Source organism: Geotrypetes seraphini, chromosome 17 (genome assembly GCF_902459505.1).
Source record: "Geotrypetes seraphini chromosome 17, aGeoSer1.1, whole genome shotgun sequence".
NCBI classification, from domain to species: domain Eukaryota; kingdom Metazoa; phylum Chordata; class Amphibia; order Gymnophiona; family Dermophiidae; genus Geotrypetes; species Geotrypetes seraphini.
Window position 1 is genome coordinate 525254 of NC_047100.1, and position 463643 is coordinate 988896.

Genomic DNA, 463643 nt, shown 5'->3' on the forward strand with positions numbered 1-463643 from the left:
GAATGTGAATAGGTGCCAAAAAGTAAAAAATCCACTATTTCAATTACAATAGCGCCATCTGGTGGAAACGGTAAAAATAGACAAGGAATGTGAATGGGCTAAAAAAAAAAAAGAAATTTGATTGAAAATGCTAATGTTCACACTAAATGGGCCGCTTTTACAGATTATTTGGACTCTCTTTGAGAACTCAATACATCTGAGTATATTACTGCTCTCTGTTTCCACTTTCTTCCTCTTTTCTTCCTTCTCTTCTTTTTCTCTTTGGCCTCTGGGGGATCTCTCTTTTTCCTTCCCCCCTTTTTCCCTTTTTTCTTTCCCCTGATTTAAGATCCTCTTCCCCCCCTTCGGCTTTTTCTTTATCACTCTCTCCTCTCCCTTTCTTTCCTCTTCCCCTTTTTATCACTCTCCTCCCCTATCTCTTTTTGATTATCACAAGAATCCAATGACAATATTATTGTTATATATATATATACACATAATTTTTTCCTTTATATATATTTCTAGAATTATTTTGTCTTGATTATGGTAACCATTTATTGTTGACCTGTTTTGTTTATTTTTTATTTCTGTATTTTTGAAAATCTTCAATAAATTTTCAAGAAAAAAAAAAATACAAGTGAAATGTGAAAATGGTGTTATTATGTTTAATTCAATTGATGTAAGATTCAAAAATGAATGAAGAATTTTAAAAAAAAAAACCTGCTATCGCAATTTTTAGCGGGGGAAGCCAGTCTATTCATTGACCTTTTTTTTACCGTTTCCACCAGATGGCGCCACTATAATTGAAATACTGGATCTTTGACTTAAAAGCCCATTCACATTCCTTGTCCATTTTTACCTTTTCCACCAGATGGCGCCACTATAATTGAAATACTGGATCTTTGGCTTAAAAGCCCATTCACATTCCTTGTCTATTTTTACCTTTTCCACCAGATGGCGCCACTATAATTGAAATACGGGATCTTTGACTTAAATGCCCATTCACATTCCTTGTCTATTTTTACCTTTTCCACCAGATGGCGCCACTATAATTGAAATACTGGATCTTTGATTTAAAAGCCCATTCACATTCCTTGTCTATTTTTACCTTTTCCACCAGATGGCGCCACTATAATTGAAATACTGGATCTTTGACTTAAAAGCCCATTCACATTCCTTGTCTATTTTTACCTTTTCCACCAGATGGCGCCACTATAATTGAAATACTAGATCTTTGACTTAAAAGCCCATTCACATTCCTTGTCTATTTTTACCGTTTCCACCAGATGGCGCCACTATAATTGAAATACTAGATCTTTGACTTAAAAGCCCATTCACATTCCTTGTCTATTTTTACCTTTTCCACCAGATGGCGCCACTATAATTGAAATACTGGATCTTTGACTTAAAAGCCCATTCACATTCCTTGTCTATTTTTACCGTTTCCACCAGATGGCGCCACTATAATGGAAATACTGGATCTTTGTCTTAAAAGCCCATTCACATTCCTTGTCTATTTTTACCGTTTCCACCAGATGGCGCCACTATAATTGAAATACGGGATCTTTGACTTAAAAGCCCATTCACATTCCTTGTCTATTTTTACCGTTTCCACCAGATGGCGCCACTATAATGGAAATACTGGATCTTTGTCTTAAAAGCCCATTCACATTCCTTGTCTATTTTTACCGTTTCCACCAGATGGCGCCACTATAATTGAAATACTGGATCTTTGGCTTAAAAGCCCATTCACATTCCTTGTCTATTTTTACCGTTTCCACCAGATGGCGCCACTATAATTGATATACGGGATCTTTGACTTAAAAGCCCATTCACATTCCTTGTCTATTTTTACCGTTTCCACCAGATGGCGCCACTATAATTGAAATACTGGATCTTTGGCTTAAAAGCCCATTCACATTCCTTGTCTATTTTTACCGTTTCCACCAGATGGCGCCACTATAATTGAAATACTGGATCTTTGGCTTAAAAGCCCATTCACATTCCTTGTCTATTTTTACCGTTTCCACCAGATGGCGCCACTATAATTGAAATACTGGATCTTTGGCTTAAAAGCCCATTCACATTCCTTGTCTATTTTTACCGTTTCCACCAGATGGCGATATTACTATTTCCTATCTGTTATACATAACATTTTTTTTCAGCAGTATCAGCTTATTTTAATTTTTTACTTTCTCGCCCACGATTTATCTACAGGTTGATTTTTATTTTATTTTGCTATGTATTTGTGAGTGTTTCCTGTATTGACTTGCACTTACTATATATCCACATCACATTTTTTTTTTTTTTTTTAAATAATTCTTTATTCATTTTTGCATGTTACAACAAGTGAATTAAACATAATATAAACAATTTCCACATATCACTTGTATTTACAATCAAATATTCTTATATGATCAATTAAATACCCCCCTTTTTATTATCAATCCTATTCACATGTTAGCATCTCCTGTTCATCATATGATTTGTTCTTTTCGGTTTTCGATATTTACTCCTGTTTTGGCATATGTTGTATTTTCTGGACCTTCATTTGTGATAGACGTCACTTTGGGCATCTTTTATCAAGCTGCGTTACAGATTTTTAGCACGAACCAGCACAGCGCTCATAGAATTCATGTGAGCAGCGGAGCACTTACCTCGCTGGCTCGCACTAAAAACCTCTGCACTGCTTACACATCTCCGGGGATCTTCTCGCAGAGCTAGAACTTGAGCGTTTCAAAGGTGAGACACTGATTAGGGGGGAAGTGCGTCATTCGAAGAAGACAGCCGGGCGCTCATCTAAATTAAACGGGCGGAGCACCCGGCTAAAAGACACTAGGGAGAACACTGGAGTGTTAAGCGTTTAATCCAATTGTAATAAACTATACAGTATTTTCATCTACTCATTTAATTTTCCTCTACTACCACTATTTAGCACTTCTGTTGACATTTATAGACAGTCCCTGCCCAGAAGAATTTCCAATCTAACTTGGACAGGTAGACATGACATATAGGGTTAGGGATGCAGAACCCAAGGTGAGAGGAGTTAGGAGCTGAAAGCAGCCTCTGCATTCTGCTTTCCCGTCTTTGTCCATCTGGCATCTACCATCTGTCTTGTAGTTCCCCTGTGTCCTTGCTCCTATCCTTCCACTGTGTTAAGTATCCCTCTTCACTGAGTCTCTATTCCTCATCCCCCTCCCCCTTCATGTGTTTCTGTCTCTATTTCCCTCTCCCCCTCCTTACACCTATCTGGTGTCCAGCATCTCCCTCTTCCCCTTCCTCATGCTTTCCCAGAATCCAGCAAAGGTCCCTCTTTATCCTGCCACTGCACCCACTCCCTGTGAGTCAAATATCTCTCCCTTGTTCTCCTTCCCTTCCACAGATTCTGCCATTTCATTTCCTTCCCCCTCCCCATACAGGTGCTGGGGTCCCCCTACCTCGCACTATAGCATGTCTCATTCTTTTCCCTTTCCTCTGTTCAGCACCTCTGATCTCACACCCCCTTCTGCCAGTTCCACCTCCCTTGGAAACAGGAAGTAGAATTAGAAAAGGTAGGATCAACAGAAGGAAGACCCCCATACATCCCATTTTGAATGGGACCATCCCGTTTTTAGGCATTGTCCTCAAGCACAGCTTCAGGACGCCAAAATGTCCCATTTTCAGAAAGAGAGCAACTAGAGTCTAGTTGCTCTCTTTCTGAAAATGGGACATTTCAGTGCAGAGGCTACACGAGTCGATCGCGGAGCCTCGGTTCTCTCCCTGCTCCCCATTGAAGCCACTGCAAGGAAGGGCCAAACGCATGCAGCAATTGCACATCACGGCCCACAAGCCTTCCACCCGACATCAATTCTGACATTGGAGAGGAAGTTCCGGGCTAGCCAGGCAGCGATTGGCTGACCCAGAACTTCCTCTCCGATGTCAGAATTGACATCGGGGGAAGGCTTGTGGGCCGCCCGTTGTGCAGTCACTACACGCGCCTGGCCTTGCCCTTTTGATGCATCGGTGGCAGAGGGGAAGCAGGGAGAAATCAGTGGCGGTGGCTTGGGAAAGCAGGCAAGGAGAGAAAAAATGAATGGAGAGAAAAAGTGAAAGGAGAAGTTGGAGCTGGAAGCAATTTGAAGAGTTCCGTATGGCAAAAAGATGGCAAGGATTAGAGCCAAGAGAGAGTTTATTAAATTGATGTAGTTGTCAAGAAAGTCAAAGCAGGGAGAGAGAAAGGAAAAAAGAAAAAGTTGGGCGAGGGAATGGAGTGTGTCGGGTGGCAGTGGACAGGCAGGGAGAGAGGAAGAAAAAGTTGGACTCATAGAGAGACAGAGAGAGATGTTGGTTGGGGAATGGAATGGTCTGGAGGAGAGGAAACATGCAGGAGGCAGAAAGAAAGAAAGAAATATTGGATTTACAGTCAGAAAAAAGTGCAACCAGAGACTCATGAAATCACCAGACAGCAAAGGTAGGAAAAATGATTTTATTTTCAATTTAGTGATCAAGTGTCCGTTTTGTATCTCAAACCTGTCAAGCTTAACCAGTTTCTGATCGTTGTTGGCGGGGCTGTGCCCACAAGGGGGACTTCTTTCACATGTGGTGGACATCCCTGTGATTCAGCGCTACTGGCATCAGGTGGGGCAAATGGTGGTGAGAGTGCTACAGAAACATTGCCCTTTGATTCCTGCCTGTTGCCTACTGAATGTTCCTGTACCAGGGCTGAGCAACGTTTGGTGGCCTTTATTTTCACAGCTGGTCGTTTGGGGGTGGCCGCAAAGTGGAAGCAACCCAAATGTCCTGGACTCGCCTTGTGTTATGCTAAATTGAACTATCTCCAGTTAATGTCCAAATTGACTGCAATCAGACATGCGGCCATGCCGGCTTATGGTAAGATCTGGGATGTTTGTATGGCCTGGAAGACCCAGCAGGGGTAAATTGTATTCTTTCACTGAGAAAAGAGTCTTTTTTTTATTTATCTTTTTCAAATGAAATCACAAGTACCTGTTACAGTAATACAGAGTATACAGTAAAAGAAAAGTTCATAAAGAATTTAGGAATCCTTGAGAATTATATATAACAGTTAATCATAATCTTAAACTCTTAATTAGACCTCAAAAAGATTGGAGAAGCAATTTCAGAAAAGACAAGGAGGTCTTTAGAAAAAATCACAATTATCAAAAGAAATGGCTTTTCATGGCCCTAATTTTCTGCAACCCTACAGCATTTTCTTAGGCCCCGATTCTGTAAACTGTGCCTAACTAGGCGTCCTTGTGGCACAAGTGGCAATCAGCATCTCTAATGCACTAAGCGTATCTTAGTCATCTATTAGGCACACGTTCCCAAAAACCCCATATAAATGCCAGAAAGACATCCCTACGATGTTATATATAAAAAGGTGGTTTTTACAGATTTGTTATTATTTCAGGACTGTAAGCTTTAACATAATTAACCCAAAGTATACCATCATTAAAAGGAGATTAGTTTCAGTGGGAACATCAGCATGGAAGGGGGAAGCTTCACTCCTGTGCTACACAGAAACTTCTATAGCAAAGGAATCATTAGCTCCTCTAAGAAGTGTAAAGTGTAAATCATATCTCAATCTGTCAGGGGAGGAAATTGACTGAAAGAAGCCACCAAGTGAAGGCACCTGGTTCATCCTCTCCACCTCTCATCTAATCTTATGTTCTCAAATATTATGCTGGCTGTGAGGCAGGAGACATGCCAGCTACCCTGTTTGCCATCCCCCCCCCCCCTTTGCAGCCTGGGCCTCATGCAACACTAGATAAGACAAAGGTCAAGTGACCAAGTGGTGCTTATTAAGGAAATGCAAATGCCCGGCTGCTACTCAATAGAAAAATAAGCACAAGGTGAAAAATGGTATAAGATTTTTATTGCACAGTCCAGGAAAGCAGCAACTGCAGTTCGATGAGATAGATGACAGGTATGCAGAGTAAGTCACTCCTAGGTCCAAGTAGAATTGTTAAGGTCCCAGAATCTGCTCCTGGTAGGAGAAGGAAGATGGATGGAGACAAATTAAGAGTTGATTGATGAGTTTTTTACAAAGGTGCGCTAAATCCACACATGCGCTAACTACTAACGCGTGCATAGGATAACATGCACACGTTAACCTTTAGCACACGCTAACGGCGCCTAAACGGTGCCACTTCAGCGCACGGTAAAACTTAATGTGTGCATGTTATCCTATGCATGCATTAGTAGTTAGCGCATGCGTGGATTTAGCGCACCTTTGTAAAAAACTCATCAATTGACTGTTTTCTCCAAAAATCTTCTATAAGTAAACCCTTCTAAAGGAAAAAAAAAAGTGTGAAACATGTTAGTATTGTGAAGATGTAGATAATTCATCACAAGGGCAAAGAAAGGTTACAGTACATCATTCTCACCTATTCTTTCTGTTTTGGTTCTTGAGCTCTGGCCTCTGGCAAACACAAGGCCACTCTGGGAACCTGAAATCAGGAGAAAAGGGGGAAAGTGAAGACATATGTGGCAAAAATAAAAAGCAGCAGTCTCAGAATAGAGAGCTGCACGGGAACAGGGACCCTTCGGGTCATGGGGATCCCATGGGGGACACCCCCTAGGGTCATGGGGATCCCGTAGGGATGCCCCCTAGGGTCGCAGAGATCCCGTGGGGATGCTTCCTAAGGTCACGGGGATCCCATGGGGTTTGATGTAACTCGAGCCGCGAGGCTCTCTTCTTTTTCCTACCTGCCCTGCCACAGCACACAGCTGACCGAAGTCTTCCCTCCCTCCGACGTCAGCACTGACATTGGGGAAGACTTCCAGTCGGCTGTGTGTGCTGGGGCAGTACAGGCAGGACATAGAAGACGAGCCTCGTGGCTCGAGCTTCATTTTGCTGGTAATTTGCTTGCAGATGAGGGCTGGGAGGCGGAACACAAAAGGGGGGAGGGAATGCGTTTTTGGACACAAGGCATGAACTTGGGAAACAGGATGGAGGAAGGGAGGGAAAGAAATGTTGAGGTGGGGGAGGGAATGCATTTTTGGACACAGAAGGCATGAACTTGGGAGAGAGGAAGGAAGGGAAAGAGATGCTGAGGTAGGGGGAGGAAATGCGTTTTTGGACACAGAAGGCATGAGCTTGGGTATCTGATTGTAAAAACCGCTTAGATAACCTTGATAGGCGGTATATAAAAAAACCTAATAAACTTGAAAACTTGAAACTTGAGAGAGGAAGGGAGGGAAAGAGATGATTGTGTACACGGGAATGGAAAAAAGGAGAATTTTTGGTCATAGGGAGAGAGTGAGGTACAGATGAGAGGGAGAAATATTGTGGTGGAAAGGGAACAGTGGGACAGATTAAAATGGATGCAAGAGGGATAGTGGTAAAGGGAATGGAGGGAGAGATGTGGCATGGTGCTGGAGAGGGGTGATAGAAGGAGAAATGTTGGGCATGGGGCTGGTGGGCAGGCACGAAAGATGAGAAAGGGATAAATGCTGGACCATGGTAGGAGGAACCAATAGACAGCAACAGAAGAATTTACAGAAGATGGGAAAGCGGAAAAAAGAAACTGGTACCAACTTTATGGAAAAATAAGTCTCCAGACAACAAAGGTAAAAAATGGAATTTATTGACTAAAATATGTTAGCTTTGTATTGTGTTCAAAAGAAAAGGAAATGCATTTCTGGTTTTATTTCTACAGTGTTGAAGTACTTGCTGACCCTTGCTGTGACTGGTGAGGATCCCCAAGCACCGCCAGCAGAGGACCTCCTCTAGAGACGGCCAGAACTCCCCTCCACCAAGCACAGCAGTCGCTGGCAACATCCATGAGCCACTGAGGTACTAGCATCTGTGACTCAGGGACGCTACTGCTGCCTGCCAAGCTTGGCAAAAGGGACCCCCGGACAACTGCAAAGGAAGTCCTCAGCTGACAGTTTGTGGGTTCTCATCAGCTGAGTATTTATATTTTATATTTACATTAGAGGCTCTGGTAGAAACCCGTTTACAAAGTATGTATTCTTCCCAATTAATATTTCCAAATTAATAAAGTCTCTTTGCTTATTTGTAAATGGGTCTCTACCAGAGCCTTTAATTCAGTAGCATAATTAAATGAAATAACTATTTCAGAAGTTTATAGGGACGGGTGGGGATGGAGGGGATTCCTCGTGGGGACGGGTGGGATTCCTCACGGGTAGGATTTTGGCAGGGACGGGTGGGATTTCTGTCCCCGCGCAACTCTCTATCTCAGAATAACAGCTAGAATGTACTTCAGAGAGTGATGGTAAATGGTACCCCATCCAAAACATCGAATGTGACCAGTGGAGTACCACAGGGCTCGGTCTTGGGTCCAATCCTATTCAACATATTCATAAGTGATATGACCCAAGGGCTCAGAGGAAAAATATCATTGTTCGCCGACGACACCAAACTGTGCAACATAGTAGGTAAAAGCACTATGCCTGACAATATGACACAGGACCTACTACTATTAGAACAATGGTCATCGACTTGGCAGCTTAACTTCAATGCTAAAAAATGCAAAGTGATGCACCTGGGTAAAAGAAATTTGTGCAGGACTTACACATTAAATGGTGAGACCTTAGTTAGGACCACGGAAGAACGGGATTTAGGAGTAATCATTAGTGATGACATGAAAACTGCCAATCAAGTGGAAAAGGCTTCCTCTAAGGCAAGGCAAATGATGGGTTGTATCCGTAGAGGTTTTATCAGCAGGATGCCAGAGGTCATAATGCCACTATACAGATCCATGGTGAGACCTCATTTGGAATATTGTGTTCAATTCTGGAGACCACATTACCGGAAAGATGTGCTGAGAATGGAGTCAGTTCAGCGGATGGCCACCAGGATGGTCTCGGGGCTCAAAGATCTTCCGTATGAAGTAAGGCTGAATAAATTGCAGCTGTACTCACTTGAAGAACGAAGAGAGAGAGGGGACATGATCGAGACATTTAAATATATCACGGGTCGTATCGAGGTGGAAGAGGATATTTTCCGTCTTATAGGACCTTCTTCCACCAGAGGGCATCCGCTGAAAATCAGAGGAGGGAAATTTAATGGTGACTCCAGAAAGTATTTCTTCACTGAGAGGGTGGTCGATCATTGGAATGAACTCCCACGGCAGGTGATTGAGGCCAACAGCGTGTCAGATTTCAAAAATAAATGGGATATTCATGTGGGATCTCTAATGAGGTAAGGGCAGGGGGTGGTGAGCAAAATCAAGGAGAAGGGTCAATAGAGTGGGCAGACTTGATGGGCTTTGGCCCTTTTCTGCCGTCATTTTTCTATGTTTCTATGTTTCTAAAAGCAAAAAAACAAAACAAAACACCGTTCCTTTTTTTAATAATAAGGATACCTAACAATTATGACTCTAAAAAGATTTACCTTTAGCTCTATGAGGAAAAGCACTGCTATAGGTTCCACATATTCACGTAACTTGCATATCCATTTTGCTGGCACCAAAGTTTCAAACAGCATGGGGGGTTTTTCAGCCAACACTCCTGGAACCAATTATTATCATCGCTAGTTCTCAGACCTGCTAATGACCCTGTGGAATGGAGAAAATTGTGGCAGATATCAGGGGGAGAAAAAGTTAATGGAGAATCACCATAAGCAGTAACAACAACAAAAGAAATCAGTTCTGCCTGAGCTTTTATCGAATAAAGACACCTAAGTAGCTAGTAATATATAATTTTCATCTAGATTTGTTCCTGGAAAGATGAAAAAGGTTAGACAAACATCAAAATTGCAAATTACTATAGCTGCTAATGTTCCTATGAAATGGAGAGTTGTGACAGATATAGGAATGAAAAGGTTAAAAGATAATCAAGAAAAGTATAGTCTCAGAAATAAGCTTTAACACAGAATTGGGGTCCTAAAAAAGAGAAAACACTGCTCTGATGGACCTTCTTATACTAAGCATGCCTAAGTAGCGTCTGACGTCTAGGTGGTGCCCATCCTCAACCATGCCCTTGTTACACCCACATCTACAAACAAATGCGACTATTCCCTAAATCTGCGCCTATCTCACATCTGTGTTCTAAGGACGCCTAACTCCATCTAAGTCCCAATTAATGCTTGTTAAGACCCTTAAATCGCTCATTATCCACTTAAATCAGACGCCTAAATCACACCTACAGTTAGGCGCAGTTTACAGAATCAGGGCCTTAGTGTCCAAGAAGGTTCAGAGATGCTCGGGAAGGAAAAAGACATATTTAATTCCAGTGTATCTTACTAAACATTTACGAGGATAACTTAGTACAAAAGTAGCTCCCAGGGCTTTAATTTCTTCTCTCATAAGTAGAAATAATTTCCTCTGATCTTGAGTAGATTTTGTAACGTATCCAAATTCTCTGACCCAGGAATAAACTCTGAACATGTCGGAAGAATATTTTCAATATAGCATTAAGGTCTTGTTCAAAAACAAAAGATATTATCAAAGTACCCCGATATTCTATTTCTTCCTGGGAGTTTTCCAAAATGTCAGTTAAATTATTTAAATCCAAAGGTTGTGATCCAGCAGCCTGTGCGTCTTCTGATGAAGAACCACCTTTCTTAGGAAGGTAGTATATCCTATTTATAGGTGGAATTGAGTCCTGAGGAAACTTTAAACTTTCAATAAGGTATTTTTTTAACATATCTAATGGAGAGGTAACTGAAGATTTAGGAAAATTCAAAATTCTAAGATTAAGTCTTCGATTCAAGTTGCTCAATTTTCCTTTGGAGGAAAAGTCTTTCTTTAGTAAATGTTGCTGTACGATTTTGAAGTGAAGCAATTTCTTTATTGACTTGGTCAAACTTTGTATTAGTGTCAGATTGATATTACGCACAGAAACTGTAAGATCATCCAATTTACTCACAATTGTTGAGATCTCACCGGCTGATTTGGTAGTGGCTACTTCTAGCTTCTGGAGCACTTGCCAAATGCCGTCCAATGTCACCTTTGAGGAGCGGCTATCTTCCGCTCCTGCCGCTGTTAATTCTCCGGCGCTCAAGCCAGCGTGAGGCCCTCCGCGTGAAGCCGTCAGACTTGTCAGATCCTCAGAGCTCACGCTCTCAACGTCTACTGATGCCGGGATAGGTGGCAGCTGGGTTGCCGGAGGGGAGAGCAAGATCTCAAGTCCCACAGCTCCAGTGGCTCCTTCCATCAGAGCTATCGCTGGGTTCCTGCCCCCTTCGATATTGGCCAGAGAGCTTGTAAAGAAGCGTTCCATTGACATCTGTCCCGGTGTGTGTGTGTGTGTGGGGGGGTCCACTCGGACAAAGCCCTTACGTCTGGTATGGGACATCTTTGACAGATTCCAAATCTGAGGTAATAAGGTAATAACTGTAGGGAACGACGAAGCCCAACTCAAAAGCTGTTACCATGCCGCTGCCATCTTGCTTCCTTGAGAATATAGTCTTTGTTTATTTTCTGTGTAAGACTGTAGGGGTGGAATGGGGATTATTGGGACTGTCCAGCTTCTGTGTTTGATTCTTGTTGGCTTGTATTTGTTTGCCTTTTCTCAATAACATTTTGGAAACTTAAAAAAAAAAGTGTCCGATTTGATTATTTATATCTGCTGTCTATATTTTGCACTATGGCCCCCCTTTTACTAAATTTCCCAAAGACACTATTTACGCATAGCACACAGAGATTTCAAGGGGGTGTATGAGTAAGACTTGCATGGGACAAAAATCAACATATGTATTCCCCGTTTTCAAAGAGAAAAAAATGTATTGCACTTGTACCTAAGTGAATTCATAGTCTGTACAACTAATATTTCCTGTTTTGTGCAAGAAAAAAGACTGTCTCCAATTTACTGATAACGACCCCAGACTACAAATCATTCAGAAAAGAAATAAAAACCCTGCTATTCAAGAAATCCTTGAAGACAAACTAACACCTCATGACTCGTCCCAATTCTCTGAAGCAACCCGCTCTACTCTTCAATTCCTCTGGAAATGGTCAGATAACTCCTTTTGTAATCTACCTTGAACCGCAAGATAATGGTGGAATGGAAATCACTAATGTAATGTCTCTGCAATTTACTTTTACGATTGCTGCGATGGCCTTTTCCCTGGGTGCTTTTATACCTCAGATAAAGAGAGCCAGAATAAGAGCTTTCCTAAAGCCAGCAGGGGTTGCTTTTGTGTTACAGTACGGATACCTAGGATGAGATACACATTATTCAATTAGCAAGATGAGACTCCAACCTCTAGCCTCCTGTATCTCAGATGGGGTATAGAAGGAGGGAGTTTGGTTATAAGATGCCAGCACTTTTATGTTATGAAGATCTCTCCCACTTCCTCATATCTGGCACTCTCTTGAGTATGATGCAAATTCTCTGCTAATATAACATTAGTTCCTGTGTTTACATCTTCTGGCTTTCTTCATAGTGTCTCCACCCCCCTTGTCTAATACAGGAGTCTCTTTCATCCTGTAGTTTTGAGAGTGAGCTAATGGAAGGATGCCAGAGTGAAGATCTGAATAAGCAGAAAGAATAAAAATTCTCCAGACCTTTCAGATTCAAACTTGCTCTCGCACTCTGATTAGATCCAGTGGGACCAAAAAGCATTTGATCATTTCTCATTATTCACCACTTTCACGTAGTTTGATTTAGGAAAGGACAAATTATTAAAGAAGCTAAATACATCGTTAGCGCATTGATTATTGCTTCTGGGCAAGAATCAGGTCTCACAGCAGCTTCTTTTTGTCACCTCGCTGGGGCTTTGTACCTTTTAAAATCCCATCATCCTTGTTCTCTACATCAACATCCATCTTGTAAGAATAAGATAACATAAAGCAAGAAAATGACAATCTTCATTGCCATGTTTAGTGATTTCTTCTTCAAATCATTTGCCTTTTCTTTCATCTGAAATGCCCCATTAGTACCAGGTCTTGGTGTTAGCAGAAGGCACAAAGCAGAGAACAGAATTAGTCTGCTGCACAAGCCTTGAGCATCTGACCATTTTCACTCAGCTTACATGTCACTCTAATACAAGCTGAGATGTAATTTAATGACTTTCCTTCCTTGCAATTAACTGTGCATTTCTAATCATTCACTGTGTCTTGATTCATGAAGTCAGCTGATCCAGACCTAAATTTCCAGCAGTGTATTGGTATGTGGTGTACTGGTGGAGCAGGAAAGCAGCAAAGAGTTAATGACAAAGGAGCCAGTACAATAACCTTGGGTTAAGGCTCTGTTGAAAGCCATTAGAGAGGAAGTCAGTTTCTACGTCCCCAAGACTGAACATAAGAACATAAGAAATGCTGCTGCTGGGTCAGACCAGTGGTCCATCCTGCCCAGAAGTCCGCTCAGGTGGCAGCCCCCAGGTCAAAGATCACCAGTGCTCTAAAATGAGTCCAACCTCACCTGTGTACAGTTTAGCAGGAACTTGTCCAGCTTAGTCTTGAAACCCAGGAGGGTGTTTTCCCCTATAACAGCCTCCAGAAGAGCGTTCCAGCTTTCTACCACTCTCTGGGTGAAGAAGAACTTCCTTACGTTTGTATGGAATCTATCCCCTTTCAACTTTAGAGAGTGCCCTCTCATTTTCCCTACCTTGGAGAGGGTGAACAGTCTGTCTTTCTCTACTAAGTCTATTCCCTTCAGTATTTTGAATGTTTCGATCAGTCCCCTCTCTGTCTCCTTTTTTCAAGGGCGAAGAGACCCGATTTCTCCAATCTCTCACTGTATGGCAACTCCTCCAGCCCCTTAACCATTTTAGTCGCTCTTCTCTGGACCCTTTTGAGTAGTACCGTGTCCTTCTTCTTTTATGGTGACAAGTGCTGGACACAGTATTCCAGGTGAGGGCGTACCATGGCCCGGTACAGCGGCATGATGACCTTCTCCGATCTGTTCGTGATCCCCTTCTTAATCATTCCTAGCATTCTGTTCGCCCTTTTTGCCGCCGCCACACATTGTGCAGACGGCTTCATCGACTTGTCGATCAGAACTCCCAAGTCTCTTTCCTGGGAGGTCTCTCCAAATACTACCCCGGACATCCTGTATTCGTGCATGAGGTTTTTGTTCTTGAAGATATTCAAAAACAGTGAACAATGATTTCAACTTTGTGACCAGTGACATGATGATAGCAAAGACCAAGATGAAGATGGAAGTGAAGAATTAGACTTGAATGAGGTAGATGATGATGAAGTATTCTTCGCTATACAAAAGTCAAGTGTTTCAGATAGATTCCCTAGATCAATACCTACAGACCAAGTCAGAAGACACCAGCCTGATTTGAAGAAACTTTGTAATCAGATTGAGCAATCCCCTCTTGGGAGTCCTGTTAGATTGGGGCACCTTGGCACTCTGGAGCATTTGTTGAAAAGCTTTATTTTGGTTTTGTTTATTTTTTTATGCATGCTTTTCGATCCTCCGCCTTGGACAAAAGTGGATTATAAATAATAAACTATAAACTTCATCCATTTTCTTCCAGTGCAGTCGTCAAACACCTTTTTTGCTGTTCTAGTTTAATAATGACTCACAACTACACTTGCATTTTCAAAATGTAATTTTACTAAAAGCAAAGTGGGTTGAATTGTGGAGCAAAAAATTTGGGGGGGATTAAAATGTTAACAATAGATACATTCATTGCATCCAAGAAAAAAATCTAAGGCCCTATTTTACAAAGGCACGTTAAGCGTTTTAGCGCACGCTAAATCAACGTGTGCGCTAACCACTAACGCGTCCATAGGATAACATGCATGCATTAGCGTTTAGCGCGTAATATTTATCGCGCGCTAAAAAGCATAGCGTACCTTTGTAAAAGTGTCATCATAGAAAATATGCTGAAGCCTTCTGCCCAACATACGGAGGCTGCCAACAAAAGCAGACAGGATACTAGGAATTATTAGGAATGGGATGGTAAATAAGACCAAGAATATTATAATGCCCTGTGTATTGCTCCAGGGTGTAAACTCATGTTGAGGATTCCATTCAATTCTGGTTACTGTATCTCAAAAAAGTGGAATTAGAAGAGGTTCAAAGAAGAGCGATAAAAAAGATCAAGGGACTCGAACTCCTTTCATATGAGGAATGACTAAAGAGCTTAGAAAAAAAGATGGCTGAGGGAGATATGACTGAGGTCTACAAGATCCTGTAGATTTTTTACTCTTTCAACAAGACTAGGGAACATGCAATGAAGTTACATGGAAATAACTTTGAAGAAATATTTAGCTCTGCAACTCATTGCCAGAGAATGTAGTAACAGCAGTTAGCATTTCGAGGTTTAAAAAAGGCTTGGACAAATTCTGGGAGGAAAAGTCCATCCATAGTCTGTTATTGAGATAGAATGGGGGAAGCCATTACTTGCCCTGGAATCAGTAGCACTGTGGAAACAGGATACTAGATTAGATTTGATTACGCTGTGAACTATTTGGTTTTGCTAGTCAGTTGTTTTGATATTTATTTTTATTTATTCACAGTTTGATATATTAGATGGACCATTGGTCTGATCCAGTATAGCTAGTCTTATATTACTTTCACTTAAGTAAATTATTCAATGTGTTCTTTATAGTACTTTTACTTAAACATTAAAATATGCTTTGATTAAGTACGTACTTTGAATAACACCGTATGCTGGGAGTCCAAGTTGTCCCCTTGATACTCTCCCAGCCCCCTGGTACCCATCTTTCAAGTTGTGAGGGAGAAGCAATGCTCACTGGCCTTTCTACCACTTTCTTGCAAAATGGTGAAAGAGACGAAAGCAAGTGACCATCAGTTTGCCTCACAACTTACAAGTACATGGGGAGAGAGAGATGGTATCCTATGGGAAAAGGAGAACATAGAAGCATGATGGCAGATTAAGACCAAATGGCCCATCCAGTCTGCCCACCCACAACATCCACTATCTCCTCCTCTCCCTAAGAGATCCCACATACCTGTCCTACGCTTTCTTGAATTCAGACACAGTCTTTGTCTCCATCATCTCTACCAGGAGACTATTCCATGTATCTACCACCCTTACTGTAAAAAAGTATTTCCTTAGATTACTCCTGAGCCTTTCACTTCTTAACCTCTCATTCCAGAGCTTCCTTTCAAATTAAAGAGACTCATCATACGCATTTATAGTACATAGGTATTTAAACATCTTTAACATGTATATGTGATTGTAGTAACACGTATCTTGCCTCCACACTTTGCATATGTACTGGTAGGAATGAGCTCACCATTACAATTTCAGAGCAGCTCTTTCCCACATATAATATGCTTGATAAATCACCCCATACTTATTTATTTTTCATTGGGATTTATTAACTGTCTTTATGCGATGTACAGCAACATGGCAGAGGAACGCCCGGGCGTGAGAAAGCCGTGATGGGGCTTGTCCTGCCAAGGATGTGGTTTGTTATAAGGTACTGTATTTTGGTCTCGCGGTTGGGGTCCAGATGGGTGGGAGAGATGAAATGGTCCTTAGGGATTGGGGGGGGGGGGGTGCGCGGCAACGGCGGCAGGGGGGGTGGGAGGAAGGGGAAGGGATATGAAGATATTGCACAAGGGGTTGGGTGAGAGGGGAGGAAAGATGCTGCACGTGTGGGGGAGAGAAAGGAAATAGGAAGAATTGGAGTGGAGGAGAGGAAGGGAGAGATGATCATTGTACATGAAAAAATAAGACATCCCTGAAAATAAGACCTAGTGCCTTTTTGGGCCCCAAATTAATATATGACAGCATCTTATTTTCAGATAATGGTCCTGATTTCCAGTGTGTTTTTTTTCTGGAAAGGTGTGATATGGTCAGATCCTACATGTCATGATTTATTATGTGATTTTTATATTCCGCTTATTGCTTTAATATATAGATTTGTTTGAGATGTGTGTATGTGTATGTGTGTATACATGTTATGTTATAATCTTATATCTCGCCAAAAGGACTTTGAGGTGGGTTACAAACAGTGTTTTCATTATACAAAACTAAACAAGATAAAAGTCAACACTAAGAAAGACTTCTTGAAAAAGCCATGTTTTCTGATTTTTGCAAAAGAAATCATAGATAGGAATAATAAAAATCAATACAATTTCAGACACAGATAGGCTCCTTATATCCTCCTCAGCAAGATTGAAGTAAAAAAAAAATCATTTAATCTCTCTATGGCCTTTTCCTCCCCAAGTTCTTTCATTCCGCGATGAACACCCCCAACTGACTCCCTCACAGGCTTTCTGCTTCTGATGTAACTGAAAAAGTTATTATGTATTTTTGCCTCTACGGCAGGGTTGGGCAACTCCGGTCCTCGAGGGCCGGAATCCAGTTGGGTTTTCAGGATTTCCCTAATGAATCTGCATGAGATCTATTTGCATGCACTGCTTTCAATGCATATTCATTGGGGAAATCCTGAAAACCCGACTGGATTCCAGCCCTCGAGGATCGGAGTTGCCCACCTCTGCTCTACGTGTGCGAGTGTGTTTGTGTATATGTGTAGTGTGTGGATGGGTGGGTGTGAGGTTTGGCTGAACTTGATGAACTGCTATATTTCTTTCCGTTGCCTGGAAGAGTTCGGCCTCCTGTGCATTCCTGGGCCTGAGTTCTTAAGAATGAACTAACCCTCTAATGCTGTACATCTGTGTGCACAGTTTTATGCTTACGATGTTAAGAACACACACAAATTATACCTTAATGTATCTTAATAATTAGCTGCTAATTTTTCTTTAATTGGTGTTAATCGGTAGTAATTTGCAGTTACATGCCCTTATTTGGGACTCTACAAATCGTGCTTTCGAAATCCATAGCGTGTGACTTCCAGAAGGGTGTGTTCCTGGGAGGGGCTCTACAAGACTACCAGAATTGACACATGGACGCTTGGCACCGATTGTTAGGTGATCTTTAGAGAATTTGACTCCCTGCTTGTCTCTGAAATTAGGGCTCCTCATGTCAGACCAGAGAAGCTCCAATTTCCACAGGATATTTGACTGGCCAGTCAGAACAACGGCTGATAAATATGTAAAGAGCTGTACACCGTCTGTTCTTCAAACTGCCTCACCACACAGGTCCCAGCCAGGACTCACTTTTCTTAGGGGACACTTCCAAGGCAAGTCCACCTTTCCTGAACTCATTTGGATGAGATATTTACAGAACTCTGTTTCATGCTTTTAAATGAATTAATGTGCCAAACAAGCATGGAGGGAATACAAACACTTGTATTCATTAAATCCCCATTAAATAGCACAAGGCTGGCAACCAGGGGAGCCAAGTTCAAATCCTGCTCCTTGTGAGCTTGGCAAGTCAGTTACAAACTAAGAAAAAGGTGGGCTTTAAATCCAAAAAGGATATAAATATCAAATCTGAAAACATATTAAGAAGACATGAATAATATAAATACAGGCTGGCAAAAAACAACAGGTGTTACAGGGGCAGCTTCTTTTTTCCTGTAGTGATATTATGGGGAGGGGAGGTTGTTTGGATATGGGCCTCATTGACTGAAACTTCTTAATTCTATGCAAATCCCATTTACTGTATATTCATTGTGGATATTCTGAAAACCTGACAGGCTAAGGGCATCCTAGGACTGAGAAAAGTAAGTGCCTATTTTCCTTTAATGAACACTAGTGTAAGCAAGTTATGAGAGTTAAATGAGAAGTAATACCTCCATCTCCATAATTCATCAACAGATGGCAGCACTGACGTATTACACATGTTCATTTGTTCATTGGGATCTCTTCTTTCACCTCAGTTGGCGAAAAGTGTCTGCGTTGGAAGCATACAGAGACCACTCGTTAGTGTGATTTAAGCAACCAACCATGATAAAATTTCTGACTGTAGTAGGAATCCTTCCAGTTGAAGTCAGCTGCTGCATGAAAGTTGTCTATGATGATGACTGTGTTGATGTGAGAAAATGCAAAGATTGTGAACCAGGAAAGGCTGTTTATCTGATCAAAAACGAAGTGGATGACCATGAAAGCAACAGACAAATCTCAAACAAGAAAAGTTGATAAACTCGTAAAGGACAACTGGAGGATCACTTAAAACGTTACATTTGAACCCTGAAAGAACAATTGAGAAGAGTTTGGAAGCACAAGAAAGAAATTTGTTGCAACAATGCTGGATGCCAGATATAATAGTAAAAGAAAAAAACAGCCTCAAAGAACCTGGCAGAGCTGCAGGTCATGTTTTCATATGATATACAAGTTTCAAGTTTATTAGGATTTTATATACCGCCTATCAAGGTTATCTAAGCGGTTTTTACAATCAGGTACTCAAGCATTTTCCCTCTCTGTCCCGGTGGGCTCACAATCTATCTAACGTACCTGGGGCTATGGAGGATTAAGTGACTTGCCCAGGGTCACAAGGAGCAGTGCTGGGTTTGAACCCACAACCCCAGGGTGCTGAGGCTGTAGATCCAACCACTGCACCACACACTCCTCACTCACTGATTCCATAGATAGTCTCATTGCTGTAAAGGTCAGATTGGAATATATTTCTTCAAAATTTGTGCCAAATACTATGGCACTTTCCCATAAATCACTTGCTGGATGATTGTCAAGATTTTATTTATTTATTTAGATTTTTATCCCGTCCTCCCAGTAGCTCAGAACGGTCTACAAGCAAAACATTCACAGTGGAGTACATTTGGACAATACAAAGACTATACAGTAGTTTAAGTACAGGTTAAGAATGGACTGAACAGCAATTTAAGTAGAAGTTTTGAATGGAGAAGAGAGGTTAGAGGGGAGGGAGGTTTAAGTGGGGTGAGGCATAGACTGTGGTTGAATTTCTGGAAGGTCATCAATGAGTTCTGTAGTCTGATTTGTGGGGGGAGTTGGTTCCAGAGTTAGGGGATGAAGTGGCTGTAGGAGCGTTTGCGGGCGGTTTCTGACAGGAGGGACCTTCCTGGGGGGATGCATAGGCGTTTCTCCATTTCTGAGCGGAGGGAGCGGGTGGGAGTGTACAGGGTTAGCTTGGATTTTATCTTCAATACAGTGTGATACTGATAACCACAGGAGAAATTTGTTCATATTGTAGTCTCGCTGGCATATTTTAAATTATTTGTAAGGCCTATACTCTAGATTTAGCAATGCCTAACAACATTGCAAAAATCTATCTTAGTTATCACATGGCTCTGCCCTACAGTTCGAAAAAGATATAGCAGGATTAGAAAAGGTTCAAAGAACTACTCTAATTAAAGGTAAGGTCAAAGAGGTTAAAAGATGGCTGAATGAGGATATGATGGAGGTCTATAGAATCCTGAGATCAAAATTAATTTCAACAATTACAAAGACTAGGGACTCTCAATGAAGTTACGTGGAAATACTTTTAAACCCAATCTCTGGAACTCATTGCCAGAGGATGTAGTAACTAGATGGACTATTGGTCTGACCCAGTATGGCTATTCTTATGATTCTGGGATGGGTCCACCTAGGAGCAACTGTACACTTCATACCATTGACGCCTAGCTATCTGAATTCATTGACTAGTCCTTATACTCCAGGGCATACATTAAGATCATTGCAAGATAATAGATTGGCTTTGCCAGCAGTTTGTAGTACTAGATGGGAGTTTACTCGTCACAAGGCTTTTTTCTTTTTTTTCAATTGGCTTTCGGAACTGACTCCTTTCCAATTGACCATATTCATCCCTTAGACATCAGGACATAACTGTTTGCAAGATATTCTTATTCTCTTCTATGACTGGCCTGTTATTAATGGCGTTCCTTTTCTTTTGTTTTCATTGAATGTTATTGTTATGTAAAACCGCTGAGAACTGTTGTAAGATTTGGTGGGATATTAAATTTTAATAAACATAGTTTAAAATTTTAGTTTCCAACTTTATTTTTAGAGCTGGTACGATCATTTTCTTATCAGGCTGTTCAGATGTGGAACAGTCTTCCATTTGAAAAAGAAGCCTAGATTTGTCTATTATTTTCGTAACGTTTTAAAGATCTACTTTTTTGATATTTGAATTCTTTGCGTAATAATTTTAAAGTATATGTGTTCCCCTTACTGCAGTTTTTTTTTTCTTTTAATCCACTTTGAACCTGAATTGAAAAACAGTGGTATATAAGATTACTGATTAGATTAGGCTGGGAGACCATTAGCCCTGGGATCACCCACTGCACCACAGTCCAGTCCAGGCAGTGGCATAGTAAAAGGGGGCAGGGAGCTAACCACCTCGGGCGCTGACTTGGTGGAGACTTGCAAAAATTTAAAAGTAGCTTAAAGTGTCTTCTTTTTAAAGCCTTTAATTGAAAAAAAAAATTAAAAATAATAAAAATAATAAAAATAACAATACAGTTCATTGCAGCTGTAATACCTTATGATTCTATCTTCCCCTTAAACTAGATCACTAACAGCCTTTTCCTTTGATCCTTCTTCTATCATTAGTACTCTTCCCCCCACACACCTATTGTACTTCCCTTTTATGTACTTTTTCTTCAAAAAATTGTATTTCTACTCCTCTATCCTACTGTTTCCTGTGGTTTTAAGAGTCAATTACCCTGTAGGTCTGATTAATATATTATGTATATTGTGATTTCTTTAAAAATCATATTTTTACCTTTTGTACAACGCTTTGTAATTTGGAAAAACGTTCAATCAAATATCTTGAATAAACTTGAAACTTGATTCTGGCACCTCTCCACCCTCCCATGCCATGTTCGCACCCTCCCTTCCCCAGCGCGAACAACTACTTCTGGGTCATGGGGTCAGGAAGTGACATCAGAAGGAAAGCCTACACCGATGCGAGCAGCAGGCTGGAGCAGCTGCTCGTGCTAGTGAAGATTTAAGGAGGTACGGATGTGGGAAGGGAGGGAGAGAGGAGGGTGCGGGGGAGGGGCAGCCACTGGGTTCAGGGTTTGTTCTGAACCAATTAAGTTTCTTGTGAGATAGCAATAGGAATGAATCAAAATGGAGCGTTTACAAACAGTTGACATTGCTATTTCAGCTGTGCCTTAGGTATAAGAAAGCCCCTCTTCTTGCACCGGCATTTCTCCCCTCCGTTGAGGATTCCACTGCTCTCCATCTCTGTAGCTGACAGCTTGGAGTTCCCCTAATGTGCCAATGTGTGAATTTTTAAAAAGCAAATAATTCTTCCTGAGTTTTAGTACTTCCATTTAGAAGAGACTATCTGCTGGATTCCCTTCGGCTCTGCCAATTTCACTCCTTTAGACGGCCTCTCTCACAAGATCTATTAATCAGAGTTAAAGATTGTTCCTCAAAGTCTTAATTGTGGAACTGACTAACTGGTAAATTCTCTATGAAAGCTTTGAAAATTAAACAGTTTATTGATGTAACAAGTCAGTAGCAACCTCACAAAATGAAATATCTAAATAAGAAATAGTATTAGAATCATAATGAAATTAAAATATCATCTCATAATCTCTTCGATTAAGCCAATGGTAAAATGTTTCCAGTTTCTCTAGTCTTCTTTCCAGATAAATAATTATAGTCAACCCTTGATTTAACGGACTAATAATTAGAGGAAGAGGGGGGTCTGTTAAATCGAACTGTCCAAAAAATATGAAATCTTATATATTTTGAAGTGCAAACTACAAATTTAGCTATATTAGATATACTGAATATACATATACATACAGTTGAATTGTTTTGCTTTGGAATTCTGTCAGCATTGTCATTGTAAGAAGTACTTAGCTGCTGGCAATTTGTCCGTTAAATCCAAAATCTATTAAATTGGGGGTCTGTTAAATCAAGGCTTGACTAATATAATACTTTCTCAAACTTTTTATACTTAAAAAAATCCTTTAAAATTCTGCTACATATCAAGAGCTATAATGGCTTCTATAGCTCTGAGAAAACACCATCACGGCAAAAGTAATTTTCCCTCAAAGCTATCTCTGCTAATTGCACAATTAATTCAATTTGAATTCCCAATGGATTTTTTTCTTGAAGTCTTTTCTAAAGTATCTCTATTGTCTTATCATGGGGAATATTAGTATTCGAATGACTTGATGTCAAGAGTCTCCAGTAAAATGTCATCTTCAACCAAGGAGATATTTTATATTAACTAAATCATAGGAAAAGAACCAGAGACAAATGACACAATGATGGAACAAAAAGATGTAAGAAAGAATCCCTTTCCCTTATAAAGAAACGTGAAAAATTATGTTTAAGAGAGGTAGGTTACAGAAATGGTTTCTTAGAGTAGATCTGGAATGGATACAATCAGGGTTTGTTGGTTTTTTTTTTTTTTTTTTTGGGGGGGGGGGTTGAGAGGGTATTCAGGGGTACCAGCACCTTTGCCATTGCTTGATAAAATTGACCCACGATCCCCAAGTATTAATAAAATAACTCAGGTTCTGCCTTTTCATGGAGTCTGTTGCTGGCCACTGGGGGCTTTAGTGACTACTCCATTCCTGAAGAAAGGCCTGGTATTTGAGTATTTGAGAATGGCTTATTTGCTTGAAAAAAAGCACTGCGTATAACTGAAATTATCAAAAGAAAAGGTCACATTTAGGAGAGAAGTTACTGGTGATTTGTATAATACAAGCACATATGAAACCGAATCAGAAAAGGGATTCAGAGTGATATTGCAGAGCCATTTAACTCTCCAGTTCTACAAATCTTTTCCCCACGTTGAAACCTAAACAAAGAGGAGGAGGAAGAAGCAACTGATCCATCACCTGAGGTGATATCAAAAACCAAGCAATAAACGGGTGAGACATAAGAACAGCCTTACTGGGTCAGACCAATGGTCCATCAAGCCCACTAGCCTGTTTTCACAGTAGCCAATCCAGGTCCCTAGTACTTGGCCAAAACCCAAGGAGTAGCAATATTCCATGCTACCGATCCAGGGCAAGCAGTGGCTTCCCCCATGTCTTTCTCAATAACAGACTATGGACTTTTCCTCCAGGAACTTGTCCAAACTTTTCTTAAAACCAGCCAAGCTATCCGCTCTTACCACAATCTGAGTAAAAAAAATTCCTCCTATTGGTTTTAAAAGTATTTCCCTGTAACTTCGAATGTCCCCTAGTCTTTGTAAATTTTGACAGACTTGTACCCGTTCTACTCCACTCAGGATTTTGTAGACTTCAATCCTATCTCCCCTCAGCCATTTCTTTTAATGTACTACAGAGATAGACATGATCCTAACAGCCTACACTAGAGAGGCTCCTCAGGAGGGGCATTTTGAAGATAAACAGGTCCTCAGCCTTTTGGGATCTAAGATCACTGTCTAAAGTGTGAGCTGAGCTGAGGATGGTCCCCTCTGACATCTGGTTGACACAGAACATGTATGGAATGGGAAAGAAGGGGAATGTAATGCCCCCGCCAGAGGGGACACCTAGGTGGAAGAAGGATTACACCTTCCATACAAACGGCACTGAGCATTTATTGCCGTGTTCTCCCATGTCCTATCTCGGGGGAAAGGCTTACTGGCTAGCTGTGTTCTGATTGGTCAAAAGAGCTTTGTAAGAGTTAAGATTCATCTGAAAATATGCTGACTGTTCTTAACTCCTCGTCAGCAATCTCTGCCTGCTGCAGACATTCTCTGCCTAGCTCAGCTCATTTCCCTACAACCCAATTGAGTGCTGACACCACCAGCACCGAAAGCTATTAAAACCTCAGATTTCCCAGTAATGGAAATAAGACACCTGGGAGGAGTCACTGCTGCAATCAAGCCTTGGGCCACACGCAGCTTTCTCTTTTCACTCTCATCCCCATCCTGATCTATGCCCTCCCTCTGCCCCAAATCCTTTTCCTGCAAAACCAGAGCTGTGTTAGCTCTCACAGTAATAGAGAATAATCACATGTGTACATGAAAGATTATACACAGTATGAGGAAGTTTATAGGACACTAGCTCTTCCCGTTAAGGATACTTCCTCACATTGTCAGAGCCACCTTAAAACCCATAGTCACGCCCTAGGAGGAAATGACACGGGAAGGGTGGAGTCAGGAGGTATAAAAGCCAGGTCAGGGAGGCTACTGTCAATCAGCAATGCCAGAGGGTAGACCAGTGGGTGGGGTGGGGTAGGGCAGGCCCCCTTGGCAGCTCTGTCCACTACCTACATGTGAATTGCACCTGCTACAGCCAGGTAAGCCAAGTTCAACCTAGAACTTTGCAACTTTGGATTTTGACCCTGGTAACTGCAAGAGGCGACATTGGTAATACTGGGGAACCAGGCCAAAGACATGTAAAGAGACAGTAATGTTGGCCATGACCCTAGTCACTCGAGACAGCGGCATAGCGAGGGTAGGAGGTGCCCAGGACTGTGGTGCCCCCCCTCCACACATACACCACACTTGTGCCCTCCCTTCCCCCAATACCTCAATAAATCTTTGACTGTAAAAGCAGCTTCTCTGACCTGCTGCTTATGCCAGCACTGGCTTTCCCTCTGATGTCACTTCCTGACCCCGCAACCAAGAAATTATTTCAGAGGGGAGGCTAGAGAAGATGCTTGTGCTGGCAAAGATTTAAAAAGGTACTGGGGTAAGAGAGGGCGTGAGTGTGGGTGGGGAAGGAGCAAGGGGTGCGAAAGGAACAGTCACTGATCCCCCCGGCCCTAGAAAAATACTAGAACCCACAGAAAAAGCAAAAACTGCACATGCAACCCACAAAAACAACACAACAGACAGGGTGGGGTCCTATACCAATCTGGGGCTGATCCAGACTCACCCCTTGTACTAGATGGGCGAGCCAAGCCTCTCAGAGGAACAGGGAGATCCAGACCAAGCCTCTGGGGCGACTACCTCCCAAGCAGAGCATACTGAAGAGGATGCATGTGTGCCCGAGCCCACCTCACCACGTCCAGGGAAGCCACCATCGACCCCAAGACTAGGAAGAAATCCTGCACCCGAGGTGAATCTGGGATTGCAGTTTATTCGTTACAAGTCTTAAATCTGAAGTCCTAAATCAATTTAAAATGTGCAGGGTGATAGAGCATAAAATTCCGAACACGTCAGTATATAATATGCAGCAGTAGATGTCAGAAATATTGCTGTGATCCAGCAAGAAAGGCGGAACAATGTATTACTCTGAGGTGATGTAAAACTTTTGCACGGCTCTGTAAGCTCTGAAGGGGTCCCAAGGCAGGTTAAGATAGTACTGGGAACGATCAGAAACTTGCAAATCTCACTGTATAGATATTGAAAAATGGGTTTAGGAAGGACTCGGTATTGCAGCTTCTGACTTAAGGTGAATCCCCCTCATCAGTTCATCCTGGTGATCAGTCTAAGGTTACTGAGTCCAACAGATGTTAAGAATGGTCTCTTCCTACAGCACACTAATGAGATCTCCTTCTTTATCATTTTCCCGTGGGAAGCCCGTCTGCCCTCGCTGCTCTAAGGAACACAAAGCCAGAGGCTCAGCTCAGGTCAGTGACCTGGGAGGGAGCATCAATGGGAAAAGCAGTCCTTAAGAAGAACTCCCTACTCCAAAGATTTCCAAACCGAGATAGGCTTAATTGCCTGATGGAAAATGATTGTTTGAATGTTTCTTAGGTGAAGTATGACTCATCTGAAGGGAATAGGGAAGGATTTGAGCCAGCAGGCTGCCCCTTGTCCTAAACTTGCCAGTATAGCCTGCTTCACATGTCGCTATGTCAATGCACCTCACTCCTATCTTGTAACATCCCCTGTTCTTCCAGTTCTGAGATATCCTCCCCCCCTTCACAGCTGTACCATTGCACCTCACCTCTGCCCTAATACTGGAAACTAGAAAAAGCAGAACTGTATCAAATCCCTACATAGGAACTACATGCCAGCAGAATCCTTCACACTGCTCACAACAAAACAAATATGGATGCAAAAATTGAAACAAGCTCGAATCTAGGAGTGATGGAAAGAAATGTATTTCCTCCTCTACTGAGCAGAGATGCACATTTTCAAAACAGATACTTAAATCTAAATAGTTTAATTTTATTTTTTATATTAAAATTTTTTATTGAGTTTTAAAACAAATAAACAGCACAAAGCACTTAAAAAAACAATGCAAAATGGGGTACAACATCACCCCTGAATTATTCCCTCTCAAAGGGCAAGAAATCAATGAACCCCATAACCAGCAGGTAGAAAGACCCAACTGCCATATACAGTAATAGCACCCTGCACCCCGAGTGCTCAACATCTCCTCCATTCAACAATATAACATCCCTTCCCCCCTCCCCCCAAAAGAAGCAGAAGACAAACCAGAGAATCAGGGTCCCCCTCTTCCCATTAGAAAGCCAATTTCCAGGAAAGAACAGTCCAAGTATCCACCAAATACATATAATAACCCCTGCGCTTAGCCACATACAATTCCATCTTCCCCATCAGAGATAATTTCACTCTCAGAGGGCATCAGAATCTGTTTCTAATAAGCTGCAATAAGACATTTGACCGCTGCCAGTCCCAGCCGCAATAATTTGGTCTGCTGTTTAGTCACACAAATGTTGGACATCCCCAGTAAACAACTTTGAGGTGTAAGAGGGACAGCAACCCCCAACAGTTGTGACAAAGTGTGAATCACTTGAGTCCAAAAGGGGACTAACTCCGTACACTCACACCATATGTGTAGAAAGGACCCTAAGGCCCTGTGACAGCACCAACACTGAGCAGAGGTCTGAGGATACATCTTGTGATGTCTCGCAGGAGTAGAATACCAACGGCTCAAAACCTTGTAGGCATTTTTCTGAATCAAGGCACATGTAGCAGCCTGTCCCACCTCCACACAAATAGTATCCCACTCTTTAGTGGTAAAGGTACATTGCAAGTCCCTTGTCCAGTGTTGGCGAAAGGCAAAATGTAGCACCACCCGTCCCTTCAGGAAAGGTCCCCCAAAGTTTTTCTAAGTGTTCACCCTCCATGGGAGATGTCTTGTCCCAGCCCCTAGCGCTCATGAAATGCCGCACTTGAAGATAAGCCATGAGGTCCCCATCCCTCACCCCAAAAGTTCTTTACAAAGCATTACAGCAGACCAATCTCCCACCCTGCATCAAATCACGGAAAGCAATTAATCCCAAGGATCCCCACCTTACAAAGACAGGATTAGTTTTGCCAAGCAAAAATTGAGGTTCATCCCGCAAACCCGCTAACGTTTGATCAGGTGCAGTATATAAGGGTTGTCAGTATTCTGGGCCCATTGCTACTCAGTAAAAGAGGACCAGAGCCGAGCTGACAAGCTACAGTGTGGAATAAAGGATTGCTCCAACCTCACCATTCCAATCTCGTCCGCAGCTGATTGGGATTGCCTCTACCACCCCGATCTCTAGCCTGCGTTTCATTTGCTTTCTTTGAAGCCGCTGCGCATTGTGCGCATTGCGCAAGTAACCTTGAAAAAGACTTGGGTGTGCTGGTGGACACAACAATGAAGTCAACGGCACAATGCACAGCGGCCTCAAAGAAAGCAAACAGAATGTTAGGTATTATTAAGAAGGGTATTACAACCAGAACGAAGAAAGTCATCATGCCGCTGTATCGTGCGATGGTGTGCCCGCATCTGGAGTACTGTGTCCAATATTGGTCACCGTACCTTAAGAAGGACATGGCGATACTTGAGAGGGTTCAGAGAAGAGCGACAAAAATGATAAAAGGTATGGAAAACCTTTCATACGCAGACAGGTTAGAAAGGCTGGGGCTCTTTTCCCTGGAGAAGCGGAGACTCAGAGGAGACATGATAGAGACTTACAAGATCATGAAGGGCATAGAGAAGGTGGAGAGGGACAGATTCTTCAGCCTATTGGGAACCACAAGAACAAGGGGACACTCGGAGAAATTGAAAGGGGACAGGTTTAGAACCAATGCTAGGAAATTCTTTTTCACTCAGAGGATGATAGGTCGTGATAGGACAAAGTACATTACGGGGTTTCAAAGAAGGATTGGATAAATTCCTGAAGGATGCGGGGATTGAGCTACAAAGAACGCCTCAGAAAACTGGGACTTTTCACCCTTGAAAAGAGGAGACTGCGAGGGGATATGATAGAGACTTTTAAAATACTAAAAGGATTCGACAAAATAGAGCAAGAAACATCGTTATTCACATTGTCAAATGTGACACGAACAAGAGGTCATGGACTGAAACTGAGGGGCGGCAGGTCCAGGATAAATGTCAGGAAGTTCTGTTTCGCACAGCGAGTGGTGGACGCTTGGAATGCTCTCCCGGAGGAGGTTGTGACGGAGACTACCATTTTGGGATTCAAGCGCAAGTTGGATGCATACTTTTTGCAAATCACATTGAGGAATACGGGTAATCAAGGTCTCCATCAGGGAGCACCTAGCTTGGCCTCCGCGTATGCAGGTCGCCGGACTAGATGGACCTAGGGTCTGATCCGGTGAAGGCGTTTCTTATGTTCTTAGGTAGAGGTACAGATAGGATTATGAAAGGATATAGATAGAAGGATAAAGGGGTTTGAAGGGTTTTAGACTAAGGATCACCTTACAAGTCATGGACCTGATGGGCCACTGCGGAAGCGGACTGCTGGGCGCGATGGACCTCTGGTCTGACTCAGCGGAGGCAACTTCTTATGTTCTTAGCTATTAACTCTCTTTAGGTCAATCTCTCTCCTAAGCTCCTTCCCATTTCTTCTCTTTCCTTTCTACACTGATCTTCCCCAGTTCTCCATTCTCCAAGTTGACGAGCCTTAGCCTCTTTAGCCTTTCCTCATAGGGAAGTCATCCCATCCCCTTCTTCATGTTTCTTGCCCTTCTCTCTCTATTTTTCTAATTCAGTTATATCTCTAACACCACATTTTTGAAAGGCAACATAATATTCTGATTTGTGTTTTCCATTCTGTTCCTTATAATTCCTAACATTCGATTTGCTTTTTATCTGTCACTGAGGAAAAGGTTTCAATGCACCATCAACAAATCCTTTTCCTGGGCAGTGACTCCTAATGTGGCTATAGTTTGGCTTCCTTTTCCCAGATGAATCACTTTGCCCTTGCTCACATTAACCCTCGGATTCTATATATGTCACCCCAAATTGGGTGCTGGGAATTACAGGTTGAGTGGTCATTATAAAACAGCTGAATCTAGTCCCAAATGTCATCTCCCAGTCTTTAAGCTCCTTTTGTTGTCTATCTGGAATCGTATCAAAGGCTTAACTCAAGCCAACTCTCTGGTCACCCAGTCGTCCCACCCATTAATCCAATTCATCTGGCAAGACCTGCCTCTAGTGAAACCAGCTGTTCATTTACTTACTACAGAGGTCAGACTAACTGGTCTGTAGTCCAGTCCTGCAGGACCATTCCAGTCTCTAATAAAGTATTGAAAAGGTCAGACCTCAGATGTATCCCATCCAGCTCCATCACTTTGTCTCACAAACACCGTCTTCTAAAACTCACTCAAGGTCTACCTATTGGTTTGTCTTCTGCAGTCTACTCCCAGCCCTTCAGCTGTGAACACAGAAAGATTTGTTAAGCAATTCCACATTATTTTTATCAGCTTCTACATATTTCTCCCCTTCACCTTCGAGTCTCACAATGTACTTTTGCACTTTCTCCTATCACTGACTTATCTAAAAAATATATATATTGCCCCTCCCCCCCTTTTTCCTTATTGGCAAATTCTTTTTTCTTCCATTTGAATTTCTGCTTTCCTGACTACTTTACCGGCTTGTTTTAGCTTTTTCAGATATCGAGGGCCTGTCTTCCTCTTTCTGTGTCTCCTGTAGTTTATAAAGGCTAACCTCTTTTTCAGCTACTACTTTTGAGAACCAATCCAGCCGTCTTCCTTTTCCTTTTATTTACTTTCCTTTAAAATAGCTTCTTTCAATTTTTCTACTTCTACCAGATGCTCCCATCCAGCAAGAACTCCTTGAGGTATTCCTCCCATCTCAACAAAATGAGTTTTTAATGTTTTCCTTTATTGAAATTTCAAACTGAGCATATAAGGATACTCCTTATTACAGAAATATGGTATAAAGATAATCTAAAGTAAAATTTAACTCTAGAATATTAGGAGGGGTGCTGAAAAGTTCTCAGCCCAAGGAAGAAGAGAATGGCAAGGATATGGTTCAATCTATGATCTGAAACAATGTAATTTCTGCAATCTTGCACTTATTGAAAGAACTTAAGACTCTTCAGGTTCAGAATTTAGGAAGTTGCTTGGTTGCTCCGAGAACTTTTCAGCACCCCGTCTTACCATCTTAGAGTACACACTTCAATGGGGTGACGGGGAAAAGAAACAAAACTGACTGAAGAAAGGGATAACAGGACATGGCTACTACACTGTTCTAAATGATCACCAGAAACGAGTGCATTAGTTACGCTTTTCCCTTGTAGAGAAACTTTGAACTGTTCCTAAAAACCATTTTACAGGATTCATGAAGTGCAAAAGTCTTTTGATGCAATATCCTATATTGTGACCTGAGAAGCACAAAAATGCCATTTTAACTCCTTGGGCAGACCAGAGCTGCTCTTCCATAGCTCACAGGCGTGACCTTTCTTTGTCTCTTGCTCTGTGAACTAACTCCATGCACCCTGCTCCTGACATTCCCCAACACTGCAGGAATGTCCCAAATAGTAAATCTTCCTGCTTGGGAGATGCCTTTGTGACTAGAATGAAAATGCTGAAGAAAGCGGTTATTATATTATGTTATAACTCCATGCACCCAGGATGCAAGGAAAACAGTTGCAGAACAAAATTTGGAGCCAGAGAGATATGTGTGTGTAAGTACTCGGTGACAGAGAAGTAACTATAATTACAGTGCTGGAGAAAGAATCTGTTGGTAGGACCCCCCCCCCCCCCCCATTAACAGGGATGTTACAGCTTTCCGCCTGATGTATTCTTACGGTCCTACAAGTACTTTATGTGATCAGTAAATAATAGTCTGCACCATCTCTTTGAATGGCTTTCTGATTTACACATTTCCAGCAGACCTCAACACAATGCTTAAAAACCCCCCCACCCATCTGCTCTCCTTGTCCAATTCAACAGTCTGTTTCCCATGCAAGAATTTTGCTAACATTGGTGAAACACTTCACTGTGGGTCCATTTGCCGCTTTAGGAGGAAATAATGACTTAGTTCAAGGTTTCATCTGATTGATAGTTTTTGGTGTATTTCCACTTTTCAAAGGCCAAACACCATCTGTATGTACGTTTTGGGAGAGCTGCTACTTGGGAATGCATCACACATCTCTGGGTTGGCCTCAATGCCTCAGCGTCTGCACCTGCTCTGCTGAAAAGGGGAACAAAAGTCTGGTCATAGGGTTTGAAGCCTCAAGACTCAGGCGCTTCTGACCCTAGGTGCCTGCCAGAGCACAGGGACAGCTGAGAAGTTCAGAGCCCACTCCCCATGAAGAATTAGCTGAGAAGAGAGCTTAGTCATCCTTACTCCTTCCCTAGTAACTTCTGAGAGTCAAAGGTAATGGAAGCTCAGTTACCCTTCTGTTCACCCTAGGGAGAAGAAACCAGACGCACACAGCACTGTACATTTAATTCTTAAGAGACAGTCCCTGCTCAAAAGAGCTTACAATCTAATTATGACAGGCACACTGGACAAAATGGTGAATCAATATATGCTGCTCATGCAAAGAGATGAGGAGGTAGACAGGGCAGTGGACTACAGAGGGAATGACAAACAACTATGTAATGTAATGTAATTTATTTCTTATATACCGCTACATCCGTTAGGTTCTAAGCGGTTTACAGAAAATATACATTAAGATTAGAAATAAGAAAGGTACTTGAAAAATTCCCTTACTGTCCCGAAGGCTCACAATCTAACTAAAGTACCTGGAGGGTAATAGAGAAGTGAAAAGTAGAGTTAGAGGAAAAATAAAAATAAAATAAACATTTTAACAAGACAGCATTGATCTAAATATTTTGGAAGGTAGAAGAGAGGAGAGAAAGGAATAGAAGCATGATGAAGTGATAAAGTGGAGCAAGTAAGTGTAGGAGGAGCGATTGATGTTTCCAGAAAGGGCTTCTTCAGGGAAGTGACTTGGCCGACAGTCCCAGGATGCCTATGTCTCCTCCCCTGAGATGTTCTCCCATCCATGCATTCCCTCCCAGACACACTGCCCGTGCCCCAGCCGCTCCAAGGAGGCTGCCCCAGATGAGGCCCACGGTGAATGCAGGATTCTCTCCTCTGCGGGAAAGCCGCCCGGAGCCGACAGTCGATCTTCTTAGCGGATTGCAGGGGGGGAAGAGTTCACACTCTTGGTAGTATCGGGTCTGTGTGCTCTCGGTGGTTGTGGTTGGTCTCGTTGCTGCTTAGGTGTAAAAGCAGTTGATCTCCACTGCTGCTGATATTTAAAAGCAGGCAGATTGATCTCTCCAATGGACTGCAGGGGGAGGAGTTAATACTCCTGGCAGGATCGGGTCTGTGGGCTCTTGGTGGTTGCGGTAGGTTTCGCTGTTGCTTGTATGTAAAAGCAGATTGATCTATCCAATGGAATGCTGGGAGAAGATCTTATATGTCTGGCTGGATCGTGGCAAAGGGTTCCCGGTAGTGGCGGCTGGTCCTATTGCTGCTTAGGTGTAAAAAAGTTGATCTTCTTATCGGATTGTAGGGGGGGCGGATCTCACATTCCTGGCAGGTTCGGGTCTGTGGGTTCTTGGTGGTTGCGGATGGACTCGTTGCTGCTTAGGTGTAAAAGCAGTTGTTTTCCCAATGCTGCTGATATTTAAAAGCAGGCAGATTGATCTCTCCAACAAATTGTATGGTGAAGAGCATACACGTCTGGCTGGATTGGGACAAAAGCTCTCGATAGTGGCGGCTGGTCTTGGTGCTTTATGGTGGTTTACAAGTTGCATAGAAACAGAAACATGATGGCAGATAAAGTCCAAATGGCCCATCCGTAGTAACCATTATCTTTCTCTCTCCGAGAGATCCCCTTGCCTATCCCAGGCCCTCTTGAATTCAGACACAGTCCCTGTCTCCACCACCTCTTCTGGGAGACTGTTCCATGCATCTACCACCCTTTCTGTAAAAAAGTATTTCCTTAGATTACTCCGGAGCCCATCACCTCTTCACTCCATTCTATGCCCTCTCCAGAGCTTTCTTTCAATTGAAAGAGACTCGCCTCATGCACATTTACACCATGTAGGTATTTAAACATCTCTCTCATATCTCCCCTCTCCTGTCTTTCCTCCAAAGTATACAGATTGAGTTCTTTAAGTCTGTCCCCATACTCCTTATGACGAAGACCACAAACCATTTTAGTAGCCTTCCTCTGGACCGACCATCCTGTTTATATCTTTTTGAAAGTGCGGCCTCCAGAATTGTACACAATATTCTAAATAAAGTCTGTCCAGAGTCTTATACAGAGGCATCAATACCTCCTTTTTTCCTACTGGCCATACCTCTCCCTATGCACTACTACTATTAATTGTTTCTATAATGCTACCAGACGTACACAGTGCTGTACAGAGTCACAAAGAAGAAGACAGTCCCTGCTCCTAAGAGCTTACAATATAAACAACCAAGACAGACAAACAGGATGTCATGGATACAGTTAAGGGGAACCGTTAATCTGCTGGCTGGGTTGGAGGGCAGAGGAGTAGGGTTAAGGATTGAAGGCTATATCAAAAAGGTGGGTTTTCAGTCTGCTTTTAAACAAGATAAGGGAAGGGGCTTGAAGGACAAACTCAGGTAATTTATTCCAGGCACAGGGGGCAGCTAGATGAAAGGAACAAAGTCTGGAATTGACAGTGGAGGAGAAGGGTACAGTTAAGAGCAGCTGATCTGAGGAACGGAGTTCTCTGGGAGGTGTATAAGGAGAGAGTAGAGAGGAGCGATATTAAGGGGCAGTAATAAGATCTTGAACTGTATGCGATGGCAGATAGGGAGCCAGTGAAGTGACTTAAGGGTGACATGAGCTTAGCGAGGTTGGTAGAAGATGAGTCACGCAGCAGAGTTTTGCACAGATTGCAAGGGGGAGAGAAGACAGTGTGGTTGACCAGTTAGAAGTAGATTGTAGTAATCTAAGCGTGAGGTTATAAGAGCGTGGACAAGGGTCCAGGTAGTGTATTCAGAGAGGAAGGGGCAAATTTTGGTGATACTGAAGAGATAGAAGCAACAGGTCTTAGCAGCTTGTTGGATGTGCATAGAACATGAGAGGTCGGAATCAAAGACAACTCCAAGTTGCAAGCAGAGGAACAATGACAGTTTTATTTACCGAGATGGAGAAAGGAGGAGAAGAATCAGAGGGTTTAGGAGGAAAGAGAAGCAGCTCAGTCTTGGATATATTTAGTTTCAGATGACGGCAGGACATCCAGGCAGCAATGTCAGCCAAACAGGCTGAAACTTTTTCTTGGACTTTAGTGTAGAGAGATAAATCTGGGAGTCATCAGCCATGGGAGGAGATCAAGACACCGAGGGACAAGGTGTAGAGAGAGAAGAGGTCCTAAGACAGAACCCTGGAGTACACAAACCACTAGTGGGGTAGCAGCAGAAGAGGACCCACCAACACATACACTAAAGGGGTGTTGGGGAGATAGGAAGCAAACCAGGACAGATTTACAGAATCCAAGCGAGGACAGCATTTCAAGGAGTACGCTGTGATTAACAATATCAAAGGCAGCAGACAGATTAAGAAACATGAGGATTGAGTAAAGGCCGTTAGATCTGTCCATAAACAAATTAACTCCAGACTTTAGTGAGGGCAGTCTCTCTAAAGTGTTGGGGGCAAAAGCCAGATTGTAGAGGATCGAGAATCTGTCGAGTTGAAAGGAAGTCCAGGCAGTGACGGAGAATAGCATGCTCGAGTATCTTGGATAAGAACGGAAAAAGGGAGGCAGAGCGATAGTTGGACGGGCAGGTGGGGTCCAGTGAGGCTTTTTTGAGAAGTAGCTAAACCGCTCCATGTTCGAAGGCAGCAGGACTCCACTTCATTTTTGAGTCTCACAATGCCACTTTTGCACTTCTTCCTATCACTGATATATCTAAATAATGTCTCGTTTCCCTGCTTTACCGTGCCAGCTATTTTTTCTTCCATTTATATCTTTGCTTTCCTGACTACTCGACCAGCCTCTCTTAACTTTTCCAGATATTTTTGCCTGTCTTCCTCTTAAAGCTACCCTCTTATTCCTTACCTTCTCAGCTACTACTTTTGAGAACCAAAGCAGCTTTCTTTTCTTCATATTTTCACTTACTTGCCTCACAAAAAGTTTTGTCGCTCTTACAATTACTCCTTTCAGTTTTGCCCACTGCACTTCCACTCCTACTGAAAGGTCACTTTGGGCAGCCAAAAAACCTAGAGACTTGAAGAAAGCACAGATGGTTTATTAGCATACATATGCGACTCTCGAGCTCCAAGCTGGCTTCAGAAGTGCCGAAACCAGGACGTTACAGAGATATTTATACATTCTTCTGGCTATACAACTGAATTCTAGAAAAAACTTTTCACGTGTTACTTTTCTTAACAATCATTGGTCCAAAGCTCACACTAGCAGGTCACTAGCAAGTAACTTATCTAGGCCCTGCAGTCTTTCTGTTACATGTCGTTTATGCTGAGATAGCCATAAGAAGTTAGAATGTCCAAGCTAAAATAATTCCCAAGAGTGGTAGTGAAACAGTGTCCCCAGCAAAGGTTAAATCAATAACCAACACAATAATGTGTATAAGGTAAATAACTATCAGAATTTTACAAGACTTAGGTACCCTCAGTGCGAAGGGACAGCGACGGGAGTGTAGCTCCAACGCTTCACGCATCAAGGTGGCGCCACCTAGGTCACCATGCTCCAGTAAAACCCCATCACGCATGGGTTCCATTACCAGCTGCTGGACCAGTTCTCCTCATAGAGAATCTAGGATCTCCCTCCCAAGTGATTCCTGCTGACCATAAATACCTTGCTGAAGAGTGTTGGGCCAGCAGCACTCACAGGCTGCTTCGTGGCCTTTTCACTGTCTCTCTTTATTTGCTGGGGGGGGGGGGGGTTGTTCCTCTCTCTCTTTATTTGGGGGGGGGTTTGCTCCCTTTTCCCTTTATTTGCTGGGGGGGGGGGTTGTTCCTCTCTCTCTTTATTTGCTGGGGGGAGATTTGCTGCTCTCTCTCTTTATTTGGGGGGGGGGTTTGCTCCCTTTTCCCTTTATTTGCTGGGGGGGGTGTTCCTCTCTCTCTTTATTTGCTGGGGGGAGGTTTGCTGCTCTCTCTCTTTATTTGGGGGGGGTTTGCTCCCTTTTCCCTTTATTTGCTGGGGGGGGGGGGTTTGTTCCTCTCTCTCTTTATTTGCTGGGGGGAGATTTGCTGCTCTCTCTCTTTATTTGGGGGGGGGGGTTTGCTCCCTTTTCCCTTTATTTGCTGGGGGGAGGTTTGCTGCTCTCTCTCTTTATTTGGGGGGGGTTTGCTCCCTTTTCCCTTTATTTGCTGGGGGGGGGTTGTTCCTCTCTCTCTTTATTTGCTGGGGGGAGATTTGCTGCTCTCTCTCTTTATTTTGGGGGGGGGGGTTTGCTCCCTTTTCCCTTTATTTGCTGGGGGGGTTGTTCCTCTCTCTCTTTATTTGCTGGGGGGAGATTTGCTGCTCTCTCTCTCTATTTGCTGGGGGGGAGGTTGCTCCTGTCTCTTTATTGGGGGGTGGGGGGGTTTGCTACCGTCTCTCTTTAATTCCCTGGGGGGTTGTCACTCTTCGCTCCGGGCTGGGGCTGCAGCGGTGCTTTTGTCCTCCACACAGACAGAGCTTTGCTGTAGAGCAGAGCCGGAGTAAAGGCCAATGAGCGCGCAGCAGCCGCAACCTGCTCTGCGCCTCAGCCAATCAGTGTTGAGGGCTCCACGTCTCAGCCAATGAGGCATTCCGAGCGCCCCTTTCTTCAGGTGCGGCTGAGGGTCTCGCGCAGTCGGTGCTTAAGCTGCGGCGGGAGAGTCAGCGGTGAGTCTGGGCCCGAAGTGGGAGGAGGGGCGCGCGAGCTCCTTCAGCCTCCGGCGCACGTGCACCTGGCCTCTCGCGCCTCCTGCATGCATGCATCGGGGTGGGGAGCAGCTCTCTTTGCTGAAGGTGAAGTGCCTTTTGCAAGGTCACAAGAGCCTAGAGGATTGCATGGAGGGAACGTGGTTGAGTGCAAGGTGACAGGGATGTCCCTCCTCCGAAAACTCCAACTAGGTCACTGCGCTCTGCTTTTTCTTGTTTCTTACATCTGATGCTATTATTTGTAATTGTTTAAACCGTCCTTTAGTAGAATGCATGTGACTTCTAAGTAGGAATGATTATCCTTTTACTTTTCTGCCTGTACCCTGCCAGGCGATATAGTAAGTAATTTTAATAATCATAAGTGATATTGCTGAAGGGCGGTTGCATAACATTTGCCTCTTTACAGATGGTACCAAAATCTGCAACAGAGTAGATGTATGGGATAATATGAAGAACACAAAGAAACCTTGAGGAATGGTCTGACATTTGGCAGCCAAAATTGAATGCGAAGAAATGCAAGGTCATGCATTTGGGGTGCAAGGGGGTGAAGAACTTATGTGCACAACAGAAGAGCGGGACTTGGGTGGGATTGTATGTGATGATCTTAAGGTGGCCAAACAGGTTAAAAAGGTGATGGCGGATGCTAGGCTGCATAGGGAGAGGTATGGCCAGCAGGATAAAGGAGGTATTGAAGCCCCTGCATAAGACTTTGGCAAGACCTCATATTCTGGAGGCCGCACCTTCAAAAAGATATAAAAAGGATGGAGTCGGTCCAGAGGAAGGCTACGAAAATGGGGACAGACTTAAAGATCTCAATCTGTATACTTTGGAGGAAAGGCGGGAGAGGGGAGCTAGAAACATAGCCCATCCAGTCTGCCCACCCACAGCATTTAAATACCTATGAGGTGAGTCTCTTTCAACTGAAAGGAACCTCCAGAGAGAGATGGCATAGAAGGAGGTTAAGAGGTGATCTAAGGAAATACTTTTTTACAGAAAGGATGGTAGATGTGTGCAACAGTCTCCCAGACGAGGTGGTAGAGACAGAGTGTGGGATAGACACGTGGAATCTGCTGCAGATGGGCAGACTGGATGGGCCATTTGGCCTTTATCTGCTATCATGTTTCTATAACAAAAGACGAAGCTGCAGAACAAAAGTGCAGTACTAGATGCAGGCAAGGTTTATTCTAATAAACAATTTGTTGTGCACAAGTGATCCACCTTAGTAACTAAAGGAACCCAGCCACACTGATTTTGTGGCTTTTCAATTGAGGCATCCTGAAATGTTCTGTTTATCTCATGCTATAAGGGCTAAGATATGTCATTGCCTTGTTTTGTGAATAAAAGAGAAGGGCGGGGGGAGGGGGGATGCTCGTTCAAGTGGGGTATATGAAAACAATCTCTTAAAGGGTCTATGTACCAAGGATGTGTATTAAAACTAAAGCGCACGTGACAAAGCCACGCGGTAACAGCCCCGAAGCCCATAGAGATTTAAAGGGCCCATAGTGTGTACAGGACTGAAAGTATGCACCACATAACATACGACACCACCCGCTCATCGAGTTTTTCACTAACTGCTCCTCTGCCAATTCACTGACGAGAAGAATCCTGAAATTTAAAGACACTTTTGACTTCTAAGCCTCTTAATTCAGATCTTCTTGCAGATGGGACCGTCTTTCTGTGTCTTATCCCTTAAGTAAAGATTTTGTTCTTACCTTGTTTTGATTTTTATAATATTTTATGTATGTAACGTTTTGGAAAAAAATGGTATAGAAATGTAAAAAAATTTACATTTCTGCATGTTGCTTTCAATTCAAAGATTTTTATTGATTTTAATATATATAAAAGTACAATAAATGTTAACAAGGCAAGATAAATACAAGCTGTACCAATGCAGAGTCACAAAATATTGGAACATTTCATGGCTCCGGAGTTTGTGAAATGTTTCCTAACATTTACTGGGTATTTGTGCATCACATTTTTGAACTGAGCAGGTGCTTCTGCTTTTCACATGCTGATGAAAAGAAATGAACTGTAGTTCCCTGACCCTCAGGTCACATCTAGTCTACGGGCAGTTCTGCGCACCACAGCTGTCTTCTCATTTGCGTATGAAACAAACTCGCTGGTGGCGTTTGGAGGTTGCTGTGGTTACTTTGCTGCTGCTCAATTGCTGGCAGACGTTTTATTCAAGAGAATCAAAGAATGCTTACTTAAACATCCAGAGCATGGAAAAATGAATTTTCCTTTCCTGGAATGCCGGTGACTTTTCATCATCCTTGCTATAATGTTGGATGTCTTAGTAACACTTGTTACTGCTATCAGCACAGATCTCAGTGTATACAGAGACAGTCTTGGCTAGCGCACCTCAGTCCTGACCTCCAGCACGCTCCCTGTTCTGCCAGTCCCAAGACCCTCGCATCCACCACACCTCAAATGTTCTCAGTGCTCCAGTTTGCTTGCTTTAAAGGGGGGCTGATGCATTTTAATATGGGCAGGTTCAGATTTCTTTCATTTACTTTCTTGATGCTGGGATTACAGGCTCTTCCCAGTACAGGACCCGATCCCAATGCACAGTGAACGGATAATCCATGTCCCTTTTTCCTCAGCCTGTTTTACTGGATTGAAAATGAAAGTAAGTTGGTAATCATTCCAGACGATTATAAAGTCTGTAAAAATATATATATCTATACATTTTTTCATGTTGGCTAATTTTTTTGAAGAAGTAGGATTTGTCTGAGGCTTTTTTGGTCTTTAGGCAGGTTGGGTATGTGCCTCTCACCAGACCAGAAAGCTTAAAATGTGAGCTTGCAACTGAGAGGCAGTGGAGCGTGACCCATGGGGATTTGAACCTTGGTTTTCCTAGTTCTCAGTTAAGAACATAAGAATTTCCGCTGCTGGGTCAGACCGGTGGTCCATTGTGCCCAGCAGTCAAAGACCAGCGCCCTAACTGAGACTAGCCCTATCACCGTACGTCCTTGTTCAGCAGGAACTTGTCTAACTTTGCTGTAACCATTAGGCCAGGGGTCCGTGAAGTATTTTGTGTGGCCCCGGTCAAGAGCAATGCAGTGTTTTCCTCTGCTGCCCCCGGGCGTTTACTGTCTTGTCGGCCCCCTCCTCTGTTTTGCCGCAGCGTTTGTGCGGCCCCAGAAACATTTTTTTCTGCCAATGCGGCCCAGGGAAGCCAAAAAGTTGACCACCCCTGCATTAGGCCATTCCTCTGTTACACTTTCTTTCTGAGAAATACCGAGGGACCTTTTCTCTGCTGGGACTGACAGAGCTTTGGTTTTCCCTTAACAAACCTTTACGTTAAACTTACGAATACAGCAATTTCTGCATAATTACCAGGTTCTGAGTTGGGGGGGTCTTTTTGAGGGTCCAGTCTGAGCATCTGTCAGCAGACCCCACAGGTTGTCCTTGGCTGCTCCTCACAGGTCTTGGGGGTAGCTGGAGACTGACGTTCAGATTCATTGAGTCCCATGAACGGAGTCTGGCCAAACTAGGCTGTGATCGGTTTAGAAAGGATATTTCATGCTATAATTATTAAATTACCTGAAATGTAAGGGGTGTGAGGAAATTGAGAGGCACCATGGACCATCTTAGAAAGAGGCTTTAGAAGCTCCAGCCACCCCATTGCACTAACGTGGCCAGTTCGGACACAGGATCTGAACAGACTAGGGGGAACTGGAACAGAAACACTACTGTACTCTAGCCACGAAGGCATGAAGGAAAAGAAAGGGAAAGGGAAAGAGGAAGAGAAGGAGAGCAGAGTCACACTCCCAGACCTCGGCATTTAGTCATCCGTCAAGAAGAAATAAGCTGAAGACAGGCCTTACGCAGGTAAGAATGAATAGATCTCCTCAGGTTGGAGCTAAGAAGAAAGCAGAGAGATATCTACAGTCTAGGTGGAACAGGCTGGAGGAGGCATCAGAAGTAGGGACCTTTTATTTATTTATTTATTTATTCAATTTTTCTATACCGTTCTCCCAAGGGAGCTCAGAACGGTTTTACATGAATTTATTCAGGTACTCAAGCATTTTTCCCTGGCTGTCCTGGCGGGCTCACAATCTATCTAATGTACCTGGGGGCAATGGGGGGATTAAGTGACTTGCCCAGGGTCACAAGGAGCAGCGTGGGTTTGAACCCACAACCCCAGGGTGCTGAGGCTGTAGCTTTAACCACTGCGCCACACACTCCCCTAAAGATATACAAGAGATCGACACATTGGACAGATGGGTAAGATGGATCAGGAGCCAGTTTTCATGGCAAGAAGCCGAGGTACGTCACTACTGCGGCTTTGTAAAAGGAACCTTAACCTTTGTACCTAAATCACTACAACTACTGCTATCCATTCGGATACTCTGTAGGCCAGTCCTCGCTAGGCTTCTTCCAGTTACTTGATATTCACTTCTGTGTCATTCTTGATGGTATCCAGCGTAAAGTAGCATATAGTTTAGTGGCTGCCCAAGATCTTGGTAGTGGGCTTTGAACCCTGGCTTCTCTGGTTCTCTATCTTCTGCTTTTCGGCTCTACAGCTCAGTCAGCTTTGCTGCTTACCACTCCTGGAGGCTCTGATGTTATTGCCATGGCTACTTTTGTTAATTGCCAGCAATCCAGGAAACTTGGGCGTGCTAAACAGAACAGAGATGATCCCTTCCTGGTCACACTGGAGGATCTTACAGACCAGGCATGGCAAAGGTTTTATGATGCTAGGGCCAGTTTCTGAAGATTTTCCCAAAGAAACCTTGGACAAATACAGCAGCTGCTCTACATTTAAAGACCTTCCAAAGTCCTGTAGAGGAGCTGCCTGCTGGCGCTTGAGCTTTGACAGGGTTCAGAACCTATTTTATGAGTCAGCATGCTCCAGTTCTCCAGGGATAGCAGTCCAGTTTTAGTTTACAAAGTGGCTCATGCTTCCAGGCAGAGGGAAGTGAATTTCAGGAAGAGCTCCAAAGCCAGAGAGACTGAGGCCCTCTGGGGTGCTGCCTCTTTTTCTGTGGGTCATGTGTCGTGTACACCTGTCCCTATCTCTCTGGAGAGTGCAGAGTCCGTGCTGGTGCTGCTAGAGAAAGAGGCAGCCCCCAGTAGCTGGAAGGAAATCCAAAAATGAGCATGTGAAGTTTAAAAACATGTGCATGTCAATGCCACCCTAATTGGTAGATGCCTGCCAGAATGCACTGTGCAATATTCTAGAAGGTATGATGTAATGCTATGGCACATAACTGCAAGAGGTGCACACATGGATGGTCATAGTGCCAAGTGGTGCACATGATTTACAGAATACAATCAGTTGTGCTCATTGCATGGGACACTAAGACACACCCACTTGCTTAACTTTTGGTTAACCAAAGTGGGTTTATCTACTATTCTGTAGGGTCCTTTATTGAATTGGGGGTCATTGCACCAGCGAGTTATAGAATGACCTCTTCAATAAAAAGAATGCTTTCTCCAGCAGACCCCTCTAGGGTACTAACAAAACAGAGCTCTCTCTACTATGTATCTGTACTTAGGAGATTGTAGCTTGAATAATTTTGTGATGGGGATATTTCATGTCTGATCTGATAGTTCTTTTGGATTGGAGATATGAAGCTAGCTGCTTTGGTGGCCTGCGGTATGGGAAAAAAAAACCAACACAGTGGTGGAGACGAAAACACCAAGATAGTCAAGGACGTAAAAGTGGATGAATTCATTGTATGGTGAACAGATGACTCCATACAAGCTCTGGAACTCATTGACAAAGAATGCGGTAAGAGCAGATAGCATAGCTGGTTTTAAGAAAGGTTTGGACAAGTTCCTGGAGGAAAAGTCCATAGTCTGCTATTGAGAAAGACATGGGGGAAGCCACTGCTTGCCCTGGATCGGTAGCATGGAATATTGCTACTCCATGGGTTTTGGCCAGGTACTAGTGACCTGGATTGGCCACTGTGAGAACGAGCTACTGGGCTTGATGGACCATTGGTCTGACCCAGTAAGACTATTCTTATGCGTTTTGGCCACTAGGCTTGCAGCTTGCAACAAGAATTTTGCGGCTCTTATCAGATAGTTTTTAAAAAATGACCTTTGAATGTTTCTGTAAAAAAAAAAAAAAAAAGGTGATTCATATCGTCAGTACAGCCTATGGCTAGTGACCGAAACATGAATCATGCTGAGTCATCTGTTTATCATACAATAAATTCATCCATTTTTATGTCATTGACTATCCTGGTGATTTCGCCTCCACCGCTGTGTTGTTTTTTTTCCATTTTTGCGGAGGATTTTGTCTGCTGGTTTTGGTTATGCAGCACGGGAAGCCATACATTATACTGTATTTCTTCACATTTTTCATTCATTACTTCATGAAATAAGTTACAGATGACTAATAACAGGTTATCAGTCATTTAAAATAGCAACAAACTGCCTGACTCGGTACGTCATCTCCATCTCTGGCCGTATTCAAAGCCCACTTCTTTGAAGCTGCTTCAACTCCAAACACCAACCCACATTCTAAGCACCAATATCTGTAATTCCCCCACCTGAGCATCGATGCATTTTCTTGTCATGTTTGTCTGTCTTGACTAGATTGTAAGCTCTTTTGAGCAGGGACTTACTCTTCTGTGTTTTGATGCACTGCATATGTCTAGTAGCGCTATAGAAATGATTAGTAGTAGGATTGGAGGACGACCAGTGTAACGTCCGTTTTTAAGGAGAGGCTGATTTGATTTGAGAAACTGAAGACCAGTGGGGATAACATAAGTGCCAAGCAGAATAGCCAAAGCCACGCTAAAAGCCAAAAGTAATGAAGATCTAGAGAGACATAGTTTAATGAGAAGAGTCAGCATGGGTTCAGCAGAGGCAAGTCTTGTTTCAGCATTTCTTGGTAAATTATTCCTTTGGGTTTTGAATGGGGAAAGAGAGTTGGCCCAGTAGAAAGGGTGATGCAATGTAGAGGGCTTAGCAGATGATCTTTAGCAGTGTTGTAAATGATTGGATAAAGGTTTGTACTAGTGTCCGAAGGAATTTGCAGACACGATGCAATATAAGAAAGAACTTCTTTTTGGGATAAAGGAAGGAAGCTCTTTGGTTCTGAGATCTGTCAGCAGTTAAGAGAGGAAGTTATTAAACACTGTTTGCAGCCTCTGATCTAACAGCTGTCCTCATCTGCTTTTCAGGCACGTCTGTACTGGGGGATTTGGCAGAAGGGACGAGGAGAGCACAGCCTTGAGCCACTTTTTCAGACGAGACGCTACCCTTTCTTGCATGCTCATTGCAGCCTGGAAGTAACAGTTTTATTTATTTTTATATTATCTGCTTGATAAACCAGTAGTGGGGTCTGATCTCATCTGCTAGCAAGCCCAGTATGCTGAAAATTGCTGGTGCTGTGTTTGTAGCAGCCTGTCAGCTCGTTCTTGGACTTCTAGTGGGCTCATTAAATGCTTCTCCTGAAGCAAACAGTGACTGCCCTCAGCTTTGTGTCTGTGAAATAAGGCCTTGGTTTACACCGCAATCCACCTACAGGGAAGCTACAACGGTGGACTGCAATGACCTTCGCTTAACAAAAATCCCCAGCAATCTGTCCAGTGAAACCCAGGTACTACTTCTTCAGAGCAATAATATTGCAAGGACCACAGGTGAGCTGCAGCAGCTTTTCAACTTAACAGAGCTGGATTTCTCCCAGAACAACTTCACCAACATAAGGGATGTGGGACTCTGGAACCTCTCTCAGCTCACCACTCTACATCTGGAGGAGAATCAGGTTACAGAAATGACAGATAATTGTTTGCAGGACCTCAGCAACCTCCAGGAACTTTATATAAACCACAATCAGATCAGTAGCATTTCTGCAAATGCTTTTGCTGGCTTGAGAAACCTCCTGAGATTACATCTCAACTCTAACCAGCTGAAAGTTATTGACAGCCGCTGGTTTGATTCTACACCCAATCTTGAAATTCTTATGATTGGGGAGAACCCAGTAATAGGAATTCTAGATATGAACTTCAAGCCACTGACAAATCTGAGAAGCCTGGTGTTAGCAGGGATGTACCTGACTGATGTTCCTGGGAATGCTTTGGTGGGCTTGGATAATTTGGAAAGTCTTTCATTTTACGATAACAAACTGCTAAAGGTTCCCCAGCTTGCACTTCAGAGAGTGCCCAACCTTAAATTCCTAGATCTTAACAAAAATCCTATTCACAAGATCCAAGAGGGAGACTTTCAAAATATGCTTCGGCTGAAGGAACTTGGAATTAATAATATGGCAGAACTGGTCTCCATTGACAGATACGCACTAGACAACCTCCCTGAACTTACCAAACTGGAAGCCACAAACAACCCCAAACTGTCCTATATACATCGCTTGGCATTTCGCAGTGTTCCCACCATGGAAAGCCTAATGCTGAACAACAATGCGCTGAATGCAGTGTACCAGAAAACAGTGGAGTTGCTGCCCAACCTGCGTGAAATCAGCATCCACAGCAACCCCCTGAGGTGTGATTGTGTTATTCAATGGATAAATTCCAACAAGACCAGAATCCGTTTCATGGAGCCCCTATCTATGTTCTGTGCCTTGCCACCGGAGTACCGGGGACAACAAGTGAAAGAAGCCTTACTGCAGGATTCCAGCGAGCAATGCCTGCCCATGATTTCACACGACACCTTTCCAAATCATCTCAGTTTGGATGTTGGAATGACTGTCTTCTTGGACTGCCGAGCCATGGGAGAACCAGAGCCAGAAATTTACTGGGTAACCCCATTAGGAGATAAGATTACAGTGGACACTGTTTCAGAAAAATATAAACTGAGTAGAGAAGGGACATTGGAAATCGCTAATATTCAACTGCAAGATTCAGGCAGGTACACCTGTGTGGCTCAGAATACAGAAGGCGCTGACACAAGGGTGGCTACGTTAAGAGTTAATGGAACGCTGATGGACGGGAGCCAGATACTGAAAATCTACATTAAGCACACAGAGACCCACTCCGTCTTAGTGTCCTGGAAGATCAATTCTAATGTCATGACATCCAACCTAAAATGGTCTTCTGCCACCATGAAAATAGATAACCCTCACATTACTTATACCGCTCGGGTGCCTGTGGATGTGCATGAATACAACTTGACTCATTTGCAGCCAGCCACTGAGTATGAGGTCTGTCTGACAGTCTCCAATATCCACCAGCAAATGCAGAAATCTTGTGTTAACGTCACCACCAAAAGTTCCGCTTTTGCCCTGGACATCTCAGACCAACAAACAAGCACAGCCTTGGCAGCTGTGATGGGCTCAATGTTTGCACTCATCAGCCTGGCGTCTGTCACCATTTACGTTGCCAAACGCTTTAAGAGAAAGAACTACCACCATTCCTTGAAAAAGTATATGCAAAAGACGTCCTCAATTCCTCTGAATGAGCTGTACCCTCCTCTCATCAATCTGTGGGAGGCAGATACTGAGAAAGACAAGGAGGGCTCTTCCGACGCCAAGGCCACCCAAGTGGACACTTCCAGAAGCTATTACATGTGGTAACTAAGGGGGGAGAAGGATTAATTTCTGCTTCTGGTAGTAGGGAGCACAGACTTTTTTTTGCTTTATTCTGCAAAAGTGAAATTTGAAGGGTTTTTTTTTGTATTTCTGACTTTGCTAATCTGTGGCAGACTGGTGCGCATGATGGAGATTTCAGATGTTTTTAGTATAGCGTATCGCAATGGTTTTGACACAATGGTATCTCCACATAGCATCCAATTTTGAGTAGTTATGCTAAATTTGACTCCAGTGCTGTTCTAACTGCAAGCGGAGTGCTGTGCTCTTTGAGGGAGGGAACCCTTGTGCCAGCTCCAACTTCTTTGGGAAACTCTCTGACTACAGAACCCAGCAGGAATGTGTACAGGAATATAAGTTTCAGATATGGTTGCCCAGATTTTTTTTTTTTTTTTTTTGGGGGGGGGGTTGTTTTCACACATTAATTCTTAAGTAATAATGCACATTTAAGAATGTATTAACACATGCAAATTGACTTTTTGCATATTAATTTGTACATACTAAAGGCGCTAATGATTAGCGTTTGCAGCTCATAGAGATATAGAGGGTTGCAGATGCTAATCATTTACTGTGGCTTAGTTAAAGGACCCTACTCTAAACCGAATGTACACCCCTAGAACCCAATATGGCAGAAGTGCAACATGGAGGGAGCGAGTCAAGAAGTGTGGACCTGTTTTGTCTATCGGAAGGACATTAGCTGACTGGATTGTATTGTTGTATCAACGAGTAGAATGTTTTTGATCTTGAGCAAAGTGATTTCCTTTTTTTGTAATAGATTAAGAAATTTAGCTTTGAACTAACTGGTGATATCAAACTATATATAAATGATCTTTTCTATGTAATAAAAGTAAATGTTATTTTCTTCTTTTAATTATGATTTGTAGGTACTTTTTCAAGAATGCAGGATTTGTTCATTCACCAAGAATTGGTGTATGTTTAGACAATGCTGGAATAAATGTCTGCTAGATAATTTTCTTAGATCTCTGCCTCTCGTAGAATTTTTATGCTCCAAGCATAAAGTGGTTTGAGTTCTATTCACATCTAGGGGGACTTCTTACTAAAGGTTTTCTCACTTTTTTGTGTCCAGGGGAAATTATGGCCCATTTTAAAAAAAAAACCCAACAACTTTCATTGTTCTTTAAAAACACAAGATGAGGAAACTCCCCAGTAAAAAGTGGTGTTCATTGATGCTCACATATACAAAGCACTGAAATGTACTGTAACATACAGATTTTTTAATCTTAATAAACTTGTTTTATTTATGATAGAAATTAATTGTATGTCTGTCTTGCATTTCAATTCAAGAAAAGGCCATTTTTACTCTGTTTCTAAAGTTTGAATTCATCAGTTTGGGTATTTTTCTCGGAGAAAAATGCCTTAGCATGACTTTGCAATGTCCTGGCCCAGGTCCCCTTTGGATCCTGTCTGATGCCTTCTGATTTTCTGCACTTTGTAGAGACAGGTGCAAGATGCTGGGAAATTCTGAACATGGAAGCTATGAACTGCCCTCTAAAGCTCATGACTCAGGTCCCTAAGGTGCCACCTGCTTCTTATCAATTCTGTTTCAGCAGACTAACATGGCTACCCCTTTTAAAGTTTTTACCGCATGAAAAAGACATTCAGCATAAGGGAGATGAAGGAGCCTTTATTGATAAAATAGGACGAACGTTAAAGGAAAGAATCACATTTCATTTTTATTTGCTGGACCGCAAAATCATTAAAAACATCAAAAGCAGTTTCACATAGCCATAAGATCAGATGACACAAAGTAGACCAAGGTTATGTCTCTGCGGAGAGTGCTTTTTGGAACCAAGGCAAGTGTCTTTCTCATTTGGCTATGGCTCAGTGCAAAAATACTAGAATTCCACCTTTTGCCATCCTGATTCTGCATCCAGGCTCTTAACATTGACTTGCCATGGAGGGAGATAAAATAGTGAATATAAGGTGGTACTTGAGGCAGTGGTGAATTCACGTCACTAGGAACATCAGTGGATTTGAGCCCTCGCCTCCTCCACACCTCCTGTACAGACCAACCAGCAGGCACCATATCTGCATTGCCTTTAAGATGTTATGCTTGGTATAGAAATGGTATTATTTTGGACATAAAGCTTATCTTTCTGGCATGTTGTCAAGATTTGCTCCTCGCAGGCCTTGATGTGATCGGGCTTAACAACCACCAGGACTTTTTCTCTGGAACTCTCTTTTTGCAGACTTTAAAAGACTTGGTTATTTTGATGGTATTTTTAATGGAGATATTGGTGATTTCATTTTAATGGTATTGTAGGTTTGTAACAATCCTTTTTTTTTCCTTTGAAATTGTTGATTGAAAACTGCTTAGACACTAAGGTAATTTTGTGGTATATAAAAATAGATAAAATCTAGTCCAAACTGAGGTGTAACCAGAAGTAGCCTTCATTCTGCACTTCAGCTGGTTTACTATCATTAGTTGGAGAGAAAGCAGGTATCCTGTGAGAGTCCATAGGGACAGGACATAACGCTATCCATGGGACCCAGCTGGTTTCCAAGTTAATGAGCAACAGTGGGGGGAATCCCAAGACACCTACTTGTGCTGGCAGTGGCTTTTATTCTACAATGCTTTATTGAGAATACATTAAACAAAGCCATGACAGAACTTAAGCCTGCTAAACTAAACCTGTCTCTCTATCTCGGTAGATAACACTCTCATCGGGTCGAAACTTGGCGTCATCTTTGACTTGTCTCTTTCCTTCTCTTCACATATCCAACAGACTGCCAAAACTTGTTTCTTTCTCTACAGCATTGCTAGAACTTCTCTCTTCTGAGCACCTGCCAAAACCCTCTTCACTGGATTACTGCAGTGTCCTCGCAGGTCTTCCGCTGAACAGATTGAAGGGTAGAGAGATGGTTTAGAATTCTGCTGCGCGCCTTGTATGCCACCAGTGTTGCTATACTCAAGTCACCCCTTTCCTCAAATCGCTTCACTGGCTCCTCCTACAGTTCAAAGTCCTTTTACTGACCTACAACTGTATTCATTCTGCAGCTCCTTTCTTGTCTCTCCCTATACTCTGCCCCGGAAGCTCCATTCGTCAGGTGAGTCTCTCTTGTCGATGCCCTTCTCCTCCACTGCCAAGCTCTGACTCCGTCTCTTGTCTCTCCCTATATTCTGCCCCGGAAGCTACATTCGTCAGGTGAGTCTCTCTTGTCGATGCCCTTCTCCTTCACTGCCAAGCCTTGACTCCGTCTCTTGTCTCTCCCTATACTCTGCTCCGGAAGCTCCATTCGTCAGGTGAGTCTCTCTTGTCGATGCCCTTCTCCTCCACTGCCAAGCCCTGACTCCGTCTCTTGTCTCTCCCTATACTCTTCCCCGGAAGCTACATTCGTCAGGTGAGTCTCTCTTGTCGATGCCCTTCTCCTCCACTGTCAAGCCCTGACTCCATCTCTTGTCTCTCCCTATACTCTGCCCCGGAAGCTCCATTCGTCAGGTGAGTCTCTCTTGTCGATGCCCTTCTCCTCCACTGCCAAGCCCTGACTCCGTCTCTTGTCTCTCCCTATACTCTGCCCCGGAAGCTCCATTCGTCAGGTGAGTCTCTCTTGTCGATGCCCTTCTCCTCCACTGCCAAGCCCTGACTCCATCTCTTGTCTCTCCCTATACTCTGCCCCGGAAGCTCTATTCGTCAGGTGAGTCTCTCTTGCCAAGCCCTGACTCCGTCCCTTCTGCCTGCCTGGAACATCCTGCCTGATTCAGTGCATCAGGTCCCTTCTCGTGTTCAAATCCAGGCCAAAAACCTACTTTTTTGAAACTGCGTTTATATCCTACACTGACAACTGGCAAAGCCCCCATATTTGATGTCATTCCCTCTTTACTCCCCTCCCTCTAGTAAAATGTATGTCACCTTTTTCCATTGTCTGTCTTAATTAGATTGTAAGCTCTTTGAACAGGGACCTTCTCTTGCATGCTGCGTGAGTCTGGTAGCGCTTTAGAGATAATATATAGTAGCAGTAGATGTATCTCCACCCTTGGGAGAGCCGCAGAGGAGAGAAATGGTGGTGGGGGGGATGAAAGAAGCAAATTGTTCTGGAATTATGAGTATGAAGATTTGTTGACAAGTAATTATGATTCTTACACACTGGAAAAGAGAAGACTAGCAGATGTTTTCCTTCCCCAGGGGGTAAACCCAGTAAGTGCTCCTTTCCTCTCTATTGATATCTGTTAAAGATAAAACCCATTCTGAGCTTTGCAGGAGGTGATCTGAGAGTCATCACAGTACCTCTGCTGTGTTCATACACATGCTGTGACCCCTGAATCATTCTCTGCCAAGCGCATGGTTTTTCAATAATACCAGCATGTTTATAGGTCTCACGGCATGCATACTTGTAGAAAAATATCACTTTGCAGCAACACTGCCATGTAAACTAGTAGAGCTTAGCAAACAGAATGCAGCTTTTTTCTTGTATTTATTTGGAGTGCTGCTTAAAATAGAGTAATGCATCTGTACAAACATTATTATCAGCCAGTTGCCATCGATCAAGTAAGATAGCCATCATTCTGAAATGTTATGGTCCTGAAACATTCAGATGGAAGAAGAGTGAGACACCGCTTCAATTGCACTTTTCTTCTGAAAACATTTAACCATAAACGTATCTAAACTTTGAGAGACTTTTCAATTCTGTATGCGGAATCATAATAGGAAGAAGTATGGCCAGTAAGAAAAAGGAAGTATTGATGCCCCTGTATAAGATTCTGGTGAGACCTCATTTAGAATATTGTGTACAATTCTGGAGGCCGCATCTTCAAAAATACATAAAAAGGGTGGAGTCAGTCCAGAGGAAGGCTACTAAAATGGGGACAGACTTAAAGATCTCAATCTGTATTCTTTGGAGGAAAGGAGAGATATGAAAGATGTTTAAATACCTACGTGATGTAAAAGCACATGAGTCGAGTCTCTTTCATTTGAAAGGAAGCTCTGGAATGAGGGCATAGGATGAAGTGAAGAGGCGATAGGCTCAAGAGTAATCTGAGGAAATACTTTATTACAGAAAGATAGAAGCATGGAACAAAATTGCAGAAGAGGTGGTGGAGACAAGAGATGGTGTCTGAATTCAAGAAGGTGTGGGATCGGCACTTGGGATCTCTGAGAGAGAGAAAGAAATAATGGTTACTGCGGATGGGCCATTTGGCCTTTATCTGCCATTATGTTTCTATATAATATTCTAACTAGGAAAATGGGGTTAACTTGCTCATAAAACAGGATATGTCGAATACAGTCTCCATTGCAGAAGTTGACTACTAGTGCTCAGGTGAGTACTTCTGCTGTGTCCGAGATCACTTTCTTCTTGTATCATACACTATGTACAGTGATAGTGGCACCCCTTCCAGTCGGGCATCTTTTGTATCTTGAACAGCTCCTCTCTCCATATGTTTACAGGATAGTCAGTGCCAGCTCTTATTTGCAATCTGGTTCTTGGGTTTTGTTGCTGCCCCTGCCCCATTCCTGTAAGCTCTGCCATAACCACACAAGCCTTGAACACTTACGATTTTAAAGTGTTTGAGGCTTGTGCAGATGAGGAACGGGGCAGGGACAGGAAAAAATCTTTCCGTGATGGGACAATGAGTTCCCCAGGAGATGAGGAAAAATATCGGAATGAAATATCTGAGATGATCACAACGGCTTATTCTCTACACTTTCAGGGTCACAATCCTAGTGTGTTTTTGCTACAGTGATGATGTATTGTGTATACAGTTTCCAAGGGAATAACCCTCTTAACCTTCTTATGACTTCCTGAATTAAGGGCGCATTGAAAGACCTCAACCAGTGAAATTGTTCTTAAAGTGAAGGTAAAGGCAAGACATTTGCACATTACACTTTTGAAGGTTAACAAATGAGTGTTAACAGCCAAGATACAGAACTTCAAGGCGCAGATTTAAAGATCTAACCAAATGTCCCGAATGTTGGTTACTGTTGGGATCATATGATAGTCTCAATGGCACTGCCCTGTCGCCTATACTCTTATTCCCGTATCATGACATGAAGCCTTAGATACAGCTTGTCTCTCCGCTTTCTTTCAGGTTAACATGTCCACCAGAACATTGTTAAATCCTGCAGTTTGAATATTTTTGTACTAATTTATTGAAACCCTAACCAAATTGTAACATTTTGACAATGAGTTGGGGAAGCTTTTATAGCTCAATCAGTTTAAGTTCAAACACTTAAAAAAAATCATTAAGCTGTACAATGGCATTCTCTGACTGATCACTGAGAAGGACTTAATGGGAAAGCTGCCAAGAACAAAACCCTCTTATCTGAGAAAGAGTCAATAATGTACAATTGTCTTGAGATTTGTGCTGCTGGAGTCTGGCCAGAAAGAACAGGGCTGATTTCCTGAAGTCTGGAAGACGAAAATGCATCATCTCCAGAAAACATTTTTGATCGGTAGGAGGAGAAAGATTTAAAACAAAAATCAGTATTGTGGATCGCTGTAGACAGGATGGGATCCTCCGTGCTGTGACCTGGCTGCCTGTCACTTCACCCTTCCCTGACCATCTGTATAGTGACCATAGACATACACTCTTAGGCCCAGATGCACTAAAGCCAGAGTTCGTTGCTAAACCTGTTTTAACAGCTTTAGCAATGATCGCATTTACTGATCCGATGCAGAAAATGGTTTGCCGTGTGGTTTTCTGCACGATCGTTCATTCCCCAATTCAATTATGCAAATAAGCTCATTAATATTGAAATGTCATGTAAACTAGTAAAGCGATTGATGCTCTAACACGGCTTCCCCATTCACTAAAAAAAAAAAGATAACTTTTAGTGATCCAAAAAAAGTGACTAGCCTTAACCTTTTTTTAAAAAAAAGGGCACAGATGTGCATGTTGCAATGTACAATTCTGTTCCATTAGAAAAAAAAGAAAAAAGCACACCCTTCCGGCCGATGATGGCCCTCTCCAACGAACCAGCACCTGGAACCAAACCCTCTCCCAGCAACAAAAACGGCAGGTGGAATGCCCACTTGCCTTGCCAACCTCCTCCCCCGTGAGAAAAAATGGCAGCAGGGATGGCCACTCCCTCTTGCCGTGGCAATTCTCCCCCCTCCGCTAAAAAAAATTGGCAGCAGCAATGCCCATTCCCTCCTACCATGGCAACTTGTCCCCTGTGCGAGAGAAAATTGGCAGGAGGGAAGCCCACTCCCTCCTGCCATTGGATGCTCCCCAGAACGCCCCCCCCAGTATGTTTTCTGTTGGACGCAGGAGGGAAGCACAATCCCTCCACCTTCATGGCCGCTGATCCAAAATGGCTGGCCTTCCCTCCTTGCTGCATCATATGATGCATGGGGAAGGGCCAAAGGCCCTGATTGGCTCAGATGCCTAAGGCCCCTCCCAAGTTTTTAGTGATATAATTGTCTTTTCAAATTCAGGGATACAGAGGGAGGAGCCTAAAGCCCTGATTGGGTCGGGCCCCTCCCCTTGGATGATGCACCGAGGAGGGAAGGCCCACCATTTTGGATCAGTAGGCCATGAAGGTGGAGGGATAATGCTTCCAACAGAAAAGGTACGCAGAGGGGGGTTTGCGGGAGCAGGAGGGAGTGGGTATCCTTCCTGCCTTTTTTTGGGTGGGGGTGGGTAGGGGATGGTTTGGGAGGGCCTCCTTTGGCAGGAGGGAGTGGCATCCTTCCTGACAATTTTCATTCATACGGGAGGGAAGTCGCCATGGCAGGAAGGAGTGGGCATCCCTCTTGCCATTTTTCCTTGCACGTGGGGGTGGAATTGGCATGGCAGGAGGAAGTGGGCATTCCTCCTGCTGTTTGTGCTGCTGCATTGAAGGGGGGTTGGTTTGTCGGGGAGGGCCATGATCGGCTGGGGGTGCTTTTTTTTTAATGGGGCAGATATTGTGCATGTATAAAATGCACAGCATCTGTGACCATTTAAAAAAAAAAAAAGGTTTCCTGCCCCAAATAGCTGAGTGACAGAAGTCTGCTTTCGGGGCTTCCCTGGCCGGTTCTGCAAATGTGTGAGTTGCTCTCACAGCAATCAATCGGACAGCAGAGTCGGGGATTACGACAAACTTCTGCATGAATCATTTGCATGCAAACTTTTTAGTTCATCAATAGCTCTTTTTGAATCAGCCAAAAAATTGGATCAGAGAGTCCCACACGGTCTTTTCGATTTTCTTTAGTGCATTTAAGCCTTAATTCATTCATTATCCACTTTTCCTCTTATCTGTCACACATCCATCATCACACTTTATGTGCAAATATAACCTCTATCAGAAATGTAATGTAGTTTTAATTTATATGTATTGACCACACCTGACATATACAGTTTAACAGGACTGATTACAAACAAACGTGCTTCAAACTGTTTAGGCTTCCAGGCTGTCCACACTGACTATTCAAAAGATGCATTTACTTGTACTGCCTCCTCTTTATGTAAATATAGCTCATGTATAGTCAATGTTGATATCCCGAAAACCTGACCCACTTCTGTCACAGATATGGGGAATAGTCTCCCACTAGAGGTGGTGGAGACAAAGACTGTCTGAATTCAAGGACATGTGGGACAGACCCGTGGGATCTATTAGGGAGAGGAGGAGATGACACGGCAGACTGGATGGGCCACTTGGCCTTTATCTACGCGATTATGTTTCTACGAAATGCAACATAGTATACAAATTACTGCAAAATGTATGCAAAAGAACCCTATATAAAATTATTTCAATCTGATCCAACACCCACTCTCACTAGAGAGCTGAAACAGGTTATGTATTACAGAGCTAAAATGAAAATTATACTCCCTCCCACGTCAAACAATAAATATTAATACAGGATTTGAGGCACTGAGTCATGGCAGAAAATGCAGCAGCTACTACCAGGGATTGTTGCTGCCATTGGTTTCTCTAGGATAAAGTTTCAAGTTTATTAAAATTTGATGAATTGCTTATTCAAAATTCTAAGCGATGTACAAAAAGTAAAATTACAAATTTCAGGTGGGGGACAGAACATCCCAAACAAAAGGGAAAAAATGGGGAAAGAAGTAGAATTGTTGATAGCAAATAAGATAAATAAGGAAAAAAACAATAGGGAGGGTAAAAATGGAAGTCAGAAAATCAAATTCATTCAAGGCTCCTAATCTAGCTTACTACCAGTCAAATGCATCTATAAAAAGAAAGCCTTTTAACTTGCTCTTGAATCTGTCAAGAAGGCGCTCTTCCCTTAAATAAATGGGGAGGGAATTCCATGTCTGGGGCGCTGTGACGACGTGTATTAATGTTTTTGAGAGAGGGAACAATTAATAAATGTTGGGGTGTAAGGAATCGAGTCTATGAATGAAAGCGGGGCTTTGATAAAGGAGGGACTTGAGAGTTAGCAAACATTTTATATGTTATGCGATGAGCAACTGGAAGCCAATGTGCTTTCTTAAGGAGGGGCGACACATGGTCAAATTTCTTGGCTTCATAATAAGTTTAATTGAGGCATTTTGAATAATTTGTAGACGTCTTATTTCCTTTTGGGCTATTCCCTTTTGAAATTACCAGAGAATGAATTAATGTGTTAAGTGACTTGGGAAATATTTAGAAGTGTGACATGATCTCGTAGAGAAGGGTTTCTCACTTTGTTAAGCTGAAAATGCAATACTTTAGCTTCTAGATTGGAGGTCTTTACCGGGAACTTTTTAAACCTTCATGCTAGGGACTCCTCAAGGTAAGAAGCATCTGATGAACTCTTCAGGCAAGATGGCATTACTGAGACCCCAGCAGGTCCAACACTGGCTCTGCCTTTTCAAGTTATGGATCAGTTTCCTAGTACATTCACCTCCCTTAAAACTATCCTGAAATAATTTAAATTCCTTTTTACAATATAACTAGCATCCAGTGGAAGAGAAAACAAATTCTGTTGCTTCCTTTCCTTTGTATATCAGTGGAAATTCACTCATTCCTTCTACTTGTTGGATGGTTAAGGGAAGGGGTAAAACGCGGACCTCACGGACCTGACGGACCTCGCAAATCTAAACCCGTATGGCCTTAAAAATCTGAGGTCCGTGTCGATGGCGCTTGTGTTCTGAGCAACACAACCTAACAGAATATCCAGGGTCAGTCTTCTGGTCTGGTGTAGGAACGCCTGAACCCTTCTGGGGCTGGCCCGATAATTCTGGGTAGTTACAGCCAGAAGAGGTACTCTTGTGGTCAGAGGTGGCTCAAAAGGTGAAATGTCCAGCCAACTTAATTATGTTAGGCTTGAGAAGGGAAAAGAGTGAACTCAAGGCAATTATTATAAAAAGCTGTTTTCTACTTCATCTCCAAGTGCTGAGAAGCAAAATTGTCCCTTAGGATCTCATTATCCAGGACATGATTAGTAAAGCAATTTGTAGCTAAAGCTGCAGAGCCCAGAAACACAGTTAAGTGTAAGATGAAATCTGAAAGGAAGGACAAAAATGAAGCCTAAAGCAGATCTAGCTAGAGCTGCACTATCCTTCCTCTGAGAATCTGCTGAGATAGAGCTTTGCAGAGCCAGGAAGCAAATCAAAAAATGTTTTAACTCACCCTAGTACCTGAGTAAGAGGCTATTTGGAACAATATGTGTACTGGGGTGAAATTGCTCCCCCTATCCTTTTTGTGTTTCTTGCATTGAGTCTCAAATTTTAATCGATTAATGATTTAGAAAGTAATTTTATAGGTTTTATCCTGATTCCTCTAAGCTGTGTATGTGCGCACACACAAAATCAACCCCCCCAGCACATACTGTCCTGCCAATAGGCATTCCTGAGGGGCAGAGTGTGTACTTTACACATGTACATGTAAATGTGTGTGTCTAGCACCTCGTATGTGCTACAGGATCTGATTCTGGGAACCTGTTTTATAAAGGCACTTTTGGGACTGGTAGTCTGTTAGAGAACCTTTTTCAGACTTATCCTTCACATCTGTAACTGTGTCATTTGTATGAGATATAGGATGGTTTAGAGAGGTCTTACCAAATTTACTGGAAAATAGTATAAAGATAAATAGTGAGAAGAAGAAACTACCACCACCCCCCCTCCGAAATAATATAAATAATAAAATAAATTTGTGGTTAACCATTATGTGTTGTTAATGATTATATTGTGTGTATATATGAAAAATGAATGGAAAAAATGGTGTTACAATTAGTACTGTTATGGGGGCGGGGTCTGGGGCGGAGATGAGCACAACTTAGCCTAGTGTTCTTCAACTGCCGGTCCCCAAATAATAATTTTATTTACGCCGGTCCATAGGTGTCAAAAGGTTGAAGATCACTGGCCTAGCTCATGTTACTGGGTTTCTGGCCCAGAAATATCTAAGAAAAAGGACCATTTCAACTAAATTAATGTTTTTAAACTGTGAACTCCACAGGATGGCATTAATTCTACCTCCCTTCAATGCTTAAGCAGACTGAGTAACGTATTAAGCAGCAATCAGAATACAAATATGGAAACATCTGCACCAAAGAAGATTGAAGGCTTTAAAGTGTTTGGCCATCCCAACAACGATTATAGTGCTGCACTCATTCTGGGTCTTCAAAAAGATACGTATTAATGCACTAGGAAACCAGTTGCCAATTTACAGTAGAAGAGCAAGCTGAATAAAACACATAGATACTAAACTACAAGAAAACTCCTAAAATATTCATCACAATACAGGCATGGCCAGAAGGAAGTCACTCCTAAACTGGTGAGTAGTCTCTTTCAGTTGAAAGGTTGCTATGGAATGAGGACTTGTAGGATGTTTTTAATTGCAAACCACTATGAAGCCTTGAACAAGGTCATTTGGCAGTATATCAGATGACAGTAAATAAAATGTATTATATTTTATTTTATAATGTATATACTGTTTACGCCTAGATGGGTTCCAAAAACAAAACATACATAATAAGACAATACAATGAAAACTCTGCCTGTACTGTTTTCTCCTTCAGAGCCTCATACAAATGCTGTTAGAAATAACTGTGTCTTTAACCGTCTTTTAAATCCCACCTCCTCAGCTGGCCCCTGCACAACAAAGTATAGCCGCGCTAGTTTCTGGATTAATATTGCTTTTCAAAAGTGCAACATTTTCCATTCTCAATGACAGACTAGGCTGATAGACTGCCACCCCTCTCTTAAAATATGCTGAAATGTGGTACGCGCATGTTGTTTGATGAAGAATTGTCAACACCTTATATTGTACTCTAAACATCACAGGCAACCAACAGTGGTGTCTGCTCCTCTCACAAGGCGTGCCCGCTGCATTATCTACCAGCTATAATGGCCAACATCTTGTTTTTGCTACTCCAAGATAAGAGTAATGCATTACAGTAATCTAGATAGTACCATTACCTGTATTACTGTACAGAAGTAATAGGGTGAAAGCAACTGTCTGAACAGTCCTACCCACCTGATGATTCATAGTAAATCTGGAATCTACTTTAACTCCCAAAATTGTCCTGTCTTCCAAAACTCCCCCTAACATGTTCGGCTTTTTGGTCATTTCACTCCTTCATTCTTCCCTACAAACTTCATCTCTGTTGTATCCACATTTATAGTTAACGCTTGTGTAACCATCCAGTGAACATTTTTCATGTAATGATCTAGTATCTTTCAGCTCAAACACCCAAACCTGTACTGCGAAAAAAAACCCTCCACATACAATTGATAGTCCACTTTTAATGATTTAAATAACTGACCTATCGAGGCCAAATATATGTTGATTAACAATGCAGAGCGTTGAATCCTGCGGCACCCCCTACCAACCGTACTACACCCATTACGTACACGAAAGGAACATCCAGTCAGGTAAGTGAAGAACCATCGTAACACCTTACCTCTCATTCCTCAACAACTTTTGCAAATCCCAGAATTATATGCCCCTGACATATCCAATAATACCAAGCAGCATATAACTCATTAATCCATACCCAACATCCAACAGTGACACTAGTAACAGCTCAACACTACGAGCTTTACGAAAGCCAAACTGATTTGGATCCAAATACTCTGCCTTATCTATATGCATTTAATTGCAATAATGCAATCTTTCCAATGATTTTTCCCAAGCATGGAACAATGGAAGTAAGACAAACATTTTTCATTTGTTCACATCTAACCCTTCCCGCTTTAAAACATGTTTCACTGTAGAAAAGGTAAAAGGAGATAGACCTAGAAGTGATCTAAGGAAGAGCTTCCCAGTGATGGTGGAGAGGAGAACTGTATCTGAATTCAAGGAAGCATGGGACGAGTACATAGGATCTCTGAGAGAGACTAAAGAATTTTAGAGCTTACTAGTTGGTATGAACGAGCAGACTGGAAAGGCCACATGGTCATTATCTGCTGTAATTTTTCATGTTTTTATGTTTAAAGACTCAAAACAATAATCTTTTAAATTCATGCATTATGTTATTTTAGAAAAGCTAGTAGAGAGAATGCAATTCCAAATTCCATCAACTCATGAAGATCCTCCATATTTGTAGTTACTGTTGACTGATGTCAAACTATAAGCTACATTAGACACACAATTAAGATTAAACAATTTGATGAGATATTTAATTACCCTTGAAACAACGTGGAGCTAGGAAGCTCTAAAGCTCCTCACATCTATTTTGTTCTAGATGTCATTTACCACAGAACATGTGACGCTCCACCTAAAGGCTACAGAAAAATGATTCACTCTAATCTCTATCCTGGCAGGATCTAACAATAATTTACAGGAACGCTCTTACCAGGTCTTAATGATCTGCGCATTTCAGGCACCTCAAGGTTTCATTACTTGATACCAAACAGGCATTGTAATAATAGTCTCATAACAGTGTGGTCTGGTCCACTTTGCTTTGGGATGTAAAAATGTCCACTGTGGCAGACCACTGGTCCTTATCCTCGGAGTGACCTCAATTTCCCACCACCCTTTGTCACATTGCCAGTTGACTCATTTTAGGGCCCACACCAAGGACGTTCAGTTTATGGGTAGGGCTTCAGTTCTTGGGTGTTTATAAAGAACTGAGTGGAGGATCTGAAACAAGCCATGAGAGAGGGTGACAGAGTGGAGTGAGAAGTGGTATTTTTCTGCTGGTTACCTAACAAACCAAGTAGCAAGAAATGCACTGTGAGACCAAGAAAATGTGGCAGAAAGATATAGAAATATGTGCTGTAGGCTTGATAAAAAAAATTTTAAAACCACATCTGGATATGAACTTCACTGGGAAGCTCTCTTAGGTCCAATGCAGTCAATTTGAGCCTGAGATCATACTCCACATGCCCTGCCTTAGAAATGAAGCTCATTCCTGACAGGTAGATGCTCTGAGACAAACCAAAGGGACACAATTGCATTTTTTGGGACCACAACACAACATTAGTGATTTATGGTCAGAATACAAAGAAAACATTTGAAATTAAGATGAAATACTTTACTCCAACAAGTTAGTAGTCTCCTATCACATTATAAATCATAAAGTTTTACTGTGTCGTCTCCTCCTGATAATCCATCCATCTTTCCCAGTGTTTTATTTCCCCTCCTGCCCCATCTCTACTTTTCCCTAGATATTGTTATCTTTTGCTCATATTGTCCTGACTGAGAAAGAAGGTTGTGGCCTTCAAAATCTGGCCAAAAATGTTATTACATTAGTCCAATAAAAAGGTATCATCTTATTTTCTCTTTTTGTTTTGTTTTTAAGGGTTTCTGCTGTCTCCTTGCAGAAATATACTGGCCCTTTTTCCTCTTTCATTAGCTTTTTCTACACTTCTGTTTAAGAACATAAAGACTTGCCATACTGGGACAGACCGAAGGTCCATCAAGTCCAGCATCCTGTTTCCAGCAGTGGCCAATCCGGGTCCCAAGTACCAGACAGAAACCCAAAGAGTAGCAACAGTCCAGAGCTGAGACTCTGATGTCATAATACCTCATTCCATCAATGCCTAAGAGCCAACCTCAGCAGTGATGTCACAATGGCTTCATTGTTCTATACTTGGCTCACATAAGAACATAAGAATTGCCATACTGGGACAGACCGAAGGTCCATCAAGTCCAGCATCCTGTTTCCAGCAGTGGCCAATCCGGGTCACAAGTACCCTGCAGAAACCCAAAGAGTAGCAACAGTCCAGAGCTGAGATTGTGATGTCATAATGCCTCATTCCATCAATGCCTAAGAGCCAACCTCAGCAGTGATGTCACAATGGCTTCATTGTTCTATACTTGGCTCACATAAGAATTACCGTACTAGGACAGACTGAAGGTCCATCAAGTCCAGCATCCTGTTTCCAACAGTGGCCAACCCAGGTCACAAGTACCTGGCAGAAACCCAAAGAGTAGCAACAGTCCAGAGCTGAGATTGTGATGTCATAATGCCTCATTCCATCAATACCTAAGAGCCAACCTCAGCAGTGATGTCACAATGGCTTCATTGTTCTATACTTGGCTCACATAAGAATTACCGTACTAGGACAGACTGAAGGTCCATCAATCCCAGTATCCTGTTTCCAACAGTGGCCAACCCAGGTCCCAAGTACCTAGCTAGATCCCAAGAAGTAAAGCAGATTTTATGCTGCTTATCATAACATAAGAATGTATTTTTAGACAGCAAATACCGTAGAGTACAATGCGGTTTACAAAAGACTAGCTACAATACATAATTCAGGTAGACAGATAAATTAGTCTTTAAGAATTGAAAAACATCAAAAACAAAAAAGTTTTATCCTAGGAATAAGCAATTACAGTAGTGTAAATATTGAGCTTGCTCCCTATTATATTCTATTATAGGGATAATATTAGAATACAATGCTATCCCAGTCATTTGCAGTATTTTCCAACCGCAAATGACCGGGCAGGAGAGGGCAGCCGGAGAGGCTTTGACACGCAGCTCCTGATTGGTGAGGCCCGACTTTAGTGCAGGAAGAGGCAGTTGGAGCATACCGCGAGTGATTTCCTTCATCACCAGCACTCCAGCTGCCCTCTCCTGTCTCCCCTGCTAAAAAACAGAACCCCCACGACTATTGGGGGAGTACTGTATACATTTTTGGTAAAATCTATGTAGTCATACTTTTTACAGTAGGATTTTCTTTTTTTTTTTAATGGATAGGACCCCTTCATTATTATTAATTCCTAGCAGTCGCAGCTCCAGCTGTGTCAGTCCCTAACTTGACAAGCTTTGGTAAGATGAATATTCCATGGGGCTATGCTGAGATTCTTCTGTGTCAGTGGGAAAACCACATTAGTTTAGAAAAAAAGTCATAAGCAATCTATTATTTCTGAGATTCTTAGATTCTACCTCATAAATCTGTCCTTCATTCAACATTTTCCTTTTACAAACACTGTAAAAGGCCTTTTATTTGTTCAATATATTTAAAAACATTAAATATACTGCCCTCTAGAGGCAATCAACAACTACAATAATTCATGACCTATATTATTTGCAACATTAAAGAGTTTTGCTGTTTTAATTTTTGATAAAAATGTATTTTAACAAATTTATGAATTTTTCAACAACCAGATATAAAGTTTAATGAAAGAAAAATAAATATAAAAGGTGATACCTGGTTACTGAGCTGCCATGGTAACTGCTCCGACACTCATAGAATTCCAATGAGTGTCCGAGCTGTTACTGCTGCGGCCGGTGCTACAAAATCTAGCGCGGTTTTGTAAAGGAGTGGGCCAGAGCAAAAGATGACACAATGCCAGGAAGTATAAGTGAATCAGTAATTCCATGACACATTGCTAGGGTAAAGGGTTGATGCGATGACAGTAGCCAAACTGCTTTAGCCTAGCAATCAAGCTCCACATCGAGATCAGGGGACTCTACTGATCACAGCTTTCTTATTTTAAGTGATGTCCTTCTCTTCCCAGGATCACAATCACATTTTAGCCTGTATTAAATTTTGAGCTTCTCTGTTGATAAAGAATGATTAATGGTTATTATATTAGACACATCTCAACCTTGGGAACATCCTTAGCTTTGCTGAATCTCTGTAGTCAAGCCATAAAAGAAAAGTTGCCAAAACTAATTCAACCCCGAGACCCCTATCCTTTGCTTCTCATCTATGTAGTAAGGTCTGACCTTAACAGTCCTCAAAGGACTATATGGCACTGAGCATAGTGAAAGAGGCAGGGGCACAGGGATTGCACTCAACTGTCCCCTTATCAGTGCATGGACAAACTCATCCTAGAGATGAATATAGTAACATAGTAACATGACATCAGATAAAGACTCGAATGGTCCGTCCAGTCTGCCCAAACGTACCCTCTCTTTACATTACTGATTTCATTTAAATTGTCCTTTTTCCTAGCTATTACTGGACCAGAAACCCAAAGCTCTGCCTGGTACTGTGCTTAGGTTCCATCTACTGAAATTTCTGCCAAAGCTCACTCCAGCCCATCTAAACATCCCAGCTGTCAAATCCTTCCCAAGCCCATCCTCAAGCAAATGGCCTTATACAGACACTGGCCAGTATTGGCCTTAGTTCTTCAACATATACCATTATTTTCTGATTAGAGATTCTCTGTGTTCATTCCATGCTTTTTTGAACTCTGTCATCGTTTTTTTTCTCCACCACTTCGCTCGGGAGCGCATTCCAGGCATCAACCACCCTCTCCATAAAGAAGAATTTCCTAACATTACTCTTGAGTCTACCACTCCTCAACCTCAAATTATGTCCTCTGGTTTTACCATTCTCCTTTCTCTGGAAAATATTTTATTCTACATTAATACCTTTCAAGTATTTGAATCATATCTCCCCTATCCCTCCTTTCCTCTAGGGTATGCATATTCAGGGCTTCCAGTATCTCCTCATAAGTCTTTTGGTGCAAACCTCCTACCATTTTTGTCACCTTCCTCTAGCCCGCTTCAAATCTTCTTATGTCCTTTGCCAGATACGGTCTCCAAAACTGAACACAATTCTGTAAGTGAGGCCTCACCAACAACCTGTACAGGGCCATCAATACCTTCTTTCTTGTACTGATTACACCTCTTTTTATACAGCTCAACATCCTTCTGGCAACAGCCACCACCTTGTCACATTGTTTCTTTGCCTTTAGATCTTCAGACACTATCACCCCAAGGTCCCTCTCCCCATCCGTGCATATCAGCCTCTCACCTCCTAGCGCATAAGGCTCTTTCCGATTTCTAATCCCCAAAAGCATTACTCTGCATTTCCTTACATTGAATTTTAGTTGCCAGATATTAGACCATTCCTCTAACTTTTGCAGATCCTTTTTCATGTTTTATACTCCTTCCTTGGTGTCTACTCTGTTACAAATCTCAATATCATCCACAAAAAGGCAAACCTTTCCTTCTAACCCCTCAGCAATGTTGCTCACAAACATATTGAACAGGATCAGGCCCCAGCACCGTACCTTGAAGGACTCTACTACTCACCTTTCCTTCCTCCGAACAAATTCCATTAATCACCACCCTCTGGTGTCTGTCCGCCAACCACTTTGGATGCTAAGTTCATCCCGTTAAGTTTGTTCAAGAGCCTCCTATGAGTAACTGTGTCAAAGGCTTTGCTGAAATCTAAATAAATTACAGCTAGCATATGTCCTTGATCCAATTCTCTGGTTACCCAAACAAAGAATTCAATCTGGTTCATTTGGCATGATTTACCGTTAGTAAAACCATGTTGCCTCAGATCCTGTAACTCATTAGATTCTAAGAATTTCACTATCCTTTCTTTCAGCAATGCTTCCATTATTTTTCCAATAACCGAAGTGAGGCTTACTGGCCTGTAGTTTCCTTCTTCATCTCTGCAACCACTTTTGTGAATAGGGACCACATCTGCTCTTCTCCATTCCCCAGGAACCACTCCTGTCTCCAGAGATTTGTTGAACAAATCTTTAATAGGACCCGCTAGAACCTCTCTGAGCTCCCTCAGTATCCTGGGATGGATCCCATCCGTTCCCATTGCTTTGTCCACCTTCAATTTTTCAAGTTGTTTGTAAATACAGGATAAACCCCGCCTCTCTCACAAACCATTACTATTCGCTTTCCCGAATCATTCAAAAGATTCCTGGATAGAACACTATCCTCCCAAGCAAGCATCTGGAACAGCACCCTAAGTGACCTCCTCCTGAATTCCCCGATATACCAATCTTTCAGAAAAGCACTGAAAACCCACCTATTCGACAAATTCCATTCACTGACTAACCCCAACATATCCCCCCTTCCTTCTTACCTTGCCTCCCTCCATTTTTTTTTAATGTATAATATTTCTTCATTGGGCAGAACCAACATATACAGAACAAGAAAGAGCAAAAACACATCCGCAAAGTCATATCGTCCACTCCCATAGTGGAGGCTACAAACACAAAACAACAATACAGCAAAAAGCAGATGGCAAAATGTCAGATATGCCCAATACATGAGTTTATAATGCCCCAACAACCCACCCATTCAAGAACAAAGCAACCAAATAGCATAGTACAGAGACTAAAAATCCAGCATCCCAACCCTCCCGATCCCCCCCCTCAGACCTGTGTGGTAATCAATCAAAATGATAAAAGATGGAAAAGAAACAAAACCAAAGAAAAGCACACCCTAGAAAAGTAGAGGAAAAGGAAGCAACAAAAGAAAGCGGAGCTCCCCGTCAGAAGCAGGAAATAAAAACCCACAAGGGCGAACTGTGCACTGTGAGGGGCAGCACCCAGCCTCCCTCCATTTATTCCCACCAATGTTGTCTTATCCCGATACACCTGCACTCTCTACAAACCTGTATCTCCACCAGTACCATATAATCACTCTGTTCGCTTCAATGCTGTATACTGTCTTGAACTGAAAAGGTATGATGGGATATAAATAAAGCTATTATTATTTCCTCCGTGAATGGCGCAGAATCTACTCCATTTTCGTGTGTAACTTTGCCAGTCAATCTCGGTCCTTCTCCAGGATTTTCTTCTGTGACCACAGAAGTATTTGTTTAGAATGTTTGCTTTTTCCTCATCATTCTCCACATATTGGTTCATTGCATTTTTTAGTTTCGCAATTCCATTTTTCATCTTCCTCCTTTCAGTAATATAGCTGACCCTTTTTTTAAAAAAAACCAAAAACATTTTTAGCCATTTGCTCTTCTGCTTGCACTTTTGCCAGACATATCTCTCTCTTGGCTTCTTTCAGTTTCACCTGGTAATCCTTTCTGTACTCCTGTTTTTATATTTCAGAAACGCCAACTCTTTTGCCTTTATTTTTTCTGCCACTAGTTTGGAGAACCATGTCAGTTTCCATTTTCTCTTAATTTTATTTATTTTTTTCACATAAAAGTCAGTAGCCATTTTTATTGCTCCTTTCAGCACTATTTTTCCACTTCTTTTATGTCCTCCCATCCTAAAAGCTTTCTTCAGGTACTCTCCCATTTTACTAAAGTCCGTACATTTGAAATCTAGGACTTTAAGTTTTGTGTGGTCACTCTCCACTTTAGCTGTTATATCAAACCAAACCGTTTGATGATCACTACTTCCCAGGTGAGCATCCACTCATACATTAGAGATACTCTCCCCATTAGTGAGGACCAGATCCAATATCGCTTTTTCCTTCGTGGGTTCCATCACCATTTGTCTGAGCAGAGCCTCTTGAAAGGCATCCCTACTACGTTCCAATTCCCAGATGGAACTTTGTATCTGTATCAATTTGCTGCAATTGAGTTGGAGGTCTGTAGACTACACTCTTTTCAGAGCATAGTGTCATACTAAACGGAAAAGGGTTACTAAGTAAAGACAGAAATACATTTGTCAAGAAATGGTAAGAGCATCTTTGCTTCTCATCTTTGACCTAAGTTCCTCAAGCACCACTAGATCCATTGTTATATATGCAGGGGCTCAGGACAGAGATTTGGAAGGGAACCCCAAAATCCCATCCAGCAGGATGTAGCTTCAAGTAGGATTGAGGACCCCCTGTTGTATGGGGACCCAGGGAAATTGTCTTGTTTGCACCCTAATCACATCAGTCCTAAACAGAATATGCAGTAACTGGAATGAAGAAACACTAGAGTGGTGTAGAGAAGACACTATGAAGGAGTAAACTGGAAGACATTTAAAATACCAGATGGGACATGGAAGAGGGGACAGGCCAAGCAGCAGTGAGAGGATTGGTGCAGTTCCTAAGAAGGACAGCAATAAGAAAGAGAAAGAGAACATGGCTCATACAGCCTATCCACACCAACCATTAATCTCAATTATCCTTTCCTCTTCCTCAGAGATCTTCCCTGCATAGAAACTGAGAAAATGATGTGAAGATCATATGGCCTATCACCCTATCCAGTTTTCCCATCCACAGAAAACACTTAAGGGCCGGATGCACAAAATTGTCTGATTGTCTAACGATCGTCGCTAAACCAGTGTTCCAAATATCTCACAGTATGGTCATACATTCTCTGACTCTGCCATGCAAACAACCTAATTAGTATTAAAATGAGGTCATTAATATTAAAACAAACCATCTGATCGATGGCTTAACATGGCAAAGGCATGCACTAAATTTAGCGATAGCTAGTACCAACCTGAAAAAACAGACAGGTCGACAGGTCTGCCATATTTTTTCCTTTTTTTCTATGGGTACAGATGGTACACACACACACACAATATCTGCCCCATTTAAAAAAAAAAAAAAAGTCGTGCTGCCCTCCCTTGATGAGGCCACCCTCGATGCCTTGGAACAAAAATAGAGAGAATCAGGAAAGATGACCACTTTCTCTTGCTGCTGTGAAACCCCCCCCCCCCCAATGCCACAAACTTCTTCCCCTTCCCCAACCCTGAATATTGAAACAAAATTGGCAGGAGGGATGCCGGGTCCCGCCTGCAACTGGGTGCCCCCCTGCTTGCATAGCCAACCCCCCATGCCAGGACCCCCCTCCCCTTCCCCACTCCACGAACTTAGAAAAAAATCAGGAGGGATGCCTCTTCTCTCTTGCCTCAGCCCCACCCCCACCCTCATACCTCAGAAGAAGAAAACAGGAGGGTTGCCCAGTCCCTGCTGCCCACAGGTCTGCCTCTCCAAAATGGCGGGCCTTCCTCTTCCCTCCTGTAATTTATTTTTTACATACCATTATTATAATTAAATGTAAACTGCATAGATGTTTTACCAATGCGGTATATCAAATGTTAAATAAACTTGGAAACTTGATTGGCTCAAATGACTAAGATCCCTCCCAGTGCTGAATATACTGGGTAGAATCAAAGACTACAAAGCCCACACTGATTTGGGATGTATACTCAAAATAAGAGTGGCCAAAACTCTCCATCCTGGAACTAGGTAATTTGGCAGTGGAAATAAGGAAGAAATAAGGAATTACAGGCTGGTAAGTCTGACTTTTGTGGTAAGCAAATTAATGGAAACACTTTTAAAATGGAGAGTAGTGAAATCTGGTAGATTATAGGACCAGAAGCAACATGGATTCACTAGAGGTAGGTCTTGTCAGACAAATCTGATCAATTTCTTTGACTGGGTGACCAGATAATTGGATAGAGGATGTGCGCTAGATGTGGTGTATTTAGATTTTAGCAAAGCCTTTGACAGTGTTCCACACAGAAGTCTAATAAATAAATTGAGTGCCCTCGTAATGGGTCCTAAAGTGATGGGCTGGGTCAAGAACTGGTTGAGTGGAAGCCAACAGAGGGTAGTGATCAATGGAAATTGTTCTGAGGAAAGGGATGTTACCAGTGGTGTGCCTCAAGGTTCTGTTCTTGGGCCTGGGTTCTTTTTAACATTTTTATAAATGATATTGCTGAAGGGTTGTCGGGTAAGATTTGCCTCTTTGCAGATGATACCAAAATCTGCAATAGAGTAGACACTCTAGATGGTGTGAATAACATGAAGAAAGAGCTGGCGAAGCTTGAAGAATGGTCTGAAATTTGGCAGCTAAAATTTAATGCTAAGAAATGCAAGGTCATGCATTTGGGCTGCAAAAACCAGAGGGAATGGTACAGTTTAGGGGGTGAAGAACTTATGTGCACGATGGAAGAGCAGGTCTTGGGTGTGATTGTATGTGATGATCTTAAGGTAGCCAAACAGGTTAAAAAGGTGACGGTGAAAGCTAGAAGGATGCTAGGTTGCATAGGGAGAGGTATGACCAGTAGGAAAAAGGAGATATTGATACCTCTGTATAAAACTCTGGTAAGACCTCATATAGAATATTGTGTACAATTCTGGAGGCTGCACCTTCAACAAGATATAAAAAGGATGGAGTCAGTCCAGAGGAAAGCTACTAAAATGGTATGTGGTCTTCATGATAAGGCGTAAGGGGACAGATTTAAAGATCTCAATCTGTATACTTTGGAGGAAAGGCGGGAGAGGGGAGATATGATAGAGATGTTTAAATACCTACTTAATATAAACATGCATGAGTTGAGACTCTTGCATTTGAAAGGAAACTCTGCAATGAGAGGGCATAGGATGAAGCTAAAAGGCGATAGGCTCCGGAGTAATCTAAGGAAATACTTTTTTACAGAAAGGGTGGTAAATACGTGAAACAGTCTCCCGGAAGAGGTGGTAGAAACGGAGACTGTGTCTGAATTCAAGAGGGCCTGGAATAGGCATGTGGGATCTCTCAGAGAGAGAAAGAGATAATGGTTACAACGGATGGGCAGATTAGATGAGCTATTTGGCTTCAGGAGAGGGAGCCATGCTGGTTGGTAGCATCGTTTAGAACAGGAGTTCTTAACCAGCAGCTCCCACATGAAGAGGTCAAATGGGGTGTGGAGAAGCATCTTGAAATCGGGGGCAATTTATTGAAACTTTCTAGATAGTGTGAAGGCAGATATTATAGGACAGTTAATAATAATAATAAAGGGAAAGGGATAGTGATTGGGACTTGTAGACTGCCTTTTTGTAGTTATATAAGCACACTCAAAGCAGTTTATATACAGGTACTTTAAGCATTTTTCCTGATTCTACTGTAACTTTAGAGATGTAGCCGTCAGTAGTCACTAGTATACCCATGTGCTGATCAGTTAAAAGCTGCAAAAAAAGAAAAGGTTAAGAACTGTTTTAGAGCCATAGAGATAGAGGGCGCTCTTAGCTTGCAATAATCATTTGCTGTGAGCCACACAGTCACATAGAATGGAAGCTCTTTCCACAGCTCGAATAATAATTAGAAATTACGGCTTTGATGACCTGTTCATGGGACACTTTTACCACAGACAAAAGATGTGGCCTAGGAGATGATTTTTGCCCAGAAAATTATATGCAGATGCAAGCAAATCTCTGTGGCAAGTTTTTCATTAGGCTGTAATAAAAACAGAGCTATTAAAGCAGCTTCACTTTTATTACAGCTGCTAAATCCACAAGGTAGCTTAGCTGTGTGTACTTTCCTTGGTTTCTTTCACTGGTGCAGAGTGGAGGAAAGACAGCAGAAATCAGGTAGTGGTGATTCTGTTGAAGATTATGAGCAATGTATAACACTGAACCTTTTTTTTTTTTTTTACTTAATTACTAGCACTTCAACATATGTGATAACAAAATCAGTTATCCTGAAATGGTCGATGATGAGGTATTTAGTTTGTTTTTATTTCATTCAGTTTGTCTAATAGAAGACCTAGGTCTGCATTTATCAATACCAGTTCAGGCTCCTGCATTCCTTGGTTCAGATGCATCTCATCCCACCTCTGTGATTCTGTCAGGCCAGTCAAGCAAGAATGTGTTGAGTCCTGCTTTATTCCTTAGGTCGGGTAGTTAGTGCATGGTGATAGCCAGCGTCATCCAAGCTGAGGAGTAAAAGGGGATTAATCAATTAAAGGTGTGGGTAGGGTAGGCCATGCTGAAGGGCTGTCGGGTAAGATTTGCCTCTTTATGGGTGATACCAAAATCTGAAAGAGTAGACACCCCAAATGGTGAAAATAACATGAAGAAAGATCTAGTGAAGCTTGAAGAATGGTCTGAAATTTGGCAACTAAAATTTAATGCTAAGAAATGCACGGTTATACATTTGGGCTGCAAAAACCCCAAAGAACGGTACAGTTTAGGGGGTGAAGAACTTATGTGCACGACGGAAGAGTGGGACTTGGGTGTGATTGTATGTGATGATCTTAAAGTAGCCAAACAGGTTGAAAAGGTGACGGTGAAAGCTAGAAGGATGCTAGTAAAATTAAGGAACATCCCCTTCAATCAAAACATTTGTAAAGGTCTAAAAACCTATTTGCAAAACACATTAACCCCCCCCCCCCCACCACCCAAATAGGCTATGAGCACCAGAAACCAAACAACACATAAACCACCTCGATAGATAACCAAGTTCCCTATAAACAGGGAAAGAGACACCATACCGGAACCCATAATAGCAAGACTACAACACCAGATATAGCCAATCTTCTCTCCAAACCATATACCATAATCATACGCCTACACCAGTGTTGTTTAGTGTCGGTCCTCGAGGGCCGCAGTCAAGTTTTTGGGATTTCCCCAATTAATTTGCATGAGATCTATTTGCATGCACAGCTTCCATTGTATGCAAATAGATCTTATGCATATTCATTTGGGAAATCCTGAAAACCCGACCTAGCGAGGGCCGAGGTTGAACACCCCTGGCGTATACGAACATGAACCTTAATAAAATAATGTAATCCCTGAATATGGCCAAGCTCTTCTAATTTGTAAATTGCATTGAACTCCTTCTAGGGCATATTAGCCCATAAATAGTCATAGAAAGTAATAACTACCCTGAAATGCCCTGGATATTTCCATCTTTTACATTTTCCACAGGACTTAGGGCCTGTTTTACAAAGCCGCGCGACAACAGTCCCGAAGCCCTTTAAATCTCTATGGGCTTCGGGCTTTGTAAAACAGGCCCTTAGTGTTAAAAGAAGGGATACAAGACATAAGGGGGAGGGCCTGCTTCAAGCACTTACAATCAGAGCCATCCCGCCCTGGGACGTTAGACACACATCAGGATATTAAACATGCAGGGTCCAGTCTCACAATGCATTACTGCAATAAGTTAAACAAACTTTTATTGGAAGTTGATTGTAAGAAAAATTGATATTTACCTGTACAAAAATCTTCTCTGAATTAAAACTGTTGTTTGATATGGGTGATTGTTGTATAAAAGATTGCGCTTGTGTCCAAGTGGGAACCCTATCGGTACCCCACGTCAAATTACAAATCAGAGTTTCATAAAACAGACAACTGCAAGTCTAAATCAAAAATTCTACCACCAATAGTCCTTCCAGGTATGCCTCAGGGCTTCTCTGTAGAATGCTATCCTTCTCCACCTCCAGGAATATACACTGGCTGACCAGGGCTATTCCTGTACCCCTTCCAGTGACCTAACCTGTGGTGTGCAAATACCACACTGAGACAATTGCAGAGGAGTGCCGTAAGATAAACTTAGAAGTAGATGCAATAAAACTGGCTTAATGTCAGTAAAAACAGGTTTGCCAGGACAGTGTCCTGTAGGATACATAATCTCGCTTTCTCTGCCTCTCAGCACTCATTTTTAGAAGCTGCACAATTTTTTTTCATCCTAGAAAATGAGTCCACTAAAAAGGAAGTTTCTTCTGTTCAAACTTTTCTTTCATAGGGACTGAAGGTCTGGGATTTCTTGTCTGTGGGTCATCCGAGGCCATTGGTGCCTAGAGGTAACCATCAGGGACAGTCTTCAAAGACCTCGATTCCTAGAGAGGACCATCAAGGTGTCTGCTACACAGCTCCTGTGAGGACTTCTGTGGCTAAGTGTCTAGCACAGCCTCCCTGTGACCTCTCATTTCTCCCGAGGTGTCATCAGGGTTTGAGTCTGCTGCACAGCGAAAGCCCAGATTGGAAGCTGAACTGTCGGGTGTATTCTGACTACGAGCTGCACATCGGTACCTGTAGCAATAAGACTGAAGACAGCATAACTGTTAGTGAGCAAGAGTAGAGGAGTAGCTTAATGGTTAGTGTAGTAGACTGAGATCCTGATTTCCACTGCCCCAGGTACCAAAACATAGATGGTGAGCCTGCTCGGGACAGAGAATGCCTACAGCACTGGGTACGTCTAGTAGCGCTAGAGAAATCCTTAGGCATCATATCTTTACTCCCTCCATTTTATGCCTGCCAGTCACCAACTTCCTCTCTCCAACCTAGAAACAAAGAAACCTGAATCATATCTTTGAGAATCTGAAAGATCTGAAAAAGTAAACGTCTCAGAAGCTGATTAATCTCCTAATATGCCACCAATCTCACACTGTGCCCTCCCCCTCCCCAAAAAACATTTCCCGACCTGTACTAGTTGGACAATGCTAGAAGCACTGTCTTGCCCTCACACAAGCGCCATGAGCTGATTTCAGTGACCCAGGCATTGGAGGCAACGCACGGCACATCTAACAACTTTTTTCACACCAAAGCATCCAATTTGAAGTTTAGAAAACAAGTCACCACATCAGAAGACGTTTTCCCATTCGCAACAAGATAAAATCCTGCAACCCAGAAAAATAAGAATGATGGGAGGGAATGGAGACTAGAGAAGAGGGAGAAAATGCGAAAGAAAAACTCAGAGCATTGAATCCCCCGCACATGGGCTTCGTTTCCTAATCCAATCCCATCCCTCCCTCAGAAAGGGCTCGATTCGGTGAACAAGAAACAAGTAGTGCATTTTATGGTTAAAATGAATACTGAACGTCAGCTTCTCTGCCATCAAAGTGTTGTAACATTAGGGCTCTGCTAACATCTCTTAAGGGAGCTCTTAATGCCTGTCTTTTTATTCCGGCAATTCTACCTAGTCCTATAGCAGAGTTGTAGTACACAATTATCAAAAGTCCCTTTTCTATTATTTACTGCCTTTTTGAAGAAAGTCGCCCATAAAACATTTTAATCGACAACATAAGATAAAAGCAAAGACACAGACAATAACTACTAGTCATTCCTGTAGTGCTACTAGACTTACACATTATACGCAGGTACTTTCTCTGTGCTTAGTTTTTGTACCTGGAGCAATGGAGGGTTAAGTGAATTACCCAAGGTCACAAGGAGCTGCAATGGGAACTGAACTCAGTTCACCAGGAGCAAAGTCCGCTGCATTATTCCTTAGGCTACTCCTTCACCTGAAGTCAAAAGAGTACACGAAAATGATCTCAGCTAAGCAAGTCCTGCTCTAGTATGGACAACTGGTGTGTGACTACCTAGCTAGTTGCTTCTTTCATTAAAGGCTTGGGAGAAGAGCCAACCTTTCTCTCTGCTTGCTGAAGTAACACAGAAAATGACGGCAGGAAAGGGCCACAGCCCATCAAGTCTTAAGTGAAGCCTTTCAGGGAGTGTATAAAATTAGCCCAACTTTCATTCTCTTATCATGCAGTTAAATTTATTTTTTACCCACTAATAATTTATCTTACTAATTAACACATATAAGTTAAATTCTAGCATGCAGCAAGAAATCGGATTTGTGCTGAGCCAGACATCTCTAGGTTCATATTCTCCCCAGATGACTTTCTCTGTTCTCATATCACTCAACCTACCTAAGGAGCCACAGGCAGACATATTCAATCAGAAACAAAACCAGACCTCTTGCACAATTTCTATGTTTTGGTTTCACCATGAGTGATCTGTTAGATGTCAAATGAGCCACTTGTATGCTTCTTTGTGGCAGTCACCAAGTTGGGATGCATATGCTGGAAGCAGGACGTGCTTTTGGCACTGGACGCTGAGCAACAGATGAGGAGTCTGGGTCCCATCAACCGAAAATGTAGAAACAAAAAAAATAAAGGCAGACAGACTATGTGGCCTATCCATTCCACTCATTCATACCATCTACTATCCCTTCTGTTCCTCAGAGATCCTATGTATGTGTCCCGACCTTTCTTTAAACTCATCTTTACCACCTCCACCAGGAAGCCATTTCATGAATTCACCACCAATTTCATCCAGTTTATGTCTTTCTGAAGATACATCTACCTTCAAAAACATATAAACAAGATGGAGTAAGTCCAGAGGGTGGCTACTACGGTGGACAGACCAGTGGTACATCGTGCCAAGCAGTCCACTCAAGCGGCGGCCCTTAGGTTAAAGACCAGTGCCCTATTTGAGTCTAGCCTTACCTGCGTATGTTCTGTTCCACCAGGAACTTATCCAACCTTTTCTTGAATACCTGAAGGGTGCTTTCCCCTACAACAGCCTCTGGAAGAGAGTTCCATATTTCTACCACTCTCTGGGTGAAGAACTTCCTTATCCCCTTTTAACTCTAGCGAGTGCCCTCTCATTCTCTTCACCTTGGAGAGAGTGAACAATCTCTCTTTCTCTAAGTAGTCAATTCTCTTCAATATCTTGAATGTTTCGATCATGTCCCATCTCATTCTCCTCTTTTCAAGGGAGAAGAGGCCAAGTTTCTCTAGCCTCTCATTGTATTTGTCGCTCTTCTCTGGACCCTTTCGAGTAGTACTAAGTCCTTCTTCATGTACGGTGACCAGTGTTGGATGCAATACCATGGCCCGGTACAACGGCATGATAACCTTTTCAGATCTGTTTGTGATCCCCTTCTTAATCATTCCTAGCATTCTGTTTGCCCTCTTTGCCGCCACCACACATTGCACGGATGGTTTCATTGACTTGTCTACAAGTACTCCCAAGTTTCTCTTCGAGTATAGCACCGGACATCCGGTATTCATGCATATGATTTTTGTTACCAACATGCATCACCTTGCACTTATCCACGCTGAACCTCATTTGCTATTTCACAGCCCATTCCTCGAGTGTGTTTATGTCTTGTTGTAGGTCTTTGCAATCCTTATGTGTCCTCACTACTCTGAATAACTTTGTATCGTCCACAAATTTAATCACCTCACTCGTTGTGCCAATTTCTAGGTCGTTTATAAATATGTTGAAGAGCACAGGCCTGAGCACTGAACCCTGCGGCACTCCACTCGTGACGCTTTTCCAGTCAGAGTATTGTCCATTTACCCCCACTCTGTTTCCTATTCGCCAACCAGTTTTTAATCCACGTGAGTATATCACCATCGATTCCATGGCTCACAATTTTTTGAAGTAGACGTTCATGCGGGACCTTGTCAAACGCCTTCTGAAAATCTAGATATGAGGGCAGATTTAGTGATCTCAGTACATATATTTTGGAAGAAAAGTAGAAGAGGAGAAATATGATAGAGAAGTTTAAATAGCTCTGGGGCATAAATGTACAGGAGATAAGTTTCAACTGAAAGGAATCTCTGGAATAAAGGAGCAAAGGATGAAGGCGCAAGGGTACAGACTCAAGAGTAAGCTAAGGAAATACTCCTTCCCAGGAAGGGTGGTGAATTCATGAAATAGTCTCTCAGTGGAAACAATGGAATTGAATTAAAGAAAGCTTGGGGGGGAGGGAGAAGATGGGATAGCGGATAGCATGGATGAGCAGACTGGAGAGGCCACATGGTCTTTATCTGCCTTCAGTTTTCAGAGGGAAACTATCTGGAGAAGGTTCTTTAATTATCCAATAAGGCTGCTAAGCAAGATGGAATCGATGGGGTTAGGAGAGACACTAACTGCATGGGTCAATGATTGGCTGAGTGGCAGACTTCAGAGGGTGGTGGTTAATGGTACCCTCTCTAAAACATCGGAGGTGACCAGTGGAGTGCCACAGGGCTCGGTCCTGGGTCCACTCCTTTTCAACATATTCATAGGGGATCTGACTCAAGGGCTTCAAGGTAAAATAACACTATTCGCCGATGACGCCAAACTATGTAATATAGTAAGTGAATGCAGTTTACAGAATTATATGGCGCAGGACCTGCTTACATTGGAAAGTTGGTCCTCAACCTGGCAGCTAGGCTTCAATGCTAAGAAATGTAAGGTCATGCACCTCGGAAGCGGAAATCCATGCAGGACGTACTTCTTGAATGGAGAAACCTTAACTAGGACTTCAGCAGAACGAGATTTAGGAGTAATCATCAGTGCAGACATGAAAACTGTCAATCAAGTGGAGAAGGCTTCATCTAAGGCAAGGCAGATATTGGGTTGTATCAATAGAAGTTTCGTCAGCCGAAAGCCTGAAGTTATAATGCTGTTGTACAGGGCCATGGTGAGACCTCATCTGGAATACTATGTGCAATTCTGGAGGTCACATTACAGTAAAGATGTGCGCAGAATTGAATCGGTTCAGCGGACGGCCACCAGGATGATCTCGGGGCTCAAGGGTCTCTCGTACGAAGAGAGACTGAACAAATTGCAGCTCTACACTCTCGAGGAACGTAGGGGGAGGGGAGACATGATCAAAACATTTAAGTACGTGTCGAAGTGGAAGATGATATTTTCTTTCTCAAGGGACCCTCGGCCACAAGAGGGCACCCGCTCAAACTCAGGGGCGGAAAATTTCATGGCGACACCAGAAAGTATTTCTTCACAGAGAGAGTGGTTGATCATTGGAACAAGCTTCCAGTGCAGGTGATCGAGGCAGACAGCGTGCCAGACTTTAAGAATAAATGGGATACTCATGTGGGATCCCTACAAGGGTCAAGATAAGGAAATTGGGTCATTAGGACATAGACAGGGGGTGGGTAAGCAGAGTGGGCAGACTTGATAGGCTGTAGCCCTTTTCTGCCGTCATCTTCTATGTTTCTATCTCGAGCACATCCCTGGTGATGATAACCTAGGACTGTAAAGTTAGGTCAATCATTAATAGCAGAGTTAAAATCCTACTTCTGACATGGTAACCCTTCTTTGTTTCAAGTACAATTTAGATTATACGCCCACTTGGGTGCCTCTTCAGTTGTATCTGTTTGTCACTTACATTCCAGCTTTGTGTCTCTATAGAGGTCCTACTTTCTTAACATAGGGTGCAAATCAGAAGCTGCCATATTGTTTTACCTCCTGCTTCATGAGCATTCAACACTACCTCACACACCTCTCCCAAATCCATACCATCTACAGATCTACTTTGAGGTCCTAAAGGTAGGATGGCTTTTCTATCTAGTCACTCAGACACTCATCTTCGACCAGGGATTTTCAGCCCAGTCTTGAGGACTCTCCTAGCCAGTCAGGTTTCCAGAATACCCATAATAAATACGCATGAGAGAGATCTGCATACAATGGAGGCAGCTGTGTAAACTTCTCATGCATATTCATTAAGAGTATTCTGGAAACCTGACTGGCTAGGTAGGTATGTCCTGAGAACTGGGTTGAGAAATCCTGTCTTAGACCAATTACTTTATGGTAGTAGGGTCTGCCTGCCCCCTCCCTGTGAAAAAGTTTGCAATTTGTCTTCTAAGCTCTGTGGGTCATTAATCTACAATGCATGTTTCCAGATCAGTCAAGGCACAAAACATTTCAACAAAATGCAACATTTCAGATACTACATAGACATAGGCATCCTGGGACTGTCGGCCAAGTCACTTCCCTGAAGAAGCCCTTTCTGGAAACATCAATCGCTCCTCCTACACTTACTTGCTCCACTTCATCACTTCATCATGCTTCTATTCCTTTCTCTCCTCTCTTCTACCTTCCAAAATATTTAGATCAATGCTGTCTTGTTAAAATGTTTATTTTATTTTTATTTTTCCTCTAACTCTACTTTTCACTTCTCTATTACCCTCCAGGTACTTTAGTTAGATTGTGAGCCTTCGGGACAGTAAGGGAATTTTTCAAGTACCTTTCTTATTTCTAATCTTAATGTATATTTTCTGTAAACCGCTTAGAACCTAACGGATGTAGCGGTATATAAGAAATAAATTACATTACATTACATTACATTACTACAATAGAATAATTGCAATCTGACCTTGTGGCACATGTAGGATCCACCTTTTTTTACCCGGTCTTCTCCTAAGGAGGGTCCTTTCTGTGGAGGGCAAAAAAATCCTTGTGAAATGCTACAGGAGAGGTGAGCAGAGCTATGGCTACAGGAGGAGGGGAAGCTGCAAAGTGCTGCTTTTTTCATGCTTTCTGGACCCCATCAGTTGGCTTTTTTGTATCTGAAGTTTGACCAAGTCCCTTTTCGCCACCTTGTGTGACAGGAAAATGCTGTACTGCTCTGATCCACACAGTGCCAAAGGAAGAAATGAGCAGTAAAAAGCCTCATGAAAGTCTTCACCCACCTGTACATCCTTCACACTGAGCTTTCTAAAAAATATACTTTAAAATGCATTAAAGGAGTTTATTTCACTAATCTACATTCTCAATATGAAAGAACAATTGTAGAAATATTCTAAACTAATTAATAAGTCTTGATTGCATAATCTTTGACACCCCTTGGCTTATCACTGAAATTTGTCAGATGATAGTATCACTTTATTTATGTTTATTCTGTACTTGGTTTATTCTGTACTGTTTCTCCAAGATCAAGTCAAGACGGGTTACATAAGAAAATACAACAAAAAAAACCCAGAAAAATTGTTTGAAGTATTAGATTATTAACTCACTTTCGATTAATGGTCCAAAGGGGAGCAATGACTCGTACCTCACATTGGCTCCTTTCAACTTTGTAATCAGTTGCTGTATGATAGCTGACAATCTTCAGTGAGGGATATTTTCTGCTCTTGCACCTTCTTAGTTTTTCTCCCCTGTAAACTGATGCAGGCAGATTTCTAATGTGGCTCTAGGGCTTCTAAAGCTCGATATGCCCTAACTTTAGTTCTGAGGATTGTCCATTATTTTTCCTATCGTTCCCTGCCACTGGTATGCCATGAATCTTGATATTTATATTTCATATCCCATTTTTCTACAAATGAGTGACCTTTTTCTCCATATCCCGTTTTCTAGATTTTCCATTTTGGACAAGGGTTGTATTTGCATTTGCTTGAGATCTACTATATTTTTATTGTGGGCCATTGCCGTCCTGTTCAAATATTCACCTCCAAATCTTCACTCTGGCTCCCCATGTCTACCAGTTCAGCAATACTTTGTAGAATATCTTCCTTTACTGTCACATTTATTGAAACCAGCTTGGTAGCTCCTCCCATCTATCACTCCCATCTCATTAAACTCGCCAGGGCACTCTGCTTCAGGTTCGTCACATGTTCCACTCTCTCTCTCCCTTCTTCAGCATTCTGCCTGCCTCCTGCATTGTGTTTTTGTATTGTACAGCTCTCAGTGAGGTTAGGTCTTTCCCTCGCCCTCTCTAGCTCTCTGGCACACTCACATCAGTCTATCCCCAACTCTTATGCTTCCCCACCACACACAAAACCCACACCCCCATGTGCTTTTCATGCACTCCCTTCCCTTCGCTGTCACCCACCCTCTCTAGTTCCATGACCCTAGTCCCTATCCTCCCACACATGCTGCAAAACACAAGGCTTGAATAAGTTCAAAACTGAAACTTGTTGAAGAATAAGTTTAAATACAAAAGTTCTTCATCAACCGCCAAATATATTGGGAGATCTGTGCCAAAACCCAGAAACTGGGGAAACTATGAATAATTTAAACACATTTATGCAATATTGTGCAAGGTCCTAAGTTAAACACAACTCAATTTTTCAGGACGAGCCCTGTAGAATGAGTTGTAAGCTGTTTATCCAAGGACCTTGCCCAATATTGCATAAATTTGTTTAAATTATTCATAGTTTCCCCGGTTTCTTCCAATATATTTGGCGGTTGATGAAGAACTTTTGTATTTGAACGCAAAACACAAGGCAACCTAGACCTCAAGGAGTGAATGTTCCCAAACAGTGCTAACTTTAGAGACAGCACTCATCATGAATTTATCCCTCCCTCCCCAAAAATCACTTACAGGAATCACTGCTGTAGCCTTGAGGTGTTTCTGCTCCAACCATTCCTCTCCTCCTACTGTAAACAGACAGCTCTTGGGGGAAGGTATGGATGGAAATGACAAAGCAGGGTAAAAAAAAGAATCCCTTGATCTCTACTGTAGTACTTTGAGATTCTGTCCTCTCTGCTCCTACTCCCAAAAGAGAAAATATGTTTTGGTTTCTGCTGCAATGACATCCTCTCCAAACCCCTCTACTTCTTATCAGATACAGGCTGACCCCCCAACCCCTCCCCTTCCTTCTCTGTTCCTTACCTGCGGCCTAGGAAGCAGAGGACTCTTCTCTAGGGTACTGTCCAACAGAGAACATAAGAACATAAGCATTGCCTCTGCCGGGTCAGACCAGGGGTCCATCGCGCCTGGCAATCCGCTCCCGCGGCGGCCCTCCAGGTCCATGACCTGAAAATGTTCCCTACCTAACCTAAAAAGTCCATACCCTATTTGCTCAGGTGTCCTGTGAGGTAAACCTCTATCTGTACCCCGTTATTCCCTTCGCTTCCAGGAAGTCATCCAGTCCCTTTTTGAACCCCAGAATTGTACTCTGTCTTGTCACCTCTCCGGGAAGCGCGTTCCAGGTGTCTACCACCCGTTGAGTGAAGAAGAACTTTCTTGCATTCGTTTTGAATCTGTCTCCTCTCAGTTTTTCTGAGTGACCTCTTGTTTTAGTTGCCCCTGCTAGTCTAAAGAATCTACCCCTCTCCACCTTCTCTATGCCTTTCATGATTTTATAAGTCTCTATCATGTCCCCTCTCAGTCTCCGCTTTTCCAGGGTAAAGAGCCCCAGCCTGTCTAACCATTCGGCATATGAGAGGTTCTCCATACCCTTTATCATCCTCGTTGCTCTCCTCTGGACCCTCTCGAGTATCGCCATGTCCTTCTTGAGATAGGGCAATTAACTCTTGATTTTATACCATGCCCAACCCAATTACCATTAAGGCACACTAAAGACTTTTCCAAAGCACAGTGATTGAGCACCCAACAAAGTTCTCTTTGGGGTCTTTAGACCATCAAACCTCCACACATGAAAGCAGTTTCCTCAAGCATGGCAAAATCCACAGAGGACATCATTCGCTCAAAGAACAGTTAAGCTCTGGAACTTGCTGCCAGAGGATGTAGTTAACAACAGTTTGAACAGGTTCTTAGAGGAAAAGGCCATAATCTGCTATTGAGACAGATATGGGGGAAGCCACTGCTTGCTACTCTTTGGGTTTCTGCCAAGTTCTTGTGACCTGGATTGGCCACTCTTGGAAGCAGGATACTGGGCTAGATGGAGCACTAGTATGACCCACTAGGGCTTTTCATCAGTAGTGGTTTCCTTCTTATTACCCTTCCATACAGACTGAATTTGTGGTCTATATGTGAGATTGCTAAATAGTCAACATTTTCCCCTAGACACATCTGTAATTCTTTTAAAGTAATCTTGGGCCCATCTTCCTTAAGCTACAGCTACTGATTTTAGAGAGCCAGCCTGATCAAGGCTATGTCCTGCTGATGGTGCCAAATGATTTCTGATTTACAATTATGGACCTAACAGTGCCCAAATGTTACTCAAACCCACTGAATTTTTATCGCATCCTTCCCTCAATTTGTACCTTTGAGTAACTTTATCCAAAATTCTTTCAGCGGCTCAGTGTTTGGCCTTTTTAGACATCTGCTTCAAATTCATGTCAAACAATGAAAGCAGCTGTTAGAACGGGCTACTGGGCTTGATGGACCATTGGTCTGACCCAGTAAAAAACTAATGAGAAAGATTATTTTGATTATTTGGGTTTTTGCCAGGTACTTGTGACTTATAGTGGCCTCCGTGAAGACGGGATACTGGGCTAGATGGACCATTGGTCTGACCCAGTAAGACTATTCTTATGTTCTTATTTATTTATTTAAAAATGTATATACCACATACAACTATGTGGTTTCCATATAACATACATAGAATCTTGTTTCTCTGTGATTGGAGCCAAGTGGGATTTAACTTAAGGACTCGTTAAGGTAGTTTTGGAAACTGAACTAATCTGGATTTGCTCTGACAAAATATGTGAAGACTCAAAATCTGGACTCTTATTTTTGTTGTTTGGGGTTTTTAAAAAAATATTTCTATAAGTGTGTTTTTTGCACAAAAGTATTCTGAATTATATTTTTTTATACTTTACAGCATGTGAAACATGTACAAGGTATAGAGACTAACAAGGCCCAAAGTATCTGGAGAGCTTTATAATGAACCGAAGCTTCCTTGATGCAGACTCTCGGGACACAGATACACGGCTGGAATTCAAAAGATGCAAAACAAAGAAAGCAAAAGCCATGTTTCAAGCTTCATTAGTTTTTTTAATGCTAAAAAGCCTTAAATTAGAGCAGTTTACAATATCTCATGAACACTTAGATGATATGGTTTGGTTCCAGAGTAACAAAGAAACTGCAGCTGTTTTTCCATTAGAGTGTGGCTTAATTGCAGGGAAAATGAATACCAACTGGGGGGGGGGGGGAATATGATGCACTATAATCAGCCCCAACCAGAAGACAGTAATTGTCTCTTCACCTGTCTTAGATAGCGGGAAGGGATTCTTTAACCACCATAAAGAACTTAATTACCCCTCCAGCAAACTTTAAATAGCAATACAAGTAAATATTATGTTATGTAAGTGCTGTGCAAATAAACTTTTAAGAAGATTCTTCACCTATGCTAGCTGCAGCAAGGTCTTGAACACTTGGAGAGTGAAAAAGAACAGATCATACAGCACACGTCAGCTTGTTTTCTAGGCATGATTCCGCATCTGCCTAGGACAGGGGTGGGCAACCTTAGACCAGTCATGTTTTCAGGATTTCTCCACTGAACATGCATAAAATCTATGGAGACAATGCATGCAAATAGAGTTCATGCATATTCATTGGGGAAATCACAACTAGGTTGCAGCCCTCAAGGATCGAGGTTGTTCACTCCAGGCCACTCTGCAACAGCCCAGGTTCAGTTATCGGTGGCTTTCATCGGAAAGCATTCTCAGCCTACATCTGCCTTCAGATTATATTGCATATTAAAAGAACTGTGAAGCAAACTGCACTTTGCCAAAACTTCCCTGGGAGTTCTAAAGCCCTCTCACAATTCTTATTACACATATGGTCTTGCATTGAATTCAACAAAGGCCTAGATGCACTAAGCATGATCGTAATATTTACTGGATTGTTGTTGGCCGATTCTCTGGCCAACTGTGTAAGAGCGATTATTGTACTAAAAGATTGCATGCAAATGATTTATGCGAGGTTTGTCGTAATCTCTGTCTCTCTCAATTGACTGATTGGTGTGAGAGCGACTCTCACACATGCACAAAGCCCCAGCAGCTGAGAGCCAGAGAAAGCTCCAAAAACAGCCTCCTGTCACTCAGCTGTTCGGGGCATGAAACCTTTCTTTCTTCTTTTAAATGGACAGATGTGCTTGTGTTACACAAGCACAATATCTGCCCCATTACAAAAAGAAATAAATCCCTCCCTGACGTCCCAGCACCAGGAGCCAACCAACCCCCTCCTCCTGGCAACAGCAGGAGGGATGCCCACTCCCTCTGGCCAACGGAGCCGTCCACACAAACCTCCCCCTTAAAAAAAAAGAAAGGCAAACACCTGAGAGAGATCACAATTAACTATTTAGGAGAACCCAAAACAGCATTAAAAGGGATGTGGGAAAGGGTATTAGTACATGAAATACTACCAACTAAAGCTGAAACAAACATTCTGTGGAAAATTACGAGGACCCTGTAGAACAGAACCAAGAAGCAGAATGGCAAATACCAAAGTTCTAGAAAGGCCTGAAGTAACAAAAAAAAGGGAGAGCCCCACATTGGAAAAGTCCTTCATCTGACGGATTGACCAATTTTTGTCTCAGCTGAGATCACTGTGTACGGTAAGTGTTAATCCAGAAACCATTTTACTAATCAAAACTGGACACATGAATGGTTGAGGAGAGTTGAACCGAAACCTAAGTATGAGTGACTGGATTATGGATGAGATGGTTCACAGCAAGTACAAAATAGACATCTATAGATTCTTTAAGAAAGAACTGAAAACATCGCTCGCAGCAACACTAGAATCAAAATCCTGAGATTTATGCAGAATGAAAAGATTATGATCACTTGGAACATCTCCATTGGACACAGTAGTAAAGAAGAAGAACACCAGAACTGCATTAATTATAGAGATGTTAGTCCCAAGCTATAAATTGCGTGGAGAGAAATTTCATCCTCAAATACCAGGAAATACAGTCAGAGACCAAGAAAATGTTGCAGAAAGATGGAGAAATATTTCCCATTGTATTGGCTTGATTGAAGAAAGTTTTCCAGCCCACCTGGATAGATTGTTTTGGGCATGGAAGCAGGAAATCTGAGACATTGCAATCATACTCTGGTACTGCCAAAAATTACTTTCATGGAGAAAGCACACGAGCACCTCTGCAAATTTTGTAAAGGTGGCTCTTTTCGTGAAATTTTACACAGCTGCCATATTTCTCTCGATGAATTTCAATGAAAGATGTATATATGATTTCTATTCAACTCATATGGGTGATGAAAAGTTCTCAGCCCAACCAACTTCCTAAATTCTGAGTGCTATTTTGCCACTGGAGCTGAAAAGAGTGTTATTTTCTTTTGCAAAATGCCAATTTGCATAACCATAATGCTATGTTTTGACATTGTTTCAGATCACTGATTGAACATTTCAACAAAAAGTGTGGAACTCTGAGACAATTTTTATTCCTGAGAAAAGTCCAAAGGAAATCCATGAATGTATGATGCAAACACTGTGGAACAAATGCCCATCATACTCCACAGCAAACTTTCAGCAGGAAGGTATCAGCTCCTGAAACTGTTGACCTGATTTTGGCAGATTGGCGAAAATTGGCTAAAGCAATTGCTGAGACACTATAGATATCCAGGGAACATGTTGGGTGTTTCATCCACAAGTAGCTGTCAGCCAAGTGGACACTTCCAAGTTGATTTTGCAGCATTTTTAGCAAGCTAGTGTCAACTCTTTGGAATGACTAGTTACTGTTGACGAAACATGGTTACACCACTATGATCCTAAGACAAAACAACAGTCCATGCAATGACGGCACTCAGGTTTTCTAAGGCAATTCAAAACTCAAAAATCAGTAGGAAAGGTAATGGGATCAGGAAGGTGTTGTAATGACTATCTTCCAAGGAGTCGAACAGTTAATGTAGAAGACTACTGTAACTTGCTGTGCCAATTAAAGGAGGCACTGAAAGAGGAGTTGTGCTTTTGCAAGACAATGCACCTGCTCATAAGGCTGGTAAAACGATGCATCCGCCCTACTCACCAGATCTTGCTCTGACTATTTTCTGTTTCCAAACCTTAAGAAGAGTTTGAAAGGGCGACAATTTTTGAGTGATTCAGAGGTGATTGCAGCAGCATTTCAGTGACTAGACATCAGAGTATTTACAGAAACTTCAAGCATGATGAACTTCTACGTTTCATGGCTCCACGGTTGAACCGAGAACTTTTTAGCATCAGTTTGTATGGAACATAACGCATAGGTGAGAAATAGTCTTTGAATACATGTTGTTTCATTCCTTTTCCACACAATACTGTAATTCCTTTATACGAGTGTAAATTTTCTATTCCAGTTAAGTAGACTTCAAATAGCTGATACAATTAACTAGTACTAAGAAACCTGTTTTTACTTTTTTTTTCACTGCTGCTTCATCTATTCTCAGTCAGAAAATTTGGCCCTGAAACAGATCTTCCATTTGGCAGTTTGTCTTTTTTCCCCATCTTTATTTCTTTGATCCATTTTCAACAGTTTAAGAGAGATTTAGAATACAAATAGTGTCACTCTTCTTACAAGCGTACCAATGAAACCATTACCCCATGAGAAAGATCTGCACATGATGGAGGCAGGGCATCCAGATCTCTCATTGACATATTCATTGTGGGAAATCCTGACAATCGGACTAGCTGGGTGCTTCCTAAGGACTAAACACACTCGACAAGCACAAGGCTGGGGAAAAAAAGACATGTGTGGTGTTTGCATGCTCTAAGTACATGAACTGCATTTTCTGCTTTATTTGTTACCTGGACTACTGGGCTGTAGACCGTAAGAAATGAAGCTTCAGATACCTACTGTATGATATATTCCTCTATTTTGTGCTGTTTCTGTAGTTAAGGAGTCTTTCTAGCTGATTTTTCTCTTTTGCTCCCTGCATTCTTCCTGGACGATGCTGCCTACAGCATGTTCAAATATAGCACAGCCTGCCGCCAGCCACACTGCTGTGACTCTTCAGTGCTGAGCCGCCTGTTCCACTTGTCTTTGCAGAGCTTCTGCTTAGGATGAGATCATTTTTGGGTCTGCAGCAAAATAATGCCAAAGCAAGCTACATGCGACATTAACAGAGGGAAGAAGCAACGACTTGTAACATGCTCTTGTCTCTCTTAACCACACACAGATGCTCAAACCTCCAACTCGATTTCACAGCAGCCTGTGAGACAAGAAAGACCTAGATAAGAGTTTCTACACCTGTTCTACAAGCAGAAAAGCTTAAGTTTAGGGCTTTTCAGCTTGGAAGAAAACATGGCTGGTGGCAGGGGGAATTAGTCTGAGCTCTACAAAATCCTGAATGGTACAGAAGTCAAAGTCTTACTCTTTCAAACATTAAAAAGACTAGATGCCAGAGGATGTGGCAAAAGCAGTTAGAATATCTGGGTTTAAAAAAGGTTTGGACAAGTTCCTGGAGGGAAAGTCCATAGTCTGCAATTGAAATAGGTAGGAGGGAAGTCACTGCTTGCCTTGAGATTGGTAACATGCAATGGGGTTTCTGCCAGGGACTTGTGACCTGGATTGGCCACTTTTGGAAACAGGAGACTAGACTAGATGGATCATTGGTCTGTCCCAGTAGGCTAGTCAAGTTTCAAGTTTATTATAAATTTCATTGATCGCTTATTCAACATTCTAAGCGATGAACGACATATCAGTAAAATTACAAAATTAAGGGGGCAACAAAACAAACAGAGAACTAAACCTTACAAAACAAGTGGAATTTTGTAAGGAATCTTGTTACAACAGCATTTTCTTTTATTGGGGAAACTGTCAAACTCATGCAGACTCCAATGTTGCAGGAACAGCTGAGATTTCCGTGAAAACCACATCAGAGTTGCCAGTGACTCAAAGAAGTCTTTTCAGCACCGTACAAAATGGATCATGTTTTCTTCTTGGTTGGTCCAATATTTATGGACAGACACCTGCTGGCTCTTTCTGCTGGGGAACCTAGGAAGCTTCAGAAAGTTTGGGTGGGAGGGGGAGGCTACATTGGTTTATTAAAAGTTAGCTTAATTTACACCAATTAATACAAGATCTGCTAATAAGGAGTTTCTAGGGGAAGAGTAGCTCTGGGTAATAATTCTTATGCACAGTTTTCAGTCATTAGCTCTGATTTGGTTTGGGGGGGGTGAGAAAAATCTAGGAAAAGGGCACAAAATAACTTTTTTAATAGACATAACTAAGGTTTATAAAAGGGCCACCCTGCAGGAAATGCAATGTAAGATTTTACATTTGGCATATTTAACATTTTTATAAGCAATATTGCTGAACGGCTGTCAAGTAAGATTTGCCTCTTTGCAGATGATACCAAAATCTGCAATAGACACCCAGGATGGTGTGAATAACATGAAGAAAGAAAGGCGGGGAAGGGGCAGGGAGTGAATTTCAGGTCTCAATTTTCAGTTAAAACCAGGTTTCAGTACTGAATCTGAAAAGCTGCTCAGCCTCTGAAGTGCTCTTGTTCTTCCCATTTGCTCTAAAGTTTCCAGTGACATGGTTCTTGTTATACTCTGGTGCCAGTGAAAAATACTTACAGGGTTATGAGTTTCCTCTGCACTGTGATGAACTGTCCACCAGTCCTCCGTCCACTCCCAAACATTGCCCACCATATTATACATACCATAGCCATTGGGTGGGAATGACGTTACCTGTAAGAGAACCACAGTGTAGAAATCAAGCCACAGAGCAGCTCTGCAAACCACCCTGTGCAGTGTTACAAGAAAACTGCTGAAAGGCAAGTGACACACAGACCTCCCCTCACTGACAATATGACTTTCTTAATTTTTTGTTTCTACCCCCTACATCCCATACAAAATAAGCAGAGCAACCTACACCTACGACAGCAGCTCAATTTCTAGGCAGCATTTTAATGATGGAAAAGTCATGTGGGATTGAATATGAATAAATTAAACCTTTTCAGCATTAAACTGATCATTCTGCACCCTCTAAGCTTTCGCAGACGTGTGAACATTATGAGCAGATCAAGAGCATGTGCTCGTTTGTACCGACCTCTTGAATGATACCAACAGTACTGAAATGCCTAAATGCTATCACTAAATATCTGGCCACAACAAAGCCTCTGGGAGTTACCTGGGTACCTCTTTGACATCCTACCTTAAGACAGTCATCCGGTACAACTGCTGAATAACTGCAGGGCCTGGTTAACTTTCGACTCACCCTGACTCTGCTCCTAGCTCCTGTGCATCAGTTGGCCTGGAAGCTCAAAGGCACTATCCATCAGAACATAAGTTTCCAAACTGGAACAGACTGAAGGTCCATCGAGCCCTGTATCCTGTTTCCAACAATGGCCAATCTGGGTCCCAAGTTCCTAGCTAGATCCCAAGTAGCAAAACAGATTCTATGCTGCTTATCCTAGGAATAAGCAGTGGATTTCCCCTAAGTCTAATCTAATCTAATCTAAACCTTAAGTTTATATACCGCATCATCTCCATGAGAATGGAGCTCGACACGGTTTACAAGAACTTAAAATAGTGGGTAGAGAAGAAGAAAAAGGATTACATGAACTTATGTGTAGAAGGGGGGAGAGAAAGGGGGGAAGGATAGAGCTACAATTTGCTGAAAAGCCAGGTTTTCAGTTGTTTGCGGAATAACTGAAGGGAGCTCAGGTTCCGCAGTGGGGTGGTGAGGTCGTTCCAAAGACCTGTGATTTTGAAGAGAAGGGATTTTCCCAGTTTGCCTGAATAGTGGATGCCGCATGGAGAGGTGAAGGCTAGTTTAAGCCTTTGGGCAGTTCTGGAGGAGTCGGGACTGGAGGAGTTGAAAGACAGTGGGATAAGAGGAGGCAGGATTCCATGAATGATCTTGAAAGCCAGGCAGGAACATTTGAAATGGATTCTGGATATTATTGGGAGCCAATGAAGTTTGGCAAGGAGTGGGGAGGCATGGTCAGACTTGCGTTTTGAGAAGATCAGTTTGGCTGCAGTATTCTGGATTAGCTGGAGTCTTAGAATATTTTTTTTTGATAGATTTAAGTAGATGGCGTTGCAGTAATCTAGTTTGGAGAGGATGATGGATTGGACAAGGATGGCAAAGTGTTGTTGGCTGAAGTAGGATCTAGCTTTCCTCAGCATGTGAAGGCTGAAAAAGCATGATTTTGCCAAGGAGTTGAGGTGGTCATTGAGGGAGAGAGAGGAATCGATAGTGATACCAAGGACCTTGCATGAGAACTCGAGCTGTAGTGTATCGCCTGTGGGTAGTGTGAAAAGTGTGGGGAGGTGTTCGAATTTTGGGCCGAGCCAGAGTAGTTTTGTTTTAGATTCGTTTAGTTTCATCTGTACCGAGAGGGACCAGGCATGGAGTCTCATTATGCAAGCTGTAATGTTTTCGTGGAGGTTGGTGAGGTTCTGGTCAGTCTCAAGGAGGACAAGGATGTCATCTGCATAAGTGTAGATTGTTTCCAGGGGGGATAGTTGAAAGAGTTTCATGGAGGACATGTAGATGTTAAAGAGAATAGGGGAAAGGGGTGATCCTTGAGGGACACCGCAAGATGGAGTCCAAGGAGTGGACATGGTGCCATTTGTGTTGACGGTGTAGGAACGGGAGCGTAAGAAGTTTGAGAACCACATTAGGACGGTGGAGTCGATTCCAATCTCAAGTCATCTCAATAATGGCCTATGGACTTCGCTTTTAAGCCTTTTTTAAACTCTGCTAAGCTAACTAATTTCACCACATTCTCCAGGAACAAATTCCTGAGTTTAATTACACGTTGTGTGAAGAAATATTATTGTGTGGTCCCTATTCCTAGTATTTTTGGAAAGAGTAAACAAGTGATTCACTTCTACTCATTCCACTCCTCAGTATTTTATAGACCTCTATCATATTGTCCCTCTCCAACTTTAAAGAGTATTCTAATAATAAGAATCCCCCCCACACACTTTCCTACCCAAAGGCAAAACCAAGTGCCCACAGTAGCTAAATACATTTGTTAACTAAGAGTTAAATAAAACTAGTATCAATTTTGTTGCAAACAAACAGTGCCTTGCCAGCTTCGTTTGTCACATTTTAAAACCCAGTATCACTCTATTCAACAACAACAACAAAAATCCTAAGGTCCCATCAACTCTGTACACTATTTGACCCAAAATTGTACACTTTTCAAGAAGGCTTTAGCATTTGGACAGCCCTACCAGATGCTTCCCTTAGCACCACTGGGTCAGACCATTGGGTCCATCAAGCCCAGTAGCCGTACTACCTGGCCAAAACCCAAGTCTTAATAACAGACTATGGACTTTTCCTCCAGAAACTTGTCCAAGCCTTTCTTAAAACCAGCTATTCTATCCGCTCTTACCACAACCTCTGGCAATGCATTCCAGAGCTTAACTATTCTCCGAGTGAAAAAATATTTCCTCCTATTGGTTTTAAAAGTATTTTCCTGTAATTTCATCGAGTGTCCCCTAGTCTTTGTAATTTTTGACGGAATGAAAAATCGATCCACTTGTACCTGTTTCTACTCCACTCAGGATTTCACCAGCAAACTGGCAACACTTGTAGATAACAAGTGGCAAACTGTCTGGTGTGAGGTACCAATGACACATGACCTTGGAATTGGTTTTCTGCCTCCGCTGCATTCCAGTCATCTGGCTCATAACTAACCCCAGCTCCCTTGACAATGCAGCAACTCTGGTGGCTGCTGATCTTTCAAATGTTGATACAATGCTGCCACCGGGTATCTAGTGAAACAAAAATCTTCACGGATCTCCTCCAAACAAGGTCTCATGACCTTACCCATCAGCTCACCCACTGGAGGTAGGCATACTGCTATGATAATCCTGAACCAGATTCACAAATGAAATAGCCTCTGACCCAACTAGTAGAGAATGACACGGGGACAAATTTTTCCCCGTCCCCACAAGAACTCATTTTCCTGTCCCTGCCCCATTCCTGCAAGCTCTGTCCTCATCTGCACTTTAAAATCTTAAGTGTTCGAGGCTTGTGCGGTTAAGGCAGAGCTTACTTGTGGAATAATGATACCTTTAAAAGCCAAGGCTCCATTTTGAATTGGCAGATATGGCAAAATGGTGAGATTCATACTTTACAAGATCTTCCTGAGCATAATTGCTGGATGACTTTTTAAGAAATATGTAATAAATTTAGCTTACCAATTAATCGACTTGACAGATGGCATGGAAAAATTAAAACCCATACCCGATCTCCTTCATCAATGTACTTCTCAAAGGAGTAGCTTCCAAATGGTATGATTTGTTGTGTCAAGGGCAGCCTGTGTCCATGCCACAGTTGATGAGTGCTTGGAATACTGCAGGTGATGAGCTATGGCAAGATGTGTGGTCCACAGCTTCTAAGTCATTAAATCAGCTTCAGTTCTTCAGTGAGTATACTTCTCCCTACATCGAGCTCATTGGACCCCATATAAGCTTAGCAAATTCTCACACAAAGTTTCTATTTCAATGCACTCATCTTACAGTTTACTGGGATAAGGTTTGGCATACCATCACATCCATATTGAAGATCCACAAACCGCTACATCTTAAAATTATTGTCCTTGGGCAACAGGGCCTTGCACAACCTCTTTCAGAACAAAAAGCTAGCCTCCTCAGTATATTGTTGTTTTTAGCTATTAAGAACATACTGCATTCTTGGAAGAATTTGTCCAAAGTGGAATTCTTGGTCTGTATGCATCACTACCAAGTTTGAAGGGGCAATCACAGGAAACCATCAATCCACTGGCACATTTCTTAAAATCTGGAGCCCTGTCCAAAATTACTGTGACATACAGTAATTTAAAACATATTGTTTAATACATATAATGACTACCTTTTGTTGAGTTACTATGATGCTCCTTGAGTGTACGCCTCCATATTCACAATATTTCTGCTAGGGATAATGTGTGTACTGATTCCACTATGTATTACTTCATGTATGTTATTACATAATCATTGAGGGTTACAGAGAGATGTAGAGGTAGGTTACAGAAATGGTCAGGAACCACTTCACAGGTCACAGACCTGATGGGCCGCCGTGGGAGCGGACCGCTGGGCGTGATGGACCTCTGGTCTGACCCAGTGGTGGCAACTTCTTATGTTCTTATGATTTGTACAGTTAAATGGTAAATTTGTTAATTTATATCATAATATTAATAAAATCTATAAAAAAAAAAAAAGGCAGAGCTTACAGGAATGGGACACGGACAGGGATAGCGACAAAACTCGCAGGGATTCCCCGTGTCATTCCCTGCCAACTAGGACAATCCTTTCTCCTCCCATGCTGGAAATTGTGAATACCTGAACTTGGGTGTTGCATTTTCGACCTAACACCCTATGGAAAATGTGGTTTCATGGCTGTTCATCAGTTTTCACAAAGACTGTGGAGTCAGACAAATGCTAAAAGTGATTTGCCCAGGTAAAAGGCTAATTTGAAAAGTTTGTGCGATTTGTACTTTTGCCTGGTAAGCAGGGGTGGGTGCACCAAGACGTGAGGCAGAGTTCCAATTCCCCACACCAACAAAGTGAAAGTCAGTTGCAGCAGTACGAAAATCACCCTCTTTATAAACAGTTCTTCATCATTATAGTCACTTTTAACAAAACATGAATTTTTCTGAAAATACAAGAATGTTTTCTCAGGTATAGGAACCCAGCAGCTTCTAATGGCTCTCAGTAGATTTCAATGTTTTCTTTTCAAGGATGCATTTGAAAACTATGATTAGGGCATTAGCAACACTCGCTTCCTCTTTTACCAAGGTGTGCTAAACGCTAACCCGTCCATGGACGCGTTAGCATTTAGCGTGTACTAAAACGGTAAAAGGACCTTTTTTATTATAAAATTGAAGCTCTTCCCTCTTTTCCAACTTGTTTTCTAGTCAGTCTAGTTTTGGTGAATGTCCAGATATGTCCATTTTTACATGTCCCTCATTTTAATCAATGTATATCGCTTGGAAATTTTTATAAGAGTTTAATCAGATTTTAAATAAAACTTGAATGCTGGCATCTTAGATTTCTTCCAGTTTCCATAACTCAATTTACTATAGTCACTAAGAAAATTCTATGAATAAACTATACATTTGGGTTCCTTGCAGCCTGGACCTCAGTGAAAACAGGCCACTGATTTAGCTAATTTTGTTATATATGTAAATAAACCTTTTCAGAACTGTGTCAATGCTCAGTCTCGCTCCTGAACAATTTGAAAATGAATGCCAACTCATTTAGAGAGAGTGAGGACTGTGTGAAAGGAAAGAAGGGGCGGGGATTCTAAACTTACAGGTGCAGTGCCCGTGTAGCCGTCCTCGCCACTGTCATTGGATGGGAAAGTCCCCTGCCAGATGTTGGCATAATGCTTGCCATTAGGATGCAAATTATTTCCCCATGGGAAAAGCCTGCCAAATAGATAGAATAGGACCATCAGAACAATGTGCACATGACGGAAAGAGGAAGCAAAAAGGAGGAGAGAGGCGGCAAGAGAACTCAAGAAAAGCAAAGGGCATGCAAGAAGGCGGCTGAGATATGATATCTGTGGATAGTCCAGTCCACACTGCACAGCCAAACTCTCCAGTTTTTCTTTGAAAATCTGCTTGGAGGTGCAACTTCCCCTTTAGAACCAATGCACACTCTAGTTTCAAATCTGCATGTGCCGCTATTCCTAGAAAATCTATCCACCTTGAACCAGCAGGAAAAGTATATGTACAAATTCCCTTTCAAAACTGATGCAAATTATGAAATAGTGCTGACTTTCACTCAGGGCAGGTCAGTTTGAAAATGATCAGAAACATTTCACTTAAGAAAAATAGCTACAGTCAATATGATATTTCTGACAGCAAAAGAAAATGGCCAGCAGCAGAGTCAACATCCCCTCGCCTGGTTCCATCACAGGTTCCCACAGGGTCGAAGTGGCAGCAGTGCGTTCTTCCCCAGTGGGGGCAGGAGGGGGATATCATTCCCACTGGCAAAGGGCTGCCCAACTGAACTTTTCGTACATTCTGCTTTTCTGCCTTCTTTTCCTATGCACTTTTTACGCTTCTAAGCATAGATTGTGATCCTGTCTATGTGTCCTGGTATGGTTTATCCTGTCTCTAATGTTAACTATTTACACCGCCTTCAACTGAAACTAAACTTATGTTATAGGTTCTCCTGCATCGTCATGATGAATGAGTAATGAACTGAGGCAGTTCTTGCTCTCTCTAAGGTGCAGTCCCCTTATCTAGCAGTGATCCACTCCTGCTGCTCAACAAGTGTGTTCCCTTCCATGCCTACATCACATGAGATGGGTTTCATACAATGCCCGGATGAGCAACCTGACCACACCACATTGAGCTCTTAGGAGAAAGGGGTAATCATCTCTTCAGAGAACCAACCACAAGAGATGGATTTCTAAAATCTAGAAGCCCGACACTCCTGAGTGTAAGCTACTACATTTACTGTAGCTCCTGAGTAATCAATACAAAGATCAAGACACAGGGCTTTGGATGGAGTATTGCGATGTGACTCAGACGTGGTCTTACGTCCTGAGAGAGAGGATAAAATCTGATTTACATTATCAATTCAAGTCATTCCAGTAATGGCAGTTACTTGTGCGACACAGACCTGTTCTCGCGGCCTCCTCGGCAAGCATACTCCCATTCGGCCTCAGTAGGAAGACGTTTCCCAGCCCAGGCACAAAACTCAACAGCATCTCTCCAGGAGACATGAAGAACAGGGTGATCCATCCTAGGATGGAGAGAAGAGACGACCAGTCAAACATAAGATTATCCTGCCCACAACAACAAGCTACAACGAGTCCAGAAGAGGTACTTCCGGAGACAAAGAGGTGATCACTGGTAAGAATTTGCTGGGAAGTTGCTTGTAAGCTTGGGGAAAGGTAAGCAAAGTTAAACAGGTGAGCTCAGGGACTTTATTGTTCACTTAGGAAGGGAGTTTAAGGGACAGATTTTTCTTAGCATAGAACGTCTCTGTTACACTTCATAGGCTCCCATTTAAAGGGGCTATTTTTAAATGGCTGTATCATCAGTATAAAGCACAAGGGCTGATATTGGCGATCTTGCGATGGGGCCATAGAAAATTGCACCTCCGGGAAAGATGTAGGCCAGGGTTTTCCAGGTCTGCCTTTGCTGTGAATCGCAGCTACGTAGATGCTTTAGGCCGTTTAACAGCACTTCCGGCATTAGGTGGCCTAAACACCTACAGAGGTCCGATTCCAGCGCTAATTTTTTAGGTGCCTTGAGACTCAGTTAAAAACATCATTTCAATGGCTTTTTTTTTTACCGAGTTTGGATACCTAATATAAATCAGCACCAGTTACAGAATCCGGACCAAGAAGCCTCAGTTTAGACTTTAATTCCTTCCCACCTACCCCCTGGCCTGAGGCTCTTAAAGCAATAAGAAGCCTACAAAAATAATTAGCTCTTAGAAATACAGTCTATTAGATCCTTTTCACAGCTAAGCTAAGCTAGCACCAAGTTTTGTAATCTAATTTATGCCTGACTAGGTTCAAAGCGACTTACAATATAAGGAATGGCAGATGTATATGCTACATTATATTATAGCAGTTTGAGGAGGATCGAGTTATGAATGGAGTTAACAGGGAAAGGGGGGGTCTGAGTATGGGATTTAGTGGTATTAGGGATTTGAGTTAGTTGCCTATAGCATGCATGCTTTCAAAGAAGAGAGTTTTAATTTTTTTTGCTGAATCCGTTGTAGAATGTTTCCATCTTTATTTCAATCAGGAGGTTGTTGCCAAGATAAGTGAAGAGCGAGTCGAATGTACATTAGTATTTAACTCCTTTGGGAGACGAAAGCAGTAGTTAAAGCAACTCCAGTTTCCTAGATGAATTTTAACTGCATTCAATTTATCAGATTGTCATACTATTTCTGATTTTGAAACTTTATGCAAAATTGGATCTGCTCAGGACACACTACCTCATTATTTTAAACAGAATTTAGATCCAAATTATACCCTCTTAGGAAAGCCGATACCATTTCAATGATTTATAACTCTGACAATTTGATAATGAAAAAGTTGGATCTCCTATTTCACATTCATCATCACACCATGGCTGTTTCCCAAAACACTTCAGTAAGTAGGATTCACATCAATCTTTCTGTTAGATTCATGGATATTTCCTCCCTCTTAGTCGTACTCTATCATTATTCTGTTTACAAAATTCAAGGAACACATTTTAAAGATAAAATGTTAAATGTTTACAAGGGGAAATGTGAGACTAAATTATTACTGACACAAAGAGATGTTCTTGGGACAGAACCTACATGATTCTAAAAAGCCCTAAAAATCAAGCAATCCTTCCCTCAATTGATGAGAAGTGGCGTCATCTTATCAGATCAGTTTTGCAGTAACCGCAGCCTAGTTTAAAGAGCATTGCAATAATCTAAATGTGGTAATACAAGTGTTTCAAAGAACAGAGATCTGATTACAAGAAGTTGATGACTTATCTTCAATGATTAGGATCTTACTTTTTTGCTGTTCCAGCCATATGTATGCAAAAAGTACTGCTTACCTCTCATGGATCTCTGAACCAGGACCCTCAGGGTGCTTCCAATTAGCACCTTTCACAGGTAACCACCAGGGAGCAGCTGCAACCTGAAAACATGCCCAGAGAGACATATTAGGAAAAAGCCCAGGGCTCAGCAATTTCCACAGGGCACAACAAGAAGAACTTCAGAACTTGGAACTCATTAACCTGCATTCACAAGTCAGCCTTAGATTTTTATATCGAGGACTCGGAACCCATGCTAAAGCCAGAGTCGATCGCTGCACTGAAGACTGTCCCACCCAACAGCCCTTCCAATGATCTAGCAGAAGAATCCAACTGCTTAAGAATGCAAAAACTAAATGAAAGAATAATAAACCTGTTGCTTGTCCCCAGCACTGAAAGAAGCTGTAACAGAAGTCCTTCCCCCAATCAAAATTGCTGACCTCTTTTCTGCTAGACTCACCTCTAAGCTCTTGGCTCATTTATATCAGGAACATTTTCTCAGATTCAGGGATGGGGCAGTTTGTGAACATCCTATATTAGAAAGCGAGCAATAATTGTATGTTTGTATGTATTGTAGAACAGCGATCTGGGAGTTCAGATTCCACCATTTCATTCGAAATTGGTAGCAGTGGTATTCTTCATTATTCCCTTTTATAACTTTACTCTTATTTATAGCCAAATTTATTCAATTTTATTTATATTCAAAATAACTTATTGTTTCAATTGAACTTAGCTTTTGTCATTGCAGGTTCCCCTTCCCGAAACGTTTCGCCAATCTTTCTCAAGGTCGGGGGAACTACGGAGCAAGCAAAACAGCAAACAGTTATCAGCTATCTTAAAATCCCATATCATTCTTCATTTAAAATCATTCAAACATACCTTTATTAAGGGTTAAACTTTCCCATCTACTTCTACCGCTTGCAGTCCAAAGATGGCCACGGCGTTCACCCAGAGCGTTTAAAAAGACTCCTCCCCTGACGTAGACCCCACACACCTAGCAACCATTCCTATATACTACACCACAGAACATTAAAGAACCCACTATCACCAGTCCACCTGCGCCATCCAGTCCGAAGTTTCATTCAAACCATTAGGGGCCATAGTTTGTAGCTCAAACATCCATCTAAGTTCCCTCAAGTTAAGAATTCGCTCAATATTTTCTCCCTCCCACCCAACAGTAATCCTATCCAAAACTCTCCATTTTAGATCCGTAAGCTTATGATTACATACCCTCCAATGGCGAACCAGAGGAGATACTTCGCTACCCGTATTCACTCTAGATTTATGTTCCGTTAGTCTTACTTTAATCGCTCGAGTAGTACGGCCGATATATAGTTGAGGACAGGGGCATTGAATAAGGTATATCACATGATCTGAATTACAATTCGTGTGATACCTAGCTGAATATATATTACCCGATGTAGGATGGGTCCAGCTTTCCCCCGCCATCACAAATGGACACCACTAGCATTGCCCACAGGATACATGATCCCCCCCCCGTGATCCGAGCTTCTATATCCCTAAAGATGTAATGCCCCACACATTCCCCTATATTTTTACCCCGTCGGACAGTATCAATGAGCATATAGAAAAAAATAAGCTGATGAGAACTAGCCAGCACGGTTTCTGTAATGGTAGATCATACCAAATGAACCTACTGCACTTCTTTGAGGGGATAAGCGAACAACTGGACAAAGGCGACCCCATAGACGTAGTGTACATGGATTTCCAGAAAGCCTTCGACAAGGTGCCTCATGAGTGCCTACTAAGGAAACTGTGGAACCACGGAGTGGAAGGGGACATACACAGATGGATCAGAAACTGGCTGGCGAATAGGAAACAGAGAGTAGGAGTGAAAGGTCACTATTCTGACTGGAAAGGGGTTACGAGTGGGGTCCTACAGGGGGTCAATACTGGGACTGCTACTGTTCAATATATTTATCAATGACCTGGAAACAGAGACGAAGTGCGAAATTATAAAATTTGCGAACAACACAAAACTCTCCAGTAAGGTTAGAACTGTCGAGGAATGTAGAGAACTTGAAAGGGACCTGAACAAACTGAGTGAGTGGGCAAATAAATGGCAGATGAGCTTCAATGTGGAGAAATGTAAAGTCATGCACATGGGAAAAGGAAACCTGATGTACAATTACACAATGGGGGGGATAGTATTGGGAAAAGGCACTCTAGAAAGGGACCTGGGGGTTATGGTGGATAGAACAATGATACCGGCGGCACAATGCGCCGCGGCCTTGAAAAAGGCGAACAGAATGTTGGGCATTATCAAAAAAGGTATCGCTACCAGAAGCAAGGAAGTTATCCTCCCGCTGTATAGGGCGATGGTGAGACCACATCTGGAGTACTGCATTCAATACTGGTCACTGTACCTTAAGAAGGATATGGCGGTACTTGAGAGGGTCCAGAGAAGAGCAACAAAAATGATAAAGGGCATGGAGAACCTTTCGTATGCTGAGAGATTGGAGAAGCTGGGGCTCTTCTCCCTAGAAAAGCGGAGACTTAGAGGGATATGATAGAAACTTACAAGGTCATGAAGAGTATAGAGAAGGTAGAGAGGGACAGATTCTTCAGACTGGCCAGGGCGACAAAAACTAGAGGGCACTCGGGAAAATTAAAGTGAGACAGATTCAGAACAAATGCCAGGAAATTCTTCTTCACTCAGAGGGTGGTGGACACCTGGAATGCACTTCCAGAGGAGGTAGTAGAACAGAATACGATTTTGGGTTTCAAAATGGGACTGGACAAGTTCCTGAGGGAAAATGGGATTGAAGGATACAGATAGAGGGGTACTATACAGTACAAAATGCTTTAGAGTAATAGATAACTTACAGGTCATTGACCTGGGGGCCACCGCGGGAGCGGACTGCTGGGCATGATGGGCCTGTGGTCTGACTCAACAGAGGCGATGCTTATGTTCTTATGTTTTTACATAGGATTTTCATTTAAAGTGGGGATAGCAAGTTGGACAATGTGCCAGTGATTAAGGACAATACGGGCAATTTCCTGGGCATGGGTGGAATAATTTTGAACAAATGCCACTGTTTCTGTAATAGTACTATTCTCACTTGGCTTAGATTGCAATAACAGTTCTCTTTGGGCATATTTAGCCCTCTTGTAGGCTTTCTGAACTACCTCATAGGGATACTCTCGTTGGTAAAATCGATGCTTCATCTCCCTTGCCTGGAGCCTGAACTCCTCCAAAGAGTGGCATAGTCTTCGCAGCCGTAAAAATTGGCTGATTGGGAGACTTTGTTTCAATCCCTTCGGGTAGAAGGTGTGGAATCGTAGTATACTATTTCGATCTGTATCTTTACGATAAATGGAGGTTATCAATTTCCCTCTCAATTTAGTAATTTTCAGATCCAAGAATGTGATTTCACGCTGATGAATGGTCGCAGTGAACTGTATAGTCCTATCCAATTGGTTCAACCACTCCACAAACCGCAATAACTCATCCATAGTGGACGACCACACACCAAAGATGTCATCCAGAAATCTTTTCCATTTTGAATGAAATGGTGGAATCTGAACTCCCAGATAGCTGTTCTTAGAGTGTTTAAGGACTGGATGAATTTGGACGAATTTGATATATAAGTGAGTCAGAGAAGTTGGGAAGATGTATATATTGTAAGCAGGTAAATTTTCTCTGGAAAACAGCACTAAGGATTTTCATGAAATGGGGTGAACCTAGGGTTTTCGGGTGAGAGAAAGTGATTCAGTGTAGGATGGGCTGGGGTGAGCACCAATGGGAACTCCACTTTATCTACCGTCATTTACTATGTTACTATGATTTAGCTAGGTCTGGAGTTCAGCAAAATTCATTGGGGGGATTTTTCCAATATTCCCGTCTCCCCTGTAGCTCATTGGTCAGACATTGCTAAGGAAGCTTAGCCAGCCAATAGGCTACAGGGAAAAACAGGACTAAAGCTTGATAAGGTTCCTGCTAAGATAATGTCTCTGTGAGAAGTTGAGGGAAGAGATATGGAATGTAAAAGGGAGAACAAGCTGTACTTAATGCAAGCTGGGGGAGGCATGGAAAGTGATACAAAAATAAATGCAGCCCATTGGTCAGTCGTAAGGAAACTTAGCCAGCCAATAGGCTGCAGGGAAAAGCAGGACTGAAGATTGCTAAGGCACTAACTCTGTAGCTATTGCTCCCGCCTCCCCATACAGCTCATTACTAGCGCTATTATATGCAGGTACCAACTCTGTCCATAATGGGCTCACAATCTCGTTTTTGTACCAGGAGCAATGGAAAACTAAGTGATCTGCCCAGGGTCACAAGGAGGTTACAGTGGATTCTTTATGAATTAAAAACAACTTTGAAAAGGTGGGCTTTTAGTCTAACTCAGGCAGGCTGTTCCAAGTGTCTGGTGCAACAAGAGAAAAGGAACATAGTCTGGAGTTAGTGAAGAAGGGCACAGAAAGACTTGCTAAATGGACGGAGTTCCCGGAGACAAGTACAGGAAGAGATAAGGGAGGAGAGATTTTGAGGAGCTAGAGGGAGTGCACCTGAGTTTGAACTGTATGTGAAGAGGAATAGGAAGCCAATGAAGTGTTTTTGATGAGGGGGGGGGGGTGATGTGAGCATAGTGACTCTGGCAGAATATAAATCGTGAAGTAGACAGAGGTGGTTAAACAGGAGACCAGTGAGAAGCATGTTGCAGTAGTCAAGGCGAAGGTTGATAAGGGTTTTGGTAGTCTGTTCAGAGAGGAAGGGTTAGATTTTGGAGTTATTATAGTGAAAGAACAGCAGGTTTTGGTGGTCACTGCCCAGGAAAAGGATCTAGATGTCATCGCTGAGGATACATAGAAACCCTCAGCTAAATGTGCAGCAGCGGCTAGGAATTATCAGGAAAGGAATGGAAAACAGATGAAAATGTTATAATGCCCTTGTATCACTCTATGGTACAGCTGCACCTCGAATATTGTGTACAATCCTGGTCACTATATCTCAAAAAAGATATAGTGGAATTAGAAAAAGTAGGCTAAGGATCCAAGATGGCCGACGGTCCCGGACGCTGAGCAGCACGCCGGAGATTTTCTGAAAACTTTTCTTTGGAAAGAGTTACTTACTCAGAATGCCGAAGAGGAGAGGCCGCAGCGCCGCTGGAGCCTCGCGGCGTTCGGCGGTCCCCTCATTCGGCAACATAGAAGAACTCCTGCGTCAGATGCAGGATGTCCCGGCAGCGTCGGTGCCCCCGCTGGAGATGCCTCAGAGGGGCGGGAATGAGGCGATCTCCTTGGGGCTGGAGACTACGCTGAGCCCCGACGCTAGGGCACCTCCCCCACCTCCTCAGGTTACCAGCTCCCCATGAGAGGAGGAGCTGCCGGTAGAAGGCAGGCATCTACCCTCGGAGGCCAGGGAGAACAGTGAGGGGAGCGTGGAGATGGACTCCCTGAGTTTTCAGGTGAGTTCAAAGAATATTGAGGAATTGGAAACATCAGGGACTACTTCAGGCCAGCAGAAGGATTACCAGGAACAGCTGAAAACTTTTAATTCTTCATATGTTATTGAAAAACCCAGAGAAGTAACACTGGATTCAATTTGGGATTTGATGGCTGACCTAGCCAAGTCTGTCAAGCCCCAGCTTTTGCAGCTGGAAAATAAAATTACTCTTCAAGAAACTGAGATAAAAAATATAAAAGTTGAAATTGGTGAATCTAAGAATTCTATTGAGAATATACAACAGGAATTAAAAGCATCAAAACAGCTTAATGAAGCAATAATAAAAGATAATACTAATATGCGTAGAAAATTGGAAACTTTGGAGAATTTTTCGCGTAATAATAATCTCCGACTGATTAACTTTCCTAAGATACCCTCGGTGACGCCCAGGGATATGTTGAAATGTTATATGTTGGAGATTTTGGGTATTCCAGAGGATACATTACCACCACTTACTCAAGTATATTACCTACCAACGAAACCTATTAAATCACCATCTAAACAACAGGAGAATAATCAACCAATTAATGTTTCAGCAATTTTGGAACTTTCGGATAGAGAGCTTGCATCTCCGGCAACATTGCTTCTTACTGTGGCTCTTGCCCCAGATAAAAACTGGTTGCTTAGATTGTTCTTTAGAAACAAAATGAAAGAATTTCTTGGACAAAAAATATTAATGTTTCCAGACTTGGCACGGGAAACCCAGAGAAGAAGACGAGAGTTTCTTTTGTTGAAACCAGGAGTTATATCTCTTGGTGGACCTTTTTTTCTTCGACACCCTTGTAAATGTGTAATACAATACCATATGAAGAAATATGTATTCTTTGAACCATTCCAGTTGACAGCCTTTTTGGTAGGAACTCGGCTGGATGAAGGAAAATCAAAATCAAAGTGAAGTGCATTTGAATAATGATATCCTTCCTCAGCCAAGGGATCTTGTTTTCCTAATATTTGAATTGATAGTTGTTAGTATTTGTTACTAAGTCCGCCTTATCCTTCTTGGATCTAATTTTGAGGACTTGAGCTGAATTTAAGCTAAAAATTTTATTTTATTTTACTTGATTACCATGTATTTTACTTTTGAGTATTATTTTCCTGCTTTTCTTCAACTTTCTGTACAAGTGGATACTTGATTTATAACATGTAAAAATTTGATAAATAAATAATTAAATAGAATTAGAAAAAGTACAGAGAAGGACGACAAAAATGATAAAAGAGATAAGATGACTTCCCTATGATGAAAGGCTAAAGCAGCTAGGGCTCTTCAGCTTGGAAAAGAGACATCTCAGGAGTGATATTATAGAGGTCTATAAAATACTGAGTTGAATGGAAAGGATAGATGTGAATCGCTTGTTTACTCTTTCCAAAAAATCTAGGACTAGGGGGAATGCGATGAAGTTACTAAGTAGTAGATTTAAAACCACAGAAAATATTTCTTCACACAACATATAATTGAACTCTGGAATTTGATGCCGGAGAATGTGGTGAAACCAGATAGCTTAGCAGGGTTTATAAAAGGCTTGGATAATTTCCTAAAAGAGAAGTTCATAGGCCATTAATGAGATGGCTTGGGGAGATCCATTGCTTATTCTTAGGATAAGCAGCATAAAATCTGTTTTACTACTTGGGACCTGGGTTGGCCACTGTTGGAAACAGAATACTGGGCTTGATGGACCTTCGGTCTGTCCCAGTATGGCAATTGTTATAATAATAATAATAATTTTATTTTTTATATACCGCCTAACCAAGAATGGTTCTAGGCGGTTCACAACAAATAAAAACTGATCATACAGTGAAGAATACAATTAAAATGGAACTACATCAGATAATAAAACATAAGAAATGCATAAAATTTTAAAAAGACGACAGAATAAAATTAGGATACAAATTTATCAAATAATTGGGTCTTCAATAATTTTCTAAAATCAAGATAGGAAGAGGTTCCTAGCATAATTTTTCCAAACCAACCATTCAGTTTAGCAGCCTGAAGAGAGAGAGTTCTCTAAAGAAACCTTTTATACCAGGGGTGTCAAAGTCCCTCCTTGAGGGCCGGAATCCAGTCGGGTTTTCAGGATTTCCCCAATGAATCTCATGCATATCCATTGAAGAAATCCTGAAAACCCAACTGGATTGCGGCCCTCAAGGAGGGACTTTGAGATCCCTGTTTTATAACAACAGAATTGAACAGAAGGAAATATAAACAAACTCTACGTGTGGACCTATTTGAGTGGTTCAAAGAAAAATGGGAAAGAAGGTAGCCAGGGTACAAGCCAAAGATTGATTTATAACAAATACAAGCAAACTTAAACAAAACTCTTTTTGCAAGCCAATGCACCTGATCACAAGCTGGCAAAATGATGGACCATCCACCCTACTCACCAGATCTTGCTCCATCCAACTGTTTTCTGTTTCCAAACCTTAAAAAGAGCTTGAAAGGGTGACAATTTTTGAGCGATTCAGAGATAATTGTAGCAGCAGAGCAGTATTTTAGTGACCAGAGTATTTTTGGAAGGGTTACAGAAACTTCAAATATGATGTGCCAAATGTGTTGAACTTAGGGATGAGTATGTGGAATAACTTGTAAGTTTCATGGCACCAATATAGAGGGGATGAATAGGTCCTTATAAGCAACCAGTTTTTAAAAAATGAAAAGGAGCAGTGATGTAAGATTTTAATCACCTCATTGAGCTTTCTTGGCTAAACTTTCAGGTCATGGCCGAGTGTCTTTTTTCTCCTGCCAACATCGGTACATATGTTTTGGCAATGCAATAGAATCCAGAATTTTTGGAAGCATATAGTAATATACCTGGAGAATTCCTCTGCAAGTGGACATTCAGATGTTTTCAAACTTTATGGCATTAGGGATTAGAAAAGGTGTAGAAAGTATTTATTTTGGCTCACAAATGTATATTAATCTGTTGGAGGCAGCATGTAACAGCATGGAGAAATGAGATGTTTCATCAACTGAAAATGAAGGACTGTATAGCCGTTAAAAACGATACCCCTAGGCAGTGAAGAATGTATTGCAGACCAGAAGTTATTTATTGAATCTGTAAGCAGAAACATGGGCTAGCTTGCAGTCTCTTAGGTCACTGTAAAGATCAAGATTAGATGTAATAGACGGGGCATGATCCCTTTTGACAACTGTATTCCTTTACTGCGAGATAGCTCTTAACTGGAAGAAGATTTAATATTTGAGACATGCCTACAGCTCTGAGCATCTGGCGATATGACAGCAAGTACTGAACCTTGCTTGTATCCAGCTGTGCCACCTTCAAAATCCTCTCACTCACTAGTACCACAATGACTTCAGTAGCTCTGTCCGTTTGGGAAGAAAGTGCATGGGTCCAATCAGTCAACTTTTAAACAGGAACTACCCAGGTAGTACCGCCATGCTTTTATTGAGCACTGTAGGTCTTGTGTAAATTAGAAGCCAGCATGGAGTGGAGGAGTGGCTGAGCAGCAGGGGAGCAAAGTATTGTGATCTTGGACAAGTCACTTCAGCATCAGGTATAATCTAGATCAGGGGTGTCAAACTCAATCACCTAAGGGGCCGAAATCTAAAACACGGGCCACATTTTTTATTAAGATACTTAAGGGTCCATCTGCTGTGGGCTGTCTCCAATGACCCGGGTGGACCACGGCGGATGGAAAGCAGGAAGGGGAGCCACGGACAACGTTGCTGAATCACTGTCGAGGCCAGCAGATTTTTCAGCATGACGGCAACATTGGAGCGGCATGGAAGGGTAGACATGCTGGGCCCTGAGAAGGGGAAGTTTCAGGAGCACTGCCGCGGGCCACATAAAACGGCCAGGTGGCTTGGATTCGGCCCGCGGGCCTTGTGTTTGACACATGTGATCTGGATTGTATGACTGCTTGGACAAAGAAAGAAACTTGTGGACTCAGATTTGGAAAACACAAGGAAAAGAAATCCAAAATCATAAACCCTTAACATCTTTAGCACTCTCAAAGTGCAAACCAGTTTTGTAGCCAAAATGTCAATGCCCTTCTTTCACAGCCACTTTTAGGAGTTTCTGAGTTTTTAACTGCTCCAAATCTAATTAGCCACAAGGATATTTAGTTAAGAGGTTACCTCCTCCACATTATTCTGCACACTGGCAAATCTTTCACACAGTAGCTTAATTACTTTTCTAAAAATAAACAGATTCCAGGGATTTGGGTTCTGCACATGCGTTCCAAGCACTAGCAGCAGATTTAGCTGGTAAAAATAGAACAGCACTTATTTCTGAATGGCAAAGTTCAGCAAGAAAGCGACAATAAAATCACCTGCAGTTACAGAGCTTTATTCCATCCCCACAGCTCTCAAAAACTTGACACATCATGCAGCTTTCCCTAGAGAGAACATACTCCATCGATACGATGTGATGCTCAAGCAAGAGGTTGACTATAAATGCTGTCAGCTCGAGAGGCCCCACTTACAGCCCCCCAGTCTTCAGAGGAGCAGGTCAGGGTAAAGACACAGCCACACGTTGGTGCCTTTGCTTCAGACCCTCTCTAAAAAGAAGAGAGCTTGGGAAAGTTCCAAGGAGGGATTATCATTGTAACATCAAACATTTAAGGTTTTAACAAGCTAAACAAGAAACTGCAAAAAGAATGCCCTATGTAATAGAAGGGAAATACTTTTTCAATGGCATATTTTGCATTCTTTCACTCTCCTGCCCAGATCAGATTGAAGCATGCTTTGAGAATATCAAAAGCTCTTTGCTTCTATTTCTTGTGCTTCCTTGCTGGAATATGTTGTTATAAATTGCAATATATATATTATTGGGTATTAAGATTTCTTTGACTGGGTATAGATATATATAGAGATGCGGCAGAGCAAATCAGGGCAGTAGAAGGCCCCGAAGCAGCGTGTGAAGACTGCTGTACTTTATTAAATGTATAGAGAAAAAAAGTTCTTCTGTATTACAGCTACTCCTTCCCTCTCCTCCTGTAGTCTATTGGCTGCCTGTACCTGACTAATGGGCTACAGGCAGACAAAACAGCAGCTGTAGCCTAGAAATCCTGTCTATAGCTACCAATGGGGAAGGGGAAAAGCAGCAGAAAGACAACCACGTTCCATAACTGTATTGGCATGACAAAGTATAGTGAAGGAAGGAAGGGAACTGAAAGGGGTTACTGGCTTTGATAAAGAATGCTGCTGTAAAGGGCTGGAAGAGAGAGTCTGGGTCATGGGGACAGGGACTGGATCTGCGTGAAAAAAGTAGAAAGGAGCTGTATAGGACTGAGAAAAAGGGGCTAAAAGGAAGTAGAGAAACAGGTAAGGAATAGCTTGGAGAGAAACACATGGCAAAAAGAGAAACGAGAATAATAAAGGAGAAGTAATTTGAAGGCAGAGAAGACCAAGAATAAGCAGAGACAAATGACAGAAAACTATAGACACAAATAGAGTCTATGGGGCTCTCTATTCTGTGTGCCATTCTCCAATACTTACTGCCTGATGGATGTCCCTCTTGACCGTCTCACTCAGCAGACCTTCAAACACGAAGGAGTCACCAAACCGCTCTGCCTGTAACAAGTTATTTGTTAGATCCCTCTGCAGTCACAGGTCAAAGACAAAGCCCCCCCCTCCCTGAGCAAGCTATCAGCGATACTCTGTTTTGGGGAAAAATTTACACTCTCCTGGGAGTATCAACTAGATAAGAGTCTCTACTGAGTGGCTAGTGAAGAGAGGAACAGAAGGCAGGTATTAGCTGTCCTCCGGTCTCACAAAGTAGATACTTCATAATCCACTTGCTTTAATGGTTCTGAATGAATTCAAATACCATACTGTCCTTAATTAAATTAACATATAGCAATCTGACCCATTATTCTACGGTTCACTACCTTTTAAAGTCAATAAAATAGAGGACAACATGCCATTCCCTTGGCAAAGTCACAGACCTGGCACATTCTCTCAATAACATAGTGCAATCCAGTTAGGGAAACACTTGAGGCTCTGACAGATTTATCAAGGCAGACCTGTCCCGTGTTACCATTACTGAAATACAACCAACAAAACTGCAAGAGAATTGCCAAGCTTATCCTTCCACAGAAGAGAAAAAGAAACCTTGTTCAGGAAATGACTATTTGGTTCTTTCAGTAAGACAATGAACCTGTGTTCTAAACAATGTTTCAGCTTTTGTGGCCAAAAACCTTATTATGTAAGTTGTAACATACATTTTAAAAGGCAAAAAAACCCATGCATAGACCTAAAGTGAAAAACTGTCAAGGATATTCAAGGAGATCTTTACCCCCACTCTACAAAATATATCCAAGAGTGCTACATGGATCTCATGGTGATCTTTTTACCAATAGTGCAAACATATCTCTGGTGTTACAACATAAGTGTTTCAGGCTTGTGCAGATGGGAGTCAAAGTTTGCAGAGATAGGGTGGGGGGACAAACTTTGTCTCTTGTCATTTTTGATATTTACATATTACTAACAATAGCTCCGCAAGTTCATTTTTCAGTTCTTTTAGTACTCTGAGATGTATACCATCCAGTCCAGGTGATTTGTTACTCTTTAAATTTATCAAAATTGCCCATTACATCTTCCAGGGTTACAAAGATTTGTTTCCTTTTCTCTGACTCATCAGCAATGAATATAATTTCTGGCACCGGAATCTCCCCCATATCGGCAGATAAAGACCCGAATGGTCCATCCAGTCTGCCCAACCTGATTTAATTTAAATTTTTTAATTTTTTTCTTAGCTATTTCTGGGCAAGAATCCAAAGCTCTACCCGGTACTGTGCTTGGGTTCCCACTGCCGAAATCTCTGCTAAAACCTACTCCAGCCACTGAAGCCCCCCAGCCACTGAAGCCCTCCCCAGCTCATCCCCCACCAAACGGCCATACACAGACACAGACCGTGCAGGTTTGCCCAGTACTGGCCTTAGTTCAATATTTAATATTATTTTCTGATTCTAAATCCTCTGTATTCATCCCACGCTTCTTTGAACTCAGTCACAGTTTTCCTCTCCACCACCTCTCTCGGGAATGCATTCCAGGCATCCACTACCCTCTCTGTAAAGTAGAATTTCCTAACATTGCCCCTGAATCTACCACCCCTCAACCTCAAATTATGTCCTCTGGTTTTACCATTTTCCTTTCTCTGGAAAAGATTTTGTTCTACGTTAATACCCTTCAAGTATTTGAACGTCTGAATCATATCTCCTCTGTCTCTCCTTTCCTCTAGGGTATACATATTCAGGGCTTCCAGTCTCTCCTCATATGTCTTCTGGCGCAAGCCTCCTATCATTTTCGTCGCCCTCCTCTGGACCGCCTCAAGTCTTCTTATGTCCTTCGCCAGATACGGTCTCCAGAACTGAACACAATATTCCAAGTGAGGCCTTACCAATGACCTGTACAGGGGCATCAACACCTTCTTCATTCTACTGACTACGCCTCTCTTTATACAGCCCAGCATCCTTCTGGCAGCAGTCACTGCCTTGTCACACTGTTTTTTCGCCTTTAGATCTTTGGACACTATCACCCCAAGGTCCCTCTCCCCGTCCGTGCATATCAGCTTCTCTCCTCCCAGCATATACAGTTCCTTCCTATTATTAATCCCCAAATGCATTACTCTGCATTTCTTTGCATTGAATTTTAGTTGCCAGGCATTAGACCATTCCTCTAACTTTTGCAGATCCTTTTTCATATTTTCCACTCCCTCTTCGGTGTCTACTCTGTTACAAATCTTGGTATCATCTGCAAAAAGGCACACTTTTCCTTCTAACCCTTCAGCAATGTCACTCACAAACATATTGAACAGGATTGGCCCCAGCACCGAACCCTGAGGGACTCCACTACTCCGAGCGACTTCCATTAACCACCACCTCGGTCATCTAGCAGTCCAACTGATTATTTTACCAGATGTTGGTTTCTAATATACCTAAAAAACACTGATTATGTATTTTTGCCTCTAACGCAATCTTCTTTTCAAAGTCTCTCTGCCCTTCCTTATCGGTGCTTTACATTTGACTTGCCATTCTTTATGTTGCTTTCTATTATTTTAGTTGGATCTTTCTTCCATTTTCAAAAGGATTTTCTTTTAGCTCTAATAGCTTCCTTCACCTTGCATTTTAACCATGCTAGCTGTCTGGCCTTCCCTCCACCTTGTTTTTTAATATGTGGAATATATCTGGTTTGGGATTTCAGGATTGTATTTTTGAATAATATCTTTATTTAATAAAATTTATAGACCACAAATCTAAAAACTCTAAATGGTTTCCAAATGAAACATTAATAATCCATGCCCAAGATACTTTTTTCACCTTTGCAACTGCTTTTCTAAGATATTTGTTGTACAGTTCACATTTTATCATAGCTTACTCCAGAATATATATGATAAAATTAGTTAGTTCATTAGTTAGTTTTATAACCTGTCCTCCCCAGGAGCCCAGAATGGGTTACAAGGATACATACACAGTAGTTTTCAAGATCAATAACATACAAGCTAAAGGATCTATAGCGAGCTATGGAAAATTATAAAGTGTTCAAAGCAGCTTCAGTGGAAGTTTTTGCTGAGTTTGTCAGTGCGCGATTATCCCAGAACTGTTACAGACCTATGGTAAGTTTCTATTTTCTTGGAAATTTGCAATATATCTCAATTTGCCTCTTATGTCTTATATCGTCTCAATAGTACCTGTTGTAACCGCCGGAGTTCACTATTCAGCATATTATGTTTTGCCACACTCTGACTTTGCCTTCTCTTTATATTTCATAAACATTTTAGCAATGGGAGTGCTCCATTGCCCGGTTTTACTTAACTTGCTTTTCATGCTACACTCTCATATTTTCCCTGTCATCACAGATTTATTTTACTTTCCTGTTCATGGAGTACTAAGTCATTGCTCTGGGTTTTGTTCTCCTTTTTGGAATCAGGTTAGTCTTTTTCTTTGTTTCTCATTCACTGGTTTATGTTTCCCTTTCATGGGATGGTATATATATAGCGAAGAATCTGATTACAGGATATATACACGTTGCAGTAATCAGATTCTTCACTATATGGGATTTTTTTGGTATTGTGCTTCAGAATACCCCTCTTTCCCTTTAGTTATGTCAGCCTTATTTTTCTCCTTATATCAATTTATATTCATTTTTAACTTTTTAATAAAGCGTATTGCTTTTAGCCTTTTATCTTAATATGTTTCAACTGATGGATTTTTATATTTTAGTTTACTATCATTTTATGTTGCGGTTTCATTCAAACCTTATCAACCTTGATAGGTTCCATTTATACATTTTTTCTTATCATATACTTTCTTCTATTTTATACCTTCTATTTTGCATTTTTGCACGCATGCACTTTCATTGTTTGTTCATATTATTCATACTTGTTTTTACATATTATTGTTTGTTTTTACATATTATTGTTTGTACATATTATTCATAAGTGTTTTATGCACACTTTCACTGCACCTTGGTGTATTCGGATTTTTTAATGCATTTTTTTTTCCTTTGCATACCACATGGTGTTCTTCATCACATTACTTAGATTATCAGCCATTCATGATCATTTGCTTTTATTTCTTTTGTCAGTTTATTATTATACCACATGTCCATTTTTCATGTTTTCACATATCTGTCTATGTATATCCTAAGAGCACTAAAAACTGGTACTGTAAAAATACAATCCCCGCCAAGTAAATCTGAACCAACAATGGTATGAGAGAATGCACCACCAGCTAAATCCTACAAACAAGATATGTAAGGAAATTCAAAAAATCAAGAAAATCAATCGAACTAGCTAAAGGCACTATTCAGTACGAGCCTGTATGAACCCTTGTGTTGACCAATGGCTCCGGGTAAGTATTTATTGAAGTGACAAGCACAGATTGAGATCTAAATAAATCCTGCCCCGTACATCATCATGCCGTTTGCATAATATAATAAATAAGCTGGTGCAAATCAAGTGCAAAAACGCTACCAAAGAGGTACCGGAAGGGGAAAATGTAAAGAGATAATAGAAAGAACCCTTATAAGAGAACACTTATAAAAATATATCAATCCTAAATAGCAGTGAACTGAAAACCGGGGTTTAAAAATCAAACCACAAAATCCCCCGGAAGTCCAAAAGCTCCACAAAACAACCAATGTGAAAATCAAAATAGAAAATGAAAAAAATGTAAAAAATGTGAAAAATAAAATACACTGTGTCCCCCAATAGAAGACAGAAAGTGTAAAAGTGTCCACAATCAATGTATATCCTAAGCCATCTTTATTTATATTTGCTAGGACCCCTGAAGAAGGCTTGTTTACTGAAACACGGACCGTGTCAGGTCCTTAGGTTTGTTTTAAGGGTGGCAACATTAACCGCATTTATATTTTGATAGAACAAACATAGCCTGCATCTTGTACATTCTGTCTGCAGTTCTTTTCTTGGTTTTTTTTCATTATCTCTTGCACCAGATCATGAGCTCCACTAAGGACTAGAATTGTTTTCTCTCTTGTTGGTTTTTGAACCATAAGAACATAAGAATTGCCATACTGGGACAGATAGAAGGACCATCAAGCCCAGTATCCTGTTTTCATCAGTGGCCAACCCGGGTCCCAAGTACCTAGCTAGATCCCTAGTAGTAAAATAGATTTTATGCTGATTATCCTAGGAATAAGCAGTGGATGTCTCCAAGTCATCTCAGTAACCCATACTATCCAAACTAAAAAGACCTCAGTGACTTGATCAGAGATCTTGATCTCACCAAGTCCAATGCTGAGCTTTTGACATCTAGGCTCAAGCAATGGAACTTGTTGGATAAAGTGTGCAAGTCACAGATCAGAGGAAGCAAGCTTTTTCCACCTTCTTCACCCTTCAAGATGGGCTCTGCTTCTGCCACAATGTAACCAGTCTGTTTGAAGCAACAAAGCAACAAAAGATTGTGGAACAGAAGATCGGATGTACCAGTTTGTAGTTTAATAAGCATCCCCAAAAATTTAAAAAACAATCCACAAAGGATGCATACAGTCATTAGTGACCCACAGAATGAAAAACAAATAATGTATAAAATATAGATGACCCAACATGGGCCGTGTTTTAGCAAAATAATATAAGCCTTCCTCAGGGGTCTTATTGGATCTTTGGCTGTCTTAAATATAAAAAAATATTAGATATAAAAGTCAGAAAACATCCAAGTAGTTAAGAGGCTACAAATCTCCAGTGTTGGCTGAGGCTCCTTAGGACTTTGAATAAGTCACCATCATCCTCTGTCTCAGGTACAACTTAGACCGTAAGTTCAATTTAACTCTCTTCGAGCTCACATTTAGGAAAAAAAAACACAAAATTAAGTGTAAAATCCAAATCCTGTGTAACGTGATTACAAAGGTTGGGTTTTGGTTTTTTTTTACTTGATTGAGATTGGTGGGAATAGATCAGTAACTAGAATCTTTGAAGTGGAACTCAGATGCTAAACAATTACTCCTTGAGATTTCTTAGATCACTATTTATTCTGCCTTGCCCTTCAGCTAGCCACCCTCTTGCAGTTCTTCTGAGGGGAAAAAAAACTCTCTCTAATACTTCTGCAATATTACTCACAAATATAGGATGTAATAAGCTCCCAAGGACCAACCCCTGAGGCACATCACTGATATGCCCTCACTTGTCAGGAAGAGCTTCCTTCACTACAATTCTCTGCTGTTTTATCAGTCAGCCTATTTCTAAATCCAGTCACCAGGTTAACATAGTAAATGACGGCAGATAAAGACCTGAATCATCCAGTCTGCCCATTAAAAATACATAATTAAATTAATTTGTCTGATATTTCTGGGTCGTAAACTGTAAAGTCCATCTGGTATTGTCCTATGTTCCAAATGCTGAAGTTGCCGTCCAAGCTCACTCCAGTCTGTCCAATCATCCTGTTTGCAGGATATCTACCATAAAGTCTGGCCAGTAACATCCTCAGGTTCCAAGTTAGTGGAATTCCCATTGATGCCCTCCTCAGTCCATCCTACACCAAATCACCGCATATGGGACAGAGACCCAAGTCTGCCTTAGTTCTTTAATTTACATCCTTTGTTTTCTAATTAGAGATCCTCTATTTTTATCCCACGCATTTTTTAATTCCATCACCGTTTTCCTTTCTACCACTTCCCTCGGGAGGGCATTCCAGGCATCTACCACCCTCTTCGTGAAGAAGAATTTCCTTACATTGCTCCTAAGTCTTCTTCCCTGCAGCCTCAAATCATGCCCTCTAGTTTAACATTTTTTCTTCTCTGGAAAAGATTTGGTTCTATATTAATACCTTTGAAGTATTTAAACGTCTGTATCTTATCTCCCCTATCCCTCCTCTCCTCCGGAGTATACATATTTAGGTCTTCCAGTCTCTTCTCATACTTCTTTTTGTTCAAACCCCTTACCATTTTTGTCGCCTTCCTCTGGACCACTTCAAGTCTTTTTATATGCTTCACCAGATACGGCCTCCAAAACTGAACACAATACTCCAAGTGCGGCCTCACCAACGACCTATACAGGGGCATCAACGCCTCCCTTCTTCTGTTGGTTATTCCTCTTTCTATACAGCCTAGCGTCCTTCTGGCTGTAGCCATTGCCTTATCACACTGTTTAGCTGCCTTTAAATCCTCAGACACAATCATCCCAAGGTCCCTCTCTCACAAGTCCCTCAAAGGTGTTGCTGGAATTCAATAACCCAAATCCAGTGTCCACCCCCAATCTAGCTTTCTGGTCATTCAAGCCAACAGTGATTGCATTAAACAAGCTACCTCTGCAAAAACCATGCTGCTTTGGATCACATTTTTACAAAGTTACTAATTCTTCACAGTATGTATTGTATTATATTATATAGCTTTCTCTAATACCTCTGTGATATAGCCTGTGGAAGTCACAAACTTTTCAAACTCAGTATTGCTGACTTCGTAGCGATCCATGTAAAAGTGACGAATATGGACTCTTCGTGACGGTGCTTCTCCATCCTGGGGAATAGCAGGCTCATCTGTGCCCATGGTAAATACTCCAGTGGAAATAAAGGCCATCTGAGATAAAGAGGAAAAAGGATGTTTTAGAGACATGTATAGATCTCTTCCACACAAGACAGACTAATGCAAATGGTCAATCACAGGAGCTGTGACTCAAGAAATGAATGGAGGAGGCAAGAAAAACACCTTGGCAGGCCTGGGTGGGTTGGATGAACTAATTTCTTCTTTATGCTATCTCAATACCTGGAAGTTATTAATGAAAGCTTTGCAGATATTGATGCTGGTTGGAGATTTCAGCATTTTACCTCAGTTCTAAAAGAATTTCATTGGTTACCTAATTGATACGAGGATTGTTTTCAAAATATTATTCTTGATTCACAAATCACTGAAGCATTTATCTGTCTTCTATACTGATCCCCACATCGATCTCCAAGTCATAAAAACATAAGAATTGCAACACTGGGACAGACCAAAGGTCCATCAAGCCAACTATCCTGTTTCCAATAGTGGCCAACCCAGGTCCCAAGTACCTAGCTAAATCCCAATTAGTAAAACTGATTTTATGCTGCTTATCCTAGGAATAAGCAGTGGATTTATTCTCCAGCAACAAATTCCAGAATTTAATCACATGTTGTGGGAAGAAACATTTTCTCTGGTTGTTTTAAATCTGCTACCATATATACTCGAATATAAGTCGAGACCCCCATTTCCCCCCCCAAAAGGAGGAAAATGGTTGACCTGAATATAATTCAGGTGGCTTAATATTCAAGTGCCCTGTCAGGCTCTGCACCCAGCCTCCTTCCCTCCCTCCTTCCTGGTCAGGCTCTGCACCGAGCCCTCTTCCCTCCCTCCCCTGTCAGGCACTGCACCCAGCCCTATTTCTTCCCTCCCTCCCGGTCAGGCTCTGCACCCAGCCCTCTTCCCTCCCTCCCCTGTCAGGCACTGCACCCAGCCCTATTTCTTCCCTCCCTCCCAGTCAGGTTCTGCACCCAGCCTCCTTCTCTCCCTCCCTCCTGGTCAGGCTCTGCACCTGGCCCTCTTCCTTCCCTCCCTCCCAGTCAGGCTCTGCATCCAGTCCCCTTCCTTCTCTCCCAGACTCTGCAACCTGTCTCCCCTCCCTTCCCTGTCCTCGTACCTCTTCTGCCGATCCCTGGTGATCCCTAGGTGCTTCAGGCAGGAGTGAGCTTTCCACGCTCCTGCCCTGCTACTAACCCGGTCAGTGGTGGCTGCCGTGAGATCAGGTTTCTTCAGGCGCTGAGTGGCAGTGAGCAGGAGCGTGCTTTGGTGCTCCTGCTCGGCGCTGAGCGGCTTCTTCACTGGCTCCTACCACCCACAGCTATACATATAGTACTCGCAACATACATGTACCTCTCTACACGGTATTCGCTATTTACTGGGACAATCCTTTCTCTTCAGAATCACAGGTCTTTGGAACGACCTTACTATCCTGCTGCGGAACCTGGGCTCCCTCCAATTATTCCGCAAGCAACTGAAAACCTGGCTTTTCACTAAAATGTAATTCTATCCCCCCTTACCCTTTTATATATAAATATATCCTTCTCTTCCTATATTTTAAGTTCTTGTAAACCGTGCCGAGCTCCACATCCGTGGAGATGATGTGGTATATAAACTTAAGGTTTAGTTTAGTTTTAGTTTAGTTTATTACTCAAAACAGTTTTTTTTTAAAACCCAACAGACACAATGTAACTTCTGCAGAGTGTTTCCTTTTGAAAAATAACTTGCAGGTCATTTGTGCTCCTGATCCGCTTCCTTTGCCTTATCTAGAACGTGTCCCAGAGAAAACTAGACAAATACTGTTTCTGACATTCTTCTTTCTCCAAAGTATTGCCTCCCTCTTTGTACAAAGTCCACCACTGTTGACTTTTAAATGGATATAACCCCTATAAACCCCCTAAGGTGTCCCACTGTTCTGCTGGCATTTCTGTGTGGACAGTTCATTAAAATGCTGTCCCCTCCCACATCCAAATGGACCTATTTTGGAAGTTTTGCATTTGGATGTTTTGAATTTCAAAACATGGCCAAAAAAAGATAGATGTCCAAAGGGCCAGAACATTTAAAAAAAAAAAAGAAAAAAAAGAGAGATGTGGTTTTAAAAATGGTCATTTTCCCAACCCAATTTTTGGAAATGTCCAAAGTCAGACTTCTCAGAATGGAGGTCACAAGTGAAAATTTAAATGAAGTTTAAATACTGTAAGTAAATACGCTTAGGCATACAATCAGATATGTGGAATCCAGCCAAGAGCCTCGGCCCCTATAGTCGGATCCACCGTCCCATCACTGTGTATGACAAATGAGTGGTGGAGTAAAGTAATGTACTTAAATGTCTACAAAACTTTTCAGTGGCAAAATAATTCCTACTTAACTTGGAAATATGTTAGTAGGTCCCGACATGGGCCATGTTTCAGAATCTTTTTCAAGGAACCCAAAGAGAAGGGGTGGTAAATTCAAATGCCAAAGAAACGCTGGGTGATGTAGACAAAATGATACATAGATTGAGAAGACAACTTTGTGGCGAGATGCCGGTACTTCTAAAGCGTATTTACTTACAGTATTTAACTTCATTTAAATTTTCACTTGTGACCTCCATTCTGAGAAGTCTTTTTTCCGTGTTATACATATCATTTTGACCTCTCAGCCTCGAACGTTTTGAGTAACAGCCCTCACCACCATTTACCTTTGACAAAGTCAGACTTAGACATCCTATCAAAAACGCCCCCTGTGACTCCTGGTACAGACAATTTTGCTGAAACATGGCCCATATCAAGTCCTCATAAATATTTCTTATTCCAAGTAATAAATGTCCGTTGAAATCTATGATTCATAATTTTACTGAAGCTTCAGACCTCAGAAACACCACTCATCACTCAAATATTTATGATAGCGATAAGCTTGAAGTGTTGTCTCCTCACTGGCCCACTATTTTATCCTAATCGGATTTCACTATTTAAAGTGCAATAGTTTCAAAGTGCTTTAAAAGTGCCTTAAAGTGCTATTAGTCAAATACTAAGGAGTGTGTGGCGCAGTGGTTGAAGCTACAGCCTCGGCACCCTGGGGTTGTGGGTTCAAACCCCGCGCTGCTCCTTGTGACCCTGGGCAAGTCGCTCAGTCCTTCATAGCCTCAGGTACGCTAGATAGATTGTGAGCCCACCGGGACAGGTAGGGAAAAATACTTGAGTACCTGATTGTAAAACCGCTTAGATAATCTTGATAGGCGGTATATAAAAACCTAATAACTTGGAAACATATGTACTAGAAGCTTATAACTTATCTTAGTTTTTATGATTAGGGAAACTCGGATCTGACATGTTTCGCATATTCAACGCTTTATCAAGGATCATAAGAACATAAGCAATGCCTCTGCTGGGTCAGACCTGAGGTCCATCGTACCCAGCAATCCGCTCACGCGGCGGCCCAACAGGTCCAGGACCTGTGCATTAATCCTCTATCTATACCACTCTATCCCCTTTTCCAGCAGGAAATTGTCCAATCCTTTCTTGAACCCCAGTACCGTACTCTGCCCTATTACGCTCTCTGGAAGCGCATTCCAGGTGTCCACCACACGTTGGGTAAAGAAGAACTTCCTAGCATTCGTTTTGAATCTGTCCCCTTTCAACTTTTCTGAATGCCCTCTTGTTCTTTTATTATTCAAAAGTTTGAAGAATCTGTCCCTCTCTACTCTCTCTATGCCCTTCTTGATCTTGTAAATCTCTATCATATCCCCTCTAAGTCTCCTCTGTTTCCTACCCGCCAACCAGTTTCTGATCCATCTATGTATGTCTCCTTCCACCCCATGGTTCTTCAGTTTCCGGAGTAGGCGTTCATGGGGCACCTTGTCAAAGGCTTTTTGGAAATCTAGATATATAATGTCTAAGGGGTCTCCTTTGTCCATCTGTTTGTTAATTCCTTCGAAGAAGTGCAATAAATTCGTTAGGCATGATCTCCCCTTGCAGAAACCATGTTGGCTGGTTATCAGAAGTTCGTTTCTTTCAAAATGTTCATCGATGTTTTATTTTATCAGAGCTTCCACCATTTTTCCTGGAACCGAAGTCAGACTCACCGGTCTGTAGTTTCCCAGGTCACCTTTTGATCCCTTTTTAAAGATGGGCGTAACGTTGGCTATCTTCCAGTCCTCTGGGATCACACCTGTTTTCAGGGATAGATTGCAAATTTGCTGAAGTAGTTCCACTATCTCCTCCTTTAATTCCTTCAGAACCCTTGGATGGATTCCGTCCGGACCCGGGGATTTGTTAGTTTTTAGTTTTTCTATCTGCCTTCGTACATCTTCAAGGCTCACTTCCATGGATATTAATTTTTCTGCTTGATTTCCATTGAAGAATTGCTCAGGTTCCGGTATGTTGGATGTGTCTTTGTTTGTGAATACAGACGAAAAGAACATGTTAAGTCTTTCTGCCATTTCTTTCTCCTCCTTCACCACTCCCTTCCTGTCTCCATCGTCCAGCAGTCCCACCTCCTCCCTAGCCGGTTGCTTCCCTTTAACATATCTAAAGAACGGTTTGAAATTTTGTGCTTCATTTCCCACAATCACTCCGTGTCAAGATCAAGTCCTTGCATCTCATTTAATGGATAATGAAAAAGGAATTTATTTGTTGAGCAATCAATAATGTTTTACGGAAGACTTTTTATCAAGCATTTTTTTTTGCTGTCAAAGTGATTCTGTCTGGAACCAGGTCTCCTTGGTTCCTTTACACTTTGGTTGTTCCCACTGTACTCTGATATATTAATATTCAGGCTACACAGTAGTAGTTCAAATCACTCATCGTTATTTTGTAACCAAATTTGTCTTCTCTAATTTGTTTAGTATTTCAATCATCTGTTTATTCTGGCCACCCCGCCAGCACTATTATATTTCCCTTTACACACACACACACACACAATTTCCAGCCAAAAAATATTCTATACTACATTTTGGGGGCCTGTTACTATACTGCATTAGGCAGCAAAGAAAAAAAGAAAAATAATGGGGGCACTAATGCAGGACACATAGGGGCATATTCTATAAACGACATCCTGATTTAAGGTGGCCTACTGCTATCTAACCACCAATCGAGACGCATGTTTAAAAAAAAAAAAAAAAATCATCCTGGGTAGGCCGCCTACATGGTAGGTGCCTCTGTGAACCTAGGAAGGCGCATAGGGTCACTTAAGCTCGCCTAAGGCTAGGCATGATTTCGCCCGGAAGTGGCCTTAGGTGAGCTTAGGCGGCCCTAGGTGCCTCCCTAAGCCCGTGATAGGAGCCTGAAATGCAGGCCAGCAAAATGCTGACCTACATTTCAAGCAGAGGTGGCCACTGAGCTTATCGTGGCAAGGGATCTCCCTGCTGTGATAAGTTTTACAGTCGCGGCAACTCGTCCTCCCACACGATTCTCTAACCGGTGTCTTTGACATGGATGCCAGTTAGAGAATCGTGGTGTTAGGTGGGCTTAGCAGATGAGATTCTATATAGGACGCTGAGGACGAATCAGGGGAGAATCAGGAATAAGGCCTGCATGAAAATGTAGGCAGAAGAAGACGCAAGCATAAGACCTGCATATATTGTAGGCGAAGACCCCTGAAAATATTTCTAAGAGAGACATTGTGCATATGAATTCAAACTTCTAAGCTGTCATTTTCTTCTCTGCCAGTAAGAGAGAGATTCAACTTTGCTCCAGAAACCAGCAGTCAGATCTCCTGTTTTGGGACTTTTCAGAACAGATAAGAAGTCCTCCTAAGAAGCATTAGCAAGGACAGTGTAACTCAGGAAGGTGGGGGCCTGTTCTCTGGAGTTATTAGCCTTAGTATAGAAAGGTCAGTGTTGGCACCAGGTGATGTCATGCTTCAGTATGGCTCCATAAGTGTATACACCATATAGCCAATAAAAATGATGAATGTGATGTACGGTAATCTGTAGCTAGGTGGTACCCTAGGCTACTATAAATATTATGCCAACGGGTATTAACAGAGAGAAGAGAGAGGAGTCAGACCCAAAAGAACATCAGATTGCTATTTCGTATGTATGTTATCCTTATAGCCAATATGCTATACTTTGCTATTTCACATGAGTTGCCTTTTGCTTATTGCTAATAAACCTATCTTATTGTAACTGTCACGACGTCTTTATTATAGGCTGATGATAAGATCTGCAGCCTATCTTATCAATGCCCAAGTGCGATTCTCAAAAGCCACTTAGGCGGCTCTGAGACCAGGCATTCTATACAGAATCTGGCCCATTGTGTTGCATTTTAGTTTTTGTTTATGTTCACATAAAATTTTGGGGTATTTTTTGAGCATGCGTGTCAGGAGCAGAGAGTAGGCGTTAATTTGGTTATTGCATGCATAATACTGGAAGCCCTTACCACCTACATAGGTGGCAATTAAGTGCCGCTATGATAATAAAATGGCCACACACTAACAACATGAAACAAAATGAAAATCCTTTGGCAACATCTTCAGAACTGTTTAAAAAAAGCTATTCTTGTATTTTGGGGAATGAGAAGAGGCAAGGTAATGCTAGAGCTGCTCCTTGTGAGCCTAGGTGGGTCACCTGTTCCCCCAGCAGCCCACCGGGACAGTCAGGGAATTATGCTTGAATACCCAATAAATTCATGTAAACTGTTCTGAGCTTACTTGGGAGAACGGTATAGAAAATTTAATAAACAAATAAATAAATAAGTTCTCATAGGTGCTTTCCATACAAACCTGTCCAAGCTTAGGCAGTGTGTGCCTTAAGGGAGGAAGGTGTGTTTGTCAAAGAAAGAGAAAGTGCCTATTGTTAAGATTTGTATTTTTAAACAGTTGTGAACAGATGTTGTCAAAAGACAGCAAAGGGGACTTTATCATAATTATACAGAAGTGATAGATAAGACTGCTGAGGAAGGCATTACTTGCCGAAACATAGAGCATGTTGGGTCCTGTTATAAACTTCACCAATGTGACCTACTATTCTGATTTGGATTTTTATATTTTTAATAAATGTTTTACATTTTGATCAATACTCCAATGTCATCCTTATACTAAGTGGACTCCTTCCACTTTATTCTGCACACACTAATGACAACATTACCTCAAGGCTCTTAATAAATAGAAAATCAGGATTTTAAAAGCTGTAGTAAAAAGGCCTACTGATTAGTGAACTATTATTTTTATCATTTTGTTATTTCTTGTAATCGGCTTTGACCCTACTAGTACCACAATACTACTTATCACTTATATAGCTTTGTAAAAGGACCCCTCTCTTTCCAGAAAACCCGTTCCCCTATCTGATTCAATGCCATTCCTTCACTGATTTAATCTACCCTATTACAGCAGACTCTCATTTAACTGGCACCCATGGGGATTGATAGATGCCGGATGAATGTAATATCTGGTTGCTTGAGAGTTACTATTAAAATAGGCCAAACTAATACTAAACCCCATACTATGCCATGCCATAACTGTTGCAGACAAACTACTGCATTTCCCCATATATAGGGCATGGCCTATATATGGGTTTTGCAATCCAAACAGTGGGTGCGGTTTCCTTATATGGGGCGACCTATCTAACAACATCGTAAATAAGCCCCTCCCCGTACCTTTTAAAATAATGCAGCTCCCTCGCTGACCTCCTGCCATGTCACAGCCGCGGTGCAGGGCAGCGCACTTCTTCCTCAATGCCTGCATCAGTTCTCGTGAATCCTGCTGGACCCTGAAGAGATCGCTCCTGCCCTGCACCGCAGCCACAACATTGCAGTGGGGGGGAGGGATGTATAAGCTGCCCCAAGTGGTTTTAAAACTCTTAGATAAGCCGCGGCTTGTAACATGGGGTGGCTTATCTAAGAGTTTTAAAACATGCGCAGGCATTTTTTTGGCGGCCTATATGTGGGGAAATACGGTACTGGCCATAGGCAGTCAGGTGATGCATCTAGGAAAAGCTGGCCCTGATGAGCTCTCGACGGCTTCTGAGCATGCGCGGATTACGTCACGCTCCAGACGCAGCCCCAGCTAGTTGGGGAAGAGGGGCGGGGCCAGGCCCCCACTCACCTGCTGCAGCGGGCCGTGTGCGGGGCGTCCAGCGTTTGCCTCCCGGGAATACCTGAAGCGCAAATTCTCAGCGAGGGGATTCCCCGAGGCAACGGCAGCCCGGGACGCAGCGTGGCAGCCACTCGCAGCCTCCCCGGAGCCGAGCGGAGGTCGCGAGAGAAAGAGCGCGAAGAGCCATAGACTCCACGGCGCAGCCATGACGTGCGCGGCTCGAGCTGTCAGGACGTGCGCACGTCAAAAGCGCGAGGCGCCGCGCATGCTCCGTCCACCCGCCCGCTGCCAGGAGAGAGATTAGCTGCTAAGCGTAGTACAAAGAATGAAAATGTTAAGTGCATACAACAATGTTCAAATAAAGTAAAAAGAATAAGATACATGAAGAGCCCAATCTGTTGAATAATTGACTTTTCAAGCTTCTAACATAAATTCAGTTTGGCCACCTGAAAAGAAAAGGTTCTTTCAAGGAACCTTTTGGAATGACATCATTTTATTGAGGGATATGCATACAAGTGTATTCTTCGAGAGCTCTTGTTAGTGTAACCCATTGTAAAATGAGGGGCTAAGATAACTCGGTTGCATGCCAAATACTGTTTGGTAGCAAATGCATGAGAATGGAAACAGAACTCTGGATTCCAATGGCAGCCAGTGGAGCTTTTGTGTTCCCACTTATAAGGCGGACAGCCTCAATTTTCTGAGGATTTTCTTGAAAGCGCCCAAATATATGATGTTACAGTAATCAAGAATACTCAGAATGGAAGATTGAATTAACAGACAAAAAGAGGCTTCGTCGAAATACTTCTTAATAGTGCGGAGTTTCCAGAGCACCGAGATACTTGTCTTAAATACTAAATCAGAATGTTTTTCCAATGTGAGATATTTATCCAAAGTTACTCCCAGTATTTTTAAGGATTGGTCAATATTATAATCCAGAAGGAAATGGTGTGTAGCTACTGGGAGAGCCACTGGGGTCGCCAGGAACACTTTGAAGTTGTTGCGGCAGTGTACTTAATCTGGATTTTTGGGACTCCAAAAGAAAGTGTTAAGTACTGGGAAATAGAGAAGTTTAATTGCAAGTTTGATCGCTTTACATAAAATTCTATCCCATTTACAATTAAAATAAGGGGGGCTACATGAGGAGAGATAAATACTTCAATTACGGACTGGAACATAGGGAAAAGGGAGAACTACTGTTTGTATAGTAAAGAAACATAAGGGCAGAACGAGAGGAGAGGGAAGAAAGCCTAAAGTGAAAATACGGAAAATGCTGCAATTTTAAAACAACAAAAGAGAAAAGAAGACCCAGTAATCCACAGTAGAATCAATCCAACCATAAAAACAAAAAACTGTGGATGCTGATGTTCTGAGAATGATTTATTATACGCCCTTTCACAATAAAATCATAGAAACATAAAAATACATATGTATAGTCCAACCAGACCCTACACGGTCCATGTTTCGATAAACACGACTTCCTCGGGTCCAATTGATGTCAAATACACAAATAAAGAAATGGACTAAAAACAGTGTACTTGTCTGACTGGAGACAAAAAAATAGCTATGGGTTGTCTCTAACATAAAACTATTAAAATTCCTCATTTATGACATAAGTAGAAAGGCTTTTTTTCACATTGTTGTGTTTGATTGAGAAGGGTCAATAACTTATTTTATTTGGTGGCCACTCCAATAAGTGTATTTAAAATAGGGAGATTAGCAGAATCCCTTTTTCTTTTTTCAACTGCATCCAGCTTTATTAAAGACACTTTCCATAAACAATCATGGCAATTCAGGCAGGATGTGGGTTACAATTTGCAACATTTTGAAACAACTTTCAACACTCTCTCCCCATGGACTACCAAAAACATTAATTACTATAAAACCCAATAAAAATAAATCTTCATTTTATACTTTTTAATGGAAGTTTAGAGTAAGGGTGGACACTTTCACTTTTAGTATGTTGTTTAACAACTGTTCACAAGCCTACTCTGACCGAGGAAAACATTTAAAACTGCAGGACTTAATCCCAAAATGCCAATATAAAAAAATAAAAACTTCATACCCCCTGTACCTCTCCCCACCCTGAGCCATGCCATTTGACAGCCGCTGGGAACTAGAACTCAGACGCCAGTTACATTAGCACCAGTGTGGGGACCCACCTGACACCAAGGTGTTATAATGTTCTAATGTATCCATAAAATAGCTGCCCATTTCACATGCTTAAATCTTATCTGGTAGGAGTCTAGGAATGAAAGATACAAGATGTAAAACTGCAGTTTTAAAAATTAATCCCCATGGCACTGAGTGGGTCAGATCAGCAATTGCTGAATTGTCTGGAAAACCAGATTCCCAACATCCTATTTTTCCTGGTCACAAATAACTGATCTGGAAAATCCACACTTTACCCATGCTGAGAAAGAATGGACGACAATTAGCCCCTCCTGTACCCCCCAAAGCAAAGCATTCTGTGTGCTAATTCTATAAAAGACACCTACAGTTGGGTGCCTAGATTTAATATTTTAGTTGACTTATTCATTGCTGATAATTGATAGCACCATTAAAAACCAAATAAAAAAAACCATTATAAAATTAATTAGCTGGTAGAAGCCTAACTCAGTAGGTGCCTAGCACTTTGAGGTAGTCATCTACAATGAGAAGCCTACTGGCAAGTAGGCATAATTAGAGCAGATTCAGGGTGGAATTTGAACACGGACTGACTTTGCAAGGATTCAGTGCCTACTGATGCCTAAGACCCTTAGGTCCTGCAGGCATAATTCCATAAATGGTGCCTAATGGATGATTGATAACAGCACCGAACGGCGCCATTTATAGAATCAGCCTAAGTGTGGTTTCACTACGCGTGTGTCTGAAGAAACTGAAAGTGCCACACCCATCTGTGCATTAACCAGAATGATGTGCTACCTATAAACTTTAGCCTCACAAAACATTCTTGCACCTAAAATGTTTGTAGGCTAATATCCTTACATAGAATATATGCAGATGGGTGCTGGTACTTATGTTGTGTTCAGACACATGCACGCAGGGAAGCCGCTTATAAAAGTTGCAGGTATATATAGTCACAGAAAAAAGGAAAATGCTGCCATGGACTGGTGGTAAATTTCTCATATGTGGGCAAACTAGATGGGCCATTTGGCCTTTATCTGCTATCATCTTTCTATGTATTAAAATCTCCTGTTTACATGGCAGAGGAATCATAAGAACATAAGAAGTTGCCTCCACTGGGTCAGACCCGAGGTCCATCGTGCCCAGCGGTCCGCACCCGCGGCGGCCCATCAGGCCCATGACCTGTAATGTGATCCTTCTCTGAGCCCTTTGATCCTTCTATCCATACTCTGTCTAAAACCTATCTCTACCTCTATCTGTATCCCTCAATCCCCCTATCGTTCAGGAATTTATCCAATCCTTCTTTGAACCCCCGTAGTGTACTCTGTCCTTTCACAACCTCCGGAAGCGCATTCCAGGTGTCCACCACCCTCTGTGTAAAAAAGAACTTCCTAGCATTGGTTCTAAAATTGTCCCCTTTCAGCTTCTCTGAGTGCCCCCTGGTGCTTGTGGTTCCCAATAATCTGAAGAATCTGTCCCTTTCCACCCTCTCTATGCCCTTCATGATCTTGAAAGTCTCTATCATGTCTCCTCTTTTCAAGGGAGAAGGGCCCCAGCCTTCCCAACCTGTTTGCGTATGAAAGGTTTTCCATACCTTTAGTCTTATTACCATTCATTTTAATATATAGTGAGCCCCTTTCTCTATTGTGCACCCAGAATGCTTGTTAAGCGTGCACTTCTGTCTCAGTAGCTTTTTGCATCAGCACATGAGATCATAGCAGACATACCCTGGCAAAAGAGTGACGCACATTCCTGTCATACGAGAGTACAAAAATAGCCTTCTCCCACCCCTCTCCCTCACATAAAAGGGAGTGTTGTTGAATAACTAATAGAGGATTTTTTGAAGTTCTCTGGAAAATGTCATTATTTCCACAGAGAATAATTAAATGGTTTATGGCTATTTCATAGTTAATAAACAGTAACTGCATAGTGTACACACAGCAGGCACATGGGTTGTTTGTGTAAATGGAAGATGGGCTGTGTGGGTGAGGCTAATTGGGTTTAATTTTATTTTATAAAGAAATAGTAAATATAGAATTGCGTGGGTGAGAAGTCATTGTGAGATAAGAGAGCCTGTGGAGAGCTGCCAGTTTGGCTTTAGAGACTTTATAAGGCACAGAAACCTGGAAACCTGACCGTTCTGCAAATCACAATACATTTACAGTATATAGTATTCTGAGAACTGTATTCAATTTAGAAACCTAGAAACCTGATGGCAGATAAAGGCCAAATGGCCCATCCAGTCTGCCCATCCGCAGTAACCATTAACCCTTTCTCTCTCTAAGAGATCCCACGTGCTTATTCCCTTATCTACGAGAATATCTTGTATTATTAGTATTAATTTAAATTCACTAACAACTATTTCAAAAAAGTTTGCTGATTCCAAGGGGAAAGGCTGTGAAAAAGGGGAAAGATACTCATAACTTGTTCTGAAAATAAAGACTTTTTGTCTTAAGAAAGGGGTCTCTTTACTAAACTGTGGTATACTATGGCCTTAGTGTGCCCTTAGGCAGGTCAAGCCAAAGAAATGTCTTTTTATTCCCTTTAATAGCACTCGCTGCCACCTATTTTGTAGGTGGTAAAGGCTCCTGCATTATCTGTCTGCCCCTGACATGCCCCCTCCAAAAAAACATTTAACTTGCCTGGTTAATGTTCAGCAGCACAAAATTTAACAAGGCCATTTTGGATGCATTAGCCTAGTAAAAGGATTCCAAAGTACCGTACAATTTACGTGGTACTTTGACTTGCGTGTGCCCAGTTTGTGCAGCACTGAGAACTGACCACTAACGAGCAATTATTGCCATTAATTAGAATTTATGGGCGCCTCTTTTAAACATATTTATAAAGAGGTGCATGGAACCAAAAGGGGAGTGGGCGGGAGAGGGGCATGAACGGGTCATGGGCATTCGGAAAATTTACATGTACTGTTATAAGATTTGCGCATACTGTAGCTATGGGGATTTACACTAGTTTTACTCTCCTCCAGTGTGTACTGAACTTACTACTTTGATCATTTTAACTGCTACCCTTGCATTCTGCCTGCGGGGAAGTGTTTATCTTGAAGGCTTAAAATATATTGTCTAGCTCAGGAGTGCCCAATACATCGATTGTGATCTACCGGTTGATCACGGAGCCCTACCTTTCTTAATAAACTCTACTACGCACAGGAGACCGCGCTTGAAGCTGTATGTTCAGTAGTGCTGCCCGATTCGCATCGATTCACTTTAGTGAAAAAAAAAATCGGGCTCGCCAATTCGTTCAGGTCTCCTAAAGCAGAAGCGGCAGTGCTTCCTCTTGCTGACCATCCACTACTGCCGCTGCTGCTCCTGCTTTAGGGGTTCAGGTCAGTCGGGAAATGCTGCAATACATAGGTGCTCTTTGTAGCGGCCTCTGGCTTCCCCCTGGCCTTCCAGTCTCACCTTCAGCTAATTATGGCAGCCCTCAGAGGATCGCTGGTGCTGTAGTGATCCTTAACAGGCTGCCGTCGGCCTCTGTAGCACGTTCCCTCTGCCATGATCCCGCCCCTGACGTCAGAGGAGGGCAGGACCGCGGCAGAGGGAACATGCCAATGGCAGCCTGTTGAGGATTGCTACAGCACTGGCAATCCTATGCGGGCTGCCCTAATTAGCTGAAGGTGAGACCAGGAGGCCGGGGGGGGGAAGCCGAAGGATGTTACAAAGAAGGGGGGGACATGCAGGCCTTTGGGGGGGGCCTTGGTGTAGAAGTACACGGAGGGAAAGAGTCCAAAGAGATTTGCATATGCCAGACTGGGGGTGGGGGAGAGGGAGGGAGGGGGAAGAAGAAATAATGGGCTTAATAGCAGAGGAGAGGGAGAGAGATGGTGGACAATGGGATTTAGGCAGGGAAGGAACAGAAAGTTGGACACAAAGGATGGTGTGGAGGTGGGGGATAGAGATACTGGATAGGAGGGTAGTTTGGAAGAGAAAGGGAGAGCTGGTGAATCCTGGGGGTGGTGGGGAAGGAGAGAAAGATGCTGGATGAAATGGTAGTTGAGAAAAGGAAAGATGGTGGATCTGGGAATGGTGGGGTTTATCACTGCAGCTGCAGGGATGGAGACGAAAAAAAGGAAAGATGCCAGACTTCCGGGGGAGGGAAGGGAAACGGAAGGAGAGGACAGAGATGGAAGATGGATGGTTAGCACAGAGAAAGAAGAAAATGACAAATGGGCAGGAGACCCTGGCATGCAAGTTATCATCTTTCTTTAAGTATCAATAAATCTTCATCTATGCTTTTTTCAGGGAAAGAAGGTGTACAACTCATCAACCCAATCTTAATAGATAACAAACCTCTATACCTCACTACCAATACAAAAATCTTAGGCGTCATTTTAGACAATAATCTTTCTTTCAGATTACACATCAGTGCTTTGGTGAAAAATTGTTTCTATAAACTAAGAATGATCCGTTCATTGGTTCCCCTTCTCGATTCATTTTCACTCAATACTTTAATACATTCTCTAGTGATTTCAAAACTAGACTACTGCAATTCCTTGTTAAAGGGGGCATATCTTAAGGATATAAGGCGCCTCCAAATCATACAAAACACTGCAATAAAGGTAATCTCAGGTTCAAAAAAATTCGATCATGTTACACCGCTGCTTCAAAACGCTCACTGGCTACCAATTTCATATAGAATTACTTATAAAATAGCACTATTAGTCTTTAAGACATTAAGAAATAATACTCCTGCATTTATAGATAGGCTTCTGATTCCTTACAGCCCCTCAAGAGTTCTCAGATCATCCTCACAAGCGTCCCTATATGTTCCCTCTTTAAAAATCATCGGTACTCGCCGTGACCTGATTTTTTCGGTTACAGCCCCTACTATTTGGAACTCACTCCCTCTTCATTTAAGACTTGAACAAGATTTGAATAAATTCAAAAATAGTTTAAAGTGTTTTCTTTTTAAAGAAGCCTTTAACTAAAAGTTTATTTTTCGGTTGATTCCTAATCTTATCGTTTTGTATTAAACTCTGATTATATATCCCCTTTTTTTTAGATTTTCAAGTTTGCAAATCCTTTTCTCACATCATCCTTATGTTCTAACCCAATCTGATTAACTCATCTTTTTTTTTTTTTTTTAATTGTATTTTTTCTTATCCCTCCTTTCCTACTGTTCCATGTGTTTGTTACCCCAGTTCGTTTTTTAATTTTTAAGTAATTATTTTTATTTACGATGTATTTGTGATTTTAAGAAATCCAATTTTATTTCTTTGTAAAACGCTTTGTATCCTGAAAAGCGTTTAATCAAATAATTTAATAAACTTGAAACTTGATCAGAAGACACTTGTCGCAGAGCCTGGGACCAACCTGATTTGAATAATGACCAGACAACAAAAGGTAGAAAAAATAATTTTATTTTCTATTTTGTCATTACAATATGTCAATTTGAAATGTGTATCCTGCCAGAGGTGGTGTTAGACCGTGAATGTGAGCTAGGATTTAACAGAGAGAGGAAAAGTCTTTTTTGTTTGGTTATTTGGTTTACACCACAGCACCAGTGTGGGTAGGAGAGTTCAAAGGGGGTGAAGAGGCTATAAAATAAACCCACCAGGTTGATTGAAAAAAAAACCAACCATCCAATTGGGCAGGAAAATTGAATTGAAAAATCGATTCAATAGGCTGAATGGAATCAAATTTTTTTTTTCCTGAATTGGGTAGCACTAATGTTCAGCTCATCTTTCAAACACCGCCCTATCACGAACCAAGCGCAGCTCCAACTTTAGTTGTGATCCACGTTTTAAGAAAACAGTCACTGCCATCCTCAATGTCCCAGTAACCCATCTCCACCACAAACTCTCACGAGAACTAAGGTAAACATTGCCTGTGAAAGTCACGAGAACTCTGAACAGGTGATGAGCAACTAACAAATCTTTCCTCTGCTGCTAGTCTAGGGAGTGGGGGAGGGGGCTAGGGAGAGAAGACAATGGTGGCAAAAGGAGGGTGGGAGACATACAGCGCCGCGTGTTGAGAACCTCAGGCCTAGAGGAAACCCCCCCCCCCCCCAATCTCCAATTTTGGAGTTTTAGTTTGGCCATTTTTGGTGTCAAAATACTGCCACAGTGGCCATCTTAGATTTCCCAGTTTTAAAGTTCTTCCTCTGCCTTAAAATCTGTCATTTGACCTTAAAATCAATAGTAATGGATCCCTCAGACCCTATTACCACCATTTTGTGGCAATTTTGCACATGTAGACTGTTGGAGGAACAGTTGTGCACTGTTTGTTGCAGAACACTTGAGGGAGGGGCGGGAGCCTCAGGCTTAGCTTCCCCCATGTCTGTCTCAACCACAGACTATGGACTTTTCCTCCAGGAATTTGTCCAAATCTTTTTTTTTTAACCAGCTACATTAACCAGTGGTGGGAGGGGTGGTGGCGGCAGATGGCCCAGCCCAGGTGCATAACTAGCCCACCAGCTCTGGAACCTCCTGCTTTCCTGAATCACCAGCAGCGGCAGTAAACTTTCAATTCAGTCATTGTGGGACCTTCCTGCACCTCCCCATGGCTGCTGGTCCACCCCCTCCAATGTTACTTTCTTGTTCCAGAGCAGAGCCGGCAGTTGTAGGGAGCTGTAGCAAGGTCCCACGATGATTGCATTTAAGTTTACAGCTGCTGCTGGTTCAAGAAGTGGGGAGGTGAGGGGGCAGGTCAACTGGCTTCTCTGTGCAATCTGGGGTTCCATCCCCCCGTAGGATCCAGCTCCAGCTCCTTTGGGCAGCTGGCAGCATGAGTGAACACATGCTGCCTCTGCGTCCTAGAAGCTTTCTTTCTGCTACTGCTTCCTGTCGCCTTCCTGCAGTATGTATGATACTGCCTTTTCCTAGGTACACTCTTGTTGTGCAACCTGTGGATTGTTACTAAAAATAATGTTTTTCATATAGATGAGGGGGGTGTAAAAAAAATGATGGGCCCAGCTGTCACATATGCTAGGTAGGCCACTGCCATTAACCGCTCTTACCACATCCTCTGGCAATGCATTCCAGAGTTTAACTATGAATGAAAAAATATTTCCTCTTATTGGTTTTAAAAGTATTTCCCTGTAACTTCATCGAGTGTCCCCTATCTTTGTAATTTCTGATGGAGTAAAAAAAAAATCAATCAACCCAAGCTTATCATCTTGGTCGCTCTTCTTTTGAACCTTTTCTAGTGCACTATATCTTTCTTGATTCTAGTTCTCAATCAACAAGATCACTGCGTTTGGAAAATTGTGCATTGTTGAAAACAAATGCCAAATTTGGAAATGCAGTGACAGGAACTCATTTAGAAAACTGTTAAAAAGGCAATTATTTGTTTCTGCATTTTTCTGAGTACTGATTGTTGTTAAAATTAATGCTGTCTTTTTCGGCATAGAAATTTTTAAAAATAAAATAAATAAGGAGACCACAATTGAACACAATACTGCAGGTGAGGTCGCACCATGGACATTACAACATTCTTAGTCTTATTAACCATTCCTTGCATCACTTTGCATTTGTCCACATTAAGGGCTCCCGGAAAAGTCACAAGCGGCTTGATAAAAGGAGCCCTAAATTTCATCTGCCACTTGGACGCCTAGTCTTCCAGTTGCCTAAGGTCTGCCCTGGTCCCAGTACAGATCCCTGCGGCACTCCACTCTTTACCCTTCTCCATTGAGGAGAGAGAAGAAAATGGTGTCTGCTGCAAGCAAGACTCAAGAAGCGGCTTCTGTCGTTCCCTCTGGGCTCGCGGCTCTGTTATTTCTGACACGTGCTCGCGAGCTCAGCCAATCAGCGCCCGTTAACTGGCTCTTAGCTATGGGCGCGGGGGCTGCTGGGAGTTGTATTCGCAGGGCCGGGAGGCAGCGGCCCCCGCGCTCTATATTAGCAGAAGCGGCGCCACGCCCCCCGCAGTGCTTGTATCGCGCTGTAGCGGAGCGGAGGGCGATGGGGTTGTGGGAGCCGGAGAGCCGCCAGTGAGAGCGCCGCCAGGTAGGAGCCCGGGAAGCGCCTTAGTCAGACTCTTGAGCCTGGGGAGGGGAGCAGGATGCTCAGACAAGTGGGGGGAGAGGAAGGGAGCAGAGCTTGAATCCTTTTACCTAGGGGGGGGGCAGGGCTTGGACCCTTTTACTTGGGGGAGGGGGTGAGCAGGGCTTGAACCCATTTACCTGGGGGGGGGGGAGTGAGCTGGGCTTGGACCCTTTTACCTGCTGGTGGTGGGGAGCAGGGCTTGGACCCTTTTATCTGGTTGGGGGGGGGGGGTTGAGCAGGGCTGTCAGATCCAGAGTAAGGGGGGAAAGGCTGGTAAGGCTGGAGATTGGGGTGGGGGCGAGCTGGGCTTATGATTTGGGGGAGTCTATCATGCAAGGTGTTATGTGCAGCAGCCTCCAAATATTTAGCTGTTTCCTGGGCTACAATCTTGGAGGTTTCCTTTTATATGAAATAACAGTCCAGCACTGGCCCTTCCTGCCAAATCCCAGCAGATCACGCCTAGGGGAGGATTCTTGTGGAAGTTGTAGGCCTGAGAGTTTGATTTTCGGACACTCCAGCCTGCTCCCTTCTGCTGCTGAGGGCTTCAGACCATCTCAGACTTTCCAGGTCTTGCTGTGGAGCAGGGAAAGGTAACGGTGCATGTTACGATTAAGAATGGTTTTTAACAGATTATAGCACATGTAGGAATTCCCATATGTGCAAAATGGTGGGTTTAAGGGATCGAAAGGTATTAGCACTGCATTTTGCTGTACGCTTACCTTTCTAGATATCTAATGCTCTGCAGTAGAGTTCAGTTGCTCCTTTGCTACCTTAAGGGAGTGGGTGGGCCTGGTGGTAGGATGTGCTAAGGGGGAGCTATGTTAGTGAGCACCATAGTAGGTCACTGCATGACATTGGAGCAGCTGGATTTATTTTTTTGAATTTATCTGGCAACTTTGCATTTGAAGCTTCAGGCAAACTGTTATTTATTTATTTAGCCCGTCCTCCCCAAAAGAGCTAGAGCATGAGACGGGGAAAAAATTGTCCCCGTTCCTGCAACCACTGTCCCCGCAGCATCCATACAAGCCTCAGTACTGCAATATTTAGCTTATTCCTTCCTTATAAATCAAAGTTTTGGCTGCTGAACTAGAGAAAGATGTTCAACTGGCAGGGATTTGTTTATAAATTTTTATAAACACAATTAATATACTACTTTATCCTAAAGCAAAATAAATAGAATTTTTTTTTCTACCTTTGTTGCCTGGTTTCTGCTTCCCTCATCTCATTCAATTCCTTCCATCCTGTCTGCCTTCTCTCTGCACCTTCCATTTGCTCTGTTACTGTGCCTTTACCTTCACCCCTCCCCTCAATTCGTCTGGCACCCATCTTCTTCCCTCCGCTCCCCCATAGTCTTGCATCTTCCCTCCGCTCCCCCATAGTCTGTCATCTTCCCTTTCAGAGAATTCTCCCCATGCTCTCTTTCCCATTCCCTTCAGCATCTTCTCCCCACTATCTCTTCCCCCATTTCCCTTCAGTGTCTTCTCCCCACTCTCTCTTCCCCTATTTCCCTTCAGGCTGCTTCAGTGTCTTCTCCTCTCCATCCCCCAGCACCCTTTGCGCAGTCCAGCAGCTCCCTCCTGCCGGCCAGCCGTGCATCTCCTTCCCTTTCTTCCCCTTACCTTCTCTTTGTGGCAATTTCTATAAGGCTATGTCTTGTATTGCAGCCGGAGCCTTGAAGTCGCTTCGCGTTGGCTGCTGGAAAAGTCTCCTCCGATGCTACCGGAAATAGGAAGATGCGTCAGAAGAGACTTTTCTAGCAGCCACATGCGACGCGACTTCAAGGCTCCGGCTGCAATATAACGCATAGCCTTATAGAAATCGCCCCAAAGAGAAGGTAAAGGGAGGGAGGGAGATGCATGGCCGGCAGGAGAGAGGGGGCTGCTGGACCGCATGCTCGTTCACCGCGCGTGCTCACTCCTTTAACTGCGGAGACAAGAACATTCACTGCTCCACGGGGCGGTGAATGGCCTTGACCCTATACTCACGGTGATCTTTTTTTTTTGTCACTGTTTCGGCAGGCTAGCCTTGGGTAACAACCACTGTGTCATTCTCTACCCAGAACGGGGTTCAGGAGTACATAGATAGTATAATCAAAACAAATATGGACAAGACATATTTGGAAGTGACCAAGTTATGGTAAATAGAGGACATCTGAGATACACTAGGTAACTATACATGCTATGTAGAATAAGCAGCCGAGATATATTAACTATACATGCTGTGGTGAAGAACTTGCGCTATGGCCTAGTTAAAAAGTTTATCTGAAACCAGTTAGGCTTGGGTTTTGGCCAGGTACTAATGAGAATGGGTACTGGGCTTGATGACCATTGGTCTGACCCAGTAAGGCTATTCTTATGTTCTTGGTCTTTTCATGGAGCTGGATTTGTGAAGGGGAAGGTCTGAAATACAATAGATGGGAAGCAAGTTATTGTTCATATACTGTCCTATGGGCAGAGCTGCCAAGTTATCCAGTTCCTGGAAGGAGACTTTTGGGCCAATCCCAAAGCAGTACGCTGATTGTCATTCCTGGGAGTCAATACTGTAGCTTCCATATTGCACCATACACCCAAGATTGGTCCAAAATTCTTGTTAGGGCTGCATTTTTCTCTTATGCTTAAGTTTCCAAGCCAAAATACTTCTGAGCAGTTTATAATACTAGTATTAAAAAACAAAGGGAAATATATTATAACATAGTAGATGACTGCAGAATGCCTGAATGGTTTATCTGGTTTGACCAACAGTCCCACTTATATTAATTCATGACTGAACACCATAATGAATGTGGTACAAAAATGCTTGATCTAGTTTCGAACACAAGCCAGAAAAGTCCCACCAACTGGAGTCACCATCTAAGCTCTACTTGACACGTCAACACACGTTATACCAGAGGTGTCAAATGTCGGTCCTCGAGAGCCGCAATCCAGTCGGGTTTTTAGGATTTCATTGCCTGCTAATAGATCTCATGCATATTTACTGGGGAAATCCTGGAAACCCGACTGGATTGCGGCCCTCAAGGAGGGACTTTGACACCCCTGCATTATACCATCTGTTTTCTATCTAGGGATACTCTGTTAATCCCACACTTTTTTGAATCCTGCCACTCTTTATTCTCTACCACCTCCCTCAGGAGTGAGAAAGCATTTCCTGACGTTACTCCTCAGCGTACCACCCTGCAACCTCCATTTGTGTGCATAAGTTATACCATTTCCTTACCTCTGGAAAATATTTTTTCTATATTAATAGATAATATAAAAATAAAAGGAAGAAAACCTAAAACTGCTGTCTTACCTTATGTTCCATCATTGCTTACACCCTATGCTGCCTATTAAAATGACTTGTGTGTTGTAGCATATTATGTTATACTTTGTACTTGAATATTTTTGCTGCTGTAATTGTCTGTTGCTTATGTTTGACTTGTTACTACTACTACTACTTATCGCTTCTATAGTGCTGAAGGCGTATGCAGCGCTATACATTTTGACATTTATAGATGGTCCCTGCCCAGAAGAGCTTCCAATTTAACTTAGACAGACATGACATAGGGTTGGGGATGCAGAACCCAAGGTGAGAGGAGTTACGAGTCGAAAGCTCTCTCAAAGAGGTGGGCTGATATTTATAGATGGTCCCTGCTCGGAAGAGCTTATGATCTAACTTGGACAGACACGACATTTAGGGTTGGGGGTGCAGAACCCAAGATGAGAGCAGTTACTCTAGCTGTACACTGCTTTGAGTGAATTCCTTACCCCCCCCCCCGAAAAACCCCCCAGTAAATAAACCCTAATAATAATACACATTACTGGCTGAATGATGCAGAAAGGGGTTCACTTCTCAGTGCTTTCCATTTAAACTAATGAGGTCATTAGGTATTCCACTGCAATGCATATCACAATAAGATTTTCACCAGGTCCGGGGCCTTGTAGAAGGGTTAGTTGCTAGAATTGAATGCCATTTATTAGGATTTAAGTGCCTCATTTCTTCTTGTAATCATAGCAGTACCTGCAGCTCTTACCCTAGTCATTGAATCACAGACTTGACAGATCGGGAACTATATGGATATAGTGGGAGTGTTGTTAGCATGGACTGAACAGAGAATTTCATGGACCCAGGGAAAGCTCTGGCTGCACTCGGAGAGATGAAATGAGGAGAGGATCAGATCTTTGAAGAGAATTTTCTTTCTTCTGTATGGCCTCCATAAGATAGGGAGGGGAACTGTAGAAGTTTTTATAAATATAATTTAAGCCAGTGTCTCTCAAGCTGTGTGCCCCTTCATAAGTATACATTAGAATAGGTGACATGTATGTCATGTACGCATTATGAAGGATACAACTGCCCAGACAAGCATCATTCTTTGACGCAATTAGACCAACAGCAAGTAATTTTACTTTTTATACAGTAGTTATGCTAACTTCAGCAACAAAGTAATTAAGGCTTTGTTACTGTTTGGATCCTTTTATCTTTGTGAACTTGGATTTTGAGAACTGCAGATGGTGGATGATGAAACACATGTTTGAGTTAATTTGTACTAATAAAACAAAAGCACATCCATCACATTGATTAGTAATTCTATTCTATTTACTTTAGTTTCATACATAGCTTAAAGAACCTTAAATAAATAACTCTCAAATTTATTTCTTTTTGTTTGTTGTGCAATTTTGTAATTTCAATTGCCATTAAAACCATTTGCTCCATTTTAGTGTGCCGTAGCTAAAAAAAAGTTTGGGACACACTGACTTAAGTCCTTAATTGCTAATGTTAATAGGGATCTGAATGTATTTTCCTACTGTCGAGGAGAGAAGGTGGGAGAATGGTGGCTTAAGCTATTTTGGACAATCCGTGGAGGAAAGAGCGATCCTTAGTTTTGGGGGATATTTCCCTACCTCCAGGTAAAGAGTTTTATATTACAGGATGGAATGTTTAAAGAAGAGAAAGGGAAAATATGATTTTGAGAAATTGGTGGAGAAGCCAATTTGGGTGGGGGGTACCTTTCTAAACTATAAGTTACTAAAGAAGGAACATGATTGGAGATTGAGAAAACATTCATTGTTAGGGGCAGTTAAAATATCGCATGTGCTTCAGGCGATTGAAAAATGCAGGGTAGGGGTATTTGTTTAGAATGTCCTGCAATTCAAGAATTTTGGACGGTCATCTTCACCGACATTCTCATATGAAATGGAAATAGCATAGCTAAATGGGAGAGATCTAAGGACAAACTGATGACTTAAGAATGGGTCTAATACTAACTTTATTTTTATATACTGCAACACCACAAACAGTTCTGTGTGTGTGTATATATGAGCGAGAGACTGTATACAGACAGCGATATTACAAAAAACTTTTGAAATTACATTAGCATGTTAAGATAATCAAATTTAAAAAATGGAATCAAAGAGATTTGGTTGAGAGATAATTGAGAAGCTAGGATATGTCTGGCTTTTCAGACCAGTGAATGGGAAGCAAGATGAGCGAACGTGGGGCTGGTTTTTGAAAGGGGACTAACCAGCAGATGTATTGGCATGATGGTGGGCTGCAGTTTTTTTGAACTTACTGTATTACCAAACATTTACAAATCTGCCTGTTGTACAGTACAATAAACAAGAACTCCATGAATTATAGAAAAGTCTAACACAGATACCAAAGCGAATGGCTCGAGTGGAAAAAAGATGATGATTTCTTAAAAGATCCCTCTGCGCAAAGAAGTTACGGGGGTGGGTCGTGGCATGAGGTATAGGAGGAATTAGCATCCTATGGGCCTAGAGAGAACACATGGTGGATGCTAGAAATTGTGATCTGCTTCTTTTTATTGAATGCATAAAAGACCAATCCAGAGGTAACAGCTCTCTCTGTGCCTAAATCTTAATCGTGTACGAATATTATTTGGAAGAAATTTTAGCAAGGCTAAGACCAAAGACCAGGCCAACTTCCCCCATCTCTGCAGCACACTTTTCTTGTTAAGCTTGTTCTAGTCTAAGCCTTTGAAGTTACTCATAAATACCTACAATGACACCCAGGAAAAGCACTTCATATTATATTATACATAGTAACAATATTTGTCCTAGAAGTAAAGTTTGTGGTCTATGCCAGTGTTCTTCAACCTCTTGATACCTCTGGACCGGCGGAAATAAAATAATTATTTTGTGGACCAGCAGTTGAAGAACACTGGGCTAAGTTGTGCCCATCTCCGCCCCATAACACTACTAATTGTAACACCATTTTTTCCATTCATTTTTCATATATACACACAATATATTCGTATTAACACATAATGGTTAACCACAAAATTAAAATACACAAAGCACACTGTATGCTTTTCAACATTCATTCCTACCAGAAAACAGGACCAAAACCTCAAAGGACTCGTATTTACAAAGAAACCCTAAGATGCAAGACTCTGCAAGCAGAACAACCCTAGAGGAAAAGAAACAAATGCATTTCTTTCTGAACAGACAAATCAATCACTAAAAAAAATAAAATAAAAGCATTACCCCTACCGTTGTCTCTCTCCCTCCATGCTGTGCCTTGCCTTCTGGTCTGCCCCCCTCCCCCCCCCTGGTGTTATCTTCAGGCCGGTCTATGGTTGTGACGTCGGAGGCTTCGGGTTCAGGCGCAGGCTGTGCATAGCAGCCTTTTCCCACGGTTTTGTGCACTGCAGCACTCGGGGAGCTGGCCCGAAGACACCGCGTTGATTGCACCGTGGACTGGCGGCTGACGAACACTGTCTTGGGCCTGATGGATGTGCCGGCCATGTGGACCGGCAGAACATTTCTGCGGACCAGCGGTTGAAGAACAGCCGGTTGGCGTGTTAAGGGCCAGTGAAAGGAATTTTGAAGATCTCATTGCTGCCTAATTCAGAGGTTCAACTTATAGGGCATAATTTAACAACCTGAGAGCTATATGGGCCTTTCCTTGATTTATGCCTAGTTCATTTTTCCCTGCTTGTATGCATTATTTAGAACTTTTGTTTAATTAAGAGCTCTGAGAATTTGAGCTTAAGTGTTCAGATAATAAGCATTGCCATACTGGGACAGTTCAAAGGTCCATCAGGCTCAAGTGTAACCCAGGTCACAGGTACCTGGCAAGATCCCCCAAAGAGGAAAAGTGCTCCTTAAACAACTGTCTAGCCATCCAGGCAACCAAATAGGTTTGGGTTATATTTCTGGAGATGTAACTGTAAGAGAACAACTGACTCACCTGCAGCTAAGAAATAAGGAGATCATCAACTCAGTTTAAAAAGTAGAAAAGTAATGCTATAAAATTAAAAAAGCAAAAAAATCAGAGCTGAAAAAGACCAATTAAAATCCTGCCCTACATGGGCTGCCTCAGGGGCAACAGCTCCAGGGGAGTCCCTTTTCAGGCAACAAACTCTTGGAACTTGGAGGTCCTGCATTGTGTCAACCTTCATGCAACCCACATGTGATTTTAATTGTTCTATTAATAAACCAATTTTTTTTTTTCTCTTTTTGGTCCTCGCAAACTGCTTGTTTCCTGGGATGCCATAAAATTAGACATTTTCTTATGGAGGGGTATCGACGGTCTCTCAAATTGTCATTTCATTAGACAAAAGACGTCGGGGTTCATTTTCAAAGGTACCATAATAACCGGTGGTACTTTTTGGGCCAGATTCTGTAAAGGACGTCTTAGTTTAGGCGTCCACAATGTGCATGACTACCGACTTAGGCATCCAAATAAAGTGGATAATTCCAATTAATGACTTTAACAAGCATTAAAGGAGACACCAGAGTAAGCTGGTGGAAGATAACATTAGCTGAGCCTAGACACCTGCTGGGAGTAGTTAAAGTTTAACGAAAGGGGTAAGAAACAGGTTAGTTTTTGGTACTGATGGGCAGGGGATTGGGAATGAGGAGATCAAGGGTTAAAAGGCAGATATAAACAAATGGGTGATTGGTTGAGATAAATGGGGAGATTGGGGAGGAGGAGTTTGATGATTGGTCAGGTGTTTTGGTGGGTTGGAGTGTTAGTGTAAGGAGAACAGGGAAGGATAGGGTAGGGCTAGGAAAAATTTATCCCACCCACCCTTTCCCTGGGTTGTGTTGTTAGAGGGTTTGGGGTTGGGCGTTTGTGGTATTGGACCCAGTTGGGTTTGGGGCATCTGTAGTTAATCAATAATTAAATGCAACTCTTGCAGGTGACACTGCGGCAAGGGGAGGCATGGCCTGGCGTTACCGTAGGTCATGTTTGGGGGAGGATACACAGTTTAAGAACTTAAGGGGAGCTAGTTTCATCACCGAATAGCTTCATGAGGTTGTGAAAATCACATTGGGGGTTTGGGGTTGTTCGATATGGATTGTAATGTGATTAATAAAGCTGCGGCCAAATAGTTCTTCCACTAATATGAGTTATGCGATTATTTGTGTGATTAAGTAGTTGTTGGTGTGTCTTACTATTGCAGGTTTCAGAGTGCAAATGCTAATGTTATTGAAACTTAGACGTCCAAACGCTGGACTTGATTCTACAAATTTTGTGAATGCCTATCGGAAAAAGTGGCCTAAAAAATAGGCATGGGAGTGGCTTCAATTTGAATGTCCATTTACAGAATCGCATGCCATCAGCGTCTACCTAATGCCTAAAATGTAGGCATGTGAAAGCCCGAGAGCTAGTCTCAAAGGGCGAAATTTAATACTGGGCTGGAGGGCTCAGCCTTCGCCCGTCAAGATTAGCATAGGCAGGGAAAAGATAGAGTAGAATTTTCCCGCCCCAACCGGTTGGAGCTTCCGATTGGTTGGGGCATGGAAGGTTCGAGAGGGGGTAGGGTATAAAAAGCTGGGACCTTCCGGGGTCAGGGGGTTCCTGGCTTCTGTGGGCAGCTTTTCCCTCCCTCCCTTCCTTGGGTGGTTTGGTTGGTATTGGAGTTCAGGGATGTCGCAGCGGCGGTGTCCCGAGCTACCAAGAGTTTTGGGGGGTGGGCTCATCAGGCGATGAGCCGTAAGAGGACGCAAGCTTGGGGGGAGTGAGCGTCAGATAATGGCATGCTATTGGGGCATCAAGGTCATGCCACCCCCAGGACCTAGCTGAGGATGGCGGGGAATTGGGGATTTAGGTAGAATTGTTATATGGTAGCTCGGATGTCAATAACAATTTGTGGTTTGTTATTTCTTGTTTAATTCAATAAACAGGGCTGCGGCCTAATTTTTCCAACAAATCAGTGTCTGTTAGTTATTAAACGGTATGGGGTGTGGGTTCAAGAGAGAGGTGGGGTGGGAGTGGGGGACGGGCGAATGGGACCTTCCAGTTCCAGATGTTATGCAAAACCAGGTCTACTTTTGAATATGAGCTGGGTGCTAAGTAGACACGAGTTAGGTGGACATGACTTAGGCGTCACTTAGGCATGCCATAGGTGTCCTTCTATAGGTGAACAGGGCTTTTATCTTTTGGGTATACAGGACTCCAGGTTGATATTAAGCTCAAAATAAGTAATAATGCATTACTTAAGCAAAGCACATGAAAATAAAATATATTGCATACTAAACCTCATTTCCAAAAGGTTAAGAACATAAAAAGAAAAACTACTCGCACAATGGCTGTGGTTCAAAGCAAGTGGATGTGTCTGATGCACAATCTTGACATTATTGTGACATCATCAATATGCACCTAGATGGCAGAATGTCAGCACAAAATAATAGGAATCCATGCCTAAACAAAAGGTCCTGTACCTCGGTGGTTAAAGGCACTGCTTCCATGAGTTCAAATCCACACACACATCCCTCTCCAGTACCTTCACAGCTTCTTATTTGCTCTCATAAGCGTATTGATTGTGGATTTTGCCATTTACATTTGTACTCTGCCCTTTCCAGGGTCTAGATGGAAACTTATTTTTACCCTGAGACGGTTTATGATGTCCTAAGGAATCATCTCACATGGCAGGTCATGGGTTCAAATCAAGTATGGTCAGATATCCCAGCACATAGTCCAATTTTTTAGTGGCAATCTGCCATCTAGGTGCATATTGATGATGTCACAATGATGTCAAGATTGTGCATCAGACATGTCCACTTGCTCTTAGCACAGCCATTGTATAAGTAGTGTATTTTTTTTTTTCTTAACCTTTTGGAAATGAGATTTGGTATTATATATATATATATATATATATATATATATATATGTGTGTGTGTGTATATATATATCTCTTCTATTTTGGGGGCTGAAGAGGACTCCAGGTTGATATTAAGGTCAAAATATGTTTAATAATGCATTACTCAAGCAAAGCACCTAAAAAAAAAAAATATATATATATATATATATTTTTTTTCATGTGCTTTGCATGAATAATGCATTATTAAACATCAAAAAAATAGAAGCCCCATTTACCTATATGAAGACACCTCAAGCACACCTAAGTGATGCCTAAGCCAAGTCCACCTAACTGAAGTCTATCTAGCACCCAACTCATGCTCAAAAGTAGACCTACTTTTTTTTGCACGTAAGTCCTCTTACTAACAAATAAAGGATTTAGTATGCAATATATATATTTTTCATGTACTCTGAGGAACATAGAAGCCAAAAGATGAATTGGGCAAGTGTTGAAGGAACATGTTTGATATTTATCCTAGAGAAATGACTGCTTGCAAGTCAAGAGCATATAAGCTTGGCTTTGGAATTGACATGCGCTTTGTATGGTGCAATGGTTAGAGCTACAGCCTTAGCACCCTGACGTGGTTGGTTTGAATCCCACTCTGCTCCGTGACAGAAGCAAAATATAAAGAAATGATTAAAAGGTAAATAAAATATAATAATGGTGTCAGCATTTCACTGCATACAATTTTAATGAAAACCAGCATAAAATTGCCATTCTAATGATGTCATAATAATGAGACGTTATAGATGTCTACGTGACACCTAAAAGGCGATTCTGTAAAGGGCATCTAACTATTTAGACGCGTCTAGACTTGCTGAGTGGCGCTGAGCACGATTCTCTATAGAATCTTGTTCAGCATTTTCCCGCTGGGCGTCTAAACAACGCCTAATTATCAGACGTCCTTTACAGAATCTGGCCCTTTGTGTCTAAATGTTTTGAGCTACATTATTGAGTTTCTTTTAACACAATTTAATAATACATTCCTTGGATTTGATGCCAGTTACTTTTTTTGGCCATAATCTTTAGGCAAGCAACATGGAAGCTTTTCCGCTTTCTCTCCAAACACTGTTCTTTTGTCTTGGAGAACAAAGGATAGATTTTCCCATTTTGTGAAATGCATTTTCTCTAATTGGTGCCATGTGATTGATGCCTGTTATGGTAAGATATGCCCTGTTCAATTGAGGCCAGAGGTTTCTTCTGCTTCAGAGAAGCTTGTTCTTTTCCCGTGAGACTTCACACACAGCACCTACAGGCTTCATTGTTGAAGGTAAAGACAGGATTTTAAGTGCTTTTCAGCGGTTTTATGTCTTGTGTTAGATGCCAGGGAAGAGCTGGGCTTGGGTCACCCAGTCAGGCCATTGGAACCACTAGACCTTGCCGTTTTCCTTCTAAGAAGCATTTGTGATCTTATGCTTTGGCTATTCACACTGCCTCTATTGTTGTAGACTTGTTAAAGGCTTTTGCATCTCTCACAGGCTTGAGTAGGAAATTACCTTTTGTCTTGCAATAAAACCCCACTTATCTGAGGGGAGATGTTTCTGCTTTGACTTTTCATTGCTTTGTGTGTTTGGGGTTTGACTTATTTGCTTGACATATCGCTTAGGGAACAAATGGGAAGCTAAATTTGTCCGTTTCTCTACATACACTGCTGATGTTTTGTGAACCAAACCCCCTAGGATGCTCTGTTTTAACGTATTACAAGTCATACTCTTAACTTACAATTACATGAAAAAAATGTCACAAGTAATTGACTGCACCAGAAAAGAGCACAGTCCAAATACCTCCATTATTTTATTTATCCCTCTTGTTGGGGAAGAAACTTCTATTACTACTACTATTAATTATTTCTAGAGTGCTACCAGACTTACGCAGTGCTGTACAGAGTCGCAGAGACACTTCCTGCTTGAGTGAGCTTACAATCAAGACAGGCAAACAGGATGCCAGGGTAGGGGTTACAGTTAGAGGGCATGGTTAAACTGCTGGCTATGGTAGTAGGGTTATGAGTTTGAAGGCTATTTCCAAAAAGGTGGATTTTCAGCTTGCTTTTGAATTTAAAAAAAGGGGCATGGTGGACGGACAGCGAGCTGAAAGGAATGAAGTCTGGAATTGGAAGTGGTGGAGGAGAAGGGTACAGATAAAAAAGCAATTTGTCCGAGGAATGGAGTTTTCGGGGAGAGAGGAGAGATACTAAGAGGCTGCAGACAAACATGTAGGTTAGAAATAGGAGTTTGAACTGTATGCGAAGGCAGATTGGAAGCCAGTGAAGTGAGGTGAGTATAGCAAGGTTGGCAGAAGGTAAGTCATGCAGCAGAGTGTAAAATATGCATTAAATCATCAGATGCAAACAGGGACAGTGGATATATATATTTTTTGTTATTCTGTTATGAAATAAACACTTAAGTCCTCAGTTTACTGCAAGAGGAACAAATAGTTTGTTACTCTGGGGAAGGTAATTCTCAAGCATTTTCTCTTCTTTAAGCATACTAATCTGAACCCTGCTGAACCTCGGACAATTTATTTCAATCATTCCACAATCAATAATGACCATGCCAGTGTGAAAAATGTGTGAACCCGTAATTAACTAGTGGTACTTCCTGGAACAACATGGACTCATTTTGTTTCTTTCTTTCATGCAAACTGAAATGATTCCGACATTTGAGGTCTTGAAATCAATCTATTGAAACTTCAGATCAGGGATGGTGAACTCTGGTTCTTGAGCGGTAGGTTTTTAGGATATCCATAATAAATAGAGAAAGAAGGCTTTTTAGTTGAAACATGATCAATGTGGATGAGTTTTTCATATTGTTTGAAGAAATAAAAGGACAGTCAAGAACATTGTTTTCCACAGTTTTTCATTTGGATTTATCCATAATAAATATGCATGAGAGAGATTTGCATCCAATGAAGGTAATGTGTACAAATTTATCTCATGCATATTCATTTTGGCTACTCTGAAAACAAGACCTGCCTGTGATACTTGAGGGCTGGAGTTGCCTATCCCTTTCCAGAGAGAGTGAAGGCAGTTAGGACAGTTTTCAAAGGAATAATGTGCTCGGAACATGCTTGAAAGTACTGTATGTTGATGGTATCTCACTTCAATTATTTTGGAATCCTTTTAGATGAAGAATTTTTATTCAATAAATGCCATTCTTTGCCTGAGTAATATTGCTGAAGAGCTGATTGGTAAGATTTGCCTCTTTGTGGGTGAGATGTGTGTGTATACAATAGAGCAGACACCCCTGATGGTGCGCAAAACATGAGGGAGGACATAGCGAAGCTTGAAGAATGGTCTGAAATTTGGCAGCTAAGAAATGCAAGGCCATGTATTTGGGCTGCAGAAACCTGAGGGTATGGTACAGTTTAGGAGGTAAAGAACTTTTGTGCAGGAAAGAGGAGCGGGGCTTAGGTGTGATTGTGATGATCTTGAAAAGGCAATGGCAAAAGCTAGAAGGATGCAAAGGTAGAGAAATGGCCAGTAGGAAAAAGGAGGTATTGATGCCCCTGTACAGTTCTGGAGGCTGCACCTTCAGAAAGATAGAAAAAGGATGGAGTCGGTCAAGAGGAAGGCTACTAAATTGGTTGGTGGCCTTCATTATAAGGCATATGGGGACAGACAAAGATCTCAATCTGTATACTTTAGAGGAAAGGCAAGAGAGGGGAGATATGATAAGAGATGTTTAAATACCTATGTCAAACCACTAAAAACCCTAAAGGACTTTGTGGCCAATAAGGTCCAAAAATATGAAAAAACAAAACTGGCCCACAGTCTATGTTCCAATTTTAAATATAATTTTAAATTTTCGTGTGTTATTTAAAGAAAAGAATTGGAAGGGATGGTGTCAGTTAAGTTTTAATGGTTTTGGGTCCACCAATATGGAGAAAAACCTTTAAACTTAGATATCATTACTCCCATGGACATGATGAGGTAGGAGTTTGACTGCATTGTTTATCAACTGAAGCCAAGGATTCTGGGAGGCAGGCCTCCCTGCAAGAAGGGAGTTACAATAGTTGAGTTTGGATAAGACCAAAGAGTGTAGGAAAATACAAAGAGAACAAGGTTCCAAAAGAGAGCGGAATGAACAGATTCTTTGGACAACGATAAAAGAAGAAAACTATTTTTGTAATGTGGAGCTGAAAAGAGAGGGTGTAATCAATAATGGAACATCCACACAAAAAAATAGGAACAAAAAAATGATTTACTCAATTATAACCAAATTAACTTCATACATTGAGAGTAAACTTATTCATCCAACATGCATGTCCATTCTTAATAAACAGATATATGGGTCCTCATACACCTATGGAGGCAAACATTCATGCCAATATCCCTCATGGGGTAGTGTAATTTGTCACTGAACCCCTTTTAAATTTTTATATATCTGGTTTTTCTTCTTTTCATTGTGTGAACCAAAAATGCAACCACTTCAAATTTTATATCCAAGCAGGAAAATATTACCGCTGTGTATTCTTAAGTGGTGCATGCAATAAATCACCAAATCATTCTTTTTTGCATTACTTTTCCAATTCTTTTCTTTAAATAACACACGAAAATTTAAAATTATATTTAAAATTGGAACATAGACTGTGGGCCAGTTTTGTTTTTTCATAAATACCTATGTGGCATAAATGCGCATGAGTTAAGTCTTTCATTTCAAAGGAAGCTCTGGAATGAGGGCATAGGATGAAGTTAAGAGGTGATAGGCTCAGGAGTAATGAAAAGAAATTAGTTTTTTATAGAAAGGGTGGTAAATGTGTAGAATAGTCTCTCAGTAAAGGTGTCTGTGTCTGAATTCAAGAAAGTGTGGAACAGGCACGTGGGATCTCTTAGGGAGGAGCAGATAGTGGATGCTGCGGATGGGCAGATTGGATGGGCCATTTGACCTTTATCTGCCATCATGTTTCTGTAATTAGTATGGTATAGTTAGAAGCTTAGACCCGAACTGAACCATGCTGAGCATACTAATTTTGTGTAATCTGATCTCACTAGCTGATGTTGCAAAACTATTAAAAGTTATTAAATTGCATACAGACTGAAGGCCGGATGCTCTAAAATTGCTGTTAAAATCCTGTGGGTCGCTGTGGTGGTGGTAAATTATCTGATTTGAAAACATCAATCAATGCTGAAACAATTTTGGATGCAAATGATTTTTGTGGAGGTCCACTGTAATCCCATCCGATCAGTCGGAGAAACCGACTGACACATGCGCAAAGCCAGCAAAGGAAGTCCCAAACAGCTGAATGGCAGGGGAAGCCCTGAAGCAAGAAGAGTAGGGATTTTTTTTATGGGCACAGATGTGCATGTGTAACACACACACAATGTGCTCCATAAAAAAAAAAAGCATACCAGGACCCCCCCCAATGATAATCCCACACACCCTCCCTTGTACTAAAAAAAAATTTAGCCGAATGGAAAGCCCATTCTCTCCTGCCTCAGCCACCTGGACCTCCCCACACCCTGATCCCCCCTCCTTTAAATTGAAGATTGGCAGGAGGGATGCCCAATCATTCCTGCCGCCATGGCCCCCACAAACCCCTCAACTTTAAATTGAAGATCAGAAGAAAGGATGCCCAGTCCCTCCTGCTGACAGGCCCACCTCTTCAAAATAATGGGCCTTCCCCTTAGTACATCCTGGGATGCACTGGGAGGGCCTAAAACTCTGATTGGTTCATGCCTCTAAAGGGTTCTTAGGCACCTGGGCCAATCAGAGTCTTAGGCCCCTACCAGTGCATCTCAGGATGCAACAGGAAGAGGTAGGCCTGCCATTTTGAAAAGTCAGGCCTGCCGGCAGGAGGAAATATAATTTTTATTTTTTTTTTAATAACAGAAAGAAACCCAGCTGAGAAAATACAAAAATTGCAGAATGGCGATACAGTCATGGAAAACCAAAAGATCAGGAGATGCATTGGATAGATTGACCTCACCAGGACAGATGAGGAAAGTGCTTGAAGTATCTGTATGTAAACTGCTTTGAGTATGATTGGATAACTACAAAAAGGTGGTAAATCCCAATCCCTTTCCCTATTTGAAAGTGAGGACAGCTAAGATTTAAAGCTAAGAAGTGCAGGCTGCAAAAGGCCAAGGGGGTGAAGTACATCTGTACATGAAAGAGCAGGATTTGAGGGGTGACAGTATCTGGTGATCTCAAGGTGACCAAATGAGTAGAAAAGCTGACTACAGAATCCAGAAAGGTGCTTGGGGAGAAGAATGGAGAGGCAAGAAAATGACCCCATTTCTGGAGATGGCACCTTCAAAAGGCTATAAACGGGATGGCGTTTTCTCAGAGGGCAGCTACTGCTTTGATTGTAACCACATAGCAAAAGTGCCCTCTTTACTAAAATGAGATGTGGGCTTTATCTTAAAATATATGGTGATAGATTTAAAGATTTCAATATGTCTACCTTGGAATATAGGCAGCATAGTGCAGATGTGACATTTTAAATTACACTGGTACAAACACAGAAGGCAGTTAAAATGAAGCTCTTAAATAAGGGGCTTATTGGAAGAGGATGTTTAACTTCATCTTTTGAGTTCCTAGGACCACATATCTAGAACAGTCTATCTGCCCTTGCATTGCCTGTTCAGGAAAAGATTAAAAACATCTCTCTTCCCCCAGTAGACTCAAGTCTTCCCAGCTGTCTTCATCCCACAGACATGGCAATACTGAACTCACTTAGCAATAATGCTATATCACAAATGTGACCTTCCCTCTTCCCTTTTGTATCAGGTCTAGATAGTTGTTTGTCAGATTCTCTTTCTATGTATTTGTATTTGTAACTCCTACAGTTCTACTATTCTTAAGAACGCTAGAGCAAGCATAGTCCCTTTTTAAGGACACAGTCACTGAGGCACAAAATCTATATAAACCGTATATCAACAAGGGTTCCAAGAGGAAAACGAACAAGGAACCGGCGTGGCTCAATGCAACAGTGAAGGAAGCGATCAGAGACAAGAAGACTTCGTTTAAGGAATGGGAAAGGACAAAAACTGGCAAAAGCACAAACATCAAAACAAGTGCCATAAGGCGGTGAGAGGGGCCTAAAGAGACTATGAGGAAAAAATAGCCAAGGAGGCAAAAAATTTAAGCCGTTCTTTCGATATATTAAGGGGCAACGACCTGCGAAGGAAGCAGTGGGGCCGTTAGCTCACCATGGAATAAAGGGAGTGCTAAAGGAGGACAAAGCCATCGCCGACAAACTGAACACATTTTTTTGCATCTGTATTTACCAAAGACGATATATCCAATATACCAGAAACCGACAGGCTATACACAGGAAATGAAGAAAGGAAACTGGCAGGTTAGACGGTCAGTCTAGAAAAGGTATGCAGGCAGATAGGCTTAAAAACGATAAATCCCCAGGACTAGACAGCATCCACCCGAGGGTAATCAAGGAACTGAAAGGGGTTATAGCTGAACTGCTTCAATTAATAGCCAATCTGTTGATCAAATCAGGAAAGATTCTGGAAAACTGGAAAGTGGCGAATGTTATGCCGATCTTCAAGATTCAAAGGGAGATCCGGGAAACTACATACCAGTGAGTCTGACTTCGGTACCGGTAAAAATGGTAGAGGCGCTGATAAAGGACCTCCTCATCGATCACTTTGACGAACACAAACTGATGAGGACCAGCCAGCACAGCTTCAGCAAAGGAAGATCTTGCTTGACAAACTTACTGCACTTCTTCGAAGGAGTAAATGGGCAGATAGACAAGGGTGACCCGGTCGACATCGTATATCTAGATTTTTAGAAAGTGTTCGACAAGGTCCCGCATGAACGTCTACTTTGAAAAATTGCAAGCCATGGAATCGAGGGTAATATACTAACATGGATTAAAAACTGGTTGGCGGATAAGAAACGGAGAGTGGGGGTGAATGGACAATACTCAGACTGGAAAAGCATCACGAGTGTAGTGCCACAGGGTTCAGTGCTCAGGCCTGTGCTCTTCAACATATTTATAAACAACCTAGAAATTGGTTCGACGAGCGAGGTGATTAAATTTTCAGATGATGCAAAGTAATTCAGAGTAGTGAGGACACAGAAGGATTGCAAAGACCTACAACGAGTTTTGTTATTGAAATTCTATTTTACAAATATTTGTTTTTTATTGTATTGTATTTCGCTGATTGTCCAGCTCTTTTTAGTGTAAACCGCCTAGAACTTTTGGTTATGGCGGTATAAAAGAATAAAGTTGTTACTATTATTAAACACACTCGAGGAATGGGCCACGAAATGGCAAATGAGGTTCAACATGGATAAGTACAAGGTGATGCATGTCGGTAACAAAAATCTTATACAATACTCGGAGAGACCTCCCAGGAAAGAGACTTGGGAAGAACTTGCAGACAAGTCAATGAAGCCGTCCGCGCAATGTGCAGTCTCGGTGAAAAGGGCAAACAGAATGCTAGGAATGATTAAGAAGGGGATCACAAACAGATTGGAGAAGGTTATCATGCCTCTGTACCGGGCCATGGTGCGCCCCCACCTGGAATACTAAGTCCAACACTGCTCACCGTACATGAAAAAGGACATAGTACTACTCGAAAGGGTCCAGAGAAGAGCGACAAAAATGGTTAAGAGACTGGAGGAGTTGCCATACAGTGAGAGGCTAGTGAAACTGGGCCTCTTCTACCTTGAAAAGAGGAGACTGAGAGGGGACATGATCAAAACATTCAAGATAATGAAGGGAGTAGACTTAGTAAATAGACAGGTTGTTTACCCTCTCCAAGGTAGAGAGAATGAGAGGGCACTCTCTAAAGTTAAAAGGGGATAGATTCCGTACAAACGTAAGGAATTCTTCTTCACCCGGAGAGTGGTGGAAAACTAGAACACTCTTCCAGAGGCTGTTATAGGGGAAAGTACCCTCCAGGGATTCAAGAATGTACGCAGGTAAGGCTAGACTCAAATAGGGCACTGGTTTTTGACCTAAGGGCTGCCGCATGAGCAGACTGCTGGGCACAATGGACCGCTGGTCTAACCCAGCAGCGGCAATTCTTATGTTCTTATGTTTGGAAATGAAAAGCGGTATATCAAGTCCTAATAAACTTGAAACTTGCTTTAAGCCGCAATGATTCCATGTTGAAATTTATGGGATATAAGAAGTTGTATTGTAAAAAGATAAAAGGGACAGACGTGGGAGTAGTCTAAGGAATTAAGATTTTTAATGGTGCCACCTTTTTTGTAGTTGTACAACCAGACTCAAAGTGGTTTATATACAGATACTGCAAGCATTTTCTCTACCTGTCCTGGTGGGCTCATAATCTATGTAATGTACCTGGGGCAGTGGAGGATTAAGTGACTTGCCAGGGTCACAAGGAGTAGTGCAAGGTTGGAACCCACAACCTCAGGGTACTGAGGCTGTAGCTCTAACCAGTACGCCTTGCTCTTAAAAAAATAAATAAAATTCTGCGCTCAACTTTCAATTTCCTGTACACTTTACAGACTGAATATCTGGCCAAAAGTACACAAAAAGTTGTTTTAAGCTTTGTCTGCAGACTCCAGCTTCTTGGTAATGACTCGAAAGAAGATCTTTGGCACAATGCAGGTCCTTTGGTGAGCATCAACAGTAAATCTGAGAGTGCAATTGCTTTGCCCATATCCTGGTTTAGGAGTATAGAGTGCATTACTAGTTTGTGATGGGGATTTTTGTTGTTGTTTCTTTATGAAACCAATCTTTCAAAATATAATGCCCAAGCATACATACTTGTACAATAATGAGGAGCCTACATTTAAGGAATATAAATGAAGGAAAATTAATAGTGGCTATATTACTGTTGAACCAATTTGGAGACATTACCCCCAAGAAGTAGAAGAATCTACACAATATTGAGTAGGGCTCCAGCAGGGATTACTGTACTGCAGCTCTTTGTTTTCTCAGAGTACAGGAAGCCATCCCCTGTGCACTTCTGAAATAATCAGGAGATAGACCGCTAGGACTAGGCCCCACTGGCCTGTTTGTATTAAGGGTGATCCGGTAACTTAGATGTTAATTCATGTACAGTAAATGTGTAGAATACTAGCACATGCCCTGGGTGGTGGTGGTATAGTGTGTACTTGCAAGGGAGGGGAATTAAGTGAAGCTCCCCCTTTGCATGGGTAGCCAGTCGGCAAATTTGCATATAATAGAGGTGACAGGCATGCAAATCTGCCTCATGCATATTCTTTAGGGATATCTTGATAACCCGACTAGCTGTAGCTGGTGGAATTGCAGTCTCCTAAATGAGACATTTAATACTACCCAAAGTGGAAGTGCCCACTTAGAAGATTGTCCTGGGCTCCAGGAAGCTCCTTAGCAGTATATTTTATACCCTGCCTTATGAGTAAGGTTCTTTCCTACCAGAGTATGCAGGCAGTATTGCCAACACAAAGTGGTGCATATTGCCCGTTGAGGCTGATGATGAAAGAATAACCAGCTGGGTCCCAACAAGTGGTGAGACAAGGGGAGCAGAAAGAAAGAAAGGTAGGATGGGAGTGTAGGGAAGAACTCAGACACAAAGAGAAGCTGAGAGGAAGCACAGGAAAGGGTTCAAGCTGGGGGGGGGGGTTGGGCTTGTGGCAGGGAAGAGCAAGTCTTCTGTGCAATATGTAAGGGTTGTTCTTTGTTAGTGGTATGTTCTTAGGGCTCAGCCAGGTCACATATTTCTCATGTATAAATGTAAACTCTGCTGTTAGGTTCTTGTTGTTTCCACTTTTAATGCTGCATTAATATAGCAAATCATTTCCCAACCCTAATGGTAAGAGGGTTTGTAACATTAGCACATCGCTTTCTTCTGAAGCGGTAACGATTCTCCGACTCTGCCCAGTTAACTTTCCAATTGTGCCATCCTTGAACCAAAATCCCAGCAATAAATAGACTTCTGTCTATTACCCAACATGTCGCACACTAGTAGACAAGGAAGGCTGCCTATGTCTTGTGTCCAAGCTACCCAGTGTTGGGGGAAGTGTAGCGGTCTTATCACCAGAAACTGTGAAAAAAAAATCTTTTACTGCTTGTGCTCTGTTTTCCTTTCAATGAACTTAGTTTTCAGCTGCTTTTCCTCCAAGGTTGGGCTGCCATACTGCTTTCTCCTATGCAATGTGTGCTTTCTGCTCAACCAACAAGCACATTACCAGATGCAGTGAGATACAGATGACAAGCATAACTGAATGGTTACATGGGCTGGAGGAGCATCTACTATCAAAGCAGTGGTCTGCTTTCCTAGGCCTGACTCCAATTATCTAGCTGCCCTTCTGGTTTCACACTTGTGCAGATCCAATAATGAGTCAGGATGAGGTTGTCAGAAATCCTGGACTAGTCTAAAATCTCTCTTCTGGAAACTCTGTGCTAGAACAAGGAGGGTGGGGTCTAAACCATGTGTGTTGTGCCTGAAACTTGTTTCCCTTGAGGTATGGAAGATTCTCCCATGCTTTGCTTACATTTAATTTGATTGCTTTCCAGTAATTTCTTGAACTGAGGTCAGTACCAACAGTTAAATGATGTAAACAGATATTCAGGATTGGCAGACTTTCTCCCATCTTATTGCGTGGTCATAATAAGAGCAAAAACAAGTTTCAAATTTGCATTTTTTTTTTTTTAGGGCATCCCTGGTAGAATGTCTGACATGATGTCCAGTTTTCTCCATGTTGGTGACATTGTCTCCCTCTATGCCGAGGGGTCTGTAAATGGATTTATCAACACCCTGGGGTAAGTTGCTTGCTGAAATGTGTGTGGTTTTGCAATCTGATTTCCTACACCTAGTAAAGAACTCATTCCATTTAGGTTTCCTGGTTTGACCCAGTCCTGAGAGCATATGCAATGCAAGCTCACTCTTCTTCTTCCAGCAATGAAAGTGTTAGGGGGTGGTGGTCAGAAATATGCAAAAAAGAATTGAATGTAGAACTGGTGAAGCCTTCGACATTCCTGCACATCGTAATGAGGCTATTAGTCTGTGCTGATGCAGAAGACTGAAAGGCTGAGCGCAGTGCTGGGGCATTAACTCCCAAGTCAGAGGAGGTAAAGAGGAATAGAGCAGTGTTCTCGACATTTTCAAGCCAAGTAACCCCTAAGCCTAAAATACCAACTGAGTACCCCTGCCCAAGTTCAGTCACCGTACTCCACCCCCATAATAATAGTACTAATTGTAATGCAATTTCTTCTATCGATTTTTCATATACACACAATATAATCTTCTTAATACATAATGGTAACCACAAAATTAAAAAAATCACAAAGCACACTGTACGCAGAGAACAGGTCAAGGCAGATGACTTTAAAATAAGCAATCAGTAACAACTATAGAAAAAAATAGACAAATATAGAGCAAAATATAGACAGCATATATAAATTCTCAAAACTGACATTTTGATCACTAAATTTTAAAATAAAATCATTTTTCCTACCTTTGTCTGGTGATTTCATGAGTCTCTGGTTGCACTTCCTTCTGACTGTGCATCCAATATTTCTTTCTTTCTGCCTCCTGCATGCTTCCTCTTCTCCAGACCTCGTTCCATTCCCCAACCAACATCTCTGTCCCTCCATGAGTCCAACTTGTTCTTCCTTTCTCCCTGCCTTCCCGCCCCATCCCTGAAGCTGACCTTACCACCCAACACATTCCATTCCCACCCACCCCTACCTGTTCGCTGCCGCAGCAGCAACTATAGGGATGGACAGGCCAGGCGCGTGCAGCAACTGCACACAGCCAGCCCACAAGCCTCCCCCTGGAACCTTCTCTCAGACGTCAGAATTTACGTGGGGGGGAAGGCTTGTGGGCTGGCTGCATGCAGTCACTGCATGCACCTGGCCCGGCCCATCTCTGTTGTGGCGGGGGCGGGTGGGAATGGAGCATATCGGGTGGCAGGGTTGGTTTTCAGGGGTGGGGCAGGGAGGAATCAGTGGCGGTAGTGGCTTCAGTGGGAGCCGGGCAGGCAGAGAGAGATCCCAGGCAGCAGCCAGCCCGCGTACTCCCAACAGGCAGCCCGCATACCCTATGGGGTACGTGTACTGCAGGTTGAGAAACAGTGGTATAGAGGGTATGAGCATGGGTTTAGAAAACAAAAGCACTTCACTAGGCTGTTCTTGCTGGTGTTTTTCCTCATTCTCTTGATTATACTAAAAATCCTTGGCTGTATTTGTGGTTTAACTGTATCTGTGTGAGACTTGATGGCAATGAAAAGCAGAACAAAATGTCTTACAAAAGCAGCAGCACTTGAAGTACCTAGTTTCTGTTTCATTGGTGTTTTTTCTCTTCGTTACTTTCTCCTATAGCCTGGTCGATGACCGCTGTGTAGTGCAGCCAGAAGCTGGAGATCTGAACAATCCACCCAAAAAGTTTCGAGGTAAGACCATCAGCCATGTGCATGTACCTAATTTCAGTATACAGTGTCTGTGCAAATAGTTTCCACCTTACCTGGAAAGGTTATCCCATTGGGATTTTATTAACTGCTATTATGAAGATATTCATCCAAGACGGTGTACAGCAGGTACTACTTAATAACGTAATAGAAAGTGACCAAATATAAACAGAATTACAATAAATGAGATAAACTTGAATTCAGCAAATTGAAACCTAATAGCACCAATATGAAATGGTATAAAAAATAACAGTGCTGAGTTCAAATAACTTGGATATAATGCAATGACAGCATAATACTAATGAAACGCCAAATAAGCCCATATTGGAACATTGAAATAAGGGCTCTGCTGGAGGGCCTGGGGGGGGCAACATGGCAGCATGACCCCTTGCTGTTGAGTAAGACCCCCTCATCTTTTTTTCTTTTGATGATGCTAAACAAAAGGGGGTGGTGAAAGCACCTTCTCCTGTGCAACAATCGACTGCTACACACTACACAACAAGGGTCCCCGCCGGTGATGTCGGGAATAAGTCTAGGCGTGCAGAGAGCAGGAGAGCTCTCTGCTTCTGGTTTGGATGTTACACCGTCTCCTCTGACACGTGAACCTCCACCTTGTCTGACCAACAAGCGGCCATCTCCCAGGACAGACATTAGTTCAGTAGTACTGGGGGAAATTGCAGGATAGGGAGAGAGTTCCAAAGGAGTCGGCACCAGCAACCTGTCCAGAAACTGAATGACACCGTTGAAGTCTGTGAAGGACATTTCTGATCTTGTGAGTAAAGTGGATAATAACTGGAAGGTTGAAGGGACGAAAAGTTTTCTACAGAAATTGAAATTAGGTTTCCGTAATTTTTTAATTTTCCTAGGTCTCTGGAGATTATTATTGATGCCTTTTAAAAAAATTTCCCTTAAGAAAAGTTCTCTAAATCTTCATGATGTCAGATCAGATCCTTTGGATATTTCAGCAATGCTATAATCCTCCTTCGACTAAAGATTCTGAATGGTCTACTTTAGTGGTTTCATTTGTTTTCAAGCAGGACTTAAATGTTGTTTTGGGGTTATTCTTTTTATAAGTAGTTCTCTGATCTTGTTTTGTGGCAAGAAAATTTGGATTTTGTTTCTGACAAGACAGACTCAGGAGAGAAGAGCCTTCCTGGCATTAAGGTGAGAAGTTTTGATTTTGGGGAGCTACATTTTGTGTGTTTATTCCTTTTGCATATTATGGAATTTGTGTTTGTCACAAGTGTTTAACTTGTTAAGTGTCTTTGGTTTTTAAATTCCTTTTATTCAGATAACTGATATGATGCAAATACTTTTCTACAATACAGTTTACCATGCTGCAGAGAGGCCAAGTACAGATGTATAGAAGGGGAAAAGATGGATGGATACAGAAATAGTTGGGATAAATAGGTACCGTAAGTGTTTCTCAACTCGGTCCTGGAGAACCCCCTTGCCAGTCAGGTTTTCAAGATATCCACAATGTATATGCATGAAAGAAATTTGCATAGAATGGAGGCAGCTTATGCAAATTCAATGTGGATATTCTGAAAACTTGACTGACAAGGGGGGACTCCAGGACCGGGTTGAGAAACACTGAAATAGATGGTGAGTTCTTTGTACAGTTAGAACATATAAGAAGCTGTTCTGTAGCAAGCTAGTCCAGGTGCAGAATGGTGTATAGTCAAGTCACCCTATGCATTAAAGCAAGCAGGATGCTGGGAATTATGAAAAAGGGGATGGTTATAATGCCCCTGTATCGCTCCATGGTGCGCCCTCATCTGGCGTATTGCATTCAATTCTATTCTCCTTATCTCAAGAAAGATATAGCGGCACTAGAAAAAGTTCAAAGAAGAGCAATCAAGATGGTAAAGGGGATGGAAGTCTTCTCGTATGAGGAAGGACTAAAACGGTTCGGGCTCTTCAGCTTGGAAAAGAGACAGCTGAGGGGAGATATGATTGAAGTCTACAAAATCCTGAGTGGAGTAGAACGGGTACAACTGGATCAATTTTCACTCCATCAAAAATTAACAAAGACTAAGGGACACTCGAAGTTACAGGGAAATATTTTTAAAACCAATAGGAGGAAATTATTTTTCAGTCGGAGAATAGTTAAGCTCTGGAATGTGTTGCCAGAGGTTGCGGTAAGAACAGGTAGCGTAGCTGGTTTTAAGAAAGGTTTGGACAAGTTCCTGGAGGAAAAGTCCATAGTCTGTCATTGAGAAGGACATGGGGGAAGCCACTGCTTGCCCTGGATCGGTAGCATGGAATATTGCTATTCCTTGGGTTTTGGGCTTGATGGACCATTGGTCTGACCCTATTCTTATAAAGGCCTGGGAGAAGAGCCAGGAAGTAAGTTCCAGAGCTTGGGGGCTGCTCTTGAGACACTTTACTAGTGGGTATCGTATCCTGCAGTTTCTTTTGATGAGGATTCAGAGAATGATATTCTGCTCCTCTACCTATGCTCTGAACTATCTTCTCAACTCGCTCTCTTTTATTTCATTCCCCTCCTTCACTTCTTGCCCTATATACCCTTTTCACACTTTCTTGTTCTCTCTCTTCATATCTGTCTCTTTTCCATCTCCCCCAGTCTCTCCTCCCTTCCAAAGGGGAATGAGATAACCAGAGAATGCAGGTCAACAGGAGAGGAAAGGCTGATGGAAAAAGCTGAAGGAGAGGAGCAGCTTAATGCAATTAACATGTTAAAATATTTAATACATTAATTACTTTAAAATGCGTTAAACGTGCAGCCCTAATCTGAACTGTTTCTAAAAAGTTGTGGGAAAACTGTGTATGAAATTTGACTTCTTTTTTTTTTTCCCCCAATTTATTTCCGTACTTTTAACCTGGCCAAAAATTTTTGCCTGTACAAAGGCTTTATTGGTGAGCATAAAAATCATACATTTTGTATGTAACATTTAAAATCAGTCATACTCGCAAGTCTATTCCCAGCACTGAAGTGATGTCTGGCATGTTCTCAAGATGTCAGTAAATGTGCAGCCTATCTATCTAATTTCCTTAGTGTCCTACTAGTCCAGCATAGAACTTGTGGGTTATGTCCACCAACCAGCAGATGGAGACAAAAAGTAATTCTTTGTGATTTGCCCCATAAGGAAAGGAAGGGATAGGATTTCTGTAGTTATGACTCATGCAACCAAAGAACTCTGTATTTCTCTGTCTCCTGCAAATGATGATGGTTCTCTATGCAGGATCTGAGCTGATTAGCCAGTAAGGCTCCAAAATCAGTGGTTTCTGGCTGAGTTAGAAAATTCCTTCAACAAAGGCAGATCCTGGAGTTTGAGAAAATGGCTTAGACATACTTGGTGGTGCTCTGGGGGCCACACATAAGTCCCCTAATCATTACATCGCTCACAATACCCAAGATTTCATGTCTGAGCTCAGGAATCACCCCAATATCTTTTTTTCTCTCCCTGGAAATATTATTTTCCAGAAGCAAAAACATACATTCTATACGCACAGAAAAAGGGAATATTTAGTTACTTACCATATCCCTCCATTCTTTTGTTTCCAGTATGCCCATTTGTTATGGTTTCCTCTCATTTTCTTTTTTATCATACCTGTATTTCGTATATTTTAATTTAATTTTTTTTAGTTAGTTCTCCATTGTAAACTGTTTAGGTACCTGTTGATAAATGGTATATCAAAGAATAAAGAAACTTGGATATATAAATAATACACAAGTAAGCCAGATTTAATGAGGCCAATATTTGTATTACAACTGCAGTATAACCACATATTACATAAAGGGTGAAAGACACTTGTACTAGTACAATAAAAAGTAAGGATTTATTCTTTAGCGCTCCAAAAGTTTTCTTCCCATTATTCCTAATTCATAATGCACTGTAACACCCACTAGCAAAGAGATGAGAACCAGACTAATCTGATACATGGCAGAAAGCAGGAAACCTACAAAATACAGGCAAAAAATCACATGGGCTTATACAACGAGAGAACGAAGCAAAAAGCTCTTCTGACTAGAGAATGACACGGTGACAAAATTAATCACCGTTCCTGTCCCCGCGGATAACCGCGGGAAATAATCCCATGTCATTTTCTAGTGTCTATTTCAACCTCGGTCCTTTTACACCAGCATTCTTCAAAGCAAAGCTTGCGGGTCAGTGGTTGTGCCCAATTATACTCTGATTCTTCCCTCTCTCTTAAAGAATGACATGAAGATGGTTTCCCGCGGGGACGGAAACGGTGATGAATTTTGTCACCGTGTCATTCTCTACTTTTGACCTTAGAGATGGAACTTTACTGCACTTTCTCAGATGCAGGACAGGTTGGGGGGGTATATAAGCTGAGAAGCTAGTTACAGCACATACTAACAGAATTTCCAGTTCATATAACAGACAAGAAAAAAGTGAGCTATGTATCACATTCACAATAGAAAACTGCAAGAATAAACAGTTAGAGCAAGATAGAAAAAGAACTCTTGTATCAGTGTAAGGAAAGATATTCACGAAGCAAAGATTCCAGAACAGATTGTAAAGACAGAACAAGAAAGAAATTGAGAGAATCCTTTATAGCAGGAATGACAGAAATTGAAAGTACAGAGTTAAGGAATGATTAGTTCTATGAAATATAGCGACATCCATACTTAGGGAGTTCCATTGAGGTGGCAAAAACTCCTGCAGACTCCAATGGAAATTTCAGTCGGGCTAGCAGGGGCTCCTGCTGACACAGACCAATCCCCCCCCCCCCGAACATGAGACATAGTACACCTTTTAGATCCTTTTGCCTCCATTGGTTATAATGGAGAACATCAACCAGCCCTTCCTGACTTTCAGGGTCAAGGAAATAAAATTTTCACAATCTTTGAAGTGACGGTGTTCTCATATGAATCATAACAATATTTTTGCAAAAATAATGAACTAAAGATAACACTTTCTTATTATAATGAGATCATACCCAGGTGTTTGTAATTCTTTGCCCAGAAATAATTTCAAGGGTACCACTAATTGGACTTGGCGATAGATGTGGCAAACCCAGGTGTCCAGGATGAGGGCAAAACGCCAAACTATCCATCATTTTTGGCAGACTAGGCCCCATGCCCAAAAAAAAACCTGCTTAGTACCTTATCTGAGGGGACAAAGCAATTTAATTAAATAACCTTGGGCCTACCCTCCATGACCCGATCAAAGAGAATCCTAAAAGAGCATGATGATTGAAAAAAGGCAGAACAAAAGTCAGATTAACAGTCATAAGAAAAGTATAAAACAGTTCAAGGAGAATGAGGCCTGCAAGCCTTGTCTAGCTGGCAAATATTCTCGTGTACAATTTCTGTGAATATTTCCATTCATCTCCCTTGGGATTAACCCTTTTTTTCTCTGTTTGCTCATTGATGTTTCAGCTAGCCAGGCCTGGTGCTTGTGAAAAAATGTAGGCTGTCTATACTGTTGGTTAAACTCCATGTTCTCCAGTCCCTTTCCTCACTTCTCCTTTTTAACTCAGCAAGAGATTTCTGGGGGTTGATAAAGAGAAGCCATCTCTTGGACCAGGCTGTGCTGGATACCTCTTGAGCAAAGGCAGGTTTTATAACTGAAAATGTGCCCAGAGAGGAATTCTCAGAAGCTCTCAGTACCTTCCCTCTTCCTAATCCTGACATTGTTCTGCAACTTGAAGACTTGTCTCTGAAAAGAAAAGAGGAACACAGCAAGTTTTCCCTTTTTTTGCTTCTTTCTTCAAGTAGACTGAGACTATCTGGTAGGAGAACTCTACATCTTTCTGTGGTTTTTTGAGTACCACATGTGGTAACTTTTGTGGCCATTAGCCACCTCCATTAACTGAACAGGCAGTATTTTGGTGGACAGCTGGAGACCAACCACAGTCAAGATGCTCTGGGTTATATTGCAAAATTAAAGAACCTCCCTCACCCCAAGGAGTCTACAAAGTTTAGGGGAAAGAGATGAAGTCCAACTCCAGACTAAAGAAAATTCAAAAAGGGGATGTTTCGCAGTTAACACCTTTCTGGGTGTAAACCCGCGACAGCTTTTCCCTGGAAATTCCAGAGGTTGCTGTGTGACTGAGGGCTTGTCCGTTTAACACTTTAAAATCTTAAGTTATAGATTTTCTTTTTGAATTTTCTTTAGTCTGGAGTTGGACTTCATCTCTTTCCCCTAAACTTTGTAGACTCCTTGGGGTGAGGGAGGTTCTTTAATTTTTACCTTGTTTTTGTACCTCCTCGATTTAGGGTTCTACTTTTGTTCTGGGTTATATTGCAGCAGTTACTGCAGGAAAAGTGGTCATTTTCAGCTTTTTTTTTTTTGCTTGGACAAATTTGTTCATTATCAAAAGGGGAAAAAACCCTTGTTTACTGCAGTGGCTCTAGGTGTGTTTAAGCAAATTTCTTAGGTCTATTTCAACTTGATTTTTCAGGCAGGCTAAGGACCTGAATACCCTGGTCTTGTTTATCATTGGTCAGGAGTGGAGGAGGGGAGTGTCCCCTAGCCAATCCAGCATTGTGTCCTTTTATCCATTCTTGATTAGGATTACTTGGGCAGCAGTGTGTACAGCTGTCATAGAAAAATTTTGCTAGTTGTCCTTTATTACCACTTTGCTTTAGTCTTGAGACCAATGATCCCACATATCCCTTCATACATCAGAGATTCATCTTATATGATTTGATTTAAAGGTTCATTCAGATTATATATTAGCTATGTGGATGTGCAAGCACTGTATACAACATTGCCCAAGATGGTGCTTTGTGAGCGATTAAATTTTAAATATCAGAAAGCAACCCATAGAATTCCTACTTTCATTTTTGGAAACTGCTCTTAAAACTTTCTTTCTTTCTCTCCCTGCCCCCTTTCTTTCTGTCTACCCAAGCACAGTACCAGGTAGAGCTTTGGATTCTTGCCCAGAAATGACTAAGAAGAAAAAATTTAAATTGAATCAGGTTGGGCAGACTGGATGGACCATTCGGGTCTTTATCTGCCGTCATCTACTATGTTATGTTACTATGTCTGTCTCTCTCTTTCCCTGCCCCCCTGTCTGTCTGCCTTTCTGTCTCTCGCTCCCTGGCCCCCTATCTGTCTCTCGCTCCCTAGTCCCCTGTCTGTCTCTTTCTTTCTATCTCCCCTGCTCTGCAAGGATTTCATTTCATTTCCTTTCCAGTTGGTTGGGAGAGAGAATTCGGCTTTTTTAGCGTTTTCCAGCTGGGGCAATTGCGGAGGTAGATAGGATGTGTCTGCGAGATGCAGGCAAGATGTCCGATCGCAGATCTCCTCCCTTTTACTTCCAGCTCCTTGGCTTCCCAGGCAAGCGAACCCAGTCACAACACCCATTCCGACCCCTCTGTCTCTCCACTCCTTCACACTGGGACTCTCTCTTCCCCCCCCCCTCCCGTGCGCACTCTCACTCAACTGACAGTTTCTGTCAACTTTGCCCTCATCGGGCTGGTCTCGTTCGCCTCTGCTCCTGGACCGTTCAACCCCCTTTGTCACTCCCAAATGGAAGCGGTCTGTTTCCTCAGAACATGACCGGTTCTCCTAGATGGTCATGCCCACCTTCTGACCATGGCCGTCTCTCCCTTCCATCACCCTCGTCTTTCGCTCTCGGAAGGCACGGTGGTGTACTGTGCATGCGGAGGCATGGAAGCACGGAGTTTCAAGTGCGCATGTGTGCTTATTATTGATAAAATCATTTTCCCTACCGTTGTTGTCTGGTGACTTTATTTTTACATGCTTTTAACTATGTTTCCAGGGCCTCCTACATGCTTCTTCTCTGGTCCTCCCCCATCTTCTCCCTTACTTTTATCTCCCCCCCACCAGTCCAGCAGTACTCCTTCCCTGCTCCCCCTGTCCAGCAGCACCTCTTTTCCTTTCCTTTTACCTCCTATGTCCAGCAGTACCTCATCCCTTTACCTCTCCTGTCCAGCAGTAGCCCTTCTCCCTTCCTTTTACCTCCCCCCTGTCCAGCAGTACCCCTTCTCCCTTCCCTGCTTACCTGCATCCGCTAGCTTTAGTTTAGCCATGGTTTCCTCAGGCAGCCTTGGGGATTTTGCTAAGCTGGCCCGCCTCGCATCATCGAAGTGGGTCGGATTAGCAAAGGCCCCGCGGCTGCTTGATGAAACCGCGGCTGCTACCGCTGCTGGTCCGGGGGTGAGAAGAAGAAGAGTCCCTGCAGTGTAGGCAGGAAGTCAGCTGGCGTTGGTGATCAGCTGCAGAAGGCGAATTATGCTGCGCATGTGAGGCATGGAACACGGAGTTTCAAGTGCGCACGCGCGCTAAGGGTTTTATTATAGTTGATAATTTTAAAGTACTTAAACATATTACTAAAACGAAACATAGACTAGACAGATAATCAGCTAACTTTCAAGAGTCAGACCATGTGATTATTTGCAATATAATGTACAGTATTCCCCCCAAATTCATGGGGGTTCTGTTCCAGGAGCACCTGTGAATTTAAAAAAAACGTAAATGCGGTTTAGGAGTGGATTGGAGGTGGGAGAGGCCTACAGGGGTAGCAGCAGCGAATGTGTCACACCCTCCTCGCTCAGAACTCTCTACCCACCTGCCTCATAGGCCCCTCAGATCCCAGCACCGGCTGCTCTTAAGGTGGACTGCAGAGAGTTTGCCTAGTCTGAAGGAGAGCTGAGCGCAGACTAGAACCCTAGCAGAAGCGAGCTTCCTGCACAAATCCTCTCCCACCTCACTTTGTTGTTGAAAAGGCAGCCTGTACGCAGGACACCAGACAGCAGCTGCAACAAAAGGGGTCAAAATGGAAGAGCGGGAGAGGGCTAGCCGTTCTTTTCTTGAGCAGGCAAAGAAGGGGGAAAGTTGCTTTTCCATTGGTCAGTCCTTCGTGGTATTTTCTGACTGGTAGAGGTGATCAGAAAATACCGCGAATGACTGAGTCTGCGAACCACGAATTCGTGGGGGTCTACTGTATCCATTTTTTATAACCACAAAATGTGAGTTTAGAATGCTATGTGTAACAGTTTCTTTTTTATTGAAATATTTTATATTGAGTGGATTACAATGAAGGCTGAGCTGGCGCGGGTGCTTGGATGAAAGGGTTCTTTTAGGGTAATGGTAATTGTTATTGTATAATGAGATGTTGTTAGAATTGTAAATTTTTTTTATAATATATATTATGAAATGTATTTAGAGTTGTAAACCACTATAACACAATGGTTTAAAACAATATATCAAGCATTAAAATCAAATCAATTTTAAGAACAGCATTAAGATCTTGCTCAAATATGAATACAAGAAACATAGTTCTATCAGTCACTTCAGTTAATTACGGTAGTTTTCCAGCATAGCAGATAAATTCTGCAATTCACTGGGGGAGCCCCTGCCATTTACGAAGTATCTGGTTATCAGTGGAGCAATATTAGTTAAGGAAAACTTTAAATATTTTAAAAAAAACAAACATTAAAAAAATCCAGATGTCAATCCAAACTCGGAGATTTAACCTTCTATTAAAGTTCTCAATGAGTAATAGTAGCCACTGTTGAACATAAGAATAGCCTTACTGGGTCAGACCAATGGTCCATCTAGCCCTTAAAGTAATCTGTTCTCACGGTGGTCAATCCAGGTCACCTAGTACCTGGCAAAACCCCAAAGAGTAGCACCATTCCATGTTTCTCTCAGTTCTTTTATGTCAACATTACTTCTGAGTAAACTGAATGTTTGTCTAGTAGATTTCAAAGTTTGAGACAATAGTTCAGCCTTACTCACGAGCAGAGCTGATTTGAACATAACTGCCTTCAGTCCTTGGATAGCATCTAGGGTTGCCACCGTGGGTCCTGCAGTATTCTGATCCAATCCTCCTACTGCATTCCTAGCAACACACTCATCAGGTCTGGTTCTGCTGCTTAGAGCTTCTGTTCCAGAGAATTCCACCACGACCTCCCTAAAGGCTGCCAGACATGGCAGTGATATGACCACCAGGGAGGGGTAGATGACGTGTCCCGACCCAAAAGTTCAGCAGTTCCTTTTGTACACTCAGCAGGTCCTAATCCACTAGTTGCTTCTGGCAGGAGTCTTACTGCAAAATGGTTTAGTTGCTGGGCTGGAGAAGATGTTGGGGAAGGCAGTGGCTATGCCTTCATAGTCGTCTTGCATTTGGTATGGGCATACAGGATTCAAGAAAGAATAATGAAGAGGAATTACCAACAGAACCTCTCGCACCAAAGAACACTGCAAGCAGGTCAGTCTGCCATCTTGCCATGCCCGCCCCCCTCATCAGGAGGGGTAGTTGTTTTCAAAAGTTTAGAAAAAACCCCAACTTATTTGTCAGCTCAAAACAAAGTACAAGCAAAAAGCACAAAACTGTGTAGAAACATATCTGCAGATACAGAGGCAAGAAATAACCAACCAACTAGAAAAGGAATGCAAGAGCATCTAGATAGCACCTACTTCAAGTTTTCATCCACCCCTGCTACCATCCTCCCTCGAACTTGAGTTTTGAGAATGGCATTGAAATTTGAGGGGTAGTTCAAAGCATAATTCCAGGGAACTGGGTTCTAGCTGCATGGGAATGGATTGTCAATTGTGAAGGGACTACCTTAAGATTTTGTTGTGAAGAATGGATGGGGAATGATTGAGTGTGGGATAAGGAATCTATAGAGAAACAGGGGTATTCTGAAGTGGAAAATTTGATGAACCAGAGTTAACATTTTGAAAATCAACCAAGAATGAATTGGAAGCCAATGTTCTATTGTGAAGCCCTGTGGATTAATTTAAATGCTTTATTTATTTATTTTTTTTTTTACATGCTACCTCTTAGCAGAGTGTTAAAGTGTATTGAAAAAATTGCACTGGCTACCCATACAACAGAGTGCAATTATCCATCATGCTTCTCCAAAGATTATACAGGAATTCTTTGAAATGTATAAACCGAGAAGAGAGCTTAGATCTGTAAATGGGATGAAAAAGTTTGGAGGGTAGGATATTGACTATGCATGTTAGGATTGGAGCATCAATGAACTCTGGAATGCCCTGCCTGGTATCCTACGATTCTCTATTGGAAGGATAAATATTAAGAAAATGCTGAAAACGCAATTATTTGTTCATGCTTTTCAATGCTAATGCTTTTTCCATCTGAAAATATCTTCTTCAGAATACTCTGACAGTAATGTATGATTTAAAGCTTGTTTGCATTTCTGAATTGTTTGGTTTTGTCATCTACCATGGAATGGATCATATGATCTAATGCTTTTTTGCTTCTTTAATTGTTGAAATCTGATTTGACTTGGTATATTGACATTTTATATGGGGGGGGGCATGTTAATTGTGTTGTCTAGTTATGTCTATGTTATAAGTGGAAATTGCAGAGAATGTAAGATTTTATGTATGCGATATATACATTTTTAAAGAAATAATAAAAATTTAAAGTAGAAAATAACAAACATAATAAAAATACAAAATAAAATAACAGATGTAGATGAAATAACCAAGTTTGCAAATGGTAAAATAAGCATAAGTGTTCTGAAGCAAAGGTCTATTCCTTGTAGTTGAAAGTTTAACCACACAGGAAGCTGGAGATGATCAATGTGCTCATTGAGGTATATACTGTACCTTGTCAACTTTTTTTTTTTTTGAAAGGAAATACCAAATAAAATTTTGTTTACTAGACACAGTATCTTGAGTATAATTCGAGCAGTCACTGGAAGCCAATGTAACTGAAGCCAAACAGGCGTGATATGATCATACTTCCTGTTTCCAGTTACAGTTTCTGTAGTGGTTTGTTCTAATTGTAATCTACTAATTGTAGTGTTTTAGTCTCTGCAAAAGAGAATTATAGAAATAACCTACTGATAACCAAGGCATGCCCTACTTGCATTCAAAATGTTTTACTTGACATATCCAAATAATTATATTATTTGTGGGTAATGCAGTAAAAAAGTACTATTTAATCTAGTAGAATAATGCAATTGAGAGAAAAATAAAATGAAATTGTATGAAAAATTTGTTTGTAAAATGTGGTGAATCGGACAAGCAGACTAGATATGTTTCTCACCGATAACCAGTAACAGGCATATCTCTTTTAAAAATTTCTATTCTGCCTAATGGTAATTGTTTTGAATTAATTGCAATTTTCTTGTTAATTTCAAAGTTAAATTAAAATATAGTGGCCCTTTTAATAAGGCGCTCTAACTGATTTAGTGCGCTAAATGCTAAGGCGCCCATTATATTCTATGGGCGCCTTAGTAAAAGGACCCAATAGAGGATTACAATAATCAAGTTGGAGTAACCTTAAAGAGCAAAATTATGTTCAAAGAAATATCTAGATTCTCATATCTGATCCTCATACATGAGACCAGAGTCTAGGAAAATGCCTAAGTCTTCTGAAGTTTTATCAACACTTTCGCCCCCCCCTTTACAAAACTGTAGCGCAGTTTTTACCACCGGCTACGGCAGTAACAGCTCGTAAGAATTCTAATAACTATAGAAGGAGGAAGAGACGATAACTGATTGTGGATCCAAAGAACCTTGTTCAACTTATTAGAAAAAGGCCGATCTCCATATTTAATTTCACTGGAATTAGCAAAAAAAAAATGTCATCAGCATGTTATTTGTGTCCCTTATAGGGTGAATCAGTGTAGGATGGGCTGGGGAGGGCATAAGTAGGAACTCCACTAACTTGGAACATGAGGACATTACTGGCCAGACTTTACATTAGATATCCTGCAAACAACGGGATGGTTGGATAGGCTGAAGTGAGCTTAGATGGCGACTTCAGCAGTTGGAACCTAGGACAAGACCAGGTGGACTTTAGTCTATGGTCCAGAAATATCAAAGAAGAGACAAGTTAATTTGCCCCCTCTTTTACAAAAGTGTAGCGTGGTTTTTAGCGCTGGCCGTGGCGGTAACAGCTCCAATCCTCATAGAATTCCTATGAGTATAGGAGCTATTGTCGTGACTGGCGCTAAAAATCACGCTCCGCTTTTGTAAAAAGGAAGGGGGGGGGGTAATTGTGTATTTTTAATGAGAATAACTAATGGCCAGACTGGATGGACTGACTGTTCAGGTCTTTATGCTGTTATTCACTATGTTGCCTATTCAGTTCAAGGTCTGATTTCATTGTAAGATGTTGGGTCAGTAACCCAGGAAGTTACAATGGCTATTTTGACATGGACATTCAATAGGTTTGCTAGTACAGGTAGATCAGTACAACTATTAATACAATTGGGTCATAGTTCTAAATACAAATAAGCCATCGTTGGCTCATTGTTCTATTTCAGGGGTTGCATTAGGCAGTTTAGAAATGGGCTTTTACAATTATCACTTCAGTTACTTCAGGGATGTCTTCCTGTCTGAACCTGAGATAGTGGTCATAGGATTGCAGTGTAAGTGGTAATCGGTTCCATCATTTTGTTAATTGACATTGGATGGATAAGGTGACTTGTCTGGTAGACTTTATATTGTTGCTTGTTGGGAATTTAAAGTGGAAAAGATTTTTGGTGGAGTATCTGTTGGAGGCATATGATATACCTTTTGGTTTTTTTTAATTTTAAAGAAATGTAGTTTATCCTTGTATTCCTTATGCATCTTTAAATAATTGTGGATAAGATTGTACGTTTATTGTTTTAAATGTTTTTTATTTGTCCCCCCAAATTATTATTGTTATAACGCATTGAAATTACTTGATATTGCGTTCAAATCAAAACTTTAATAAACTTGAAACTTAAAGAGTACATAAAAATATTTAAAAACTTTCCAGATTTGCAAGTGTTTTTGTGAGCATCCATGTAAAATCTGTGAGGGCCACTCCTAGAACGTATGAACAATTGCTGTTGTGGCTCAGCTTAGAGGGAACATAGTCCGTTACCCCTCTTTTAAAATCTTTTCACTGGCTACCAGTACAGGCCCATTCATTATTTAAATTGTGCTCCTTGACTTTTGGGATTTTTCAAGGTACAACTACATTATATCTAACCATTGGGTTTTTTTTGTTGTTTTTTTTTTGGGGGGAGGGGTTCCATCATGGTCCATCCATTAGGACTCATTGCATTAATTATTTAACTTTACCTTTTCCTTCTACAATAAGTATCAAATATAGTTTTACTCTAATTTATTCTTACCAAGTGGTAAAGATTTGGAACACCCTATCCGTAACGCTCATATCAATTCTAATTATTATTTCTATAGCGCTAAAAGTTGGACGCAGCTCTGTACATTAAACATGCAAGAGACGATCTGAGCTTACAACGATCTAATTATGAAATGGTGAATCGGTATAAGCTGCTCAAGTGGGGAAATGCAAAGGGATGAAAGGATAGAAGACTACAGAGGGAATGAGAGAGAAAGAAAATGATGGTGCTTTGAAAAAGTAGATTTTCTGCTAGAGATGGAGTCGGCAGTAGAGGAGAGGGGTACAGATTACCTAAGATTTAGAAAGCAACTTTGGACACAATATCTTTCATTTTGAGTGTATTGTTCTGTGGATCTAGAAAAGGCCCTAACTGTTCCCTCTGTTCCTCTTTGAGACTGGCTTGATATTTAGCTGCTTTTCTCCACTGAATGGCTGCTCTTTCTCTTAATGCTCCATCCTCTTCCCATGCTCTCTGCAGGTGGTGCTTGCATGGTACCACTACCTCTCTGCAGTTTCTGTTCTAGTTTGCTGAGTGCTATGTGTCCCTGCCCCCACGCTGGCTTGAGGTTTTGCCTGATGCGATTCCTATCTCTGTGGTATGGGTCTCGCTTTGTGCTGGCTTAGTTTGCTGGTTGCCTTATTTGGTAAAGCAATGGAGCAGTGTTTTGAAAAAGGAAGTGCAAAGGGATTATTTCCCACTCACTCCGGCTCTGTTTTCAAAACAAAAATGAGAATATATGGGAATCTGCTAGACTGAGCTGGAGGAAGGGGTATGTCACGAGCATGCATTGCCAATTAACTCTTTCTTTCTTTCTTCCTTGACTGTATGAAAAGTGAGAATTAGCTGCCAGAAGACCACATTGGCCTCACTTTTTTTAATGAGGCAGGAGAACAGCTGATAAATGCTGGCTGATCTTTTGAGTAAATTTAGAAAAAGTTCAAGGTAACGTGGCTACTTGCCTGTTTCAGGCAATCTACAGTTTTACAAATTTTCTACTGCAGTGTATTTTGTAGAGCAGGGATGCCCACACTTTTTGGGCTTGCGAGCTACTTTTAAAATGATCTACCAACATAAAATTTTTAGAAAACACAAAGCACACTGTACGCAGATAAAATGTTAATTACCATTTATATTCCGGGGGTTTTCAGAGAGGTCAAGGCAGATGACTCTAAGCAATGTCACCTCAGTAACAACCATACAAAAAAAGACAAATATACCCCCTCCCTTTTTACTAAACCGCGATAGCGGTGTTTAGAGCAGGGAGCGCTGCTTTCAACGCTCATAGGCTCCCTGCGCTAAAAACCGCTATTGTGGTTTAATAAAAGGGGGGCCATAGTGCAAAATATAAACACCAGATATAAATTCTCAAAATGGCCACATTTTGATCACTAAATTGAAAATGAACTCATTTTTCCTACCTTTGTCTAGTCATTATTTAAATCTTGTTGGTCCCAGGCTCTGGTTGTCTTTTGATAACTTGCTTGCCAGGGTCTCCTTCTTTCTCCGTGCTAACCGTCCATCTTCTATTTCTGTCCTCCCCTTCTGTTTCCCTTCCCTCCCCTGGAAGTCTGGCATTTTTCCTTTTTTTTGTCTCCAGCCACAGATCCACCTTTTCTCAACTACCCTTTCATCCAGCATCTCTCCCTCTTTCCCCACCACCCCAGGGTCCACCATCTCTCCCTTTCTTTTCCCAACTACCCTCCTATCTAGTATCTTTATCCCCCCATCCACACCATCCCTTGTGTCCAACTTGTCTCCCTTTCTGTTCCTTCCCTCTCTAAATCCCATTGTCCACCATCTCTCTCCCACTCCTCTTGTTTTTAAACCTATTTCTTCCCCCAAAGTCCGGCATATGTACATCTCTTTGAACCCCCCCATCCCTCCCTCCCTTCTACACCAGGGCCCTCCTCCCCCAAAGACCTGCACCGTCCGTCGTCCCCCCCCCCGAAGGCCTGCACCACCACACATGAAGGCCTGTGTGTTCCTCCCTGACCTCCTGTACATCCATTTACCTAATTTTAGCAGGGAGCAGCCTGCAGAGAGGATCGCTAGTACTTTAGCGATCCTTGCAGGTTGCCATAGGCCGCGGGAGCTGTCGCCCCTCTGCCGCGGTCTCACCCCTCCTCTGACATCAGAGGCAGGAACGTGGCAGAGGGAAGTCAGTTCCCGAGGCCTATGGCAACCTGCAAGGATTGCTAAAGTACTGGCGATCCTCTCTGCAGGCTGCTCCCCTGCTAAAATTAGGTAAAGGGATGCGCGGGAGGTCAGAGAAAAAGCCGGACAGCACAGAAGGGAAATTGCATGGCTCCGCTATCGACTGGGGTTGCCTGAGCGATCAACCGGTCAATCATGATCGATGTATTGGGCATCCCTGTTGTAGAGACTCTCTCTAGTTAAAACATTGCTACACTTGAAATTGCTGTCAGATCATAAAAAGAAGATTATCCCTTTATCCGTAGTCCTTCAGGTGCTTTGCCCATTGTCTATGTGATCTGGACAAGAGTTTGGTCTGTTTCCCTTGTTAACCTAGTTGGCCTGCATTGTAATAGCCACTTTGATTCCCATTTTGAAAGGCAGTATATTCAGCTCAATTAAACACCCCTCCCTCCCTTGACATAAACATAGGAGGAGGAAGGGGGAATTCTCAACACTGAAGGCTGCCTGGGACTAGGAGGAGAACAATAATGGGCTCATGGACAAATATGAACAGGAGCAAGTTCATGAAGGACATGGGGTACTCGGATACATTTGTTACAAGGAGTTTAAATATAATGTTTAAAGTACAGGGATGAATGAGTTGCTTCTCAGAATCAGGCCCATGAAGGTAGCAGAAATGCAACAGCTCATCTTGAGGACTTCTGAGAACAAACTATCTGATTCTGGATGCATACAAGTTCAGGCACTGCTGTTCAGAAAACTGCAGTCATGAAGAGTAGAAATCAGACAGTGGGTTGAATTGTTAAATTCCTGTGCTTATTAAAGGCCTTGCAGTTTGTCCAAATACCCTTTTTCCTTTCAGCTCCCACCTATCCCAGGCAAAAGAGAACGAAGGACGTTTTTCTGGTTAATTAGGGATTTAGAAAAAAAGGAGTAACTCGGTACCTAGTACAGTAAATGATTAACATTATTCCCCTTGCAAGCCATTGATTGACCAGCATATACATCAAATACATTTGAAAGACTTACTAGATAAAATATCCCTGACTTCCTTAGCAACTGTATGTAACCAAGTAATAATAGAATGAAGACGGCAGTCTAGCTGGTCTTGGATGGAGTGCCATGTATGGTATCAGCTGTTTGGTGGGAGGCTGTATGTGTACGCTCCGTATAGAGAGTGCCTGGCTCAGAGGTAGACAATTTGTAGAAGACAAACCCAATCCTGACTCTCTAAGGAGGCGCAGGGTCACACAGAGGACCCTGGAGTTAACTGTTGGAGCTGATAGAGACCTTAGGCAGAGTTGAAGCTGAAAAAATGACTGGGAGCATGGAACCAATTAAGGCAACAGATAGATGTTGCTTAAAATTGATAGCCTCAAGAACCAATTTTCATCTAAGGTGAGTCCCTGAATAAGCTGAAAATACTATTATGGCGATATTCTAACAATTGATGAAACCAAGGCAGGGGGGTGGCTTGAGACAGTGGATTCATATTGAAAGTCAGAGGCTCAGGAACTTAAGTCAAACTGCTGTGCTGGCCAGACAAAGAATTACTTAGGAAAGCCAGGTCATCCTAAAATAAGCTAAAAGCAAGATTGGCAGGAATCTTGTCTAGACTGGGCAATCTTCCAGATCAGTCTGGGTTCAGTGAATGTCAGGAGTTGAGACCCTTATTTGGATAGCAGGCCATGTTTGAAACATGGTCTTCTTGGCTAAAAGTATCTTATCCACCCACTCACCCCCCTTTTACTAAGCCACAGTAGAGAACATAAGAATTGCCATCTCCGGATCAGACCCTGGGTCCATCAAGTCCGCATGCGGAGGCCCTGCCAGGTCTACCCTGGCATAGTTTTAGTCCCCCTTATCACTATGTGCTTAAGGGAGATGTGCATCTAATTTACCCTTACCCCTATCACTCTATGCCACCGTGGCCTGGGGTGCTAAATGTTCTGACTCTTGTACCGTGAGCTGCTGTGAGAGGTTGCAGCAGCCATGAGGAGGCAGGAGCAAGAGGGCTGCTCTCCTGCCACCAGGCACCTCGGTAGGCCCGGGGGAGGGAGGATTATAGAGTTGGGAAAGAGATTAAAGGGTTGGTGCCTGGAGAGGGGTGAGAACCTTGGCTATGGGTTAGGGCAGGGGTCTTAAAGTCCCTTCTTGAGGGCTGCAATCCAGTTGGGTTTTCAGGATTTCCCCAGTGAATATGCATGAGATATATGTGCATGCATTGCTTTCAATGCATATTCATTGGGGAAATCCTGAAAACCCAACTGGATTGTGGCCCTCAAGGAGGGACTTTGAGATCCCTGGATTAGGGGGAGGGGCAAGGGAGGGAGAGAAAGATAGAAGTGTAGAGGCCTGCGAGGGATTGGAGGGGAGAGAAACTTCACCTTGCGGCTCTTTGTAAATCTTGGGTCAAACATTTTGGATAAATTGGCTCTTTGCTATAAAAAGGTTGCCGACCCCTGCACTATAAATGAAATAATTTTTTTTTTTTATATGGTGGAGGGAGATCATGTCCCATATATAGACTGCCACCTTCCTGTTGGCACCTGAGCCAATGGCTGCCTAGGCACTAACAGGATTTTTAAAAATTTTACTATAGGATCCGTGACGTAGAAAACTCTCAAACCATGCAGTAGATCAACTAAGTCAAGTGCAGAGGAATGGTCGAACTGTAATAAGACAGCTTTCTGACCCTTCCTTAGCAAAGAATGTAAAAACAGCCTCACTGAGTTGGACCATTTTTTTTTTTTTTTTAACATTTATATCCCACTTATCCAAGGTCTATGTGGGCTACAGCATCACATTCATAGATTAAAACTGTACAAGCACGCCATGACATGAAATGTTTCTACCCTCTGCCAATATAACTGCAATTACTGTCTCTGTACTATATTTATGAAATCCAGATGTTAAATCTTTCCAAATAGGACTCCAACTGCAACGCAATTAAACCATCTACTATTTTTCACTGGGTTTTACTAAACTGCGGAAGAGTTTCTTACTAAATGTTCTGATGCTCATAGGAAATGAATGAGCATCTGAGCATTTATCTCACCAGCCCGCAATAAGACACACTTCCGTGGTTTATTAAAAGGAGCCCTTTTTGTAAACAGTGGGCTAGAAGCTCTCAGTGATATGTTTTTAACTATAGGTGTCAAAATAAAATTTCCAGAATACTTAGAGAAAGATCCTCCGAAAAATGACTCTGGAGCTTCTTTAATTAGATGAGCTGAGCATCTAAAATGAACTGTATTTACTTAGCAGAGATTTTAATGTGGAAACATTACCTGTGTTATCTAATAGCAAATGGTCTTCACTTTGGTGGTACTTTTTACTTTGACTGGGAGTATTTCACTGACTTCACTTGTGCCTACTGCTATTGCTCTGAGATACTGGAACTTGCCAGACAAGGGACTGGGGCCAGTGAAGAGAGTTTTTTGCAGTCTCAACAATCACTTGCAACAAGATGAAAAAAAAAACCAAAACCCAGCTTCAAAGCCTAGGAGATTTCTGTCCATTCTTGATTTTGACTGCTGAGTTTCATTCTGATTTTAAAGTTAGTGATGCTTTCTGATATGCACATGATGGTGGCTGCTTTGTAGATAATTTTAAAATTTATCATCTGCTTTTTCATTCATTCAAGGCAGGTTGCAATTGTCATTTTGTCTAGCATTCATTCTGGTATACAATTTTATGATTATAGACAGTATTGTAATTCTAATTGAGGTTGAGGTATACATAGAAACATGATGGCAGATAAAGGCCAAATGGCCCATCCAGTCTGTCCATCCATAGTAACCATTATCTCTTCCTCTCCCTATTGGCTAAGACTTAACACTTGGTTATAGAAACATAGTCAACTTTCATTAATCATCTTAAATACCAAAATATATACGTATATAGGTAATCACTTCACAATAGAGCAGGAAAATAAATTATTTACATTGTCCAACGTGACACGGACAAGAGGACATGGTTTGAAGCTAAGGGGGGACAAGTCCAGGACAAATGCCAGGAAGTTCTGCTTCACGCAGCGAGTGGTAGACGCCTGGAATGCTCTCCCAAAGGAGGTTATTAAGGAATCCACTGTGCTGGGATTCAAAGGCAAATTAGATGCACATCTCCTTACGAGAGGCATAGAGGGATATGGGTGACTAAAACTACATCAGGTGTATACCTGACTGGGCCTCCGCGTGTGCGGATCGCTGGTCTCGATGGACCATGGGTCTGATCCGGAGATGGCAGTTCTTATGTTCTTAATATTATATGTGCTTAATAGTGAATGCTCAGACCCATAACTATAACCCAGTGAAAATTCACGGAGTAGCTGTGTATAGAGACCATCATAATGTGTTCACAGTCTCTCCCACCAATAACCATAGAACATTTGTTCTAATAACACCATTAACTCCTCAATAGGAAACAGACGACTTCTCTTGGTATTTAGTGGTAATATGGCCATCACAGCTGTTCCGGGCACTTCCTTAATCACCATAATTGAACTGATGTAGTTCCCCTCGGAGTGATGTCATTCATGACATATGCAGTGGGGGAGTACTTTAGAGGGTGTGGTCTGCTGATGCGTAACGCGATGCCAGTAGCGTTCTGTATGCTGGACGGAGGAGTTTTCTTTCCCGGTAAGCTGTAGGCAAGAATTAAAAGTAGTATCAACAGTATGATAGTAGTTAATACAACATTATGAGTTTGTGCATTTTGTGAACATTGAGTGCATGATTAGGATTGTTTTGTCTTTGTAGTACCCCTCCTGAAAAAGCCAACCGGTGAAACCTAGGTTGAGGGGTCGGTAAAAATGTATCAGTTCAGTTATAGTGATTAAGGAAGTGCCTGGAGCAGCTGTGATGGCCATATTACCACCATATACCAAGATAAGTTGTCTCTGTTTCCTATTGAGGAGTTATTGGTGTTGTTAGAACAAATGTTCTATGGTTATTGGTGGGAGAGACTGAACACGCTATGATGGTCTCTGTACACAGCTACTCCGTGAATTTTCACTGGGTTATAGTTGTGGGTCTGAGTGTTCACTATTAAACACATATAATATTGTGAAGTGATTACCTATATACGTATATATTTTGGTATTTAAGGTGATTAATGAAAGTTGAGATATTGTATATTGCCTTTTATTATTATTAAAGTTCCCTTGTATAGTGAGTTCTATAGAAACATAGTAACATGATGGCAGATAAAGACCAAATGGCCCATCCAGTCTGCCCATCTGCAACATCCACTATCTCCTCCTCTCCCTATTGGCTAAGGCTCTTTATACCTGCATTGTGATGTCATAGTGCTATGTTCTTCAACCTTTTTACACCTATAGACCGGCAGAAATAAAATAATTATTTTGTGGACCGGAATCGGTCTGCGGACTAGCGGTTGAAGAACACTTGGCTAAGTCGTGGGCCAGACCCCGCCTATCTCCACCTAATCTCTACCCCAGACCCTGCCCCCATAATAGTACTAATTGTAACACTATTTTTTCCATTTATTTTTCACAGATACACAATATAATCTTATTAACAACACATAATGGTTAACCACAAAATTAAACTACACAAAGCACACTGACAGCAGATGTAAATTCTCAAAATTGACATAATTCAATTACTAAATTCAAAAATAAAATCATTCCCCCCTACCTTTGTTGTCTCCCTCCCTCCATGATATGCCTTACCTTCTGGCCTGCTCCCTCTTCCTTATTGATGCAGTGCAAAGCTGCAGGCAGCGGCTCCTTGTGCATCCCGTGCTTCATCTGGAAGCCTTCCCTCTGACGTTGCAACGTCAGAGAGAAGGCTTCCAGTTCAGGTGCAGGATGCGCATGGGAGCCACTGCCCGTGGCTTTGTGCACTGAATCAGTCAGGAAGAGGGAGCTGGCTCGAAGATAAGGGCGCATCGATCGCACCGTGGACCGGCGGTTGAAGAACACTGTTTTGGGCATGATGTACGTGCTGGCCCTGTGAACCGGCAGGAAATTTCTGTAGACCGGCACCAGTCCACGGACCGGTGGTTGAAGAACACTGTCCGAGCTTTATGATTACAGAAACATGAAGGCAGATAAAGGCGAAATGGCTCATCCAGTCTGCCCATCCTCAGTAACCATTATCTCTTCCTCTCTCTGAGATCCCATGTGCCTATCCCAAGCTTTTTTGAATTCAGACAGTCTCTGTGTCCACCACCTCTACCGGGAGACTATTCCACGCATTTACCATCCTTTCTGATATATAGATAGATAGAAAGGTTTGTAATATTAGCGAAGTAGTGTGAGCACTGTAAAGTCTATAAGCTAGCCTGGCCTGTTCCATGTAGCTTGTGGAAAGGTCTAGCACATTCTTTATCAGTGGAGAGAGTCCATGCTCTATAGAGCTTACTCTCATTCAAATCCAGCAGTACTATAGAACATAAGCAATGCCTCTGCTGGGTCAGACCTAAGGTCCATCGTGCCAATTAGTAAACTTTTATGCAGCAGTTTGAGCCACAAATAATCTGCTATAGGATCAGCAGTTCTGTATCTGGGATTATCTGACTGCTGCTTGAATATCCTTTTTTGCTCTGAAAACAAAATATAAATGGGACAGGAATAATGAATGAGCGCTCCCAATGTCTGCTTTATTAAATACCTCTTGTAACATCTTCCACTTCAGAGGAAGGAGGCCACCCGTGATTGACATCATCTCTGTATACCCAAGTGCTCTTCTGCATGAAACATGAAAAGCAAAGCTATAAATTTACATAATTAGAACTGTAAGTAGGGTGATAATTAAGGTTTGTAAATGCCACCTTGATCTTGTGACTTGCCTTGAAGCCAGCTCCGCACAAAGTAAACTAGGACAGTCTGTATGGTTAACACTGGTTCCTGGATGCAGGGCCCTCAACTGGTACAGATGCATGACAGCAGACAACTGTTCACTTGTTCTGGGAATATCCTTTGCATAAGAATTTAGACTGCATAACAGGGAAGTCCTGGATTGTAAGCTCCATGGAGCAGAGATCTGCTTTTGTCTGTACAGCGCTATGCTCACCTTTTAGTACTGCCTATAATAATAATAATAACAACTTTATATTTCTATACTGCAAATACCCAAAAATTTCTAGGCGGTTCATAGAGTAAGAAGGACTGGACATTCCAGTGATAATACAAAGCAATCAGAAAGGCAATACAATATTTCAATGATGAAAAAATACACTATGGAACTATAACATAGTTGTCAATCAAGAACAAATAGGTCTTAACCGATTTTCTTTTTTTTTTTTTTTTTTTTTTTATTCTTTATTTATCATTTTAAAAATTTTAACAAAATCAAAACATTTTGTACAGAAAGATTGTCAGATTGATCACAAAATAATAAGTAAATTATTAACATAAAAAGAACAAAATTCAAATCGGACAATCTCAAGTCCTCAATAATTATGTGATCCAAGATATATATAAGAGTGAACTTTTAAGGAAATCAATTATAAATTCTATATAATAAAGAACAGTATCATGTGTCTGACTTGAGGAATTATTCTATTACCAAGTCCAACAATTACTTAGTTGTTATTGTGGTAGTTGTTATTATACCCTCTTTTTCCAGACGTTTCAGTGTCAGAAAAGCTGTAAGTTGAGATGGCTCAAAAAACACATACTTATTATCTCGATATCTTACTATACATTTACATGGGAAACGTAAAAAGAAAATGCCACCCAGCTGTGTAACTCCTGCTTTCAACAAAAGAAACTGACGTCTACGATTCTGAGTTTCTCTGCTAACATCTGGAAACATTTGAATTTTCAAACCCAGAAACTCCTTACTCTTGTTCCTAAAGAACATTTTCAAAATCCAATCTTTATCCGGCAACAATGCCACAGATAGTATAAGAGTTGCTGGTTTAACCAAATCTTTATCTGATGTTTCCAAAATTGCTGTCAAATTTTGTTGAAGGTCTTGTGTTTCCTGTCTCTTATCCTCCGAATGTTGACCCCTTACATTCATAGGCAAATAATATACTCGAGTGAGAGGAGGCAATGATTCCTCAGGAATATTAAATATCTCCATGAAGTACCTTTTTATCATCTCTCTCGGGTTTACTGATAAGATTTTAGGAAAATTTAACAGTCGTAGGTTATTAGTCCGATAGTTATTTTCCATAATTTCCAATTTTTTTCTAATACTTTGATTATCTTGTATTATTGTAGATTGAACTTGTTTAATCATTTTCACTTCATTTTCGATACCTCCCAATTTTTCTTTGACATTAGAAATTTCCTGTTTATTTTCCTCTATTGTCTGTTTTTGAATTTTTATATTCTTTTCACCTTCTTTAATTTGTTTAGTTAGTGAGTCTCCCAGTTTGGAAACTAAGTCCCAAATTGAATCAAGAGTCACTTCAGCTGGTTTCTCATATTTAAAGAAAGTCTCATGTAAAGTTAGGGAAGACTCACCTTGACTGCCTTCTGTCTGTTGGTCTGGACTTTTTTCTCCTTCTGCTCTATCCGCTGGAACCATCTCTGGACTTAACAAAGCCATAGAGACTTCACCTTGCTGGCTCCCTGATGTTACAGCCTCATGATCAAAGAGTGCTGCTACTTCTGGCCCACTCCTTTCACATGGGGAACTAGCACTCAGCGGTGGGGGAGGTGGACTCCTCTGGTCGGGGCTCAGTGTGGTATCCAGCCCAAGGACTTCCGATCCGGCGTCACTCCATGTCGCAGAGTCCAGCGGGCGATTCCCCGAACCTACTGTCTCCCTCTGAAGACGCTGAAGAAAATGTTCAATTGAAGCGAGAGGGGGGTGTTCAAGACGTCGTGAGGCTGCAGCGGCGCTCTTACCCCGTCTCTTCGGCATCGTGACTGACAAATAGTCTGATCGCTGTTGAAATATAAACAATCGTGCCCTCAGCGTCTCACCAGTCACTGATACAAATCAAATCATATATCCTGGATCTGAAGATCTCCTGTATTCGTTCCTATATTCCAATAGGCAAATCAATAATCTCCCCCTTTGGCCACGCCCTGCGGCCGCGCGGCTGCGGCCGCAACCGCGGCGGCGTTCTGTTTTTAAATTGTTGGAGACGGACCCGGTGACGTCAGGGGTCCGTCTCTGAAGATGCCTGCTAGGAACCAGTGGAAAAAAGCAGAACCGCTGCTACAGGAAGCCAGGGAGAGAGGCACAATCCCCTCAGATGAAAAGCTCCGATGCAGGAGATCTCCCGAGTCTCCCGCGGCGGCGTTCTGTTTTTAAATTGTTGGAGACGGACCCGGTGACGTCAGGGGTCCGTCTCTGAAGATGCCTGCTAGGAACCAGTGGAAAAAAGCAGAACCGCTGCTACAGGAAGCCAGGGAGAGAGGCACAATCCCCTCAGATGAAAAGCTCAGATGCAGGAGATCTCCCGAGTCTCCCGCGGCGGCGTTCTGTTTTTAAATTGTTGGAGACGGACCCGGTGACGTCAGGGGTCCGTCTCTGAAGATGCCTGCTAGGAACCAGTGGAAAAAAGCAGAACCGCTGCTACAGGAAGCCAGGGAGAGAGGCACAATCCCCTCAGATGAAAAGCTCCGATGCAGGAGATCTCCCCCCGATTTTCTAAAAGTGCAACAAGATGCAGATTGTTGAATCAGATCATCTAGCCATAGTTGAACTTTACCTGCTTGATAAGCCCAAAGATCGATCAAAATACTTTTTGTAATGGCAATTTTTAGGATTAGGAAAAATGAATAGACCAGAACATCGAGAAGGTCGTCAAACAGTACAGTTCAAAATGAGAGAAGAGATATAACGGAGCTAATCCAAATAACATTTTATAACAAAGACAAGCGAATTTAAAAAGTACTCTTGCTTCCATTGGCAACCAGTGCAGCTGACGGTAGTAAGGGATGACATGTTTCTGGTTTTTTAATCCGAAAATTAAACAGACCACTGTATTTTGGATTAATCTTAATCTTCCTATAATGGTTTTATAGGCTCCCAGATAGATTATATTGCAGTAGTCAAGAATGGACTAATAACCTTTTGATGGAACGCAATTTCCATAATGCAAAGAAACATTTCTTAACAAGCATATCGGTATGTTCCCCCAAGGTTAAATGGTGGTCAAGTATGACTCCTAAAATTTTTAAAGACGAGACTATTAGATATTCTTGTCCTCTTATATAAAGAGTTTTATCATTGGGACTAGCCAAGACAAATCTGTTTTTTTTCAGTGTTTAATTTCAACTTAAATTCAATAGTCCATTGTTCAATCTGATTTAGAATAAAAGTGATCTGGTTTTTTATTTCAGTAGTAAAAGAAATAACATTTAAGCTTTGTTAAAGATTGGCCAAGGAAGCAACATAGATGTTAAAAAAAGTGGGTGATAATGATGAGGTACCTCACAAGGGTTACTCCAAGAATTGGAATAATAACCATTGCGAAAAACTTGATACGATCTTTTCCCCAAAAAACCCTGAAACCAATCTCAAACTTTCCTAGAGATTCCCATAGCATCCAAACAACCCAAAAGAATCTCATGATCAACCAAGTCAAAAGCGCTACTAAGATCAAGTTGAAGTATTAGTGCGCTAGTGCCTTGGCTGAATAAAGAATGAATATGATCAATCAGAGAGGCTCCAAGCCTTGTCTAAAACCAGATTGATGAACATGAAGAATGTGAAATTGTTCTAGATGTTTAACTAATTCTAAGTTGACCAGGCCTTCCATAATCAAAATGTAACTCAGGGGTGGGGTGATGGCAGGACAGCAAGAACCTACATCCCTAAAGGTTGCTCTGAAAGTGTACATGAAGAGTGAATGTTGCTTAGGAATTCCATCATTTGCAGTATATCTGCTGGTTCCATTTTATCACGTATACTTGCTATTTATAAATGCTTTGACCCGGCTGTTTATATCCCGTGTTATGAGACTTGAGCCCTGCTTTCTTCCACCTTGGCTCAGGAGTGCACTGCCTAGACTTGGCGTATTTGTCCCTATACTGTAGAAGGCCGGGGATATTAATGAGCCAGGCAGGGATGCATTGGAAATGTTTGATTTTCTTTATGTATACTGAAAGGATTCTGTTTTTGTACTAGACTGCCTCTTCAGGCTTTGCCCAATGAATCGCTACTCGGCTCAGAAGCAGTTCTGGAAAGCAGCAAAACCAGGTGCCAACAGTACAACTGACACCGTACTTCTAAACAAACTCCATGTAAGTGTCATTGCTCCACACTTAGATTCCTGCTTATGCTTTCAGGCAATATGCAATATGTAGAAATAAAACAAAAGCATAAAGGAATAAAATAATACCTTTTTTATTGGACTAACTTAATGTAGTTTATCATTAGCTTTCTCAGATGAGAAATAAGCAACTGTTGACAAAATCAGTATATATAAGGGAAACGTGAAAGCATTTCAGTGGTAATTGGAGATAAAGAGGTGACTAAACAGTTTAAATTTCTTAGTAGTGGGGAAAAAAGCCAAGGTCTTTGTTAAGTAGGACACAGAGAGGTGACGAGGCAGATCTGAGGAAGAAGGGGTTACCTTCAAAAGCTACAGATAGCGTAGTTGGTTTCAAGAAAGGCTTGGCTAGTTTCCTGGAGGAAAAGTCCATAGTCTGTTATTGAGAGAGACATGGGGGAAGCCATTGCTTGCCCTGGATTGGTAGCAAGGAATATTGCTACTCCTTGGGTTTTGGCCAGGTACTAGGAACCTGGATTGGCCACCATGAGAAAAGGCTACTGGGCTTGATGGACCATTGGCCTGTCCCAGTAAGGCTATTCTTATGGCAGTATTAGCTCCGATGCTCATAGAATTCATTTGAGTGTCAGAGCTAATACCGCTGCATTTAGCAATTTTTTTAAAAAAAAGCCTAACACGGCTTCGTAAAAGGTATTAATTTTTTTCCTTTATGTTTTTGTTTTATTTCTACATATTACCTTGAAGAGTGGACTAACGTGGCCACCTCAGCATTTCACTAAAGTCTTTCACAAACATCCACCTTAGTCTGAAAATAGAAGGCGACCCAAACTGAACCTGCACCTGAAATTAACTGCAATGTTTCAGCTGAAACTGGTATGTCGCAGCCCCCCTCTGACCATAAGCTCTGCCCTCCCACCACCTGTAAGCCTTCCAGGGCCCAACTTAGAAACCCTGGTGGTCTAATGGCTTAGTCAAGGTAGGTACAATTCTCAGTTGCTACTACCCACATCCGCTCCGCAGTCATCCGTCTTGCAAAAACTTCCATGGGAGGGTGAGCTCTTCTGGATCACTTCCTCTTTCCTGCCTTCAGTCATTGCATAGTAAGAGGAGGTAGCCCTAGTACCTCCTTTGCAATCCTGGGCCTAACTGTTGATTTGAGCTCCATGAGACTTCAGTTCACATAGCGGTTGGAAGCCAGCTGGCAGAGGATGTGGCCAGTCTGCAGCTCCTCTTGTGGCATAGTTGTGGGGGAAAGACAGAAGAAGCTGGGGAGTGTGTATAGTAGTGGAGGTAGAGCAATTGAGAGGGAATTTGTAGGAAGGTGCAGGCTTGGGGGAGGAGAGATTCCTTTGGGGAAAACAGAACTGGAGACTTTACCGTGAGTTAGGGAGCATGAAGTGGTGGAGGCAGTATTCTAGAAAGAAGAGAGAGAACAGGTTTCTTGTTTAAGGTTTGTCATCCTGCCAAATCTACAAGAGGTGATTTACAAAATGTCAAAGGAGAGGGATGAAACCAAAGAATAAAGCACAGTGAGCCTCCAAGAGAGTTTGTACTTGGACTTTAATGGGTTGTGTATCGGTGAAACGCCTGCATCAGGGATCATCGATCTCAGTAATGCAATCAGGGTAGTGTCCTTGATTCTACCAGCAGGCAATACCACCATACAAAGTGAAAGCAGTGTTGAAAAAACACTGCCAAGGCTCAAGAGCCTGAAACGGGAGTGTCTGTCACAGCCTTTCAAGTCTTTCATTAAAATTTGGCTCCAGACCTGTTGTGCTTTGTTTGCTTTACAAAATGGAAGTAACTCCAAAATCAAAAGGAAAATATTAAAACTGGCACAGAACAGGTGATGCTACGGTCAACCTTGGGGGTTAGCCCCCAAGAAAAGATCTGGGTGTCATTGTAGACAATAAGATGAAACCTGCCCAATGTGTGGCGGCTGCCAAAAAAGCAAACAGGATGTTAGGAATTATTTTAAAAAAGGGATGGTTAACAAGACTAAGAATGTCATAATGCCCCTGTATCGCTCCATGGTGTGACCTCACCTGGTGTATTGCATTCAATTCTTGTCTCCTTATCTCAAGAAAGATATAGCGGCGTTAGAAGAGGTTCAAAGAAGAGCAACCAAGCTGATAAAGGGGATGGAAGTCCTCTCGTATGAGGCAAGATTAAAGAGGTTAGGGCTCTTCAGCTTGGAAAATAGACGGCTGAGTGGAGATATGACTGAAGTCTACAAAATCCTGAGTGGAGTAGAACGGGTACAAGTGGATCGATTTTTCACTCTGTCCAAAATTACAGAGACTAGAGGACACTCAATGAAGTTATAGGGAAATACTCTTAAAACCAATAGGAGGAAATTTTTTTTCACTCAGAGAATAGTTAAGCTCTGGAACGCGTTGCCAGAGGATGTGGTAAGAGCGGATAGTGAAGCTGGTTTTAAGAAAGGTTTGGACAAGTTCCTGGAGTAAGTGTCTATAGTCTGTTATTGAGAAAGACACGGGGGAAGCCACTGCTTGCCCTGTATTGGTAGCATGGAATATTGCTACACCTTGGGTTTTGGCCAGGTACTAGTGACCTGGATTGGCCACCGTGAGAACAGGCTGCTTGGCTTGATGGACCTTTGGTCTGACCCAGTAAGGCTATTCTTATGTTCTTATGAATAGAGAGGGATGAGGATGGGGAAGGAGAAAACCAGGGGACAGAATAATGCTGAGAAGAAACAGGAAACAGCAAAACTTGGGGGCTGAATCTGCCAAGGCTGAAGGGGGAAATTCTTATATTTTGCACAGAATTAAAAATTTTTAAGCAGATTTCCCCCAGGAATATAGGCAATGGGTAATATGTAGAGAAAGGTATCTCCTAGTAATGCCTCTGTATGATTTATGGCACTACTTCATACTGAGTTCTGTACAACAAATGTTGAAGTAACCTATCGGTGCCCACGTACTGTTGAAACTGGTGACTGCGAAACACTTCCTGAGAAAAGGCTTCAGGTATTAACAGCACTTCTGAAGGTAATGGATGGACGCTCTGAGGCTTGTCTCAGCTAAAACCAGAGCTTGAAATCTCAAATTGTATGGTAATCGCACCAGTGATCTGTATTTTTCAGCTTTTCTTCTGTGTCTGTTTTGGTTTCTGACCAGAGATGGGAGTTTTAAAATCTATTTACAGTAGGGCACTCTGCCTAAAAGGTCATAGTTTTTAAAGTTTATGCTTTTGAAGGGATCTGGTATTTTATTAAAATCTTAGTTTGGGATTGAGAGGTTGACATCGGGTCAAGCATCCAGACGAAGTGCCTGAGTTTCTCGTGGAACTGGTGACCCTGCTATGTAGAAATATCTGACCCTGGCATCTGGTAATGAGGTTTCTTTCAGAGCAGTCACATGGTCTGGGAGTGATATCATAAGAATAGCCTTACTGGGTCAGACCAATGGTCCATCAAGCCTACTAGCCTGTTCTCAGGGTGGCTAATCCAGGTCACTAGTACCTGGCCAAAACCCAAGGAGTAGCAACATTCCATGCTACCGATCCAGGGCAAGCAGTGGCTTCCCCCTTGTCTTTCTCAATAACAGACTATGGATTTTTCCTCCAGGAAATTGTCCAAACCTTTCTTAAAACCAGCTTCACTATCCGCTCTTACCACAACCTCTGGCAATGCGTTCCAGAGCTTAACTATTCTTTGAGTGAAAAAAATTCCTCCTATTGGTTTTAAAAGTTTTTCCCTGTAACTTCGAGTGTCCCCTGGTCTTTGTAATTTTTGATGGAGTGAAAAATCGATCCACTTGTACACATTCTACTCCGCTCAGGATTTTGTAGACTTCAATCATATCTCCCCAGATCCTGAGTGAAGTAGAACAGGTACAAGTGGATCGATTTTTCACTCCATCAAAAATTACAAAGACCAGGGGACACTTGATGAAGTTACAGAGAAATACTTTTAAAACCAATAGGAAGAAATATTATTTCACTCAAAGAATAATTAACCTGCAGTGTATGGTTGATTGGGTAATGCTTGAATTTGTGAGGTGCAGGAAGCAAGGTTGAGGGAATCGGTGATGGCATGGGGATATAGCAGTAGAGGGAGGACTATTTCTGTTCCTTTTATAAATGGTGTTATGAAGCCTTGCATGTCTTTTCTATCTTTCAGCATGCAGCAGATTTGGAAAAGAAACAAAATGAGACGGAGAGCAAGAAGCTTCTGGGAACAGTTATCCAGTATGGTAATGTGATCCAGGTTTGTACCTCTTGCTCAATTCCATGAGAGTCTAAGACCAGTGGTGTAGCGAGGATGGGAAGCGTCCGGGGAGGTGGCACTGCACAAGCTCCCCTTCCCTTCCCCTGTTTAGCTAACTTTCTGCCTGTGCCAGCGTCTGCTCTCCTTCTGACATTGCGGGACCTGGAAGTAACATCAGAAGGAGCAGCAAGGCTTGTGCTAGCAGCAGGTTGGAGTTGCTACTCATGCTGGCAAAGAGTTAGAGGTACAGAATTGAAGGCACGCAGTGGGGGAGCAGGAGAGACACCAGCACCCCCTTATTATGCCATGAAGACACCCAGAGTAGGAAGCTCCAAAGACCACTTCCCTGTACATGAATGTGATCAGGGCTCAAAGAAATGCTTTGGGCTGTTTCTGAGAGAGGTTTGGCACAGCAGATGTACACAGGCAGATCTCCGTGCTTTCTCAGTGCTAGCTGCATTGTTTAATGTACCTGGGAATTAAGTTTGGTTTCATAACCGTTGCAGCTGCTGCACTTAAAGAGTAACAAATACCTCACTGTGAATAAGAGGCTGCCAGCCCTGCTGGAGAAGAATGCCATGAGGGTAACCCTGGATGAAGCTGGCAACGAGGGGTCCTGGTTCTACATTCAGCCATTCTATAAGCTGCGCTCCATAGGAGATAGTGTAAGTGTAGGCATGTCATTGCTGCGTCTTCACTTGCTTGCATTTCTATAGTGATCTGTGTTCTGCAGCAGCTAAGGGTGGTTCCTTGTCTAGTGTTTAATAGACCAGAACAGCACAAGGTGTGGTTTTACACGGTTCTGTTCAGAGGCACTATGATAGTGCCTGTATATTTTCAGAAGTAAATTGACTGACAGCCCACTTCAAATACATAAAGCAAGAAGGAAGTGGCTGTGTACATAGCAGTGCTCAGAATAGACCAGACAACATGAAATTACTGTTGAAGAAGGGAAATTTGTTATTAATAGTGTAAAAGTCTACATAGCTACTTCTCTCTGTATCTTTTCTAATAAAATCCTAGTATTTTCTTTTTGACTATCAGTTCACATCATGATGAGGTGTTTCTGTTGTGCACAGTGACGCCATAGTTTGGTTTATTCTTTCTAATGTATAAGAATTGCCATACTGAGACAGACCGAAAGTCCATCAAGCCCAATATCCTGTTTCTAACAGCGGCCGTCCCAAGTAGCAAAACGCAATAAGCAGTGGATTTCCCCAAGCCATCTCAAGAATGGCCTATGGACGTCCCTTTTAGGAAATTATCCAAACCTCACTCAGCTAATTGATTTCACCACATTCTCTGGCAACAAATTCCTGAGTATAATTATTTTCTCCGTTTAAAAAAAACAACACCAAACTATTACTTAGTAGCTTCATCACCTGCCCCCTAGTCCTAGTATTTTTGGAAAGAGTAAATGTACTCTTTCCACCCCACTCACTATTTTATAAACCTCTTATCATATCACCCCTGAGCCATCTCTTCTCTAAGCTGCTTTAGCCTTTCCTTAGAGGGAAGTCATCCCATCTTTTTTGAGAATTGCACACAGTATTCAAGGTGCGACCGTACCATAGAACAATACAAGGACATTCTTACATTTTCAGCGTTGTTTTCCATTCCTTTCCTGATCATTCCTAACATTCTATTTGTTTTCTTAGCTGCCACCGCCGCACATTGAGTTGAGGGTTTCAACGTATCCCCCAACAATGACACCTGGCTCCTAACACAGAACCCAGCCTCACATAGCTATAGTTTGGGTTCCTCTTTCCCACACGTATCACTTTGCACTTGCTCACATTAAACGTCATCTGCCATTTTGACAGTCTTCCAGGCTCACAAGGTCCTCTTGCAATTTTTCACTGTCCTCTTGTGATTTAACAACTTTGTGTCATCATCAAACGTAATTAGTTCACTACTTATTCCAATCTCTAGATCATTGATAAATATGTTAAAAAGCAGAGGTCTCCCACAGACCTCTGAGGAATCCCACTATTTATCCTTCTCCATTGAGAATATTGACCATTTAAACCTTTCAACCATTACCTCCTATTCCGTGACTTTCTAATTTCCTCAGAAGTCTTCCATGAGGTACTTTGTCAAATGTCTTTTAAAAATCCAATACACAATATCAGTCGCTTCACCTTTATTCATATGTTCATTCACCCCTTCAAAGAAATGCAGTAGATTGGTGAGGCAAGATTTCCCTCGACTAAAACCATGTTGGCTTTCTCTCATTAATCCATGCTTATGTATATGTTCTGTCATTTTGTTCTTTAGAATAGTCTCTAACATTTTGCCTGGCTCTGACGTCAGACTCACTGAAGGAAGCCCTTTTTAAAAACTAGGAAACCCCTTTATCTTTAAAATCCCAAAAAGTGCAGACAGAGAAGTAAAAATTCCAAACAACATACAATGTTCCCTTGTGAATACAGTTAATGTAGTGTTTTTTTTACAACTTTTGATGCCCACTCCCTCAGTATTGTGAGGTCCTCTTGCAACTCTTCACATTCATTGAGTGATAGGGCAATAATTGGTTTCCCTAATTTCCTCCCTCTGCTACCCCATGGCAACTTTGATAGTTCTACTACTGCTTCTATACTAATCTTTTCAATGCATGCTACTTTGGCCATGTCACTCTTTATTTCTGAGCATCATTCAAACATTTAACTATGATTTGCATATCACACTTACCCTCAGCTTCATCTTATCTTGACAAAACACAACAGTTCTCTTTTTCACTGCCTCCTCTGTTGGTACATAAGAACATAAGAATAGCCAGTCTCCTGTTTCCACAGTGGCCAATCCAGGTCATAGTTGGACCCACTTCTTCCCGTAGAGGTACAGAATAATGTTGCACCTTTAGAGACCCACACGTTAACCCATTTAGGATCCTGAGCCCAGTTTTAGAAGCTCTGTATTAGGCGGGGGAATGCTTAAAACCAAGGTATGTAGCTAACATTCTGGTGACTGCATTAATGCTAAAGTATTGGTACTGGGAAGCGAATTAGTCACACCTGAGAAAGATGCTCTTAAAGGCTTTAGAAAGCAGTATGCAAATTGTAGCCCTGACCTGCTTTGTGTGCTTATTCCATTGACTTTATTGTTACTAGACTTCTAGAATTCCAGCTACCCAAAGCTCCTAAACAAGCCTCATTGATTATTTGTGATGGGGTGTTTTCTCCTCTCTAAAGGTTGTTATCGGAGATAAAGTTGTTCTGAATCCAGTAAATGCTGGACAGCCTCTCCATGCCAGTAGCCACCAGCTAGTCGATAATCCAGGTTGCAATGAGGTAAGAAAAACCATTGTATGTAAAGGTTTAGGGACCCTACCGAATTCCTACGGTGTGGTAATGGTAGAGGAGGTTCTGGGACATGCTATGGGGAGGCAATATTTAATGGTGAAAATGTATTAAGCAGTAATGAGATTTAGGCTCTCATGTGGATTTGGGGTGATTTTTAAGATTTCTTTCTTGCAGGTCAATTCTGTAAACTGCACCACAAGCTGGAAGATTGTCTTGTTCATGAAGTGGAGCGATAATAAGGATGATATCCTGAAGGGTGTAAGTTGTGTCTTGTATGTTCAGGCAGGCAGGGGAGCAGATGGTTCAAGAAATTTGTCAAATGATCTAACCAGACTGTATTGACCATTCCCACATCCTGATGCATACTATAGCTATCAACCTTGTAATCTCCCTGGGAATATCCAGGCTAATTTCTTGTTGTAAACTGCCTAGAACTGAAAGGTATTGGCAGGATAGAAGACATCAATGTAATGGTTGCTGCTGCTGTTTGCTGTATTTTGGCTTTTGCAGGGTGATGTCGTACGGCTTTTCCATGCCGAGCAGGAAAAGTTTCTTACATGTGATGACCACAGAAAGAAGCAGCATGTCTTTCTGAGGACGACAGGGCGTCAGTCTGCCACGTCTGCTACCAGCTCCAAAGCCCTTTGGGAGGTGGAGGTGAGTGACGTGTCTGTTTCGATGGGAGAACACTATACCTTGACCTAGCACCTTAACCAAGCTGCCTTTCTGGTCACATTGCATCGGCCAAATTGGCTCTGGAATCTGAAGGTCAGGACACCACTGTTTGGACTCTGTCTGAGCTGGATAATTGCTTCTAAAACACCCCCTGTGCTTCAGGGCTGTGCCTCTAGAGCAGGGGTGTCAAACTCAGGCCCGCTGGCCAAATTTGGCCCACAGGGTAATTAGATTTGGCCCGCAAGCTACAATGTATTTTTTGCTCGTTTCCTACTCTGATTACTGCAGTAACATGCCACGTGGTGCTGGCGGCTCAGCCAGTCGCAAGGCACCATTTCTCCCGTGTGTTCCAGATCACGAGGCGATGCGTGAGAGTCTCATCGTGCTTCAGCAACGTTCACAAACCAACCGCGTACTGTCAATGTTAGCGCTCTACTGAAAAAGCACTCCACCACAGGCTGGGCTAATTAGCACTCGTCCTCGAGGGTTAAAAGGTGAAAAAAGCGGCAGAATGGGAACAGATTAAACTCTGATCATCAGTTTATCATGGGCAGTTACTTCTGCACAAAATAGTGTTTGTGCTGTGAAATATCCAGCTCCTGCAGACTTGATTTAGCAAACGCTTATTTGATTCTAAAGGGCTAACAGGATCAAATGCATACAAAAAGGCTAATGAGTTTTGGGTTGCTAATTTAATTTGGGAAGACCACTCAGAAACAACTCTGGGGTGGTTTGCACATTGGAGACACAATTCTTAACCCCTTGGGACCTGGACTCTGATCCTTTGGACTCAGGGTTCAGACCAGATACTTTTTAAAATTCCTCTCCCCCTCCCACTTTTCCTTGAAAAAGCAGTCCAATGTATTTCTTCATATTCCCAAGAGTAAATAAGATAAAAATGCCTGTAGTAGACTGAGTATTCCTCAGAGATGGAAGATGGATGGTTAGCACGGAGAAAGAAGGAGACCCTGGCAAGCGAGTATTAGAAGACAACCAGAGCCTTGGACCAACATGATTTGAATAATGACCAGACAACAAAAGGTAGAAAAAATAATTTAATTTTCTCTTTTGTGATTACAATCTGTCAGATTTGAAATGTGTATCCTGCCAGAGCTGGTGTTAGACAGCAAGCGTGAACTAGGACCTAAAAGAGAGAGGAAAAGTCTTTTTTTTAATTTATTTTATTTACATCACAGAGCTGGCATGGGGTTGGAGAGGTTGTAACCCTATACTTCTACTAAGATTAAGGGGTCCTTTTTATTAAGGTGCGCATTTAGCACGCGCTAAATGGGTTAGCGTACCTTAATAAAAGGACCCCTAAGTTATAAGTCCATTGGGCCTGAACCAGGAAGTTGATTAGAAATCTTTTTTATAAATCATTCCAGATCCTATATTCTTTATCATCTGTTATTTTTCAGGATTCATTTTCACATTTTTAAGGCTTATATGTCATGTTTGTGTCTCCTTATTGTTATTTTGGTTCTATCTTTTAAAGGTACTTTATATAGAGTTCCAGTCTTTCAGTTTTTCGTTGTGCAGTGGTTTAAATGGTATCTTAGTCATTTATTTTTAAAGGGGCACTTACGATCCATATATATGTTAAAGTATATTTATTGCCATCAGGGTATGACTCGTATTTCATCTTATTTAGTATGCCATACATTTATAAGCCATAGTATTTGGTTAATCTGACTGACAAGTTAAGATTCATATTGTATATTAATCAAGCACCACAGCATTCATTCATTTTCATTTTGAGAATGCTTATTCGATGGTCCACATTCTAAATAATGAACTTCATGCAATATTACAATTTTAGGAGATTATGAACCCCTGAAGCAGGTATTTGCCGGAACATGGCTCATGTCGGGTTCGTTTGAAGTGTGTTCCATGTGAGCTACCTATTATACTTTTTGCCAGCTTGAATACTTTGGTCATCTTCGCTCATTTTTTGGCTGCCTGTATGTGGTGATTCTACTTAAAGTTTTAAATCGGGGTTTGCCTCTGACACTTATGAAAATACTGTGCTCTAGTCAGGCATCTCTCTTTAAAGTTCTTGAAGTTAAACATTCTAAATTGGAAAGTACTCAAAGGTGCCTGTGATGCAGAATTCTTTGCTTCAATATCTGAGGGAAGAATTTTCTTTTCCTTGTTTTAAAAAGATGTTGAAGGCCTGGTTATTTTATCAGGCCTATGGAACTGAGCTTAAGGAGGGTTAGTGTTATGGTTTGTAGATATAGAGAGCATTCTATCGGAGTGTATTGTTTTAATTTGTATAATGGGATGCTTTTGGGGTGGGTCTTTACTATTAATTGATAGCGTTCTTTTTTTTTTTTTTTTTTCTTATTTGCTTTTTATATATTGCATACCACTTATACTTCTGTGCATACTGAAATGGTGAGTTATCAAATAAATGAACCTGTAAACATAACTAGGGCATAATAAGTGAAGACCAAACTCTCTGATGATGATCAAGAAACTGTCTGACACATTCTGATCTAATTTTCTTTATTTTAGTCTTATTTAAATGTGCCCAAATTATCTGGGGATGGTAAGTCATTGGCTGTACTAGATAGATCTGAAATTGCTTTTCCTAAGTTTCATTAGTCCTTCATGCAACAGAGCTCTTATGGCTTTCTTAGACATGCAGACTAGGCTCTTCTAGCCAGGGATTTCCCTGATTGATAGAACTTTCTTTTGTCTCCAAAAGGTGGTGCAGCATGACCCATGTCGTGGAGGGGCAGGATACTGGAACAGTCTATTTAGATTCAAGCATCTTGCTACAGGCCACTATCTGGCTGCAGAGGTGAGGATTTGTTGCCCTTGATTCTGGGTTGTTTTTATTTTTGGGGTTTTTTTACTAGAGGGGCAGGAGGGATGGACAGAAATAACTACTACCCAAGCGTATACAGTTGTACGAAACTATAATACTTTTAAAGCATAGGCTTCACTACCTTCCTAATCTATGGCTCTTGCAAAATTCATTCTGCACAAAATAGCTAGGAAATGGCAGAAACACAGGCCTTGATCACTTCAAAGATTGTTGGATTAGCTAGCAAAGGTTTTCTAGATCGTGTCTGCTTGCTAGTGTTGACAAGTGTGTCAAGAGTTGATATTGAAGGGTACATGATACTTGAACTTTGCAGATATACATTCTCACAAATCTATACTTAGGATTAATTGTGGCCCATAGTTCTCTGCTGAACTGGTTACCATAAAGAAATGATTATGTAAAGCTAAGCAGAAGATGAGGCTTTCTGGGAAACTACCATTGCCTTAGCTTCTTGCAGCTGTCTGGATGGTGCCATGTTTGTTTGCTTGATCAATGTTTAAGAACATAAGAATTAGATAAGCTACCCACCCTCATCCCTCTGCCCTCTGGCACCACATTGCATCTTGAACATTCAGGCAAAGTACTAGGCATCATCATTGATTCCACACTGTCTTTCAATGACCACCTTAATTCCTTAGTAAAAAAATGATTTTTCAATCTTCACTTGTTAAGGAAAGTGAGATCCTGCTTCCATCATCATCACTTTGCTGTCCTCGTACAATCCATCATTCTTTCCAGACTGGATTACTGTAACTCTATCTACTTAACCCTGACAAAGAAAAGCCTTCACAGACTCCAGCGGATCCAGAACACTGAGGCTAAAATAATCTTTGCAAAAAGCAAATTTGACCACGTCTCCCCGCTTCTGTCTAAGCTACACTGGCTTCCAGTAATCCTTAGGGTTCACTACAAATGCGCCTGCCTAACCTTCAAGTCTCTACACGGTATCCTGCCTCCCCTTTTTCCACTATCTTGGAACTCCTATAACCCCAACACCACCAGATCCACTCAAAAATTAAAAGGCATATCCCATGCAGGAAAACTAGGGACTTCCCTCTCCTTCAGGATCACCGAACTCTGGAACAGTTTTGCCACCCCACTTCGGTGCCTATCCTCCCTCCAACTCTTCCGAAAACATCTGAAAACTTGGCTCTTCTCCAAAATGCAATGACCTCTCCCTCATCGATTTACTAATTCCCTCTAAGCCTCTCTTTCTAAGCCCTTCTACTTTTCATTGTAGTTTCTTTCTATACCAATTACTGTAAACCATGTCAAGCTCTACTTCTGTGGAGATGATGCGGTATACAAACTTAAGGTTTAGTTTAGTTTTAGTTTAGAATTGCCATACTGGAACAGACTGAAGGTCCATCAAGCCCAATATCCTGTTTCCAACAGTGGCCAACCCAAGTCTCAAGTACCTAGCCTTAGATGTCTGAGACAAACAGGGCTTTAGGCTCCAACCTCTTTTTTTTTTTTTTTAATTTTTACTCTGGGCAAGTCACTAAATCCCTTATTGCCCCAGGTACATTCGATAGATTGTGATCCCGCCAGGACAGACGGGGGAAAAAATGCTTGAATACCTGAATGTAAACCACAGGCTATAAGTGGTATATAAATACTAAAATAAATAAAATTTAATGGGGCAGATATTGTGCATTTGTAATACACACACATCTGTGCCATTAAAAAAAGAAAAAAACCCCAAACAGTTGAGTGGCAGGAGGCTGCTTTGGGGCTTCCCCTGCCGTTTAGCTGTTTGGGTTTCCCCAGACCGGCTCTCACTTGTGTTAAAGTGGCTCTTGCCAGCAAGGTAGAAAGACAAACTGTATAGAGTAAGGAAAGGACAAGCATGGAATCCATATTGATTTGGACCCAGTATTTTGAAGAGCAAGTGCTGCAGCTGACAAAGCTTGGCCTGTTCCATGTGGAAAGAAGTGGCAATGATGGTTCTCTGGATTGAAAGAGTTCAAAGAAAATGTTTCAAAACAGGCCAAACACATGCTTTTGGGGGCCCTTTGCAGTTTTGCATTGGATTATGTGCAAGTAATCCCAAATACAGTTTTGGGAGTTGCACATCTGTACCAGCTCTCAACACTACCAGGTGGACACAGTTTTAGGACATCTTTGCTAGCTAATGTAACAATCTCTGAATTGAACAAGGTATATTTCTTCCATTTCCTCTGTGGGCTCTTAACAGTGGTGTCCAAGGATAAGGCATAAGTGGAAATATGACTATGAAGGATCAGCTTGAGGGTTATGTAGACTGACTGTATGAGTCCAGGAGAACCTATGATTAAATCAATTACAGGGGAAAGATTCACAAAAGCATAAACGCCTCCAAGAACCATCAGTTTTGTGTGCAGTTGGCAGGCTAATGTGTTCTGTAGGGTATGTCTCTGCTCTTCTCCACTGTTGGGATCTCTTATTCTTTCCACCTTTGCTCCTACCTGTCTCACCAACTCCTGCCCTCTTTTTTTCTTCTGTGGAAACACTTCATAAAGTGAGCACAACTGCAATGGAACTGGATGCGATTGTAGTGGTTTGAGGTGCCTCCAGGGCATTAAATGCTTTCAAATGCTTGAATTGGGAATGGATTCCATGATGTCTGTTTTGTGGACTGGTTCCTCCATAGATGGATGCAGAGCAAGAAGCCTCTCACACTCGCTTACGGAATATACAAGAGAAGATGATGTATACTCTGGTATCCGTGCCTGAGGGCAATGATATTTCATCCATATTTGAGTTGGATCCAACCACTTTGCGCGGTGGGGATAGCCTTGTCCCCAGGTATGACATGCAGTAATTTCCAGTAATGCTGAGTCCATTCTTGTGAAAACGTGCTTTTCAGTTCCCATTAAGCATGAAATGGTGGATGCAGTGTATATACAAGACAGTCTGTGAAGCAGCAATGATGGTCATATGTACATTAGCAGTTCTGTAGCAAGGACATAGTTTAAGCGAATGTTAAAAATTCAACTGTATATAGATGCCTTCTTACGATGCTATGTGGAAGGGAGATGTATAAAGAGGAATCTGAACAATGCTCTTAAGTCATTAACGATTGATGATATGTAATCCTACTGTAGTTCCCTGCTATTTTTAGTGGGTTAAATGTGTGTACAGAAAGTATTGTCATATATTGTTTGAATCATTGCAAATGTTTTACGCTGTAAACCGCTTACTTATAGGCGGTTAAGAAATTTTAGAAATAAATAAATATACTCCTAGGTGAAGTACCTCTGGTCGTAAGCTGCTTGCAGAAGGATGTCAATCACATCTTTCGGCTTCTCCTCCTTCACTAGTGGAGTATAGTGCCCTCTTCAGTTTTTCCTTCTGTAAGCAAGCTGAGCAGGTGTGTTCTGATCTGCTCTGTTTGGTTTTTATTTTCAGGTATTTTTTTATCTATTTCATGAGGCTTTGGTGCCTAGAGTTCTCCTAATTTGGGGTAGCTCTGCCTGGGAGAGGACACATATTCTGCATGGGCTTTCTACAACTTGCAGGATAATCCTAAGGTGTACCTGCTGAGCCAGCCTGCTTTAGAAACATAGAAACATGATGGCAAATAAAGGCCAAATGGCACATCCAGTCTGCCCATCTGCAGCATCCACTGTCTCCTCCTCTCCCTATTAGCTAAGGCTCTTTACACCTGCATTGTGATGTCATAGAGCTTTATGATTATAGAAACATAGAACACACAAAAAAGGAGTTCCAAATACACAATACAACGCAATGACACCCGAAAGAAGAGTGTAAACGCCTGCAGAGCTGGGGCAATTTCTTTATTTCAGATTAAAGACCCGACACTCAGTGTTTCGGCTCTTGGCCTGGCTCAGGGGTCTTACAATTTCTTTTTTAGAATTGTTCTTCCCAACTTTCTCATGTTATTTATACCATCAGATTTTGGTATCATCTACAAAGAGGCAAATCTTACCTGACAGCTCTTCAGTAATATTACTTACAAAAATGTTAAAGAACATGCCCACAAACTGAATCTTGAGCCACACCACATTCCTTTCTGCAGAGAGATCTCCATTGACCACTAACCTCTGTTGCCTTCCACTCAACCTTTTCCAGACCCAGTTCATCACTTTGGGACACATCCCAACAGCATTGTTTTATTTATTAAATGCCTCTATGGAATACTATCAAAGGCTGTTCTAAAATCTAAATACACCACATCTATCGTACTCTCTCTATCCAATTCTCTGGTTACCCAGTCAAAGAAAATTATCAGATTGTCTGACAGGATCTGCCTCTAGTGAATCCATGTTACCTTGGGTCCTGTAATCTTCAGGATTCCAGAAACATCACTATTCTCTCTTTTTAAAAGCACTTACCATAGAAGTCAGACTTATCGGCCTGTAGTTCCCTACTTCTTCCTTACTTCCACTATTGTGGAAAGAGATCACATCTCCCTTCTCCAGTCAATTGGAACCACTCTTGAATCTAGAAAAGCATTGAAAAGGTCAGCAAGTGGAGCCACCAGAGCTTCCTTAAGTTCCTTCAATATACTTGGATGTAATAAAAAAATTATTCGCAGTCATGAGAAACCTGAGGCAAGTCAGAAAATTCTTCGACAGAAAACAGTTTCAACTCTTGGTACAATCCCTAATACTAGGTCTAATAAGACTACTGCAACATATCTCCCATGCACAGCAACCATGATAAAACAACTACAAACAATACAAAACACAGCCATAAGATTGATCTACTCACTGAAAAAATTTGACTACATCACAGAGGCATACCACGACTTACATTGGCTCCCAATACAAGCGAGAATACACTTCAAAATTTACTGCCTACTATTTAAAGCAGGGGTGTCCAACTTGCGGCCCCGTGAAGTATTTTGTGAGGCCCCGGTGGAGGGTGATGCAGTGTTTTCCTCTGCTGCCCCCGGGTGTTTACCATCTTGCCAGATCCCTCCTGTGTCTTGCTGCAGCATTTGAAAAATTGTGCGGCCTCAGAAACATTTTTTTCGGCCAATGCGGCCCAGTGAAGCCAAAAGGTTGGACACCCCTGATTTAAAGCAATAAACGGAGACAGCCCAGCTTATTGGAACAATCGACTAGTTCAATCCACCTCAACTAGACATAGGAGAGAACCCACACACCATTCACACACTCTCCAACTAAAAATGTCAAAAGAAAAAAAACTGTATGACAACCTCCTAGCCACTCGAGCTGCAACACTTGACCCACAACTCTACATCCTATTGACCACAACCACAGACTACAAAACCTTCAAAAAAGAAATAAAATCCCTTCAATTCAAAAAAACACATAAAACCAAACACACACAGTCAGAAACGTCCCAAGCATCACCTGCATCTACTACATATGTACTTCCAATACCATGACAACTCAGTTGTAATCCTTAGCAACTCAAAGAAATGTACAAACTACTCCCTAAAGACTTCTAATCTTCGGACAATCCATTTGTAATCTGCCTTGAACTGCAAGGTAATGGCGGAATAGAAATCCCTAATGTAATGTAATGTGCATCATAAGGCCCCATCCCTTTATTCATCTTTAGTTTAGCTAGCTAGATTGATCAGGGTCTACCATTTCTCCAGCCCTATCCATGTTTGTTTTCTGCGGTCCCACTCCTGGTGCTTCAGCCGTGAACACAGAACAGAAATATTTGTTAAGCAATTCAGCTTTTTTTAAAATCAGCTTCTACATATTTCTCCCCTTCACCTGTGAGTCTCAATGCCACTTATGCACTTCTTATCACTAATATATCTAAAAAATGTCTTGTCTCCCCGTTTTTACCGTTTGTATCTTTGTTTTCCTGACTACTCAAACAGCTTAACTTTGTCCAGATATTTTTGCCTGTCTTCCTCTTTCTGCGATCTTTTGTAGTTTATGAAAGCTAACCTCTTTTTCCTTATCTTTTGAGCTGCTGCTTTTGAGAACCAAAGTGGCCTTCTCTTCCTCTTACTTTTGCTCACTTTCCTTACAAAATGGTGTGTTGCCCTTACAGTAGCTCCTTTCAGTTTTGCCCACTGCTTTCCTACTTCTTTCAGATGTTCCCATCCAAATAACAGTTGCTTGATGTAATCCCCCATTTGAACAAAGTTAGTTTTTTAAAGTCTAAAACCTTTTCTGTTGAATGAGCCCTTTCTACACCTGTCTTCAGTGATCACTGGATGCCAGATGATCACCCACTGTAACATCAGAAATGCTTTATCCATTTGTAAGCACTAAGTCCAGTATGACCCCTTCCCGCGTGAGTTCCATTACCAACTGCTGGAATAGTTCTCCTTATAGAGAATCCAGGATCTCCTTACTTCTAGAAGACCCCACAATAAGGATACCCCAATCAACATCTGGCATGTTAAAATCACATATTAGCAATACTTCCCTTTTTATAGCTAGCTTTCAAATATCTACTATATGTGAACTGCCTAGACTTTTATGATAGTGCAGTAAATAAATATTTTAAAATAAATAGAAATGTACTGTTTTTTTCAGGGAAGTTCCCTGTGTCCCCTCCTTCTGCTTTGTTCTGTTACAGTAAAGATGGACTGCTTTGGTTCAAACTGAAGAGGGCACTAGACTCCACTGGTGAAGGAGCAGGAGCTGAAAGATATGATTGACATCCTTCTGCAAGCAGCTCGTGACCAGAGGTAATTCACCTAGAGTACAGACTCCTATGTCCTTTAACAGAAAGAAGATTGTCCAGGTAAGAACCTAATGTTCCATTGTGTGTGCCTGACCTGTATGACATCACATACATATGCTACCTGTTTTATCCAGTTAAATAACATCAGCGTATTTTGTGCAATGTGACCTGGCGGCATGTATGTAAGATGTTGGAGGTTCAGTGTTTCCTCAGTTTATAAACTGAGGAGGATGAAATTGAAAGGGGTTTAGAACAAATGCTAGGAAGTTCTTTTTTACCCAGAGGGTGGTGGACACATGGAACGCACTTCCGGAGGATGTGATAGGCCAGAACTCTGTACAGGGGTTCAAGGAGGGTTTGGATAGGTTCCTGGAGGATAAGGGGATAGAGGGGTACAGATAGAACTTGAGGCAGGTTATAGAAGTGGTCAGAAACCACTTCACAGGTCGCGGACCTGATGGGCTGCCGCGGGAGCGGACCGCTGGGCGAGATGGACCTCGGTCTGACCCAGTGGAGGCAACTTCTTATGTTCTTATGTATGACACAAATAGGAATTAATTTGAAATGTGAAAATCTCTTGACTGTACACACCTCCCAGAATCTTATCTGCTTCTATAAGGGCAACGTTAAATAGCATCCTAGCTCTTTCTTAGACAGGAATACCAGAGCTTGGCATATTTTTCACCTTTTCCTAAGACGCTGCCTATCTTTGTCTATTTCAGGAATTCCTATGTTAGATTGAGACATCTCTGCACAAACACATGGGTTCATAGCACAAACACCCCCATCGACAAAGAGGAGGAGAAACCAGTAATGCTCAGGGTAAGTGCTCTGGCAATGTCCACTCTTTGCCTCCTGGCACATCTGAAAGTATAGGCAATTTCTAGCATTAAAAAGATCAAAGAAGTAAAATTTTAAATTTAAAGAACGCTCTGTATACTGATTTCTCCAGACTGCTCATACACCAAGGTTCCTTCCGTTCACTGCTTTTTCCATCTATTCTTTACTTCCAAGCCTACCTTGAGCCCCACCAAACCACCTTCCAGAATGAAGGCTCTATCTCAGCCTTCTATGGGTGTTTTCTAAGGAAATACTCCTTTAGAGAAAGTGGTGGTTGTGTGGTGGAGATGAGGTATCTGAATCCAAGAAAGCATAGGACATGCACAAAGGATGTCTTGAGGAAGATTGAAGGGATAGTAAAGATTAGTAGTTGTAGATGGGTGAATTGGATGGCTCTCCATCCTTTTTATGTCTTTTTGAAGGTGTGGCCTCCAGAATTGTACATAATATTCTAAATTTACACAACTTATAAACCAAGTGTCCTAGACGTGAACCCTAAAGTTGGCTGGCTTAGGAGCTGGTTGACTAGAAGGTGAGAAAAGTCCATTGTGCAGTAATGCAGAATTTCTCCTGGAGTAATTTCATGATCTCTGTGGGGGCTATTGTACGGATATTATAGCTTTGTTATTCACGGTTCCTGATAATCCTGTTGTGCTCTTTATGAATCTGTAGCTGACATGTATTTGCCAAAGTAACCATGGTCTCTCTCTCTCTACTGCCATTTTTTGTTTGGGTTTTACCTTATTCTGATCTGCTTTACAAAAGCTGTTGCTTTTATGTCTCCTGCTTTCTTGTCTCATCTTTGTCCTTCACCAAACTTTGATTCTAGATTGGGACCTCCCCTGTAAAAGAAGATAAAGAAGCATTTGCTATCGTACCAGTATCCCCTGCAGAAGTTCGGGACTTGGACTTTGCCAATGATGCCAGCAAGGTGCTGTCATCCATTGCAGGCAAGCTGGAGAAGGGAACCATCATCCAGAATGAACGGAGGTCAGAGCCCAGACTGCCGTAGTCTGTTGGTCTTCTGGGGTAATCACAAAACAGACCTCCCTTGGCAGATTCTCAGTTCCCAGTGCTTGGCTGTAGTACAGCTTGATACTCTGACAAGTATCAAAAAATGTTTGGAGTGGGGATGCAAACATCCTTCTACCTTCTGTGTTTGTTTGGCGTTCTAATGGGGTGTGGGTAGCAAGAACAGTCTCCTTTCTAATGGAAGTTCTGCCATTGTTGTTTCTATAACATGTGGATAAAATAGAAGCAGCAGATAGGTTTCCTGTCTGATAATTTGGTGACTGGACAAGGTGGGGCTTTCAGAGGCCATGCTCTATGGTCCTTGGGCAGACCTAGTACTCTAGTTGCTGACTTTGGGATGTTCTTGGAGCTTGTAATAATTAAACCTTGTAGAGATGAGCCGCCAAACATCAAACCTGATGCCTAAATGAAATGCACTCTTGATACCCACTCCCAAAAACAATGCTACTGTTTAGCAGCAGACCGCCCCTTACCCTCAACTTTGTAGGTCGTCTGCTTGGTCTAAATTCAAGACCTCTTCATGCCCCTTGCTAGTTTGCTGCTTTTGCCTCTTTCCTCTGGGCACTTGTTGTATCACGTTTTTCTTTCTTTTAGATCTGTCACAAAGCTGCTGGAGGAACTAGTTTATTTTGTGGTTGGTGGAATGAATTCTGGGCAGGATGTATTAGAGGTGGTGGTGAACAAACCCAACCGAGAGCGACAGAAGCTGATGAGAGAGCAAAATATCCTAAAGCAGGTAGGGATGAGGAGATTACCAGAAATGGGATAATCTGTCTGAGCTTTCCTTTTTAATCATTAGAGAGAAAAGTTCAGGTGGTTTAAAATTTAACTTAATTAAAGAAATCAGTGATTTTCCAGTAAATTGTAGAAAATAGCACAAAAATTTAACACACAATGGGAAATAATTTCAAACATTCCATATAAATTCTATTCAGACTGTTACCTATCTTACATAATTCCATAGTCATCTGACATGATATAATGGCCCCAAGATCTAAACTATATCTCGGAGTAGCCTTGCTTTTCCAAAACAGTCCAGAGCAGCTGCTTATAAGATTCTTTGTGTCATGGCCTCTTGTCAGACCGACGGCCACCTAATTTAGTGCGTTAAATGAATGATCTATTGCTGCTGCTTATAACTGAGCTGCTCTGCACCTGATCAGTGATGGGCTAGTGTATACATTCAGTTTTATGATTGCCTAAAGCATTTGTGGAGTGGAGGAGTAGCCTAATCGTTAGCGCAGTAGACTGAGATCCTGGGGAACTGGGTTCAATTCCCGCTGCAGCTCCTTGTGACCTTGGGCAAGTCACTTAACTTTCCATTGCCCCAAGAACAAAAAACACCTTAGATTATGAGCCCACTAGGGACATAGAAAGTACCTGCATATACTATGCTATAGAACTATAGAAATGATTAGGAGTATTTGTGTTGACTCCTGTGTTCCTCCAATTGAAATTTGACAGGATAGGAGAGCAGAGGCATAAAATCCATGTAAATTATAAATAAGCAAGATGTTACATGCTTTGCGGACTTTTCCTGTGAATTGTATATGCAGTGGGGACCTCAGATCATACATTCATACCACATGTTCTATACCTGTTCTCAATTTATTACAATCCAGTTGCGTGTAGGATAAGTTTACCTTAGTTCTTGCCCCTCTGAAATGCTCTAATAACAATGTGAAAAATGATTGTTTGCCAGTGACAGTAAATTCAATTAGCAATATATGACAATAAAGCAGACTACGTATGGAAGAACAAGGGTCAATATATCTCTCTATTAAACTTAATTCTTATACCAAAGGAATCAATTCCTTCAGGAGAAGATATCCAACATTAATCATTATCTTGTTTAACTCGGCCATTTCTGAGCATACCCATCATAAAATCTAGATGTAGCCTTGAGTTTGCATGGATAGTAACTCTGAAACATCTCGTTATTAAGAATCACTTTTGATTTCAAGTATTTTGTAGATGACCAGCCACTTTGGAGATTCAGATGTCCAAAAAATCAATAACAGTAGAATAAGACAAAAACTGCAAATTTAGATCCAATAAATTCAAATATTCTTTTTATCTAAGGAAATACTTTTTTTTTTTTTTTAACAGAAAAGGTGATAGATGCGTAGAATAGTCTCCTGGTAGAGGTGGTGGAGACAAAAACTGTGTCTGAGTTCAAGAAAGCATGGGATATATTAAAAAGCGGTATATCAAACCAAAATAAACTTGACCACTTGAGAGATCACTAACGAGATACTTGTGTCTGCACATTGTTCCATCAGCATAGAAAATCCTGGTTCATATTTTCTCGCACAATCGTAGGAGACCTAGGAGACTGTTTGCAGTTAGCCTATTCCTCATTTTTTATTTCAAAATGTTCATAGCACAAGCTTTTCATGGCTTATCAAGCTTCCTCAAAACACTAGACTGCTCTGCATGTGCAGTCATAAACTCTCCTCTCGTATATGAATATTTTAAGATGCAGACTTGTGTTGTCCAGTGTTAACTAACTGGGATCCACATCTGGACTCATACTATTCAGGAATGAAATGATCGCAAAAGTCAGCAGGGATAGTGCACAACAGTAAAGCTGGTTTTAATTCTGTGCTGCCTTTGGAATTGCCCTCTGTGATTTGACTGTCAGACACATTGCTGGTGGTGAATTTGCTCACCTGAAGGAGACAGCAAAGTTGAGAGGCAGATAGAGAAAAAGCTCTGCCTCATATGACCACACAGGGCATGCAAGTACACGTGACCCAGGGGAACTTTGGGGTCTTCTCTAGCTGTCTCCTGATGGTATGCAAATTAAATTTCAGCTATCGGTTATAGGACTGCCAAAATGGATTACTGAGGCTGCTTGTTGAAGACCACTGGTCTTGAATTTGGAAGCTAAGATTTAATGTTAAATGCGGGGGAAATACATTGGGGCTGCTAAAACCCAAGGGAGTGGAACAGATTACAGGGTGAAGTAGTTCTGTGCATGAAAGAAGAGCAAGACTTTGATGATCTTAAGATGGCCTTTGACACAGTTCATTTAGACACATAGAAACATGATGGCAGATAAAGGCCAAATGGCCCATCTAGTCTGCCCATCCTCAGTAATCATTATCTCTTTCTCTCTCAGAGAGATCTCAGGCCTTCTTGAATTCAGGCACAGTCTCGTTCTCCACCACCTCTTCTGGGAGTTTGTTCCATGGATCTACCACCCTTTCTGTAAAAAAGTATTTCCTTAGATTACTCCGGAGCCTATCACCTCTTTAACTTCATCCTATGCCCTCTCATTGCAGAGTTTTCTTTCAAATGAAAGAGACTCGCCTCATGCGCATTTACATCACATAGGTATTTAAACATCTCTATCATATCTCCCCTCTCCTGCCTTTCCTCCAAAGTATACAGATTGAGATCCCCATACGCCATATACCATTTAATAGCCTTCCTCTGGACCTACTCCATCCTTTTTATGTCTTTTTGAAGGTGCGGCCTCCAGAATTGTACATAATATTCTAAATTTACACAACTTATAAACCGAGTGTCCTAGATGTGAACCCTAAAGTTGGCTGGCTTAGGAGCTGGTTGACTGGAAGGTGAGAAAAGTCCATTGTGCAGTAATGCAGAATTTCTCCTGGAGTAATTTCATGATCTCTGTGGGGGCTATTGTATGGATATTATAGCTTTGTTATTCACGGTTCCTGATAATCCTGTTGCTCTTTATGAATCTGTAGCTGACATGTATTTGCCAAAGTAATCTTGTGCAGCTGTGTGGGGTGTCAGCTATTTGTTACAATGCTCATAAAAACAAATCTGCAAGACTTCATGTTTCTTCTTCCTTTTATAAAACCTGCTGGCCAGATTTTCAAGCTGTTGCAAGCTCCTTTCACAGACTGTGGTGATGGGCCGATGCTCAGGCTAGAGGAGCTTGGGGACCAGCGGCATGCACCTTTCAGGCACATCTGTCGCCTGTGCTACCGTGTTCTCAGACATTCTCAGCAGGACTATAGAAAAAATCAGGTGAGGAAAGCTAATTGCTAATGCTATATAAACCCCACTTGCTTGCTGTGATAGTCTCATTATGTTAATCTTGGGATTGGCAGAGTCTCCTAGCCTTGTCTGAGTCAATCAGAAATTTCGGCAGTTGGAACCCAAGCACAGTACAGGGTAAAGCTTTGGATTCTTGCCCAGAAATAGCTAAGAAGAAAAAAAATTAAAAATCCTGGGGTAAATAGCCTAAGAAATGAGGTGGTGGGAACAAATGCTCTGACCTCATAGCTGTGAGGGGCAGATGGTGTTAGTTATTTTCAGTTGTCTTTGGTAATTAAGATGGACCATATAATGCTGTTTATTTCACTTAACTTTCTTGAAAATGTGTGGGGCTTGTCATTGTCTAGCACATATGGGTGCTAAGTTTCCCTTTCCCTAGGAATACATAGCCAAGCAGTTTGGCTTCATGCAAAAACAAATTGGATACGATGTACTGGCAGAGGACACCATTACAGCTCTTCTTCACAACAACCGGAAATTGCTTGAGAAGCACATCACTGCTGCCGAGATTGACACCTTTGTGAGCCTTGTGCGAAAGAATAGGGAGCCACGGTAAGTTCATTGGACAGAGAGAGCTGAGCAGTGCGACAGAAGTCAGATTTGGGAGGGGCGTGTGTGTAAAAATGCCCGATTTATGAACTTGGGTCTTGACTCTCCTTCTCCCTTCCGTGTCCCAACGCGGTGATAATCACCTTTCACTAGACTGTTTTTTTATTTTATTTATTATTTTTAGTCCCATATCTTTAAAGGAGTGAAAGTGAGAGTAAATGGCATGGATGGGCAAAATGAATAGGCCATATGGCTCTTGGGCTTCTACAGCTGGCATCATGATTGTTGTAGTTGTGTAGGTCTTACTGTGTCTGAGTAAGTGGAATAGATGTTTCAGCCACCATGCTGTGGCTTTCTTCAGGATATGCTGTGAGATCTGCAGTTCTTTGTCACCTCTCCAGCCTTCACCGATGGGTAATTCCTCACCTTGACCATATGTTGGATCTTTTTTTTGTCCTTTTGGGCCTTCGTAAGGGGGATGTTGCTTCTAAAGCTATGATTGCACACTGGATCAAGGAGGCTATTGCTTTGTCATACCTTATTCAGAAGGTTTGGACAATATCATGGAGGAAAAGTCCGTAGTCTGTTATTGAGAAAGACATGGGGGAAGCCTCTGCTTGCCCTGGATCGGTATTATGGAATGTTGCTACTCCCTGGGTTTTGGCCAGGTACTAGTGACCTGGATTGGCCACCATGAGAATGGGCTACTGGGCTTGATGGACCATTGGTCTGACCCAGTAAGGCTGTTCTTATGTTCTAAGAAACCTCTTTCAGATTTTCTCAAAGCTCATTCCACTCGGGGCCATGTAGCTTCTTGGACTGAGTCTTCTCTTGTGCCTCTGGTGGATATCTGTAAAGTTGAAGCAAATGGGAAAACTAATATGTACATATTGGTATTTTTATGGCTTTAAATCACTGAGAACACTTGCACAGATTGCTCCACCAGAATGGACTTGATTTTTTGGAGTCATTCGGCTAAGTTCTGTTTTTTGGGTTGTTTTTTTTTTTTTTTTTTTTACTGCTTATGGACAATTTAAGATGTATTAATGCTGGAGAGAGAGGACTGCTCCAATGATAGCATTATATAGTTTCAGCATTGCGGTTGAAATGATTCTGAGTTTGAGCATTACTCAACACTTTAAGTTAAATTCATTTGATTGCGTTTTGAATATATAATTAATTCCTCCATATATTTGTACAATAATCTGAAGAAAACCACAGCACGATGTCTGAAATGTTGGTTTCACTTAGACATGGCAAGTCCTGGACAACTTTGTAACCACACTAGTTTAGCTAAGATTGGTCACTTGATGTTGGATTTGAGATTTAATTACTTGCCTCTTTCCAAATCTGAACACAAGGCAAATTGTGTTCACGTTCACAAGTTATTTGCTTGTCAAAGTGTGCTTGAAATCTAAATAGCTTCTTAGCCCATGGCTCTAATTATGCATCTTTGCTGTGCCTCAGATATTGCAGAAGTATTTTTAGCTGACGTAAAAGTTATTAAAGCTTTCAAGTCGTTGAGTTCTCTGTTGTAGACTCCAGAAAATATTTTAAAAATCTCATTCTTTGTGCTAGGGACTTAGGAAATGAAGTAGAAATATGTAAGTCAACGGGCCTTTAATATAATCTCTACAACATGTAGAGTTGTGCTTTTGTGTTTCCAGGTTTCTGGACTATCTGTCAGACCTCTGTGTTTCCATGAATAAATCCATCCCAGTCACACAAGAGCTCATCTGTAAAGCTGTGTTGAATCCAGCCAATGCAGACATTCTCATAGAGACCAAGTAAGTATTGTGATGCAGAAAGGAATCTGCGTCCATTTCCTGTGTCCCTTCTCGAGTGCACTTCTGCAGTGACTAGGGTCTGAGCTTTAATGCGAGAGGGGGAGGTTCCAGGCTTTGGATGATCTACAGGGGATTGGATCTGATTTTGTTCCATTCCTGCAGTTTGACTTCAGTCTGACTCTCTTCTCTTCTTCCTTCCTAGGTTAGTTCTGTCGCGATTTGAGTTTGAAGGTGTGTCAAGTGGGGAAAGCCCTTTAGATGCTGGAGAAGATGAGGAAGAAGTTTGGTTATTTTGGAAGGACAGTAACAAAGAAGCACGCAGCAAGAGTATTCGAGAATTGGCACAGGATGCTAAGGAAGGACAGAAGGAAGACCAAGGCATACTCAGTTATTACAGGTAAATGCACTATGACTGCTAGCAGCTGGGATATGAACCTCCCTTGTATTAGGGATGTAATATTAAATTCATTTTCTTGCAACTAGTCAACTGGGACAGACAAAAGTATCAAACCAAGTATCCTCGATAAACCTTTTAAGCCACACATCTCAAAGTTCCTCAGTTCTGCTGCAGACTAGCTTTGGATGCCTTTATGCTCAGTTGGGGTTAGGGTTTTTTGTATGTGTATCCTCTAACACTTCTCATAGTGAAAACTCTCCTGACACTTGAGCAGAATCAGGGAACTATGATTTTCATTGCACCATGGCATGGCAGGTCTGGTTCTCTATTTCTGAAGATTTGTGGAGACAAGACTGCTTTCTGACCATTATCACTCAGAACAAGAGGTCCTTCATGATCTGGATGTTGAGAAGTTCAATTGTAGACTATTTAAACTTGCTGGAGGGTGCCTCAAATTTTGTTTGCGTCCAGGAGAGATTCCACTTGGAGCTTAGAGTTGGAAGAGCTTTGCCTTCTGGTATGAGGGCAAGGCTCTAGATCCTTTTCTTGCTCAAAACCTTGCTGCACTTTCACCACTCTCTTTTTACAAAGCTCGCATGACTAGGTTGTACCAAACTAGGAGCTATTTTGTCAGATGAGCTTTCATGATCTTCCCAAGGAAATTCTGGTTGATGTTTAACAGAGAGGTTGGATGGTATGAGCCCAGTTGCTTAGGGGATCACTGTTATAGTAGCCATGTTCATATCGTATGAGAATCATCTATGGAGTACTTCTCACTCATGGAGATAGACATTTTGTCCTAAAAAATTTATAAAAATCTACCCTATAACAATCAGGCCTTGGGTGTCTTGTGGAATTTAGCCTGCTTGATAACTCTCTTAAAATATCCACACCCATGATGGGCACATTTAAAGTAGCTAGTTGCTGAGGGTTATGGGATTATACTGTGCATATATGTAAGTGACCAGTTATGTTTTGCTGGATTTGTTTGCTTGCATGTTGAAATTTAATAAATACATTTAAACATAAAGTAGCTAATTGATCCGGTATCAAATTTCCAGGGCTAATTTTAGTGCTGATAGCTGCCAGAGCTTATGCAGTCCTGGTTGATATTCAGCTAGGGCCCACATAACTACATAAATGATGCTTGGTGCCCTGGGAACTCCATCCTTCCTGGCCCCCTCGGCCTACCTTAGCTCCTGGTCTGGTGGTCTGCGGATAGGGGTGTGTGTGGCTACAGTCTGTCCTCCAAACGTTTGTAACTCATCCAGCAACTGAAATGATCTACCTGCAGCCCAGCATTGGCCACTGATTTGGAAATACCCATCAGCTCTAAGTTCTTATGCTGTGCCTGATTTCTCCATGTTTATCTTCTCTGTTTAGCAACTAGAGCTTCAAGCTGTTCCGGGTCTCCATGCTCTGGTTTTTCCCCTCTAAAATACACTGTTTAAAGATGTCCATGGTCTGGGTGACTCATTAAATTTTTCAGAACCTCATTCAAATTTCACATCTTTAGTCACTTCCTCCACCATCCTAAGACAGCGGCATCTGAAGGTCAGCAAAGAGCAGCTGCAGCCACAGCAAAACAGTATATCCTGACAAGCCCAAACCAGCAGGGGGAAGGGGAGGCTGCAGGCTAGAGTCCTGAAAGTTAATTGGTGGAGAGAAGATTTGCCTAGGGTGCCCACCGCTTTTGCACCAGCTCTGCGTAACAGCTGATGTTTTTTCCTTGCACAGATATCAGCTGAATCTCTTTGCTCGAATGTGTCTGGACCGTCAGTATCTTGCTATTAATGAAATATCTGGGCAGCTGGATGTGGACTTGATTCTTCGCTGCATGTCAGATGAAAATCTGCCCTATGACCTGCGTGCCTCTTTCTGTCGATTGATGCTGCACATGCATGTGGACCGTGACCCACAGGAGCAGGTTACGCCTGTCAAGTATGCACGTCTGTGGTCTGAGATTCCCTCAGAAATAGCAGTTGATGAGTAAGTGTGTTTAATAGGTTAACTGTGGCTCCTGTATTTCTGTTTTGAGCCTAGCCCCACACTTTATAGAACAAGTAGAATCTGTAGCTGTTGGGACCTACTTGGTACCAGAGTACAAACAGTCCCCGGGTTACGAACATCTGACTTACATTGGACCTGTACTTGCGTATGCGGTCGCAGCTCCTTTGATTTCACTTCTGGTGCCCTCCGGAAATGATAACATCGAGCAATGCAGGAGAGACTCACGAATCCAAATGAGAGGGGTCAAGTATTGCACTCAAAATGAAGGAGGGCAGTGCTGCTGGCCACCGTTTATTCCGACAGAAGGTGCATGGTGCTGGCCAGGATCTCAAATCAACTTCGCCAGCTGTTGCTGTGCTTGGCCCCTCGTCACTGTCAGGCTTCAGCTGGTGCCTTTTGCTGCCGACTGAGCCCTCCCACCAAAACCCGCACTGCTGCTGCCTGCTGCTCTGGCCTCCCACCACTTCTGCATATAAACACAGCCTGTTTATAATAAAGGATACAGCACACGTGTCTAGGCTTGTATTTTTTATATGAAGATGATTCAGATCAGAAGGATCTCCAGTAATTGAACAGCTCCCATTAAGTGATCTGTAATAATAATAATTTAAGTTTTATAACCCTACTGAACATAGCACTGATAAGTCTTCGGGTAGAATACGTTCCTGCCCTAAGGAGCTGCTTCTCACTCGTCCATAATGATCTGTGGTTCTTTATTAGGAGCTTGTCAGTCACAATAATTATATACCGATAAAAAGGTGAAAGAGGAGGAGAGAGCTAGGTAAAGACAGACACAAATCCAGCTCATTCTTAACCCGGGGACTGCCTGCATTACAGAAACAGGAGTTCATGGGGGGAGGGATTTTTCAGCTTTAGCATCCTCTCCCTGGGATCAGATCTGTGGAAATGTGTAAAACTCTAGGGAGAAAATTATGCATTGAGGTGATGTGCTAGCACGGCAGGTGTGCACGTTTGAGCCCAGGGGAGGAAGTGTAACTGGCATGATCTTTTCATCAGTTATGACAGCAGCAGCACATCAAAGGATGAAATTAAGGAGCGCTTTGCCCAGACTATGGAATTTGTGGAAGAGTACTTGCGAGATGTGGTGTGCCAGAACTTTCCATTTTCTGACAAAGAAAAAAATAAACTTACCTTTGAGGTAAATATCAGGTGGGGGGGGGTCACACTTCAAATGGGTGGGTACCTTGTTGAGCAATGTTTAGAGATTGCTTTGCCACTTGTGTTGTGCCAAAGAGGCCCTGAGCCCTGCCCTACGTCACATAGCATTCGGAAGCCCCAAAGATGGAAATGTTGGTCTCAACATTTGGCTTTGGGAACTGAGCTTTGTGCACCATCGGTTGTGAAGTGGGAGTGAGAAGTTCATATATTCACACAGTATCCATATTTTAATAGGTTGTAAATCTAGCCAGGAACCTCATCTACTTTGGTTTCTACAACTTCAGCGACCTTCTGAGACTGACCAAAATTCTCCTTGCTATTTTGGATTGTGTACATGTGGCAACGACCTATCCAGTCAGCAAGATGGCAAAGAGTGAGGAGAGTAAAGGTGAGGTGACACGGGTGTGTTTCTCTTCCCTTCCCCCTTTCTTGGCATCCCATTGCTTAATCCATGTCACTGAAAACTGGTACCAGAAAATGAGCATTGTCACATCAAGATCAAGGTTAGCTGATCCCAGCAAGTCGCTAATCTACCAAAGAAAAGCCATGCTGAGTTAGACCAAGGTCCATTGTGCTCAGTCCAGGTCCCAAGTACCTGGTAGATGCCAAAAAGCATATGCATTTCCTTGAATAATCTGCGACTTTCCAAATCTACCTGCCTAATCTTCTATGGACTTGTCCAAAACCTCTTTTGAACTCGCTATGAGATAGATGCACTAAAGTCAGTGATTGTCACTAAACCAGTTTTGACTGCTTTAGTGATGATTGCATTTGTCAACCCGATGCACAAAATGGCTCACCGCGTGTTTTTCCCTTCGATCGTCCATTTTCCGATCAAGCTGTGCAAATTAGCTATTTAATATTAAAACCCCTTGCAAACTACCGGAGCAATTGATGCACTAACTGCTTGGCGATGAACCCCCCAAAAAATAAAAACAAGCAATAAAAGTGACTGGTCAAGACAAGTCGCTTACCTGTCTTACTGGCACTTTTTTAAACAGGGGTGGGGCCTTAGGTATCTGAGTCAATCAGGGCCTTAGGCCCTTCCCTGAGCATCACATGATGCACCAAAGAGGGGAAGGCCTGCCATTTTGGATCAGCAGGCTTTGGAGCTGCCTCCCTCCTACTCTTTCCAGACAAAGGTAATGGGGTAGGGGGAGGTTTGGAGGAGCATCCCAGTGGCAAGAAGGAGTGGACATCCCTCCTGCCTTTTTTTTTTTGGGGGGGGGAGGGGAGGGGATGGTACAGGGGGGTGATGCCTGGTACGGGGGGGTCCTCAGTTGGTAGGAGGTAGTGCCAATTTTTTCTCACGGATGGATGTGTGTGTGGGGTGGGTGCAGAAGGCTGCTTCGGGGCTTCCTCTGCCTTTCAGCAGTTCGGTCTTACTCTTCTGGCTCTGCGCATGTGTGAGTCGCTCTCACAGTGATCAATTGGACGGGAGAGACGGACTATGACGAACCTACGCACAAATTATTTGCATGCAAAATTTTTAGTGCATCACACTAGCTCTTTTAGAATCAGCCAAAAATTGGATTGGAGCGGACCTACATGGTAGAGAATGACATGGGGACAAATTTTTCCCTGTCCCTCGTGGGAGCTTATTTTCCTGTCCTGTTCCCGCAAGCTCTGTCCTCATCTGCACAAGCCTCAAACACTTTAAAATCAAAAGTGTTCGAGGTTTGTGCGGTTAAGGCAGAGCTTACAGGAATGGGGCAGGGACAGCGACAAAATTCGTGGAACGGAAAAATTGAGTTCTTGTGGGAACGGGGACAAATTTGTCCCCGTGTCATTCTCTACCACACAGTCTTGCTGATCCTGCTTAGTGCATCTAGCTCTGTCAATAGCTTAATTTGAATTCTATGAAATGCTTTCTGAAAGTACGTATTTTTGATCTGCTGTTTCATGGAGTGTCCTTTAAGTCTTTGAGAAGTTAAACCATCTTTGCATCCATGGACAGCATCACTAGAATCTTTCATTTAAAAGTTTCAAGTCAGACTTAAAGCACGGTTATTTAAACAAGCCTATGACAATAAAACTTGACTATGTCCATGACCATTTGATGTGAGCCCAACACCCTTCCTAAGCTGCCTCCTATCCCTTTTACCTCTTTCTGCTTATTCTGTGTGTGCATAACTGTCCTATTACCATGAGTTCCTTTCTTAATTTTCTAATTTTAGACTGTACTTGTCAGAGTGGTATAGAACGTTTTGAAATAAATGAGAAACAATGAATTTCTAGATCTCTTATCATGTTTCTAAACTGAAAAGCCCTAACCTGTTCCTCCTCCCTTTATAAGGATGCTCTTCTAGCCCATTTATTATTTGGGGGGCTAAGAATATAAGAAGTGCCTCTGCTGGGTCAGACCAGAGGTCCATCCTGCCCAGCAGCCCACTCACGTGGCAGCCCACCAGGTCTAAGACCTGTATAGTAACCCTCTATCTATATCCTCCTATCCCCTTTTCCTTCAGAAAATTGTCCAATCCCTTCTTGAACTCCAATACCGTACCTTGTCCTATCACACCCTCTGGAAGCGCATTCCAGGTGTCCATCACCCGTTGGGTGAAGAAGAACTTCCTAGCGTTGGTTCTAAATCTGTCCCCTTTTAGTTTTGCCGAATGCCCTGTCATTCTTTCAGATTTCGAAAGTTTGAAGAATCTGTCCCTCTCCACTTTCTCTATGCCCTTCATGATCTTGTAAGTTTCTATCATATCCCCTCTCCAGGGAAAAGAGCCCGTTTCTTCAGTCTTTCAGCGTATGAAAGGTTTTCCACACCTTTTATCAAACGTGTCGCTCTCTTTGAATATCACCATATCCTTCTTTAGGTACGGTGACCAATATTGGACACAGTACTCGAGATGCGGGCGCACCATTGCCCGATACAACGGCAGGATAACTTCCTTCGTTCTGGTTGTAATACCCTTCTTGATTATACCTAGCATTCTATTCGCTTTCTTAGCAGCCGCTGCGCACTGTGCCGACGGCTTCATTGTCTTGTCGACTATTCCCTTTCTTGGGTACTCTCACTCAGTAGCAGCTCTCCCATCGTGTAGTTGTATCTCGGGTTTCTGTTTCCTACGTGCAAGACTTTGCATTTCTCTACAATGAACTTCATCTGCCATCTCGTCGCCCATTCCCCCAGTCTATTCAGGTCCCTTTGTAAATCTTCGCATTCCTCTATAGTCCTAGCCCCACTAAATAGTTTGGTGTCGTCTGCAAATTTTATTACTTCGCACTTTGTCTCTGTTTTCTAGATCATTGAATCTAAATACATTGAATAGCAGTGGTCTTCTCTGAACCTTTTTTTGGGAGGTAACAACTCGAATTGTGTGCAGACACACCAGGGACCTATAGAGACATAATATTCTCAGTTTTGTTCAAATAATCCCTGACATTTCTATTTGCTCTTTCTGGCAGCTACAGTATAGACAGAAATTTCAAAGTATTCTCCGTGATCATTTTTTCCTTGGGTATTTACTCCTGTAGTTGGGATTTTTCTTCCCTATCTGCATTAAATTTCTTTTGCCATTTAAATGTTAAATGTCCTAGTATCACACGATAAAAACCTAAGAATTGCTCTACTGAGACAGACTGAAGGTTCATCAAGCCAAGTATTCTGTTTTGAACTGTGGCCAATCTAGGTTACAGGTAGCTGGCAAGATCCCTTATATTCTTATGTCCCTTTTTCAGTTGAAAACGAACTATTTAGTTCCATTGTTTCCTCATCTAGCCAGTTTCCAGCCCATAGTGAAGCTTTCTTGTGACATGACTCCCTAGTTTCCTGAGGAGTTCTTCATGAGGGACTTTAGCAAATAGCTTCGGAAAATCCAAATATGCTGTCGGCATCATTGTAGGAAGGGCTGATAGAGACATTCAGGTCAGGACTTCTCAAGTTTCACTACTGTTTTAGAATAAAAATCTGCCAACATGGAAGCTGTTGAGTGTGTTCAGCATAAACATCCCTTGCAGAAAGCAAAACCCTTCAAATTTCAATGGGTTGAAAACCAGCACGCATGTTTCTTTGCCATTTCAGAAATTCTGCTATCTTTTGTCAGTTTGGCTTTTGGGGGAGAGACAAACTGCAGAGGGATTAAAGGGCATCTTCCCCCAAATCCTTCCAGAAGAACACTGCTCAGAGCAATTTGCCAAGACTTAAGTGTGCTTGGTAGCAGGGGTTAATCTTGACATTGATCTGTGAGGACATAGACATTTATTCCCCACTTTTAGGAAGGGAATCAACCTTATTTTGTAGGTGTGCTATTTCTATGCACTTGCGTTTCTGAAGTGGATAGCTCAACTTTGTATAATGGGAATGTAGATATTTTTACAAGATATTTGTTGTTTGATTATGTATGTATTTGTTTGTTGTGACCTGCTTTGTATAAAGCCAGCTATATATAAATTGGCTCAACTTTATCCATGTTTGTAGTATTGCATTTCTGATATTTCCCAAGGAGCTGAGGAGTGTTGTCTCATGAAACATGTGATTGATACTTTATAGTGATTCCACACTGTGCTTGTAAAGCTGTTACTAACTGAGGAACTGAATCCTGAACCTTCTCTCTCCCTCTCCTCGAATCTGTCTTCCTGGCCTGGGCTTAAGGGAGCAATGTGATGCGTTCGATCCATGGTGTCGGAGAGCTGATGACTCAGGTGGTCCTGAGAGGTGGAGGGTTCCTGCCCCTCACCCCTCTCACAGCTCCACAAGGTAGCGTGAAGCAACAGAGGGAGCCAGAGAAAGAGGATATTCTGGTTATGGACACCAAATTGAAGATCATTGAGATACTGCAGGTACGAACAGAGGGGGCACTAGGATGGTATTTTCTGCTGCACTACAATTCAGCAGTTGGTACAAAGAACCACTTTTCTCATACTATTTTAATCGAATGAATCCTAAATTCAAAATACATTGAAATAGGAGTTTGTTTACTAATCTAAGCATTTTTCTATCATACTCACTTATCGTAGCAAACCTGAATTAGTTCCGTTTTTCAAATTTGAAGCAAAAGTCTAAACGTGCTGAAGAGCTCCGATGTGGTTATTCTTTTTTTTTTTTTTTTTTAAGTTCAATTTGTTTATTGAATAATGAAGAAAAGGAAAACAAAGTACATCATGTAACAATAAAAAACAGAGTACAGAAATTGGCAAAGAATATTATAAGAATGCGGGATATATATCCTCCAAGAGTATTTGTACAGAGTGCGTGATAATTGTATATTTAAAGTGATTGTAAGTAGTTGTCAATGGTTATTCTGATCTTATAAAGTGTGCTCTTGCAATATGTTTGTTATTGATCACTTGATGTACTGTTTACACTAGCAGGTAGGAAAGGAACGCCAATAATTAAAGGGAGAGAGAGCTCTATGCATATGAGAGGACATAATTGTGGACAGAAAAGGGAAAGTATCAATTCATAAGAAAGAGGGAAGGGGATGGCACTTGTATAACCCCTTTTTGTGGTGACACATGCAAAGCAGTTTACATATATACCGGTCCTTATTTTGTACCTGGGACAATAGAGGATTAAGTGACTTGCCCAGGGTCATAAGGAGCAGTGCTGGGATCGATCCCATGACCTATTTTGTTCTTCCTTGTATTTTTGGTTCATGTTTTATGTTAGTTTGTTCTTCTGAGTTAATTTTGTTTATTTTAAACTCTGATCGGAGTGAAACTGAGATCTCAATACCACCACATCTCCTAAACGGATCTTTATAGAACTCTAGGCCAACCTGGGATTCATCAAGAGATTGTGGTTCTCCTCTCTGGAGTCTGGTGGTGTTGGCGATCTTCTCTGTTCTTGACGGAGGAGTGAACCCAGTGTGATCAGGGAGGTAATGGTGCAGAGGATAAGAGATTCGCCACTTCTCCCCTATTGCTGGTCATAGTGTCAGACCCAGCCCTGCACTTTTGGGTGGGCGGGCGGATGGCTGTGGAGTCCTGCCGCTTTTCTTTCATTGGTTGCAGCGGGACTCCGACATCCCCCTGACTCTTGGTGGGGTTGAGATACGCCTGGTGGATATGGAAACGGTGCGAAGTGTCCAGAGATGCTGTGTGCCGCTCCCCTGCTGTTGTGGACATTGAGAGATCTTTGTGGCCTGCCTTCTCCTTTTGGCCTGCAGTCTCAGATAATTAGGCCCCTCCTACCTTGATGGACTTGCACTCCAGTTTCTAACCGTTTCAGTGAATCAGCGGCCTTTTGCAACGCTAGGACTGATGGGATAATCTTTAATTTTTACTTTATTTTACTTATTCATTTTTTTTTCCTACATTCTGCTATCCTTCCCGTTTTATTTCTTTCTCTTTTATTTCTTTTTATTATGCTTGGATAAATATCATACCCTTTCCCTCTTAGGTATCTTACTCTTTTTGCCTTTGCTAAAGGCTGTGCTTTGAGATGATTTTCTTCTTATTTTTTTATTCATCTTACTTCTTACCTATAGTTAATGAAATTCGCTTAGAGGAAGGAAAGGTGAGTAGTGGAGTCCCTCAGACATCGGTGATGGGGCCGATCCTGTTCAATATGTTTGTGAGCGACATTGCCGAAGGGTTAGAAGGAGAAGTTTACCTTTTTGTAGATGATACCAAGATTTGTAACAGAGTAGACACCGAGGAGGGAGTGGAAAACATGAAAAAGGATCTGCAAAAGTTTGAAGAATGGTCTAATACCTACCTGGCAACTAAAATTCAATGCAAAGAAGTGCAGAGTAATGCATTTGGGGATTAGAAATCAGAAGGAGCTGTTTGTGCTGGGAGGTGACAAGCTGATGCACATGGATGGGGAGAGGGACCTTGGGGTGATAGTGTCAGAAGATCTAAAGGCAAAGAAACAGTGTGACAAGATGGTGGCTGTTGCCAGAAGGATGTTGAGCTGTATAAAAAAGAAGGTGTTAATGGCCCTGTACAGGTTGTTGGTGAAGCCCCACTTACAGAATTGTGTTGAGTTTTGGAGACCGTATCTGGCAAAGGACATAAGAAGATTTGAAGCGGGCTAGAGGAAGGTGACAAAAATGGCAGGAGGTTTGCACCAAAAGACTTATGAGGAGATACTGGAAGCCCTGAATATGCATACCCTAGAGCAGTGGTCTCAAACTCGCGGCCCGGGGGCCACATGCGGCCCGCCAGGTACTATTTTGAGGCCCTCGGTATGTTTATTATAATCACAAAAGTAAAATAAAATAGTTTCATGATCATATGTCTCTTTAGCTATAAATTACAATATTATTATTATTATTATTATTATTAAGACTTAGCCAAAAGGAAAGATTTATAAACTATAAAGAGTTTTACCTCATGCAAAATTTCTTTAATAAGACAATAACTATTTTTTCTGAGGCCTTCCAAGTACCTACAAATCCAAAATGTGGCCCTGCAAAGGGTTTGAGTTTGAGACCACTGCCCTAGAGGAAAGGAGGGACAGGGGAGATATGATTCAGACATTCAAATACTTGAAAGGTATTAATGTAGAATAAAATCTTTTCCAGAGAAAGGAGAATGGTAAAACCAGAGGACATAATTTGAGGTTGAGGAGTGGTAGACTCAAGAGTAATGTTAGGAAATTCTTCTTTACGGAGAGGGTGGTTGATGCCTGGAATGCGCTCCCAAGGGAAGTGGTGGAGAAAAAAAAAACGATGACAAAGAGTTCAAAAAAGCATGGAATGAACACAGAGAATCTCTAATCAGAAAATAATGGTATATGTTGAAAAAGGCCAGTACTGGGTAGACTTGCACTGCCTGTGTCCTGTATATGAACATTCAGTTGAGGATGGGCTGGGGAGGGTTTCGATGGCTGGGATGGTTAAGATGGGCTGGAGTGAGCTTTGATGGAGACTCCAGTAGATGGAACCTAAGCACCCTACTGGGCAGGGCTCTGGGTTTCTGGCCCAGAAATATCCAAGAAAAAGGACCATTTAAACTAAATTAATTTATGGAGCATTTTTGGTTGGGCAGACTGGATGGACCACTTGGGTCTTTATCTGCCGTCATTTACTATGTTATAGTTCATACCAATACTTTTCAGGCACTTTAGCTTAAATTGTGACCCCAATCTGGGACAGATAGGGAAAGTCTATGTGCTTTATTACTTCATATAAATGGCTCAATTAATTTTTAATGCTAAAATTTTTTTTTCTTCTTTGTTGTACTTACTTTTCTGTAACCACATCGAACCGAAAGGCATTTTGCGGTATATAAATAAAGACTTGTTATTTTAGTAGATTTCCTCTGGACCAACCCCATCGTGTTTATATCTTTTTGAAGGTGCGATCTCCAGATGGTCACCCACTGTAATATTAAACAGTTTCGTCGTTTGTAAGCACTAAGGTGAAGATTCTCAAATGTTTGCGGTAAAATCCGACGGGCAGCTATCGCAAGTACTACTGTAATGATTTAAAAAAGGCGAGTCATTCTTTAAACTGCGCATGCAAATGAGGTTCTAATCTAATCCAATCCTTGGTCTTATATACCGGGGGTCTCGATCCGGTTAACAAAACCCAATCTTGAAGAGATTGAAAAATAGTAGTAGAAATCTCAAGTATTATCCTTGGGAGCAATTTTTTTCCTAAAATTTCCTGCCAAATGTATGATTACTTATTTAAATATTTCATATGCTTTTTTTAAACCTGATCAGTTGGAGAAATTCCTGATAGATAAAGAGATGGATGTTCAAACAAAAACTTAATAATAAGTTATCTATAGGCAGTATATATTTTCTTTCTTTTTCTTTCTTTGATGGCTAAAATCTCTAAGAATTCTTCCTCTCTTTTCCTTGATGTGGACTCGTATTGCTTTAGAATACTGTATGTATTATAAATTGTTATATTTAATTAAAAAAAGAAAAATGGTAGTAGAGGCGAAAGATCAGTAGATATCAATATACACTTATCAGCTAAAGGATTTTATTAATTATCTGTAAGATATTTCATAAACAGATAAGTTTTTAAGTTTTTTCTAAAATGAGTCAATGAAGAGAGGGTTCTAATATCTGGAGAAGGTCATTCCAGATTTTCACCATAGTAAATACCAAAGAATGTGAAAGTTTTAATGTTTGAATCTCTTTAATAGATGGAAATATATATATACTTATGTATATGTATATATCTCGTAGACTACATACGATGAATTAAAAGAAGGAGGGAAAGAGTGGGGAAAAAATCCCATATAAATCCCATATAAACTGAACTCTTCAATATATCTCAACAGTGGAGTGACATGATCGTATTTATTTTTACCGAAAATTATTTTAGCTGCCATGTTTTGAATAAGTTCTAATCTCTTCAGGTTACCTTTACTCAAACCAACATAAAGGGAGTTGACATAGTCCAGATAAGCTAGTATTATAGCCTGAACCAGTACAGTAAAGGTGGTGGTGATGAAAGAAACAACAAACCCTCCTTAACATCCGTAGACTAAAATGACATTTTTTAGATATGTTATTGATTTGGTTTGTCATAGAAAGGGTGGAATCCAGAACAAATCCCCGGAAAGTTGTAGAGGATCGTTAAATTTGCATGTGCCAATCACTTGTGAGAACGATCGGCACATGCGCAGAATAAACATGAAAATAATAAAGACCCCAAATTGAAGATGGGCAGGAGGGATGCTTGCACACTCCTTCCCACCGCTGATGACAAGCAACACCCCCCCAGCAACCCAACCTCCGGCAGCAGGAGAGATGCCGATTCCCTCCTGCCGTCATGCAACAACCCCTGACATCCCCAGCAGTGGAAGAGATGCCTACTCCCTCCCATTGCCAGGCAACCCCTTTCTTACCCCCACCAGCACCCCTTCTCTACAGCAGTAGGAGAGATGCCCATTCCTTCCTGCCGCAGCCATGGTCGTTCCCCTGACAACTCCCTGAGCCTCAGATGACCCACCTGCCTCCCCTTGTTTAGAAAAGCTGGTCAGAGGGATGCCTACCCCCCTCCAACCAGCAGGCCCACCTCTTCAAAATGGCAGGCCTTCCCCTCCCCAGTGCATCCTGGGATGCGCCAGGGAAGGGCCTAGGGCTCTGATTGGCCCAGGTTGCTTAAGTGCCCCCTCCTATGGGCTTTTTTGAATATTCCTACAATTCTTTCACTTTGAAAGTATAGTCTGTGATCACTAAACTCCTTCTATTTTAATGCATTTTAAATTTGATTGTATAGATTACAAAAAGGGAAACTTACAAGGGAGTGAAGCCATCTACAAAGCACTGGACACTCTGGCAGATATTCAGGACTTATCCCATTTACCTTGAAAATTAACAAAAGAATTTGAAATCAGTTTGAGAAACAATTGGTAAATGAAGTGTTTTCCCTGGTAATGCAACATTTTTCAACACGGCCGTCTGACCACTCAGTCTTTCAGCAGCTGAGACCCAGGAAAGCCACATCCAATTCCACTGATGCTTCTTATAACTGTTGGCAAGTCACTTTTGCTTTCCATATCCTCAGGTACAATTTTAGGGTTAGGTTTACTAACTTGCATTAATGTATTGGTGCATATTTTGCATTTAACCTGAGTAATTTGTAAATAAGCCCCACTGACAGAGTTGTTTAAATGTCCAGTAATGTATTAACATGTTAATGCAGCTTTAGTAATTGTAAACCCTCTAGAGATAGAGCAATACTTCTGTACCTAGTATGAGTTAAATCTAAAATATTTTAACCCTAATAAAAATGAGGGATTTAGTTGCCATTTTCTGCTGATAGTATTATGGAACTGTAAAGCTGCCCACTGCCATCAGCCCTTACCCATGCTTTCCTGGTGGTCATCTTTCTGAGAATGTAAAAAGCCTCAGCTAATGTCGCCTTAGCTTGTTTATTTAAAAATACATCCTGCATCATCTCCAGTTTTAGGTTGGTTACAACAGTAAATAAAAGAAATACTAAATTAATTAAAAGTCTAAAATGAACATAGCACCATACAAAATTGCGTTACATCTGAGTAAACTGAAAGTCTCATCAAGAGAAGGCTTGGGTGAACATTTTGAGACTTCATCAGGGCTCTTCTGGTTTTGTAGACTTTCAGGGAAAGTAAGAAAGGCATGTGGGTACTGATTACGCTAACAAATGTTTTGAAGACTTGGCCTGTTATGCCATCCAGGTGCTGGCGGTTCCTCTACTGTAAGTGGATTTGATTTTTCTTATCTTTCAGTTCATTTTAAATGTGCGTTTGGACTATCGGATCTCTTGCCTTCTCTGTATATTTAAATGTGAATTTGATGAAAGCAATGCACAGGCCTTAGACTCTGCAACATGTGGCAGCCAGGATGGACCAAGCTCTGTACCAGGTCAGTTGCATACAAGGGAGAGAAGGGCCTGAAATGTCAGGGTACTTCAGGTCATTGGCATGACTCAGCTTGGGGTCACAATATGTGGAGTCTGAGGAAAGCTGAGTTTGGGGCAGTAAGTATATGACCGAGCTCTGTAGAACTGCTTTTTATACTGTGCTTTTTTTTTTCAGGTGTCCTTGACTTTGAACACATTGAAGAACAAGCTGAAGGCATCTTTGGAGGAAGGAAAGTATTTGGGGCTCTTAGTCTGTCATTTTTCCCAGGCTTGCATGTTCATAGCCCTTTTTCTCAAATTTGCAAACTTGTAACACTTTTATATCGCAGATATATCCCGAGTTTCCCATATGTAATGACACTATCTTCAGTGCCACCTTCCTCCCCCCTTCCTGTATTTATGCTGGCTTCAAAATAGTATTAGAAACATTTCTCTTTCCTTTAAAGATGATTTGAAGGCAATTAACACAAAATTTTGTAAGCTGTGCCAACCGTTATAAAAGCTGTGTTGACGTAAACAAACAAAACTCCTTCCTGCTAGTTGGGTTTCTCATGGCTCCTCCTAGCAAAAGCTCTTACCTATGGGAACACACTCCTGTCGGCAGCAACTAGAGCAGGGGTCTCAAAGTCCCTCCTTGAGGGCCGCAGTCCAGTTGGGTTTTCAGGATTTCCCCAATGAATATGCATTGAAAGCAGTGCATGCACATAGATCTCATGCATGTTCATTGGGGAAATCTTGAAAACACGACTGGGTTGCGGCCCTCAAGGAGGGACTTTGAGACCCCTGAACTAGAGGGACCCCCTTGGCTATATTGCCTGGTGGCAACTCAGTGTTTGATAGATGTTGGCAAAATTGGGACCAACAGTGAATGAGGTTGAAATGAGGAACTGAAATATTAATGAGTCTGTTTCCAATCTCAGTGAGGAGAACATGGCCTTGGATTTGGATGATCATGGTGGCAGGACATTCTTACGTGTGTTACTTCACCTCACAATGCATGATTACCCACCCCTGGTGTCGGGAGCTTTGCAGCTACTCTTCCGTCACTTCAGCCAGAGGCAGGAGGTCCTGCAGGCATTCAAACAGGTAGGTCCATAAGAACATAAGAATTTCCGCTGCTGGGTCAGACCAGTGGTCCATCGTGCCCAGCAGTCTGCTCATGCGGCGGCCCTTAGGTCAAAGACCAGTGCCCTAACTGAGACTAGCCTTAACTGCGTACGTTCTGGTTCAGCAGGAACTTGTCTAACTTTGTCTTGAATCCCTTAGGAAATGTCACAGATTCCTCTGACCCCAATTAAATGCTTCCATTTTTTTATCTGTCGAGCTATGTACCAATACAGAATTCTTTCCACCAAAGGTTCAACTGCTTGTCACCAGCCAAGATGTTGATAACTACAAGCAGATAAAACATGATTTGGACCAGCTGCGATCTATAGTGGAGAAATCTGAGCTATGGGTGTACAAAGGTCAGGGTCCAGATGAAGCTCTTGATACAACATCCAACAGCAATGAACACAAGAAAGAGGTAATGAACTTCTACTGTTTTTAACACTGTCCTACCCCATTCTAAGCTGTCTGGGAGCCATACTGACAAACTATATGTTCTCATTTTTAGGAGAACCATGGATCGAGTAAGACACAGAAGCAAGAAAGTACTAGTAGCTATAACTACCGTGTGGTGAGGGAGGTAAGATGCACCTGCCCTGTTGGTTGCATTGGGTCTCCCCTCCCCAAAACCCGACTGGAAAGGTTTCTGAATTGACAAGAGTAGGAGAGTGCTCATCAATAATGCCAACTTTTCATCTGCTTTTAAAACAATAAGTGATGTTAACGGCTTGATGCTTGATGGTTTTGGTCTGGATTTTCTAGGGCCTGCTTACAGGAAGCTGAATGTCGGTCTCTTACAGATACTGATCCGTCTGAGCAAGCTCTGTGTCCAGGAGAATGCTTCAGTCCGGAAGAGTCGAAAACAGCAGCAACGCCTCTTGCGAAACATGGGGGCCCACACCGTGGTCCTGGAGCTGTTACAGATTCCTTATGAGAAAGTAAGGCTCATCATAGTCTGGGATTGTCCTCGTATGCATGGTTTTGTAATTCTAATTTTCTTAGAAAAGATGAGAAGTAGAAACGTCTCCTTGCAGTGGAATGCTAGAAGGCTTTGAGTACCTACTTTGACACGGTGCTAGGTAGCTCTTGGAGAGAAAAATGCTGCAGAAGATGAGGCTGCTCAGTGTTTAATATTTCTAGTACTCTTGAATTGTGGGAGATTGCAGGCTGGTATGGACATGCAATACTTGTGCTCAGTATTTCTCAAGTTGATCTTGGAGTAACCCCTTAGCCAGTCCAGTTTTCAGGATATCTGCAATGAATGCATGAGAAACAGAGACTTTATATACAGACCTTCATTATACTGATGTTTTCATACATTCTGTTTGTGGATATCCTGAAAATTGAACTGGCTACTCCAGGATCAGCTTGAGAAATGATGCTATTAATGATGCTATTATTTATTAATATTTATATATCACTAGTCTCAGCATCTTAGTGATTTAGAAATGCATTTTGCCTCTTTGCTGGGGCTCTATGCAAAGCCTCATTCCCTTATATCTAAATACACGGAAGCTAGTGGAACAGGTGTCACTTTCTCCTTGTGACTGTAGTTAGTAAGCAGGGATCAGACACTTAAACGCTCTCTCTCCAAACTTCGCTCCATTTCGTAGGATGTGCACCTGCACCTTAAGGAATGGGAGTCCTTAAATCAGTTGTATTTTTCACAGGCTTCCAGATCCCTACAGAGTTTCCCTTTCAAAAATCATGTGGCCAGCCAGTGCCATAGTGATCATGCGAAACGCAGGTGTGGAGATCTCAAAATCTGGAGGGTTTTTCCTCTGTTTTCATTGCCTTCCAGTATTTATAATATTGTATTTGCCTCAAATCATTTTCATCTTGCCAAGATAGTTCTCGCTGGTACTCAGCTGGGAGTAGGGGGAAAGATGACTGTGAAGAGGCTCTGCTTTCTGCAGCTGAATGTGTGCTACTCTCCTCAACCCCATCCCCACTCTTTAAGGCTTTGCTGCTGGTAAGGGGTAGGGGGTAGTTGTGGGCTAGAGCAGCAGCAAGAGGAAGGCAAAAGGGAAAGCTTTGATGATACAGCAGCAGGTGAAAGCAGACATCTTTGGGAGGTAAACAATAGGATGTTATGAGTGATATACAGAGGAGTATGAGAGGAGACCAAAGGAAATGGAAATCAAAGAAGGGAAAACTGATGAGGTGAAAGGAAATGTAAAAAATTATCCGGACTGAGATGAAATATTCCTTCGTGTCCTTAACCAGAGCAATCCAGAACCTGTGGGTTGTCTGTTAGCTAGGAGACTAGTGAGCTCGGCCCTAGGCGGTCATCTGTGACTGGCAGGCAGTGCATCTCCTGGGTTAGTTGGAGAACTGGTACCCAGCTGAGAAAAGGAAGAGACTCCACTACTGAATTAAATATAAAACACAAAAAAAGGACATTTTTTTGGTGTTATGGGAAACATCTCTGAGGAAACTGAGATATCCTCCCCCCTCCCTTTGCTGCCAATCACTTTTAAGTGATTTTCTTTTCTGTTAGTTTAAAAAATGTCTTCCTACTTAAACACGGAGCCAGCTGGCTCAGTTTCCAGACTTTGAAATCAAGGGAAATACTTTTACCACCTCGTCAAGGATTTCATCTAAACTGTAAGTCCGAGGATAATTTGGGCAGCAGATTGCCCTTAACTCATAACTCTACTCCCCACTGTTTGTTGCTAATTACCCCAGCCAGTAGCTCCCCTAGCATCCTGTTTGTCTATCTTGATTAGATCGTAAGCTCATTCGAGCAGGGACTGTCATCTTCGTGAAACTTTAAAGCACTGCATACGTCTGGTAGCACTTTAGAAATAATTAAGCTCTGGGGTTCAGCCAGTTTTTGTCTTCAACGGGAGCTAAAATAATTCGAACATGAACTGGCTGACCTGCTATTAGTGATTTGTAACCTGTCACTGAAATCATCTGTAGTACCTGAAGATTGGAGGGTGGCCAATGTTACACTGATTTTTAAAAAAGGGTTCCAGGGCAGATCTGGGAAATTACAGACCGCAAGCCTGACTTCAGTGCTTGGCAAAATAGTGGAAACAATTATAAAAAATAAAATTGTGGAACATGTAGAAAACATGATTTAATAAGACAGAGTCAGTATGGGTTCAGCCGAGGGAGATCTTGCCTCACCAGTTTGCTTGACTTCTTTGAAGGTGTGGATAAAGGTGAGCCAGTTGATGTAGTGTATCTAGATTTTCAGAAAGCTTTTGACAAAGTTCCTCATGAGAGGCTCCTGAGAAAATTAGAGAGTCATGGGGTAGGTGGCAAAGTTCAGTTGTGGATTAGGAATTAGTTATTGGATAGAAAACAGAGGGTAGGGTTAAATGGTAATTGTTCTCAAAGGAGGGTAAATAGTGGAGTGCCACAAGGATCTGTACTATTTAACTTATTTATAAATAATCTGGAAATTGGTACAATGAGTGAGGTGATTAAATTTGCAGATGACACTAAACTGTTCAAAGTTGTTAAAACACATGCAGATTGTGAAAAATTGCAGGCATACCTTAGGAAATTGGAAGACTGGGCATCCAAGTGGCAGTTGAAATTTAATGTGGACAAATACAAAGTGATGCGCATTGAGAAGAATAACCTGAATCACAGTTACCGGATCCTAGGGTCTACCTTGAGGGTTAGCACCTAAGAAAAGGATCTGGGTTTTGTTGTAGACAATATGATGAAACCTTCTGCCCAATGTGTGGCGATGGCTAAGAAAACAAAAAGGATGCTAGAAATTGTTAAGAATGTTATAATGCCTCTATCGCTACATCGTGTGACCTTACCTGGAGTATTGCATTCAATTCTGGTCTCCTTATCTCAAGAAAGATATAGCGGCACTAGAAAAGGTTCAAAGAAGAGTGACCAAGATGATAAATGGATGAACTCTCGTATGAAGAAAGACTAAAAAGGTTAGGGCTCTTTTGCTTGGAAAAGAGATGGCTGAGGAGAGATATATGATTGAAGCCTACAAAATTCTGAATGGTGTAGAACGGGTATAAGTGAATCATTTTTTTTACTCCATGAAAAGTTACAAAGACTAGGGGACACTTGATGAAGTTACAGGGAAATAAATTTAAAACCAAGCTCTGGAATGCATTGCCAGAGGTTGCGGTAAGAGCGGATAGCGTAGCTGGTTTTAAGATGGGTTTGGACAATTTCCTGGAGAAAAAGTCCATAGTCTGTTGTTGAGAAAGACATGGGTGAAGCCACTGCTTGTCCTGGATCGGTAGTATGGAATGTTGCTACTCCTAGGATTTTGGTCAGGTACTAGTGATCTGGATTGGCTACCGTGAGAACAAGCTACTGGGCTTGGTGGACCCAATAAAGCTATTCTTATGTTTACTCTCCACTAAAAGCCTAAGGAAGCAAGGTGCCCTTATAGGTCAGGGCCATAAGTCTTTAGTCTTTCTGTATCTGCTGGCTGACGGGCACCTCCTACAGGCTTTGGACTAGTCTGATAGAGCTAAAAGAAAGAAAACCAACAGCTGAGAATATTTCCTTTCTGTTTACTAAATATTAGCAGTACCTATATGCAAATTTGTTGTCCTTTTCTAACACCTTGCTACAGAATCCTGTTCTTTACCTGCAAAACAGAGGGTCTTTATTTTAGTAGCTGGTCATTTAAAGGCCCCAACCAGTTTATCCCTCCCAGATAGGTAACACTATAGAGCCTATTTTGAACCTATAGAGGGATGTCTTAATTTAAAAATTTGTGTGGCTATACCACTTTCTTCTGAAATGTGTTCTGCTGCAAAGTTTGAACTATTTAATGAAATCAAAACACACACAGGATTTTGTTTGCATGTAATTTTCCCTGGGGCATTAATTCAGAGATTGCAACTGCTTTATATGGGGGTGATTTTTCTAAAATTCTACGGGCCTGATATTCAGACCATGAGAGGCAGCCTAGAGGCCTAGATGTTTTAAGAGCTTTAGCGACGATCACATTTGCCAACCGGATGCAGACAACAGCTCATCGCCTGATTTTCTGAACGATTGCTCATTCCTCAATCCAGCTATGCAAATAAGCTGATTAATATTAAAATGCCATATAAACTAGTTGAGCGATTGACGCTCTAACTATATTCTTAACTGTACCCATGACATCCTGTTTGCTTGCTTGTCTTGGCTCTTTCAAGCAGGGACTGTTTTTTCTTTGTGACTCTGTACAGCTCTGGTAGCGCTATAGAAATAATTGGTAGTAGTAGTTACCTCCTGTGGTCAACAGCTAACCTGAATTCATTGTCAGGTACTGTATCCAGGCTAAGTTCAGTATTCATGAGCTGGCTGGCTAAGTCATAGCAGCCAATGATGGAGCCGCTTTTCAGGTAGGTCTGTCTGGCCACAAAACTTAGCCAGTCAGCTAATGAATGTGACCTAGTTGGGATATTCAGTGGGAGATAGCTGGCTTAGTGCTATTTAGCTAAATACAGCTGAATATCAGGTAGTATATGTCCACTTTTTGTCCTCATATATCCCAGCACACTGTTTACTCCTTAGATAAGTCTGTAGACTGTTGAATGCACAGATTGAACAATGAAGTCCTAACATTCAGGCATTATTGCCTTTATGGTGGTCTCTTAAATCCTTCCATCTTATGGTCATGTAGAATTCAGCCACTGAGAGTAGAGCAGATTCTTGTCTGCTGTTCCATAATATAACCCTTCTCCGTCCCTGCAAAATGTCCTGGACTGGCTTCTCGGTGAGATTTCTCTATCTGATTCTGTACAGGCGGAAGATACCCGGATGCAAGAAATAATGAGACTGGCCCACGAGTTCCTGCAGAATTTCTGTGCTGGGAATCCACAGAATCAGGCCCTGCTGCACAAACACATCAACCTCTTCCTGACTCCTGGGGTAAGGGTACAGGCATGTCTTCTGCTTTTAAACAGGTGGTCCTGGTCATACACAGCAACCTCTTGCTGGTCCTTCCGCTAAGAGGGGACTTGGTGACTTGTTTGTTTCCTCTTTTATAGATCCTGGAGGCAGTGACCATGCAGCACATCTTTATGAATAATTTCCAACTGTGTAGTGAGATTAACGAGCGGGTTATACAGCACTTTGTGCACTGTATTGAGACACATGGCCGCAGTGTGCAGTACATCAAATTCCTGCAAACCATTGTCAAAGCTGAGGGCAAGTTCATCAAGAAGTGTCAAGATATAGTGATGGCTGAGGTGAGGGAATGAAGGTTACTATGGCAGAGAGATGGGGGAATAGGAGCTGGCTTGTATTGGTGAAGGTTTTGTGTGTAACAGGAACTTCTCTTGCAGCTGGTGAATTCAGGAGAAGATGTCTTGGTCTTCTACAATGACAGAGCTTCTTTCCAGACGCTGGTGCAGATGATGAGATCAGAGAGGGACAGGATGGATGAGAGTAGTCCCCTCATGTACCACATCCATTTGGTGGAGCTGTTGGCTGTTTGCACAGAGGGCAAGAATGTATATACAGAGATCAAATGCAATTCCCTCCTGCCATTGGATGATATTGTCAGAGTGGTCACTCACGAGGACTGCATTCCTGAGGTGAGGTGAGGCGAGGGGGCAGCAATTCCTGAACAGTAGGCTCCATTAATTATCCAACAAGAGGGATAAGATTTCTCCAATGAATATGCATGGCAAGTACCTGTCACAAAACTTCTCTGTTTAGCACCCCCCACCCCAGCAAATTACATACAGCGAAAACCACTCCTCCGTCTTCTGTTCAAACCCCCGAATATACAATGCATGCATGCATACTCATTGGAGAAATCCTGAAAACCTAATTGGATTGCGGACATTAAGGACCAACATTGAGCCCCTCTTGCTTTAGATGAAAGTAGGTTACTGTGGTCCCTCTTCCCAAGGACTATAAATTGGTGAGTGGTAAATGGATTCATTCTGAGGGAAAGACAAGAAGGTCAATGTTTCTCGTGAATGACTGTATGTTGCTGTCCTATTTTAGCAGAGTTCAATTTCTATTTTTAATTTTAATCAAACTGGGATATTTGTAAGCAAAGATCTGGAGTTCACTGCCAAATAAAATCAAGAAGGAAACAAGAAACTTTGTTTAGAAATAAACTGAAAATGTATTGGTCAATATTTAGAGGATTAAATTTTTAAATATTTTGTAAATTCCTAGATTTTTTCCCCTGGTTACTTTCGTTAGAATCCACATTGAACTTTTGTGATTATTGCAGAATATTAATGTTTATTATTTCTCTTGATCTAAACAATTCTCAGTGGATTCCACCATCAAAACATGCACAATAATTCAAAAACATACAGAACAATTGGACTTATAAAACAAAATAAAATACAATAAAAAACTAATCAACTTTCATGTAGTGTATTGAGAAGCCATCCCACTGCTGCTCTCTGTGACCTTATGTAAGTCACTTAGGCCCGGATTCTCTATAGGGTGCCGATATCGGCCGATCACGTATCAATCACACGACCGCGTCTTATGGAGATTCGCGCCTCCAGGGTTTTCTTGGCCTACATTTCTGGCACCTATCTTTGTCACGAATTGTGCCAATGTAGGCGCTTTAGAGTTCCGAATGCCACTATGGGCGTGGCTGTTACCAAAAGTGGCATCCAGTGGCCTAAAGCGCCTACACAGGCACGATTCTGGCATGGACAGTATTTAGACACCTTAATGGTGCTGGTTTTTGCCGTTTTAAGTGGCGTTTGTTATTTAGGCGCCGGTAGAGTGCCTATCGGCACCTAAGTTTAGGCACTGTTTCTAGCATTTCCTCCTTAACCTTTCATTGCCTCGGGTACAAATATAGATGATAAACCCTCTAGGGACAGAAATACCTACCCTTCCTGAATGTAATTTGCCTTGAATTTCTGAGAAAGGGGAAGAGTTAAAGCTAAAAACATGCTATCCTTCGCTTTTAGTGAGGTAAGGGAGGAAGGGGGTTCCAAAACTGTTAATTACAAGAATTGTATCCCTGAGAGTAAGGATAAGGAATAAGTGACTTGGCTACATGTACATATGAACCAATGTCTAAAGATTCGTTAAATGGTAATGGAGGCTGAATGTTCTGCAACAGAGCCTGTATTCCAAGAAGCTCAGGAAGGACAAATCTGTTTAAGAACAGGTAGAAATGAGAAACATTCCTGTGTTAATGCAGTTTTCCTCTCCTAGGTGAAAGTTGCTTACATCAATTTCCTGAACCACTGCTATGTGGACACAGAGGTTGAAATGAAGGAGATTTACACCAGTAACCACATGTGGAAACTCTTTGAGAACTTTCTTGTGGATATCTGTAGGGTAAGGAGGTCCCTGTATCTTTCTCACTATAGAATACATAATTAAATCAGATGTTTAAGTTTCAAGTTTAATAAATATTTGATTAATCACCTATCTTGAATGCTAAGCGACTTACAATATAAAAATGGTAATACAAAGTTAAAAATTACAAAGACACAGACAAAGATGGACAAACAAATGAGGGGAGAAAGGGTCAAACTACAATAAAATCAAGAAAAAAGAACAAAACGGGAATAACAAGAGGAAGGGCGAAAAAGGTGAGCTAATGTCAGTGCTCAAAAGTGTCTTTGAGCAAAAAACATTTCAAGGCCCCCTTGAATTTATCCATGTTAATTTCTTCTCTGATATGATGGGGCAGGGAGTTCCATGTGAGGGGGGCAGTTACTGAAAATATTGTTGAACGGCGCATGCTGATAGTCTTTAGTGAAGGGACGAAGAATAGATGTTAGGAGGTAGATCTGAGGATTCTGGCCGTATGTGGAATGAGCATTTTATCGATGAAAGCTGGTTCTCTGGTTTTATGAGATTTAAAGGTGAGTAAGGCAATTTTGTAGGTGATTCTGTAGGGGATGGGGAGCCAATGGGATTTTTTTTTTCAGTAGAGGGGGTAACGTGGTCATATTTTTTATTTTTGAATGGCTGTTTTGATGTTATTCCTTCATTGAGAATATACTGTAAAAATATGGAATCACTTGTGACCTAATGTTCCTGTGTCTTTCTTTTTCTTTTAAAAATTTCTATAAATGAATTTTCACATTCATTTTAAGAAAAAATGGGAAAACGTAAAAACTGACATGAAAAAGAAACCATTATAAAAGCAGTATAAATTTCAGCACGCATTAAGGAGAAACTGAACAGCCTTCTAAGTGAACAGCTTACCAGAAGAATCCAAAATTGGACAACAAATCTTAAATTAGGAATCCTGCTTTACTTCCTTAGCCCAAATTAACCAGAAAAGCCTAATTATCTAGTTAGAAAAATTTCTTATTGAAAAATCTTTAATTGAGTTGGGTTGAAGACTTATTTCCTTTGTTACCAGGGTTTTACAGGGAAACTTAAGCAAAATATCTAGCCACTGTATCCAAGGCATGAGGTCTCGGGTCCAGAAATGCATTCCAGCATACTTGCATTGACTTCTATCCAAGAAAGGAATTTTTTAGAAAAATACAATTTCAAAATCATTTTTTTCTCCGATTGAGACTTTAATGATATCATCCTGAAAAGATTTAAGAAAAGTAGTTCACTTCTCTCCAGTCAGCTTGGAATTAACTTCAAAAGCTCCTTCCTCAGGATCTTCCCTCCTAACAGTCTGAGTGCTATAAATATTTAACACAGTAGGAGCAAAACATACTCGGAGGAAATATTGGGGATTGAAGACTCTCAATATCTATAAGGATCAGGTGGAGGGGGCAGGGTTCTCTCGGAAGCCTTCACAAGGAGGAGTTATAAAGCTGGAAAAGCTTAAGAAAACCCTCTTACTATTAACACATCAGTCCATCAGTTGCTGTACTTTTTTTTTTTTTTCTTTATTTTTATTGAAACTTTAATATAACAAACAAAGAAAATAAACTTGCAAGGGGATTGGAAATTAACACCCTAAGTCACAATGACTATTCTGGGTTGAAACATAGAAACATAGAAGATGACGGCAGAAAAGGGCTACAGCCCATCAAGTCTGCCCACTCTGCTTACCCACCCCCTGTCTATGCCCTAATGACCCAATTTTCTTATCTTGACCCTCGTAGGGATCCCACATGGGTATCCCATTTATTCTTAGTCTGGTACGCTGTCTGCCTCGATCACCTGCACTGGAAGCTTGTTCCAATGATCAACCACTCTCTCTGTTGGTACATGTTGAAAAAAATATAAAAAATCAAATTATTTAATCCACAAATAAGATCCAAGAACAAGGTATATAAAAATAATGGGATAAATTATACATCTTGTTTAGACAGATTAGAAAGCATGATCTCTTCCCCCAGAGAGCTGGTTCGTTATACTGCGGACATAGCCATTCTCCCCTTCTCTAGTTATAATAAATTCTAGCAATTGCTTTGATTCATAAAATAAGAAAATTTTCCCTTGAAATGAAACACAGCATTTAACAGGAAACTTTAAAATAAATAACGGCCCCAAGGCAATTGCCCTTGGGCGGTAAGAGAGGAAATCTTTTCTTTTCTTCTGTCTCTTTAGATATATCGGGAAAAATTCTTACAGTTGAGCCAAGGAAAGAGTCCTTCATGTGTCGAAAATAAGAACGAAAAACTAAATCCCTATCAAACTCCAGGGCAAATGTCACTATAAGGGTAATTCTCTCTGTTATATCCAAGGAGCTTTCCAGAAAGTTTGTCTGGTCTAATTTATTCTCTTGTATCTCTGGTTCTCTTGTTGGAGTTGAAGCTGTTTGTCTCTGAGTACCCGTGGAAATACTCTGGACTCTTGTTATTGGCGGTAGTCCTCCTTCGGAGATTAACAAAATCTCCTTCAGATATTTCCTCACCATTTCCAAAGAGAAATCACCGGAGATTGAGGAAAATTTAATAATCACAGATTATTTCTTCTCTGTTTCTTCTCCATATATTCTAACTTTTTCTGGATAACAACTCTTTCTTTGATAATCTCAGTCTCTAATGATTTTATTTGAGAAATTTGTTCCTCATGTTTTTTAATAATTACAGATTGTTCCCTCAGAATTACTCCTTGTGCATTAACCTGGGAGCTAGTATTAGCACAGTCAGACCGCACAATAGCTTTTCTAAGGTTGGAGTCCATAGTGGCTATGGCCTTCCACAGGTCATCCATACTGACTTTATCAGGCTTAATAATCCCCCCAAACTGTTCAAATGAAGCAGGCAAGATCTCACCTATTCCTACATCGGGCGTTGTTAATCCTGATGCGTGGGAGCTTGTCTTCCCTTCTTCTCTGCTCCCTCCTTTCCTCCGGGGCTTAGCAGCTTCACACTCTCCTGGGACAGCTGGCCCACCTCCTCCAGTGTAGGATTCCTGCTCCCAGGCTGGGAAGGAGCCTGTCTGGATCGGGCTCAAGGAAACCCGATCTACACTAAGGTCTGCTGATTCACTCAGCTTTCCTCCCGAAGTCTGGGGAGCCTTCGTTAACAGACGCATCGATCCAGCGTCATCTAAATCATCGGCTTGGAGGTTGCGGCCGCCGGAGGTCCTGGTCGCGTCACTCCCTTCTTTTTGCCCATCGCTATGGAAATTGAGGTTGTGCAGCAAAAACAGCACACCTCCGAGCAAACCAGCAAGCGGTTTGAAAAAAAAGCAATGGAAAACTATACGTGGGTAAGATTCAGGCAGTGGTAGCGCGGAGCTCAGCGCTACACATCCGTCTTAGTCACCATCTTGGATCTGCAGTACTTTCTAGGACCTTTGACTTTCTGCTTACTAATGAGATTCTCTCAAAGAACAAACGTTTCTTGCTCATTGAGAATTCTGAAGGGGCTCCAAAGAAGCCTGGCAAGCCCCTTTGACCACACAGCTGTGTCCTGGGGCACGCAGTTTTATCCCAGCTTCGGCCAATGATATCAGCACTGGAGGACCATAGCTTGCTTACGGAACTGAAGTACAGCGAGCCAAAGTCAGGTGGGAAGGCACTCGCACATGCGCGGTGCGGGCAGTCGCAAAGTTGCTAAAAGCTTAAAATGGCAATGCACTGTACCAGGTTCCGTGGCTGATGTAACCCACATGTGAGAAGAATAACTCCTGGTGTGCAAATAATTAACTGTGCTTTGCCATCTATTGCAGCCCCAGCTCCGGAGGTGGGGAGCAGGCAGGGCTCAGTGGTGCACTTGATGACCCTATGCTAGATTTAGAAGCAATGAATGCTTATTAACCTAATGCTTTTGTGAGAGTTTCTCCAGTAAGAGATCATTTTATTAATTTCATGACCCAATGCAACTTGGGCACTTGGTGGCCCTGCAGATCTCATCCTGTGTGCAGTCACACTCCTCCAGGGCAGGCCTACTGTGTGTGTGGGCAGAGAGGTTTCCGAGTGTGCCTGTCCAGTTTGGGCTCAGGCCCGCCCAAAATTGACTGTCTGGCTACTCTGCTGCTGCCTTCATGATATTCACAAGGTTAACTCTTTGTCCCTAGGTGTGCAATAACACAAGTGACCGCAAGCATGCAGATGTGATCCTTGAGAGATATGTGACAGAAACTGTGATGGGCATTGTGAACACTTTCTTCAGCTCTCCATTCTCAGACCAGAGTACCACTTTACAGGTAAAAAATCTGAATATCCAAGGAACTTAAAACGTATTTTAATAATGCTTTCAAAGTATGCTGTTAAGTGGGGGAAGGTCAGGTGGCCTGCAAGTACAGAGGCTGAGCTTCCTTATTTTGTGTTTGTTGTCCAAGGAGAAGGAACTGCATGTTACAACTACCATGGATATAATGCACTCTCTAGAACCCAGTTGCTAATTGATCTCAATCGTCTCCTTATAATTGACTGATTTTTATCCAATATGCTTACTTGAACCTAATTGCTAATGTAATAACTGATCTCAATCTTATTGTAAGCCATAATGATTCCTTTCTGAAAATTGTGGGATTTAAGAAACTATATGGTATGGTATGGTTTTGTCATAATGGTGGCCAGCAAGTACTGCATATATTTCACTTTTTCTGCTACTTTGTAACAGCTGTTTTTATGCTTTCTCATGACAGCCATCGGTTCTGGCCAAAGTGAAAGAGGTATTTTTAGTTGCTGACTCAGATCATAGCTGGATTTGGGTTGTGTTTCTGGTCTGGAAGAGAACTGCCACTTCTGGACACTTGGGTCATGTAGGGCTTGTTAACTCACTGGAATACCATAGACCTCAATGTGGGAACAAGAAATGGGGAACTAGTGTTAAAATTGCAAACAAACAATGAAAAATCTCACCACCTCAGACTTGTAGCCCCTCTCCTTTCCCAACACCCCATTGGTATGCCATATAAGACATAACAGTGTTGGATCTTCTGCTCCAAAATTTTGGGTTTTTTTTCTCATGTTTTATCTGGAGAGTTTAATGCTTTGAAGCTCTTGCCTAGAGCCAAGCTTTGGAGTTTCCTCTTACTAAGTTCACATTTCTGGTGTATAATAGGTAAAAACTGAATGCCTTATAAATACTAGTCTGGCTATTAACAAAGCAACAGAACTTTATCTCATAGCGTAGGTCTGCAAGGTACTTTAGACTATGGAGAATAAGAGATTTAAACCTGATTCTTCTAGTAATAAGAAACTGAGAGGAAGATTCTCAGAACACCTAGGAAGGGCCTTAAACACCGGGACCAGTCTGAGCTTTAGGCCCCTCCGTGGTGATTCCCAGGATGCACTGGGAAGGGGAAGGCCCACTATTTTGTAAGAGGTGGGCCTGCCAGTCAGAGCAGGTTGGCATCCCTCCAGCCGGACTTTGTGAATATGATAGGGAGGGTCGTTGGGGTTTTGGGCGATGGGAGAGAATGGGCATCTCTCCCACTGAGGGTTAGGGGGGTAAGTAGTAGTGTTGGGGGATTGTGCCATGTGGCGGGAGAAAGTAAGCCTCTCTCCTGCTGATCTTAGATTTGGGTTTTGTTTTTTTTTTAATTTGTGTGGAGGCATCTGAGCTGTCAAACCTTACTTTCCTGCCAGTGCCTGAGGCAATCAGCGCCCAGGCACTGATCAGAAAGTAAGGCTACAACAGTTCAGACCTGTTGGCAAATTTTGGCCATAAATGTGTCACAAGGTTAGAGAATCTCTTGGAGTACTCATTTTAATATTAATGACCTTGTCATACTACATTTGCATGGCCATATTGGAGACTGCTAGGAAACTTGGAAAAGATGCCACTAGTTTTGAGAATCTTCCCCTGAGCCCAACTAATCAGGGTGTGACTGACTTTTTGCCTTTCCCTACCAGTACCTGGCTACAATGTTTTGCAAGAGTTGGAGACATCTGAGACTGTAACCAGGGAGCCCCTGATATAACAAATGGACATGCTAACTGCCTTTTCTGTTACGTCCCTTCCAGATTTCATATGCTAGTTTTTCAATCCCAACCTGCAGTCCGGGAGTTGCAGAAAGCCACAACTTTTCTGAGCACATGCTCCACCCCTTTAGCCTGAGAGCTAGAAAACATATCTAGTTACAATTTCTACAAGTAGTCCGTGCAGAAGTCTTTTGTAGTTGCTCTGCTTCTTTTTTTCCATCTTGGATTTTAAAATCGATCTCGCTTAAAGCACATTCAATGAGAATTGTGGCTGCATCGTGAGTGGAATCTCACGTGATTCATCCTGATGAAATTTGCAGGGCAGTTACTTAGTCCTCTCTTCATACTTTTACATGATTTTACTGAGTGGATATGGTGGTGCGTTCTGATGCCATTTTCAGGACCTCGGGTTTGAGGGTAGGCTCTTCTGTCCCTCCCTAACTAACATGGCTTTGGTACGTCACCTAGCGTATGGAATCCAGAAGGGACATAGCAGAATGGAAGATTAGGTTTACAGCTTCGATAATCTTTTTTCTGTTAGTCCCTGGAGGATTCCATATGACCTGCCCTCTCTCTATTCACTCAGTTGTTTGGGGTAGCCTGCTCCTTTTTGCCTCAGTTACTCATTACAGGCTTGAAGATTTTCCAGCCAGTTGCCAGATCCTGGGGGGAGTTCATGTGAATATGCAAAGCCTTTCTTGGGGTGCTCGCTGCATACTGCAGGTTAGTTCTACATTGTTCCTCAATGTTTTCCTGAGTTGCTTTTGTGCCTGTTTATCACTTGTTAATATTTTGCAGAGGAAACCAGTTCATGAATTACTTAAGTACCCCCTTGTCATGGATTTGTTTAGGTATGTTGCTTGGCTTTGGGACTTAACTGGATATGTTTCCTAGCTCTCAGGCTAAGGGGGTGAAAGTTGTGGCTTTCTGCAACTCCTTGACTGTAGGTTGGGATTGAACATCTAACGTATGGAATCCTCCAGGGACTAACAGAGAGAAGATTATCGAAGGTAATCCATTTTTCTAAGAAGATATCTGTTCTGGTGAATTTGCTTAGACAGCTGGCTGTCTAGTTTCATCCCAGATTAGTAACCATATTTTTAAAAGGGTTATTCTGTTACGTCCCTTCCTGATTCCATATGCTAAGTGCTCATTCCCAACCTGCAGTGCGGGTACTACAGGTATTCACATCATTTCAGAACACCTAATGATTAAAATCAGTTTTCAATTTCTGCAAGCAGCCTGGGCAGAAGTCTTTTGTTGTTGCTGTGCTTAAACTTAATTTCTTGGTGGCTTCCCAGTGCTCCGGTGTCAGAGAAAAGGACGCTGGACTGCAGCTTCACAGGTGGATCTATGAAGCGAAGTCCCTCCCATGGAGCTTGCTGGCCAGTAACACCACAATCACAGGTTTCTAGTGCAGTCTGCTTTTCTTGCCCCCTACCGCATGGCAGAGGATCCGTGGGGGCGGAGGTTGGGGTCGGTCTCTGGCCAGCTAGCAGTCTGAAGATCTCCAATCCTAGGCATTTAGAGTTGTTCTTGGGCAGAAAAGTCCTTGCTTCTCTATTCAGCTGCTGAAAAATGCTGACAGGCAGAAGGCACCAGACTCTCTCTATTGTTTCTTAGGGTAACTTCATGAGTGGCTTGGAAAACGTTTTAAAACCTGTTTTTCACAGTTTCTGTGGGTAGGGTTCAGATTAGAGAGTTGCGCGGGGACAGAAGTCCCACCCGTCCCCGCCAAAGTCCCACCCGTCCCTGTGAGGAATCCCTTCCGTCCCCGCCCGTCCCTATAAACTTCAGAAATAGTTATTTCATTTAATTATGCTACTGAATTAAAGGCTCTGATAGAAACCCATTTACAAATAAGCAAAGAGACTTTATTAATTTGGAAATATTAATTGGGAAGAATACATACTTTGTAAACGGGTTTCTACCAGAGCCTCTAATGTTTATAAATTTTTATCAACACAACTAATATACTACTTTATCCTAAAGAAAAAAAAAAAAAAAAATTTCCCTACTTTTGTTGCCTGGTTTCTGCTTTCCTCATGTTCTCATTCAATTCCTTCCATCCACTAGCTCTCTTCTCTCTGCGTCTTCCATTTGCTCTGTTACTGTGCCTCTCCCTTTCTCCCCCCTTCCAAATTGGTCTGGCACCCATCTTCTTTCCTCCGCTCCCCCCATAGTCTGGCATCTGTCTTCTTCCCTGCCAGCGTCTTCTCCCCACTCTCTCTTCCCCATTTCCTTTCAGCGTCCTTCTCCCCTCCGTCTTCCCCATGTGCTTTCAGCGTCCTTCTCCCCCCTCTGTCTTCCACATGTGCTTTCAGTGTCCTTCTCCCCCCTCGTCTTCCACATGTGCTTTCAGCGTCCTTCTCCCCCCTGTCTTCCACATGTGCTTTCAGCGTCCTTCTCCCCCTCTAGCTTCCACATGTGCTTTCAGCGTCCTTCTCCCCCCTCTGTCTTCCACATGTGCTTTCAGCGTCCTTCTCCCCCTCTATCTTCCACATGTGCTTTCAGCATCCTTCTCCCCCCTCTGTCTTACACATGTTCTTTCAGCGTCCTTCTCCACCTCTTTGTCTTACACATGTGCTTTCAGCGTCCTTCTCCCCCCTCTGTCTTCCCCATGTCCTTTCAGCGTCCTTCTCCCCCCTCAGTTTTACCCATTTCCCTTAAGCGTCTTTTCCTCTCCACCCCACCTTTCCTCCCTTTCTCTCTCCCTGCCCCTTACCTTCGTGGCGCTTCCCTGCCCGACCGACAACAGAACAGGCCCGGTCCGACAAACCTCCCTGCCCTGTAGCCGCGAATCTAAATTACCTTCTTACAGCAGCTGGAGTATTGAAGCTGCTATAAGAAGGTAATTTAGATTCGCGGCTACAGGGCAGGGAGGTTTGTCGGACCGGGCCTGTTGTCGGTCGGTTGAGGGAAGCGTCACATAGGTAAGGGGACCTGGCGGGCTGTGCACCCCCCCCTAAGGCTGCACCCAGAGCAGACCTCCCTCCCCGCCCCCCCCTTGGTACGCCACTGCCTTTCCCTACCTGCCCTGCCGCAGCACACAGCCGACCGGAAGTCTTCCCGATGTCAGCACCGACGTCGGAGGAAGGGAGGGCTTTGCTTAAGCCCTCCCTCAGATGTCAGCACTGACATTGTGGAAGACTTCCGATCGGCTGTGTGCTGCGGCAGGGCAGGTAGGGAGAAGAGGAGCCTCGCGAGTACATCCAACCCCGCAGGAACCCCGCAACCCTAGGGGGCATACCCATGGGATCCCCGCGACCCGAAGGGGGAACTCGCGGGATTCCCGTCGTCCCCATTCAGCTCTCTAGTTCAGATTCCCCACCTCCCCAAATTACTATTTTTTAATTTTTGGATGTTTGTTATTATTGCCATTTATGGTGCAAATTTGTGACGGCGGCAATCTTGAATTTTAAAGGGGCTGTCTGATCACTGTTTTGTTCTCATTACTGTGCCTCACTGTGGTGGGGCCAGCATTCAAGTCCTTGATCGCTCAATGGATTCGAATGGCCATTTCCGCAACTTACATCGTCCATGGCGTGCAGCCACCGATTTTTGCTTCCAGCACTCTTGACAGGAAGGGTGGTGTCGTTGTGGGTGATATCTTACACTATTCATCCTGATGAAATTTGCAGGGCGGTTCTTGGTCCTTTCTTCATACTTTTACCCAGTTTTACTGAATGGATGTGGCACGCATTCTGCTGCTGTTTTTCGGGACCTCTGGTTTGTGGGCAGGCTCTTCTGTCCCTCCCTTGCTTCTGTGGCCTTGGCACATCAGCGAGAGTATGGAATCCGGAAGGGACGTAACAGAATGGAAGATTAGATTTCTACCTACGATAATTTTCTTTCAGTTAGTCCCTGGAGGATTCCATATGGCCTACCCGCTCTGTTTACACTCAGTGGTTTGGAATAGCCTGCTTCTTTCTGCCTCAGTTATTCTCCTTGCAGGCTTGAAGATTTTCCAGCCAGTTATCGGATCCTGTGGGGAGTTTTCTGTGTGAATATGCACAATGCCGAAGGCTCTTTCTTGGGGTGTTCGTTGCACACAGGTTAGTAGTTCTGCATTGTTCATCAGTGTTTTTTTCTGAGTTGCCTTTGTGCCTGTTTATTACTTGTTGATATATATTTTGCAGAGCATACCAGTTCGTGACTTACTTGTGTTGATGGGGATTCTTCCCTGTACCCCCTTTGTCCTGGATTTACAGGTATATGCTTGGCTTTGGGACTGAACTGATTTTACCACAAGGGGGAGTGCGCTATGTGTTCTGAAAAGATGTGAATTCCTGCAATACCCGGCCTGCAGGTTGGGATTGAACACCTAGCGTATGGAATCCTCCAGGGAATAACAGAAAGAAGATTATCGTAGGTAGAAACCTAATCTTCCATTGAAGTCCAGCAAGGGGAGGAAGAGCAGCCAGATGTCTGAGCTGCTAATCACACAGCTTGGAAAGAGTGTGCAGGAGGCCCTGAGTCTGTGAGCTACTGGCTCATGTTTTTGATGAAGGAAGTTGGCAGGTATTGAGTTCTGGAATAAGGTTTGGAATGGCCTAGATCAAATATCCAACACAGAACCCAAACTGAGGGAGAAGATGGGAGAAGTGCTCTGAGGTGGCAGCAGTGAGCAGCACACTGGGTTATTTTTTCAGATGATTTTAATAAAAATTTGGGACTGCATGTTGCATGCATTTTCTTTTCTTTTCTTTTCTTGAATAGTTTTGCAACCACCACTGGGGTTGAGCTTTGGGACTCCATCATTCATTTTGGGTGTTTACTGGAAAAAATCTGCTCCTCCACTGCCTGTTAGGAACCATAGTACAGCTTCTGTCATCCTTTTCTAGACTCGTCAGCCTGTGTTTGTGCAGCTCTTACAAGGCATCTTCCGGGTATATCATTGCAACTGGCTGGTGCCCAGTCAGAAGGCTTCTGTGGAGAGCTGTATCCGAGTGCTGTCGGATGTGGGTAAGGTTCTTATCACCCATAAATAGATCAGTGGCTTATTTTGCACAGGATGGGGCCACTTGTTAACTTTTACATTATGCCACTATATTTTGTGCCTTTGCTTTCAAGCCCCATTAAGGTAATTTGTAGGAAACCACTAGAGATCTGCTTCAGTTTGGCTTGCAGACCAACTGAAATCCATTCGATTAACCTCTGAAAGCTGGATGATTGTAACTATAGGCAAAGGGCTTCATGTAACTAGACTTTACCTTCCACAAGGCGCATTCTTCTGGAGACAGTGTCTCTTAAAAGGATTTAGTTTTGCCCTTCTAAAGCAAGGTGTGTAGTCTAAACTTTGCTGCTACCACTTGTTGTCGTACTTGCTTTGTGCCAGATAGGGCTTCCTTCTTGAGGTCATCGGCTTGGAAACAAGCTTTTAATCAAGCCTGTGAGACATCAGCACCATGGGAAATATTTCTGGATCTTTGAGCTACATTTTCTTGGTATCTGATTTTCTGCTGGGAGGGTAATTGTGTGTGGAATGAGGAGATTAAGCCTAGTTAGATCTCCAGAAAGCCCTTTCCTTAATATGGTGTGACTAGAATGAGACTTGACAAGTTATTTCTTGCAGCAAAGAGTCGGGCTATTGCCATTCCTGTGGACCTAGACAGTCAAGTGAACCAGCTGTTCTTAAAATCCCACAACATCATTGTCCAGAAGACGGCAATGAACTGGAGGATGTCTGCAAGGAATGCTGCCCGCCGCGACTCTATATTTGCAGCCTCTCGAGATTACCGGAATATAATTGAAAGATTGCAGGTAACTTAGTATCTTGATCTTTTGTCAGAATAGCTCAGTGTGATGGGATGACTCTTATGTGCCAGTTGTGGTCCTGTACTAGTGATAGCTGCTAAGTTACATTTAATTACACACTAAACAGTCCTTATACAGATTCAGGTGTGTATCACAGAGCCATGTCTTGGTCTCTGCTAAAAAGACAGCATGGCAGTGGCCTTGGAATTAACGTATATACTCGAATATGAACCCATCCAATTATAAACCAAGAACATTTCTCCATAAGTCCAGTTGGTCCAGTGGTGCGGGGAGCCAGAACGATCGATTCCTTTCTTCCTTCCCCATCACAGTGACTTTTTGGCTCTGTACTAAGCCTGCCTCCCCCTCCCCCCAATCCTGGTCCTACTGCATGTCCACCTTACTGCCTTGGTGGTTCAGCAGTGAGCCGGGGCAAGAGTGATTCTTCCATGCTACTGCCTATGCAGTCTCTGTAGTTATTTAAAACACATCTTTGAGCTATTGAATATAGATGGCATAGAGCTAGAGCTATCTCTGATCTGGAAAAGTTTCATTTAGTACATTCACAGTAGCTCTTATTATATCAACAGGATCTCTAAAGCTTCCAATGGACCCAGACAACTTTATTCTATTTTAAAAAGATTCTCAAAATTGACATCTATTTTATCTGCCTCTTCAAGTTTCAAGTTCAAGTTTAATTTTATTTGATGTATCGCTTATTACAAACTAAGCGATTAACAAAGTATAACAATCATCGTTAAATTATATAATATTAAACACAAGAAGGGTAAAATAACAGTAAATTAATAATTCTTTAACTAATAGGAATTTGACACACAAAACAATATTGACAGACTATGACACATATGGAATGAACATAAGGAATTAAAGTTACAAAAATATTTTCCCTAAGAAGGGAGAAAGAGAGGTCTGAAAGGGGAGGGAAAAAACAGTGGGACGGGATTGAAGGTGCTCTGTTCGGAATTGGCAATGAGATGAGTTTAGAGATCAAAAGATAATTTAAAAAGAAATGTTTTTAAATTGGTTTTGAATTGATTTAAATTCTTATTTTTCCTGATATATAAAGGAAGAGAATTCCAAGTGAGAGGAGCCACTACAGAGAAAATATCGTGGCGTTTTGTCCCTACTATTTTTAAAGAGGGAACCATTAATAATTCTTGAGAATCGGAACGTAAAGAGCGATTTGAAGAATGGGGTATTAATAAACGGTCTATGAATTGTGGTTCATTAGTACTTAGTGTTTTGAAAATAAGTAGAGCTATTTTATAAGTTATTCGATTATTTATGGGCAGCCAATGTGATTTGATTAGCAGAGGTGTTACGTGGTCGTATTTTTTACCATTGTGAATTATTTTGATTGCTATGTTCTGTATAATTTGTAAACGTTTTTTTTCTTTTTGAGTAATGTTTTGTAGCAGAGAGTTACAGTAATCTAGTTTTGTTATAACAAGAGAGTGCATTAGAATATTTAAAGATTGTGGTTCTAAATATTTTGACATAGAACGGATTAAGCGGAGACGATAAAGACAACATTTAACAATATTGTTAACTTGTTCTTGATATGTAAACTTGTCATCTATGATTACACCTAAAATTTTGAGAGATGTCACTGTTTCAATTATTAAGTCATCTATCTTGAAAGGAGAAGATAATTGTATTCCCTGTTTTGAAGGAAAAAGGAGGATCTTTGTTTTTGGTATGTTAAGCGCGAGTTTGTTATAAGTGAGCCATTCTTTAATTTTGACTAATTTTTGATTATTTCTCGTCCAAAGTATTGTTTCTACTCTCTTCATGTCCTCTTTCTCCACCTGTTGATCTGACCCATCTTTTCAGATTCTAGTGGCGAATCATTTCATCTAGTAGGAATCCCCTCTTCTACTTGGTCACATTTTAACTTGCCAACAATTAGGACCTTTGAAAAGACATTGTCCTCTGTTAGGAAAACCATCCCATCATCATGGATTCTTGAGCCCAAGCATGGTTTATCACCTCTTGCACTGCAAATGGTTAACAGTCTGTCTTCAGGTGCCTTTCCTAATGAATGGAAGTGTGCTATCACTAAGAATCATTCCTTGGATTATTTATTTATTTAATTTGTTTTCTATCCCGTTGTCCTCAAGGAGCTCAGAACGGCTTACAGGTTAAACATACTTATTATATAGTTACCAGGTCACAATTTGACATAATTAAAGAACAAATTTACAATACAAGGTTGTATCCTAACTTGATATGAACTAGGGGTCTAATACCAACAAATATAGGGTTTACAGGTTACAATTTGCCATAGCTATCCTTAACTGTGCATGTTTTTTTTTCAATACAAGTTTTTATTTTAATGTGACACTTTGGGATCTAGTAGCAATGTACATTCATAAGAACCTCTCTCCCCCAGAAATCCTGTATACTGCCCATTGTCAACCCTCGAAAGATCCCCACCATCTGGGGAAAAAGGCCACCTCCAAAACCCAAGACAAACTTCAAAAACCTTGGACACTTCCTAGACAACTACTCCAGCCAAAGATCACCTCCACTCCTCTCAAAAAATTCACCTCTTTAGCCTGTGCATATATGAACTTAAGATTAATTAGCCCAAAGGCAGACCTAATCAAAGACTGGATAACTAAAGAACATCTAGGTTGCCTCTTCTTAACCGAAACCTGGCTAACCTCCGACTCAGACCCACGCATAACCGAATTCTGCCCAAGAGGATACAAACTAGAACTACCGGTAGTCTGTCGACAAAACAAGCGAGGGGGAGGACTGGCCATACTAGTAAAAAACAACCTTAACCTAAAAGTCCTGGATAAACGCTCCTCCCCCTACCTGGACCTTCTAGCATGCCAACTATCCGACCACACACTCACAGGTACATTAACTTGCCTTCTTTGCTATATTACACCAGGCAAATGGAATACCTCCAAACACGAACTCGAAGACTTCATATTCCAGAACTCTCTTAACTCAACACATAACCTGCTCCTCGGAGACTTTAATCTACACCTAGAAGACCACACCTTAAAACAAGTCGAAGATCTACTCTCATACCTCAATGCACTTTCCTACGAAATCCTTAATCCCCAACCCATGCATGAAAAAGGCCACCAACTTGATATTGTAGCATACACAGCCCAAAACTCCAATACACCAGATATCCACATCTCCAACGGTATCTGGCACCCCTCCCTCTGGTCAGACCACCACAAATATACCTTCAATATCAACTGGGCAACAACAAACCTGAACCTCACAAAACCCGTCAAAAAATCGAACCAACTACATTCTGGGACAAAATAGACCCCGCTATAGACACTATAGACTCAACAGATCCGATAGAATTTATACACCACTGGCGAACCTTAAGTGAAACAACACTGAATGAACTAGCCCCATTAAAACCTAAAAACAGAATTTGCAGGCCTTCCGACAAATGGTTCGACACCGAACCAATACAACTAAAAAGGCGCTGTAGACAATTCGAAAGAGCTTGGAAAAAACAGAACCAGGATCAAACCAAAGTCGAATGGAGAAACCTGATCAAACTTAATGAAAAACGGAAAGCCTACCACTCCAAACTAGTTGGCACAGCAACCTCAGACACTAAAATGCTCTTCAAAGTTGTAAAGAACCTCACTGATACCAAACCTCTCTTAGCCACCCAAGGAAACCACCCACCAACAGCCTCCCAACTAGCTGACCACTACAAAAGCAAGATCACCACAATCAGATCCACCTTCAACAACTCATCAACATACCTCGACGAGATCATAACAAAACCTACAACAGAAGAACCCATAGCAGCAGACAGGACCTGGACCACCTTCCCACTAGTTCAATGGTCTGACATGGACCGTCTCTACAAAAAATATAGCAAAGCATCATGTGACTTGAATAATTGTCCCTCATATCTCCTAACAAACGCCACTCCTACATTCAGAGCCAACCTCATGCAATGGATTCAAACCACACTCACGGAAGGTTAATTCCCACCTGAACTAGGTGAAATTATAATCACCCCTCTATTGAAAGATCTCAAAGGCCCAATAGACACCCCCTCTAACTACAGACCCATCGCCTCAATCCCACTATACGTTAAAATAATAGAAGGACTAGTAGCACAATACCTCACCAACTACCTAGAAGACAACAGCATACTTCACCCCTCTCAATCAGGATTCAGACCCAGTTATAGCACAGAGACATTATTAGCAACGCTACTAGATACAGCTAGATAGCACCTTAGTAAAGGAAGAAGAATGTTGCTAATTCAACTCGATCTCTCAGCGGCATTCGACCTGGTTGACCACACCATACTGCTTCAGATACTTGATGCTATAAGGATCTCGGGAGTAGTATACAACTGGTTCCAAGAATTCCTAAAAACAAGAACCTACAGAGTCAAGTCAAACGACCACAAATCGGACCCCTGGTCTAACCCCTATGGAGTCCCACAAGGATCACCGTTGTTGCCTATGCTTTTCAACCTCTTCTTATCATCCCTTGGCATCACCTTAGACACCCTAAATGTAACATCTTTCAGCTACGCGGAAGATATAACCATACTACTCCCCTTCGACACCCAAAACCCCCCCACCTCGTTAGGCAACCTAAAAACAACACTGGAAGCAGTGGAAGAATGGATGCTAGACCACAAACTGAAATTAAACTCAGACAAAACAAAATTCCTACTACTTGAAAAGGACAAAACCCCATCCATAACAGAACTAAAAATAAATGCCACCAAATACCCCATACAGTCCTCTCTCAAAATCCTTGGAATCTCGATAGATAGATGCTGCACAGTGCAGATCCAAATCAACAAACCCACTCAAAAAGCATTATTCACCATGTGCAACTTACGAAAAATAAGAAAATTCTTCGAAAAAGATCACTACAGGATCATAGTCCAATCTCTTGTCCTAGGACTAGTGGACTATTGCAATATCCTCTACCTTCCTTGCCCCATAATCTTGATAAACCAACTACAGACCATTCAAAACGCAGCCTTCAGGCTGATCTATTCACTCGGAAAATTTGACCATATCACCAATGCCTACCTAGATTCACACTGGCTATCGATACGAGCTCGAATCCAATTCAAATTCTACTGTCTCTTATTCAAAGCAACAAATGGAACTGCACCCACCTATCTCAACAACCGGCTAAATCATAACAGCATATCCAGACCAAGAAGAACCCAGACCCTATTCTCCTACCCACCACTTAAGGGAACTCAGTGCAAAAAAATGTACGACTGCCTCCTAGCGACGCAGGCAGCGAAGCTGGACCCCTCCATCCTCAATCTGCTGACAACTACAAGTAACTTTAAATCACTCCGAAAACAAATCAAAACTGTGCTTTTCAAAAAAACTATACAACTTTCTTATCCCCCCTCTCTTCCTCCGCCCTCTACGCAAACTACCAGCTAACCTCCTCCCTTCTACTTTTATCCCCCCTTTCAAGAAACCAACCCTAAACCTCTTCTTCCCTTCTAGTGATCCTAACTCTCCCCCTTACCTTACTACCTTGCCCCTAATCTGTAATTCCCCTGCATCCACTATATAAGCGTCCTCTGCATCTACTGTGTAATCATCCCCTAAATGGCAACTTATACTGTTGTTTGTAACTTCCTGGAAATGTCCAGTTATCTTACACTGTAATCCGCTTAGAACTGCAAGGTACAGGCGGAATAGAAGTCACTAATGTAATGTAACATAAGAATTGCCACTGCTGGGTCAAATCAGTGGTCCATCGTGTCCAGCAGTCTGTTCCCGCGACGGCCCCTAGGTCAGTGCCCTAACTGAGACCAGCCCTACCTGCGTACGTTCCGGTTCAGCAGGAACTTTCAGTCCCAGTACAGATCCCTGCGGCACTCCACTGTTTACTCTTCTCCATTGAGAAAAATGACCATTTAACCCAACCCTCTCTTTTTCTATCTGATAACCAATTCCTAATTCACAACTGAACTTTGTCACCTCTCCCATGACTCTTTAATTTTCTCAGGAGCCTCTCATGAGGAACTCTGTCAAATGCTTTCTGAAAATCTAGATACACTACATCAACTGGCTCACCTTTATCCACATGTTTATTCACACCTTCAAAGAAGTCAAGCAAATAGGTGAGGCAAGATCTTCCTTGGCTGAACCCATGCTGACTCTGTTTCATTAAATCATGTTTTCTACGTGTTCCACAATTTTATTTTTTATGATTGTTTAAAGAAAAATATTTAGACAAAAAATGAACTGGTAACCCCAAGAAATTAAACTTAGCATGTGCTTCAACACTGGAAAAATAAATACAGAAATGCATTTCCTTTTCTACTTAAACACAATACAGATGTTTTCTATGCACATTTCCCAAAGCTAACATATTCCATTGAAAACATTCAAAATAAAATGCTTTTTTTCTACTTTTGTTGTCTGGACATTTTATTTTTCCATCGTGTTGGTTCCAGTTTCTCTTTCCTGCTGTCTCTCTTTCTGCTAATTCTTCTAATCGGCTGCTATCCATTTGTCTTTTCTCTTCTGTCCTATCTATTCCCTTACTATACCTGCCTCTGACATATTGATTGCCCCTTTTTAGCTCTTTTCTGCATGTCAACTCAAATTTCATCTTCTTTCTCACCCTTCTCCTTTCTACTCTTCAGCTACCTATCAAGTTTCCATCTTCTCTTACCCAGTAGCTCTCTGATTTCCCCATCTCACTCCTTTCCTGGCCCTCCATTCCCTTTCATCTACTCCCATTGCCATATTTTTACCCTCTGTAATCACTATCCTCTTATTCATTTCCTTGACACTTCCTTCTCTCCCACATAGTTCCACTATTCCCAGGTCTTCCTCTTTCCACCATTCTAGCCCTGCATCTGCTCCCCCATTTTCTACAGCTTTGTGCATTGTGTTTGGAGATCCACAACTTAGGCATATAGTGTGTGTGTGTGCTGTGTAATTGATTTTATTGTAGGTAACAGAAAGTATCCAACTCTGCACCCTCATCTGCCACCTTCATGGGACATAACTTGAGAAAGAGTAATGCAAACTATTCTGTTATTGCCACCAAGAATATTAACATTTGACTTTGGTGGGTCCTTTTCCAAACTATGGTGGCTGGTAGACATTGCAACTGTGACTTTTCATTGACCCTGCTGAGGGCTGTATGAAGTTCCACATGTGATGCTTTACCTGTATAGCGAGGGAACATGCATGTTGTTAGTATTTTTGTTGACCTCTGTCTTCAGGATATTGTGTCATCACTGGAAGACCGCCTACGCCCTCTTGTTCAAGCAGAGTTGTCGGTACTTGTAGATGTCTTGCACCGACCAGAACTGCTCTTTCCAGAGAACACAGAAGCCAGGCGGAAGTGTGAGAGTGGCGGCTTTATCTGCAAGTAAGTGTTACCCTGGGACCTTTATGCAGCTTAAGAGATACCTGGTTTTGTTTAGCAATAGAGATTTTCCTCTGTCTTTCCTGGATCTGTCATCTTCAGTATGCATGTGAGGAGCTTACTAAGGCTATTGTGTGGCTTTTTAGCGCTACGGTGTTGATGGTGGGAGGATGCAGATATTTGTGACCAGAGAAAATGTCAGACACAGCATGAGAGCTGGAGCAAACCCATGGTGACACTTCAATCAGTGTTAATACAACTATTCAGTTGTTGCTAAAAATATTAAAACACAAGTCTTAATTCTGTGGGAATGTTCCATTATGGAATGTTGGAGACTATTCGTAGCAGCTATTGCAGTGCGTAAAAAGCCTCTACTTCAGGACCATATAGCGCAGCTTCTAGCTCAGTTTAGTCATTGAAAGATGGCTTAAGGCTGCTATTGCTGCTGTGTTAGGTTGGGGATAGGTTGCTGGTCTAATCTAAATCTTAGATTTATATATTGGATCATTCCTAAAGATATAGGGCTCGACTTGGTTTACAATAAAAATATGTTTACAAAGATGTGTTAATTTTAAGATAGATTGTTAGGAAATGCATTCTAAAAAAATGTTGAAACATCGTAGTTTTAAAAAGTTTGCCTGCTGTTTGAAGAAAGGTGGTTTTTGAGATGTGATAATTTCAGGTTAATACGGCACACCAAGCAACTGCTAGAAGAAAATGAGGAAAAGCTTTGCATCAAAGTGCTTCAGACCCTGCGGGAGATGATGACCAAAGACCGAGGATATGGCGAGAAGGTATGAGACATTTTATTGAACTCCTATTCAGAGTGCAAGTGTTTGGGTGGGGTGGGGTGGGGGGATATGTATATGTGATCACTCTGCCTGTCCAGGTTTCTACAGATTCCCCAAGGACCCTGCAGAAACCTGTTAACATTTCTAATGGAAGGAGCAACTGAGGAGAAATGGAACGTAAGCACATAAATGTTGCCCTACTGGAACACAGAATCCTGTTTTCAGAAATGACCATATCGGGTCCAAATACCTGGCAAGATCTCAAAAGAGAAACTATTTTGTGCTGCTTATCCTAGAAATAAGCAATGTATTTTCCCAAGTTCATATTACTAGTGGTTTATGGACTTTTCATTTAGGAAATTCTCCAAACCTTTTTTAAACCCTGTTAAGCTAACTGTTTTTCACCTCATTTTCTGGCAACAAATGCCAGAGTTTAATATTGCATGAAGAAATATTTTCTCCTGTTTGTTTTAAATTTACTACTTAGCTTTGTTTTGTGCCCCCAAGTCAGGCCCCGATGCTCAAAAGTTTTCCTTGCCAGTAAAACTCATTAAAGTACAAAAGGGTTCCCCATGGCTGCTATTGATCTTCGTAGCACCACCAAGAACCCTATGCAAATGCATTACAAGGAGCTCATTAGTATTTTAATGAGCTCTCCTTGTCATGCGCTAAAGGGAACACCACCCCTCCTTGGGCTCCTCCCTTGGGAGGGGTCTTAGGCGCCTGAGCTAATCAGGGACTTCCTTAGGGAGTGTAGCGTAAGGAAGTCCCTGATTAGCCATTGATTTGCCAAAGAGAGAGGAAGAGATAATGGTGACTGCGGATGGGCAGACTGAATGGGTCATTTGACCTTTTATCTATCATGTTTCTATCAATGGCCTAACATTGCATACCATAATCGAAGACTGACTGGAAAAAGACAGATTTGCCTGTTTTTTTCATATTGTTTGCACATACTTGACCCATAAAAAAATTAAGTAGATCCACCTCCCAATGACCCCAGAACAAGAATAGAGGCAACAGGGATTCCCTTTCTCTCCTGTAACACATGCAGAACATCTGTGCCATTAAAAAAGAGAAAAAAGCCCCAACAGCTGAGTGGTAGGAGGCTGCTTTGGGGCTTCCCCTGCCACTTAGCTGTTCAGTCTTCCCCAAACCGGCTTTGCACATGTGTCAGTCGCTCTCACAGTGACCGATTGGATGGGATAATGGTGAAGCTCCACGCAAATCATTTGCATTACAGAATCGGCCCAAAAATTGGCCCACAGTGATCTGCACGGTCCTAGCGACTGTGTTTTATGTATCTAGCCCAAAGTTGGGAGGGATATCAAATAAGAAAAGTGCTCCACAGCTGAGCATAAAGGCATTTGTACCAGGTGCAGGAGGTCCTAAGAAGTTCTGAATTGGAATAAGAGGGTGAATTGCATTCTAATGGAAAGTCAGTGAGGCATTGAATGTGAAATACTTGCGTGGCTCCCACCTGCAACAGCTTTTTATTGTCAACCTCCTGACCAGACTTCAATAGTGAATCTCATGATAAAAGTGACCGCAATCACTTGCTTAGATACTGACACTTCTCTGCTTGCGATATTAATTATGCTCTTCATTTCTCCTCTCCCAGCTAATTGCTCTGGATGAACTGGACATGACTGAGGTTTACACTCTTTTTCTATTTCTGGGGTTCATATTACTCTTTAAGCATAAACTGCATGCAATGTTATGTATCTTGAAGAGTAATATAGTGTGGATTACTTCTGGTGTGGAGGCTCCTGCTACTGTTAGCTTTTTGAATGGTGAGAAGTGAACCTGCTGCTTCCTTCAGATCTGTAACATTTCAGCAAGCAATTCTCTATCCCCCAACTGCACAGAAGTAATTGGCATATCTCCTTAAAGCTTGTGCTTTGCAGTCTCTTCTAATGTGTGTGTCTGCATTTGCATGTCTCTGTGGTTGTCATTTATTAGTTATAGCAGATGGATATCTCCAGGTCTCAAAATGGGTTTTAAGAGCTTTTACAGTAATAACCTTTTGGGTCTGAGCTGTGTTGGTTTGACAGTTATTTCCCCCTTAGAGGGACTGTTCAGCAATGCTGCACATGGCCTGCGTAGTTGCCTTGGCGTTGATGCATTCATTGCCATAGGTGTGAGTCCTTACATAGCAAAAGCCCCAAATAGTTTCCTGTTTTGTAATATGAGGCAGCATGGGACTAACCAGAATGACATATAAATGAGTTTGGGTTTAACTTTGCCAGTGCTCACCTCTAGCTTTGACTTTCCCAGACTCCTATTTCCTACCCTGCAAACCTTTAATGGCACCTGCCTCTGAAGTCTTAGACCCGGTAAAGGGTTTATCTGTGAATCTGAGCAGAACTGGATGACAAAAATAAAGATTCTCAAATGGAGCCATTTTCTCTGTTTGTGGCATGTGGCCCTTTTTACACCTTCCAGTGGTAAGACGATGCAACTACTGTAGTACCTGAAGATTGGAGGGTGGCCAATGTTACGCCAATTTTTAAAAAGTGTTCCAGAGGAGATCTGGGAAATTATAGACTGATAAGCGGGTAAATGGTGGAAACAATTATAAAAAATAAAATTGTGGAACACACAGACAAGCATGATTTAATGAGATAGTCAGCATGGTTTCAGCCTAGGGAGATCTTCTCTCACCAATCTGCTTAACTTCTTTGAATAAACATGTGGATAAAGGTGAGCCAGTTGATCTAGTGTTTTTATAGATTTTCAGAAAGCTTTTGATAAAGTTCCTCAAGGGAGACTCCTGAGAAAATTAAAGAGTTATGGGATAGGTGGCAAAGTTCAGTTGTGGATTAAGAATTGGTCATCGGAAAGATAACAGAGGGTAGGGTTAAAGGGTCATTTTTCTCAATGGAGTGCCACAGGGATCTGTATTGGAACTGGTGCTATTTAACTTATTTATGAATGGTCTGGAAATTGGAATGATGAGTGAGGTGATTAAATTTGCAGATGACACTAAACTGTTCAAAGTTGTTAAAACTCATGCGGATTGTGAAGAATTGCAAGCGGACCTTAGGAAATTGGAAGACTGGACGTCCAAATGGCAGATGAAATTTCATATGGACAAATGCAAAGTGATGCAAAGTTCTTTCTCTAAGCAACAGCTTTACCCTTCTCTTGCTTCCATTAAACTATGTCTCTGGCTATGAATGCAATTCAGTGAAGTGATTTTAAAGCCTAAGTAGCAAAGGTGAGAGCTGTAAAAATGTTACACCACTGAAACTGGAATTGGTCCAGAGCTGGGCATTTCTTGGACTGTAGCACCAGTGTGTTCTTCTACAGCTTTTGTTATTGTTGTGTTTTCTACACCACTATATTGATTGCCTTGAGGATGGTCTAGTAAATGCTTTAAAATATTTTTTTAGCATTATTTAATTGAATCCATGGCATGGAACATCTTTCTGGAAAAAGATTTTGACAGTAAATCTTAAGCCTTCAATTTCTACGGGTAGGTTTGGGTCCCCTAAACTTTATCAATGTTTTGTTGCTTTTTCTTTTTGAACAAGCCTAGCAAAAAGCTAATCCTGTGTCTCCATGTTCAAGAGAAACAAAGGAAACATTTATCCCCTCCATCTGGAAGGTGGCAAATGTTACGCCAATCTTCAGGAAAGGTTCGAGGAGAGATCCGGGAAACTACAGACCGGTGAGTCTGACCTCGGTACTGGGAAAGATGGTAGAGTCGCTGATAAAGGACCGCATCATTGATCACCTTGATGAACACGGGCTGATGAGGACCAGTCAGTACGGTTTTAGCAAAGGCAGATCGTGTTTGACAAACTTGCTGCACTTCTTTGAGGGAGTAAACAGATAGATAGACAACCCGGTCGACATTGTATATCTGGATTTTCAGAAGGCGTTTGACAAGGTTCTGCATGAATGACTACTTCAAAAAATTGCGAGCCATGGAATCGAAGGTGAAATACTCACGTGGATTAAAAACTGGCTGGGAGGGGTCACGTGATGCCATGATCGAGTGAGGATGTCTCCTTGCTCACTCCGGGGCTGCCCTGAATACTTATTAGCACTATGGGACAATTTCTCCCCCAAGCGCTGGTGCGGCGACTTTCGGGGCGCTATAACTGTATGGACAAATACATAACGAGGTCGCAGGACTCCATGCAGGCTAAATCTACAAGAAAAGATCGCGAACGAGTGCGGCCTGTTGAGGCCAAGATGGCGGCGAGCCCTGCAGCTCCGGTTACTTACCTTACAGAAGCAGCGCTGGGCGATATTAAAGAGGCGGTTGCGCAAGTCCTGGCCCCAAAAATGGAATCACTCTCTGCCCAAATCTCCAACATCGAAACTTTACTGGCTGCCGCAGCGGCTCGCACTATGGAATTGGAGCAGCGGGTCTCGAACTTAGAAGATTCCTCTGAAACCAGAAATGCAGACTTGAGCACGCTGCAGGCCCAGGTACGCTCACAAGCGGAAAAACTTGACGACTTAGAGAACCGCTCGCGCTGATCCAACCTGCGCCTGATGGGCATTCCAGAAACAATTGCTGATCGGCTGCTGCTGGATGTCCTGGAACGCTGGCTGCGGGATGAATTGCCTCTACCTCTCTCAGTGGGGCCACTGCGCCTGGAGCGGGCACATTGTTTGGGCCCTCGACCTGGCCTGGAAACACGCCCGCGGGTAGTAATCCTGAAGCTCCTGAATTTTAGACATAAAGTGGAGCTGTTACAGCAATACCGGGCCAAGCGGGATGAGTTGAAATACAATGGAACTTTGGTCCGTATTAGTCAAGATTTTTCATTGGCCTTACAAGAAAGGAGAAAGCCCTATTACCCTCTGTGCTCAGCTATCGGAGCTTAAGCAACGGTTTCAATTCACTATCCGGCTTTGCTGCGGATCCAGCACAATGGAGTTTGGAAGTCTTTCCAATCCCCTGAGGCAGCAGCAGACTTCATCAAGCTCCTGGGTAACCCCACGTCTGGGGTGGTTTGACTGTTTGAACTTGGGCACAATTTGTGGGTATTTTATTGCAGTTTGCTGTTTGAACCCATATTGTAGAGGGGACTTGGTTCCATTAGCCCCTTGAGGGCCTGCTTATATGGCTAGTTGGGGCAGCCCCGGGTGGGGTGTCTTTCGTGACCTGTACTTATCCCTAATGGCAGGGATTTTTGGGATTGTTGGGGGGAACTGGGGGGGTTGGGACTTTTGGGTGGTAGCAGCGGCATTGCAATGGTATTTTGTGATATATATTTTATTTCATTTGGGGTTTTCTTCGGTGGCATGGTTTGAATGGTGTGAGTGGAGTATGATTGTGGGGTCTTGGGGTGAGGCTGGGCGCCCTGGGACACTCTTTATTTGGTGGTATATTAGCTTTGGTCTTATGGGTGAGGTTCCTCATGGGTGACCGTTCATTGCGTATACTTTCCTGGAATGTATCTGGCATTACATCGCCAACTAAACGCTCAAAAATCTTGTCCCAATTAAAACATCATCACGCTGACATTGCCTGTCTCCAGGAGTCTAGGCTTACTGATTTAGAACATAAAAAATTACAACGGGGTTGGGTTGGAGAACTACACTATGCTTCCTCCCTGGGGAGAAGGGCTGGGGCTGCTATCCTTTTCAGGAAGGGCTTATCCTGCACTGTTCGGGTCTTGCGGCGTGATCCTCAGGGCCGTTACATTTTGGTGCGGGTGGTAGGACCTGGAGGGCCTTTTCGACTGTTAGTAGGTTATGGCCCTAATGGTTATCAACATTCCTTTTTTCAGAATTTGGTTAATATATGTTTACAAGACGCTGATTGCCCCCTGGTTCTGGCTGGTGATTTGAACCAAGTGCATGATCCAAGTATAGACCGTTCTGGGACATCGGGAGTAGCTTCTTTGAGACAAACCAAAGAGGTCCCTTATCTTTGTCGCGCTTTAGGGTTGGTTGACCCCTGGCGCTTGCTTCACCCTACCGAACGGGACTATACCCACCAGTCTAGGGCACATGGGACCTTTTCTAGAATTGACTATACCTTGCTCTCGGAATCCCTATTTTCCCGTGTTACGGCAGCGACGATAGGCCCCCTGGAAGTGTCGGAGATTGGCTGAGGTTTATGCCTGTAAAATTGTTTCTGGCACTGCTGTTTCTTGCTACTTGTGCTGTTTAATAAAAATGATTTAAACATAAAAAAAACTGGCTGGGAAACTGAGAGTGGGGGTAAATGGACAATACTCGGACTGTAAAAGCGTCACCAGTGGGGTGCTGCAGGGCTCGGTGCTTGGACCCGTGCTCTTCAACATCTTTATAAATGATCTAGACATTGGTACAACAAGTGAGGTGATTAAATTTGCGGACGATATGAAGTTATTCATAGTAGCGAAGACACAGGGGGGGATTGTGAAGATCTGCAATGTGACATAATCAAGCTCAAAAAATGGGCATCGACATGGCAAATGAGGTTCAACGTGGATAAGTGTAAAGAGATGCATGTCGGTAACAAAAATATCATGCACGAATATAGGATGTCCGGGGTGGTACTTGGAGAGACCTCCCAGAAAAGAGACTTGGGAGTTCTGATCAACAAGTCGATGAAGCCATCCATGCAATGTGTGGCGGTGGCGAAAATGGCAGACAGAATGCTAGGAATGATAAAGAAAGGGATCATGAACAGATCGGAGAAGGTTATCATGCCGCTGTACCGGGCCTTGGTGCACCCTCAACTGGAGTACTGCATCCAGCACTGGTCGCCTTACATGAAGAAGGACACTGTACTACTCGAAAGGGTCCAGAGAAGAGCGACTAAAATGGTTAAGGGGCTTGGAGGAGTTGTCATACGGTGAGAGATTGGAGAAACTGGGCCTCTTCTCCCTTGAAAAGAGACAGAGAGGGGACATCATCAAAACGTTCAAAATACTGAAGGGAATAGACTTAGTAGATAAAGACAGATTGTTCACCCTCTCCTCTAAACTGGAATGTACGCAGGTGAGGCTGGATTCATTTAGAGCACTGATCTATGACCTGGGGGTCTGCTGCTTGAGCGCACTGCTGGGCACAATGAACCACTGGTCTGATCCAGCAGCGGCAATTCTTATGTTCTTATCTGAAGGAGTCTCTTGTAACAAAATGTAATTATATAGACTTCAGTTGGGCATGTTCTCTATTTCTTCTAATATAGCTATGCCTGTTAGCCAGACCTCAAAATGGAGTCTAGCTATCGTCAACCTATGAGCTCCTCAAGATGGTTGTAATTTCCCACATTGATGCAGTTTTTATTGGTCAGGAATTCACCAATGGTGTCAAGCAGAAGAAGCAGGTTAAGCCTCACTGGAATCTTCCGTCCAAGGTGAGATGGGCCACTGCATTCTGTTGAGAAGCAAAGTAGTCAAAATCCTGCCAGAGGAGTTTCGGCATCTCCAAATATCTTGTGGCTTATATTTTTTGCAGTTGAGTATAAAATGATGCCTTGTCTACGTTAGGAATATAGATGTTACCTAACAAAAATTGTGCAGAAGATAAGCCAGCAGTATCGATCTATCTCCTAGGCCTCAGCTTTACTGACTGAGGGGCTGTGACTTATGAGTTAATTTACTAAAACATATCTTGACAAATGAAGACCTGTGTTAGTAGATTTGAGAACCAGCTTTCTAGCTGTGGCCATGGGGTGTAGTTACCATTGAGCAAATCTAACAAAATGCCCAGGGCTGCCTGCGGCTGAACCCTCCCTTCCATGCACCCAGGTCTGGAACATCCCCCTCTCCCCTCTTACCGGCTGTCAAAATAATTTTTGCAGTTAAATTCTTGTCTGTGGGACCTTGAGAAACATAGTTTTAAGCACCTAATGACTACAATTGTAACCCGTTCTGGGCTCCTGGGGAGGATGGGCTGTGAAAATGAAAAAATAAATAATGCAGTGGTAGTTGCTTTTCTATAAGCTAGAACTCACCAATTGAGGGCCTTTGTCAAGACTATTGCTTGGGGTTGCTTAATGCCACTGGACTCCAGTAATTGATTTTCCCAGAAAATATAGAAGACCAAACTTTGTAAAGATCTTGCAAGATATTTTCACCAGTTTTACATTGTAGACCTTCATGGAAGTGACTCTCAATCTCAAACTGTGTCTTGGAGGTAGTGTCTGTGTCAATTTCACGTTAGAAATTTGAGACTGAACTGGCGAATAAACAGTTTGGAACTTGAGTGTGAAACCAAGCACACATTGATTTTGGATCATGATGCACCTCACGCCTAATAAATCATCCTTAAAAGCATATGCTATGGTCAGAATTAGACTGGAAGGCCACAGCAAGCAGCAGGTGTATTTATAAATAGAGGAAGTGAATACTGGCTGTTCAGAGTGTTGCAGCAGTCGGACAGAGAAAGGAAGTCATGGTCTTTCACTTGCCATTGTCAAGTCAACCGGGGCCTTGGGGAGACGCTCAGAAATGTGAGCTTCCTTCAAAGGGAAGCCTAAGCCATTTGCTTAAGAACTTCACATTTAGTGTCTGCTTGGAAATCTTAATTCACTTCAGAGTTCTTGATCTCATGCTAACTGTAAACTTGCTAAAATTATTCTGTTTTTGGTCCTTAAATCTCCTCTACAAAGTAGTATCTGATTTCTACAGCCTCATGGGATAGGAGGCAATGTTCTGTTGTGGATTAAGATAAAAAACAGAGGGAGAATAATGGAGTGCCACAGGGATCTGTACTGGGACTGGTGCTATTTAACATTTTATAAATTTGGAAATTGGAATGACAGGTGAGGTGATTACGACAAAACACATGAGGACTGTGAAAAATTGCAGGAAGATTTTAGGAAACTAGAGGGGCATCCAACTGGCAGATGAAATTTACGGTCTCTTTTGCAAAGCCGCACTAGCGGCCCCGAAGCCCATAGAGATTTAAAGGGCTTCAGGGCTGTTTCCGCGTGGCTTTGTAAAAGAGGCCATTAATATGGACAAATGCAAAATGTTGCACATTGGGAAGAATAATCCTAGACAATATTCTGGTTGTCTCCCTAGTGTTCAGCATGCCCAAAAAAGCAAATAGAATTCTAGAAATTATTAGAAAAGGGATGGAAACTAAGATGAATATTATAATGCGTCTGTATTGTTCCATGGTGCGACCTCACCTTGAATATTGAATTCCGTTTTGGCTGCTGTATCTCAAACAAGAGAGAGAAATTTAGAAAAGGTTCAAAGAGCGATCAATATGGTAATGGGGCTGGAACTCCTCTCATATGAAGAAAGGTTAGAGGTTAGGGCTCTTCAGCTTGGAAAAAAGATGGCTGAGAGGGAATATGATTGGGGTCAACAAAATCCAGAGTGGTGTAGAACGGGTAAAAGTGAATCGATATTTTACTCTTTCAAAAAGTACAAAGATTAGGGGACACTCAGTAAAGTTAGAGGGAAATAAAAACCAATTAGAGGAAATATTTTTTCACTCAAAGAATAGTTGAGCTCTGGAACACATTGCCAGAGGATATGGTAACAGTGTTAACATAGATGGGTTTTAAAAAGGTGTGGACAAGTTCCCGGAGGAAAAGTCCATAGCTATTGACAGACTTGCCCTAGGATTGGTAACATGGAATATTGCTACTATTTGGGTTTCTGCCAGTGTCAAAGGCTATGCTAAAATATAAATACGCCACACCTAGCACTCTCTCTGAATCCAATGCTTTGGTCACCCAGTCAAAGAAATTGTTCAGATTTGTCTAACAAGATCTGCCTCTAGTGAATTCATGTTGCCTCAGATCCTGTAATCCATTGGATTCTAGAAACTTCACTATTCTCTGTTTTAAAAGTGTTTCCATTAATTTACTTACCACAGAAGTCAGACTTACAGGTCTGTAGCCTATGGTAAGTAAATTAATAGAGATCGTTGATAAATATGTTAAAAAGCATCAGTCCTGTCACAGATCCTTGGGGATCCCCACTATTCTTCTTCATTGAGAATATTGACTATTTAACCTTATGTTTTCTGTATTTAACCAGTTCTTATTCCATAATAGGACATTACCTTCTATATCATAAGAACATAAGAATTGCCATACTGGGACAGACTGAAGGTCCATCAAGCCCAGTATCCTGTTTCCAACAGTGGCCAACTCAAATCAAAGAAACATGACATCAGATAAAGGGCGAATGGCTAATCCATTCTGCCCATCCACAAGATCTGCCCTCTCCTCCTCTCCCTAAGAGATCCCACATGCCTGTCCCATGCTATCTTGAATTAAGATACAGTCTTCATTTCCATCACCTCAATTGGGAGACCATTCCATGCATCTACCACTCTTTCTGTAAAGAAGTACCGTATTTTTTGCTCCGATACAGGTTTTTCCCCAAAACAGTGGGGGGGGAAATAAAAGTGTGTCTTATGGAGCGAATATAACCCCCCTTTCCCCGGTACCTTTAAATTCTGGTGGTCTAGCGTTGTATCGGCAGGAACAAGCTTTTTGCGCTCCAGCCTGGCCCTGCGCCGCTTCCTGAATGGCTGCCATCAGTTCTCACAAGTCCCGCAAGAACTAACGGCAGCCATTCAGGGAGCGGAGTGGGCCCAGGCTGGAGCATGAAAAACTCGCTCCTGCCTTGTGCGCTGCTGGCCCTGAGATAATGAGCAGGCAGCCATCCAGCAAGGGAGGGGCAGGAGCACAGAAAGTTCACTCCTGCCGATATACCTCTGGATCACCAGAATTTAAAGGGGGGGCTAGGATTGCCTACCCCGTAGACCTGTACTCTGTACCCTGTCCTACCACTAGACCACCAGAGAGGGTACAGAGCAGGGTGGGGGGACAGAGTGCAGATCCTGGCAGGGAGAGGGGCTGGCTGCATACCCTGGTAGGGCAGGGAGGGAAAGGGGCTGGGTTCAGAGCCTGGCAGGGAGGGGGGACAGGGGACAGATCCTGGCAGGGAGGGGTCAGGGTGCATAAGAACATAAGAATTGCCGCTGCTGGGTCAGACCGGTGGTCCATATGCCCAGCAGTCCACTCACACGGCGGCCTTCTTGTCAAAGACCAGCTCCCTAACTGATACTAGCCCTACCTGTGTACGTTCTGGTTTAGCAGGAACTTGTCTAACTTTGTCTTGAATCCCTGGAGGGTGTTTTCCCCTATAACAGCCTCCGGAAGAGCGTTCCAGCTTTCTACCACTGGATGAAGAAGAACTTCCTTATGTTCGTACAGAATCTATCCCCTTTCAACTTTAGAGAGTGCCCTCTCGTTCTCCCTACCTTGGAGAGGGTGAACAACCTGTCTTTATCTACTAAGTCTATCCCCTTCAGCAGTGCACATATTTACCATTGTAATTGTTTACATACCATTAGTTGATGGCAGTGAGAGAATAATATATACTTTAGCTGGTGAGTTAGAACCTGTGGTACTTATTGCATCGAAGCCTGAGCAGCAGGAATGATTTTTGCAGTGCAGAATCTTCCTGAACTTGTCCAGCAGGGGGTGTTATGAGGTTATAGAATGTCTCTCCTTTCTCACTGCAGCTCCTGATTCCTCTGTGCATCTGCCAGCTCTCATGCCGCAGTTACATAAGAGCTGGTTTTTCCTGGAACTTGTCTGACCTTCAGTGGTAATTACCAGTAAATGTGTTTGTGGCTGGGACTCGTGAGCAGGGAAGTTGCTCTGCTGAAACCCATGCCACTGCCTTTGGAAGGTTGTGCCTGTTGTTTTTTGTTTTTTTTTTTGCTTCATGTGAACCAGATCTGGCATTGAAATGGCTTCTTTAATGAGCTGGAGAGATGTTTCTATGGGGACAAAGAACTTAGTGTCTTCCCACAATGATCCTGTGTGGTTTTTTGTACTCGCAGCCTTGCTTAGTTCTTCCCTCCTTCAGCAGGATTTCTCAAGCCGATCATCAGGACACACCTAGCAAGACAGGTTTTCAGGATATCCACAATGAATATGCATGAGAGAGATCTACATGTCTTATCTCCATTATATGTAAATCTATCACATGTATATTCATAGTGGATATCCTGAAAACTTGGTTGTCTGGTTGAAAACACCTGCTCTGTAACAGCTTCCCTTGATTCATAGGGAATAAGTAAATGTGCAACAATCATTCCTCCCCCTGCCTCCATGAGAGGCTGGTGAGGATTCCTGGACCATGTGCAGTGTAATGTCCTCATTCCCTAGCATTCACCCCAGTCCATAGTCTCTTCACCTTTACCTTCTTCCTCCATGATGCAGCCCTGGCAAGAAGGAGACATTAGTGATGCTAACTTTTGCTGTCGCTGCTGAGCTTACCATTTGAACCATGTTTGCTCATTACTCCTTGACTACCATGTCCACTACGGTAAGAAATTAGGTGCTAGAGCTATGGTGGCAGAGAAGCTGGAAGCCCTGGTAGTAAGATACTGGGACATGACAGGGAAGGCTTTAGAAGTCCGAATTGTATTGAAAAACTGCTTATGGATTTTTACTGCTGCAATTATCTTTTGCTTATCTTTGACTTATTCTTGCTGTACACCGCCTTCAGTGAACTTATTCAAATAGGTGGTAAATAAATCTTAAAAAAAAAAATTTATAGGTAAAATGAATTTGCAAAATTGGCAAACTGCTTACAGACTGTTTGGCTTATGATTTAAAGAGGTATCCTCTGCTGTGAGATGTTGAGCTGAGGTAGGTGGGAGACATGAGGAATAGGTGCAGTTAACAAGCCGTGACAGCATGATACCTACCAGTTTATTGGTACTGAGCATTGTTGGGGTTGGTTTATATTTAATATATGACCTTTCGTCAATGATGGCAATCCTGGAAAGTCTTCTTAGGTATGCCCAGGAAGATAAGAGCGTGATTGATAGTTTTAATATTTGTAACTTTCATGACTCCTGCAGTGGGAGGTGGGATAACTGTTGGCGTATTTCAGAACCAAAAAAGAGACTTAAGAACATAAGAAATGCCTGCACCGGACCAGACCATGTGTCCATCAAGTCCGGCGATCCGCACACACAGAGGCCCAGCCAGATCTACCCTGGCGAATACCTTAGTTATTCAATGTGTCTTTCAAGAAGATATGCATCCAACTTGCCCTTAAATCCTGGAATGGTGGTTTCCTCCACAACCTCTTCCGGGAGAGCGTTCCAGGCATTCACCACTCGCTGTGTGAAGCAGAACTTTCTGACATTTGTCCTGACCCTGTCTCCCACAGCTTCAGTCCATGACCTCTTGTCCGAGTCACCTTCGACAATGTGAATAAAGGTGTTTCCTGTTCTATTTTGTCGAATCCTTTCAGTATTTTAAAAGTATTTTAAAAGTCTCGACCAGATCCCCTCGCAAGACAAGATCCGAGGGCAGCTGAAAGGCTTCCCTTAAGAACATAAGAATTGCCTCTACTGGGTCAGACCAATGGTCCATCATGCCCAGCAGTCTGCTCATGCGTTGGCCCTCTGGTCAAAGACCAGTGCCCTAACTGAGACTAGCTCTACCTACGTACGTTCTGGTTCTGCAGGAACTTGTCTAACTTTGTCTTGAATCCCTGGAGGGTGTTTTCCCCTATGACAGACTCCGGAAGAGCGTTCCAGTTTTCTACCACTCTCTAGGTGAAAAAGAACTTCCTTATGTTTGTACGAAATCTATCCCCTTTCAACTTTAGAGAGTGCCCTCTCGTTCTCCATACCTTGGAGAGGGTGAACAACCTGTCTTTATCTACTAAGTCTATTCTCTTCAGTACCTTGCTTGAAAGGTGGTGCTTATTCCTAAAGTCGGTGGGCATGTTCCCTCCTCAGATGCAAGTTATGTTGGAGTGGATGGAGCAGCTATACAAGTTGTATTTTGAGAGAGGCACAGATCAGGTTTGTAAGACTGTATACAATATTAGAATTCTTTGTCATCTCTCTCACAGAAATACACAAAATTGGGGAGGCCTCAGCCAGGTCTGCCAGCTCCTGCACCTTCCCCTCCCCCCATTTCTTCCGAACAAATTGCAGTCTTGAATCCATGGTAAATTTCCCCTAAGAGAAGTTTATTTTAGGCCGTAGCATGGTTACATAATGATAAGCAATACAGTGATTATCACCAACATGCACTTAATTCCTACTTGGGTATAGCAATGCTTAGAACTAACAATAACTACTTATCTGTCACTAATTTCTACCCTGGCTAGTAAATATCCTAATCTGAACCTGGGGGTCCACACAAAGCAGGGGTGCTGCCATTCACATTAGAAACATAGAAAAAAAAAAAAAAAATGACGGCAGAAAAAGGGCCACGGCCCATCCAGTCTGCCCACACTAATGACCCACCCCCTAACTACCTCCACAAAGAGATCCCACATACCTATCCCATCTTTTCTTAAAATCAGGCACGCTGCTGGCCTCAATTACCTGTTGTGGAAGATTATTCCATTGGTCAACCACCTTTTCGATGAAGAAATATTTTCTGGAGTCGCCATGAAATTTCCCACCCCTGATTTTCAGCGGATACCCTCTTGTTGCCGTGGGACCTTTAAGAAGAAAGAGATCGTCTAGCCCCTCGATACGGCCCTTGACGTATTTGAATGTCTCGATCATGTCTCCCCTCTCTCTGCGTTCTTCGAGTGAGTATAGCTGCAACTTACCCAGCCGTTCCTCATACGGGAGATCCTTGAGTCCTGAGACCATCCTGGTGGCCATTCGCAGAACCGACTCAACTCTCAGCACGTCTTTTTGATAATGCGGCCTCCAGAATTGCACACAGTATTCCAGATGGGGCCTCACCATGGATCTGTACAACAGCATTATGATCTCGGGCTTACGGCTGACGAAACTTCTGCAGATACAGCCCATGATTTGTCTAGCCCTGGATGAAGCTTTTTCCACCTGGTTGGCAGTCTTCATGTCTTCGCTAATGATCACCCCCAAGTCACGTTCTGCTACAGTCCTATCTAGGATCTCACCATTTAGGGTGTAAGTCCTGCATGGATTTTTGCTGCCAAGGTGCATGAACTTACATTTTTTAGCATTAAAACTTAGTTGCCAAGTCTTCGACCAATGCTCCAGCAGGAGAAGGTCCTGCATCATACTGTTGGGCACCGAGCTTTTGAAGGGCACTGTGTTTTCATCTATTGTGCTTTCTCCTACTATGTTGCATAGTTTTGCGTCATCGGTGAATAATGTAACTTTACCTCGAAGCCCCTCTGCCAAGTCTCTTATGAAAATGTTAAATAGGATCGGTCCCAAGACTGAGCCCTGCAGCACTCCGCTGATCACCTCTGTCACATTGAAGAGGGTACCGTTCACCACGACCCTCTGAAGTCTACCACTAAGCCAGTCCTTAATCCATGCGGTTAATGTTTCACCCAGTCCCATCGAACCCATCTTGTTCAATAACCTGCGGTGTGGGACGCTATCAAACGCTTTGCTGAAGTCCAAGTACACGACGTCCAGGGACTCCCCTACATCCAGCTTCCTTGTTACCCAGTCAAAGAAGCTGATCAGATTCGATTTGCAGGACCTTTCCTTTGTAAAACCATATTGATGGGGATCACATAGATCCTCCTCGTTCAGGTTCATATCCAGTTGGTGTTTGATTAGTGTTTCCATAAGTTTACTCACTATTGATGTGAGACTCACCGGTCTATAATTCGCAGCCTCCGTCCTGCATCCCTTTTTGTGGAGTGGAATAACGTTAGCATTTTTCCAATCCAACGGGACTCTTCCTCTACTCAGGGAAAGATTGAAGAGCGTGGATAACGGTTCCGCCAGGACATCACAACTCCCTGAGCACCCTGGGGTGTAGTTTGTTCAGTCCCATAGCTTTGTCCACCTTGAGTCTTGATAGCTCATCGTAGACACTGCTGGGTGTAAACTTGAAATTTCGAAACGGATCTTCCGAGCTTTCCCTGGTCGGCAGCTGAGGGCCGGATCCCGGCGCCTCGCAAGTGAAGACCGAGCAGAAGTATTCATTTAAAAGTTTGGCTTTATCGGAGTCCGATTCTGCATAGTTCCCGTCAGGTTTCCTAAGGCGTACTATTCCATCTGTGTTTCTTTTTCTGTCACTAATGTACCTGAAGAAGGATTTATCACCCTTCTTGATGCTTTTAGCAAGGTTCTCCTCCATTCGGAGTTTGGCCTCCCTGACTGCCGTTTTGACCACTTTTGACTTGGCCAGATAGTCTTCCTTGGATCCTTGCTTCCCTGATTGTTTGTAGAAGATGAACATTTTTTTTCTTCTTTTTTATGAGGTCTGAGATCTCCCAAGAAAACCACTATGGTCTATTGTTTCTTCGCCGTTAACTTATTGATTTGATGAAGCGGTTGGTTGCTTCGTGTATGGTTGATTTCAGAGTTGACCACATTACCTCTACATCATCAGTTTCGGTTTGGTTTTGCAACGCCCAATGAACGAAATCTCCCATGCTTTCGAAGTTTGTGCCCTTAAAGTTGAGGACCTTGGTTGATGTGCTTGACTTGGGGAATCCTCTCCTGAGGTTGAACCATATCATGTTGTGGTCACTGCAGGCCAACGTGTCGCCTACCGAGACCTCTGTGACACTTTCTCCGTTGGTGAGTATTAGGTCAAGTATCACACGATCCCTAGTGGGCTCTAATACCATCTGCATGAGTCTTGCTCCCTTTATAGAGGTTAATAGCTTCCTGCTGCTGCTGGTCGTACCGGAAAGTTTGTTCCAATCTACATCTAGCATATTGAAGTCTCCTATCAATACTGTGTCTCCATGCAAGGAGATATTCTCGATGTCTTCGACTAATTTTATATCCATGTCCTCCTGTTGTCTTGGAGGTCTGTACACGATGCCAAGATAGAGGCATTTGTCCTTCCCCCTAGCCAAATTCACCCAGAGAGATTCCCCGGTGTACTTGACATCTGCGATTTTGGTAACTTTGATGTCCTCTTTAGTGTATAGTGCTACCCCTCCTCCCAATTTGCCCTCTCTGTCTCTGAACATGTAATTGATTGTATATGAGTTGGCACCTCTGTTCTAGCTTCTCGGGTCCCGCTTCTGCTGTTTAAGCAAGTGGATACTGCTGGCTATTTCTTGGGCATGAGGGGTTTCACATTAGCTATCGAGGGGTAGGAGTGTCACAAATCCTAGTTCCTTTCCTCCTACGTGGCCCCCTGGGTCACCAATTCTGCCTGCTATGAGGAGCTTGGCCACTGTCGCGGTTATGCCGGCAGTGCACCAAAATTTAACTGCTTTTACCACATTCTCCAGCAATGAATTTCTGACTTTAATTACACGTATGAAAAAATATTTTCTCTTGTCTGGAAGATTACAAAATTGACACTTGTCCATATTCTTATCACATTTTTTGAAGAAGGGTTGTTGATATGACAGAGTTGCTTAATTTCATCACTCCAGCACCCATTTTGTTTTCCAAATTGTCTTTGGTTGGAAAAAAAAAAAAATCCTGCTGCCAACAAGTTTGTTCCCCCCCCCCATTGTTTCTCTGTTTTCTTTATTCCCCATTTCTCCTTGTTTTTTCTTTTAAAACAGCACGTAGCTAAGGATTCCTTTATACCAGGAGTGTCAAAGTCCCTCCTCGAGGGCCGGAATCCAGTCGGGTTTTCTGGATTTCCCCAATGAATATGCATTGAAAGCAGTGCATGCAAATAGATCTCATGCAGATTCATTGGGGAAATCCTGAAAACCCGACTGGATTCTGGCCCTCGAGGACCGACTTTGACACCTGTGCTTTATACGATGACTATTTACTTATTTGGCTTAAAGAACTTCTGTACCATCTAGCTACCATTTTAGGTGGTCTGAGCTAACAAGAAAATTAAATACATAAAACATTACAACATTGACCACCAGCTCCAATTACTCCTCAGCTTATCACCTCTTAACTTCATCCTATGCCCCCCTCATTCTGGAGTTTCCTTTCAAATGAAAGACTCTCCTCGTGTGCGTTTATGCCATGTAGGTATTTAAACATCTGTCATATCTTTCCTCCCACTATTCCTCCAAAGCACTGTATTTTTCGCTCCATGAGATGCACTTTTTTCCCCAAATAGAGGGTGGAAATAATAAGGGTGCGTCTTAAGGAGCGAATATCCCCCCGGTACCTTTTTTTTTTAAAGTCCGTTGGGTCCAGCGCTATATCGGCAGGAGCTTTCCTTGCTCCTGTCTGCTTCCTTTGTTGTACGGCTGTTCTCCTGTTAGGACAGAAGGCAGGCGTGGGGTTTTTGCGTTCCTGCCTGCCTCCCTCACAGGATGGCTGTTCTGTTCAGGCAGAGCGGCGCAGAAGGTAAATTAAGTTTCTTTTGACCTTGTTTTGGGGAATTTCTTTATTTTGCAAAATTTCAACCAAAATAACATTAAAATGTTGGGAACTAATTAACCGAATTTACCTCACTGTATAAGCCGGACAGCTGGAATGGATACCTGAAAACTTTTTTTCTGAGGGAGGAGATAAGAGGCTTTTCTCAAACAGGAAGAAACTTAGTGCATAAAAAAAATTTGTAAATCATTTACAAGGAAATTTAAAATAGTAATGAGTGCCTAAAGAGCAAAATCTCTTAACATCATGCTTGTGTAGCTCTTGCTGTATCTGAAAAAGCCACATTTTTACACTACAAAGCAATATCTGTTAAAAAATAAAAAAATCCTGCAAAACCAGGTGCGGCACAACCTTATCAAACATTGCACTTAAAGCCTCTGTTTGACGAGACCTGGACACGTTATAAAACTGAACATTCAAATGAGCCAAATTATCTGAGAGTTCCAATTAATCTAATGAGGCTTCAATAGCCAAAGTCCTTGCTCCTTGTTTCGAAAGAGCTCCATCATCCAGACCTGTAAGCTTTCCATACAAATCCTGTTCAAATATCGACTGGGCAGGGGCGCTCTCATGGGCCAGGTTTACCTTTCCCGATGAGTCTCCCAGAAACACAGCAGGAGGGAATTGTGAAACACATACTGGTCAATTGGATCTGCTTTCTGGGTGTGTGTCCCCTTTCTCTTCATCATAGCGATGTAGAAGGAGGGAAAAGCTGAAGAAAATTTAGAGTGCAGAGCACCTATAGAATGCATCTACTATTCTGCTCTGTATTACATGTAGGAAGCAGAAAGCTGAGGTACAGCTACACGATGGGAGGGATGTTATTGAATGAGAGTACCCAAGAAAAGGGACTTAGGGATAATGGTGGACAAGTCAATGAAGCCGGCGGCACAGTGCGCAGCGGCCGCTAAGAAAGCGAATAGAATGCTAGGTATAATCAAGAAGGGTATTCCAACCAGAATGAAATAAGTTATACTGCCATTGTATCAGGCGATGGTGCGTCCGCATCTGGAGTACTGCGTACAACATTGGTTGCCTTACCTTAAGAAGGATATGGCGATACTCGAGAGGGTGCAGAGGAAAGCGACATGTCTGATAAAAGGTATGGAAAACCTTTCATACGCTGAGAGATTAGAGAAACTTGGGCTCTTTTCCCTGGAAAAGAGGAGACTTAGAGGGGATATGATTGAGACCTACAAGATCATGCAGGGCATAGAGAGAGTAGAGAAAGACAGATTCTTCAAACCTTCGAAAAATAAAAGAACGAGAGGGCATTTGGAAAAGTTGAAAGTGGACAGCTTCAAAACAAATGCTAGGAAGTTTTTCTTCACCCAACGTGTGGTGGACACCTGGAACGTGCTTCCAGAGGGTGTGATAGGACAGAGTACGGTATTAGGGTTCAAGAAGGGATTGGACAATTTTCTGAAGGAAAAGGGGATAGAGGGTATAGATAGAGGAAAACTGCACAGATCTTGGACCTGTTGGGCCACCACATGAGCGGAGTCCTGGGCACGATGGACCTCAGGTCTGACCCAGCGGAGGCACTTCTTATGTTCTCCTCCCCACAGAAGTTTTTAAATGTCTCTATCATGTCTCTTCTTCTGCATTTTTCCCCCCCAAGTATATACATAACTGAGAGCTTTCTGGCCCCTTATGCTTTGACAGTCATCAAGGTCCTGTAAGGAAATGGGCCAGAGTACTTGAAGAGAAACATGATGCCAGATAAAAGCCAAATGGCCCATCCAGTCTGTCCATCTGCAACAGCCATTATCTCTTCCTTTTCTAAGAGATCCCATCTGCTTGTCCCAGGCTTTCTTGAATTGCAAAAGATCTGTGTCTATGCAATTGCAAGGTTGCTAAGGTCCCTAACCATAATCTTCGTTAAAGGACACTGGGCCTTCTCAGGAGTAGCCTCCAAATCCTGAAACATACTGTGGATGGCTGTGCCCAAGAAGAGACCACTAGTTGCCCACACAAGGACTAATATCAACTGCAGCAAGACTTGATTACAACACTTCCTCTTTTTATGACTGCATGTACAGTTTCTTTTCCTGAATTTAGTCATGCTTCCCAAAGTCCGGTTACCCTTTGTTTACTGTCTATTGAGCTGGGTTTTTTTTTGTTATCATGTTTATTGAGGTCAACCAGAGTAACAAAGGGCATACAAAAGATATGTACAAGAAAAATAGAGCCAAGCCAAACTCGGCGATGAACAATGCAATACAATACAAGCAACCACACCATCAAAGAGCACAAGAATGGGGAGAAGACTATAATATAGGCAACGAAAAGGTAAAAGAACCACAGACGAGCCAAAATGACCCGTAAACAAACAAACAAACAAAAAAGGGAACGTACTATCCCCTATCCCGCCTCTAGAAGGCATCCAAAAATAACTGGTATACTACTACTAAATATACCAGGCTACAGAGCAGAACAAACTGTACAGGGTAGGGAAAAACTGGGGGAACACAAAGCTGCAGGTAACTCTCATCTGCGCTCTCGGAACATCCCAACCACAAGAACAGCCCATGTCCCCTGTTGGACCCCATAAAAAAAATTTTTTTTAAATGTAAAACATAATGCCTATCCCTGAAAAACCCCGACTCAAAAGACAACACTCACACCAGTCATCACAAACCAAACATATCAACAGTCATACACCTCACTTCCCCCCATACAAACACCCCCTACCTCTCCTCCCCATGGCGAGAGGCTAGGGGCAACCTCAGGAACACTCTCCATAAAGCCAGGTATGCCTGCATCTCAGGACTAGTAGACCGGTGATAATAGCAAAGTTCAAACTGTGCCAGCTCAGTCATCTGACTGAGCCAGCAGACCAGTGGAATAGCTCCCTCCTGAGTCCAATATTGTAGAATGGCCTGCTTAACCGTAAGCAGTGTCAAATAGATAAAACGGCGTTGAGGTACCGTGAGGCCTTGTGCCTCCAGCAAAGACTGATCACTGAGAAGCAGGATTTTATAGTACCACTCCAGATCACGCTGCAGAACCAATTGAAGCTGCGCAAAGGAGGAATTCTAGATGGTGAGTTCAGGACACTCCAAAAAAGAATGCAGATATGTCCCAGGCACCTGCTGACATTTAGAACACAGAGGGTCTTCCCATAAACCTATACGAGCACCTCGCGCTTTAGTAATGTAAGCTCTATGAAGGATCTTGAATTGGGTCTCCTGCCAAGATGCGGATTTCACGAAAGCCTGTAAAATGTGAAAGAGCTCCAAAAAGGTGCCAGATGTATACGACGCAGCAAGCTCCCTGTTCCACAAATCCAGAAGAGAAATTAAAGACCCCGAGGAGGCAGATGACCTGACTACTCGATACCACACAGATAGGGAACTTTGAGAAGCCGGCACACTAAGAAGAGACTCATCCACACTGCCCCGCCGTGCCATACTGCAACTGGATACTCTAAAAATAATGCCGAGCTTGTAGGTATGCAAAAAACTGATGGTGAGGGATATCCCACAAATCCTGAAGTTGAGTAAAAGTGGAAAAAGCCCCCGAATCCCTGTCAATCAAGTGAATAAGGTGGGACGTCCCTCTGGAAGCCCAACTCACAAATGGGGAACGACCAAGGCCGGCAAGAAACTGGGGTTACCCTGCAGTTGTAAAAATGGAGAAGCATGGGGAGACCAGTCTTGCACCACATGCCACCAACACCAAGCCAGACGAAACGGACGCAGGAACCGCAATTTAGAAGCCAGGACACCACTCCGTGAACAAGGCAAATGCAAGAGATTCGAAAATGTAAAAGGTGCGCACCAGCCACCCTGAGGGGAGAACCTAGCGATTCCCGTCACCCCTTCATGAATAAAACGCATGAAGGCCGCCACGTTATAAGCACGAATATCAAGGAGCCCCAGATCCCCCTTCCTCTTAGAAAAGGTCAGCTTCGCATACGCGATGCGCGCCGACCGATGGTGTCAAAGAAAAGTAGTAAAAAGTGAACGCAATCTGCGGATGTCCTGCTGGAGCACCCAAAAGGGCACTGTTTGTAAAAGATATATTTTAGGCAGAAGTATCATCTTAACCAATGTCGCCCTCCCCAGCAGGGACAACGGGAGATCTCGCCAGGCGGCGCAAAGAGCTCCAATTTTATCTATAGCAGCCACCACGTTACAGTGATACATAACTTGAGAATCCATATGGAGATAGATGCCAAGATAACACATTGGTTTACGTACTGGAGGGATTGGCAAGGTGTCATGCCAGGGCTCCCATCCCAGCCCCGACAAAGGTAATAATTCAGATTTCGCGCAATTCACTTTGAGACCAGAAATAGAACCAAACTCGGTCACCAACCACAACGCCACTGGCAATTGACTGGGAGCCTGATCCAAGAATAGCAAGATATCATCTGCAAATAAGGAAATACGGCACTCCGTGTGCCCTATGCGGATGCCACAAAGCTCAGGGCTAGATCAAATTTTAATGGCTAAAGGTTCAATAGCCAGGACAAATAGCAGGGGCAAAAGAACATAGGCACAGCTGGAATGGATCCGATAAACCACCATTGATGATAAGACGTGCCCGCGGCGCGGTATACAATCCCCAAATCCACTGGAGGAAAGGCCCCATGACTCCATACTCCTGCAAGACCCAAAAAAGATACTGCCAAGAGATACTGTCAAAGGCCTTTTCCATATCAAGGCCAGCTATCGCAGAGGTGCCACCTCCTCCCCTATGCTCATGTAGCGCCGTGAATGCTTTAAGAAGGTTCATAGAAGCATAACGCTGAGGGACAAACCCCACCTGATCATCCCCTATGAGCTCAGGCAAAAATACATTCAGCCGAGCTGCCAAAATAGCTGCCAAAAGCTTGACATCTTGATTCAGCAACGAAATCGGGCGATAGGAGCCAACCTGAGCAGGATCCTTCCCCGGTTTTGGGAGCAAGGTAATAGGAGCTAAATTACAGCGAGGACCCGAAGCAGCGGTGGCTAAGAAATTGAAATAGTTCCCCAAAGGTTGAGCAAGCAGATCAGGCAATAGTTTATAGTACTCCGGGCCAAAACTATCGGGGCCCGGTGCCTTGGCGAGCTTCAGCTTCTTAATCCCCAATCGGACTTCCTCCAAAGATATGGGAGCATTCAACTGGTCCTCTTGTTCTCCAGAAAGCCACGGAACAGAGAGATTCTGAAAAAATGTATCCCGGTCCTCATCGGTAAATTCCCTCTTTGCATAAAGAGCGCTATAGAACTCTACAAATTGCTCCCGTATCTGGGCCTCCTGAGTAATACATTCTCCCTTAAAATTCTTTACCATTCTAATAAGCAGTTTTTTCCGATACGGCCTAACCAAAGTCGCAAGAAGTTTACCCGCTTTACCTCCCCACTGGTAAAGACGAAACCTCTGATAATAAATGTCTTGACGCGCGTGTTGGTCCAGTATCTCATTGATCTGGAGATAGATAGATTTGAGTAACTGGCCGTCCGCCCCATCCAATCTTTCCCGATGACATCTACGCAGTGCTTCCAGCTGAGCTGAGAGAGCGAGAAGTCGTTCCCCCTGCTTTTTCCGCTTAGTGCTACAAATTGGATAATATAACCCCTCAATACCGCCTTAGAGGCATCCCAGAACATCGCCAGATCTACCTCCGCAGTGTTATTACATTCCACATACTCCAACCACTTAGCCTGTAGGAATACATGGAAATCTTTCAGAGTAGAAAGCCGTGGGAAACCGCCACGTCCTATCCCCCGGCTGATCAGTGATCCGCAAGGTAAGGACCACTGCCGAATGATCCGACAGGGTGGTGTCAGCAATAGAAACCTGATCTACGCGGGAAAAGAGAGTTTGTGACACCAAGACATAATCCAGGCGAGAGTACAGGGCATGAGGAGATGATCAAAAAAGGAAGGGCACCCCCCAGCGAGCGAAGTCTCTAGGGCACAGCTTGGCAGGAGAGCAATCCAGAGTAGGGTCGGCGGTGACATTAAAGTCCCCCCCAACAATTAATTGATAGGAAGGATATTGAGCCAAAACACTCAATAAGCCAGAATAGAATTTATGGTTATAGATGTTTGGAGCATAAAGATTACAAAATAAAAGCTGAAATCCCCAAAGCTCCCCTAGGACAAGCACATAGTGGCCCTCTTTATCATGAATGATCTTATGTATGTGTAGCAGTAAGTGTTTATGAGCTAGAATCGCCACCCCCTGTTGTCTACTGTTATAGGCTGAGAATTTTACATCACCTACCCACTCTCTACGCAGCTTCTCATGCTCAGCAGCAGATAAGTGGGTCTCTTGAAGAAATGCGACATCAACATGGTGTTGCCGGAGCCACATAAAGAATTTTCTTATGCTTTACGGGTGAATGTATACCATCAACATTAAGGGTAGCAATAGACAAATTAACCATAGCTATTAAGCAAAAAGAGCCATCACTGCACCCAAAGGGTGAAAAATAGCAAAAAATCAGAGGAGCAGACCCCCCAGCTAGGTCCAGCTCCTAAGAAGAGCAATGAAAAAATGGAACTGGCTCCTGTGTGCCTCCCAGTCTCCCTTCTGCTAAAATCCCCCAACCCTCTAACCCACTGTCCATGAACCATCCAACTACACATACACACATCCACTCTCTCCTCCCCCCCCACCCCTTCCCAGAAGTCCATCCTGAGACAATCATATCCCAAAAATACGAAATAACCACCCACACTCCCCCGGTCAGCACCTCTCCCAAACCCAATAAAATGGAGTAAAGAAGAAACAAAAAGAAAAAAGCTTACCCTGACCCAGTAACAATGCCCCGAAAATGTGAAAGGCAACCCGTATAACACCCCTCAAACTATCAGAAGGAAAACAACCCGCTCTCCCCCCCTACCAATAAAGAAAAATAGCACTACCGCTCCCGTCTCCCCCAGACTACCACCTATACCACACAGCCAGTGATCACCCCAAGAACCAAAGCCCATACTCCCTCCCTATCCAGCCCCCTATATCTCCAAAATCCAGGGGCCAACCCCTCCCTCAGAACCCAAAAGATCCTGTCGCATCAACCCCCCTGTCCCACAGTCAAAAGGAATCCTGGACAAAGGGAACAAAAACAGGACAGCTGAAAAAGAAAACATAAGCCCTAGAGCAAACATGTACAGCCAGGACAGAGAAAGGGCTGAGGTTGCATAACCAGCAAACGTGTGGAGTCACAGAAGCCCACACTACCCCCCCCCCCCCTCCCGAGAAAGAATAGGGAGCAAGAAAGGGTAAAGAACGGAAAGGTTGTATAGAAGGAAAGTAAGAGTAAAAATAAAATGAGCAGAACCAAAGAACAAGCAGACCCCCACCTCGCTCTCAGGCATGTGCCCCCACAAAACAGGCCAGACACAACCCAGCACTTCGATTCAGATAACAGAGAACACTAATAATGGCGAGCGGGGGTGAAAAAGAAAAGAAAAGGCAACAGGCAGAAACTAAAGTAGGCCCCAACCCAACGGAAAGGAAAGAACAAGAAATACAAGTGTATGAGAAACAGCAAAAGCAAGGACATAAAAAACAGGTGAAAGAATAAAAAGGCAAGGGAAGCATAATATTTATAAGTCCGCAGGAAGTATTAGGCAGGTCTTAGTGTACTCAAGCAGGGAACAGAATCAGAAGTAGCCATGCGGGGCGGAATATCAGCCCGGTAAGCCCTCCAAGAAATTGCGGATTTCCGCCGGCGTGGTAAAATAGAGGGCCCTGTTCTCATGTTGAACGTGGAGTTTTACCGGATACTGCAAGACGAAGCGCATTTGTCGATGCAGCTGGATGCAATACGGTGCCATCGCTCTGCGCTGCTCGGATACCTGGGGAGAGTAATCTTGAAAGATTAGGATCCGCTGGCCCTCGTACATAAGGCTCCCTTTCGCCTTATAACATGCCATAAGCTGGTGTTTATCAGCAAAATTAAGGACGCAGGCGATAACCGGCCTCAGTCGACGGTCTCCATTTTAACGTATTCCCAAGTGATGGACCCGCTCAATCAACAAGGGGGCATCTCCCAATGCCATACCTAGTTCTTTGGGCAGCCACGTGGAGACCAGAGCCCGCAAGTCCGCCTCCGTGATCGATTCGGGTAAACTAATGAGCCGGACATTGTTCAGACGGCTCCGATTCTCCAAATCTTCGGCGTGGTCCTCCAGCCTTCTCCTCCAAGGCTCTGGCTCCCGCTTCCATCGCTCCCGTGCGATCCTCTTGTGCAGAGACCCTATCCTCCACGTGCTGTAAGCTCGCAGCTTGCCGCTCCACCATTCCTTGATGCCATCTACAGTGGATTGCAGGCGGGTCAGTTTGTCTTTAGCAAGGAGGTAAGATATGTTTTTAGCTCCTTGATCGCATCCACCGGCAGGGTGATGGTCAGGGCCCATGCAAGATGTGTTGATTCCACCATCTTAGAGGGTTAGAAGGGCCTCTCAGAAACCTTGCAGGCTTCAGGGCTCTGGTCGGCATACTGCAGTAATTGCACCAGAAATGGAATTGGGAGGCAGCCCACAGAAAACCCAGCAATATGCCAAGGCGGGGGACCCACAAAACAAGAAAGAAAGTGAGAAAAAGCCGTTTAATAAGCACTGGGGTCAGGAGAGGTGCTGAAACATGTCTTCCTAGTCTGAGTGCATCACGTGACCCCCCTATTGAGCTGTTTTAGTGTGCTCCATGACATTGGATGAACCATACTATGCTATAGTGGGTACTGTTTGTTGAATGTGTGTTGTTTGAATTTAATCATTGTTTGTGTCGGTTATTTTGGGGTGAATTTCTTCAAAAAGGTAGTAAATAAATCCAAATAAATAAAGCCAGTTGGTGGAGGACCTGCAAATGTGTGTTTCACGTAGCAAAGTCTTCACCTTCCATATTTTATATATTGCCTTTCAGTAAGTATATCGGTGGTTTACACCTATCATAATGTTCAGGCAATCCTTAAGCATCGGGAGAAAATAGACATTGAATGTAAATCAGATTGGAAATAAAAGGAGGCCATAGGAGAAGGAGGGATCAAGAGATGGGGGGAAGGATTTCAAACAGTTTTCAGTTAGCCTGTCTTCATGACAAACTTAGAGAGCGCCTTCTGATACTTTTTCCCAGCCTGGGCTCCAGGTGACTTCACCCTTTGAAGACTAATATCCTGTTGCAAGTAAGCAACTCCACTTTACCTACAGGAATATCTTTGAAAATTCCTGGTTCAAAGTTTGATCTTGGTACTGTTTTCAGTTTGAGTTGCAGAATGCTTGGTCACGGAGGCTCACTAATTCATATGAACTCAACCAAATCAATAAATTTGTAGCTGTCCTTAATAGGCATTTCTTTTACACCAGAGGTACTGGGATGTGTTGTTATAAGGTGACTCAGAACCTATGCTCTACCCTCTCAGTGGTAATACTTTAGGTGTTGATGGATGATTCTACTTGTCATTCAGTATTGTATAGTGCTATAAAAGGGATAACTTATTAGTCTAACTTTTTGCTTCTTTTCAACAAGCCGCCACCTACACCGCCTCCAGAAATGGAAAACTCCGTTGAGGTGTGTTAAACACCCATATTTGCCCCCACACACAAATATGGGTGTATGAGATCCTGTTGAATGTTGTGATTTTGTCTGACATCAATTTTGGCCATGCATCATCAATGTTGAATCACTCTGGCTTTGTTCTTTCATATAATATTTGGGATTCTCATATGCCTTTTGCCTACAAGCCTTGCAGTCATTCTTGTGATCCTGGAATTTGGAGGGAAATCCTTTGTTCTATGAAATTCTTCCTCTGTTTAGGCCGAGAGGCTTTCCTCGGCCAATACTAATTTTGATGGTACTTCTGGATATGCAGTGCTGTATTGTGTTACAGTTATGTTCCTGCCCTGAGGAGCTTTCAGTCTAGCTCAGTACCTGAGGCAGTGGGAGAAATAACTTGCCCAGGGTGGTGGAAAAGGAATTTGGCTTTGCCTTTTCTGATTCTTAGCCCACTGCATTTAACCATACAAAGAGTGGAAACCGGGAACCCTAACTGTTAGACTAGTGTGGCTTCATGGCTGAAAGGAACATAAGCTAGGTGTTTCCTGAAATTGCTGAACAAAAATGTCTTCCTTCCTTTTGCTTTGCTTTGTATTAGAGAATGACACAGGGACAAATTTATCCCCGTCCCCGCAGGAACTCAATTTCCTCATCCTGTCCCCGTGAGTTTTGTTGCAGTCCCTGTCCCAGCCCCAAGCCACTTTAAAATCATAAGTGTCCGAGGTTTGTGCGGTTAAGGCAGAGCTTACCGGAATGAGACAGGGACTGCGACAAAACTAATGGAGACGGGGATAAATTTGTCCCCGTGTCACTCCCTACTTTGTGCTTCTCTCTTCAGCACCATTTCTCTGTTTACTTGTGCATGGTGTGGTTTTATTAAGAACTCCCAGTATTCACCAGTACCTTCATCTTAACTCCCCCTCAATCTGTGTCGTAAGGATGTCATCATGTCCTTCATGTAGTTTCAGAAATCAGAATGGTCAAGGCAAAGTGAATAGGACATTATTAATTTGTGGCATGGGGTGGGATAACTCTTTTTAAAAGGAATTTCTACATGCTTGACAGGACCTTGATCAAACTCCCTCCTTGAAGCAAGTGGAAGATGAGAGAAGGGTATGTAGTGCCATCTTAGAACCTAACGGATGTAGCGGTATATAAGAAATAAATTACATTACATTACATTACATCTTTCTGAAGTCCATTGACCAACCTTTCCCCTTCTTCGCTCATCTCCCTTTATTCCCTGTCACCCTCTTAGCATTTCCACTACACCAGCAAGAGCCAATGTTGCATCAGTGATGGGTGGTGGTAAATCTACTGAAATGCCTTCTCTAGATCTTAAGAACCAGGTCTCTCCTTCTCATTATACCAGCTATGGATTGATCACGAGTCCTGCACTGACATTCTTTAGCTCCAGTGTAGAAGGTGGTCTGGTGATTAAGGTGGACAGGAAGAATTCCCTCTGGAAAGAAATCTTCTGCATCTCACAGTATTTATAACCTCTCACTGCGGGAAATGGTGATTAGGAACATGGGGGGGCCCTTGGATGTCAGAAAATGGAATGGTTTTATTGGATCAAATACAGTGTAAACTTTTCTAGTTAGCTCTTTTTCTAGGGTTGCAGCTTCATTTTCTAATGAGATGAAAATGTTATGAATAATTGCATTTCAACTTGTTACAGAAGGAAAGCAAACCCCTCTGCTTTTCAGTTGTGTGGTTTTGCTTTTTTGATGTTTTTTGTCCCTCCTTTCCTTCCCCTCCCTTATTGTAGTTTAATTTTCTTTCTTTCTTTTTTTTTTCTTATTCAGGAAATAATATTAACTCAAAAACACGGCCATATTTAGATGAAAAGAGGCCCCAGGCTATTCCACTTATGAGGCCCTTTCACCTCCCATTTTTAAGTTTGTAAATTACATGAGAGATAATAAAATACATCACCCGGGGCTGAGACCGATTCCCCTCCGGAGCCAGGAAAGGGGTGGGGTGGGGGGGGGGAAAGAGGAGCAGAGGGATCCGATCCGGAGCTGGAGCACATGTGCAATTCGGATTCCCCACCCCCGGCTGAATTTTGATGAGGCGCTGGCGCAGGCGCCATGAGGCGTGACACAGAAGCACACCTCACGCCACCAGGACTCACGATATTTCAACAGCGCATGCGCGCTCTAGGATTTTATTATTTATGATATAATCATGAAAATATAAAATAAAGCATGTAATATACATTTTAAAATATGCAAATTAAAACATATGTTAAGAACTTACTTAGAATTCCGCGAAATGAAGATATTGTCACACAAAAATTTTTCAATAGTCTATACACACTTCACTAAAGTATTGAACCTACTGAACTCAAAAGGCGAGACTCAAATGATCGTGTACGCAATCCTAAAATAAGAATCTTTTCTAATAACATTAGCACGTATTTCATATTATCGAAGAAACACGAATATAACCGAACGTCGGGATATCAATAGGTCTGTTCGTTTGTCTGTTCCAATCTGCACTTTATTGATGCAAGAACAAATCAGAGCTGAGTAGCATAAGGCACGTCAATATTTGCCATAGCAATCAGTGAACGTATGAACTATACTTTGGTGCAATCTGGAATATACAAACGAACAGACCCAATGAGCCAAACGCGTTGATCTTAACCAATACATTTTTATGTTTGTTTATTAGTCATATGCGTAGAATTTCTCCTTATTTTCGGTTCAGTGTTTTAGTGTGTTCACTGTTTTTAGAATAGTGTAATTTTAATTTTGCTAACAATTTGAATGTAGGCCCCTCTTGATCTTGAGGCCCTAGACTGAAGCCTAGTTAGCCTATAGGAAAATCCAGCCCTGCTCAAATGTATCCGTTTAGGGTTATTTCTGTATTCAGAATACTTTTCTATATTAATAATAAAAAAAATTTCTACATATAAGCTGTTGCTAGTCAGCATGAAGCTGATCTCATCTTCTACAATGCTGTGGCTAAAATGAAATTTCCTTGTAGAAAAAATTTCACCGATCTGTTAATGGTCTATGGAATTCTGTCTTCAAACTCTCCATCATTTGTAACTGTGTATACAGAGCTTCCAGAGTGGTGGGGATGTCGAGGATAGTGGTGGTATACCAAGAAGAATAGATCAATGGATAAAGTGGATTTGGTGACCTTGATTTGCCATTAAGCATTTACATGTACATGTTTGTGAAGGTTGTAACTCTGGTTGGGGTGGAGGGAGCTACTTTGTCTAAACTCATGGGTTAAGGAGTATGGCCTCATAGATGGTCATACATGTATACATGAATCATTTGTGGTAAAACTGTACATTGTATCATTTTTATAGTGCTGATAGGATCTCTGTCTTACTAGAGAATGACATGAGGACAAATTTGGCCCCATCCCGATCTATCTCTATCTCCGTTTTGTCCCTGTGAGTTCTGTCACTGTCACTTAAGTGTTCAAGGCTTGTGTAGATGAGGGTGGGAACAGGACGGGGATGGAGATAGATTCTGTGGGGACGGGGGACAAATCTATGTCTTCTTAAGAACTGCCACCACAGTTTAGGATACTTTCAGGCTGATAGTACCAGTTCTGTCCTGAGGAACCTTTGAAGGTTTTGTTCATAGCATCTCATTTTGAAATCCTAATGTGCTAATTCATTCTCTTTCCTGTTCAGAGTATGCAAAATGAGTTATTGCAATACTAATATCTGGCTATACATTTGGGTCTCCTTCGGCGTTGGCCATGCTGGGACTGACTAAATTTTGGTGAAGTAAATCCCAGTCCTACTCACTTAGTGGGGCAAAAAAGGCTGTATTTTCTGGGAATCTAAGCCCATAGTGCAATAATTTGAAGTCCACTGTTTGATAACCTGGGATAATCCAGTGGCTACCTTTCACATGCATAAGCTAACATTTGATCTTTTAAACAAGAGGCTTAATCTTGTGTGGTAAGATGTTAACCCCCTCTATTACCCCCAATATTGTATAGGTTCTTGGTTTCAAGTGAAGGCCAAGATTGGACCAACTCAAACCTGGGGGGGTTCCACCTTGGAAACAATCTGGGCTGTATATATAAGTTATGGAGGAGTTTTTCAGTAGTAACTAAAGGTGTATTATGTTTAGATTCAGAAGGCTTACAGTGTTGTGTGCGCATCACTTAATATAGTGCTTATTGAAGGGATGTACAAGGTTTACATGCCAATAGGAATATAAGAGAAGACAGACTAACCCAAGTCATTAGGACAGCTCCACAACCAGTGTCCTGAAGGCTCTTTGGGATACTACTACTACTATTAATTATTTCTATAGTGCTACCAGACGCACGCAGCGCTGCACAGAGTCACAAAAAATAAGAAACAGTCCCTGCTCGAAAGAGCTTACAATCTAAACAGCCAAGACAGACAAACAGGATGTCATAAATAAAGTTAAGGAGAACGGTTAATCAGCTGGCTGGGTTGGAGGGTAGAGGATTGAAAGCTATATCAAAAAGGTGGGTTTTCAGTCTGCTTTTAAACAAGATAAGAGAACAGGCTTGATGGACAAACTCGGGTAATTTGTTCCATGCATAGGGGGTAGCAAGATGAAAGGAATGAAGTCTGGAATTGGCAGTGGAGGAGAAGGGTACAGCTAAGAGCAACTGATCTGAAGAACGGAGCTCTCTGGGAGGTGTATAAGGAGAGAGAAGAGAGGAGAGACATTGAGGGGCAGCAATAAGATCTAGAACTGTATGCGATGGCCCAGTAGCCCTTTCTCATGGTGGCCAATCCAGGTCAGTAGTACCTGGCCAAAACCCAAGGTGTAGCAATATTTCATGCTACCAATACAGGGCAAACACAAATAACTCCTCAAAAGGTTGCCAAAAGGTGCTTAAAAAGATACGAAAAAAGGCAAAAATGTCAAAAGGACTCTGAGTGTAATCATCAGCCCATCACCCCAACCAAATAATAAATGATATAAAAATAATGATTTAGAGATAGGGGCAATCTCAGTGTGAGGTTTTAGCGACGGGAGAAACAACTCCAGCGCTTACACATACAGAGACGAAGGTGAATCACCTCCGCCTGCACACCATCATAGAGAGCCCCATGTGTGCGAAATCAAACGTGCTAAATAAATATCATTAAATCAATCACAAACTGTGAACTGTTATAAAGAGTGAAAAACTGAAAAAAACCACTCATAGAGTCCTCCCCAGCCTAATCCCCAAGATGCATAATAAAACCACAGCCAACTTAGCTTTAGGACGAGCCAGAAGTCAATGAAGCTTGAAGGAGACAAAAATGGTCTCTAGTTCAACCAAGCCCAGTTTGTGATTGATTTAATGATATTTATTTAGCACGTTTGATTTCGCACACATGGGGCTCTCTATGATGGTGTGCAGGCGGAGGTGATTCACCTTCGTCTCTGTATGTGTAAGCGCTGGAGTTGTTTCTCCCATCGCTAAAACCTCACACTGAGATTGCCCCTATCTCTAAATCATTATTTTTATATCATTTATTGTTTAGTGTTGTATGGTTTGGTTGGGGTGATGGGCTGATGATTACACTCATAGAGTCCTTTTGACATTTTTGCCTTTTTTCGTATCTTTTTAAGCACCAATACAGGGCAAGCAGTGGCTTCCCCAATGTCTTTCTCAGTGAAGTGACTTAAGGAGAGGGGTGACACGAGCGTAGCGAGGTTGGTAGAAGATGAGACGTGCAGAAGATTGCAAGGGGTAGAGGCAACACTGCGGGAGATCAGTTAGGTGTAGATTGCAGTAATCTAAGCTTGAGGTTACAAGAGCTTGAGCAAGAGTCCGGGTAGTGTGCTCAGAGAGGAAGGGACAAATTTTGGTGATATTGAAGCAACAGGTCTTAGCAGCTTGTTGGATGTGTGTAGAAAATGAGCGGTCAGAATCGAAGACCACTCCAAGGTTGCAGGCAGAGGAGACTGGAACAATGACAGTATTATTTACCGAGATGGAGAAATGAGGAGGAGGAGGAGAAGGTTTAAGAGAAAAGAAGAGCAGTCTGGTGCCCTGAAATTGCAAATGATAAGAGGGAAGAAATGAGATAGAGAGGCAAAGTGAAGAGGCCTAGTGGATAATTAAGGAGGAAAGGTTCAGAGGAACCTTTGTGTAAAGAACTTCGTGGGTTACAATTAAGATTTTAAATTGAATTCTGAATTGGACTGGGAACCTGGGGCAACATGATTGAATCTCTTAGCATGCAACTAAATGTAGCTGAATGAAGACGTTGGTTAAATGTAAGACCAACATAAGCAATGTTACAGTAGTCCCAATGAGAAGGTACTAAAACATAGAAACATAGAAGATGATGGCAGAAAAGGGCTACAGCCCATCAAATCTGCCCACTCTGCTTACCCACCCCCTGTCCATGCCCTAATGACCCAATTTCCTTATCTTGCCCCTCGTAGTAGTGCCATGGAGGCTGATTAATCTAGATATTTTCTGATGGTGTGAAGATTTGATGACGGAGGCCATCTGGGTATCAAAACTCAGCTGTTAATCTAAGTGGACACTGGGGTGTCTGAACAAAGTACTGAGTGATATTATACCTCCCCCACTGTCCATGATAGTTCAACCTAAGTTTATACCTGAGGTAATGGAGGGTTAAGTGACTTCACCAAGATCGCAGGAAGGGGCAGTGGGATTTAAACCCCAGCTTTTCAGCCTTAGTATATCACTCCAACTGATCTTTGGAGCTAAGCTTGAATAGCATATCTAGGTTGGTCTCTCTTAACCTAAGTTTACACTAGAACAGAGCTTCCCAAACTATGGGTTGGGACCCCAAATGAGATCACAAAACCTACATTTGATGATACCACCTGGTGAACTGTTTTGCACCTCCTGGGGGGAGGAGGGGGTCACAAAAATAGGGTCATGGCCATGAAGAGATACTGCACGAGAATATACTTCATCCTCTTTCCTTGGTTCTTTATATCTTTGAATTCAGGGTGAAGCACTCAGGCAAACCTTGGTGAACCGTTACTATGGAAATATCCGAGCAGCAGGAAGAAGAGAGTCTCTCACCAGCTTTGGCAGTGGGCCACTTACGCCAGGAGGACCAAATAAGACTAGCACTGGAGGAGGTAGGATATGCAGGAATTGCCCCAAGGTATGCTGAGCTTTAAAGGCTCAGGGCCCACAGTCCCTTAGTAAATTACTGTTAATTGCATGGGTGCTGGAATTAACACCTTGCTGTGGTTATTGGGGAATGCTTTGGATATCATTTTGTGTCTGAAGTTGTATGGCTGCTATGTTAGTCTACATAGAAATAAAGCTCACACATTTTTGGTACGATTTTAATGCATTAAAATACTTTGGGGCTCATTTTCAAAGCAGTTTGACACACAAAGTTTTACTATGGCACTTTGTGTGTTTGCTTTGAAAATGAGCCCGTTTATCAACTAGGGTTCAAGAGTTGAGGAAAGGAATCTAGTCAAATGTTGGTCTAAGAAAGATCCACCTTTTTAAAGTCTGCCTGTTATTAAATAACTGCAGGGGGATACCTGATATGGATGAGCCTTGCTTTTCTGTGCCTTGAGACTGCTCTAAGCTGTAGTTAAGGTGTTTCGTACACTTGTGTGTATGCTTAGTACTTGTGGTTTCTGTACCTAGTGTAGAAGGGCTTGGTGATTAGTCTCTACTGTAAAACTGACATTGCTTAGAATCTTCAAAAAATCAAACCAGAGAGAATATAAACTATAAAACAAAAATTATCACATAAAAATATATAACTTACTAGAGAATTAGAACAAAAATATATTGAATAAAATTTATATGAATGTGCTCAGTGAAGTGAACAAATCAAATAGCCATAGGGAGGCTGGAGAAAGTTCAACTTATAACATCATCACACAGGCCTTACTCCTGCCTCCATTATCTGAAAAGTCACTAATGTAGTATATCTACAAGAAAGTTAAACAATATGTATATAAACAAAAAAGCACACTTACCTCTGTCCTTGTAGATTCCCACAGTTCACTCGGCAGGGAGCATGGATGTTGTGTTAGATGATGAAAACCTCAACCAACTGGCAAAAGAAATCAATGTGTGTGATCAAGTCCCCAAATTAATCCTTAGTGAAGACAAAAAGCAACAAAACCAAAACCAAAACCCACCATTTAAAATCCAAGTCGATCAGAAATACGCAATGAATCCATAACTCAGGTTCCCCAACACAGATCAAGTTTCCATTAATTCTTTCTCAAGAGGAAAAAATGCTGGGGAGATAAACACACACAAAAAATAAAAATGAACACATATCAAAAAAGTAGTACATAAACAAATTGTAAATCTCAATCAATCATTTATGTAAGTAACCTACTGGGTGGAGAGTAGAGACTACACACTACCAAGTTCAGCGACTGAATCTTCGTGGGACCCAGCCTCAAGAGCACTTGATCATTCACCCAAGCAACACCACTAATTACACAGCAATCATGACGTCATAAATCCAGCTGAAAACATAGTCCATTAACGGCACAGTCCCACGAATGAGCCAAAAAAAGGGGCAAGAGAGTACAAAAACGTATTTATTTCTTCAATATCAACCACTCAATTTCCCGGGGAATCACTGTCTTCCAAGCAAAAATCAGTCGCTGTTCATGATATGTGAGAAGCTGAGAGATATCACCCCATTGTTAGGATGAAATTGTTTTAACACACAAAACTTTAAATCAGAAAGCATATGGTTTGCTTGATTCCAATGTTCAACCAATGGGGAATCAATCCTGTTAGTCCTAATACAACTTAAATGCTCTGCAATTCGGGTCTTTATCATTCTTTTGATTTGTCCAATATATAGTTTGGGACAGGGACAAAAAATCCCATAAACTACTTGTGTTGAGTTGCATTTGGTTTGAGAACGCAATTCAAAATCGGAACATGAATCCTCTGAGTGTTCATAGAATACGAACAGTATCTGCATGTGCCACAGGGAACATGACCAACAACAGTGTTAGTGTTGCACTCAGCATAGTGTTAAACGTTCCCCCCAATTCCTACCACGTTTAAAAGCAAAACGAGGTCTCTGCATAAACTCTGGATGAAAACCCAGTAATTGCCAATGGTGATTAATGATAGTTTGAATTGGAGCAGACAAGGGGGATCGAAGCAGCACAGAAGTAACTCTATGGTCAAGCTCTTCATTATACGATCTTGGGAGAAACAGCCAATCGCGTTCAGCTTGTTTGACCTTACTAGGGTATTTCCGTTGGCTAAATCGATGAGTCAGGTTAGATACCTGATTTTAAAATCAGTTTCAGACGAGCCTAAGCATTTTAGTCTTAACATCTGTCCAACCGGAATATTATTTGGATGATAACTACGATAATGTAATATTGAGTTAGTGTCTGTGGCCTTACGAAAAATAACAGCTGTATATCAAGAAAACTGACAGTGGTAAAATTACTAGTGGTAGTAAACTGGATATTCAAGTCGCACTGATTAAGATACCTGAGAAAATCATCCAATTCAGATTGAGAGCCTGTCCAGATAATAAAAATGTCATCTATTACATTTCCACAGCTTGCTCCCATCTCCACAGCCAAAGCCAGAGCTAAAGAGAAGTCCCTTATATATGAGAGAGAGGGGCAGGTGGCCAGTTTTCATGTTTAACCTAAAGAAGTGAAAAACTTGTCTGCTGGTGGGAGCGATGGAAAGTCACTGCTGCCAGGCAACCCTTGGCAGGAAGAGAAAGCCAAGTGAATATGTGAAAGAATGAGAGCAGGGCTGACGAGGCATTCTCATGCAAAGTATGCTGTGAACTGAAGTCTTCCTCTGTCTATAAATACAAGTCTAGCATGTACAGATTTTAAATTTCATTAATTTTTTTTCAGTCTACAGTTCTGTTGTAATCTGTAGGCAGAACTCTCCAGGACACCCTGTGAATCTGTGAGGAGATTGACCTGAGGTCAGCGAGAGGTCTTGCTTCTGTCTCCAAGATTTATGGGTCGTTTTGGAAACACAGTAACTTTGTCCAAGCACCCTGATTTGCAGAGTTCTTATGTATATATTTGGTGTAAATGAAATGCATTCAGCGATGCTAATCTTGTGCTTTTAGGAACAAGCTCTGGGTCTACTGTTGGCCGTGGTGAGATGAGTCTGACAGATGTGCAGTGCCACCTGGATAAGGAAGGGGCCTCTGACCTTGTCATAGATCTGATCATGAATGCATCTAGCGATAGAGTGTTTCATGAGAGTATCCTGCTGGCCATAGCTCTACTGGAAGGTGGCAACACTACCATACAGGTAAAGTGTTTGCAGGGGTCCCAAAGTTACTGGTAGATCCTTTTCCTCCTCGAGGATTCAGATGTTAGTGATGCTTGCTCTATAGGGTTGCCTAATGTAGTAAAATGCTTCAGTTACAATCTAACTTGAATAGGGGCACAAAGTTTTACCAGCACTGAGATATAGGGGCTCATTTTCAAAGCACTTAGACACACAAAGTACCACAAACCTATGGTACCACCACAGCATACGCTGTGATTGGAAAGATAGGAAGAAAACCATGTGATAACAGAGCCCTGAAATCCAAGTGAGGACAGTGTTATCGATGAGCAGATGGTGATTTACCATGTCAAAAGCTGCAGATAGATAGAGGCCTTTGGATTTAGTCTGAGTAGTTCCTTGAATACCAAATGGTGCATCGCGTGAGCCACGGCCTCAATACCCATGTATTTACCAACAAACAAATATTTTTACCTGGCATTACTTTGGTTATTTCCATTAAAGCTTGTCTAAATCTGAACCTTGCCCACAAAAAGGTATAATATTCAAAAGGCCCAGAGTAAAGAGAGTCGGAGACCTGAGGGTAGAAAGTCTGAAGTGATCAGATAGACTTTTACAATAGCCCTTGGAAGTAGATCAGTGTGGTTCTTGGTGTACGGGGGTTTCCGTTCCAGGCTCAATACAACTTAAGAGGAACTTGCTGTTTACATTTTTTAATACTTGGCAGGACTAACTGGAAACAGTTCAGTAGTCTGCAGTAAATTAATGCAGAAGGATGTTAATGAAGCTCTCTGTGTCTGGCAGTATCCAAGACTTGGTAACATGGGGCTTTCATGAGGTATTACCACACCCTTAATGCCACGTGCTCATCCACATTGAGTTTTATCATTTGATTCTGGAGCACAGTTTAGGGCACGTCCTGTAATCTTTTGGTTTTCGTCTTGTTCTTTGTTTCCTTTTTCCTTTGGTCCCTGATCCACGTCTCAGAGGCAGTGGGGTTGTAGCACAGTTGTGGCTTGGGAAAATATATTTTATTCAGAAATAGGCTTATTGCAAAGGTGTGTGTGTAAGCGAATATATGTTTGTCCTTCTGTAAGTGGCTGTATGTCACGCTGCCTGAATGGGCCGTGGATCTGCGCTATATATACCTGAATTCTCTTTTTCCAGCATCACCTTGTTATAATTTTTTTTTCTTTTTTATCTGATATCTCCTGGATAGGCTGGCTATAAATTTTTAAATAAATAAAGGAAGTGTGAATTATTTTGAAGGTCTAGCTTTTGGACACAAGCTGTCTGGTTCCTTTTGTTGCTCTTAAGCACTGGTCCTAAAACATGTCAACTAAAACCAAAAGGTAGGAGCCGTCCAGGCTATGCATGACATCACCAAGGATCAGAATTGTAATATCTCCCACTCTGGGTAGGCCTTGACGTATCAGTTAGGCTAGCACGAGGTCTTGAACACATGCGGATTAGCCAGAGTGCTCATTTTGAGCTGTACACAATGCAACCCCCCAAAAATGAGGAAATATGAAAACCAGTAGCCAAAAATACTTTCAAACTCAGCCAGACTCTTTAGAAAAATTTTTAAAGGACCATCATCATTGCCAGATTTAAACTTAGGGCGTCACAAAAGTTCAGAAGATATATAAAGCATAACTTATTAACAAGGGGCCTCACCAGCACTTACCATCATAAATGAAGCAAAAACTTGTCTCACCGTTATTGTTTCTTCAAGCTAAACATCAATTCCACTTTTTCTGTATAATTTGGCATTAGACATGCAGGGGCTCATTTTCAAAGCATGTAGACCCAAAGTACCATAGAAACCTAAGGTACTTTCTGTGTCTAAGTGATTTATAATATCAATAAGCATAATTTTTTAAAAATTGACAAATCTGAGACTTATCTTAGTTTATTTGATGCAGTCTTCAGTGAACCACACATTTTTCCACACTACAACATGTGTGGTCCAGTTTCCCATGTCTTCACTTCCCACTGCCTAGCAAGCGACATGACACAGTGGCATTTTGAGTGGCAACTCTGCAACAGGGGCACAGATAGTAAAGCAGACAAAACTGGTAGTCCAATGCTGTTGATTTTGTCTGTGTGCCACCAGAGGCTCCTCTCCTATTTTCAACTGACTTGCGTTTATTACTGTATATACTTGAATATAAGCCGACCCGAATATAAGCTGAGAGGTAGCCCTTTGCCCCAAATAAAGGATTTATAGTTTATTTGTATTCCGCTTTATACAAAGTGGGTCATAATAAATATATACACAATTATAAAACATTAATACATACAGTAAGACTAAGCACAGACAGTCTCAATATAGACTTTTCCTCCAACAATTTGTCCAAACCTTTTTTTAAACCCAGCAACTGTTATCATATCCTCTGGCAATAAATTCTAAAACTAAACTATTCATTGAGTGGAAAAATATTTCCTTCTATTTTTTCTTTAAGTATTTCCATGTAATTTCAATGAGTGTCCGCTAGTCTTAGTACTTTTTGTAAGAATAAACAATCCATGTTTACCAGTTCTGTGCTACAATAGATTTTGTAAACCTCCCTCAACCATCTCTCTTCCAAGCCTTTCCTCATATGGGAGGAGTTCCATGCCCTTAATCATTTTGATTACCCATCTTTTAACATTTTCTAATTCTGCCATAGAGCAATACAGGCATTAATATTCTTCTATGCTATCCCTTTCCTAATAATTCCTAGCATTCTGTTTACTTTTTTGGTGGCCGTCATACACTGGGTGGAAGATTGTCCACGATGACATCGAAGTCTTTTTTTTTTCTTGGGTATTGATGCCTAAGGTAACTATGATTTGAATTACTTTTCCCAATGTGCATCACTTTGCATTTATCCACTTTAAATTTTATCTACCATTTAAATACTCAGTCTTCCAATTTTCTAGTCTTTCTACAATTTTTCATAGGCTGCATGTGTATTAACAAGTTTGAATTCACTGCCAACCAAACTCAACGTGATGACTGAATGAATGGTCTGCCACCATAAACATTTTGTCAAACAAGTCTAATCCTTTTGTTGTATTCTTCCACTGATGATAAAACTCTTGTGCAGGCCGTTTTCTGAACTTTCTTCCCTTGGGCTTATGAGCTACATAAAATTCAGTGACGGGCCACAGGTTGCCTACCCCTAACCTAGGGACAAACGCAAAGGAGGGCTTCCATTTACATACGTAACTGGGAGCTCTCTGCATCCCTGCCATAGTGCAGATATTGTGGGCACTCACAATATCTATATTGGGTTACACTAATAATCTCTAGCAGAACCCAGGCTCCCTTGGGGCAAATTGCCCTCTTGCGTCTAAAAATGTACAGATGTGCAAGTGTCCACCAACTTTGAATATTGATTTGACAGTGCTAAAGTCCAGTTTCCATAGGCAAATGAGGATGGCATCTTGGTCATTCACCTTGCATAAACTTCCTGGAATCTACAGTACATACCAGTCCCTATGCCCCTCAAATATATGCTGTCAGTTGAAGGGACTTCTCTTCAGTGTGACTACATCTCGAGACATTAGCAAATGATCGAATCTGGGCTCCACAGTACAAATAGAACCTGTTCAAATTCCTGCATGCTTAGTCTGCTTTCAAGATGATCTTAACAGGATTACTGTCCTCGGCAGGCAAGAAGGGAGAGGCACAGGATCTAGAAAAACAAGGACATGCTGTGTGGTGGGTTTTCTCTGAGCACAGGAATGGACACAGTTGTTATATAATGTCTATTTATAGTTGTTGCTTGCTGGCAGCAGACCGAGGAGAGATGTTAATGAGTTCCTGGGGTTTGTTCACCTTCCAGGGCTCTCCATGAAGTGCGTCAGCAGGTGGGTGGATGAGGTGTTGCCATGGTTTTTCCTATTAAACCTTTACAGCTGTTTCTTTTCCGGTGTCTGCAGACTTCCTTCTCACTCCTACTCCTGCTCCCTGTTGAGGAGAAGTAGTCCTTGATAAACCCTTCAGCGCCTTGCTTAGAATCAAAATCACTAGTTTTCAGTGCTTCCCCCCTACTCCAATTCTTCTACAACAATAAAAATATTGCTAAGATGTATGGGAGACAGAGCTATAAACACCTGTCAAATTTAAGGTACTATGCTGAAAGGCATACGCAACTCTGTACATTGAACATGCGATAGACGATCCCTGCTCAGAAGAGCTTCAATCTAATTTGAGCAAACAGATAGGGGTCAGAGTCAGGCTGAGGTGTTTTTACCTGATGCCCAAAGACTTTGCCCTAGCCCCAGATCTCTCTCTCCAGCTCCTGACTCCCCCACCTTCCGGCAGCCACCGTGCAGAGTTTTCACTCTGCAGCCGGGAGGGGGAGTGGAGCCAGTTTTTGGGGAGGCCATGGCCCCTGTGGTCTCCCCCATTCTGACACTGGGCAGACAGAGCAAAGCTGATTTGAGCTCATTTTGCCAATCGCATGGCTACCTTTTGACAAGCAGCCAAACATGCCTGCCTGCCCTGCTTCCCAAATCCTATGGCCGATGTTAGCAGCTGGGCAGGAAATGGATAGAAAATAGGAGCCAAACATATAGTCAGAGTAACACTAAAACTTAGGACTGTTTCTCTGTTGAAAGAAATTGACACTTTCAAAAGAGAAAACCAAACCTCAGGCTCTCTGGGGGTGGGGTCTACAGCAGTGGTCTCCAACTCAAACCCTTTGCAGGGCCACATTTTGGATTTCTAGGTACTTGGAGGGCCTCCCAAAAAAAAAAAAAATAGTTAATGTCTTATTAAAGAAATGACAGTTTTGCATGAGGTCTTTTGGCTAATAATAATATTGTAATTTATAGCTAAAGAGACATATGATCAAAAAACTGTTTTATTTTACTTTTGTGATTACGATAAACATACCGTGGGCCGCGAGTTTGAGACCACTGGTCTACAGCCAGCAGAATATGTAGAGCAAGATAAACTCAAGGAAAAGAGGCAGAGCACTTTGTTACTGGTTTTCTCTGTCGCAAGCACTTATCTACTACTTTGAGGGACAGTCCTTTCTATAGAGAGTTTAGTCTGAGGAAGAAGATTTGCTCCTAAGAGACCTACGGTCAAGGGCAGTCCAGCAGCCAAGCCAAAGAGCTCTTTAAGAGGAGGAGCTGCATCTCCCCAGTTGTCTGTTGCCATTTCCCCGGAGGAGTTAAAGAAGGCAGATTTGCAGCCCAAGAGCAACCACAGGAGGGGGGCACACCCTGTTCCCTGCCAGTTTCTGACAGTGTGTTTGTTCAGGTGCTGTTTGGTAGAGGGAAATACAGTATGTATGCTGGTGACCCAGGGCTGAGTAAGAGTCCCGTTAATAGGAAGGTGACTGTGCAATTTATGATGCATGCAAAGCGTCATAGAGGCTACCAAAGGTCAAGCATTTCTGCCTAAAGGACTTTTCTCCTTTCCTTAACAGAGCAAGGATATTATATATACATCTCTTGTCACATCCCACAAAATTCCAGTAATGCAAAATAGGCCATGTTGTCCTGTTCGGCTTTATAACCAGGAAGCTAAAACCTTGTATTCTGCTTGTTCTTCATTAGTATGGGAGCTGGTTCCATCATTAAACTGTGTGCCTGACCTTGGCAAGTAATTCCACCCATGTACAAACTAAAGGGCAGATTGTTGGCGGAGGTGCTTGGTGTCTGTTGCTGAGGTATAAGGCTTCATATTTTAAGAAACTTTCTTTACCACTGGTAATTCCATCTATCAGCACTTCTGACTGTCAGGCTTGGGGGTCTGACACTGCGATGCAGCTGGGGCTTCCCTCAAATCACCCTGTTGCAAATTCTAGTTGAGATACTGGACTGGAGAGCATGCACTAAAAAAAAAAAAGATGGATAGAGTTGTACAATAAAGACAGCTGATCCTTTTTTACTGGATTAGCTTAATGCATGATTAATTTTTGAGAGCTTTATTCCGTTTGAGCACACTTCACGTAGATACTCATAAAAGTACCCTGGTGCGCGCACACCCCCAAAATGAGTTTGGGAAACACATGATGTACATTTGGATTGGCATCTCTGCATGTTTCTTATCAAATACATAGTTACTCCTATGTTACCCAATTCAAAATCAGGCTTTCTGGACTTTAACTGCCTTCATGGTTATGCTATATATTTTTTAATGATGGCAGCCATTTTGTTTGATGTTTTAATCACAATTTTGAACTTGATTAAAATGCCTTTTTTTTTGTTAGCCACATGAGCCACACAAACAGCCTCTGCCCTTCATATTTTTAGCTTTCTTTTACCGAAATGAAGGTTTCTACTATATTTATTAATACTTTTTGGTTATGGTTCCCTATGATGTCATTGGAACGTGACCTTTTTCAGTGTTTAAGCATATTTTTATTTACTTTTATTGCTAGTAAACCAAAACAACTCAAGAGGAAAAAGTGAAAAAACCCCAACAACCTCTTCACCCACCATGTGACTATGAAAAGCATTTTACCTTCACAGAAACTGCTTAATACTCCAAAGGTTTCTTTTGAACTCCCGAATTCCTGCACCCTGAGCTGACATGATCTGGAGCTCCTTCACCAACCCAACCAGGTCTCAATTTCACTTCCTATTTAAAAAATATGCTCAAACATACTCTCCCTTTGACTCCTGCCCCCCTGCTCTAATGTCTAAAGCCTCAAATATATTCCTTCAAATACACACAAATAGGGGCAAATAAACTCAAAGAATTTTCAACTTGAGTGATTAAATGGAATATCCTCAAAAGCAATAAAATAATCACTCATGAATAGATTACAACATCAGCAGTTTCAATCTTGCATGCAAGTCTTGGTAGCTTTTGTGCTCAAAACCATGAAGACAATAACGGGCAAAATCCCAGCACTATCTCATCACCCAATCATCGCATCTTAAAGCACCATTTGTAGATAGCATGAATGTTTGAATAATTGACTTTAAGTGCCAATAGGGCAAAGCTACTTCTTCTTCTATATAATAATAATAATAACAACAGTTTATATACCGCAGGACCGAGAAGTTCTATGTAGTTTACAATGATTAGGAATGTTACAGATTGAGTGAATAAACAAAGTACAGACTTAGCGATTGGTGATTCTTGCGGTCATTTGTTAAGGACTAAGATTGAATAGGTTGGTTTCCTAAGTATTTCAGGAATAGATGTGTTTTCAGGCGTTTCCTGAATTCTCCATAGGTAGTAGGCACAAGCAATTGTTCAAGGTGCTGCTTGATGTTGATGATGAGTTTTAAATTTAAACAAAAACAAGAACTTATCTTGTAATTTGTAGCTTGCGAGTGTCAGGTTCCGACCCGACAAGTTTCATATCTGCTTCAGGGAACCCACAAAATTACAAAAGATTTTTACTTATGAGCGGTGTAGACTCACTGGTAGAACACTCTGCTTTACTAATTGAGCAAGGTTGTTTAGACTTCCTCTGATAAGCCCTTTGGGACAGTGAAATGCATGTAGTATCTGAAAACAACTTGCCTTGGGCTACTACTGAAAAAATCCCCCCTAAACTACATTGATTTCCAGGCCCATGGCCAAGCATACAAATGAGAAATGCAAGAACAACTGCTTCAGAAGATCATAACATACTGTTTTCTATCTTTTAGCCAATTCTCAATCCAGCTTCCCATGGCTTTTAATTTTTTCAGAAGACTCTCTTGTAGGGCTTTGTTAAAAGCTTTCTGAAAATCTAGATACGACTACATCAACCGGTTCATCTTTGTCCACATCGAACCTAATCTAAATCTTAGATTTATATACTTGATCATATAGGGCTAAAGATATAGGGCTCAACATGGTTTACAATAAAAATATGTTTACTTTAGATATGTTGATTTTAAGATGGATCATTAGGAATTACATTCTAAAAAAACGTTGAAATATCATATTTTTAAAATTTTACAGAAAATCTGAAAGGAAATACGTGATCATATCTGAACAGGAAGATCATTCCGTAGTGCAATCAATAGGAAGGAAAAAGATTGAGCAATTTTGTTGGTTGATCGAGAACCTTTGACTGAAGGAAAATATAGCTTATGTATATGAATAGGTATACAACCCAAAATGTTTGAAGAGTTTAAGGTTAAGGGTATTAGAGAGTCAGATAATCCATGAATAATTTTATAAACAATACAAGCATATTTAAACTGAACTCTAATGAAATGGAAGCCAGTGTAAGTTCTTAAACAATGAAGTAATGGGCTTGAATTTTGACTTTCCAAAAATGAGTCGTGTCACAGTGATCTGTATTAATTGTAACCTTTTCTGATGTTTATTCATGCCTTCAAAGAAATGAAACAAATTGTTGAGGCAAGACTTCCCTTGGCCGAGCCCATTCTAACTCTGATCCATCAAACCATGTTTATCAGTGTGTTCAGTAATTTTATTATTTATAATAGTTTACACTATTTTTCCCAGCACTGAAATCAGGCATACTAGACTGCAATTTTCTGGATAACATCTGGAACTCTTTCTGAAAATCGGTGTTGACATTGGCCACCTTCCGATCTTAAGGTACCATGGACAATTTCAATGAAAGATTAGATTACCAATATTAGACCTTCAATTTCATTTTTAAGTTATTTCAGTACCCTGAGGTGTATCATCTGTTCCAAGTGATTTATCACTCTTTAATTTGTCTGTTTGGCTGATTACATCTTCCAGGTTCACCAAGATTTTTCAGTTCCTTCATAACTTCACTCTGAAATACTATTTCTGGCACAAGCAACTCCCTTTCATCCTCCTCAGTTAAGACTGAAAAAAAGAATGAATTTAATCATTCTGCTATGGCCTTATTCTTGAGTGCTTCATTTAACTCTTTGATCTAACAGTCCAACTGACTCACACACAAGGTTTCTGCTTCTAATGTACCTGAAAAGATTTTTTTTTCCCTATGGGTTTTTTCCTCTATGGCAAGCTTCTTTTGAAATTTTTTGTCTTTATCAATGGCTTGTATCTAACTTGCTAGTCCTTCTACTGCTTCCTGGTTTTCTTTATTTGGATCCTTTTTTCCATCTTTTGAAACATGTTCTTTTGGCTTTAATAGTCTTTCACCTCACCTTTTAACCATGCTGGCTGTTTTGCCTTCTACCATCATCAATGATATCTGTGGCTGGCGTATTACTATGGTATGCCTTGCCTGGTATCCTGCGGTTTTGTGTGGGAGGATGAATTTTAAGAAAATGCTGAAAACTCAATTATTTGCCAATGCCTTCTTATGCTAAGGTATATTTCAGTTGCTAACTGCCTTTTTAGAGCTCTTTTGACAGCAATTTGTGATTTAAAGTTTGATTGTATTTCTGAATTGATTGAATTTGTGCTCTATTCCTGTTTAGACATGTCTGTTATATGTAGTAATCGCAGGGTAATAAGATTTTATGTATGTGATATAGAAACCACATAGTTATATGCGGTATATAAATTGTTTTACAAGTAAATAAAACCCAACTAGTCTGAACTTGCAAGGTGGTATTTTTAAGCAATGTCCACTCCTAATCTATTTTAACTGCTGCTTTCTAGCTTCTCTGGTGATGTGATATATAGCTGACAGTTGGAAGGGGTTGAAGCACCTGTCTCAGAGGCTCATGAAATTGTATTTATTTATTTCAATTTAATGCCTTTTGTCGCTTTATAGCGTTCCTTCTACTGCCGACTGACAGAGGACAAGAAGTCTGAGAAGTTCTTCAAAGTTTTCTATGATCGGATGAAAGTAGCTCAGCAAGAAATCAAAGCCACAGTAAGTGTGAACACCAGTGACCTGGGAAACAAGAAGAAAGATGAAGAGTCTTCTGAAAAAGAGGTTCCAGCTCACAAGAGAGGTGAGTGCCGAGTCAGCAAAAGGGGCTTTACTAAGGGATTTCTGAGCCACATATAGGGGATAGTCATAGCATGTGCAAAACCACCCATTTCTAACATAGTTCCTTCGAGGACAAACAGGTATAATATTCTCACGCGTGGTTGATGTCATCCATAGAACCCGGTACAGACAGTACCAAACGCACTGTCAGTTTAAATTTTTTGCAAGTGTACATATTACATGTATGCCGGTGCCTTCCTGTCTGATGTTGATTCACAGGACCATCAGCTAGAAAATGTGCATTTTAAAAAATGTGGTCACAGTCTACTATTAGAGTTCAGAAAAGAGGATTTTTAAAAAAAGAAATTTTAAGACATTTAAAGGCTCATGTTCAGCTAACTGAAACCCTTTGTCACAATCTGTATTACGAAGTATGTAAGGTTTAAGTTATTTAACTTTGTGTGTGTTTGATTTTTCTTTCCTATTTTTAATGGAGTTCCTTTTTTAATTTTAGTTGGATTATTTTGTAACCCGCTTTGATCTTATTTGTAGTTTAAGAAGCTGTGTCTCGAGTTCTCTCTTCAGCGTGTCAAACTTTTACCCTTTTTTCATTATTTTCCTCATAGTTCATTATTTTTATTGTGTTCCTATATTTTACCTGACTTTGTTTCTGGGCCCTTTTTTTATTCCCCTGGGAGTGTTGATTGTTTTTGGCATCCTTGTTACTCAAGCTCCCTGAGCCATTGAGCCCTTTGACTTTATGTTGGCTGTCTTCTCCTCCATGTCAAAGTGGCTTTAAGAAACATTCTTGATGTAATCGGATCATTTTAGGCTCTGATCCACATAATTGGTGTGTTCAGTGTCTGGTTTCGGAACATCAGGACATTAGCTGCATCCTCTGCCTCCATATGCAAAAGAGGTCACTCAAAGCCCAAAAGCTTTGGTTTGAAAAACCTTTTGGTTCTGCATCAACATCAAATCTGATACTTAACCTTCTATTACTTGGGCATTAGCACTGAGTACATCAACACCGCATCCAGAGCATCAGGCATTGGGCTCCTTACAGAAGCAAGACTCCATATCTTCATCTATGCCTCGAACATTGGGGGATGCGGCACATAAAAAAGCTAAGAAGCACAAACGTTCTTCCCCTTCTAGGCATGGCATGGCATCCTCCAAAGCATGGACTTCCTCGACCCATAGTAAGCATCGATGTACTGAAGATTGCTTCAGCTATCCAAAACACAGCACTACAAACTATCCAAAACACAGCACTAAGACTCATCTATTCATTAAAGAAACATGATCACATTACAGAAGCATATCTCCAATCACACTGGCTTCCGATCCCAGCAAGAATACAATTTAAATTCTACTGCCTTCTATTTAAGACTTTATACAGAGACAGTCCAAACTACCTGAATAACCGCCTCATCCACAACACCGCAACCAGACATAGGAAAACTCACACCCCATTCTCATACCCCCCAATTAAGGAGGTCAAACAGAAAAAACTATATGATGGCCTCCTGGCCACTCAAGCAGCCAAACTAGTCAACCAAATCGCCAATCTACTGACGGCATCCCTCGACTACAAGACTTTTAGAAAAGAAATAAAGACCATACTCTTCAAGAAAACTCTGAAAAAAGAAATAATACCGCAAGTCTCTAACTCCACCTCTCACTAAAGCCAACTACCCCAAACAAATAACCTTACCCATTTCTTACTCTTTTTGAAAATGACTAATTTTTGTTTTTTTTGTTAAGTTCTTGTTGTAATACATCTTGGATAATTCTTTTGTAATCTGCCTTGAACTGCAAGGTAATGGCGGAATAGAAATCCCTAATGTAATGTAATGTAATGCTTTCCTTCCATCCAGATGTTCTCCTACACCCAGTGGCATAATGAGGGTAGTAGCCCCCTGCTGCACATGCGCCCCTTTCCTTCCCCCATACCTTTTTAACTTCCTTGGTGCGAGCAGCATCTCCAACTTGCTGCCCAGGAAATGTCAGAGGGTGAGCTGAAGCCAGCGCGAGCAGTTGGAGCTGCTGTTCATGCCGGCAAAGAGCTAGAGGTATGGGGGGGGGGTGCATGCACACATGCTGCAGGGAGGGATAGGAAGGAGTGGGTGGGAGGAAGGAGAGGTACCAGCACCCTCACCAAGATGGCACCCAGGATGGTCTGCTCCCCCTTACTATACCACTGCCCATACACTGATAATCAGTACAGCAGGCTGCTTCCATGCTAATGTCTCTTTCGGAACCAACACCTGGAAGAGATCCAGGCTATGCTCAGATAAGAGTATGCAGGGCTACTGCAGTTGTAGACTTCACAGGCTTTAAAGGCTTTCATGCCTGCCTCATCCCAGACCGAGGATACATCCAAGTGTTGATCAAAGACAAGGTCATGCACCACTGCTTGACATAGATCATCTGAGTCAGCATGGATCCACTCGATGCCTGTATTGTCATCAGTAAAGGAGTTATCTCCTCCCTCAGACCATCGACCTTCATTTTGACACACAGATGCTCCTCTCAATGCATACTTCCTGACTCACCTAGCACAGAGTAATTTGAGGAATCTGACTCAAATATCTCCAACCAGTCAGATGAGGACTTGTCAGAATACTCAGCAGAAGAACCCTATGGTATATTTTCCAATCCTTCCCCTCCTTCTCAATGACGCAAGTCTCTACCAGAAATTATATCTTTTACTGGCTTTATATGGCAGATGACTCTGGCTTTGCCCATCAAAATAGAAACAGGAGGAGCCTCGCTCTGAACTAAGTTGAACTTCTTTGAAATACCACCAAATGAATGCATTAAGGTTCCTTTGCATAGGATCATGAAAGATAACTTATTTAAGAACTGGGAAAATCCCCTGTCAGTCCAGGTAGCTCCTAAAAAGATACACAATGTATAGAATTAAAAAAATGTCCAGGATTTGACAAAACTCAACTTCAACTTTATTCATTAGTAGCGGAATCTACCCTCAAGCATTCACACAGCTCACGAGTTTACACTTCTGCTCCTCCAGGTAGAGAAGCCAAGACGTGGTATTCTTTTTTGGCAAATGGATTTTCCAATTATCTGTGCTTGTCAGTAGAATTATGGACTAAAAGTATTACATATCCAATTATTTAAATCATTACTTAAACAACTGTGAGAATTTGAGGGGTTTCTTCCTCCAGACAAACTAAAACCGTTTCAACAATTGTCTAAGAACTTGTTCACTACAAGTAAATATAGGGCTCAAGGATCTTTTGACACTTGTTTCTTCCAGAACATCTGTGATACCAATCTTCTCAAACTTTGAGCAATAGGCAATGCTCTAAAAACATTCCAGAAACATCTCTAAGTCTTCCTTGTCTGTATAGACAACCAAGTTGCCATAATCTTTCTGAACAAACAAGGAGGGCATTGGTTCTCAACCCCTCTGCATGGAAGCAATTCAGATTTGGAATTGGACAATTGCTTGTAGCATACTTGTCAAAGTGGTTTACTTAGCAGGGAAGCAAAACATCTTAGCAGACAAACTGAGCAGACTTCTTCAGCTGAATGGTCTCTCAGCACATCTATCTTACATCAGATTTTCTCCACATGGTGGTCACCAGACATGGATCTCTTCACTCCATTCCCTCCCCCCCAAACAACAAACTTCAGCATTTCTACTCTATACCCCCATTGCATTGCATTGGTTGCCTTCCTCATTCATTGGAGAGACAGATTCCTCTATTCATTCCCCTGACATTGCCAAGATCAAGGCCCCCTGATCCTCATAGCACCTCTTTAACCACATCAGGTTTGTTTTCTGCTCCTCCTAGAACTCTCATCCAAGAAACAATACAAGTTTCAACTGTTTCTAACACTACTGATGCAGAATGAGGGATCCCTCCTTCACCTGAGCCCCTGGTCGTTAGCACTAATAACATGGTTTCTTTTACCAAGCAACTACCGGTAAATGCTTTCTGCCTCTTGGCTGTAATCATTGAGGTGTCTAGAACAGTGACTCGCAAACTGTATGCCATGGCACAGGTGCCAGTGCCTTTCCTCCTCCTTTCTAAACTCCCCCCCCCCCCACTGGCAATGGAGGGATTTCCAAAACCCAACAGTTTGTCCAGTTTTTGGAAGATCCCCTTAGCTCAGAGCTGTGTCTATAGGGCTTTTGAGCCTTCACGGACATCGATGTGATTATGTCACGCATATGCATGTGATATCAAGATTCTACCAAAATAGAGTAGTACTTTGCACTCATCCAAAATCCCTACCCAAGGTTGTCAGGTTTATTTAAAAATTTGATATACCGCCTTATCAAATTTCAAAGCAATTATCTTAGAAATTCACCTCAACCAATCCATAGTACACTGTATTTGCATCCTGGAGAGGCAACACTGCACACCTTGGACTGCAGATGTGCTCTGGCATACTATCTGTAATACACTAAACCTCATAGAAGATCTTCCTAGCTCTTTGTGACTTTTGACCCTAAGAGACATGACGTTCGTATTTTCTTTTTTAAAATTCTTTATTCATTTTGAAAACTTACAGCAAGCGTACAGGAATATATCATTAGTAACAACAATAACACTTGTAATTCTCATATAATTCTAAAAATATAAAAATTATATCCCGTCCCACCCATCTTCTTTCAAATATTATAATCAATTATATCATAAATATAATATAAACGTATAATTTAGTGAAATTTCCAGACCCCCCCACCCCCCTATGTATATGGTATATGACGTTTGTTTTTCAAGAGAACCATCTCCTCTTGGCTGGCAGACTGTATTTCCTTTGTGTATACTCTGACTGGTTTGATGCTATAGGGCCATGTAACAGCCCACAATGTCTGAGCTATGACTGCTTCGGTAGATCATTTCTGCGCTGCATCCATTGAGGATATTGCAAAGTGGCTACTTGGTCCTCAATACATACCTTTACTTCTCACTACTGACTGGGACAGAACTCCAGAAGAGACAGTCGGTTTGGACAAACGGAATCTTTTTATTTCTTGAGTGCCAACTTTTCATCCGACCCACTTGGGTTTTGCCAGGCCCATGTTTATATATTCTTAATCTTTGTCCAGAGGCACAATCCTGGAAGCTTGGGAGTCCTACACATGAGAATATTTTATCTCCTTGTCCTCAGAGAAAGCAAAGATACTTACATATAGCAGGTGTACTCCGAGGACAGCAGGCATATGTTCTCACAATTCACACACCCCCTAGATGGCATCTTAGCTTTTATTTTTATTGAACTGATGGTCCCATGAGCTGATGTCAGGTGGGAAGGGCACCTGCACATGCATTTGAGTGTCTGTACCACATGAGATAATATATGCCTACGGTCCTCGGAAAACATCTGCTACAGCAGCAGATAAAAACCTGCGTGGTCCATCCAGTCTGCCTAACAGTCACATTCATTATCAAAAAATTGTACTCTCTCTGCCCCCCTCCCCCGATAACGTGATTATGCAAGGAACTTAGAATCAATTACAGCTCCCAGAATGTGTACCTGTTGTGCTAGAATCAGAAAATATCATCCACCTCAACAAGTCCAAGACTGACATCACCATTTTCCTGTCTCAAATCAATGACATCTTCTCTGAATTAAATTATAATCCATTCTCTAATCCATTCTCCTCCATCTCTGAATGTAATTTGAGGTGGTGGATTGTTGGTGAATAATTTCATCTTACTAGAGCAAAAGATTCAACCTTTTAGTACATGCACAATAACCTATGAGACCATGAGTGGCTGTATGAGATGCCCATATGGGTATCAGTGTGGGGTGTATGGTTTTTTTTTTTTGGGGGGGGGTTCAGTGGTGGAGGGCCATGGAGGAGAAGCTGCTGATATGCAATTTGCAAGTACTTGTTCCTTTACACATTTGTATTCACCTTCCTTTTTTTTGCTTTCAATATAAAAGGTGATCTAGAAAGGGCACTTCAATTAGCCTTTTCTAACTGGTGAGCTTACAAATTTTCCCACCTTGTCATCTTTGGCAGTCATGTACCCCAAATATTTTACTTAGATCAGAATTGAATTTCTGGAATTGGGGAGTTGGGGAAATGAGCAATCAGGGGAAGTAGGCAATGCATGTGGAATAACCAGTTCCAGGTAATTCTGCTCAAATTCAGACCAGTCCCTCTCTTGAGGGAACAGAAAGACTGCTCTTGCTGTTCATCTTGATGTAGATGCTGTCCATCATTAGTATATATGTGCTTTAACACTGTCCTGCAGCCAAGGAACCCAGTGCCCAGATCACAGAGGAAGCTCGAGAGCAGCTCCTGGAGGCCTCGGCTACTACCAGGAAGGCATATAACGCCTACCGCAGAGAAGCTGATCCTGAAGACCACTATTCCACAACAGATTGTTTACCTGGTACAACAGAGAAGAGCACAGATGAGCTGGAGATGAGCCCTGTCATCACCATTATGCAACCAATTTTGCGTTTTCTGCAGTTGCTTTGTGAGAACCACAATAGAGACCTACAAGTAAGGAGGCCATACTTTTTTTTTTTTTTTTGAGGGGGGGAGGGAGGCTTTCAACATGAAGAAAGAAGCCACTATGGTAGCGCTAGAGGCTGGCTTGATTTGTCAGCAGCTGCTACATTGTGGCTGATGAGTAATGCCAAAGGAAGTTGTCTGTAAGTCCTCAGCCATTGTTGTTTCTCCATAATGATTCTTTGGCAGCTACTATGAGGGGGTGCTGAAATTTTCTCAGCCCAACCAACCAACTTTCTAAATTCTGAGCATTATTTTGTCACTGGCTGAAAAGTGTTTTCTTATTTTGTTAAGTGCCAGTTTGCAGAAACAAATTCTATGCTTTGACATTGTTTCAGATCATTGATTGAACAAAAGTACAAAGAGGTAATGGAGATGTCAAATCCAACCTGCAGTCACGAATCCTTTATTAAAAATTTGTACTGAAGTTCAATGATGAATCCTTAAAATGCTAAACAACCAAAGTTGGATTTGACATCTCCATTGCCTCTTTGTACTTTTGTTCTGAGGCTTGGTACCTTTTCTTTTCTCCTAGATCATTGATTGAACCATATCCACGTCATTCTCTTCTTGGTTGGGCTGAACTTTTCAGCACCCCCTCGTATTGTTTTAACAGCTGAAAATGCTTACACATCTAATATAAAGTGCTGGAAAATGCCATAAGGAGGAAGTAATTCTATGTGCATCTAGAAGAATTCTTTTGTGATCTGAACATCCTCCTTAACATCCCACAAGAACACAAGAAGTTGCCTCCGCTGAGTCAGACCAGAGGTCCATCTCGCCCAGCGGTCCGCTCCCGCGGCGGCCCATCAGGCCCACTGCCTGAACAGTGGTCTCTGACTAATTTTACAAATTACCTCTAATCCTATCCCTATAACCTTACCTCTACTCTTATCTTTAGGGGGAGAAGCCAAGGGAGTTGAGGGCTACATAGATGGAGAAGGGGACCAGAAAGATGGCTAACCTCTAAAACATTTGAAAGCTGAGATGAGATATAGTTAGGAGAGGAAACATGATTGTTTTTTGACAAGGGTGGGTGGGGGGGGAATTGCTGTTAACTGCATAGACTTGCGATTGGGCAGCTGTATTCCTGCATTGCATTAGAGCTTGGTTCTTTTATTCTGGAAAAAGTACCAAACAGGACATTCTGAAAGTAGTTCACTGACACTTGAAAATAGTCCATTTGGGCATAAAGATGCTGTGTCCTTTAGTTTATGGAGCCATCTGCTATTTGACCTCCAGTGTCCAAGAATACCACGTAGCAAAATGAAACAGGCAATGCTTTAAGTCTACAAGAAAATGCCGTTGGAAACAGTTAAGATTAGCTAGTTTTTATTCATGATGATTTGGCAGCTCTTCTGTGATACAAAGTGCTAGTTCCCAGCACTGACTTTTGAACTTATTTGGCTTTGAGTTCTGGTCAGACCAGTCGCTTTTTTTGGATCACTAAAAGCAATCACTTTTTTTGTGCATTGGGAAGCCATGTTAGAGCATCAATTGCTTTGCTAGTTTAATGAGCTTATTTGCATGGCCAGATCAGAGAATGAGCGATCGTGCAGAAAACCTTGCAGTGAGCTGTATTCTGCATTGGGTCGGTAAATGCTATTGTCGCTAAATCAGTCAAAACTGGTTTAGTGACAATCGTTAGATGATCGCTAACTTTACTGAATCTGGCTCTCAGTTGTAACTATGGCATAGGAAAGCTTACCTTAAAAAACAAAAAAAAATCAACAAAGATCAGATTTTCAAAAGAATGCCACAGCCATTGTAAAATGTTCATTTATTACTTGACTTTATATATTGCCTAATTTGAAAGACAAGTCTTGCTGGTTTTACATTGGTCCAAATACTAATCTAATCTAATCTTCCATTTGTGTGTTGCTCATAGAAACATAGAGTATGACGGCAGAAAAGAGCTGACGGCCCACAAGTCTGCCCACTCAAGAACCCTCCCTCCTTCGAGAATCCATCTTTTAAGCATTCCTCTGGAATGACCCCACTTGTCTGTCCCATCGTCCCTTGAAGTCGAGCATGGTACTGGCCTCGACTACCTGATGTGGAAGACCATTCCACCGATCAATTACCCTTTCGGTGAAGAAGTATTTTCTAGTGTTCCCATGAAATCTCCCCCCCCCCCCCCGAGTTTTAGCGGATGCCCTCTTGTTGCCGTGGGACCCGTAAGACAAAAGATTTCTTCCTCCACCTCAATGTGGCCCGTGATGTATTTGAATGTTTCTATCATGTCCCCCCTTTCTCTGCGCTCTTCGAGAGAATATAAGCGCAGCCAGTTCAAACGTTCTTCATATGGGAGATTTTTAAGTCCTGAGATCATCCTAGTGGCCATTCACTGAATCGACTCCATTCTCTTCACATCCTTTTGATAATGTGGCCTCCAAAACTGAACACAGTACTCCAGGTGAGGTCTCACCATGGATCTGTACAACGGCAGTATAACTTCAGGCTTTCGGCTGATAAAGCTCCTTCTGTTGCAGCCCAGCATTTGTCTAGCTTTTGCTGAAGCTTTCGCCACCTGATTGGCAGCTTTCATATCTTCCCGGATGATTACTCCCAAGTCCCGTTCTGCTACAGTTCTGGTTAGGATTTCACCATTCAGGGTGTATGTTCTGCATGGATTTCTGCTGCCAAGGTGCATTACCTTACATTTTTTGGCATTAAAATTTAGTTGCCAAGTACTGGACCATTGTTCTAGTAAAAGTAGGTCCTGCTCCATAGTGCCGGGCATGGTTGCGCTATCATGTTCTGCTGCGCCTAGGTTCTGTAAGTCGCCTAGAGCCTATTCAGGCTCTAGGCGACTTACAGAGAGGGTTAAAGGGGCAGGGGGAAACTTGGAAAGGAGGTCTTGTTTTTAGGGGGAGTGGGAAAGGCTCTGTTAACAGGTAGGAGTAGTCTGATGCACCAGAAAATGATGAGGATAGGTTCAATTCAAGGAAAGATGTTGGATTTAGCGGTCGAATAAGAGGGTTTTTAGCTTCTTTCGGAATGATGTGTAGTTAGAATCTTTTCTGATCATTTCTGGTAGGTCGTTCCAAACTGTTACCCCATGGAATGGAACATTCACCTGAAATGGAGATTTTTTTGTAAAAGGCAACAGCCCCAAGGCCCTTTAAATCTCTATGGGCTTCGGGGCCGTTACTGTGTGGCAGCTGCTAGCGTGACTTTGTAGAAGAGGGGGTTAGTTGCATTCTGTCCATGAACTCCAGCAAAAAATTATATGAAAGACAAGCATTCAAATAATCATGCACTCAAATTAATAACATATAATAAAGTAAAATAATACAGTACAATACAACTGCTGCCAGACTGCAATGTTTGATGTTGAAATCGAGTCTGCTACCTGTCTGGGACCCCACTGAGCCTCCAAAAGCAAATTGAAAAAAATACATTTCAAAGCCATTTTAAAGTGTGACAAATTTGTTCTGAGTGAATAGAAAATGAAATCATCCCAAAGGGAGGGAGCCAAAAAGAAAAAAAAGCCTTACACGGTTCTGGAACAACCATCTGCTGATCATTAATAGATCATATAAGAAAAGACTTATAACACGAGAAGCTAAATCTGGAAGACCAGTAGTAAAACTTGAAACTTGATTCTAAACTTAACTGGTAACCAGCAAAGCGCCTCAAACAATGGAAACATATGATCATTTCTTCTTGATGTCCAATTGTATTCTAGAATGATTGTAGGTGTTTTATGTTTGCTTGAGTGATACCTGCAAATGATTTAAAGCAGAGCGTTGGAGCATTTACTTCTCCAGCCCATGGTAAAATCCTCTACCATAGCTATGTAGAAGCCAGCATTAATCACCTCACTCATTCCAATTTTCCAGATCATTTATAAATAAGTTAAATAGCACCGGTCCCAGAACAGCACTCCACTACTTACCCTCCTCCTGTGAGAAAAATGGCCATTTAACCATACCCTCTGTTTTCTGTCCGATTAATTTCCTAATCCACAAGTGAATATTGCCTCCTATCCCATTATCCTTTAGTTTTCTCAGGAGCCTCTAATGAGGAACTTTGTCAAAAGCTTTCTGAAAATCTAGATACACTACATCAACCAGCTCACCTTTATCCACACCTTCAAAGAAGTCAAGCAGATTGGTGAGGCAAGACTTCCTTTGGCTGAACCCATGCCTCATTCACGGCATACACCGAGGCATGGAATACCTTCCAATGTTGGTGCTGCAAGGAGCAGCTGAATTCTTCCATGGTTTCAGTATCTGCCAACCTGTCTTTTCTTCAAGAAGGTCTGGATATGGGGGCTGGTGGTTTCATCCTCGAAGGTTCAAGTGGCTGGCATTACCTTTATCAGGTCCCAGGGTGATCAGTGTTCTTTCTGCGCACCCGGATGTTGTCAGGTGCTCTGAGGCTATGGCCCTCGGTTTGGCAGCCCTGTCTGTCCTGTAATCTACACATCATGTTGGAAGGGCTCTCGAGGGCTCCGTTTGAGACCTTACAGATTGCCACACTAATGGACTTGACTATCAAGACTGTGTTCCTGGTTGCCATCACATCTTCGAGGTATTTCTCCGAACTACAAGCCTTGTCATGCAAGGAGTTTTACTTGCGCATCAGAGAGGCTGAGGTTTCCTTGAGGACCATTCCCTCTTTCTTGCCAAAGGTGGTTTTAATGTTTCAAATCAACTAGAAAGGTCGCCTTCTAGCTTTTCAGCCCTTGGGTTTTAAGAAAAAGGATAAAGTCCTAAAGGTGCTGGATGTAAGGAAAGCTATTTTGCATTACCCTTGAGGTTATGAATGACTTTCATTTCTCGGACCACCTCTTCATTTTGATGAATCCAGCTAAGGGGAGGCTGGCTTCCAAGGCTACCATTTCAAGATGGATCAGGTCAGCTATTTTGTCTTGCTACATTATCTGCGGTTGGCAGCCTCCTTCGCGCTTCGAGCACATTCAACGTGAGGGAGTGCCTCTTTCTGGGCTGAAGCCAGGATGATTCCTCTGGATGAGATTTGCCAGGCGTCAACTTGGTCGTCCCTTCACACTTTCAGCAAACTTTATAGCAGCTCAAGAGGACTCCTTGTTGAAGGCAAGCTTATCTCTCCCACCCGGAGTTTCTGGGACTGCTTAGGTATGTCCCATGGTTCAGCATACCATCCCTATTGCACTGGAAAAAGAGATTAGGTTCTTACCTTGATAATATCTTTTCCAGTAGATAGGGATAGTATGTTGAACCATGGGTCTTGCATCTGCAGCCACAAGTCCATTGCAGGAGATGCTGATCATTGTTTTCAGCACCTCCTCCTTCTCCACTGCTGCCCCCAGTTTCAAAGCCAGCAACAGTCCTACGTGAGAAAACAGGAGACTTTGATCTGCTCATAACCACATCATGGAGAGGAAAGGAACAAATAAAACTTTATTAGGATAAAAGGCCAAAAGAAACTGTTGCACTCTGGGGAAAATCCCAAGTAACACTATACAGACAATATACGATGTCTTCCAATTTACAAGTAGCAGAAAGGTCAGTCTTAAAGTAGCAGGAGGTCCAGGCAAGTGTATCGACAGTGATGGGTGTGGGGGGGTTCAGCATACCATCCCTATCTACTGGAAAATATATTATTAAGGTAAGAACCTAATCTCTTTTTCCTTATGTATTCTTTCACCCTTTGCAGCTTGATAGGTGCTTTTGGGGTTTTGACATGTGCGCAATTTCTTGGTATCTATGTGACGTTATGTAATGACCAGGATAGAATAAGACTGAAGTGTGACTTCTTGAACATAGTGTACTGAAATCATTGTGGTTATACTCAGAGCAATTAACTTGTCTTTGTTTTTACACTCCAGAACTTCCTACGCTGCCAGATTAACAAAAGCAACTATAATCTAGTCTGCGAGACTCTGCAGTTCCTGGACTGTATCTGTGGCAGTACCACCGGTGGGCTTGGTCTCCTTGGTCTGTACATCAATGAGAAAAATGTAGCACTCATCAACCAGACACTAGAGAGTTTGACGGAGTACTGCCAAGGCCCATGCCATGAGAACCAGGTAATGTTGTCAGCAATAGTGAGAAAGGACAATGCCCTCTGGCAGAAGCATATTGTGTCTCTTGGTTCCCAGTGCCAGTAATTTTCCCTATTGGATCCACCCGAGAGCACACATTCCTTTGAATGCTCCAAGTCTATGGTGTTCTTCCTAGCTCCTCTGGAAGAGCAGGTTATATTTCAGCATGTGCCAGGTGCTGGTTTCACTCCACCCTCTGAATCTAGTTCACTCTGTACTGTACTCAAGTGCCTCCGACATTATGTAACACTGGCATTCCTCTGTGTAGTGAGTCAGTGCACAACACCTGAGCATGTGCTTGTGTACACACCCTCAATCACTCTGGCCATGCTGAAGCTCCCTTAGCCACCATTTCGGCTTCCTTTTCTTCTCTCCAACAAATTTAAAGGATACAGTTACCAGTTGCAGCAGAAGCTGTTAGTTTCTTTCTTGCTTCTCATATCACCAATATCTCTTGTGACAGCGCTGGTCATGGCAGCTGTGGCTACACAAGTGACAAACTGTACATATAATAGTCGCAGCAGCTCTGGAATAAGGGCACTCCCATAACTTATCAAATACCCTGGCAAGCAGAGACATGCTTCACCTGCTCTACTGCACTTGGTGGTACCTTTCTGTTTTAAAGAATTTAACAGTGGGCTGCCAAGAGCCACTACCTAGCATATAACTGATGTAGAGGTCTTAGAGGGCATAATAAATGCACTTGGTAGCCTGTAGTGGTGCAGATGATAGATCTCTGATATAAACCTATACTGGAGCCTGTTTTGTATGCCCAACTTTATAAGAAGCTGTAGAATTGTTACGAATAACGTGATATTTATGAAGCATAGTTCTGTTATGCATTTTTGTGGCTGAGAAGCTGGGTAGTGGATGTAGCCTGAAAGGGTCACTTTACAAAGATTATTTTTATGGGGCAGTTGCTATTTGAGGACTTAAACAAGTTGGCTAAGAGTTTGAAAGACTCAAAAGTGCCTCTTGAAAAACCATCCTAGAATTTTGCTCTGCTTACAGTTGACTAGGGGTCACTTTGAGGAAGCTAGGCAGTATAGACTGGGTAGAGTCAACAGTTCTCAGCAGGGTAAATATCCATCCCTGGGTCAGCTGTTTTGTGGTGTTCGCAGAGGTGGTCAATAAGCTGGAACAGGGAGCCAGAAACTTACAAGGTTGTAGGGGAGATGGTGTTTTAAGGCAGTTTTACCAGAGATACCCCAGATAACCTCAGGTCAATGAGTTCTCAAAGTTTTATAGGTAAAAATTACATCCTAGAATTAACGTAACCTCTTTCCAGCATTTTCTTGGAATCCCCTTGTCAGTCCTCTGAAAGGGTCAGCAACACTAGAAACATTGTAGTTAGAGAAGGTTGTCCCAGTTCCTCTTGAGGAGCAAAGAAATGGCATTCAATTTACTTTGCAGTACCCAAGAAACAAGGTTTGTTCATATTATGTTGGTTTTCAAGTGGGTGAATAAGGCCCTTTGAATATCAAGGCTCCGGATGATGACTTGGAGCTCTGTGATAGTAGTGGTTCATCAGAAAGAGTTTTCCTCGTGTCACTTGATATCTTTGAGTGGAATACCAATATTCGTTTGCAATTCTAGGTCGAATTTTCAGTTGCCCATGCTCCTGTTTGGATTGGCAACAGCCCCAAGGATATTCTTGGTGATGGTCCTTATAGAAAGTGGGAGTATTAGTGCATTCATATTGGATGTTTGATTGATCAGAACAAAATCATACAGGAAGAGCAAGAAGGCCACTGATCATGTGACTCAGTTTCTACAGGAACTGGGCTCGGTCATCAACTTTGCCAAAAACTGAACATGTGTGGGAGAGGGAGTGGTATGGTGGCAGCCTGTGGACGATGCCACCAACTGCAGAGGGCAGAATGTTCTGGCTTCTGGAAGAGTACTTCAGTTACAGGATTTGTGGATTCCTGCCAACTCAGGTATTTATAATTAAGAACATAAGAATAGCCTTACTGAGTCTGACCAATGGTCCATCAAGCCCAGTAGTCAGTTCTCACGGTGGCCAATCCAGGTCCCTAGTACCTGGCCAAAACCCAAAGAGTAGCAACATTCCATGCTACTGATCCAGAGCAAGCAGAGGCTTCTTAATAACAGACTATGGTCTTTCCTCCAGGAATCTGTCCAAACCTTTCTTAAAACCAGCTACACTATCCGCTTTTATCACAACCTCTAGCAATGCGTTCCAGAGCTTAACTATGCTCTGAGTGAAAAAATATTTCCTCCTATTGGTTTTAAAAGTATTTCCCTGCAATTTCATCGAGTGTCCCCTAGTCTTTGTAATTTTTGACGGAGTGAAAAATTGATCCGCTTGAGTTGGGGTGGAGGGGGGGGGGGACACACAGAGTTTTTGCTTTTAACACCCCTTTTGGGAAGGCATTGCAAGCATCCAACACCCTTTTCATGAAAAAATATTTCCTGATGTTGCTTTTGACTCTACAAGAACTTTGTGTTAATCCCAAAAGCTCTCTTCCAGCTCCCTGACTTTTCAAGTTGCAGTGAATGAAGTCATGAGTTTTTGCAGTCTCTGGTCCTTATTGCTGGAAGGCTCTTATAGAGCTGCAAGTGAAGGAGGTTTTCATAAGAGGCAAGACTTAACTTGCTTTTGGGGTGGGTTGATAATGGTGTGGGATGTCTTAGGTGTGACAGGTTTAGACGATGGATTATTTGTTTTGATTAGGGTTTTTAAAAATAGGTTACAAAGACATTTTTGTACTTTTAAAATTTTTATACTTTGTAATTTGTATAAGTATGGGTATTTGTATTGTAACTCATTTTGTGTTTCAGATGAAGCATATTCTCAAGTGTGACAAGTGTTAAGCCAGAGCTGAAGACAAAAATAGTGACTTGTCCACCAGCTCTTTGTTCGGGACAGAGAGTAGCTCAATGTCTATGTATTAGTATTGTAAACCGCTTAATACTTATGTTCAAGTGGTGCATCAAATACAAAAAATCCAACCCAATCCACTCCTCACCGTGTAAAACCAAGGAAAGGGGATGGCTTCTGTCTTCCCCTCCAAAGCACACTTTTATTGTCAGGGAATTATGTGCCGCCTTATGGATGACAGCAATATCTGGAGGAGATTTGAGTGAGTGGAGGAATAGCCTAAAGCTTAGCACAGTGGGCAAAACATTGATGGAATCGGGCTCTATTCCATTGTGGCTACTTATGACCCTGGGCAATCACTTAACTCTCCTTTGCCCAAGATATAAAATCTTAGATTGTAAACCCATTAGAGACAGAGAAAGTATCTGTATGCAAGCCAGTTTGGTTGCACCACAGGAGAACAGTGTATCAAGAATCTAACAAAAACATTAGCACTAGAAAGAAGACTTGTGCATTTGGGTTGCAAAAATTGTAGACAGACAATATAGGGGGTGAAGTTCTGTGATCTTAAGCATAATAAAGGAGAAGGCTAAATGCAGAAGAGGAGGTGATAAGTCTCTGGTCAGATCTCATTTGAAGTAGAGGGCAGTTCTGGACACCGTACCTTTAATTAGCACAGATGAGAAATTTGTGAGCAGGATGACAGAGATATGATAGATAACATTAAAAAAAACCCAACCTATGGGCATGTATTACGCAGAGATGGGCCTCATTAAATTAAATTGAAGCTTGGGATCAAAAGGTAGAAGGAGGTAGACTCAGGAGTAATATAAGGAGCAATTTCTTGATGGGAAAGGGTTGCAGATAGTGAAACAGCACTCCAGTAGAGGTGGTGAAGATGAGGATGTTATCTGAAGGCAAGAAAGCATGGGATGAGCATCAGGAATCTTTAATGAAGAGGAAGGGATTTTAGAGATGAGTGGTTGGTGTGGGCTTTATCTGCTGTTATTTTTCTTGCACACGTTTATAAGTACAGTATTACTAGCTGGTATTCATTCTCTCAGGCAAGCATAATGGACAAGCTGTCTTCTGTAGTAGGTTTTCCATGTTAAGGGGGTGGGTGGGGTATTGCAAGTATCAGTCAACTTTTCTACTGTATATCTATTCCTATGGGCGAATCCTTCAGGTAAGGTTGCTCAGAAGGGGAGAGACTATCTTCATTTCCTAATGGAAATGGCAGAAGCCCTTCAGTGCTCTGCCCTGGACATAGTAGTCTTCCCAAATATGAGCAGCTCTTGCAGTTTCTGCTAACCAGGCACTGTAGTTATCCTGGTAGGACACTGATACTCCAGGATGCTGCAGTCTGCTCTGCTACTTGTATGGTTTTCTTCTGGGCCTAAACTAGCTTTATACAGCTGTTAGGCTGATTTGTGTGCTCTGTGGTGCTGGTTCATGTCTGTGGTGTTCATTTTCAGAATTGTATTGCCACTCATGAGTCCAATGGGATTGACATAATCACCGCACTCATTCTGAATGACATCAATCCTCTGGGTAAGAAGAGGATGGACTTGGTGCTGGAGCTGAAGGTGAGTGTTTGCAAGCCACATCATCAAAAGTCTGGTAGAAATGGAATGGAATGTGCCAGGATCACATCTTGTGCACTGAGGGCAAGATGGTTAAGAACAGGTTAAATTATTTTATAACAGGGGTCATGATGAGTGGCACAGACCAGACAAGAGCCATATGTAATAATTAATACATTATTGCTGAAGTCTGGAAAATGTAGCACGATAGCTTTATAAAACTCGTTGCTGATTTGACAATTTTGATTTCTCTAAAATGGATTGAGAGAGAAACTACTGAAATTTCTGGCTGCCCTATATGGGTAGGTTTACAGGTGAATGGATGTTGCTATATTAGCACACTTGGTATATGGGATGAGAGAGGTTTAGCCTGTCTTGAGGATGTGGGGTTGACTTAGCTTTTTCTGTGCCCCTTAGAACAATGCTTCCAAGTTATTGCTAGCTATCATGGAAAGTAGGCATGACAGTGAAAATGCTGAGCGTATCCTCTACAACATGCGACCCAAAGAGCTGGTGAGTTGTGCTAGTGCATGCAAACATCTCTCGATCTAGTCACGTGCATTAAATTTTCCCTTTCTCCCCTTATGAATAGTCTAAACTGCAGACCACAATGTAGAGAGCAACTGGAACAGTTTTTTTTCAGTGAAAACCAAACTGTGCCTGCTACCAAACCATAGCAGCTTTCACAACTTCCCCTCCCCCCCCTTTTGGGTTTTCTTTAGAGTCCCTGGTGGTTTAGTGGTTGGACAAGCCAAGCCTCAGTTACTCCTGCCCATGTTGTCCCCGGCATCAAAATGACTGCCACTCAAGATTGTAGAAGCCATTCTGAGATTGGAGCTGGCCCAGTTGGTCACTAGACCACGAGGGACTCTAAGGTTGGCCCTGGGATGGGAAAAGGGAGCTAAACCTGCAACTGTTCAGTGAGGAGGAAGGAAGGAATAAACTGAGCATGCTCTTGGTTGGGGGGGGGGGGGTGGAGGAAGGAGCTGAGCACACTTCTATGAGAGTCCACAGTCTCAAGGGCCATAAAAAAAACTCAGTGGTGGGCTGAATTCAGCCACCCTGATTTTAAAGGCTGCTTTGAATTTGGGATAGGAGGGTTCCAAATGAAGCTGGAAGTATAGCAGTCACTGACTTAACGACTTGGTGGTCTTGTTCTTTTTTTATCTATGGAAGCAGAAGATTATAGCAAATTTGCATTATTTCTACTAGTCTCCTCTGCCACTTTTTAACTTAGTGGCTTCATACCATCTTTCATTTGCCTTTTCTCTTTCTCACCTCTTCTCCACGTCCCCTGCTGTCCTTCCCATTCCTTCTCAATATATTTTAAACTGCTGGCACTGCTTGGAGCATAACTTGCCCTCTAGCTCAAGGAAGAGGAGATTCAATGTCAAATCACTCCTGCCTTTTCCATGTTAAGTGTGAGAGCTGGAATAAATGCAGGCACTCTCTCCCTTTGCCAGGTGGAAGTGATCAAGAAGGCCTACCTGCAAGGAGACGTGGAGTTTGAGGATGCAGAGAATGGGGAGGATCCTGCTGCCTCTCCCAGGAATGTGGGCCACAATATTTACATCTTGGCCCATCAGGTATGATATGTACTGGCAGTAGATGAGATGGTGCCTTTGTATGTGGGGATTCAAAGGAAAGTAGAAGCAGCATAGCCAGATTCTACATGAGTAGCAATGCATGGAGGTTGTGAGTTCGATTCCCACTGCAGCTCCTTGTGCCTCTGGGCAAGTCATTTAACATGTCATTGCCCCAGGTGCAAAATAAGGACCTGTCTAAAATTTGGAAATCATTTTGATTGTGTAAACCACACAGAAAAAGCAGTATATTACTACATCAAAACACAGAAGAGACAGTCCCTGACAAACTGGACAAGAAGGTGCATCAATACGCAATGCTCAGGTGGGAGAATTAGAGGGTACATTTTTATATACCGCCCTACCATAAGTTCCAGGCGGTTCACAATCAGTGAAGCATACATATAAGCAAAGGATACTACAATATTCAAGTTACCAATTTATCAAACAGATAGGTTTTTAGTCATTTCCTAAAGACATAATATGATTGTGCTTGAGGGATCAGAATACTTAACCAAGAATTCATTTTTCCTAACTGAAAAGCGAAAGTCTTATCCAAAAACCTCTTTAAAGATGGATTGTTGAATTGGGAGGAGCCAGACCAAACAGTGCTTTAAAGCAAATGCAACCAAATTGAAACAAAGTTCTTGCCTCAAAAGGTAGCCAATGAAACCGTTGATAGAAAGGGCTCACATGATCACAGTTCTTCAGCCCAAAAATCAGACGCACCGCCATATTTTGTATTAAGGCAGATATTGGTATATCAAGTGCTATCCCCTTTGCCCTTTACAATGATTAACCCCAGTGACCTTTGTTCACATTTGAAGCTTTGAGAATGATAAACTTCTGCATTGCAAGCTTTTACTAGGAGATAAAACCTGCTTTAAATACGTTTTGTGTTTTGCTGCCACCTGAAGCTGCCTGAATAGCGGCTGAAGGCTTACACTTTATTCCCCTCTGTCACCTGTCAAGTTTAATGAGCATCCCGTTGGTAATGTACTCGGTCATAGACAGTAGAAAAAATATAGCCAAGGGGAGCTCTGTACTATAAATCTCACATGCTGTCCTTGCTCCTTCCTTTATAAGTTGGCCCGCCACAATAAAGAGCTGCAGCACATGCTGAAACCAAGTGGGCAGACGGGCGATGGAGACGAGGCTTTGGAGTTCTATGCTAAGCACACGGCTCAGATAGAGGTACGATTGCTGTATGAGTTTGTTTTCATTAATCCCTAGGAATGCAGAATGTTCAACTCGTAATTGATGGGAAGAGTTGAGACACTGGCTAGAGGAGGGCAATTCTCAATTTTTCTGCTGCAGACATGTCATGTCTTCCCAGGGTTATTGTTTCTAATGCTACAGAAGTCTAATAATTCACACCAGTGACCAATATACTTTTCCTTTGTGCCTAGATTGTTCGATTGGACCGTACAATGGAACAAATAGTTTTCCCTGTACCCAGCATTTGTGAGTTCCTCACCAAGGAGTCAAAGCTAAGGATTTATTATTCAACAGAACGAGATGAGCAAGGTAGCAAAATCAATGACTTCTTCCTAAGGTCTGAGGATCTCTTCAATGAAATGAACTGGCAGAAGAAGCTAAGAGGTGAGGGGCAGGCGTGTCTGTTGCTGAAAACCATCATTAGGAGGCAGTTACCATTTGGGTTTAGGGAGAATCAAGCATTTGGAAAATGAAAACAAGATTGTCCAGATTTGTAAATTATATTTTAATGATGATAGAATGAAACATCTGAACCATTAAATTGCACGCCCCACACTTTGTGCTAGGAAGTGATCAATGGATGTCTCAAGTGTCTGCATTGTATTCATTCAGCTGTTCTGTACTGTGCATTGACATTTCTTTTCTCTTCCACAGCCCAGCCTGTTCTCTATTGGTGCTCTCGAAATATGTCCTTTTGGAGCAGTATCTCCTTTAACCTTGCTGTCCTCATGAACCTGTTGGTTGCATTCTTCTATCCATTCAAAGGAGTCAAAGGAGGTATGGCCTGCAGACCTGCATTTATGCACATACACTTTAGATATGCTTAGGGCAGCAAGGTTCTAGATGTCCAAATCTGACCCCGTCTGGAACTATTAGCTCATTCCTTCTCCTCCTTCCTATGAACCTGCAATTTCCATGCCCCTCCCTGCTGCTGCTTCTGTAGCTCAAGACTGCAGTCATGCTGTGAAAAGAAGGCAGTAAATGCGGAGACTAAGCTTGTTCCCTACTCCAAAGTACAGTGGTCCCACCCCCTTAGAGTCACTTGTGGGATGGGACCTGTGAGCACAGATGATAAAAGGGGTGAGCAGTAGAGGAGATTAGAATCTGTGATATATGCCAGGGAGGAAGAATGATCCTGGAAGTATATGGGAGGGGGTGGTTCAAAATGAAATTATCTGGAGGGATGGAGGGTGGTGAATGAAATTGGATCTAAGGTCCAAGTGTAAGGAGGAACATAAGAATTGCTGCTGTAGGGTCAGACCAGTGGTCCATCGTGCCCAGCAGTCTGCTCACGCGGTGACCCTTAGTTCAAAGACCAGTGTCTCATGACATAGAAAGGGCCCTTGGTGGTAAAAAGCCATCTTTTTATCTAGAACAGTCCTCAAAGACTCCTCCTATCTCTAAACCAACACTAATCTAGACTCTCCGGATTGTGCGAAATTGCCAAAACTGTCCTTTCTTTATCGTCCCTCCAGAACTTTTGGCAGTCCCATCTACAATCGGTCTATTCTCAGTCTTCAGCAGGTGGAGGCGGTAAGCCTATGCAGTCTTTCCTCTTGTTAGTTAGGGCCTGTTGGATCTGATTAGTGGACTTTTGTCCCTGGTTTTGTTGGCTAGACAGAGCTTGGGGGACCCTTTCGGGGGGTCTGTCCGACCCTCCCCCATTTTCCCCTAGCTCCCCAAATTTTAATTAGAGGTGCCTCAGCTGTACACCTTGCCTCGGGAAGAAGCATTTAATTGAGCTTAATTGGGTTTTATTGCTAACCGGCACTTACTTTTTCCTCCCTAGCGGTTTACAATGAGTACTTTAAAGAGACTGAAAAAGTGCTCATTGTGTTCCCTATGAGCAGTAGATGCGGCTGGCGTGTGCACAAAGTGCTTCATCCGCTGTGAGGGGGAATCCTCATCAGCTTTGGGTGCCGGCAAGCAGGGCTCCCCTTAACGCATGCACCTCTCATTAGCTGTAGGTAGTGGGGAAGCCCAGGCTTTCCCTACCGCCCACACAGGGATTTCCCCAGCTGCTGACATAAGAACATAAGAATTGCCGCTAGCTGGGTCGGACCAGTGGTCCATTGCGCCCAGCGGCGGCCCCCAGGTCAAAGACCTGTGCCCTAACCGAGACCAGCCCTACCTGCGTTTGTTCTGGTTCAGCAGGAACTTGTCCAACCAGAACCGGGTTTCTCTTACTGTCGATAGTGCTGGGGATTCCCTTACGGCTACAGATGCTGCTGCCATAAAGATATTACAGAATAAAGCCTTAAAACATCAACCCCATGTTTCAAATTATTTATAGCAAAAAAGGGGGTATCCAGATGGTACAAATAAACAATTTTGGTAACGATAACAAATAAACTATTGCCATCAATTCCTAACATTCACTTTTTCTATACATAAGAACATAAGAACATCTCTATTGATGTTCTTATTCTCTCTTTGAGCAATCAAACTTGTGGTGGGCATATCATAACTATACAGACATCAGTCTTCAGAACCTCTTATGATGTCTATATCATTTCAAGTTCCTGTCTTGTATATTTTTATAATCATTTATGTCCACCACCTCCTACCTTTCCCTACTAAATCTTTATTTTTAATCCTTTAACTCATTTCTTAATAATAATACCCATATCTTTTTTTAAAAAACATTGTAAATCGTGTAAACAAAAACCTTCTACTTCTAATTGAAAGGCAACACTTATCTTGAAATTTGATGGATCCTGCCACCATCAACATTGATGATTAATAGCTCCAGGCGCCCTTCCTTTTTATGTGCATTTCAACCCCAAAGGGTCTTCCTTGGAAGATAATGAATATAAGCTGCCTCTCTACAAATAAATACAACATAATTAACACTCCATCACTGTGCATTTAACTCCTATCCTCAAGATTATGCTGTTATAATTATTCAACTCTTGAAGAAATTTTTTTATAGCTGCTGCCTGCAGTTCTGCTTTGCCGCTAAAGGCTTTGGGGGAGCAGGATTTTCTGCAGACCTTGGGATTGATGGCAGCCTCCCTGGAAGTGGTCAGGTGTGCTCGGGCTCACATATGCCCCCTTCAGTATGCTATTCTTTGATGGTGGTTTCTGCAAATGCTCAATCTGGATTCTCCAGTCCTTTGGGGGTTGGTTCATTGCAGCCTGTGCTGGTGGCTACAGTCTTCCAGTCTGGTTCAGGGAACGAGTCTGGATCAGCCCCAGTGGACAGTGCTTCTCATGGATATCAGTTTCCTCGGTTGGGGAGCTCAGAATCTTGGTCGCTCAGCTCTTGGCAGCTTGTCACTGGTGGAAGCTTCCTGGTTGGCGTTAGTTACTTTCCAGTTGTTGCTGGAGGGCAAGTCGGTTCGGGTTCTCTCAGACAGTGTCATGGCAGTGGCTTACATCAATCGTAAGGGGAGAACCACCATAAAGGAAGAACCAAGAGTCGTCTAGTAGCACAGGAGGCAGCACTTCTCACAGAATGGACAGAGGCTCATCTTTTGGACATCTGGCTGAGAAAATAAAGGCGAAAGAGTTGGCGTTCATGAAATATAAAAAAACCCAAGAAGAGGAGAGCAGAAAGGACTACAGGGTGAAACTGAAAGAAGCCAAGAGAGAGATACGTTTGGCGAAGGCACATGCGGAAGAACAAATGGCTAAAAATGTAAAAAAGGGAGATAAAAATTTTTTCAGATATATTAGTGAAAGGAGGAAGATAAAAAATGGAATTGCTAGGCTAAAAGATGCTGGGAACAAATATGTGGAGAGTGATGAGGAGAAAGCAAATGTGCTAAACAAATACTTCTGTTCTGTGTTCACAGAAGAAAATCCTGGAGAAGGACCGAGATTGTCTGGCAAAGTTACACGAGAAAATGGAGTAGATTCTGCGCCGTTCACGGAGGAGGGTGTTTATGAGCAACTTGAAAAACTGAAGGTGGACAAAGCGATGGGACCAGACGGGATCCATCCCAGGATACTAAGGGAGCTCAGAGAGGTTCTGGCAAGTCCTATTAAAGACTTGTTCAACAAATCTCTGGAGACGGGAGTGATTCCTGGGGATTGGAGGAGAGCGGATGTGGTCCCTATTCATAAAAGTGGTCACAGGGATGAAGCAGGAAACTACAGGCCGGTGAGCCTCACTTCAGCTGTTGGAAAAATAATGGAAGAGTTGCTGAAAGAAAGGATAGTGTATTTCCTTGAATCTAATGGGTTACAGGATCCGAGGCAACATGGCTTTACAAAAGGTAAATCGTACCAAACGAACCTGATTGAATTTTTTGATTGGGTGACCAGAGAGCTGGATCGAGGACATATGCTAGATGTAATTTACTTGGATTTCAGCAAAGCCTTTGATACAGTTCCTCATAGGAGGCTGTTGAACAAACTTGAAGGGCTGAAGTTAGGACCCAAAGTGGTGAACTGGGTCAGAAACTGGCTGTCGGACAGACGCCAGAGGTGGTGGTTAATGGAAGTCGCTCGAAGGAAGGAAAGGTGACTAGTGGAGTCCCTCAGGGTTCGGTGCTGGGGCCAATCCTGTTCAATAAATGGGACATCCACGTGGGATCCCTACGGGGGTCGAGCTAAGGAACTGGGTCATTATCACTCAGACTTGATGGGGTGGGACAGAAGAGTGGGCAGACTTGATGGGCTGTAGCCCTTTTCTGCCGTCATCTTTCTATGTTTCTATGTTTCTAATATGTATGTAAGTGACATTGCTGAAGGGTTAGAAGGAAAAGTGTGCCTTTTTGCAGATGATACCAAGATTTGTAACAGAGTAGACACCGAAGAGGGAGTGGAAAATATGAAAAAGGATCTGCAAAAGTTAGAGGAATGGTCTAATGCCTGGCAACTAAAATTCAATGCAAAGAAATGCAGAGTAATGCATTTGGGGATTAATAATAGGAAGGAACCGTATATGCTGGGAGGAGAGAAGCTGATATGCACGGACGGGGAGAGGGACCTTGGGGTGATAGTGTCCGAAGATCTAAAGGCGAAAAAACAGTGTGACAAGGCAGTGGCTGCTGCCAGAAGGATTCTGGGCTGTATAAAGAGAGGCGTAGTCAGTAGAAGGAAGAAGGTGTTGATGCCCCTGTACAGGTCATTGGTGAGGCCCCACTTGGAGTATTGTGTTCAGTTTTGGAGACCGTATCTGGCGAAAGACGTAAGAAGACTTGAGGCGGTCCAGAGGAGGGCGACGAAAATGATAGGAGGCTTGCGCCAGAAGACATATGAGGAGAGACTGGAAGCCCTGAATATGTATACCCTAGAGGAAAGGAGAGACAGGGAAGATATGATTCAGACGTTCAAATACTTAAAGGGTATTAACGTAGAACAAAATCTTTTCCAGAGAAAGGAAAATGGTAAAACCAGAGGACATAATTTGAGGTTGAGGGGTGGTAGATTCAGGGGCAATGTTAGGAAATTCTACTTTACAGAGAGGGTGGTGGATGCCTGGAATGCGCTCCCGAGAGAGGTGGTGGAGAGTAAAACTGTGACTGAGTTCAAAGAAGCGTGGGATGAACACAGAAGATTTAGAATCAGAAAATAATATTAAAGATTGAACTAGGCCAGTTACTGGGCAGACTTGTACGGTCTACGTCTGTGTATGGCCGTTTGGAGGAGGATGGGCAGGGGAGGGCTTCAATGGCTGGGAGGGTGTAGATGGGCTGGAGTAAGTCTTAACAGAGATTTCGGCAGTTGGAACCCAAGCACAGTACCGGGTAAAGCTTTGGATTCTCGCCCAGAAATAGCTAAGAAGAAAAAAAAAAAAAAAAAAAAAAAAATTTAAATTGAATCAAGTTGGGCAGACTGGATGGACCATTCGGGTCTTTATCTGCCGTCATCTACTATGTTACTATGTTCCCATATAGCGGGAATAGAAAATATCCAGGTGGACTTCCTCAGTCATCATGTGCTGGTTCTCGATGAATGGTGTCTCAGGCTAGAAGCCTTTGAGTTGATTGTTCAGTCGTGGGACAGGCCGGTCATGGCTACAAGTGTCAGTGCCAAAGCACTGAGGTTCTGCAGTCAGTGCAGGGCTTACCAGGCCAAGAGGATGGATGCTCTGGTACAGGCTTGGCCAACGGATGGCCTGCTGTATATCTTTCCTCCGTGGCCACTGGTGGGCAGTTCTTCTTCGCATTGCTTAGCACGCCGGCCACATGATCCTGGTGGCTCCAGACTCACCCAGGCACCCATGGTACACAGATCTGGATTGTCTTCTTGTAGCAGATCCTTTTCCTCTGTCCCGCTCACCCGACCTTCTGACACGGGTCCCATTCCCATGTTCGATCCGGGTCCCTTTTGTCTTACGGCTTAGCTCTTGAAAGGGAACACCTAAGTAAGAAAGGATATTCGGATAAGGTGATCTCCACTCTCTTGGGTTCTTGGAGACTTTCAACCTCTTGGGCTTATGTGCACATTTGGTGTCTTTTTGAAGAATAGTGTTCTGCTCATGATGTAGTTCCCCTTCGCAAGTCTTTACCTCACATCTTGGAATTTTTGCAGGATGGCCTGGAGCGGAGCTTTGCCTGGTCCTCCCTAAGGGTTCAGGTTGTGGCCTTGTCTTTTCGCAATCTGTTTGCATGGTCAGCGTTTGATCTCTTTTCTGGATGTGATTTGTTTGTTGAGAGCGATGAAATTGCTCCAGCCTCCAGTTCATCCTTCAGTTCCAGGCTGGGATCTCAATCTGGTTCTTTCAGTGCTCATTCATGCTTGTTCGTCCTTCCTTTGAGCCTCTCGGTTCCTGCACATTGAAGGACCTTACTCTTAAGGCTGTGTTCCTGGTGGCCATAACTTCTGCGAGATACATTTTCAAACTGCAGGCCTTTTCGTGTAGGCCCCCCTTCCTAGAGTTCTCTAGGGAGTGGGTCGTGCTGCGGCCGGTTCCTTCCTTTCTGCCGAAGGTCGTTTCTCCTTTTCATGTCAACCAGTCTGTTGCTCTTCCGGTCTTGGGTAGTCGGGAGGGCTTTTTGAAGCAGACAGTTGCGCAAATTGGATATCCGTAGGGGTTTTTGTGCAGAACCAGGAGTTCGTTCAGTCAGTTGGATTATCTTTTTGTCCTTCTCATGAGACCTTGTAAAGGGGACAGTTCTTCTAAAGCTACAATTGTACGCTGGATCAAAGAGGCTATCGCTTCAGCATACCTTCATCAGAAGAAACCTGTTCCAGATTTTCTCAAAGCTCATTCCACTTAGGTTCAGGCAGCTTCTTGGGCTGAGTCTTCTCTTGTGCCTCCGGTGGATATCTGTAAAGCTGTGGTTTGGTTTTCTCTCCATTCCTTTGTTCACCACTACCATGTGGACATTTAGGTGTGTTGGGATGGGGGGTTCGGTGAGCGTATTCTTATGGTGGCCCTGCAGGGGTCCCACCCATGATGGGTACATTCTGTGCTGGTCTGGAGGGACAATAAAGAAAGAGAAACTAGGTTATTACTTGCTAATTTTCTTTCTTTTAGTCCCTCCAGACTGGCACAGACCTCGCCCTGTTGTTTTGTTCGGTGTTTTCATGAAGAGTGTGGTTTTTTTTCTGCAGTATCTTGTTGTCTTGGGTTTTTGGAGAGTATTGTAAGAGCAGTGGCATTTGGTTTATCTGGCGAACTGTGGGGACACCTTGAAGGTTCTTGTTCTAATCAGTATCTAACAATGTCTCCCTGTCCTATCCAGACAACTACTTTGTCCTCTCCATTTGTTTATAGTTCATGGTTCTTTAGTTTGTTGGTTCCTACTTGGCTATTCGTCGATGGGACTGCATAGCCCACTTGTACTACAGCCAAAAGTCAATATCTCAGTCTCCATCTGCTGGCAGAGGAGAATAAACCCATCTGTTCTGTGCCGGACTGGAGGGACTAAAAGAAATAAAATTAGCAGGTAAGAACCTAATTTCTCAGTATTTTAGCCCCAATACCTATGCTAGTTTTGTGAGTAATTGTTAAAAATGGTGTACTACTGTAAACATCCCAAACACCTATATCAGATTTGTCCTGTGTATGAAGCTGTCCCACTACTACACAAATTCTGTACTCTCTATTGTCACTACTGAATATTTCTACACCTTCTTTCTTTCACTGCATGCTTCTAGACTTCACTTCCTGGACCCAACTGTTATTATGTATTTAAACTTGTAACCCATTCCGGGCTTTTCTGGGGGGATGGGCTAGAAAATTGAATGAATGAATGAATAAATAAGGAAGATAGCGAGGAACTCCAGAGCGACTTGTATCAGCTAGAGAAATGGGCAGAGCAATGGCAGATGAAGTTCAACGTGGAGAAATGCAAAGTAATGCATTTAGGTAGTAAGAATAAGGAATACGAGTATAGAATGTCAGGAGCAACTCTGGGTAAGAGCGAACAAGAAAAGGACCTGGGTGTACTGATAGATAGGACCCTGAAGCCGTCGGCACAATGTGCGGCAGCGGCAAAGAAAGCAAACAGAATGTTGGGCATGATAAAGAAAGGAATCACGAGTAGATCGGAGAAAGTCATAATGCCGCTTTATAGAGCAATGGTCAGACCACACTTGGAATACTGTGTACAACATTGGTCTCCCAACCTAAAGAAGGATATAAAACTGCTGGAGAGGGTGCAGAGACGAGCAACGAAACTAATAAGAGGTATGGAGAAATTGGAATATGAGGAACGACTCAAGAAACTAGGATTGTTCTCCCTTGAGAAGAGGAGGCTGCGAGGGGACATGATAGAGACGTTCAAAATACTGAAAGACATTGATAAAATAGAGCAGAAAAACAAATTATTTACATTGTCCAATGTGACACGGACAAGAGGACATGGTTTGAAGCTAAGGGGTGACAAGTCCAGGACAAATGTCAGGAAGTTCTGCTTTACGCAGCGAGTGGTGGACGCATGGAATGCTCTTCCACAGGAGGTTATTAAGGAATCCACTGTGCTAGGATTCAAAGGCAAATTAGATGCACATCTCCTTATGAGAGGCATAGAGGGATATGGGTGATTAGAACAATCAGGTGTATACCTGACTGGGCCTCCGCGTGTGCGGATCGCCGGACTCGATGGACCATGGGTCTGATCCGGAGATGGCAGTTCTTATGTTCTTATGTATGAAATCCACCTCTGAACTGCACAGTTCACTCTAAGGCTGTGGTTGGTTCTACATAAGGAATACAATCACCATTGGGCTAATGCAGAAAGCTCCCCACATGGTTAACACAGGGTTAATAGAGTTGTCGTTGGATAGCAATGCAGAAAGAGTTTTGGTACAATTTTTTAGTTGCACTATTAACTTTGATTAGACAACTATACTTAATATAATAAGCAATTCTTGCAATCTCCTCCATCAACCTCCTGCCTTCCAGATAGTAGTGTTCTCTACTGGCAGGGGGAAGACCTCATCCTTACAACCAAGACTGGGTATCTGAAATCTAGGTGGCCCAAATTTGGCTGCCTATATGTAGATGACTTTTTATCTCCACTTAGGTACCTAGATTTTCAGTTGAAAATTCATCTGCAAATAGGTTTTTATTTATTTTCTGTATTTATATACCGCCTATCAAAGTTATCTAAGTGTTTTACAATCGGGAACTCAAAATCAGGAACTCAAGCATCTTTCCCTATCTGTCCTGGTGGGCTCACAATCTATCTAATGCACCTGGGGCAATGAAGGATTGAGTGACTTTCCAAGGGTCACAAGGAGCAGCATGGGATTTGAACCCATAACCTCAGGGTGCTGAGGCTGTTGTTCTATCCACTACACCACTCCTTCCTTTTACACTGCCACTGATGGTTCCTAGTGGTTCATTTCCAGCATTTCCTCCTGTTGAGCCCTGTTTAGCAGGGAAGACACTCAGAAGATGTGATTGACAAATGGGAGACCCTGGAGGATGCTTGCATTGTTGCTGCTGGAGGAGAGCCGACGGAGGAAGGCTGCAGTCCGGCCATCGGTCCAATGGTCGGCTCGGGGGCCCGCTCCAGCAGGGCACCCGACACTGTCTTCGCTCCTTCCCCATTCCAGCAGGGGAGAACCGACGGAGGAGGGCTGCAGTCCGGCCATTGGACCAACGGTCGGCTCGGGGGCCCGTTCCAGCGGGGCACCCGACATTGTCTTCGCTTCTCCTCCATTCCAGCAGGGGACAGCCGACGGAGGAGGGCTGCAGTCCGGCCATCAGTCCAACGGTCGGCTCAGGGGCCCGTTCCAGGGTGGCAACCCGACATTGTCTTCCCTCCTCCTCCATTCCAGCAGGGGAGAGCCGATGGAGGAGGGCTGCAGTCCGGCCATCGAACCAACGGTCGGCTCGGGGGCCCATTCCAGCGGGGCACCCGACATTGTCTTCGCTCCTCCTCCATTCCAGCAGGGGACAGCCGAAGGAGGAGGGCTGCAGTCCGGCCATCAGTCCAACGGTCGGCTCAGGGGCCCTTTCCAGCGGGGCAACCGACACTGTCTTCGCTCCTTCCCCATTCCAGCAGGGGAGACCCGACGGAGGAGGGCTGCAGTCCGGCCATCAGTCCAACGGTCGGCTCGGGGGCCCATTCCAGCGGGGCATCCGACACTGTCTTCGCTCCTCCCCCATTCCAGCAGGGGAGAGCCGACGGAGGAGGGCTGCAGTCCGGCCATCGAACCAACTGTCGGCTCGGGGGCCCGTTCCAGCGGGGCACCCGACATTGTCTTCACTCCTCCTCCATTCCAGCAGGGGAGAGCCGACGGAGGAGGGCTGCAGTCCGGCCATCAGTCCAACGGTCGGCTCAGGGGCCCGTTCCAGCGGGGCACCCGACACTGTCTTCGCTCCTCCCCCATTCCAGCAGGAGAGAGCTGACGGAGGAAAGCTGCAGTCCGGCCATTGGACCAACGGTCGGCTCGGGGGCCCGTTCCAGCGGGGCACCCGACACTATCTTCGCTCCTCCCCCATTCCAGCAGGGGAGAGCCGACGGAGGAGGGCTGCAGTCCGGCCATCGGACCAACGGTCGGCTTGGGGGCCCGTTCCAGCGGGGCACCCGACACTGTCTTCGCTCCTCCCCCATTCCAGCAGGGGAGAGCCGACGGAGGAGGGCTGCAGTCTGGCCATCGGATCAACGGTTGGCTCGGGGGCCCATTCAAGCTGGACTTCAGTTTTGACTGTTTTGATTTTATTTTCAATTCTTTTTAGTTTATGATATATTTTTTAATCTCACTTATTGTTATACCACTTATTTTGTTTTATTTTATCATTCAAATTTCACTTAAATTTCCCCAGAATTCTATTGCTTCAACGGTTCTCCCTCTGCATCTATTCTTATCTCCCCTCTTTTTTCAACCTTTCAAAGTCCTTTAGATCATTGTAGTCTTATTAGAATGTTTATTTTCTTATTTTTCTCATCTGTTCTCTCTTATTTCTTCATTACTCTACTAATTGTCATTTTTCCAGGTACTTTAGTTAGATTGTGAGCCTTCGGGACAGTAAGGGAATTTCTAAGTACCTATTTTACTTATAATTTTAACGCACCCTATTGTCTATTTTTCTGTAAACCGCTTAGAATCCTAACGGAGTTTAGCGGTATATAAGAAATAAATTACATTACATTACATAAATCTTGATGTGAAGAGTTGTATTGTTCTGAGGAGATGCTTATGGGTGTTTAGTTTGCTTTTTTTTCTTTTTAGGTACTCTGGAGCCTCATCTCTCTGGCTTGCTATGGACAGCCATGATGATTTCTTTGGCTATAGTGATAGCCCTTCCTAAGCCTCATGGTATACGAGCTTTAATAGCTTCTACAATATTGCGGTTAATCTTTTCTGTTGGACTGCAGCCCACACTCTTCCTCCTGGGGGCATTTAATGTGAGTATGATGTAGTCTTTGGAAAAATTCCTGGTGTTTGCCCTTTGAGCTCTAATATTTAATTCTGGGTATGGGGGGAGGGTAAAGTTAATTAAGAGGAGGTTTCTATGTGGAATTCCCAGATCCCATTTTTCTAGAATTTTGGTGTTGGTGGGTCCTGAAAACTTATGGTTGAAATGAGATGCTTTATTTTTCTGTTACATACAGTGGTTGAATAAGCACAAGTTTTAAATGTTTATGGGACAGGAAAGGGATTTGGATTTCGCACACATTATCAGTATTAGCTCAAAGTGAGTGGTGTTCAAGTATACGGGATCTTACAATTTAAGTTTATTTGAGGCAAGATCAGAAGGAGGAGCAATGGGATTTGAATCTTGTGCCTCTAACCATTAGGCTGTTTCCTTGCTTTGATTGGTTCTAATGCTTGTGTAAATTGTTCAGCTGTGCTCATGGAACCCTTGGGTACATTAAACATCAATCTGATTTTCAAAGGGAGATGAATATCTGACAGAATTTCAGACGTTTTAGGATGAAAGTTTGTGAAGCAGAGGCACTTCACATAAATATAGGAACCTAGTGCTGGAAAGTAGCAGTAAGCACTAAGTTTTAATACCCTGGCTTTGCCCAGAATATAGACACCTAAGTTTAAATGCTCAAAAGGAAATTTGGTTGCAAAGACATAGGATTCTGTACTGAAGTTTTGTCCTCCTTTAGTTGCAAACTTTGCAGAAGGGTGTCACTCATATTTCAATTCCTCCCCTTCACCAGTGGAGAATCGCTCCCTCTTCAGTTTTTCCTTCTGAAAACGAACTGAGAAGGTGGGTTCCAATCTGCTCTGCTTCCTTTTATTATTTTCTGGTATTTTTGTCCATTGTTTCTCTTTTTATGCATTTCTTTGGTGCCCGGAGGTCCCCTTCTTGAGGCTACTCTGCCAGGGAAACAATGCGAACAATGCGAGGGCAGGCATCTGCTCGCAAGCCAATCTCTTGGAGTACCTGTGGAGCCAGTCTGTTTTATGATCCATCAAACGCTTTGGGTCTGTTTCCTTGGGAGCTTGCTTGCCTGCTGATACCTTTGGGTATCAGGGAGCCGGCTGAGTATAATCTCCATCCAATGTGCTGCAGATGCTTTTTGGCAAAGGCTTGGATGACCTCATGGCCAGTGTGGCAAATCGCCATTCCAAATCTGTCAAGATCTGAGGAGTTTGAAAAAAAAAAAAAATCTCTGAAAACTTACCTTTTTGTTAAGATTTTTTTCAGCTGATAGCTTTCTGATGGTGTTGAATCTGTATGAATGACTAACTAGCTATTGAGTTTATGGTGCTGTCTTTTCTACTTTGTATGTAAATTGTTAAGCGGAATAGAAAATTTAAAAATAAATAAAAAATAGCAGAATTCGATGTTCCACGGGGGGCAGCAGAGGCACTTTCATTCCTCTCAGAGATCCCGCCAGTTCTGCTCCGGTTCCTCTTCCCAGAGAACTACAATCGCCAACAACCCTTGGGGTCGTGCTGCAGCACAGTCACTAAAAGTCACAATGATGCCAAGCCGACTGTCATGTCTCCTCACATTGGCAGGAGGCTGTAGGCTTTCTATAGGGAATGGGAACAGATCTCAGCCCACTGGATCTTGGACATTATTAACAAAGGTCACAAGAACGCACTTTCTCACCCTCTTCCAGATCTGCTTCTCAATTCCCCCGCCAGAAAAGGAGACCAGGGTCTGAGTGATGGTACAATGACTCTTGGACATTCATGCCATAGAATCATTTCCCGAAGAAGAATTGGGATCCGGCAGATACTCCATATATTTCATAGTGTTCAGGCAAGGCACAGAAGACTAGAGACCTATCCTGGATCTGAAGTCTAAATTTAGCACATAGAGTTCCACACTTCTAAATGGAGACTGTCCGGTCAGTCATTGCAGCGGTGGCTCTGGGGCATTCCTAGCTTTACTGGATTGAATGGAGGCATATCTTCACATTCCCATTTATCTGGATCACAGAGACTATCTGAAATTCCATGTTTTCCAGAGACACTTCCAGTTTGTGGTGCTACCTTTTAAATTGGCTATGGACCCGCACACCTTCACCAAGGTGATGATGATGGTAGCGGCTCACCTTCATAAGGTGGGCATACAGGTTCACCAATTACCTGGATATCTATTCAGAACCCTTTCAAGACAGGAAGGTGAGCATGAAGTGAAGCGAGTGGTGGATCTCCTCCAGGGACTCAATTGTATAGTCAACTTCAGGAAGAGTTGGCTAAAGCCAACTCAGTGTTTGGAGTATGTGGGAGTTCGCTTGGACACTGTGTGGTTTGGGAAGGAAAACACAGCCTCTCACTAACATAAGTTCAGGAAGAAGATCACAGATAGCTTAGCGATGCTGAAGCCCACTGCCTGGCACTACCTTCAGGTACTGGGCTCAATGGTGGCCACCCTGGAAATCGTCCCCTGGGTGAGAGCACATAGGCATCCTCTCATGATGGTCCCTGCAGCGACATTTTCTTCAGATGAAGTCCCCCTGGTCATGGGAGGCAAAGAGCAGCTTATATTGGTAGCTCCAGGGGGACTACTTATTGAAGGACATGTCCTTCAGAACCACCTCATGGGTGACACTCAGGACCAATGCCAACTTGAGCGACTGGGGGTCCCATCGCTGTAATCACCCTCTCCAGGGCAAGTGGGCACCATCGCAAAGCAAATGGTCCATAAATTGGAACTGAGAGCTATTCATTTTGAGTTAAAAGCATTGGAGACTTCCTCGGTAGGAACGCTGCCATCATGGTAGCTTATGTGAACAGACAGGGAAGCACCAGAAGTGCCACATTGTGCTTGGAGGCATAGATGTTGTTCGAACGGGCTGAAGTTTTCTTACAGGCGCTCTCCACACATGACAGGAACATCCATGCCAGCCTTCTAAGTCGGCAGACTCTGGATCCAGGGGGGAGTGGTCCCTGTCCCAAAGAATGATCAACCTCGTGCAGCACTGGAGAAGACTGGAGATGGATCTCATGGCCTCAGCCAAGAACATGAAGGCAAATTGTTTCTACAGTTGAAGAGCCGAATCGGGAAGCACAGGGCTGGACGCCCTGGTTCAGCCTGGCCCACATTGGGACATGGTGGGCCGGGTCACCTGCAGAGCCACGAGCCACCAGGGTCTGGTAATACTGGTAGCTCTGGACTGGCCTAATCAACCCTGGTATGTGGATCTGGTTCAGCTACACAGAGGTAGGTGCCTCATGCTGCCAGTTTATCCAGTGTGCCTCAGTCAGGGCCCAGTCCCCATGGAGAATCCAAAGCACTTTGGTCTTATGGCATGACTCTTGACCACACTGCCCTAACATGTAAGGGTTACTCGGAGGTAGTTGTTAGAACTGTATGTAGACATTAGCAGCTTACGCTAAGATCTGGAAGGCTTTCCAACTGTGGTATGCCAAGGAACAGGTGGAGCCTTGTCAGGCATCAATTACTGCGATCCTGGCATTTCTGCAAGCCGGGCTAGAAAAAGGCCTAGTGGTAGCATCTCTCAAAGTACAGGTGGCAGGCCTCTCATGCTTTCGGGCTCAGGGAGATAAGTGGTCACTGGCATCTCATCCCGACTATAGAATGACACAGGTACAAATTTTCCCCATCCCCATGGGAACATTTTTCCTTACTATCCCGGTGAGCTCTTTTCCTGTCCCTGCCCCATTCCTGCAAGTTCTGTCCTCATCTGCACAAGCCTCAAACACTTTAAAATCATAAGTGTTCAAGGCTTGTGCAGTTAAGGCAGAGCTTTCAGGAATGGGACAGGGACAGCGATAGAACTTGCGGGGATGGGGAAATTGAGTTCCTGCGGGGACGGGGTCAAATTTCTCCCCCTGTCATTCTGTAATCCAGACATCATTCAGTTTTTGAATGGGGCGCTCAGATTGCATCCTCTGTTGCGCCAGCCTTTCCCATTTTCAATCCCCATACAAGCCTCTGCAAGATGTCTCTTTTGGACCTTACGGTTAGACAGTATTTCAGTTGGTCATAGTCTCTGTGAGGCAAATCTCTGAATTACAGGCTCTCTCTTACAAAGAACCCTTCTTCAGATTTACAGACAGGACAGGATTTTGCAGAAGCTGGATGTACGAAGAATTTTTATCACCACCTGGCAAGGACCAATGATTTATGTCTCTCCAACCATCTTTTTGTGCTGACTAGTCAAGACAAGCAGACCAGCTTCCAAGGCATTGATTACCAGATGGATTCACATGATAATTTCTTCTTTCTATATTGCCTGTGGCAAACAGCCACCTATTTCTCTTGCAGAATATTTGACTAGAAGTGTGGCTGCCTTCTGGGCTGAGTCCCAGGCTGTTCCACCTGATGAAATCAGTTCTACAGATTAGATGTGGCGGCTTGAGAGGATGCCGTATGTGGGTCCACTGTGCTGCGGGCAGGCTCCTCTGTCTCTCCCTAGATGTGTGGCACTGCTTTGGTATGTCGGCTTCGGTACAGAATCCTATGTCTTTGCAAAAGAATGGAAGATTAGGTTCTTCCTCAATCATCTTCTTTCTGTGTTAAGATATAGGATTCCCTACGACCTACCCTGTGGAGATTTTCAATTCACCAATTTGTTGCCTCGGACATTACCGGGGTCCGTCATGGGGCTTCTTCTCTTGTCTTTTGGATTAGCATGAAGAAAAAAAAGCGTAAGGAGCTTAAGAGCAACATTATTTTTATTTAACCTCTGAGTTTCTTATGTGATAGTGCTAGTTGCGCACAGCAGGTTGGTTCCTGGATACCCCTAAGTTACGAGATCATGTTGATTATTCTTTTTTTCATGAGTTATAGAGCAGAACAGAAATGTATGTTGTCTTCGAGGAAGTTCCCTGTGCCCCTCCTTCTGTTTCAGTGGAGTTCAATTCCTTTGGTACTAACTGAAGAGGGAGCTATTCTCCACTGGTGAAGGGGAGGAGTTGAAAGATATGAATGACACCCTTCTGCAAAGTTAGCGACTAAAGGAAGACAACAACTTAAGTACAGAATCCTATGTCTTATAACAGAAAGAAGATTATCGAGGTAATAACCTAATCTTCCATTATTATTTATGCAGATCTCTTTCAAGTTGATTGGAAAAAAAAGTCGAGCTCATAAATTTCAGAAGCTAAGTTAGGTATTTATTCTCAGCTGAACTTGAGGAACCTAAAACTGAGGCCTGCTATTCACCACCCTGATATTAGGACTTAGTGTTGGATATCGGCATGAAATTCCTACATTTTGGATTTCAGGCCTAACCCTTCTGCTGGCTCCACTCAGCCTTTATTTCTTTAGTAGAACTTGCTATACTGCATTGACTGGCAAGCAGAGTTCAGCAGTTTACAGACTAAAATACTGTAAGCATAAATGGAAAGGAACTACAATTCTGGATAAGAAAGAAAACCAATCATTCAATAGAGAAAGTAAGCATATGAGACGACTAGGGGAAACTGCACACTCCAACCCAGGTTCCAAAGGCCTGCCAAAATAGCAGATTTGAAGCATGCTAAGGTGTGTTCCCCATGTTTTCTTAATAGGAGAGCAGGCACAGTAAAAGAAAAAGTAGAGCACCATGTGGCTTTATGATGAGTTACAGGAGGAACGGGTAGTATCATGTGATAATCGTTTAATGATCTCAAGATCCACAGGTAGGAGTGTAGGAGTACTTCAAGTCTTTGCTGTGTGCCCATGTGAGCAGTTAAACTTTTGAATTTATTGATCCCATATTGCAGCTATTTAATTTGGTCTACAGATAAGAGATGGCCCTTCAAGTCTAAATTCCTTAAAGGCAGGGATCAAAATCTTAAATTAGACCCGATAATCTACAGGGAGCCAGTGGTGGCTCTTCAGTAAAGGGGTTATGTGATCTGATTTGTGTGTATTACTACTACTACTACTACTACTACTCATTTCTATAGCGCTACTAGACATACACAACGCTGTACACATTATATCCAGGTACTTTCTCTGTCCCTAGTGGGCTTAAAATCTAAATTCTAACTCGTTGACATTATCCAAAATTAATTATAAACTTGTGTAAATAGTGCATAGATTGAGATCTGCAAATAAGGGATTAAAGGGATTACTGGACATATGTAACTTCCTTTAGATAAGACAGATTGGGTAAGTACAGGGAAAAAAGTTTGATGGCTTGAACCAGTGTTTTGGAACACTCTACCTAGTAATGTCAGAGAAATAAATCTCTTTTTGAGCTTTAGAAATCAGGTTAAAGCCTTTCTGTTCGCACAAGCTTATGATTAATTTCTCTTTGCCCCATATACATTCCAGCTTCCCCTGCTGGTGGGTTTAAAAAAAAAAAACAACGACTTCCCCTCCTGGAGGTCACCAACAGCAAGCAGCAACTCACATACGCTGTTTGTATCAGTCCCAGAACCTTCTCTCGAGTGTAGGCCCAGCTTTTTGAAAACAGGGAGTTACATCAGAGGGAAGGCTTTGGAGTTAGAGCAAACAGTGAATGAGTTGCTGCTTGCTGCAGGTGACATCTGGGGTAGGGGAGAGATGGCGGAAGTCTTCAATTGGTGGGATTTGGGGATCCATGCCATTAATAGCAAGGGATCATAGTTACACCATTGAGCCAATATTTTGTTTGTATCGGTCTGCTGTAAGATGGCTGATCCCACCTGTTTTTCTCTTCAGGGTGTGTTCCTTGAGTATAGGCTGTAACTCCTTTTCTTTCTGATTGTAAAAATCCCTGGCTAGCACTGCAAATATTGGTGCTGATCAGCACAATAATGTGGTGGCCTGTCAAAGTTACAGAACTCTGGGCTACATAGAAGAACACAATAAACTGTGTGTGTGCCATCTGTTAGCACTTTCTCCTCTGGGTTTTAGGTTTGTAATAAAATCATTTTCCTGATGAGTTTTCTGGGGAATCGTGGTACATTCACCCGAGGATACAGAACAATGATCCTGGATGTAGAGTTTCTCTACCATCTCTTATACCTGCTCATCTGTGCCATGGGTGTCTTCGTTCATGAATTTTTCTACAGTTTATTGGTAGGTGGACAAGTTTGATCTCCTGAAACCTGTGAGCGTAGGGGACATAGCTTTTCCTGACCAAGACTTTACACTTGTAGTTTAATGCTGGGTTTTTTTACTGGTGTATTTCTGATCTTTGCTGTGTGCCCATGTGAGCAGTTAAACTTCTAAATATCTTGATCCCATATTGCAGCTATTTGACTTGGTCTACAGAGAAGAGACTCTCCTGAATGTCATTAAAAGTGTGACCCGCAATGGCCGCTCTATCATCCTGACTGCTGTTCTTGCTCTTATCCTGGTGTACCTCTTTTCCATTGTGGGTTATCTCTTCTTCAAGGATGATTTCATCCTTGAGGTGGACAAGTTAGCCAATGACACTGCCTTCCCAGGTAGGTGATGCAGAAGTTTTTAGATAGGGATGAGAAATTACATAACTTTTTGGATAGTAGAAATGAGTGCATAGATCTGAAATGTTTTGGGGTCTCCAGACCTTACTGTGATGACAATTTTTGTGCATATTGTACCAGAGAACTTCTTCCTCCATTCTCCATGCCCAAAGCCCGCAGCCAACAAAAAAGATAATATTGACTATTTGGTCTAAGACTGTCACATGAGCATCCGAAAATTGAAAGCTATAGCCTCCACAGTCATGACTATAAGCAAAGCAGTGGTAACTGAATGGGGTTTCTGGTTTTGAACTAGACTTGACTATTCTTGTTGCGGGTGTCTCTCTCTGCTCCACTCTGACTCCGTGTTTACAACTCCTCTGACTGCAGCATTTTTCATTTGCAGAAGAGGGTGGTAGCATGACGGAGGAGCTATTTTATTCTGAGGTTTGTCTACCAGGAAATGAGAGGAATTGTACCTCAGCAGGCCCTCCTAGAGAAGGTGAGACTTGTTGCTAAGGAGCATCTATAATCCTTCACTTTCTACACTGCAATTGTGCAGTATTATTACATTACATTAGTGACTTTTATTCCGCCATTACCTTGCGGTTCAGGGTGGTTTAGAAAAGATGTTATCTGGACAATTCCAGAAGAGCTACATAGTTGAGTGGGTTAATTGGGGGGGATATTATGGCATGGGTTTTCAGTAAAAGTAGGATGGAAATGTCCTTCTAATTTTAACAACCAAACTGTTTGTAAGCTCTAGACAGAAGCAGGTATGTAGTTGTATAAGAGCAGTCTGATTGAATTGAGGTTGGACTATCAAGCACTGCAGAATGAAATTCATCAACTCAGTCTACCCCACCGAGTACATTTTTCCTACTTATTAAAGATATAAGTTGTAAAGTGATATGAAAGAAAAAAAGTTGGTCTGATTTATTCCATAGACTATGTGTGTATATCTATATCTATAGATATATTTATACATATACTGTAGATAGATAAATAACCCTCCCCCCTTTTTACAAAACTTTAGCGTGACAGTAACCACTCCAACGTTCATAGGAATTCTAAGAGCTTTAGAGCTCTTATGGCTGGTGCTAAAAACCGCACTACGGGTTTGTAAAAAAGGGGAAGGGGTATATTAGAATGTGGACTCTTTTCCCATTTGAGATTATATACACTGAACTGAAAAACCCCCCCCCAAAATGTTTTCTGTCATATCTTCCACAGAACTCAGCCAATTCTTATGAAATTTAGTGCATCGTATCCTGAATGAAGTTGATGTAAAATGTTGTAAATATTTCCCACCGCACCCCAGCACTACCTTGTGAAAGTGAATTGTTGCTACGGGATAGCTCAGAAGCAGATGGTAGTTTATAAAGTCTCTGTATCAAAATGATTTTCGCTACAGAAGACTAAAATCTGATAAAGAACTTGGTACTGCTAAAAGGTTATAGCAGTTGACGATTGTTGAAAGAGGTCCCAAAGAAGGGATGGAACAAAAACGGCCTTGATATGCTGCTATGCAAGATCTGAGCAATGGACACTGAATCGTAAGCCAGGCAGTGGATGACTGAGCTCGACTCGCACATAAGAGCACATTGACATTATACACGATCTTGTACTGAGTCAGGAGAACATGCCACCAACACTCCAAACAACTCACCAAATAGCAAAAGATGCAGAATAGACAACTGTGGTTAGGATAATTCATTATGATTTGAAATTTAAAGTGTCGTGCCCAAGAGTTAACTTTATACAGCAAAGACACACACCTGAAACAGTGCAAGCAGCTTTTGACCAAGTACCAAGAGCAAAGCGTCAGCTTCATCTTGTTTACAGATGAAAAGATATATACAGTAGCTCCACCGTTTAACACAAAGAATGATTGCTTGTATGTGCCTTCAACACTGAAGTGTGAGGTTAATGCCAAACACCTACCAGGGACCAGTCCAACCTTCAGCCAATCAGTCATGGTCTCGGTCGCAATCTCGAAACTTGGATTCACAGATCTGTTCTTCATCGATCCTGGGATGCATACTACTGGGAGATCCTCTTGATGCAGAAGTTGTTGCCAGCAATCCTTGGCATTTTGGGAGACTCCTTTATCTTCTAACAGGACAATGCCCCAGCACATTGGGCAAAGGACACCGTAGAACTGCTACATCAGGAGACCCCAGACTTCATTGGTCCAGATCTCTAGCCTGTGAATTCACCAGGTCTAAACCCAGTTCACTACCGGATCTGGGGGCTGATACAAGAACGCGTCGATCATACAGCAATATCTGTTGTCGAAGACCTTAAACAGCACCTCATCTTTTTTTGGGCTGAGCTGAAGCAGAGCATCATTGACAAGTCCATAGATCAGTGGCGGCCAAGGTTGAGGGCATGCCTTTGTGCAAAGGGAACGCAATTCGAACATCTGCTTAATTGAAACATTACTTTTTGATTTTACTTTTTTCTGCAAGATACGCCATAAAGTTTTTGATGTGTTCACAATTCATTTTCACAAGGTAGTGTTGTGGTGCGGTGGGAAATATTTACAACATTTTACATCAACTTCATTCAGGACACAACGCACTAAATTTCATAAGAATTGTCCGAGTACTGTGGAAGATACGACAAACAACATTTTGGTGTGTTTTTTTGGAGTTTATAGTGTAGTTGTATAAGAGCAGACATATATCTTCATATTGCACATTTTCAGAACAGTGGCTGTAAACGGAGAGTGGAAAGCATATGCTTGCACAAAGCTTTCCCTGCACATTGTGGTCAGACAGAGAATTAAGACTGCAGTGAGTAAATGGGGCCTTAATGTATTTTCTTTACCATGGGAACAGAGCTGGTGTCTGAGGAGGAGAAGGAGCACACTTGTGAGACACTGCTGATGTGCATTGTGACTGTGCTGAGTCATGGCCTGCGTAGTGGGGGCGGTGTGGGAGATGTGCTGAGGAAACCATCCAAAGAGGTGAGGAGAGCACATACTGAGGATGTTAAAGATCTCAGCTTATAAGGGTATTTTTTTTACCAAGTTTATGATGGTCTCCAGGCATCTGGTTGACTTAGATCTGAGGTGCAGAGATTTTGGAATATGATACACTTTTTTTCTTCAGTTTACACATCTGTAATTGGGTAGGAATATTATACCATTTTCTTTTGGAGCCCATGATCCATAAATAGATGATGCAACTGCACACCCTGGAAGTCACCTGCAGGAATATGTGGGTTTCTTCTCTTTTTTTTTTTTTTTTTTAACGCTGGTTTAGCCAAATGTACAGGCTTAATGGTTAATATGGGGAGGGGTACCCATAAGAATAAGCTATAAGTTTGTCTAGACCACCCTAGAAGCAGCCACCCTTAACAAGTGGTGCAAGGCCTGTAAGGAAGCAAAGTGCAGAAACGTAGGCAGTCTGCTGTATACAAAGCCAATCCATGGAGCTTGATGGGCAAATATGTTCCCTTTAGGAGCCGCTCTTTGCTGCGAGAGTTATCTATGATCTCCTCTTCTTCTTCATGGTCATAATTATTGTCCTCAATTTGATATTTGGTGTCATCATCGACACATTTGCTGATTTACGGAGTGAAAAACAGAAGAAGGAAGAGATTTTGAAGACTACTTGTTTTATCTGTGGTGAGTTCTCTGTTGTGGCTGGCTATAATTAACCCTTCTGATACTAGGGAAGCTGGGTTCAAATCCCACCACAGCTACTTGTGATCTTGGGCATGTTGCTTAATCCTCCATTGCCTCGGGAGCAAAAACCAATTGTGATAAGAAGTGCATGGTTAACAAGCAGTCTACATGCTCATTCAGGGTGTTGGTAGTATAGATTTCTCATGCGGTAAACAGCACACATCATATTAAAATGCCTGATAGTCTATGAGCTAATCCTCAGCAATGCAGAGATGCTTCTTAGGAGTATGCTGATGTGTACTGTGTGAGAAATTTACTGCTTGATCCGAGGCAACATGGAAAGGTTAGAGAGAGGCCCCCCACCTGACTTCAAAAAATGCTCTGCTGTCTAGGGTCTCCCTTTCTTTCTTCCCCCCTCCCCCCCATGACTTTAAAAATAATATCCCTGGTATCTAGTTACAACCCTCACACCCCTGCATGCCTTTAAAGAAGCAGGAACAGTTCCCACTTGATCCTGCTTCGGCACATCTATCTTGAAAACTGCTGGCACTTGACCCCTCATGGTGCAAGGGGTCAGTCTGCCAAATAAGGGGATTTTTCACTTATTTCATGTTCTTTGTTTAGACTGCCATTTTTCAAGATTATGGCACAGAGGCAGGAGTTGAGTGGGCACCACTTCTGCCTCTTTGAAGGTGTGCAGTGGGTGGAAGGTGCCAGGAGAGTGGTGGGATTTTTGTTTTCTTTTTATTGTTGAGGGCAGAGGGAGTTGAGTTTGGTCAGGCTACTAGACTTTACTGCTCACAAAATGAGAAGAAAGGAACAGTTATACCAAGTCTGTGAATTCCATGCATGCTGATTATTGCATTCCAGCGATAAGATTTTGCAGGATCTTCACATTAGAGCTGCTGACCACACAGCTTTCTGCATTAGAGTCGGGGATTGGGAAAAGACATATTTACCTCGCCTTGAGCTACTGAAAAACACATGAGCCAAATGCAAATTGCTTTCTTTTCATTTTCATCCTGTCTCCTTTCAGGGTTGGAAAGGGACAAGTTTGATAACAAGACGGTGACGTTTGAAGAGCACATTAAGGAAGAGCACAACATGTGGCATTATCTCTGCTTCATCGTGCTGGTGAAGGTGAAAGATTCCACAGAGTACACAGGACCAGAAAGTTATGTGGCAGAGATGATAAAGGCAGGTACACATCCATTTCTTTGGTTATAGGAAACTGGCCCGCCAGTGTCGGTGGTGGTTCGAAGAGCACTTTTTCTAAGGATTGTGCTTATTGGGGTGGGGATGGCTACTTTATACAAGAAATATTCAATATACTTCTCATCTCCATTGGAGTGAGGGTGGAGAACTGTAGCTTCCCTTTTTCCAAGCTATGTGGTGCATGCATTTTGCCAAGGTAATCGGAAAGCATATTTGCCGTCTGTCCTGTTTTTAAAAGATGGTGAGGGAGGTGTGGTTTGTTTTCCAATTTAAACTTTGATGTGCCCTTCAGACTGATGTTCGGATACCATTAGTAGTTTATGGGTAGAGACCAGTTGAGGAAAAGAGTTTCAAGAGAAACCTGGTCGATATCTTGGCAAAATACTTTGGGCAGTGAGGTGGGGGCTGATTCTAGATGTTGGGAGATTCTACACTCTGCTTTACCTTGACACATAGGTTCTTTGTGTTTGTTTTAGGATACAGTTCCATCTAGACCCTAGCAAAAGGAGAGCAAGCTGTATACTGACATCTCCATGTGCAGTTCTCCAAAGGTGCTGCTGGTTAGAGCAGATTTTTAACCCTTACCCAAAGCAAGTGACACACAATTTGAACAGCATAATCAGAGTGTATCTGCTGTCTGGTCTTCTCAAGGTGGAAAAAGGACAGAGGCAATAGAACACCTGTTTGGTTGGAAGGGCCAAACAAACCAGTCTCTGGCCCCTTTCCTAAGCTCTCTTAAGTACTGATACCTTATTGAGCAAAATATTAGAGCTGTGACCATCCACCTCATTCCACCATATGTCCGGAAAAACCAGACATGTCCTCTTTTTAAAGGACTGTCCGAGTGCCCAGATGGCTCTCCCGACTCTCCCCACCTACTTCCTCCCTGGCCGCTGTAATTCAGTTTTCGGGCAGCAGCAACGAGGTGAGCCTGCTGTTGCTGGCCTGCCCCCAAAAGCTACCTCTTTCCAGGTCCTACCTGTGTGGGAGCAGGCTTACCTCACTGTGGGGAAGTCAGGAGCTAGAGATGACTTGAGGGGAAGCATCATTGGAGATTGGAGGAGGGTGGGGAGGGAGGGAGGGCTGGAGAAACAGCATGGGGGGGGGAGAGTGCTGGAGAAAAGAGCATGGAGTAGGGTAGCGCTGGATGAGAGGGGAGAGAGAAACAGCAGAAGAGGAGGTTGGAAGGAGGGGGGGTACCTGTGGAGGGGAGGAGTTGGAAGGAGAGAGAAAAAGAAAGAAGCACTCACAGAAGAGAGAGGGATTGGAAGGAGAAAGAGAGAGCAAAACACCCATGGGGAAAGAGGGTTGTAGGGAGATAGAAAAAAGCACTAAAAGGGTATAAAAAATGGGAAGGGGGTCCAAGGAAATGGGCGAAAGGTGGGCAGGGTTGTGGGTGAAGTGTGGTCTTACCACAAACAGACCCTCCACATCAATCTTCTAAAGCTGCAAGCAATAGGGAATGCTCTGAAAACATTCCAGGATCACCTCCTTCGACAGGTAGTGCTTGTCCTTATGGAGAGTCAGGTTGTCATGTTCTATTTGAACAAACAAGGAAGCATTTTGTCTGGAGACAATCAAGGTTTGCATTATTTGTGGGATATTTCTCAGGGCAGTTTGCTTGGCAGGGAAGCAGAATGTGTGTTGACAGACATATTGAGCAGGCTTCTTCAGTCTCGCAAATGTCTCTCAATTTTTTTCTCAATGGGGAATGCTGGACATAGACCTCTTCACTTCCCCTCAGAACAACAAACTTCCACAATTCTATTCCAGACTTTGTCCCCATTTGCATTGCATTGGATGCCTTTCTACCTCACGGGGGGTACAAGTTCCTCTTTGCGTTTCCCCTAATTCCTCTTATAAGGAAAACTCTACTCAAACTTTGCCAAGATTGGAGCACCATGTTCCTCATAGTACCCCTTTGTTCATGATAGGTTTGGTTTCCACTCCTCCTAGAACTCTTGATCAGGAAACCGTGGGAGCTGCAGCCATTTCCAACATTGCTAAATCAGATCAAAGGGTCCCTACTTCATCCCAATCCCCACTCATTGGCACTAACAGTATGGTTTCTTTCACTGAACAGGGGGGGGGGGGGAAATACCTTTTTTATTGGACTAACAATGTTGTTTATGACAAACTTTCAAAGGTAACCCCTTCTTCCTCAGATCAGACATCCTCTGATCCTCCAATGTGGAGGGTCTGTTCGTGGCAAGACCATCTAGATGAGTTCCCCAGCCTAGCATCAAAGCATCTGTGGTAATAAGTTTTTGGTGGGGAGGGGACTAGTAAGGGAAGACCCCAAGTAAGATTGTGTGCTACTATCTACCATTGGAGAGGTTAGGGCTCTTCAGCTTGGAAAAGAGACTGTTGAAGGAGAGATATGATTGAAGTCTACAAAATCCTGAGTGGAGTAGAATGGGTACAAGTGGATATCCTGAAAACCTGACCTGCCTGTGGCTCTCGAGGACTGGAATTGCCTACCCCTGCTCTAGAAGTTTGAAAGTAGACCGGACTGGGATTTTGGCAGCTTTTATTACTGGTGCCCGGAAAGCAGTGGGTAGAACCAGCCTTGTGTACCTGTTCTGCAGGGAGATGGTTGCAGTATGGTACTGGTGCTTGTAGCTATGTATATGGAGAACTTGAGATTTCACTAGCTCTGTCATAAAAGCACCTAACTCTTATAGCCTCCTTTCTGATATGCAGGTCTCTCACTGGCTGTCACTTGGTCTGTTATACAGCAACTTGTCCTGCAGAGGGTGACCTCAGCTCAAAACTTCCACAATCAGGCTTTACCAGGTCCTGAGAAAGTGAAATAAGTGTGGGGTAGTTTCAGTTTGTAGTGAAAGAAATTGATGCATCCTGAGTACTTTGAACATCAGTGTGGTGTCCAAACTGTTAAAGATGATGCTTAATTGGACCATACTAGGTACAAAAATTGCTAAGCTTTTGCCCTGACCAGAGGGTTGGTGATCGTCACTCCTGTAGGGCATTCCTTTTCAGTAGCTGGTAGGGGCAACCGCAGGTTATGTGGCAGCCATGGCCAAGGTGTGTGTCCTCCAATGCATTCAGTCCTGAGCAGCTGCAGTAATATCCTCCATGCAGAGCTGGAGCCTCAATTTTGCCTGTGCCAGGTCTTAAAAAAAAGGAAAGGTTTGTTGATGCTGAGGTGAGGAGCTAAGGCCTCTCTGTGCCACCTTGCTGCTAGAGATAATGTTTACATTCCCAAATGTCATCTTCAGTTTGAAGGTTGGAAGCTGTCGTAAATAGAAAATAACGGCAGATAAAAACCTTTTATGACTTAGTTTTCTTACTTCTGCCATTAGTTTCTTTCTCAGAGAGTTTCTCGTTAGCATTCAGAATCAAATTCGACCACCCCCTTGTCAAGCTTAGGCTGTGCATCAGCACTAATTACTTCACACTTAAGTCTTTAGCTTGCTCAGGAGAAGACAACCTTTTATCTTTTGTTTATTTCGCTTTCTGTCAGGCCTTCTAGTGCTGGATTAGCTCTTACATGAGAGCGCATTCCTGGAATGGGTATCACAATTCCATCTGTCACTTCTACTGGGTTAGACTATTGCTTTACTTTTCCCTATTGCAGTTGGACAGTCTACCCCAGAAATGACGGCAAGCCTGACATGCTGTATATTTATGTGAGTTTCTCTCCTTCATCCCTTGTTTCCTAGCAAGTTACACTCTTGAGGTTAATAGTTTGGTATTTCATCTCTATGTCAGGTGATATCTGAGTAATGTCCCGTGAAGGAGAGGAGACCCATTTACTGTGCGTTAAAAACCAGCCAGACATTGCTCTCCACACCCGAAGTGACTCATATCTGCCCTGCTAATCACCACGTTTGTCTCATCCCATGGGAGAGTAAATTATTTTCCTGCTTACGAGTGCAGATTTGTGCCCCAGTTCCAGGGTCAGCGCATGTGTGTAAGTGCAGTCAATATACAGGAAGGTAGCAGGGATATTCCTTCCAGAATTTTCACAGCTCAAACTGTCTGCTTAAAACAAATAAACAAAAAGTTAGTTTCTGTGTTTGCCATAAGGAATGGAAAGCAGTGCTTCTGACCAGAATTAGGCGTTAATTAAGATTCTGTGAAGAAGGATGAGTAGCTGTAAAGATTACCATGGAATCTAATCATTGTGTTAGCATCAAACCAATAGAGAGAGAAGGGAAAAGTCCAAGATAACATTCTTTCTGAGAGGAGAGGAAATTAAGGCTCAGATGCTCTAAAATCGCTGTTAAAATTCTGTGGGTCGCTGTGAGGCCAAAACAATTTTACATGCAAATGAGTTTCCTAAAGGTTTGCCGTAATCCCATCATAAGAACATAAGAATTGCCGCTGCTGGGTCAGACCAGTGGTCCATCATGCCCAGGCCCTCTGGTCAAAGACCAGCGCCCTAACTGAGACTAGCCCTACCAGCGCACGTTCCTGTTCAGCAGGAACTTGTCTAACTTTGTCTTGAATCCCTATAACAGCCTCCGGAAGAGCGTTCCAGTTTTCTACCACTCTCTGGGTGAAGAACTTCCTTACGTTTGTATGGAATCTATCCCCTTTTAACTTTAGAGAGGGCCCTCTCGTTCTCCCTACCTTGGAGAGGGTGAACAACATGTCCTTATCTACTAAGTCTATCCCCTTCAGTACCTTGAATGTTTCAAAAGAAAGCGGCTAACAGGAGAAGCTCCGAACAGCAAGCCTGAAGCAACCTTCTGCCGCTCAGCTGTTTGGGGCAGAAAGATTTTTTTTTTTTTTAATGGGCACAGATGTGAGTATGTTACACACAGGAAGGAAGCCCACTCTCTCCTGCCTCAGCCACCCGGATCCCTCACATTCTTGACCCCCCATACCCTTAAATCGAAGATAGGCAGGAGGGATACTCACTCTGTCCTGCTGCTGGGGCCCCCCATGAACCTCTGACACCTCATCTCAAACCCCTGACACTCCCCCCCCACACATCTTTTTGATGGAATGCCCACTCCCTTTTGCTGCATGCACAAACCTCCCCCCACCTTTAAATAGAAGATTGGCAGGAGAGATGCCCACTTCCTCCTGCCTCTGGGGCCCCCATGAACCTTCGACAACCCCCCTTCCTACAACCTCATACCTTTTTTATGAAAATCCAGCAAGAGGGATGCCCACTCTCATCTGCCACCAGGCCTGCCTCTTCAAAATGATGGGCTTTCCCCTTCCTAGTGCATCCTGGGATGCACTGGGAGGGACCTAAAACTCTGATTGACCCATACTTTTTTGATGAAAATCCAGTCGATGGGATACCCAACTCCTTCCTGCCAACAGGCCCCCCTTTTCAAAATGGTGAGCATTCCCCTTCTAGTTCATCCCAGGATGCACCGGAAAGGGGCCTAGGGTCCTGATTGGCTCAGGTGCCTAAGGTCTCTCCTATAGGAGGAACCTTAAGCGCCTGGGCCAATTAGCATCTTAGGCCCCTCTCAGTGCATTCCAGGGTGCACTGGGAAGGCCCTCCATTTTGAAGAGGTGGACCTGCTGACAGGAGGGAGTAGGAATACCACCTGCCGGATATCATCAAAAAGGTACCGGTGTGGGGGTGGGTGGGGGGGAGGGGCAAGGGTTTGCAGGACCCCTGGTGGTAGGAGTAAGTGGGGATCCCTCCTGCCAATTTCCATTTAAAGATGGGGGGCCCTAGCGGCAGGAGGGAATGGCATCCCTCCTGCCACTTTGTAAATCAACGGTGGGGGGTCCGAGTGGCTGAGAAAGAAGGGAGTGGGCTTTCCTCCTGATTTTTTTTTTTTTTTAAGTTCAGAGGGGTATGGGTTGTTGTGGGGAGGTCCCAGCATGACTTAAAATTTTTTTTAAAATGGGGACCAATAGTGTGTGTGTGTGTGTGTGTAACACATGCACAACATCTAAGCCAATTAAAGAAAAGTTGCTATTTAGTGCTTTTTTAACACTACCGGCACCTCCAGACCTATTGGAGATTTCAGAGTGTTAAAAACCAGCGCTTCATTTTGGGCATCAATCGGAGTGCTCATTTTAATATTGATGAGCTTGTAATGTATTTACATACAATTATGGGATGCTGTTACAGAAGACCGCAATTTGCCGTTTTGTGCATCAAAAGCTGAAATACTTCGACACTAAACTGGTTTAGCAACAATTGTTAGATGATTTGTTCAATGGAAGGCATCCTTTTAAAAATTATTTTATTGAATATTTATTATCTGCCTAAAACCTATGCAGCTTACAATAAAATGTCCCTAATCATTTGAACAAACATTAAAACAAATGCCACGTCATTTACATCATATAAGCTGTAATAATGATACAGAAAGTGCACCAAGTTCTAGCTCTTCAATTATATGCCTGGACAAAAAAAAAATGGGTTTTAAGTAATTTCCTGAATCTCAAAACATTATCACATAAATTCCCAGGCATATCATTCGCCATAACTGGGCCAGCCACTGAAAAGGAGGATTTTGAGGTATCAGCGCATCTAATATTCGACTTTCAGATCTTCATGTTCATCCTGGCTGAAATATGTAAGATTTCATTACAGTTTCCCATATATCCCCTGATGTACCAATTTTATTATCTTGTATTTTATGCAAAATTGTACTGGAAGCCAATGATAGAAATATATAGGGCTCCTTTTACTAAGCTGTGATAGCGGTTTTAGCTAGAATTCTGCGTGCGCTATCGCAGCTTAGTAAAAGGAGCCCATAGTTATTCGGACTTTAGCGGAATATAAATCAGAATGTAAGCAGAGGACAATTCTCTGAGTAAGTATACATTATTTTGCTCTGAGCTTTGATATAATTTAAATATTGTGAGTGTTTTATTGTGAGCCCCTCTGTTAAAAGTGGGTTATAAGTGGATACAGCTTACTGAGCTAGATGGACCATTGGTCTGACCCAGTATGGCTATTCTTATGTTCATATGCAAACACTGGAGATACCAAATTATTCATTCTTTGAAAGCAATTCTTTGCTCAATAGTAAGTCAATATAAATTCATAAAAATTAGTGAAATACTTGAAATCCACGAGCTACCAGATAACTCTCATAGAAACATGATGGCAGATAAAGATGGCCCATTCAGTCTGCCCATCCACAGTAACCATTATATCTCTTCCTCTCTAAGAGATTCCACATGCCTATCCCATACTTACTTGAATTCAGGCACAGTCTGTCTTCACCACCTCTTCCGGGAGACTGTTCCACACATCTACTACCCTCTCTATAAAAAAAACTATTTCCTTAGATTACTCCTGAGTCTATCCCCTCTTAACTTCATCCTATGCCCTCTCATTCCGGAGCTTCCTTTCAAATGAAAGAGGCTCAACTCATGAGCATTTACACCACGTAGGTATTTAAACATCTCTATCGTATCTTTCCTCCAAAGTAGACATATTGAGATCTTTAAGTCTGTCCCCTTATGATGAAGACCATGCACCATTTTAGTAGCCTTCCTTTGGACCGACTCCATTCTGTTTATATCTTTTTGAAGGTGTGGTCTCCAGAATTGTATACAATATTCTAAATGAAGTTTCACCAGAGTCTTATACAAGGGCATCAACACCTCCTTTTTCCTACTAGCCATACTTCTTCCTATGCACCAAAGCATCCTTGTAGCTTTCACCGTCATCGTTACAACCTATTTGGCCACCTTAAGATCATCAAATACAGTCTCGCTCTTCTGTCATGCACAAAAGTTCTTCACCCTCTAAACAAAGTTCTTCACTTTGATCCTGCAAATTCAGGAAACTTTTAAAAACTGCTTGATGATACGTCAGTGTTTCGTGCCATAACATCACAGCTAGATTAGAGGGCTGCAAGCAGTATGACCACCATACTTTAAATTTAAGTTGGTTTAAAATTTGCTATACTCTTCACTGACTTAGTGTAGTAACGTTGCCCTACTTTTTACAAAAACTGCTCTGGCTACCAGGACCAAATTTAAAATTATCTGATTTTTTTTAGGTTCTCAGACAAAATGGGCCTAAGTACTTAAGAAATGTTAGTCCTGTCGCACCTTTGAGAGTTCTAGGTCTTCTCAAGCAGCATCCCTATCTATATTATCAAACCCCCCCAAAAAAACAAACAAACATGTCACCTGCCAGAGACTACTCTTCAGGAGTAGCTGCTTTACTCTGGAACTCCTAAAGAGACTACAAGCCTAGCTCTTCTCCGAAGCCTATAATACATTCCAAATGTCTTATTCAACTGAGCACATAATTTACCCTCAAACTAGTCGTCTGTTTATTTATGGAAATCCCTTTGCTTTCCCCGTTGTATCCATCTATTACGATACTAGATTGTATTGTGCTAATTTAACACCCCCCCCCCCCCAGGGTAGAGGTTTCTACTGCGGTCTGGAGCGCTAAATGCTCTGAAGCTGCTCCTACACTCTGAGAATTCCTTTGAGTATTGGAGAATTGTCAGAGCTTTTAGCACTCTGGGTTGTGGTAGAAACCTGTACTGCAGCTTAGTAAAAGGAGGTGGGGGTATTGACTATAATATTTCTTTTATTCTATTTAATATGCACATTCATTATAGCGTTATTAGGAAGGGCTGTGGCTCACGGGTAGAGCTGTTGCCTCTGCACCCAGAGGTTGTGAGATCAAATCCTGGTGCTGCTTCTTGTGGCCCTGGGCAAGTCACTTAAAAGCCACAAAAAGGCGGTATACAAGTCCCCATTCCCTTTGCCTGTCTCCTCATTGTTTTAACTAATCATTTTATTAGTTATACTGTTAATGGTGTAAGTTTATATTGAGCTTTACTTGTGCACTGACGTGTAAATATCTCTTCATATAGCTAATTAATAACGTCTAGTCGATAAAACTAGACAAACGTGGCCACATCTGTATGCTGTTTTCTGCTTGTGCTTAATAGACTCCAGCCACATGTCTCTCGTTGCATAAAAGCCCCAACGGGTTGTGGCTGATTCCTGTTCACTAGTACCTTTGGGCCAAACTGGTATCTGCTCTTGAAAGGATAAGGGAATATGTGCATGAACTCGCCCAGCATGTTCCCACTTGAGCAATATGAAACTAGCTTTCCAAGTACATGTTTGTCATTGACTAACCAGTCAAATAGCTTGAATTCAGCTTTCGAGTGTTTTGAGACGCTGCTGCCTTGGTTTTGGACAAAAATAGGATGGCGATGGCACAACGATTGGTGCTGTGTGTTCAATTTCTGCCCATAAAGTGGGATTTTGAAGTCTGGTGGGGTATTGCCCTAGTGCTGTCCGAGCTGCTGCTTCTCTGAGTTACATTCCATTAAAGGGAGGGAGGGGAGGGGGGGCTGAGGCAAGTTCTCTACTTTAGTGTTGGCATTTCTCCTGGGTCATGCAGACATGGAATATTTTGATGTAACCACGTTATGCAACAACTCTCAAATGATTACACCTAAACAGACCTAATGCTTTGTGAAAAATAGAAACAGACTCCAGGGAGGCTGTTGTTTCATTAGGCATCACACTTATGTAAAGATGTCCTGAACAGACACACCCTGCTCAGAGCTATAATTGAATTTTCTTGTTCCACTCCACAGGGCATCTCTCATAGAAACATAGAAATAGACGGCAGATAAGGGCCCACGGCCCATCTAGTCTGCCCACCTTAATGTCCCTCCCCTACCTTTGCCCTGTGAAGAGATCCCATGTGCCGATCCCATTTGGCCTTAAAATCAGGCACGCTGCTGGCCTCAATCACCTGTAGTGGAAGACTATTCCAGCGATCAACCACTCTTTCAGTGAAAAAGAATTTCCTGGTGTCACCTCGTAGTTTCCCGCCCCTGATTTTCAACGGATGCCCTCTTGTTGTCGTGGGACCCTTGAAAAAGAAGATATCTTCCTCCGCCTCGATGCGGCCCGTAAGATACTTGAACGTCTCGATCATGTCCCCCCTCTCTCTGCGCTCCTCGAGCGAGTATAGCTGTAATTTGTCAAGCCGTTTTTCGTATGGTAGATCCTTGAGTCCCGAGACCATCCGGGTGGCCATTCTTTGCACCGACTCCAGTCTCAGCACATGTTCTCCTTCAGTCTGTGAGAGGTGGGGGAGAGGGACACAACATCACTATCAGCTACTGTTAATCAAGTTATTAAAAACAATGCATAAAACGGGATAGTAGCAAAGGAATAGAAAATGGCGCATTCAGGCTCACGTCAATAGCTAGGCCCCCAAGTCATGTCATATCTTTCCCTTTTTCCTTTATAAACTTTATATGAGAAAACTGGGTCAGACCAAGAGCCCATGAAGCCCAGCAAGATCTCTAAGATTCACTCTTTGTTGCTTGTTCCCAGGGATAAGTGCTTGCTTTCCCAAGTCTACACTTGACGTAAGAGTCGCCCCTACTGGGTCACACTAAAGGTCCATTAAGCCCAGTATTCTTTTTCTAACAGTGACAAATCCAGGTCACACAAGCCCCTGGCAAGATCCCAAAATATGTCCTGTTTCTATACCACTTACCCCCAGGTCTCAAGAGTTTATAGACTCTTTTTTCAGGAATTTCTCCAAACCATCAATGACTTCAGAGCTTAACTATGCATTGTACTGTTTTACTTCATGGAGCATCCTCTAGTCTGTTATTTTGGAAAGAGTAAACAGTCAGCTTGTGTTTTCTCTCATTCTGCTCCACTCAGGATCTTATAAACCTCTATCTCCAAGCTGGGACAGACCAAAGATCCATCAAGCCCAGTATCCTGCTTCCAACAGTGGCCAACCCAGGTCCCAAGTAATAAAACAGATTTTATGCTGCTTATCCTAAGAATAAGCAGTGGCTTTCCTCAATAATGGCCTATGGACTTCCCTTTTAGGAATTTATCCAAACCTTTTTAAAACCCCGCTAAGCTATCTGATTTCACCACATTCTCCAGCAACAAAGAAATATTTTCTCCAATTTGTTTTAAATCTACTACTTAGTAACTTCATCACATGCCCCCTACTCCTAGTATTTTTAGAAAGAATAAACAGGTGATTCATATCTACCCTTTCCACTCCACTCAGTATTTTATAGACCTCTATCATATCACCCCTGAGCTGAAGAGTCCTAACCACTTTAACCTTTCCTCATTGGGAAGTCATCCTATCTCTTATCATTTTCCTCACCTTTCTCTGTACCTTTTCTTATTCCGCTATATGTTTTTTGAGATACGGCGACCAGAACTGCATATCGTATTCGAGGTTTGGCCATACCATAGAGCGGTACAAGAGCATTATAACATTTTCATCTTTGTTTTCCATTCCTTTCCTGATAATTCCTATCATTTTATTTGCTTTCTTAGCTGCTGCCGCACATTGAGCTGAGGGTTTTAACGTATCCTCAACAATGACACATAGATCCTTTTCCAAAGCAGTGACTCAACACAGAACCCAGCTATAGTTCGGGCTCCTCTTTGCCACATGTATCAGTTTGCACTCGCTCACATTAAATATGTCATTTTGATGCCCAGTCTCACAAGGTCCTCTTGCAGTTTTTCACAATCCTCTTGCGATTTAACAACTTTGTGTCATCAGCAAATTTAATTATCTCGCTAGTTATTCCCATCTCTAGATCATTGATAAATATGTTAAAAAGCAGCACAGACCCCTGGGGAATCACACTATTTACCCTTCTCCATTGAGAATATTGACCATTTAAATCTACTCTCCTATCCTGTGACTTTCTGTTAGGAATTATCAGAAAAGGAATGACTGAAGCAAAGGGGGGGGGACAAGCTAAGGGGGGACAAATCCAGGACGAATACCAGGAAGTTCTGCTTTGCACAGCGGGTGGTGGACACCTGGAATGCTCTTCCAGAGGAGGTTATTGCGGAATTCAAAAATTGAGATCTTCTCTACCTGCCTCGGCCAAGCCCCACTGGTGTTACCCCATTCTGCAAGATTCTGACGATTCCAGAGTTGGTCTGAATTGGAACAAATTTCCAACCATCGACTGGCAAACTTTTAGTAAATTCTACAATAAGTATGTTAATTCCTACTTCAAATTGGACACCTGTCCTCCAAACGTCATGAAATCTGCCCCTATCAATTTTAAGGTCAAGATGTTGACTTGGGTAAACTTTCTACTATCCACAGGGAAGTTCCTAGTGGAACAAGGTCACATTATGATTACACCCATTATAAAAAATGCTAAAGAACCTTCTAACATTGCTTCTAACTTTAGACCCATCGCCAATATCCCTCTGGTAACCAAAATATCAGAAGGGGTGGTAAATACCGAACTCACTACATATTTGGAGAAACACAACATCTTACACAACAACCAATCCGGCTTCATCAGGGCACAGTACCGAAACAATTATATCCTCTCTGTTTGATTACCTTCACCTTCTTTTCAGCCAAGGATCAAGTGCTCTGATATTGCAACGATCTGAGTAACGCTTTTGATTTGGTTGACCATGCTATTCTGCTGGACTGCTTGACATCTATCGGAATCTCAGGCCATGTTCTCAATTGGTTCCATGGGTTCCTGGGAAATAGATCCTACAAGGTGTTTAAGGACGATACCATCTCCTACAGTTGGGACAACCCCTGTGGGGTCCCACAGGGCTCCCCTTTGTCCCCCACCCTGTTTAACATCTATCTTGCCTCCCTAGGAAACCTCTTGCAGAATCTACAGCTCAAATTCTTCATCTATGCAGACGACATCACCATAGTCATTCCGCTATCCTGCTTTACACCAGAGCTGCTAAATTCGCTATCATCTATCCTAAATCAGGTCGAACTTTGGATGTCAGCATTTCGTTTAAAGTTAAACCCAGAAAAAACTAAATTCTTCCTGGCAGCCCCAAATGACAAAATCAAGGAAACCACGCTACATGTGAATGGGCTGGACTACAGTATTGAGCAATCCTTAAAAACACTAGGAGTCACTTTAGATAAGCAACTCACTTTGGAGAAACACTCCGACCTAATATTTAAGAAAAGTATCTTGGTGCTCTGGAAACTCCGCACCATAAAAAAATACTTTGACGACGCCTCTTTTCGTCTGCTGGTACAATCTTCTATTCTGAGTGTCCTGGATTACTGTAATATCATATACTTAGGCGCCTTCAAGAAAATCACCAAGAAGTTGAGGCTGGTCCAAAATACCGCCGTCCGGCTCATCTTTGGCTTGAAGAAATGGGAACACATAACCCCTTTCTACCACAAGCTGCACTGGCTGCCATTCGAATCCAGAGTCCTATTTAAGTTCTCATGCATCTGTTACAAAACAGTATTTGGTATGTCGCCGGACTATCTTTACCCTCACTTCAACCTGAGTCACAACAATAAGAGCTCCCGCAGAATAAATCTGTTCGCTTTTCCCTCACTAAAATCGTGTCACCTTAAAAGATTCTATGAAAGAATCTTCTCCTTTCAAGTGCCAAACTAAATTCATGGCTAGCCCAAATTAAACTCGATGCCTCTTCATACCTCAATTTTAGAAAGCAGATTAAAACTCAGCTATTCAACACACTGAATCCCTAAGCGTTCCCCATGACTTCCCCTCTCTCTTCTAAGATTGTGCCCACTCCTTACAGCTTGTATACACTTTTCCTTGTATACTCCTTCCTTATGGTGTGTATACATTTCTCCTCACTTAAATTGTATGCATGTACTTATCGTATATATTACATCTATGGCATGTTTTCTGCTGCATGTACTTATTGCTACATGTACCCATTGCATGTACTTATGCATGTCCTTATTGCATGTACTTTTTGTATATATGCATGTATTTTTTTTTTCTTGTTCCCTTCACTTAAATTGTAGACGTATAACCAGCATGTTAACTTTTATAATTGCTTTGTTCATTTTTTGTTGTTGTTGTTGTTGTCAACTGCAACCGCACTGTTTGTATTGAATCTAACTGCTGTGAACCGCCTAGAACTGCCTGGGTATGGCGGTATACAAAATTAATTTATTATTATTATTATTATTAATAAAATCAAACTAGATGCACATCTCCTTAAGAGAAGCATAGAGGGATATGGGTGAATAAAATTATGCCAGGTGCACACCTGGCTGGGCCTCCGCGTGTGCGGATTACCGGACTTGATGGACCGAAGGTCTGATCCGGAGATGGCAGTTCTTATGAGTAATTCCTAATACTATGCTTTGAGTCGGTGCACATTGAGCTTGAGGAGTGTAAGGTATTGATCACATTGACCCCAAGATTCTTTTCCTGGCTCCTATATGGAATCCAGCCCTGTGAACCTAGAACTAAGATGATCTTTTGGTATGTGCATCTTGCAAGATTCTTCTGCAACTCCTCAGTCTGCTTTTAATTATCAAGACTTAATTATTTTATCTCATCAGTAAATATTATTCCACTTGTTCACTTTTTCAGATCAGTAATAAGTTACATAGCACTGGTCCCAGTGCAGATTTACTGTTCTTCATTGAGAAGACTGACCATTTAGTCATACTATTTCATCCGTTCCCAATTCACAAATATCTTCTCTATTGCACGAGTCTGATTTGCGTCATTCTAAATAAGAATATAAGAATTGTCATTCTGGGTCAGAGCAAAGGTCCATCAAGCCCAGCATCTAGTCCAGGACTTTGTCAAATACCATTGTCCGAGTTGATTAGATGCTCGCCAGATCCCCTTTTCTCAGGCTCTACTGCTACTCAGATTTTAACTAGCTTGGTTCATTCTTGAAGTATTCCAGAAGTTTCAGAGGGACTACTGGCCGAGTTGATCCCTTGTACAAAGACATTGAAAATGATCCTGCAGCTTCTCGTAGACTGCTTTAACATTCTGACTTGTTGATATGACAGATTGAGCGTGAAGAAAGAGTTGGTGTGCTTTTGTGTTGGAGAGTTTAGCTGAACAGAGTGATTAAATTGGTGTAAAACATCTGGGCAAACGGATAGTGAAAGGTTTTCTGTTTATATGCCATCCTGAATACAGTGATGTAATGAGTTGTGGTAACAGGTTCTGGCCTACCACCTAGTAAAGGTCAGATCCATCCAGCCATTGGTTAGGTTTGCTAATATAGGAACAAAAAGCCCTGAGGGGTGAGGGAGCAGGATTTGTCCTTGCTGGTTCAGTAAGATGCTGCAGGGAGCGCACACATGAGCTCTATGGTAACACTGCTAACTGTGGCTTGTCAAAAGGACCAGCTGGCTTGACCCAAATTAAATACATGTAATATTGAAACTACCTCGTCAAAGTTTCTTAGAAGATGGAAAAAAAAATGAAATCCCAAGCAAAAAAGCCTTCTCAGAATGAATTGTATTTGCATCACACTGGGCTGTTATTTCCCGTTTAGGTTTTTGCTCTTTCCAATGAGAACAGTCAGCCCTGCCCCTCCCTCCCCTCCACCCCCAGTCTGAGATTTGAATGATGTTTGCATTGTGGGGACTTTTCCAGCCTTATCTGCTTAAGAGCCAGGTAACCAGCAGAGCTGCTGTGGTCAGCCAGCCCAGCTTCCGTCTGTCAGAGCAGAGGAAGAGTCTGCAGCAGACGGTACACAATCACTTTGGTATGTGGCATGCCAGCAGTCTGAGGGGGAGCCAGGGTACTAACTGGAACCGATGTTAAAGTTCACCCAGTGTACACCAGTCAGATTCAGCAGGCTTACCCACACAAACATGAAATCTCTTCCCTTTCCTGCTCCTTTCCCATTTAAGAAGGAGAACTGTAAGCACAGATGCGTAGGAAATGTATTTTAAAACAGAGCTTCAAAACGATGCCTTTTAATGTTTGGAATACTGAGAGCTGCTGCCTATATTTGAGTGTGGCGCTCTCTCCCAGGATCCTGCTATTTCTCAAGATCTAGCTAAACATGAAGTTTATGCATAGTTGATTTGGGAGCTTGTGGGTTCCAGAGAGTTCATTAGAAGAGACCCAGACTGAACAGTTCAAATCAGTTTGCAGTCTGGACATGAAATAGGCTTTATTCGGTGGAATTTGCTGATAAATGTGAATGTGGTATCAAGTGGCTATCTTTTCCAGCTGCCCTTAAGTTGTAAAGATGAGACACTAGCATACTGTGGGAAGGGGGTGTGCGATGAAGAAACACTTTGGGAAACTGCTGGGCTCTCTTTCAAACTCTTTACCGATTGCCAGGAATGAGTTAGAGAGCTTTAGTAGACATCACTGATTTTCCTTCCTCACTCTTCCTGGAGCTTATGAATCTGTAATAATGATTTTTTGAAGTTGTTAAAACACATTGATAACAGTGATATGGTGTATTTGGATTGTTAGAAAGCGCTTGAAACAGTATCTCATGACTACTAAGGAAGTTAGTCATTGGAAAATAGGCAGAATAAACAGTTTTCCAAATGGAAAAAGAGCAATAGTGGAGTGTTCTAACAGATTATCCTGGGACCTGTGCTATTCAGTATTCATAAATATTTGGGGAAAGGAGCAATAAGTGAATGGATCAAATTTGTGGATGACGCTCAATTATCCAGTCATTAGAATAGCTGAGGATAATGAGCATTTGCAGAAGGATCTTGAACGACTAGGAGATTTGGCATCTAAGGGAGGTGATGCACTTGGGGGGGGGGGGAACATCACAACTTCAGGTACACAATGCTAGGTGTAGAGTTAGTCTTTGTAGAGATATGTTGAAATTGTCAGCCAACGTGTTTTGCAGCTGCTTAAAAATATGCAATGATAGGGATTGGAGAAGGTTGGATGCGGTTCCTCTACACAAAAGAAGAAATAGGGAAGAAATAGGGAACTACAGGCCAATAAGTCTGACTTCTGCGATAAGTAAATTAATGGAAACACTTTTAAAAACCAGAGAATAGTGCAGTTTCTGGAATCCAGTGGATTACAGGACCAGAGGAGGAGGTTCACTAATTTCTTTGACTGGGTGACCAGAGAATTGGTTAGAGGGAGTGCGCTAGATGTGGTGTATTTAGATTTTAGCAAAGCTTTTTGACAGTGTGCCACGCAGGCATATAATAAATAAACTAAGTACCATTGATATGGTTCCCAAAATGATGGACTGGGTCAGGAACTGGTTGAATAGAAGGTGATAACAGGGTAGTGGTCAATGGAAATTGCTCTGAGGATCAAAGTGTCAGACCAGTGGTGTGTCTCAGGGTTCGTTTCTTGCGACTATTCTTTCTAGCATTTTTGTAAGTGATACTGTTGAAGGGCTAACTGGTAAGATTTGCCTTCTTGCAGATGACCAAAATTTGCAATAGAGTAGACACCCCTGATGGTGCAGAAAACATAAGGAAGTACCTAGTGAAGCTTGAGGAATGGTCTGAAATTTGACAGCTAAGATTTCATGCAATGCATTTGGACTGCAAAAACACAAGGCAACAATACAGTTTAGGGGGTGAAGTACTTTTGTGCGTGAAATTGAAGCAGTACTTTGGTGTGATAGTATGATGATCTTAAGGTGGCCAAGCAGGTTGAAAAAGTGACAGTGAAAGCTGGAAGGATACTAGGATGCATAGGGAGAGGAATGGCCAGTAGGAAAAAGAAGATATTGATGCCCCTGTATAAGATTTTGGTGAGACCTCATTTAGAATATTGTGTACAATTCTGGAGATCGCACCTTCAAAAAGATATAACCAGGATGGAGTCGGTCCAGTGGAAGGCTATTAAAATGGTGCATGGTCTTCATAATAAGGCATAAGGGGACAGACTTAAATATCTCCATATGTATACTTTGGAGAAAAGGTGAGAGATGGAAGATATGATAGAGACATTTAAATATCTATGTGGCATAAATACACATGAGGCGAGTCTTTCATTTGAAAAGAAACTCTAGAGTGAGAGGGCATAGAATGAGGTTAAGATGTGAAAGGCTCAGGAGTAATCTAAGGAAATACTTTTTTATAGAAAGGGTGGTAGATGTGTGGAATAGTGTCCTGGTAGAGGTAGTAGAGAAAAAGACTGTCTGAATTCAAGAAAGCCTGGGATAGGCACGTGAAATCTCTTAGGGAGAGGAGGAGAGAGTGGATGCTGCAGATGGGCAGACCGGATGGGCCATTTGACCTTTATATGCTGTCATAGTTCTATGTTTCTGAAATGAAGAAAAAACAAAACCGAGATAAATATCATTGTGCCTCTGGGAAGGCTGCCCTTTTAGGGTGCCACGCAATTCTAGTCACCCAACTTCTGAAAGGATATAGCAGAGCTAGAAGTTGTTCAGAGAAGGGTAACAAAAATGATAAAGGGGATGGAACCACTTTGTATGAAGAGACAAATTTAATTAATATAGAATCACCTAGTTAAATTTTTGGCTTTGATCTCACTCCTCTGTCCTGACTCAAAGATGGTGCTGCATTGAGTTTTGATTCCATGCCTACAAGAAGCCTGTTCTGCATCAATCGGTGAACTCCATTATTACAAGGAGTCTGATTTCCCTGAAAGTGAGATGCTGCGAAGGGTTTTCTAATGGGTGACATATTAAAAATGGATTAATCCTAGATGCTGGTTTGATCCCACAAGTTTGTTATGAAATTGTTGTATTGATCCATAAATATGCAGCAGGATGCCATGTTAACTGACATTGCATTGAATATCTTCTCTCAGTAGTGTTATCTAGGAATGAGCATGTAATGCTTGTGTATAATTTTGTAGGAAAGGAATCTGGATTGGTTTCCTAGGATGCGTGCCATGTCCCTGGTGAGCAATGACTCTGAAGGGGAACAGAATGAGCTGAGAAACCTGCAGGAGAGATTGGAGTCCACTATGAGACTGGTGACCAACCTCTCCAGTCAATTGTCTGAGCTGAAGGATCAGGTAAGGACCTGCTGTGTTTCTGCAGGCAGTGTTCGTCATTTTGCTGACTAGCATTAAACCTAAAAATTCATTGCCTGGCCTTGATTTCCAGGTATAGGAAGCTGGCTAAAACAGTCAGTTAAGTGCAATATTCGGCACTTACCCGTTTTATGTGGTTCTGTTTGGGCTTGAGCACTAATTGGCATTTTCAGTGGCACTGTTCACTTAAGTTCCACCGACTACAAATGGCCAAAATCATTTAGAATATCGGGCTGACTAGTCGCTATCAGCCTGGCCAAAAGTAGTGTTTCTGACCAAATTAGTATATGACAGTCATATATAACAGATTCAAAATGCACAGCCCCTCCCTGCTTCCTTTACCCAATAAAAAGAACAGGTCATTGCTTCCCTTATCCCGTACAATCTTGCTTTCTCCAAATTAAAGGCCGAAAGTTGTACTGGAATAGGATTATGTTCAGAAGGTGAGTTTCATAGATATTTAGGAAGGCACTGATTATTTCCCATCCTTTTTTCTCTAAAGAAGAGGTGCCGGTGTAGAAGCTATGGGGTACACTGAGTGCCCATGCAATGAGGGAGAGTTGGCAACCTGAAGGAAAATGTCGAGGAAGTGACTAACAAATTAGCTTCTCCCTCTACCTTGGCAATTTGCATTTGTGCCTCACATTTTCTGGATGTTTCTTGTGCTGTGTGATCTTTATCATTTTCTTCTCTGCAAGAAGCTGATAAAATGGTATTGGTAATTAGTGCATCAATAGCTGCCAATGTAAAATGCATTTAATAGTTGTCTGGGTTCCAGTAGAAGTGAAGGAGAATGAGACTTGATATGCTGCTTTTTCTTTGTGGTTTACACAATCAAAGTGGTATATATGGGGCAATAATGTGTTTAAGTGACTTGCCCAGAGTCACAGGGAGCTGCAGTGAGAATTGAACTCACAACCTCAGGGTGCTGAGGCAGTTGCTCTAACCACTAGGCCACTCCCGGAGAAGGATTGGCACTGTGGGAGACCTGCGTTCTTCCACTTCCAGCACTGCCGAGCTGTGTTGGAACACATGGCTATCAGAATGGGTTGAGACAAATAAGGGATGTGCCCCAAATTTAAAATGGCCTTAAAATCCGCTCTTTAAGCAGGCCTATTCTGATCAAAGCTTGGCGAGGGTCTATCTCATCTAATGGTCTTGGTAGACACTACCCCATACCCATTATATTTTGTTATAACTTGTTCTTTATCTTAGCTACTTCTCCTTCCTCTCTTTCCTGTCCTTTTTACATGCATGCTGTTTCTTTCTATTTTCTGTTTAAAAGTCCTCTAAATTGTAAACCGGATTGCCTTTGGATGCCAGAGCTAAAGGCAGCTGTGCTTCCGGAGCTGATGCAGGATGGTGATGAGGAAGAAAAAGTCTGCATGATAGTAATTGCAAAAGTCAGCTTCTCTCTTTGAATTTTTGGGATTAAAAAAATTTCTAGTCAAGTCAAATGAAGAGAGAAAATGGAACAGTGTTCATTTTCAGCTGAAGCCAACGAGGCAGATGGCTGAATAATTTTTTCCCGAGTATTGTGCAAAATGTTGAGTGGATACAGCATGTTCAAAAAATCTCAGTTTTGGTGCACTCATTGCTGGTGTGGCCTGCAAGCCTCATCTCCTGCATCTAGCTATGTTTCTGTGCTGAAAGGGATCACAGAATTCCCCCTCGCTGTCACCACTCCAAGAGCTCTAGTGCAGTTGTAGAAAGTGGGGATTTCAGCACAGCTGCCACCACCACAGAGGTTCAGACCTTGACGTACAGGAAATGCCTTGGGGGTCTGTGATTCAGCGTTTTCATTTGCTTTCTTATTTCTGTTACTTTCCAGATGACGGAGCAGAGGAAGCAGAAGCAGAGAATTGGTCTCCTAGGGCATCCTCCTCATATTGGCATGAACCCACAGCAGCCAGCATGAGATCTTGGAGTAGCCATGTTGGTCGCCTTGTATATAAATGTCTGGATAGCCACTGTCCCTGTAATTTGGTCCCACACGGATATTTGTAATCAGAGCTTTTGGCACAGAGACTTTTCTAGTGCCCAAACTGTCCAGATGGTCACTTTTTCTGGAAAGAAGCATTGAAAACTACCTGACTTGCACTTGAACAGTATAAATGTAATGGCCTGTATTTTGTATTAAATGTAGAGTAGCCAGTTTTTGACTTTATACAATTGTGCAGTATGACTTGATGCACCCACTATGCACCCTGCAGGAAGAAAGGAGCTTCTGTTTCTAGGCTCATGGCATAGTCAGAGGTTTGGGGGTGGGGGTCTTCTGTTTTGTGGGGCTTCCCCCCGTTAGCACTTTAAAGCCATGCTGCAAATGTGCAGCTGGTGACTGAGGGGTGTCGCACTCCCTGCTTCTCCGTGCTGTGCTGCTTTGGTGGTGGGTTCCTCACTTCATCAGCCAGAATGTGAGGGAGAGGAGATTAGTAAATATTGGATTGCCAGATTCAAATTCAGTGCTTCCAAATGAGATCTCTCGTGGAGACCCCCAGCTGGAGCATGTGTCTTCCCACTAGTGACTAGTTCAACACTGAGGATGATATGTGAAGCGCCATAGTCTTTATCTTATTTGTCTTTTTGTTCATCGCTTGAGTTGGGGGAGGGGTTGTATATATTATTTTTCTGTTTGAACAGCAGAAAAGTCTGAAGACAAACTGAGGATGGACAGTTTTATAACTTGCATAGTTTTTGTACATGGACTTTATTGGAAGAGAAATCTCTTAAGAAGAAATGGAGCAAAGTATGTGGCTCCATGATGAGACACTGTCTGTAAATGCACATATGGATATTTAAATAAACATGCAATAAATATGCAAGTAGCCGTGTTTTTTGTTACCAAATGCTCTTGGATATTAATCAAGTTCTCATCGATCAGTGTATCACGTCTTCCCCTATCCTGAACAGGTTGCAGTGATAGGCTGATGAAGTAGACTGGTGTACATAGGTCATCAGTGCTTGTGTCATTACCACACTAGCTCATATCGGCATCTTATAGAGGGAAATCATAGGACCAGTTGCAATATGTAATTGACCTGTTTTCTTGATATTTTCTGCTATGAATGCTCCAGAAGATTAATGTACAGCATTAAACTGCTGCCACTCAGCCCAGTTCTGGCTCTGAACTCACTCCTGAGGCTTCTGTGACATTGCCAAGTGTTTCTACACCAGTTTTGTAAATTAAGAACCTAGAAAGTCAGAAAATCTGTCTGGGTGAGCAGTTTTAAATGCGATTAAGTTTCTGACATCCACATGTGGGGAAAAAAATTCTATCAAGTTTATTAGGTTTTTATTATCTAAGCGGTTTTAAAATCAGGTATTCAAGCATTTTCCCTATCTGTCCTGTTGGGCTCACAATCTATCTAATGTTCCTGAGGTTATGGAGGACTGAGTGACTTGCCCAGGGTCACAAAGAGCAGCACGGGGTTTGAACCCACAACTCCAGGGTGCTGAGGCTGTAGCTCCAACCACTGCGTCACACACTCCTCCTCTACAGCTCTCCACCTCTTGGAAGGAAGAGCCTTAGTGAAAGGACCTTCAGTACATGTCCTTCCAGATTCCATATGCTAGGTATTCAATCCCAACCCGCAGTCCAGGTACTGCAAGAATTCACATCTTTTCCGAACATATGGTGCACTCCCCCTAGTGGTAAAATCAGTTTTCAATTTCTGCAAGCAGTCTGGGCAGAAGTCTTTTGCCGTTGCTCTGCTTCTGTTTCTAATTTTTTTGATTAAAGTTCGCTTAAACTTCATTTCTTGGTGGCTTCAGTGCCTTGAGACCCCTCCCTGGTGGTCCACTGTCAGAGAAAAGGACACAGTCGTGCGGAGCCAAACTGCAGCTTCACAGAGAAACTCTGGTGGATCTATGAAGGCAGCCTGCTGTATGCCACCTTCTGGAAGTAGCCGGGGTCCCTCCCATGGAGTTTGCTGGCCCATAACCCCACAGTCACAAGTTTCTAGCGCAGGCTGCGCGCGTCTGGACAGAAGCCCATCTGGGTTTTTGGGTGCAGGCTGCCTTTCCCGCCCCCGGCCACATGGAAGAAAGATCTGTGAGGGCAGAGGTTGGGGTCGGTCTCTGGCCGGCTGTCAGTCCGAAGATCTCTATTCCTGGGCATTTGGAGCTGTTCTGAGGCAGAAAAATTCATGTTTCTCAAGTCAGTTCCTGGAAAACGCTGACAGGCAGAAGGCACCAGAGTCTGTGAGTAACTCTATTGTTTCCTATGGGAACTTCAGGGGTGGCTTTGGAAAACATTTTAAAATCCATTTTCCACAGTGTCTGTGGGTAGGGTTCAGGTCCCCCACCTCCCCAGACCCCAAATAGCCATATTTTTATTTTCAGATGTTTGTTATTGCCGTTTTTGGCGCAAATTCATGACGGCAGCCATCTTGGGCGGTATCTTGCGCGATTCTTGGTCCTCTCTTCATACTTTTACCCAGTTTTACCAAATCGATGTGGTGGTGTGTTCTGCTGCCGTTTTTCAGGACTGTTTTGTGGGCAGGCTTTTCTGCCCCTCTGTGGCTTTGGTACATCACCTAGCGTATGGAATCCGGAAGGGACGTAACAAAATGGAAAATTAGGTTTCTACCTATGATAATCTTCTTTGTTAGTCCTTGGAGGATTCCATACGGCCCGCCTTCTCTGTATACACTCAGTGGTTTGGAATAGCCTGCTTCTGTATGCCTCGGTTATTCTCCTTACAGGCTTGAAGATTTTCCAGCCAGTTGTCGGATCCTATGGAGAGTTTTCTGTGAGTATGCACATTGCCGAAGGCTCCTTCTTGGGGTGCTCGTTGCACACAGCAGGTTAGTTCTACATTGTTCATCAGTTGTTTTTTTTCTGAGTTGCCTTTGTACCTGTTTATTACTTGTTGATATATATTTTGCGGAGCATACCAGTTCGTGACTGACTTGTGTTGATGGGGATTCTCCCCATACCCCCTTTGTCCTGGATTTACCGGTATGTGCTTGACTCTGGGACTGAACTGATTTTACTACTATGGGGAGTGCATTATGAGTTCTAAAAAGATATGAATTCCTACAATTCCCGGACTGCGACCTAGCATATGGAATCCTCCGGGGACTAACAGAAAGAAGACTATCGTAGGTAGAAATCTAATCTTCCATTGTAACCCATCAGCCTTTTCTTCTCATTGTAGTTTCCCTACTTGCTTTGGGAGGGGTGGGGGGAGAGGCAGGTGACAAAGGATAAGGAAATCATATTAGCATTGGGTGGGGGGCACTGTCAAACCATGCTTATGCCCACACTGCTTAAACCTGATCCCTGAATACTTTGAGCTATTCACACACACTGAATTTTTCCAGATCTTTTCAAGTATATAACTCGCTCATCCGTGGAAGGAATCTTAGATATTAAGTTTGGTTTGTTAACATTGGTTTGTTAACATTGGTATATCTGTATTATTTGTATTAATTCATTGAATGTGTTGGAATTATACTTGGGAAGAGGACCCGGGGGTGGGGGGAGTAGGATGCGAAGGTATAAGGGGGATTTGACTGGGATATTGTGCAAAAATTTGAGCTTGTTTGTGTTTGTCTTTGTTTGTTTGATTTTCTTGATAAGCCCAATAAATATATTTAAACATAATCGTGATCATTGCCATATTGGAATTGAATATTGTGTAATTCAAGTTCAGTCAATATGTTTGGATTTCACTGAACTGCAGTTAAGTTCCCTAGTCACACCACCTCCGAATATTAGCCTCAATTGTCAGTGGAAGTATCTAGAGCTTAAGGGGAAATGATTCTTGCTTTTATTTCATCTGCATCTTTGGGAACATGTTCCCTTCTCTGAGGACCAGCCCAGCTAGATCTAAAAAGATTTCACATGGATTTGATATACTGCCATTTACATAAGTGTTAGATGGTGCTTAAAAAACAAAAAAAACAAAACATGATATATAACCTCTAATCAGATCAAGCTTTGATAGGTCAGTTGCAACAGTGTATTGATCGGTTTTAGTTCAAGAAACAGCTAGAAACCCAATTGTCACCACATTCTTATGACTTAACAGTTCTTTGGGAAAAGAAAAAATAGTTATACCCGTTGATTTTAAGATTTTAGTTTGTCATAATTATTATGTTTGTTTTAACTCATGTGAACCGTTTACTTCTTAAGCAGTATAGAAAAATTTGAAATAAATATAACACATAAGAACATAAGCCATGCCTCTGCTGGGTCAGACCTGAGGTCCATCATGCCCAGCAGTCCGCTCACACAGCGGCCCATCAGGTCCAGGACCTGTATACTAGCCCTCTATCTATACCCTTCTATCCCCTTTTCCTTCAGAAAATTGTCCAATCCCTTCTTGAACTCCAATACCATACTCCCTCTGGAAGCGCGTTCCAGGTGTCCACCACCCGTTGGGTGAAGAAGAACTTCCTAGCATTGGTTCTGAATCTGTCTCCTTTTAATTTTTTGGAATGCCCTCTCATTCTTGTAGTTGTCGAAAGTTTGAAGAATCTGTCCCTCTCCACTTTCTCTATGCCCTTCGTGATCTTATAAGTCTCTATCATATCCCCTCTAAGTCTCCGCTTCTCCAGCGAAAAAAGCCCCAGTCTCTCTAATCTTTCAGCGTATGAAAGGTTTTCCATACCTTTTATCAAACGCGTTCTCTTCTGAACCCTCTCGAGTATCGCCATATCCTTCTTTAGGTGTGGCGACTAATATTTGATGCAGTACTCCAGATGCGGGTGCACCATCGCCCGATAATAATAATAATAATAATATTTTATTTTGTATACCGCCATACCCAGGGAGTTCAAGGCGGTTCACAACAGATAGATGAATTACATACAGTGCGATTAGAAAAAAAGAAGAACATAACAAGGCAATCGTAGGGTCAAACTCGTTTACATTAACAATTTAGGTGAGGGTAGGGCTAAATACGGGGTACATACAGTGTGTGCTGTAGTAGGATACAATTGAGTTTAAGAGAGGGGGGATTAGATGGAAAAAGAGGGGGGAGCAACAAACTTAGAAGGGGGCGGGCGGGAAAGTAAGGAGGAGGAGAGGGGGGAGGGGGGGTTGAGATGGGGGAAGGGGGGCGTTAAGTGATAGGTCTATTGCAAAGAAGGGATTTAATCCGTTTTCTAAGGTGGAGAGGGGGAAACGTTACGGCAGGAGAGGGGAGCGTTAGGGATTTGGTCCGTTAAAAAGTAGAGTTTTGAGCTTTTTTCTGAAGGGGAGGTATGAAGAGCTGTCAAGTATGATTTGGGCGAGCCATGAGTTTAGTTTGGCCGCTTGAAAAGAGAAGGTTCGTTCGAGGAATTTTTTAAGGTGACACAATTTCAGTGAGGGAAAAGCGAACAAAGTTGTTCTGCGGGAGCTCTTCTTATTATAGTTCAGGTTGAAGTGGGGGTAAAGATAGGCTGGTGACATACCAGATATGGTTTTGTAGCAGATGCAAGAGAACTTAAATAGAACTCTGGATTCGAATGGCAGCCAGTGCAACTTGTGGTAGAAAGGGGATATGTGTTCCCATTTCTTCAGGCCAAAGATAAGGCGGATGGCGGTATTTTGGACCAGTCTCAGCTTCCTGGTGATTTTCTTGAAGGCGCCTAGATAAATGATGTTACAGTAGTCCAGGACACTAAGAATGGAAGATTGGACCAGCAGACGAAAGGAGGTGTCAAAGTATTTTTTAATGGTGCGGAGTTTCCAGAGCACCGAGATGCTTTTCTTAAATACTAGGTCAGTGTGTTTCTCCAGTGTGAGATGCTTGTCTAAAGTGACACCTAGTATTTTTAATGATTGCTCAATAGAGTAGTCAAGTCCATTGATGTGTATCGTAGTTTCCTTAATTTTGTCGTTTTGGGGATACTAAAGAAGAGTTTAGTTTTTTCTGGGTTTAGCTTTAGTCTGAACGCTGACATCCAAAGTTCGATCTGATTTAGGGTGAAAGATAGCGAGTTTAGAAACTCTGAGGTAAAGTAAGAGAGCGGAATGATTATTGTGATGTCATCTGCGTAGATGAAAAATTTGAGCTTTAAGCTTTGTAGGAGATTTCCTAGGGAGACAAGGTAGATGTTAAATAGGGTGGGGGACAGGGGGCAGGATAACTTATTTCGTTCTGCTTGTAATACCCTTCTTGATTATTCCTAGCATTCTATTTGCTTTCTTAGCAGCCGCTGCGCATTGTGCCGATGGCTTCATTGTCATGTCCACTATTGCCCCTAAGTCCCTTTCTTGGGAACTCTCACTCAATAACAGCCCTCCCATTGTGTAGCTGTACCTCGGGTTTCTGTTTCCTACGTGTAAGACTTTGCATTTGAACTTCATCTGCCATCTCGTCGCCCACTCCCCTAGTTTGTTTAGGTCCCTTTGTAAATCTTCGCAGTCCTCTTTAGTCCTAGCCCTATTGAATAGCTTGGTGTCATCTGCAAATTTTATTACTTCGCTCTTCATCCCTGTTTCTAGATCATTTATAAATACATTGAATAGCAGCAGTCCAAGCACCAACCCCTGCGGAACATCACTCGTGACCTTCCTCCAGTCCGAGTAGTGGCCTTTCACTCCTACCCTCTGCATTCTGCCCTTCAACCAATTCCTGATCCATCTGTGTACGTTTCCTTCCACCCCATGGTTCTTTAGTTTCTGAAGTAGGCGTTCATATGGTACCTTATCAAAGGCTTTTTGGAAGTCTAAGGATACAATGTCTATGGGGTCCCCTTTGTCCATCCGTTTGTTAATTCCTTCGAAGAAGTGCAATAAGTTCGTCAGGCACAATCTTCCCTTGCAGAAGCCATGTTGGCTTGTTTTCATAAGTTTATGCCTCTCTAGATGCTCCTCGATGCTATCTTTTATCAGCACTTCCGCCATTTACCCCGGAACTGAAGTCAGACTTACCGGTCTGTAGTTCCCCGGGTCACCTCTCGATCCCTTTTTAAAGATGGGCGTAATATTGGCTATCTTTCAATCCTCCGGGATCACGCCTGTTTTCAGGGATAGATTACAAACCTGCTGTAGTAGTTCTACTATTGGATAGATTACAAACCAAAAACCCCCCAAACAATTTGAAAAAGAATCATCATATTGCATTAGTTGACATCTGCATCCTATTTTGCAAATAGCAAACAGTTCTAAGTATTCATATAATATTGCTGAAACAATACTCTTGAGCAATTTCCAAAAAGAAAAATAAGAAAGATCAGATTGAGAAGTTCCATAGTACCGAACCCTGTGTAAGAGAAAACTCTCTTCCTAGTTGATGAGTCTGAAGAGCTTTTCAGAGAAGAGCGCAGTGATCTTGTGGGAACATACCTTGCAAGTTTTTTTTTTGACAAATACTCAGGTTGGTTCAAGAATAAAGCCTTGAAAATCAGGCAAAGCAACTTAAAATCAATCTGTTAGACACTGGTGGCCAGTGCAGTGATCAATTTTTTGGGCTCTACTGATGAGCCTGGCGGCTGTGTTCTTGTAGAGTTACAGTAATCCAATCTATTAGTAATAAAAGCATGGAACAGTTTTTTATAAGGTCTTCTCTGCCTAATATAGGCTTCAACTGTCTTAACATACGTAAATAATAAAAACATGATTTGACTAGATGACTAATTTTAAGGTTTAAAACGCAATGTGTTGGCACAGTGAACTCCCAATATAGTAAGGTGAGGCGTGGCCTAGTGGTGGAGTTGCTGCCTCATTACCCAGAGGTTGTGGGATCAAATCCCAGTGCTGCCCCTTGTGACCCTGGGCAAGTCACTTAATCCTCATTTGCCCTGGGTACAAAATAACTGCAGTCAAATTTGCAAGCCCTTCTGTGAAATTATTGTAACTGAAGTAAAGGATGTGCTGAGAGAGGGCTAACCCTTGTTTTCATTTACATAGTTAAACTGCATGATAATTGGATGCCACTCACAGATGTTCTGAATGACTGGCAGATTAATCTGCTAAAAACTCTGACACTCGATTACACATTTCAGCACATCTCCTGCAAAATGTAACCTAAGGTTTTTCTAGAAAAGTGCACAAGGTGACAAGAAGGCAGCTATTTTGATGTGACCCAAATATAAGCATATTTGGGGGGCATGGATGGAATCACAGACTGGGGTACAAAACTCCGGTGCATTTTGCCACAGTTTAGACTCAGCACCTGCCCAAAGGTGTCCATCTCTCTAAAATAGACTTCAGCCCAGGCTTTGTGAAAGTTAATTTTAAGTATGAAGAGAGAACAAACACAAAAAGGGGGCTTGAACCTTGGAAGCAGTGTATGCAACTAGATCTCATGCAAATTTACTGAGGAAATCCTGAAAACCTGTCGAGGACCGACATTGGACAACTCTGCTCTAGGATATACTGTATGGGATATAAATGACTCAATGCCAAGCAATGGCTGCTTCAGTCTTATATGATTGGCTACTCAGAAACATTGCAGTAGTCTCAATGAAATACACAGATTTAAAATGATGTTTAGAGAAAAGCTTTTAAAGGGGGTAGCCCTGTTGCAACAAAATTGACAGAGGTAGGTGGCCTCTTCCAAACTAACCAATGTGTTGAGGCATGAGCCTTTAAGGATGCTCTGGTCGTCGAAAGTAGAGAATAACACGGTGACAAAATTAATCACCGTTCCTGTCCCCGCGGATAACCGCGGGAAATAATCCCATGTTATTTTCTAGTGTCTATGTCAACCTCAGTCCTTCTACACCAGCATTCTTCAAAGCAAAGCTTGCGGGTCAGTGGTTGTGGCCATTCATACTCTGATTTTTCCCTCTCTCTTTAAAGAATGACATGAAGATGGTTTCCCGCGGTTATCCGTGGGGACGGGAACGGTGATGAATTTTATCACCGTGTCATTCTCTAGTCGAAAGCTAGTCTGTAATGTTCCACCTGCCTCAGATGTTCCCTGTTCAAAAGAGGGCCCCTTTGTCAGAGGGAGACCTGGACAGGTACGAGAACCTGAAGTTCCACAGGTGTAAAGAGTATTCAGTCTGCAAGAGTTCTAAAACACGGCAGCTTGGAGAAAAACACTTGTGCTGATGCAGTGGGCCTGAGTGCCATTTCAGTAGTGGCGTGCTGCCTGCTGTTGATTCGAATACTGGAAAATCCCCATTGAGAGTCAGTTTTTACAGCAAACACAACCTCCACCCCCCCTACACACCCTGGATTTGCATCACAAAGCTGTGGTGAGAGTTTGGATTTGAGTAACCAGCAGGCCTGTGGTTCTCATAGGTGGAAGCTCACCTCACTGTGACTGGCAGTGCAACACGGGGCAGCCTTGTGTGGTGGGAGAGGCTGCAAAGCCACCATTTGCTTTGACACTGTCCTGCAATTCTGAAAACATTGCCTGCTCTTGGAAACTTCTTGTAATCTTTTCTCTTCTTTTGCACTTCAGACTACCTGTTCCAGGTGAGAGATGAAAGTGTATTCAAAGAGATTCTGTAGAGACCTAGTAACATAGTAAAAGATAGCAGATAAAGACCTGTGCGGTGCATCTGGTTTGGCCAGTAAGGTGGTCAGAGTTGTACTTTCCATTATTGTAACTGAGAGAGCTTAATAAACCATTCCACGCAGGTACTGCTCTTCTCTGCCCTTTTTAAAGAGCTACGGTTATATGAAGCCACTGTTTAATTATAAAGAACTGTAACTTGCATGGAGCAGGTGAGACTTTGGGCAACTTGGTGGGCTGACCAGGTCTTAGGGGCTGCTTGAATTTTAGTTGCCAGATATTAGACCATTTCTCTAACTTTTGCAGATCGTTTTTCATGTTTTCCACTCCCTCCTTGTTGTCTACTCTGTTACAAATCTTGGTATCATCCGGAAAAAGGCAAACCTTTCCTTCTAACCCTTCAGCAGTGTCACTTACAAACATTGAACAGGATCGGCCCCAGCGCTAAACTCTGAGGGACTCAACTACTCACCTTTCCTTCCTCTGAGCAAATACCATTAACTACCACCCTCTGGTGTCTGCCTGTGTGAAACAGATAACAGTGGGCAAGACTAAAAACCAAAAATGAAAAAAACCCAAAACAAAACCCCAAAACACCGCTAAAAAACAAGACACTCACAAGAGAGAAGTATTCAGAAGAGTGTCTTTTAGGAAGGAAGTGAGAGAGAATTTGGGGTTCATCTGGGATCTGTCACTCCTCCACAGGAATGGAGGTAGAATAGAAGAGATAGGCTTAATGTTCTTTTTCTGTGATGTCCTATTCCAGAGTAGTAATAGGAGCGGCAGTGAAGGATGCAGTATTGTAAATAGTCCTGGCTTATCTCCTTCTAGGCCAGGGGAAAACAAACAAAAGAACATAAGAATTGCCACCGCTGGGTCAGACCAGTGGTCTATCGTACCCAGCAGTCTGCTCGCGCAACGGCCCTCTGATCAAAGATCAGCGCCCTGAGCACGTTCTGGTTCAGCAGGAACTTGTCTAATTTTGTCTTGAATCCCTGGAAGGTGTTCTCCCCTATGACAGACTGCACACCACCCTAGAAGAAAGAGTTGGCTCAAACTAACCCAGATCAGGTGCTTTTGAGGTGCCTCGACCTCGGCACCATCTCAGGAGCAAAGACAAGCAGAACAGAGAGAGGTTGAAGATCCCAGTAGAGCTGGATAAGTACCAGCAAACCACAACTTCCAAGAACCAAGCTTGGCTGAGGCTCAGTGCTATCTACTAAAACCATGCACATCTAGAAAACTGGATATTTAGGCTCTATCATTTAGTTGTAGACTTTGATCATATCTCCCCTCAACCATCTCTTTTTCAAGCTGAAGAGCCCTATCCTCTTTAGCCTTTCCTCATACAAAAGGAGTTCCATGTCCTTTATCATCTTGGTTTCTCTTATTTGAACCTTGAATGCAATAATCAAGGTGAGGTTGCATCATGGAGCAATTCAGAGGCCTTATAATATTCTTGGTCTTATTTACCATCCCTTTCCTAATAATTTCTAGCATCCAGTTTGCTTATTTGACCACTGCTGCGCGCATTGGGCGGAAGGCTTCAGCATATTGTCTACAATGACACCCAGATCCTTTTCTTGGGTGCTAATCCCCAAGGTGGACCGTAGCATCTGGTAACTGTGATTTGGATCATTCTTCCCAAAGTGCATCACTGGCATTTGTCCACATTAAATTTCAGCTGCCATTTGGATGCTCAGTCTTCCAATTTCCTGTGGTCTTCCTGCAGTTTTTTGCAGTCTTCAACTCTGCTTGCATTTTAACAATTTTGAACAGTTTAGTGTCATCTGCAAATTTAATCACCTTGCTTGTCATTCCAGTTTCCAGATCATTTATAAATATGTTAAATAACACCAGTCCCGGTACAGATCCCTGCGGCACTCCATTGTTTACTCTCTTCCATTCAGAAAAATAACCATTTTTACCCTACCTTCAGTTTTCTGTCCGATAACCAATTTTTAATCCACAACAGAAAACAGAGTAACATAGTAAATGACAGCAGTCCATCCAGTCTGCCCTATAATTATAATTAAAGTGTCTTTTTTTTCTTTGCTATTTCTGGGTCATAGACCTTAGAAGTCCGCCCAGTACTGTCTTTAGGTTCCAACTACTAGAGTGGCCTTCGAAGCTCACGCCAGTCTATCCAAACCCTCATCATTTGCGGGATTCAGACTGTGAAAGTCTGCCCAGCACCGTTCTCATGTTCCAAATTGCTGGGGCTTCCAAGCCCATCCTAAACCAAATCCTTTACGTTCATCCCATGCTTTCTTGCATTCTGTCACCATTTTCCTTTCCACCACCCTCTCCATGAAAACAAATCTCCTAACATGATTCCTAAATCTACCATCCCACAACCTCAATTTATTTCCTCTAGTTTTACCAATTTCCCTTCTCTGGAAAAGATTTGGTTCTAAATTAATATCTTTCAAGTATTTAAATGTCTGTATCATATCTCCCCTGCCCCTCCTCTCCTCAAGTCTGTACTAGGATCCCCCCTTGCCAGTCAGGTTTTCAGGATATCCACAATGAATAGGCAAGAGATTGGTTTGAATACATTGCCTCCATTGTGTGTAAATCTTTTACGTACAGTACTGTATACTGCAGTGTACAGAAAGCTCAAAACAGTACAAATGTGGAACATGGTCTGGATAAAATAAGATTTCTTAAAAAGTCACAATCAAAAGGTGACCAATCATGCTGGTAGCGTAGCTACAAATGCAATGCATTGCGAGTCTTGTGAAGTTTGCCACGTGATCTCACGGCAGTCATTTTTTCACAACGGCGACTGCTGGGCAGGAGTGTAAAGGGATAGCTCCTGTCCCACTTCATTGCTGGACCACTGGGGACCTAAGGTAGACCTGCAGGGAGGGGGTTTGACAGCAGCTCTAGCTCCCCACACCACTGGATCACTAGGGCAGTACTAGAGGCCTGTGGTGGGTAACGGGATGGGGTTAGCTCGAATATAAACCGAGACCCCCATGTTTGTGCCATATTTTTAGCCCAAAAATCATGGTTTATATTCAAGTATATACGGTATTTAAAGCTTCAATACCACTAACTAATGACTAAGAAGTCAATTCAGAGTGGTTTACATGAGCAGCTTTGATGGAAATATGAACATTAACTTCAGTAATGATGGTACAATATATGAACTATAGAGAAGGAGTAAAACACTGCACAGCTGGAGTTATGACAAAAGAGCTTAGTAATGGTGTTTGTTTCTGAGATATCCAGCATACATCCACGTGTAGAGTCGGAGCTGGAAGCTATTTTTGGGTTACTGGAGTTGGAGGTTTTATGTACCAACTCCACAGCTTTGCTAAATGGGCAGTCTATTGTATAGGAAGATACGTTTTGGATTTGGTGGGTTCTGTTGTGTTTGGGTTTCTGCCAGGTCCTTGTGACCTGGATTGGCCACTGTGAAAACAGGATACTGGGCTAGATGGCCTACTGGTCTGACCCAGTATGGCTATTCTGATGTTGGATAGAACCCAGGAGGGGTAGGATTTTGGATTAAGTGTGAATAAGGAGCAGCTGAGCTCTAGCTTTACACTTTTAGTATAACTGGGCAGACTGGTTATGTTACTGTCTAACTACTGCATGTGTAGAACTGGAAACTCGGCCCTTTCCAAGAGTTGTGTACTAGATGGGTTCTCTTCCTCCAGACCTAGCCCCGTCTTTGTGCTTAGGCCTATGACTGGCTGTGCAATATTTTCTCATGCTCCTCATCCTACCTAAACTGCAGAAAATTATTAAAAACTTATCTATTTAACCGATTTGTAGCCCAAGACCCCTACCCTACCCTTGCTCCCTAGATCTCCTTTTCTCCTTCCTTCCCTCCCACTCACCTTACTCTTAACCCCTTATATTGTATCAGCTCCCCTGTTTACATCTATTAATTGTATCTATTTTGCAGATTGTTCCCAGTCATTGATTGTATTTGCTGATTGTACCCATTCGCTGATTGTCCAGCCCTTCTTTATTGTAAACCGCCTCGAACTTCTACGGCTTTGGCGGTATATAAGAAATAAATTATTATTATTATTATGAATGGTCACTGGCTCATAATGAGTATGATTATGGACTAGCCAACAGGTCAAATGGCTCCTGTCTAAACGAGGTTATGATCTAAGTAATGAGTCACCACAGCCGATGTGGGATAGAATCACATCACAGCCTTCAGGCCTCTTGGAAGCTTGTGACAGTGGCCCTGTGGGAGCAGGGCAGGGGCTTTCCAGACACAAGAACTTGGCTACATTTTCTAGCTGTAAACTGAAGTCTGAGTCCCACAGCAAGCCTTAACCAAATGTCTTCAGGGGTGGGCAGGCAGAGATTTGAAGCTTTGGAGCTGTTCTCGATTCTGCTCTGCCCAGGAATGGCTGAGACACCGCTTGTATATAGCCTCCCACACACGACTCTACATGTGAATGTGTAAGACCTGTGTGCCCTACATCCAACTCCTAAAGCTGCAATTAATCACATTACATAAGCAGTGAGCCCAGGCCAGGTGTAGAAAGCTGCTTTGTGTAAAAAAAAAAAAAAAAAAAGCCTGTTCATTGATGAAAAACCCGTGGCTTGAGATGCCAATGACGAGAAGAGGGTATAAGCAGGAGGCACAGTGATGCCTGGAAGCGACAGTGGGACCACAGGGAATCGGCTGCAGAAGTCAGCAGGAAAAGTGGAAAGCAAGCAGCAGCGGCCTGGGTTTCTTAATTGTGTTACCTACTGTATATGGTGCTAGCACTCATTTGTTTTTTAGAATTTGGTCTTTAGTGCTTTTCACAACAAATCCTTAGGAGCCCATGTCTGTAGCAAACCAACTACTCTAAGCTACAGCACTCAAACAGAGATGAAGATGGGTTAGGTGTAGCCAATTTTGGTTCTTGCTGGTTTTCTTCTGCGTCCCCTCCTCCTTCATTAGCAGTTCACAGCTATGCATGCGTCCAGAGCCACAATGTGCTATATCCTTGGGGTCTGGTCACTAGAGTCACGCAGTAGCCTAAGGACAAGGTCACTCTGTCTTCATAATCTCACTGACCCTTCGACTATCGCTAGATTAAAAGCAATTGTGACCTACACCAAGAGAGCTCCTGGGTCCCTGTCGCTGGATAATATCGAGGAGGTTTCTTGCCCTTCCCCTTCTCCCATACAGAACTAGAAAACCAGAAAAATCCTAAAAGATTTATAGACCCCATTCCAGAAGGATGAATTACTGAAAGAGCACAATGAGTGAAAAGCAAACTCAGAACTGAAGCTCTAAAACAAGAGAATGGTACTAGTCCTTGTAGTATAGCAAATTGCAAACAGCACCGGACCCTACAGTTAGGCCCATGGGAAACACATTAATCACAAAGGGTTCATACTCACACAGGTGTGACGTACACATCAGACACTACAAAGCAAATCATGGTGGTATGAGCATTTTTCAATACTCTCAATACTAAGAGGTAATGTTAAAATAATCCAGAAACATAAGACCCCACCTAAGAGGACCTTAATCATAAAATGATATTGCCTTGTTACTTCTGATCACCCATCTGCACTGCCCTGTTTCTCGCTCCTCCCCTACCTTTTCCTCAAGATTGTCATTGGAGTGATATTCACATTTTCTTATGTATATTTTGATATCGTCACCTTGTGCTCATATATGACCTGAAGAAGACGGTATCGCCTTATTGTCTTGTCATTTCTACTAATGACCTGAATTCCTCAAGTCACTGCTTCTCGTAGACCAGGGGTCAGTAATGTTTTTAAAGCAAAGAGCTATTTTATCCTAAATGTTTGAGACAAGATTTACAAAGAGGCGCAATGGGGAGAGAAGATACTATTTTTAATGCACTATGGATATACAGTATATGCATTTAACACAAAAACAAAACTTCAAATCCATAAAGAAAAACAATTTAATGAGAATTTTGACACTGTATTTCTGCACAGAGTGGTTTCATGTGCATTTCTCCTTCTCTCCCCATGCACCATCTCTCCCTCCCTTCCACCCCTATGTCCATAGCTCCCTATCTCACCAATCTCTTCCCTCCTGCAATATATTTCCTCCCCCCAACCCCACTTACAAAGATTATGCTCTTTCTTGCTTCAATGGATCCTACAGCTACTTGCCGCTAACCCAGAAGCCTCTCCTCTGTTGCACCTTGCACAGTCAGAATCGGGAAGTTCTGCCAGAGGATGGGATGCAGCAGAGGAGAGGCTTCCAGGTTAGCAGCAAGTAGTTGTAGGAATTGTTGCCGTTAACCTGTTGAAGCAAGAGAAGAGTCGCATGTAACTCGCAAGCTGTAGGTTGCCAACCCCTAGCCTAGACTATGGAGTAAAACTACTGTAGCCTCCCCACTCTTGATCAATACTCAGATATTACCTTAGTACCACACAAGGTTCAAACCCTGAAGACTGCCGAGGGCATTTAAGAACCTATTCTTTTGTTTTCCAGCCAGCATTGAAACCAGCATAGCTCTGAGCCTCTGGAAAGATTTGCAAGGTATCTGATTCCCTGCCACTGTGAGGGTAAAGGTTATATGAGCTGAAGGGTGTGAACAGCAACCCTTAAATCTATCAGTCCTTGCTTGTGAATGGGAATCTTGGTTTATATCCTTTTTTTTCCTACAAACTTAACTAGTATTTTTGTTTGTATTCTCTTTTAATGATTAATCTGTGCACGCCAGAGTTTGCACAAGGTGTACCTTTAAATTCTGACTTGGCAGGCAGTGGCCCTTGTAGCAGGATATTCTATCAGTGCCAAGAGAGTAAACAGGAATACCTGTAACTCACCAGAAAATAAAAATCCAGCAGTGTCCAGGCCTTGTTTTAAAGGAAGTCAGTTTTCCAAAGGGCAGCATTATGGCTAGAGCAAAGCCAGGGTGAACTGGGTCAGACCAGTTACTTCCAGACTGCAAGCCTTTTGTGGGAGTAGTGTATCTGGGAAGTGTTTCTGTTCTGTGATGGCATACTGGCCCCTATTTGACACTCTCTGAGGTGTGGTAGGTTAACAAACCGATGGAGCTCTGCTGCTGAGAAGTAGTTCAGGGCCTAGAACTATTTTCATTTCAGAAGAACTAAAGCTCCCTCTCCTCCCAGAATGTATATCTGCAACAACCCCACTTGATATATGCTCCTCCATGGATACATTCAGGAAGTGGATGGATGGAAGAAGCCTTAGAGTGCTCTAGATCAGTGTTCTTCAACCTTTTCACACCTATGGACCGGCGGAAATAAAAATTATTTTGTGGACCGGCAGTTGAAGAACACTGGGCTAAGTTGTGCCCATCTCCGCCCCCATAACACTACTAATTGTAACACCATTTTTTCCATTCATTTTTCATATATACACACATTATAATCGTATTAACAACACATAATGGTTAACCACAAAATTAAAATACACAAAGCACACTGTATGCTTTTCAACATTCATTCCTACCAGAAAACAGATAACCCCATGCAAATGCAGGACCAAAACCTCAAAGGACTGATATTTACAAAGACACCCTAAGATGCAAGACTCTGCAAGCAGAACAACCCCAGAGGAAAAGAAACAGAGAAATCAATCAGTCAATTAAAGCATTTGTCCTACCGTTGGTGTCTCTCTCCCTCCATGTGCCTTTGCCTTCTGGCCTACGCCCGGTGTATTACTAATACAAAGGAAAGCCTAAGATTCACAACCCCTGAGAAAAAGAAAGAAATGAACAGTGAAAAATAGTAAATTCTCAAAAGTGACCCAATTCCGTGACTAAATTGAAAAAAAAAAAGTAGTATATAAATAATAATTTTAATCCCCCCCAAACTAAAAGTACTAACATATACAACGGAAAGCCTAAGATTCCCAAAGGCATTTCTTTCTTCCTCTTAGAAAGGAAGAGATGATGGCTACCGCGGATGGGCAGACTGGATGGGCCTTTATCTGCCTTCGTGTTTCTAAGTTACACACTGGGGACAAGTGAGCAGAAGGTGCACTGATACTGAGTTACACTATTTGTGTGTTTACATGTGGCAAAGCTTTTATACTACACTATGTACAAGAACATTCAGCAAAGCTACTATTAGCAGCAGAGTTTCCTCAAAAATAAGACAGTGTCATATTAATTTTGGGTCCAAAGTACACACTAGGGCTTATTTTTTTGCATGTACAACAATCATCTCTCCCTTCCTCTCCTCTACACCAATTCTTTCTTTTTTTCTTACTCTCCCCCCCCATGTGCAGCAGAACCCCACCGAATACCTCCGCTCCGAGGCATCCTAAAGCAGCAGGGCTGGGAGTTGCTGAATCAATGAGTCCAATTTTTTTTAGCAAATCAGGCAGCACTAGTGTCAGGCATGGAGTCAGGGAGTATCGGGGACATTCGGGGGGGGCGGGGGGGTCGATCTTAACTAGGGCTTATTTTCAGGGAAAAGGGGTACCAAGTCGACTCCTATGAGGATGGACAACATCTGGGGGCTTAAATCGAGGTTGGAACTCTCAGAGTAGGCTCTATAATGCTCCAACCCACTGTTCTTACATGCAATTATTCTTCTGCTAGGCATGAGTGATAATAGTAGTTCCCATGATAAGCAGCAATAACCCCCCACCTCCCCAGTAGTAGTGTGGGTGAATGAGTCAGAAACAGAAATGGAAGGCTGCTCAGGGAGAGGGTGAAAAGCGGAATGTTGCCTAGCAATCTGTGTGGGATCCTGGAATGCTGACATCATGCAAGAGAGGATGGGAAATGCCTTATAGTCACGGAAGTGAGAGGATGGCCACAGGGCCCTGCACATCGCTTTCTAAGAGTCTTGGATGGGTTCTTCCTTGAGCTAAAAGCAATGTCTGTGTACAAGTAAACTTGGTTCTGCTTTTCATTATGTCTTAAGAGTCAATATTCAGTCACCACAGTTAGTTGGGAATTTTAAACACCAATCATTGAATTTATAAAATATCTGGGCACCACAGACGTTAATTGGATAAGTTAGGGCTGACATTTTGCAAACTGAATACAGCCACTGTGTGGAATAATTATCTGGTCCTAGTACTATCTGGATACTGGTTTAGCAGGTGATCACTGCTGCCCAGAAAGGCCTCTCCAGACATTAGCCACATTTTCTCAGTTTTTGAGTTCTGGACCCAGTAAAGCTCTCTCTGCATATTTCAGATTCAGTAAATGGGATATGCTTCCCTTTTCAGTCCCAACTAGAGCTCTCTTGTCCCTTTGTCTGAGCCCATGTGGTTTTAAGTGCAAGATTTCTTTGCAAGACAATCCACGGTGCTTCTCCTTTCCCCACACTCTCTACATGTCTGTTGCTTTGGTATCATTTATGTCCTGAAGTGCTGCTTCTCTCTCTTTTCAGCCATCGTAGTCCTGGGACTCATTGAACAATGACTGACTATAATAATGACATTGTCTAAGTCCTTGTGCAGCTTTGGGACTTATAGATCTGTGATTTTATACTCCTTCCTTTCCAGCTATTTTGAGTACCGTATTTTCATGCATATAACGCGCGCGTTATACACGATTTTACAAACCGAGTATAACCATGTGCGTTATATGTGTGAGCGCGTTATACAAATTTTTTTTTCAGTGCGATCCGGCATCCCCCCTGCAAACCGGCATCCTCCCCCCCCCGCTCGCGTCACCTCCCCCCTCCCCCGCGATCCTACATCCCCCCCAGCACCGCAAAGACATCGGTCGCTTACCCGATTGGGCACCGGCACCAGCACCAATGCACAGGACGTGCCAGTGCCAGTGCCCGAAGATCCTCCCTCGTTGGGCTGGGCTGGGCGGTGCGAGGGAGATCCTCCCTCTTCCCTGTGCCAGGCTGGACTGGGCTTTGAGCATTTGCGAGACCAGAAGGCTTTGAGCATGCGCAAATGCTCAAAGCCCAGTCCAACCCGGCACAGGGAAGAGGGAGGATCTTCCTCGCACCGCCCAGCCCAGCCCAGCCCAGCCCAACGAGGGAGGATCTTCGGGCACTGGCACGTCCTGTGCATTGGTGCTGGTGCCGGTGCCCAATCGGGTAAGCGACCGATGTCTTTGCCATGCTGGGGGGGGATGTAGGATCGCGGGGGGGGGGGGTGACGCGAGCGGGGGGGAGGATGCCGGTTCGCAGGCCAGAAGAGGGAGTAAGCGGGAGTGGCGGGAGGAGATTAAAGCAACATGTGCGGTATACGCGTGTGCGTGCTATGTAAAATTTTTTTTACACAAATGGTTTGGACCCGCACGCTATACGCGTATACGTGTTATATGCGTGAAAATACGGTAATCTTACTATTATTATATTGTGTTTATGTATTATTCGCCTTATACAAAGCAAAGCACATAATAAATGCACCAACATAAATAAAATCATACATAAAACAATCTGAAGCAAGACAATATGACACAAGGCATCTATATAGCTGTAGCCATAACCAATAGTGAGCACAATCAATCTCCCTATCCCCAATCCGTCACTCCTCCTTCAGCCATACTTCATTTTACAGAAAAGGTGACATTTTAACATTTTCATCAGATTTCCTTGTTGGTATATATACTGTGGAAGCTTGTTCCATGCCTCAGGACCAACACAGGAAAATGCTCCTGCCCTCATCGTTTCTAATCTAATCTCCTTTCTAGGTGGGACAGTTAGGTCCCTATGTGAACTGAGGCAGTGAAGTATAATGCAGAAGACAACAATTAGGTATTTGGGACCAACCCATGTAGGCCTAAATCGACTAACAGCAGTAATTTGTATCTGACTCTCCAGTCCATCTCAAGCCAATACAGCCTAAAATAGTAGCCAGATGGAATTTTGTACTACCTGCAAAGCATGTTTATGATCACTCTAAGAGAGAGAGGAATACAAATTGCACAACACTCATAGTTTAAAATACGTCTTCTTAATGATTGCAGATGCATGCTGCTTAAAGGAGAGCTGCAAGTCTATAACTCCCAAGTATCATATCTCTGAAGCAACTTCTACTTCCAAATCTAGCAACTTAACCGACTAGGTCCTGTCTGATTTCCTTTGACAAAAACATCACATTAGTCTTGTCAACATCATCCAGCCATCCATTTATACTACTCATGGTTTCATTCAAAAACCTAATTGACAGATAGGAAAGAAAAATTGTATATCATCCACATATACGTAGTATGACAAATTTAGCATACTTAATAGCGCACAAAGCAGATCCATGTGCTGACGACAGTCTGGAGACTCTATAAGGTATCCAATATGCTCGGTGAGCAACACAGAATAAAGATTGTGTTAATGATGCTAACAGAAACATCTTGAAATGCCAAATAAAATTCCACAGTCATCCCATCTGGAAACTAGTGCCTTCCCCTTTGGAAGAGCATGGAGAGCTTCCCGTACCTCAGCCACACTAATTGGGGCATTAAGTCTTTCACATTGCTGTTCACTTCAAATTGGATGAGGTAACTGTCTTCCAGAGATGATTTTTGTCTCCGAGGTATATAACTTTTTATAAAAATTGTAAAACTCTGAAGCAATATCCTCATCACATAAATGCCTTTTCCTCATTGCATCCACCACCAGGGTCACATGACCTTTATTTTTCTGACCTCTTAAATACCGAGCTAACAGGTGACCTGATTTATTGTTTTCAGAGTAATAAAGAGAGCGACGCATGAAAATTGAGCATTCTGCTTCCTTACTTAGTAAAGTATTCAAATTTTATATCTGTTTCTGGAGCTTAACATACACATCACATTGAAAAGTATGCATGCAGGCCTGCTCAAGCTCACATAATTCTGCTTCCATAGCTTTCAGATCTGCTTTCCGCTTTCTTACATCTCCAGTAACATATGTTATAATTACACCTCTGATTGTTGCTTTATATGTTTCCCACCAAATAGGTCATCAAGCTATGCTCAAAATAAGACCTTGACTCCAACATAAAAGTCGAATTCTGGAGTAAAACACCACAAACGCCCTCTAAACATAAGAAGACTACTGCTTGATCAGAGATAACAATGCCATGTATATCTAAACTAGTTAAAGGACTTTGATATTAAAAAGAAGTCAAAAAAGTAAGCCCCCTTTCCATTGGATGTAGTGCACGTCAGGGATCCACTAAGTTCAGATATAGAGGCAATAACATCACTAGATCTGTCTTTCTAAAATCCAATCTTGAATCTGATTGAAATCTCCCACTAATCTGGTTTTCCCTTTACCATGTTAAAAGCTAATTGTTTAAAGAAATCTGGGGAGTCGATGTTGGGGGCATAGCATAAAGAAAACATCTCTTGAATTTGGCACTGTACAGCGACCCATCTTCCCTCCTATCTAAAGCTTAATCATCATTACGCTTTGCGACTACTGGGGAAAATGCAACTACTTCATAAATATAAGATAAGGGACTATCCATTCCAGGCTTTAGCTCCCCACACATATTCTATTTGTGCGTTCAGCAGCTGGTCCTCCTGTACCACAATCATGGCTAGGCCAGAGATTTTCAAGCCAGAACTCTGCAGACAGATTCTGTAATGGGTGCTTAAAATAGACAGACTTTGGCACCCATTACAGAATCACGCTTAGTGGCACCTGTAATGTAGGCCTAAGTCCTTTAGCGAATCGTGCCTAGCGGCGCCTAAGTCTTTCTCCACAGCTAAATGTGCCGGCTTTGGTGTTACGCAATAGGTGCTTCTATTTTGTAGAATGATGCCTGTCTCCTAAATAAATTTTATTTAATTAACAGCTTGAAACCAATTTACTAACTAACTTTAAGAACATAAGACTTGCCGCTGCTGGGTCAGACCGGTGGTCCATCATGCCCAGCAGTCCGCTCACACGGTAGCCTTCTGGTCAAAGACCAGCGCCCTGAGACTAGCCCTACCTGCGTACCTTCCGGTTCAGCAGGAACTTGTCTAACTTTGTCTTCAATCCCTGGAGGGTGTTTTCCCCTATAACAGCCTCCGGAAGAGCGTTCCAGCTTTCTACCACTCTCTGGGTGAAGAACTTCCTTACGTTTGTATGGAATCTATCCCCTTTTAACTTTAGAGAGGGCCCTCTCGTTCTCCCTACCTTGGAGAGGGTGAACAACCTGTCTTTATCTACTAAGTCTATCCCCTTCAGTATCTTGAATGTTTCGATCATGTCCCCTCTCAATCTCCTCTGTTTGAGGGAGAAGAGGCCCAGTTTCTCTAATCTCTCACTGTACGGCACCTCCTCCAGCCCCTTAACCATTTTAGTCGCTCTTCTCTGGACCCTTTCGAGTAGTACTGTGTCCTTCTTCCTGTATGGTGACTAGTGCTGGACTCCAGGTGCCTCTTATAGAATTGTCCTCTCTTCGATACAATATCCACACATTCTGAGGTGTAATATTATAAAGGAAGTTTTCACAGAGTATTTATAAAATTAACCAAAACATTTTATAAAACATTTCTAGTGTAAATAGTTTCAGAAAGCAGCTATTTCCACACCAGATACAGATTTCAAGGGCAGCAGTGTGACTTGGTCAAAACATCTTCTAGAGCAGGGGTCTCAAAGTCCCTCCTTGAGGGCCGCAATCCAATTAGGTTTTCAGGATTTCCCCAATGAATATGCATGAGATCTATGTGCATGCACTGCTTTCAATGCATAGTCATTGGGGAAATCCTGAAAACCCAACTGGATTGCGGCCCTCAAGGAGGGACTTTGAGATCCCTGTTCTAGAGGCATATTCCCCATATGAGAAGAACCCAGCTCAGAGGCCCACACTCAGATTTTAAAACAGCTGTTTCAGCCAGGGCTATACGTGAGAGATTAAGGAGTTATTCTCCTACAAAAAAGAAGCAAAATATTGTGCCCTCGCTACTTAATTGAGTGTAGATGGTTCAGCTACCAAGTTCATGCCATTTATTTTCCACTTGTGCATATTTGTAAAATGTCTTCTTCTCACACCCTCATGCATATTCAGCAGAGATTTTTCTAAACGAGTGCTGGAATCAAGCAAGCCCTGACCCGGATGCCTCAATTGAGACCAATGTAAAATGAGCCTGGTTGTGAACGGAAAGCAAGTGGGTTTATGTGACACATGTGTAGACCATATGACGAATTGAGACATCCAGGTTTTACTTCCACTGAAAGCAATGGAAGTAAAACCCGGATGACTCAATCCCTCCTCCTCTTTATGGAGCCATATGGTAACCCTTTGACCACTCGCCTGAAACCAATCTTAAGGCTTAGAAGGGCTTAACCTGGCCACCTTCTTCAGCAGGTTGGATGGACTGTGTTACACATATACATAAGAACATAAGCATTGCCTCTGCCGAGTCAGACCATAGGTCCATCACGCCCAGCAGTCCGCTCCCACATAAAGTTAGTGCTTGAGTACCTGAATAAATTTGTGAACTATTTTGAGCTCCCCCGGGAGCTTTCAGGCAGACAATTTAATAAAGGCACCTAGAGGTGGACCTTAAAGGCCTATTTTTCTTTCCTGCAAGGACAACCTGACCTAAAAGTACAAAGAGCGAGCTCTGTAAAGGTGCTTGCATCTAGGGAGTCGGTGTGCTACTTGATGTGTTTGGCTTCCTCTCTTCTGCAAAGCATTTTGTGTTTGATGTAGGCAGCTGTGTAGATGTTAGCTTTTAGTCATAACAAGATTTTGTGGTGTCTTCACTGGGTGCTGAATGTAGTGGTGTATTTGGCAGGAATGTGGCGTGGGCAATGCAGGTGTCTCCCTTCTGTGCTTTTTGTCCACATGACCTTCTTTCACTTTCATCTCTTTTCTTCTTTGATTCATATTTAGCAGCTTGTTTAATGATCCACAAGAGGAATAGCAGGCGGCAGGCCCCAATGCGTGCGGAAATGAAACCTCAAAGTACTGGTCAATTGGAGCCCTGCGCTCTCTTCCCAGTTAATAGAAGTGTCATCCCAGGGGGAGAGTTACAAGGGGGAAGTAAAATCTGCCCTTCCCCCTTTCCTCTGCCTGTATATGATGGAGGGGTAAGGCTGTGGGTACCAGTGGCATAGTAAGGTGGGCCGTTGGGGGTGGTGGCTTCCTAAGGGCACCCCTCCTCCTCTCCTTGCCATTTGTGGGCCCCTTGCCTTCCCCATACCCTTTTTACTTCCCCGGTGCCAGGTTGCTGCCCACGTAGGCACTTTCTCTGATGTCACTTTTGGGACCCGCACCTTGGAAGTGACATCAAAGGGTGAGCTGACACCCACATGGGCATGCTGCTCACACCAGAGAAGATAAAAAGGGAAAGGGGTGGGGGAGGGGCGCTCACCCTTGCAATGCCGCTGGTGGGCACTTTGATAACTAGACACCCCACTCACTCCTAATGACCTCAAGTAAGGCACTTGAAGTACAACTTAGGGAGTCCTGCCTGAATAGGACGCCCTCCCCCACACACCATGACCTCAGATTTGGAAAAGTCAAGTCATGTAAAATTTATAAAAGGATATAATCGCATGTGGAAAAATGCTGATTTATCCATGGCCAATACTTGATCTTTCATGCTCGGTGTTGAATCCAATCAGACCCCTAAGATTTTCAATTTCTCATGTATCATAAGAAGGTGTTGATGCCCCTGTACAGGTCGTTGGTGAGGCCCTACTTGGAGTATTGTGTTCAGTTTTGGAGACCGTATTTGGCGAAGGACATAAGAAGACTTGAAGCGGTCCAGAGGAGGGTGATGAAAATGATAGGAGGCTTGCACCAGAAGACGTATGAGGAGAGACTGGAAGCCCTGACTATGTATACCCTAGAGGAAAGGAGGGACAGGGGAGATATGATTCAAACGTTCAAATACTTGAAGGGTATTAACGTAGAACAAAATATTTTCCAGAGAAAGGAAAATGGTAAAACCAAAGGGCATAATTTGAGGCTGAGGGGTGGAAGACTCAAGAGCAATGTAAGGAAATTATTCTTTACGGAGAGGGTGGTGGATGCTTGGAGTGGTAGAGAGAGGTGGTAGAGAGGAAAACGGTAATAAGAGTTCAAAAAAGTGTGGGATGAACACAGAGGATATAGAATCAGAAAATAATAGTAAATATTGAAGAACTAAGGCTAGTACTGAGCAGACTTGCACGTTCTGTGTCTGTATATGGCATTTTGGATGTAGATAGGTGGGGAGGGCTTCAATGACTGGGAGGGTGTAGATGGGCTGGAGTAGGTTTTGACGGAGATTTCGGCAGTTGGAACCCAAGCACAGTACCGGGTAGAGCTTTGGATTCTTGCCCAGAAATAGCTAAGTAGAAAAAAATTTAAAAATTTAAATTGAATCAGGTTGGGCAGACTGGATGGACCATTTGGGTCTTTATCTGCCGTCATCTACTATGTTACTTTTTTGGTAGAACGGCGTTAAGTGGTCAGGTTAAAGATTAGTCTTACTGCAGTGTTTTTAGTTTTCGGAAATGCCTGCATTGTCCTTCAACCGTGTTTCCTCGAAAATAAGCCCCAGCTTGATTTTATGGGTAGGTCAATATAAGCCCTATCCCAAAAATAAGCCCTGGTCCCTGGATATGCTGGCAGCAGTGCTTCCCCCGCCCCCTCCCACTTCCTCCACCCTCACCGCACAGCCAAACCCACGCTGACTCTTCCATCTCTCTCTCCTGTCTGAACCCCACCAACCCTCTGACCGCGAGACCTAATACCTCCCTCCGCAGAGTAGCATTGGCAGCACTCTAAACAGGCTGCTTCGTGGCCTTCTTCCGAGGCATTTCCTCTGTCACATCACTGATGATGTCATCTGCAATGCAGTGCACAGAAGGTCCCGAAGCAGCCTGTTTAGAGTGCTGCCGAACCTGCTCTCTAAACAGCGTCAGAGGGAGGTATGTAGGTCTTGCAGTCAGTGGGGTTCGGATGGGAGGGAGGGATGGAAGGATGGGATTGTCAGCAGGGGTTCGGCTGCGCAACAGAGAAAAAAAAGCAAAGAAATCCAACAAGTCTGCAGCGAGTGTCGAGCAAATGAAAACAAAAGGGAGACTGTAGGCACTTTATTGGTCCATCTTTGTCCTGGAGAAACAAGGACCCAACACAGTCCATGTTTTGATTAAAACATCTTCCTCAGGGGTCCAAGGTGATTCTTAATAGAGAGTGCAAGGTGGAACACAATTACCTGCGGTACAATCTGTTGCCGGTGGCGATCGGGATAAAGAGTGTTGAGAAATGCATAACGATTCAAATACTTGCAGCAACGTTGTGCAAAAGCCTTTGGATGGCCCTTATTCTACAATTACACGTGCAATGTAAAGTAATGACCCTACTCTGCTTGTGACCTGCCCGTTTCCACACTCTCGTTTTAGACTCGCACATAAAATTTAGGTGAATTGATTAATTGCTTGTTAAAATCACAGTTATCGGTGCTAAGTACTTTGTTATTCAATTAAATTGCTCATGTGGGGGGGGGGGGGGGGGAGGATTTTCAGTAGGGTGGTTGTTTGGCTGAGTCTGGGTCATAAGAGCCCAAGCCTGGACTCCGATTATCTTATTCTGTTCCACTTGTTAGCGGTGCTTTTGCTTGTTGGATATTGGAAAATGCTGTATCTGCTTAGAAACATAGAATATGACGGCAGATAAGGGCCACAGCCCATCCAGTCTGCCCACACAGATGATCCTCCCCTACCTTTCTCTGTGAAGAGATCCCACATGACGATCCCATTTTGTCTTAAAATAAGGCACGCTGCTGGCCTCAATTACCTGTAGTGGAAGATTATTCCAGCGATCAACCACCCTTTCGGTGAAGAAGTATTTCCTGGTGTCACAATGCAATTTCCCACCCCTGATTTTCCACGGATGCCCTCTTGTTACCATGGGACCTTTGAAAAAGAAGATATCCTCTTCCACCTCGATACGGCTCATGATATATTTGAACGTCTCGATCATGTCTCCCCTCTCTCTGCATTCCTCGAGTGAGTATAGCTGCAATTTATCCAGCCGTTCCTCATATGGGAGATCCTTGAGTCCTGAGACCATCTGGGTGGCCATTCGCTGGACCGACTCAAGTCTCAGCACATCTTTGCGGTAATGTGGCCTCCAGAATTGTACACAGTATTCCAGATGGGGTCTTACCATGGATCTGGAATACTGTGTACAATTCTGGAGGCCACATTACCGCAAAGATGTGCTAAGACTTGAGTCGGTCCTGCTTGTTTGTATCTTGCCTTTTTCTAATAAATAGTGTTTTTTTGGGGGGAGGGAGGAAATTGCTCATGCAGTTTGGGTGCCGTTCTAAGCCCTTTTTATGGAATTAGGGGGAAAGTGACTTGCACAAGGCCAAATAGTGAAGCAGAACTGAGGTACACAGCCTGCACAAAGCTGAGGAGAGGGCACCTTCGTAAGGAGAGCCAAAGCGATGCATGTGTGTGTGTGCAAGTGTCTGCTGTGTATTTGTGTTGCTGTGTGCTTGTTGCATTGCTCTAGGATACTAAGGAGTTTGTGTGTCTGCCGTGTATTTATGTTGTTTTGCCCTAAGACCCCAGGGAGTTTGTGTGCATGAGCATGCCTGTGCCTGCTGTCTGCCTGTGACAGGGACAGGCGGTGCCTGAATGCTGGGGCAGCCAGACATGCTGCCTTCTCCTCTGTCTCTTGCAGTAGAGCATTGCCTGACACGTGAGTCTCATGTGAAGGAGGGAGCAGCTAGGTCACTCAGCTCCAGACGTGTCTGGAGTCACAGGGTAGAACACGTCGAGGCTCTGCCCAGCCCAGCCAGTCCCTCCCTCCCATTTAATCAGACTATGCAGCTTCAAGCCTTGCTGTTCATTCACAGGACAGCCAGCCAGCAGTCAGCAGCTGCTCTTTGGAACAAACCTGACATTTTGGTGCCGAGATTCAGGGATCTGCCCCGGATGCCAAGAGCACTGAGAAGTTAAAGCTGAATAAGTGAGCAATTGGTTTCAGTGGAGCTTTGGCTGACATGGAAATCATTACAAGTGCCCAGCCTCCTCCTGCATGCAGGGGCAAACTGAGCATCCCAGCCCTGGAGAAGAGCAGTGCAGTGCCAGGGTAGGTGCGCTGGGGAAGAGCTGGCATTGATGGGCACCAGTTGCAGCTGGGCAGGAGGGAGCGGATGCACTGAAATAACATCTCTCTTATGTATATTTCTGCAGCATGGATTTCTCTCACATGTATCAAGTTTACAAACCCAGAAGAGGGATGAAACGGAGTGAAGAGAGTAAGGTAAGAAATGATCCAGTCTAGAAGCGATACAGTATTATACAGACATTGTATGAATTGGCAGATCCGAAAATGGTTTTTAATGACAGCTAACTTTTAGGTGGCCCAGGACTGCAGTCCTCACAGACAGAGCCCAGAGCTTTTTACTGACAGAAAATTAGATCTACAGATGTGCCCTTTTCTCTTTTACATGGAATTCTTATACTGTATACCAGAAATATAGAATAATAGACATTAAAACTGCCCATGAAATGATACACATCCCTGCTCTCCAGAGTGGGATTGTGATTTCTATACAAGTAAACCATTAAAACAGCTTGTCCTGCTTCTGTGAAATCCTGAGTGTGGCAGTGCCCTCCATTTGTCAAACTGTGGCAGTGCCATTCAGTTCTTGCTACTAGGTCTGAGCTGAGCGAAAATTTTCAGCCTGTTAAAACTTTAATGTTGCCATGCAAGATTTGGGTTCCCGATAAACTTTATTTCCTTAATTAAAGGAGGAGCGCTGGACGAGGCTCTCAAAAGGCCCTTATTAAACTAAATAAATGAAGCAGAGCTGCGGGACACCTCCTTGATCCCTGAGTGAGACCAAATAAGATTGCCCCTCCCCAGGCTTAGAAAACATAGCCCAGAGGAGTCCTGAGCAGCCCTCACATCAGATGACAGGATCTTCTGCACCTCAGGGTTTATTCTTGAACCATATGGGGGGCGAGGGGGGGGATCCTCTCCCAGGGGAAGCTGTTACTGTAAAAATGAAATGGCCTTTTCCTTTGCATTACAGGAGACCTATAAGTTACCCCACAGGCTGATTGAGAAGAAGAGGCGAGACAGGATTAACGAATGCATTGCCCAGCTAAAGGATCTCTTACCGGAACACCTCAAACTCACGGTGAGAACCTGGTTGGCACACTGTTAGCTCATCTGTCTTCTGTGCCTCTGCCACGATGTGTGCCCAGCTGAAGGGCTCTGGGATTTTAGATACATTCTGCCATGTCCTGAGTGGGTGGTCCTGCTGAGGAATAGATTGCATTCGGGGGGAGGGGGGCGAGAGTGTGTCACCCTCCTAATGAAGGCATTGCCAGTCTCCTTGATAGTTTCATCTCATGAGAGTGTGGTGCCATCTCTGAACAAGTCTCACAGTCTGTCTCTCCCTGGCCCTTGGTTTCTAGCAGCAAGTGAAGCTTTGGGGATTTGATCCTAAATAATGGGACAGCCAGTGTGTGAAGTGGTGCCCTTCCCTTTCAGCTCACAAACGAGAATGTGGAAAGTTGGCACCCAGGGCTCACCCTGCTTGCCTGCCTCCTCCTAGGGCTCCAAGTCGAACTGCAACTGGGTTCCTAGTAACTCTTCTGCTCTGGTGTGAATTTCCCAAAGTGATCCAAATTGGAGGAGGGAGAAAGGGGGTGCTGGATACAGTAATGTCAGTGTGAAGTTTCTTCTGTGCCTATTTCTCTTTATTTTTGAAGTCTCTGAATATATATATATAAATATACCTATAATTACTGTTCCATTTAGTGCCGATATAGTAAACCTCTTTGATGTTTTTATGATGGGCATATATCAAATGTCAATAAATTTGAAACTTATTTCACAAATATCCTCCTCCCAGACACTTGGTCATCTGGAAAAGGCTGTGGTCCTCGAACTGACGCTGAAGCATGTGAAAGCTCTGAGTAACCTCCTGGAACAGCAGCAGCAGAAAATTCTGACCTTACAGAGTGGAATCCAGACTGGTACGTTTTGCAGGGATCACTGGGATTGTACTGAGTGGATCCTATTCAAACAAATACTGATGACATGGACAGACTGATAGAAGTGTGTCCAGGAATAGAACCATCCCGAGCTTACTGCATTGTCCTAGCAGAGGTTACTTGGATTCATTTGGGGGAATTAGGGCTGAAGTGAGAGAGGGAGACGAGGGTTTGTTCTTTCAAACCCTGAGATCATGCACAAAAAGTGTACAAGAGAAGCCCAGAGATTACTCTTCCACAGGTCAGAGGGGATGGGGTTTATCCAACTTGTCTAGTGAAATACTGCACTAAAAAAAAAAAGCCCAAAGCACAGATGTACACTTCAGAAATTAATGTTTTCCATGATGAAAAGTCCTCTGCTCCAGCTCTTTCCTGCTGGTGCTGTAAGCACCCTCTCCAAAATGCCTTCATTTGAAAATGTTGTCCTAAATTTGTGTAATATCCTTTTCTCTCAGGCGACCTGCCAGCCAGAAACCTGGAGACCAGTCAGGAGATGTTCCGATCAGGCTTCCAGATGTGTGCCAAGGAAGTGCTGCAGTATCTGGCAAAGCAAGAGACTGAAAGGTGCGATGTGAGACCATCCCAACTCATCAACCATCTCCAGAGAGTCGCCTCAGAGCTCCTTCAAGGAGGTTCAGGCAGAAAGCAGCAGGAAAGTGCCCCCAAAGTAATGGAGTCCAAGGAGAAAGCCTGCTCCCTAATCAGAACAGCAGAGGGGCATGGCAAGAACTGCGTGCCTGTCATTCAAAGGACATTTGCCCACTCGAGTGGAGAGCAAAGTGGGAGTGATACAGACACAGACAGCGGATATGGTGGAGAGCTGGAGAAGGGTGACAGCAGACAGGAGGACACTAAGCTGGCCTACCACATGCAAGAAAGAATCAGCGCCATTAAACTTGAGAATGAGGAGCCTCCAGCCAAGCGATCCAGGCTCGAGCCTTCCAGGGACGATGACACTCACTTTAGCACTACTGATATGATCGGACCTTCTGCTGGCTTCCTCAACTCCCATCCACAACAGCCGCCATTTTGCTTTCCTTTTTATTTAATCCCTCCCTCAGCCACAGCCTATCTGCCCATGCTGGAGAAATGCTGGTATCCAGCCTCAGTACCAATGCTCTACCCTGGGCTCCCAACCTCTGCAGCAGCTCTTTCAGACCTCATGAACTCCGAGAAAGTCTCTCCATCTCTGCTGATGCCCCAAAGACTGCAGTCTCCAGTACCAGCCCCCTCATCCATGGACTCGGCCTTGCTACAGGCTCTGAAACAGATCCCTCCTCTAAGCTTAGAAAGTAAAGACTAAATCCCAGTTTCAGGACTTCTCTGTTGCAGATTGGAAGCACACACCCACTGTGTGTCTAAAACTAGATCATGCAGTATGGGAGAACTCAGGAGAAAGCACTGAGTGCAAGCTGAAGGTGTCATCTAGCAAGGATTATAGGCAGCTAGGTCTATGTTTGTAAGGCTGTAAACTTTTAACCAAGTTGGACTTAGTTTAAGGTCTAAGAGCAGAAGATACTTCTTGGAAGGGCTGAGAATCGCAAGCTTCTGTTATAGTCCTTCAGTGAACAGTGTTTGCTCTGCATGGGCTGAGGATTTCAAGAAGGGTTTAGTTTCAGAAATCTGCCTCTAGTGAAAAATGGAAAATCTGTTAGTTTAGTAATAACTTGAAGGAAGCACAGAAAAGTCTCTTCTCTGGGCAATAATTTGGGATGTTGGGGGTCCTTGCCAAGCTCATTCCCTGCTGCTCTGGTCCTGTCCGAGGTTAGGGAACTGTTAGCATGTAAAAAAAAGAACTATCCAAGTGAAATGAAAAGCACTCCCTCCCTGCCTGGCTTCGGCAGTGTCTGGATGCATGGAGGTTGCCTGACACAGCACTAGCAACGGGAAGAAGCCAGCATGTTCCAGAACCTTGGCGTTCTCACTCCAGAACTATACAAGACCCTGCTGGCGGGGCCATCAAAAGCTGTGGGTGCCAAGCTGGAGGGAGAGGGGCTCTTTTGAGCCAGTCTAAGAGAGGGATAGCATATGAAAGGGGGGAGAGGTCATGCGTTCCTGGGGGTGCACCTCTCTTAGGAAATCTCTTGCTATTATGTATTGTCCTGCTAAAATATGCTGGTTGTTAAGTCATGTCTAGTGTTAAGTAGCACTGAGAAGATTAACTGTGGTGAAATGGTTTTCCAGTTCTAGAAATGCTTTGGCAAACATATCCCACCATTTCCAAAAGTATGAAAGAGGTGAAGCCAGCAACTGCTCTACTTCCCCCCCCCCCCCAGGAAATTCAGCTGTGCCCAAACAAGATAAAGAAATGTTGACCTAAAGAGAAAGAGGGCCATTGGCAGTGTGCCAGCTGTCCCGGGCCTGTTTTGTTTCATTTATAGCAAAGTGCAGATCTGAAGTTACAGGACAATGTCCTTGGGGGCCCACCCTGTGTATATGCTCTATGCATAAGCTCAGATACTCTTGACACCTATACCTCTAGTATCGACGCTTCGTGTGGATGCACCAAAGGCATGTGGAACTTTGGAGCTAGGCCAAATTTAGAGCTACAGGTGTCCGATATCAGGACCTATACATATAGCACAGGTGTATAAAAATTACATGCAGAGTAGGTGCATATTTTCAGCCAGGTACTTTGGGTGCATAGTCAAATGTCACTGAACGCCCAGTTTGAAAATCAACCTGAACACTTTCTTCTGCTTAGGAGAGCCAGAGTTTCTTCCTGCAATGCACTAGGTATCAGACTTCTTGGGTTTTGCTACATGTTGCTTTTATTTGCAGAGCTAGAACCAAATCTACACAAGAGGGAGGTGCCCCTTCCAGGCGAGAGAGCTCAGTACAATCGCAACACATTCTCCCCTCTTTTAGGCTCAGGTACCAGGCTTACATTTCGGAGCCTTTGTGGAGGGAGGATAATGTACATATTGTTATCTGTTACTAAATGTTAAATGCTTATAATAAAAAAAACCAAAAAAAACTCTTTTCTGAGGAAGATGGCCCCTTGTGTCGAGTGTTCAGCTACTATCTCACTACAGATGAACTTGTGTATTACACACAAAAATTTGCAATTTTATTCAAAAAGGTGACATTTATTTATAACCCGCCTATCCAAGTTTCCAAGATTATTATAAATTTGATGAATCGCTTATTCATAATTTACTAAGTGAATTACAATAAAATATAAAATAAACATACAATCAACATACAATTTTAAAAAATAGACATACCGACAAAACTAAATACGAGAGGAATAAGGGGGTAAAGTTACAAAATTGATACTTTTGGAATAAGAAAAGAGCCATAGAGGGAAAAAAACATAAGGAAGGGTAACAAATTTTACTTTCTTTTGTTTTTTCATTTTTAGTAGGGAATCTACTGTGCTATACACATTTCATTAGAGGTTAAAAGCATCTTTAAAAAGAAACGCTTTTAAGCTATTTTTAAAGCGATTAATGTCCTTTTCATCTCTTATATATTGAGGTAGGGAATTCCAGATTTGGGGGGCCACTATTGAGAACATGTCATGACGTCTTGTGCCAATAACTTTTAAGGAAGGGACTGCCAGAAGCCCTTGGGCCATAGATCGAAGAGAGCGGGATGTGTTATACGGAATGAGCAATCTATTTATAAATTGCGGTTCATTAGTAGATAGAGTTTTAAATACTAGGAGCAAAATTTTATAGGTAATGCGATGGTTAACAGGAAGCCAATGTGAATCGATCAAGAAAGGAGTTACATGATCATATTTTTTAAGCAGGGAACAAAAATCACATTCAAATAAATAAGACATACAATTACAATACAACAAATCAGAAACAGCATAAAAACAAAAGACCCTCCCCCCCAGTCGCTCAGGCTGTCACAGAATTCATACCAAAAAAACACTCAAACAACAGTTTCCACCCCTTTCCTAAATTGCCAAAGTGTGGAAGATTGGCGCAATGCCAGAAGACACGGACTTGTGGTTTGTTAATGGTGGAACTTCCAAACAAACCATCTGGCAAGGACTTACCAAATGCACAAAGAAAAAGGTCCTAAACCTCAAGCTTTTCAATCAATGGCCAAAACTAGGGATCAGCCTCTACCTAACAAATTCTGTAATTGATCCCATTTATTTTTGTAAACCACTTTGGTGTAAAAATTGTGGGGTATCAAATAAACTAACTACTAGGGGTACTGGTGACCATATCTATAAAAGGGCTGGATGACAGTAATCCTCACAGGTTCAACACTACCCTACCCTGCCTTCATACAGCATTGTTAATGAATTTCATGAAGTCTTAAATCCAAATTCAGAAAGAAAAGCTGTTGCTTCAGCAGCCTTGGAAATCCCCTAGTACAGGAAAGGGATTTCAGGCAATGCAACCTCCTGGGCATATAGAGGACCAGCAGGACAGAATTTTCTTCTCCCCCGGAAGAGAAGCTGGCAGAGGCTAAGGTCAGAGCAGCTCAGCCCCTCTTGGCTTCTTTCATGGTCTCACCCAGCTATGACCTGCTTCAGATGCTGACACAATGTCACGTTTCCGCCTGTAACCTCGCATGTGTAGCCAGAAGCTAAATACAGCTGCTGGTTCCTGGAAGCAGACGTGCCTGGCACCAGTTCAGCACAGCAGAAACCTGAGCTTTCTTCACTCACAGCCCTTGGCACAGCAGCTGAATAACACAGCTAACCCCACAAGACCCCCTACAACACAAGAAATCTGCAGGCTGAAGAAGGAAGAGCTGTGTCAGGGAAAGAAAAGTTAGTCTCTGTGCAGCATTTCAAAGAAATGTTCCATAAGGAAGTGCAGAAATCGGAGATTAGAAGGGCTGGGTGGTCAGAGAGAAGGTGCTCCATGGACCATTCACATCCCATATCTAGTAAATCAGGGCTGTCACAATACAATTCCGAGGGGCTGCAAACAGCTTTGGATTTAAACATATCCCTAATGAATTTGCATGCGCACATCCACTATCTGCATTAGGGATAGCCTAACGCTTACTGATTTACAGCCTTCCAGAAGGGCAGTTTGACATTCCTACAGTGAATGATGGCAGAGAGAGACTAGTTCATCTGTGCAGAGAATCTCTGATTCTCTGCCACTTTGGAAGTTGAGCATGTAAACTCATTCCCTATCCCACCTCTCTCACTGGCTCTCTTAACCCTGTTGTTACCACTGCCTTCCACCTGTTTCAAAGTGTCCAAATTCTGTCACAATGTTGCTCCCATCATCTTTGCTTGCCAGTGTGGAGCAATGCTGTTTGGGCTGTCCACTGTCCTGTGTAGGTTACTCCAGCCTCTTTTGCACTCTTATGTAGACATACAGCTGCTAGTAGAGTTGTAAATGCATCCAGTTTTTGGGACTGAAAAGAAATACAGGCAGACCCGAGTTACAGACACTCGACTTAAGTACGGCTTGTACTTAAGAACGTGGTCACGGCTTCATTTGATTTCACTGAGCAGCATTTCCCTACACTTCTCCTGCAGCAGATTCAGGAATGATGCATGGCCACATTAAGAGCGTGCTGTACCTTAATGGGAACCCTGGTAGGGAGAGCAGAGGTAAGCAGTGAGAATCTTAAAAGCTACAAACAAGTTCTGAGTTACATACAAATCTGACTTAGTAACAGCTTTAAAAATGTAACTCATTCTTAACCCGGGGACTGCCTGTATACAGGTTGGAGTCAGTTCAGAGGAAAGCTATCAAAATGGTGGAGAGTCAAATGGCAAATAAGAGATTATTTATTTACTGGAATTTATTAAGTGACTCTATGAAGAGATTCACCCAAGGTGGTGGATTGCAGGTTCAGTTTGGTAAGAAAACATACAATAACCCCACCCCCCCAAAAAAACAAACAAATAAGGCTGTGCTATATATTCATATTCATTTGGTTTGGCCCCAAATAAATGATTTGACATAAGAAACGCCTTCACCGGATCAGACCTAGGTCCATCTAGTCCGGTGACTCGCACACGCGGAGGCCCAGTTAGGTGCTCCCTGTTGAAGACCCGGATTTCCCGTATCCCTCGATATGATTTGCAAGGAGGTGTGCATCCAACTTGCGCTTAAAACCCAGAAGAGTAGTCTCCGTCACAACCTCCTCCGGGAGAGCATTCCAAGCATCCACCACTCTCTGTGCGAAACAGAACTTCCTGACATTTGTTCTGAACCTGCTGCCACTCAGTTTCTGGCTATGACCTCTTGTCCGTGTCACATCTGAGAAAGTCAGTAGTTCTGCTTCCTGGCCTATTTTGTCAAATCCTTTTAATATTTTAAAAGTTTCTATCATGTCCCCTCGCAGTCTTCTCTTTTCTAGGGTGAACAGTCCCAGTTTTCCGAGGCGTTCTTTGTAGCTCAAATTCTCCATACCTTTGACTAGTTTCGTGGCTCGCCTTTGCACCCTCTCCAGCAGAGTTATATCTTTCTTAAGGTATGGAGACAGTGTTGACCTTGGCCGACTAATGATTTAAATTCAAATAAGAATAATCCTGGGCTCTGCTGTGCTAAATCCTACTGAAATAAACACTTGATCTCTGATTTCACATTGCTTCTTTTATTGTTTATGTTAAAGCTCAATGCCCATTATTTGTATTCAGTTGAATAATAAAATATACTGTTCAATTTTGGATCCCATAAGAGGACTTGAGCTAGATTTAAGTTAGGATTTTTTATTCTTTGAATATGTATAACTTTGTTCTGGATGGTTTTCGTTTACCTCTTGAATCTTGCTTTCTGTACAAGTTAAATCTTGATTGTGTATATTTGAAAATTTATAAATAAATAAAAATATACTATTCAGTATAGCTTTATACTGAAATGATAAATCCAACTTGGAGGTGGCAAACTGAGGGATAACATGATAGAGTTCAAAATATAAAACATTCAACAGTATTGTGAAACAATCATATAACAATTATAGACGGACGAGTGTGATGTTGGTGCCGGGCAAAATGGTAGAGACTATTATAAAGAAGAAAATGACAGAACATATACATAAGCATGGATTAATGAGAGAAAACCAACATGTGCTCACAGCCAATTACACTAGCAGGGCAATGCCTGTGAGCACAGAGATTAAGTGCCGACCGCAGCCCAGGAAGCCCTGATATAGACTTGCCATATGAGAGACATGCGGAGAGGTGTCTGATCCAGCATAGTGCTGGGAAAGATAAGTGTTATTCTAATAGCATTGGTAACATTACACACTGGCACATAACCCGGACACAGTCCGATTACACTAGCGGGAAGCAATTTTATGGTCGCTCCCGACACAGTTGTTCTTTAGGAGTTTTAGAATAGGGCTCCCAGCGCATGTGGATGTAACGACTAGATTTTAATGATTTCTAAGTGTTATTAATGAGATTTAAAATTGATAAATATGATTGATAGAAGTATTTAAACATTTGAAATAAATATTTATTAGTGAAAATAGGAATACTTGGAGGAGGGTTTTTTTATGCCGATGAGGTAACTCCAAAAGAAGCCTGAATGCTTAAAAAATTAGCAGCAGGCATGAGTCTGAGGCTTTTTTCCCCCTTTACAAGATTCCTAAAAGAAGAACAGTAGTGGCTTTATTAAGTTTAGTGTACAGTGCGTTGTAGAGTCAAAGAAAGAGGTGTAAATTATGCAATTATGAAGAAGTAATAAGCGTAATCTCTTGTAGGATTTGCACTATGGGTAGTGGACTTTTTGGTTTTAAATAGTGGGGTTCCCCAGGGGTCTGTGCTGGGACCGCTGCTTTTTAACATATTTATCAATGATCTAGAGATGGGAATAACTAGTGAGCTAATTACATTTGCTGATGACTCAGTTGTTAAATCGCAAGAGGATTGTGAAAAATTGCAAGAGGACCTTGTGAGACTAGAAGACTGGGGGCGTCAAAATGGGCAGATGACGTTTAATGTGAACAAGTGCAAAGTGATACATGTGGGGAAGAGGAACCCGAACTATAGCTATGTGATGCTGGGTTCTGTGTTAAGAGCACTGCCCAGGAAAAGAATCAGGTGTTGTTGAGGATACATTGAAACCCTTAGCTCAATGTGTGGCGGCACTAAGAAAGCAAATAAAATGTTAGGAATTATCAGGAAAGGAATTGAAAACAAAGATGAAAATGTTATATAATGCCCTTATATTGCTCTATGGTACAGCCCCACCTCAAATACTGTGTATAGTTCTGGTCACCGTATCTCATAAAAGATATAGTGAAATTAGAAAAGATACTGAGAAGGGCGATGAAAATGAATGGGACAACTTCCCTATGTGAAAAAGCTAAAGTGGCTAGGGCTTGTCAGCTTGGAGAAGAGAGGGCTCAGGGATGATGTGATAGAGGTTACAAAATACTGAATGGAGTGGAAAGGGGAGATGTGAATTGCTTGTTCACTCTTTCCAAAAATACTAGGACTACGGGGCATGTGATGAAACTACTAAGTAGTAGATTTACAACAAACCAGAGAAAATGTTTCTTCATGCAACGTGTAATTCAACTCTGGAATTCGCTGCTGGAGAATGTGGTGAAATCAGTTAGCTTAGCAGGGGTTAAAAAAAAAAAAAAAAAAAAGGTTTGGATCAATTAATAAAAGAGAAATCCATAGGTCATTGTTGAGATGGCTTGGGGACATCCTTATTCCTAGGATAAGCAGCATAAAATCTGTTTTACTACTTGGGATCTAACTAGATACTTGGGTTGGCCACTGTTGGAAACAGGATACTGGGCTTTATAGACCTTCAGTCTCTCCAAGTATGGCAATTCTTATGAGCAGAAATGATACATCATAATAGGAAGAATGGAAGAACATTCATATAACACCGATATGATACTCATGATTGCAGCACAATATAAATTAAACACCCTAATAGGAACACATTAGAACATTCAGATAGCATAATTATGACAAATGCAATTTTTTCATAATACCAATTACATAGCTTAATAGATGCACATTAGAACAATCAAATCATGATGATTATAACATCAGTACAATACAATGAAACTTCTTGAGAGCTGAGGAGGAAAGTGCAGAATATGTCACTGGGATAAAGAAACAGTGGTGATACTGAAGGCAGATTATATTTAGGGTTAAGTAAGGTCTTAGGAATTGACTTTAGCTACAAGATGTGAGGCAAGATAGTCCATATGCAGTGAATGAATAATGAGTCACCAGGCTTTCACCTACTTCCTGATGTGGAGGTGGTCCTGATAGAACATTCAAATTCCTCAAATGTACAAATAATGCATAAGAAATCAATCTTTCTCAGAGGAGAAGATGCTTAGAACAAAAAATCTCGCTATGAGATTACAAACAGGATAACTCAGGAAAGGATGGTGAATGGATAGGAGAGAAAAAATGATAACATTTACCCTCTGCAGTAAGAGTTGCACTAATGAATGGTTCTTACTTTCTACAGTAACAGTTGTAGTAGTACACAGTTCTTACTCTATACAAGTCATAAATGTAGTATTGCATGACTCTACTCTCTATAGTAATAGTTATACTAATACTTAGTTTTTACACTACAAATAACAGTTGCAGCATTACAAGGTTCTTATTCTGTACAGTACCAGCTGTAGTAGTATTACTCAGTTCTTACTCTTTACAAATATCAAATGTAGCATTGCACTGCTCTTACTGTCTATGGTAATGGTTGTAGTGGTACACAGTTCTTACTCACTACAGTACCAGCTGTAGTAGTATTACTCAGTTCTTACTCTTTACAAGTAACAAATGTAGCATTGCACTGCTCTCTCTTTGGTAATGTTCGTAGTGGTACACAGTTCTTACTCACTATAGTACCAGCTGTAGTAGTATTACTCAGTTCTTACTCTTTACAAGTAACAAATGTAGCATTGCACTACCTTACTCTATATGGTAATGGTTGTAGTAGTACATGGTTCTTAAGCTTTACAAGTAAGCACAGTTACTTACCGTAACAGTTGTTATCCAGGGACAGCAGGCAGCTATTCTCACAAGTGGGTGACGTCATCCGACGTAGCCTCAATGTGGATGCCTCACAAGCAGACTTGCTTGAAGAAATTCGAAGTTTTGAGTCGCCAGCACCGCGCATGCGCGAGTGCCTTCCCGCCCAGCGCAGGGCGCGTCTCCTGAGTTCAGATAGCCAGCAGAGAAGCCAACCCGGAGAGGTGGGTGGGATGTGAGAATAGCTGCCTGCTGTCCCTGGATAACAACTGTTACAGGCAAGCAGGCAGGTATTCTCACAAATGGGTGACCTCCAAGCTAATCAAAATGGGATGGTGGGAGAGTTGGTAACTTAGGAGAATAAATTTTGCAATACTGTTTGGCCAAACTGTCCATCCCATCTGCAGAAAGTATCCAGACAATAGTGAGAAGTGAAGGTATGAACCGAGGACCAAGTAGCAGCTCTACAAATTTCCTCAATAGGAGTAGATCTGAGGAAAGCTACAGAAGCTGCCACTGCTCTGACCTTATGGGCTGTGACTTTACTGTGAAGGAGTAATTCAGCCTGGGCATAGCAGAAAGAGATACAAGCCGCCATCCAATTGGAGATGGTACGCTTAGAAATAGGATGTCCCAACTTGTTCGGATCAAAGGAGACAAAAAGTTGAGGAGCAGTACTGTGTAGTTTGGTGCATTCCAAATAGAAAGCCAAAGCACATTTACAGTCCAGAGTATGAAGAGCAACTTCTCCAGGATGAGAATGAGGCTTTGGAAAAAACACTGGAAGAACAATGGATTGGTTGAGATGAAATTTCGAAACTACCTTAGGAAGGAATTTCGGATGAATGCGAAGAACCACCTTGTCATGATGGAACACTGTAAAAGGTGGATCTGCAACCAACGCCTGGAGCTCACTGACTCATCGAGCAGAAGTGAGGTCAATGAGAAACACCACTTTCCAAGTAAGATACTTCAGAGCGCCTCGGCGAAGAATCTGAGGAAGAAGAGAGGCGGCGAGAATGGTGCGCCTTGCCCCGAGGGGCCTTGACACGGGGCTCAGGCTGGTCCGGCGCACGCGAGGTCGAGGTCGGGGCTGGGTGAATGTGAGCCAAGGCAGCAGAGAGCTCCGTCGAGATCATCGCCCAGAGCATGTCCTGGAACACCGGCACGGACAGCATCAAAGGCATGTCCGATGCCGCAGTGCACTCCACCGAGGGCGATCTCGACTTTGAGCATTCCCGAGTGGTGGAGGCACGACCAGAGGACTTCGCCGGGGCCGTGGGCAAGAAACTCCCCCCATGCCCGGCCGTCGTCCCCGAGGTTGGCTTCTTCGGTGGTACGGAACCTGAGGAAGGAAGAGGGGACTTACTCGGAGCCGAAGACTTCTGAGAACTTGAGGTCTTCGGAGTCTAGTCCCGAGGCGGAGCCGAGGAACCCAAGGCCGAGGTCAAAGCCGGGGCCGAAGCTGACCTCGAGGCCGAGGATTGGTCGGTCCTATAGGTCCAGAAGCAGAAGGCTCAATGGAGGAGGTGGCGACAGCTGAAGAAAAGACTGCTTGCGGTGTGGCGATGCATGCCTGGATGAATGCTTCGATGAATGCCTCGATCTGTGATGCGAGCTGTGCTTCGAAGCAGGCATCGAGGAGACCGCGCCTCAGTCGAAGCCCTTAGAGAATGGATAGGGCTGGAGGCTATGGAACGAAGTAGTGGAGGCTGAGAAGAGGAACCTCGATGCACTTGCAAAGACTCTGCTCCTTACTTCGAGTGTGAGGGTTCCCGTTGAGGCACTGGCAAAGAATCTGCTCCTTGCTGTCCGTGCCCAGTTGCCAGACCAGATACTCGCAGAGACTCTGCTCCCTGCAAAGAGTGTGCAAGAGACTGAGACATAGGAGGCGGCTCGACCTTGCGGGAGACCGCGGTATGCCCAGGCTGGATTTGTGAGAGAAGCTTCGGCCCCATGGTAGTAAAGAGCTGAATGAACTGCTTCTCCAACAAGGTCTGGAACGAAGCCAGCAAGGATGGATCCGCATCTCCAACGGGACCACCTGCACGGGCCTCGTGTTCCCTCGAGGCAGTGTGAGAGTGCTTGGACTTAGAAGCCTTAGGCACTTTAAGCACCACCTGCTGCCCTATCTGACCTGAAGAGACAGAGGAAGGCATCGCAGCAGGCGTCGAAGACAGAGCCGGTACAAACGAGGCAGGTTTGATGAGGCTCGGAGTGGAAGCCGAAGAGCTTCGGATGAAGTCGAGGGCGAGGCACCCTTTGAAGACGAGAGTTCCAGCAAAGATTCCATGCTGAAGAGCTGCTCCCACAGAATACAACAACGCTTAAAAGCACGAGACTTAAGTGTTGAGCAAGGCCGGCACGATTTCGGGAGATGTTGAGGCCCAAGACACCGAAGACAGCGTCGATGAGGGTCCGTGAGGGAAATCGCGCGCTGGCACTTGGAACACTTTATAAAACCGGTTGCAGGCCGGGACATAGGCCGAAAAAGAGCCACCGCAAGATCGAAGTTGCGGGGCTACAGCCGTGAGGCCTGCCCGGTCGAACGAACGGAAGAATTTTTTTTTTTTTAAGAAAAAAACCCCCAAAACTGCGATTCGTGACAAAAATAACACAAAACCGCGGTCGTAGAGAAGGCACAAGTGGAATTACTTCACGCAGAGAGTCAAAGACGGACTTCTCGGCTCCGTGGAAAAGTAAGAACTGAGGAGACGCGCCCTGCGCTGGGCTGGAAGACACTTGCGCATGCGCGGTGCGGGCGACTCAAAACTTAGAGTTTCTTCAAGCAAGTCTGCTTGTGAGGTGTCCGCATCGAGGCTCCGTCGGATGACGTCACCCACTTGTGAGAATACCTGCCTGCTTGTCCTGGGATAATAAATGTTATAGTGCATGATTCTTACTCTCTACAGTAACAGCTGTAGTAGTGCATGGTACTTTTCAATAGTAATAAAGTTGTGTTAAACATCTGGATTGTGATCTTCAGACCATTGATGTGAATGTCAGAGGATACTAATTAGATTATTATTTTGTTTAATTCTCTGCACTTGTATGGATTCATTTTGGCTCTATAAAATGTTATGTGATCAAAATTAATCTGACCAACCTGGGGTTGGTTTCAGGGAAAGGTAAAAAGTGCAATTCAGCTGCTCACCATAGTGAGGGTAATTTCACAAATGCTTGTGTGAGCAGTGGGACTCTTGGGGGGGGGGCTGGTACGGATCTTCTGTTTGGTGCCTACGTGCAGAGGGTACAGTGGAGTCTATTTGCGGTTAGAGATCTGATGGTGTAATTCAAGGAATTTAATATAATTATCTTGGCTTTGGTAGGATGCCAGCCATGGCAAGAAGAGACACAACACCACCGGAAAGCACTGACAGCTCTACAATGAAATATGGAAACTTTCCCCAGCTCCCTACACACATGGTTACATTTGAATACTGACTGCTGTTTGCCTTGCACAGAGGCTGTGGTGACAGGTCTTTGGGAAGCTTTTATCTGAATCTGAGACATATGATTCTAATTAAAGGCCAGATGTGCTAAAGGGTTTTGGGAAGAATGCTCCCAACATCTGTCTTCTCTGCTGCTGTTGCTCGTATCTGTATGTTTAGTCATTTTGTTACTTACAATAGTTTCTACCATATTACCCGGCAGTCTGTGGTTTACTGGATCACCCTGGAGCCGTTTTAAAAATGTGTTATTAAACTGACCACTTTCCAGTGTTCAGGTATGCTAGACACTTTTAATGATAGGTTACAGATTATTTTATTTACCGTATTTTTCGGACCATGAGATGCACCCACCTGTAGAGGAGGAAAAACCAAGAAAAAAAATTTGTTTCAGAATTTTTTTCTTCTTGGTTTTTCCTCCTCTACACATAGGTGCATCTGGTGGTCTGGTGCTAGGAAGCCCGAAGAAGCAGCCTACAGCCCAAAGCCGCCTGCAGCCTCAGACCCCGCCCCCCCTTTTTTAAGTAGCGGTGGTGCAGCGCGGTTTCCTGCTGGACGGCTGCCTTTCTCTTCAGAGCAATGTACAATGCAGGCGCACAACCTTGTGCTTCCTGCCTAGTCCCGTGCCGCTCTGTGATTGGCTGCAGTCAGTAACTATGGACTTTTCCTTCAGGAATTTGTCCAAACCTTTCTTAAAACCAGCTACGCTGTTTTTACCACAACCTCTGGCAATGCGTTCCAGATCTTCTTTCTCTGAGTGAAAAAATATTTCCTCCTATTGGTTTTAAAAGTATTTCCCTGCAGTTTCATCCAGTGTCCCCCCTAGTCTTTGTAATTTTTGACAGAGTGAAAATTCGATCCACTTGTATCTGTTCTACTCCACTCAGGCTTTTGTAGACTTCAAACATATCTCCCCTGTCTTCTCTTTTCCAAGCTGAAGAGCCCTAACCTTTTTAGTCTTTCCTCATAGGAGAGGAGTTCCATCCCCTTTATCATCTTGGTCGTTCTTCTTTGAACCTTTTCTAGTGCCACTATATCTTTCTTGAGATAAGGAGACCAGAATTGAATGCAATACTCTCGGTGAGGTCGCACCTTGGAGCAATACAGGGGCATTATAACATTCTTAGTCTTGCTATTCATCCCTTTTTTAAATAATTCCTAGCATCCTGTTTGCTTTTTTTGGCTGCCGCCACACATTGGGCGAAAGGTTTTATCTACGATGATACCTAGATCCTTTTCATGGGCACTAATCCCCAATCCCCTAGCATCCGGTAACTGTGATTCGGGTTATTCTTCCCAATTTGTATCACTTTGCATTTGTCCACATTAAATTTCATCTGCCACTACATAATGTTGGTTTGCCTTTTCTGTCCCTATCTGTATAGTATGCAGTATGAATGAGGAAGGAAGCAGGTACACTATTAGCTTCAACCTCATATGTCTTGGTTGTGGTTGAACCTTGGTAGACTTCTCATGTGATGCTACAGGTATTTCACCCACTCCAGCAACTATATGGTACCAGGTTAAGATAAGGCTTCCCTTCCCACTGAGGACAAGTCTGCCACACCCTCACCATCAGCAGGGAATACTGACACACTTCCTCAAGTTTGACGCTTGCAGGGTGCAGCTGGTGCAATGAGTCAGCATGGATAAGGTGTAGCAGACTACCTAGAAAACACACCCTGTGCCTTGCTGAAAGAGTCTTTGCCAAGGAAGGTGTTTTGCAGAACTTCAGCCAGTCATCCATCCCACATTTTCACTACCACCACCCTATTAGAAAGTTTCCAGTTAGATAAGAAAACTGAGCCTCAAAGCTGCGTCCTACTTCATTAATTCACAAAGGGAAAGGGGAAAAGGATTGGGACTTGTATACCACCTTTTTGTAGTTTTACAATCACACTGAAAGCAGAAGATTCAACATATACATAACACAAGACCCCCAAAATCCTTTTCCTTGGTGGAAGCTAGCCTTGGGTTCTTCTTCCCATGTGCATCACTCTGCATTTGTCCACATGTGATTTAACCGCTCACTCATCGATCACCCATTTCCAGAAAAAAAGCACTTGTCCTAGATCACAGTTTTAAAAACCTGGTGACTGCCAAAGGCTGCTGTTACCCATGATGTCTTCTTCATGTTCTTATCCATTGTTGTTACAGTCTGTCTTGCTCGGAAGAGAAGTCTAGTAAGTTCTATCAATAAAACTAAATGATCAAAATCCCAAGGGAAGAGGTGGTGCAAGGTTAAAGGTTCACTTAGAGTGCTCTCATACCATTACACCAGCCAGATTACACGTCAATAACTGAGTTTTAGAGAAAAACCTTATTGGTCTACTAAAAACATTATGAGAATCCCTTGTTTAAATTATATTCTGAGTTTGTATGTGTTCCAGTTTTGCAGAAGGATAGGGAGAAACACGAGTTCCTGAATGTAAACTGCTTAGGCTCTAAATAAAATAGGCATATCTATAAGCCAGACACTCTAATGCTACATCCCCAGTATCCTTTCTGCAGAATGAGTCACTGACCAGAGGTGTGTCAGGCAGTTGGCACTGGCACAAGAGTAGACCTGGGAGCCAGGAAACATCACCCTGCCACACGCTGGGGCAATTCCATGTACAACCTAAGTTACCCTACACCAACAGGAGCAGGGTCAAGTCTATAGGGATGTACAGTGCCATTCAGCAGGGAGTCCCGAGTAAGGTACAGACCTGAAAAGAAGAGCTAACCTGACTGATGTCATTCTTCCAAGGTGGTGATAGAAGCTATAAATTTCCTTTTCCTTACATCAGTTTTACAGAGCAAGCTCCCTAAACTTTACAAACAAGGATTCACTGCAGTTTTAGGGATAGATGGATTACAATATGCTATTCCATTAGTGTGCATTATTAATAAATAACCCAACTTGAGGAATCCAGTAGTGCCTTTTGGTAATCTAGCCCATAATTTGGAAGTCAGCTGTGATGGTTCTGCAGCTGCTCCAGGACAGACACAAGGCACAGAGTGGGGACTTCACTGTTCAGGAACAAGAATAATCTCTGAGCACATAATAGTTATTCCACACTGCCCAGGGAATATTTTAGCCAGTCTTTCTATACTGCCTGAAATGCCCGGAAAAGGTCCTTCTAAGGAGCTCTTCATGCGGCATTACACCTCCGATCTGCTTCTTCCCTTGCTATATAGCGCCACCTAGAGATTGCATGAGAATTTGCAGCACAATCTACAGCTGTTCCTCAATATACCAGCTAAAAAATGAGGCTGAAACAAACAAAAAAATATTTTGTTAAACTCTTTCAACATAGAGTCACTATTTCATCTGGATCAATCCAAAAACATGAGTTCAGGTTTTAGCACATGGACACTAAGGGCCTGATTCTGTATAGCATTGTTGGCCAAGTCCATTCCTCGAGATCTACTGGCAGGCCAAGTATTATGGATATCCGCAATGAATATGCATGAGAGAGATTTGCCTGCACTGCCTTCTTGGTATGCAAATGATTGCAGATATCCAGAAAACCTGGCCTGCCAGTAGATCTCGAGGACTGGACTTGGCCAGCCCTGCTGTATAGGATGCCTAGTCTCAGCAGCTGCCTAAGCATCTTTTGTGAATTGCACACGGGCGAAAAATATAGAATTGCATCTGTCCTGATGGATGGACACCTAACCCCTTATAACCATCCCAATTCTCTAACCAGCGTAGGGTTACCATATGGCTCCAGAAAAAGGAAGACAGATTGAGACATCCAGGTTTTACTTCCATTTGTTTAAATACAGTAGAAGTAAAGCCCAGATGTCTCTATCTGTTTTATTTATCATCTTTTATTAATATGTAAATCTGATATTGAATTATTATATTACAGTCTTTGGGGCTCATTTTCAAAGCACTTAGACACACAAGATACCAGTACTTAATGTGTCTAAGTGCTTTGAAAATGAGCTTTTAATATGGGCTATGTCTGTCTAGATGAAGTTAAATGCAGCCAAAACTAAACTTTTGTGGTTAGGCCCAAAACTGGATTATCTTCCTTCCAGTGTACTTTTGGATTCTGAAGCCTCCCTACAAATTGAGTTTCCCCCCCAGTTTTTGGGAATATGTTCGACTCCTCCCTTACCTTTAAGGATCAAATAAACTCTCTGGTTAAGAAATGTTTTTTTAGTTTATGAATGCTGAGGAAGGTTAGATCTCTTTTCCATCAACGTCAATTTTCTGTCTTGGCCCAATCAATTATACTATCTCGGCTAGATTATTGTAATGCCATTTATCTTGGCATCACAAAGATCTGCCTCCAAAGACTACAATTGATTCAGAATACCACTGCAAAGTTGATTTATGGAAAAAGCAAATTCGACCACATGAGTCCTTTGCTTTTGAGTCTCCATTGGCTCCTGGTTTATCTCAGAATCCAGTTTAAATGTTTATGTATTATTTTTATTCCTCTTGTTCCTCTTCTATGGAATATTTATAGATTTTCATATGCGAGAGGCACTCAACGATTTAAACTTTCCCTCCCTTCTAGGAAAGGAATTCAAGGAGTCAAGAATTTTAGCCTCTCCCTGGGTTTTAAATTTCCCCAATTATGGAATGAACTTCCTTTAATTTTGAGGAGTCCCAGCTCTTTCCAATATTTCTGCAAATCTTGAAGACCCAGTATAGAAAGTTCAGGAGGGGAGGCTAACCTGGAAATGTCCTCCCTCTCCCACTGACCAGGTCAAGGAGACTAACATTTGGCTGACTTTACACCACCTTAACAATTCTGAATTCTTTTGTTGACTTTCGTTAAAGTCAGCCATACACAAATGTAATATCATAAACTTTAAAGCTTCTGGACACACTACTTCCAATTTGATCTAGGTTATCTTTTTACTGATGATGACTGGCCCAATTTCTGCCTTTCATCCTCCTGCAAATCAGGACTTTTTATGGACCCCTGTGAAATCTACGAATGATTCGCAGGAGGCCAGTTTTACGGTTGAATTCACATTTCTATTAAATCGACCTAAGCCTGTGAAGCTCAGTGGAAACCTTCAGAGAAAGAGCTTTTCCTACCGGTTGTCTCCTGCCTAAGCCAAAGGTGGCTCCTTTCCTGTCCTATCTCGACACAAACTTCTTGTTTTGCAGTCTCTGGCCTCGAAGCTATTCGATGGGGGTCGGCACTTGAGCACAGTTTGGCCGCCCGAAAGGCTACTTCGCTTCGGTCCGACTGAGGAACCCTCTTTCCCGCCTCGAGCGCGAGGACGCTGCGTCCTCCGGAAAGACACTCTATCCTCGTGGCGTGACCAGCTCTCTGGTAAGCGTGGCGGCTGCTCCGTCCTCTTCCTCCCGCTCTATGGTGCGCGTGGGGACGCCGTGCTGCTGTAGCGCGAGAGCGACTGTCTGCGCCGGCGCGGGACTCGGGGCGCTGTCATCTGAGCGGCGGGAGCTGGCGAAGGCGCTGTCGCTGCTGCCGAGCGTCGTTGCCGCCATGTTGGCCCTGCTGAACCGGCTGCTGGACTGGTTCCGCTCGCTCTTCTGGAAGGAGGAGATGGAGCTGACGCTGGTCGGGCTCCAGTACTCGGGCAAGACCACCTTCGTCAATGTCATCGCGGTGAGCCCAGAGGGAGGGGTGCAGCAATGGGGTACGGAGAATCGGGGCATGGGGTACGGAGTGTCATGGGGGCGGGGCATTATTTGCATATATGGAGGCTGAGGGACTTGCCCATAGCCACAGCTGGCTTCAAACCTGCTTCTTAGGCTGCAGGGAGGGCTTTGGGGTGGACCAGGGCTACCTTTCCACAGATCACAACTGGCCATCCTGCATCTCCCCCCCCCCTTTTTTTTTAAAAAACTTTATATTGCGGCAAATGGAGCAATCTCACAGACGGATTAAAAAACTGAAACCCTCGGAGCCCAAGTGATTCACAGATTAAAACATTTCCTGTAGGTTTTCTGAGCCCATAAAAATTTGCTTGGTAATGAATTTCTCCCAGGGATGACACTGGGACAAACGGCAACTGCAATGACTTTGACCTGCCTGAGCACGAGATGCAGAGAAATTGTGAAGTAGTCCCTGTTCTATAGTTTATATCCAAACATAACATTTTCCCACAATTTATTGATTTGTAAAATTATTATTAGGCTTAGTTTACAACAACCAAAAAGAGAACAACGAGAATGCTCCCAGATTTTGAAGAAAGCATCATCTCTTAATGTTTCCATTTTTCCCTCCCCAGCTCTGGTGTTGCTTTGACTATTGAAGTCTTCTCATATCATCCTTTGCAAAGTACTGTCTCTTTCAGTTTTCTGCAGTTCAATATTCATCCTCCTTGGTGCTATCCATGTATTCCTAGTTTGTGTCCTGTTTGCTGTACCGGGCCATGGTTCGCCCTCACCTGGAGTACTGCGTCCAGCACTGGTCGCCGTACACGAAGGAGGACACGGTACTACTCGAAAGGGTCCAGAGAAGAGTGACTAAAATGGTTAAGGGGCTGAAGGAGTTGCCGTACAGCAAGAGATTAGAGAAACTGGGCCTCTTCTCCCTTGAAAAGAGGGGACATGATCGAAACATCCAAGATACTGAAGGGAATAGACTTAATAGATAAAGACAGGTTGTTTACCCTCTCCAATGTAGAGAGAATGAGAGGGCACTCTCTAAATTTAAAAGGGGATAGATTCCGTACAAACGTAAGGAAGTTCTTCACCCAGAGAGTGGTACAAAACTGAAACACTCTTCCGGAGGCTGTTATAGGGGAAAACACCCTCCAGGGTTTCAAGACAAAGTTAGACAAGTTCCTGCTGAACTGAAACGTTAGGGCGCTGGTCTTTGATCAGAGGGCCGCCGCGTGAGCGGACCGCTGGTCTGACCCAGCAGCGGCAATTCTTATGTCCCCAGCTCATTTAACCCTTGGCTAAGGGCTCTGTAACATGATCCCTGTGTGACTATTAAATTTCCCTGTTGTTCGACTACCAAACTCTCTTAGTGTCTGTGAAGACTAGTGCACTGAGATGTAAAAGCTCTGGAAGTAGTGTGTGATTGTGGAATGGGACTCCAGCAGCTCTGTGCTGCATAAATCATGTATGCCTTTTTTTACTTCCTCATGCAAAGATTTATGTACAGTTTAGGTTCTGCAAGAGTGCTATTGGGCAATCTTAAGCATATGATGGGGAAATGGAGGCATTGCTTATTGTGGAATAAAATGCTCCAGTCTGAGGTTACTTTGGTAGTTTTCAGATGATTGTCTTGGTCTGTATTTGCCATTGAGCAGTGTAGCAAGGATGGGTCCAAATAGAGCCAAATGGGCTTTTCACTATTTTTGCTCTAACGTTGTTGCATTTGATAAGTTTGAGACCCATTTGGCGCAAAGTGTTTATCATTTCCAAAAGGAGAGCAATACCTGGCTCTTCAACTGGAAACGGGTAATTCATGATATCTTTGTTTTTTATTACCTGGCTTTCCGTAGGAGTCGGGGTAGGATAAGGGCGGGAACTGCTGGTGGTAAGGGTCCTCCAGAGCACACCCAGAAGAGACATGTTTGAAGGACAAGAGGGGTAGCCATGAGAGACTTCATTACCCTGGTTGAGGTGGTTAGCAGTATCGAAACGTGGCACGTCGGAACCAGTTAATCTGAAGTTAAGTTATCTATTTATGATATAGAGCTTATAGCCAATTAGGCAATTGCAAGTTCAACATCTACCACTGTCATTGTTCTGACACTGTATTGAGCAATGCGATGATTGGCTGGTGAGGCGCTTTTATCTGCCTTCATGTCTCTGAGCATTAGTTGATAGACATTTGCTTCTAGTTCTCTGCCATAGAATATGGAGTGACTTCTTTTTGCATATTTTTGTTATAGTCATTTTGAGTCGCTCAACAGATGTTCTTTGGTTGAGTTATTAGCCCCCTTTTTTTGGGTGGTAAGGGAGAGGCATATTTGAGACCTCGGTTTGAAAGTTCAGTTCTTGCATCACTTTTCACAGCCTAGAGATGGGGCTGATATGGAGGCATTATGTTACATGAGTTTGGATGCGGCCAAAGGGGAGTTGGAGGGGTCATGGATTTGCTATACCATCCGTTTACAGGTTTAATAAAACTAACGAGTTTACTACAGAATATACCAGGGGTCTAAAAGTCCCTCCTTGAGGGCTGCAATCCAGTTGGGTTTTCAGGATTTCCCCAATGAATATGCATGAGATCTATGTACATGCACTGCTTTCAATGCATATTCATTGGGGAAATCCTGAAAACCCGACTGGATTGCGGCCCTCAAGGAGGGACTTTGAGATCCCTGGAATATACAGTACATTTTTATTTTATGCAGGTACTTTCTCCTTACTGGGCTTGCAATATGTTTTTGTATTTGGGGCAACGGAGGGTTAAGTGACTTGCCCAGGGTCACAGGGAACTGGGGTGGGATAAGAAATGTGTAGCCAGCTATTCTCTTGTCACAGCCACAGAATTGACAATATCTTCCCAAAAACTTGAGAGAGAAAAGTTTTTAGAGGCTCTTGAAGTCACGCTCCTGATAGGATGACTGCAAGGGGGAAAAGTCACTAAATAGTTCTAATGCCTGGTTTCAGCTTTGCTTCTGATTTGAAGGAACAGGAGAAAACTGCCTCCACTTGGATGCCAGAATAATCTTATGTTAATGAGAGAATAGATTTAGAAAAATGCAAAATTTCTTCATTTTAAATGGCTTTTTTCTGTAGAAATGTGATTAAGCTGAAGATTGTGATTTAATAATAACTTTTATTTTATATACCAGGGAGTTCTAGGCGGTTCACATCAGTTAATTAAGGTTACAAACAATGAAGTCTTTGGAGTTAACAGTTTAGGAATGTACAGGTCATTGAGGTTGGCAGAAATATACATGGGTGTACAGGAGGAAGGTAATATTTATTTACAGGCAAAAATAGGAAAAAAATACAGGTCCTTGAAGTAACGGGTTAGAAGAGTACAATAAGAAGGAGTAGGTGGAGATTCACGTGCATTGATGGGAGTTGAAGAAGTGTAAGAGGTGTGTTAAGGGTTCTGTCTGTGGAATAAGTGTGTTTTGAGTTTTAACCCCCCCCCAAAAAAAAACAACCAACAAACAAACAACAACCACCTTCAACTGAACAAAAAGTACTGGGAAGATTGTGCAAACTTTGAAGTTCTTTAATGCATCCTAAGGTTTCTTTGGTTCTTTAAATATCACACCAAAGAAATGTACTATTTCATAACCCCATAAAATTCACAGGATAGCCTGGTAGTGAAGAGATGAGGCATAGCTGGTATTCCTTGCCCCATCGTGAGTTTTCAGCCCGTTCCCTTCTTCTCCTCATGCTATTCAGCACGATACAAGAACTGGGCACTTATGTTTTTTGTTTGCATTTTCTCTACTATTTTCTTGAAAGTCACATGCCCAAATTTTTAGCTAGTGTGCCAGTAATACAGTAAGGTCAGTTGCACAATTAACACCAACTAGCTCATTAAATTAACAAGCTGTAATTGCCACTGTGTGTTCAACTTAGAGAATACCTTCTGAGGGTAATTACAATATTCAGGGGTCATAGACCAGGGTCGAGGGCATGTTGGGCAGAGCTGCTGTTGTAGAAAGGGGATGGGGACTCGTATACCGCCTTTTTGTGGCTTTGGCATTTAAAGCGGTGGGCACTGAAAGATTAAGTGACTTGCCCAGGGTCACAGGGAGCAGCACCGGGATTTGAGGCAGCAGCTTTACCATCATCCCAGCACCTAGTTGTCTCTTGTGTTTTGCCTCTTTATTGTTAGAAAAGCTAAAATGGAGAATGCAAGCAACGCACAACAGGAGAAGCACTGAGTTAACAATCCTTTGCTCAGCTAAACGCAACACTTTTCTGCAAACCCTGAACTGGACTCTAAACTTACACGTGCTCAGAGACCCTTTCTGATTTACAGTACTTACTAGTGTGGGAAGATGGCTTATAGCAATAGTCCACCCAGTTCAAATAGTAGAACATCCCAGCACATGCCAATTCTCCATCAGTTAAATGGAAATCGATGTGTTCAGAGTGACCACCACTGGTCAGCAAGACCATAATCTGATGGAAGATTCTATGTTGATGTCGTGCATTATATGCACAGCTTGCAGAAAAGAGACAGGTGTACTTGCAGTGCAGTTTATCAAGGTTGTAAATTAAGAGGCTGCATGCATGCACTTCTGATTTTGATGCTTTGTTTCCAGTCAGGTCAGTTCAGTGAAGACATGATCCCCACAGTTGGCTTCAACATGAGGAAGGTCACCAAGGGCAATGTAACAATAAAGGTACTGTGTACTGTATTTTAATGGGATGGGGGGGGGGGGGCTCTACTTGTCCCTAACTCCACACACTCGGGGATATTTTGCAACCAAGAATTGGTTTATCAGTGCTAGTGGCCTTTTAGAAATTTCTTTTGACTTCCCTGTTCTTGAAAACTTCCCCATTCTCAATTTCTTCTTGTTGGGATGTTCCACATATTGATAAAGTAATGGGTGGGGTGGGGGGATACAAATGTGTAAAGTAGCTAGGCTGCCCATATGTGATCGTGGGGGTAGAACTGGGAATTGGTCCTTTATGGTAAAATCCACAGTGGGATAAATGGCAAATCTGATGGTGGTTCTAGGGAATACGTGTCTTGGGTGCAAGCACAAACTTATTCTCTGGATTTGTGGCTTTTGGTTTAGTCTCTCACCCTCCAGAGCCATGCAGTAAAGCTCGGCAGTAGCTTTCTCTTCTGTAGCTTTGGGATTTGTTTTGGATCACTTTCTCTGTTACACAGATCTGGGATATCGGTGGGCAACCTCGGTTCAGAAGTATGTGGGAACGATACTGCAGAGGAGTCAATGCCATCGTGTGAGTTGTCCTACATGTATGTTTTGTGACGTTCTTTCCTCTCTGGAGAACTAAATATGTGGCAAACTTCTTTAAGACGCTTAGAAGATCTGAGGTGTGTGGCAGCGCCCATCTGTTGTGAGGATGGAGTGAAATGAAACCGTATGACCTATAGTTTGTTACTTTTTTGCTGTGAATGAAATGGTGTTTAAACTGACATTCATTGCTGGAGAGTGTGGTGAAAGCAGTTAGCATAGCAGGGTTTAAAAAAGGTTTGGATAATTTTCCTAGGTAATATATAGAAATAAAACAAAGGAAATACCTTTTTTTAAATTGGACTAACTCAAAGCATTTTATGATGAGCTTTTGAAGGCAACCCTTCCTCTTCAGATCAGAAATAAGCAAATGTTGAAAATCTCAGTATATAAAAGGAAAACATGAAAGCATTTCGGGGATAGTTTAATGGGTAAACAGGAGACAGTGTCACAAAGCAGTTTTAAATGTCTTTGTAGTGAGAAAGAAAACACAGATCTTTAAGGCCTGTCTGGTAGGTGTCAAAATATTTCATTATTTTAATTTCAAAGGTCTTATGTTCTTGGATCGTCTTAGTTTCCTTTTAGTATTCTCACCATAAAATCATTGGTGCAGTGGCCAGGTTTTTTCCAAAGTGTTGTTCGACAGAAGTGACATCCTGGTTGGTATTGCAATTTTACAAACTTACATCTGACATCTATGTGAGTTGTGGCTTGTTTCATCAATGTAACATCCTTCTTTGCATTTTTTGTATTGAATGATGTATACCACATTAGAAGATGAAAACATGTGAAGGATAATTTTCCTAAAACAAAAGTCCATAAACTATTATTGAAATGGTTTGGGAATCCACTACTTATTCCTAGGATAAGCAACATAAAATCTATTTTACTCCTTGGGATCTTGCCAGGTACCTGTGACCTGAGTTGGCTACTGTTGGAAACAGGATACTGGGATTGCTGGATCCAGCTTCTTTAAATATCCTGATCCATTCACTTGTAATTTTTAAACAAGATTACTGTAACTCATTTTACAAGGGCATTGCGCAAAAAGAAACGACGGCCTTAAATAAATCAAAATACAGCAATAAAAATCATTACAAAGGCAAAAAAGTTTGATCACGTCGCACCTCTTGGATTACATATAAAATAGCTTTAATAACCTTTAAAACTCGATTGTCAAAAGCAGCCGTATTTCTGGATAAGCTTCTTATACCTTATACTTCCTCCAGAACACTATGATCAAATGATAAAGCACCTTCTGTCCATCCCATCTTTGAAAGTGATTAATACGTGGCACACGTTGTGGAGAGGAAAACTGACGGAGTACAAAGAAGTGTGGGATAAACACAGAGGATCTAGAATCAGAAAATAAGATTAAATATTGAACTAAGGCCAGTACTGGGCAGACTTGCACGGTCTGTGTCTGTATATGGCCGTTTGGGGGAGGATGGGCTGGAGTAAGTCTTAACAGAGATTTCGGCAGGTGGAACCCAAGCACAGTACCGGGTAGAGCTTGGGATTCTTGCCCAGAAATAGCTAAGAAGAAAACATTTAAATTGAATCAGGTTGGGCAGACTGGATGGACCATTTGGGTCTTTTATCTGCTGTCATCTACTATGTTACTATGTTACACTCGAACTCCTCATCAGCTTATTTAAGGGAGGAAATAGTACTAGACAGATTGAAAGGAACCCTGAAGAGCTTTCTTTTTAGAGATGCTTTTGAAACTTATTTTTTCCTAAATTCCTGATCTAATATTTAATCCTAGCTTTTAGCTTTGGTTTTAACCAACTTCCTCCTAACTCTTTTTTCCTTACATGTTCTTCTGTCCTTTAATTATTGTAGGTTTTTTTCCTGATCGTGGTGTAAGTCTACTGTTCATTTGTTTGCATTTGTCCATGTATGTTATAATATTCCCCCTTTTTAGTGTTGTACATCACTTAGGAAATTTATAAGCGTTTATGGCATCTCTGATCAGGTCTCTTACCATTACCTGCTTTCTGTGCTGAGGGACATTGACCCCATTGATTATGCTGCGTCTCTTCTAAATGTTGCAGTTATATGGTAGATGCTGCAGACCGTGAAAAGATCGAAGCAGCTCGCAATGAGTTGCACAATCTGTTAGACAAACCTCAGCTGCAAGGAATCTCGGTAAGTAGGAAATGCCCTGCTCACCTTCCCCCACCCCAAGCTCTTACATGGATTATAAAGTTTACCCAGAATATTCAGTGACCTATTTCTCTTCCTCCCCCTCCTGCTATGTATCGGTCATATCTGAGTTTTCCCCCCTTCACTGATTGCTCTTATGTGATGAGGAGATGATTCCGAATGACCCATCAATTTGGAAGAAGTCCAAGTATTCTCTGTGGTGTCCTTTTTCTCTAAGGTTATCAACTAGTGTAATAGTGCAAGCTCAGTGCTGTAGGAATGGGGCAGGTTCCTGATACAGTTGGGATTTGGCTGTCTTTATACATCTGGGGGGGGGGGTCAATTTGGTGCCAGGATGATCTGTGCTAATCTTGTATTCTGTAAAGGTTATTCTGGAAGAATGCCATTTACAGACTAAAAGCTTGGTATACATTTCACGCCTAACTTCGGGTGCAAGCATTTATACCTGGTGTAAATACTTGCTCCCAACTGAAATGAACCAGTTCTTATGAAGAAAGGCTAAAGATTAGGAAAAGAGACGGCTTAGGGCAGTGTTTCTGAACTCGGTCCTGGAGCACCCTCTTGTCAGTCAGGTTTTCAGGATATCCACAGTGAATATGCATGAAAAGTTTTTTTTTTTTTTTAATTCTTTATTCATTTTTAAACTTTCATCAAGTGTACAAAAATTCATAATAAACACTATTAATTAGACCACTTGAACATCTTATCATTATATCCTATAAATATAAATGTAACCCTCCCCCCACCCTCCCTCAAAGCCCATTATTCATTATAAGATCATAAACCCTACACTTGAAACCCTCCCCCTACCCAACATTAAGTGGTGTATAATTAATAGAAAAATGGCATTTAATCATGACAAAAAGATGTTAATGGCTCCCATATTTTTATAAAACTTTTATACTTTCCATTCTATATAAGTGACACAACGAATTCCACCAGAAATTAAAATTAAGTCTACTGTGATCTTTCCAGTTATTAGTAATATGTTGGATGGCATAGAATGGAGGCAGTGTATACAAATCAAGTTTTTGCACATTCTTTGTGGATATCCTAAAACCTGACTAGCAAGAGGGTGCTCCAGGACCGAGTTGAGAAACACTGGCTTAGGCAGTTGATAGAAGACTAAAGAATCCAGACAGGACAGGTAAATGTGAATTGTTCTTTCTAAAAATAGAAAAGACTAGGGGACACGTCAAGAAGTTAAAGCAGTACATTTAAAATATGTTGCTACTATTTATTTCTATAGCGCTACCAGACGCAAAGAATAAGAAAACAGTCCCTGCTCGAAAGATCTTACAATCTAAACGGGATGTCATGAATACAGTTAAGATAGTTATAATAGGCATCTCATCTCTGAAACCTGGTAGAAGGAAGATTACCAATGGGACACTGTCGTACAAGTTAGATCGTAGTGATAGGATGGATCAAATTGGTGGAGGCGTAGTGTTATATGTTAAAGATGGCATTGAATCGAACGAACTAAAAATTCTACATGAGCAGAACACACCTTGGAATCCCTATGGGTAGAAATTCCATGTGTAAGGGGGAAAAGGATAGTGATAGGAGTGTCCTACCGTCTGCCTGACCAGGATGAACAGACAGATGCTGAAATGTCCCCCCCCACACACACTACCTTCTCAGCCCTTGCTGCTGATCCTCAGTCTGTTCTTCATGGGCTGCTGATCTATTCAGCCACACATATGGTGTCCAGCTAGTTCCAAGCATGGATTACACAGCCCTCCCCCACTCAGTTTTTTTGTTTCTGTGACGCATTCAACATCCCATTCACTAGTTCCTTCTAGTCGGTTATATTATTCATCATTTTGCTCATTTTCTCTCTCTTATTTTGCAGCAAAAATTTTTAATATGGCTAATAAAACAAAACTGGGCTTTAAAAGACGCTCGTTGTGTAATCAAAAAATGTCTCACGGATTTTCATTACAACTCTGTTTGGGTCCTCGGCACAATATTAAAAATTGTTTTAATTGCAATAAGCTAAATAAGAAGTCACTTGAGATCCGTGAACTAAAGTTAAGGGATATTCTTGAGAAACAAAAGGTGTCAGATTGTTACTTACTGTCTACAAAGGAATCCTTCAAACGCAATGCATCCACAGATTTGTCTGCTTCTCCAAAGTAACGCACTAAAAAATCTAAACATTTGTCACACTCTCCTCCCCACCTCCCTATCGCTTCAGAGCCTAGGGTGCAGGAGCAAGATTCAGCTAACACTGTTACCGTCAGTGTTGATGTCCAAGTCCATGACGTCATTAGTGTCGATACACCATCCTCAGCAGACACCGAAGCGGATGCTGATACTCTTGCATTTGGTGTCCACGTCTGCATCCAAACAGCCTCTGCCGAGATCAACGCAGCCAGTAGCAGAAGAGCTGTTAATTCCTACCTCAGTGGGTCTCATCTCCAGAGGGGGTTAAATGACGTAGAATAACGTCACCTGCTCGTTCTCCTTCATATGAAAAATGCAGTTTGGTGCCTCAGAAGCTTTTTCAAGATACTACACTAGTATCTCAGAGCATTTGTTTTTTTTCTGCTCCAGAGTCTTCACACAGCACAGCCTCATCACCGGGTACAGCTTCTCTCACACATCCAGGTCACTAATACCTGACCAAAACCCAAAGAGTAGCAACATTCCATGCTACTGATCCAGGGCAATCAATGGCTTCTTCCATGTCTTTCTCAATAACAGACTATGGACTTTTCCTCCAGGAAATTGTCCAACCTTTCTTAAAACCAGCTACGCTATCTGCTCTTACCACAATCTCTGGCCATTTGTTCCAGAGCCTAACTGAGTGAAAAAATATTTCCTCCTATTGGTTTTAAAAATATTTCCCTGTAACTTCAAGTGTCCTTAGTCTTTGTAATTTTTGATGGAGTGAAAAATCAATCCACTCATACCCATTCTACTCCACTCAGGATTTTGTAGACATTTAAATACATCACAGGACGTGTCGAGGTGGAAGATGACATCTTCTTTCTCAAAGGACCCTCGGCCACAAGAGGGCATCCACTCAAACTCAGAGGAGGGAAATTTAATGGTGACATCAGGAAGTATTTCTTCACGGAAAGAGTGGTAGATCACTGGAACAAGCTTCCAGTGCAGGTGGCCAAGGCCACCAGCGTGCCTGACTTTAAGAATAAATGGTACATCTATGTGGGATCCCTACGAAGGTCGAGTTAAGGAACTGGGTCATTAGCATACAGACTTAATGGGGTAGGTCAGTAGAGTGGGCAGACTTGATGAGCTATAGCCATTTTCTGCTGTCATCTTTCTATGTTTCTATGTCTCTTTTCCAAGTTGAAGAGCTCTAACCTTTTTAGTCTTTCCTCATACGAGAGGAGTTCCATCCCCTTTATCATCTTGCCACCAGCTCATTACTTACTTAACTGAGTGGGAGAGGGCTGGGTAACTGTATTCAAAGGAGGTACAGTAGGCGGGAAGCGTGGTACATGCGCAGAAGACCCTCTTCTAGAATTTTCTGTGGTTGGAACTAGCTGGGATTAGGTGCCGTCAGGGTGATGACACCCTATGTGTGGCTGAATGATCAACTGTCTATGCAGAACTACTGTTACAGGTAAGCAACTTCTATCTCTGCCAGAGCTCTTCCTTCTGATGTAACTTCCTGTTTTGCAAAACAGGAAGTTACATCAGAAGGAAGGGATCTGGCAGAGGGAAAGTACAAGAGCAGGCCTGACTCAGTAAATCTGTCTGGTTTTTTTCACCCTAAAACAAATCAATTTGAATTGATTTGGCCAAACTGAATCGACGAATCGGGCAGCATTAATGCATACTTGGTTACTTGCTATTTTTTGCCTAGGTGGAATCTTTTATCTTGCCTTGTCTCACTGAAAACTTGATCAAAACTACACACTTGGATATGGTTCAATCAATGTCAAAACATAAAGTTTTGTTTCTGTAAATTGGCTATTTTCAGCTCAGAATTTAGGAAGGTGGTTGGTTGGGCTGAGAATTTTTCAGCACCTCCTCGTATATGTATGTGATTGTACTGAATTTGGTTATCTTTTCCTATAAATTATGAGGGTGAGATTCTCCACACAAGGGGTGGCTAAAGCCTAAACCTCTCCTAGAAGAACTTGGAAAAGGAAGTTTTGTCCTTTTTTAAGCTGATTTTTTTTTTTTCTTTCTTTTAAAGGTTTTAGTACTTGGAAATAAGAGAGACCTTCCTAATGCATTGGATGAGAAACAACTCATTGAGAAAATGTATGTGCACCCTATTAAACGTGTTCCATGCTTTTTGTGATGCTGGTTCTTTGGCCATTGAGGCAGAAATGTTTGTCTGTGTATCCATCCTGTAAGGGGTCCTGAAGAAATGTCCTTCATTTCAGAATTTATGCAACATTTAAAATTCTTACTGTTAATGCAGGCTTTAATATACTGCCTTATATGCAGAGCAGTTCAAGGCAATGTACAATATGTAAAATAACATTAGACGAATGAAAAAAACTTCTTAGTTGCTAGGGGATGGCTGCAAGAAATGTCCATGTGGCAGATGGAGTCCCTGCAGCCCCCATCTGATCTTGGAACTACAGTAAAGCTTTTTCTGTCCATCTTGTCTAGTAGGCTAAGATTAAGACTTGACATGGAGCCCCTGGTGTGAAGCAGCTCAGTTCAGTCTTAACAGGGATGGTCCAGTATTGCTAAACTGTTATTACGGTACACAGCTCCGCTCTGCCTGATGTGCTCTCCTTAAAGCATTTTTTCCATTTCATTACTAGCAGAGCATGGGAAGGCAGCTTGTATGCCGGAGAGCAGTCTTCATTCTAGTGGAGTAATGAATTTATGATTGCTGACGCTGAAAAGATTTTGGTTATTAAGATGCAGTTGTTTTCAGAGGTCATCCCACGATTATGGAATAAGTTGCCAGAGGGACTGAGGTACTTTAATTGTAGGAAGCAACTAAAATAATGCTCGAGGTTATAGAAGTTTAGGCAAGTGACAGGGTGGTTTTTAGGAGCATTTAATATGGGATAATAGGGCTGGGTAATTGGGGATGTATAATATTGTGGATTTTGATTTTAATCTGCTGTGTACAAACAGCGATGTTAATCTGAATTTATTTTTTATGTTGCACAGGAATCTGGCTGCTATACAGGACCGAGAAATTTGCTGCTATTCAATTTCTTGCAAAGAGAAGGATAATATAGGTAATGAGAAATAACTGCAAAGAAGCAGACTGAATATTTTGTGTACCACTAGAGCAGAGAACAATGTTGCGTGTTAATATGTCGGAGATAGAAACGGTAGAAAAGCTTGCTTGGAGAGATGTGATGAACTAGAATCTTGACCCTGGAACCAAGCTGGGCACATCAGTGGGCTTTTGTCTGCTCTGGGTCCTGTTTCATGTAGAGAAAGCAGGAAGTTCAGGCAGTATGTGGTTTATTTTAATGCATGGCTCTCTTCTCTCTTCAGATATTACACTGCAATGGCTTATCCAGCACTCAAAATCCCGGAGAAGTTGAAGGTCATCCTAGACTCCACATTCAGCAGAAACCAGGGAATTATTTGGCGCTTCTCTGTAATGGTGACTAGTCACTCTGACACTGGCACATGCTGCCCTCTCCTGCAACTCCATGAACTTGTTTCTCACTCTTCATTTCTCGTGTGCGCTGCTGAAGACTTATTTTCTGCTGCCCAAAGAAACCCGCAGTGTGTGCCATTTTCAGTCTTGGCACTTTCTAAACTGGGTACATCTGTCTGTTTTGCTTTTAATCTGTTGGCCCTGCTATTGAGCGAGCCTCAGTTCTGACATTCCTAGGCCTGCTTTTCCTGTGGTACTCGCGAGTACACTCATTTTAAGATGTTTTAATGCTTTTACTAAGGCACAATTGGGAGAACCACATAGAAGGAATTTACATAGACTTTTTAGTCTGATAGTGATAGGCTTCATCACTGCATTTAAAAATAAAACAAAAAAAGCATGGAGGTGCCAGACCTGTCTGGGGTAGGGGGAATACAGATGGGATAAATGTTATCCAGAGGCTAGATTTTGTCCTCCAAAATGGGTGGTACAAATTATTTGACCGGCTGACCTAAGATGTTGTTGCTGGGAGTAGAGCTCCAGGATGGATCTGACACGAGCACAGAGCTATCTGTCTTTCTGAGATTGTACTCGGATTTGATATTTTAAATCCCTTAAAATTGGTTGGGTGTAAGTTGAGATTTTTTTTTTTTTAATTCAGACTGCTGGTAGAAATTTGGACATTAATTTGGTTAGTTCAATTTAAACAACCTTTTTATTTTCTGATAACCTAAGAATAGCCTTACTGGGTCAGACCAATGGCCCATCTAGCCCAGTATCCTGCCTAATCCAAGTCAGAGGAGTAGTGTGACTTCCTTAGATTAGAGATGCCCGTTTTACCACAAGTCTATAAATCCTGGAGGCACAGCACTCACTCACTCATGTGCCACTACAACCAAATCCCCATGCTGTGACAAGCTGTTGTGAGCAATTTAGAACCCAAGAAGATGCCCAGGGGAGGGCAGTGGGGATATTTAGGATAGGAAAGGAAGGTCTGGAGAGATACAGAGCATCTGGCCTAGACAAAGAGCTGAATACCACAAGACTTTCACAGAAGGGAGCTTGATGTTTGTATTCTTTCCAGGCTTCAGCTTTTAAGGGGTTGGTTTGGGTGCTTTGTCTTACTTCCCAATCCCCGAGGATAGGATTTGTAAATGTTATAGCCTTTCACATGTTAGAACATTTTGTGACATTATGGAGACCATATGAATGCTTAGTGAGTTGTACTTTGTGTGGGTTTCCCATGAAAAAGTGGTTCTTCTGTCTGAAACCTTTTGCCCCAAAGAGCAGCTTTATAATGTTTAATATTGTCTCTTTGTAATGATGTCCTGGTTTTCTTTGTACAGCTTCTCCTCCTATTTGTATCTGCTCTTCCTCTAATTGTGAAGGAAGGAGCACTGGTGGTAGGAGGGATAATATGAACTCTGGTGTTTAAAATCAAAGAGGAGCCTGGCTTGATTTGCTTTTGTGACCAGAACTGTCGAACCAGACTTTTTAGAGTCAGAAGAGATTTTCCTTCTATTGAGTAGTTGTGGACTGACAGAATGTTCACTTCTCCTTAGCATGGGAGTACAGGCATGTTCAGTAGAACGTGATCACTTGCGCGGGGGCAGAAGATCGCTAGGACATCTGTAAACCTGCTGCTGCTGTCTTTTCTGTGAGTTGAGGCAGGGCTGATCTACTTCCACAGTATCTTGGGAAGTTGAGGCCTCCTGAAAGCTTAACTCAGAGGTTAGTCATGGGTTTGCTTGGGTGTTTAGATAGCTTGCACCCCTACCTGCTTGTCTGCTTCACACTGTGTGTGATATACATAAATATATATTTTAAACAGCACTTATGTAGAGTTAGTTAATTGAATCTAAGGAAAGCTTATGCATGGGCTGGTGGATGATAGCTGGGAACTCTGTGTGAATTGCAGGGTTATTCTTCTGGACCTACTGGTATGTGGTGGTCAACTTCCTACATCAAACCAGACTTGTGCTTTTAAGATTAATATCTATGATGGTTTTGCACATTGGTTTTTTAGCTGTTTTGCTTTAGAAAGGAGAGATTTGTGCCTTGAGGATGGTTTTGGGATCCTGTGTTTTCTCCTGTTGCGAAATCAGCCTAGAGGAGATGTGCCTGAAACTGGCTCTTCTTGGCCACAAACTAGGGCAAGAGTTGCTGAACACACAAATGTTTAAACCTTTTTCTGCAGTATAAAAATGAATGCTCCTAGGGGGGAGGGGGTTTGGGGGTGACTGTCTATCTTGAATGGGTTATGACATGTGTTCCCATAAGCATCTTGAACCATTGCTACCCTCTCTCCATTGGGCACAGTAAGAATTCAGCCTTCATGGGGGGGCCAGGCTCTGCCTATTGCTCTTGCCTTTTTTTTTTTTTTTTAGCTACTGTTGGTGTTAATCTCTTATCAAATATTATCCCAGCATTAATCTGAGCATGAACATGAAAACGGTACTCAATCTTGTAAATAAGTGGCCCTTTTTTTTAGGTGAATGCTTTTTGTCTGTATACTGCTTTTCTGGCTTTATTCAATAAAATTGAATTTTGGAGGTAATAATTTATTAGATAAGTGGGCTTGTGTGGTATTTAATCTTTTTTTTTTTTTTAGGTTATTATATGAAAGGTGGCTGTGCATGTTGGGTGGGGGAATTTCAGCTGCTTATGTCCTGTGTTCCCTTACCAGTGCAAAGAGGGTTTACCTGTTTTTACTGTTTACTATGCTGAGATTTGTTTTTACAAATTCCCAGACTTAAACAAGCCTACTCCCTGCTACTTGTACTCAGTGTCTTTACTACCCTTTTCTCCCTTCTGGTCATTTGCTGTAGTGTTGGGTCCTTCCAGCCCTGTTTTATAGTTTGTTTTGGGTAGAAGCCTGTTCTAATCTAATCTAATCTAATTTAAGCGGTGTTCCATTGGGTGAGGACTGAGCTTGCTGTGGATAACGCTGCTCTACATCCCATTCTTGCTGGCTGCCTGTAACTCATAGTTTCAGGGATTCTATTGTGCATAATCAGGAAGACTAACCTGAAAAATTTGCACACAGTGATAGTAAGTATCTCTCATGCATGTTCATGAGTGATGGGGAGGGGTATTTTTGCTAGGTCATCTAAGTCTGAGTTTGGATGTCTTCTGCAAGACATCCAGAAATCCACTAGTGATATGGGGTGTGTGATACTCATCTAGATGTTTTGGTCCTTAGCAGTCTGTCTCTTTTTTTTTTGGCCATTCTCTAATCTAAAGCTATCCATATGAAAAACGCAGAAAAGCCAACTTTTTGGACATCTAGCAGTAGGCAATTAAATTAATTAAAATTTTCTATACTGTTCTCACAGGGGAGATCAGAATTTCTTCAGGTACTAAAGCATTTTTCCCTGCCTGTTCCAGGCAGCTCACAGTCTATCCATTGTAACTGGGGCTGTTTGACAAAGATGGCAAAAACAGTTTCTAAAGCATGGTCTGGTGAGACCTAGGGCAAGCATAGTTCAGCCTGACATAGGATGACATGACTAGCGCAAATGCTTAGGCAACCATGGTAGCAGAGCCAAAGTGGTCGCAGAGGGGCATTGTCATATTTAAAAGTTCCTGTAGCCACACTAGTAGCCCAGTAGGCGTCGGCTGGGTTAGAGTGACATGTGCTGCAACGTTCTCAGCTCCAACAACGAGAGTGACACGCGCCAAGCAAACCTTCCAGCCACCATTGTGCTCCCGAGGCAGGGGCTCCGCCCTTGGCGGCGTGTCTCACGTGCCACATTCCTATTGGTTGACACCACGCTTTCCGAGTGCCAGACTGAGGCTCGGAACGCATGGCTTCCGGCCGCTCTGGCGTCAGCGCTCTGTTCACTCCCCAAGCGGTCGGCTCGGCGGAGCAGTGATGCGGCGCGCGGGCCCGGAACCATGCAATGGCGCTCGCTCGCGCTGGCGCTGCTGCTGCTGCGGCTGGCGCTGCACGGCTCGCTCTGGCTGGGCTTCGGGCCGAGCCCGGGCCTCTACCAGCGCCTGACGCTCGGCGCCGCCGCCGGCAAAGGCCTCTGCCGCCAGTCGTACGGCCGCTACTTCGCGGCCGACGACTACGGCCGCCGCTACGGCTCCTTCCCGCGGGCGCTGCGCGCGCAGATGCGGGACACGGCGCGAGCCATGTTCGTCTTCGGCTACGACAACTACATGAGGCACGCCTTCCCCCACGACGAACTCAACCCCATCGCGTGCCAGGGCCGCGGGCCCGACGCCGGCAACCCGTGAGTAGGCGCCCAATTTCTGCATCAATTTCCTCCCCACTTCCCTGCAGCGTCTGATCCACTTTCTCCCACTCGCATCGTGTCTGTGCCTCCCCCTCGCTTCCTTCCAGCATCTGTTCCCTTCCCCACTTCCCTGCAGCGTCTGATCCACTTTCTCCCACTCGCATCGTGTCTGTGCCTCCCCCTCGCTTCCTTCCAGCATCTGTTCCCCTCCCCACTTCCCTGCAGCATCTGTTGCACTTTCTCCCACTCGAATCGTGTCTGTGCCTCCCCCTCGCTTCCTTCCAGCATCTGTTCCCTTCCCCACTTCCCTGCAGCGTCTGATCCACTTTCTCCCACTCGCATCGTGTCTGTGCCTCCCCCTCGCTTCCTTCCAGCATCTGTTCCCCTCCCCACTTCCCTGCAGCATCTGTTGCACTTTCTCCCACTCGAATCGTGTCTGTGCCTCCCCCTCGCTTCCTTCCAGCATCTGTTCCCTTCCCCACTTCCCTGCAGCGTCTGATCCACTTTCTCCCACTCGCATCGTGTCTGTGCCTCTCCCTCGCTTCCTTCCAGCATCTGTTCCCCTCCCCACTTCCCTGCAGCATCTGTTGCACTTTCTCCCACTCGCATCATGTCTGTGCCTCCCCCTCGCTTCCTTCCAGCATCTGTTCCCCTCCCCTCCCCACTTCCATGCAGCATCTCTCTTCAGCACCCTTCACGCAATCCCAGCATCTCTTCCCCCACATAGGTACATCTCTCTCTCCCTACCCTTCGCTTGCGATTTTCAGCGGCCCAAGCTTTTCAAGTCACTAGCGCGGCTGTATTGAAATGTCTCCTCTGATGCAACTTCCTCTTTCTGCCTGGGTGGCTCACGTCAAAGGAGAGGTTTCAGGGCAGCTGCATGCGTGACTTGTGAAAAGGCTCGGGCCGCTTGGAGAGAGAGAACTGAAAATCGCCAGCAGAGGTGATGGGAATTGAGGGAGATGCCCGGACCATGGTGACCGGTAGGAGTGAGAAGTCAGGCAATGCACGCAAGATACTTAACTATGGGGACAAGGCCATTTTCCGCTTCACGGGGTGATAAATGGCCTTGTACCTACGGCAACCAGTTGTTTTTCCTCCCCGTTCCTGCAGGTTTAGTCGCAGCTAGCCAAGGGTAACAGTCACCATGTCATTCTCTAGGATGGAGTTTCTCTCGTATGAGGAAAGACTTAAAAGGTTATGGCTCTTCAACTTGGAAAAGAGATAGCTGAGGGGAGAGATGATTGAATTCTACAAAATCTTGCGAAGAAGTGGATTGATTTTACACTGTCAAAAATGACAGAGACTAGGGGACACTCGATGAAGTTACAAGGAAATACTTTTAAAACCAATAGGATGAAATATTTTTTCACTCAAAGAATACCAATAGCTAAGCTCTGGCACGCATTGCAGGGGATGTGGTAAGGGCCGATATCGTAGCTGGTTTTAAGAAAGGTTTGGACAATTTCCTAGAGGAAAAGTCCGTAGTCTAATATTGAGACAGACTTGGGATGGTAGCATGCAATGTTGCTAATATTTCAGGTTTTGACAGGTACTTGTGACCTGGATTGACCACTGTGAAGATGGCATACTGGGCTAGATGTGCCATTGGTCTGACCCAGTGAGGCTATTCTTGTTCTTATGACTGGTCTGGTGGACATGAGGAAAGAAAAATATCTTATGTGCTGATTTTCTTTCTTTGAGTTCTACCAGACCAGTCCCGAGACCATCCCTGACAGTGCTACTTCTGATTTGTTTTGGGGGCTAGTTTTAGCTGGTTAAGGACTAGGTTTGGGGGGGGTGGGTTCTTCTACCTTTCATGACTTTTTACTTTCAGGCCTTCTGGTGTGAATCTCAAGTGGATGTGAGGAGAATCTGGATTCCCTCATCTCTTCCTTGGACTAATCATTTTGGGGGTTGTCTACATATACTTTGTTATACTAAGGCAATGGGGGCTGCAATGTGGAATTCACAAGCCTTTATTCTCTGCTTCATCTGCTAGTAAAGGGGTTAACCAATTACTTCTGCACTGATCCGATAGGACTCAAGGAAAGAAAATTAGCAGGTAAACTTACATTTTTCCATATCCTGTTTGAGTTTCTTATATAGAAAGGTTTGTGCAGTGTGTCCCTATGAGGCATTTTATAAACTTTTTGGAGCATGGTGGATTATTTTTAATGCTCTTAACATCATTTCATTACAGGTCAAATCTGAATATCAATGATGTCCTTGGCAACTATTCCTTAACTCTGATAGATGCACTAGACACACTAGCGGTGAGTCTTCAGCTTCACACAAGTCAAGTACAAGCTAAGTGCTAACAGTTCTTTTTCATTTGTGGTGTGACGTGACTGCACCTTGGCTGAATCTGAAAGCACTTTTCTTTCAGAGTGGCTTAGGAGCAACATTTGATCTTAGATATCTCTAGAAATGCATGTGATTTGTAATCTGGTATCAAGTGTTATTGGATGTGTGGGAAATAGAAAGATTTATAAATTCTAGATCCATCTGGTAGCATTCTAAGGCATTTGTTTCCTCCTCTTCACTATGTATCTGTTCTTCAGAGAGAGGCTGTCCCATAATCTTGGTTTTTAGTCATTCAAGCTGATGTAGACGTGGACTGTAAAGTCTCCGGAAACCTCTGTGTTGCAGTGGAAGACAGAGTGGGACTCGATTCATACTGTTGATTTGCAGTGCTGGCCTTTGCCGTCCTGGCTGCTGGGTTTGCAGGATGCTTTGTAAGAAGGGACTAGCTGCAGATCTTGGTGGATGTCTTGTTTTCAGGAAGACTTTGCATATGGGCGACGTTTTCACAAAACCCTTGCTATAGGATTTTGAGTTGGTTTACAATGCAAGGCTCACAAGTGGAGATTCTTTGAAGCAGCTTTCCTTGAAAAAGTCAGTGGAGGAGTGAGCTGCTCAGCCTGAATGTGTGCTCTTCGAGTAGATTTTATTTGCTTTACAGTCTCCCCCATCTTTATGCAGTGCAGTGTCTACCCCTCATCTTCCCTTCTCTTTCTGAAGCAGTGTTTTCTTGTTTCACTTGTAAGATCATGGGCAATTCTTCTGAGTTCCAACGAGCAGTGAAGCTAGTGATTGACACTGTTTCATTTGACAAAGATTCGACAGTCCAGGTCTTTGAGGCCACAATCAGGTGAGTCTTACTTGAATCCTCACAAAATGTTCCAGTACAGGCAGTCCCCGGGTTAAGAACGGGTTCCATTTATTAAACCATTCTTAAGTTGAATTTGTATGTAACTCGGATCCTAGTATTCTTTCCAGCTTCTTGAGGCCCCTCTCCACTACCACATCCAACAGTACTCCCTCTTATCTCTCTCTTCCCTATGCCCAACAATTCTCCTCTTTCTTCATCTCCTCATATATACACTGTCTCTTTCCCTCTCTCAAGACACCCAATTCTCCCTTTCTATTCCCTCCCTTGCCTCAGCATCTCTTTCCCTTACTCCCTCCATTCTTCCATCCTATGGCTCATGCTACCCTTCCTCCTTTCCTTCATTCTGTGTCCCAAGTTCAAGCCCCCTCCTTCCTTCCTTCCATCATTTGTCCGAAGTTTGTGCTTCCCTAGCTTTTACATTTTTGAGTGCTGTTCTTTGTAAAAGGCATATAAACCCAGTGTTTTTCTTCAAACAGGATTTTGGGAAGTCTGCTGTCTGCTCATATAATCATAACAGATTCTAAGCAGCCTTTTGGGGATATGGCCATTAAGGACTATGACAATGAACTCTTGCACATGGCACGGGACCTGGCTGTGAGGCTACTGCCAGCTTTTGAAAACACCAAAACTGGAATGCCTTATCCCCGGGTAGGTATTCTGGGGCTGACGGTGCTTTGTTCATATGGAGAATTGGGAGGTGGTTTTTTTTTTCATACACACACATCGATGTGGGATGTGTTCCCCTTCAGATATGTGTATAAAGGAGCTTGTTTTCTTGGCTTTTCAAAACTGACCATTTCTCCCCTTTGCAGATCCTTGATTTTACTGGTGCCTCTGCAGATTCAGTCTGACATATCTCATGTTAGTTCCTCATCCTCAAGCATCTTAGATGGGTTATAAGCAGAAAGTAATGCTGACACATTATGTGTCCCCCAGATTATCATGCACCAAACTCTGGACTAGATTTGTGGCTCACTGCGTAGCTTTGTCATGTGGGTGATCTGGGTTTGATTCCCAAGTAAGGGCTGACAGCGTCTGGGGATATTGTGCAGGGATTTGCAATCATCCTGCAGTGATGAAGGCTAGTGGTTTGATTTAGGGCCCATGATTGCAGGATTCTGGACTAAACCAGCTGGGGAAAGGGGGTGGTGGTATTTAATAGCAGGAAAAAGATCCCTAGGTCAGTGGTCACCAACCTTTTTCATGTAAAGTGTGAATCTGAGAGAGCTCTGTGGGCCACCAAAAGATTTCAAGCTTTTACATACTACTAATTTTGTAAATCACTGTGACCTGCTGGTTCAGACTGGGTGTTAAACATTAACAATTAATACTAATGCTGATTCTACCACACTTTAAGGATATCTTTTAAAAATTCAATGTATTTTGGATTATAAGCAATCGCATATTCAATAAATGAGACACCTGAGAAATGCACTTAAGAGATTGTTTGCGATTACTATATCAAGTAGGCAAGGTTGAAATTAACTTGTAGAGGATTTGAAGATCATTTCAGCCAACTGTTTGACGGCTGCAATAGAGGACTTTGGGTGGGGCCACATATTGGAGACCACTGCCCTAGCTAGTTGTAAATGAAGACTTGTGATGCCAGTTGAACTGGATACCCAAAAGGTAGAAGGTGATCATTGTATCCCCTCTGACCACCCCATAAGAAGGGCAGCAAGGTGCTCCTTACTGAATGGAAACCCCTTTTAGTAGGACATGGGAAACGAAAAGATGCAATGAACCAGTCTGTATCAAACAGTTTTTATGTAAATTAGAAAGAAAACATTTGGTGTGTTTTTCTTGATAACGTAGCAGTTATCGTGACTTTATGGACATTTCTTTATGAATTAGTGTTAGGCAACGGTGCAGCCATTATCAGTAAAAAGCAGCAGACTGGGTATAGATTTTCCTTACTTGATCAACTATGAAACTGACATTGTGGAAGGCAAGTGTGTATTAGATGCATTTCCTTTGATTCCTCATTCAACTAGGTTTGCTTCAGCTGTCCTGTGTCCCTCCTGCAGGTTAATTTGAAGAAAGGAGTTCCTCCTGATAGCAATAATGAGACATGTACAGCTGGCGCTGGCTCTCTCTTGGTGGAGTTTGGAATTCTCAGTCGGTTATTAGGAGACTCTACATTTGAGTGGGTGGCACGGCGAGCTGTGAGAGCTCTATGGAGTCTACGGAGCAACGATACAGGATTATTAGGTACCAAGGCACCTTTTCTAGACAGTGGGGCTTATGCAGACAGAGCAGACAAATCCAAAAGCAGCGGCTGCAGCTTTTCCAGCACTGCCAAGAGATCACACCGAGAGAATGTTAATTTGCTTTATGGTACCTTATGATTTGGTTCAGGGCTGCTTTAGATGACAGTTTTGTACTCTTTTTTTTAAAGGGAGTTGTGGTGCAGGAGGTTAAGAACATAAGAAGTTGCCTCTGCTGAGGCAGACCAGAGGTCCATCTCGCCCAGCGGTCCGCTCCCGCGGCAGCCCATCAGGCCTATTGCCTGAGCAGTGGTCCCTGACTATCCCTTTAACCTACCTCTACTCCTATCTGTACCCCTCAATCCCTTTATCCTTTAGGAACCTATCCAAACCTTCTTTGAAGCCCTGTAACGTGCTCCAGCCTATCACAGCCTCCGGAAGCGCGTTCCATGTATCCACCACCCTCTGGGTGAAAAAGAACTTCCTAGCGTTTGTTCTAAACCTGTCCCCTTTTAATTTCTCCAAGTGCCCCCTTGTACTTGTGATTCCCTATAATCTGAAAAATCTGTCCCCGTCTACCTTTTCTATGCCCTTCAGGATCTTGAAGGTTTCTATCATGTCTCCTCTAAGTCTCCGCTTTTCCAGGAAAAACAGCCCCAGCTTTTTCAGTCTGTCAGTATATGAGAGGTTTTCCATACCCTTTATCAGTTTAGTTGCTCTTCTCTGGACTCCCTCAAGTACTGCCATGTCCTTCTTGAGGTACGGCGACCAGTACTGGACACAGTACTCCAGATGCGGGCGCACCATTGCACGATACAGTGGCAGGATGACTTCCTTCGTCCTGGTCGTGATACCCTTCTTAATGATACCCAACATTTTGTTTGCTTTCCTTGAGGTTGTGGCGCACTGTGCCGACGCCTTCAATGTTGTGTCTATCATCACTCCCAGGTCTCTTTCAAGGTTACTTACCCCTAGTAGTGATCCCCCCATTTTGTAGGTGAACATCGGGTTCTTTTTCCCTACATGCATGACCTTGCATTTCCCTATGTTAAAGCTCATTTGCCACTTTTTGGCCCACTCTTCCAGTGTCATTAGGTCCCTTTGGAGATCTTCGCAGTTTTCCGTGGTTTTAACCCTGCTGTAGAGTTTGGTGTCATCCACAAATTTAATAACCTCACATTTTGTTCCCGCCTCCAGGTCGTTAATAAATATATTGAACAGGAGTGGTCCCAGCACCGACCCCTGCGGAACTCCGCTCGTGACCCATTGCCAGTCTGAGTAGTGGCCCTTTACTCCAACCCTTTGTTTCCTGCCTGCCAGCCAGTTTTTGATCCATCGGTGGACCTCCCCTTGCACCCCGTGATTCCACAGCTTCTTGAGTAGTTGTTCATGTGGTACCTTGTCGAAGGCTTTTTGGAAGTCAAGGTAAATGATGTCTATGGATTCCCCTTTAACCACATGGCTGTTTACCCCCTCAAAGAAGTACAATAAATTTGTGAGGCATGACCTACCCTTGCAGAAGCCGTGCTGACTCGACTTTAGCTGTCCATTGTTTTCTATGTGTTCACAGATGCTGTCCTTAATCAGTGCTTCCATCATCTTTCCCGGGACCGAGGTCAAGCTCATCGGCCTGTAGTTTCCCGGGTCACCCCTTGAACCCTTCTTGAAGATGGGCGTGACATTTGCTATTTTCCAGTCCTCCGGGATCTCTCCAGTTTTTAAGGATAGGTTACATATTTGGCTAAGTGGCTCTGCTATTTCGTTCCTTAGTTCCTTGAGTACCCTTGGGTGAATGCCATCCGGACCTGGCGATTTGTCGCTCTTTAGTCTGTCTATCTATCTGCCTGAGGACATCCTCTTGGCTTACCTGTAGTTGGACCAGCTTTTCATTCTGATCCCCATTTACGATCTCCTCGGATTCCGGAATATTGGATGTGTCCTCCCTCGTGAAGACTGACGTAAAGAACTTATTCAACCTGTCAGCTATCTCTTTTTCCTCCTTTACCACTCCCTTTTTGTCTCCATCATCCAATGGCCCCACTTCCTCCCTTGCCGGTTGCTTCCCCTTCACGTTGGGAAGCAAGACCTCTTGTGACTGGCAGTGTGAAAATCAGGAGCATCTAGTTTCTAGTCCCAGCTTTGCAGTGATTCCATGTTAGAGATGGGAGCAGTTATTGTTAGTTCAGTAATCTTGGCAGTCTCTCTCTAAAGCTGGTGCAGATATGGCTTGTTTAATTAATAAATGTAAATTCTTCTTGTAAATGTTTCTCAGGAAATGTGGTGAACATTCAGACTGGTTATTGGGTTGGAAAGCAGAGTGGCTTAGGTGCAGGACTGGACTCCTTCTATGAGTATCTTTTAAAATCCTACATTCTCTTTGGAGAGAGGGAAGACCTGCATATGTTTAATGAAGCCTACAGAAGTATCCAGAGTTATCTGCGTAGAGGGTAGGTAATTTTCATTTCATTTCATTTTAAATTTTTATCCTCATAGGAGCAATTCATGCATGGGGATGGGCTGTGTGTGGAGGGCAATGAATGGCCAGCTTCCTCCTATTTTCTTCGAGGGGGTAGGGAGAGTACCGATAAGCTGGCTGCTTCTTCGGCTCAGCAAGCTGGTGAGGGGGAGAATAGTGAGAGGCTGGTTTTTGTCTCCTCTCTGTGAGCTGGGGGGAAGTGCATTGAGAGGCAGGTTTCCTCCTTTTCTTGGTGAGTTGGGGGTAATGAGAAGCTGGCTTCCTCCTCCTGTTCTCTGAGGTTTTTGGTTGTTTTTCTTGGGTTTTTTTGTTGGGTTTTTTATTTTTTTTGGGGGGGGGAGGGTTGAAGTTAGAAGCTGACTTCCTCCTCTCTTTTGTCCATGTGGATGGGGGCGAAGGCCAGTGAGAGGCTCTTCATCTCTCTCTAGGAGTGAGAGGGAGGGCAGTGAATTGATATTTATCCTAGGACAAGCAGCCAACATATTCTCACATGTGGGTGATGTCATCCACGGAGTCCAGTATGGATAGTGCAAAAGCGACTGCTCATACCATGCATATGCTGGTGCCCTCCTGCCTGACGTCAGCTTGCAGTACCATCTCAATTTTCCGCAGAGCTGAGAAGTTGTGTTCTTTAGAGTTAGACCAAAGCACGTCAAACTCAAGTTTTTTTGTGCCTTCCCATGTTTATTGTCTTCAATATTTTGCTTCATTTTTCATTTCCTTCTTCCCCTTTCAAAAGAATTTTATTTCTTCCAATTTTCATTTTTGGGCCTTCTGCCCCTAGTAATCTTATTTTATTGTACACCGTTCAGAAGTCTTGAGCGGTATAAATTTTCTTTTTTTAAATAAACTTGTAATTACCTATGCCAGGAAGTGATCCAAATCTGGTCCTGGGCGATACCACACAACATTTTCCTGAAAGCAGTTTACCTAGCAGGGAAGCAGAATATCTTGGCAGACAAGCAAAGCAGAATTCAGAGACTGGGGGACCCCAGAAGGTAGACCTCTATGCATCCCCCTTACAATCACAAATTTCCACTCTTCTGTTCCAGAATTGACATTCCCAATGCTTCACTCCTGGACTGGTGCTTTTCCACCAATATCTCTCATCGGAAAGACTTTTATTCAAACTCAGTCAAAAGCTAGCCACCATGATTCTTATAGCTCCTCGGTGGCCACAACAACCATAGTTCCTTCTCCTTTTCCAAGTCAGTATTCAAGAACACTTCAAACCTTTTCAACACTACTGACTCAGAATGAAGGATCTCCTTCTGCATCCCAATCAACCGCTCGTTAGCTCTCACAGCACGGAATCTGTCTTCCAATCAGTAAATACTTTTGCACGCTCTGCTCCAGTTTCAACTATCATTGAATGCTTCAAAAAAACCTTCCACTCACTCGCATCACCCATAGGTGTAATCTTAATTCCCTGGATTTGATCAACTGTCTTCTCCCATCGGTATCTTTTATACCTCTCTAACTCTGGTCTCAAAACTACTTCTATCAGGGTTCATCTCAGTGCTATAACTACATTTCATGTGCTAGTGGATAAGAAACCTTTATCTGTACATCCTCTAGTTTCCAGATTCATGAAGGGCCTTTTTCATACCAAACCACCAATCAAAACTCCTCCAGTTGCTCAGAACCTTAATGTTATCTTTCTATTCTGATGAAGCCTCCCTTTGAACCGCTTCATCTCGCAAACACCTCACATGGAAAGTGGTATTCCTAATCTCCATTACATTGGCTCCAAGAGTCAGTGAACTGCATCCACCTGGTGTTTTATCATGACAGGGTGGTTCTCCATACTCATCCGAAGTTCCTCCCAAATGTAGTCTTGGAATTTCATCTAAACCAGTCGATAGTTCTCTCTGGCTTCTTTACAAAACCACGTTCTCACTCTGGTGAAGCAGCAATCCACACATTAGGCTGTAAACATGCTCATGCTTATTACTTGGATCGAACCAAGCCTCACAGAACTTCTGCTTAATTGTTCCTATCATTTGATCCAAACGGACTTGGAGCGCCTGTTACCAAGAGAACTGTATCTCTTTTTTGCTATGCTCGGGCTGGGCTGACGCTGGAAGGTTGTGTCACTGCACATAAAGATGGAGCTAAGGCTATTTCAGTAGCTCATCTACGTTTCATTCCTATTGAGGACATCTGTAAAGCAGCTACATGGTCCTCCATGCACACATTCACATCCTACTACTGTTTGGAGAATCATTCCAGAAGGGATAGTTGGTTTGGCCAAGCAATTCTACAAAATTTTATTTTCGATTTAAAATATCAACTTCCCTCCAACCCTTATCCTGGCAGCTAGGGAGTTCCACATATGAGAATATGTTGCCTGCTTATCCTAGGATAAAGCACAGTTACTTACCTGTAATAGGTGTTCTCTGAGGACAGCAGACAGATATTCTCACAACATTCCCACCTCCCCTAGTTGGCTTAGCATTTTTACTGAACTGATGGTGGGCTGGAAGGCACTGATACATGCATGGTATGGGCAGTTTCGAGACTTCAAAAAGTTTAAAGTTACAGTATACTTCTGCACTGGGCTCCGTGGATGACATTGACCACGTGTGAGACTATCTGCCTGCTGTCCTCGGGTAACTGTTATAGGTAAGTAACTGTGCTTTACTTGTCCTTGTGGATGGGGTGGCTGTGAAATCCCTCCTGCCTTCTGTGTGTGTGTGTGTGGCGGGGAAGCATTGGTAACCTAGCCCTCTTTGCCTGGGGAGCAGTGGTGTCTCCTTTTCTTTGGAAAACATTATATTAAGATGTAAGTCTCCGTATGTTTCCTTTGGAATCTCTGCTAGTATGTAGCTCTGAAGTTAATGTGCAGTTTTCCTGGTTATCTGAAGAATGACTTTATAAAGTGTTATTTGTAGGGCTGTTGTCTGTGCTGCAGCCCCTCTCAGTCTTTCCCTTCCTTTCTAGGCGGGAGGCATGTAATGAGGGTGAGGGAGACCCCCCTCTCTATGTCAATGTGAACATGTTCAATGGGCAGCTGCTCAACACTTGGATTGACTCTCTGCAGGCTTTTTTCCCAGGACTGCAGGTAGGTAAATAGCAACAATTTTTCCCCTGTAGAGCTTACATACCATGGAGATAAGAACATAAGAGTTGCCATACTGAGACAGACCGAAGGTCCATCAAGCCCAGTATCGTATTTCCAGCAGTGATCAACCCAGGTCACAAGTACCTGGCAAGATCCCATGGAATAAAACAGATTCTAGGAATGAGCTGTGGATTTCCCTATGTCCATCTTAATAATATTTTACAGACTTCTGATTCAAGAAATTGCCCAAACCTTTTTTAAACCCTGCTAAGCTAACTGCCCTGGATTAGTGGCATGGAATGCTGCTACTATTTGGGTTTTTGCCAGGTACTAGTGACTTGGATTGGCCTCCATAAAGACAACATACTGGGCTAGAAGGACCATTGGTCTGACCCAGTAAGACTATTTTTATGTTCACCACATTCTCCAACAATGAATTCCAGAGTTTAATTACACGTTAAGTGAAGAAATATTTTCTCCTATTTGTTTTAAATTTACTATGTGGTAGCTTCATTGCATGCCCCCTAGTCCTAGGATTTTTGGAAAGAGTAAACAAGCGATTCACATCTACCCGTTCCGTTCTACTCCACTCAGTATTTTATAGACCTCTATCATATCTCCCCTGAGCCGTCTCTTCTCCAAGCTGAAGAGCCCTAGCTGCTTTAGCTATTCCTCATAGGGAAGTTGTCCCATCCCCTCACTCATCTCTGTACCTTTTCTGATTCTGCTATATCTTTTTTGAGATACGGTGATCAGAATTGCATATGCTATTTGAGGTGCTGCCACATAAAGCATTACAAGGGCATTATAACATTGTCCTCTTTGTTTTCCATTCCTTTCCTGATAATTCCTAACACTCTGCTTTCTTAGCTGCTGCCGCAAACTGAGCAAAGGTCTTGTCTTGACCCTTTCCCAAAGTCGTGCACAGAAATCTAAACATGGTTGCAGTCCTGGCCATTTCTTGATGGTGATATTAAACAGTAGCTTAGGCTTATGTAGTACTGTTCATCCAAGCTCCGTGGTTTGGTGACACAGAGGGTGCAGCTCTTAGCTGGGTACACTGACATGGAGGAAGTTGGGATGTGTTGTTTCCAAACCGGCATCATGTCCAAGAAGGGAATGGGTGTCAGTTCTCAGTGTGGTAGAGCTTTGTGTCCCCCTTTTCAAAGAGCATTTCTGCCGCTCAGAACCGATTTCCAAATGATTGGGTTTCCTTTCAGGTTTTAAAAGGTGATGTAGAAGATGCGATTTGCCTGCATGCCTTTTATTATGCCATCTGGAAACGCTATGGTGCTCTTCCTGAGAGATATAACTGGCAGCTGCAAGCTCCTGATGTGCTCTTCTACCCTCTCCGGCCAGAGCTGGTGGAATCCACGTATCTCTTGTACCAGGTAAGGGGAGACACGTGTCATCTGCCTCTAGCATTGACTTGTCTACCAGAAGAGCAAATGTAGGCACCAGTTTTGTTCAAGAAGTGATTTGCTGAGAGACCTATGTAACTTCTTCCATGTGGGGAGTCAGCACTTTCTCAATGTGGCCATTTGTTGTGTTAACAGTGCCTGCCATCTGTGTTTCTTAGTCTTGAAAAAACTGTAAACTACTTTAGTGCCCTGATTTTATGTTGGCCATATGCAAGGCTTATTTACAGGTCCTGCTTCGGTTCCAGAGGTCGCGGGGTCATCTGGGTTTTTTCCCCTTCCACGGCCACCTCTGTTCAGTCTCCTGTTGTGGTGGCCTCTATCCAGCCCCCTCAACCATTGTCCAAGTGGCCATGGCTGTCTTGAGATGAGGATTCTTTTTTGGCTGATGAGGACTTGGATCTTGGGGAGGACCTTTTAGATCTGTTCGGTGGTTCAGATGTTTTGGATGGAGATTTTTCAGAGGTGCCAATTGGTGAGGATGCGTCTGTTGTACACATTTTTCACCAGGAAGAGTTGCAGGAGCTCAAGTGTCTTCTGTTTTGCACTTTGAAAAGGAAGCTAAGGACTCTCCTCGTGTGGTGGACCCTCTTCTTAGAGGGATCCGGTCAGCATCCCGCTCTTTCCCTATGCATCATGGATGTAGTGCATGCTCAGTAGAAAGTTCTGGACGCGCCTTTTCGGTTGATGCGGTCCATGGCCAAACTCTACCCCATTCCTGATGGTGATAGAGAAACCTTTAAGTCTCCTGTTGTGGATGTGGTGGTCTCAGGCATTGCATGCAGACATACCCATACCATGCTGGTGGAAGACGGCTTGACCCGAGAGACCCTCAGGACCCTAAAATGGAGGCTCTACGTAAACAAAGTTTTGATGTGGCTGTCCTGACGGTGATATGTGGTGCTCTGGTAGCCTGGGCTTGTTTCCAGTGGCCTGAGAGAGAGCATTTTTGACCATGAGTCAGCTAACTGGTCCTTAGTGGATCAGGAAGTAGCTAAGATTGAGCTGGGAGCTTCACATCTCTCTGATGCCATGTGTGATCTTTTGCGTACCTCAGCCATGTCCATGGTTCTGGGTGTAGCAACCCGCAGTACCCTATGTCTTTGGGGTTGGTCAGTGGTATAGAAGTAAATTTTTATGTTATGTTATGTTACATGGTTGATTGTAAAAGACAATCCAGCTGATTCTTGGTCTCTCTCTGGCACACACCAGCTAGTTTGGCACTTCCTTACATTACATTACATTAGTGATTTCTATTCCGCCTTTACCTTGCGGTTCAAGGCAGATTACATAAAAGTTGTTATGACAATAAGAAGAACATATTGTTAAGATATTAAGAGGTACTTAAGGAATAGTTTGAGCGTTTTCTAATTTGTTAAGGAGTATTTGCTAATTGCAGGAGGAGTTCATGGGAACTTCCTATGGGAACACTAAAAGTTTGGCTGACTCTTCGTTTTCTTTCTGCTCCTTTTCAGGCTACAAAGAATCCTTTTTATCTTCACGTGGGAATGGATATCTTGCAGAGCTTGGAGAAGTACACCAAAGTCAAGTTAGTGGCTCCAGGAGTGCTTCTGCTTTTTTAAACCCAGCTTTAGCTTTTTCTTTTGTTTCTTTGTGTTTGCTAGAATGGAGAGTGGATCTTGTGCATTCAGAATGAAGAGGGTTTAAGAAGTAATGGTTTAAAATCAAAAGAGGCCACTGTTTGCAACTGGGAGTTGGCCTAGATAGACCTTTGGTCTGACCCAGTCAGGCAACTCATATACTTAGTCACAGGAGGTTCACTTTTTTATCCAAAAGTGCAACAAGTTTCTTTCTTCTACTTTTTAGTGGTGCAGTGTGCACTCCTCTGTCTGATGGCGATGTGGTGCATACGCTCCTCTCTCATAGCAGTGTGCTATGCACGCCATCTTTCTTAGGGTTTGGAATGAATGCGCAGGAGAAAGCTCTTGAGTTTTAGAGAGTAGGAGGTTAAGTACGAGGGCTTTATCTGGTCCACAGACTGCAGAAAGTGACTGTCATTTTGCTCTTTCAGATGTGGCTATGCTACATTACATCATGTCATTGACAAATCCAAGGAGGATCGTATGGAGAGCTTCTTCCTGAGTGAGACCTGTAAATACTTATTTCTGGTACGTTTTCTATGTGTTAGCAGGAACTGAGGGAAGGAGAGAAACTAGCAGCCTAGGTTTTTCAATCCTCTCTTGGAGTAATCCTGAGCAGGTCAGGCTTTCAGGATATCCACAATGAATATGCATGAGAAAGACTTACATGCACTGCCTCCCTTTCATATGCAAATCTCTCATGCATATTCATTAGGAATATCCTGAAAACCCAGTTGAGGACTCTAAAACCTTCTACAATGTAAAAACAAACTCCCCCAGTCTGAAGTTGTGTCTGCTTAAGGGAGAAAGTGGTGCGAAAGATGAAAAGGTTGAAATGTGAATTTTTATGCTAGTTTTGACAATTATTCAGCGATGGTAAGGAACCATATTACAGTTATATCAGCTCTGACTATTTCTTCTTGATACAAATAGCAAGTGGGGGGTCGTGTGAAAGTGACCTACAGCACTTTAGAGTAATCTTATTTAAATTGTGTGGAATCTGTGAAGCTTCAGCTCTACAGAAGGAAGCAGCCTGGCTCCTGGTAGCATAAGTCCCCACTGATGGTAAATCCTCACTGGCTACCAGTAGATTGATTCCCAGGTGAAATTTAAAACTTTGGTTTGAAGACCTTGCAGAGAATAAGATCAGAATATCTGATGAGGAAAATGGTTTTTGTTCTACAGCTACTGTATTTGGGGGCCTTAGTTCTCAGACTGAAAAGTGGCCGTCTGTTTCTTCTCCAAAGCTTTTTGGATCTCTACATTGAGGAAATAGATTTTTTTTTTCATGTACACTCTCTGTTTTGTGGAACCAGCTAGCACAGTAAAGGTGCCTTTTGGATGAATTTTTGCTTTGTTAAAACATGACTTTCTAGACTTGAATAGATAGATAGTGATACAGACCAACACCCTTCAGGGATTCAAGAAAAAGTTAGATAGGTTCCTGCTGGACCAGAACATATGCAGGTAAGGCTAGACTCAATAGGGAACTGGTCTTCGACCTAAGGGCCACCGCGTGAGCGGACTGCTGGGCACGATGGACCGCTGGTCTGACCCAGCAGCGGCAATTTTTATGTTCTTATGAGTGGGACTGGCTTGGATAGTTTTAAATATTCTCTCCCGGAAGAGATGGTGGAGGAAACCACCATTCTAGGATTTAAGGGAAAATTGGACGCACATCTTCTTGCAGGACATATTGAGGGATACGAGTGAATAAGGTATTCGCCAGGGTACACCTGGCTGAGCCTCCGCGTGTGCGGATCACCAGACTGGATGGACCCCCAGGTCTGATCCGGTGCAGGCATTTCTTATGTTTTGATATATTTTATTCTAAAGTTATGCTTACTGTTGTGTTAACATTATTTATGGAATGTGTTTGTGGCAGTAGTTCTCAACCTTTTTTTTTTTTTCAGTTGAGAAACACCTAGAAAAACCATAGAAACATAGGCCATGTGGTCTTTTCTGCTTTCATTTTTCTGTCTCGCCTTGCCATCTACTATCCCCTCCTCTCCCTTAGAGGTGCAACATACTTGTCCCAAGCTTTCTTGAATTCAGATACACTTTTTGTCTCCATCACCTCCATTGAAAGGCTGTTCCAAGCATTTACCACCCTTTCCATGAAAAGCACAGTTACTTACCGTAACAGTTGTTATCCAGGGACAGCAGGCAGATATTCTCACAAATGGGTGACGTCACCGACGGAGCCCCGCAGCGGACAGCCTTGAAAGCAAACTTGCTTGAAGATCTCGAGCTTTTGAGTGCTGCACCGTGCATGCGCGCGTGCCTTCCCGCCCAAACTAGGGGGCACATCTCCTGTGAGGATCCTCAGTTCAGATACCTAGCCAAGAAGCCAACCAGGGGAGGTGGGAGGGTTGTGAGAATATCTGCTTGCTGTCCCTGGATAACAACTGTTACGGTAAGTAACTGTGCTTTATCCCGGGACAAGCAGGCAGCATATTCTCACACATGGGTGACCTCCATATTTTTACCTCTCATTACTGTCTGGATACTTTATCCAGGAGGGATGGCCAATCTGTTTTGCAAAATCTTTTCTCTTAAATTGCCAACTCTCCCTCCATCCCTTACTAGTTCTGATTTTGCGATTCTATATTCTTTGCCTTTTAGCTCTTCGATGAAGAGAATCCAGTGCACAAATCCGGAAATAGATACCTATTTACTACTGAGGGGCACATTGTGCCATTGGATAAACGCCTTCGGGACTCATTGTGGGAGGATATTTTCCCCAGAAAGAGTGAAGAAGAGAAGCCTGAGAACAGACTCGGATCTGCAGAGATCAATGGCAGCTGTAATGTAAGTAACAGATTATTGATTATCCTGCCCTGACACTGTGGGGGTAGGGGGGGGAGGTGAGAGGATGTCTTCAGTAGTGATCAGCATGGAATGGGTCTAGAAGTTTGCATTCTTCTCAAGGCATATTTGATCTCCTAGAATAGTAACTTACCTTCTTTTGGGAAAACCTCTTTCCATGAGCCCTTCTTCAGCTGGCTGTTGTATGACTGCCTTACCTGTATCAGTGTGGCACATTCAGGAACACTTACCCCTCTTAATTTATTTGCATCTCTGTTCGTAATGGGTGGAGTAATTTTGAAAAACTATTGATGTCAGAAACATTTGTTTTGCTAGTGCTGCTGTTTGAAAGGTTAATATATGGAGCAAATGGAGCTCATTCTCTAGCTCCATGAAGTGCCCCTCTGCTTGGTTGGATGGACAAGTGAAGGGATCAGAAGGGCTCTAATGTCAGAAGCTGTATGAGTCAGGTTGATGGTGAAGGGACTGGAAGGGCTGTAACATCTTCTTTGTGTTCCAGTGTAATCGAGTCCCTGATGAGCGCCGATATTCTTTGCCCTTGAAGAGCATCTACATGAGACAGATTGATCAAATGGTTGGTCTTATCTGACATCATCCTGGACATTCGAGGTGTTCTGGGAAGAAAGCTCATGGCTTGCAGTTCTACCTTCTTTCTCTCACACACCTGCAGCTCAAGTGACATAGCATGCGCTCAACACAAGAGTCACTTGCCCTGTGCCTTTGTGTCATACCTCTGAAACTGCAAAACATCTCAGGAACAAAAGTCCAAGGCCTTATTTGAACAAGCTTTATCCTCACTTTCCTTTGAGACCAGATATTGTGCCCTCCTCTGTGTTTCCATCTGGTAGTGCTTAAGTTAGTCTTGGCAGCATGATGGCAGGAACTGAATCTCTAGGTTCAGAAGAAGTGACCTTCGGGGTTATCTGTGGAAATAGTTAATAGTACGCATGCAGTGCTCTATGTGCCTTTCAGAAGCGGGTGGCATCCAGTTGCTAATCCTCTGTGAACGAAGAGGCTTTAGGTACAAACCTCCCCAGCCCAGCTCTGTACGATCCTGTTTTAGGTGTCCTCAGGGTCTCTGGAAGGTGGTGATGGTTTGGACTGAATTAATGCTATCCCATGGAGTGCCTTATGAGCTGTTTTCTAGCATCTACCAGCAGGCTCTTTGAGCTCCATCACCTCTGGCCATATGCTTCTCTGTGACATGTGAAGAACTGACTAATGCTCTTCATCCTCCAGCAGTCTCTCCTGCCTGCACTTTACGAGCTGCTCTTGGACCTATTGCAAGGTCAGAACAGCACCTGTGGCACAGCCTGAATGGAGAGGGGCTTAAGGACTTCTTTTAGCTGTGCCTTGACATTTATTGATTTTAGCTGGTAAGTGGTGCCACAGCTGGGGGTACTACTTTCATTGCACTACCATTTTTAAAAACCTCTGGTTTCATATCGGAAAACCTGCAATCATGAATGAGGGATTGCCTCCTTGGGCTATCGTGGTTAGGAAAGAGCGTCTAGGTCTCAGGACTGGATCACTGACTCAATGCGGACTTCTGATAAAGTTTGCATTTAATGCAACATTGTCAGTATTGCTGAAGTGGAATGAACAAGATTGGATAAGTTGCACAAAAGCATACCTCTGAGGGTGAAATGCGGTCATCATATAACTTGATAATTTGCTTTGATGGGTGGAAATGGCAACTGTCGAGGGAGTGGGATTTTTCCTCAACTTGCTCCCCTCTTCCTCCATGCTGTTCTTCCCTTCCACCAGCTCCTCTGCCCTGTGATGCTTTTCTCTCAAACTCAGCTTTCTGCCCCCTCCACTCTCTTTCCCTTTCTCCAGTCACTTCCCACACTCTCTGATTGCTAGTGGGGCTTTGGGAACCCCACTAATCCTTCTCTTTAATTGCATCCATCTTTAATTGAATTTAAATATCTAATATACCACTGGAATAAGTGGTGTGCAGTGATTTATTGTCTTGCTTTGCTCCTAGCCCTGCAGTACATGGAAGCAAGTTATGTCTTGTATTGCACATTGATTTTATATCTCAAAAATAGTCCGAGGCACATAATCTAACACAATGTTTAGAAAAGTGAAATAACTGAATGATAAGCACAGTTCAAGCCCTCAATCTGCAAATGTTTCTTGGAAAAGCAAGCGGTTGAGCTTTCCCTTAAACTGCAGCAGCCGAGTTCCTCCCTTAGCTTTTGGCTCTGGGGCTAGAAGAGCGGCCAAGGAAGCCTTTCTGAAAGCTCCAGCAGTGAAGAACTGAGCCTGAAGACGAGTTCTTATGCCAACCCATACAAAGTCTTTACAAATGAAACATGCTAACAAAATACAACAAAACTGTTACAACACAATAAAAACCGTGAGCACAGCTCATAAAATCAACTCAAAATTTGAACTTCAGGAAAACATAATAACAGTCACTGCTTTATTAATGTCCATGTGGGTAGTATCCTGATTTCCTGAGAGCTGCTGCTTTGAGACATTGGCGTGAGCCATGCTTTTCACACTTTTCAGAACACTATGTAATTAGTTTCTGACTATGTGTTGGTATGGTGTCCAGCCCAGAAGGGTTACTGTAGAAAACATCTTGTTCTTTGTGTGTTTTTAAATCTCCTTAATGGAGGGCACATTTAACAGAGGGGCGGGTGTGTGCTGATGGCCTGGGCATTCGGCTTCTACCATAAGATTACCGAGGATATATTTTGCATCGATGCAATATGTAAGTTTAAAATGCACAGAACTTGCTTGCAAATCAGGGAAGCCTGTTGGACACACGTGCCGCCTCATCTTGTGTTGTCTGGCATAGATCTCCTAGCCCCACCAGCGGAAGAGGTCCTCCACTAGTGATATCAGCTTGTGTCTCCTACAGAGGGCTCCCTCCCACACACACATACAAGCATACTTGGTTTTTATGCATGCACTGGGTGCCTGGGGCATGGCAACAGCCAAGTGCCAGGCCCTGGTGAAAGACCTCTTCAGTTGGCAGGGTTTGGCGATTCCACAAGCTCAAGTATTAGGGAGTTGCAATAGTGGGGAAGGCACGCAGGGCAGGGGCTAAATTTTGTGCTGTCTTTGGTGGTCTTGCTTTATGATGCTTATGTCGGAGGCAAACTAAAGTGCTGGAACACATCTCCGCATGCTCCTTTCATACATGTCGGCCTTCCAAAGATTTCTTGTATGTAAATGTAAAACTAAAAGAACCCAAAGGTCAAACAGATCTACGATACGTCAAAAGATAAACAACCAAAAGGACCACTAGTGGAATGCTGATAATTTAAGTAAAAATTAATTCTAAATTATTAAATATAGTGAGTGAATCCTCAATGTGAGGTCATGAGCTCTGAAGAGCCCTGTCCCCCAAACAAAATAAGGTCTGTTGCTCATACGAAACCAGTGGAGCAATCTGATCCAAATTTATTTGTATACCGCAAGTACCTCAAAGCGGTTTTCATAAGAGAAATAAAAACAATGTAAAATAGAATTAAAACATCAGAAAAACGGAATATAGAATTAGAGCATCTGGAAAATAATTTACACCTTATTCAACACATATTCCTTAAACAAATATGTTTTCAGGGCTTTTTTGAAACTCTCATAGCTTCTTATTAAACCAATCTGATCTGGTAAAGTTCTCCAAAGTTTGGCCGTGTCACTCTGAAATATTTTACCCCTCTTACTTTCGGAAATCAGAATAAAGATTGTTGTCTCAAACTATGTAATTTGTTTCATGTTTATTACGTAACACTTGGAAAGGAATGAGATTTCCAAAATAGTCCCTTTTAAACATAATCTTTAGTATATTTCTTTTTCTTTTCTAAGGTTGTTTTCTTAAACTTACAAGTGGCTCTGGGTAATTTTAAATTTTCTTGCAAATACCAGTTTGGAGGCCCAGCCCTTAACCTCAGGAGATGCATATTCAAGAAAGATGTGCCCTGTTATTTTACCAGTTATTTTAAAGCAGCATTTCAGGGTCGTCTCTTTTTATCTCTAAATTAAGGATCCCTAGATCTCACTGTGGGTAATTTAAAAGTGAGGAGATGGTGGGAGGCTGGCACTTTTTCATGGCTGCTGCCATCATCTGGTCATTCATATATTGCCTTACTCTAAGGTGTTTTACATTAAAAAAGAGCACTGTCCCAGAGAGCTTATAGTCGAAGTGATTACCTCAGGGTGACTGCTTCCACTAGTAAGAAACATCAGACAGTACTTCTCTGCAGGAAGGTTCCTTGGGGGGTGGTGGTAGTGTTGGTGAACTCCTTGATAACAAGTTCACATGTTGGAAAGGAAAAGAACAAAACTGCCTAAAGTGAGGTGCATGGAAACTCTTAATCTCTCTCTCTTTCTAGGCTGCATTACCCTTTAAGCTAGATTCAGTCCTTGGGGCCAGTCTATTATTTCTTTGCATTTATCAGCGGGAAATGTGTCTAAGGCCAGGGATGAATCTGGTGCCAAATCCTTGGACTCCTGCAATAGGATCTGATTCTTTCTTCAGCATGGAAGAGGCAGGCCCCCCTTCTTTTAAATAAAAGATGCACTGATGTAGTTCCCTGGTCTCGGTGTTAAAAGGGATGAGGTCTCCAGTGATATGGCTGGGGAATCAGTGCCCCCTCCACCCAAATAAGGTGCAATAGGAAATGGAGGCCCAAACACCTTCTCTTAATCAGTGTCAAAAGAAAAGTATTTAAAAAGGACCAAATGTTGTTTTGTAAATGTGACAAATACTTGCTTTTGAAATGTACCAGTCTTGAAATAATTTGCAATAAAAGATTTGCCCTATGGCCACCTTTGCTCAGTGTTTTTCCTGTTTATTATACAATCCTGAATTCAGGTATGTAAGAGCAATTTTTCCCTTGCAAAGTAACATCTTTTTCTTGCATGCTGGACTTTTATTTCTTATTTCTCTAGTGCAGAAGCCAGTGAGGCCCAAGGCAACTTTCTCAAACTCTTAAGAGTTCCTAGAGCTGCTGTGGCTACCGACAGACCCCACCATGGAGCAGGGTTGTGGACTAGCTGTACCTCTCCTTACTGCTAAGTGGCACTCTTTTTAAGGATTAGAGAGAGATTGATTTTACACCCTGACCTCACCCACCCCACTGCTGCTGCTTATATAGACCAAATTCGCCTGTACAACATGTGGGTCTGCTTTGAAAAGCAGGAACTGATGGTGTCTGCAGAAAGCGCGATGCTAATATAACCTGCTGGAGCTAGGAAGAAACTGACCAGATCACAGTAATGAACATTTTTGCCTCCTATCTCAAAACCCTGTCGTAAAGCAATACAACAGTTTGCTTTTTTTTCTGAAATTCTGTAATACTGTATTTACATATTGGATCTTCATCAGTCTCTTTTGGAGATGCTGTGGGCCTAAAGGAGATGTTGCTAGTCTTCATGTTAGCTCTTTTCTTTTATAATTTGTTGGTTTATCACTGCTGCTGTTTTTCACCTTTGTTATTTTTCTTGCCTTGTCCCACCCCTCCCTGTAAACTGACCTGAAGCTTCTGCTAAAGGTGGTATATGAAATGCATGAATAAACTAGACAGATTGTCCTTAAACATTAATAAAACCAACACTTTACTCTTTCCCTGGAAAGAAAATCACAAAATAGCGGTTTCTATTAATATACAAGGAGTTACGCTCAAACAAGTAAATAAAATCCGGATACTAGGTATCATTTTAGATGAAAATCTTACTTATCATGACCACATTAGCTATGTGGTCAAGAATACTTTCTACAGGTTACGTCAAATCCGCTCTATTTCAAAATTCCTCTGTCCCAAATCTTTAAATACATTAATTCATTCATTGATTATTTCAAAAATTGACTACTGTAATGCTTTATTCAAAGGAATGGCCCAAAAAGAAATTAGAAGATTACAAATTATCCAAAACACTTCCATCAAATTAATTATGGGGGCCAAAAAGTTTGATCATGTCACCCCGTACTTCAAAAGGCACATTGGCTCCCTGTGGCACACCGCATTCTTTATAAATTATCTTTACTCACCTTTAAATCATTGCTATACAAAACTCCATCATTTATTTACAAAGTTTTAATTCCATATTCTTCTCAAAAAACTTTAAGATCGAATGAACAACTTTTATTGGTTATTCCCACCCTTAAAATGATTAATACACGAAGGCAATATATTTTTACCGTTACAGCACCACAAACTTGGAACTCTCTCCCACTTTACTTAAGACAGGAGAAAAATTTTGATAAATTTAAAAGCCAACTTAAGAGCTTTCTTTTTAAAGACGCTTTCAATATCTAATTGAAATGCCAATTGCTCTTTATAGCTGCCGTTCATTTTGTTCAATTGTGTATTATACTCCCAATAAAATATTTTGTTTTCCCTTTCCCTTTGTATATTACCCTTAAATGTTCTTCCTTTCCTATCATAAAATGTATTTCGTTCCCTTCTATCCTAGTGTTTCCTGTTGTAATTTGTCTATTTTTAAAAGATTTTTATATTTTTTATATATTCTTGTTATTGTTTACCTTATATTTATAGTTTATGTACATCGCTTAGTAACTGTGATAGGCGATCAATCAAATAACGAATAAACTTGAAACTTGATGTCCTCCTCTTGTCAATTAACCTCCAACTAACATACAGTCCTGGGGTCGATATTTGCAGAGCTGACTTGTAATAATAATAATAAAATTATTTATATACAATAAGAGGTAAGAACTGTAAAACCAGAGCATATTTACACCACAAAGCACAGTACATTATATATAAAATAAAACGTTAAAAAATTATTAACTTATATAGATTATACATATTTATCAAACAGAGAAGTTTTTAACTATGATCTTAAGTCCTGCCTGAAAGGACAGAGTTCTATTAAGAAATCTATACACAACCTTTTATTGAGGAGAAATAAAATAAGGTGTTTTGTGAAGGATGTCTGTATTCTGCTAGTTCAAAATGATCTAACAGGTAACTTGGTATTATAATAAATAAAGGCCAATTTAAAACTTATTCTTGCCTCTAGCGGAAGCCAATGCAACTTTTGATAGTATGGTGCTACATGTTCTGATAGTTTTAGATTGAAAATTAGACACAGCCATATTTTGGATGATTCACATCCTCCTAATGATTTTTGATAAGAACCTAGATAAACGATGTTACAATCGTCTAAAGTACTCAGAACCAAGGACTGCACAATTAATCAAAAAGTCAAAATAAAAATTAATTGTGCAAAGCTTCCACAGTGTAAAATAACTTTTCTTTACTAAAGCATCAAGTTGAGCATCGAACGATAACTGGACTGATAGGATAATTCATTCCATTCAACATTAAAGGATTTTCTTTAATTTTATTATCTGGACTTGCCAAAAAAAAAAAAAAAATCTTAGTTTTATGAGAGTTTAATTTTAGTCTAAATTTTTTTGATCATTGCTCAACAAACATAATTATGGATTTTACAAAATGTTGAGTATCCGATGTTAATGAAGAAATAGGGACTACAATATTTATATCATCTGCCTAACTATATCATTTCAAGCCTAGACTTGTTAGTTTATTGCCCAAAGATGCCAAACAAACATTGAATAGGGAGGGAGAAAGTGGAGGACCCTGCGGAACTCCACTTGTGTTACTCCAGACATGAGCATATTTATTCATTACTATGAACCTAGTAAGTCTGATATTTTAAAAATCCTGCAAACCATTGGAGAACACAGTCTGATCTTTCCTCTATTGTTGCCCAACAGACAATTTTACAGAGGATTCTCAAATTTTTACAGCATGGAAGTAAATGCAGAGCGGAAAACTATACAATTGTGCTGGGATCTACCATAGAGAAACTTGTTTATGAAATTTGAGCTGGACCCTATATATTTGGGGTTAAGAAATCCATAAGCAGGCCTTGAGTGGAGGAGAGACACTGATTAGCTAATGGTTTCAAGGTAATAGGGCAGTGGTGGTGAGTAGAGAATGACAAGTGGACATTTTTTCCCATCCCCACGGGAACTCATTTTACTGGCCTGGCGCGTTCTTTTCCTGTCCATGCCCCATTCCTGCAAACTCCATACTCATCTGCACAAGCCTCAAACACTTTAAAATCATAAGTGTTTGAGGCTTGTGCGGCTAAGGCAGAGCTTATAGGAATGGGACAGTGATAAAAGTCACAGGGACGGGACTGGAAAATTGAGTTCCCGCAGGGATGGAGAAATCCATAAGAATGCTTAGGAAAAGAGGAAAGATTTTAATAAACTGCCTTTCTCTCCCTTGTGGCCTCACAATCTAAGGTGTATAGAGAGAGGCAGAGAGATAGTACTGGCTATATAGAACAGCCAACAGTAACAAAATTCAAGAAAGCCTGGTCTGGGATAGGCCAAGAGTTGCCTCTGCTACACGGCTGTGAGAGTAAGGATAGCAAACGAGATGGCTCCTGCGGTCATGCTTTCTATTACTACACTTGCGCTTATAGACTGAAGAACACTAATACTTGTACCTTCTCTTTGATTCTTGTAACTTTCATAAATTGAATAGAAAATGCAGAATCAATGCTCCATGGTCTTTCTGATAACCTTCCCTCACCTCTAGAGGGCAGTGTGGTACCATGAACTGGCATTGCTGCTTAGGCTGCATACAAGACCTCTGCAATGGGAGACAAATGTTTCCAGAATAAACAGCAGGTTCACTCATTAAAATCAGAGTTTATCCTCTTAATTAATGTACCATGGAATAGAGCCCTAGGCTTAGAAAGGAGTCTTGTTGAGATGACAGCATTTGGAATGAGGAGAAGTGTCCTGCGATGTCCTCAGCCAGGTGTATGATTGCATTCGTTCCAAACAAAACACAGCTTGCGCTTTGAATGTTCGTTAATAAGCAGTATCTGAGTGCATGAATCCAAAGACCGTAATTGCTGCAAATTTTGGAGCGGCTGAACACAGGGCCCAAAAGCCTTGGTTACACAGACTTTGGCCATAGTCATGCCACAGTTTAAGTGGGTCCTCGGGTGGAGGGGGTGGCAGAGCATTAAACCTCCATATTGTAAATGTTCTCAATCTTAGCCATGAAACCGTGCTTCTCTTTGGCTGAGTATCTTCAGAGATATACATCAGCTTTTTCAGTGTATGGTTTTCCCAGATCCCTACTTCCAGGAACACTCCAATGCGAGTAAAAGTGCACTCTTTAGATGGCACCGTGCATCCTTTTACCCTGTCCAAAACTCTTGCAAAGTATTGAAGGAGTAATATTGGTTTGAGACTGAATTCTAAGAGAGCTGGCTGCTGTGTCCTGCTGAGCTCTGGCGCTAGTGAGATGCTCTCCATCTGGTTTTGGACATAGGCTCATGGCCTTAACTGCACTGACAGGTTTTCAGGGTGTCGATCAGCAAAGCCAGGAAGAAATTCAGCTTCCAACTTTTATGCTGTTATCGCAAGTGTCGTAGAAACACACACACAAATATGTTGTCTTGTAACTCAGATTTGTGTGCTAGGTGGGATGTAATTTTTTACCCCTTAACTTAATTTGGATATAAATAGAAGAAAATACAAGTAGTGCATTGGGGGTGGGGGGGGGGGTTCTTAATCCCATATAAAAATGAGGTGGGAAAATCACACAGATTTTTTTGGGGGGGGAAGGTGTGGCTCACTGGTTGAGCTGCCGCCTCTGTACCCAGAGGTTGTGAGATCCAATCGCAGTGCTGTTCCTTGTGACCTTGGGCAAGTCACTTAATCCTCCAGTGCCCATCGCTTTGAATGTCAGTTTCAAAATGCCAAATCCACAAAAAGGCACAAAATGTTTCATCTGTTCTCCCCTCCCCACTTCCAGTCTCAAGCTTTCATTCTCCCTTCATTGTCTTTGGATAGTGAGATGTGGAGAACCGAGCAGCCCTGGTGCGTCTCTCCCCTGACTCTAATGCATCATTGCAGCCATCACCTGCAGCCCTAATTCTGTGCCTCTGCTGTTCTGAAGGAGACGGGTTAATCAGGGTAACGAAGTGACCACAGCAACAACTATTTGTAGTCTTACCGGAACACCTCCTTCTTGCTCAAGGGGCTTTTCGTGTTGCAGGTTTTAAACTGTGACAATGGGTGGCAGTTCAGTCTCCAACTTCCCACGTTTTCTGGCAGGTTTCTTGATGCTTTCTTCACAGATTCTTGTTGCAGTATCAATGTCTGAAATGCCTGTTCTGTTCAAACAGTAAAGTTACAATCGCCCGATAGAGACTTTTGCCTAGGATTAGACAAATCTGGGCTTCTGATCTTGGGAATGTCTGCAAGCAGTAGTGGATTGGTATTTGTTGTATCGCTTGGACAAGGTGTATTAAGCGGGTAACAATCGGGTGCTCACAGTCTATCTAATGTACCTGGGCAGTAGAGGATTAAACGACTTGATCAGGTGTGGGATTTGAACCCAGAACCTCAGGGCTTTGCTTTTCACCAGTAACTCCTTTCCCATAGAATTTATAGGAGACCCAGAGTGGGATTCAAGAAGCTGCGGTCCATGTGTTAACCTCAGTCTGAGTTGGAACGGTTGATGATATAATTCATTATAGCATTGATGGTTTACTTGGCAGAAGCTGCAGAAGGGGCTTGTGTTATGGGAGTGAATTAATAGGGAAGGACCGAGACTGAATGAGGAGGACAGATGATGGATGACAAGAGTTCACCTTCCATGAGAAATATAGGATGGGATGTTGTGTCTTTTACAAGTTTGCAGTTTTTTGTGTAGGATCAGCCCAACCATTAGGGCAAGACTGGGCAGTCACCGAGGGGAGGATGGTTAAATGACATTTGGAAATTAATCTCATTATTATACCGGCCTTGTTTTTTTGTGGCATTTCACTGAGAATGAGGGGATGTATGAGCTACAGCTCAAGTCCTCTCCCACCCAGCATAGCATTGCAATGCACATAGTCCATGCAGCCCTTGTGAACAGCACTGCAAACCTGGGCTGCCAGCTGTGTTTGCCTGAGCAAAAGCACGAGCTCGGTCTGTGTACCAGCATAGACTGGGTTTTAACTACTACAGTCTGGGCCAAGCTGTGGGCAAGTTCTCTGTCTCTGCTTTCACCGTACAGTATCAGAATTTGAAAACCAAACACAATTTGAATTTTCAACTTTTAAATGCATTGTTTTCCTCATTATTATTTTCAATTGTTCATATCTTTGGATGGCAGGAGGCTGCGCTGTAATCTGCTGTGCCATCTGGGAGTGACAGTCTGTAATTATAGAATCACGAGTCTAGCATAGGAAAAAATATCTAAAGATAGGAAGCAAAGTGATTTATCTGCCAGCTTTCCCACACTTCTTTTCACCTATACTGATATCGTTATACACTTGGGTTGCTAGGATTATAGATGACTGAGCAGCTAATTTTTAGTCTCTAATTCTGAAAGAGCAATTTTAAACCCTGGGTCTGCTATCTCCATCTAAAGCACCTGCCTTTGTAAACTAATTCACAGTCTCTGTCCCTTACTTTCTAATATCACCCAAATCCCTCCCCAGGAGTGCTTTTGGGCAATCTGATTAAAATACCCACTTGATACAAGCCTTGAGGACTTCTGGCTGGCTTGAGAGAAAGCAATATTTCAGCAACCGGTTGACTTATTTAAATCGTGTCACCAGGTCAGTGGCTCTGAATATTGTTCGCTGGCTGTGGAGTAGCAAATTCTTAAACTGAAAAAATGAATAAACTTACGAACAGCCCAGAATCCCAGTAGTGTTATTACAATAAACTTTTATCAATCACATCTACATCGTTCAAGGTGATGCATACAGAACTAAAAAGAACAAAAATAAAAGGAAAATAACAACTTTAAAGCTGTGAGAACTATCCAAAGCCTGAACAGTCGCATGTCTCCATCCTTTCTAGACATTAAAGAGGCTCACTCATGGTCTAGAGCAGTGTTTTTCAACCTTTTTACACCTATGGACCGGCATATCTGTGGACCAGCACTGGTCCATGGACTGGTGGTTGAAGAACACTTGATATACAGGACACAGACTGTGGAAGTCCAGATTGCCATCTACGCTCCACTTGACACATCAACACACATGCAAATTTTAAACCATTTTTATTCAAAGATGCCTACGATTTGTAACTCTCCAACCAAAGAGCAACAATGGTATTGACCCTTTTATCTCACTTTCCAATTGCAAATTGTATTTCTCCCCCCTTTCCAAATGTGCCTATGCTTTTGTCATTGCTCATATCTTAGTCATGTCACCCTGATGATTTTACATTCTTTTGACAAATTTTTAATACACTTGAGATGCAGTCATTGAAGTTTAGTTTTTATGCCATCTGTTTTCTAATCTGAACTATGTGGTGGCATCTACTGTCAGTGAAATGCCTAAGGTGTGGAAATAGGGATTTATATATGTCAGGGATGCAGTGTGAGTGTGTGTCATGTGGGGTGTCTGG

At 42.6% G+C, this 463643-nt stretch overlaps 6 protein-coding genes across 24 annotated transcripts; 5 read left to right on the forward strand and 1 right to left on the reverse strand.

Moving 5' to 3' along the window:
• Positions 1–18524: 18524 nt before the first annotated feature.
• Positions 18525–125169, reverse strand: SUMF1 (sulfatase modifying factor 1). 4 transcript variants are annotated; one of them, XM_033926428.1, is made up of 9 exons: positions 124937–125168; positions 116783–116956; positions 109424–109498; positions 98523–98605; positions 96595–96717; positions 95276–95390; positions 89578–89691; positions 79747–79806; positions 72995–73894 (listed from the first exon to the last, which is right to left on the reverse strand). In XM_033926428.1, exons 1-9 carry the CDS (start codon positions 125132–125134, stop codon positions 73742–73744), a joined length of 1095 nt encoding a protein of 364 aa, XP_033782319.1. In that variant the 5' UTR covers positions 125135–125168; the 3' UTR covers positions 72995–73741. The 4 variants fall into 4 exon arrangements, with proteins under 4 accessions (XP_033782322.1, XP_033782319.1, XP_033782320.1 ...); XM_033926429.1 differs by lacking the exon at positions 72995–73894 and adding an exon at positions 73904–74131 and having other exon boundaries at positions 124937–125169; XM_033926431.1 differs by lacking the exons at positions 72995–73894; positions 79747–79806 and adding an exon at positions 18525–18616 and having other exon boundaries at positions 124937–125169.
• On the forward strand, positions 37579–48296 carry LRRN1 (leucine rich repeat neuronal 1). Of its 3 annotated transcripts, none has more exons than XM_033926425.1 (2): positions 37579–37606; positions 44788–48296. In XM_033926425.1, exon 2 carries the CDS (start codon positions 44976–44978, stop codon positions 47130–47132), a length of 2157 nt encoding a protein of 718 aa, XP_033782316.1. In that variant the 5' UTR covers positions 37579–37606; positions 44788–44975; the 3' UTR covers positions 47133–48296. The 3 variants fall into 3 exon arrangements, with proteins under 3 accessions (XP_033782316.1, XP_033782317.1, XP_033782318.1); XM_033926426.1 differs by lacking the exon at positions 37579–37606 and adding an exon at positions 37646–37837; XM_033926427.1 differs by lacking the exon at positions 37579–37606 and adding an exon at positions 37959–37983.
• Positions 125170–134882: 9713 nt separating the features above from the next.
• Positions 134883–368915, forward strand: ITPR1 (inositol 1,4,5-trisphosphate receptor type 1). Of its 10 annotated transcripts, none has more exons than XM_033925743.1 (59): positions 134883–135014; positions 156716–156822; positions 158383–158453; positions 185754–185869; positions 190007–190093; positions 190600–190758; positions 193285–193383; positions 193570–193653; positions 193906–194052; positions 196781–196876; positions 199536–199690; positions 204253–204352; positions 205200–205360; positions 205997–206138; positions 209252–209410; positions 209820–209992; positions 211657–211776; positions 211979–212173; positions 213911–214162; positions 215201–215342; positions 215597–215750; positions 219963–220150; positions 226493–226628; positions 226802–226856; positions 227547–227712; positions 227984–228151; positions 228242–228313; positions 228534–228671; positions 233467–233592; positions 233712–233912; positions 234009–234260; positions 235867–235992; positions 240106–240234; positions 240679–240705; positions 246805–246925; positions 247536–247723; positions 254970–255118; positions 255798–255909; positions 284665–284712; positions 290540–290675; positions 293651–293838; positions 303456–303639; positions 309863–310116; positions 315944–316144; positions 320480–320590; positions 321005–321100; positions 322051–322173; positions 323257–323364; positions 323580–323772; positions 324043–324165; positions 334972–335147; positions 342008–342172; positions 342348–342543; positions 342947–343042; positions 345384–345511; positions 346009–346174; positions 347211–347371; positions 365914–366075; positions 367925–368915. In XM_033925743.1, the coding sequence occupies exons 2-59, from the start codon at positions 156731–156733 to the stop codon at positions 368009–368011; spliced, it is 8160 nt and encodes a 2719-aa protein (XP_033781634.1). In that variant the 5' UTR covers positions 134883–135014; positions 156716–156730; the 3' UTR covers positions 368012–368915. The 10 variants fall into 10 exon arrangements, with proteins under 10 accessions (XP_033781634.1, XP_033781638.1, XP_033781637.1 ...); XM_033925745.1 differs by lacking the exon at positions 134883–135014 and adding an exon at positions 135624–135643; XM_033925747.1 differs by lacking the exon at positions 284665–284712.
• A 27208-nt stretch (positions 368916–396123) lies between these two features.
• Positions 396124–400717, forward strand: BHLHE40 (basic helix-loop-helix family member e40). The gene is made up of 5 exons (XM_033926072.1): positions 396124–396410; positions 396515–396584; positions 397360–397467; positions 398188–398311; positions 398785–400717. Exons 1-5 carry the CDS (start codon positions 396322–396324, stop codon positions 399630–399632), a joined length of 1239 nt encoding a protein of 412 aa, XP_033781963.1. The 5' UTR covers positions 396124–396321; the 3' UTR covers positions 399633–400717.
• A 16268-nt stretch (positions 400718–416985) lies between these two features.
• ARL8B (ADP ribosylation factor like GTPase 8B) lies at positions 416986–432813 on the forward strand. Of its 4 annotated transcripts, none has more exons than XR_004537344.1 (8): positions 416986–417255; positions 421850–421930; positions 422425–422498; positions 424570–424663; positions 428856–428923; positions 429439–429597; positions 429797–429867; positions 430133–432813. XR_004537344.1 is itself a non-coding variant. In XM_033926073.1 (7 exons), exons 1-7 carry the CDS (start codon positions 417133–417135, stop codon positions 430180–430182), a joined length of 561 nt encoding a protein of 186 aa, XP_033781964.1. In that variant the 5' UTR covers positions 417002–417132; the 3' UTR covers positions 430183–432813. The 4 variants fall into 4 exon arrangements, 2 of the variants coding, with proteins under 2 accessions (XP_033781965.1, XP_033781964.1); XR_004537345.1 differs by having other exon boundaries at positions 429442–429597; XM_033926073.1 differs by lacking the exon at positions 429439–429597 and having other exon boundaries at positions 417002–417255.
• A 1219-nt stretch (positions 432814–434032) lies between these two features.
• Positions 434033–456045, forward strand: EDEM1 (ER degradation enhancing alpha-mannosidase like protein 1). Of its 2 annotated transcripts, XM_033926070.1 has the most exons (12): positions 434034–434479; positions 436686–436758; positions 437533–437636; positions 438134–438305; positions 439685–439868; positions 442137–442311; positions 445284–445404; positions 446625–446795; positions 448298–448371; positions 448855–448951; positions 451049–451234; positions 451752–456045. In XM_033926070.1, exons 1-12 carry the CDS (start codon positions 434139–434141, stop codon positions 451839–451841), a joined length of 1788 nt encoding a protein of 595 aa, XP_033781961.1. In that variant the 5' UTR covers positions 434034–434138; the 3' UTR covers positions 451842–456045. The 2 variants fall into 2 exon arrangements, with proteins under 2 accessions (XP_033781962.1, XP_033781961.1); XM_033926071.1 differs by lacking the exons at positions 446625–446795; positions 448298–448371; positions 448855–448951 and having other exon boundaries at positions 434033–434479.
• The last annotated feature ends 7598 nt before the right edge of the window (positions 456046–463643 follow it).

Excerpts from the sequence above, each read along its gene's own strand:
- BHLHE40 (XM_033926072.1), top strand. The coding sequence starts at position 396,322 with ATGGAAATCATTACAAGTGCCCAGCCTCCTCCTGCATGCAGGGGCAAA. Across the intron at positions 396,411-396,514 it reads AAGAGCAGTGCAGTGCCAGG|CATGGATTTCTCTCACATGT; the intron begins GTAGGTGCGCTG and ends ATATTTCTGCAG. Across the intron at positions 398,312-398,784 it reads ACAGAGTGGAATCCAGACTG|GCGACCTGCCAGCCAGAAAC; the intron begins GTACGTTTTGCA and ends CTTTTCTCTCAG.
- SUMF1 (XM_033926428.1), bottom strand. The coding sequence starts at position 125,134 with ATGGCTGCGCCGTGGAGTCTATGGCTCTTCGCGCTCTTTCTCTCGCGA. Across the intron at positions 116,957-124,936 it reads CACACGGCCCGCTGCAGCAG|ATGGCCTTTATTTCCACTGG; the intron begins GTGAGTGGGGGC and ends TCTTTATCTCAG. Across the intron at positions 95,391-96,594 it reads CGAGGAGGCCGCGAGAACAG|GCTTTTCCCATGGGGAAATA; the intron begins GTCTGTGTCGCA and ends TCTATTTGGCAG.
- LRRN1 (XM_033926425.1), top strand. The coding sequence starts at position 44,976 with ATGCTGAAAATTGCTGGTGCTGTGTTTGTAGCAGCCTGTCAGCTCGTT.
- ARL8B (XM_033926074.1), top strand. The coding sequence starts at position 416,998 with ATGGTGCGCGTGGGGACGCCGTGCTGCTGTAGCGCGAGAGCGACTGTC. Across the intron at positions 422,499-424,569 it reads AGAGGAGTCAATGCCATCGT|TTATATGGTAGATGCTGCAG; the intron begins GTGAGTTGTCCT and ends TAAATGTTGCAG. Across the intron at positions 429,868-430,132 it reads CAAAGAGAAGGATAATATAG|ATATTACACTGCAATGGCTT; the intron begins GTAATGAGAAAT and ends TTCTCTCTTCAG.
- ITPR1 (XM_033925743.1), top strand. The coding sequence starts at position 156,731 with ATGTCTGACATGATGTCCAGTTTTCTCCATGTTGGTGACATTGTCTCC. Across the intron at positions 193,654-193,905 it reads AGGATGATATCCTGAAGGGT|GGTGATGTCGTACGGCTTTT; the intron begins GTAAGTTGTGTC and ends TGGCTTTTGCAG. Across the intron at positions 233,913-234,008 it reads AAGATATAGTGATGGCTGAG|CTGGTGAATTCAGGAGAAGA; the intron begins GTGAGGGAATGA and ends CTTCTCTTGCAG.
- EDEM1 (XM_033926070.1), top strand. The coding sequence starts at position 434,139 with ATGCAATGGCGCTCGCTCGCGCTGGCGCTGCTGCTGCTGCGGCTGGCG. Across the intron at positions 437,637-438,133 it reads GTCTTTGAGGCCACAATCAG|GATTTTGGGAAGTCTGCTGT; the intron begins GTGAGTCTTACT and ends TTCTTCAAACAG. Across the intron at positions 448,952-451,048 it reads CCTGTAAATACTTATTTCTG|CTCTTCGATGAAGAGAATCC; the intron begins GTACGTTTTCTA and ends TTTGCCTTTTAG.